Source organism: Oncorhynchus mykiss, chromosome 5 (assembly GCF_057628025.1).
Source record: "Oncorhynchus mykiss isolate SJ-2025 chromosome 5, ASM5762802v1, whole genome shotgun sequence".
Classification (NCBI taxonomy): Eukaryota; Metazoa; Chordata; class Actinopteri; order Salmoniformes; family Salmonidae; genus Oncorhynchus; species Oncorhynchus mykiss.
The window spans coordinates 73524079-74097500 of NC_143026.1; the positions used below are offsets into that span (position 1 = coordinate 73524079).

The following is a 573422-nucleotide window of genomic DNA, read 5'->3' on the forward strand; positions in this document are numbered from 1 at the left end:
TCAACAAATTTACACAAACGCTTTGATTGCTTTCGCTGTAAAGCATAATTTCAAAATCTGAGACGACAGGTGGATTAACAAAAGGCTAAGCTGTGTTTTGCAATATTGCACTTGTGATTTTGTTACGGGATTCTTCCTGGGAAGGAGAGGTGGACCAATACGCAGCGTGGTTGAAGTTCATGGTTTTTTAATAAGAAAAACTATACATGAACAAACTACAAAACAATACATGTGAAAACCCGAAACCAGTCCCGTGTGGTACAAACACTGACACAGGAGACAATCACCAAACAGGCTGCCTAAATATGGTTCCCAAACAGAGACAATGACTAACACCTGCCTCTGATTGAGAACCATATCAGGCCAAACACAGAAATAGACAAACTAGACACACAACATAGAATGCCCACTCAGATCACACCCTGACCAAACAAAACATAGAAACATACAAAGCAAACTATGGTGACAGATTTCATGAATATGAATATTTTTAGTAATATTTTTTGACTGAGGCACTATGCTAATCAGCGGTTGCTGATGACAATTATCCCGCTTAAGGGATGGGTAGCATCAAGAATTTTTAAGCGTGTCCCAGTTTAGGCCACCTAACAGTACGAACTCTGAAGATAGTTGGGGGGCGATTAATTCACGCAAGAAGGACAAAGGTAATTAATGATCTTATTACTCTTGACTTCTGTACATAACGTTAGCTATATAAATAGTTTAACCTAAAAACATGCAGCAACTTTTAAGATTAAAGCTAGAATCCTTAGTAGCTACATCCATTTTTGGATTTACAGTATGAATTAATGATATATACCCATTGATTCTTGAAGAATATACCTTATAAATGCCTCATGAGGTTAGTTCAACTGACGTACCACATCAGAACCCAAAATATAAGCTTATTTTACTAACATATTTGTAAATAATGTAAATACAAAAAAGAAACACTGTGTAGCCTAAACGTTTGGTTAAACAAATTTGATATCATAAGACGCTCAGTCCTTGCATCCATATTTCTATCTATGAATTTGAGAGTCGCTACATTTCTCCAGGCCCATCCCTCAGCTTCTTACCAAAGCGGAGGCGGGGTGCCCGCGTTGTTATTGTTTCTATTAAGGATTCTAGCTGCGTGATGAGTGGAGAGACATTGGGACTGTGTTGCGATACAGTAGGTTGGAGAGATGTCTTTGAGACAAAAGGAATCACATGTTAACATTAACACCCCGGCCATCCTACAATCTAAGCTAGATGCCCTCAATCTCATACAAATCATCAAGGAAACTACCAGGTACAACCCTAAATCCGTAACCATGGGCACCATCTAAGATATCATCCTGACCAACTTACCCTCTAAATACACCTCTGCTGTCTTCAACCAAGATCTCAGCGATCACTGCCTCATTGCCTGCATGCGTAATGGGTTCGCGGTCAATTGACTACCCCTCATCACTGTCAAACGCTCCCTAGAACACTTTAGCAAGCTGGCTTTCCAATCGACCTGCCCCGGGTATCCTGGAAGGATATTGACCTCATCCCGTCAGTAGAGGATGCCTGGTTGCTCTTCAAAAGTGCTTTCCTCATCATCTTAAATAAGCATGCCCCATTCAAAAAATGTAGAACTAAGAACAGATATAGCCCTTGGTTCACCCCAGACTTGACTGCCCTTGACCAGCAAAAAAAACATCCTGTGGCGTTCTGCATTAGTATCGAATAGACATGCAACTTTTCAGGGAAGTCAGGAACACATATACTCAGTCAGTTAGGAAAGCAAAGGCTAGCTTTTTCAAACAAAAATTTGCATCCTGTAGCTAATTCCAAAAAGTTTTGGGACACTGTAAAGTCCATGGAGAATAAGAGCACCTCCTCCCAGCTGCCCACTGCACTGAGGATAGGAAAATCTGGATCCCTACAAATCCGCTGGGCTAGATAATCTGGACCCTCTCTTTCTAAAATGATCAGCCGAAATTGTTGCAACCCCTATTAGTAGCCTATTCAACCTCTCTTTTGTATCGTCTGAGATCCCCAAAGATTAGAAAGCTGCCGCGATCATCCCCCTCTTCAAAAGGGGAGACACTCTAGACCTAAACTGTTATAGAACCTATATCCATCCTGCCCTGCCTTTCTAAAATCTTCGAACGGCAAGCTAACAAACAGATCACCGACCATTTCGAATCCCACCATACCTTCTCGACTATGCAATCTGGTTTCCGAGCTGCTCATTGGTGCACCTCAGCAACACACAAGGTCATAAATTATATCCAAACCGCCATTGATAAAAGACAGTACTGTGCAGCCGTCTTCATCGACCTGGTCAAGGTTTTTGAATCACCGCATTCTCATCGGCAGACTCAATATCTTTGGATTCTCAAATGACTGCCTCACCTGGTTCACCAACTATTTCTCAGACAGAGTTCAGTGTGTCAAATTGAAGGGCCTGTTGTCCGGACCTCTGGCAGTCTCTATGGGGGTGCCACAGGGTTCAATTCTCTGACTTTCTCTGTGATTCTCTGATCCACCTCTACGCAGACGACATCATTCTGTGTACATCTGGCCCTTCTTTGGACACTGTGCTAACAAACCTCCAAACGAGCTTCAATGCCATACAACACTCCTTCCGTGGCCTCCAACTGCTTTTAAATGCTAGTAAAACTAAGTGCATGGTCTTCAACCAATTGCTAGCCGCACCCTCCCACCTGACTAGCATCACTACTCTCGACGGTTCTGACCAAGAATATGTGGACAACTACAAATACCTAGGTGTCTGGTTTGACTGTAAACTCTCCTTCCAGACTCACATCAAGCATCTTCAAAATTAAATCTAGAATAGGCTTTCTGTTTAGCAACAAAGCCTCCTTCACTCATGCTTCAAAAACATATCCTTGTAAAACTGAATATCCTACCGATCCTTGACTTCGTTACGATCGCAGAAACCTACCCACCTCCTGGTTCACTCTCTCCACCTGCTCATTACTCTCGGGGTGATAACCCGAGGTCAGGCTGACCGAGACCCCCAGACGCTCCATAAACGTCCTTCAAACTCGGGACGTGAACTGGGGACCCCGATCAGAAACTATGTCCTCAGGCACCCCGTAGTGCTGGAAGACGGGGGTAAATAGGGCCTCCGCAGTCTGTAGGGCCGTAGGGAGACCGGGCAATGGGAGGAGACGGCAGGACTTAGAAAACAGATCCACACTGACCAGGATCGTAGTGTTCCCCTGAGACGGGAGAAGATCGGTAAGAAAGTCCACCGACAGATGAGACCACGGCCGTTGTGGAATGGGGAGGGGCTGTAACTTCCCTCTAGGCAGGTGTCTAGGAGCCTTACTCTGAGCGCACACAGAACAGGAGGAGACATAGAATCTCACATCCTTAGCTAAGGTGGGCCACCAGTACATCCGCCTAAGACCCCGCACTGTCCTCGCCATACCAGGATGACCCGAAGAGGGTAGCGTGTGAGCCCACCGAATCAATTGATCACGGACACCAAGCGGCACGTACTTAAGACCTGTTGGACATTGTGGAGGCACAGGTTCCAACCGTAACGCCCGCTCGATGTCCGCGTCCACCTCCCATACCACCGGTGCCATCAGCCTTGAAGCTGGAAGGATGGGAGTAGGAGCGATAGGCCGATCCTCGGTGTCATAGAGACGTGACAGCGCATCGGCCTTCGTGTTGAGGGAACCTGGTCTATAAGAGATAGTGAACCTAAATCTGGTGAAAAAGATGGCCCACCTTGCCTGACGAGGATTCAGTCTCCTCGCTCCCCGGATATACTCCAGATTACGGAGGTCAGTCCAGATGAGGAAAGGGTGCTTGGCCCCCTCAGGCCAGTGTCTCCACACCTTCAGGGCCTTTACCACAGCTAAAAACTCCTGGTCCCCCACATCATAGTTTCGCTCCGCCGGACCGAGCTTCTTCGAAAAGAAAGTGCAGGGGCGGAGCTGTGATAGCACGGCTCTAACCCCAGCCTCGGACGCATCCACCTCCACTATGAATGTCAAAGAGGGGTCCGGATGTGCCAAAACGGGAGTGTCGGTAAACAGCACCTTCAAACGATTGAAAGCTCTGTCCGCCTCTGCCGACCACCGTAAAAGCGCCGGCCCCCCCTTCAGCAGTGAGGTAATGGGAGCCGCCACCTGGCCAAAACCCCGGATAAACCTCCGGTAGTAATTGGCAAACCCTAAAAACCGCTGCACCTCCTTTACCGTGGTCGGAGTCGGCCAATTACGCACGGCCTTAAAGCGGTCACACTCCATCACCACCCCTGAGGTGGAAATGCGATAACCCAGGAAGGAAACGGCTCATTTGGAGAACACATATTTCTCAGTCTTAATGTACAGGTCATGCTCCAGCAGTCACCCAAGTACATTGCGCACCAGAGACACATGCGCGGCGCGTGTGGCGGAATAGATCAGGATATCATCAATATACACCACCACAACCTGCCCGTGCAGGTCCCTGAGAATCTCGTCGACAAAGGATTGAAAGACGGCTGGAGCATTCTTTAACCCATACGGCATAATGGCCAGATGTGGTACTAAACGCAGTTTTCCACTCATCTCCCTCCCGAATACGCACCAGATTATACGCGCTCCTGAGGTCCAGTTTCGTGAAAAAACGCGCTCCGTGAAATTATTCTACCGCCGTAGCGATGAAAGGTATCGGGTAACTAAACCCCACTGTGATGGAATTGAGATCTCGATAATCAATGCATGGACGCAGACCTCCCTCCTTTTTTGTCACAAAAAAGAAACTCAAGGAGACGGGTGACGTGGAGGGCCGAATGTACCCCTGTCCCAGAGATTCCGTGACATATGTCTACATAGCCAACGTCTCTTCCTGTGACAATGGGTACATGGGTACACGCAATCCCCCCGTCGATGATGTGGTAATTTGGTCGCCCTCCTCTTACAGAAGGCGATAGCCAAATCAGCATATTCTGAGGGAATACGCACATCGGAAACCTGGTCTGGACTCTCCACCGACGTGGCACCGATGGAAACTCCTATACACCTACCTGAACACTCCTCTGACCACCCCTGGAGAGCCCCCTGTTTCCATGAAATCCTGGGATTGTGCCTAGCCAGACAGGGAACCCCCAGCACCACTGGAAAAGCAGGTGAATCGATAAGGAAGAGACTGATCCGCTCCCTATGATCCCCCGCGTTACCATGTCCAGTGGAACAGTGGCCTCCCTGACCAGCCCTGACCCTAACGGTCGGCTATCTAAGGAGTGCACGGGAAGGGTGGATCTATCGGCACCAGCGGAATCCCCAACTTACGGGCGGTCGATAAAGTTCCCAGCTGCGCCTAAATCGACTAGCACCTTATGCTGGAGAGAGGGAGAAAACTCAGAAAAATACATTAATAAAAACATGTGACCAACAGGGAGCTCTGGGTGAGTTTGGTGCTGACCAAGAAGTGTTCTGCCTGCCTTCTCGACTCCCAGACGAGCTCCTTCAGCACCGGTCAGAAGTGGGTCCTCTCCGACCACAGCTGGTGCAGGAGGAACCTCCTCCTCCGGTCCCCCTCGATGCGGCCCCCCTAACTCCATAGGTATGGGAGCGGGAGGGCCAGGAGGTGGAACTGACAGGGCCCTTTCTGAACGCCCGCGGGCAGCTAGCAGATTGTCCAGTCGGATCGACATGTCTATGAGCTCATCGAGGGAGAGAGTGCATCCCGACAAGCTAGGTCCCTGCGGAAGTCCTCCCGGAGTCTGCACCTGTAGTGGTCCATCAGGGCCTTGTCATTCCACCCCGCTCAAGCGGCCAAGGTCCGGAACTCCAGTGCGAAGTCCTGCACACTCCTCATCTCCTGCCTAAGGTGGAACAGCCGTTCACCCGCTGCTGGGCCCTCTGGAGGTTGGTCGAACACGGCCCGGAAACGGCGGGTGAACTCTGGGTAGTGGTCCCTAGCAGAGTCTGGGCTATTCCAAACTGCGTTGGCCCACTCCAGGGCTCTGCCCGTCAGGCAGGAGACGAGGACACTCACACTCTCTTCACCCGAGGGAGTCGGCCAAACGGTAGCCAGGTACAGCTCGAGCTGAAGCAAAAATCCCTGGCACCCATCCATTGTACTCCCTCGGGGGCGCGAGATGAAGTGCGCTGGGGGCATGGGTTGAGTCGTCGGAGGAGCTGGAGGCGAGGTAGGGAGACCACTCCTCTCCCATCGGTCCATTCTCTCCATCATTTGGTCCATCGCCGACCCGATACGATGGAGGATAGCCGTATGATGGAGGACGCGCTCCTCCATAGATGGAAGAGGGGTGGCCGCTGCTCCTGCTGACTCCATGTGTGGTAGTGGTGGGTGCGGAGTCAGGCGCAGAGAGCAGAGGGTTAAGGACAATCGTGTTTATTCCGGCACAGAAACGGTCACGCCAAAACACCAGGCACATAGAAATGACCGGCCCCAAAACAGGACCCAAACAGTCCTGTTTGGAAAAACAACAAAAATGCACAACAAAAATGAACAGAGGAACAAGCCTGCACAAAAGCAGGCGGGCATATCCGGCTTAAATAGCCCTAACCAAAACCTAAACAAGAAACAGGTGTAACCAATAAGACAAAACTAACAGAAAAGGAAAATGGGATCGGTGGCAGCTAGGCCGCCCAAACAGGAAGAGGAGCCACTTTCGGTGGGAGTCGTGACACTATGGCTTATTTATTGTCTTACCTCCCTACTCTTCTACATTTGCACACACTGTACATAGATTCTTCTATTGTATTATTGACTGTACATTTGTTTATGTGTAACTCTGTGTTGTTGTTTTTGTCTCATTGCTTTGCTCTATCTCGGCCAGGTCGCAGTTGTAAATGAGAACTTGTTCTCAACTGGCCTACCTGGTTAAATATAGGATAAATAAATACATTTTAAAAAATGTTAGAGTTCAGGCTCCAAAGTTTGACACTACAAAATTGTGTCCACTGTTTTGATGTGAATGCTTCAATGTTTTTTTTAATTATCAAGTTACTTTAAGTCATTTACCTCTGCTGGGGGACGGTCTGCCAGGTGAGCTTGTTGGAGAAACTTCTGTGAGACAAAATTAATCACATGTTAACGTTAACAATAACAGATGTCTAATGTATGTCACACTTCATTTGACAGTTCCTAATTTAGCACCACTAAGATTGGTACAATCAAGACCTAAAATGTACTTTTTGGTCTAACAGCCACTGTGGCAGGTAGATTTGAAAATCTAGCAGCCACTCAGATTTTTTACCAGACAAAATATTTTTGGTCCACTAAAATTACACCAACAAAACGCATAAAAACGGTTGAGAATGAGTTGTAATATTTCTAAAATGATGTATTACTAGTAAGAAGTAATGTGGAATATTGTTTAATTTCATTTTTTGTGACCTGTGTCTTTTAACCAAAATATCACAGAGACAAACATGTTCACCTGCCCCTTTAAGGGTGGGATTTTACCATGGTAACGTGAGTTGAGTCATGTTTGTGCCTTTGAGAGTCATGTTTGTGCCTGTGAGATTGAGTCTGACTAGTATCCCCATTGCTTCTCATCCCTAGCAGTTGAAATTCAAACATTTAAAAACAACCTGGCTTGTGAACAAAACAATGTAAATAGCCAAGAAACACAACGACAAAGTCTCACTTTAGTCGACTTTAATTTGAAGTTTATTTGACCAACTTTTATGCCTGTGCGCTATGCTTCTTAAAAATGAATCTGTCACTCAGCTCTTCAAGTGCACACAGCGCCCAGCCATGCAGTGTTGCAGCACGAGGCAGAAATACTTTGAAAACCAAATGAGAACCACAGGACCACAGGAGAACCTTTAGGGTACATTACTGGAACATTCTGTGCTAGCTGGGCATGTACCCAGTTCAAAGCTACTCTGTTGTTTCAGTTTTTTAGGGAAGCAAAATGTTTTCTACCCCTTACAGAGATGTACCATGGTACTACTATGGCACTTTCATTAATACCATGGTACTACTATGGTACTTTCACTTCTACCATGTTATAGTCTGAATCGTGGAAATGTACCATGTTTTTAGCCTTAAAGTATGATGGTAGTACCATGGTACTGCCATTGTACCTACATATGGCCATGTTATGGCATCATCTATACCATTTTATAGATCTGAATCATGGAAATGTACCATGGTTTTAACCTGCATTATATATTCTACCATTGTAACGCACAATTATGATAAATTGTACCAAAAATTATCAAATGGTACAATCTTTATCAATTGTGCTTTACCATAGTACAATGACAGTATAATGCATTAAATAAATACCCCCCCACCCAAGGTCAGAAGAGGTTGGTTAATTTATATAGCAGTATGGGCAAGTTTCTGATAAAGTCAGAGGCAGGCTACTATTGCTGGTCCTAGTTTGTCTGTAACATCCAAGAAAAGGGAAATAGTTGCTATGAAAAAGAGGAAATACTTTCTCTATTAATGGTACTGTTTTTTGCTCATTTTTGGGTTCCCTGTGTTGCCAACCTGAAATGTAGGAGAATGTGAGATACAGTATATTGTAGCCTAATCTTTGACATTTTGTAATAATTTACAATATTTATAGTCAGGGGGTGTTGTGCTTGTTTCGAGTGTAATGATATAATTGTTGTTATTTGTTGATGATGTTTTGATAGTTGAATTCATTTAGAAAAGTCTGTTAGCATAGAAGCGAACGTCGGCTAAAGTTAGCCCCAATCAAGCTAGCCTGTGGTAGTCATGGCGACAGGACCAACTTGTTATTTTTAGGGATACAATGAAATTACATTATGAAAATGTATCTATGAGATAAGAGGATAATGGAAACCTTTTTCCAAATTGTATATATTTTTTTGTATGTTGGCTATTTAGAATTGTTTAAGAGTAGCCAAGTCAGTTGAATGAGAGAGACCCAACTGAAAACTGTATTGAAGAGAGACGCACAAGATAAACTATTTTAAATATTCAAGGTTTCAAACTCCCTTCATTCTTCTCACCCTACTCTATCCAGGTCCCTAGGTTTAAGAGGGTACACTACACTACTAGACCATGTTGTGTTTTTTCACTGTGAGCTTTAAGAGGGTACAAGGCCTACACTTTGCCATTGCAGAGCAAGTAGTCAATGATGCATTATGTGAGTACCATAAATTACTATGTTTTTGGTCACTTTACCTGAAAAGTAGTGGGACACCATAATACATTGTAAAGAACTACCATGCTTTTATGTTTCACTAAATGCTGCTAGTACAAAACCATGGTATATTTTTCATTGTACTACCATGTGTAGAAAAATGGGGGGGGGGGGGGGGTCACTACCATGGCAAGAAAATACCATGGTATTTGCACCAGTACCATGGTATTTTCCAAAAAACATGGTAATTTTTTCATTGTACTACCATGGTACATTTTTGTAAGGGACCTAGGCTACAACAACACAATGTAATGAATCATGTTATTGTTTTCAAGTGAGTACAAAACTCTAGTCTAGGTTGTCAACTGCAGTGAATCGCCTATTTCATTTGAATAACTGCTCAAAAGCCTAACATTTAAAATGCATATTCATTTCGAAATATGTGCAACTAGGTTGCCTGATTGGGCAGCCATTTGGATCAGTTATGTTGTTTTTCTCTGCAGTTTAGCCTACACAGTCCAGGCACATTAGCAGGACAATAATATGGTGCATTTGTCATGGCGTACAGTGTCAGCTAACAGGAACATGCTAATGCAGGGATTTCCAGTGGAATTATAGTAATGCGCGAGTGCGGAGGAAGTTGTTTCCGCATTTGGCTTCCGGGTTTTAAAAGTGTTGGAATCAGTTAGGGTCCGGAGCTTTCCTGGTTAGGTTACCAGATAAGGAAAAACTCTGGGCCCCAAGGGGGAAAAATTGCCCTGCCACTCTGGGACCTATGGTGCCACCAGTCTGCTTGCAACCTGATTAAGAGGTGATGAACACTCCATTCCACTACCATTGTCAACTCTCTCCTGACATGAACTGAAGCCATGTCTCATGCGCCCTCTCATCCACTGGCACATTGAATGTTTCCTCTCCAAACACTGTGAGTAGACCTGTCAATTTTCTCTCATTACTGTATGTAGAGTCAATCACATAGGCAAACACAATCACATTATTACACATACATTATTTTACATGCTTGGACTAACTCATTCGTAGCTCTTTTGTCTAACTGTAGTGTGTTGTGTCATTGTTTTTTGTCTTCCCAGTCCAATCCTGTCCTGCCCTCAGTGGACGAGTTCTTTCTTCTACAACACCATCCATCCATGATGAGCCTGTCCTGCACTGAAGCCTCTGAACACCTCAACCTCTGTCCTGCACTGAAGTCAAGCCTCTGAACACCTCAACTCATGCCTCATACCCTCATTCAATCACTGCTTGGATCCCTTCCCAACTGTGTACAGTAAGTAGCCCTCTCATTCCCATTCCTCATAATATTGCACTATAAACGTCTTTATTGAATACTTTATGTTAAAATAATTAGTCTTTAACGATTTTTGAAAGACGCTTGTAGTCTCCATGCGGTTCGTGCCTATACCGTGGGTCTCCCATCCTCCTTAAGTTTTCAAGTCACCAGCCTCCACTGATCTGAATGTCAGCACAACTGAACAGTTTTAGTGTTTAGCGAACTTATCTCTTGTCATATCCCCACAATGTTCCCACAACCGAAATAAACATTCTGGGAACCTATAAAGAACAGACTAAATATATTCTCGGAACGATCTAGTAACATCAGGTGAATTTTGCATTATTTTGTCAAATCTGGGATTTTCACAGAACCAATTTTTGTTTTGTGGGATGATTTTCTCACACTGATCAGAGTATATCAAAAGAATATTCAACAATTCTCCCCAATGACAACTGATTTACAGTATATCACCAAAGCAGTTGTAAACCTACCAGTAACTGCTGGCCAGGTGCTTCTAGGGAGTTTCAGACGGATCATTCACTGACTGGAAGAATGTGTATGTGTGAATGCCCATTCTAGTGCAGGTGGGACTTCTCAGTAAAGGTGGAAGTATAGAATCAGTGTGACTGGGTTTCCCCCTAAAGAGTCCACTACATAGTTTTTATTAACTCCTCAGCTAAACCAGGAAGTACCATTGAGCTGAATCTATAAGTGAGACTAGGTGTTACGAATCCCGCCAAAGATGGTGCCTCTTCCTGTTCGGGCGGCGCTCGGCGGTCGTCGTCGCCGGCCTACTAGCTGCCACCGATCCCATTTTCTGTTTCATTTAGTGTTGTCTGATTATTTGTACCTGTTTCTTGTTTAGGTTTTGGTTTTGGGCTATTTAAACCCGGTAGGCCCGCCGGCATTTGTGCGGGCTTGTTTTTCTGTTATTGGTGTGTGTGATTTTTGTGGATGTTATTTTCCCGAAACGTTTCGTCCTGTTTGTTTTGGAGTGGGTCTATTAGCGCCCGTGTGTGTGGCGTTGACCGACACTGTTGCTTTGGGAATAAAGTATACACGTATCTACTACCCTGCTCTCTGCGCCTAACTCTTCCACCCACTACTTCTAGAAGTACTGACACTAGGAGAGACGCTATTATCGTGTCTGAGTGCAGGGAGAATACAAAACAAGTTGTCTGTTTCTCTGAGTGGTGTTTACAGATGGGCTTGGACTAGCTTGAAGCTGGTGCTTTGTGTATGAGGTTTGTGTAAAGCTCTATATGTCAAGAGGAGGAATGTGTAGGGTGGTTTTAGGGGAATGTGTGTGCAAGCGCCTACATGAACCTAGGAGGGTGCGGTGTGCACATGTTGGGGTATTTACTGTGTGTGTAAGTGTATGCATGCATGCAGCCTCTACCCTCCCTCCTTAGCTTGTCCCCACGGGACCAGCTTTACTAGCAGTATTACAGCTGGTTAGGCTACCTTATTGGGCAAGGTTTTTAAATGAGCATGTTTAGTTGAAAAACAGATTAAGAGAAAATTAAGAGAAAAAGAGAGGGGTGGTGAATGGAGCTTTGTCGTGGCGTAAGTTCTTTCTCTTTTGAGGGCACGATAGCAAGGCTTACAAACACACACATACACGCACAAGTGCCAAGGCTTTCCCTCCCTCTCTGTTTTCACAGCTCAAACCCAAGATGTGCTCTCATCTCTGTTTTTGTTGTTTTTCCCAACTTTTCTCTCCTTTTCTTTATACAGTGCCTTGCGAAAGTATTTGGCCCCCTTGAACTTTGCGACCTTTTGCCTCATTTCAGGCTTCAAACATAAAGATATAAAACTGTATTTTTTTGTGAAGAATCAACAACAAGTGGGACACAATCATGAAGTGGAACGACATTTATTGGATATTTCAAACTTTCTTAACAAATCAAAAACTGAAAAATTGGGCGTGCAAAATTATTCAGCCCCCTTAAGTTAATACTTTGTAGCGCCACCTTTTGCTGCGATTACAGCTGTAAGTCGCTTGGGGTATGTCTCTATCAGTTTTGCACATCGAGAGACTGAAATGTTTTCCCATTCCTCCTTGCAAAACAGCTCGAGCTCAGTGAGGTTGGATGGAGAGCATTTGTGAACAGCAGTTTTCAGTTCTTTCCACAGATTCTCGAATTGGATTCAGGTCTGGACTTTGACTTGGCCATTCTAACACCTGGATATGTTTATTTTTGAACCATTCCATTGTAGATTTTGCTTTATGTTTTGGATCATTGTCTTGTTGGAAGACAAATCTCCGTCCCAGTCTCAGGTCTTTTGCAGACTCCATCAGGTTTTCTTCCAGAATGGTCCTGTATTTGGCTCCATCCATCTTCCCATCAATTTTAACCATCTTCCCTGTCCCTGCTGAAGAAAAGCAGGCCCAAACCATGATGCTGCCACCACCATGTTTGACAGTGGGGATGGTATTTTCAGGGTGATGAGCTGTGTTGCTTTTACGCCAAACATAACGTTTTGCATTGTTGCCAAAAAGTTCAATTTTGGTTTCATCTGACCAGAGCACCTTCTTCCACATGTTTGGTGTGTCTCCCAGGTGGCTTGTGGCAAACTTTAAACAACACTTTTTATGGATATCTTTAAGAAATGGCTTTCTTCTTGCCACTCTTCCATAAAGGCCAGATTTGTGCAATATACGACTGATTGTTGTCCTATGGATAGAGTCTCCCACCTCAGCTGTAGATCTCTGCAGTTCATCCAGAGTGATCATGGGCCTCTTGGCTGCATCTCTGATCAGTCTTCTCCTTGTATGAGCTGAAAGTTTAGAGAGACGGCCAGGTCTTGGTAGATTTGCAGTGGTCTGATACTCCTTCCATTTCAATATTATCGCTTGCACAGTGCTCTTTGGGATGTTTAAAGCTTGGGAAAAGTTTTTGTATCCAAATCCGGCTTTAAACTTCTTCACAACAGTATCTCGGACCTGACTGGTGTGTTCCTTGTTCTTCATGATGCTCTCTGCGCTTTTAACGGACCTCTGAGACTATCACAGTGCAGGTGCATTTATACGGAGACTTGATTACACACAGGTGGATTGTATTTATCATCATTAGTCATTTAGGTCAACATTGGATCATTCAGAGATCCTCACTGAACTTCTGGAGAGAGTTTGCTGCACTGAAAGTAAAGGGGCTGACTAATTTTGCACGCCCAATTTTTCAGTTTTTGATTTGTTAAAAAAGTTTGAAATGTCCAATAAATGTCGTTCCACTTCATGATTGTGTCCCACTTGTTGTTGATTCTTCACAAAAAAATACAGTTTTATATCTTTATGTTTGAAGCCTGAAATGTGGCAAAAGGTCGCAAAGTTCAAGGGGGCCGAATACTTTCGCAAGGCACTGTATATATATCACAAAATGGTGCATTTTATAGCTTCTGTACATACATACATACATACATACATACATACATAAATGCACACGCACACAATATGGTGTTTTCCTAATGTTCTATGGGTCATGACAAACCCTGAATGAACCCTTCTATCACACCATGCCACTCCATTACCCAGATATTCTTTTTCCATATGTTGTTGGTTGGAACAGTGGACTTGTGGCTTGGCTCCATCCATCCCAACACCATACTCGATTTCTCCATGCTCACTCAACCTCCCCCTAGGGTCTCCCACATCCCTGCACTGGGTTGCCCACTGATACCATCTCAGCCTGGCTAGGTCTCGGTGTATTCTAGCCTTGCAGTCACAGTAGTGTCACCCTCCCTGTGGTACTAGGACACTCATCACCCTGGTATGCTGTAGGAGAAGGTTCACGTGTGTTGTGATCACCATGGGAATCAAACCTTGAGTAATCCTCAACAGCCTCACTCTGTGGGCGTTATATTAGGAAAATCTGCTCTGTGGCGAGTTTGGTAGAAGTTGTCTGTTCAGTCTGTTCTTGGGAATATGTGTGTGTGTATGTGGGGGGGAGGGGGTGCAGAGAGAGAGGAGGGAGAACAAGAAAGAGAGAGAGATGGAGAAAAGACAGTGAGAAGGAGGGAGAGAGACCACTTACAGCCTATTACCCCTGACCTCTGACCCCTGTGCAGGGTTAAGTATGGGAACGAAGAGGTTACAGGGTTAATCACAAACCCTCTTAGAAGTCATAATCGACCCCCCACCCACGCCTTGTCCACCCCACTCTACCCCTCTCCAAGAGCTGCCCCCCCTCACATCTCCCATACACATACACAACCCCATCTCCCATACACAACCACTACAACCACCAGTCCAACAAGCTAGTCTTTATGTCTGCAGCTAAATAGATGCTCTCCACTGCTTCCCCATTGCATACTTAGCATGCCGCTGCAAGCAACAAGGTCATCCCCCTGCCCCTAACTAACCCCCTACCCCAACCCCCTCTCTCACTCAACCTCCCCCTAGGGTCTCCCACATCCCTGCACTGGGTTCACACAAATACACACACACACACACACACACACACACACACACACATAGACACACACACAAAATCTCTGGAATGGTAGCAGCATTTGGGGAATAAATGGATGAAGAGAAATTCCAATTGGAATTTCCTTTGTCTCGTTTCTCTCATGCTCCCCTTAGTCAGTGTGTCTGTCTGGCCTGGAGATATGAAGAGGAGTGTGTGTGTGTGTGTGTGTGTGTGTGTGTGTGTGTGTGTGTGTGTGTGTGTGTGTGTGTGTGTGTGTGTGTGTGTGTGTGTGTGTGTGTGTGTGTGTGTGTGTGTGTGTGTGCACGTATGAATGTGTACGTCCCAGTGGATGTCAATAGGGGCGGGATGGAGCAGAGCTCCGAGAGAGATAGGGAGATGGGAACAAGGGAGAGAGACAGAGAGGGAGAGAATGATGGCAGGAATGGGGAGTAATTGGTTTGGATGAAAAATGAGTCCTTGACCCTTATTCAACTTCAGCGATGGCTAGGAATGTGAAACCCCCTTATCCCCCTCCACCATTCCTGCCTCTCATAAATACCTTTAACTGGAGGGAGGGAAAAGGAGGGAGGGGTTACACAGGTTGGGGTGTGGTGGTGCTGGGTGCGGTAAGGAGCCCTGTGTGTGTGCCAGGGTCTCAGCTGTCTCAGACACCATTAGTATCTAATAGGGCCATAACTCCAGGCTTTTAGCTCCATTCATTAGCATGGCAGACAGCCAACTAACCCCAACACCTCCCCCCTTCACTGTCACTCACACACACACACACACACACACACACACACACACACACACACACACAGAATTAACTGTCCTACCCAGCCCCACCCTAGACCAGCCTCACCAGCAGTACCTCTCTCTCTCTCTCTCTCTCTCTCTCTCTCTCTCTCACAAACACACAGACGCACACACATACATATACCAGCTCCACATCACCATTCTGCCACAGATGTCTACTGTACATTACCACTCCCCTTCGCAAAGGTCCAGAGGATGGACCGCCGTGGCAGATGGCCCCCACCCAACCTGGGGACTAAATAAGCCGAGGGACGGGACTCAGGGGTGTACAATGGCAGTCCTCACAATTTTAGGAGCTTCACTTGATAGAATGAGTTGTGTTAGTGTATTATTGTGTTTTCAAATCAAAGTGTATTGGTTGTGTACACAGATTTACAGTTGTTATCTGAAATATCAGAATGAAAAAATTCAGATTCTGTGATTGAGACACACTATCTGTCAAAAGTTTGAACACACCTAATCATTCAAGAGGTTTTCTTTATTTTCACTATTTTCTAATTGTAGAATAATAGAGAAGACAAACTATTAAATAACAAATATGGAATCTTAAAGTAACCAAAAAAGTGTTAAACAAATAAAAATATATTTGAGATTCTTCAAAATAGCCATCCTTTGCCTTGATGACAGCTTTGCACACTCTTGGCATTCTTTCAACCAGCTTCACCTGGAATGTGTGCCTTGAATTCTAAATAATTCACTGACAGTGTCACCAGCAAAGCACCCGCACACCATCACACCTCCTCCTCCGTGCTTCACGGTGGTAACCACACATGTGGAGATCATCCGTTCACCTACTCTCACAAAGACATTGGAGGAGTCCATTGCTTGTGTTTCTTGGTACAATCAATTATCTTCTTCTTGTTGGTGTCCTTTAGTAAGGGTTTCTTTGCAGCAATTCGACCATGATGGTCGTTGAGATGTGTCTGTTCATGCTTCTGTGAAGCATTTATTTAGGCTGCAATCTGAGGTGCAGTAAACTCTAATGAACGTATCCTCTGCAGAAGAGGTAACTCTGGGTCTTCCTTTCCTGTGGCGGTCCTCATGAGAGCGAATTTCATCATAGTCCTTGATGGTTTTTGCGACTGCACTTTACAAAGCTTTCAAAGTTCTTGGAATTTCCCAAAGTGACTGACCTCCGTGTCTTAAAGTAATGATGGACTGTCGTTTTTATTTGCTTATTTGAGCTGTTCTTGCCTTAATATTTTACCAAATAGGGCTATCTTCTGTATACCACCCTTACCTTGTCACAACACAACTGACTGGCTCAAATGCATTAAGAAGGAAATAAATTCCACAAATGAACTTTTAACAAGGCACACATGTTAATTGAAATGCATTCCAGGTGACTACCTCACGAAGCTGGATGAGAGAATGCCAAGAGTGTGCATAAGGGCAAAGGATGGCTATATATATTCACAGTTTTGAGGTCTTCACTATTATTCCACAATGTAGAAAATAGTCAAATAAAGAAAAACCCTTGAATGAGTAGGTGTGTCAAAACTTTTATATATACATATATACAGTTGAAGTCGGAAGTTTACATACACTTACGTTGGAGTCATTAAAACAGCCATCCTCGAAGCATCGTTACCCATGCAGAGCAAGGGGAATAACCACTCCAAGTCTCAGAGTGAGTCACATTTGAAACGCTATTAGCGCGACACCCCGCTAACTAGCTAGCCATTTCACATCGGTTACACCAGCCTAATCACGGGAGTTGATAGGCTTGAAGTCATAAACAGTGCAATGCTTGAAGCACAATGAAGAGCTGCTGGCAAAACACACGAAAGTGTTGTTTGAATGAATGCTTAAGAGCCTGCTGGTGCCTACCATCGCTCAGTCAGACTGCTCTGTCAAATCATAGACTTAATTATAACATAATAACACAGAAATACGAGCCTTAGGTCATTAATATGGTCAAATCCGGAAACTATCATCTCGAAAACAAGACGTTTATTCTGTCAGTGAAATACGGAACCGTTCCGTATTTTATCTAACGGGTGGCATTCATAAGTCTAAATATTCCTGTGACATTGCACAACCTTCAATGTTATGTCATAATTATGTAAAATTCTGGCCCAAACTGTTGCATATACCCTGACTCTGCGTGCAAGGAACACAAGAGAAGTGACGCAATTTCACCTGGTTAATATTGCCTGCTAACCTGGATTTATTTTAGCTAAATATGCAGGTTTAAAAATATACACTTCTGTGTATTGATTTCAAGAAAGGCATCGATGTTTATGGTTAGGTACACATTGGAGCAAGGACAGGCATTTTTCGTGAATACGCACCGCATCGATTATATGCAATGCAGGACACTCTAGATAAACTAGTAATATCATCAACCATGTGTAGTTAACTAGCGATTATGGTTGATTTATTGATTGTTTTTTATAAGATAAGTTTAATGCTAGCTAGCAACTTACCTTGGCTTTCTGCATTCGCGTAACAGACAGGCTCCTCGTGGAGTGCAATGAGAGACAGGTGGTTAGAGCGTTGGACTTTCTAGGGAGTTTTTCCTAGCCACCGTGCTTCTACACCTGCATTGCTTGCTGTTTGGGGTTTTAGGCTGGGTTTCTGTACAGCACTTTGAGATATCAGCTGATGTACGAAGGGCTATATAAATACATTTGATTTGATTTTGATTTGATTAGTTAACTGTAAGGTTGCAGGATTCAAACCCCGAGCTGACAAGGTAAAAATCTGTCGTTCTGCCCCTGAACAAGGGAGTTAACCCACCGTTCCTAGGCCATCATTAAAAATAAGAATGTGCTCTTAACTGACTTGCCTAGTTAAATACAGATTAAATAAAGGTGTAAAAAAAAAAATGGCCAAATCGGTGTCCAAAAATACCGTTTTCCGATTGTTATGAAAACCATTCCGATTAATCGGTCGACCTGTACTCTGTACGCCTATGTAGACATTCCATATAAAATCAGCCGTTTCCAGCGACAATAGTCATTTACAACATTAACAATGTCTACACTGTATTTCTGATCAATTTTATGTTATTTTAATAGACAAAAAATGTGCTTTTCTTTCAAAAACAAGGACATTTCTAAGTGACCACAAACTTTTGAACGGTAGTCTATATTAAGAGAAGTAAACAATAATGAACTATTTGAATGTCTGAAAATATAGTGTTATGAATACAATGTTTAAACAGCAACAAGTGAAGCCATTGGTTCTACCCAAGGTTTTTTGACAGGTTTGGGGCCAACAGTAGACCTGAGGGGCCCCAGGGGAGAAAGCCTTTAGCAGAGATAGGTACTGAGGGACACGTTAGGGCCCCTCTTATTACTGATCCATTTCACAAGACGGAGTGGGGGGGTATGGAGTGAGACAGAGGGAAAGGGTTTGACAGAATGTGAGAAAGGTGGGAGACAGGGAGAGAAAGAGAAATGGTAAGAGGAGTTACAGAATGTGAGGGTGGGGGGTTTGGAGACTGAAAAATGAAGAAAAGTATGTGAAATTCTAAACGTGTCATTTACATCTGGGTTTTGGCACTGCAGGAGAAGTGGCCCATACCCATAGACCATCCCTCCCTCTGCTACACATATAGCCAATACACTGAGTATACCAAACACCCCCCCCCCCCCACCCCCCCCCCCCCTTAATTCAATGCAATGCGGCACGGACTCTACAAGGGGCTGGCCCATGTTGACTCAATGCTTCCCACAGATGTGTCAAGTTGGCTGGATGTCCTTTGGGTGATGGACCATGTTTTATACACATGGGTAACTGTTGAGTGTGAAAAACCCAGCAGCGTTGCAGTTCTTGACACAAACCGGTGTGCCTGGCACCTGCTACCGTAAACAGTTCAAAGGCACTTAAGTCTTTTGCCTTGCCCATTCACTCTCTGAATGGCGCGCATACACAATCCATGTCTCAATTGTCTCAAGACTTCAAAATCCTTCTTTAATGTGTCCTCCCCATCACCTACACTGATTGAAGTGGATTTAATAAGTGACATCAATAAGGGATCATAGCTTTCACCTGGATTCACCTGGTCAGTCTATGTCATGGAAAGAGAATGTTCTTAATGTTTTGTATACTCAGTGTACATCTGAATACACTGGCAGAAAAAGCACAAATGTATGTAACTAATTACAGATGTTTCTAAAAACAGAGAGACAAAGGGGAAGAGAGAGAGAGAATCAGAGAGGGGGAGAGAGAAACAGATAAATAAATATTGGCACTATTTCACCTTGATGTAAAACAATCATACTTCCATGTGAAAAAGGGAAAGAGAGAGAGAGAAACAGAAAGAGAGTGGGCATGATAGCGTTGGGATGCAATACGTTGTGTTCCTGTTATGCCCATCTGGACAACATGTGAGTGGCTAGCCAGTAGGTTGTGGAGATTCTTTAGGTATGTTTTATGGCAGCCTGGCTCTGGGGTTTATAGCTTGGCTCAGCCTCAGCCACACTGTTCAGATAAGAGCCAGCCTGAACTGGCTTGGACTGCACACAGCCATTCATCTGATTGAAGGAGAAAAAAACTATGGATACTAATCTGTACTTTATTTCACATCAGGAATACAACATACAGTGAAACCAAAACCTTGAGAAGAGATTAGTTGGGCATTTTGGTTGTTTTTTTACCCCTCTCTCCCCCATCCCCGTCACCTCCCCCTCACCCAGCCCCCCCCTGCCCATGCTGGTTTGTTATGGCCTCTGTGGTCCACTAAACCCCATTCTATCACAGGCAGGGCTGCTAATGATTCTACATGCTAACGTAGCTCAGTTCTGGTTTTAATCAGCCTGTAACTGTTGGTAAATGGGCCCCATGATGCCCTGGTGTTCCCCCTGCCTTTATGGCCTTAAGGGGCCCCTCAGGAGGTTGGAATGGGACGACTGACTGGAGATGCAGAGAAACATTGAGGGAATGGGATGATGACTCACCATTCAAATGACAACAAGCCACACTGAGAGTTGTTTCAATCACAATGGGTTTTTAATTGATTGCTGAGAAAAAGCTCTAAGGTTGGACTACCTAGTATAGAAACTACATTTAAACTCTTTTAGGGGTTGTTTCGAAAAATTAAAGCATAGGAGAGTGAATGGTTGAAATTGACTGTGGCTTTAGTAGAGCACTTCTCAGTGTCTTTGTTCTTGAGAAAGCATGGGCATTACTCATCTTATATTCACCCTCCTTGGTGAACCTAACTAACTGTAATGACTGTTACTGGATCATTATGTCTGATGATAAGTCAAGATTACTGTGTAGATAAACACACACACACACACACACACACACACACACACACACACACACACACACACACACACACAGACACACACACACACACACACACACACACACACACACACACACACACACATTCTTAACAATAAGTCTTGATGCTATGTGTAACTGCTATCACCAGGTCAGGTTCATCTTTGGGAACCAGCACCAGGGTACATTCACACAGCACATGCTATCCTGCTCATTTCTTATCATTGTTTCCCACAAAGTTCTAGTAATTTTTCTCTTAATGTTGTTAGCGTTGACAAGCCTGGGTTAGATAGAATTTCTAAAGCACATTTTTTTGTGTGTTTGAACTGCACATATGAAAGAGATTGGGTTTCCTTCAGGGTGGCAGGGGGACGGGGGTATCTCGCTCGGTGGAACCCCTTCTCCCCTGACAGATGAGAATCAGAACGAGGATTTGCAGAGTAGAGGGGATTGTGGGTTTGAGTTGGGAGCATAGGAAGGACTGTTTTCAAGTAAAGATATTTTTGTGATAACTTCGGGTGATCCGACACACACACCTCAAACTATAGATTATATGGTGTATTCTGCCGTCATGTTGCTGTATAGTGTTTCATGTCACCAGATGCTTGGGGATGTTCAGAATAGAGATCCATTGATTTAGTAATAACTGTCACTGAGGCACTCTGACTGATGATCTACTATTCAACAAGGAAGGGAGAGGACACACATACATACACACACAGAGACAGATAGGCAGGCAAAAGAGAGGTCAAAGGCCATATACAACACTTGTATACAGGGGCATTATGCACCCCAAAATCTGAGGGGGAACAAAGTACGCGATGATGGCTGGGGGTGGACCGAAGAGGGAATAGAGCCCCCGACTATAAGTTGGAAAATTCTTTATTTTTGAACACCTGAAACAGCTTTTTCAATATCTAAGAATACCTCTTGAGCTGTCTGTATCGCCCTGACTGGTGGTTCTCTTTATAAAGAAACTAAGTATGCTTCTCTGCATCTCTGCTAAAATCTGGGTAAAAGATTGAAAGGTGTGTGAGTCTTATTCAGCACGTTAACAGTGCCTTCAGAAAGTATTCACACCCTTTACTTTGTCCACCTTTTGTTGTTACATCCTGAAATTGATTAAATAGAGATGTTGTGTCACTGATCTACACACAATACCCCATAATGTCTAAGTGGAATTTAATACAAAATTAAAAGCTGAAATGTCTTAAATCAATAACTATTCAATCCCTTTGTTATGGCAAGCCTAAATAAATTCAGGAGTGAAAATGTGCTTAAGAAATCACATGATAAGTTGCATTTTTTCTCAAAATAAGAAAACCTATTCAATATTTTTTATTATTATTATTATTATTATTATTATTATTATTATTATTATTATTATTTTTATTTCCAATTTACTGGATAAAAAATTTATGATATAGTGATGTCGGATCATTCTCCAGTATCATCCTAAATTTTAGAAAATACACTTAGTGACAGAATGACTGAGCTCATATTCTGGACCCGAAATGTATTAAATAAGTAAACAAAAACTAAAAAAGTTTACCATTAGAAATGTAGACAGAGGACAGAAAAAATTATACCCCGAATATAATTTGTGAAAACTTTAAGGCATACATTAGGGGAATGATAATCTCGTACTCTGTAAATGTTTTATCTTATTTAGAAATTAAAATAAAATTAAAATTAAACACTATTTTAGAAAAAGTCCATTAAAACATTTTTACAAGGTAAAGAAGAAAATACAATTTCTAAACTTCAGCAGGAATACGATATTTTACTTTTGAAGAGAGACAACAGCTTCAGGTTAAACTCAAATAAAGCATACTACTTAATTTCAAGTAAACCTGGTTAATATCTAGCAGCTCTCACAAAATCAATATATGCTTACCAGTCATGACTTTAAAAGATACAAATACAGTAATTAGAAACAACAACATGATTAATGACAATATTAAAATAAAAAAAGGTCAAATTAAGTATTATAATCAAAATATTGACACACATTATAGCCTTCTTAGACTCAAAAGCCTTGAAGCAATTATCAGCAGACAAAAGATAATAACAAAAAAACAGTGATCACCCCAAAATAACTATAGGATACTGTTAAAACATTCGCGCAGAAAAAAGGACCAGGAATGGATGGCTTCCGCGTAGAATTCTATTCAACATTTTGGGACAAAGTTATTCCCTCCGCAAGGCAATCAAACAAGCTAAGCGTCAGTATAGAGACAAAGTGGAGTCTCAATTCAACGGCTCAGACACAAGAGGTATGTGGCAGGGTCTACAGTCAATCACGGATTACAAAAAGAAAACCAGCCCAGTCACGGACCAGGATGTCTTGCTCCCAGGCAGACTAAATCACTTTTTTGCCCGCTTTGAGGACAATACAGTGCCACTGACATGGCCCGCAACCAAAACATGCGGACTCTCCTTCACTGCAGCCGAGGTCAGTAAAACATTTAAACGAGTTAAACCTCGCAAGGCTGCAGGCCCAGATGGCATCCCCAGCCGCGCCCTCAGAGCATGCGCAGACCAGCTGGCTGGTGTGTTTACGGACATATTCAATCAATCCCTAACCCTCGCTGCTGTTCCCACATGCTTCAAGAGGGCCACCATTGTTCCTGTTCCCAAGAAAGCTAAGGTAACTGAGCTAAACGACTACCGCCCCGGAGCACTCACTTCCGTCATCATGAAGTGCTTTGAGAGACTAGTCAAGGACCATGTCACCTCCACCCTTCCTGACACCCTAGACCAACTCCAATTTGCTTACCGCCCAAATAGGTCCACAGACGATGCAATCTCAACCAAACTGCACACTGCCCTAACCCATCTGGACAAGAGGAATACCTATGTGAGAATGCTGTTCATCGACTACAGCTCGGCATTTAACACCATAGTACCCTCCAAACTCGTCATCAAGCTCGAGACCCTGGGTCTCGACCCCGCTCTGTGCAACTGGGTACTGGACTTCCTGACGGGCCGCCCCCAGGTGGTGAGGGTAGGTAACAACATCTCCACCCTGCTGATCCTCAACACTGGCGTTCTGAGCCCTCTCCTGTACTCCCTGTTCACCCACGACTGCGTGGCCATGCACGCCTCCAACTCAATCATCAAGTTTGCGGACGACACAACAGTGGTAGGCTTGATTACCAACAACGACGAGACGGCTTACAGGGAGGAGGTGAGGGCCCTCGGAGTGTGGTGTCAGGAAAATAACCTCACACTCAACATCAACAAAACAAAGGAGATGATTGTGGACTTCAGGAAACAGCAGAGGGAACACCCCCCTATCCACAGCGATGGGACAGTAGTGGAGAGGGTAGTAACAAGTTCCTCAGCGTACACGTCACAGACAAACTGAATTGGTCCACCCACACAGACAGCATCGTGAAGAAGATGCAGCAGCACCTCTTCAACCTCAGGAGGCTAAAGAAATTTGGCTTGTCACCAAAAGCACTCACAAACTTCTACAGATGCACAATCAAGAGCATCCTGTCGGGCTGTATCACCGCCTGGTACGGCAACTGCTCCGCCCTCAACCGTAAGGCTCTCCAGAGGCTGGTGAGGTCTGCACAACGCATCACCGGGGGGCAAACTACCTGCCCTCCAGGACACCTACACCACCCGATGTCATAGGAAGGCCATAAAGATCATCAAGGACAACAACCACCCGAGCCACTGCCTGTTCACCCCGCTATCATCCAGAAGGCGAGGTCAGTACAGGTGCATCAAAGCTGGGACCGAGAGACTGAAAAACAGCTTCTATCTCAAGGCCATCAGACTGTTAAACAGACACCACTAACATTGAGTGGCTGCTGCCAACACACTGACTCAACTCCAGCCACTTTAATAATGGGAATTGATGGGAATTGATGTAAAATATAACTAGCCACTTTAAACAATGTTACTAAATATAATGTTTACATACCCTACATTATTTATCTCATATGTATATGTATATACTGTACTCTATATCATCTACTGCATCTTTATGTAATACATGTATCACTAGCCACTTTAAATTATGCCACTTTGTTTACATACTCATCTCATATGTATATACTGTACTCGATACCATCTACTGCATCTTGCCTATGCCGCTCTGTACCATCACTCATTCATATATCTTTATGTACATATTCTTTATCCCTTTACACTTGTGTGTATAAGGTAGTAGTTTTGGAATTGTTAGTTAGGTTACTCATTGGTTATTACTGCATTGTCGGAACTAGAAGCACAAGCATTTCGCTACACTCGCATTAACATCTGCTAACCATGTGTATGTGACAAATAACATTTGATTTGATTTGATTTTATACGTGTTCTCAAGCAAAAATATACACAAATAATATATTATCTGATGAAATTGCTTTAGAAAGGGGCACAAGGCAGAGCTGTCCCCTTTCCCCCCTCCTGTTTACACTGGAATTTTAACCTTTTCATATGTGAGTTCCAAATATCTCTAACGGTCACCCCAGCATTAGTTTTTTTATGCCTGTGATGTTAGAATGCACTCACCATTCCAAAATGATATTGTTACGCAACAGGACATTTAATCTGCGCTGCCCTCAAACCAAGGCACGCTGCCTGTTTTTTGTACATTTCAAATTATTGGTAGTTTTTATTTCCTAAGAATAATTTGAATTGAGGTGTGCTCTGCTTCCTCATTAATTCACATAAAAGTAGGCCTTTTTACTTTTGTGGACAATTATTTTGGGGGGAATTTCTGACTTGGACAAAATTCCCCAAGGACTTCCCAATTGTTTGTGCAGTTCAAGTCTGCAGACATTTGTGCATCTCCCATCAGAACAGGATCTGTACATAGGTGTTCACATTTCCCGTCTGGTGCCCGCATGGCAGTCATTGTTGTTTTCATTACTAATAATAACTTTGGAAATATGTGTGTTTATATCAAAATTAGTGCCTTATTACGTCATAATATTTTCTGTATGTCGTCTACTGTAGCTCACTGTATGTATGGAGCATAATATATTTGTGTATATTCCTTATAACCACGGACACGTGAGGTAACGTTACTCATTTCATAACCTTTATGGTGTAATATTCAATCATACTTATGTAGCTAGCTACATTATTCTATTATCTCTGTAAAACAATGCTAATTGCATCAGAGAAGTATTAGCTTGTGTTTTGCTACAAGCTACATTGGCCTTATGACTCCCAAGTGACTCAGCGGTCTAAGGCACTGCATTGCAGTGCTAGAGGCATCACTATATATACCCTGGTTTGAATCCATGCTGTATCACAACCGGCCGTGATTGGGAGTCCCATAGGGCGTCGCACATTTTGCCTTAGTGTTGTCCAAGTTTGGAAGGTGTAGGCTGTCATTGTAAACAATAATTTGTTCTTAAATTACTTGCCTAGTTAAATAAATAAAACATATATGACCATGGTTTGTTTTAATTTGGCCTATTTAGCATAGCTCTGTTCTGCCCTGTCCTGCCCCCTTGTGGAGATCAACAGTTACTGTTACTGTTTCTATCACACCCTGACCTTAGATATCTCTGTTTTCCATATATTTTGGTTAGGTTAGGGTGTGACTAGGGTGGGTACTCTAGTGTTGTATGTCTAGGATTTTGTATGTCTAGGGTTGTTTTAGGTCTAGGGGTTTTGTATTTCTATGTTGGCCTGATATGGTTCCCAATCAGAGACAGCTGTTTATCGTTGTCTCTGATTGGGGATCATATTTAGGCAGCCCTGTTTCCCACTTTCTGTTGTGGGATCTTGTCTATGTGTAGTTGCCTGTCAGCACTCGTTTGTATAGCTTCACGTTTTGTTTTGTTATTTTGTTAGTTTGTTCAGTGTTTCATTCTTTTAATAAACAAGAATGTACACATACAACGCTGCGCCTTGGTACGATCCTTATGACGAACGTGACAGTTTCTTACTGTTATAACTCAAATTTGTGATTTTGTCAATGCAATATATTATTTTCATTGCGGTGTTTATTACGTTACTTCTTTGTAATATTGTTTTATTGCTATATCCTGATATTGTATTCCAATTACTAATAATTCCTCTTTATTCTGTACTTTCAGAAACCAAACACACAAACATCATTTATTCATCAAAACTGAATATGCATAACTCATATTTCATATTCATGCAGTGACTGAACAACAACTGCATGTCCATCTCCCGCCTCTGAAGGCATAGTATCATGGCAGGTCACCTGTCAAGTCACCTGTCAGGTCAGTCAGTCAGTAATTGATGCAGATGTGCCCAATAGTGCTTGAGCATGTGATACTCCCCAAAGCATGGTGAAATACATACAGTTGAAGTCGGAAGTTTACATACACTTACGTTGGATTCATTATAACTTGTTTTTCAACCACTCCACAAATTGCTTGTTGTCAAACTATAGTTTTGGCAAATTTGTTAGGACATCTACTTTGTGTATGACACAAGTCATTTTTTCAACAATTGTTTACAGACAGATTATTTCACTTACAATTCACTGTATCACAATTCCAGTAGGTCAGAAGTTTACATACACTAAGTTGACTGTGCTTTTAAACAGCTTGGAAAATTCCAGAAAATTATGTTATGGCTTTAGAAGCTTCTGATAGTCAATTGGAGGTGTACCTGTGGATGTACTTCAAGGCCTACCTTCAAACTCAGTGTCTCTTTTGAAAATCAAAAGAAATCAACCAAGACCTCAGATTTTTTTCCCCATCTCACCTGTTAGTTGGCGTAGAACTATGTGACCATTAAGGGCAGCAGTGTCGATCAGATGGAAAAATATCTTTATATACCACTTGGTCGTTTTCCGAGTGCATTCCACAAAGCTGTATATCATGTCCGCCTTATTCACTACCCCCATGTTGAGGTTATAGTCAAGCACACAGTATGGATTGATCTTTCTCTCTCCCGTCAGGTGGTCCACCTTCCCTGTGGGCGACATTGTTGCTGTATGGACATTGAAGAGGACATGGACGTCTCGTTTGTCATGCCACTTTATTGCCAGTTGTTGACTGTTCTCCTTGAACTCCACCTCCCCTCTCTGCATCTTCCTGCATCCGAATGCCGACACCCCCTTCCTGTTCGACCTGACTGTGCCACAGGTCCCTGTGCTGTTGGAGAGCAGAAGCTGGAAGAGTGTGGGACTGCTGTACCAATTGTCAACGTACAAAGTGTGTCCCTTGCTGAGATGAGGAGCCAGCATGGTCATCACCACGGACCCAGACACCCCAAGCCCCTCGTAATGTTGGATGTCAGTGGTGGACCCTGTGTAAACTATAATGTCCTGGACAAATCCTGTCTTCACGTCACACATGACAAAGAACTTGACCCCAAACCTGTGCCTTTTGGAGGGAATATATTGACGCAACGCCAGCCTACCTTTCCATAACATCAGGGACTCATCAATGCATAGGTCCTTGTATGGCACAAAGACCCGACCAAATGCTGATGTCAGGCTGGTAAGAACATTTCTTATTTTGTGTAACGGGTCACTTAGGATGGCAGTAGCATTATTGACGAAATGCAGGCATTGCTGCAGAACTAGGAAGCAAACTTGGAAAAAGAGGGTGGCAAAGAAGGGAGTTGCAAACATAGGATCTGTGCTCCAGTATTCTCTTAGGGAGCTCTTCTTTACTATCCCCATGAGAAGGACTGTCACCAGGAAGGTATACATTTGACTAATTGTGGTTGTCACCCATTTAACAAGTTTCCCCCTCTCTCCTGGCTCTCTCTTCTCCTGTAGCTCCAAGGCATAGTGATTGGTCTCCTCTACTATGTCTCCCACCAGCTCCTCTGTCAGAAACAACTTGAAGCACTCTGCCTCAGATGAAAATGGCAAGGGGCTTTGCACTCCAGACTGGGACTCATCAAGCAAACAGCAGGGCCAGGAGGGGTGAAATGGCTGGCGGCCATCCAGCTACCACAGAGCTCCTGTACTTCATCCACTGTCGGTCTGCCTCCATCACCATCAGCATCTTCAAAGGGACCTGGGACTTCGTCAGTGGACAAGTGTTCCTCAGATTCAGGGTTCTCAATGGCTACAAGGTTGGGGGGCAGCTCCTCACGGTCACTGTCACTGTCAGAATCCGATTCCTGACTTTCATACTCAGACTCATTGTCAGAATTTGTGAGTTGTCTCCTTTTGAAAGACATTGCTAATGCTACAGCTTAGCTCACTAGCTACACACATAAACTACAACACTGAATGGCTCAGTGAGAGGTTGAGTGAGAGGTTACGTGATTGACTGCCAGCACGCGCCACTTGTATCAATAAATCACTATCAGAGAATGTTTGAGGTAAATATTTATGGGTGATTATGCAACTACGGTTTCTTCCATGTCCTCGGGTAAATTTGGGGGATTTTATACAAAATAAAACAAATACTTGTATGTTAAGTTCACACTGGAATCACCCCATACTTTTTTAAATACCTCTCTATCAAGCATTTTATACCTCAATTTCCCTATTTTGCACTTGTCCCTGACTCAGAATTTTAAGCTTCTACTATGTTTTTTTATGGGAAAACATTAATAATTACACATTATATAATGTTATGTAATACAGAAAGAGTCAATTAAATCAAATCTATATCAATATTTATTGTGAGTATACCCTTTATATTGTTTTTTACACAAAATATACCTGTCCTTTGGGAGTGGTGTCATTTCCACCACTGAGGACAAATTCCTCATTACTAAAGTTTTGTCAAGAGAATGTTAATATAGTTACCATGGAAACATATTGTGACACTGAAGCACATGGCTGCAGTGGACAGTTGTTCAAGATGTGATGTCCTGAAGTTTAAGAAAAGTTGAGGTAAATATTGCTTGTGTAAAGAACATTTTAATTGTTAGTCATTTCCAAACAGGCTATAATTTCTTTAATTTGTGGTAGAACTTTTCGATTTTTTTATATTTCATGTATTTAAGGTAAACGATATGCTAGCTGTAATATATATATAGATATCTAAGGTCAGGGCATGACAACAAGTTAAAAACAAATTAGTATTTGTCTTAATTTTTTTTGAAGATACCACATAAAACAGCACAGAGGTCACAAACATATAGAAACAAAATAAAAAATGATCCTATACAATATCAGGAACATCTGCAAAAAGACAGGAAGAGATACTGGAAGAAAAAAAGAGAAGGGAGAAGTGAAATCTATCTCTGAGCTTACAAAGCGAGAACAAAGAAACAAGAGATGGCAATGAAATGTAACCAATGGAATATAAGACATACTTTAAAGAGAACAGTTGCAATGGAGACCTACCTATCAGCCACCTCAGTCACCAGATGACTTGCAGCCAGAACATGAGGCTAACATACCTGCATACCTGCATACCTGATGCACACCGATACCCCTTCCTTATCGTCTGCAACATGAATGAGAAGTTGAATACTTGCTGGAAGCAAAAAGGTTGGAAAAGGTTGTTCAAAAGCATACAGAGATCTTAGTATGACAAATGTCAAACTTAATGTAATAATAATATATGCTTTACAGAAAGTGAAAAATACAAAAAAAAAGGTATGATCGACTGATGAACAAAATGAAGAGACAAGATTCCCCAAAGACAAATACAGAACAGCAAATGAAGGGAACTCCGAAGAACTTGAGAAGGATTTTATTGTTTCAAAATGCCATCATTGCAGAGTTTTAAAAAAAAGTATAAAAAACATGTGCAGTGCCAAAGACAAACAAGTGGCTTCAAAAATTGTCAGAGGCAACATCCTGAGAAAGTATGGCCTGGTCAAAGCTGCAAACAGAGAATTTGGATTTTCAGCAAACGCAATGAGGGCAAATGAAAACAGGCCTTCAATACTTCAATAAGTCTTCAATACTCCAGGAAAAATCAGTGTAACAGAGTTAGCACTGCCACAGAAGAGAAAATCACTAGATTCTATGAACGTGATGACAACAGCAGAACAACAACAGGGTAAAAGGACACACTAACGAGGAACAAGACGAAAAAGCAGAAGCACTTCTTGAATGGCACAATTCAGAACATTTATCAGAAGTTTAAGAGGGAATATTCAGAAATTCAAATTTCCTACTGTGAATTCTGCAAAATATGTCATTTTTGGGTTGTCAAATCAACGATCCAGGATAGGGACACATGTCTCTGCAAAACTCACGCCAACCTCCAGTTCATGGCGGACAAACTACAGTATCACAAAGTGATCAGCTGCAGCAACATTGAGAAAGTTATTGAGTCTTTGTGCTGTGCGAACCTGAAGACAGAGTGCATGTACATAGAGTGCTCCCTTTGTCAAGCAAAAGAGCTTAAAACATCTGACTTTGATGCTGGTGAGCAGACATGGTGGTTTGAGTGGAAAAACAAAGCTGAAGAGAGAGAGAAGAAAAACAAAGAGGGAAACAGGGAGAAGTTCACTGTACATTTAACAGTAAAAGAGAAGGTATGTGGCACACTGCAGATTCTATTGGAGGACTTCTCCAAAGGATTGAAAGAGAAGTTGGGGAAACACGTGAACAACATTCGACACCAATACACAACTGAGAGAATTAAGAGAATCTGGGGAAAGAGGAGATCATTGTGCGTATTGACTTTGCAGAGAACTACCTGTGTAAATACACCAGTGAAATCCAGGCAGTTCACTTTGGTGATTCTCACAAGCAGGTGACCCTCCACACCTGTGTTGGATAAACCACAAATTATACAGTTTCACGTTACTCACTGAGCTCTTCTATGCGGCATGACCCCTCTGCTGTCTGGGCCCATCTCTCAAAAACACTGGCCTACTTCTTTGAGCTCTGCCCATCGGCTACTGCTGTACACTTTGTGAGTGATGGGCCTACAACCCAGTATAGGTCTGAAATGTTTAACAATGGTTGTTATTCAAAATGTTTGCAATAAAATATTGTTTTCATACGTTTTTTTTTTTTTTACATAGATGTCATTTCCACCACACCTTGTAATTTCCATCACAACCCATATTTTGAGGTAAATGAGTATATTATGTCTAATCTACATACATGTATTTGTTTTAGATATGGAAATCATATGGTTGTTATCATAATCACATAAAAAGGTTGGATGGAAATATATAATTTTTCATGATAAATAAATGTTTTCAGCTTTCACCAAGGCAAGTTTATACATTCAGGTGTCGTGTTGAATTATTAATATTAGGAAAACCTTAAAAATCACTTTAAATAATATTCAATACAAGTTCATGTACAAATGTATAATAAATCCGTTATAAATCAATTGTATAATATTTCATTTTCAACTAAAATGGATGTTTAATGACGTGATGGAAATTACATTTGTGTATGGCTGTCTGGGAAAATGGACAAAAATGTATAAATTCCTGAATAGTACGATCGCAGCGATTATCAGATATAGTTTCTAGACAAATCAAAGACAGGTACAATATTGGTAAAATGGTCTTTGAATAAGTTTTAATTTCTGAAAGTTTGCACGGCCAAAGTGCCCAAAGTTGCATAATCACCCTTAAATATTTACTGTTTTATTCACATGTTTTCAAGTACTGGTGACAAAACATGCATTCCAATTCTTGCATAGATTGTAATGGACACATACTATGTGTGTAAAATACTTTTTTGAAGTTTGTACTGATTATGAACAACTAAGCTAATTCCAGCTATGTGTGGAGCCATGTTTGTTGACATACAATGCATTCTGGGTTTCACGTAATTGTCTGTCAAGCCAGATGTTATAACAAAATGAGGTGCGTAACGGTTCACAAATTTTTTGAGAACTTCCGGGAAGTGAATGGTGGGATGTGAACAATGGTAGATGACACACACCCTTCAACATGCATAATATAAACAGACCAAACTCCTCTTGTCTCCTCTTATCTTTGGTTTCTGTGAAAAACAATCATGGCGGCGAAACTACCCTTCGTCGGATTACTTTCAACTTCTAGAAAGTGTTTTACTGAATGATTTCGATCAATGGTGAGCTCACCCGTGGTGTGATTAACTATAAATAGTAATTGCTATTAGCTATTTCATATTGTAGTTCCTGTCAGCCGAGAGTTATAAAAATATGACCGCTTGTTTTACATCAATCTTTCCTCAATTAGCGCTAGGACAAATGTAGCCCACATTTTCCCACTTTGAATGATTGTGTTATGCTGTAGCTACTTCTGTGAATGTCTGAACATTGCATCCAAAAATAAACTGCTCACATTCTGGACATAACTTTGTAAGGACGGTGTTTGTGCAAAATATTTCTGAAAAAACAGTGTGGCTAGCTCAAATGCTGATTGTTGCGTCATACCGAAACTTGTCGTTCTAAATAAGCATTCTAATCACACCGGTTTGATCTTACTCCCCAGGGACCATTGTAGAATTATCACACCGGTATGTTGGTAGGTGTGAAAAGGGTAATCACTTGCAGAAAGAATTAGACAGGACCCAAACGTAACAGTTATCAGCATTCGTAAACATGAATATAAACAACACTTATTTTCAGATGATATCCTGATATGCCTGACCAATATTGAATGCCCCCTTGCTAAAAATATTTTTAGGATACTCTAAAATCTCAGGATATCAAATGAATGTGGAAAATCTCCGAAATATTGATAATATGAAAAATAATAACTCACGACTTACAGCAATCCTTAACATGGACCACACAAAACATGAAATACTTAGGATGCTTAATAAATAACAACAAACAGCAAAAATATTAAGATAACTTTATTCCATTACTCAACAATATGAAAACAGATCTAACTAAATGGAACAATCTTCCCATAAATCGTATAGGTAGAGTACATTTCTTCAGAATGGCATGGCTCCCAAAGTTTTTGTACTTATTTTCAGTAATACCAATTATCCCACCAAAGACATTCTTTAAAAAAAGTATACTCGGTCACAACAGACTTTTTCTGGGCAAATAAAATGAATAGAATAAAAAAGAACATTTTCCATCTTCCTAAGTCTGAGGGTGGTTTGAACCTTCCAGACTTGTATCAACTCGCTACCCAAGGCTTTTACTTTCAACATATAGTTAAATACACTGTTGAGGATGGGTACATATTGAAGATGCACATGCTCATCCCCAGAATCTTTTTACCTGTCTATTTTCAGAGGATGAAGCTAAGAACATCAACAACTTCACAGTTAGAACACTATAACAAATTAATCGTATTCTACAAGAACCAATACCACTCCTTAAAAACACAAACCTATGGAACAATCATTGATAGCTTTTCAGAATTCACCGCTAAATTGGTCCACATGGAAAACTAAAGTCATAGAAACCGTAAATGACATGGTAACAGGAAATACATTTATTTCCATGACAGAACAGCAAGTGGGTGAAGGCTGTTTAGACTGGCTGGGGCCACTGGGCAAATACTACACAACACCATGATCGGAGAGAGAGAGAGAGAGAGAGAGAGGGGGCTGCTGCTGGGTCAGTCAGTTTTCCCAAAGTCCTCCCCTTAACTCCATCCCCCCTCCATCCCTCTTCCCTCTCCCATTCCGTGTTCTGCCTACTGACACAGGGTCTAGTATAAATGGTGTGTTTGTTCTGCTGATGGTTGTTTTTATCACACAGATAAACACACACCGGCACTCTGTTCTGTCCTCTGTGATATCCTGTAGATAATGGTGTCTCCAGGAGGATACCTCTCATTTCTGATGTGATGATTACTGGACAACAGCTTAGTCTTATAGCTCTAAAACCTGACCACACAGGCACATGGGGGCACCTCACACACAAACACACACACAAACAGGAGAGGAGAAGAGGAGGAGAAGGGAGGAGAACACAGGGAGGTTAAATGGAAAATAGCAGCATGCCAAGTGGCAAATATCCCTTTCCGCTGCCTGCTACCTCTTTGTTAAAATCCCTTTTTTTAAAAACATCTAGTCTCTTATAACAAGCCTGACGTGTGTAAGTGCAGGCGTTTGTTCATAGTTCATGTGTCCATGTGTGTGTCTAAGTCTCTGTCTGCCTGTGTGTGTGTGTGTGTGTGTGTGTGTGTGTGTGTGTGTGTGTGTGTGTGTGTGTGTGCGTGTGTGTGTGTGTGTGTGTGTGTGTGTGTGTGTGTGTGTGTGTGTGTGTGTGTGTGTGTGTGTGTGTGTGTGTGTGTGTGTGTGTGTGTGTATGTGTGTGTGTGCGTGTGTGTGTGTCATAAACTGTCAAAGAACAGACTCTCAGCCAGGTATTGTTGTGCAACAAGAGAGTTGAAAAGCAGAATTGTTTCGGTTGCAGACAGTCAGGGACAGAGAGAGAGAGAGAGAGAGAGAGAGAGAGAGAGAGAGAAAGAGAAAGAAAGAGAGAGACATGTAATTTAGAGTTTCCTGCTCAGACATCATAAAGATAAAGGATCTGTCACTAACCCCTCTGTGTGTGTGTCTGTGTGTACGAGTTCATCTCCTTATCTCTGTTTCCAGAGGAGAAGAAGGGGAGAGAGAGAGGAGAGCAAGGGGTTTGGTTAAGTTGTATTAAAACGCTGCGGTGCCTCCCGGCTTCTAACCTGTAATTGACATAACATGCCATCTCAGAAAGAGAGAGGAGTTAGGGGTCAGGGGTCATTACATCTGGAAGTTCCCACATCAGAGAACCCTTTTCACAGCATAGCTGTACTGTGTTGTGGTGGCCTAGTTACAAATAGTTGCAGTTTGGGTAGTAATAGGTATGATATAGTGTATTTTACCCCATACTCCCTCACCCGCAAACACATTCCTAGAGGAGCTTCACATTGTATATAGCTAACTTAAACTGAAAACATACCAGAAACTAAAAATACCACTGAGAATCAGTTTACTGGATAACGATGTGAGGCTCAGAACTGTTCTAGCTATGTTTCTATCTGAGTAGCTCCTGTTCCAGTTTAACTACAGAGCAAAAACTAATGGCACCTCTATTGCGTGAATGGGTCTGTTGGGCATGTGCATGTGTGCTGAGAATGCACTGGAAATTGAAGACTGGGCAGGGGTTTGGAGCTCATAATGTTAGTGGGCACCAGTTAAAAAGACCTGTGTGATTATACAGACTACTTTAAACCTTTCCTTCTGTCTCTCCCCTTCTCCCTCCTCACGTTCTCTAGCAGCTCTGCGAGAAACTCAGAAAGAGAGAGAGAGGCTGTTGGTGGAAATTGAAATTGGCACCTCAGAAATAGCTCACCCTCTGGTGCCAGTTAGCCTTTACAGCAGAGTCTTGTGGGTGAGGTAGAGGATCAGGAGAGAGAGAGAGAGAGAGAGAGAGAGAGAGAGAGAGGAGGTGGAGAGAAGGGAGAGAGAGAATGTGCATGGCCACAGTGACAGGATTTCGTGTGAAAATTCCTCAGTGGAACAGTCCGGGGTGAGGGAGGAGAGGGATCAGGCGATGGGGATGGGGTGAGGGAGGTGGAGGCAGGGGTAAGGTTGGTGAGGGAGTCAGCAAGGGGGAAATCCCTGCTGAATCGCCCTGCTTCTATTCTTAGTCGATCCCTCTGAGCTGTGTGCTGCTTCTGCAGTTGCCCCACAGGAATCTACAGGAATTCCCTTCACTCCCTCTCTCCGTTACCCAGCACCCTCATCACCCCAGTCCTCATGCCAGTGACCGGACTGTTGCCAGAGAGCATGACATCTACACACACGTACCCTGCCAGAACTTGCTATTTGACCACAGAACACAATTAATACATATGTACAAAACATTATGTGATATCTATAACATATTGATGTATCAATGCCAAGCCAAGGTCCTGGGTTTATTCAGAGTGGATTTTTACTCATTGTTGATGAACCTGTAAAGTGTTGAGAAAAGCGTAAACTTGTGAGTAGAGTGAGGAATAGAGTTTTGACTTGGATCTCTCTCTATCTCTAAGTTAGTAGAGCAAGGTGCATACAACTTGTACAAAGATGTACTAAGATGTAAGCACTCATGACTCTAAGTCACTGTGGATAATAGCGTCTCCTAAATGGCTCAAATGTCAAATGTACAGTGCCTTGCGAAAGTATTCGGCCCCCTTGTACTTTGCGACCTTTTGCCACATTTCAGGCTTCAAACATAAAGATATAAAACTGTATTTTTTTGTGAAGAATCAACAACAAGTGGGACACAATCATGAAGTGGAACGACATTTATTGGATATTTCAAACTTTTTTAACAAATCAAAAACTGAAAAATTGGGCGTGCAAAATTACTCAGCCCCTTTACTTTCAGTGCAGCAAACTCTCTCCAGAAGTTCAGTGAGGATCTCTGAATGATCCAATGTTGACCTAAATGACTAATGATGATAAATACAATCCACCTGTGTGTAATCAAGTCTCCTTATAAATGCACCTGCACTGTGGTAGTCTCAGAGGTCCGTCAAAAGCGCAGAGAGCATCATGAAGAACAAGGAACACACCAGGCAGGTCCGAGATACTGTTGTGAAGAAGTTTAAAGCCGGATTTGGATACAAAAAGATTTCCCAAGCTTTAAACATCCCAAGGAGCACTGTGCAAGCGATAATATTGAAATGGAAGGAGTATCAGACCACTGCAAATCTACCAAGACCTGGCCGTCCCTCTAAACTTTCAGCTCATACAAGGAGAAGACTGATCAGAGATGCAGCCAAGAGGCCCATGATCACTCTGGATGAACTGCAGAGATCTACAGCTGAGGTGGGAGACTCTGTCCATAGGACAACAATCAGTCGTATATTGCACAAATCTGGCCTTTATGGAAGAGTGGCAAGAAGAAAGCCATTTCTTAAAGATATCCATAAAAAGTGTCGGTTAAAGTTTGCCACAAGCCACCTGGGAGACACACCAAACATGTGGAAGAAGGTGCTCTGGTCAGATGCAACAATTGCAACAATGCAAAACGTTATGTTTTGCGTAAAAGCAACACAGCTCATCACCCTGAACACACCATCTCCACTGTCAAACATGGTGGTGGCAGCATCATGGTTTGGGCCTGCTTTTCTTCAGCAGGGACAGGGAAGATGGTTAAAATTGATGGGAAGATGGATGGAGCCAAAAACAGGACCATTCTGGAAGAAAACCTGATGGAGTCTGCAAAAGACCTGAGACTGGGACGGAGATTTGTCTTCCAACAAGACAATGATCCAAAACATAAAGCAAAATCTACAATGGAATGGTTAAAAAATAAACATATCCAGGTGTTAGAATGGCCAAGTCAAAGTCCAGACCTGAATCCAATCGAGAATCTGTGGAAAGAACTGAAAACTGCTGTTCACAAATGCTCTCCATCCAACCTCACTGAGCTCGAGCTGTTTTGCAAGGAGGAATGGGAAAAAATTTCAGTCTCTCGGTGTGCAAAACTGATAGAGACATACCCCAAGCGACTTACAGCTGTAATCGCGGCTGAATAATTTTAAACGCCCAATTTTTCAGTTTTTGATTTGTTAAAAAAGTTTGAAATATCCAATAAATGTCGTTCCACTTCATGATTGTGTCCCACTTGTTGTTGATTCTTCACAAAACAATACAGTTTTATATCTTTATGTTTGAAGCCTGAAATGTGGCTAAAGGTCGCAAAGTTCAAGGGGGCCGAATACTTTCGCAAGGCACTGTAAATGTAGAGCAGCAGCCTGCCAGAGAATGTGTCTAAGTCAAGCTTACACAGCGTCTAGTCACCTTATACCTAACTAGTGACTACATTATTACTATACATGACATCATAGACTAAACACCACCACCGGCATGAGGTAATGGATAAGAAATGAAGATACAAAAACACACCAGCTTTGTTGTTTTTATGCCCTTTCCTAAGGGTGGTGTGCGCAAAGAAAATGCCACAAATAACTCAGGGATACACATTCATTTAATAAGGCTGATTTAAAACAATAATTTGGTTCTCAATTATTCGCAAATTTGGACAAACATATCAGTTCCCTGTACATTAAATCATTGACCAACACCACAATATGAGGTGATCTGTGCGTGAGTACACATTTGTGGACCTTTAGTAAAAGTCAGGTCCTAACTCCTGACCTCTGACACCTGGCAAGGTGTGAGGGGTCACAGAGAGCTGAGTCCTGCCTGGTCTGAGGGCTCACTATGGGGGTAAACTATCCTCTGTGTGTGAGAGCTCCATGCTAGCCTCTGGTTGTATTGGCCAGCAGAGCTGAGGACTGAGGTGTGAAAGCACTGACCTACAGTATACACTCTAGCTACAACTTAAAGAAGGGTTCTTCGGCTGTCTCCATAGGACAACCCTTTGAAGAACCCTTTTGGGTTCCATGTAGAACCCTTTCCACAGAGCATTCTACATGGAACTCAAAAGGGTTCTATCTTGAACCAAAAAGGGTTTTAACCTGGAACCAAAAAGGGTCATCTGATGGGGACAGCAAAAAAACAACATTTTTAGTGTACAGTATGCATGACAGACATCATTAGAGGAGCTTGGAGCCTGGGACATGAGATGTGTGTGTTTCTAAATCAAATGCAACTGGTCACATCCTTTGTAAACAACAGTGAAATGCATACTTACGGGTCCTTTTCCAACAACAAACAGTTCAGGATCAATATTTGTTTTGAAAGAAAAGATGGAAATGGTGACACAAGGAATAAATGAATGAAAAACAATAACGAGTAACAATAACAAGGCCATGTGCAGGGGTACAAGGTAATAGAGGTAGCTACAGTTGAAGTTGAAGTTTACATATTAACGTACTTTGGTGTGAAAAGTGCAAATCAATCCCAGAACAACAGCACCTTTTCAAGATACTGGAGGAAACAGGTACAAAAGTATCTATATCCACAGTAAAACGAGTCCTATATCGACATAGCCACTCAGCAAGAAGCCACTGCTCCAAAACCGACATAAAAAAAGCCAGACTACGGTTTGCAACTGCACATGGGACAAAGATCATACTTTTTGGAGAAATGTCCTCTGGTCTGATGAAACAAAAATACTACTATTTGGCCATAATGCCATCGTTATGTTTGGAGGAAAAAGGGGGAGGCTTGCAAGCCGAAGAACATCATCCCAACCGTGAAGCACGGGGGTGGCAGCATCATGTTTTGGGGGTGCTTTGCTGGAGGAGGGACTGATGCACTTCACAAAATAGATGGCATCATGAGGCAGAACAATTATGAGGATATATTGAAGCAACATCTGAATACATCAGTCAGGAAGTTAAAGCTTGGATGCAAATGGGTCTTTCAAATGGACAATGACCCCAAGCATGCTCCAAAGTTGTGGCAAAATGGCTTAAGGACAACAAAGTCAAGGTATTGGAGTGACCATCACAAAGCCCTGACCTAAATCCTATAGAAAATGTGTAGGCAGAACTGAAAAAGTGTGTGCGAGCAATGAGGCCTACCAACCTGACTCAGTTACACCAGCTCTGTCAGGAAGAATGGGCCAAATTCACCCAATTTATTGTGGGAAGCTTGTGGAAGGCTACCCGAAACGTTTGACCCAAGTTAAACAATTTAAAGGCAACGCCACCAAATACTAATTGAGTGTATGTAAACTTCTGACCCACTGGGAATGTGATGAAAGAAATAAAAGCTGAAATAAATACATCTCTCTGCTGTTAATCTGACATTTCACATTCTTAAAATAAAGTTGTGATCCTAACTGACCTTAGACAGGGAATTTTTACTGTCTCTCCTTCCCAACACTATGCACTCCTGCCACCATCGTTACGCACACCTGTTTTCCCCGTCACACGCATCAGCGATTCATTGGACTCACCTAGACTAAATCACCTGTGTTATTGCCTCCCCTATATCTGTCTGTCCCCCCAGCTCTGTTCCCCGCTTCAGCATTGATTGTCGTATGTCTTTGTACTACCTGGTTCTGACGCTCTTCCTGTCCTGTTCCATGTCTGTGTTAAATTAAATGTTCAACTCTCCATACCTGCTTCTCATCTCCAACGTCGGTTCTTGCACATATAGGTAGGGGTTAAGTAACTAAGCTAGGATAGATATTAGACTGAGCTGTAGCAGCAGAGTATGTGGTGAGTGTGATAGTGGTGTGAGTTTGTGTCTGGCGTCAGCCATGTGTGCTCATGTTATGTATGCTGGGGTGTCAGGGTAAATACAGTATATGTGTGGGTAGAATCCACTTTGTGTACATGGAGTCAGTGCAAGAGTTAAAAAAGGGTAAATGCAGGTAGTCCGGGTAGCCATTTGATGAGCTATTTAGCAGCCTACTGTAGTTTAGCAGTCTTATGGCTTGTGGGTACAAGCTGTACAGGGTCCTTTTTGGTGCGCTGCTGCCGCTTGCTATGCGGTAACAGAGAGAACAGTCTATGGCTTGGGTCGATGGAGTCTTTCACCTGTTTAAGGGCCTTCCTCTGACACCGCCTGGTATAGAGGTCCTGGATGGCAGGGAGCTCTGCCCCAGTGATGTACTGGGCCGTACTCACCCCCCTCTGTAGCACCTTGTGGTCGGGTGCCTTGCAGTTGCTTTAGCTAATCAAATGGCTACCCGGACTACCTGCATTGACCCTTTTTTTAAACTCTTGCACTGACTATGTACACAAACTGGATTCTACCCACACACATACTGTACTTACACTGACACCCCAACACAAACACACACACATGCAGCTGTATAACTTTTTGAGGATCTGCAACATATTATCAGCCTCCTGAGGGGGAAGAGGTGCTGTTGTGCCTTCTTTACAACAGTGTGTGTTTCTGACAGGGCTCACAGGGTTGATGGAGAAAACGTGATATGATGTCAGTAACTAGTGTAGCCAGCACAGTGACACCAATGCACTCTCTCCCCACCCACTCCTCACCCCTCCTCACCTGTCCTCACCACCCTCTTCTCCATCAACTTACTAACTACTCCTACCTAAACACCAGCTTACTCTCCCCTATCCCTCCTCACCTCCTCAACCACTCCCTCTCTGACTGCAAACCAGCCCTACATAAATAAACATGTGTAGAGGCAGCCATCTCACCTCCCCCTTCCCCCCCTCGCCCTCTCCTCTCCTCCCTCTCTAACTACAAACCAACCTACCTAAATAAACATGTGAATGGAAGTGGGGTTAATAGGGCTAAGTTTGGGGAGGGAGGGGAAGTGAGGGGTGGGGGGCACAAGGGACATTAACACATTGAGTTATTACACACACACACACCTTTGGTAGTGAGGGCCATACCAGGGGCCTATGAAAGGCCCCTGGTATGTTTTGAGTTCTCAGGACTTGAACTAGACAGGCAGCAGGCTCTCACAGTCTCAAGTCAGAATTAGACGTTCATCCATGTTTCTCAAACGTCAAATTTCGAAGTTGTTCCAAACGTCAAACTCCAAATGGTTATGGTAAGGGTTAAGGTTTGGGATAGGCTTAAAACAAAAAATATAAAAAACATCTATTCTTGGATACAAAAATACAATCTTTACCATCAGAGGCAGATGTTTATGCCCATTCTCCATCACCGTCCACAACACCCTAGCAAAACCGAAATCTACTTGAAGGTAACAGTGCTCACTGTTGCCCCTAGTGGCCATTTTCCACGTAATCTCCCGACATCCTCAGACATGGATGGACGTTGAATACTGGTTTATATCATGGGTGACCTGGCTGAGACAGCAGAGACTTGATCCTGTATTCAATAAAGAAGTATTTCCTTTTATAGTATTCCTTTCTTTCCCCCTCTCTCTCTCCCAATCTCTCTATCTATATATGTCTGTCTCTGTCTCTGTGAACTTTGCGATGTTTGTTTACCAGTGTGTGTTTTATGATCATTGTTTTAATTGATGGTTCCCCATCAACCTCCTCCCACATCGATGCATGAACATAACATCTACTAAAGCAAAACATGTGCTTCTCACTCCTGTGTGTGTGTGTGTGTGTGTGTATGTGTGTGTATGTGTGTGTGTGTGTGTGTGCAGCCTCTGTACGTGACCCATTCTGGTTTCATTACGGACTAAAACGGGTCTTTATGGTTTTTTACTGTAGCCTATAGCCTAAACCCCAAACAGTTACCAAAGCAAGCCAACAAAACTCTCCTGTCCTAACCACACACTCTGTCCGTCTGTCTCTCTCTTTATCTGGCTATACAATATGTATTTGAATGCATACATATTTTAGGTATGTGTATGTCTGTATGCCAACATAGTGGCTCTCTCACTCCAAAAAGTGCTCTGCTAAAGTGCTCTGCTCGGTGGCCTGGCTGATGCATGTTGCCTGTGTTTGATGTCTCCTTTTAACGGCAAAATCCTCTTTATTATGATCAATCAGCAGTCCACGGACACACACACACACACACACACACACACACACACACACACACACACACACACACACACACACACACACACACCACTACTCAGGTGATACGCCACTAGTGATGATGTATGTGTTCCAGTTACAGAGGAGGGGTGGAGAGAGAGAGAGGGGGGGGCAGAGAATGATAGCACTTTTATGTGGACATTTATCACATGGTTCAAGCAGCACTAACTTACAGCTCTTACTAAATGGGCATCGGACACAGTCATTTGTCTTGTGGGAGCCCTGCAGTGTTTACAGTGGTTGTCTGTCTGCAAGCTGGATTCAGTTGGATCCAGCTGATATCAAAAAGAAAGAAGAAAGAGTGGTAGTGAGAAAGAGCTGATTGAACTTGGATATTTTTGTTATGCGAGAGAGCACAGAGGGCAGGGGGGGAGATAAGAGTGGGAGAGTGGGATGGGGAATGGAGGAGAAAGGGAGAGATGGTCTGGAAAGCATCAGGGCAGTGTGTTTGTTTTTGTGTGTGTGAGTGTGTGTTTTCCCTCCCCGTCTGTGGCTTGTTAACCTGTAGGTCACTGGCAGCTGCAGGTGATGAAGTCAGTGCCTGGAACTCAACATGGGAATAACAGCCTCCAACACACACACAAAAGCACACTCGCGCATATCACACACACCTCACTCCCCCAGCCATAACTCTTGTTAGTTGCCCTCTTTGTTGTGATAATCAGCATTAAGATATGGATTATGTGCGCATGTGTGCCTGTGTGTGTGTGTGTGTGTGTGTGTGTGTGTGTGTGTGTGTGTGTGTGTGTGTGTGTGTGTGTGTGTGTGTGTGTGTGTGTGTGTGTGTGTGTGTGTGTGCGTGCGTGCGTGTGTTACTAGCAGCTGCTGATGTTGGGTTTGTTGCCCAGTGTGACATGCCCAGGAGAAGGGTTATATTACACACACATCTGCTGCTGTTGATTGGGGTGGGGTTGTTGTTGGGGCTGGGAATATGGGTATTGTCTGTGTATTGCAGCTCCACTGCCGTGTGTGTGTTTTGTATCTGCTCTGTACATTGACAATACGAAGTGCCTCTCACTGTAAATGATGGTCTCTTCTTCATTCGTCTCCGTAAAGGGATGATTATTCCAAACTTGATAGATTACCTTTCACTAAGCACCTAGGGTTGTCTACGGTAATATAATATAATAGATTTAAACGTTTACTTGCTTTGCAAGAAAAACGATTTCCCTAATAATCCTGTTTACATGGATACATCTGAAATCAGGCTACCTGATGGGACTTTGATAAATGCAGAAAATCATCAATCAGAATAAAAGTTCTACCACAGCGACCATGTTATTTTTGGGAAGAATATTTGATTCTGAGTTCGGACATATAAAATGTGAAAACTATTTTTATACTCTACTGCACATTTTGTTTTTTCATTCAAATAAAATATTCCATCCTGGATTTTTTTTTGGATTTAAAGCTTTCTGAAAATGTATCAATAATAACAAAAAAAAATTCACTTTCCCCCTGCCCCTCCACACGAGAAAATGTTTGTTGCTTAATGAAAAGCTGTGCCATAAGGGTACTAAAACACCAATGAAAATGTTATATTTTCAGAACATTTATTAAGTGAAATATAGTAGAAACAGGCACTCTTTTCACATGAAAATACAAGTTGGGCATAAACTAGTATTTAGCTGCTGTCCTAAAGTTGCTATCCACTCTCCTCACTATTAGAGGGTATGATCCTAACTACTTGTTTAGGCTACTTTCACCGATAGAATGTCCCTGTCTCCATTTCCTGTGGATGTCAGTGGATATGTTGGCAAAACATTGGCCAAGGCCATCATTTTCCACGTCTTTCTTTGAGCATGATATTGCCCTGAAAAGTAGCTGCACAATGTTGCCCTGAGGTAGTGCTGGGCGACATGACCTAAAAATCATATCTAGATTTTATTTCAAACTTATGAGCGTTTCACAATATATACTGTATCTACATTTGTTGTATGTTTTCTCAGAGTAAGCTTTGTTCTACAATTAAAGGACAATAAAAAACATTTCAAATAATCTAATGATTTCAGGGCTTGTAAAATTATACCGAGGCTAAATATAAGAAACCACACCCATAAGACCCACTAATAATTTCATTGTTTTATCAAAATAGTTGAACCTGCTTTTTTGTAATAATCACCTATCTGGCTTTCAAGTCTGTCTATAAAAATGCCCTTTTTGTTAAGATATTGAAATCAAGTGGCCTACCTGGATAAGATGCTTATTTCTAAGAATGAGAACAAGTTGCCAATTCCTTATATAAATGTGTCTTTTTATGCTCATTGCACATTTATAAAACAAAGACTAGACAGCACATGACAGCATGTGGCTAAAATCCTGCTAGTGGTGCGTGGTACTGCATTGCCATGCGTCCTACCCTGAGTCAACAGCAAAGGGTAGCCTAAAAAAAGTCCCTTCCTTTCAGCCAATCAGCGTGACCAAATGGACTCTGGCCCCTCCCACTTATGCTCAAAGTTATCGTTATCAAGTTAACAGTGTGTTTATTCTATGATGTGTAGTCATAGGGTAGCAAAATTCCGGGAACGTTCAATAAATGCCCTGGTTTTCCCAAAATCCCGGTTGGAAGTACCTGGACTCAGAAGGGAATGAGCAGAAAATCTGGAATCCTCTAATCAGGATTTCTCGAAAACCAGGGAATTTATGGAAAATTGCTGCAGTTTTGCAACCATGTTGATGTGGGTGTGCAACTGTGTGGTGGTGACCAAGAGATAACATCTTCACTGTAGCCAGGTCAGAATCCGGCGATACGAAAGATCTTGAAAAAATAGCTGGAGCTTGTCTGAGCGGTTGGCTTTGGAGCCCTCAGCCGCTATGTACTTATGTGATGTTTAGCTCTGCCCATTACAGACGGCCCGGCAAGAACCAGGTAGATGTGTCCATATCCAGAAATGTACTATGACTACCTCAGGACTACCTGACATGATGACTCCTTGCTGTCCCCAGTCCACCTGGCCGTGCTGCTGCTCCAGTTTCAAATGTTCTGCCTTATTATTATTTGACCATGCTGGTCATTTATGAACATTTGAACATCTTGGCCATGTTCTGTTATAATCTCCACCCGGCACAGCCAGAAGAGGACTGGCCACCCCACATAGCCTGGTTCCTCTCTAGGTTTCTTCCTAGGTTTTGGCCTTTCTAGGGAGTTTTTTCTAGCCACCGTGCTTCTACACCTGCATTGCTTGCTGTTTGGGGTTTTAGGCTGGGTTTCTGTACAGCACTTTGAGATATCAGCTGATGTACGAAGGGCTATATAAATACATTTGATTTGATTTGATTTGGTTATAGCTCACACCGAGAGAGAGGGCAACATAAATCCACATACCCTGTATGGAAGAAGATGGAGTGTAGTGAAAGTAAGGGTTTCAGTTGATAACCATTCCCTTTCCATTTGATGGAATTGATTCTATTTTTTTTATGATTCATGAATACTTTCCTAAAATTAAATAAACTACATGGTTAGGGTATTTTTAAATCTACCAATTGGTGCTAAATGGAGACAAATATGCATATACAGTGCCTTGCGAAAGTATTCGGCCCCCTTGAACTTTGCGACCTTTTGCCACATTTCAGGCTTCAAACATAAAGATATAAAACTGTATTTTTTTGTGAAGAATCAACAACAAGTGGGACACAATCATGAAGTGGAACGACATTTATTGGATATTTCAAACTTTTTTAACAAATCAAAAACTGAAAAATTGGCCATGCAAAATTACTCAGCCCCTTTACTTTCAGTGCAGCAAACTCTCTCCAGAAGTTCAGTGAGGATCTCTGAATGATCCAATGTTGACCTAAATGACTAATGATGATAAATACAATCCACCTGTGTGTAATCAAGTCTCCGTATAAATGCACCTGCACTGTGATAGTCTCAGAGGTCCGTCAAAAGCGCAGAGAGCATCATGAAGAACAAGGAACACACCAGGCAGGTCCGAGATACTGTTGTGAAGAAGTTTAAAGCTGGATTTGGATACAAAAAGATTTCCCAAGCTTTAAACATCCCAGGGAGCACTGTGCAAGCGATAATATTGAAATGGAAGGAGTATCAGACCACTGCAAATCTACCAAGACCTGGCCGTCCCTCTAAACTTTCAGCTCATACAAGGAGAAGACTGATCAGAGATGCAGCCAAGAGGCCCATGATCACTCTGGATGAACTGCATAGATCTACAGCTGAGGTGGGAGACTCTGTCCATAGGACAACAATCAGTCGTATATTGCACAAATCTGGCCTTTATGGAAGAGTGGCAAGAAGAAAGCCATTTCTTAAAGATATCCATAAAAAGTGTCGGTTAAAGTTTGCCACAAGCCACCTGGGAGACACACCAAACATGTGGAAGAAGGTGCTCTGGTCAGATGAAACCAAAATTGACTTTTTGGCAACAATGCAAAACGTTATGTTTGGCGTAAAAGCAACACAGCTGAACACACCATCCCCACTGTCAAACATGGTGGTGGCAGCATCATGGTTTGGGCCTGCTTTTCTTCAGCAGGGACAGGGAAGATGGTTAAAATTGATGGGAAGATGGATGGAGCCAAAAACAGGACCATTCTGGAAGAAAATCTGATGGAGTCTGCAAAAGACCTGCGACTGGGACGGAGATTTGTCTTCCAGCAAGACAATGATCCAAAACATAAAGCAAAATCTACAATGGAATGGTTCAAAAATAAACATATCCAGGTGTTAGAATGGCCAAGTCAAAGTCCAGACCTGAATCCAATCGAGAATCTGTGGAAAGAACTGAAAACTGCTGTTCACAAATGCTCTCCATCCAACCTCACTGAGCTCGAGCTGTTTTGCAAGGAGGAATGGGAAAAAATTTCAGTCTCTCGATGTGCAAAACTGATAGAGACATACCCCAAGCGACTTACAGCTGTAATCGCAGCAAAAGCTGGCGCTACAAAGTATTAACTTAAGGGGGCTGAATAATTTTGCACGCCCAATTTTTCAGTTTTTGATTTGTTGAAAAGTTTGAAATATCCAATAAATGTCGTTCCACTTCATGATTGTGTCCCACTTGTTGTTGATTCTTCACAAAAAAATACAGTTTTATATCTTTATGTTTGAAGCCTGAAATGTGGCAAAAGGTTGCAAAGTTCAAGGGGGCCGAATACTTTCGCAAGGCACTGTATTTAGATGGCTTTCTTTCATTGATCCCCCAATATTATGAATATATTATCACTATATTCTAGAGTCTGTAGACAAAATTCTAATTAAAGGGATGGCTTAAGATATATTTACTGAAAACCCTATTGAATGAAAACTCCATAAGAAAATATGTTGGCCAGCAAGTGGGAGGGTATTCAGCGGTTGAATTAAATGTATTCAGAGTGCACAAGGTAGCCATACCTACAGAGCGTGTTACATGGCTGAATAAGGTAAGTCTGAGTACTGAGAAGTGCATAGAAAAGGCATGCTAGAAAAGGTGAGAATTCCTAAATCTGAATCCGCCTTTAACTGCAATGTGCCCTGGGGCAAAAAAAAAAAAAAATGTTTTTCTAATAAAAAATAGAAATATGTTCAAAACCTATTAAATATGATTATTTTGGAGGTTCCTACACAATAGCATATTTTTATTGTGAAGTTATCTATTTAAACATGCAAAATAATTAAATGCAAATCTTTCCTCACACCATTCACTCATGTCACTCTGCTTCCTGAAAGAAGGACCCTTCCTTAATTGATACATCATACCAACTACTGCACCTCATTGGATTGTTTATGGACATGTCATCACATGTTGTCATAGTGGTATATGACAATATATATAGGCGGGTGTGAGGGGCAAAAATATTTTCTGTTGCTGCCTGAGGGCAATGATGTGCAATAGAGGGCTAACATGCATACTTAATTTTTTTCTGTATTTGTGCATGTCTCTGCATGGTCAATCCGGCATCTGCATTGGCAGTACAACATTTACTGTGATGGGGCCTCAGCAGAAGTCAGAGCATTCATACTTCTTGCGTTTTGCGGAGCAGAGCTGTTGTGAAGGAAGTTCTTCTTCTTTGGGATTGAGTTGCCAGATCGCATCCAACTTTAAAGTGCATACACAGCCACCTAATGTACTGAAGTGTGAGGCCAGTCTCGGACTACCTACATTAAATTATCTTCATTATTCCTGTTCCTCAAAAAAATATTTTAAAAAATTGCACCACCAACTAACCCTACACTTACACTACCGTTCAAAAGTTTGGGGTCACTTATAAATGTCCTTGTTTTTGAAAGAAAAGCTGATACTCCAGATACTCAACTAGTCTAAAGAATGACCGTTTTTTTGCTTCTTTAACAGCACGACTGTTTTCAGCTGTGCTAACATAATTGTAAAAGGGTTTTCTAATGATCAATTAGCCTTTTAAAATGATAGACTTGAATTAGCTAACACAACGTGCCATTGGAACATATTTAGATATTCCATTAAAAATCTGCCGTTTCCAGCTATAATAGTCATTTACACGATGAACAATGTCAACACTGTATTTATTTATTTTTTATTTTTTATTTCACCCCCTTTTTCTCCCCAATTTCGTGGTATCCAAGTGTTAGTAGCTACTATCTTGTCTCATCGCTACAACTCCCGTGCGGGCTCGGGAGAGACAAAGGTTGAAAGTCATGCGTCCTCCGATACACAACCCAACCAAGCCACACTGCTTCTTAACACAGCGCACATCCAACCCGGAAGCCAGCCACACCAATGTGTCGGAGGAAACACCGTGCACCTGGCAACCTTGGTTAGCGTGCACTGCGCCAGGCCCGCCACAAGAGTCGCTGGTGCGCGATGACACAAGGATATCCCTACCGGCCAAACCCTCCCTAACCAGGACGACGCTATGCCAATTGTGCGTTGCCCCAGGGACCTCCCGGTCGCGGCCGGTTACGACAGAACCTGGGGGCGAACCCAGAGTCTCTGGTGGCACAGCTGGCGCTGCAGTACAGCGCCCTTAACCACTGCACCACCCGGGAGGCAACACTGTATTTCTGATCAATTTTCTGTTATTTTAATGGACAATTTTTTTTGCTTTTCTTTCAAAAACAACGACATTTCTAAGTGACCCCAAACTTTTGAACTGTAGTGTATATACCACTATTTTATAAATCTCTCTTTGACCTATTCCTGTGTGCTGGCACAAATCTACTTCTCACTGGGAACCTCTCAGGATCCCTCACCTTTGACCCATCCTCTGCTACTTTCTTCACTGCCTCAGCATACAACACCTTTTGCACTACCCTGGCCACTTCAACTTGCCTCTCTCTCACCGGACACTTACGATCCCCAGCAACATAAGCAACCAGACAGTTGACACACACAACTTTACCCACCGAAACTACACAATTCTCTGTCCCATGCCCTCCTGCACACTTCCCACATCTTGGAATCTCCCTCCTACATACTACTGCACATTACCATAAACGTTGCACCTGAAATGGCACAGTGGATTCTGAACAAAAGTTCTAACAGGATAACTGATACATCCTAACCTGACTTTATCTGGTAGAGACTGACTCAAAACTCAAAAGTACTGACAGTCTGTTTCACCACACTCCAAGCCGGGTCTGCAACGCACCAAAGGGTGGGTGTCACAAACACCAGGAATTTTCAACATCAATTACTCCACCTCCACACTTAACGCTACCTCAGAAATCACTCCTTTCCATGGTGCCCTGTTCCTAAGAGCAAAGCAAGAAACAGATCTTGACCCAAGTTGCGAGACACGGAGCGCCTGCTCCCTGGGGTTGGAAAGAACACAAACAAATGTCACAAGTCCACTACAAGTTACCGTCACTGATTCAGATTCTTCTTTATCATGTCTGGCGCCATTCTTTCTCAACACACATCTTCCCACTACACTCGGCTCCTCTCCTTCTTCCTCGCTGTCCATAACCACATCTATCCGTTCCCCATGCTCTTGCCACGCCTTCATCCGCTGCATTGCTTGCAGATGTGTGATGGCGTTTCTCCAAAACCCCACTTCGTTTCCTTAGCCCAATTTACAAGTCTGGCTATTTCTGACCTCCCATGCTTCCTTCTGTGAAGGAAGTTGTCAAGGAAGTGAGTTTGTGTTTATACAGGACCTCCTGCCCCCACCTACCGTCAACCAATCATGTCAATGCGGAGCTATACGTGGCAATACGGAGCCCTCCACATTGTAAAAAATGTGGGAAGTGCACAGGGATGTGGTAAGGAGCTCTATTTTGCCTCTGCAAGCCGACGGAAGCTCCGCAATTGCGTCACACTCTCCATATGGAGCCTCCAGAACGCATTGCCAGAGTAAGCATACATTGGTTTAAGAGAGAGGCTTGCACTGCTGGTGCTGGCACATGCACAGATCAAATACACTGCTGGATCTCCGATTAAAGATATGCTCCAGAACTTTGGCAACTACTAAATATTTTTTCAACCTTCCTCTTTGGGCTGGATGTGTCAATGTGTAGTTCATGCATAATCTATGAGCAGAGAGAGATAGCAATGATGTGGTGGACCATTTTTGGCCAGGGAGAGCTACTTTCAGAACTACTGGCTAAGTGTACAAAATGACCAGATAATATCTTTAAGCTGTCCTAGTAATAACCATAGAATCTATTCGCTTGTCCTAATAATTCAAAAGATTATTCAGAAACCAGGTGTTTTAAGCGGTGTATGCTTACAAGGCTGCCAAGAATAGAGAGAGATCATGGGGTTTCACAGCCTCCTTCACCCAAATGCAGAGGCAATTGAAGCCCCCTCCCTCTGTGCAGAGAGAGGTCATTACAATACAGTACCCCTTGGATTAATCTATATTTTGAACTGATATGCACTTCCATTGTAAATTACCTCAATAAGAAACAATATTGTTGCTTGGATCAAATCAGAAGATATCCTTCTCGCAATCTCCAAAATACAACAGCCACAGGACAACTTTGTTTGGATGTCGTAAAGGACCATTCGCCAAAACTGAAAAGATATAGCTAGCTAACAACCTCCTTTTGCACATGGAAAAAAAATGGTAGACAAAGACTTGCTAACTACGTTAGCTAGCTAGCTGGGAGGAAGGAATCTGCCTCCTGAAAAAAGGAAGGAACAAGGAATCTGCCTCCTGAAAAAAGCTTCTCCCAAGTGGCTGTGACACCTACTCCAGTTGCCTGCAGCACTGCTGCTTGGATTCCACCTGGCAATCTGTTGACTGTCTGCCCTGGCCTGTCTCCCTCTGTCTGGTACAAGTTCCCCTTCTCTTCTGAGCTTTCACTTGCCTCCAGCACACACAAACACTTAAACACACACCGCAGACTTTGCACTGATCGGAATGTTAGGTAGGCTAATTAACTTGTGAAGCTAATTATGTGAGCTTACTCAGAAACACTTTAATTAACTAGTATAGGCCCACTATTTCTTTACTTGGTCTCATACTTTTATAGCCTACTTGACTCATAGAGAGTTACTCACTCACTCTTGTTGGGGCGAGTGACTCTTTGAACTTACTTATTTATTATTTATACTTATTTATTTTTTATTTCACCTTTATTTAACCAGAGAACAAGTTCTCATTTACAACTGTGACCTGGTCAAGATAAAGCAAAGCAGTTCGACACGTACAACAACACAGTTACACATGGAATAAACAAATATACAATCAATAATACAATAGAAAAATGTCTATATACATTGTGTGCAAATGAGGTAAGATAAGGGAGGTAAGGCAATAAAAATTCCAATATTTTTTTATTTTCTTCTGCTTTATGCTATTTGCCTCATGACGCCTTTGTTGACGATGAACTTGCTTGCTTTCCCAACCGCGGGACAGACTATGTTTGTTCCCACATTCTGGACTCTGACTCTCTATCGGTTACATAGACTCTTGGTCTCCCATCCTAGTCTAACCACCTCTCTCTGGCTTTGTATTCATGTAACCTGATGAAGTTGCTGTACAATATGATCTTGTTGCCATCTGATGCGCATTCAAATGTCATAAAAAATCAACACTGCGGAGCTCTCCCTGTCCTCTGCTGTGCCCTGATTGTATTACTGCTGATGATATCTGGAAATGTGCATGTACAAAGAGTGTTTTGAACAGTGATGTTAACCTTTCTGGTTATAACCTTTTCGGCAAGACAGATAATCCTACGGTGGTGGAGTGGCAATCTTTACCAAGGAACACCTTCAGTGCTCGGTTGTCTCCACCAAGTCTGTCCCCAAACAAATTGATTTGCTGGTTTTAAGCATTAAACTTTCAAATAGCTCTTTGTTGACTGTTGCAGGGTGTTATCGTCCACCATCAGCACCGGCCTGTACCCTACCTAAACTCTCCCCTGGCCCCTTACACTAAGTCTGAATTTGTCCTGCTAGGTTACCTAAACTGGTACATCCTTAAACCACCTGAAAAGTAATGGGACTCCCTAAATCTTTCTCAGATTATTACCAATCCCATTTGGTATTACTCCAAACACCCACAAAAGGCTACTCTCGTTGATGTTCACAAACAATCCTGATAGGTATCAGTCTGGTGTTTTCTGTAATGATTTTAGTGATCACTTTTTTACAGCCTGTGTTCATAATTGCTGCTCAGTGAAATGACCTGTGCTGATTTGTCATAGACGCTTGCTAAACAACTTTAATGACAAAGCCTTCCTCCATGACCTGTTCTCTGTAAATTGGTATAGAATCTGCTTGATCCCCTTTGTTGAAGACGCTTAGACCTTCTTTTTAATATTTTCAGTGGTATTGTTCAATGCCCCCATATAGAAAATGAGAATTAAGAACAGGTTCAGCCCCTGGTTCGACCGTGATCTGGCAGAGTTACTCCACCTCAAGTATTCCATTAGGCGAAAGGCTCAGCACACGCATAATCAGCCTGGCGGGCTCTCGTTCAGGCAAATTAGAAATAAGTGCACTCAGGCTATCCGGGAGGCCAAAGTTAGTTACTCTAAGGAGCAGTTCTCTCTTTGTGGGCCTAACACCAAGAAGTTCTGGAAGTTCTGACAAGGAGCACATGGCTGATCTGTTTAATCACCACTTCATTAAGTCAGAATTCCTATTTGACTCAGCCATGTCTCATTGCCCGTCCAACATTTCCTCATCTCCCACCCCTTCTAATGCGACTAGCCACGATGCTCCTCCCTCTTTTTCCCATGCCCCACTACAAAGTTTCTCCCTGCAGGCAGTCACTGAGACTTGTCCCCCAAAAAACATCTAGGTCAGATGGTTTAGAGCCCTTCTTCTTTATGTTTGCCTCCCCCATAATTGCCAAGCCTATCACTGACCTTTTTACCTGTCTCTCCTCTCTGGGGAGGTTCCCATTGCTTGAAAGGCAGCCATGGTTCATCCTTTATTTAAAGGGGGAGAATAAGCTGATCCTAACTTTTATAGGACTATTTCTATTTTGCCCTGTTTCTCAAACGTGTTGGAAAAACGTTCAATATAAACTGACTGGCTTTGTTGAAGTCTATAATATTCTCTCTGGTATGAAATCTGGTTTCCGCTCAGGTTAGAGGTGTGTCACTGCAACCTTAAAGGTCAGCAATGTTGTGCTGATATTTTTATTGACTTGGCCAAAGCTTTTGATACGTTAGACCATTCCAATCTTGTGGCCCAGCTAAGGAGTATTGGTGTCTCTGAGGGGTCTTTGGGCTGGTTTGCTAACTACCTCTCTCAAAGAGTGCAGTTTATAAAGTCAGAACATCTGTTGTCTCAGCCACTGCCTGTCACCAAGGGAATACCCAAGGCTCGATCCTAGGTCCCACGCTCTTCTCAATTTACATCAACAGCATATCTCAGGCAGTAGGAAGCTCTCTCATCCATTTATATGCAGCTGATAGTCTCATACTCAGCTGGCTCCTCCCTAGATTTTGTGTTAAACACTCTACAACAAAGCTTTCTTAGTGTCCAACAACCTTTCTCTGCCCTTAACCTTGTTCTGAACATCTCCAAAACTAAGGTAATGTGGTTTGGTAAGAAGAATACCCCTCTCCCCACCAGTGTGATTACTACCTTTGAGGGTTTAGAGCTTGAGGTAGTCAACTCATACAAGTACTTGGGAGTATGGCTAGACGGTGCACTGACCTTCTCTCAGCACATATCAAAACTACTTGGTTTCCTCTATCGTTATCACTCCTCTTTCACCCCAGCTGCCAAATTAACCCTGATTCAGATGATCATCCTACCCATAATTTATAGATTGGCAGGTAAGGGTACTCTCGAGCGTCTAGATGTTCTTTACCATTCGGCGATCAGATTTGCCACCAATGCTCTTTATAGGACACATCAATGCACTCTACTCCTCCATAAACTGGTCATCTTTGCATACCCGTCACAAGACCCACTGGTTGATGCTTATTTATAAAAACCCTCTTAGGGGGAGTGAGGCCTATCTGAGATACCTACTGCAGCCCTCATCCACATACAACACCCGTTCTGCCAGTCACATTCTGTTAAAGGTCCACAAAGCACACACATCCCTGGGGCGCTCCTCTTTTCTGTTCGCTGGAGCTAGCGACTCGAACGAGCTGCAAAAAACACTCAAACTGGACAGTTTTATCTCAATCATGGACACTCTTACTGACAGTTGTGGCTGCTTCGTGTGATGTATTGTTGTCTCTTCATTCTTGCCCTTGTGCTGTTGTCTGTGCCCAATAATGTTTGTTCCATGTTTTGTGCTGCTACCATGTTGTGCTGCAACCATGTTGTTGTCATGTCGGGTTGCTACTATGCTGTGTTGTCATGTGTTGCTGACATGCTTGTCACCAAAAGCACTCACAAACTTCTACAGATGCACAATCGAGAGCATCCTGGCGGGCTGTATCACCGCCTGGTATGGCAACTGCACCGCCCTCAACCGTAAGGCTCTCCAGAGGGTAGTGAGGTCTGCACAACGCATCACCGGGGGCAAACTACCTGCCCTCCAGGACACCTACACCACCCGATGTCACAGGAAGGCCATAAAGATCATCAAGGACATCAACCACCCGAGCCACTGCCTGTTCACCCCGCTATCATCCAGAAGGCGAGGTCAGTACAGGTGCATCAAAGCTGGGACCGAGAGACTGAAAAACAGCTTCTATCTCAAGGCCATCAGACTGTTAAACAGCCACCACTAACACTGAGTGGCTGCTGCCAACACACTGACACTGACTCAACTCCAGCCACTTTAATAATGGGAATTGATGGGAAATGATGTAAATATATCACTAGCCACTTTAAACAATGCTACCTTATATAAATGTTACTTACCCTACATTATTCATCTCATATGCATACGTATATACTGTACTCTATATCATCGACGGTATCCTTATGTAATACATGTATCACTAGCCACTTTATACTATACTATGCCACTTTGTTTACATACTCATCTCATTTGTACATACTGTACCCGATACCATCTACTGTATCTTGCCTATGCTGCTCTGTACCATCACTCATTCATATATCCTTATGTACACTTGTTTACTTCCGGCGCCGACAGAGATGGCCGCCTCGCTTCGCATTCCTAGGAAACTATGCAGTTTTTAGTTTTTTTACGTGTTATTTCTTACATTAGTACCCCAGGTCATCTTAGGTTTCATTACATACAGTCGAGAAGAACTACTGAATATAAGATCAGCATCAACTCACCATCAGTACGACCAAGAATATGTTTTTCGCGACGCGGATCCTGTGTTCTGCCTTACAAACAGGACAACGGAGTGGATCCTATGCAGCGACCCAAAAAAACGACTCCGAAAGAGAGGGAAACGAGGCGGTCTTCTGGTCAGACTCCGGAGACGGGCACAGCGCGCACCACTCCCTAGCATTCTTCTTGCCAATGTCCAGTCTCTTGACAACAAGGTTGATGAAATCCGAGCAAGGGTAGCATTCCAGAGGGACATCAGAGACTGTAACGTTCTTTGCTTCACGGAAACGTGGCTTACTGGAGAGACGCTATCCGAAGCGGTGCAGCCAACAGGTTTCTCCACGCATCGCGCAGACAGGAAAAAACATCTTTCTGGTAAAAAGAGGGGCGGGGGCGTATGCCTTATGACTAACGTGACATGGTGCGATGAAAGAAACATACAGGAACTCAAATCCTTCTGTTCACCTGATTTAGAATTCCTCACAATCAAATGTAGACCGCATTATCTACCAAGAGAATTCTCTTCGATTATAATCACAGCCGTATATATCCCCCCCCAAGCAGACACATCGATGGCTCTGAACGAACTTTATTTAACTCTCTGCAAACTGGAAACAATTTATCCGGAGGCTGCATTCATTGTAGCTGGGGATTTTAACAAGGCTAATCTGAAAACAAGACTCCCCAAATTTTATCAGCATATCGATTGCGCAACCAGGGGAGGAAAGACCTTGGACCATTGTTACTCTAACTTCCGCGACGCATATAAGGCCCTGCCCCGCCCCCCTTTCGGAAAAGCTGACCACGACTCCATTTTGTTGATCCCTGCCTACAGACAGAAACTAAAACAAGAGGCTCCCACGCTGAGGTCTGTCCAACGCTGGTCCGACCAAGCTGACTCCACACTCCAAGACTGCTTCCATCACGTGGACTGGGAGATGTTTCGTATTGCGTCAGATAACAACATTGACGAATACGCTGATTCGGTGTGCGAGTTCATTAGAACGTGCGTTGAAGATGTCGTTCCCATAGCAACGATTAAAACATTCCCTAACCAGAAACCGTGGATTGATGGCAGCATTCGTGTGAAACTGAAAGCGCGAACCACTGCTTTTAATCAGGGCAAGGTGTCTGGTAACATGACCGAATACAAACAGTGCAGCTATTCCCTCCGCAAGGCTATCAAACAAGCTAAGCGCCAGTACAGAGACAAAGTAGAATCTCAATTCAACGGCTCAGACACAAGAGGCATGTGGCAGGGTCTACAGTCAATCACGGACTACAGGAAGAAACCCAGCCCAGTCACGGACCAGGATGTCTTGCTCCCAGGCAGACTAAATAACTTTTTTGCCCGCTTTGAGGACAATACAGTGCCACTGACACGGCCTGCAACGAAAACATGCGGTCTCTCCTTCACTGCAGCCGAGGTGAGTAAGACATTTAAACGTGTTAACCCTCGCAAGGCTGCAGGCCCAGATGGCATCCCCAGCCGCGCCCTCAGAGCATGCGCAGACCAGCTGGCCGGTGTGTTTACGGACATATTCAATCAATCCCTATACCAGTCTGCTGTTCCCACATGCTTCAAGAGGGCCACCATTGTTCCTGTTCCCAAGAAAGCTAAGGTAACTGAGCTAAATGACTACCGCCCCGTAGCACTCACATCCGTCATCATGAAGTGCTTTGAGAGACTAGTCAAGGACCATATCACCTCCACCCTACCTGACACCCTAGACCCACTCCAATTTGCTTACCGCCCAAATAGGTCCACAGACGATGCAATTTCAACCACACTGCACACTGCCCTAACCCATCTGGACAAGAGGAATACCTATGTGAGAATGCTGTTCATCGACTACAGCTCGGCATTCAACACCATAGTACCCTCCAAGCTCGTCATCAAGCTCGCCCTGTGCAACTGGGTACTGGACTTCCTGACGGGCCGCCCCCAGGTGGTGAGGGTAGGCAACAACATCTCCTCCCCGCTGATCCTCAACACTGGGGCCCCACAAGGTTGCGTTCTGAGCCCTCTCCTGTACTCCCTGTTCACCCACGACTGCGTGGCCACGCACGCCTCCAACTCAATCATCAAGTTTGCGGACGACACAACAGTGGTAGGCTTGATTACCAACAACGATGAGACGGCCTACAGGGAGGAAGTGTACATATTCTTTATCCCCTTACACTGTGTACAAGACAGTAGTTTTGGAATTGTTAGTTAGATTACTTGTTATTACTGCATTGTCGGAACTAGAAGCACAAGCATTTCGCTACACTCGCATTAACATCTGCTAACCATGTGTATGTGACAAATAAAATTTGATTTGATTTGATTTGATTTTTTGATTTGCTATGTTGTTGTCTTAGGTCTCTCTTTATGTAATGTTGTGGTGTCTCTCTTGTCATGAGGTGTGTTTCGTCCTATATTTTTATTTTTAATCCCAGCACATCGTCCCTGCAGGAGGGCTTTTGTCTTTTGGTAGGACATCATTGTAAATAAGTATTTGTTCTTATCTGACTTGATTCGTTAAAAAAAAATAATAAATAAAATCCAATGATTACGACTTCATGCCGACTGAGATAAGCACAGTAAGGTTTTTACATGACTAATGCCATAATCAGTTTAATATCAAATTATTAGTATGCATGTACTGTTGCCCCAGTGAGTCAACTGTTGCACCATTGCCATCTAGAGGACACACCATGTAAGGAAAGGCTTACTGTCCATACACACCCCTTCTCAGAACAGTCAGGATCTAGAAGACTTTGGTAATAAGTCTTCCGTGCTTCTTCACCTGCATTGCTTGCTGTTTGGGGTTTTAGGCTGGGTTTCTGTACAGCACTTTGAGATATCAGCTGATGTACGAAGGGCTATATAAAATAAATTTGATTGATTTGATTAATACAAAGACAGGAGATTCCATGCGCTCACCGGTACTTGGGACTATCCTGACAGTGTGCACTACATCAGAGCATGTAGTTACCAGGAGCAAGTAAAAAATAATGTAATATAAGGGACTGGTTAATTGCAGTTCAACTTTGTGGGAATGGAAGTGGAGATGAGTGGAGTAGAACTGTGAAAAGATGCCATGCTCTCTGATTCGCAGTGTCCTGGCAACAGGATGTGTCAGGGGGCATGGCCTAAGTCTTCAATTACATTCTATCGTTCTGCACACAAATGGAACCCCCTCCTCTTTGTCCTTGGAGTTCAGCAGGAAAAATAATCCTTGGCAGCGAGTGTCCTCTATGGGTGCGTGTGCGTGTGTTCAGGCCTCTGGGTCCTTTACAGTACTATGCTCTGTGGGTTGAATACCTTTGTTAGGTAACACACACACCATGGTAGTTAGAACACTTGATCAGGTTCACATGTCAATTATTAACTAGAGTTCCTCTCATGTCACACTGAAAGCTAATTTCCCAGTCAGTATTTTCCTGGACTTATATACAGTATATAATAACTCAATTTCAAATGGTTATTCCCTATTCTCTATTCTCCATCTGGTTCCAGAAAACAAAGTATTACCAGTCAGTGAGTTCTAAACTGTTACATCTCAACCTAAAAACAGAGCCAAACTCAAGTTTACTGTAGCCATCTATGGCTCTGAAGACCTCCTTTACATTAGTGGATGTACTGCCATCTGCTGGTAAAATAGTAAAGCATTGGAGGGTTTCAGCAGTGTCAGCAACAGCTCTAGATCAGTGGTGTCCTATCTTTTAGGGTGCTTGGACCCAACTAAAGCTTCTGGTCTTTATCGTGACTCAAGTACCTTACCAAATTCATGTTTCCATGCATAACTCAGTATTGTGCTGTGACCCAGGAGGACCCACTAGTAGGGGTGGGCAATTCCAGTCCTCAAGGGCCTGATTGGTGTCACAGTTTGGCCCCAGCCCCAGCTAACACACCTGACTCCAATAATCACCTAATCAGTTTAGAATGCAATTTGATTAATCAGCTGTGTTTGCTAGGCATGGAGAAAAGTGTGACACCAATCAGGCCCTCAAGGACTGGAGTTGTCCACCTCTGCAGGGACCCAACCCATCATTTAGGCACCAGTGCCCTACAGGAATAATAGCCCACAGACTATACACTACAACAGGACTTTGGCCTGTGGGTGGACGGTGTGTTCAATCTTACCTAGCCTCTATCAAAACACTTAAATAACTGTCTGTTATTTTCTAAGGCCTCGGTACTCCATCTGATAACACAATCATTACAGGAGGTAATTCAGAGTAAAGGACTGGGCCTGTTTGTATACTGGTCAAATGGATCCTTCCTTGAGGTCATCAATGGTCTGTAGGAGATTAGATAAGTGATCAAGTGAAAGCAAAGTTACTATTCAGTTACCGGAAAGAAGGATGCCTTCCCCAAGTATTGAAGCAGACAAACAAAAAGGTGGGATGGGTCCGTAATCATATGTTGCATAAAGCTTACTTCAATTGTATTTATTTTTAGTGTTTTCACTGCATCACAGATAGTGTACACAGACATTTCAGCTTTGCAGCCTTTTTCAGTGTGTTGGTACAAATCTTTTTAATTCAAAACAGCATTTGTAGTGAACACAGGTGAGCACCAGTTGCTTCTAATCAGGGTTGTCACTCATCTGCCAAGCAGGGATGTGGCTTCTTTGGTCTACCTGTATACAAGTTAGTCACAAAGAACTACTGAATTATAGGTTATGGGAGCAGGCATGAAGGGGCAATTGAGAGTATCAGGAGTGAACCATTCATGAATCAATTGCCTTACGTGTCTGCTCACTTGGATACATTACATCAATTCATGAGATTGCTTGATGTCCTTTGTGGTAAGATCATGGCTTCTCTTTGGAGTCATTTAACTAAGTATTGAAGCAGACCTCTATTGTACCAAGTTCAAAATGGCTTTCCAACTTCACCACCAAAAACACACACCCCACAGTGGTCATTACAAACGTGTGTTTATTGGGGTAGTAAGGCACTGTACAATGATACGGACATTAAAGCCCTGCTCCACAGAAGAATGAATGAATGGATGCTTAGTCGAGATGTAAGTATTAGTGATTTTATTTGATTTTATTTGGATCTCTTTTTGTCCCCATTTGGACTAATCTTCCAAGAGTCCTTAAACATTAAAATACAATTTATAATACAAACACACTTTAAAAAAAATATTGATTCTTCATCTACTATAATCCCACAACATTTCTATAAATATATTTAAATTGTTTTCAAATAATGTTTAAATTTATACACTGAAAGGTTTCTAGTTTGCTCAGTTAATTTATTCAATTTCTGTATTGCTCTAAATCGAAATGTTCTTTTGCCTATTTCTCTTTTCTGTCTGGATAACGCATAGATGGTGGACAATCTATTCCTAGTATTTACGGAATGTCTGTCTCTTACCAACTGAATACCATTGTGAATAGAACTTGGCCGTTTTAAATTATGTATATTATAAAATAAAATAAGCATGTTTTTTTTCAATGACCTTGTCGATTGATGACCAACCAAGACCACTGCGCATGACTACAACAGAAGAACCATATCTCCCCCTTAAAACAATCCTTGCTGCTTTATTCTGTGCATTCTGCAGCCTCCTAACTTCACTTGATGATGTATTTCCCCAAACCACCGAACAGTAGTTCACCTGACTCTCAATTAATGCTTGTGTTATTTGCTGAATAATTTTTCCTGGTAAATATTTAGCTATCCTTCTGATTATGCATGCTGTTTTAATATATATTTTTTTACATAGATTAGTTATTTGAGACGACCATGATAAGCAGTTGTCTAGCTGAGACTCCCAATAGTTTGGTTTCTGCCACTTCTTCAATTTGTACTCCTCCCATACTTAATTGTATCCCATGCTGTTTTGGCCTTTTCCCAGTTGAACAGACCAACATAACTTTGGTTTTCTGGGTGTTTAAAACAAATTTGTTTTGGCAAACCCACTTCCTGATATTCTCCAAATCTCCTTGTAAAGCCTGCTGTACCTGTTGAACCGATTGTCTTGCTGCATAAATTGTAGTATCATCTGCAAATATAGTAAATTGTGTTTCAACCAAGGCATAGGGAAGGTCGTTGGTATATATTAAATAAAGAAGTGGCCCAAGGCAGCTGCCCTGCGGTATTCCACAGTTTAACACATTAGGGGAAGAAAATTAACCATTGATATAGGTGGACTGTTTCCTGTCAGTTAGATATGACTGTACCCAATTCAATGCTACCTCCTTAAAACCATAATAGTGAGATACTTTGGTTAGTGCATCTAAAACATACAAGATTGTCAACTATGAAAAGTCACAAAATAACTGGATAAGTAGCAGTGGATACTCTTGCAGTGGGCACCAGAAAGAGCGGGAATAACCATACACTTCTGACCAGGCTGAGCGCGACAAAAGGAGAAATATGAAGTAAAAACCTGTCACACCCTGGTCAAAGTATTTTGTGTTTATCTTTATTTATTTGGTCAGGCCAGGGTGTGGCATGGGTTTTGTATGTGGTGTGTATGTATGGGGATTGTAGCTAGTGGGGTGTTCTAGCTAAGTCTATGGCTGTCTGAAGTGGTTCTCAATCAGAGGCAGGTGTTTATCGTTGTCTCTGATTGGGAACCATATTTAGGCAGCCATATTCTTTGAGTTTGTCGTGGGTGATTGTCCTTAGTGTCCTGATGTCATTGTTCTGTGTTAGGTTACACAAGTATAGGCTGTTTCGGTTTTCGTTAAGTTTATTGTTTTGATAGTGTTTGTGTTTAGTGTGTTACTTCATTAAACATGGATTGCAATAGACACGCCGCATTTTGGTCCGACTCTCCTTCTCATCAAGAAAACCGTTACAGAATCACCCACCACAAAGGGACCAAGCAGCGTGTCAACAGGCAGGAACAGCCCAAAGTGGAGTACAGTATGGACTATACTTCTTGGGAGGAGATAGACAGGTGGGCGGTCGACCCAGGGAGAGTGCCGGAGCCCGCCTGGGATTCGATGGAGCAGTGCGCGGAAGGATATAGGAGAATGGAGTTTGCGAAGCAAGCAAGGCGGCGCGGACGGAGGCCCCAGAGTCAGCCCCAAAAATTTCTTGGGGGGGGGCTCAGGGAGAGTGTGGCAGAGTCAGGAGCCAGACCTGAGCCAACTCTCCCTGTTTATCGTGAGGAGCCAAGGAGGAGACCAGAACCAGAGCCGGTGCTGGAGGTGAGCGAAACAGAGACTGTGAAGGAGTTAATGGGGAAATTGGAGGAGAGAGAAATGAGGGAGTTGCTGTGTTGGTGTTTTAAACATGGAATTCGCCCGACGGAGCGTGTCGGGGATTTGATGGCACCTGGGTCAGCGCTCCATACTCGTCCTGAGGTGCGTGTTAGTCGGCTGGTGAAGATGGTGCCAGTCTCACGTACCAGGCCTCCTGTGCACCTCCCTAGCCTTGCACGTCCTGTGCCAGCACCGCTCTCAAGATCTCCAGTACGCCTTCACGGTCTAACCCATCCTGTGCCACCTCCACACCCCAGCCCTCCGGTAGCAGCTCCCCGCACCAGGCTTCCTGTGCGTGTCCTCGGCCCAGTACCACCAGTGCCAGCACCACGCATCAGGCCTACAGTGCGCCTCGCCTGTCCAGCGCTGTCGGAGCCCTCCTCCTCTCCAGCGCTGTCGGAGTCTCCCGCCTGTTTAGCGCTGTTAGAGCCTTCCTTCTCTACAGCGCTGCCGGAGTCTCCCGCCTGTTCAGAACTGCCAGTTTGCAAGGAGCTGCCAGTTAGCATAGAGCTGCCAGTTAGCATAGAGCTGCCAGTCTGCAAGGAGCTGCCAGTCTGCAAGGAGCTGCCAGTCTGCAAGGAGCTGCCAGTCTGCATAGAGCTGCCAGTCTGCAAGGAGCTGCCAGTCTGCAAGGAGCCGCCAGAGCTGCCTGTCTGCAGGATGCCGCCAAAGCTGCCAGTCTGCAAGGAGCCGCCAAAGCTGCCAGTCTGCAAGGAGCCGCCAGAGCTGCCAGTCTGCAAGGAGCCGCCAGAGCTGCCAGTCTGCAAGGAGCCGCCAGAGCTGCCAGTTAGCATGGAGCAGCCAGGGCCGCCAGTCAGTATGGAGCAGCCAGGGCCGCCAGTCAGTATGGAGCAGCCAGGGCCGCCAGTCAGCATGGAGCAGCCAGGGCCGCCAGTCAGCATGGAGCAGCCAGGGCCGCCAGTCAGCATGGAGCAGCCAGTCAGCATGGAGCAGCCAGTCAGCATGGAGCAGCCAGAGCAGCCAGTCAGCATGGAGCAGCCAGAGCTGCCAGTCAGCATAGAGCAGCCAGTCAGCATGGAGCAGCCAGAGCTGCCAGTCAGCATAGAGCAGCCAGTCAGCATGGAGCAGCCAGAGGTGCCAGTCATCATGGAGCAGCCAGTCAGCATGGAGCAGCCAGAGCTGCCAGTCGACCAGACTCTTCCAGATCTGCCAGTCGACCAGACTCTTCTAGATCTGCCAGTCGACCACACTCTTCCAGATCTGCCAGTCGACCAGACTCTTCCAGATCTGCCAGTCGACCAGACTCTTCCAGATCTGCCAGTCGACCAGACTCTTCCAGATCTGCCAGTCGACCAGACTCTTCCAGATCTGCCAGTCAGCCAGGATCTGCCAGTCAGCCAGGATCTGGTAGATTCATCAACCTGCCTGAGCTTCCTCTCACTCCTGAGCTTCCTCTCACTCCTGAGCTTCCTCTCACTCCTGAGCTTCCCCTCAGTTCCGAGCTGCCTCAGTCCCGAGCTGCCCCTCAGTCCCGATCTGCTCCTCAGTCCAGTGGGGTTCTGGGTGAGGACTACTAGGCCATGGTCGGTGGCGAGGGTGGACTATCCAGGGACGCGAGGAGAAGGGACTAAGACATTGATTGAGTGGGGTCCACGTCCCGCGCCGGAGCCGCCACCATGGACAGACGCCCACCCGGACCCTCCCTATTGTTTTGAGGTGCGTTCGGGAGTCCGCACCTTAGGGGGGGGGGTTCTGTCACACCCTGGTCAAAGTATTTTGTGTTTATCTTTATTTATTTGGTCAGGCCAGGGTGTGGCATGGGTTTTGTATGTGGTGTGTATGTATGGGGATTGTAGCTAGTGGGGTGTTCTAGCTAAGTCTATGGCTGTCTGAAGTGGTTCTCAATCAGAGGCAGGTGTTTATCGTTGTCTCTGATTGGGAACCATATTTAGGCAGCCATATTCTTTGAGTTTGTCGTGGGTGATTGTCCTTAGTGTCCTGATGTCATTGTTCTGTGTTAGGTTACACAAGTATAGGCTGTTTCGGTTTTCGTTAAGTTTATTGTTTTGATAGTGTTTTGTGTTTAGTGTGTTACTTCATTAAACATGGATTGCAATAGACACGCCGCATTTTGGTCCGACTCTCCTTCTCATCAAGAAAACCGTTACAAAACCCAAGATGGCACCTATAAAGTTCACTTTTAAAAAATGTGTCATACCTTTTCAAGTTGACCAATATCGAAATGAGATCGAGTGTTTATCTTCCAGTCAACATGTGTACCTTCCAGTCAACAGGTGTGGCCAACTTCTCGAGAGCAGTGAGCTGCAGAGAGTCGATGACACGAAGCAGTTCGTCAAAGTTCCTACCAGTGGTGGCCGGGTACATGATGGACAGCTTCATCTTCTTATCTGGACCAACCACAAACACCTGGGGGAGGGACCAAAGGGGAAGGGTCACAAACACCAATTGGACCTTCATTTTCTTCAGCAAAGATATGTTGCCCTTTACGTCTCATGGGTGTGTGTGTGACCTCACTTACACAGAGCGCGGTGAGGGGCATGCCATCCTTGTCAATCTCATCAGGGTCCAGCATGCCCAGCTGAACAGAGCTCCCTCATCATCAGCGATGATGGGGAAGGGCAGGGGAGAGCACCCACTCTCACTGTTAAACGGCATCACATCCTACAGACAGAGAGAGGTTAGAATTCAGGGGTCAGCAATGAGGGGGAAGGGCAGGGTATCACCTTTAGTGGCACCAATTTTGATCATTGAAATCTTTACAGACTACACCACTGCTAGTAGGGTAAAAGTGTCCTTTCTTTGCTCAGTAACTCACTCATGTAATCATGGTGTGAACTACAAACAGAAACTGACTGTATCTGTAGTATAATCTACAGAACTAGTCTGAAATGTAAACTATAGAACCTGACACTCTGCTCTTTCAGACACATCAACATTAGGGTGAGCAGGTTGTGGCCAGAGTGCATGTTTTTATTTTCAAGTGTTAAAATGGTGGAGAAAGTTCCTGTGTTCACAGCAGCAGTATAAATAGCAGTAGAATGGCTGGACTTCAGATGAAATTAATACTGTTCCTCATTGTGGGAAGGAAGGCTGCCATTAGTCACACGGTTACAGAAATGTATGTGTTGATAGAGGGGGTTGGGGCAAGTGGTTTTCACAGGACAGATTTTCACTACGTAGTTAGTTAACTTTTCTGCCCAAAAACTTGTTGTTGCAAACTTTGGAAGACGGGGGCGGTGTTGCTGTAACCTAGCAACCTATCCATATGGCCCATCACCAATACCCCAGTGTAAGATTTGATAACTTGGCAGGCCAGAGGAACCCTTTCCCTGTTGGACCTGAGAGAGGCTTTGGCGGGAGGAGGTAAAATGTTTAGGACCTTGCAGATAGAAATGTAATGAATAGAGCTAACTGTTCTACATGACAGACAAACATGTTCTACACAATATATTTTTTATAAGAAATGGCCATCTGTGAATGCAGTTGAGCCAGAGTAACAGCTGTGCAGACTAAACCAGTCTCAGGGGATTACACAGGGTTTGTGCATGTAATATTGATTTAGACATGGCTGACAGTGTTACAATATGGTAGTAAATCTGTGAGAGAGTGGCTGCCCATATTGTAGTTAGGCAATGTGCTCTACATTTTAACCACTTAGGCAATGGATGCAGAGAGACAGGTAGAGGCAAACCTTGCTCCAGGCAAGATGGTCAGCCACGCTGTCTATGGACAGAGCGATCATCTTGACGTTGCGTTTCTTAAACTCAAAGCTGATCTTGGCAGCACAGGCCAGTTCTGTGGTACACACTGGAGTAAAGTCCTGGGGATGGGAGAACAGGACTCCCCATCTGGAGGAGAGAAGCTATCAGTAGGTCTCAAAACAGAATAGAGGAAATACCAGTCCAAATGCTCTGCAGCCAGAGAGCAACAAGTGGGTAGGGGTGGGAACAGACTCAGGCCTAAAACATTACACAGTGTTTGTGTTTCACTTTAGCCGTTAACACATCGTACTACGTAAGGACGGGTGGATGGAAAGACTGAAAATTATGTGACCAGTCTTTGGAATATATGGTTGATCAATGATGCAGCAGTGTGTGGAGTGTGTAAGTGTGAAGAAAATAACAGGACAACTTGTGGTACTGGTAACAGATGCTTCATACAACCACACCTTTTTAGTATCATATTACATCAAAACAATAGACTGGGTCATGGGCTATTAAAGCAAGCTCTCTAAACATTGCTCTCCTCCCATCCCTTCACCACTCATTGTGTCAGACTGGGACAGTATGGAGTTTGGAAAAATTGTTCAAAGTAGTGTAACAGGTGTCATTTGGTAGGACAATACAGGTCAAGACAGTAATTGTGACCACTGTCTGATGTTTTTACTGAAGTACCACAATTTACACATCATTCTGTATTCAGTGTTGGAGAGTAGTGACCTACATGTAGTTTAACTAGTAATTGAATTACATTTTGAGGTAACTTGGTAGTTGAATTAAATTTTGGTAGTGTTTTCAGTAGTTGCTTTTTTGCCATGTAGCAAATCAAGTGTTGTGTTGGAGCTAACGTCGTATCCCTCTGTTTGAGCCAAGTGTTTGAGTAACTAAACTAGCCAGCTGCATTTGCTAGCTAAGTAAGTGAAACTTAAAAAAACAAACAGAATATCTAGCTCCTCCTTCATTTTTTAAGAAATTAATACGTTAAAAACTGTTGTCTTTCTCTCTTTGAGTCAACTACTCAGCACATGTTATGCACTGCAGTGCTGGATAGCTGTAGTTTATGCTTTCAGTACTAGATTAATTATCTGATCCTTTGATTTCATGTTCATGGTGTAAGATCTCTGATAGGTTGGAGGACGTCCTGTGTAAGTCTATGGAAGGGGGTGAGAACCAAGAGCCTCCTAGGTTTTGTATTGAAGTCAATGTACCAAGAGGATGGAAGCTAGCTGACCTCCGGCTACATCATGCTGCAGAGTGTTGTTGAGGCTACTGCAGACCTTCATTGCAAAACAGTGTCTTTTAATAAATTATTTGGTGAATATATTTAGTCTAGTTTTCAATGTTTAACCATTTTTAATTTTAAGAAATTCAGTGAGGATGGTCCTCCCCTTCCTCTGAGAAGCCTCCACTGGCCTGTATCTATCCTCAGTATAACATCAAAGATCCAGGAAAGAGTTGACATGAGCAAATTTATGAATGTCAACAAAGTCTAATGTGTGATTTTCAGTCGGGTTTGTCTACTTTACGTGACTGACTTCATCAGGAAAGTGATTGATAAGGGAAATATCTGTGGAATGGTACTGCTTGACCTGCAGAAGGTTAACCACTGTCTCCCAATCTCCAAACTGGAAAGGGAAAGGGGGATAGCAAGTGGTAGAGGTTAATGGTTCACTGTCTAAGGCAAAACCAATGAGTTGTGGCATTCCACAGGGGAGCGTGGTTGGGTCTCTTCTGTTTTTACTGTATACTGTTTTCCTTTATGCAGATGACTCTACTCTTCTGGTGTCTCACAAAAGAAACTCTGTTGGAGAGCATACTTAGCACAGAGCTTACTAACATTAGCAAATGGCTTTGAGCTAATACGCCATCTCTGCACTTAGGTAAACCGGAGGCAATTATTTTTGGGTGTAGGTCCTCTGAAATCAGAGTGGAGTTAGGAGGTGAGCTGCGGACTACTAAAACCTCTGTTAGCTACCTTGTATGTATCCTCTATGGAAACTTGGGAGGTGTGAGCATGGCCACTAAAGTGCTAGGGAAGGTTAATACCAGGACTAAGTTTTGGTCTAGAAAGTCCAAGCTGCATGATAAGAACTCCATTAGAGCGCCAGCCACTGCCCCAATTCAATGCCATTTTGACTACTCTAGTACTTCCTGTTTTGGGGGCTTATCTAAGCTTCTGAAGGGGAAGCTCGAGCTAGCCCAGAATAAGCTGATCGGGGTAGTATTGAAGGTGAGTCTACGTACTCACATAGACAGGAGCTGCTTTCAGGAACTTAACTGGCTGCCTGTTGAGGATGTCTCAGATCTGACTGGGTTAGGTTTACAGGAGTATTTATGGTTCTGCACCGAGATATCTAAGTGATGACTTTCCCCATGCTAAAGATGCACACAATCACAGCACCTGATCAGGTGTTGCTAATGTGTGCTTATACAGTTTCAGGAGTAATGCTGGGAAGGTACTTTCTTGTATACTGGAGCCTCAGAGTGGAATGAGTTGCCTCTGCCCACAAAAACGACATCCTCTCTGCGAAGCGTTAAAAATAAAGTAAAAAAACTGCCCATATGAATGTACCCTACGATGTAACTGCAATGATGAGATAGTTGTTCTTTGTTTTTATGTTTTATTATCTCGCTGTCATACTGTGTTCAACAGTGTTCAATCTTGCCTAGCCATCTTGTTTCAAGAGGACCACATTGGAAATAAGTCCCAGACTTTGTCATATTGTTGATGACTTTGCTTAAGCTTTTTCAAGTTGTGTGTGCTTGTTTTTTTTTTGTTTTTTTAAATGGTCGGATTAATAAACTATACAAAAGAAAAGTACTTTGGATGGTCACCTGGCTCGGAGACAAAAGAGAATTGAAGCACTGAGCCACACACTCCTAAACAATGGCAACCTTGTCTGGTCAGTCACACACTCTCAGTGCAGGCTGGTTTAACACACTGGTGCTACTGTGTTCCTCTAAACGATTGACTGACATTTTAAAAGGGATTGAGGGACAACATCTTTTGCGTGACCTCTAGCCTCCACGGTTTTAGGATCTGATATGGGATCAGCGTTCTCCACTTTCCATATGACCCCGAACCACGGATTTACATGTTAAAAACTGATACTGGTCCTGGGCCGGTGCTTAGCGTCTATGATTAGGCTATCATGATATGACACTTGCTTCTGTGTATTACCAATTTCACACTGATGTCGTGGCAATGAGCATGTAGCCAAGTATATTTGTTTATTGTCTGTATGTCGAATGTTATACAAACGCACCATCAGTGAATTAGGCTACTGATACAAAATAACAGTTCAAATCAAATCAAATCTATTTTAAAATGTATTTATTTTATTTCAGCCTCCAGTATTTATGCTGCAGTAGTTTGTGTCGGGGGGCTAGGGTCAGTTTGTTATATCTGGAGTACTTCTCCTGTCTTATCCGGTGTCCTGTGTGAATTTAAGTATGCTCTCTCTAATTCTCTCTTTCTCTCTTTGTCTAGGAGGACCTGAGCCCTAGGACCATGCCTCAGTACTACCTGGCATGATGACTCCTTGCTGTCCCCAGTCCACCTGGCCGTGCTGCTGCTCCAGTTTCAACTGTTCTGCCTGCGGCTATGGAACCTGTTCACCGGACGTGCTACCTGTCCCAGACCTGCTGTTTTCAACTCTCTAGAGACAGCAGGAGTGGTAGAGATACTCTTAATGATCGGCTATGAAAAGCCAACTGACATTTACTCCTGAGGTGCTGACTTGCTGTACCCTCGACAACTACTGTGAATATTATTATTTGACCATGCTGGTCATTTATGAACATTTGAACATCTTGGCCATATTCTGTTATAATCTCCACCCGGCACAGCCAGAAGAGGACTGGCCACCCCTCATTGCCTGGTTCCTCTCTAGGTTTCTTCCTAGGTTTTGGCCTTTCTAGGGAGTTTTTCCTAGCCATCGTGCTTCTACACCTGCATTGCTTGCTGTTTGGGGTTTTAGGCTGGGTTTCTGTACAGCACTTTGAGATATCAGCTGATGTACGAAGGGCTTTATAAATACATTTGATTTGACAAAATAACAGTTGAGGTACAGGTAGGCTACCGCAGATCATCACACCGACTTGTTTAGCCTACAACAGGTAGCACTATCTAGTTTCCTAGGAAGTCATGGAATTTGATCTTCCCGATGGTTGTCTCGGCTTCGAAGTTGGGGAATTAGTCTCCTAACAGGAGACATAGCAGACATAAAATAGGCTCTGGCTCATATGTGCCATTTACAGCATCAGTGACTGCATGGGCAGCGCCAGTGAGGTAATATTTATTTTGAAGTAGTCTATTTTCTTCACGATTGGTTGATCCCTCCTGATGACCCGTTGGACATGACTCCAACCAGGTCACTAGAAAGGATCAGTTAATGTTGGTTGGTAGTCCCACTCAGTTGACTACATAAAAATGGTGAAAGCCCTAAATGGCGATGCCGATGCTAATACAGCCTTTTGGCTCTATGTCTAGGCCAGGGTTTCCCAAACTCGGTCCTGGGGCTGCTCCTGGGAGCACGTTTAGTTTTTTGCCTGCGCACTACACCACTGATTCAAATAATTAAAATGAGTTGGTTATTGGAATCAGCTGTGTAGTGCTAGGGCAAAAACCAAAAACGTGCACCCAGGGGGATCCAGGACCGAGTTTGGGAAACCCTGGTCTATACACATGGCCCAGAATGAATGGACAACAGAAGAGAGATTTACATGTAAAATCCCCCACCAATCAAAGCAGCGATCTCACTGAGGCAGAGGTGATTAGTGTAAAGTTTAAAATGCTTCCTTTTCATATATAAAGACAGTTTGATTAAGATTACTAGCTAGCCTTAATAGAAAAATGTATTGCAGTCAATGCACTCTAAGCTGAGCCCTTTGGTGTAAGGGTTTTCCTGTGGTGAAGGAGAGGCGGACCAAAATGCAGCGTGGTGGTTATTCATGTTCTTTAATAAAGGAACTATACATGAAATAACTAACAAAACAATAAATGTGCGAAAACCTAAACAGTCCTATCTGGTGCAAACACAGAGACAGGAACAATCACCCACAAAACCCAACACAAAACAGGCTACCTAAATATGGCTCCCAATCAGAGACGATGACTAACACCTGCCTCTGATTGAGAACCATATCAGGCCAAACATAGAAATAGACAAACCAGACACACAACATAGAATGCCCACCCAGCTCACGTCCTGACCAACACTAAAACAAGGAAAACACATACGAACGATGGTCAGAACGTGACATTTGGCATAGCCGTGGGAGGTAGGGGGGTTGCAGTACACCCTGAAAAATCATTTATTGTATCTAATTATAGATAAGTTGACTAACAAATATTCTACCAAAATGTCAGAAATTATAAACAGAAACGTATCTAAATTAAGTATAAAAAAATTAGCCCACACCACCTGTGCAGGATAATGTGCTGTCTCCATCTGTACAGAGCATTTTCTATTGGCCTATTTGCAGGTTAGGGTTGGGTGCAGGACTCAGTTTCACTTCATCACATAGTCAGGCGGTTGCGGATGTGTTATTAACAAATGTGTGTGAACAAACGGCTGACCCGCGCATCACTAGTAAACACGCACACACACTCTTCAGATGCTGGTGCCAGATTCTCTCACACACACACTTAAAACGCTGGTGCCAGATTCTCTCACACACACACTTACAATGCTGATGCTAGAAATACACATCCAGGGGGGATCAGGCAGAGTGTGCCATCTCTTGTCGTCTCAAGTCTTCCAACGCTATGAACAGTCAGACACTAGAAAAGACAGATAATGTCCCCTGTTGGTGTGTAGTGGTGGTGTGGTCCTGGGGTGAAAGAGTGTCTGAATGTCTGCCTGTCTCACAGACAGAAAAATAAACAGACAGAGAGTTACAGAGAGCGAGGGGTCCTCTGTGCAGTTTAAGTATTCACAAGGTTCAGCCTGAGCTAGAATCTACAGTACAGTAGCAGAGTGTGCCGGTACCACTCAGTCGGCAGAAGTCTGTTGCTGTGTGACATAAGCAGACGGGAGAGGCGGTCCCTGTTGTGTGACTGTGTGATGTAGCCAGAAGGGCTGGAGGAGCCAATGACAGCTGCTCCTTTACAGCCCAGATAAGGAGGAAAAGACTGCAGCTCTCTCTGTCTTTGTTTCTTTCTCTTTCCTCACACATCTTCTCTCTGGCAAAAGGCCAAAGCTGTTACTGAGCGCGTGTGTATTTGTGTGGAGGTTCGGCTCAAACAGGCATAGAGTTTGTTGTCTCATATACTGTGATAACATTATACGTTTGTGTGGGTTTACTGACTGGTCTGTTTGCCAACCATGTAATTGCTCTCATCTCTTTCACCCTTTCTCTCATATCTCCCACCCCATTCTGCGTCTTCTCCCCTCAGCTCTCATTCTTGACCTGATCCTGGTTGGCATCGTGAAAGCGGTCGTCCGTCGGCGCCGCCCATCCCACAACCGCATGGACATGTTCGCCACCTTCTCCGTGGACCGCTACTCCTTCCCCCCGGGGCACGCCACCCACGCAGCCATGTGTGCCCGTTTCCTGCTGGTCCACTTGGTGCTGGCCGCCCCCCTGCGGGTGCTTGTGTTCCTGTGCTCTGGTCTGGTGGGGCTGAGCCGGGTGCTGCTGGGAAGACACAACATGACCGAGGTGCTGTTTGGCTTCCTGATGGGCTACTGCCAGTACAACCTGGTGGAGATGCTCTGGGTATCATCGCTGGGCATGCAGGGGCTCCTGGGGCTCATCCAGGGGTGAGAGGAGAGGAGGGGATGGGAGGGTGTGGTAGGTGGGAGACAGACGCCCTGTCCCAATATGTATGAAACATTGACCGATCCTGTCCCATACTGACACTGTGGTCACTCATCATTGCCTGTTCAAGACAAACAACTACAACAAAGCCTACCACCAACCAACCATCCACCCATATGTAACTGCAATCAGAAGTACCTAGGAGCAGGGTGCTCTTCCATACTGCGATAAAAGAGAGAGGGAGTGAGAGAAAGTGTGTGTGGACACATCATGTATTGACTTATTTTAAACTTGTATGGTATAGAGCCTCACAGTGGAGGTGTCATAACAGCCATAGAACCTTACGGTCAAACAGGGAAATGGTTCCAATCATTTTTCCCATGGGGAATTTTAGAAACACTTCAAATAAGGGCTGTGTTTCAATCTCTCTAATTATTAACGTTTACATTTTGGGGGCTAAATACAAGGTGACTTTTATCAATGTATTCGGCTCTATTTGAAAATTTGACAATACTAATTAAATCAAATCAAAAATCAAATCAAATCAAATCAAATTGTATTTGTCACATACACATGGTTAGCAGATGTTAATGCGAGTGTAGCGAAATGCTTGTGATTCTAGTTCCGACAATGCAGTAATAATCAACAAGTAATCTAGCTAACAATTCCAAAACTACTACCTTATACACACAAGTGTAAAGGGATAAAGAATATGTACATAAGGATATATGAATGAGTGATGGTACAGAGCGGCATAGGCAAGATGCAGTAGATGGTATCGTGTACAGTATATACATATGAGATGAGTATGTAAACAAAGTGGCATAGTTTAAAGTGGCTAGTGATACATGTATTACATAAAGATGCAGTAGATGATATAGAGTACAGTATATACATATACATATGAGATGAATAATGTAGGGTATGTAAACATTATATTAAGTAGCATTGTTTAAAGTGGCTAGTGATATATTTTACATCAATTCCCATCAATTCCCATTATTAAAGTGGCTGGAGTTGAGTCAGTGTGTTTGTTGGCAGCAGCCACTCAATGTTAGTGGTGTCTGTTTAACAGTCTGATGGCCTTGAGATAGAAGCTGTTTTTCAGTCTCTCGGTCCCAGCTTTGATGCACCTGTACTGACCTCGCCTTCTGGATGATAGCGGGGTAAACAGGCAGTGGCTCGGGTGGTTGTTGTCCTTGATGATCTTTATGGCCTTCCTGGCCTTTATGGCCTTCCAATTTAAAACTTGCACAAGACCATTCACAGAATTGTCAATTTTAAAGAAATGTAGGCAATTTATTCATTACTATATTTAGCTAACATTAGATAGTTAGTTAATCTAGAGACTTACCTTTGCCTTGATTCGGCATTCTCATCCACATCATCATGGCGTTTGTAGTTCTTTAAGATAGTCACATTAGCAGCTAATTATTAACGTTTACATTTTGGGTGGTAAATACAGGCAAATATATTGATAAAAGTCACCTTGTCCTAGAGCGATTTACACGGTTATCAGAATGTCATGCCAAGGTAAGCCTACATGAAACACAGTGAAGTGTTTCTAAAATGTATGGTGGAAAAAGGTTTGGAACAATGAACTTGTTTGACCACTTGGTTTTACGGGTATTATGACTCATACTGTGCTACTCTATGTAAAGTTCACAAAATGAAATGGTTTGTCTTTTTTATTTCTCACTGAAATATAGTCACCCTGAATGTGTTATTGCAGATCTTGAGGAATAATACCAGTTGTCTACAGATGGGTGAATGCTAAAAAATAATTAACATTGATGATGTTTTAACCAGAGACAGGAGGCATGGTTTTCATTCCAAATTAGATTACCCAACAACTTTACAGCTACGCTGACATCAAACATGTAGTTCATTCATTTTATAACCTTTTAATGTGTTAAACGTGATCTCTCCTTATCTATGGCTCTGAGACCTGATCCTGAAGATGGTTCTCATCTTGTGGAGAGTTGATTCCTTATAGTAACTGTCTAAATAGTTTTGCAACAGGTTTGCAGTGGTTGCAGGGAAAACCGGAGAGGCCAGGGCAGGTTTTATAGTTCAGTCCCAGAGATGATAGAAGTAGAATAGCTTTTTGTCTTTCTGATAGCAAGGGAAGGCACCTAGTCAGCTGTACAACTGAATGCCTTCAACTGAAATGTGTCTTCCGCATTTGAGATCACAAGACGGTGAATGTCCAAGACTGGTTGCTCATTCCTGCTGTACTGTTTTGTTACAGGTGTAACTGACACACACACACATTGTAATGTCTGTGTGTAGGTGTAGACAAAGCACCCGTCTGAGGTGCATCATTTAATGTTTGTCCAGGTTAAACCCCTGTGTGACGCCTGCTGTTGTAGCGGTGTAACCTAACGTAGCAGGCGGGTCATTCCATGTCATTTCAGTGAGCCATGACACCCACCATCTCCAATTGTTCTGAAAATGTTTCTGTAGTTAGAAACTGATAAGATTTGCCTTATTGCAACATTATTTAGTTGAAATATAATTTCATCTCTGAGAAATTAAGCTAATTGATTGCACCCAAATTGGCCATTTTTAAATTATAGGATTCTAATATACTACATAACATCTGATTTGGACCCCCCAAAAAAAATTCAAACCATGAGTTAGACATGAGGATTCCAAAGAAATGGTGAAAAGCCACCCACAAACCACCACACCCCACGCCACTCTCAACCCAACAAATATACAGTACCAGTTTTATATGATTGACAAGTGGTATGAAGCTGCGGCTCGGAGTATTGTTTCTTCATCTTATGTAATGTATTCTCAGTGAATTTGGTGATGTTTTTATCCCCCTGTTCAGAGAGATTAGTCTTTGAAGTTGTAATACATTCTGATATTACCAGGTTCTGACCACTAAATAGTGCTGTTCCTGCTCTTGGGTATAAAATACAAATCCCCCTTCAATGTCAAAGGGATACATCTGGTTGTTGGCAACTCCGCTAAGGGTGGTAATGGTGTAACCATGGTGCGTGCCTTAGCTACTAGTTAGCTGTGGGCCGGATCTAGTGGCCAAGTGCTTTCCACCGTGTCCTTAACTGCCCTACTGTTAAACTGCTCTCTGCTCTGACTACTCATGGCCTCCCCTCTATTTGAATGTACATTCTCTGGTGCATGTGAGGCAGGAGTGAGAGACTCAGTCAGAGAGTTCTCAGGTGTCCTGGGTGTTTACAGACAGTGGTCATTTGGCTGTTGTCACATTGTGAAGATCCTGCACACACCCTAATCCTGGCAGACGGAACATTCTTTTGTTGACTCTGATGACTAATATTCCCTCTTCTATCCCCCAGCCACTTTTCTCTATCTCCTCTGAGACCAAAAACACTCTCTCTCCTATCCTCCTCTCAGCTGAGTGGATTCTGCTGTAACTGAGAGAAACCTGGAAGAGGTGTGTGTGAGTGAGGAGGCCACCCACTCAAACACATTCGCCGTGGTTAAATACGGAGGAGCAGCTTATTAGCCACGTCTCTCTCTCTCTCTCTCTCCCTCTCTCTCTTACCGTCTCTCACCCTCACTCTATTACAGCTGTATCTCTCTCTCTCTCTCCCTCTCTCCATCTCTCACCCTCACTCTATTACAGCTGTCTCTCCCTCTCTCGGCCCCCCATGTCTACTTCTGCTCAGAGAGAAGAGTCAGACTCCCTTAGCGCTCCATTCCTCAGCTGCTCTTCGCCATGCATCTTGTATTCCCCCCAGCTGAATCACTACTTTCCCTTGACTCCCCCTCACTTATCTACTGTTATGTTGCATCCAGCTCAAGTATGACTCCAAACTAAACATTAAGTATTTTGCTGAGAAATATTTTGATGGTGAAGATTTGGTATATGTTACAATGCAGTGAGTGCAGCTACACATGATGAGTTGGTCTTGATTAGTCTTCATGTACTGTTCCCTGAGAGATGGTCTACATCAGTAGGGTCTTTGTCTCTGACTGTTGTAAACAACAGTTTCTCTCTCTCTCAAATATATATATTCATACATGCATACATACAAGCTGTATTTCCTTAGCAATAATGCAGTAGTAGAAATTAGACCTAACCAGTGATTGGTCGAATTGTACCGATTCAAGAACCAATGACATGGCTTCCCCAGAAACTGCATTCTGTTATCTTCTCATGAGAAACAACCAACCAAAGCAGTCATGGTTCTCTTAACATTGCAATAAGGAAGAACGCATCTCATTCTGTTGTGTGTTGTCTATCTACTCACTAACGTATTTCTGAGAATATTATGCCCAATCAAATGTTATTTGTCACATGCTTCGTAATCAACAGGTGTAGACTAACAGTGAAATGCTTACTTATGGGCCCTAACCAACAATGCAAAAAAATATATAATAACACAAGGAATAAATACACAATGAGTAACGATAACTTGGCAGTATATACTGGGCACCTGTACCGAGTTGATGTGCAGGGTACGAGGTAATTGAGGTAGATACAGTGCCTTCAGAAAGTATTCACACCCCTTGATTTTTTCCCCCACATTTTGTTACAAAGTGGGATTAAAATGGTTTTAATTTTAATTTTTTGTCAACAATCTACACAAAATACTCTGTCAAAGTGGAAGAAAAGTTCTAACAATTGTAAAAAAAAAATTTAAAAAGTCATTAATTCAACACTAATATATTTTAATTTAGACAAGTATTCAACACTGAGTTAGAACCACCTTTCTGGGTAAGTCTCTTAAGGGCTTTCCACACCTAGATTGCGCAACATTTTATTATTTTGAAAAATGATTTAAGCTCTGTCAAATTGGTTGTTGATCATTGCTAGACAACCATTTTCAGGTCTTGTTATACATTTTCAAGCAGGTTTAAATCAAAACTGTAACTTGGCCACTCTGGAACATTTCACCGTCTTCTTGGTAAACTATTCCAGTGTAGATTTGGCCTTGTTTTAGGTTACTGTCCTGCTGAACGGTGAATTTATCTCCCAGAGTGTGTGGTGGAAAGCAGACTAAACCAGGTTTTCCTCTAGGATTTTGCCTGTGCTTAGCTCCAGAAACTACAATATTGTTCATCCATCCTCAGTTTTCTCCTATCACAGCCATTAAACTCTGTTTTAGTTACCACTTGCCTCATGGCCATGTGTTATTTCATAGTTTTGATGTATTCACCATTATTCTACAATGTAGAAAATAGTACAAATACAGGAAAATCCTGGAAAGAGTAAGTGTGTCCAAACTTTTGGAGTGGTTGGCTGAAACACAACCAGCCGTGATTGGGAGTCCCGTAGGGCGGTGCACAATGGGCCCAGCGTCGTCCAGGTTTGGTTGGTGTAGGCCGTCATTGTAAATAAGACTTTGTTCTTAACTGGCTTGCCTAGTTAAATAAAGGTTCAATTAAATAAATAAAAATACTGTAGTTAGGGATAAAGTGTCTAGGTGACAGGCTAGCTAAACAGTAGCAGCAGTGTATGTAATGAGTCAAAAGAGTTAGTCCGGGTAGTTATTTAACAAACTGTTCAGCAGTCTTATGGCTTGTGAGTAGGAGCTCCTTTTGGTTCCAGACTGCATTGATACTGCTTGCAGAGAGAACTGTCTATGACTTGTGTGACTGGAGTTTTTGACAAATTTTAGTCCCAAACTACTTTTGGCCAGAACCCTATAGGCCCCGGACTTGGAGCTAGTAGTCTGTTTGGAACTGTGCGCTACCAGTTTGGCCATCTCAGCCTCTGTACAGTCAAACAAAGTTTGCTGACACAAACATTGTTATTTTGGGTTGACTTTATACTGTAGCAAATTTGACTTTATTCTATGGATTTTGGAAGCGTACTCCAGAATGATTGCATTAATTCTGTATATATATTTTTTAAATAAATGTGTCAAGTTGTGACATTGACTCATCATGTGGTTTATATTTAGTTATCTGGGACAAAATGACATCAGTTTTATCTTTTGTGGCTTAATAGAAGTAGCTGAAAACTAGAAATGACAAAGTGGAATGTTAAATGGAGCTTGACGCTGCAGAATTGTTTGTTTTAAATCTGATCTAGAATATGTAGTATGGTAGAAATCTGATCTAGAATATGTAATATGGTAGAAATCTGATCTAGAATATGTAGTATGGTAGAAATCTGATCTAGAATATGTAGTATGGTAGAAATCTGATCTAGAATATGTAGTATGGTAGAAATCTGATCTAGAATATGTAGTATGGTAGAAATCTGATCTAGAATATGTAGTATGGTAGAAATCTGATCTAGAATATGTAGTATGGTAGAAATCTGATCTAGAATATGTAGTATGGTAGAAATCTGATCTAGAATATGTAGTATGGTAGAAATCTGATCTAGAATATGTAGTATGGTAGAAATCTGATCTAGAATATGTAGTATGGTAGAAATCTGATCTAGAATATGTAGTATGGTAGAAATCTGATCTAGAATATGTAGTATGGTAGAAATCTGCGTCATGGAAATGTACCAGATGTGGTGCAATGCCAGATATTTGTTTTGACTGTAATATCTAACCTCCACCAATATAACACAGGTCATTGCACTCCTGTCAATGTTAAACATGTTCACTTTGATCCAGGTCTTATTTTGTGATGATTAAAAAAACGTCACTGTGTTTGCTCGGCAATAAAGGCTGTGATGAGCTCTTCCCTTTTGACACACACACACACACAACCCTCACCTGCCGACACTCAACACAAAGGTAAGTCGCATTAGAGAAGACATTACTGCTAGAATCTATGTAGAAATGTCATGTGCTCTGTACACTATTATGCAGAATGTATACTGCAATTACAGTGGAATAAAGAATTCTGTAGATGTTCTGTTATATTTAAGCCTAATGTCTTAATGATGGAAAATCTTTTTGTCTAAATTGAAGTGTTAGAGGTAGGATTATCTTCACGAGGATTAGATTTCATATTTGAATTAAACAATGAATGTCTGTTGAAATCAAAACGTGGGTAAAAAGAGCCTTCAATTCTGTGGTGCATTAAAGAGTGACTGCCCCTAAAAAGCAACTCATCCTTTTCAAAACAGCCTATGTGACATTGATATGAGTCAGAAACATTTATTCTAGTGTTCTAATGTACGTGTAAATAGGATCATTTTAGTCATAAAGAAGGTTGGGTTTGGATTACAATGATGCCCTCTTTTGCCACGCTCCATTTGCAAATCACCCCTCCACCCACTTCGCTTCCCTTCATTGAACAGGGCTCCATTATTTCTTTGCCCCCAAATGCGTTCAAAGGATCATGTGTCCTATAGCTACAGATTGGCCATGCCTCCACAGCCAAAGTTCTATGGTTTGCATACCCTGCCAAAGGACCCTAGTATGGAGTTCGTCGGTCCTCAAGTCTGGGGCGGCAGGTAGTGGTTAGAGCATTGGGCAAGTAAACAAAAGGTTACTAGATCAAATCCTTGAGCTGACAAGGTAAAAATCTGTTGTTCTGACCCTGAACAAGGCAGTTTACCCACTGTTCCTTGACTGTCTTTGTAAATAAGAATTTGTTCTTAACTGACTTGCCTAGTGAAATGAATGTTCCCTATGAAACTGACTCCTCACAAGTCCCCAACTGGCAGCTTCATTAAATAGTACCTGCAAAACACCGGTCTCAACGTCAACAGTGAAGAGGTGACTCGGATGCTGGCCTAGGCAGAGTTCCTCTGTCCAGTGTGTGTTCTTTTGCCCATCTTAATATTTTATTTTTATTGGCCAGACTGAGATAGGGCTTTTTCTTTGCAACTCTGCCTAGAAGGCCAGTATTCCAGAGTCACCTCTTCACTGTTGACGTTGAGACTGGTGTTTTTTGCGAGTACTACTTAATGAAGCTGCCAGTTGAGGACTTGTGAGGCGTCGGTTTCTCAAACTAGACACTCTAATGTACCTCTTTCTCAGTTGTGTACCGGGGCCTCCCAATTTTTCTATTCTGGTTAGAGACAGGTTGCGCTGTTCTGTCAAGGGAGTAGTACACAGCGTTGTATGAGATCTTCAGTTTCTTGGCAATTTCTCACATGGAACAGCCTTCATTTATTAGAAAAATAATAGACTGACAAGTTTCAGAAGAAAGTCTTTGTTTCTGGCCATTTTGAGCCTGTAATCGAACCCACATGCTGATGCTCCACATACTCAACTCGTCTAAAGAAGGACAGTTTTATTGCTTCTTTAATCAAAACAACAGTTTTCAGCTGTGCTAACAATTGTAAAAAGGTTTTCTAATGATCAATTAGCCTTTAAAATTATCAACTTGGATTAGCGAACACAACTTTCCATTGGAACACATGATGGTTGCTGATAATGGACCTCTATACGCCTATGTAGATATTCCATAAAAAATCTGCCGTTTCTAGCTACAATAGTCATTTACAACATTAACAATGTCTATGCTGTATTTATGATCAATTTTATGTTATTTTAATGGAGATTTTTTTTTGCTTTTCATTCAAAAACACAGACATTTCTAAGTGACCCCAAACGTTTGAATGGTAGTGGGTATGTATATTTAAGATTCTTCAATATTCCACCTTCACCCCTCCACTCACCTCAAATTTCTCAGAATCATACTGGACAAAGTCTCCTTTCAGGCCTCCTGGCCTCTCTACAAACGCATTTCCCTCCCGCTATCCAATTACTTGTAATCTCCACACTGCACTAAAAGTCAGCGGCTTTCACTGCTGGGCCACCTGATCTCTGCCATCAGGATCACCCCTTAAGACAGTTCCGTCCTGTCCCACCTTCTCTCCCTGGCCACCTCCGTGCCTTTCCTGCTTCACGCCGTGGTCTTAGATCCCTCGTGCCTCTCGGAGCTCAGGCTTTGGCACCTTCTCCTCAGTCATTGGAACGGTATCACCTTTTTCTATGATGACTGTCTCTTCTCCTGAAGACTTACAGCTTTTCACTGCACTGCCTCTTCCATCGGGTACGGAAGTTTCTACAGAGGTCATTGGTTTGCTGCCGTAGCCGCTTTTCTCTGAGGAAATGAAGGGTCCAGAAGGGCCCTCATTAACCGGGGCCGTTCTGACTCCCTACCTATCATGAGCTTCCGAAGACAGCCAGGTTAGACGTCTGTCAGTTCCTTCTCAGAGCTGGACATGTACCCAGCCAATGTAACCGGCCAATGTTATCTGTCCCGTCTCCAATTTCAGAGATTACGGCACTTGGCCACAGATGCAGAACCCCTACAAACCCCAGTCCCTCCTTATTCCATGATGACCTTAAAAAATATAGAAATGCCTTATTTGCTTTAGTATTCAGACCCTTTGCTATGAGACTCAAAATTGAGCTCAGGAGCATCCTTTTCCATTGATCATCCTTGAGATGTTTCTACAACTTCATTGGAGTCCACCTGTGATAAATTCAATTGATTAGACATGATTTGGAAAGGCACACACCTGTCTATATAAGGTCCAACAGCTGACAATGCATGTCAGAGCAAAAACCAAGCCATGAGGTCGAAGGAATTGTCTGTAGAGCTCCAAGACAGGATTGTGTCGGGGGCACAGATCTTGGGAAGGGTACCAAAAAATGTCTGCAGCACTGTAGGTCCCCAGGAAAACAGTGGCTTCCATCATTCTTAAATGGAGGAAGTTTGAAACCACCAAGACTCTTCCTAGAGCTGGCCGCCTGGCCTAATTAAGCAATCGGGGGAGAAGGGCCTTGGTCAGGGAGGTGACCAAGAACTCTGTCACTCTGACAGAGCTCCAGAGTTCCTCTGTGGAGATGGGAGAAACTTCCGGAAGGACAACCATCTCTGCAGCACTCCACTAATCAGGCCTTTATGGTAGAGTGGCCAGACGGAAGCCACTTCTCAGTAAAAGACACATGACTGCTCTCTTGGAGCTTGCAAAAGGCACCTAAAGGAATCTCAGACCATGAGAAACAAGATTCTCTGGTCTGATGAAACTAAGATTCAACTCTTTGGCCTAGTGTCCCGTCTGGAGGAAACATGGCACCATCCCTACGGTGAGGCATGGTGGTGGCAGTATCATGCTGTGGGGATGTTTTTCAGTGGCAGGGCCTGGGGGACTAGTCAGGATAGAGGGAAAGATTAACAGCGCAAAGTACAGAGAGATCCTTAATGAAAACCTGCTCCAGAGCGCTCAGGACCCCAGACTGGGGCGAAGGTTCATCTTCCAACAGGAAAACGATCCTAATTACACAGCCAAAACAACGCAGGAGTGGCTTCGGGATAAGTCTCTGAATGTCCTTGAGTGGCCCAGCCAGAGCTTGGACTTGAACCCAATCAAACATCTCTGGAGAGACCCTGAAAATAGCTGTGCAGCGACGCTCCCCATCCAACCTGACACAGATTAAGAAGATCTACAGAGAAGAATGTGAGAAACTCCCCAATAAAGGTGTGCCAAGCTTGTAGCATCATACCCAAGAAGACTCAAGGCTGTAATCTCTGTCAAAGGTGCTTCAACAAAGTACTGAGTAAAGGGTCTGAATACTTATGTAAATGTAAATATTTGGCCTCCCGAGTGGTGCAGTGGTCTAAGGCACTGCATCACGGTGCTAGCTGTACCACTAGAGAATCTGGGTTCAAGTCCAGGCTCTGTCGCAGCTGGCCATGACCGGGATACCCATGGGGTGCACAATTGGCCCAGCGTCGTCCGGGTTAGGAGAGGGTTTGGCCAGCAGGGATGTCCTTCTCCCATCGTGCACTAGCAACTCCTGTGGCGGGCCAGATGCAGTGCACGCTGACACGGTCGCCAGGGGCACGGTGTTTCCTCTGACACATTAGTGTTGCTGGCTTCCTGGCATTGTGTCAAGAAACAGTGTGGCTTGGTTGAGTTGTGTTTCGGAGGACACACGGCTCTCGACATTGGCCTCTCCCCAGTCTGTATGGGAGTTGCAGCGGTGAGACAAGACTGTAACTACCAATTGGGGAGAATACGGGGTAAAAAAAAGTTAATAAATATTTGTATATTTTTTGCAAAAATGTCTGAAAAACCTCTTTTTGCTTTGTCATTATTATGTGTAGATAGATGAGGGGGGAAATTATTTAGTCAATTTTAGAATAAGGCTGTAGCGTAACAAAGTGGAAAAAGTCAAGGGGTCTAAATACTTTCCGAATGCCCTCTATCACCTGCCTTTTTCCTCCAACGACTTGGTCACCATGTTTGCCTTCTTCACCCATGCCAGCTCATCCCTCTTCATGCGGATATCATCCATCCGGATGTACCTGACCAGGATCAACATCTTTCTCAAGTTGCTTACTGGGTCTTCATGTTCCTCCTCTCACCTGCATGTCTCCCTTCTCCTCAAGGGCTTCCAACGCACAGAAGTCCCCCCCTCGACACCAGTCCATAACACTCGACATCCTGTCTGCCTGCATCCAGACGCTGCGGTCTGGTTACATCTCCATCACAGTCTCTTCCACACCATAATCAATGTGTCTTTTGGCATTTTTTGGGATTCCTGCAATGTTCAGAGTTTACATCCTCATCTACTATCTACAACCCTTCTCAACATCCTAGTGTGTCAGACGTTCCCATCCTCAATCAGTTTGGCAGGACCACACCAGTCTACCAGTTCCGGCTACCATCTACCCTCAGCCTCTGTGAACCACTTACCTACTTCCTGCAGCTCAGACAATCTCAACATGTCTCTCCATCCGACCCACTATTCAACACTGATTCTGCTTCCATCGCCTCTCGTCAATGATTCCATTCCCATCTGAGACAAATACTATCCCTGTCCGGTTATCTTGTTGACCAATTCTCTGGACACACCTGCCGCCTCCATTGCATCCCGACACAGCATCGCAGACCACACCGTACAACTCCTCGGCCACTGGTCCTCTCAAGTCTATCATTCCTACATCCGCTCTGACATAAACATCAGGACAGCCCACAACACAATCTCGCAGAACCTGCATTAACTCAGTCTCAGTCCTCCAGTCTCCGCCTCATTTCACGGACACCATCTACTTCACGCACTGTATCCTGCCCAACCTGCAAAAATAGTATTTGTTCCCCAGCTGAGTCTGGTTCCTCAAGGTTTTTTTCATTCAAGGGAGTTTTTTCCTTAACACGGTTACTTCTGCTTGCTCTCCTGGGGTCTATGGTTAGTTTTCTCCATGGGCACCTAGTCCGTATGACTGTTCTACCTCCACTATATCGCCAATCATTCTGCACATGAAGTCCAGAACAGCTCACTTCCTATCCAGGGTCCAACTAACTTGGTGGTCTCTTATTGGGGATACTGCCTAACTACTGTACCACGACCTGACGGTGATGTTTACCTGAGGCTCCAAGCCAAACCCTACAGAGTCAACCCCTCCGGATGTTTGATCTGCAGCCCTTGGCTTCATCCGGTCCATTCTCATTTCCCTGCTGAATCCTCATTCTCGCATCCATTCCACCTCCTCAATAAATATTCTAAACCCATTTCATGTCTAGTCCTGACAGTAGTGAAATGGCGTTAAGGATTAAACAAATTCAGGAGAAGGGACCAGACTTGAATATAACACTTAACTAGTTGCCTAGCAACTCAACAAGCACCAGCTGTTAACCATTGCAAATCAGCCTATTTTTTGCAACACTTTACTAGTTTGCCTTGAATGTAACTCCTCCAGCTGCTACTAACTGCTAATCTCCACCCCTGTTTTCACTCTTTTTAATCACCACTACCCCCCTACTTAAACCTGACCAAACAGTAATTCCTCCTCTTTTTTTGTGTCACATGCCATTCCTTTAAAAAATATTCTAAACCCATTTCACGTCTGGTCATGTGAATTGAACTCAACCTGCAGGAAGTTTGTTTGTTGTGATTGAGTGGGGGGAAACGCCTGCTGGCAAGGTTCTGACAGATGGGTGTGTCATGGCTGCCAGCATTACATGAGGAGCAAGAACAGGCCAAATCAGAGTTCCTCTTTAAGATCACCAGCATGCAGCAGTTTGTTTTCTAATCAGCATGCAGTTTTTCTCCATGCACCTGGTATTACAATAGGCGTGCAAGTTTGGCCTATGCTTTTTCTAATGTTTAGCCTAATTTCAAACTGGTCAATGTTTGCAGGGTTTGGCATAGTTATCGCTCAAAAGTCAGATTATTACATTTAAATGTAACTAAACGACCTGGAGAGAAGCCATTGCTGTGACCTTATCTTCAGCATTCTATTTTTATCATAACACTAAAGAACATCTCTCCACTCTCCTGCCTGATATCATCTACACAGAGTGTACACCTTCCTGATATTGAGCTGCGCCCCCTTTTGCCCTCAGAACAGCCTCAATTTGTCGGGGGCATGGACTGCACAATGTGTCGAAGGCGTTCCACTGCTGGCCCATGTTAACTCCAATGCTTCCCACAAGTTGGTTAGATGTCCTTTGGGTGGTGGAACATTCTTGATACACACTGGAAACTATTGAGCGTGGAAAAACCCAGCAGCACTTCTTGACACACTCAAACCTGTGCACCTGACACCCACTACCAAACCCTGTTCAAAGGCACTTACATATTTTGTATTGGCCATTCACCCTCTCCTCCACCTTAATCTACACTGATTGACGTGGATTTAAAAGGTGACATCAATAAGGGATCCTAGCTTTCACCTGGTCAGGATGTCATGGAAATATCAGGCATTCCTAATGTTGTGTACACTCAGTGTATGTAAGTTAAATTAGAGCAATTAAGGTTTGCACAACAAACTGCTGAGTTCTTCTGCCTACAATGAGTTCTTCTGCCTACAACCTCTGCTGTCTATCCTTCTCTCCTATACTCTCCCTCCCTCTTTCTCCTCTCCTACTCTTCCTCCCTCTCTCCTTTCCCTTGTCTGGGGGTAGGGGCTTGAAGTGTGTCTCTCCCTGTAGTACCATACTAACCATCACTCTCCCTACTCCTTGTAGTTCCAGCATGGTACTAACCTTCTCTCTCTCTCTCTGTAGTTCCATCATGGTGCGTACAGTAGCAGTGATTGGGGCGGGTCCCTCAGGTCTGACCAGCATCAAGAGCTGTCTGGACGAGGGTCTGGAGCCCACCTGCTTCGAGAGCAGTGATGACATCGGGGGGCTGTGGAAGTTCAAGGCAAGGCCTGGGACCAGGGACTGATGTACATTACATTTGGCAAACTTAGTTTGCAGATTTATTCAGGATGTTATAATGGTCGCCATGTTGGCACTAACAGTCCAAAGGTGGACAATATATACAAAAGTATGTAGTCATCAAATTAGTGGACTAACTATTTCAGCCACACCCGTTTGCTGACGGGTGTATAAAATCGAGCACACCGCCATGCAAGCTCCATAGACAAACATTGGCAATAGAATGGTCTTACTGAATCGCTCAGTGACTTTCAACATGGCACCGTCATAGGATGCCACCTTTCCAACAAGTCAGTTCGTCAAAAATGTTGCCTTGCTAGAACTGCCCCGGTCAACTGTAAGTGCCGTTATTGTAAAGTGGAAACGTCTAGGAGCAACAACAGCTCAGTTTGCGAAGTGGTAGGCCACGCAAGCTCACAGAATGGGACCGCCAAGTGCTGAAGCTCATAGTGCGTATAAATCGTCTGTCCTCGGTTGCAACACTCACTACAGAGTTCCAAACTGCCTCTGGAAGCAATGTTCGTCGGGAGCTTCATGAAATGGGTTTCCATGGCCGAGTAGCCACACACAAGCCTAAAATCAATGCCAAGTGTCGGCTGGAGTGGTTTAAAGCTCGCCATCATTGGACCCTGGAGCAGTGGAAACGCGTTCTCTGGATTTCATGACTCACGCTTCACCATCTGGCAGTCCGACGGACGAATCTGGGTTTGGTGGATACCAGGAGAATGCTACAGTACCTTCCCCAATGCATAGTGCCAACTGTAAAGTTGGGTGGACAAGGAATAATGTCTTGGGCTGTTTTTTATGGTTCGGGCTAGGCCCCTTAGTTCTGGTGAAGCATATAATGCCATTCTAGAGGATTCTGTGCTTCCAACTTTGTGGCAATAGTTTAGGGAAGGCCCTTTCCTGTTTCAGCATGACAATGCCCCTGTGCACAAAGCGAAGTCCATACAGAAATGGTTTGTCAAGATCATTGTGGAAGAACTTGACTGGCCTGAACAGAGCTCTGATCTCAATCCCATCGAACACCTATGGAATGAATTGGAACGTCAACTGCAAGCCAGGCCTAATCGCCCAACATCAGAGCCCGACTTCACTAATGCTCTTGTGGCTGAATGGAAGCAAGTCCCCACGGCAATGTTCCAACATCTAGTGGAAAGCCTTTCCAGAAGAGTGGAGGGTGTTATAGAATCAAAGGGGAGGAGACCAAATCCATGTTATATATCTGTATGTATCAATCTACAGAATAGTTACCACACTGTTGTGCCTAGCGCAGCTAACATAATGTAATGATTTTAAATGGGTGAAACAGTTCCAAGTTTGAGTTGACCTAATATGCTCACAGAGTGAGATCTTATTTATTATGTAAGCACAAGGGAACAGTCAGTTATCAGATGATGATATGGATATTGATGATCATAGCGCTATGATTTAAACATGTCTGCCTCCTTCCAGGAAGTTTCTGAGCCCAACAGAGCCAGTATCTACCGTTCCCTCACCATCAATATCTCCAAGGAGATGATGTGTTTCAGCGACTTCCCCATCCCAGCTGACTACCCCAACTACATGCACCACTCCCGTATCCTGCAGTACTTCAGGCTCTATGCTGAACACTTCAAACTGCTGCAGCACATCCACTTCCAGGTGACAGCAGTGACTTTACAAACCCAATTATGGGGAATAACGGGCTGGTTGGTGGGTTCAAGGTTGGTTAATTGTGTGTGTTTCAGACCAGTGTGCGGAGTGTGAGACAGAGGCCAGACTTCAGTCATTCAGGCCAGTGGGAGGTAGTGACAGAGAACAGGGAGGGACAGGAGGAGAGACACATGTTTGACTCTGTCATCGTCTGCTCTGGTCACTACTCCTACCCACACCTTCCACTTAAAGACTTCTCAGGTCAGCAGAATCAATCAACAAATAAAAATCATTTTTTTGTAAAAAAAGTGCTTTACAATAACCTGGCCCAGACCCCCAGAGTAAGCAGTTAGCACAATGGCAAGAAAAAACTCCTTGAACCATTATCAGAGCTGAGACTATCTTCTGACACACACATACTGTATATACTGAATATACACACACACAGTAGAGCATGCCAATCGAGTATTCTGTTGGTTTCAGGTATTGAGTCGTTTGAGGGGAAGTACTTCCACAGTTGGGATTATAAGGGTCCAGAGGACCTTCGTGGGAAGAGGGTGGTGGTGATCGGCATCGGCAACTCTGGAGGAGACATCGCTGTGGAGTCCAGCCGGGTGGCCGAGCAGGTAACTAACAACTGATACAGGGTCAGATTCAGAGCAGGTAACCACTAATACAGGGTCCGATTTTCAATTGGCATAGTTTCTGTGTTTATTTGTATGGGTTGTTTGTTTCTTATTGTCTGTTTTCTTGGTGTAAGTGTGAGCTGGGGGAAGAATGTTCTCTTATGTTCTCTCTTGATAAATGAATTATCCCATCCCTCCTATCTCCCGTTCTGCAGGTGTATCTGAGCACGCGTCGCGGTGCGTGGGTTATACGTGTGATGTCGGACAACGGCTTGCCCGTGGACATGAAGTATAACACACGCTTTGTCCACATCCTGTTCCAACTGCTGCCAGTTAACTGGCTCAGCTGGTTCGGAGAGAAGAAGCTCAACGCCATGTATGACCACACCATGTACGCCCTCAAACCCAAACACAGGTAGGTAGGTAGGTAGGTAGGGGTGTGTGTGTGTGTGTGTGTGTGTGTGTGTGTGTGTACACAATACATGTATACATCCTCTCTTTTCATCCCTTCCGCTCTCAACTAGGTTGTTCAGTACGATTCCAGTGATAAATGATGAGCTTCCCAATAAGATCTTGACTGGTGGAGTCATGGTCAAACCCAATGTCCAACAGATCAGAGGCTCCAGTGTGGTGTTTGAGGATGGGAGTGTGGTGGACAAGGTGGACACACAGCCAGACACAGATACACACACTGAAACATACATGCTCGCATTCACACACCCTATTAACGTTTAACATGGCTAAGTGTGTTTCGTTTTCTAGGTGGATGTGATTGTGTTCGCTACGGGTTACAACTACGACTTTCCCTTCCTGCCTCCCAACGTAATGCATAAGTCTGGCCACCGGTTGGGGCTGTACAAGCATGTGTTTCCCCCCACCCTGGAGCACCCCACCATGGCCGTAGTAGGCTTCATCCATGCCCTGGGTGCCATCATGCCCCAGGCAGAGATGCAGTCCCGCTGGGTCACACGTGTCTTTAAAGGTCAGACTGAGTAATAGCCAGTAGAGAGGTATCAGGATCCATTACTGCACATCATTTGCTTCTACCCCCACCTGCTTCATGTGTAGTTCTGATCAGAGGAGTGGTCTTAGTTCTGTCTCGTGTTTCTCAGGTCATAAGAAGCTACCGTCCAACCGGGCCATGCTGAAGGCTGTGGAGTGCGACACCAAGGACATGGACAAGAAGTGAGATGGCTGTCCATCCCAAAGCCATTTAACATCTAAGCTTCATGCATACATGAATACAATGCTTTCGGAAATTATTCAGACCCCTTGACTCTTTCCACATTTTGATACGTTACAGCTTTATTCTAAAATGGATTAAATAAAAATAATAAAAGCTGGGTATTACTAATCAATATCCTGAATAATTAATAACTGACGACTGTTGCTCTGTCCTGTCCACAGCTACATCGTATCCAAGCTGGTGCCGCTGCAGGTGGACTTTGTGTCCTACATGGATGACATCGCTGGAGAGGTGGGGGTCAGACCCAGCCTGGCCTGGCTGTTCTTCACTGACTACCCCCTATTCAAGAGGGTTCTGTGGGGTCCCGTCACTGCCTACCAATACCGTATCACCGGCCCAGGGAAATGGTCCGGGGCACGCCGAGCCATCTTCACCCAGTTTGAACGCATGTTCCAGCCCTTCAAGACCAGACAGGTGACATATTTATTATATATTCATACTGAAGATGCATCTAAGATATTTGTATTTAAGATGAATGTACATTGGTATCGAATAGGTTATTATAACATGATGTGTTCTTCTGCCTTCATCCTTGTACCAGGTGGAGGAGAAGCAGGGATGTTCTGTAGCGGGCCGTCTGCTAAAGCTCAGCCTCACAGCGATGGTGGGAGGAGCAGCAGCCTACTACTTCCACCTCCAACCACCCTCCTCCCTCACCTACCTTCTCTCCAAACTCACACCTCAGAGAGCCTGAACACCATCTTCCTCCACCTCCCTCCTCTCCACCCTCAACCCCCAAAGAGCCTGAACACCATCTTCCTCCACCTCCCTCCTCTCCACCCTCAACCCCCAGAGAGCCTGAACACCATCTTCCTCCACCTCCCTCCTCTCCACCCTCAACCCCCAGAGAGTCTGAACACCATCTTCCTCCACCTCCCTCCTCTCCACCCTCAACCCCCAGAGAGCCTGAACACCACCCTCTTTTCATCCTAAACCACCTCTCTCCTCTCTTTTCTGAACACCACCCTCCTCTCCTCTCCTCATGTGATCTTCATGATTGTCAGAGCCATTCCTCTGCTGTGAAGTATATTATTAAATATTGGAACTGGACTGCTCTTTGTGTATAACTGGGTAGAAAAAAAAACTTCTGTTAAATTTAATACCCCATATTAAATTTCATAAATATTGTTTTTCTTTCCAATGTTCAACCATTCCGCAACATAGCAAATGTTTAAGCGAACCAAATGCACATTTGCATTTGACATTTTCCAGTCAAAACTACTTCAGCTGAGAGAGAGCAAAGTATATCCCCTGACTGCATGACTGACATACGACTGGAGATACAAAACAATCTGGGTTTTGACTGAGAGTTTAGAGGTTTTCCACACCAGCGAACACAGCAGGCAACACACAGGCTTCTGGGTCCACTCACTGGACCAGGTGAGTACAGTCTACGGGTGACAGATTTAGATGGGTTTGCATTGTTATTCAGGTTTACAATAGATAATAAATGACTTGGTGGGTGATTATATTTATCCTGTTTCACGTGTACACGTACAAGAATGTATTATACCCATGTGTTAAATGGAAATGCGTTTTTGCATATCCCAACTTCCCCTGAGACACCCTTGGTGAATGGGGTCACAGCCAGGGTCAGCCATTATCAATGGCGGCACAGTAGCAATTAAGGGTTAATCAACAGATTTTTCACCTTGTCAGAGGTCAAGGAGTGTCAAATTTAGTCAGCATTCTTTGGGATCGCTAATTTGCTATGTGAGGCTTATTTGATCTATTAGATGTTTCATAATGGTTAGGTTGTTACGGACGCACTGATATAAGCCTTTACATGTGGCATTTCGGCAACTTTGAAAAAAATAAAACTTTATATTGGACTTGTCTGTTGTTCACACACATCTGCCCTCTCATTGGCTAGAATGGTCCCACACGATATCGCCTCCTGCCTTCCATCAAAGACAGTAGAGCGCTTCCATCTATGAGGATATGTATTTCTATTGTTAGAGCGGTCACTCCACTATCTTGTCAATATAATAGATTGTCTAATAGATACTCTTTGTTTCCACCCCTGTGGGAGAATCTCAATTGCATACTCCCATCTCCTTGCCTCCTTCTCAAAACCCATTGGAGGAGGCGAGGAGGGAGGAAGCAAGGGGTAAACAATTGAGATTCTCCCTGTGTCCAATGGAATAGAGGTAAGCACAACTTCTTCAACGTCAAAGTTTACTGTTTGACAAATGTATTTGTGTTGTTCCATGATGTTTTCATGATTTTGAAGAAAAGTAATCAAACCAAAGCAATGTGTGAGCAACTCTCCCTTTAAAGGTGCAGTGGACAGCTTTTTGGGCGATCCAACCAAATCCAATAGAAACGGGAGTTATAGATAAGTCATTCTCAGTAACTAGGGTTTTCATCCAATTGGCGACAGATTTTCTTGCGAATATTCTACAATCTACAAAGAAAATATGCACATTTTCCCACCAGTGGTGTTTCCACCAAATAGACTTGTTGGGTCTAAAAATCAGAGCGTGATGACAGTGCACAAAAAATGTACTTTTCCGCTTAAGTTTTCATGTACCGATTAAAGGTTGTGTTTCCATCGCATTTTCAACTACCTCACACAAAAACTGTTGCATTGGGCCTCCCGGGTGGCGCAGTGGTTAAGGGCACTGTACTGCAGCACCAGCTGTGCCACCAGAGACTCTGGGTTTGCGCCCAGGCTCTGTCGTAACCGGCCGCGACCGGGAGGTCCGTGGGGCGACGCACAATTGGCCTAGCGTCGTCCGGTTTAGGGAGGGTTTGGCCGCTAGGGATATCCTTGTCTCATCGCGCACCAGCGACTCCTGTGGCGGGCCGGGTGCAGTGCACGCTAACCAAGGTTGCCAGGTGCACGGTGTTTCCTTCGACACATTGGTGCGGCTGGCTTCCGGGTTGGATGTGCGCTGTGTTAAGAAGCAGTGCGGCTTGGTTTTGGTTGGGTTGTGTATCGGAGGACGCATGACTTTCAACCTTCGTCTGTCCCGAGCCCGTACGGGAGTTGTAGCGATGAGACAAGATAGTAGCTACTAACAATTGGATACCACGAAATTGGGGAGAAAAATGGGTAAAAAACAATTACAAACTTGCATTAAATAGCATGTGCCTTCTCTGGTCCTGGCACGTGCACTCTAGTCAACAGCTCGAATAAACAGTGCGAGTAGGTTGTGCGGGTAGGCTGGTCTGCACAAGATTATTCATATTTTTATTTGTCAAGCATCGACTATCATGTCACCAGAATAAGGCCCTCGATATGTATTGGAAATGAGCATCAATATTACTGTGCACTTTCACCACCCTGTGAAGTTTATATTAATTTATTCCATCTGTAGATAACTTCTGTCTTGAATCCCGCTATATGACAAAAGCCAGTGAAGGTGCAGGGCGCCAAATTCAAAACAACAGAAATCGCATAATTAAAATTCCTCAAACATAGAAGTATTTTACACCATTTTAAAGATAAACTTGTTGTTAATCCCACCACAATGTGCGATTTCAAAAAGGCTTTACAACAAAAGCACACCAAACAATTATGTTAGGTCTGCACCTAGTCACAGAAAAACACAGCCATTTTTCCAACCAAAAAGAGGAGTCACAAAAAGCAGAAATAGAGAAAATGAATCGCTAACCTTTGATGACACTCATAGGACTTCATGTTACACAATACATGTATGTTTGGTTCGATAAAGTTCATATTTATATACAAACTATGGATGGAAACGTGGTCAATGAAAGCAAGCCTGAGAGGCCATAGATTTGTTCAATGTGGGATAATTCTATATTTGCCGTTCTTGTTTCGTTTTTGCTAAAATTAGGCCAATAACCTTTAGAATTTAAAGCAGCAATCCACAGGTCGTGGGCTGCACTATGCCGCCTCTCTTCTTGTGTCATGTTTTCACTGAGCCGCCTTGGGCTGGCCTTCTGGGTAAACTGTGTCTTTGCACCAATTCTGCCTACACGAATGACCCCTCTTCCCCAGAGCTGGAGAGGAAGTAAAATTCACTTGAAATTTAACATTACAGCTGCCAGAAACAATCAGAGCAGACGAAGTCAACATGCATCATCTCTGTTCTTGGATCTGAAACAATTCAAGTCAAAAGAGAAAAAAAAGCGAGAAAAAGATTGCTAATGACCAATCCAGGAACCGGGATAAACATAGGAATTAATTTTGAAAGGTGGAAGAGAAATGGCCACCATTCTCATGGACTGGTAACCTTAGGTAAGTGTTGGGTTGCATTTTTAGCCTGCTAACCTAAGTGGGTTCAATGTTCAAGTTAGCCATCATCTTCTGTATTCGGACTGTTTTGTACTCAAGGGAAATGAAATGATAGCATCAAGTAGCTATACTGCATAAACCCTACAAGATGCCAAATACCTTTATTTCAACTAGCTGACATTAGCTAGCTAAGGCTAGATATACAGATTATTGACATGATAGGGTTTTGTTTAGATGGTAGTGCTAACTTAGTTAGCTAGGTGGTCAACATAATTTTGGGCCAAGGACCAACCCTAAAAATGCATCTAGCTATAACATTTGGCACAGTAACATCACACAAACATGTATTTCTCAGGGAGATACTGGTGGAGACCTTTTCGAGGTAACCCGAGGCTGTACAAGTTTGGTTGTGCAAACCCCAAAACTGAAAGGGAGATAAGAAATGCTGTATGCATTTTCTGTTATGTTTTGTAATTCGACCAAAATAGTTAGCTATGTTTGCACATAGCTGTTCAGCACATTGCCTGCCTATATAAAGCATTGATTCCTACCGAGTGTGAACTACCCACCAGAATGACAATGAAAACCCAGTGTGGTCAGTAAACAATGGCTCATTGTTTCAGTATGATATGTTGGATAAATGAATAAAGACAGACACCAATGTCAAGTTCAATAGCCTTGTTCAAGCATTGTACAAATCCCTACATGCGGAGTCTGGCAGACATTCAGACAACCAATCGAGGCAGTGTAATTCACCACGAACGGTGAACACAGAGAGCCCCATAGCATGTAAATACTGTGGGAATACACACACAAAGAGCACTGCCCTGCCTACAGAAAACCATGCAGAGCTTGGGGAACTAATAATCACTTCGCAAAAGTGTGTTTCAAAAGCAAAAGAAGGGTGAGTGAGGGCAAGATTCACTGTGTTGATGATGTCACTCAATGTTCAGAACAGTGAAAGTGACATTTACGTGCATGAATCCATTGGGGTTGTACACAAGAGAGAAGAAATTGTTCGTGACACTACGATTACACAACAAGCAACAACAATGTCAACTGGATTCCGGTGCTACATGCAACGTAATGAGCTACAAAGACAAAATCAATCTGGCATCTGACACACATCTATTGCCCAGCGACACTAGACTAAAGCTGTACTCAGGAGAACTAATGTGCTCTATGGGCATCTTTGAGACCAAATGTGTTATTCGGGGATGCAATCACAAGCTGAAGTTTGAGATTGTGAAAACCAGTTAACATCCTCTCCTCTCAGGCTCTACATGCGAACGTCTGTGACTGATGCAGTTCACCGCTCCACAATGTGCAGGTCATTTGGTACATGTCCAGCATGGACCCCTGTCCAAAGAACAACTACTCAGCAGATATGACGATGTATTCAACAGGCCTGTGGTGGTACACTTTGAATTGGATGAGAGCGTCACTCCAGTCCAGTGTGCTCATCGCATTGTGCCCATTGCACTGAAAGTGGCTGTGAAGGCCCAGCTGGACAAGTATGAGGCCGATGGCCACATGACATCTGTGACTGAACCAGCAATATGGTCATAGTGAAAAAACAGAGAAGCTGAGGGCCTGCATCTGAACCAAGCACTGAAACGATCCCACTACATCATGCCAACACTAGAGGATGTCCTCTGTAAGCTTTCCAAGGCCAAGATTTTCACCTTGGTTGATGCCTGAGATGCATTCCTTCAATGCAAGCTGGATGAAGAAAGCAGCTTCATGACTACGTTCTGGACCCCCTGGGGTCGGAAACGTTGACTCAAGCTCCCATTTGGTGTCTCAGTGGCGCCTGAGGTATACCAACGCAAGCAGCACGAGTTACTGGCTGGGCTCAAGGGTATTGAACCCATCGCCAATGATGTCCTGATCGTAGGCTGTGGCGACACAGACGAAGAAGCAGAACGCGACCACGATGTGAAGCTCCTGGCACTGATGGAGCGCTGCCGATCAGTTAAGCTTCGTCTTGGCCTGAAGAAGCTGCAGTTCAAGGAATAAAGACAGACACCAATGTCAATTTCAATAGCCTTGATCAAGCATTGTACAAATCCCTACAAGCGGAGTCCGGAGAACAGTCCGGCTAGTTGATTACCTATCAACTAGACTCCGTAACACTCATCTGCACGAAATATAGGTGGACTATGGGCCATCAAGTCATATGATGGTTATGTTCAAATTATACTGGTCATAGCACAACCCCAACTCCAATGTAACATAACAGGTCAAGCATTTACAACAGTTATTTTTTATATTTTTTTTTACAAAAGATACCTAGAAAATGGTTGAAGCCCAAATGGCAACCTATTCCCTACATATTGAACTATGTTTGACACCCCCAGCCCCTGAGAAGCAGGGGGTCTCTATACGGTGACATATGTTCATTTTTAAATACTGTAGAGACATTTGTAAAGTTGTCCTTTTGGAATCAATCCTTTCTCTCTTCACACAACAGGATATCATATAACTCAAATTACATAACTCTGAAAATCCAAAACACCCTAATAAATAAACTATTTTAAATAAACCATTTTTTTGTCTGGCACATGGTAATCTTAAGGGAAAAAACATGTAGTTCTGCTCATTTCCCAATGTCAACCTATAATGCACAGGATAGCTTAGACCTGTTGGATGGAGGAAAATGTCAGCCATAGACAGTGGTATAAAGTACTTTAGTAAAAATACTCAGACACAAATACTCAACGGCTCAGACACGAGACATATGTGGCAGGGTTTACTGGCAATCACGGACTACAAAAAGAAAACCACCCACGTCACGGACACCGACGTCTTGCTTCCAGACAAACAAAACACCTTCTTTGCCCACTTTGAGGATAATAGAGTGCCACCGACACAGCCCGCTACCAAGGACTGCGAACCCTCTTTCTCCGTGGCCGACATGAGTAAGACATTTAAAAGTATTAAACCTTGCAAGGCTGCCAGCCAAGACGGTATCTGGAGCATCAGTATTTGTGGGTTTGATTAGAGACTTAAAATGGCCAGAAACAAAGAACTTTCTTCTGAAACTCGTCAGTCTATTTTTGCTCTGAGAAATTAAGGCTATTCCATGCGAGAAATTGCCAAGAAACTGAAGATCTTGTACAATGCTGTGTACTACTCCCGTCACAGAACAGCGCAAACTGGCTCTAACCAGAATAGAAAGAGGAGTGGGAGGCCCCAGTGCACAACTGAGGATTTTTACACAAAAGATTTGTGATTCGTTTTTAAATGTTTTATTATGCCACAAGTAGTCCAAGTCATCCAAGGTTATGTTACTCCGGCAGTGTTGATGCTGAAGAGGGAGAAAATAATCACTGGAATGCATTGAAATCACAAATAAAGTATTGATTGTAACTCAATGTAATTGCATATTCATTTCTCAAGTTTCATCAGGAAAAGGTCAAATATTTGTAACAAGTGTAATATCTACCATTCTGTATGAACAAAAGTTTCTTACCAAGCCCTTTGCACTGATGTTCCTGGCGAAACGCTTGCTTGGTAGTGGGACGAGTCTGAGTCTTTGGAGGTTGTTGGCACTGTGTGGGAAAACATTAAACAAAATTGTTACTTCAATAGTACACAGTACAATGCAATGTCATATTCCCGTATACACCCCACTGTATCCTGTGCATATACCAAATAAACATTGATATGAGTAAATTAGTGATAACATACGCACTGTTTATGAATTTAACCAATTCACCATCAATTAATTTATGGTTGGTAACATACTGGCCATGGTCTCACCTGAGATAGAGCAAAGAGGTAGGTAATTTTCTGGCCATGGTCTCACCTGAGAGAGAGCAAAGAGGTAGGTAATTTTCTGGCCATGGTCAGATGAGCGAGAAAAGTGAGGTAATATACTGGCCTTGGACTCACCTGAGAGAGAGCAAAGAGGTAGGTAATTTTCTGGCCATGGTCTCACCTGAGAGAGAGCAAAGAGGTAGGTCATTTTCTGGCCATGGTCTCACCTGAGAGAGAGCAAAGAGGTAGGTAATTTTCTGGCCATGGTCTCACCTGAGAGAGAGCAAAGAGGTAGGTAATTTTCTGGCCATGGTCTCACCTGAGAGAGAGCAAAGAGGTAGGTAATTTACTGGCCATGGTCTCACCTGAGAGAGAGCAAAGAGGTAGGTAATTTACTGGCCATGGTCTCACCTGAGAGAGAGCAAAGAGGTAGGTAATTTACTGGCCATGGTCTCAGATGAGCGAGAAAAGCGAGGTAATATACTGGCCTTGGACTCACCTGAGAGAGAGCAAAGAGGTAGGTAATTTTCTGGCCATGGTCTCAGATGAGCGAGAAAAGTGAGGTAATATACTGGCCTTGGACTCACCTGAGAGAGAGCAAAGAGGTAGGTAATTTTCTGGCCATGGTCTCACCTGAGAGAGAGCAAAGAGGTAGGTACTTTTCTGGCCATGGTCTCACCTGAGAGAGAGCAAAGAGGTAGGTAATTTTCTGGCCATGGTCTCACCTGAGAGAGAGCAAAAAGGTAGGTTCTTTTCTGGCCATGGTCTCACCTGAGAGAGAGCAAAGAGGTAGGTACTTTTCTGGCCATGGTCTCACCTGAGAGAGAGCAAAGAGGTAGGTACTTTTCTGGCCATGGTCTCACCTGAGAGAGAGCAAAGAGGTAGGTAATTTTCTGGCCATGGTCTCAGATGAGCGAGAAAAGTGAGGTAATATACTGGCCTTGGACTCACCTGAGAGAGAGCAAAGAGGTAGGTAATTTTCTGGCCATGGTCTCACCTGAGAGAGAGCAAAGAGGTAGGTACTTTTCTGGCCATGGTCTCACCTGAGAGAGAGCAAAGAGGTAGGTAATTTTCTGGCCATGGTCTCACCTGAGAGAGAGCAAAAAGGTAGGTACTTTTCTGGCCATGGTCTCACCTGAGAGAGAGCAAAGAGGTAGGTACTTTTCTGGCCATGGTCTCACCTGAGAGAGAGCAAAGAGGTAGGTAATTTTCTGGCCATGGTCTCACCTGAGAGAGAGCAAAGAGGTAGGTACTTTTCTGGCCATGGTCTCACCTGAGAGAGAGCAAAGAGGTAGGTAATTTTCTGGCCATGGTCTCACCTGAGAGAGAGCAAAAAGGTAGGTTACCACCTGTGGTAAATTCAATTGATTAGACATGATTTGGAAAGGAAAACACCTGTCTGTATAAGGTCCCACAGTTGAGAGTGCAAGTCAGAGCAAAAACCAAGCCACGCGGTTGAAGGAGTTGCCCGTAGAGCACAGAGACAATATTGTATTGAGGCACAGCTCTGGGGAATGGTACCAAAATATTTCTACAGCATTGAAGGTCTCCAAGAACACAGTGTTCTCCATCATTCTTAAATGGAAGAAGTTTGGAACCACCAAGACTCCTCTGAGAGCTGGCCGCCCAACCAAACTGAACAATCAGGGGAGAAGGGCCTTGGTCAGGGAGGCGACCATGAACCCAATGGTCACTGACAGAGCTCCAGAGTTCCTCTGTGGAGATGGGAGAACCTTCCAGAAGGACAACCATCTCTGCAGCACTCCAACAAACAGGCGTTTATGGCCTTTATGGTAGGGTGGCCAGACGGATGCCACTCCTCAGTAAAATGCACATGACAGCCCGCTTGGAGTTTGCCTAAACACTCTCTGACCAAAACAAAACAACGCAGGAGTGGCTTCGGGATAAGTCTCTGAATGTCCTTGAGTGGCCCAGCCAGAGCTTGGACTTGAACCCAATCAAACATTTCTGGAGAGACCCTGAAAATAGCTGTGCAGCGACGCTCCCCATCCAACCTGACAGAGCTTAAGAGGATCTGCAGAGAAGAGTGTAAGAAACTCCCCAATAAAGGTGTGCCAAGCTTGTAGCGTCATACCCAAGAAGACTCAGGGCTGTAATCGCTGCCAGAAGGTGCTTCAACAAAGTACTGAGTAAAAGGATCTGAATACCTATGTAAATCTAATATTTCAGTTTTTTAAATTTGGTAACATTTATAAAAGCCTTTTTTTGCTTTTGCTTTGGGTACTGTGTGTAGATTGAGGGTGTAAAAACAATTTAATCAATTTTATAATTAGGCTGTAACATTTGGAAAAAGTCAAGGAGTCAGAATACTTTCCAAATTATAGGATGTGGTGGTGTAACATATCATGCTAATGTAACCATCGAATGAGTCATGATTTGATGGCCCACCAATTGTCATGTAGATGAGCAATTTTTTACTTGACTGGCCATGCTGGATATTCATTGTCTTTCTGGTAGGTAGTTCAGACTAGGTAGGAATCAATGCTGTATATACGCAGGCAATGTGATGTACAGGCAAATGTAGCCAACTATTTTGTTCGATGAACAACAAAATGATTATTGAATCAATAACCATAACAGAAAATGCATACAGCATTTCTTAGCTCTTACAGTGTTGGTTTGCAAAACAACAAATTGTACAGCCTTGGGTTGCCTCGAAATCAGACTGTCATTCATATTCCATTCACTCAGCTTAATGTAACATTGATTGATGTAGTAGGCTAAACCTTACTCAAATTTGCTCTATACCCATCATGAGGTTGTTAGAACCTAGCCTACAAATTAAAGTTTAGTGTAGGTTTAGAGACAAATTGGAGTAATCAAGTTGACAGACAGTCAAACATGCACACACTTGCCTGTATCTAGCTGATCTAGAGTTTAGTTTAACTAAAACAAGTTTCTATTGGACAAATTCAGTTAGGTCCATCCCCGTTTCTATCCATTTGCTTCCGTTTAAGAAACTTTTTGCAACAGAATTGGTGGAATGAATACACCCCTGATCACCCGCACACACAGTTCACTTTCATAGTAGCCATACAAACAGCATCTACGCACTCCCCTCCTCTCACATTTTCCCTTCGCTTGTGGACTTCAGTGCACAACACAACAGCTGTCTGTGACCCGGCAAAAACAAACAAACATCATACCATAACCGATAAGCTCGTCATCAAGCTCGAGACCCTGGGTCTCGACCCCGCCCTGTGCAACTGGGTACTGGACTTCCTGACGGGCCGCCCCCAGGTGGTGAGGGTAGGCAACAACATCTCCTCCCCGCTGATCCTCAACACTGGGGCCCCACAAGGTTGCGTTCTGAGCCCTCTCCTGTACTCCCTGTTCACCCACGACTGCGTGGCCACGCACGCCTCCAACTCAATCATCAAGTTTGCGGACGACACAACAGTGGTAGGCTTGATTACCAACAACGATGAGACGGCCTACAGGGAGGAGGTGAGGGCCCTCGGAATGTGGTGTCAGGAAAACAACCTCACACTCAACGTCAACAAAACTAAGGAGATGATTGTGGACTTCAGGAAACAGCAGAGGGAACACCCCCCTATCCACATCGATGGAACAGTAGTGGAGAGGGTAGCAAGTTTTAAGTTCCTCGGCATACACATCACAGACAAACTGAATTGGTCCACTCACACAGACAGCATCGTGAAGAAGGCGCAGCAGCGCCTCTTCAACCTCAGGAGGCTGAAGAAATTCGGCTTGTCACCAAAAGCACTCACAAACTTCTACAGATGCACAATCGAGAGCATCCTGGCGGGCTGTATCACCGCCTGGTATGGCAACTGCACCGCCCTCAACCGTAAGGCTCTCCAGAGGGTAGTGAGGTCTGCACAACGCATCACCGGGGGCAAACTACCTGCCCTCCAGGACACCTACACCACCCGATGTCACAGGAAGGCCATAAAGATCATCAAGGACATCAACCACCCGAGCCACTGCCTGTTCACCCCGCTATCATCCAGAAGGCGAGGTCAGTACAGGTGCATCAAAGCTGGGACCGAGAGACTGAAAAACAGCTTCTATCTCAAGGCCATCAGACTGTTAAACAGCCACCACTAACACTGAGTGGCTGCTGCCAACACACTGACACTGACTCAACTCCAGCCACTTTAATAATGGGAATTGATGGGAAATGATGTAAATATATCACTAGCCACTTTAAACAATGCTACCTTATATAAATGTTACTTACCCTACATTATTCATCTCATATGCATACGTATATACTGTACTCTATATCATCGACGGTATCCTTATGTAATACATGTATCACTAGCCACTTTATACTATACTATGCCACTTTGTTTACATACTCATCTCATTTGTACATACTGTACCCGATACCATCTACTGTATCTTGCCTATGCTGCTCTGTACCATCACTCATTCATATATCCTTATGTACATATTCTTTATCCCCTTACACTGTGTACAAGACAGTAGTTTTGGAATTGTTAGTTAGATTACTTGTTATTACTGCATTGTCGGAACTAGAAGCACAAGCATTTCGCTACACTCGCATTAACATCTGCTAACCATGTGTATGTGACAAATAAAATTTGATTTGATTTTGATACACACAGCCTATATTGTTGTCACCATTTTAGCTAACATCATAGTCAACATAGCTACTATAGTAACACTTTAGTAAACCCACAATCCAATCCATGGTGTAGAGTCATGCAGTACAGTGTACAGCAAGCAGTTTAGCAGTTACATCAGCAGGTCCCGTTGGCAATAAATTAATACAACCGAAAGCAAAGACTGTTGTATAGACTTAGCCAGCTAGCTAACATAAGTGTCCTTCCTCTCTGTTTGACTCAGGTTGTTGAATAGGCTAAATTAACTGCATTAGCTAGCGTAAGTGAAAGTAAAAAAAATAAAAATACTACAAAATGTCTCTATCTGCTGCTTCACCTTAATTTAAGAAATGTGTTAAAAACTTTCACCTATTGTCTTTCTCTTTCATTGAGTCACCTACTCAACACATTTTATGCACTGCAGTGCTAGTTAGCTGTAGCTTATCCTTTCAGTACTAGATTAATTCTCTGATCCTTTGATTGGATTCACAATAGGTTGGAGGACATCTTCCGGTAGTCGTCATAATTACTGTGTAAGTCTATGGAAGGGGGTGAGAACCATGATCCTCCTAGGTTTTGTGTTGAAGTCAATGTACCCAGAAGAGGATGGAAAATAAATGTCCTCCGACTACACCCTGGTGCTACCCTACAGAGTGCTGTTGAGGCTACTATAGCCCTTTATTGCAAAACAGTGTTTTAATCAGTTATTTGATGACGTGAATTTATTTTGTATAGTTTTGTTTAAAAAGGATACTTTTTTGTGTTTCACTATTTTTATGAAGGTCCAGTTGTGTGTTTGCTAGGTGGATGTGATTGTGTTCACTACAGGCGCAACTACGACTTTCAATTCCTGCCTCCCAACTTAATGCATAAGTCTGGCCACCGGGTGGGGCTGTACAAGTATGTGTTCCCACCACCCTGACCATGGTGGGCTTCATCCATGCCCTGGGAGCCATCATTCCCCAGGCAGACATGCAGTCCCGCTTGGTCAGACTGGGAGACTGATGGCCATGGGGGCCCGGGCATCAATGTGTTCTAGCCAAGCTCTGTTGCTCTGTTAATCTGTCCTGTCCACAGCTACATCGTATCCAAGCTGGTGCCGCTGCAGGTGGACTTTGTGTCCTACATGGATGACATCGCTGGAGAGGTGGGGGTCAGACCCAGCCTGGCCTGGCTGTTCTTCACTGACTACCCCCTATTCAAGAGGGTTCTGTGGGGTCCCGTCACTGCCTACCAATACCGTATCACCGGCCCAGGGAAATGGTCTGGGGCACGCCGAGCCATCTTCACCCAGTTTGAACGCATGTTCCAGCCCTTCAAGACCAGACAGGTGACATATGTGTCCTACATGGATGACAATACGGGGAGGTGGGGGTCGGGCCCAGCCTGGCCTGGCTGTTCATCACTGACTACCCCCTGTTCAAGAGGGTACTGTGGGGTCCTGTCACCGCCTACCAGTACAGTATCACCAGCCCAGGGCACGCCGCGCCATCTTCACCCAGTTTGAATGCATGTTCTAGCCCTTCAAGACCACACAGGTGACATGTACTTCAGAAATATTCACACTAACCATGCAGGTAACTGACAAAATAAAGGAAACACTATCATAAAATGTATTAATAGGGCTTGGGCCACCACAAGTGAGAACAGCTTTAATGCACCGTGGCATAGATTCAACAAGTGCTTATAATTCTATTGAAGGAATGCGACACCATTCTTCCACAAGAAATTCCATCATTTGGTGTGTTGTTGATGGTTTCTGTGTGAAAAGAAACATTTATAAAGACGTTATTATTCCTTGCTGTCAGTTTGGTCTGGACTTTATCTTACATGTCCACCCCTTCAAGAGGATTCTGTCAAAACTAGTTCATCATGTTTATGAGTTTCAGCTTCTTCCTATAGGTAGATGAAATAGAGTTATGTAGGCTAGTAGCAACCCTCAGGGTTATTTAAGTATGTCAGAAAAGGGTTAGCCTATAGCAGTAGTTCTCAAACCTCTCCTCCGGGATTTTTTTATTTATTTATTTTTTTATTTTACCTTTATTTAACCAGGCAAGTCAGTTAAGAACAAATTCTTATTTTCAATGACGGCCTGGGAACAGTGGGTTAACTGCCTGTTCAGGGGCAGAACGACAGATTTGTACCTCCAGCTCGGGGGTTTGAACTCGCAACCTTCCGGTTACTAGTCCAACGCTCTAACCACTAGGCTACCCTGCCGCCCCAGCTGTTCCATGTGATCTATTCCAAAGCTAGCACAACTGATTCAACTTGGCAACTAATCATCAAGCCGTTGAATTAGGTGTTCACTTCCTGATTTGTGAAGTTTCTTTACTCTGCTAATATGCTGGTCAGAGTCTATGTGTGCAGGACAGGCCTCTTAGGGAAAAGTTAAAGTCCTCAAGGAATTAGACCTGAAAGAATGTCTCACTACAGCTTACAGATCCAGTTATTCCAAGAATGCATCCTGAAATCTAACATGGGGGAGCACCACAAGCACACTGTGGAGCGGCTCAGCCAGCCTCCCTTTCGGTTCTCAGCTGAAGGTATGGACCAGCTGGCTCCATGTGAACTTCTTTCCCGAAGCTGTGTTTTAACGTTTAGAAACATCAATGATACGGTTTTGGAAACCTTTGTATCTTAACTTTCATACCAGCAAGAAATAATCTTTCTCGTTCATATGAAAAGTTAAGTTGCAAATGTTTCCAAAACTGTTGTGTGAGAGGCATATTTGTGTCGGGACATTTCACTTACAAGGCTGCAGGGGACGTCCAATGACCCAATGTAATGGAATTGGAGTCATGATAAGGGCTATCTGTGGGGTACCAAACTATGACCTGCATCTGACAGAGTTTCAGTTAACAGGGAGCAAAGTCCTTCTCACTCACTCAGACTACATTACAGACTGGGGTTACACAAAAACCTGTGTTCTTTGAGTTTAGAAGTTTTCCACACCAGCTAGCACAGGTAATAAACAGGTAGTATATACAGGCAAGACACAGGTTTCTTGATCCACTCACTTGACCAGGTGAGTACAATCTATGGGTGACAGCCAACTGATTTTAGATTAGTTTGCATTGTTATTCAGGTTTATGAAATGATCTACATTTTCTGAGGTGTGATTCTGTTGGTAGAGTGAGTTGGACAGTTGTTGGTATAAGCTGCCAGTAGAAACAGAGGAACGATAACGGATCTGTGTGGTGATGCAATTGTGTCTCTGTAGGCTCAGTGGAAACTGAACTAGAGTGTCTGTCATCTGCCTTCTATAGTGTTGTCCTATGTCTCCCACCCTCTACAGACAGACGGACGGTATGTCTAAGCGTGTGTGTGATTGGGGCAGGTTCCTCAGGTCTGACCAGCATCAAGAGCTTTCTGACTGAGGGTCTAGAGACCACCTGTTTCAGTGCAGTTGTGACATCGGGGGGCTGTGGAACAGACTATCCACTCCCACAATAATCAGCCTATGGCTGAATCTAGTTTCTTACCCCTGGTCTAGACGATCCTCTCCGCCATTCAGGGCTGTGCGTGTAAATACTGTATACTACAATTTGTATCAACATGCCCACAGACTGAGCATTTCAAGGTCAAAAAGAGGCTCAGGGAAATACATTTGTTTTAATGAAATAGGCAACAGTGGTGTATTGGACATGCAGTGATTTAAAAATACAATTAGAAAGACTGCATGGGGGCTTTAACATGGTAAACATTTGTGCCATAACTAGTTTTAAACACCAAACCAACTTTAAATGTGCAGACTGACTCAACGTACAGTGCATTCTGAAAGTATTCAGACCGCTTGACTTTTTCCACAATGACAGGTTTTTCGACATTTTTGCAAATGTATTAAAAAAATAAACTGATATTACAATTTACATAAGTATTCAGACCCTTTACTCAGTACTTTGTTGAAGCACCTTAGGCAGCGATTACAGCCTTGAGTCTTAGGTATGACGCTACAAGCACACCTGTATTTGGGGAGTTTCTCCCATTCTTCTCTGCAGATCCTCTCAAGCTTTGTCAGGTTGAATGGGGAGCGTCACTGCACAGCTATTTTCAGGTCTCTCCAGAAATGTTCAAGTCCGGGCTCTGGCTGGGCCACTCAAGGACATTCAGAGACTTCTCCCGAAGCCACTCCTGCAAAAAAATATTTGATCCATTTTAGAATAAGGCTGTAACGCAACAAAATGTGGAAAAAGTCAAGGGGTCTGAATACTTTCCAAATGCATTGTACATTGCTTGTCAAAATGCTTTTGATACTATTGAAAGCTTAGGGGGGAGAATTCTGTGTTAAAGGCGACAATTCAGATGAGTCATCAAGTTTCTGAAAATGTATTTAATGTCCCAACAGAGGCCTGATGCAATTTGTTAAGATGGCTGAGCCAAATGTCTCAAAGGCCCTATAGGCTCCAAGGCAAATGATTGTTCTGAGTCTCAGGGTTTATATGGTAATTTTGAATGACATGCAATATTACAGACTTTGGGTAATATGAGACTGATAAGTTTCAAAGGGAATATTCACAGAATGACATTGGATATAATGAGCTGGTGCCTGGAAGAGGCTCCATAAGCAACCAAACAAAATTATAATTTTAAAAACAAGTGTGCATTACCTGGCTAGTGTCCAGCAGAGAAAGGCTAACAAGCTATTTTATTATCTGAGTGGAAAAATACAGCTTAAACAGAATGGAAAATTTCAGGTTATACTGAACACGTCCTGATATGGCCTTATAAAGATCAATCAAGTGTGTCCTCAGCCAACCCTTCACTATCTATACATTTTGAACTATGACCATTACATTTGCATAAAAGCTCCATAGACTTCAAAGGCAACATTTGGATTTGCCACTGCTCTTGATCCGTTTCAGCCTACTTCAAGACTACAACGCAAAAGCACACACATTTACTTCAGGAAATGTCATTTTCTAGTTTATAATTGTGTTTTGTATTTATAAAAAATGTGTGTTTCTTATTCTGCTTCCTTGATTGTAGTATCTGTGTCTAACATTTTTGTGTAATTGCTGCTGATCTCATCATGCAGTGCCCTCTTGAAAAAGAGACCTTGATCTCAATTGGACTCCCTGCTTAAATTGAATTAAACTATCCTTCATAACTGCCCACATGAAAAAATACTAAAGTTTACTATAGAATATTACAAGTACTTACTATAGAATTCGGTTGTAAACTGTAATATACTGTAGAATACTATAGTAAATACTACAGTATTATCCATACAAAAAGCACTGTAGTAAATAATACAGATGTCCAAAAATACATGGCAATATTAGTTATTTTTTTAATGTAGCCTCTATCCTCTAGTTTGTACTCTTGTAGGCTATATCCAGCCTTTTTCTCCTCTCTTGATTTGAGTCACTCGGTTGATTAATCAGCCACAGTTGACCAATCATAATTGTTCCACAGACACACGGCTAGTGAAATTAACCAATCAGCGCTGGTTTCAGTGACAAGGGGCTGGAAGAATTGGGGGGAGGGGTGGAAGAGAGAAAGATCTCTGGGGTTTGTAGCTTGGGCTCATTTCAACCCGTGTCCACTGGAATAGGGAGGTAAGCACAACTTCCACATCATCATCAATGTTTACTGTTTGAAAACGTTTTTTGTGTGTGTGTGTGTTGATCGATGACGTATCATAGCCTCGCGAATCCACCACAAGCGGACATTAAACGGGAACAGGCTGCATGTTTCATGCTTTTTATGAAAAAACATCTAACCAGAACAATGGGTGAGCAACTCTCCCTTTTACATTTTCTGGGGAAACAAAAGCACGGTATTTATATTGCAAATCTTCCTGAGACACTTATTACGTCAAAGACTGATAAAATATGTTCATGGATCTCTGTGTTCCTTATTCACTGAAGAGGCAGATACTTTGTTTCTAGAGGTTCTTATTGTTCAGTTTGAAGTCAGGTATTTTTGATTACATGTATAATTTTCTATTTATACCTTTCGGTGTTCTTCTGATCGACTCAAGCACTCTTAAATAGATGTAGGTCTCAAAGTGAATCATTGCTTGACAATGGTGTATGGATTAAAAAGCCTATTAGTTAAGTTCTAAAGAAACAGTGCCTTCAGAGACATGCAAATTACTATTTTTTCAGTAAACATAGCCACTCCTGCAAGGTTAAAATAGGGTTTACATTCTCTCATCACCATCTCACTACTGCCCATCCCCCTATTCCGAGCCTATAGTCAAGGGGGCATAAACTTTTGCTCCTAGTTGGACATTTTGTGACCATCCCCTAGAAACAGTGGCACTAACCAATCAGAGGCACTGGTTTGGCTACGACCCTTAAAAGTAACATATTTGCGTAGCTCTTCCTTTTGCTCGGTTTTTTTTTTTTATGTTTAAAAAAAATAAATAATAATAATATATATATATATATATATATATATATATATATATATATATATATATATATATATATATATATATTAAACTAGGCAAGTCAATTAAGAACAAATTCTTATTTACAATAAAGGCCTAACCCGGACGACGCTGGGCCAATTGTGTGCCGCCCTATGGGACTCCCATTCACGGCCGGTTATGATACAGCCCGGGATCGAATTCGGGTCGGTAGGGATGCCTCTAGCACTGCGATGAAGTGCCTTAGACCACTGAGCCACTCAGGATTCTGATACCTCCCAAGTGGGAAACACAGGATCATCTTTCTACAGCAAGTTAGCAAGTCAGAAATGTCAGTTTCCTAGTTCTGACTAGCATGTGAGCGTGGCATTAGTCATAGGTATTTGTAATATACTGTATTATTTTATGTTTATACCCTTCTGTGGCCTCCTGATTGACTCACTCATATGGGTAGTATAATTTTGTACATTTTATTTATTTTAAACTTTTTACATTGTCATAAAGAGCACATGCGCAACTTCATAACAAATGTTTTTCCATCTCCAGAGGCTAAATTAAGAAAAATGACCTATAATGGGTGACAATTAAAGTAGCATTTTAAAATTAGCCATACCTTCCCTTGTGACAGGGGGAATGGATGCTTGTTGTGTGCAAAAGGGAGGGGCAACAAAAAAATTGTAAAAAAATGTCTAGCCTTTCTGTGTATGGGTAACAGGGTAACACTAATATTATCATTTTTAACATGGTTAACCTGTCTTGGGCAGGGGGTGGTATTTTCACCTCCGAATGAAAAGCGTGCCCAAATTAAACTGCCTGCTACTCAGACCCATAAGCTAGGAGATGCATATAATTAGTAGATTTGGATAGAAAACACTAAAGTTTCCAAAACTGTTAAAATAATGTTTGTGAGTATAACAGAACTGATATGGCAGGTGAAAATCCAACCAGGAAGTACTATTATTTTGAAAGGCTGTTTTTCCATTGAAAGCCTATCCACCATACAAAGCTTCCTCTAAGCTTCCTCTCTATGGCTTCCTCAACATGTGACCAGTCGTTAGGCATTGTTTCAGGCTTTTAGTCTGAAAAATGAGGGAGATACACCACTTTCAATGAGAGGACAGTGGAAATTTCCATCCATGAACCAAGCACATGATCGCGAGCGCACATTTCTTGTTTACCTTTTTCATTGACAAAGCTTTTGTCCGGTTGAAATATGTATTTATTATTTATGACAAAAACAACCTGAGGATTGATTTTAAACATTGTTTGACATGTTTCTACTATCATTTATTGTACTTTTGATTTTTCGTCTTGGGGAGCGCACATTGTGCCTTTTTAGATTCCTGAACTAAATGCACCAACAAAACGGCGGTATTTGGACATAAAGATTAACTTTATCGAACAAAACAAACATTTGTTGTCTAACATGGAGAGCTGGAAGTGTATCTTGTATCAATGTTTATGATGAGTCTTTCTGTTATTTGATGTGGCTCTCTGCTCTTTCACCGGATGTTTGAGACAATGCATTTCTGAACATGACACAACAATTTCAAATTAGGTTTTTGGACATAAAGATTAACTTTATCGAACAAAACACACATTTATTGTGTAACATGAAGTCCTGTGAGTGCCATCTGATGAAGATCAAAGTTTAGTTATTAATTTAATCGCTATTTCTGACTTGTGAGCCCTAGCCTTGGCTGGAAAATGGCTGTAAGGTCAGCACCTAGTCACAGAAAACCAAACATAATCGTTTGTTGAGCTTTCGCGGTAAAGCCTATTTGAAATCGGACACTGTGGCTGGATTTACAAGAAGTGTATCTTTAAAATGGTGTAACATACTTGTATGTTTACAGAATTTTAATTATGGGATTTCTGTTTTGAATTTGGCGCCCTACAATTTCACTGGCTGTTGTCGAGGTGCTTGTACCAGAGAGGTTAAGTTAAAGCGTAGATGTACGTGATCCAGCTGTTAAATTGAGTGTAAAATAAAGGCACTCTTATTGTGGAACAACTCTTATCATGCTGTGTTACTGAGAGTTGAGCAGCTTTACAGCGATCGTTCCCATGCTCAATAGGATTTTCAGGAAATATGTGTTTTGGCTCTCTGCCATGTTCCGTTCTCTTTGGCTCACACCAACATTTTTGTTACCCTAGACCCTCCCTGTCCTTCTCTTCCCACTGGGCACAGAAGTCAATTCAATGTCTATTCCATTTTTCATTGAAATGACGTGGACACATTTATTCAACCAGCGTGTGTCCAGTGGGTTTCTCTCTCTCGCACTCTTTATTTCCCCTCTCTGTCTTGGCTATGTATGCATGTATGCATGTATGTACTTTAAAATCATACAATGTGATTTTCTGGATTTTTGTTTTAGATTCCGTCTCTCACAGTTGAAGTGTATCTATGATATAAATTACAGACCTCTACATGCTTTGTAAGTAGGAAAACCTGCAAAATCGGCAATGTATCAAATACTTGTTCTCCCCACTGTATGTCGGTTAAGGGTTATAGGGCCCTTCTGAATCTTTCTTTTAAATAGTGCCTGAGCATGTGTTTACCTCAGCGTTTAAATTTTACATCAAGAGTTTGAGTAATTGTAAACTCAGCAAAAAAAGAAACGTCGTCTCACTGTCAACTGCGTTTATTTTCAACAAACTTAACATGTGTAAATATTTGTATGAACATAACAAGATTCAACAACTGAGACATAAACTGAACAAGCTCCACAGACATGTGACTAACAGAAATTGAATAATGTGTCCCTGAACAAAGAGGGGTCAAAAGTAACAGTCAGTATCTGGTGTGGCCGCCAGCTGCATTAAGTACTGCAGCGCATCTCCTCCTCATGGACTGCACCAGATTTGCCAGTTCTTGCTGTTAGATGTTACCGACTCTTTCACCAAGGCACTTGCAAGTTCCCGGGCATTTCTGGGGGGAATAGCCCTAGCCCTCACCCTCCGATCCAACAGGTCCCAAATGTGCTCAATGGGATTGAGATCCGGGCTCTTTGCAACTTGTCACTGAAGAGCACTTTTTGCCAGTACTGTCTGGTCCAGCGACGGTGTGTTTGTGCCTATAGGCGACGTTGTTGCCGGTGATGTCTGGTGAGGACCTGCCTTAAAACAGGCCTTACAAGCCCTCAGTCCAGCCTCTCTCAGCCTATTGTGGACAGTCTGTGCACTGATGGAGGGATTGTGCGTTCCTGGTTGTTGTTGCCATCCTGTACCTGTCCCGCAGGTGTGATGTTCGGCTGTACCAATCCTGTGCATGTGTTGTTAAACATGGTGTGCCACTACGGGGGCAATCAGCTGTCCATTCTGTCTCCCTGTAGCGCTGTCTTCGGTGTCTCACAGTACGGACATTGCAACTTGTTGCCCTGGCCACATCTGCAGTCCTCATGCCTCCTTGCAGCATGCCTAACAGGCTGACTACACCACTTGTCGCGTGCGTGAGCGTTGAAAAATAAATGTAGAAATCTGTTATTCAGTTATTGCGCGCGTCAACGAGTGTCTGCGTTGCCTTGGGCTAAAATAGAAGTCAGTTCTATTTCTGACGCAGTTCGCGCTGCAAGTCCTGCCTCTCCCATCTCCTCATTGGTTTATAGAAGCAGGTACCCATGTGCCATCTCCTCATTGGTTATACCCACGTGGGTGACTGAAGATGAAACAGGTCAGTGGCGGTAATGCACCTCATTTATGAAAGTTGCCAATTGCAATATAAAGTCAAGAGAAGAAAAAGGCTGGAAGGATGAGAGATGACTAGAAATGATTTGGTTGGCTGTTTTTTGTGTGGATTAATTGGTGGAGTAGAGGACCTTGTGCATTTCAGGTAAAATAACAACTCCATGTTTATATCCCAGGACAAATTAGCTAGCAACAGCAAGCTAGCTAAATAGTACAAATTTGCTGGCAAGTGCAAGCTAAATTGCTATAAATGTTTAATGCTTTTCGACCTGTCTTCAAATTAATATAATTGGTTCAGAGTTTTTGATATTTTAACTTGCGTGTCGTGATCGGGTTTGGTGTGGGGGGACAAAATACATTTATGCATGATGGCGCACGCGCGCAGCCGGTTTGGGATCTGTGTAAGGCACGTTCACACAGATGAGCAGGGACCCTGGGCATCTTTCTTTTGGTGTTTTTCAGAGCCAGTAGAAAGGCCTCTTTAGTGTCCTAATTTTTCATAACTGCGACCTTAATTGCCTACTGTCTGTAAGCTGTTAGTGTCTTAGCGACCGTTGCACAGGTGCATGTTCATTAATTGATTATGGTTCATTGAACAAGCATGGTAAACAGTGTTTAAACCCTTTACAATGAAGATCTGTGAAGTTATTTGGATTTTTACGAAGATGTGAGAATGTTTTTAACTGTACCTACATGGGAATACAGTATTTGTGCACAGCAAATTGGCAAGTGTTACCAAGTGATGATTTTTCAGTGTAACATTTCTAGAGTTGATTCAGGAGTTAAATTAAGTGGTGTAAAATAACCCCAGTGTTGGTGTTAATACCCAGAGTTGAGTGTGATTGGGTCATTGTTACTCTGAGTATTTCTACGTGTGTTATTCTACACAAACACACCCATCATTATCATATTTCTGGAGGTTGATTTTGAATAATTTGTTTCAATATCTGTGCTTGACAGCTACATTGATGGATTCATCTTATGCTTCTCAAACAAACAATAACATGTTTCTAAACTATTCCTATCTGTGAGTAGTTGGATTTATTGCACCCTGTTACTGAGATGGTTGTTCCAGTTTAGATGGTTTAAGTAGTCTCATTTCTAAATCTTCCCTACCTTTGCAGTCATTTCAACTGCAGGTTGTGTGGGGCTTAAACGTTCCAATTGTTGGGTAACCTCGCTCTGGAATTCCAATAAGAAAAAAAACATCACTTGCAAGTGAGCATAATGTGACTTGCATGTCTGATGTGGCCTGCAAACCAGAGGTTTTGACCAGTGTGTTTGGGTAAAACTAGACCGTCAAAGTTAGGCATTATGATATATGTAATGTAATATCATAAAGAGTTGAACTTCTTATGGCTGGGGGCAGTATTGAGTAGCTTGGCTGAATAAGGTGCCCAGAGTAAACTGCCTGCTACTCAGTCCCAGTTGCTAATATATGCATATTTGGATAGAAAACACTCTGAAGTTTCTAAAACTGTTTGAATGATGTCTGTGTATAACAGAACTCATATGGCCGGCAAAAACCTGAGAAAAAATCCAACCAGGAAGTGGGAAATCCGAGATGTAGATGTCAACAGTCTTTAGAACCTAGTTTGATGCTTCTACTGTAAAGTGGGGTGAATGAGAGGGGAGTCAGAGGTCTGGCAGAATGCTTTGAGCTCGTGACGCTCGTTCACGTGAGAGGTAGCTCGCGTTCCATTGCATTTCTACAGACAAAGGAGTTCTCCGGTTGGAACATTATTGAAGATTTATGTTAACGTCCTAAAGATTGATTCTATACATCGTTTGACATGTTTCTATGGACTGTAATGGAACTTTTTGATATTTTGTCTGCTCCTAGTGAACGCGCTTCGTGACTTAGTGCATTTTGTAAACAAATCCTAACAAAAGTAGCTATTTGGACATAAATGATGAATATTATCGAACAAAACAAACATTTATTGTGGAACTGGGATTCCTGGGAGTGCATTCTGATAAAGATCATCAAAGGTAAGTTAATATTTACAATGCTATTTCTGACTAATGTTGACTGCACAATATGGCGGATATATTTTTGGCTTGTTTGGTCTCTGAGCAACGTACTCAGATTATAGCATGGTTTGCTTTTTCTGTAAAGCTTTTTTGAAATCTGACACAGCAGTTGCATTAAGGAGAAGTGTATCTAAAGTTCCATGCATAACACTTGTATTTTCATCAACATTTATAATTAGTATTTCTGTAAATTGGTGTGGCTCTCTGCAAAATCGACAGATGTTTTTGGAACTACTGAACATAACGTGCCAATGTATACGGTGATTTAAAAAAAATATAAATATGAACTTTATCGAACAAAACATACATGTATTGTGTAACATGAAGTCCTATGGGTGTCATCTGATGATCATCAAAGGTTAGTGATTATCTCTATTTCTGATTTTTGTGACTCCTCTGTTTGGCTGGAAAAATGGCTATGTTTTTCTGTGACTTGGCTCTGACCTAACATAAACATTTGTGGTGCTTTTGCCGTAAAGCCTATTTGAAATTGGACACTGTGGTGGGATTAACAAGAAGTGTATCTTAAATGGTGTGAAATACTTCTATGTTTGAGGAATTTTAATTATGGGATTTCTGGTTTTGAATTTGGCGCCCTGCACTTTCACTGGCTGTTGTCATGTCGATCCCGTTAGCAGGATCTCAGCCCTAAGAAGTTTTAATGACAATTCATTTAGGTTCTCACTTGGTGAAGGCCATTGAATGCAACAACCATGTCTCTGTCACCAACAAACACAGTAACTCTACAATTCACTCAAAGGTAAGTAAGTACCCTTGGCTTGTGCGAGCCCGGAACAGCTCATATGAGCAGGAGCCGATCTCCTGTTTCTGTAGCGTGATGCACACATACACCCCCTTGGCACAGGGCCTTACCCCCCCCAACCTATCTATAGCTAAGTGCCAAGCAGAGGGTCCCATTTTTACTGTCTTTGGTATGACTCAGTCAAGGATGGAACTCTGAACCTTCCAATCTCAGGGTGGACACTCTAACCACAAGTTAAGGCTTTGCACCCTTCATAGAGAGTTCAAGGAAGAACCTTTTTAGAGGATTAAAGCAAAGATTCCGATAACTAACCCTGATAAATGGGTTCTTCATAGAAAAAAGCCCTTTAAAGTATTCAGTAAAATGTACTGAATTGCCCCTTACCGTCCCCTGCTCTCCCACTGCCTCATGCCCTCAAGGAGTGGAGACCAGGACAGGAGCTGTAAAAACGTTTAACTAGACCAAAGTTCACATCCAAATAACTGCTGCTTCTCTCTGTAGATAGCATTTAGTTTGAGGTGTACATTCATTGTTGAAGGTTAAAGGGGGAGAATATATAGATTAATGTGAAGTTACAGTATAGACTGACTCACTCACTTACAGTGCATTCGGAAAGTATTGAAGCCTTTTTCCACAGTTTATTTTACAGCCTTATTAAAAAATGGATTGAATTGTTTTTTTCCCCCTCAATCTACTACACACACTACTTAAAAACAGGTTTTTAGAAATGTTTGCAAATTTATATCACATTTACATAACTATTCAGACCCTTTACTCAGTACTTTGTTAAAGCAGCTTTGACAGCGATTACAGCCGAGTCTTCTTGGGTATGACGCTACAAGCTTGGCACCCCTGTATTTGGGGAGTTTCTCCCATTTCTTCTCTGCAGATCCTCTCAAGCTCTGTCAGGTTGGATGGGGAGCGTTGGATCGGGTTCAAGTCCGGGCTCTGGCTGGGCCATTCAGAGACTTGTCCCGAAGCCACTCCTGCGTTGTCTTGGCTGTGTGCTTAGTGTCGTTGTCCTGTTGGAAGGAGAACCTTCCCCAGAGATCCTGAGCGCTCTGGAGCAGGTTTTCATCAAGGATCTCTCTGTACTTTGTTCCGGTCATCTTTGCCTCGATCCAGACTATTTTCCCATCCCTGCTGCTGAAAAACATCCCGACAGCATGATGCTGCCACCACCATGCCTCACCGTAGGGATGGTGCCATCCTCCAGATGTGACGCTTGGTATTCAGGCTAAAGAGTTCAATCATGGTCATGTTTCATGTTTCTCATGGTCTGAAATTCCTCTAGGGGCCTTTTGTAAACTCCAAGCAGGCTGTCATGTGCCTTTTACTGAGGAGTGACTTCCGTCTGGCCACTCTATCATAAAGGCCTGATTAGTGGAGTGCTGCATAGATGGTTGTCCTTCTGGAAGGTTCTCCCATCTCCACTGCAGAACTCTGGAGCTCTATCAGATTGACCATCATGTTCTTGGTCACCTCCCTGATCAGGGCCCTTCTCCCCCGATTGCTCAGTTTGGCCGGGCGGACAGCTCTAGGAAGAGTCTTGGTGGTTCCAAATTCTTCCAATTAAGAATGATGAAGGCCACTGTGGAAACAGGGTGCACCTGAGTTCAATTTCGAGTCTCATAGCAAAGGGTCTGAAACTTATATAAATGTGATATTTCAGCGAATGTATAAAAACCTGTTTTTGCTTTGTCATTATGGGGTATTATGTGCAGATTGAAGAAAAAACAATTTGATCCATTTTAGAATAAGGCTAATGTAACAAAATGTAGAAAAAAGAGAAGGGGTCTGAATACTTTCTGAATGCGTTGTAAATAGCTGTGAGTTGCTAAGCCAATCATTGATTGACAATGGTGTTTGGATTTAAAATCCAATCAATGAAGTTCTAAAGAAATAGTGCTTTCAGAGAAATGCAAAACATGGTTAAAATAACACTAACACGGTTCAAATAAAACAAATTAGAAAGAAAGCTTTGAATTCCCCATTTCACACCTCAGTCCATTTCCCATCCCCCCACCAGAAGTCACTCCACTGCCCCACCAGGGCCTATGGTCAAGGGGTCATAATCTTTGTCTCTTAGCTGGACATTTTTCGTGACCATCCAACAGTGCCATTCCCACTAACCAATCAGAGGCACTGATCTGGTCTGGCAATGACCCTCTCCTGCATGTGCAGGGTTCCTAGTGTCCAGGGGTGTAGTGCTGCGGGAGCCTGGGCTAGTGGTGCTCCCTCACTTTTTCGGAGCTGGTAAAACTATTTTTGGAAAATTTTATTTTGATAAATTCTAAATTATATTTAATTGCCAATAAAATCCCATGATGAATGGCAAACCAAATAAAAATGTATAGCAGCCTAAAGGTAGGTAAGTGGCAGTGTCTTTTCTCTGACAGTGGCGAGATTTATGAAAAACTGTAGGCTACAAGTTTGGCCAATAAGAATGTGGGGGGAAAATCTGCAGCTCGGCGGTGTGACGGGGTTTAAACAGATTAACTTTCTCACACCAACGGTATCTATGATCCAAATTCACTGTGTCTGCATTGATGTTCATACAACTCCACGGACCCCCTCTCGCGCAGTGAAACCCAGAACGATATGTGACACCATTCTGCCAAAGACCCCAAAACCAGAGTGGCCACTGAAAAGCCCAAGGAGCCTGACCGCCTCTGGAAGTTGCTGTAGCCCTGCTTGGGATATTTGCAGCAAAGTTAGTCACCAACGCTCTGGATAACATCCAAACAACATAACCAGCTTTGCTAGGGTAAGTAATGGTCAGAGTGGGGTGTTCTCTCATGTGTCTGGAAGTAGTTAGCAAGCTAGCCAATGTTGGCCAGTAAGCTTGGGTGTGGAAACAGAGCGAGAGGGGGGGCTCGGAAGCACCAAGGAACAATGCGCTGAACCACAAACTGAACTGAATCCCAAATTGACGGACCTCCACGTCTACAGACAGAAATAATATGTTTGTGAGATACTGAGATTTCTAAGTATACTTTTTTTTATTTTTACATGTCTTTGTTTATTACTGCCGAGGCCAGAACATTTGGATCAACCCTACTCATCGGCCAGAGTGTCCGGAGTGTGCGTTGAACTTTCCGAAAGCCACACGTTGTCAGTTCGTAATTCAAAATCTGACAGCACAGTTTTTGTCACCAACGCTCTAGATAACATAACAGCCTAACCAGCTTTGCTAGGACGAGTAATGTTCTGTCATTTGTGTCTGGAAGTAGCTAGCAAGTTCTGTTCGTACAGAACGCTCGGCTCAAACCCTTAGAGGTGGGCGGTGCTAAAGCTTAAGAGTGTGTGTGAACGATGCCGAATGATTGTAGGAGGCTCTTCAATAGTAGTACCAAAACATTTTTTTTTTAAGTTTACAAGTTTATCAACTTTCAAACCTTTCCCATTGTTCCTCAACTGTAGTGTATGATATAGCATTTTGGAGCTCTTAATCTCTACTTTTATCCAATTTAAAAGACCGGTCCAAATGTTTCTACATAAGACCGGTTTGGAGCCGGTCGGTCACATATGCTTTGATTGAAACAAAATACAAGAAAGACTAATAGTTTGTAATGCCATCTGCTCTAAATCGCTCACGAAAGAGTAATTCAAGAATAGCTAAATGCATATTCCCATCCATGAAACTGATTGAGATCAAATGAATGGCATGCAGATGCAGTTTGGACGTGAAGTCATCATTCATGATAATGAATTTTGAAATGAAGTATGCTTAACTTGGTGTTTGAGGCTATTCAATAAGCTACATCTGTCGGTACAAACTTTGAGGAAATTATGACATGATTTACACCACTGTCAGTCTTTCACCAGGTGAGTGTGATATTGTAAATTAGTTGTAGTTATTCCAATGGTACCTCTCTCTCTCTCTGTCTGTAGTTTCATCATAATGGTGCGTACAGTAGCAGTGATCGGGGCAGGTCCCTCAGGTCTGACCAGCATCAAGAGCTGTCTGGATGAGGGTCTGGAGCCCACCTGCTTTGAGAGCAGTGAAGACATCGGAGGGCTGTGGAGGTTTAAGGTGAGTGGACTGGGTGAGGAACCTGATGCCCGATCAACACTAATCTACTCTGTGTGTGTGCTCTGTGTGTGTGTTGAGTGTGTGAAGTTTTGGGATTGCCCACTACTGCTGGAGATTTCAATATCCAATATAAATGACACTGGCTCTGTTTCAATATCTAAAGTGTATGCATTATAGATTACCCAGGCTTTGTTCCAATATCTAATGCATTGGACACATTATAAGGGGTATATTCACCTTATGATGCCCCGCTCACTTGACCCAGTTCCTGGGTTTCCACTAGTTATCACACCCACAAAGAAAACATGAATGAAAACAACTGTGCTTTCTGGTCATAATTTAAGGTTACGGTTAGGCTAAAGGTTAGCAGTGTGGTTAGTGTTACGGCGGTTAGGTTTAAAATACAATTTTAAGAAGAGAGATTGTAGAAATATGCAGGGTTTATGACTTTGTCATTGTGATAACTAGTGATGACACGTTCCTGATCGAACGTGATTGTTTTTCTACTTCCAGCCCATTCACAAACAAGCAAAACTTCATTAAATATTAATTAAATTGGTCAAAACTTGCACAGAATTTGAAAGATGTGTTTATTCTTTGTTTAGGAAAATGATTGAAAAAATGTGAGCGTTTGTTTTAACGTAATATAAGCACTCGGAAGCTGACGTTAGTTAGCATTCTCATAGAGAATGATTGACGGTGATAGCTAGTTAGCATATTAGACTGTATCAAATGGTCGTTATACTTAGAGGCTGTATCCTAATCAAAGATCAATGCTTGAATGGCAATGTTAGACACAGAATATCAATGAAGACTAAAACCATGTTCAAAATGTTTTCTGTGTAGATAACATTACGATATTTGCAATATTTTGTCACAAAGCTAGCTAGCTAACACCGCCAGTCATTCTCTATGAGAATACTAATGCTAAATAATGTCAGCTTCCGAGTGCTTATACTATGTGAAAACAAACCTTTATATTTTTAAAATAATTTTCCTTGACATAGAATTAACGTTTAATTAATAGTTTTGACAAAGGTAATTCATATTTAACAAAGTTTTGTTTGTTTAATGGGCCGTAAGGAGGATAACAGTCGTAACAATTTGGATGCGCCCTTCAAATCAAACTTTGTCACATGCGCAGAATACAACAAGTGTTGACCTTACCGTGAACTGCTTACTTACAAGCCCTTAACCAACAGTGCAGTTCAAGAAGAGTTAAGAAAATATTTACCAAATAAACTTGCCAGGTGTTATAAGTTGTGTGTCTATTGGAGCATATCCTTAGTCGGTGTCCCTGTCCTTTAGGAGCATCCAGACCCAGGCAGGGCCAACATCTACCAGTCAGTCATCATCAACAGCTCCAAGGAAATGATGTCATACAGCGACTTCCCTCCTCCAGCTCACCTTCCCAACAACATGCACCACTCCCAGCTGCTGATCTACCTACGACTTTACGCTGAGACCTTTGACCTCTTCAAGCACATCGTCTTCCAGGTCAGGGGGCATGAAGGAAGGAAGTTGATGTTTATTCAGTCACATCTTATGTTATGATCCCTTTCAATGGTAAATAATGATTCATTTTGCGGTGTGTGCGTGCATGTCTGCCTGTCTACCTGTGTGTGTCAGACCACTGTGGTGAGTGTGCGACAGAGGCCAGATTTCCCAGTGTCGGGCCAGTGGGAGGTGGAGACAGAGAGGACAGAAGGTCAGAGGGAGTCTCAGGTCTTTGATGCTGTGATGGTCTGCACCGGTCACTTTACACAACCACACCTGCCTCTCAAAGACTTCCCAGGTAACTGTCAACTCTGTCGCTATCATAGTCCCCGGTGACATTGTGTATTGTCCATTTTATATGCTACTATCACTGGAGATATATAGACTCACATCCTTCTTACATACATCATGTGTATATCCCAGTCATAGCCCTCACAACTTATAATTTGAATAATATGCTTGATTTATCATCATTAATCAATTACCATGATAGTGTATCATTATTTATCATTTGTTTTTCTTATCCACGCAGGTATAGAGGAGTTTGAGGGCAGGTACTTACATAGTTGGGAATATCGCAGTGCTGAGGGGCTGCAGGGGAAGAGGGTGGTGGTGGTCGGGATCGGGAATTCTGGAGGTGACATCGCTGTGGATGCCAGCAGAGTAGCGGAGCAGGTGAGTGGGAAATCATCTGATTCTTCTGGAAGTATTTCTCTGCAAAACTCCTAGCTATCATGAACAGGAAGAGACTAAGCAATCTCTAGCACCATTCGTTCTCGCTGTCGGTTTCCCACAGTTCAACCATAATTTGCAAATAAATTCATTAAAAATCCTACAATGTGATTTTCTGGATTTGTTTCCCTCATTTTGTCTGTCATAGTTGAAGTGTACCTATGATGAAAATTACATGCCTCATCTTTTTAAGTGGGAGAACTTGCACAATTGGTGGCTGACTAAATACTTTTTTGCCCCACTGTAGCTGATGCTTAAAGATAGTGAGGGAGATGAGTCTCCAGCTTCAGTGATTTTTGCAATTTGTTCCAGTCATTGGCAGCAGAGAACTGGAAGGAAAGGCGGCCTAAGGAGGAATTGGTTTTGGGGGTGACCAGTGAAATATACCTGCTGAAGCGAGTGCTATGGGTGGGTGCTGCTATGGTGACCAGTGAGCTGAGAAGGCGGGGCTTTACTTAGCAAAGAATTATAGATTCCCTGGAGCCAGTGGGTTTGGTGAGGAATATGAACCGAGGGCCAGCCAACGAGAGCATACAGGTTGCAGTGGTGGGTAGTATATGGGGCGTTGGTGACGAAACGGATGGCACTGTGATAGACTGCATCCAATTTGCTGAGTAGTGTGTTGGAGGCTATTTTGTAAATGACATCACCGAAGTCAAGGATCGGTAGGATAGTCAGTTTTACGATGGTATGTTTGGATGCTTTGTTGCGCAACAGGAAGACGATTCTAGATTTAATATTGGATTGGAGATGCTTGAGTCTGGAAGGAGAGTTTAGTCCAACCAGACACCTAGGTATTTGTAGTTGTCCACATATTCTAAGTCCGAACCGTCCAGAGTAGTGATGCTAGGCGGGCGGGCAGGTAGTGATCAGTTGAAGAGCATGCATTTAGTTTTACTTGCATTTAAGAGCAGTTGGAGACGACGGAAGGAGAGTTGTAGGGTTTGTTAACATTGTCCAAATAAGGGCCAGAAGTATACAGAATGGTGTCTGCATAGAAGTGGATCAGAGAATCACCAGCCGCAAGAGCGACATCATTGATGTATACAGAGAAAAGAGTCAACCTGAGAATTGAACCCTGTGGCACCCCCATAGACTGCCAGAGGTCCGGACAACAGGCCCTCCGATTTGACACACTGAACTCTATCTGAGAACTAGTTGGTGAACCAGGCGAGGCAGTCATTTGAGAAACCAAGGCTGTTGAGTCTGCTGATAAGTTCCTAACTTCCCTGAAAGGTTGAATATCGCCGGGGCTATGCAATGCTAATGCAGTACACCACAGGATGTTTTTGTGCTGGTCAAGGGCAGTCAGGTCTGGAGTGAACCAAGGGCTATATCTAAAATGTTTGAATGGGGCATGCTTATTTAAAAGATGGTGAGGAAAGCACTTTTAAAGAATAAGCTGGCAACCTCTACTGACGGAATGAGGTCAATATCTTTCCAGGATACCTGGGACAGGTCGATTTAGAAAGGCCTGCTCGCTGAAGTGTTTTAGGGAGCGTTTGACTATGATGAGGTTTGGTCGTTTGACTGTGGACCCATTACGGATGCAGGCAATGAGGCAGTGATGGCTGAGATCCTGGTTGAAGACAGTAGAGGTGTATTTAGAGGGCAGGTTGGTCAGGATGATATCTATGAGGGTGCCCAAGTTTACGGATTTGGGGTTGAACCTGGTAGGTTCCATGATAATTTGGGTGAGATTGAGGGCATCTAGCTTAGATTGTAGGACGGCCGGGGTGTTAAGCATATCCAAGTTTAGGTCACCTAACATTACAAACTCTGAAGATAAATGGGGGGCAATTAATTCACATATGGTGTGCCGAGTGCGAAGCTGGGGGCTGAGGGGGGGCTGTAAACAAGCGGCAACCGTGAGACTTATTTCTGGAAAGGTGGATTTTTAAAAGTAGAAGCTCACTGTTTGGGCTCAGACCTGGATAGCATAATAGAACTCTGTAGTAGATTGCAACTCCACCCCCTTTGGCAGTTCTGTCTTGGCGGAAAATGTATTCACATACATAAAGGCATTATTCAGCTCTGATTTTACCACTCAGAATCCAGAATGGATATGACAATGGGGCCCACACAGGATGTAATACACCCTTACAACAATCTACTTTCTGATCTTCTTGACTTGTTATCTGGTAAACTGCTACTATGTAGAAAAGAAAAGAGCCCCAATTAGGGGTTAGTGTACTCCAGTGAAAAAGGGCTGGTTTAGATGAAAAACTATTGCCCTGTGTCCCTGTTCATAGGGGCATGAGAGACTGGTAGAATTGAGTTGGCACTTTATTGGCCAAAACACCCATAGACTCACAAGGTTGAGGTTACTCATGGACAGTAATTAGTAATACTTCTAACTGTCCAAGAATAGGATCCAAAGTGTTATGAAATATTTGCTCCCATAAATACAAAGGAGGATGTCTCTCATCATACCTCTGGCACTTTAGTCAGTTCACCACAGAGCCAATCAGGAGAGAATACATACAGGTCAAGGGGTGTTTCTGTGCCTTTTGGATTACTCTCTTTACAGAGAACCCCTGTGGTTCAAGTCATGAGCTACCCTTCCCCTTTCAGTCTGCTCTGCACATGTCTGAAAGTGACAGAGCCAGCAGCCAAGATAGTTTTTCACAGTATGTCATAAAAAAGTATTACACTTATCAATGTATGTAAAATGCTAATATGTATTAGATCCAGTACAATGGAATAACTAAGACCTGAATTTGAATGCAGTGTGTTCCGATTCCTCCTCCTCTTTCTGTCCAGCAGGGTCAACCAAAAACACTTGGCCTGATGGTTCATGCAGATACTGGGGAAGCAATATAGAAATGTATTGATCCCTTAAAATATTTTACTATTAAATGACCCATATCACAACCCTCATACCTCTTCACAAAAATGTACCTAAATTAATTTGGGAAAAGGATTTTACTTACAAAAGACGTAGGAATTTATTTTTCCAGTTAGAAATAGTAGGCTGTGCATCAAATAATTATTTTCATCAGAAAAAACAACTCTCAAATGCACTATTGCATTGTGTATGTTGTCTGCAGGTGGCTTGTTGTGAATGCACTCAAATATCAAGTCATTATCAGGTTATGTAAATTGCGTTCAACGTAGAAGGATTTGTCTTAATGTACAGTATATGAAAGTGGTGCTATGAAAATGATTATTTCGCCTTATCAAGCTCACTCTGACTGACATCACTGCCTATTACTGTGATTAAAAAGAGCAAATTAAACATTGTTTTTCATGAGGCCTGCCTGTGTGCCTTCCTTTAAGCACCTATGTTTGAACACCTCTCCTGTCCTTGATCCATTCCACATACAGCCATTTGTGGGTCTTTTCAGTGTCCATGTTAAAGATAGTTATTGCGAGGCTGGAACATTTGTTAACTTAAAAAAAGAAGTTTAACACCCATGTGAAATGAAGGCCTGCAAAGCTTACATATTTAAATCAAATCAAATTTTATCAAAGTCAAAGTCTAATAGCATGAGATGAAAGTAGACACATCAGAGTGTGCAATATGAAGGCGTAGTCAGTAGACATTCTGAACCTTGGTCACATGACCAAGGAGCTATTGAAATTTTACATTTGGAAAAATTCATGTATAATCTTGTGAGATGAAAATTGACAAACTTAAGGGTGTGCAATATAGAAGGGTAGTCAGTGGATATTCTGGACTTTGTTTGAGTCAAGTTTAATTAGCTATTGAAATTCGATAGTAAAAAAACAAAGTTTACTTTGTTTACACTCCCTAACTAATTCAGCTAGGAATACAAAATGCTGCTCACATTTCCACATGTTTATTAGCTTAGGAAAGTGAATTAATGTCCAAATCGTGAAAATAAGACCTGTGCAATGTTGTGCGCAATTTCTTCCAACATAATGACACTTATTTGGAGTCTGTGGTTTGAAAGCTATTGAGGTTTGAAAGCGCGAATATCTGTCGATAATCCAACTTGAAACTGCCTTTACCTCAGCCTGTTAGCTGAGGTATTCAACGAATATTTGCGCTTTCAAACCACTTGAGCCACAGACTCCAAATAAGTGTCATTATGTTGGAAAAATTACGCACAACATTGCACAGGTCTTATTTTTACGATTTTGACATTAATTCGCTTTCCTAAGCTAACAGACACATATAATGGTACAGTACAACAGTGGTATGCAGAACGGCATCTCGAGGATGCACAACTCGTCAATCCATGTCATGGATGGATTATTGCAGCGGACGACAACACCGGGATCCACTCCTATCAGCTAAAAACAAGAAGCAGCATTTCCAGTGTGCATACAATCACCAACACTGGACAATTGAAGAGTTGAAAAACATTGCCTGGTCTGACGAATCCCGGTTCCTGTTGCATCACGCTGATGGCAGAGTCAGGATTTGGCGTAAACAGCATGAGTCGATGGACCCAGCCTGCCTGGAAATACAATTTTAAAGTTTAGTACGGCTAGTCCTCCTACGTCTTTCCCTTTTTGTAAGTTTGTTAATTTTAACCCGGGATCGCTTACCTTGTCATGTACATTTAGAAACCCACTATGCATTATTTTCCCCCAATAGCCAGAAGGGGGAGAGAAGGGAAGCATTTGAACAACAGTACCTTCAGAAAGTATCCATGCCCCTTTACTTATCCCACATTTTTGGGGTGTTACAGCCTAAATTCAAAATTGATTAAATATATGTTTTTTTCTCACCAATCTACACACAATACCCCATAATGACAAAGGGAACCATGTTTACAATTTCTGTCTGCACATTTATTGAAATGTCTTTCTGGGAAAGTCTCTTAAGAGCTTTCCACACCTGGATTGTGTGACATTTGACCATTTATTATTTAAAACATTCTTCAAGCTCTGTTGAATTGATTGTTGATCATTACTAGACAACCATTTTCAGGTCTTGACATAGATTTTCAAGTAGATTTAAGTCAAAGCTGTAACTCTGAAATTTAGGAACCTTCAATGTTTTCTTGGTAAGCAACTCCAGTGTATATTTGGCCTTGTGTTTTAAGTTATTGTTGTGCTGAAAGGTGAATTCATCTCGCTGGGTTGTGTGGAAAGCAGACCGAACTAGGTTTTTCTCTAGAATTTTGACTCTGCTTAGCTCCATTCAATTTCTGCTTTATCCTGAAACTCCCCAGTCCTTAACTATTACAAGCATACCCATAACATGATGCAACCACCACTATGCTTGAAAATATGGAGAATGGTACTTAGTAATGTGTTGCATTGGACTCGCCCCAAACATAACACTTTGTATTCAGGACAAAAAGTTAATTGCTTTTCCACATTTCTTGCACTATTACTTTAGTGCCTTGTTGCAAACAGGATGCATGGTTTGGAATATGTTTTATTTTGTACTGGCTTCCTTTACATTCTGTTAATTAGGTTAGTATTGTGGAGTAACAATGTTTTCTTCTATCACAGCCATTTAAAATTGAACTGTTTTAAATTCACCATTGGCCTCCTGGTGAAATCCCTGTGCGATTTCTTTGCATTTTACATTTACAATTTAGTCATTTAGCAGACACTCTTATCCAGAGTGACTAACAGTTAGTGCATTCATCTTCAGATATCTAGGTGGGACAACCACATATCACAGGCATAGAAAGTACATTTTTCCTCAATGTGGCTGTCAGTAGAGTCAGCGCTAGAAGGGGTCGAGGTGAGGAGGAGGATTATTTAACATACTTTTTGAAGAGGTAAGGTTTCAGATGTTTTCGGAAGATGGTCAGGGACTCTGCTGTTCTAGCTTCAGGGGGAGGCTGGTTCCACCATTGGGGTGGGACTGGGATGAGCGGGAACTGCCCTCCCGTAGGGATGGGAGGGTCAATAGACTAGAGGTGGCAGAACGGAGTGCTCGGGGTAGGGTGTAGGGTTAGAGCAACCTTCCCCTCTTGCTGTTCCATAGGTGAGCTCCATGGTCTTGTAGTGGATGCAAGCTTCAACTGTAAGCCAGTGGAATGTGCAGAGGAGCTGAGTGACATGATAGAACTTGGGAAGGTTGAAAACCAGGCTGGCTGCTGCGTTCTGGATAAGTTACAGGGGTTTGATGGCACAAGCAGGGAGCCCAGCCAACAGCGAGTTGCAGTATTTCAGACGGAAGAGTACAAGTGTCTGGATTAGGACCTGTGCCGCTTCCTGTGTGAGGAAAGGTTGTACTCTATGGATATTGTAGAGAATGAACCTGCAGGAGCGGGTCGTTGCTTTTGATGTGTGCAGAGAACGACAGGGTCACACCAAGATTCTTTGCACTATGGGAGGGCGACACTCTTTTCAACCATGATGGGGAGATCTTTGAGTAGGAAGGCCTTTGCTGGGAGGAAGAGCAGTTCAGTCTTGCTGAGCTTGAGGTGTTGGGCCGACATCATCCAAGTTGAGATATCTGCCAGGCACGGAGGTATGCGTGTTAACACCTGGGTGCCAGAAGGGGGAAGGAAAAAGTAGTTGAGTGTCATCCGCATAGCAATGACAGGGGATACCATGACAGAGCCGAGTGAGGATATGACGGAACCGAGTGACTTGGTGTGTAGAGAGAAGAGGAGAGGGCCTAGAACAGAGCCCCGGAGGACACAAGTAGTGAGTGTATGTGTTGCAGACGTAGATCCTCTCCACGTCACCTGGTAGGAGTGGCCTGCTAGGTAGGATGCAATCCAAGAGTGTGCAGAGCCTGAGAGGGTGGAGAGGAGGATCTGATAGTTCATGGTGTCAAAGGCAGCATATAGATCTAGGAGGATGAGAACAGAGGAGAGTCAGCTTTGGCAGTGCAGAGAGCCTCTGACACAGAGAAGAACAGTCTTGGTTGAGTGAACCACCTTGAAGCCCTGACTGGTTAGGGCCAAGAACGTTGTGAGGCATTGGAAAACCTCTGGTCTTTGTGATTGAATCTGTGGTTGAAATTCACTGCTTGACTGAGGGACCTTACAAATATTTGTATGTGTGGGGTACAAAGATGAGGTAGTCATTTAAAAATCATGTTAAACACTATTGCACACACAATGAGTTCATGCAACTTATGTGACTTGTTAAGCAACTTTTTACTCCTGAACTTATTTAAGCTTGCCATAACAAAGGGATTGAATACTTATTGACTCAAGAGACATTTCAGCTTTTTATTTAATTAGAATTTCCACTTTGACATTATGGGGTATTGTGTGTAGGCCAGTGACAACCCCTCAATTTAATACATTTTAAATTCAGGCTGTAACAACAAAATGTGGAAAAAGTCAGGGGGTGTGAATACTTTCTGAAGGCACTGCACAGAAATTCATCAGTGGCAATTAACGCAACTGGGATGTTAGTCTATCTACTGAGGTCGTATTGACTTGATTGTTCTGTTGAAGTTTCTAGAAATGGTTTTATCTATGGAAGGAAATATATTTATTCCTAAATATTAAAATGGAAAACTATTGTGATTCCAATAGTAGAGATGGAGTCCTCCATCGGAGTCTTGAGAGGCAGTAGGGCAGATTTGGTTAGATTTATTTTATAATTTGAGATGGTGCTGAATCTGTCTATGATCTTCAAAGCGTTTGGGAGGTATTGAGATACTTGATCTAAACAATGTAAGATATCGTTGGTGTATAATGAAACTAGGCCACCTCTGACAAAGATCATTAACCCTTCCTCTCCTGGTCTACAGGTGTACCTCAGCACACGGAAGGGGGCATGGGTGGTCAGCAGGGTGGGGGCAGGGGGCTTGCCAGGTGACCTGGTGGGCACTTCACGATTGGACAAGCTGCTGCAGAAGCTCTTCCCCTCCTGGATTACCTGGATGATGGAGAAGAATCTGAACCAGAGCTTTGACCACAGACTGTACGGCCTACAGCCAAAACACGGGTATGCTCTATACATATCTGACTGACTGGCTAGCTGGCTGGCTGGCTGACCGATCCATCTATTTCAGGTTCTTTGCCCAGATCCCGGTGGTGAATGATGACCTGCCTGGTCGAATCATCTCTGGTCGTGTTCTGATCAAACCTAACATCAGGGAGATCAGAGGCTCCAGTGTGGCGTTTGAGGACGGCAGTGTTGTGGACAAGGTACAGACACACACACACACACACAACGGATGTGAACGGCTAGCTTAGTTAGCGGTGGTGCGCGCTAAATAGCGTTTCAATCGGTGACGTCACTTGCTCTGAGACCTTGAAGTAGTAGTTCCCCTTGCTCTGCAAGAGCCGCGGCTTTTGTGGAGCGATGGGTAACGATGCTTCGTGGGTGTCAGTTGTTGATGTGTGCAGAGGGTCCCTGGTTCGCGCCCGGGTATGGACGAGGGGACGGTCTAAAGTTATACTGTTACACACACACACACACACACACTCTCACCTCCTCCCTTCTCACCTACCTTACCTCACCTTCCTAGGTGGATGTTGTGGTGTTTGCCACCGGCTACAACTATGACTTTCCCTTCCTGCCTTCGGGTCTGCTGGCTAATAGCAGTCACCGCCTGTCTCTGTACCGTAATGTGTTCCCCCCTGGGCTTGCCCGGCCCAGTCTGGCTGTAGTGGGCTTCGTCTGTAACCTGGGAGCCATCAACCCTCTGGCTGAGATGCAGGCCCGCTGGGCCACCCGGGTCTTTAAAGGTAAAAACTAACTAACTCATTAACTCCCCTTTTCCTGAATTGTCCAGCTCTGTGTCTGAAGTTGTTGGGTAGGCTAGTGTATTTGAATGTGAGTGATTGAAGCTTTGAGGTTGTTGTCATTATTAATGTGTGAATACATCATTTCTTGCTCCAGGGTTACTAACTCTGCCCTCTGAAGAAGCCATGCTGCAGGACATAAAGAGAGACACCAGCACCTTGCAAAACAGGTGGGACAACAACCATGCGTTATTACACTCCCATCATGATTTTGCTAATAGGTAACAAACTATTCACCTGTGTACATCTCCCTCTCCCTCCAGGTTTGCCTGTTTGGAGCGTCACCCTCTCCAGGTGGACCATATCCCCTACCTGGACTCCATGGCAGAGGAGTTAGGGGTTCGACCCAACCTCCTAGGGCTGCTGCTGAGGGAGCCTGGTGTGGGGCTTCGTGTGCTGCTGGGGCCCTGCACTCCGTACCAGTACCGTCTGAGAGGGCCAGGGCAGTGGGACGGGGCCCGCCAGGCTATCCTCACCCAGTGGGAGCGAGTAGCCCAGCCATTCAGGACCAGGATGGCTGCACAACCAGAGAGCAGAACCAGAGCCTCCTGTAGTCTGAGACTGACATTGACCCTGTCTGGCGCTGTTCTCCTACTAACCCTCTATACTAGACACAGTCTCTCATCACTCCTCTCACATCCCACAGGCCTCCTCTATAAGCTGTACAGTCCATCTGAGACCATGTGGGGGTGGAAATGAACACTATGGGTCTATTGCAACCACTGTTGGCCACCATTTTATCTCCAGGTGATCTCTGGTTAAACCATCAATACACGTTAACATCACCCGTACAGATGATCTCAATTGCTTCCAAATTTGCCGCTCCCAAAAAGCAGAGCTACGTGTGAGGTTGGTGTTAAGTTAGTCCTGTTTTCTCCCAACATGTTCACACTCTGCAGGGTATTATCTTTGGTAGAAATAAAACCTGGTAATCGGCTGACTAAGGGGTGATTTAACTATTTGATAATCATTCAGTACAACTACAATAGTAATTTCTTGTTTAAGACCGCAATTATACTGTGGCAATATAGGTTATATGAAGGGGAAACTCATGTTGGTGCACTCATTACTTATTAATTTACAAATGTAATTCATGAATTATTACTTGTGTAATTAAGTATGGCTAAAATATCCCTAAACTGTTCACATCTAAAATGTGTAACAAAATCAAGCCAATCATGATTGAGTTAATATAATCTGTATTAAATTATAGTCTAATCAAGGTTTTTCAGATGACACAAATTATATTCTAGTTATATTGGTATGTTTATATGAATATATAATACTTTATTCTTTAGGGCTGTAAGAGTTATTCAATTAACTCAAATTACGTTTTTGTAATTTTAGTGCTCACATTTATTTTTATCGTGGTTAATCGAATTGTTTAAAAGCGCACAAAATACACTGAAAACAATCTATACAGCTAAAATCAACAATGCGATGTCAAAACAAGATGAAATTGAGGTTAAAGAAAGTGTGCTTTATCAATCTACCCGATTTTGCTAACCGTTACTTTTGAATAAAACATCTTAAATCACAGCTTAATTTGAGCAATTTCTGAATTTTCCATTAATCGTGATTAATCATAGGAAATCTTGCGATTAACTCAATTACATGTTTTTATAGTTTGGCAGCCCTAATATTCTTACAATATGCATTTTACATTATTTACCAGCCTTCTGATTAGGAATGATCCTTGTAGTTTGAGACTTCGTTGGGGGGGGGGGGGGAGTAGATGTTTGGTATCAGACTTGTTTGACACGGTAACAACACGAGATCAACTGATCTGTGGGTTTATTCTTGTGGGTTTTTGGTTGAAAGCAAGTTTGTCTTAACACTTAGGTGCATGTAATTTCCCATTTAGTAGCATCAAGTGCTAACATACAACTGCGTGTTAAGTTCTGCCTGTTGGTTGCAATGGGCCCATAAGTGCAGGGGGTAGGCTAAGTGTGTGAAAGACAACTACTGTAGACTAAGACCATTGTGCTGTCTTATTAGAGAAAATGTACAAGAGAATGCAATAAAGCAAGGCTATCAAACCCTGTTTCTGGAGAGCTGCCCTCGTATGTTTTCGCACCAACCCCAGTTGTAACTAACCTGATGCTGCGTTCATGACCAAGTGGGAAGGTGGTAATATTTACCACAAACAACTGGGAAGAATCCAGTTGAATGGCCCTCCAACTGGTAATTAGTAGTGGGAAACTTGTCTCATTACTGTGCTCTGAGTTTCCCACTTGCACCTCTGACATCACTGTCAACAAAAAGACTACAAGCCTGGCGGCATCTTCAGCAGTTGTTGTTCATGATAAGAACTAAATACAAATTGTTGATACAAAATTCATTCTGTTATTTTTTTTGATTTAGAAAGTGAAAGCAGCTCTGCATATACTTTTTATGGGCAGAAACTGACTGTTTTGCTCAATCACAAGCCTTCTAAAGACGTACATGTTTATTTCCCAGTTCAAAGCGTAAATGTACCCACCTCATATTTACGACTTTACAACGGGTAATTACCACCTTCCCACTTGGTTATGAAAGCAGCATGGTTCAGTTTATCAACCAGCTAATTAAATCTGGTGTGCTACATTAAAAGTTGGAGTGAGAACCTACAGGATGGTAGCCCTCCATGAACAGGGATATGCCCTGCAATAGAGCTTGCCTTGGCCCCTGCAAGTAAAGTAGGCCTGGCAGGAGTTGAAAATAAGTATTTGTCAATGAATGGAGATGATTTTATATGAATATTTTATAATCTATTAAATAGTTTGATTAATACAGTTATTGAAACGCATTGAAATGCATTGGTTGGGGCAGTTTGTTGGATTAATTACCGAGACACATTACCCACCAGCTTTTATCAATTGGCCTACATTAAAATGTTTGTTACTGCGTATGTTACTGTAACTATAGATTCCCAGTCTTTGGCTAACGCTGGTTGGCATTGGCTTGTGAAACTACCTCTAACTTCCTTCACACTGCATGTAGAGCTATAAACATGGTATTTATAAGTTCATCTGACTCTTGAGTAGGTAGAAAAACAGCTTAAAGTGTGACTACCATTTAAAAAGCAACAAATCCCTTCAAAACTTCCTATGTGGCATCGATATGAGTCAAACATTTATTCTAGTGTCAAAATTGACTATAAAGTGTAAAAAGGATAATTTTTCATAGTCAATCTCATCTAAAATGGAGTTTGGAACAGCTGTGTGTGTCAAATGAAGGTTGGGTTTTGATTTGATGTCCATTTGCCCACTAACATGGGGTGAACAGCTGCGGTGATTACTCTCTCGAATAGCATAGACAGTGAGAAAGACCTACCCAGTGTCACACATTTTCTACTTGAGAAATACTGCACCAAAACACCTTAAATGTAAAAGTATGCAAATAAAACATCCTCTACAAAAACATACATTAATTACAGATTTCTTGAGTCATCTTAGATTCATTCTGGGGATTTTGAGGAAGTGAAATAGGCTTCCATGTCTGTAGTTTCTCATGGGGGACAATCATTATTAACCAATGCGGAATCGGCCAGGAAACAACTCCAAGACTGAAATCTTGTTTTTCTAATGAGCAACAGAAAAACGCACATGCCAATCTGCGTGTTCAATGGCTCTTTCATTCCCAAAATCCCTGATTACAGTATCCCTTTTAATAGAGGCAAGTTCAAATAAAGACAGACAGGCCGCCTCAGTCAGTCCACCCTATACGCGCCATGCAAGTGGTGTCTGGAGAAGTGGGTATACTGTAATTTTGCTTAACATTTCCCAAACGGCCTGCCCGGCAAAGGAAAGGAGCCCCGTGTGGGAAAATTATACGAGAAACAGTAACATGTACTCTGAATGACCTAAAATTATAAATATCATATTGTTTTTTCACAGTCAGGCCAACCCAAACTGTACTGTGCATGTAGGCTAATAGTAGGCCTATTGAACTAGATAAAAGAGTCATCAATTCACAGGTTTCTGCTCTCAAAGTCACACTTTTAATAGAACATTCAATTAATAGAACTATTAAACCACATCAGGAGACCACTTTTGAGGTCTGGGATAAATAAATATATATATGTTTATGTAGTTACCGTTTAATTCAAGTACACAGGCAGCTAGCACTGTTCTTTGGTTACCTCTCTTTCTGTGAATCAAATCAAATTTTATTGGTCACATACACATGGTTAGCAGATGTTATTGCGAGTGTAGCGAAATGCTTGTACATTTTGTAAGAAATTTTACATTAAAAAACAAAATACTGCAAAGTTTCCTAAGGACTAGAAGCGAGGCAGCTAAACAAACGTATATTTAGGGTTCTGATGGGGTAGGACAGTTGGCTTTATAAATGATATAATTCAAGAATCAATGGTTACATTGATACCTACATGGACATATTACCTTGAATAACCTGTGCCCCCGCACATTGACTCTGAACAGGTATCCCCTGTATATAGCCTAGTTACTGTTATTTTATTGTTGCTCTTTAATTATTTGTTATTTTTCTATTATTTCTGTATTTTTTACATCAGTTTATTTTAGTAAACACTTTCTTAATTATTTTTCTTATCTGCATTGTTTGTTAAGGGCTTGTAAGTACACGTTTCACTGTAAGGTCTACTACACCTGTTGTATTCAGCGCATGTGACAAATAGAATTGTATTCGATTTGATACATATAATTAATTTATAAATCCAAAATTGGATGTAGCAACTGCTGATTGTCCCTTTACCATGTTACATTTCAACTTCAATGTGGTAGGGACCTTTACACAAGTAGTCACTCCGCCAATTAATTATATAAACGCCATAAGACTCTGCCTTCAACATTAGATATTGTAATGAAACAGCAGGGAGCAGGTCTTGAACCCTCGACCTTCGAGCCCGAGGTCCGTCGCGCTATCAACTGTGCCACAAAAGCATGCTCGCGCGGCAGAATCGATTTCCGCGCTTATAAACCAAGGGTCGTTACATTACTCCCTCCTTTCAAAGAGTGCGTCCTCGTGCTAGCTTGCGGCTCTACGTCTTACAGGAACGCGCTCGCCGGCCAAGCACACGCACTGTCGTGGATGCAAGGTCCGATCACTTCTGACACCAATGTAATGAAACAGCAGGGAGCAGATCTCGAACCCTCGACCTTCGAGCCCGAGGTCCGGCGCGCTATCGACTGTGACGCAAAAGCATGTTCGCGCGGCAAAACCGATTTCCGCGGTTATAAACCCAGGGTCGTCACACTATTGACGATTTGTGTTGTAACAAGCAAGTTTCCTGAGCTTCTATTTGCAGATTTTTTTTCGGGATAATACGAGGTAAGACCACGGTTTTATTCGAAGTCATACATAATAGAACAATGTAAATATAACAGTGTCTTGTTATGCGTTATAACGTTAACGATAACTTTGCAAGGAGGTTCTTGGAAAATAGACAGCAAAAACTAGCTATTCCAAAGATTGTTTATTATATTAACAAGATAGTCGAGTGACCGCTCTAACAATGGAAATACATGTCCTCAACTATGGAAGGCAGGCAGGAGGCGAGATCAGGAGGGGTCAGCGCTATGAATGCAAGAGTTGACCATCCATGATGTAAAAATGATAGTTTGAGGCTTTTACATGTTCTTTGTTTACAGACATTGGAGTAATACAATATTATATGTAGGGTTCTGATGTGGTTGGACAGTGAGGCATAAGTTATATTATTCAAGAATCAATGGTTATATTGATACCTACATGTACATATTACCTCGACTAACTTGTGCCCCCGCACATTGACTCTGAACCGGTATCCCCTGTATATATAGCCTCGCTACTGTTATTTTATTATTGCTCTTTAATTATTTGTTATTTTTCTATTATTTCTTTATTTTTTTACATCAGTTTATTTTAGTACACTTATTTTTCTTAACTGCATTGTTGGTTAAGGGCTTGTAAGTACACGTTTCACTGTACGGTCTACTACACCTGTTGTATTCAGCGCATGTGACAAATACAATTGTATTCGATTTGATACATATAATTAATATAATAGGTCCAAAAATTGATGTAGCAACTGCCATGTTACATTTCAACTTCAATGTGGTTTGGGACTTCCCAAGAATCCCGGAGAGCAAGGACCTTATAACACAAGCAGGCACCCCGCCAATGATTATATAAACGCCATTAGACTCTGCCCTCAACTTTATACCTTTGACGATTTGTGTTTCAACAAGCAAGTTACCTGAACTTCTATTTGCAGTTTTTTTTCGGGATAATACGAGGTAAGACCACGGTTTTATTCGAAGTCGTACTTTAATCGTAGAACAATGTAAATATAACAGTATCTTATTTTGCGTTATAACGTTAACAATAACTTCGCAAACAGGTTCTTGGAAAATAGACAGCAAAATCTAGCTATTCCAATTATTTATTATATTGACAAGATAGTCGAGTGACCCCTCTAACAATGGAAATACTAGGTCCTCAACTATGGAAGGCAGGCAGGAGGCGAGATCAGGGTGGGATATTCTAGCCAATGAGAGCGGGCGAATAAGCGTGTGAAGAACAGGCACAAAACAACTGAAGCGAAAACTGGTGGAGATCGTTTTGCATGGCCAGGTGCCTCGGGTAAGCGGAGTTTTGGGTTTTAGACCATTCCATTGGTCCTTAAGTGAATTTCCACCCAACCGATACACCGGGCCTTGCAAAACGAACTCCACTCTCCAGAAGCGGGCGGGCAAGCAGAGCAAGGCGGGTGGAAAGGAGGAGACAGGCAGAGTAGTGGACTGTATGCTAGCAGGATAGTCCATATCTCAAAAAAGTAGATTGTGCTGATTTATTGAACCATAGTTTAAAAAGTCTGGATAGTGCTCAAACGATGACGTCATATCTTAATTGTACTATCTTTATGCATATTTGCCATTCAGCAGGCGAAGGTCCGCCCCCATTATTTTTTAACATGTGCACACGGAGGAATGTGCAGGGGATTGTGGGAAGGGAACGGCGAGAATCTTGCTAGCGGAGCGATTTTTTTGGTAATGCAAATTTCAAGTGAAGTGAAGCATGTCAAGAGTAGGCGCATCCTCTGGTCAAAAACTCTACTGTAATAATTGAGAGGTGTCAAACTAGACAACCCGCCCGCCCAGCTTGCTTTGGTTGGGCCATTATAATTCAAAACAATACCTTCTAAAATAAGTCACTCGCCTTTGGAGTGGGACTTCTGACTTTCTCATCCAATGGGATTTGAGAAGGAAGCGAGGCGGGAGGATGAGACATACATTAGACGCTCTTATCTGAGCATCTGCGCCTGCAACGCTGTCATTTTATTTATTTATTTATTTCACCTTTATTTAACCAGGTAGGCTAGTTGAGAACAAGACTGTGACCTGGTCAAGATAAAGCAAAGCAGTGCGAAACAAACAACAACAGAGTTACACATGGAATAAACAAACATACAGTCAATAATACAATAGAAAAAAAGTTTATTGTCCTGTCTTGCCACAGTACTGTGAACCTCTGCACATTGAAGCATGTGATCGGTCTAGTTTATGTAAGGGATCAAGGGGATTGGATGCATGTTTTAAAGACACGCCCCTCAAGATTAGAGCTGAGCAGAATGGAGCGAGAGAATGTTCTCTGCTGAGTTTAGAAAAATAAAAAGTGTAGCGCTGTTTTATTTATGCTTAGTGACGACCCGTCATTCAGGACAGGTGTTTTGAGCCCCACCTGTTTAGGCAACTCCAAAATGCAGGTGTTTCAGCCTAGCTCACTGCTTTCTGTGGAGGAGGGGCAGCCAGCAGAAAATACAGAGTGTAGGCTTTGGTAATCTTCTCTATTTGAGCCGTGATTGGCTCAGTGTTCTGTTACCATAGCTTTGATTGGACTGATACATCATACTTTCAATCTTAGCTAAAATATATATATGTATATTAAAAAAGCTTAGACAAGCAGTCATCCTCATGAATCACGTCGACAATCTACTGGCAAATCCTTTTCAATCCTTCTCATATAAAGAGAAATTATAGATAAAACCAAATAGGAAATTGCGAATTCAACAACGAGTGGTTTTGAATGAATCAGTGGCAAACTGCAAACGTTGCAAAGCAATCCCTGTTTTGCTTCCCCTGCCTGCTATTCGGTGGAGAGGGTGTGTGGTCCAAGTCTGGGTTCAAGGATTTAAAACACCTATCTGAAAGGGTCTCTTTTCCAAGCTTATAAGGATAAACATTAACATGCAACACCATGAGACAGAAAAGGTTGAATACATTGGCCATGCTGTCATTCCAGCATGACTTCTGCCGTGTTCAAAATAACTGGAAACTCGGAACTGGGAAATCTCAGACTTCAGTGAGTTCAAGACAACTGGGAACTCTGGGGGGAAAAATAGCTCCGACTAGGAAAATAAGTTTTGAAAAGGTTGAATACTCAGAATTCCAAGTCGGGAACTTGGGCCTCTTTCTAGAGCCCCAACCTGAACATCACTGATGTCATGATTCAACCTTGTTTTGTTTTTAGTTCCCAGTTGTCTTGAAAGCATCATACATCCAGGGAAGGCCAGACTTTGATGACGAAGTTTGATGACAAAATTTGCCCACAAGAAAGACCTCCACTCCATCTTCCTGTTCAAGTGAGCACAGCACAACAAGTCCAAAAATGTATTGTATGCTGCTGCATAAATTATGTAATATGCCAGGGAGATATGTATACTATAGCTAAGAAAGTAATAATAAGTGTATGTTGTGTAGTAAGCTGTTAATAGCCCATGTGCCTCACCCTAATCATTTGATTCATTTCCCCTCAGAACTTAGCCTACTGCTTTGACTTGGTGGTGCACATGTAGCCTATAGCCTGAATTAGAGAAATGTCATTATCCAATATTGTAAGAGCTTTCTCTGTCTGTCTATATGCCCCCTTTATTTATCCTTTGGTTCTGACTTGGTGTACAGGGAGAATACTGTAAGAAGAGCCCATGTTCTCAATTCTGTCGCTGTACATTTCAAAAGTGCTGAACAAATAGTTATATTGACCACGTCCATCTGATCTCATTCATTAATGTCTTAATCGAAATTAGGGATAGCCTCTTATCCACTCATCGTTCCCTTATGCCATAGTTTGTGCATCTCACTTGTTATAGGCATATTGTTATATAGGTCTATTTCATTAGTGTCTTCCTGATTTTAGGCAAAGTTGGAAGGATTTCATAGTTTTGCTTACTTTGTGTATTATAATTAGCTTGTGCATTTCTTTACGAGGAGGAGATACTATATAATGTTGTTGGGTCTGTAGCCATGTTTGCCAGTGACAGTCTCTTTAAATTCAAATATTTGTTTTCAACAAAAAGTACAGTAATAGACCCATGTAATTCCAGTTGATATTGCGAGGGTTGTTTTGTTTGCGCAATGTGTGGTCTGTGTGTCGGTATATTGTATATAAAAGTGGATCCTCATGATTGCATTTTCCTTCCTAAAATACTTCAAATGGTAGGCTAACCAAGTCTCTCTCTCTCTCTCTCTCTCTCTCTCTCTCTCTCTCTCTCTCTCTCTCTCTCTCTCTCTCTCTCTCTCTGTGTGTGTGTGGTGACTTAAAGAGGAGTCAAGGCCTCATGTTGCTGAATTTATCTGAACTAACATCTGTCTCAATTTCTGTCTGTAGTGATGAATGAATAGGCCTACCTCGTCGCAGCTCGTTTGCTTGCACTTGCTTATACTTAATGCTACGTGTTAATGATATAAGAATAAACATGAATTTACTGAACATACATGTAATAATGTTTGTGTATGGTTCAAAAGCTTCACGGTTGTTTGTTTACTGGTTTTGTATAGTTTTCAGTGTTCACGACTTTCTTTATTAAAGATTGACCATGGACACTTACCACGCCGCGTATTGGTCCTCAGATCCATCTCGCCTCTCCTCTTCAGATGAAGAGGAGGACGGCCGTGACAGAATCACCCACCAACCAAGGACCAAGCGGCGTGGTAGAAAACAGCGACGGCAGCAGCAGCAACAACAGCGGCTGGTATCACAGGACTCCTGAACATGGGAGGAGATACTGAACGGAGAGGGACCCTGGGCACAGGCTGGGGAATATCGCCGCCCCAAAGCAGAGCTGGAGGCAGCGAAAGCTGAGCGGCGGCGATATGAGGAGGCAGCACGGCAGTGCGACAGGTACGAGAGACAGCCCCAAAAATGTTTTTTTTGGGGGGGGGCACACGAGGGGTGGAGCTAAGCCAGGTAGCAGAAAAAAGCGCACGGTGTCGCCAGTACGTGGCCATAGCCCGGTGCGCTATAGGACAGCCCCCCGAGAGTGTCATGCGAGTGCGGGCATCGAGCCAGGGTGTATGGTGCCTGCTCAGCGGGTCTGGTCGCCGGTACGCAGTTTTGGTCCAGGGTATCCTGCGCCGGCTCTGCGTGCTGTGTCTCCGGGGCGCTGGGAGGGTGCAGTGCGTCCTCTGCCTGCGCTCCGCTCGTGCCGGGCGAATGTGGGAGTGGAGCCTAAGGGAGAGGTGCGTGTAGTAAGCACTAGATTTCCCGTGCTTACCCACAGCCCGGTTCAACCTGTGCCTGCACTCTGAAGGGTCCGGGCTAGAGTGGTTATCCAGCCTGGGGAGGTGGTGCCAAGGTTGCGCACCAGAGCTCCAGTGCTCCCCCACAGCCCGGTCCTTCAGGTGCCTCCTCCTAACCCCAAGCCTCCTGAAGGGCTCCCCAGCCTGGTGGTTCCTGTGGCAGCCCCACGCACCAGGCTGTCTCTCTGTCTCCTCCCTGCAGGTGGTCCTGTCTGGATGGCGCCGGTGCCGGAGTCTCCCGCCTGTCCGGCGCCGGTGCCGGAGTCTCCCGCCTGTCCGGCGCCGGTGCCGGAGTCTCCCGCCTGTCCGGCGCCGGTGCCGGAGTCTCCCGCCTGTCCGGTGCCGGAGCCTCCCGCCTGTCCGGCGCCGCTGCCGGAGCCTCCCGCCTGTCCGGCGCCGCTGCCGGAGCCTCCCGCCTGTCCGGCGCCTCTGCCGGAGCCTCCCGCCAGTCCGGCGCCTCTGCCGGAGCCTCCCGCCTGTCCGGCGCCTCTGCCGGAGCCTCCCGCCTGTCCGGCGCCTCTGCCAGAGCCTCCCGTCTGCCGGAGCCTCCCGCCTGTCCGGCGCCTCTGCCGGAGCCTCCCGCCTGTCCGGCGCCTCTGCCGGAGCCTCCCGCCTGTCCGGCGCCTCTGCCGGAGCCTCCCGCCTCCCCTCTGTCCCGAGCAGCTATCCCTCTGTCCCGAGCAGCTGCCCCCCCTCTGTCCCGAGCTGCCCCTCTGTCCCGAGCTGCCCCTCTGTCCCAAACAGCCCCTCTGTCCAGTGGGGTCATTGAGAAGGGTGGCCATGGTGAGAAAGCCACGGAGGCGGACAATAAGGCGGACTAAGACAATGGTGAAGTGGGGTCCGCGTCCCGCGCCAGAGCCGCCACCGCGGACAGACGCCCACCCAGACCCTCCCCTATAGGTCAAGGTTTTGCGGCCGGAGTCCGCACCTTTGGGGGGGGGGGGGGTACTGTCACGTTCTGACCTTTATTTCCGTTGTTTTGTATTTATTTAGTATGGTCAGGGCGTGAGTTGGGTGGGCAGTCTATGTATGTTTTTCTATGTTTTCGGCCTAGTATGGTTCTCAATCAGAGGCAGGTGTCATTATTTGTCTCTGATTGAGAATCATACTTAGGTAGCCTGGGTTGCACTGTTTGTTTGTGGGTGATTGTCTATGTTGATGGCTTGTTTCAGCACAGTCCATATGATTAGCTTCACGGTTGTTATTTTGTTTACTGGTTTTGTATAGTTTTCAGTGTTCACTACTTTCTTTATTAAAGATTGACCATGGACACTTACCACGCCGCGTATTGGTCCTCAGATCCATCTCGCCTCTCCTCTTCAGATGAAGAGGAGGACGGCCGTGACAGCAATGGCTTTTAAAAAGGCAGTAAATGAGGCTGAATGAACTGTTTCGCTAACATACAAGACTCAGCTGATATCCAGGTGTAGCGGTGGTAAAGATTCACTCCATGGTGCTGAAGGAAAGCTCTGCTGTTGGGACAGCTTTATGCAGCCCCTAATAGTTTGTGGCACAGTTTGTCACCGTTATAGTGCAATTAATGTATTGTTTAGTGTTGTCTTGTGTAGTAGCTTTGCTGGCAACTAAAAAAACAAATGGTTTGTTTGCCCCACCAAGATTTATATGCTAAAAAAGGCCGCTGTGTATACTGAACAAAAATATAAACAACATGCAACCATTTCAATGATTTTACTGAGTTAGAGTTCATATAAGGAAATCAGTCACTTGAAATAAATTCATTAGACCCTAAACTATGGATTTCACATGACTGGGCAGGGGTACAGCCATGGGTGGGCCTGGGAGGCATAGGCCCACACACTTGGCAGCCAGGCCCATCCATAGGGGAACCAGGCTCAGCCAATCAGAATTAGTTAAAAGGGCTTTATTACAGACAGAAATACTCCTCTTTTTCATCAGCTGTCCGGGTAACTGGTCTCAGATGATCCTGCAGGTGAAGAAGACGGATGTGGATGTCCTGGGCTGGCGTGGTTACATGTGGTCTGTGGTTGTGAGGCTGGTTGGATGTACTGCCAAATTCTTTAAAATGACACAGGCAGCTTATGGTATAGAAATGAACAACATTTTCTGGCAACAGCTCTAGTGGACATTCCTGCAGTCAGCATGCCAATTGCACGCTTCCACAGAACTTGAGACATCTGTGGCATTGTGTCCTGTGACAAAACTGCATATTTAGTGGCCTTTTATTGTCCCCAGCACAAGGTGCACCTGCATAATGATCATGCTGTTTAATCAACTTCTTGATATGCCACACCTGTCAGGTGGATGGATTATCTTGGCAAAGGAGAAACGCTCACTAACAGGGATGTAAACAAATGTATGCACAAATTTAGAGAAAAATACGATTTTTGTGCATATGGAAAACTTTACATGTTGCGTTTATATTTTTGTTCAGTGTAAAATGTAAACAATTTGGTTGCTGTTACTTACAGTCCCTATTGCAGAATGCAGCCTTTTGACAGCATGTACTAAAGTTGATATAATCCACTTGCATTAGTCCCCTCATTTGGTGATTGGCATTTAGGCTGTGACAATGAAAAGGCAGCAGACAGACCTACATACAGCACGTTTTAGCAGGGAAATTTGGTAGAGTGACCTGATTTGTAACTATGAAATTTTTTGTCTAACTGATTGTGAACTGAAAAGTGTAAGTTTGATTCTAGAGGAGGGACAATTAATAGAAAAATAATTTGGTTAGGGTGTAAGGGCAGATTTGTAATTACCAAAGACTTGATTATCTATTTACTTTATTTAGTCTGAGCAGTGGAACAATTCTCATTCTTAATGGGCTAAAATATAGGGTAATTACTGTTCTTGTCAGCAAGAACACTTATTTCCCACACTTATTTTATTATTCCATTTCTTCCCAATTTTGCCAGTGTAATCACATATTTGAAATCTAATATGCCTACTTGTGTCTTTGAAAATTAATTATATGAAGCTATGAATTATTGCAGCCATTCATGGCCAGTTTTGAACATGTCATACAAATAAGCTTTGTATATTAAATGGTCCGGGAATCAAATATAATTGTTTACATTTTGTATTGTGCACATGCTAGGCAGAGATGATAGTTCACCCAAATTACAAAATGTTTGTGTCCTTACCTTTAAAGCAGTCTATGAATAAGTAGACTGCAATCTATGATTTCATTGCCCACTGCCATCAACCATTAATCTGATGATTTCCTGTGTAGAGCCTTGGTGTAGTGGTAACACTCCTGGCACGTGTCACATGAGAACATGGATCAGTCCCTGCTTCCAACCTTCCCACTATTTCTAGCATTTGCCTGTCTCCCTATCTCATTTGTCTGAATAAACTGTCAAACCACCTAAAAAAATATATTTAAACAAATATTAGCATTCTTTAAATTTCATCCCCCCCAAATCTCAAAGTAACAAAGTAATTTAATTGGGTGTTAATTTAATGCTCAAAAACCCCTGAATACACCTGGCCTCTGTTTTAATTTAATTTAATTTTTTTAAATTTCCACCATGTTCATACGCCTAGGCCATGTTAAAATATGTAGAATTGCAGGAAATTAGCTTTAAAACAGTCACATTTTCCATTTAGGGGTTGTACCAGGGGGCAATGAAATTCACATAGCAAATCTCAATCCAAGCTTTCTTCAAAAAGTTGGCAGCCATGCATCTGTTAGTGGATTTATCAAAGGCCTTTTGGGAAATAGGATGCAACCAGCAAAGTTACATCTATATGCAGATGATACAGTTATAGACTGCTCAAAAAAATAAAGGGAACACTAAAATAACACATCCTAGATCTGAATGAATGAAATATTCTTATTAAATACTTTTTTCTTTACATAGTTGAATGTGCTGACAACAAAATCACACAAATTATCAATGGAAATCAAATTTATCAACCCATGGAGGTCTGGATTTGGAGGTACACTCAAAATTAAAGTGGAAAACCACACTACAGGCTGATCCAACTTTGATGTAATGTCCTTAAAACAAGTCAAAATGAGGCTCAGTAGTGTGGGTGGCCTCCACCTGCCTGTATGACCTCCCTACAATGTCTGGGCATGCTCCTGATGAGGTGGCGGATGGTCTCCTGAGGGATCTCCTCCCAGACCTGGACTAAAGCATCCGCCAACTCCTGGACAGTCTGTGGTGGATGGAGCGAGACATGATGTCCCAGATGTGCTCAATTGGATTCAGGTCTGGGGAACGGGCGGGCCAGTCCATAGCATCAATGCCTTCCTCTTGCAGGAACTGCTGACACACTCCAGCCACATGAGGTCTAGCATTGTCTTGCATTAGGAGGAACCCAGAGCCAACCGCACCAGCATATGGTCTCACAAGGGGTCTGAGGATCTCATCTCGGTACCTAATGGCAGTCAGGCTACCTCTGGCGAGCACATGGAGGGCTGTGCGGCCCCCCAAAGAAATGCCACACCATGACTGACCCACCACCAAACCGGTCATGCTGGAGGATGTTTCAGGCAGCAGAGCGTTCTCCACGGCGTCTCCAGACTGTCACGTCTGTTACATGTGCTCAGTGTGAACCTGCTTTCATCTGTGAAGAGCACAGGGCGCCAGTGGCGAATTTGCCAATCTTGGTGTTCTCTGGCAAATGCCAAACGTCCTGCACGGTGTTGGGCTATAAGCCCAACCCCCACCTGTGGACGTCGGGCCCTCATACCACCATCATGGAGTCTGTTTCTGACCGTTTGAGCAGACAAATGCACATTTGTGGCCTGCTGGAGGTCATTTTGCAGGGCTCTGGCAGTGCTCCTCCTGCTCCTCCTTGCACAAAGGTGGAGGTAGCGGTCCTGCTGCTGGGTTGTTGCCCTCCTACAGCCTCATCCACGTCTCCTGATGTACTGGCCTGTCTCCTGGTAGCGCCTCCATGCTCTGGACACTACGCTGACAGACACAGCAAACCTTCTTGCCACAGCTCGCATTGATGTTCCATCCTGGATGAGCTGCACTACCTGAGCCACTTGTGTGGGTTGTAGACTCTGTCTCATGCTACCACTGGAGTGAAAGCACCGCCAGCATTCAAAAGTGACCAAAACATCAGCCAGGAAGCATAGGAACTGAGAAGTGGTCTGTGGTTATCACCTGCAGAACCACTCCTTTATTGGGGGTGTCTTGCTAATTGCCTATAATTTCCACCTGTTGTCTATTCCATTTGCACAACAGCGTGTGAAATGTATTGTCAATCAGTGTTGCTTCCTAAGTGGACAGTTTGATTTCACAGATGTGTGATTGACTTGGAGTTACATTGTGTTGTTTAAGTGTTCCCTTTATTTTTTTGAGCAGTGTATATTCATGTGCTCCTTCTCTGGTTCAGGCTGTTGAAGAGCTCCAGACTGCTTTTCAGTCACAGCCGGCCTACCTTTATGGTCTCAAACTGGTCTTGAATCTACAAAAAACTAAATTCCTGACCAGAGCTAGAACTCTGCCAGAGAACGTTAGCATTGTCACATCTGGTGGCTTATCCATTGAAAAAAGTGTCATCCTACAAATACCTAGGTATTTGGTTGGATGACAAGTTGTCCTTTAAAGTTCATGTCGATAATCTTCTTACAAAGCTTAAATTGAAATTGGATTTTTATTTTTGTAATAAGGCTTGCTTCCCGCTTATGGCTAGAAAGAAGCTTGTTCAGGCCACTTTTCTCTCTGTAAATATTATGGTGACTTGTTGTATATGCATGCAACCTCCTCCATCTTACAGAGACTGGACTCTGTTTATCATGCATCCTTTCACTTTGTTACAAATGCCAAGTCACTCACCCACCATTGCACATTGTACCATATGGTAGTTTGGACCTCACTTTATATGCGCAGAAAAGATACAAATGTATGTGTTCATCTACAAAGCCCTAAACTCCCTCTTTACCTCTGTAGTCTGGTCTCCTTCACCAACAGCAGTTACCATACCCTGTCTACTAGCTGGTTGCTACTTAAAGTCCCCAGGACATTCACAGTATTAGGCAAGACTGCCTTCTCTTCTTGTGCACCAGACGCATGGAATAATCTACAATCCATGCTTCATCTAGATATGTTAGTGCCACTGGTTGAATTTAAAATATTGATGGGAGACTGTTACAGAGGAGTGTAAATGCTTTTTTTTAAGGCTGGATCATGTTATTGTATTGTTATATGTTTTAATTATGTAATGTATTGATTGTTGCTGCCTTCTTGGCCAGGTCTCCCTTGAGAAAGAGTCTCTGGGTCTCAGTGGGCTTTTCCTGGTTAAATAAAGGTTAAATAAAAAATTAAGAAATGGCATTTGGATTGGAACCGGTACTATGGTCAGATCACATGAAAATAGCCACGCACACACCAGTGGTGGGCTAGTATAAAATAATATAATTCCCCCCCCCCAAAATGTGCATCATAGCTCAGTATTTGTATTATATATTTTATGCAGTCTTTTTTGCTCATCTTTATCAAGGGTGCCAATAATTTAGGTCATGACTGTACTCTGTCTCTACTGAGTTGAGTTACGATGGGTGTCGGCAGAGTGTACCACTGTCAATTTCATTCGAGCTGCTATCAGTTGATACTTGTAAAAATGTCCATTATTTAATGCGTATAGCCTACCTTGTACCTATGTTTGTCCTGTGCAACTATGGGCATTTCTTTGGTTGCTGAAATCATTTTATGTGACGTCTGTCAAATTGCACCCCGTAATTCACTGTTTCCAATGGAGTACGAAGTTACGACTTCAAATGTGCTCTACCACTTGATACTTTTATAAAAATATCCATTCTTTAGTGCTTACTGTGTACCTGTGCTTGTCCTGATTGATATAGTGTTGTGTCAGTTGACATTGGAATCCCTAATTTTTTAATCTGCTGTGCAATGACAGGCTGCTCCTTCTTTGTTAAACAAACAAAAAAATTATACTTTTATAAAAAATTACAGATTTCAGCACCCTAAGAAAAGCTCAGTTACATAGGAACAAGATAGGCATTCAATAATTGACATTTTTACAAGAAGGGCAATTCTACGATAACCGAATGATGCTGATGCCATGTTCACATCGTGATATAATTCCTTACGCCGTACCTCATCTTCAAGGAGTCTTGCCCCGCTACTGAACGGACAAGTGTAGTGTTTGTAACACAGAGCCAGTCTCTTGTCAGAGATTGCATTTATTTTGGGAGATTTCAAATTATTTTAATTCGAGACAGGATTGTGTTGTTATGTGTTAATAACATTTAGACTACGTTACCCAGCAGGCTAGGCGGATGGTTAAAGAATGCCTTGCATGGCTAAACATGGAGTTCTAGCTGAAGTATATGTTCATTAAAAGTAGTTAAACCTACACCCCAGTTTGTCATTATATAAGGAACAAAAATAACATGGTGTCAGATTGGTAGTCGCTATGACAAGACAGACAAAAGAAAGGAGTAACTCTGCAAATTTCCGCGACGAAAATTAAACATTCTACCACAAGTCAAGTGACATGAGTAGTCGAAGATGCTACCGTGCAAGAGTGAGGACAATGAGCCGCAGCAGCGAGAGTGACAGCAGCGAGAGCGAGGCTGCATCGGAATCTTGACGAGCATGTTGATGAGCAACATACTGAAGTAAGAGAAATTGACACTGTTCCTATTCTCCGTCATGGATAGGCTTAGTCCTCCTACCCCTATGCAGTTAACAGGCAATTTAGCTGACAATTGTTAACGTTTCAAGCAGAGATCCAATATCTACCTAGCAGCCAGTGGTGCAGGGTAGATGATGACAAATTGAAAGCGTCCATTTTTCTGCATGTTATTGGAGAGGATGCATTGGACATTTACAATAGCTTTCAGCAAGACGAGGCAAACTTGACATTGACTGTGCTAATGGCTAAATTTGAGGAGTACTTTGTACCAAGCCAGAACGTCACGTTTGAGAGATACAAGTTTCTCTCTCATGATCAGAAACGGAGTCAGTTTTGACCAGTATTTGGCTGAGCTGAACACACTGAGCAAAACATGTGAATTTGAAAATCTGAAAGACTCACTAGTGAAAGACAGTATAGTCTGTGACATACTTGATAATGGACTCAAGGAGAGATTGCTGCGTGAGCAAGATTTAACTTTTGATAAAGCAGTGAATGTGTCGATCAGCTGAAACCACCAGAACACAAGCTAAAGAGCTGTGCAGGGATGAGACGTCTGTACATGCAATAAAAAGAGAGGAGCAATACACAACGCCTTACAAAACAAAAACAAGCAAAAGAGAGAAATCAAAACACTACATGTGGAAAATGTGGATTTATCCACAAGCCAAAAAAAATGCCCTGCATATGGCAAATCATGTAACAACTGTAACCTCTTGAAGCTAGGGGGCACTATTTTTATGTTTGGAAAAATAACGTTCCCAAAGTAAACGGCCTATTTCTCAGGACCAGATGCTAGAATATGCATATAATTGACAGATTATGATAGAAAACACTCTAAAGTTTCCAAAACTGTCAAAATATTGTCTGTGAGTATAACAGAACTGATATTGCAGGCAAAACCCTGAGGAAAATCCAATCAGGAAGTGCCTCTTATTTTGAAACCCTTCTGTTCCTATGCATGCCTATCCTCCATTTAAAGGGATATCAACCAGATTATCAACCAGCTTCCCTAAGGTGTCAGTCTTTAGACATAGTTTCAGGCTTTTAGTTTGAAAAATTAAGTGGATAGGTGGGGGCTCTCAGAGTGAGTTTTTGCTCTACAGAGTAAAGCCACCATTGTTCCTCCCGCTGTTATTGAAAAACCTACACACACGGTTGATATATTATCGAATATATATTTTAAAAACTACCTGAGGATTGATTATAAAAAACGTTTGACATGTTTCTGTGGACATTATGAAGACTATTTGGAATTTCCGTCTGCGTTGTCGTGACCGCTCTTTCCTGTGGATTTCTGAACATAACGCGACAAACGGAGGTATTTTGGATATAAAAATCATCTTTATGGAACAAAAGGAACATTTGTTGTGTAACTGGGAGTCTCGTGAGTGAAAACATCCAAAGATCATCAAAGGTAAACGGTTAATTTGATTGCTTTTCTGATTTTCGTGACCAAGCTTCCTGATGCTAAGTGTACATAATGCTATGCTAGGCTATCGATAAACTTACACAAACGCTTGGATTGCTTTTGCTGTAAAGCATAATTTCAAAATCTGAGACGACAGGTGGATTAACAAAAGGCTAAGCTGTGTTTTGCAATATTGCACTTGTGATTTCATGAATATGAATATTTTTTAGTAATATTATTTGACTGTTGCGCTATGCTATTCAGCGGTTGCTGACGAAAATGATCCCGCGACTGATGGGTAGCGTCAAGAAGTTAAGGGTTGCGTCAATCGAATCTGGTATCAGGATAAATATGACACAGTCACCGATTGTATACTATGTACTTTTTATTAGCTAAGCAATAAGTGGTAAATGCAATTTTCGTATATACGGGTTCGCTGTAACACCACGCAGGGTAGAACAGAGAACTGACTTGTTCCTGACAAAGTTATTATAATATACTCTGACAGAAGTAGTTCCTGCTTCCGAGCCGGCCTGTCACAGAGTATGGACTGGGCATGATTTAAACTCACCCAGCCTATCGTTGATTGTTGGCGCACAAACTGGTCCCAGCCCCCTAGGTGCTTCAGCGGACAGGCGTTGTTATGTAGAATATCTGTGTGCTCATACTCTCGATACAGTTATCACACACCTGGCTCCTGTTATCTAACAAAATACCATTTGTTCTCTACACTACGTTCTGTATGTGTCTACGTTCTGTATGTGTCCACCGCAACTCATTGCACAGTCCCTGTTTTTATGTTATTCTGTATTTTTCCATCACGTGAAAGGCCCATGGCCCTGAAACTGTAAACAATGTCTCAAGTCAGCTATGTTGCATAACACATACACCCACACAAGCCAACAGCAGATACCATATCATATGTGATTGAATAGTAACAGGCTATCAGCAAAGCTGAGGCTACAAAGAAAAAGGTTCACACAGTCGAGGAGATGGAAGAATTCTTTGTTGATTCTGTGGAAATATGCAATGCAGTAAATGCTGATTGGATTGTGCCATTGAAGGTGAATGAAACTATAATACCATTCAAGCTTGATACTGGAGCACAGGTAAACCTGTTGTCGCTGGATGACTACAAAACACTGAAGGTGAATGAAACTATAATACCATTCAAGCTTGATACTGGAGCACAGGTAAACCTGTTGTCGCTGGATGACTACAAAACACTGAAGGTGAATGAAACTATAATACCATTCAAGCTTGATACTGGAGCACAGGTAAACCTGTTGTCGCTGGATGACTACAAAACACTGAAGGTGAATGAAACTATAATACCATTCAAGCTTGATACTGGAGCACAGGTAAACCTGTTGTCGCTGGATGACTACAAAACACTGAAGGTGAAGAGCAAAATACACCCAGTGAAAATTAAGGTTACTGGTTATACTGGGGAGAACGTACCAGTCAAAGGTAGCTGCATAGTAACTTTACAGCACAAAGGAATACAGTTCAGAGCACAGCTGCTGATTGTGGAAAAGAGTGTACAACCTATTCTAGGAATCAATGCATGTGAAAATCTACATTTCTTGAAAAGAGTGTATGTAGTGACCTCACAGACTGAAAATGACCAAGAATCAATACTGGCTGAGTATGAGGATGTGTTTGAGGGTCTTGGATGTTTACCAGGAGAACACAAAATATGTACTGATGACAAAATGACTCCAGTTGTGCATGCATGCAGAAAAGTTCCATTTGCACTGAGGAAAAAGCTCAAAGAGGAATTCTGACGCATGGAAAAGATGGACGTCATCACAAAAATTGATGAACTGGGTAAGCTCACTGGTTATTGTGGTGAAAAAGAACGGCGATCTCTCAAAATGCTCTCTCTTGATTGCTTTGTTAAGTTGCCAACCAGAGAAGGGATAATGTCGCAGTTTGCTGGAGCAAAGTGGTTCAGTAAGCTTGATGCCTCATCAGGATTCTGGTAAATGAAGCTAGATGATGCAAGCTCAAGGCTATGCACATTCAACACAGGGCAGGTACAGATTTCTTCGTCTACCATATGGGATTCTCTCAGTGCCAGAGGTCTACCACAAGACAATCTACATGATCTTCGAGCACATTCCAGGAGACTATGATGGATGACATCATTGTCCTGGGGTCCACAAAAGAAGAACACGACGCGAGAGTGAGACAAGTGCTGGACCTGACACGGAAAATCAACCTAAAACTAAACAAGGACAAATGAGAGTTTGGTGTAAAAACACTTACCTTCGTGGGAGACGTACTTTCAGAGGACGGAGTCAAACCAGACCCGAGGAAAACATCAGCCATCAACAACATGGAGCGCCCGAAGAACAAGGACAATGTGAAACGCTTCATAGGCATGATCACCTACCTTGCAAAGTTCATACCTCAACTGTCAGCACAGTCCGCTCCACTCAGATGTCTTCTGGAACAGAAAAGGGAATGGGAATGGTCCCATGAACAGGAAAACTGTTTCAAAAACCTAAATAAGACAATCACAGAAGAGCCAGTGCTCAGGTTCTATGATCCAGAGAAAAGCACAAGGGTTTCTGCAGACGCATCACAGTTTGGCCTGGGAGCAGTTCTTCTGCAACAGCATGACGACACATGGCAACCTGTCGCATATGCGTCCAGAGCCTTGACAGGCGCAGAGATGAGGTATGCACAAATAGAGAAAGAACTACTGGCAAGCACATACACTTGCGAAAGGTTTCACCAATACATCTACGGACGAGACTTCGAAGTAGAAACCGACCACAAACCATTGGTGTCAATCATGTCTAAGCCACTGAATGATTGTCCAATGAGAATCCAGAGAATGTTGATCAGACTGCAAAAGTATGATGTGAAGATGATCTATACCCCGGGAAAGTTTGTTCGCGGCTGACACTCTTTCTCGAGCAGTCAACAAGGAGAGCTTCGACACACAGAAAAATACTGAGATTCAGGCCTACGTCGACATGATTGTAGCATCACTTCCTGTGTCTTCTGAGAGAATGGAGCAGATCAAAAGAGAGACCGCAGCTGACCAAACAAACAATGACAGAAACAACACTGATAGGATGGCCCTCACAGAAAAACAACTGTCCAAGGGGAATATCGGATTACTGGATGTGCAGAGCAAAGCTCACCGTTGTGGATGACATAGTGTTCAAAGGCAACAAGATTGTCATTCCCATGACACTACGCAAAGAAATGCTACAGAAAATACACGAGGGCCACTTGGGTGAGGAAAAATGCAAACGACGAGCATAAGAAGTAATGTACTGGCCAAGAATGAACCAGGAAATCAGCCAGACCACTGCTTCATGTGAACTGTGTTTGACCTACAGGCCAAAGCAGCAAGCAGAGCCGCTAATGCCTCATCCAGTACCCAACAGACCCTACTACAAAATTGTCAAAGGTCTGATGAAAAAGGCACACGATGGAAAGGAGGATTTCCTAAAAAATCTGATCTACTGCAGCGCAGCGCTGCAGAACGGACTTTCACCTGCACAAATGTTGATGGGACGTCGTGTCAGAACCAACCTACCCATCCATGAGGACTTGCTAACACCCAGAGGTGCTCACAAAGTCAAACTCGCAAAGAAAAAATAGAAAGACAAACAAAAACAGCGACACAAAAGTGCAAGACACTTGAACTGAAACCTGGAGATCATGTACGACTCCGAGACGTCACTACAGGAACCTGGATGCAGCAAGGGTGTGTGCAGAGAGAAGTTGCACCGCGATCCTATGAGATCCAAACGGAGCATGGATCACAACTGAGACGAAGTGGATCTAAGGATCGAAGGCGTGGATCTAAGGAGTGGATCTTAGGCTTCAGCCATTGTCAAGGGACTGAGGATTATCAAGAGGATACTGCTGAAGCGTCAAATGCCTTTAGAAATTGACAATTCAGTCAGAACAACCTGACTGACAATGAACGCTGTCAAACTGTTTCAGGAAGCACTTCAGCAGAACTACCAAAAAGGACTGTGAGATCCCCTGAAAGGCGTATTGAGAACTGCTAAAAAAATACAAAAAAGGGGCACCTGGACTGAATGTTTTGTTAACGTGAAAAGAAATAGAACCACAATAGAGTATTGTTGGACAGACTATATTTAAAAAATATTCAATTTTTCAAGAAAAACAATTTGGGGAAAGAAATGTGTTATTGAAAATTGCATGTTATGCAGGTTGAGTAAACAAATTTGATGTGACATGTGTAGTTACATAGAAAAGTAGTTTTCTTTTAAAGGAAAGAAGATGTGTTGTTATGTGTTAATAACATTTAGACTACGTTACCCAGCAGGCTAGGCGGATGGGTTAAAGAACGCCTTGCATGGCTAAACATGGAGTTTTCTAGCTGAAGTATATGTTCATTAAAAGTAGTTAAACCTATGCCCCAGTTTGTCATTATATGAAAGGAACAAACATAACAAGGATAAATATATTGTTTAGTTACTTTTTCCTCAAGTTGTTTCTCTAACTTTATTGCAAGCAAAGATTATGGATATACTGACAAGATACTTGTCTCTCCGACATTAAAAAAGGGGAGTCGTCGTCGTCCACAAAGCGGCACGGCGGGCTGTCTAGCTCCCCCTATCCTTTCTTTGGATTGGAGAATAAGTCTCATTATGTTGACATCAACCGTCTGTATTCAATGAAGAGAGATTCTATGCTACAAGCCTCATACCATGGACATACATAGCCATCTTGAGACAACTATAAAGTGTTTTTTCTCAGTTGCCAGGATGTCACATGGCCTACTTATATTAGTACACTTGTAACAACCTAAGCATTAAGAATCTTCTATTCGATCAAATAAACCTCACGTAGCAAATAAGCCATTCATTGTTTTGTTGACCAAATTCGACATCCTCTTATTGATCTCTACACAAAAGCTCCTTGCTTGGTGGGCTAAACAATAAACAAACGCACTGCAGAGCAACTATAGTTAGCGAGCTAAATCTAGGCTAGGTTGAAGATACCATTGTAGCTAGCGACCTCATCCTAACAGTTATTATCAAAAACAGACATCATTACCATCACAAAATTACACGGGCAACAGTCTCATATAATATAATTGGCTTAACAGCCAATGTGTATTATTTAACATTACTATTAAAATAGTACTTGCATATAGGAATTGTTTACAAATTGCTAGCTATCCCATAAAGCCAACACTGAAAAACACGTTTTCATCTTCTCTGTTTTGGTAACTTCCTGTTCTTCGATGGACTCTGGCTGGACTGAAGACAATGCAAAGTTAGAAAAATGTCAAGGTATGCAGTGTCCGTCTCGCAACGGAGCCTTGAACCACAAGTGGGAGTTGCGTTTTCACTCCGTTGTGGACGTCGCCATTGAAATGCATGACTTTTGGCGTTACGTAACCAAGTGCTTATAGGTAATGGGAATGAGGCTTGAGAATGAATGTTAATCAAAAAACACTTTGAAATGTACCGTGCATTTAGAAAGAATTCAGACCCCTCCCCTTTTCCACATTATGTTACGTTAGACTTATTTTTAACTGGATTAAATTATTTTTTTCCCTCAATCTGCACAAAATATCCCATAATGACAAAGCAAAAACAGGTTTAGAATTTTTAGCAAATGTATTAAAAATAAAAAACAGAAATACCTTGTTTATATAAGTTTTCAGACCCTATGCTATGAAACTCGAAATTAAGCTCGGGTGCATCCTGTTTCCATAGATCATCCTTGAGATGTTTATACAAATTGATTGGAGGCCACCTGTAGTAAATTCAATTGATTGGACATGATTTGAAAAGGCACACACCTGTCTATATAAAGGTCCCACAGTTGACAATGCATGTCAGAGCAAAAACCAAGCCATGAAGTCGAAGGAATTGTCCGTAGAGCTCAGAGACAGGATTGTGTCAAGGCACAGATCTGGGGAAGGATACCAAAAAATGTCTGCAGCATTGAAGGTGCCCAAGAACACAGTGGCCCCATCATTCTTAAATGGAAGAAGTTTTGAACCACCAAGACTCTTCCTAGACCTGGCCAAACTGAGCAATTGGGGGAGAAGGGTCTTGGTCAGGGAGGTGACCAAGAATATGATGGTCACTCTGACAGAGCTCCAGAGTTCCTCTATGGAGATGGGAGAACCTCTGCAGCACTCCACCAATCAGTCCTTTATGGTAGCGTGGCCAGACAGAAGCCAGTCCTCAGTAAAAGACACATGACAGCCCGCTTGGAGTTTGCCAAAAGACACCTAAAGGACTTTCAGACCATGAGAAACAAGATTCTCTGGTCTGATGAAACCAAGATTGAACTCTTTGGCCTGAATGCCAAGCATCACATCTGGAGGAAACAAGGCACCTTTCATCACCTGGCCAATACCATCCCTACAGTGAAGCAAGTTGGTGGCAACATCATGCTTTTGGGGATTTTTTTCAGTGTCAGGGACTGGGAGACAGACCTGAAACTAGCTGTGCAGTGACGCTCCCCATCCAACCTGACCGTGCTTCTACAAATACTGAGTAAAAGGTCTGAATACTTATGTATGAAATGACGTGGAAACAATGTTGATTCAAGCAGTGTGTGCCCAGTTGGAAAGCATACAACTTTATGAACAAGGACTACTTTGATCAATTTTCACAGAACATTTTACTTTAAGAACAGTGCAGATACAAAATTTGGTAAAAGAATGACAGCACAAACTGTAATTTTGTTACCAAGCTTGGCATCTGCACTGTTCTTCAAGTAAATGTGTACATTGTTACAAGTAGTCCTTGTACATAGAGTTGTATGGTTTGTTTAACTTTTAAATCATTGGTTTTGTTTGTTGAAGTGAAAAGTCTCAGCATCATTCTGATTCCGTGGAATTGCCCAGTGTCGACTGATAGCAACTCCATGTAGTTTGTGGTAGACTCCGCCTACACAAATCGCAGGTCAACTCAGTATAGATGTATATATGGACCAGAGGAGGCTGGTGGAATTAGCTATAGGCAGATGGGCTCATTGTAATGGCTGGAATGTCAAATGTGGTTTCCATATGTTTGATACCGCTCCATTGATTCCATTCTAGCCATTACAATGAGCCCGTCCTCCTATAGCTCCTGCCAGCAGCCTCTTTTGATATGGACGGAGTTGAGATCCTCAGCTACAGTAGCCTGGGCTGCATGACGGGTAAACAAGCAGCTCTCCAGCGGCCACACCCACCCCACTGATTGGAGAGTTTGGATAGATTTACAGTGCCTTGCGAAAGTATTCGGCCCCCTTGAACTTTGCGACCTTTTGCCACATTTCAGGCTTCAAACATAAAGATATAAAACTGTATTTTTTTGTGAAGAATCAACAACAAGTGGGACACAATCACGAAGTGGAATGACATTTATTGGATATTTCAAACTTTTTTAACAAATCAAAAACAGAAAAATTGGGAGTGCAAAATTATTCAGCCCCCTTAAAGTTAATACTTTGTGGTGCCACCTTTTGCTGCGATTACAGCTGTAAGTCGCTTGGGGTATGTCTCTATCAGTTTTGCACATCGAGAGACTGACATTTTTTCCCATTCCTCCTTGCAAAACAACTCGAGCTCAGTGAGGTTGGATGGAGAGCATTTGTGAACAGCAGTTTTCAGTTCTTTCCACAGATTCTCGATTGGATTCAGGTCTGGACTTTGACTTGGCCATTCTAACACCTGGATATGTTTATTTTTGAACCATTCCATTGTAGATTTAGCTTTATGTTTTGGATCATTGTCTTGTTGGAAGACAAATCTCCGTCCCAGTCTCAGGTCTTTTGCAGACTCCATCAGGTTTTCTTCCAGAATGGTCCTGTATTTGGCTCCATCCATCTTCCCATCCATTTTAACCATCTTCCCTGTCCCTGCTGAAGAAAAGCAGGCCCAAACCATGATGCTGCCACCACCATGTTTGACAGTGGGGATGGTGTGTTCAGGGTGATGAGCTGTGTTGCTTTTACGCCAAACATAACGTCTTGCATTGTTGCCAAAAAGTTCAATTTTGGTTTCATCTGTCCAGAGCACCTTCTTCCACATGTTTGGTGTGTCTCCCAGGTGGCTTGTGGCAAACTTTAAACAACACTTTTTATGGATATCTTTAAGAAATGGCTTTCTTCTTGCCACTCTTCCATAAAGGCCAGATTTGTGCAATATACGACTGATTGTTGTCCTATGGACAGAGTCTCCCACCTCAGCTGTAGATCTCTGCAGTTCATCCAGAGTGATCATGGGCCTCTTGGCTGCATCTCTGATCAGTCTTCTCCTTGTATGAGCTGAAAGTTTAGAGGGACGGCCAGGTCTTGGTAGATTTGCAGTGGTCTGATACTCCTTCCATTTCAATATCATCGCTTGCACAGTGCTCCTTGGGATGTTTAAAGCTTGGGAAATCTTTTTGTATCCAAATCCGGCTTTAAACTTCTTCACAACAGTATCTCGGACTTGCCTGGTGTGTTCCTTGTTCTTCATGATGCTCTCTGCGCTTTTAACGGACCTCTGAGACTATCACAGTGCAGGTGCATTTATACGGAGACTTGATTACACACAGATGGATTGTATTTATCATCATTAGTCATTTAGGTCAACATTGGATCATTCAGAGATCCTCACTGAACTTCTGGAGAGAGTTTGCTGCACTGAAAGTAAAGGGGCTGAATAATTTTGCACGCCCAATTTTTCAGTTTTTGATTTGTTAAAAAAGTTTGAAATATCCAATAAATGTCGTTCCACTTCATGATTGTGTCCCACTTGTTGTTGATTCTTCACAAAAAAATACAGTTTTATATCTTTATGTTTGAAGCCTGAAATGTGGCAAAAGGTCGCAAAGTTCAAGGGGGCCGAATACTTTCGCAAGGCACTGTAGATCTTGTCTGTATACAGTATATCTACTTCCATTTATCCTCCATGAGTTACTGAATCTCCTCTCTACTTCTTTCCTTCCTGTGGAGATGGACAGCATGTATTTTTTTTGGAGGCTACTAACCCTAATGTTTTGCGTTATACTGTGTCTTTCCCTGCCTCTGCAGACAGACAGACAGACGGTATGTCACGGCGCGTGTGTGTGATTGGAGGGGGAAGTTCAGGTCTGACCAGCATCAAGTGCTGTCTGGACGAGGGTCTGGAGCCCACCTGCTTCGAGAGCAGTGATGACATCGGGGGACTGTGGAGGTTCAAGGTAAGACAGACTGCTGCATCTCAGTGTTAATTTCGTCAACATTGACTATGACGAAAAATATTTGTAATCCTATTTTCCCTGACGAAAACGAATGATGACAATGAGACGGGATGCCATGAATAAAACGATGGCTGTAACAAATTAGTTTTCATTTTAGTTAACAGAAAAAAATTGTGACGATGAGAATTACAAGTGTGACTAATGGACATTCAATATGACATCTGTTTTGTCCAGCCTTTGTAGAATATTTAATGTAATCCTCTCATTGGCAGAATGAATGTCTTTCAGTTGCGTGGTCTGTAAGTTGATCTGCCCTGACTCACACAGCTCCCGGGCGGTCACTTCAGTCACTCGTCAGTCTTTTGAACTGATGCGCAGTGAGGACAAGACACTTAAATTGTAACTAACCTAAACTAGAAACAATAATGTTTACTCTCTCTTACTTTCATGTAGGCTATTTTAGCTTTAATCACATCAGAAGCTCTATTTTCCCATATGCGCTGTTATTCGTCTGTGTTGCCGCTATCACGGTCCGCAAATGCGAGTGCAGTTGTTTTTTGCATGCTATTTGCTGAATATTAGGATTATAGTCAGTGCTCTAAATTAACATTTTTAATTGGTAGCATTGCTGCTACTAACTTCAAAAAGAAAGGAGCACCAGACAAAATGTACTGCAAATGACTGTCCTATCATATTGTTACCTTGATGTTGTAGAACACATCACTAGAGTGGGAAAGACATTACAATAAAAAAATACTTTCAATCATTTTATTCAAAAGTACAACTGCAAACATATTTGCATAGGTGACTAGTTTTGGACAAAGTAATACACAAAACAAACATTGACAAACATTGACAAACATTGACATTGATTCAAAAGTGCAACAGCAAAGAAATGTATATAGATGATATATACAAGATAGACAATCTTTTTTGTATTTAAAAGTGCAACTGCAAACTGAACTGTTATCCATAACTGCGTTCAGCTAACAGAATAATAATAATACAAAACTATGTAGCTAATAATATTTATGTTGTTACAAAGCAACATGCTGACTATGAGCTGATACTTGGATAATGAAATAAATATTTAGTCGCCTCTCACAATAACAAATCAATTTCTTTGATCGAGAATCTAGCTATTAAATCAACTTGCTTTTAGGGTTAAGGCTTAGGGTAGATACATCCCAAGGATCTCGGGTAATACTAACCCTCTTCCCGGATAGTGTTCTCGATGGTGCCAATAATGTTTGCGCAGGACACCTCGTTTCCATATGTCGGGTAGATTTGTAATCCATTATTTTCTGGGAGAGTAACATGGGTCTGAATTTGGTAAAGGCCATCTCCTCTTTGGCAATGTAGTAAGCAGTGTTAAATTCAATCTCTAACTCAGTTAGTGATGTTGCGCTCTCCCCTGCCCCGATGCACTTGTCCCTGAACTTGATGTGCTTTTGACTTAAGTTATATTTTAGCAATGACTCGTGTTTTTGGTTGCTGGACTCAGTAGCAAAATAAGTCTTCCCTGCTACTATTAAAAGGTATTTTAGTCATAAAGGCTAACACTAAAACAATATCTAAAATAGCTGCCAAAATTAACACTGCTCTAGATACAGTGGCCTCATCTTCTCTCCATCTCCATAGGCTAAAGTGGTTTCATCTCCTTGTCTGAATCGCTCATAAAAAGTGTGGGAAAATCATTTTCTGACCTTTTACACCTATTCTTCTCTCCATCCTTAGGAGAACCCGGAGGCTGACAGGGCCAGTATCTACCACTCTGTCATCATCAACACCTCCAAGGAGATGATGTGTTTCTCTGACTTTCCCATCCCAGCCCACTTCCCCAACTACATGCACAACTCCCTCATCATGGACTACTTCCGCATGTACGCCGAACACTTCCAACTCACCAAGCACATACGCTTCCAGGTAGGAGCTCAGTTCCTGGTCACAGTAATCATTTATACAGTTTCAAGGTTGTACTCAGGGAGGTGAGGCATTTAGAACATTGCATATGTTACACAACACTGATATGTGTGTGTGTGTGTGTGATAGATCAGAGTCCTCCAGGTGAAGCCAAGACCCGACTTCTCTCGTTCAGGCCAGTGGGATGTGGAGACAGAGAACAAGAAGGGAGAGAAGGAGAAACATATCTTTGATGCTGTGATGATCTGCATAGGACACCACTGTCACCCCAACCTGCCTCTACACGATTTCCCAGGTAGCCTACAACACAGTGACCTCAGATACTGGGCCAATCTCAAATGACACCCACCCAAAGGTATGTCATTTTAGATGCAGCGCCCCTAAGGAATAGGGTTTTATTTTAGATGCAGCACCCCTAAGGAATAGGGTTTTATTTTAGATGCAGCACCCCAAGGAATAGGGTTTTATTTTAGATGCAGCACCCCTAAGGAATAGGGTTTTATTTTAGATGCAGCACCCCTAAGGAATAGGGTTTTATTTTAGATGCAGCACCCCTAAGGAATAGGGTTTTATTTTAGATGCAGCACCCCAAGGAATAGGGTTTTATTTTAGATGCAGCACCCCTAAGGAATAGGGTTTTATTTTAGATGCAGCACCCCTAAGGAATAGGGTTTTATTTTAGACGCAGCACCCCTAAGGAATAGGGTTTTATTTTAGACGTTGGCACAATCCAGAGTGACCTTGAACTGTGTCCTGTAGATACAATACATGACCAAAAGTATTTATGAACATCTCATTCCAAAATCATGGCCATTAATATGGAGTTGGCCCCCCCTTTGCTGAATCGTCTAGAACGTCATTGTATACTGTAGCATTAAGATTTCCCTTCACTAGAACTAAGGGACCTAACCCGGACCATGAAAAACAGCCCCAGACCATTATGCCTCCTCCACCAAACTTTACAGTTGGCACGATGCATTGGGGCAGGCAGCGTTCTCTTGGCATCTGCCAAACCCGTATTCGTCCGTTGGTGCCAGATGGTGAAGTGTGATTCATCACTCCAGAGAACGTGTTTCCACTGCTCCAGAGTCCGATGGCGACGAGCTTTACACCACTCCAGCAGACGCTTGACATTGCGTATAGTGATCTTACGCTTGTGTGCAGCTGCTTGGCCATGGAAAATAATTCCATGAAGCTCCCGACGAACAGTTCTTATGCTGACACTGCTTCCAGAGGCAGTTTCGAACTCGCTAGTGAGTTTTGCAACTAAGATCAGACAATTTTTACACGCTTCAGCACTTGGCTGTTCCATTCTGTGAGCTTGTATGGCCTAACACTTCAGCTGAGCCGTTGTTGCTCCTAGACGTTTATTCTTCACAATAACAGCACTTACAGTTGACCGGCGCAGCTCAACCAGGGCAGAAATTTGACTAACTGACTTGTCTCATTTCAGCCACAGTCTTATCTCTCTTACTGTGCTCTTACTACCCCTAGTAGTACTGTGCGGGGTGGTCAGTCAGTCAGTGACTCAGGCCTGTCTTCCAGGTATCGACAAATTCAAGGGCCAGTACTTCCACAGTCGGGACTATAAGACGGCAGAGGAGTGGCGGGGGAAGAGGGTGGTGGTAATCGGCATCGGCAACTCTGGAGGAGACATCGCTGTGGAACTCAGCAGGGTCACCAAACAGGTACAGTAGAACAGCAGGGAGTTAGAATCCTAACAGGTACAATGACCAAGCAAAAACATTTTTACGAGCCACCAAGTAGGCCCCAGTCAAATAGGGCATTTTGTAACAATCAGTTCATATTCCTATCAAACGTCTTCCTAGAAATGATCAAAACCATTTGAACACACTCACAAAATGTAGCCCAATTTGCTGTGTGTAGTGAGGTGGGGCCAATATTGTCATATGCTCAGAGGTACTGAGATAAGATTGCAAACTTGGGCAGAAGTCTGAAACAGTAAAACAAGGCAAGTCTGTCTATCCAAGTACCATTTTATTATGTCAAAACATCCTCAGACCTCTCTGCCTGTCTTCGCCTCGTCCTCTTCCCTAATCTCTCCCATGCTCTTCCCCCCCACTCTCCCATCTCTCTCTCCAGGTATTCCTCAGTACCAGGCGTGGGGCATGGATCCTCAACCGTGTGGGTCAACAAGGGGTGCCCATGGACTTTCAATTGAACAGGTAGATTGTCTGGAAATCACCTTTTTGCGCCTTACACTTTAAAAACATTACAAATGCAAACGGTCTTCCTCCATCATTACTGATAAGAAATGATTGGACAGATGAAAGGAAGTGCTTGGTCGTAGATGTCACCTGTTTCAGAAACATGCCTGATCAATGGATTCCACTTGAAGGAGGTTGCGTTCCATCAGTAACATACACTGAGTATACCAAACATTAGGAACACCTTCCTAATATTTGAGTTGCACCCCCCTTGCCCTCAGAACAGACTCAATTTGTTGGGGCATGGACTCTACAAGGTGTCGAAAGTGTTCCACAGGGATGCTGGCCCATGTTGACTCCAACACTTCCCACAGTTGTCAAGTTGGCTGGATGTCCTTTGTGTGGTGGACTATTCTTGATACACAGGGGAAACTGTTGAGCGTGAAAAACACAGTAGTTTCGCAGTTCTTGACACAAACCAGTGCGTCTGGTACCTACTACCATACCCCGTTCAAAGGCACTTACATTTTTTGTCTTACCCATTCACCCTCTGAATGGCACACATACACAATCCATATCTCAATTGTCTCAAGGCTTAAAAATCCTTCTTTAACCAGTCTCCTCCCTTTCACCTACACTGATTGAAGTGGATTTAACATGACATCAATAAGGGATCATAGCGTTTCCCTTTATTCACCTGGTCAGTCTACGTCATCGAAAGAGCAGGTGTTCTTCATGTTTTGTATACTCAGTGTAATCAGTGGTTCTATTTAGAAGGGTGTTAAAGATGGCCCAGTCTGTACTGCCCTTTGGCCTGGTCTGCAGACTGGGAGAGAACAAAATCAACCAGAGATTCAACCACAGCCTCTACTCTCTACAGCCCAAACACAGGTAAGAGCACACACACAAAGAAAGAAGAAAGAAAGAGAACGGAATATATTTTAAACCTGTTGTGTATGTCTCAGGCTGTTCAGCCAGCACCCTACAGTGAATGATGAGCTGCCCAACCGGATCCTGTCTGGCACAGTGCAGGTCAAACCCAACATCCGCAGGCTCCAGGGGTCCAGCATTGAGTTTGACGACGGAACCGTGGAGGACAACATAGACTTGGTGGTGCGTAAACAGACATAGTCATATATACGCACACCCAAACTCACGCACAGTTGCCACCTTTCACCTGTCCATTACCTCATTTCCAGGTGTTTGCCACTGGCTACAACTTCTCCTTCCCCTTCCTACCGTCCAATATGCTGCCGGTTTCCGGGAACAAGGCCAATCTGTATAAGTACATGTTCCCTCCGGGGTTAGAGCGTCCCACACTGGTCGTTATAGGGCTGGTGCAGCCGCTTGGAGCCATCATGCCCATCTCTGAAATGCAGGCCCGATGGGCCACCAGGGTCTTCAAAGGTACGTCACTGTTATTTTACCAGACATTGGCCCACTTGTTTAACTTCCCGCATTCGCTTTCTCTCTTTGTCTTGTTCCCACAAGCATACCTCTGTTCAGAAGGCACTTACAGTTCTTTAAAAAAACGAACAAAATTACCCAACAGTCCCTTTGGTGCACTTATTTTGTCCAGAGCCATGCTGTATATCAGTTGGATTATCTGTTTCACCCACAGGGCTGAATAAGCTTCCCTCAATGGACTGCATGTTGAAGGACATTAAACACAAGGAGGAGACAATTGCCAAGAGGTACTGAGATTGATTTAGTAGATTTGAGGGGACAGGATAAGTTTAAGCAATATAATGATGGCTCCACCTACCTTTCTAATTGGATTTAGGGAAGTTACCACCATATTGCTTAATAATGGCACCGGTGGGGATGGTTGCCGTTTTACTGGCTCCTAACCAACTGTGCTATTTCATCCCTTTTTTCTCCCCAATTTCATGGTATCCAATTGGTACAGTTGCTGCAACTCCCATAATGACTCGGGAGAAGCAAAGGTCGAGAGCCACACATCCTCCGAAACACAACCCAACCAAGCCGCACTGCTTCTTGACTCAATTGCCCATCCAACCCGGAAGCCAGCCGCACCAATGTGTCGGGGGAAACACCGTACACCTGGCGACCGTGTCAGCGTGCACTGTGCCTGGCTCTCCACAGGGGTCGCTGCCGCCCGAACCCTCCCTTAACCCGGACGATACTGGGCCAATTGTGCGCCGCCGGCTGCGACAGAGCCTGGACTCGAACCCAGAATCTCCAGTGGCACGGATAGCACTGCAATGCAGTGCCTTAGACCACTGTGCCACTTGGGAGGCCCCAACTGTGCTATTTTGTTTGTTTTTTAGCATTGTTTAACTTATTTTGTACATAATGTTGCTGCTACCGTATCTTATGACCGTAAAGAGCTTCTGGACATTAGAACAGCAATCACTCACCTCGAACTGGACAAAGATTTTTTCTTTAACGAGTCCGATGCAAAGGATATACTGCTTTGTCAAGACAAGGCACAAATCCCCGTCATCAGCGTGAAGAAAAGACAGAGACAAAAGGGGGAGGATGGCGGGGTGCATAGTAAGAATTTGCTGACGAGTAGGTAAACCACTACTACTCCCTGTATTATTGACCAACGTGCAATCATTGAAAAACAAACTGGACGATCAAGACTATTCTACCAATGCGACATTAATAACTGTAATATCTTATGTTTCATTGAGAAGTGTCTGAACGACAACACGGATAATATAGTGCTGGCTGGCTTCTCCGTGCATCGGCAGGACAGAGCAGTTATGTCAAGACGAGGGTGTGTGTTTATTTGTCAATAACTGCTGGTGCTCGATGTCTAATATTAAAGAAGTCTTGATGTATTGCTCACCTAAGGTAGAATACCTCATGATAAGCTGTGGACCACACTATCTACCAAGAGTTCTCATCTATATTATTCATAGCCGTCTGTTTACCACCACAGACCGATGCTGGCACTAAGACAGGACTCAGCGAGCTGTATAAGGCCATAAGAAAACAAGAAAATGTTCATCCACAAGCGGCACTCCTAGTGGCGGGTGACTTTAATGCAGACAAACGTAAATCCATTTTACCTCATTTCTACCGGCATGTCACATGTGCAACCAGAGGGGGAAAAAAAAAACTCTAGACCACCTTTACTCCACACACAGAGATGCATACAATGCTCTCCCTCGCCCTCCATTTGGCAAATCTGACCATAATTCTATCCTCCTGCTTACAAGCAAAAACTAAAGCGGGAAGTACCAGTGACGAGCTCAGTACGGAAGTGGTCAGATGACGCGGATGCTACGCTACAGGACTGTTTTGCTAGCACAGACTGGAATATATTCAGGGATTCATCCTGCTATGCCCTCCAACAAACCATCAAACAGGCAGTGTCAATACAAGACTAAGATTGAATCCTATTACACCGGCTCTGACGCTCGTCGGATGTGGCAGGGCTTGAAATATTACGGAAAAACAAAGGGAAACCCAGCCACGAGCTGCCCTGTGATGCGAGCCTACCAGACAAGCTAAATGCCTTTTAGGCTCCGAGGCAAGCAACACTGAAGCATACATGAGAGCACCAGCTGTTCCGGACGATTGTGTGATCACTCTATATTTTTTATTTATTTTGCCTTTATTTAACTAGGCAAGTCAGTTAAGAACAAATTCTTATTTTCAATGACGGCCTAGGAACAGTGGGTTAACTGCCTTGTTCAGGAGCAGAATGACAGATTTTTACATTACCTTGTCAGTTCGGGGATTCAATCTTGCAACCTTCCGGTTACTAGCCCAACGCTCTAACCACTAGACTACCTGCAGCCACAGCCGCTCTCTGTAGCCAATGTGAGCAAGACAACATTCACAAAGCCGCGAGGCCAGAGGGATTACCAGGACGTGTACTCAAAGCATGCACGGGCCAACTGGCAAGTGTCTTCACTGACATTTTCAACCTCTCCCTGACCGAGTCTGTACATATTTCAAACAGACCACCATAGTCCCTATCCCCAAGAAAGCGAAGGTAACCTGCCTAAATGATTACCGCCCCGTAGCACTCACATCGATAGCCATGAAGTGCTTTCAAAGGCTGGTCATGACTCACATCAACACCATCATGCCGGAAACCCTAGACCCACTTGTTCTGTCTGCTACTGCATGGCAAGCAGTACCGGAGCACCAAGTCTAGGACCAAAAAGCTCCTCAACAGCTTATATCCCCAAACCATAAGACTGTTAAAGTTAATCAAATGGCCACCCTGACCATTTACATTGTTTTTACACTTCTGCTACTCGCTGTCTATCTAAAATTTGATTTGATTAGATATCCTGCTCCTTCAGATCTGCAAAACACAGAGGGGGGCCTATGGGTTGTTTTTGGGCAGGGCCTAACTTTCCTGTCTCAGGTATGTGACCTCCCAGAGACACACCATCCAGGTGGAATACATTGACTACATGGACCAGATAGCTTACCAGGTGGGGGCGCGTCCCAGCCTCCTAGGGCTGTTTCTACGAGATCCTGGTGTGTGGCTGTGTGTGCTGCTGGGGCCATGCACCCCGTACCAGTACCGTCTGAGAGGGCCGGGACAGTGGGACGGGGCCCGACAGGTAGGGATGGGCCTACAGTGTATTAATACAAAAATATACTGCTGATAATGTTGTGTTTTCTGGTATCGATACAATCACTAAAATAAAGCTGAGATTGAAATTCAGAACTAACTATTAATGTGTATTAATTCTCCCCATTTAAATTAATTGTCTTCGATACTGGCCTAAGTATTACTTGGGACATTAGAGAAACTGAAACATCTACCTCTCCCCCCAGGCCATCCTGACTACATGGGATCGGATGGCAGGAGCCCTGAAGACCAGGCCCTCGGACATCCCTGAGCCCAAGCAGAGTTCCTTACTCCTGATCCTAACCGTGGGGGCTGCTGCCCTGGCTCTGGGGTACTACTGGAACATACACAACCACCCATCCCTCCTCATCGCCCTGGACCCCACCACCTGGCAGGACAAGATCAAACCATACCTGCCAGTGTTGTGGTAACCCACCAGGAATCAAACCCAGGCTGTGACTGGGTGGCTAACACAGTCATGTTAGCTCACTATGCTAAAGCCTAGCCCTCAGCCATTCCACCTATTTATTCAATTCCAGTACAAGTACACAACCAGCTGTACTAGTGGTGGTATAGAACAAATATGTTTAAGGACTGAGGGTCCCAGAGTACTAGGTATTGTAAGACTGGTTTGGTTGACTAATGCCCATTAGCCCACTGAGCTAAAGCCAAGGAGGTCACCTCCGTTACACCAGGACAGTGACCTGAAACAACCTCATAATCCAGATGAGCTATTAACCAGAAATACAGAAATGCAATAGCAGGCAGCAATCACTAACCTTACTGTCTGTTAATTAATCTGCCAGGTCATCTTTGTGAAAGATGAGAGCTCTACCAACTAATCAGGGATCACCAATAATTCACAGAATTGGAAATAATACACTAATATTGCACTATGCATTATCCACAGCCTGTTCTCATAATTGTTGGGATTCAATTTTACTTGATGCCACAGTGCCTTAGACTGATCAGATATATTATAATGTAATTTATTTTGTTCTATAATCTTATTTTCTAAATAGCTAAATGATTTTAGGAGAGTGTAGTGTAATACATTTTTGCCTTCATGTTTGGATTGGCTTTGAGTGTTACAAGTCTGTAATTCACTAATCTAGTCAAATGTATGCACACACTAACCTCTACCTTCTCCCTCCTTACGATGTACTGGTGACCATGATAAATGTCACCACTAAGTGCCTACTCCAGGAACATCTTTGCTATAAACCACTAAAGTGTGGCCCAGAGACAACCCCCCCTAGCCTCTATGCACTTGTATGTGAATGGATATATGGCATTTTTGCCATCCTTGTCGGTCATCCCTTTCAGATCTATACAGGTGCCTAGGGTGGTAGGAGACAGGAGGTAGTTGCTAGGCATGGTGTCTGGATGTTTAAAGAGCCACTGAACACGCCGATTGGCACGTGTTCTTCTGATGCACATTATAAAATGTTGATTTCTGGATCGATTGGGCGTTTGGTTAATTATGTTTGTCCCCCATGAGACACTGTAGATGCGGAAGCCTGTTTCACTTCCTCAAAATCCCCAGAATAAATAACTCAAGAAATCTGTAATTCATTTTGACATTTTTGATGAGGATGTTTCGCAATTTTACATCTAACTAAAGGTGTTTGGTGCAGTATTTCTCAAGTTTAAAAAATGTGCAATGTGTTGTCTTATGTAAGCAAAGTTAGAGCTGCTGGGCAGGTCTGTCTCACTGTCAATGCTATTGGAGAGTGAGCAATCCACACAGCTGTTCACCCCATGTTAGTTGGCAAATGGACATCAAATCAAAACCCAAACTTAATTTACCCGTTGTGACGCACAGATGGTCCAAACTCTGTTTTAGATGAGATGACTTTATGACAAATTATTTTACACTATATAGTCAATTTTGACACTAGATTAACTGTATCTTGCTAATTTGTTGTCACATAGGCTGTTTTCAAAGGGATTTGTTGCTTTTTAAAGGCAGTCGCACTTTAAAGCTAGAATCCTTAGTTGCTACATCCTATTTTTGACTAATTAAATGTACCCATTATATTCAAGAATAAACTTAGAAATGCCTCTCGCTTACTTCAAATGTCGTACCCAATCCGAACCCAAAATACAAGCTAATTTTACTCAAATTTTGTAAACAATGCATATTTAAACAAACACTGTGTAGCCTCAACATTTTAAAAACTTTAATTTTGATTTCATGGATGTTCAGTCTATGCATCCTCTGTCTATGATTTGAGTGGTTACATTTCTCTGGGCCCATCCCTCAGGTTTTTTCCAAAACTGAAGCAGGGTGCTGACTTTGCTATTGTTTCAATTAAGGATTCTAGGTTTAATTTCTTTGTAATGTTGTATGTTTTTTAGCCCAGCAACATTTACTTTTGTTGGGCTTAATAACATTTTAATGTAATACTATGGGATGAAAACAAGTTATGAATTTGAAACATTATTGTAGAATAGATTCAAAAATAAAAAATGAATGACATTTGCCTTAGCCTCTCAGCCCACTATGTAAACAGTTATTGCTTTCGGGGATCCTTGGGACGGCCCTACCTTAAACAGTAACCTTCTCCCCTACCTTAACCATTTAAAATGCCAACTTCAATGCACGTCAGAGTTGGGACATCCCAAGGACGCCGGATAGCAAGGACCCAAAAGTGGTGGAAAAAGTACCCAATTGTCATACTTGAGTAAAAGTAAAGATACCTTCATAGAAAATGACTCAAGTAAAAGTGAGTCACCTGGTAAAATACTACTTGAGGAAAAGTATTTGGTTTTAAATATACTTAAGTATCAAAATTGTAATTGCTCAAATATACTTAAGTATCAAAAGTAAAAGTATAAATAATTTCAAATTCCTTAAGTAAACCAGACTGCACAATGTTCTTGTTTTGTTTAATTTACAGATAGCCAGAGGCACATTCAGACATCATTTACGAATGAAGCATGTGTTTAATGAGGCAGTAGGGATGACCAGGGATGTTCCCTTGATAAGTGTGTGAATTGGATCATTTCACTGTCCTGCTTAAGCGTTCAAAATGTAACGAGTACTTTTTGGTATCAGGGAAAATGTATGGAGTAAAAAGTACATTACTTTCTTTTGGAATGTAGTGAAGTAAAAGTAGTCAAGAATATAAATAGTTAAGTCAAATACAGATACCCCAAAAATGTCCTCAATGATTGAAGTCAGACGAGATCAGGTAGGACAATTCTAGCCAATGAGAGGGCAGATATGCGTGGAAACTCAGAAATTAGGAGGTCAAATCATGACGTCGGTGATCTTCAGGTCAGAAAATCGGAGCTCTATGTATTTTTTATTATTTAACTAGGCAAGTCAGTTAAGAATCAATTCTTATTTTCAACGAGTTCCCAGCGGTTTTGAACTTGGCATAATTAGTTTCTCAACGTTGCCGGAATGCCACGTGTATCCACTTATCAGTACATTTGTAACAGGCTCAACATTACGAAACTTCTATTCGATCAAATAAGCGTCGCGTAATTCGATACTCAGACCACCATACAAAAGAGCGTCTCTCTCTTAAACAGATTTTGTACATAGTAAATGCACTCGATTCGCGTCTTCCTCTGGCTTCATACTACTCCCAAAACTGTCGCTCTGCAGCCGCCGTCTTCTGTGCGTGATGACGTCAGACACCCGTGGACTGGCGGTCTGCCATCTTTGATTGTGAGACAGGCCGCGGCGCAAGCAGCACTCAACGAGAGCAGCACTGTCTCACACGAGATAACGGGTGGGCAAAAAAAAAAAAAGACAAACACAAATCGTGACCCTCTTAACGTCCAAACAACGGTGGAGACCCCGGGAAAGAAGAAAGGGCACCGTGTTGGCACAGAATAGATTTGAGGCCCGTGCAAGTCGAGAGGAAATGGTTGGATGCTAGCTACTGTACCACGCTACTTACCTAACTAGCTATCGTTAGCAAGCTAGCCAGTTTTTGTAATCCGCCGGCCACACACTCGGCTTGGATACTACAAAACAAGCCGAACCCAGACGACATACTAGAAGAAGAGAGACCGGCGGTGACAGGTTGGTCGCCATGTCAAGAATTTTCTAGCTAGTTCGTGGTGAAAAGAAGGTTAGGAGGTGTGATGGTGTACGCTAGCTACGTTGTCCACTTAGCTAGCACTGTACGTCCACTGGGAAAAAGCCGAATGTGATGATGATGATTGCGATTTAAGAATTGAAACTGATCTTTGACTCTTCAACTACTTAACCCACCATGCTGCAGTATCGTGTAAATCTGAACGATTGCAGCCAAATAGTATTCTACTAGTTTAGAATCATGTTTGATATCGTTAATTTGTGTTCGATTGTTTTGGGCTAGAAAAGGCGCCGGGCCGATGTGACCCATCATGTCTCAACCTAAATCTGATCCATCAAACCATCGGCCTGCCCGTTGCGGTGAACCAGTTAGGCTACAATTTGACCAGTTAGCTAGCTGCACTGATATTTTAATACAATCTCCAAGCCTTGAACTATTGCTAAAATAAAAAAGCACTGCTAGAGGTTTGAACACGTTACATCGACATTTCTTTGTGTTTTGGGCGTGACAGTGTCGGTGTCCCCAGTTTAAAAATGTACAACAACAAAATATTAACCTATAAACATCCTCTCTAGACAACTCGGAATACATTTACCCAGACAGTTGGCAACCACAGTCCACGGGTCTTTAACATTTCCGGTTGACCATGATCCTGTCTTCTGGACAAGGCCATTAGTAAATTATATGAACCAAAATCCATGTTGATTACCTCTGCTAACATTGATTCCGATCACTGACAACGCAGGGATTTATTGTGTTCTCTGGTGTGACTGGTATGCAAATGACCAGGCATTTGACCTGGTCATGAGTGTGGTGAGGAGATGAGTGAGCATGTGCAGCGTGTCATGAGATTGGTTTAGGAAACAGTCCAAAGTGAATCGACCTACCTGTCTTTCCGAATCCCCAGAGTGGGCCAGATGACACCATTTCATAGGAACGTGAATTAATCCACTTAAATTGATTTTAAAAAGTCAGCACATGGGAGGAGATAGAGGGATAGTCTCATACTGATCCTGGTACCAAGTTCCAACCAAAAGCCACACCACCCTGCTGTGTGCCGGCAGTGTATAGTTCACCCGCAAGTCAAACTTTGATGTTAATAAGTCCTCGAAAGTGGTCCATAGTCCAGCTGATTCCATATTCAATGCCATCTGTTTTGTATATACTTAGGGAAGAAAACAGCAGGCTTTAGTCCCCAATGACTGGGAAAATATTTAGAAACTATCTAATTCCATCTACCTACAGACTGGAAGATATTGATGTTCCCTCCTCCCAAGAGGCTGCAGCTCAATATAACTTATTATGGGCTGAATTTCAATAGTCTAAAGTGGCTTCCTCGCTGCGTCTCCTGTCGCTCGTGTCCACTTATCTGAAAACAGGATGATAGTAGCAAAATGGCGGATTAATCCCATTAGGGATTTCAGATAATTCTAGGTGTGTTGTGGCCCTCTGTTCTATGGCTATCTGTTGACTACTGTTGTATCTCTGTGAGAGGTGACTCAGCTGCTATCCACCTCAGGTGGCACAGTGTACACAATCTTGGGTCTGTATGTAGCTTCCTGCCATGGGGGCCATCTCGGTAGTCTAATACTGCGTTTAGACGAGACATGCAAAAACTTTCATAACAGTCGGCATAGAGTGACAAGAAAGTAAGAAAATTGGTGACGGAAAAAGCGAGCCAGGACGACATTATGCGTTGCTATTGTGATTTCGGTAAACAATCAGTGCAAATCAACATCCGAAGAAAAAAAAACGCTATGCCGAAAGTGGAAATATTTTAACTTGTGGCAAGTCCCGTCTACCATGGCGGCTGACTGCATTCACCGCCAGCCTCAACGGCATTTACCTTCGTGCTCTCATTAAAAACAATGACATCCGGTTTGCGGTCTACCTCATACCAACTAACTGCAGCATAAAGCACAGGTGTCAAACTCATTCCTCGGAGGGCCGAGTGTCTGCGGCTTTTCGCACTTCCTTTGTACTTAATAGTTGAATTTAGGTCTCTAATTAATAAAGAACTCACCTGCTTGTCTAGGTTTTAATTGAAAGGAAAACCCAAAAGCCTGCAGACCCTAGGCCCTCAATGGAAGGATTATGACACCCCTGGTCTAAAGGTTTCCTTTCCTTGTTTTCTTTACCCTCATTTACAGAGATCTGAATGTACTTGGTGAAGGCAAGGAACAAATCAGGATATCTTCTTTCTGCCTAGAGGTCACATCCCATTCCTGAGCCTGTTTTTCATCTCCGCTCTCCCTGGAGGCAAAAGGCCATGGATGGAGTTCTAAGGGCTATATGTGTTATGTCACTTTTGATTTTTTTTAAAACATCTCAAAGAATATTATGTTAGAGTAATTGGGTAGAGCTGGTTTGCAGAGAGAGATGACTGGGCATGATTTGAACTGAAGCTGTGATGAGGGTTTGGGTCTGGGTTGAACAAGGCTGGGCAATGACCTCTTTGGGAGCATGGCTGGGTTATGTGGGACTTGACAGAGTAGGGGAACAATGTATGGCTGGAGACCTGGCAGATAGAGGTGAGGGCTAAACAAGGTTTGACTTGGGGGCTGGTCAGGTTTATGGGGGGGGTTTATGACAATCAGAGGAGCAGAATGTCTGTTTAGGCTGCTTTGTCCTTGTGACTCACACTCTGTCCTTGATTGACTCTGTCCCTTTCTGGGGTCTCTCCCTTGTGGCTGTGGCACACGTAGGGGCTGGCCTTCCCTGTGGAGGAAGTGTCTCTGCTTATCTCTCACTCATGCCTCCCCTCTCCCAGGCGGTCTGCGTTCTTTGCTAGCAGACGTGTGCCAGTTTAGTGTGGCTAGGAGGGTGTCAGCGCAGTGTGCCTGTTTGTGACTTTGCTTTTGCTCATACAATCAGTTTGCCCACTGCCTAGAGCAGGGGTATTCAACTGTTACCCTATGAGGTCCGGAGCCTGCTGTTTTTCTGTTCTACTTGATACTTAATTGCACCCAACTGGTGTCCCAGGTCTAAATCAGTCCCTGGTTAGAGGGGAAAAAATAAAAAACACAATGGAACTACCGGAGTTGAGGAAATATCTATTACATTTCGGGTTGTTGAACTTTTACTGTAACCGTGAAAGCTTTTGAATTTTGAATGTAAGAGATCTGCAACAACAATTAGTGGGTCCTGCTCTACCAGTTGGCCATTCATTTATATCCGAGTATCTTCCATCAGCATTATGTAGGAGTGATGCCACCCACCAGAAGTCATTGAGCATTTGGGAAACAGCACTGTTAGCCTCAGTGCTGTGCTGTTAGCTGCCCTGGCCCCCACCATGCTCAAACATCGCTCCTCCATCAATTATGAATGGCTCCCGGCCGTTAGGCAGCACAGCCGCATGGCTCAACAAAGGCTGCTCTCTTAGGGCCTGTCGGCATGGCAACACGACATGCCCCATTGAGTGGAGAGAAGCCATTGTGATGGAGAGGTGTAGAGTCTCTCCTAGTCAAGTCATTCCGTCACTCTGAAGAGCTGTGGAGTTACCTTCATTCTCCCCCCCCCCCCTTTTTCTCTCTCCCCCTACCCGCTCATTTCCCCCGTAGCTACCTGATGATGACATCTATCTATATAGTTAGCTAGCTAACTATAGCTACTGAAACAGATTGTCGTTTTGTTTTTGGGGAAGAACATTGTTTGCATCCATGAGCTAGATAGCTTTTTTTTTAATGACCAGCACTGTAGGTGCACGACAACTTTACGTATTGATGAATCATTGTGACATGAAATATGAGTGATAGCGTAATAACTGCGTAAAACATCTATGAGCGAGTTAAATTGTGACTTGCAGTCATATTCGGGTCCTGATTGGTCAACAAACTTATTTGACAAGTCAAATAGTGTTAAATGGTATATTTTTTGACACGTAAAGACCCAAACGGCATTCCATAGAAATCCTGGTTGAGAATGAAACGAATGAACAGCACAGCAAGTAAATGAAAGAAATAGGTTTTGATTATGTTTTTACTGGTAATGGGGACATGCGTAAATGCCAACAAAATAACTATTTTGTGTGTGTAACCTTTATTTAACTAAGCAAGTTAGTTAACAACACATTCTTATTTACAATGAGGGCCAAACCCGGACGACACTGGGCCAATTGTGCGTCGCCCTATGGGACTACCAATCACGGCCGGATGTGATGCAGCCTGGATTTGAACCAGGGACTGTAGTGATACCTCTTGCACTGAGATGCAGTGCCTTAGACCGCTGCGTCCATGTGCGTGTTTAACTATTTAACTGTACTAGAATGCTTAAGGCTGCTGAAATGTTAAATATTGATTGACGGTATCAGTTTCTTTTGTCAAGGAAAATATCGGATATCAGTATCGGCCAAAATGTCATATTGGTGCATCACTCATCTGAATACTTTCCGAATGCACTGTATATTATATACATTTTCTGAAGTTAAAATGCAAATGTAATTAAAAAAATTCTGTGTAGCACTTTTTTGAATAAAGTTTGATTTGTATTGCAGGAGGCTGGTTCTGGGGGTGAGACCAGAGGACCAGACTCAATGAGTTTCCAGCGAAATGTCAGAGAAGTCAGGGCAGAGCACCAAGGCAAAGGATGGCAAGACCAAGTATGCAACCCTTAGCCTCTTCAACACGTACAAGGGCAAGTCTCTGGAGACCCAGAAAACTGCAGGTACGTTCGTGCTTCCCAACACACACACATTTTCTTTTTTTTTTCAATGTCTCATTGTAAAATGAGGCCAGTTTGGGTTTGTCTATAATGCAGGGATGCGAACTCGTTGCTTTTCAGCAATATTTGCAGTTTTGATCTGAAAATAGACCATTCACGTGAATCGTGTAGATCTGAAGAAGAATTTTAAAAATCGTGGGAAATCCAAAACCAAGATAATGGAATTTGGGCTACAAAAACAATTTTCTGTCTATGGTGGTTTGGAAGTTAACCGTTTTGAGATTAATCAAATGTGTATTATATACACGACTTATTCTCAAAAAATAGGCCCTAAAAAAATCACACTGACTTGTCACACGTTACCGCACAATTAATTTTCTGCCTTTTTGGGTCCTCATCATTTTCATCCCTGTAATAAATGTGATTATGTAAACTGCTCCTTGCTTAATGTCAGTGTTTCATGCCCTCGTCCAGTGGCTGCCAGACATGGGCTCCAGAGTTTGGGTAAGGTTGCTGTCAGTCGGCGCATGCCCCCCCCTGCCAACCTGCCCAGCCTGAAGGCAGAAAACAAGGGCAACGACCCCAACGTTAACATTGTCCCCAAGGACGGCAGCGGCTGGGCCTCCAGACCTGAGGGAGGAGACGAGAGGTGAGATACCAGGGCTGTCCCTTACTGGGTCTCTACATACACTGTTACTAGGTCATAGTTTGTTTCTCAGCCCTAATAATAAACAACTACTTTCCACGGTCCCCCCCTTTGTGTTGTGTGTATCAGGCAGTCCGATACCCCCCCACCCCAGCCTAACCCAGGGCCCCCCCAACCCCCAGAGGTCTCGTCCTCTATAGGGTGCAGCAGATCCTGGGCCAACAGCAAGCCACCGCCACCACAGCTAGATGGAGGAGCCCCTCGTGTGAGCAGCCAGTTCCACCAGGAGTTCCCCAGTTTGCAGGCGGCCGGAGAGTCGGAGAAAGGAGAGGGGCAGGAGGAGGAGCCTTACGGACCTGGACCCAGCCTCCGACCTCAGAGTACAAACACACACTCACATAACCACACACACATTCCCCAGTCTGTCCTTAGAACATGAGCGTTGCACTCTTCTACCTGCTACTGATGGACCAAACTACCCGACCCAAAGATTGTTACATAGAAATGACTGGCCTGTGTTGTCTTGTCTCTGCTCCCCTATAGATGTTGGTAGTTGGCGCGAGGGCGGGGGAAAGAATCTGACCACCTCAGCTAGCCCTTCTGAGATGGACAGCTGTGGGCCAGAGGAGGGAGGGGCAGCTCTCAGCACCCCCTCACCCCCTGGGGAGGTGGAGGAGAGGGGCAGGGTGCCCCCTAATGAGAAGAAAGAGGTCAGGGAGAGGCTGCCCCTGTCTGCCAAGCCTGCATCCCTCTCCTCTCAGCCCAAGCTACAACCCCCCTCTGTTCCAGCCCAGCCTAAACTCAATGGTGGCCAGCAGGCCCCTGCCGGTGTGCCTCCCCAGTTCCACCCCCAGTTCAGGGGCATGATGCCACCCTATGTAAGTAATGGACTGATTATTGATTTTTACTTAGTATTAATTTATAATGCCTGGCCACTTGATTCAGTTCCTGGTCGAACATGATTGTTTTCCTCCTTAACGGCCCATTCACAAACAAGCAACACATTGAAAATGTTAAGGACATTTGTCAAAACTAACATAATGTGCACACAATTTGAATATATGTTAATTATATGTGAAGGAAAATGATGAACAAAGATTTACACTTTTTTTCTTTCACCTATAAGCGGTCAAAAGCTGACGTTCGTTAGCATTCTCATTAGCTTGGACTGGGTGGGTATTGCTAGTTAGCATATTAGACTATCTAATGGTCGTTATCAATGCAGGCTCTACCCCTTTTCTGTTGAAGATCAACACTTGAAATGGCAATGTTGTTAGACAAGGAATATCAATGACAAACAGTGCAAAAATGTTTTATGTAGATAACATTTGGATAATTGCAATCTGTTGTGACAAAAACCTAGCTAGCTAACCCGCCCAGTCAAAGCCTATGAGAATGCTAATGAATATTGGCTTCAGTGCTTATACTACATGAAATGCTTACTTACAAGCCCTTTCCCAACAAAGCAGAGTTAAAAAGTAAGAACTTGTTGCAAAAGGGAAATGGTAGCACAACAACGGGACTATATACAAGGAGTACCTAGTCAATGTCAAATACCTAGTCAATTGGGGCGGCAGGGTAGCCTAGTGGTTAGAGTGTTGGACTAGTAACCGGAAGATTGCAAGTTCAAACCCCCGAGCTGACTGTCGTTCTGCCCCTGAACAGGCAGGCAGGCATTCCACTGTTCCTAGGCCGTCATTGAAAATAAGAATTTGTTCTTGCCTAGTTAAATAAAGGTAAAATAAAATAAATAAATAAAATGTGCAGGGGTACTGGGTAATTGAGGCAGAATGTACATGTATGTAAGGGTAAAAGTGACTAGGCAATCAGGATAGAAAATAGAGTAGCAGAAGCGTATGTAACGATTGTGAAGTGTGTTTCTGAGTGTGTGTGAGCATATGTGGTGTGTGTGTCTAAGGCGCTACATAGAGCTGGTGCAAGAGAGTCAGTGCATATTTAAAGGGGGTCGATGCAAATAGTCAGGGGAGCCATTTGATTAACTGTTCAGCAGTCTTATGGCTTTGTGGTAGAAGCTGTTCAGACACCTTGTCGCTTCGGTACCGCTTGCCGTGCGGTAGCAGAGAGAACAGTCTATGACACCGCCTGGTATAGATGTCCTGGATGGAAAGGAACTCGGCCCAGTGATGTACTGGGCCGTACGCACTACCCTCTGTAGCGCCTTAGTCGGATGCCAAGCAGTTGCCATACCAGGCAGTGATGCAGGCAGTCAAGATGCTCTCAATGGTGCAGCAGTGGAACTTGTGAGGATCTGAAGGTCCATGCCAAGTCTTTTCAGCCTCCTAAAAGGGGGAAGAGGCGATGTTGTGCCCTCTTTACGACTGTGTTTGGGTGTTTGGACCATGATGGGTTCTTAATGATGTGACATTTAAACTGCCTTTTTATCGATAAAATTCCACGTCCATTCGCAGAATAATGGTCCTATAATGGTCCTATGACCTCCAGGGCCGGGTAATTCATTTATATCTACCGCGGCCCTTCAGACACAGAACGCGGTACAGTAACATGTCTGTAATTGATACATTTTCAGACAATAAAAATAGAATTCAGACAGTAGAATTCTGCTCCGGCATATAAAGTTCTGTATTGTTTCCCCGACCACAACAAACATTGCTGATTGATGTGCTGCTGTGTTTATGCAGTTTTTAAATGTCTTGGTAAATGTCTTGGTAAATGTCTTGGTAAGTTACAATTTTTAACTTAAATTTAAATAACTTTTTTAGGAAATAGGGATCTGCGCGCATGCAGTCAAGGATTGACAGTTCTGGTTGCTTAGTGATGGAAGTTAGTCCTGCTTCAGCAGCAGCATTACTTTACAGACAAGAAAAATGTAGTTCATATCTCCAGAGAAGGTTTCGTGTCAGCATTTAAAAAGCCGTAGGGCTTTCCGAGTGGCGCAGTGGTCTAAGGCAATGCATCGCAATCATCTCTACGGACCCGGGTTCGATTCTGTGTTGTAGCTGGCCACGACCGGGAGACACATGAGGCGGTGGGCCTTGTCCCATTGCGCTCTGGCAACTCCTTGTGGTGGTCCGGGCACATGCACGCTGACATGGTCGCCAGTTGTACAGTGTTTCCTCCGACACGTTGGTACGGCTGGCTTCCGGGTTAAGCGAGCAGGGTGTCAAAAAGCAGTGCTGCCTGGCTGGGTCGTGTGTCGGAGCACGACCTTCGCCTCTCCCGAGTCCATACCATGGAACAAGACTGTAGCTACCAATTGGAAATCATAATATTGGGGAGAAAAATGGGTAAAAAGTACATACACAAATATCCAGTAAAAATAAACGTAGTAGAACCTACCCTAACGGACAAACAAACATGCTGTAGCCCAGGTGTTTTCAAGGGGCCACGTACCGTTATCTGAAAAGAGTAATCGATACAGGCTATACTGGTAGCCTACTGTAATTTCATATTATGAGACAAAAACGCCCTCCGCTACGAAGAGTAGCCTACGCCATGCGCACAAGACTGGCCCGAAGATACTATACGACATCGATCCCGTGAATAAGCTAGGATATTCTACATGCAACAGACTGAAGACTGAACACATACTCCCATCACTAGTGAAGAGACCGAGCAGAAAGGCCATCGTCAGAGAGGGGCAGGCAGAACCGTACGCACATGTCTTGGTAGTCTGCATCTCGCAAAGTCTTGTCTCGCATGCCTCGCAAATTCACAAGTATTCTTAAGTTCACCTCTTCCTCTGGTTTTATTTAAATTATGTAACTTTCCACAGGGCTTTAAAGCCATATTATCTAGTTAGGCTATAACACAGAAAATAATGTGTTGTGATAACTGCACTGGGGGCGTGCTTGGCCTTCTGTTTCCTGTAGTCCACAATCAACTCTTTTGTCTTGGTGGTGTTGAGGGAGAGGTTGTCCTGGCACCACACTGCCAGGTCTCTGACCTCCTCCCTATAAGCTGTCTCATCGGTGATTAAGCCTACCACCGTGTAGTCGTCAGCAAACTTAATGGTGATCTTGGAGTCGTGGGTGAACAGGGAGTACAGAAGGGGATAAAGCACGCACCCCTGAGGTGCCCCCGTGTTGAGGGTCAGCGTGGTGGATGTGTTGTCTATCCTCACCACCTGCGGCTGGCTTGTCAGGAAGTTCAGGATCCAGATGGAGATGTTCAGCTTAGTGATGAGCTTGTTGAACGCTGAGCTGTAGTCAATGAACCGCATTCTCACATAAGTGTTCCTTTTGTTCAGGTGGGAAAGGACAGTGTGGAGTCAAAGTTTATTTGTCACGTGTGCCGAATACAACAGGTGTAGGTAGACCTTACAGTGAAATGCTTACTTACAGACTCTAACCAATGGTGCCAAAAACAAGGTGTGTGTGTGTAGGTAAGTAAAGAAATTTAACAACCGTAAAAAAACAGAGTAGCAAGGCTATATACAGCCACATGTTAGTCAGGCTTATTGAGGTAGTATGTACATGTAGGTATCGTTAGTGACTATGCATATATGATGAACAGAGAGTAGCAGAAGTGTAAAAAGAGGGGTAGGCGGGTGGTGGGACACAATGCAGGTAGCCCGGTTAGCCAATGTGCGGGAGCACTGGTTGGTCGGGCCAATTTGGGTAGTATGTACATGAATGTATAGTTAAAGTGACTATGCATATAAGATAAAGAGAGCGGGTGGGGCACACAATGCAAATAGTCTGGGTAACCATTTGGTTACCTGTTCAGGAGTCTTATGGCTTGGGGGTAAAAACTGTTGAAAAGCCTTTCTGTCCTAGACTTGGCACTCTGGTACCGCTTGCCATGCGGTAGTAGAGAGAACAGTCTATGACTGGGGTGGCTGGGGTCTTTGACAATTTTTAGGGCCTTTCTCTGACACCGCCTGGTGTCAGAGGAAGTGCCTTGCGGTCGGAGGCCGAGCAATGATGCGGAGGCCAGGCAGTGATGCAACCGGTCAGGATGCTCTCGATGTTGCAGCTGTAGAACCTTTTGAGAATCTCAGCACCCATGCCAAATCTTTTTAGTTTCCTGAGGGGGAATAGGCTTTGTCGTGCCCGCTTCACGACTGTGTTTGGACCAATCTAGTTTGTTGTTTATGTGGACACCAAGGAATTTGAAGCTCCCAACCTGCTCCACTACAGCCCCGTCGATGAGAATGGGGACATGCTCGGTGCTCCTTTTCCTGTAGGCCACAATCATTTCCTTTGTCTTGGTTACGTTGAGGGATAGGTTGTTATTCTGGCACCACCCGGCCAGGTCTCTGACCTCCTCCCTATAGGTTGTCTCGTCGTTGTCGGTGATCAGGCCTACCTCTGTTGTGTCGTCAGCAAACTTAATGATGGTGTTGGAGTCGTGCCTGGCCATGCAGTCGTGGGTGAACAGGGTGTACAGGAGGGAACTGAGCACTCACCCCTGGGGAGCTCCAGTGTTTAGGATCAGCGTGGCAGGTGTTGCTCCCTACCCTCACCACCTGGGGGCGACCTGTCAGGAAGTCCAGGATCCAGTTGCAGAGGGAGGTGTTTAGTCCCAGGTTCCTTAGCTTGGTGATGAGCTTTGAGGGTACTATGGTGTTGAATGCTGAGCTGTAGTCAATGAACAGCGTTCTCACATAGGTGTTCCTTTTGTCCAGGTGGGAAAGGGCAATGTGGAGTGCAATAGAGATTGCATCATCTGTGGATCTGTTTGGCTGGTATGCAAATTGGACTGGGTCTAGGGATTCTGGGATAATGGTGTTGATGTGAGCCATTACCAGCCTTTCAAAGCACTTCGTGGCTACGAGTCTGTGCTACGGGTCTGTAGTCATTTCGGCAGGTTGCCTTTGTGTTCTTGGGCACAGGGACTATGGTGGTCTGCTTGAAGCATGTTGGTATTACAGACTCAATCAGGGACATGTTGAAAATGTCAGTGAAGACACCTACCAGTTGGTCAGCACATGCCCGGAGCACATGTCATGGTAAATCCGTCTGGCCCCACAGCCTTGTGAATGTTGATGTGTTTAAAGGTCTTACTCACGTCGGCTAAGGAGAGCTTGATCACACAGTCACCCAGATAGCTGGTGCTCTCATGCATGCTTCAGTGTTGCTAGCCTCAAAGCGAACATAGAAGGCGTTTAGTTCGTCTGGTAGGCTTGCGTCACTGGGCAGCTCGCGGCTGGTTAACCCTTTGGAATCCGTGATAGTTTGCAATCCCGCCACATTCAACGAGTATCAGGGCCGGTGTAGTAGGATTCGATCATGGTCCTGTTTGATGGTTCGTTGGAGTCGGGATCTCTTATAAATGTCTGATTAGTGTCCTGCTCCTTGAAAGAGGCAGCTTTAAGTCAGTGTGGATGTTGCCTGTAATCCATGGCTTCTGGTTGGGTTATGTACGTACGGTCACTGTGGGGACGACGTTGTCGATGCGCTTATTAATGAAGCCTGTGGCTAAGGTGGTAAACTCCTCCAATGCCATCGGATGAACCCCGGAACATATTCAAGTCCGGTAGCATAGATAAAAAATGTTTAAATGTTTTTTATAATTTTACTCAACATAGTATTAACATATCTTTCTAATTCTGTAATAGTTTTGACATTGAATTTGTATTTAAGGATGTTTTGCTTGTGACTGGGCCGGAAGTAGGAAAACAATAAGGTGAATAAAAAGATCCCCTGGTGCGGGATGTTTTCTTGACAATAGTTGCTATTGGGGCGGCAGCGTAGCCTAGTGGTTAGAGCGTTGGACGAGTAACCGGAAGGTTGCAAGTTCAAACCCCCGAGCTGACAAGGTACAAATCTGTCGTTCTGCCCCTGAACAGGCACTGTTCCTAGGCCGTCATTTGAAAATAAGAATTTGTTCTTAACTGACTTGCCTAGTTAAATAAAGGTAAAAAAAATAAATAATTGCTAAACATTTCTTTAACCTTGCAGAGTAGGATTCTCCTAGTAATGGCTGGGTGTTGTGTGTTTCTGTGTCTTGTTCTAGATGTTCAATGCGTATCCCAGGATGCCCTTTACTCCAGTGCCAGGGAACATCAGATACCCTGTTCCACAGGATGGAGCCAGGTGAGTACACCCACATCTACATCCCAACACTCTTCATCATTATTACAACACAACTTCCTAGACCTTGCATCACCCATTCCTTGGTGTACTCACCCTCCTGTGTGTTGGCTCCCCAGGAGGGTCCGTCCCCAGCACGGGCCCCCCCAGGCCTGGATCAAGGACCCAGATAGACCCTCCATCATCAGTGCCACAGAGCTCAAAGAGCTTGACAACCTGGACACAGAGGCTGATGAGGGCTGGGCTGGTAAGACTCATCTGTATTTATACATAATGATTCTTTACCTTCATTACGTTTTAGTAGCTTTTCACGTAAACTCGATGTAACGGTAACCCTCAGCTTTTCCTATATGTTCTCCAGGAGCTCAGATGGAGGTCGACTACACAGAGAAACTCAACTTTAGTGACGACGAGGAGAACCATGCCGCCAAAGAGAAAGGGGAAAACTGGTGAGTCTCACTGAAGAAGGTGCTTCCTTTTCTGCCTCACTACCTGGGTGTGAGAGACTGTTTTTTAACATTGGTTTTCGGTACACCTCAAGACTGTTAGCCTAGACATTACCAAGACTCCTAACCATTGCACTCTCTCTCTCACTCACTCAGGGAGTGGATGGGTAAAGTGGAGCTGATGAGGGCACAGCGCCTGTCAGACGGCCAGGAGGGCAGCAAAGGCTCATGGGTAGATGGAAGGGACCCCAGGGTGCTTTCCCTAGGCAGTAAGGGGGTGTACAAGACCGGCCCGCCACAGGACCACCAGGTGAGGCTGAGGGTGGCTGGTTGACACGGTTTGGGGTGTGTTTGACTGGATGGAGGGGTCCAGGACTAATGCCAAGAGCTTTACTATACAAGTTCATTTAGGCTTTGGAGGTTCTAAGGTAAAGTAGTAGTATTAGATCATCTTTTTCTCTCTCTCTCTCTCTCTCTCTAGGGTCAGCTAGGTGGGCGCTCGGTGGGCAGCGGAGCCCCTCGCGTGGCCAAACCCCCCACCATTGCTCCCCCTGCTGGTGAGGAGGAGTGCGAGGCCTGGCGCCAGAAACACAAGAAGCAGGACCTGTCGGAAGCGGTAGAAAGAGCCAGGCGGAGGAGAGAAGAGGAGGAGAGGAGGATGGAAGAACAGAGACTCACCGCTTGCGCAGAGAAACTCAAACGCCTCAACGAGAAACTCCACCCGGCAACAGATGCCAAGCACGGCCCTGCCGCCGAGACGACCAATGAAGAGACTGGAGCTGTGTGTGAAGACACACCTCCTTTGTCTGTTCTTCCCCCTGTCTCCAACCCTGCACCATCGCAGCCTGCCCCTTCCTCTCAGCCCCCGAACATATCAGCCCCTCTCCAAGACCGAGAGAGTGTGGAGAGGGAAAGGATTGAGAGAGAGAGTGTGGCGAGGGAAAGGATTGAGAGAGAGAGTGTGGAGAGGGAAAGGATTGAGAGAGAGCGTGTGGAGAGAGTAGAGCCTAGTGTGAAGGAAGAGAGTCCGTTTGTGCCTCGCCAGCCCAGCCCTCCAGTCCAGAGACCATTGTCCATACCCCCAGAGCCTCGGCTCGGAGAGGGTCCCCTGCACTTGGTGGGCCCCCTGAGTGAGGTGAGCCCTCTGGTGGAGGAAAGCCAGACTGAGAGACTGACGCCCATGCCTATCAGAGACTACTTCAGCACCGATGAGAGCAGAGGTGAGCCCCCTGGCAGAGCCCTGTGTTTCCACCAACATAAATTAACCAGCCGCTTTACCTCCCACACTTTCACTCCAAGCAGAGCCACTATTTGTTTATTTCAATTGTTTAATTTCAGTATCTCTCTCGCTCTCTCTCTCTAGTGGAGGAACCTATGCCGCTCACACTGCCCCTTATGGACCCCCTCAGTGGAGAGGACGCCCCTGTGGCCCCCCTGGATCTTGAGGGAGAGGTGGGGGCTGCCATGCGCCCCTCTCTCACCTCTGGATACTCGAAACAGTTCCAGAAGTCTCTGCCCCCGCGCTTCCTCAGGCAGCAGGTATTCAGATGTGAAATTTCAGATGTGAAATTGGATATAGAAAACAGTTACCAAATTCCATTACATTCTATCTCTGGAGTCCTGATCTTTTTAACGTTGTCCATGTTATTTTGAAGAGAATCCCTGTATCGAACTCCTACTTTTTTCTCCTTGCAGGAGCAGATGAAGCAGCAGTGGCAGCAGCAGCAACAGCAGCAGGGGGGTGGTGGTGGGGCTGTGTCCCCATCAGGAGGAGGTGCGGGTGGAGGATGTGTAGCTGCCTCCCAGCAGCAGCACCGCTCCCTGTACCAGCCCGTCGGCCCCCCTCACCACCAGCATCAGCAGCACCTGGCTAACATGGGCTTTGACCCCCGCTGGCTCATGATGCAGTCATATATGGACCCCCGCATTATGTCTGGAAGACCACCGCTCGACATGCCAAACATGCACCCTGGACCTGGTACGACAATACTGACATACTGTGTCTCTTTTGACTGTTTAGGTTTGCTTGTCTTCTGTGAGATTTGTTGCCCTGTATGTGTTTGGCACAAAAGCCATGAATTGTTAGATATATATCTATCTCTCTCTCTATCTAACATTTTGACTGTCCCTTCTCCTCGTCTCCAGGGCGGATTCCTCCTAAGCAGATAATTCGTAGAGAGCCAGGGGACAACTCCAGTTCTGACTCCTTTGACCACCTGTCCAGGCCCATACGGGACCACAGTCTCCCTTCTGAACCGCGCATAGTATGGGGATCTGACCCATACCCCCAATCTGAACCCCTTCCCTCTGTCACTAAAGGACGGGAGGACGAGGACAGCAGGTGAGTAGACGACAACACTCAGGCTGCATCTTATTACACTAACCTGGCGGCAGGTAGCCTAGTGGTGAGAGCCAGTAACCGAAAGGTTGCTAGATCGAAACCCAGAGCTGACGAGGTAAAAGTCTGTCGTTCTGCCCCTGAACAAGGCAGTTAACCCACAGTTCCTAGACCAGTTAACCCACAGTTCCTAGACCAGTTAACCCACAGTTCCTAGACCAGTTAACCCACAGTTCCTAGGCCGTCGTTGTAGTTAGGAATTTGTTCTTAATTGACTTAGTTAAATAAAGGTAAAACAAAACGTCTTGTCTCCACGGTAGATAGTAATAAGAGTAAGCCACTTTATTTTATTAAAACATCTCTCCTTTTCCCAGACTGGACTCTGGGTTGGAGATGGAAAGGGGTCTCCCAGCCATGTACCCCAGCCAGGATCACAATCCCCTGGAACCCTGTGGCAAATCAGACCTTTTCAGAGACCCCACAAAGCCACTGTCAGGATTCGGCCCAGGCCCAGAGGAGGCTCCAGAACCCCTGCAGACAGAAATAGGGCCTGGTGGGTCTCCCTTTGAGCCAGTGGAGCCTAGCCTGCCCACTGCAGAGGTGGAGTCTCTGGGACAGGCCATGCTACAAAGAACCATCTCCCAGGGCTCCAGCCACTCCCTCAAACTGGATGAGCCCAGGTTCGACAGCCTCCACCTGGGAACAAAGACACTTGAGCTCCAGGATCCGGAAGAGAGGCCAGGCGGGGAAGATATAAAGGCCAGTAAAGAGCCTTTCTCCCAGGCTGCTGTGACCGGGGACACCCCTCCAGCTGACGGCCTCCACAAGCTCGAGAAGCCGGCCCCCAGCAAGCAGAAGACTGAGCTGCGCTGGGGAGGGAGGTCTGGGGCCGGCCGGAGGGATGGACCAGGGGGAGAGAGGCCGGTACGCAGGTCTGGACCCATTAAGAAACCTGTACTCAGAGATATGAAGGAAGAGCGAGAGCAGCGGGAGGAGAGAGAGCGACACCGTGAGAGAGGAGAAAAGGGGGAGAGACCCAAGAAGGAGGAGCGAGGAGGAGTGAAAGCTGCCTCCGCTGCTGCTGCGGTGTCTGAGGGCCCCAAGGACAGACCCCACGGAGAGAAGGAGAGGGACAGACCCCACGGAGAGAGGGAGAGGGACAGACCCCACGGAGAGAGGGAGAGGGACAGACCCCACGGAGAGAAGGAGAGGGACAGACCCCACGGAGAGAAGGAGAGGGACAGACCCCACGGAGAGAGGGAGAGGGACAGACCCCACGGAGAGAGGGAGAGGGACAGACCCCACGGAGAGAGGGAGAGGGACAGACCCCACGGAGAGAGGGAGAGGGACAGACCCCACGGAGAGAGGGAGAGGGACAGACCCCACGGAGAGAGGGAGAGGGACAGACCCCACGGAGAGAGGGAGAGGGACAGACCCCACGGAGAGAGGGAGAGGGACAGACCCCACGGAGAGAGGGAGAGGGACAGACCGCACGGGGAGAGGGACAGGGACAGACCCCACGGGGAGAGGGACAGACCCCACGGGGAGAGGGACAGGGACAGACCCCAAGGGGAGAGGGATGGGAAGAGTGAGGCCCCTGAGACAGAGGGGCCTGGGAAGGGCCTCCAGAGATCCAGAGATATACATGCCCCGATACCAGCCTCCCAGGACGACAAGACAGACCAACTACCAACCAATGACCTAAACTCTGAACCTAAATTACCCTCTACGAAGGAGCCCAACCTGCCCCCACGGACCTACCGCCGTGAGGAGAGGGAAAGAGACCGGGAGAGAGAGATGGAAAGGGACAGAGAGCGAGACTGGCCGGCTGATGGTTTTAGAGGTCGAGGCAGAGGGGAGTACTACTCTCGAGGACGGAGTTTCCGGGGAACTTATATTGGTCGAAGTAGAGGTGGCCGGGGTCGTAGTCGATGGGAGTACCCTTATCAGGAGCCGCGCTCGCGCTCAGACTTTCCTGCCGTCAGTGGCGCTGCTGCCTTCCGCTGCCGTGAAGAGAGCGAGACGCGCAGCGAGAGCTCAGACTTCGAAGTGATGCCCAAACGCAGACGGCGTCGTGGTTCCGATACCGACTCAGAGAGCGAAGGAGGACGGGAGTCCGCTAGCGACACTGGGGCTTCAGACCGTGAGCCCAGTGTCAAACCACCCCGACCGCTCCGCAGGGAAATACCAGGAGAGCCCCGCTCCGGACCACACAAACCTGGCTTCGGACCCCATCACCTGGGGGAGAAAGGAGGGCCCAGGGGAGGAGATGAGGGAAGGCCCAAGCCAGGCTTCCTGCCCAGAGGAGATCCTTCACGGCGTGGGAGAGGGGGACTGTACAGCAGGCGAGGGGGAGCCAGGGAGAGAGGAGGTCCTAGGTCAGCTCCTCTCAGACGCCCAGGAACTAGAGAGTCGTCCTCCCAGTGGCCCTCTAAACCCATGGAGACCTTCCGCCCTGAGGACACAGAACCCTCGTCATCACGCTATGACAACTGGGACCACCACTCTGACCGACGGCCCGTTCGAGGGGACAGAGACCGACAGTTCGAGGGGAAGAAGTTTGGGGAGGGGGGACCCCAGAGTAGCAGAGACAGAGAGAGGCCCCGTCGCCCTCGGCCAGCCCGACCCCCCAGACAGGACAAACCCCCCCGCTTCCGGAAGCTGAAGGAGAGAGAGGCTGCAGTCTTAGCTGGAGGAGACACAGGACCTGGACCCACCTCCACTGCCCCCATCCCAGCCTTAGTGCCTGGCCCTGTCTCCCTGTCCCCTACTCTCTCAAGAGCTCCAGGGGCCCCCTTCACCCTGCCTGTAGATAAGGATCCCAAAGCCGCTGACCTAACCTCTGACCCAGCCCTGCCTGACGCCACCCCTCCCACCACCTCTGCCGTGGGCACCAAGTCACCTGACCTATCCACGCAGAACTCTTCTGACCAGGCCAACGAGGAGTGGGAGACGGCGTCGGAGAGTAGCGACTTTAACGAGCGTAGAGAACGGGAGGAGAGGAGGGGAGCGCGGGAGGTTGCTAGCGGCACTGCCCAGACCTCGACACCAGCCCCCCTACCTCCTCAGGGCTCAGCACCCCCCAGCAGGACTCCCACCGAGGGAGGGGTGACACCCAAACGCGAGGCAGCCGGGCCCGCCGGGGGCAGGAGGAGTTTCTCCAGTCAGCGTCCGGTGGAGAGGCAGAACCGCTGGGGGAACAGCGGACCCAAACCAGGTCGCGGCTACGCAGGGGGGAAGGGAGAGAGGCGAGGAGGGGGCAAAGCTGGACGCAGAGGGTGAGTCATCCACCAATCTCACAACATGATTTGGTTTGGCCTTTTGTCTTGTTCACTGACTGTTTGCATGTTATATCTTCACTGTTAACATAATGAACAATATCTTATTAAACAACCAAACTCCAGTACTTTTCTGTTTTTGTTTGTGTGTGTGAATAAGAGCTGTAGAAGCACTCTCTTCCTGAAGGACAAATGTTTCTCATCTCCTTTCGTATCCTGTTCTAGCTGCTGGCTGTGTGTTTTGGTATGGAGTTGACACACATATACATATATATATATGTATATGTGTGTCAACTCCATACCAAAACACATAACATATATATATATATAAAATATGTCTGCTACATCTCTGTGGCCCCTCACTCTGGAGGAGAATACACTGGGTACACATCACTTCCTCTCCTTTTCTGGCTGCATCTCAATAGTCTAAAGCGGTTTCCTTTCCTTGTTTCCTCACCTTCACTGACGTGAAAGCAATGTCCTTTATTATACTACTATATTTTGTGTTATCAGAGAGGACTACTATAGATCCTGAAGTTTTTACACTATTGGGATGCCTGTCTTGTTTTAGTTTTTTTATCAATCTGCTGCTTCTCTGTACAGTGGCCTGTCCTCTTGTCTCCATCTCTCTCTCTTTCCCTAACATGTCTCTCTCTTCCCCTCCAGAGCGGCCCCTAACCCAGACTCAGCCCCGGGTGGGGGAGTGGTGCGTACTGGGGGTAAAGACCCTACTGGACGCAGGAAGGACGAGACCAAACAGAAACCCAAGGAGAAGGAGAACGCTCTGTTGCAGTTTGACCTAAACAACTATGCCAGTGAGACAAATGCGCACACACACACACACACAGATGTACACACCTGCTATCTAGTAGGGATGTAAACGATTCACCCATACTCATCGGTCCCCGGTTAACATTTTTAAGGTGTAAGTGTATCAGTCTGCGGGACCCCTGACTAATCCAAACAAAGCATGCATCAGTAAGAGAACCGATCCAAACGTTATGAATCGCCGGGTTCACAAGATTATTATTATTTTTATTTTTTTGCCTCGTTCCAAAAATACCTGACCTGATCAAGTCAGATAACTGTGTGCACAGTGCGGGAGACTCAGCTGCTCGCGCCAATGAGAACGTAGTCCTACACTATCTCTGTTCTAATATTTGTAGGCTACACCTTCAGCATGTAACTTTCCCCGGGCGTTGCTGTAAATGACAATGTGTTCTCAGTTAACTTACCTGGTAAAATAAGGGTTAAATAAAATAAAGCATTCAGATGTTTGTAAAATGGCTTTTGCTAAATTAATTGAGGGACAACCAATGTAATTGTTACCAAATGCGCTGTAGAAAATGGTGTTATACCGGTGGAGCTGTGTAGGCGCCCGCTGACTGGGGCTTTTCATTGCCAGACTCACCTTACAAAATATTTGAGTTAATTCTGCTACAGTCAGTCAGTGCCTTAGGTCATTTTTACATGAACAGGGTAAAGGTGTAATTTCAACTATTTTCGAGCCACACTAGTCAGAATGGGAGAAGAGGGCAGCTCTCCTCCATAAAGTTCCAAACCATTTGCCTTTGAGACGGGGTGAAATCCAAAGCTGTATTTATATTCATTGGCTATGTACATTTCATTGCACATTTTTAAAGATAAGTATTGAAATATTACGAGCTCAAAACATTTGAATCTGCTATATGACAAGTTAATCAGTAGGTGAATAGCCCTGCCTAATCTGATAGTGGTAGATGCCCTATGTCTCAGCTCACCCAGTACATCATTCTCACACATACTCTCACACTCTGTCGGCTCAGACAGATCCAGCTCATGAGCTCCATCAGTATCAGATTCATTTAGAATGGAAAATGAATGTGTTCATGCAACAATTGTTAAAGCGATGAATCGACCTAAATCGCATCGATTCAGTCCATAAATCAAATTGCACCGAATCGTTTCAAACTAAACGTATTGTTCCTGTATCGTATCAGAACCCATTTATCTAGATTAGAGGTCGCCCGATTATGATTTTAACGCCGAAGCCGATTATTGGAGGACCAAAAAATGCCGATACAGAATAATCTGACTTAAAAAAATATACCCTGCTCAAAAAAATAAAGGGAACACTAAAATAACACATCCTAGATCTGAATGAATGAAATATTCTGATTAAATACTTTTTTCTTTACATAGTTGAATGTGCTGACAACAAAATCACACAAATCATCAATGGAAATCAAATTGCATGTGAAATTTATTGTCAATCAGTGTTGCTTCCTAAGTGGACAGTTTGATTTCACAGAAGTGTGATTGACTTGGAGTTACATTGTGTTGTTTAAGTGTTCCCTTTATTTTTTTGAGCAGTGTGTGTATATATAGTAATGAATGACAATTACAACAATACTGAATGAACAATGAACACTTTTTTTTATTTTTAACTTAATATAATACATCATACATTAGACTCAAATTCTAAATAAATCACTGACTGTGTCACCAGCAAAGCACCATCACACCTCCTCCATGCTTCACAGTGGGAACCACACAGGCGGAGATCATCCGTTCACCTACTCTGTCTCACAAAGACACAGCGGTTGGAACCCACAATCTGAAATTTGGACTCATCAGACTGAAGGACAGATTTCCACCAGCCTAATGCCCATTGCTCGTGTTTCTTGGCCCAAGCAAGTCTCTTCTTATTGGTGTTCTTTAGTAGTGGTTTCTTTGCAGTAATTCGACCATGAAGGCCTGATTCATGCAGTCTCCTCTGAATAGTTGATGTTGACATATGTCTGTTACTTGAACTCTGAAGCTTTTATTTGATTTGGGAATCAGAATCAGACCACTTCTAAAGGATACCAATAAGAAGGCGTGGCTACTTTGAGAATCTCAAATATAAAATATATTTAGATTTGTTTAACACTTTTTTGTTTACTACATGATTCCATATGTGTTATTTCATAATTTAAATGTCTTCACTATTTATTCTACGGTGTAGAAAATAGTAAAAAGAAAGAAAAACCTTTGATATGGCAAAGAAACGGAACATGAAGTGAATTTCACTTCTTTAGGAAAACAGCCGTAATGTTGGAAACAAACATTCTGTTGTATTTATTTTCCAAGCTATAGCACACACTATTTTGCATACAGCAGGAAAAAATATTGCGTTACTGGTATCGTCACAGCCATACTCAATACTGAATTTGACAGATCTATTGTTCTAGAACTTGTACCTAGTCCATGGAACTGATTTCACTTTGTGCTGTCCTGTAGGTGTGGTGATCATAGATGACCATCCAGAGGTGACAACCTTAGAGGACCCCCAGTCTAACACTACAGATGACGGCTTCACTGAGGTGGTCTCACGCAAACAACAGAAACGACTACAGGACGAGGAGAGGAGGAAGAAAGAGGAGCAGACTACACAGGTGAGAGAGGCAGAGTGTGAAATTCACCACTGGGAGGCAGTTATTCCTGTATTGACTAAACACAAGATTTCTATTCACATTGAGGACCATAGGACCCTAACATCTGACATCCCTAACATGTATCTCGTTGCCTTGTCGGTTTATAGCACTATGGAAAGAAAGGATCAGGGGAAAAGGGGAGAGGAGGAAGCAAGCTGCCACCAAGATTCGCCAAAAAACAGCAGCAGCATCAACAACAACCATCACAACAACAACCACAGCAAGCCTCACAGCCGCAGCCTCAACAGCCCTCACCTCCCCCTCAACAACCCCAACCCCTCCTATCTGCCTCCCAGCTCCCTTCCCCCTCCCAGCCTGCTGTCTCTCCCCAGACTCTGGAAGGCTCTGTGGCCACCCTACCCCCTGCCCCTACCACTGTGGACTTCACCTCCAAGACTCCCCTTCCCCCTGTGGCGCTGCTCACGCAGACCCACAGCACTCTCGGTACGGAACTCTGGGAGAACAAGGTGGCCGGATCCACCATACTCCCTGACGTCAAGAAACGTGAGTCACACAACATCAGGACAGTCATTTTTCACAACGAGATGACGTTTCGTTAGTTAAAACGTGTACATCTCCTGAGTGGCGCAGCATCGCAGTGCTTGAGGCGTCACTACAGACCCGGGTTCGATCCTAGGCTGTGTTGCAGCCGGTCGCGACTGAGAGACTCAGAAGGCGGCGCACAATTGGCCAAGCGTTGTCCGGGATAGGGGAGGGTTTGGCCGGCCGGGATTTCCTTGTCCCATCGCGCTCTAGCAATGCCTTGTGGCAGCCCGGCGCATGCATGCTGACTTCGGTCGCCAGCTGTACAGTGTTTCCTCCGACTCATTGGTGCGGCTGGCTTCTGGGTTAAGCAAGTAGTGTGTCAAGAAGCAGTGCGGCTTGTCAGGGTTGTGTTTCGGTGGACACATGACTCTCAACCTTCGCCTCTCCTGAGTCCATAGGGGAGTTGCAGTGATGGGACAAGACTGTAACTACCAATTGGATATCATGAAATTGGGGAGAAAAGGGCTAAAAAAATATATATAAAAAAATTATACATGAGCTAGGGTTTTCATATGCTTGGTCTCATCTGATGTGTGTGTTTCAGTTGGACCCATCAGCCCTCCTCAGCCTCCTTCAGTCAGTGCCTGGAACAAACCTCTCACCTCCTTCACTGGGACTGTCACTCCTGAGGTACGCACCTCCTCTCTTGCTCTCAATATCTCTTGTTTCACAACCCGTATTGTACAACAGACTGAGTTGCCATGGATTCGTTCTGTTTTATTGTGGCTCCAAATAAATGGGAAAAGTGCCTTTGTGTTGTAGGGTGTGAAGCCTGGCTCAGAAGGCAGTGTGGATCTAGGGATGGACAGTATCCAGTTTGGAGCCCCGTCCTCAGCTGGCAGTACAGACAGCGATGGTGTTCCAGCCATGCAAGAGCCTGGACCTGACAACAAACTACCTGCTCCTAAAGAACAGAGACAGAAACAGCCCCGTGCTGGACCTATCAAAACACAGAAGGTAGGGTACTAAACACACACACACACACTGACTGACACAAATACTCAGAAAATCCATAGTGACTGATACGTTTGTGCAAAGAATTACATTGACATGATTCTTCATATTTTCTCAACTTGAACTGTATCTCTTCTCTCTACTTCCAGCTCCCTGACATGGAGCCAGTAGAGCCTAAGGAGTACAAGCCTGGCCCTATTGGTAAAGAACGCTCCCTGCGTAACCGCAAGGCTAAGGACGTCCGTGTGGGGGGCGAAGAATGTCTTGATGGGGGGATAGTACCAGGTGGAGGGACCAACAGAGCAGTAGATTCCAGCCCCCCCAACACAGACGCCTCTGTTCCTGAGCTAGGGGGCGATATCGAGGGGATGATCACCATACCCTCGGCAGAGTACGCCAGCAGCTCCAAGGTGAGAGGGGATGGTTGGTATGGTATACCCAATATGGCCACCAGTCTATCCACCACATTCATGAATGCTACATTCATTCCAGTTCTATTGACTTAAACTTGTCTGCCCCTAACCCTCCCCCTGCCAGGAGTCAGTGACCGACTACACCACCCCCTCTTCCTCTCTGGCGGACAGCGTTCCTACTGGAGGGAGTAAGATGGAGGAGAGCCTGGTGGCCAACGTGGCCCTGCCTCACCCTCTCCCTCGTAGAGAGGCCTTACAGCAGAGCTCCAACCTCAGTACTGTCTCTCCTGCTTCTGTTGACCTCACACTGAAGGTACACACACACAACACACCCTTCTATGCATACTGTGTCTATCTGTTTCTAATACGTTATCTTATTTCTTTGGTAAGATGGAGTCAGCCCGTAAAGCGTGGGAGAACTCCCCCAGCCTGGCAGAAAATAGTTCTCCTGTCACCTCCTCTTCTCCTATCACCTCCTCCTCCTACTCCTCCTTCTCCTCTGCCTCCATGCCTCAGATACCAGTAGCCTCCGTCACACCAAGCACTTCTCTGACAGGTACAGTCTTTCTTTGTAAGTCAATAATGTTTTTACACTAATGCTAAATGGATAGACGGTTGGGCAACATCACCCACATAAACAGCAACTGGGTGTAGTGACATCTAGCTTCCTCCATCTCCTGTCACGTCCCCCCAGGTGCTGGGACATACACCACGTCCGCTCTGAGCACTAAGACCACCACGGCCTCTGACCCCCCCAACATCTGCAAGGTGAAACCCCAGCAGCTGCAGACTGGATCCATGGGCGGGACCAGCTTCTCCCAGCTGGGCTGTGTGGCCCCCCTGCTTCCCCAGCAGCAACAGACTCCACAGGTCTATGTCTCCCAGTCTGCAGCAGGTGAGTCCTCAAACACATCTGACTTGTGTGCACTTAGCGGTATGACTAGGGCCAGGAGTTTTTCCTTAACTACATGACCTCACCAGGAAATGACTTGGCCCTACTTAGACTTAGTCTAGCAGATACTACTAAACCTGAATGAAAACGGTTCTGTTAAATGGGCATGGAGGTGTAACGCTTTTGATGAGACAGCCATTTAGTGTTGTGCTCCTCTCTCTTGTGTTGAATCAGTGACTGCTGAGTGAGCCTCTCATTGGGATGCTAGCTATAGAGCTTAGTACAGTGCAGTAGGCCCCATAGGAAGGTCAGGTATCATCTTCAATCAGAGAGTGCTGAGCCCACAGGAACAGCCACCACAGCTCATATAGGACATAATTACCTCATGTCTCATAGAGGACACTTATTTAGAGAAAGGTCAATGTATTCACAATCCTTATGTGATCTGAGATGGAGACAGCTGTAACGTTACTGTGAAGGTGATGCTAGTGATTTAAAATCATGCATTTGTCAGAATTGTGGTGAGTTTGTGAATTCAGTAGTTTTCATCCTCTCCTCGTGGTGTGTGTGTGTGTGTGTGTGTGTGTGTGTGTGTGTGTGTAGGCTCTGCAGCCCAGATTCCAGCGTTCTACATGGACACCAGTCACCTGTTCAGCAACCCCCACTCCCGCCTGGCACCTCCCCCTCTGACACAGCACCAGCAGCAGGGCTACCAGCCTAGACTCTCACAGGTACACACTACAAGGATCTCTTTAACACGACTTCAAGCTTAAACTGCCTTTAATTTAGCCTTATTCTCTCCATATGTAGCCTTATTCTCTCCATATGTAGCCTTATTCTCTCCATATGTAGCCTTATAAGGCCTTATTTTCTCCCCTCCAGCAGCAGGCGGCAGTGCAGCAGATTCCTATCCCAATCTATGCTCCCCTACAGGGGCAGCACCAACACACACACACACACTCTCACCAGGCCCAGCTAAGCCTCAGCACCGGACCTCCCGTCTCCCAGCCACAGGACCTCTTCAGCTCCTCACTGCAGCCTTATAGGTAACAAACACACACACAATGATATGTATTTATCAAACAATGCTGTTTGGCTCAAATGTTGTGTCATTCTGACTGGTAAGAGGTGTGTTTGTATGTTTGATCACACAATATTTTAACTCTCTTCTCTCATCTCCCTTCCTCTGTCCTTCAGATCACAGCAGGCCTTTATGCAGAGCAGTCTGTCCCAGCCCAGTCCCATGATGTTATCAGGGCCATCTCTCCACAGCTACCCTGGTGTTGGGGGCCATGACCTGGGCAAGCCCCAGTCCAGCCTGGCCTACCAGCAGCCCTCCAACACACACACACAGCACATCCCCATCCTGTTTGAACCACAGCTCAACCAGCCCTCTGGCATGGGAGGATCCCAGCTGATAGATACACACCTACTGCAGGTATGGAATAAGGTACATACAATGTAGTTCCAACTCTCTTAGAATTTATTGAACTGTTGAGAACTCATGATATCTTTGTCAATGCTGAAGCAAGCTTATATGTATGTAGTCATACAAGAGCTTTGTAAGAAGTGGTCATGAATGTTATTGCCCTAACCCTCTCACGCTCTCCTCTCTCTCGCTCCAGCGTCAGGGGATGAGTCCACATTCTAACCTGTACTCAGGACAGGTGCAACAACACGGACAGAGCAGTTACTATAGTAACACACAGTCTCCAAGCTCTGCCATGCAGCAGGTATACACATCATTTACACACTTTCTGTTCCTGCAAGGAACAGATTGTCAAAACAGACAGTCGTGACATTGCAACTAACTCACCCCTCCCAATCTCCTCCTCTTGCTCTCTCGCCCTCCCTTTCCCTCTAGGTGCAAGTCCCTATGCCAGGCTCTCAGCTCGGTCTTCCTAACTATGGTTCCGTGGGCAGCCAGCCCCTCTTGGCTCTGCCCCCCACCCCTCCCCAGGCGCAGCCCCCTAGCCTCAGCCGCCAGCCCCCAGTCTCCCAGCCCTATAGGGGACCCTTCGGACACACACACAGCGTGATGCACCCCCCCTCCAGCAAGGTACTCACCAGGGAATGATACAAAGTTCTGCATGTGTGAGAGACAGACTTGTGTGTATCAAAGCCCTGTCATGGCTTATAGCTAGCTACCTGTATTATGTCTTCTGCACGTGTGTGTGTGTAAGCATTGTGTTGGTGAGATGCTAGCAGTACATGACGTAATGTGTGTCTGCTCTGTGTTTCTATCCAGATGTGTGAGATGGACCTGAAGCTGTTTGGCAGTGGGATGGACATGAAGCCTGGGACAACTCCTCACAGCACTAGGAGCACTACCCCTACATCTAGTCCTTACAGGTAACACACACACATACTACCCCTACACCTAGTCCTTACAGGTAACACACACACACTACCCCTACACCTAGTCCTTACAGGTAACACACACACACTACCCCTACATCTAGTCCTTACAGGTAACACACACACATACTACCCCTACACCTAGTCCTTACAGGTAACACACACACTACCCCTACACCTAGTCCTTACAGGTAACACACACACACACACACTACCCCTACACCTAGTCCTTACAGGTAACACACACACACACTACCCCTACACCTAGTCCTTACAGGTAACACACACACACACTACCCCTACACCTAGTCCTTACAGGTAACACACACACACACTACCCCTACACCTAGTCCTTACAGGTAACACACACACACACTACCCCTACACCTAGTCCTTACAGGTAACACACACACACACTACCCCTACACCTAGTCCTTACAGGTAACACACACACACACACTACCCCTACACCTAGTCCTTACAGGTAACACACACACACACTACCCCTACACCTAGTCCTTACAGGTAACACACACACACACTACCCCTACACCTAGTCCTTACAGGTAACACACACACACTACCCCTACACCTAGTCCTTACAGGTAACACACATTCTCACACAGAACCTGTCCCACCTTCTACCGGTTTTATGAGTATACCAAGAGCTGATGTATTTGTCTGGTCAGGGCCAGCTCTACATCTCCCAACAGCCAGTCCAGTAAGATGAACAGCATGCTGTACCAGAAACAGTTCCAGCCCACCTCTGCTGCCATGAGGATCACACAGCACTTTCCTGGACAATTCAACCCACAGGTAACGCACGCACACACACACACACTGGGGCGCCACAGCGTCTCTACTTCCTAAGGCAGCTGAAGAAACTGCATGCTGCCCCGGGTCCTCTCCAAATACTACCGCTGCACCATCGAGAGCGTCCTGACCGGTTGCATCACGGGCTGGTACATGAATTGCTCTGTCCACGACCTCAAGGCCCTCCAGCGGGTGGTGAAGACGGCCCAGTACATCACTGGGACCATGCTCCCATCTATCCAGGACATCTACTTTAAATGGTGGCTGGGGAAGGCCTGCAGCATCAAGGACCCCACATAACTCAGCCACACGATATCAGAACATGAGGTCTTATACCAACCGGCTCAGAGGCAGTTTCCATCTACAAGCCATCATACTGCTGAACACTTGTACTGGACTGACCACCTGCACTGATTCTCCACACCTTACCACACTCACTCATGTACCCACACACATCATTATGACAAACATTTGACACTTGTGATAGAGGCCAGCTTAACACCACCTTTTCCTTGGATTTCTAATATAAAGAGTTAATGATGTTAACAATCCTCTCCCTCCTTTCAGATTCTGTCCCAGCCCAACCTGGTCTCTCCTCTGGTGCGCCCTCCCTCCCACACCCAGCATGCTAACTCATTTTGTGGAGGGATGCAGCGTTCGCCTATGGGCCCACCCCCCATGTCTCCCTCTCTGGGAGGGGGTTTGATGCCTCACCCCCGGCCACCACCGCAGCAGCAGCAGCAGTTCCCCCAGATGCACCCGTCCCACCCCCCTAGAGGTCCTCTTCCCCCCCTCGCACCCAGAGGCCCTACAGGTCCCAGAGGCAACCAGGCAGAGCAGGACCTCAAGGTATAGTACTGCTTGCTGATTAGTTGACTGGTTGACCTAGAATGTGCCTGGTGTTGAAATCCTGATGTCTCCCAAATGAACCCAGCATGTGGTTGAGTGATTCATTTGATTGCTGTCCCCAGGCGAAGCAGCGAGCCGAGGTGCTCCAATCGACTCATAAGTTCTTCTCAGAGCAGCTCAAGGCTCCGTCAGTCTCCAAACCCTCTCGTCTCGACCAGGGGGGTGGCAAACCCCCCCTCGACATCCTGCCCCCCAACCACCAGACGGTGGGAGTTGTGGAGCGCCCTGAGCCCGACAAACCCTCCCTGTCAGCGGGCAAACCCATCCGCACCGGCCCCATCAAGCCCCAGGCCATCAAACAAGAGGAGGGGAAGTAAAGCCTCACACATCTCCACAGATGGATGGATGGGAGAGAGATGATCCAGCTGCTCCACATATTCATGCAATCACTCGCTCACACATCACCCTCTCTGGTGTTAGAGGCGGAGAAAGAGAGGAGAGGTGGGGGTATATTAGTCAATGGTTATTGAGGGGGCCACTGTGTGTGTGTGCGCTCCAACCTCATCTCTCTCTCCCCTTCTCTCTTGTCCTCCACTATTGGGGGTCTGTGTGTGATTTTTTTTTTTTTTTTAAGCCCCGCCTTTTGTAATTTGGGCGGGGCGGAAGACGGCAAGCTGTACTTCAATTGTCTACTAGGATGGTAAAAAAAGATTGAATGGAGAAAAAAGATTTGCCAGTTTGCCATTTTTATAGCCCTATGATTTCTGTTCCTTTCTTTTTCACAATAGAATCACGTTATTAGGAGGACAGGGCTGTTCTTTTTGTTAACAGGAGAATCAAGCAGTCTTGTTTTTGTAGTTGGATGAAACAATCTTAGTTAAAGACGTATTTTAGTGAAGCACAGATGCGTTCTATTCCTCTGCCAGTCTTCCATCCATCATTGCTAACACACAGCTGTGTGACTGTATACAAGCTTGTACGATCACCACACACACAAACTCCCTCTAGCGCTCAACGCTTTCACCAATATTCACTAAAGAGTGAAACTATGAAATGAGGGTTTGTCTCGAAAGGAAATGTAAGATGCAGCAGTTTAATTGATTAGTCTGCCTTTTCTCTTGCTCGCATCTCTTTGAGCGGAATGATAAAGGTGGTGTTTGTGTGTGTTTGCGTGGGGCACATGGGAGGCCACTGCCCGGTTTTCTCCTGTATCTTTAGCCAAAGGTTAAGCGTGCAAAGATGATTTCACAGAGCCTTGAGAATCCCTGTTGCTATGGCAGCAGAGTGGAAGGGGATTTATTATGGGCTGTCTGTAAATGGACAGACAGACCCTGAATTCAGTCTGGGAGCTTTCCTCCTCCCCTTTGAGAGAGGAGGATAGAATACCTCTTCACCACTGTTCACACACTCACTCACTTGCCTGTAGGGAAACCAACCCTGCTGCTACTAACAGAAAGGGAGTGAGTACGAGTTCAAAACTGTAGAAACAAAACAGTTCAGTGTGGCTTTCTGTTAACCCTCACCAAGAGGGAAAGGGAGACGGAAGGGGGAGAAATAAAACAAAATTAGAAATAGCTTTGTGTTTGACTGCAGACTGCAGTTCTGCTGCATTTCAGGGCAGAAGGACAGGTGTTAGTGTTGAGGAGAGATTATTCCTGTCTCATCTCACTTCCACTCACTCAAACCTACACCACTCTCATCGCAGGTTTACCATGGTGACAAGGGTCCTTCAGAAATGTACAGTAGTGTGCTCCACTAGTGGGGAGGGGTATACCCCTAACCAGAACACAGGATGAGGAACCTTGTGTAGGAGGACAGAGTTGGGGGGGGTAATTGGTTTGTTTTTTATTTTACTTGTACAGGGGGTACATCGCTGTATTAAAATATGTACGGTCTTACATTCTTGGTTTTAGTTAAACTAATAAAATAATATGCTGTTTAAAAAGTGGCCCTGTGTCTGGGGTAGTTTGAGTCTTTTAACTCATACTTCTGTTTGAAGAACCAACATGTAGTTACAGATGGCACCACTAGATGGGAATTTCAAGACCAATACCGTAGGAGGGAAAACTCAACATTTACTTAAGATCACAGTGGAAATGACACACGTCCAGTTGGGGTGGAAATCCAGAGGCCAGGATTTAGGAGGAATGTGGAAGATCCAACTTTTGACCATTCAGTCCTACCTACCACAGCCTCATGCTGAAGTGATTCTCCAACAGTTTTAACCTTGGACCCACTTCATTTGGGGTTCCCCAGTATTTATGAGACTATGAAAAGTGGGCTGTTAATCATCACAACCACTTTGAAGCTGTCAACTGAAACCAATTTGGAAATATGGAGTCAGTCACAGGCAAGAAACTCTGGAGTTCATTCCATTATGATTCATGTCATGATTTGTGGACAGATTCTGTTGAAGAACTTGGGGTTACACAAAGGGCTCTGGTCAGAAGTAGTGTACTACATGGGCAATAGGTCATTTGAGAAAGTCTGGTGTTGGTTCTGGTGAAGTGAGGTATGTTTGGCCAACCTCAAAGGGAAGTATTTAGGAGGCTAGGACAGACTCCCCTCTATAGCACATCAAACTCTCTGCCCCTTGGTGGATTAACGATGGAGAGAACTCATAAAAGCAGGGGTGGGGTTGCTCTCTCCTTCCTCTACCTTCCTCCAATTAAACAGCATTCCTCCTTTCCTAATCCAGTGGGAATACCTCTGTCCTGTCTCCCGTCCACCCACATCGCATGTATGTGTGGAGAGAGGTACCGGTAAATGTGTTATTGATGTGTTGCGTCTGCTTCTGAAGACTGCAATATGAGAACATCCTGCTTCTCCTTGATGAGAAACCAGCCATCAGACACACCATACCAGGAATGACTGACAAAGGGACTTTCACACTACTTCCTATTGCTGTTTAAACATCTATTACAAAGCTGACAAACGTGATGATATAATAAAATGTATAACACTAAGCATGCAGCCCTCAGTCAAAAATGCTCCAGTCAAGTTACACATCTATCCTGCCCAACTGAGAACTGCTGCATGGAGACAATATTCTAGGAATAGTAGAACAATGACTTTAATGGAACTCTGAACATTATGAGCCTCAACCCCACTTGTCACTCTCCTATTTCCACACAACGCAGAGCCAAAGAGTCTTTAAACCACTACTGATTTCACACCTGAGAGGGTGGTGTTTAATCACCCTAAGCACCTGCAGGGCAGAAAGGCTGCGTGATAATGTGTTCTCCATGAAGACCCTAGTAAAGGTAAGAGTCCTGTTGAACACATCCTAATCACTGGCCTTTTATTAGTTGGGACAGACACATCCAGTCTACGTAAACGTGTGTGTTTGCGCACGTGCATATCACATCTGTCTGTCATCAGAAATACACGGTATTGACGGTTGTTTAGTTATGTGTGGGTTTTTGCATAGCCTCTACATAGAGTGGAATATATGACTACTTCTCCCATCGGGGGACAATCTGTTAACAGCCATGTTGTGACTGGAAAAACACAGCACCGGATAAATAAATGATCGCCATGTTAAACTGCTGTTCACTAGAAGACACAGACCTGTGATGAAAACAATCAAATGGAAAGTGTTGTTTCCCTCAACACCTTCTGTTTACTGTTAGTGATTATAATGAACACACTTTTTTTCAGATTTAGAATCTGGCATGTGTTTTGGTACATGGCAGTGTTAAGTGAGGACATAATTTCCCCTTGGCTACCAGTATCTTACTCGGAGCAACTAGGCTGGGATTGAGAGTCTGTGTATGCTCTAGCATCGGTCATGACCTCACACACTGGGAGTACAACAGGGCTGGTGTGAGATAGGGGAAATAGGGATATAACCACTGGGCTAGGGAAAGGGGGCTAGGAAGTCTTGAGGTTTTTCTCAGTACCTTATGATAAGCTGTAGACCACAATATAAGAGGGTTTTCATCTATATTCTTATCTGTCTATCATCACAAACCAACGCTGGTACTATGACGGCACTCAACGAGCTGTTTTAAGACCATAAGCAAAAAAATTAAATGCTCATCCAGATGCAGCGCTCCTAGTGGCTGGGGACTTTAATGCAGGAAAACTAATCTGTTTGACCTCATTTCTACCAGCATGTCACATGTGCAATTAGAGAAGGGAAAAAAAGTTTTAGATCACCTTTACTCCACATAGCATATAAAGCTCTCCCTCGCCCTCCATTTGGCAAATCTGACAATAACTCTATCCTCCTGATTCATGCTTAAAGCAAAAACATTAAGTACCAGTGATGAGCTCAATACGGAAGAGGTCCGATGAGCTACAAGCACAGACTGGAATATGTTCCAGGATTCATCCGATGGCATTGAGGAGAATACAACATCAGTCACCGGCTTCATTAATAAGTGCTTTTTCTACATTTTGTTACGTAACAGCCTAAAATGTATTAAATTGTTTTCCCCCCGATCAATCTACACAATACCCCATACCCCCAAAGCAAAAACAGTTTTTTCTAATTGTTTCCAATTTTCCACAAAAAACATCTGAAATGTATTCATACCTTTTACTCAGTACTTTGTTGAAGCAGGGATTACGGCCTCAAGTCTTCTTGGGTATGACGCTTGGCACACCTGTATTTGGGGAGTTTCTCTCTGCATTCTTCTCTGCAGATCCTCTCAAGCTCTGTCAGGTTGGATGGGGAGCATCGCTGCACAGCTATTTTCAGGTCTCCAGAGATGGTTTTTATTGTTGCATTTTTACCCCTTTTTCTCCCCAATTTCGTGGTATCCAATTGTTAGTAGCTACTATCTTGTCTCATCGCTACAACTCCCATACGGGCTCAGGAGAGACGAAGGTTGAAAGTCATTCTTAATGACTTTCGGATGACACCCGGAAGCCAGCCGCACCAATGTGTTGGAGGAAACACCGTGCACCTGGCAACCTTGGTTAGCGTGCACTGCGCCCAGACCGCCACTGGAGTCGCTGGTGCGCGATGAGACAAGGATATCCCTACCGGCCAAGCCCTCCCAAACCTGGACGACGCTAGGCCAATTGTGCATCACCCCACGGACCTCCCGGTTGCGGCCGGTTACGACAGAGTCTGGGCGCGAACCCAGAGTCTCTGGTGGCACAGAGTTGTACAGCGCCCTTAACCACTGCGCCACCCGGGAGGCCCCCAGAGATGTTTGATTGGGTTCAAGTCTGGGCTCTGGCTGGGCCACTCAAGGACATTGAGACTTGTCCCGAAGACACTCCTGCATTGCCTTGGCTGTGTGCTTAGGCTCTTATCCTGTTGAAAGGTGAACCTTCACCCCAGTCTGAGATCCTAGGCGCTCTGAACCAGGTTTACATCAAGGATCTCTCTGTACTTTGCTCCATTCATCTTTCCCTCTACCCTGACTAGTCTCCCAGTCCCTGCCGCTGAAAGATTATCCCATCTCCACGGCGGATCTCTGGAGCTCTGTTAGAGTGACCATCGGGTTCTTGGTTACCTCCCTGACCAAGGCCCTTCTCCCCCGTTTGCTCAGTTTTGCCAGGAGGCCAGCTCTAGGAAGAGTCTTGGTGGTTCAAAACTTCTTCCATTTAAGAATGATGGAGGCCACTGTGTTCTTGGGAACCTTCAAGGCTGCAGACACTTTTTGGTACCCTTCCCCAGATCTGTGCCTCGACACAATCTTGTCTCTGAGCTCTACGGCGAATTCCTTCTACGTCATGACTTGGTTTGTACTCTGACACGCTGCCTCTGAAATGCACTGTCAACTGTGGGACCTTATATAGACAGGTGTGTTCCAAATCATGTCCAATCAATTGAATTTACCACAGGTGGACTCCAATCAAGTTGTAGAAACATCTCAAGGATGACCAATGGAAACAGGATGCACCTGAGCTCAATTTCGAGTCTCATAGCAAAAGGTCTGAGTACTTATGTAAATAAGGTATTTCTGTTTTTATTTTTAATACATTTGCAAAAATGTCTATTAACCTGTTTTTGCTTTGTCATTATAGGGTATTATGTGTAGATTGATGATTTTTTTAAAAAATCATCCATTTTAGAATAAGGCTGTAATGTAACAAAATGTGGAAAAAGTCAAGGTGTCTGAATACTTTCCGCATGCACTGTATAGTTATCATAATGATTTGGCACTAGATGGCAGGAAAAAGCTGATTCAGGTGTTTGAAACATGCTAAATTCTCCAACTTCAGGAGGGGGGTGAAGACCCTCCGGACCAACCCCTTCCATCCTTACGTAGTTCATGCCCCCTCTAAAATAATGGGTGCATGATGCCCTGCCAAGGCTTCACATAATGGACAAATCACTTGGCACATTTGTGCTGGGATACAGACACAGAGTTGTCTACTTTATAAGATGCAGAGAAAGTTTCCCAAAGTAGATAGAATAAACTAAACTAACTATGAGCTGACTCAGACTTTCCTCAACAAAGCATTTACTGTTGAGGCCCAATCTAAACTTAATGATTATATTAGACTGATTAGTTTGACTCTGAATTGTTTAATAAGATAAACAGTTGATCATGAGGGAAACGTGATGGCCCATTAGTGTAAACTGTAACTGTTAAATGGGGACAAATCCAGCTTCAGCTGACGAGTGTGTGTGTGTTTTGACATACCTGTATGTGTATGAGATAAATTATCTGGTGTTAGTCTGGGCTAAGCTCTGGGGACGGTTGTGTGTGTGTGTATATGTGTGTTCTGTCGGCACATCTGGGAGGCATCACTCACAAGTTTGAGCTCAGTTCCTGTTCTAGGGTAGTTTATAACCTAAACTCCCCTGGTGCTGCTGCTGGTGTTGTGTGTGCGTGAGTGTGTGCATGCGTGTGTTTGTGCGTACTGAATGACCTCCGTCTTCCTCTCAACATCCACCCTCCCCTCCTTCCTCCTCTCCTCATTCACTTCTAGCGTTCGATCCATCTCAGCTCCCTCATCCTCTCTCCAGCCCAAGAGCCCCTCTCAGGCGTTAGTCTGTTGCTCTCATTAGGACCTCTGGTGCGCCATTCTACAAATTCTCTTGGTCTTTCATTGATTCTCTGCCAGGGTTACACACACCAGAACAGACTATTCTATGGCTGTTACTAGTAGATCTGGACACTAGACAGAGCCGCTTAAAAATGCTGGCTGAGTTGAAGGCTTGGGACCTGGGTGGCAAGACCTCATCTGAGGCATGGCATAAAAGTGTAATACCAGTAGGCATGTCTGAGCCGTGGTCAACCTTTTATAAATAAATACAAGGCCTGGTCACAACTATGAAGGTTCCCAAGCTTAGCCATTTCTCTCTCTTTCTCAATAAAGAATACTCAAAATGAGAGATAATGTATATTTTCAGTATTTATCAGTCATCCAGCAAATGTATTGACTTTCAAATCAATGAATTTGAATCTTCTAATTGATGCTGCTTCACATCTGGGAGAAACTGGGCACTGGGCAGGCAGTGATTCTACTACAGCTACAACTGGAAGTTACTTTTCGAAGCAAGTTAGGTGTCACAACTTCTGCCGAAGTTGGTCCCTCTCCTTGTTTGGGTGGCGTTCGGTGGTCGACGTCACCGGTTTTCTAGTTGCCACCGATCCACGTTTAATTTTCCATTTGTTTTGTCTTCATTGTGCACACCTGTGTCCTGCGCCTGTCTCCGCCTTACCTGCATCACCTAGACTTTTAACATTAGGATGATTTATGCAGCAGGTTAGGATAATTAAGGTGGCAGGGTAGGAGACTTAGGTTAAGGTTAGGCAAAGGGTTAGGGTTAGCCATGATGCTCTCCTAACCTGGTCCTGGTCATAACCTGGTCCTGGTAACTCCTGGTCATAGCTGTACTCCCTGGAAGAAGAGGAATGTAGGAAGTGGACAAACACGGATTTGACTAGATAGAATACAGTTTGCCACAATTGACCAGAATTGACTTTTCGTAGCAGGTTAGGAGATCTGGCTCAGCAGGTTATGAGAATTAACAAAGCAGGTTAGGATAATTCGATTGAGGTTAGGAAAAGGATTAGGGTTACATAAGAAAAAAATATATCTACTTTCGACGTAATTTAACATAAGACGTATCCCAGGAGTGTGAGAGAGAGTTGGAGGTTAGAAATGACAGTGACGTGTGCGGACGAAATTGAGAAAAAAGTTGGTGAAGCAACAGCTGTGCTGGAATGCAAACATTATGGCTTTCAGTTGTGATGGTATGGAGCTGGAGGATGAGGTTCAAGGACCGGAGTGGTTGGTAGTGGAATGACATAGGAAGAAGAGAGATCATGATACAGAAAGCAGTGGAGCGTCTAGTAAAGAAAGCATAAAGAGGGCCAATGTAGGAAGCAAGAGCAGTGATGTGTTGGAGTGGAAAGTGGTGATAGTGTTTGATGAGACCACAGGGCCTTACATATACCCTATCAAATAAAATTTTATTGGCCACATACACGTTTAGCAGATGTTAATGCGAGTGTAGCGAAATGCTTGTGGTTCTAGTTCCGACCATGCAGTAATATCTAACAAGTAATCTAACAATTTCACAACTACCTTATACTAGTGTAAAGGAATGAATAAGAATATGTACACATAAATATATGGATGATCGATGGCCGACCGGGATAGGCAGGATAGATAGATAGCAGTAGATGGTATAGAGTACAGAATATACATATGAGATGAATAATATAGGGTATGTAAACATTATATAAAGTGGCATTGTTTAAAGTGACTAGTGATACATTTATTACATCCCATTTTGAATTATTAAAGTGGCTAGAGATTTGAGTCAGTATGTTGGCAGTAGCCACTCAATGTTAGTGATGGTTGTTTAACAGTCTGATGGCCTTGAGATAGAAGCTGTTTTTCAGTCTCTCAAACTAACTAATGCTGTAAAGATAGAGGTTGGTGAAGTGAAATTAGCTTGGTTCATTCGAAAGGATAGATTGTTAATATTGTGTGCTAGCCAGGCTCAGCAAGAGAAGATCCTGAAAAAGATTAATAGCCATGAGAACACAGTGCAGCATTTGGTGGATGCCTGGCACAGAGAGAGGCTCAGAGATATAGGATCAGTCATGATGTACTATATTTTGTACATTGATTTTATTTAACTAGGCAAGTCAATTAAGAATAAATTCTTATTTACAGTGACAGCCTACCCTGGGCCAATTGTGCACCGTCCTATGGGACTCCCAATCACAGCCAAATTTGATACAGCCTGGAATCGAACCAGGGTGTCTGTAATGACACCTCAAGCACTGAATTAATAAAGTTGACTTCATAGCTTTTATTGGTAAGGTTGTCAATACGACTGTTGTGGAAAGCAGAAGTGTCAGGTTGAGAGTTATTGTGGAGACGGCAAAAGAGATATTGGGGGTAACAGATGTTAGTGTTGTAAATGGTTGTTGACATGCTGAACAATCCTAAGGGTCTAGTGTTTCAAGGTGATATACATAAAGTCTAATGTGTTTGGGGAGGTTTTCTTTTTTGGTGGGTTGGGACCTGGGTGTTAGGGATCTATTTGGGACCCATTCCCTAGAAGTTAGGGATCTATTTGGTTTAGAATTTTATTTTCATGGTAGTACAGAATTAATAAATGTGCATATTTCCGTTAGGGAACGCCTACTCTGAAGTGCGCATGTGCAATAACTCAATTAGCCTTTGCACTCCTTCTCCTTCTTTTTTTTTTTTTTACTTTGGAAAAGTGTAAAGTCTGTGTAAAGTGTCTACTCTGTTCGTAACCGGTTATAGTTTTGGGTACAGAAAACTGTATTGAGAGTATTTGTTCCATCGATGGGAAAATTAACCGAATCTCGGACAAAAATCCATATCGTTTCATAGTCTCCCACTGCCGGTCAATGGGCTTTGATAGTGAGTGGAAATGACAAGCGGATGCTTCACCTTTATACATCCTGTGAAATATATGTCTAATTGTTCTATTTGTGGCTCTATTCCCTCTAGTAACTGTCGAAATTGGATTTAAGCCAATTAAATACTCTACTAACAAAAAAGCTGTTAGAATAATAAGTGTATGTATGTCCCTTAAGGTCCTTGTGTAATGGGATGTTGTACCCCCCAGCCCGATTGTCCTTTGAATATTATTTGTATATACTTGTGTTCCCACATGTACTTGTTGTTAATTAAATATATATTATATATATATATATATTTTTAAACAGTCGCAATTGCTCTGCCCCAGCTTCCTGGTCTGTGGTCAGCTGATCAGAGAGCGCAGGGAGGATTGGAAAAGCATCTCTGTAGCAACCATCCTCAGTTGGATTTTTTTTTGTTGTAACATTTCTTTTAGAACGCGAAATAGAACATTGTGAGCCTGTATTTATTAACGAAGATAAACTAAGTTTGTTTGGTCGTCTGTATGCAAGATTGCGAATCTAGCAGGTAACGGTAGCATTAGTTTGCTTGCTAATTTTTTTTTCTACAGTGTGACTATGAAAGTCGTTACCAGCGGTCTGTGTCAGTGTCTGGATAATAATCTTAGCGAACGGTAGGCATAATAACCCAACAGATTTGATTCGATTGATAGCTTCATACAATTAGGTTGTATTTGTTGAATTCAAGTATTAATGATATTGCTAGCCAGCTAACTAACGTTACGCTGTTCCCAGCTGGTTGTCATCCTAGTTAGGTAACTAGCTACAGTTACCATTCACAGAAGACAAATATGTCTGTCTGGCTTTCTCGATATTTCGGGTTTAGCAAGCTAGGTACCGGGACTGCAAGATGGCATGGCTCACTCTATTCTTGATGACGAATTGCTGAGGATAGCTAACGTTAGCTAGTTGGCTGGTGTTGCACAATCAGTGTTGTTGATGATAAGGATTACATTGAACCAGTATCTGTGCTTAAGATGTTCTCTAACGCAAAGATACATGGATTACATGGTTATGGATTACATGGTTATGTCATCAGAGGAGCTGTGCCAGTGTGGAAACTAGATTTTATTTAGTGCTAGCTAGATAATGTAATCCATTCAATATTGTGAGCATCAAATGGTAAACTGCAGTTTAGCTGTGCTACAGGGCCAGGTCCTGCTTCATGTCTTAGTGCCAGTCTCTTCCTCCTGTCCATAGACTAGGCTGTGAACTGTGCTTTCAGCCACATATAATATCAGAGTTCCACTTCCCTCAACAACAACAACAACTTTGATCATGGCTGCCTGAACCAGTTGTTTTAGGCTCTCTGTCATTTCCTCATTCCCCTTGTAGCTGATGAGCTTCTGCCATTTAGCCTAGATACTTGGCCTAGGCTATACCTTTTTCAGCTGATTCCGTTTTTTTCTAAGCTTGATTTTTAAATGCACAATCTGTTTCACTGTCTATAGGGCAATTCCATGCCAGCGTGAGCAGATTGTTTTTGTTTTTTTAAATCTCAGCTTGTTCTGTCAATTCTCACATATAAACTTAATTAGGAGGAAGGATGTTTGAACTGCGTTTTACATTTTTAATAAAATGATGATGAGTGGCCATTTTAGATCTATACATGCCTCCTGTAAGACCCTATGATCTGTGACACGTGCATGATACGGACAACTTCTTGGTGTCATTATACTCTATATTAGAGAGTACACTAAGTAGTCTGTCGAGATATTGAATATTACATATTCATTTATTCAACATCAAAAATATCTCAACTATTAGATTAGATTTAGTTCATTTTAAGATGTATTGTTTGGAACAATATACTCTTTGGGTAAATAATATGTCCATAGTGGGTTCTCTGCTAATTCTGAAGGTATGATTAACCTAATTGGCACCACCAACACAGTGAATGGGAAAATGGATTCAAAGGGAACTCCCTTTGCTGATGACTTGCTGAATGTGCAATCCTAAAGGAGGGCTGTGATTGATTGATTAATAACCTATAATGTCGATTTCTATGTTTTAAAATGGGTCGTACCAAAAGTACCAGAGGGCTCTGGAAATTTGACGGTTGAAGAGTTTTGTTACAAAAAATGTCAAAGAATAGGCATAATCAGAAAGGATGGTTTTGAGATTCATATTTTATATATTTTTTGTATTTCAGAATCTACACAAACTCCATATTTGAGTGAACACTACAGAGCCCTCTAACTCAACTCTGGACCTCGAAGCCAGCCAGTTCCGCTGCCTTTTTTTCATTCTTCCCCTCTAATCAGGGACTGATTTAGACCTGGGACACCAGCTGTGTGCAATTAATTACAGGAAACCAGCACGCTCTGGACCCTGTAGGGTTAGAGTTGAGTACTTCTGCAATAGAGTTTAATGACACCAAAATGTTGTCTGTATCGTGTACAGTTCACAGGTTATCATGTACAGGTCATAGGGTCTTACAGGAGGGCATGTATAGGTCTAAAAAGGGCCTAAAAATTTTAATTTCATCATGATTTTCCCCCCCAAAATTGTTTGTGATACAAATGTTAAAAGCATGTTAAACATCCTTCCTCCCAATTAAGTTCTGATAAGAGAATTGCTGGAACAATGTGAGTGACTACAAATATTTTCCCTGGTGTGGAATCACCCCAATACAATCGAGTGTGAAACTTAACAAACACCCTCCTCTACATCTCGCTCCTCTCATCCTACTCTTCTTCATTGATTTTTGGATGAACAAAACATCTTACCTGAAGTAGATGTTACAGATTGTGCCTTTTTTAAAGTGCTTCTTTCAAAGCTGCCTACTTGCATATCTGCAACCCAGATTTGCTAGCTTGGCTTTTCTTTCTTCTTCTTTTCTTTTCTGTGCATCTCTCTCTCTTTACCCCTGCCACTCTCTCCTCTATTTACCGGAACGTTCCGCTCCTGGCCATGGAACGTCCCTTTACCAACTGCCCTGCCAGAAGGAGACGCTGAGAAAAGCAACAGTTTCATTCTGAGCTGGATTCAATGGTACATAAGGGGCAGGAGAGATGGGCTCGGGGTAGAAGCTGTGAGGAGAGATGGGGTGTGTTTAGACAAATTTGTCTAAAATTATACCTTGAATTTATTCAGTTAAATTCATTAAATCTTTATTCCCCTATGGGCAATTCATGTGCAGCATAAAATAATGAAACAAGCGATGGGTTTGACTTCTGTGAGGCGGAGCCTTGCCTAGCTCTCTCTTCTCACAGAAAAGCATTTGGATTCAAATCAAATCAAAATCAAATTTTATTTGTCACATACACATGGTTAGCAGATGTTAATGCGAGTGTAGCGAAATGCTTGTGCTTCTAGTTCCGACAATGCAGTAATAACCAACAAGTAATCTAACTAACAATTCCAAAACTACTGTCTTGTACACAGTGTAAGGGGATAAAGAATATGTACATAAGGATATATGAATGAGTGATGGTACAGAGCAGCATAGGCAAGATACAGTAGATGGTATCGAGTACAGTATATACATATGAGATGAGTATGTAAACAAAGTGGCATAGTATAGTATAAAGTGGCTAGTGATACATGTATTACATAAGGATACAGTCGATGATATAGAGTACAGTATATACGTATGCCTATGAGATGAATAATGTAGGGTAAGTAACATTATATAAGGTAGCATTGTTTAAAGTGGCTAGTGATATATTTACATCATTTCCATCAATTCCCATTATTAAAGTGGCTGGAGTTGAGTCAGTGTCAGTGTGTTGGCAGCAGCCACTCAATGTTAGTGGTGGCTGTTTAACAGTCTGATGGCCTTGAGATAGAAGCTGTTTTTCAGTCTCTCGGTCCCAGCTTTGATGCACCTGTACTGACCTCGCCTTCTGGATGATAGCGGGGTGAACAGGCAGTGGCTCGGGTGGTTGATGTCCTTGATGATCTTTATGGCCTTCCTGTGACATCGGGTGGTGTAGGTGTCCTGGAGGGCAGGTAGTTTGCCCCCAGTGATGCGTTGTGCAGACCTCACCACCCTCTGGAGAGCCTTACGGTTGAGGGCGGAGCAGTTGCCGTACCAGGCGGTGATACAGCCCGCCAGGATGCTCTCGATTGTGCATCTGTAGAAGTTTGTGAGTGCTTTTGGTGACAAGCCAAATTTCTTCAGCCTCCTGAGGTTGAAGAGGCGCTGCTGCGCCTTCTTCACAATGCTGTCTGTGTGAGTGGACCAATTCAGTTTGTCTGTGATGTGTATGCCGAGGAACTTAAAACTTGATACCCTCTCCACTACTGTTCCATCGATGTGGATAGGGGGGTGTTCCTCTGCTGTTTCCTGAAGTCCACAATCATCTCCTTAGTTTTGTTGACGTTGAGTGTGAGGTTATTTTCCTGACACCACACTCCGAGGGCCCTCACCTCCTCCCTGTAGGCCGTCTCGTCGTTCTTGGTAATCAAGCCTACCACTGTTGTGTCGTCCGCAAACTTGATGATTGAGTTGGAGGCGTGCGTGGCCACACAGTCGTGGGTGAACAGGGAGTACAGGAGAGGGCTCAGAACGCACCCTTGTGGGGCCCCAGTGTTGAGGATCAGCGGGGAGGAGATGTTGTTGCCTACCCTCACCACCTGGGGGCGGCCCGTCAGGAAGTCCAGTACCCACTTGCACAAGGCGGGGTCGAGACCCAGGGTCTCGAGCTTGATGACGAGCTTGGAGGGTACTATGGTGTTGAATGCCGAGCTGTAGTCAATGAACAGCATTCTCACATAGGTATTCCTCTTGTCCAGATGGGTTAGGGCGGTGTGCAGTGTGGTTGAGATTGCATCGTCTGTGGACCTATTTGGGCGGTAAGCAAATTGGAGTGGGTCTAGGGTGTCAGGTAGGGTGGAGGTGATATGGTCCTTGACTAGTCTCTCAAAGCACTTCATGATGACGGAAGTGAGTGCTACGGGGCGGTAGTCGTTTGCCTCAGTTACCTTAGCTTTCTTGGGAACAGGAACAATGGTGGCCCTCTTGAAGCATGTGGGAACAGCAGACTGGTATAGGGATTGATTGAATATGTCCGTAAACTCACCGGCCAGCTGGTCTGCGCATGCTCTGAGGGCGCGGCTGGGGATGCCGTCTGGGCCTGCAGCCTTGCGAGGGTTAACACGTTTAAATGTCTTACTCACCTCGGCTGCAGTGAAGGAGAGACCGCATGTTTTCGTTGCAGGCCGTGTCAGTGGCACTGTATTGTCCTCAAAGCGGGCAAAAAAGTTATTTAGTCTGCCTGGGAGCAGGACATCCTGGTCCGTGACTGGGCTGGATTTCTTCCTGTAGTCCGTGATTGACTGTAGACCCTGCCACATGCCTCTTGTGTCTGAGCCGTTGAATTGAGATTCTACTTTGTCTCTGTACTGACGCTTAGCTTGTTTGATAGCCTTGCGGAGGGAATAGCTGCACTGTTTGTATTCGGTCATGTTACCAGACACCTTGCCCTGATTAAAAGCAGTGGTTCGCGCTTTCAGTTTCACGCGAATGCTGCCATCAATCCACGGTTTCTGGTTAGGGAATGTTTTAATCGTTGCTATGGGAACGACATCTTCAACGCACGTTCTAATGAACTCACACACCGAATCAGCGTATTCGTCAATGTTGTTATCTGACGCAATACGAAACATGTCCCAGTCCACGTGGTGGAAGCAGTCTTGGAGTGTGGAGTCAGCTTGGTCGGACCAGCGTTGGACAGACCTCAGCGTGGGAGCCTCTTGTTTTAGTTTCTGTCTGTAGGCAGGGATCAACAAAATGGAGTCGTGGTCAGCTTTTCCGAAAGGGGGGCAGGGCAGGGCCTTATATGCGTCGCGGAAGTTAGAGTAACAATGATCCAAGGTCTTTCTACCCCTGGTTGCGCAATCGATATGCTGATAAAATTTAGGGAGTCTTGTTTTCAGATTAGCCTTGTTAAAATCCCCAGCTACAATGAATGCAGCCTCCGGATGAATGGTTTCCAGTTTGCAAAGAGTTAAATAAAGTTCGTTCAGAGCCATCGATGTGTCTGCTTGGGGGGGATATATACGGCTGTGATTATAATCGAAGAGAATTCTCTTGGTAGATAATGCGGTCTACATTTGATTGTGAGGAATTCTAAATCAGGTGAACAGAAGGATTTGAGTTCCTGTATGTTTCTTTCATCACACCATGTCGCGTTAGTCATAAGGCATACGCCCCCGCCCCTCTTCTTACCAGAAAGATGTTTGTTTCTGTCTGCGCGATGCGTGGAGAAACCCGTTGGCTGCACCGCTTCGGATAGAGTCTCTCCAGTGAGCCACGTTTCCGTGAAGCAAAGAACGTTACAGTCTCTGATGTCCCTCTGGAATGCTACCCTTGCTCGGATTTCATCAACCTTGTTGTCAAGAGACTGGACATTGGCAAGAAGAATGCTAGGGAGTGGTGCACGGTGTGCCCGTCTCCGGAGTCTGACCAGAAGACCGCCTCATTTCCCTCTTTTTCGGAGTTGTTTTTATTTGGGGTCGCTGCATGGAATCCACTCCGTTGTCCTGTTTGTAAGGCAGAACACAGGATCCGCGTCGCGAAAAACATATTCTTGGTAGTACTGATGGTGAGTTGATGCTGATCTTATATTCAGTAGTTCTTCTCGACTGTATGTAATGAAACCTAAGATGACCTGGGGTACTAATGTAAGAAATAACACGTAAAAAAACAAAAAACTGCATAGTTTCCTAGGAACGTGAAGCGAGGCGGCCATCTCTGTCGGCGCCGGAAGTGAAACCATTTGATGTAGGCTGTATAAACAACAAGCTGTACAGGAGGCCTTTGTGCCCCACCTAAAACCACTGAACAGCAGGGGTTGTGTTGTAATGTTACTGGGGCTGAGTTTGATGCACAGCCAATCAACTGGTTGAGGAAGAGGGATGGTTGAGGCTAAATGGAGGAACAGCATGTTTTCTGCTCCGGGCCTCCGAGACAGGAATGAGGGAATAGAGATGGAGCAGTGAGCGGACACAGGAGCCCTCCCCTGAGTGAGCTGGGTTCCACAGCATAGCCAGCCAGCAGAGTTAAATCAAACTCTGCTCCCCATTAAAACTGCTCCCATGTTCCACCCCTCAAAAGGGAACAGGCAGGAGAGGAGAAACCCTGAATAACAACCAGGCCGCTCTGCTGAGATGGAACATTTAGTCCAACGCCACCACCCACGCATAAGTAGGCCTAACTCTCACAATTACATCCTGGCAAGCCTGACATAATCCCTACAGTCTTAGGGGTTAGGCGAAATGGTTTAAAAACCATGCTTGTTTAAAAACTCTATCCTAAATGAGTTCTACATGTTTTGAAGATTTAGGTGAAGTGTTTAGTTCCTCTCTGCTCTCACTCTCTTCATGGTGAGGCCAAGGCTGCAGTTATCGTTATCAGCCTGCAGCACTCACACACACCTCCCAACATGAGCGCGAGGGTCCCGTCTTCACTGCTCTGTTTGCTAAGTGACATATAGGCTGATACTGTAAGTAGGCTAGTTTCTGTTTGGTCAGTCCAGTCACAGAACACTTCACAACCCCAGGACCTAAACCCTTAGAGAGCAATACCTGAGTCTGCAGTGGCTTGGAGAAACTTAGAGAGGAACCAGGACCAGTCATAACTTTGAACCAACGTTTTTTTTAAAGTGTGTAAAAGAGTCAAGCATTCAGACCAGCTTTGTCATACTATATATTTTATGTGATAACCAAACTGGTGTTGAGGCCCACCTGAGTGTGTGCTTTGCTTGTTTGGTATTTGTCTGCAATTGGTATAATCACTGTAGCAGCAGTGGTCATCCGGAGGGCTTGCTGCAGGCTTTCATTTCCAGCCCATCACTTACACGCCTGATTCTACTAATAACGACTTATCCTTGATTAGTTTAAACAATGTTAGTGCTGGGCTGGAGAAAAAGCTTGCACCCCAGTAGGACCAGGGTTTCTGCTGAACTGTATCATTAATATGTGTGTGAGGTTTGTAACCGGTGTGTTCCTCCTCCTGTCCTACAGAGGGAGCCAGAGCCGGAGGAGCAACCTGAAGACGCCATCATGCCTCCCAAATTCAAACGACACCTCAATGATGAAGAGGTCACGGGATCCATATGCAGCGAGAGGGTGAGATACGGGTGGAGGGAGGGATGGAGCAAGGTTCAAGGGTTTTTATTAGTTACATTTACAAAAACATTTCCCAAGTGCAAACTTATTTAAGACGGGGTGGAGAGAGCGGTTGAGAGCGTGATTATTGTTTTATTTCACTGTAGAGCCTCTAACCCTTCTCAGTATTCCTTAACCAACCATTTAGTTCCATCTCCCACGCAGAAATATATATTTTTTATTAGCTTATGTAAGCAAAACAGAAAATAGATTAGATGTTGCATGGTTTCTCAATGATCATGTAATTGATTTGATTTGCCTCCATGTCATTGTATTCCGTATCAGTGGTGGTGTGTCTGACCCCTGACATCTAACCTTTGCCCCATCACAGAGGAACCTGCTGGAGGAAGACTCTGATGAAGAGGATGACTTCTTCCTGTGAGTAAAACATTAGTGTGTTTGACTGAATTGACCGCCTATTTCTTATACAGTGCTGTGTATGTGGAGGTACAGATTCTTTGTATGTTTCTTTCAGGAGGGGACCAAATGGACCCAGATTTGGAGCTGGAAGTGACAAAATCAGACAGTAAGTGTGTATCACATGACGTGTGTGTGTGTTTGGGATGGGGGGCACGAGTCTACACTCTTATATTTGAAATTATGAACGAAAGATGTAATTCTGTTTTTTGTTAATATTCTCTGCTTTTCTGAACCATCAACAAATCTGACAAAAAATGTTTATGAGTTCTTTGATTCATTATTTTATTGAAGAACTACATATGTTTCTGTGGAACTGCTGAACACAGTTGATTTAGATGGTTCTGAATATATTGCCTCTTAGTAGTACTGCCTCTTATTGGAACCCTCGCTGTTACCAAGTTAGAGGTAATCTTTTGGGCAACAGGTGTTCTAGCGATTGGTCTGACTTTTCAACACTAACAAACAGTTGTAACTTTTTATTGGTAGCAGATAGGGCTGTGGCGGTCATTCATGAAATGTGTCAGACGGTTATTGTCAAGCACAATGTTGCCCGTCTCACACGTTTAGCATCTTCAGGCCTCCACACGTACACGCTGCTGCTGCGTGCCTTTGGAACATCTGCATTTTCTAATGAATTCATTTGAATATAAACCATAAAATAAATCCATTATTTTAGGTAGGCAAAGAAACATTGTGATATGAAAAAAATGTATTTCAGATGAATTGAATATGAGTTGGCCTGTTACTGTATGTTATCTGGCTATGTGCCATGCCACAGGCTGTAGGCTTGTTCATTTAGCAGACAGGATATGCTTAAGTCCCGTGTCATTATTTTATATGATTTGATAGTAAGAAGAATATAATTGAACTTAGCTGAATAAAATCGAAAGGCTATTTTCCCCATTCTGCAGCGCGTGCTCATATGAAGGTCATGTTGAGCGTAAAAGTGATCATTTGAAACCGGTCCTATAGGCTACGCTAGATTTAGAGTTATTTAGCAACTTTAGTTGTTAATGATACAAACCTTTATACGTTTTGATTTCTAAGACATTCTATGTGCTGCATGATTCAACTATAGGCTATTGATGATTTGAGAAAGTCGCAAAAAAAGCTTAGGCTCTGTTGCTTGCATCAGGCTGCACACAATGTTCTCTCATCAAGTGACCATATCATCGTCAGACTATTCTTAATATTGTCTTCACTAGTATGTTAAATTAGTTTAGATTTAGAATGGCCCATTATCAAATGGACAGGGGAAAAATACATGTCAAATGGACAGGGGAAAAATACATGTAAAATGGACAGGGGAAAAATACATGTAAAATGGGCAGGGGAAAAATACATGTCAAATGGACAGGGGAAAAATACATGTAAAATGGGCAGGGGAAAAATACATGTCAAATGGACAGGGGAAAATACATGTCAAATGGGCAGGGGAAAAATACATGTCAAATGGACAGGGGAAAATACATGTCAAATGGGCAGGGGAAAAATACATGTAAAATGGGCAGGGGAAAAATACATGTAAAATGGGCAGGGGAAAAATACATGTCAAATGGGCAGGGGAAAAATACATGTCAAATGGACAGGGGAAAATACATGTCAAATGGGCAGGGGAAAAATACATGTAAAATGGGCAGGGGAAAAATACATGTCAAATGGGCAGGGGAAAAATACATGTCAAATGGACAGGGGAAAAATACATGTCAAATGGGCAGGGGAAAAATACATGTAAAATGGACAGGGGAAAAATACATGTCAAATGGACAGGGGAAAAATACATGTAAAATGGGCAGGGGAAAAATACATGTAAAATGGGCAGGGGAAAAATACATGTCAAATGGACAGGGGAAAAATACATGTCAAATGGACAGGGGAAAAATACATGTCAAATGGACAGGGGAAAAATACATGTCAAATGGGCAGGGGAAAAATACATGTCAAATGGGCAGGGGAAAAATACATGTCAAATGGACAGGGGAAAAATACATGTAAAATGGGCAGGGGAAAAATACATGTCAAATGGACAGGGGAAAAATACATGTCAAATGGGCAGGGGAAAAATACATGTAAAATGGGCAGGGGAAAAATACATGTCAAATGGGCAGGGGAAAAATACATGTCAAATGGGCAGGGGAAAAATACATGTCAAATGGGCAGGGGAAAAATACATGTAAAATGGGCAGGGGAAAAATACATGTAAAATGGGCAGGGGAAAAATACATGTCAAATGGACAGGGGAAAAATACATGTCAAATGGGCAGGGGAAAAATACATGTAAAATGGGCAGGGGAAAAATACATGTAAAATGGGCAGGGGAAAAATACATGTCAAATGGACAGGGGAAAAATACATGTCAAATGGACAGGGGAAAAATACATGTCAAATGGGCAGGGGAAAAATACATGTCAAATGGGCAGGGGAAAAATACATGTCAAATGGACAGGGGAAAAATACATGTCAAATGGGCAGGGGAAAAATACATGTAAAATGGGCAGGGGAAAAATACATGTCAAATGGGCAGGGGAAAAATACATGTCAAATGGGCAGGGGAAAAATACATGTAAAATGGGCAGGGGAAAAATACATGTAAAATGGGCAGGGGAAAAATACATGTAAAATGGGCAGGGGAAAAATACATGTCAAATGGACAGGGGAAAAATACATGTAAAATGGGCAGGGGAAAAATACATGTCAAATGGGCAGGGGAAAAATACATGTAAAATGGGCAGGGGAAAAATACATGTCAAATGGGCAGGGGAAAAATACATGTAAAATGGGCAGGGGAAAAATACATGTCAAATGGGCAGGGGAAAAATACATGTCAAATGGGCAGGGGAAAAATACATGTCAAATGGACAGGGGAAAAATACATGTAAAATGGGCAGGGGAAAAATACATGTCAAATGGGCAGGGGAAAAATACATGTAAAATGGGCAGGGGAAAAATACATGTCAAATGGGCAGGGGAAAAATACATGTCAAATGGGCAGGGGAAAAATACATGTCAAATGGACAGGGGAAAAATACATGTCAAATGGACAGGGAAAAATACATGTCAAATGGGCAGGGGAAAAATACATGTCAAATGGGCAGGAGAAAAATACATGTCAAATGGGCAGGGGAAAATACATGTCAAATGGACAGGGGAAAAATACATGTAAAATGCTTATGCAGTCGAATAGCGAATGGACGCTGCTTTCCCATCTGTTCGTTAGTGTAGGATACTCCGGGTGTTTCACTCCATGCAGCAAACATTGTTTGAGGAGCATGCAACCTCTCACTGCACGACAGGTGATATTCCGACAAAACTCTCAAAACCCCAACCTTGTTCCTGCAGCTGCCAATTGCTTAATTTGGGAAACCAAGTGAAATCTGTCGGGAAAGTAACATGTTTTCACAACGAAACATATTTCATTAAACTGTTGACAGCTACTCTCTCTGCTTGCTTGAGAAAGGAATGGAGGAGAAAGGGGATGAGATGGAAAAGCACAGTGGTGATATATTCTGCAGCTAAAGGTAGCCAAATGTGTCACCCTATTAATTATGAAATTATTTTTAAAAGTCCTATTACTAGGCCATTCAAAATCAAATATAAATGCACTATTGTAGGCTAACTCTGTAAGCCACCCTGCATAATCAATGAACCAACAGCATCACCTAGGCCTATACGTTCTCTCTCAGACTCATGAATAGAAACTTTAAAGTGTAGCATAAGGTAACCAGTTCATCTAGTATCATAATAATACAGTCCACACTCAAAGGTGATTACTAGAATTTGAATAATTTTGGAGTATAGGCTAGACCAATTAAATTAAATCAGTTTTTTATTTTATTTTTTTAAATATATATGTTTCTGTGCTGCATAATATGCATAGGCTATGTGTTGTATAAGGAACTGCACAATCATCATTGTAATATTTTTTCAGTCTTGGGCACATATATAGGTCTATGTGTATGTATAAGCTCTAATATGTGTATGTATAAGCTCTAATATGTGTATGGGTGTCTTGAATTAACCATTACCTTTTGAAAGTGCTGTCTATTTCGTTGTTAGGCTTTGAGTTGGATACTACCAACACATGTCCTGAGTGCATAAGAGGAGATTACGGTGAATGGTCACGTGGAATTTTACTGTGGTCATGACTGCCGGCGTGGCGGTAATACGGTCACCGCAACAGCCCTAGTATCAGATAATTCTGCTCTGATTCCGGATTTGAATAGCAGAGAAGTAGATCAAGATGTCACACACTTAATGTTTTGTCTAAAGTGCTATGAAAGTGGTGAAAAATGTGAGTTTGTAAAAAGTTAGAGAATTTGGTTTATGCGGCTACTAAAACAGCTGTATCATTAGATTGGTAGAAGATATTTTTGAACTGATTTCAGATTTGAATAGCAGAGAAATATAGGAATATTTCATATGCTCTAATTTGTGGATAAAGTAACTGATTTGTGTCATGTTGCATTCACAGTGACTGGAATGTTGGAAGTCATGTTGTCACAATGGAAGCTTTAGAATGTTGAAGAAACCCCATAGAAGTGGATGAAGTTTAATAAAAGTTTTAAAAGTATAGATAGTATCAGAAAGCTGTATACATACACACTATTCCAGACTAGTCTGCAAGTTTTAAAGTTTCTATCTTAAACGGTGTAAGAGGCAAAGCACTGTAAAGAATAGTATAACTAGGTCAGAAAGTGGTACAATATTTAAAGTGGAACTGACAGCATTTTAACTACTTTGCAGATATGAAACAACCAGACATATCAGTAAAAACATATACAATTCCTAGTTTATGCTTCAAAACCAACTTTATAAGAGGTTTTAAAACTAGGTTATATTTTCCTCAAACTTCCATGACGCACACTAAGGCATTGTTGGCAGACTGATTGGATCCAGTTCAATGCATGATTCATATAATTCACCAAATGATTTCTTGGTAGTCCAAAAAATATTGCTATCGGGTTGTAAATCACAGCTGGTCTGACACGTTGTTTGCTGCCTCAATGACTCAATATTTTAAACAAAAATGGGAGGCTATAACGAAGGCTGGCAATGTCAATACAATCAAACTAGCAAGGGCAATGATCACAAGTCGGTCACAATGTGTTTAATAGGCTACGTGTCAAACACAAGGCCCGCGGTCCGAATAGGACAAACAAGCGAGTATAAATGAGTCATCTACTAGTTACAGCCTGATGTGCTCGCATGGGTGAATTCAACTTCAGCTGCACTGCTTTCATGTGTCAGATTTACAGTGGAGGGAAAGTGTACAGACACATGCCACAGTCCTAGCTACTAAAATGGGGCAGTCTGGCTTTGGTTTTTAGAGCTTGACAATGAATAACCATAAAACTAAACCTGCGACAAAACACCATACAGCAATGCTGCATTCAACTGCACCGGTGATCCATGCAGTGCAAATGTTTAAATGTTACAACAACCTATGTTTTTGTTATTTAGAGTTATTAAAAACTCTTTGATTTGGGTCACAGCATATTATGCAGATCTGCAAGTATAGCAGCAAAGGCTGGACAAATATGATTTCTCTGTTTTTGTTTTAATATGTTAACGCTATATACAGCATCTTTATATACATAAGTGGACAGGGACATAGCAGGCAAGTTCCCATTCAGTTGTGGGTTGGGACAAGCATGCATTGGCAGGCAAGCTGCAGAAGAACGAGCAGGCTACTATTCCCCATCTTTTATCAGTGCAGTTTTGACGGCAAACTAACTAAAAAGTTTGATAGTGTTAATCTAATGTTCCCTCGTTGGATTTTTAGCTAATCTCGCTCTGGCTAGCATTAGTTGTTGATCTTGTTGATGTGTATAAGCAACTGAGGTTGTTTGATCAATAGGACTGTGACGTTTCTAAATGTAGGAGGACACCCGAGGTATTTACAGAAGTCCATTCAGGTGGCGAATGTGTTCTAATGCTCTGAAGTCGCGCTGTTGCTACTGCCTGTAAACACAGTCCAGTTTAAAAGTGAATGATGGCAGGCCTGTAGGTCAGAATCCACCTTCATCAGGAAAATCTCCTGGATGTACTTCTCTACCTTTGCCTTGAGCTGTTCCTTTGCTTTCTTCTCCTCCAAAGCCTGAGTGTCCATCTTGGCCCCACTCTTCATTAGGTTCAATTCCTGGGTGATACTGATCAGATTGGCCTTCAGATATGCCATCAACTGGTCAGCCTCATAATAAAAGACTTTCAATACCATCTTATGTCAGTAGATCCTGTATAGTTAGGGTCTGAGTCTTGATCTGAATATGTTTCTTCACGACCTGCCTTCTGAACTTTAAAGTAGGATGCGGGTTGCCCTCTGGTGTGACTGGCCGGAATATCTCCTTCTTGGGACCATTGTTAGGCACAGTGACTCTGGATCTAATGGAAGGCAATGGCGTCTTTGTGGCCATTTTGGCTCCATGGACTGCCTTCAATGGCTTGGCACTATGGAGGAAGATGTCTTCCACTACACATTGGTCTCAATGGGTCGCAGTGGCTTCTGAATGTGAGGAAAACTATCCTTCCCTGTCTGCTGATATGTTGGAGCTGCATGCAGTCCTCGACGAATCCCATTGCAGATAGCACTCTTCTGCACTACTGGGATTCTGGAAGGAGGATGTGGCTTATTTTCCCCTGTCACAATCTTTCACACTGCCTTCAAACTGGCAATTTGTTGCAGAGCACACTTTCTTCAGTCAACTCCAGTACTGGGATTATTTTGGAAGGATGCGAGGTGTGATGAACCTTCTGGTTGAGCTCAGGAAGCTTCTCGGTGGCCCTGGGTTGAGGTGGTGGGGCAGGATGAAGGGAGTTGGTACTGGCAGCACCAAGGTTCCCTATTGAAGCATTATCTTCTTGTATCGGCTGCAGGATTCTCCTCAGCATCAATGTTATGGACAGTCATCTTTCACACCTTGTTCTGCAACCTCAACTTTTCGTCTAGGAACACGTTCTATATTTTATGGTGGGCTGCTGTAATAACTATGTCTCAGGTGGAATCTGAGATTGTCTTCTTGATACTGGTGTTCTATGTTCAGTATTCAGTCACCAGAATGTTCAAAGGGAATGTTTGGAATGTATTGATCAGTGGTGACATAGCTGTCTCACATAGACTTACAATGACATTCTGTGCTTATGTAGTTGTGATGTCATAATGGACCAATACTTCTGAAAATGGTGAATAATATGACTTACCTGTGTTGAACTGCTTGCCCTCATATCTAAACATGGCACCTTTCATTGAGGGGGAAAAGTATTACTGTACTCACTGAAATCATATAACAGATTGTATATCAAATTATTTTGTAATCTGACAATGGAGTGTGTCTCTGTGTGCATGCGTGCGCGTGAGCGTATGTGTGCTCCCCACACACACCCCAGTACTGGCAGAGTTCAGACAGAGAGCCCAGCCCACAGACTGTGTTGGAATAAATTAACAGAGTCTAACATTGTTTACCAGTGTTCTGATTATTATGTAACACTACCTTTTAGTGTTGTTTACATCATTGGGTAGTAAGGCTGCTAGTCTTTGAAGACGTGTAGTGTGTTTTTCCATATTCGCGACAGCAGCACAGAGCAATAGAGAACAGCGCAGGTCATTGTTAAGACGGATTGGCACCAGACTCTCCTGTTCCCCTCTCTTACATAATCATCAGCCCAGTTTTAACTTTTCCAAAAGTTAAATTCTTCTGCAACACATACTATTTCTTTCCCTCTCCCTCATTCTGTGTGTGTGTGTGTGTGTGTGTGTGTGTGTGCGCGCGCGCGCGCCATAGCAGGATCAGCTGGGCACAGGTGAGGGTAGTGGTCAGTCTAAGTGTGGTCCAGGACCGTGGGAGAAAGGACATCTACTCTAATTTTATTGGTCAGATGAAGTGAAATGCTTGTGTTCCTAGCTCCAACAGTGCAGTAATATCTAACAGTACACACACATCTAAAAGTAAAATAATGGAATTAAGAATTATTTAACTATTATGACGAGCATTGTCTGAGTGGTATTGATTAGAATAGAGTAAAACCGGTTCAGCCCCTGGTTCGACCGTGATCTGGCAGAGTTGCTCCACCTCAAGAACACCATTTGGTTAAAGGCTCAGCACATGCATACTCAGGCTGACTGGCTCTCGTTCAGGCAAATGAGAAATAAGTGCATTCAGGGTATCTGGAAGGCCAAAGTTAGTTACTTTAAGGAACAGTTCTCTCTCTCTGGGTCTAACTCCAAGAAGTTCTGAAAAATGGTGAAAGACCTGGAGAATTAACCCTCCTCCTCACAGCTGCCCATGTCCCTTACTGTTTGTGATGTGGTTGTTACTGGCTGAGCTCTTTAATCACACAAAACATTGTCAGGATTCCTATTCGACTCCGCCATGCCTTCTTGCCTGTCCAACACTTCCTAATCCCTCAGCCCTTTTAATGCAACTACCCCTGATTCTCCTCCCTCTCTTTCCCCTGCCCCGCTACACGGTTTCTCCCTGCAGGCAGTCACTCAGTCTAAGGTGCTATAAGAACTCCTTAAACTTGACCCCCCAAAAAATATCTGGGTCAGATGGTTTACATCCTTTCTTCTATAAGGTTGCAGCCTCTATCATCCCCTCATCCATCTCTCACCTTTTATAACCTGTCTCTGGGGAGGTTCCCAGTTCTTGGAAGGCAGCCACGGTGCATCCTATATTTAAAAGGGGAGATCAAGCTGATCCTAACTGTTATAGGCCAATTTCTATCTTGCCCTGTTTATCTTAGTGTCAATAATCAACTGACTGGCTTGCTTGATGTTTAGTGTTTTCTCTGGTATGCTATCTGGTTTCTGCTCAGTTTATGGATGTGTCACTGCAACCTTAAGTCCTCTGATGTCACCATTGCCCTTGATTCTAAGCAATGTTGTGCTCCTATTTTTATTGACTTGGCCAAAGCTTTTGATACAGTACACCATTCTATTCTTGTGGATCAGCTAAGGAAAATTGGTGTCTCTGAGAGGTCTTTGGCCTGGTTACCCAACTGTCTCTCTTAAAGAGTGCCGTGTGTAAAGTAAGAACATCTGCTATTTAGGGCACTGGCTGTCAGCAAGGGAGTCCCTCCAGGCTTGATACTAGGCTCCACACTCCTATCAATTTACATCAACAACATAGCACAGGCAGTAGGAAGCTCTCTCATCCATTTTATAAGCAGATGTTAGTCTTAAACTCAGCTGGCCCCTCCCCGGATTTTGTGTTAAACGCTCTAAAACAAAGCTTTCTTAGTGTCCAACAAACGTTCTTGACAACCCCCCCCCCCCCCCCATCAGTGTGATTAACACCTCTGAGGGTTTAGAGCTTGAAGAAGTCACCTCATACAAGTACTTGGGAATATGGCTAGACAGTACACTGTCCTTCTCAGCACATCTCCAAGCTACAGGCTAAGGTTTAATCTAGACTTCGTTACCTCTATCGAAATCACACACAAAAAAAAATCTCAGTTTTTTACCCAATTTTGTGGTATCCAATTGGTAGTTAGTCTTGTCTCATTGCTGCAACTCCCGTAATGACTCGAGAGGCAAAGGTCGAGAGCCGTGCATCCTCCGAAACCCAACCAAGCCGCACTGCTTCTTGACACAATGCCCACTTAACCCGGAAGCCAGCCACACCAATGTGTCAGAGGAAACACCGTGCACCTGGCGACCATGTCAGCGTGCCTGCAACAGGAGTCACTGGGACAAGGACATCCCTGCCGGCCAAACCCTCCCCTAACCCGGACGACACTGGGCCAATTGGGTCTCCTGGTTGTGGCTGGCTGCGACAGAGCCTGGACTTGAACCCAGAATCTCTAGTGGCGCAGTGCCTTAGACCACTGCGCCCCTCGGGAGACCTCGCTCCTCTTTCACCCCAGCTACCAAACTAACCCTGATTCAGATGACCATGCTAGATTACGGAGACGTAATTTATAGGTCGGCAGGTAAGGCTGCTCTCGACCGGCAATATGTTCTTTACCATTCAGCCATTAGATTTGCCACCAATGCTCCTTATAGGACACATCACTGCATTCTATACTCCTCTGTAAACTGGTCATCTAAGTATACCTGACGCAACACCCACTGGTTGATGCTTATTTATAAAAACCCTCTTGGGCCTCATTCCCCCCCATCTGAGATACCTACTGCAACCCTCATCCTCCACAACACCCATTCTGCCAGTCACATTCTGTTAAAGGTCTCCGAAGCGCACACATCACTGGGTTGCTCCTCTTTTCAGTTTGCTGCAGCTAGCGACTGGAACGAGCTGCAAAAAACACTCAAACTCGATAGTTTTACATTCCTCTCTACATTCAAAGACTCATCATGGACACTGTTACTGACACTTGTGGCTGCTTCACATGATGTATTGTCTCTACCTTGCACTTTGTGCTGTTGTCTATGCCTAACTATATTTGTACAATGTTTATGCTGTTACCATGTTTTGCTGCTACCGTGTTGTTGTGGTGTTGCTACCATGCTGTGTTGTTGTCTTAAGTCTCTCTTTATGTAGTGTTGTGGTGTCTCGTCATGTGTGTTTTGTCCTACATTTGTATTTTTAATCCCAGCCCCATCCCCGCAGGAGGCCTTTTGCCTCTTGGTAAGCCGTTAAGAATTTGTTCTTAAATTACTTGCCTAGTTAAATAAAGGTTTAAAAAATGTATAGGTCCAGAGAATAGGGTGTTTGTGTGTGTGTGTTTGTGCATCAGTGGAGGCTGCTGAGGGGAGGAGGATGGCTCATAATAATGGCTGGACTGGAGTATTATGGCTGGTGTGGAGTGAATGGAATGGTATCAAGCACATAGAGTAAGATGGCGCCAACAGATATGGCAGCTCTGCTTATTGTGTGTTATTTCTTACATTATTAGCCCAGAAAATGTTTTGTATTATTACATACAGCCGGAAAGAACTTGGATATCAGAGTGCAGGTATTACGACCAGGAATACTACTTTCCCAAATTGAATCCTTTGCACCCCCCTTGGCAATTGAACTTATTCCAGAGGCTGCTCCAAAACACAGCCGGAAGAGAAGAGGCATTCAGAGTGGACTTCTAGTCCGACTCAGGAAGCAAGCACCCCATCCACCGCTTATATAGTATATTTCTCGCTAATGTTCAGTGTCTGGATAATAAAGTAGACAAGCACAGGGCGAGGATCTCCTTCCAGAGCGACATCAGGGATTGTAACATACTGTGTTTCACGGAAACGTGGCTCTCTCGGGACATACTGTCCACGTCCATACAGCCAGCTTGGTTCTCAGTACATCGCGCAGACAGGAATAAAGAACTATCCGGGAAGAAGAAAGGCGGGGTGAATCTTTCATGGTATTACCTCCCAATAGAATACCTCCCAATTGTCTTTGGTTATAGTCACAGCCGTGTATATTCCCCCTCACGCCGATACCACGACGTCCCTTGTTAGCAGTTGATGTTATTCTTCAATAACACAGACCCCTAAGCAAATCAGGGAGAAAAATTCTAAGATTTAGAGTAACTGTAGTGATGCCACAACACCTGTGATGCCGTGCCTTAGACCGCTGCGCGACTCGGGAGGCCTAGAAACATATTCTATTCTTATTTACAATAAAAGTTATTAAATTAGTTCTCCATAGTTCCACATTTATTCAAAGAGAACAAATCATAGTTGTTTTTTGGGGAGTAGGTGTATATTTTTCTCTGTCCTTAATGTTTCTCCACTGAACAAAGAGACGGGATTAAGTTTATATCCCAACCCTAGCCTGTGGTTGATCAATTAGAATTCCTTGTAGTAAAATTGGGCCAATGGCCAAATAACAAGTACCCATTTTTAAGCTCAATGTATAGACAATTTGGACCAATGAGAACTTGCCACATGTCCACGACTGAAATTCCTCCCGTGTCCCTGACCCATTCATCTTCAAAGAAACAACTATTTCCATTGATCGTTAATTCCCTCTTGATCTCTAGTCCTCTGCATGGCATATTTATCTTTGAATATTCTTACACCCTCAAAGAACTACACTGGACTTTATGCAAACTGTAAACCACATATCCCTTGACTCTAGGGATTTTAACAAAGCAAATTTGAGGAAAAAGCTACCGAAGTTCTATCAACACATTGACTGTAGTGCTCGCGCTGGAAAAACATTGGACCACTCAACCTAACTTTTTGAAATGCCTACAAGGCTTTCCCCCGCTCTCCCTTCGGCAAATCTTATCATGACTCCATTTTGCTCCTCCCTTTATATAGGCATAATTCAAACAGGAAGTATCCGTGCTAAGGTCTATTCAACGCTGGTCTGACCTATCGGAATCCATGCTTCAAGATTATTTTGATCACGTGGACTGGGATATCTTCCGGGTAGCCTCTGAGAATAACATTGATGAATACACGGATACAGTGACTAAGTTCCTCAGGATGTGTATAGGAGATGTTGTACCCATTGTGACTATTAAAATCTACCCAACCCGAAACTGTGGATAGATGGCAGCATTCGCACAAAACTGAAAGCGTGAACCACTGCATTTAATAATGGCAAGGTGATGGCCGAATACGAACAGTGTAGGTATTCCCTCTGTAAGGCAATTAAACATGCAAAACGTCAGTACAGAGACAAAGTGGAGTCGCATTCCATGGCTCAGACACGGGACGTATGCGGCAGGGTCTACAGACAATCATAGACTACACAGGGAAAAGAAAACCAGCCACGTTGCGGACACCGACTTCATGCTTCTGGACAAGCTTAACACCATCTACGCCCACTTTGAGGATAACACAGTGCCACCAACACAGCCTGCGACCAAGGACTGTGGGCTCTCCTCCGTGGCCGACGTAAGACAGTTTAAGCGTGATAACCCTCGCAAGGCTGCCGGCCCAGACGGCATCCCTAGCCGCGTCCTCAGAGCATGCGGAGACCAGCTGGCTGGAGTGTTTACGGACATATTCAATCTCTCCCTAATCCAGTCTGCTGTCCCCACTTGCTTCAAGATGTCCACCATTGTTCCTGTACCCAAGAAAGCAAAGGTAACTGACCTAAATGACTATCGCCCCGTAGCACTCACTTCTGTCATCATGAAGTGCTTTGAAAGACTAGTAAAGGATCGTATCACGTCTACTGTACCTGACACCCTAGACCCACTTTAATTTGCCTACCGCCCCAATAGATCCACAGGCGATACAATCGCCATCACACTGCACACTGCCCTATCCCATCTGGACAAGCAGAATACCTATGTAAGAATTCTGTTCGCTCAGCATTCAACACCATAGTACCCTCCAAGCTCATCATTAAGCTCGGGGTCCTGGGTCTGAACCCCGCCCTGTGCAACTGGGTTCTGGGCTTCCTGACGGTCCACTCCCAGGTGGTAAAGGTAGGAAACGACACCTCCGCTACGCTGATCCTCAACACAGGGGCCCCACAAGGGGTGTGCTCAGCCCCCTCCTGTACTCCCTGTTCATCCATGATTGCTTGGCCACGCACACCTCTAACTTAATCATCAAGTTTGCAGACAACAGTAGTAGGCCTTTTTTACCAACAATGACGAGACAGCCTACAGGGAGGAGGTGAGGGCCCTGGGAGAGTGGTGCCAGGAAGATAACCTCTCACTCAACGTCAACAAAACAAAGGAGCTGATCGTGGACTTCAGGAAACAGCAGAGGGAGCACGCCCCTGTGCACATCGGCGGGACCGTAGTGGAGGAGGTGGAAAGCTTTCAAGTTCCTCGGCGTACACATCACTGACAATCTGAAATTGTCCACCCACGCACAGTGTTGTGAAGGTGCAACAGCACCTCATCAACCTCAGGAAGCTGAAGAAGTTTGGCTTGGCCCATAAAACCCTCACAAACTTTTACAGATGCACAATTGAGAGCATCCTGTTGGGCTGTATCATCATCTGGTACGGAAACTGCACCACCCACAACCGCAAGGCTCTCCAGATGGTGGTGCGGTCTGCACAATGCATCCCCAGGGACAAACTATCTGCTCTCCAGGACACCTACAGCACCCGATTTCACAGGAAGGCCAAAAAGATCATCAAGGACAACAACCACCCGAGCCACTGCCTGTTCACCCCACTATCATCCAGAAGGCGTGGTCAGTACAGGTGCATTAAAGCTGGGACCGAGAGACTGAAAAACAGCTTCTATGTCAACGCCATCAGACTGTTAAACAGCCATCACTAGCTGGCTTCGACCAGGTTACGCAACCCTGCACCTTAGAGGCTGCTGCCCTATATACTTAGACTTGGAATCACTGGCCACTTTAATAATGGAACATTAGTCACTTTAAATAATGTTTACATACTGCTTTACTCATCTCGTATATTACTGTATTCTATTCAAATGTATTTTAGTCAATGCCACTCCGACATTGCTCAATTAATTCCATAATTTTTATTTTAGATTTGTGTGTATTGTTGTGAATTGTTAGATACTACTGCACTGTTGGAGCTGGGAACACAAGCATTTCGCTACACCCGCAATAACATCTGCTAAATATGTATATGTGACCAGTAAGACTTGATTTGATTTTGATTTGATATAGTTATCAATTCCGGCAGTTATAAGCCATCCTCCCCCCAGCAGCCTCCACAGGTGTGCATTTATTTGAACGTCCCTGTGTGTGTGTGTGTGTGGTTTTGTGAATGTGTCAGTAAGAACACCTGTACCAGCTAACTCCTCCACCTTCAACACTGTTCACAACTTGTTATTTCTGTGTGTTGACATTCAAGTTTGTTTCTCTCCCCAGAGTGCAGTCGCAGGTTGATGAGGTCATCGATGTGATGCAGGAGAACATCTCCAAGGTGATCGACAGGGGAGAGCGACTTGAGGACCTGCAAGACAAGTCAGGTGAGACTCAAATCCTATTCAGATCAAGTTAATATCTTTAAAATGATATGTACAGAATCTGAGACTAACATAAAACCACGGTAGACTCCTGTCTTACATAAACAGTTCAGATAGGAAGGGAAAGAGACTGTATATGTGATCCTATGAGTGTACCCTGCCAGAAGTTTGTACAAGCAAAAGAACATTCCTGTTGGAGATGACCTGGGATTCTGACAGATCCATTAGTCATCCTCTACAGGAGCTAATTTCCCACTGAGAATTCCACTCAGTCACTCCGGAATGGGAATGTGGGGGGAGATATGACAAGGCTAGCTCTCACTCTTGGCTGTTCTTCTTTGGTTATCATGGATCAGAGCTAGAGGTCGACCGATTAATTGGCATGGTCAAATTAATTAGGGACGATTTCAAGTTTTCATAACAATCAGTGATCAGCCTTTTTGGTTGCCGATTACATTGCAATCCACGAGGAGACTGCGTGGCAGGCTGACCACCTGTTACGCGAGTGCAGCATCAAATGGACCTTGTGGCTGCAAGGAGCCAAGGTAAGTTGCTAGCTAGCACTAAACTTACCTTATAATAAACAATCAATCTTCACATAATCACTAATTAACTCCACATGGTTGATGATATTACTAGGTTAATTAGCTTGTCCTGTATTGCATATAATCAGAGCGGTGCCTGTTAATTTACCATCGAATCACAGCCTACTTCAACTTCGCTAAAAAGAGTGATGAATTAACAAAAGCGCATTTGCGAAAAAAACACAATCGTTGTACAAATGTACCAAACCATAAACATCAATGCCTTCCTTAAAATCAATACACAGAAGTATATATATTTTTTATTTAGTTAAAGGAAATGCATGTTAGCAGGCAATATTACCTAGGGAAATTGTGTCACTTCTCTTAAATTCAGTGCAAGCAGAGTCAGGGTATATGCAGAAGTTTTCGCCGCCTGGCTCGTTGCGAACTGTGTGAAGACCATTTCTTTCTAACAAAGACCGTAATTAATTTGCCAGAATTTTACATAATTACGACATAACATTGAAGGTTGTGCAATGTAACAGCAATATTTAGACTTAGGGTTGCTAGCCGTTTGATAAAATACGGAAAGGTTCTGTATTTCACTGAAAGAATAAACATTTTGTTCTCGAAATGAAATGATTTCACCATTATTAATGACCAAAGGCTCATATTTCTGTGTGTTTATTATAATTAAGTCTATGATTTGATATTTGATAGAGCATTCTGACTGAGCGGTGGTAGGCAGCAGCAGGCTCGTAAGCATTCATTCAAACAGCACTTTACTGCGTTTGCCAGCAGCTCTTAGCAATGCTTGAAACACAGAGCTGTTTATGACTTCAAGCCTAACAATTCCCGAGATTATACTAAAGTGCCTATAAGAACATCCAATAGTCAAAGGTATATGAAATACAAATGGTATAGAGAGAAATACCTAAAACTTCTTAACTGGGAATATTGAAGACTCATGTAAAAGGAACCACCAGCTTTCATATGTTCTCATGTTCTGAGCAAGGAACTTAAATGTTAGCTTTTTTACATGGCACATATTGCACTTTTACTTCTCCAACACAGTTTTTTGCATTATTTAAACCAAATTGAACGTTTCATTATTTATTTGAGACTAAATTTACTTTATTTATGTATTATATTAAGTTAAAATAAGTGTTCATTCAGTATGGTTGTAATTGTCATTATTACAAATACATTTTAAAAATCGGCCGATTAATCTGCTTTTTTGGTCCTCCAATAATCGGTCGACCTCTAATCAGAGCCAAATGTGGCGATGACATACAGAGCATACACACACACAAAATGCAAGACTTAGATGGGCAGGTGTGGTAACTGTGTAAAATAAGTTTTATTTTACCTTTATTTAACTAGGCAAGTCAGTTAAGAACAAATTCGTATTTTCAATGACGGCCTAGAAGCAGTGGGTTAACGTTGTTCGGGGCGGAACCACCACAGATTTTTACCTTGTCAGCTCGGGGATTCGATCTTGCAACCTTTCGTTTATTAGTCCAACTCTCTAACCACTAGGCTACCTGCCGCCCCAAGTAAATGGAGTCTAGTCTGTACGATCATAATAATGATTAGAGTACTCCCGGGTGGCGCAGTGGTCTAAGGCTGTGCCACCAGAGATTCTGGGTTCGAGCCCAGGCTCTGTCGCAGGCGGCCGCAACCGGGAGGTCCATTGGGCGACGCCCAATTGGCCCAGCGTCGTCCGGGTTAGGGAGGGTTTGGCCAGCAGGGATATCCTTGTCTCATCGCACACTAGGGACTCCAGTGGCGGGCCGGGCGCAGTGCACGCTGACCAGGTCGCCAGGTGTACGGTGTTTCCTCCGACACATTGGTGCGGCTGGCTTCCGGGTTGGATGTGCATTGTGTCAAGAAGCAGTGCGGCTTGGTTGGGTTGTGTTTCAGAGGGAACATGGCTCTCGACCTTCGCCTCTCCCGAGTCCGTATGGGACTTGCAGCGATGAGACAAGACTGTAAATACTACCAACTGGATACCACGAAATTGGGGAGAAAAAATTATTAGAGCTGTAATTAGTAAGGATGTTTTTCATCTGGGGTAGTAAGGAGCTGTTAGAGGATGTAGGAAACTGAACACGTCCAGGTGTTCTGCCCATTCTATGTGAATTATATGATCCCTATGCTCAGTACACTCTACATGTGTTCATGATCTCTACAGGTTGAATGCATTAACAGGCTAGCTCTCACTTGCGCCCTCTCTCTCGCTCTCTCTCTCGCTCTCGCTCTCTCTCTCTCTCTCACACACGCTCACACGCCTTCCTGCTTTCTCTGTTGGGATGAACAGATGAAATGGGCTTTCTCCAGCCGTCCTGGGTACTCCAGGTCCATCATGACATACACAGATGTTATCTCTGTCATGTCCACCAGCACAATATCCACATTTGGAACACAGTGGTGTGTGTTTAGGAAGGAACCCTAAAACAGTTTTGGGGTATTGGCACTAGAGGTCAACCGATTAATTGGAATGGCCGATTAATTAGGGCCGATTTCAAGTTTTCATAACAATCGGAAATCGGTATTTTTGGGCGCCGATGTATTTTTATTTTATTGATTTATTTGTATTTTTATTATTATTATTATTATTTTTAGACCTTTATTTAACTAGGCAAGTAAGTTAAGAACACATTCTTATTTTCAATGACGGCCTAGGAACAGTGGGTTAACTGCCTGTTCAGGGGCACAACGACATATTTTCACCGTGTCAGCTCGGGGGATCCAATCATGCAACCTTACAGTTAACTAGTCCAACGCAATAACGACCTGCCTCTCTCTCATTGCACTCCACAAGGGGACTGCCTGTTACGCGAATGCAGTAAGGCAAGGTAAGTTGCTAGCTAGCATTAAACTTATCTTATAAAAAACAATCAATCATAATCACTAGTTAACTACACATGGTTGATGATATTACTAGATATTATCTAGCCTGTCCTGTGTTGCAAATAATCTAACTGAGCATACAAGTATCTAAGTATCTGACTGAGCGGTAGTAGGCAGAAGCAGGCGCGTAAACATTAATTCAAACAGCACTTTCATTCGTTTTGCCAGCAGCTCTTCGTTGTGCGTCAAGCATTGCGCTGTTTATGACTTCAAGCCTATCAACTCCCGAGATGAAGCTGGTGTAACCGAAGTGAAATGGCTAGCTAGTTAGCACACACTAATAGTGTTTCAAACGTCACTCGCTCTGAGCCTTCTAGTAGTTGTTCCCCTTGCTCTGCATGGGTAACGCTGCTTCGATGGTGGCTGTTGTCGTTGTGTTGCTGGTTCAAGCCCAGGGAGGAGCGAGGAGAGGGACAGAAGCTATACTGAAGAACATCCAATAGTCAAAGGTTAATGAGTGGGAAATAGTCCTATAATAACTACAACCTAAAACCTCTTACCTGGGAATATTGAAGACTTGTGTTAAAAGGAACCACCAGCTTTCATATGTTCTCATGTTCTGAGCAAGGAACTGAAACGTTAGCTTTCGTACATAGCACATATTGCACTTTTACTTTCTTCTCCAACACTTTGTTTTTGCATTATTTAAACCAAATTGAACATGTTTCATTATTTACTTGAGGCTAAATTGATTTTATTGATGTATTATATTAAGTTAAAATAAGTGTTCATTCAGTATTGTTGTAATTGTCATTATTACAAATACATTTTAAAAATCGGCCGATTAATCTGCTTTTTTGGTCCTCCAATAATCGGTCTCGGCGTTGAAAAATCATTTTCGGTCGACCTCTAATTGGGACAGTGTCACATTTTATTGTTTTGCTGTACTCCAGCACTTTGGATTTGAAATGATACGATGACTGAGTTTTAACGGGAAAACTGTCAGCCTTTTTTTAAAAACCATATCAGGTTATCCGTTTTAGAAATTAAAGCACTTCTTGTACAAAGTCCCCCCATTTTAGGGGACCAAAAAAAATTTGGACAAATTTACTTAAGTGTATTAAAGTAGTCAACATTTTAGTATTTGGTCCTGTATTCCTAGCACGCAATGATTACATCAAGCTTGTGATTCTACAAACTTGTTGGATGCATTTGTTTGTTTTGGTTGTTTCAGATTCATTTATTTTGGGCACAAAATAATGGTAAATAGTGTATTGTGTCATTTTGGAGACTCTTTATTGTGAATAGAAATGTTTCTATACACTTCTACATTAATGTGGATGCTACCATGATAGTCCTGAATGAATCGTGACTAATTGAGAAAGTAAACATCGATAACGTCATCAATGCACTTATTGATGAAGCCAATGACTGATGTGGTGTACTCCTCAATGCCATCGGAGGAACCCCGGAACATATTCCAGTCTGTGCTAGCAAAACAGTCCTGTAGCATAGCATCTGCTTCATCTGACCTCTTTTTACAACATTAATAATGTCTACACTGTATTTCTGATCAATTTTATGTTTTTTTCAATGGGGGGAAAATAAACAGTGCCTTGCGAAAGTACTCGGCCCCCTTGAACTTTGCTTCAAACATAAAGATATAAAACTGTATTTTTTTGTGAAGAATCAACAACAAGTGGGACACAATCATGAAGTGGAATGACATTTATTGGATATTTCAAACTTTTTTAACAAATCAAAAACTGAAAAATTGGGCGTGCAAAATTATTCAGCCCCCTTAAGTTAATACTTTGTAGCGCCACCTTTTGCTGCGATTACAGCTGTAAGTCGCTTGGGGTATGTCTCTATCAGTTTTGCACATCGAGAGACTGAACTTTTTTCCCATTCCTCCTTGCAAAACAGCTCGAGCTCAGTGAGGTTGGATGGAGAGCATTTGTGAACAGCAGTTTTCAGTTCTTTCCACAGATTCTCGATTGGATTCAGGTCTGGACTTTGACTTGGCCAGTCTAACACCTGGATATGTTTATTTTTGAACCATTCCATTGTAGATTTTGCTTTATGTTTTGGATCATTGTCTTGTTGGAAGACAAATCTCCATCCCAGTCTCAGGTCTTTTGCAGACTCCATCAGGTTTTCTTCCAGAATGGTCCTGTATTTGGCTCCATCCATCTTCCCATCAATTTTAACCATCTTCCCTGTCCCTGCTGAAGAAAAGCAGGCCCAAACCATGATGCTGCCACCACCATGTTTGACAGTGGGGATGGTGTGTTCAGCTGTGTTGCTTTTACGCCAAACATAACGTTTTGCATTGTTGCCAAAAAGTTCAATTTTGGTTTCATCTGACCAGAGCACCTTCTTCCACATGTTTGGTGTGTCTCCCAGGTGGCTTGTGGCAAACTTTAAACAACACTTTTTATGGATATCTTTAAGAAATGGCTTTCTTCTTGCCACTTCCATAAAGGCCACTCTTCCATGGACAGAGTCTCCCACCTCAGCTGTAGATCTCCGCAGTTCATCCAGAGTGATCATGGGCCTCTTGGCTGCATCTCTGATCAGTCTTCTCCTTGTATGAGCTGAAAGTTTAGAGGGACGACCAGGTCTTGGTAGATTTGCAGTGGTCTGATATTCCTTCCATTTCAATATTATTGCTTGCACAGTGCTCCTTGGGATGTTTAAAGCTTGGGAAATATTTTTGTATCCAAATCCGGCTTTAAACTTCTTCACAACAGTATCTCGGACCTGCCTGGTGTGTTCCTTGTTCTTCATGATGCTCTCTGCACTTTTAACGGACCTCTGAGACTATCACAGTGCAGGTGAATTTATACGGAGACTTGATTACACACAGGTGGATTGTATTTATCATCATTAGTCATTTAGGTCAACATTGGATCATTCAGAGATCCTCACTGAACTTCTGGAGAGTGTTTGCTGCACTGAAAGTAAAGGGGCTGAATAATTTTGCACTCCCAATTTTTCAGTTTTTGATTTGTTAAAAAAGTTTGAAAAATCCAATAAATGTCGTTCCACTTCATGATTGTGTCCCACTTGTTTTTGATTCTTCACAAAAAAATACAGTTTTATATCTTTATGTTTGAAGCCTGAAATGCGGCAAAAGGTCGCAAAGTTCAAGGGGGCCGAATACTTTCGCAAGGCACTGTATGTGTGTGTGTATATATTTAATGTTTATTTAACTAGGCAAGTCAGTTAAGAACAAATTCTTGTTTACAATGACACCCTAACCCGGACAACGCTGGGCCAATCGTGCACCGCCCTATGGGACTCTCGATCACGGCCGGTTGTGATACAGCCTGGAATTGAACCAAGGTCTATAGTGACACCCCTAGCACTGAGATGCAGTGCCTTAGGCTGCGGAAGCCCTTGTGGCAGGGCTTGCAAACTATTACGGACTACAAAGGGAAGCACAGCCGCGAGCTGCCCAGTGACACGAGCCTACCAGATGAGCTAAATAACATCTATGCTTGCTCCGAGGCAAGTAACACTGAAGCATGCATGAGAGCATCAGCTGTTCAGGATGACTGTGATCTTGCTCTCCGCAGCCGATGTAAGACCTTTTAAACAGGTCAACATTCACAAGGCCGCAGGGACAGGCGGATTTCCAGGACGTGTACTCCGAGCATGTGCTGACCTACTGGCAATTGTCTTCACTGACATTTTCAACCTCTCCCTGACCGAGTCTGTAATACCAACATGTTTCAAGCAGACCACCATAGTCCTTGTGACCAAGAACACTAAGAGAACCTGCCTAAATGACTACTGACCCATAGCTGGTCATGGCTCACATCAACACCATTATCCCAGAAACCCTAGACCCACTCCAATTTACATACTGCCCCAACAGATCCACAGATGATACAATCTCTATTGCACTCCACACTGCCCTTTCCCACATGGACAAAAGGAACACCTACGTGAGAATGCTATTCATTGACTACAGCTCAGCATTCAACACCGTAGTGCGACTCCAACACCATCGTTAAGTTTGCCGACGACAACAGAGGTAGGCCTGATCACTGGCAACGATGAGACAGCCTATAAGGTGGAGGTCAGATACCTGGCAGTCTGGTGCCAGGATGACAACCTCTCCCTCAACGTGATCAAAACAAAGGAGATAATTGTGGACTACAGAAAAAGGAAGACTGAGAACGCCCCCATTCTCATCGACGGGGCTGCAGTGGAGCAGGTTGAGAGCTTCAAGTTTCTTGGTGTCCACATCACCAACACACTATCATGGTCCAAACACACCAAGACAGTCAGGAAGAGGGCACGACAACGCCTATTCCCTCTCAGGAGACTGAAAAGATTTGGCAAACTGTTTTACAGCTGCACCATCGAGAGAATCCTGACTGCTTGCTTCCCCGCCTGGTATGGCAACTGCTTGGCCTCCGACCGCAGGGCACTACAGCGGGTAGTGCTAACGGCCCAGTACATCACTGAGGCCAAGCTTCCTGCCATCCAGGAGCTCAATACCATTGCCAAGGGCTCCAGCCACCCTAGTCATAGACTGTTCTCTCTGCTATCGCACGGCAAGCGGTACTGGAGCGTCAAGTCTAGGTCAAAAAGGCTTCTGCCCCAAAGCCATAAGATTCTTGAACGGTTAATGAAATGGCTACTGGGGCTATTTGCTTTGTCCCGACCTCCCCATTTTTACGCTGCTGCTACTCTCTCTGTTTATTATATATGCATAGTCACTTTATCTCTACCTACATTTACATATTACCTCGACTAACCGATGCCCCCCCGCACATTGACTCTGTGCCGTAACCCCCTTTGTATTTTTATTTTTTATTCTTAACTGCACTGTGAGTTAAGGGCTTGTAAGTAAGCATTTGACTGTCAGGTTGTTGTATTTGTCACATGCGCCAAATACAATTAGATTTTTAGATGGTGCATGATTACAATGTTCTTATTATCCCTGTCTGTAGGTAGTCTGCTAGTTATTGGCTGGAGCAAGTTCAGCTCTGTTAACAAGCACAGGAGATGACATGAGAGGAGAGGTGTTCACCATGAGAACAGGAGATCTCTGCATGCTCAGTTCACCAGCTTTCATGTCCCTACCAACACACATAATGTCAAACAACTGTCTGACTCCAAACAGAGAGATCAAATCAAACTTTATTTATATATTTATATATATGTTTATATATTTATATATACAGGTCATCTACAAGACCCTGCTAGGTAAAGTCCCCCCTTATCTCAGCTCGCTGGTCACCATAGCAGCACCCACCTGTAGCACGCACTCCAGCAGGTATATCTCTCTGGTCACCCCCAAAACCAATTCTTCCTTTGGCCGCCTCTCCTTCCAGTTCTCTGCTGCCAATGACTGGAACGAACTACAAAAATCTCTGAAACTGGAAACACTTATCTCCCTCACTAGCTGTCAGAGCAGCTCACAGATTACTGCACCTGTACATAGCCCATCTATAATTTAGCCCAAACAACTACCTCTCCCCCTACTGTATTTATTTATTTTGCTCCTCTGCACCCCATTATTTCTATCTCTACTTTGCACATTCTTCCACGGTAAATCTACCATTCCAGTGTTTTACTTGCTATATTGTATTTTTTTGTTGTTGCCTTTAACTCCCTTATCTCACCTCATTTGCTCACATTGTATATAGACTTATTTTTCTACTGTATTATTGACTGTATGTTTGTTTTACTCCATGTGTAAGTCTGTGTTGTTGTATGTGTCGAATTGCTACGCTTTATCTTGGCCAGGTCGCAATTGTAAATGAGAACTTGTTCTCAACTTGCCTACCTGGTTAAATAAAGGTGAAATTAAAAAATAAAAATATGGAGAGGCAGAAGGAACAAGTTGTGTGTTTTGCTTTGGCAACATGAGGTTGTCCCTGTCATACCAGAGTATGAGGTGAGGTAGTTCTTCATCATAGAAACAGAGAACACAACAGACAGCTCCTATCACATGCTGTTTACACCTTTCTGTTTTCTTCTATGTGTCTCCCTGTCCCCCTCTTCCCTGTCTGTCCCCATCTTCTCTCCCTGCACGTGTCCCCATTGGTCATATGACCTTCCAGAGAGCCTATCAGACAACGCTTCAGCCTTTAGCACCAGAGCCAAGCAGCTGCACAGGAGGATGTGGTGGAGAGATATGAAGGTGAGTCAACGTGGGTGTGTCTGTGTATGTATCCATGTCTTTGTGTAATGCTTGTTTCTGTCTTCTACAGATGAAGGCCATCATAGCTCTGGTGGTGGTCGTTCTGCTACTTATCATCATCAGTGAGTGTCAGCCTGAACAACACACATTGTTTTAATCAAGAATATTATCACACTGATTCAACGTATAGCACTGAATACACACTTAACTCTCTCTCTCTCTCTCTCTCTCTCTCTCAGTTCCAGTGATATTGCGGTATCGCTAGTGTCGCCAGGAGGAGGAAGAATATCTCCTCATCTTCCTCCCATTCTCCTGCACACAGTCCTCCACATCAGCCAGGGGGCACCACCCAGCCTCCCAGACCCCTGCTGTGCCAGCCTGTGTGGCTCTGGGTAGAAGTTGCTCTTAACTACAGATCTAGGATCAGCTCACCCTCTTCCAATGCTAACCTTTACCGTTAGGTCAGTTTTGTGTTTTCAATCTTAAGGTCAGTGTCTACTAGAGACCACTTCATCCTACTCTGTGAGTCCGGGCCAAGGGTGACATAGGTAGCATTACGTTGGCGTTACATAAGGGTTGGGTTTGCACCTTATTTAGGGAAAAGGTTGTCATTTGACATGCTGCCTGTGTCTCAGCCCCCTCATCAAACTTAAGGAGAACTCTGTTCAATACATGATACATATCAGCTAGTCCGGTGGTCACCAAACTTTTCTGAGTCAAGATCTCTTTTACAGTCAAAAAGCAAGCCGAGATCTACCAATTAGATTTTTTTTACATTACTTAAAAAATGTAACATTAACTCAATAGTTGTGTAGGAATGAGGTTCTGGCAGCAGGTCTAATACATTATCACAGCATATTGGCTATATGCCTGGACTGCCAATATTGTTCTTCTCAGACCATAATATTTTTCACAACTTGAGCTTTGATAACAAAATAGATCAGTTGATGTAGCACTTGCAAGGCACAGCTAGGGCTGTGGCGGTCATGACATTTCGTCAGCTGTGATTGTCAAGAAAATAACTGTCGGCCTCATGGTAATTGATCGTAAATTAACAAACACATTTAACATCTCCTGACTTCCACACACAGCCTACAAGCCATTTAAAATGTCTAATAAATCCATGTAATATAGCCTACACCTCCACAATAAATGCATTATTTATTTTAGACAGATCTAAAGAAGCATGATATGAAGAAATTGTATTCTATTTCAGAATAAAAGAATAGCATACTCCTGATGTGTCTGACAAATAGCTGTTGGCTACACTAGTTCATTTAGCAGACAAGATTTGCTTATAATTCCGTGGTGTTATATTATTTTATAGTATGAAGAATTCAATTTAACAAAACTGAATAAAATTATACATATTTTCTCCAAATGATTTGAGGGAGTGCGCACATGCGGCTGTTCTGTGTTGAGCGTTAACAAAGAAATAGGTACTCCTATATGCTTAATTTAGAGTTATTAATGTAACTTGTTCTACAAACATTGGGCTGGCTTTATGTTTAGATTTTTAATACATGGTAAGGCCGCATGATGCAACTTTAAATCTCTGCTTTGTTTTTTTGCACAGGCTGAACACAGTCTCTCATTCACAATTTGACAAGCAATTTGACAATGCCTAGAAGTTCATGGCGGCATTCCCTTTGTGGCCGTAATGCATCCTATAAAAACCCATGCCTTTTTGCGGCCCGGAGTGCTGCATTGTGCCCTTCTCCCTGAGTGTGCTGCGCAATCCGAAACGTCTCTCTCACACGGCTCTGACACACCAGGGACGCAATTGTGCGCGTCCTTATCCAATTACGAAGTGCATATTGAAGATATTGGAAGAACTGTCCACATTTACTTTTCATCAGCCAACAAGATGAGTAAGTCTAACGAACAGCACTAGCATATGTCAATGTACTATCCCCCATAGTACAAAAGCCAACCTATTCTGTGCGAGAAATGAATATTCCAAACATAGTCTGGGACAGTTGTGGGATACGATAGATCCCAATTTAATATAACCAATAGCATCAAAAAAACTTTTTTATGCAATGTGGCTGACGCAACAGATCAGAACATATAGCTTAAAATGTTAATAAACTATTAGGCTATTTGTTTCACATTATAACCGCAGCTATGCATGTAATGCTTTTACTATAAAGGTGCATTTTAATGGTGAAAATTATCTTCCCCAAACTGGAAACTCACGCGCTACTTGTAAATGCCAGTTAGGCTCTACACCCCTTGTAAAGGTGATTAATGTGTTTGACCACTTTAGTTGTGATACAAACCTTATTAAAACATATAGGCCTATGGGCTAGGCTACACGAGGTGTGATACGGGTTGTATTAAAACATATAGGCCTATGGGCTAGGCTACACGAGGTGTGATACAACCCGTATTAAAACATATAGGCCTATGGGCTAGGCTACACGAGGTGTGATACAACCCGTATTAAAACATATAGGCCTATGGGCTAGGCTACACGAGGTGTGATACAACCCGTATTAAAACATATAGGCCTATGGGCTAGGCTACACGAGGTGTGATACAAACCTTATTAAAACATATAGGCCTATGGGCTAGGCTACACGAGGTGTGATACAAACCTTATTAAAACATATAGGCCTATGGGCTAGGCTACACGAGGTGTGATACAAACCTTATTAAAACATATAGGCCTATGGGCTAGGCTACATGAGGTGTGATACTAACCTTATTAAAACATATAGGCCTATGGGCTAGGCTACACGAGGTGTGATACAAACCTTATTAAAACATATAGGCCTATGGGCTAGGCTACACGAGGTGTGATACAAACCTTATTAAAACATATAGGCCTATGGGCTAGGCTACACGAGGTGTGATACAAACCTTATTAAAACATATAGGCCTATGGGCTAGGCTACACGAGGTGTGATACAAACCTTATTAAAACATATAGGCCTATGGGCTAGGCTACACGAGGTGTGATACAAACCTTATTAAAACATATAGGCCTATGGGCTAGGCTACACGAGGTGTGATACAAACCTTATTAAAACATATAGGCCTATGGGCTAGGCTACACGAGGTGTGATACAAACCTTATTAAAACATATAGGCCTATGGGCTAGGCTACACGAGGTGTGATACAAACCTTATTAAAACATATAGGCCTATGGGCTAGGCTACACGAGGTGTGATACAAACCTTATTAAAACATATAGGCCTATGGGCTAGGCTACACGAGGTGTGATACAAACCTTATTAAAACATATAGGCCTATGGGCTAGGCTACACGAGGTGTGATACAAACCTTATTAAAACATATAGGCCTATGGGCTAGGCTACACGAGGTGTGATACAAACCTTATTAAAACATATAGGCCTATGGGCTAGGCTACACGAGGTGTGATACAAACCTTATTAAAACATATAGGCCTATGGGCTAGGCTACACGAGGTGTGATACAAACCTTATTAAAACATATAGGCCTATGGGCTAGGCTACACGAGGTGTGATACAAACCTTATTAAAACATATAGGCCTATGGGCTAGGCTACACGAGGTGTGATACAAACCTTATTAAAACATATAGGCCTATGGGCTAGGCTACACGAGGTGTGATACAAACCTTATTAAAACATATAGGCCTATGGGCTAGGCTACACGAGGTGTGATACAAACCGTATTAAAACATATAGGCCTATGGGCTAGGCTACACGAGGTGTGATACAACCCGTATTAAAACATATAGGCCTATGGGCTAGGCTACACGAGGTGTGATACAACCCGTATTAAAACATATAGGCCTATGGGCTAGGCTACACGAGGTGTGATACAACCCGTATTAAAACATATAGGCCTATGGGCTAGGCTACACGAGGTGTGATACAACCCGTATTAAAACATATAGGCCTATGGGCTAGGCTACACGAGGTGTGATACAAACCTTATTAAAACATATAGGCCTATGGGCTAGGCTACACGAGGTGTGATACAAACCTTATTAAAACATATAGGCCTATGGGCTAGGCTACACGAGGTGTGATACAAACCTTATTAAAACATATAGGCCTATGGGCTAGGCTACACGAGGTGTGATACAAACCGTATTAAAACATATAGGCCTATGGGCTAGGCTACACGAGGTGTGATACAACCCGTATTAAAACATATAGGCCTATGGGCTAGGCTACACGAGGTGTGATACAAACCTTATTAAAACATATAGGCCTATGGGCTAGGCTACACGAGGTGTGATACAAACCTTATTAAAACATATAGGCCTATGGGCTAGGCTACACGAGGTGTGATACAAACCTTATTAAAACATATAGGCCTATGGGCTAGGCTACACGAGGTGTGATACAAACCTTATTAAAACATATAGGCCTATGGGCTAGGCTACACGAGGTGTGATACAAACCGTATTAAAACATATAGGCCTATGGGCTAGGCTACACGAGGTGTGATACAAACCTTATTAAAACATATAGGCCTATGGGCTAGGCTACACGAGGTGTGATACAACCCGTATTAAAACATATAGGCCTATGGGCTAGGCTACACGAGGTGTGATACAACCCGTATTAAAACATATAGGCCTATGGGCTAGGCTACACGAGGTGTGATACAACCCGTATTAAAACATATAGGCCTATGGGCTAGGCTACACGAGGTGTGATACAACCCGTATTAAAACATATAGGCCTATGGGCTAGGCTACACGAGGTGTGATACAAACCTTATTAAAACATATAGGCCTATGGGCTAGGCTACACGAGGTGTGATACAAACCTTATTAAAACATATAGGCCTATGGGCTAGGCTACACGAGGTGTGATACAAACCTTATTAAAACATATAGGCCTATGGGCTAGGCTACACGAGGTGTGATACAAACCGTATTAAAACATATAGGCCTATGGGCTAGGCTACACGAGGTGTGATACAAACCTTATTAAAACATATAGGCCTATGGGCTAGGCTACACGAGGTGTGATACAAACCTTATTAAAACATATAGGCCTATGGGCTAGGCTACACGAGGTGTGCGAATATGATTGAAAAAGTCGCAACAAAAAAAGGCTTTGTTTCTTATGCTGGGCATCATTCACATGTTATAATATATCATTCACACGTGATAAGCTAATTGTCACCCATCAGACTATTCTTGATTTAGTCTTGTCTTTACATATACTAAATAATATATGTGACATTTGTTTTGATTTAGAATGGACCATTATCATGCAGCTGTATTGAAACGGGGCAGCAGGAAAAATACATCTCAGGCAATTGCATTGCCTATAGAAATGTTGCGCAACATGAGCTCATGGGCTCTCATGAAGTGTTTGATTAGATCTTCGAATGAATATATTTGCATTGATGTCAGAGTGATTAGAGGGACAATAGAGTCTGGAGTACCAGGCAGTTAGAAAGTTTAGTAGGCTACTAATGACCAGCAGCAGCAACAGAGCTTGGAGAAGCCTAATTACCATGACTAAACGGTCACGTGGAATTTGACTGCCTTCATGACATACGGTCACCGCCACAGCCCTAGGCACAGTTGAGCATATGTTTTAGAATTTGCTTTATTATTTTACTGGACGTATGGTACCTGCGTCTGATGGTCATGGTGCTTTCACGACAACTTGGAACTCGGAAAAATCGAGGTCAAATCATGACGTCAGTGAATTTCAGGTCGGAATGTCGGAGCACTGAAAGATGCCGGAGTTACAGAGTTGGATTACCGTTCAAAACGATTTTCCCCAGTTGGATCTCCTTTTTTTCAGAGTTCCAACTTCAGTGTGTTCAAGACAACTGGGAAGTCTGAGATTTCAGTTCTTTTGAAAAACGGTATTAGTCTCAAGGGAGGGAGAGAGCAGCAGAGGGTCTGCCTCTCACGGTCCCTGCTCTCTCCTTTCCTCAGGTGAGACTGACCAGAGAGAGGGGACATAATCTTTCAACTGATGGCGAAACTCAAGTTGCACCGCATCTGCCTCAGGCACAAATTCTTGTTGTTCCTATGACCAAAGAAAGTGAAATACTCCTCGATATTAAAATATACCCATCGAGCTGCTAATAATAATCAAACGCAGGGCTATCGATACACTTGGCTACTCATTCATATGCAGCTGCAGCGTGAGTAGAAGAGGAGAGAAGAGCGTTTAATGTTTTGTAATAGTTTTTAATTAAAACAGTGTTGACAGTTCTGAATAAAACAGCACTCATAAAAACAGCAGTTCTTTGCTGTCTTCTTTGACAGTCTCTCTGGACATGGTTTTAAAAGTTATGAAATCTAGGGCCTCTCGAGTAACGCAGCGGTCTAAGGCACCGCATCGCAGTGCTAGAGGCGTCACTACAGATCCGGGTTCGATCACAACCGGCTGTGGTTGGGAGTCACATAGGGCGGCGCACAATTGGCCCAGCTTCGTCCTGGTTAGGGGAGGGTATGACTGGGAGGCGCTTTACTTGGCTCATCGCGCTCTAAGGACTCCTTGTGGCAGGCCGGGTGCCTGCAGGCTGACCTCAGTCATCAGGTGAACGGTGTTTCCTCCGACACATTGGTGCGGCTGGCTTTCGGGTTAAGCGGGCGGGTGTTAAGAAGCGTGGTTTGGCGGGTCATGTTTCGGAGGACGCATGACTCGACCTTCGCCTCCCGAGCCCGTTGGGGAGTTGCAGCGATGAGACAAGATCGAAATTGGGGAGAAGAAAGGGGGTAAAATACACACAAAAAAAAGGTATGAAATCTCACATAGGCTAGTATCAAACTTTGCTGTGGGAGGGGTCGTGAAAGCTGTAGGTAGGCACGGTGATTTGAGCTATCTGATTGGCCAGCACAGTAGGCACGCTCTATTTAACCACATATCTCCCGGTCCACCAGGTAGGCAGAGTTTGTATTTTCAGACAAACAAGACAAGGCTTCTGTATGAAGTGCATCTACCACCAACAGCGCAACACAGGGGAAAAAAGGAGTGCAAGTGATTTGCCTTTATCGTTGGCTTTTCTACAGAAATGTTGGTGATCGTCTAGGAATGCCTTGAAGATCGACCAACGATCGACCGATTGGTGACCTTTGCCAGTAAGGTTACATTTCGTATCAATTACAGACGTATTATTATTATTATTATAATAGTCAACTTATTATTATAGTCAACTTATTATAATTATTTATTATTATAGTCGGATGTAGTATTATTATAGTCAGATGTAGTAGTATTGTTATAGTCAGATGTAGTAGTATTATTATAGTCAGATGTAGTAGTATTATTATAGTCAGATGTAGTAGTATTATTATAGTCAGATGTAGTAGTATTATTATAGTCAGATGTAGTAGTATTATTATAGTCGGATGTAGTAGTATTATTATAGTCGGATGTAGCAGTTTTATTATAGTCAGATGTAGCAGTATTATTATAGTCAGATGTAGCAGTATTATTATAGTCAGATGTAGTAGTATTATTATAGTCAGATGTATTATTGTTAGTCAGACTTTTAGTCAATCTGTCTGCGGTTGTCTATCAACAGCTTAGAAACATGTTATACAGGACTTGTAGCACACCAAAATATTTGAAGATAAAGAAAGTAACCCCCACTACCACCCCCTCGTCCCTTCTCACACGTTTAAAATGCTTTCAAGCCAGAACTGAAAATGAAGTAATGGATGTATCTCAATACTCTACAGTGGCCTCCTTTACTTGTCTCCTGCTTTCCTTTTCTACACCCAGCTTGATCCGACACTAGTAGGATAGGTTCTAGCCAGTGAGAGGAAGCCACTGTGAAGTATTGAACTAGGCTTGGGCGGTATCCAGATTGTCCTACCTTCATACAAACCTTAAGCCATACCAGGATATTCGATAATACTGCCACCCAAGGAGCGCTATTTTCAAACCCAACTCTGCCTCTGTAATCTGAAGGTTAGCAATGCTAACAAGTACATGTAAAAACCCATATAGAATGCTAACTAAATACTAAAGTTATACAAATAACTAAAAAATGCTAGTCGCAGTTTGTTGCACGCACAAAACAAATCTTAGCAAGGATCTTGATCCAGGAAGGGATTTTCTGCTGTTACCAAGCAAAGCTTTATTTTGGAAGAAGTTAACCACTTAGCTCACTAACTAGCTACTAAATTAGCAAACCAAAGCATTTGCCACATTTTAGACCGTTAACTTAATAGTTATAAGATATCTCGCTGGCAAACATTTAGTTGTATATGACATGCTGTAACTAGATCACCTGGCTTGTGCTGAACAACAGTGAGTGACTCACAAGGCTCTGTTCTCTCGTCATTGTGTCACCATGTGGCTAGGGACGACCGAAAAGCTTCATAATGAAAAATATTATGTGACGGGTGAAATGAAGATCACATTTGTCTTTATCTCTTAACGTATTGCACAAGTTGACTTGAGGGATTTACTTAAAAAGTAGCTACAGATATTCACATTTATTTAAAAAATAAAATAAAAAAACTTAATAGAAATAGTATTGAAAAACCATCCCGTGGCTATTTCCAAATAACACATTATACGGTATACCAGGCCTAACTGGGACACAGTGTGTCCTACTGACCTAGTACGACACACTAGGTCAAAAATGCCGAATACACATTTTGGTTGAATGCATTGAGTTGTGCAACTGACTAGGTATCCCCTTTCCCTGTGGTACTGCTTGGCCACTTGATCTAATTTCCCATTGGTAATGCTAGGTTAGTTGTCTATCTCTAGATGGTTGAATTCTATTGTGTACGATGTATTTTTTCTGTGATATTGAGTTCTGCTGGAAGGTCATCATGAAGCTTATGAATGTCTGCTGCTATTCCCATTAACCCTGAGGAGCTAAGGGACAGACACTGTTCATTCCACTGCATCTGCTGGAGGTCATAAGCTGTCTAGTACCACTGTGTGTGTGTGTGTGTGTGTGTGTGTGTGTGTGTGTGTGTGTGTGTGTGTGTGTGTGTGTGTGTGTGTGTCTGTGTGTGTGTCTGTGTCTGTGTGTGTCTGTGTCTGTGTGAGAGATTTTGCTGACCCATACATTCTGAGGGGGTTGGGACTGGGTGGCATAATTTGTTTTAATTTGAATGGTATTAGTTTGTATTGTTATGTGTCTGGAAGAGTGCTGGTTAATGAGTTACAATGACTCTATGGGCTGTGAAACACACACAGACTGGGGTAGTCACTAGTGTGATGACACCACAGCGTCTTGCATATCTGTACAAAACAATAACCCCTACATCTTCATTCCTTTTGTTTTTTTATGTAATTTATTTGAGGTGTAAATATTGATCTGTAATGATGTACTATACTCTGGCATTGACAAACTGAACTACTGTAATGTTTCTCTGAGCTAATAAAATTATTTGAAAGGATATCTGTATTCAACTGGTTTGGTCTTGTTTATGTGACACAGAGTAGTGGGGAGGAGAGGAGGAGTGGTTGGAAGAGAGAGGTGATCATTGGGACAGAGAGGTGGTTCCTGTGCCATCTTGCCTCTTTGGGCTGGCATGTCAGAGGCCGTGTGTGTGTGGAGACAGTGCTGCTGGTATTTCTCTCATCTCATTATCTGCCCTTTTTATTAGTGACTTTCAAAGCTCTCTGTAGTTAAAGCCCAGACTGACTGTTATATTAGTGTTCCTGCTGTGCCTCTCATCTCATTACTACTGTACCTGGCACCCACTTGTAAATGTAGAGTCAATGACACAGTGGAAAGTTGTACGTACGGTCATATAGATGACTACTGGTTCTAGCTTCCAGCTCTGTGACCCCAGGCTTTCATCTTCTTTATACCTCTTCAGAGAGAGTGATTCTTCTTATGGGTTACCAACACACACACACATTTGTTATGGGTTACCAACACACACACACCTTGTTATGGGTTACCAACACACACATCTTGGCAGGTGTCATGACGTTGGCCTGGGGAATAGGTTTATGACAGTCATAAATACCTCTTTCCCAGTTTTTCCTCTCTTTACCCTACTGATGTTACATTTGCAAACCCTTGGTTAACATAGAGATTTTGGGAACATCAGAACGTGGGGGGAAATGAACTATATTCTGGTAATGCGACCAATTGAACATATGCGGTGGTACTTAATGAATATGATGTCAGTTCGGTTGTCATCTGAGACATTCTCATCAATGATAAGATGACATAAACTCTACAGTGTAAAGTCTACACATCAGAGTTATCGGATTCACATGGAATTGTTGTTCAATTTAAATGCTTGAATATGAAATTATTTGTGATGGTATGAAATGTGATTTTAGCTTCTAAAATGTGGGTTTTCATAAGATAGGGCTCTGCTCAATCAGTGGCCCGCCCCTGTGAAGGGACATGGGCTATAAAACTTTTCAAACACGCCCTCCTCTCCCTTCCTATATAAGCCCTTGACGACAATATAACCTCCTGTTCCGAGGACGTGAGGACGACGGTCCGATGTCAGAATGGTTCAGATAACTACAGAACGAAGCCAACATCAGGGTGAGCTCTGGTTGCGAATGGTATGAACTTTGAACTCTTATTCACTACAGAAGTGATACCTCCTAGCCGTTGAGTTAGCAACAGCAGATGCAAACGAGGGTTAGGAAGGAACAGACAGTATCCCGTCTACCACACAACGACGTTACTACAACATATTCAATTTACAAGCAGAGACATTCTTCACAGGACTCGGTTGGGCAAAACGGCATTCCATCTACCACCAACCTACCGAAGCGCAGCTCAGAGTAAATATTTATCGCATTTTCCTTTTCCAAATGGGCGGTAATTTAGAATGCATAAGATACTGTATTTACGATAGCACAGCTTCTTCCCTTTGTTCCTCAGTCTTCCCGCTCTTTCACTCAAACCCAGCCCCTTTTCTTTTGTGTAACAAGGTGTCATATCTGTTCCGCCCGCTAGGGACGTGTTCCTTTATGACGTAATTTGTAATCAAGTTAAGATTTAATTATGTGTATTTGTAATTCTGTGTGATTTAGTTATTTAGTAATGATTTAGGTATTTAGTAAATAAATAATTAAACCCAATTTTGCATTGCTGATTCAACTTGTGAGCCAGGGTTCGTGCAGATAACCAAGAATGTACAACTTTCAGATGAGACTGAATTAAGATGACGATTAATATTGACTGCTATTGATGTAAAATATTACTAGGTCTTTAAGAGTTTATTCGGAAGATAACAGCTCTATAAATATTATTTTGTGGTGCCCGACTCTAGTTAATTACATGTACATGATTAGCTCAATCAGGTAATATTAATTACGGATAAATTATTTTATAGATTAGCATGTGATATCACTTAATCCGGCATAGCCAAAGACACGATACAGGACAGCGTGTATTGGTCCAGTTGGGGCTGGATGATGTCATAATCCAGACAAAGCAGCAGTCATATACCGGTAAAGAGAGAAACATTTGAGAAATAGTAGCTGGGTAAGACTCTGCTCTGCCAACCTCCTGCTTTTCACTACAGGACAAATGAGCCTATTGAGGGACTGGGGAATCAGACACACACTACCAGACACTGAAAGACGGGGCAGACAGCAGGAGGAGGGAGATGGATGTGGCTACCTGGAGGAAGTAGTAGAGAATAAATCAGCATCACAACAACCCAGTCTGACACTCACCACTCCTGTTGGCTACAGCAGCAGTACTATGTACATATTCAGCAGGGTGACAACATGGAGGGAACACCAGCCAGGACTTGCACAGACGAGCAAAGATATTTGTGGTTTAACTACTCCCTATATTATCTCTCATCTCTTTCATCCCCTTGACCCTTTGAAATGGGTTCTGGAAAGATGTGCCCATGCTAATAATACTGACCCCAAATCACTGGCTTCCTTAATCAAACACATACCAAATCCATCTAGCTAATGAAATGCATACCTGACCAATTAGGGGTTGAGGCTAACAAACATCCTGCCATTAGAAACAAAGCTGGCCTGTACCAACATGCTTGAGAGGCAGAGAGAGCTTTGTGGAAGATAGTATTTCAACGCCAGCCTTCCTGACTGATGTACCAATTGAGCTATATGACCCCTGACCCCATTTCTCAGACTCCTTCAGGGTGTGCATGTATGTGTGTGTTCTAGTCTTGAGTTCAATTTGAAAATGAACAAGGGATCATAAAAAAATGCATCACATGAGGGTGAGGAGGGAGCGTGTGTCTGTTATTCTGTGAAAGATGGATTGACAGGGATAGGGATATAGAGAAGGAGAGAGAGATTAAAAGGTCCAGAGTAGGTGTGTGACTCATGTTATATTAAACTACATTTAAAAGTTATGAGTGGAAAAGCATCTGGTGAACACACACAGACCCATTCATGCACATGCACACACATGCTCACACACACAAGTAATCCAGCTATCGGTTGACTCATAAATCTAGCCCTTCGAAATGGCGATTGGAATCTGGACAGCATGGGTCAGGAGTCCTGTAGTGATCAGTCTCTTTTATGACAAAGCAATTGTCTGCTTGCGTCACATTTTGGCACCCTATGGGGGCTCTCCGTCTTTATGGGATGGTAACTTAATCCCCCAAGGCCCAGCTACCCCTCCCATCCCTGTGGAGACTCCCCTGCCATGCCCCCCTATCCCTGGGACCAAACACCGCACGTAGCTACAGATAGCCCAGCTCTGTTATAGCTGACAGGGAGTGCAACTGGATATAGAAAGTGAGAGCGAGCCTGTAGTCTCTCCATGCTTACCCTCTCTGCATGTGCACATGCACACCCAGGCATGCATGCATACACCAGCATGCACGTGAAAACACACAAACAGTCCTCACCCCTCCCATCTCTCCCGCCTTTTCTTCCTTCCCCGTCTCTCTCTTTCCTCTCTTCTCTCCTTACTCACCTCCTCTCTTTCCTCTCCCTCCTTCCCAGATTGTATAAATATCCTTGAGTTGTTGAGAGGGACTCAGAGACTTGAGGACCCTGACCTGAGAAACAAACAGACCAGAACAGAAAGAAGAGAGACAGACAGGCAGCAGCAAGAAAACAGACAGACTAATCAGAGAATAAGAACAATAATCTGCTGTAACACATTGAGAAAAACAAGGAAAAGGAAGACAGTTGGGTGAGAACTAGGTGAAAAGATAGAAGGGGCAATTACCACAGCTAGAGAAAAGGAGAACGGTTGAAACACAGAGTGGTGGAAGAGAGACCCTGAAGACAGAGAGTGTGAGAGAGCAGAAGAACCACGTCTAGTCTACATCTGTGTGTGTAGCTGTTTGTATCCACCATGCGGCTGCTGCTTAGCGTGTGTGTGTTCTGTCTGCTGGGGTGCAGTGAGGGGCAGGACCGTGCCACTCTCTGGAGGGGGAACGACCACAGCGGGCGCTGCCAGTACACCTTTACCGTGCCCAGCCCCAGCGAGACCAGCTGCTCCCCTACAGTCTCCGGAGGACCAGAGATGGAGGGGCTCAAGGCTAGACTCAGCCTGCTGGAGGTATTGGTGGCCAGGCTGACTGGAGGGGAGATAGGGGGTCCTGGGGCTGGGTCCCAGTCCCAGGCTGGTCTCCAGGAGGCTCTGACCCAGGCTATGGGAGAGAGGATCCTGCTGCAGGGAGAGAAAGAGCGTCTGGAGAGAGATGTGGAGGGGCTTCAGAGGAGGATAGAGGAGATGAGGAGAGAGACGGAGAGACTGCAGAGCAGACCTTGCTACCCACAACCCCCTCTGTTGCCACCCAGCATCCCACTACAGGACAGTGGTCTGCGACCTGCCGGAGGTGAGTAACAACATTCTCTCTGTCTGTTCTCTCTTCTGTTAGGGTCAGAAGTTCATAAGATTCCTGATTAAGTGGTGCAAACATTATAGACAGACTGTGTTGTAGACAGACTGTGTTGTAACTGTAAGTGTTCTCCATTCCCTCTATGAGACCTATTTTTGCTGCAGTTAGGTCTGGTTAGGTCTTCATGTAAACACCTGCAGGCTGAAACATACAGATAGAATGCTGGGGGAGCACCATACAGCTCCACACAAATACACACACCCAGGGACAGGCATATGGAAAACAAATCACAGCCAGAGAGAAGGAAACATGAAAAGGGAAGAGAAGAGTGAAAAGTAAAACAATTACAGTGTTTCCTCTATATTCATATTCCGCCACTCTCAGAATATGACAAAATAAAATACACGTTCAATATTCGTGCCAAGACAAGCGTTTAAAGGAATTTTGCACAATTTTGGCAATTAAGCAATTTTTTGATTTACCCAGATTTAGATGAACTCATGAATACCAAGCTTGCGAGCTGTTCCAATAGACTTCCAGACATTGCGCTAACGATATTTAGCAATGGCTCGCGAAACTACCTTCAACTTGTGTGTTTGTGTGCATGTGTGTGTGCTCGCATATGTGTGGTGAGGTATGGTAAAGGGGTCCTTGGTTTTAACAGCTATCCGCTCAACAAACACAACATAAATCCCCAGCTGACCTTGGCTGATAGAGCCCAGTTATACTGGACCAGTTGAAATACTGTGGGCTCTACTGGGTAAGATTAGAACACCTCTCTGGCCCTGTAACAGGCCATGCTTTATTCATGTCTCCTTTTATTGTTTAACTCAATGGGACTTCCTGGTTATATAGTGGGTAGCTAGGGCTGGTCAGTCAGAATTAGGCATATAGAAGATGAGGTTGATGGTTAACCAGGTGAATTGAAATATGAAGTGGGTTTCATATTGGTTCTAAAAACATCTGTAGTGACTGACTCACCTCTCCCTAAATATATTTTGTTACATTCATTTTCTAATGGGTTTTGAAGAGACCTTTGTTGTAGAATAGATGTTATCAACAGCAGCCAAGGCAAGCGACCCATTGTGAGCATGTCTGCATCCAAGAACAGCTCTGCTACACAGCAACATTGAGGTGGACCGACATGTGCTGAGAGACTGACTGAGGGAGGCAGAGCAGAGCAGCCTTCAACCAAATTAGAGCCTTTTATTTCCTCTTAGCTCTAATAGCACATTATTAGGGCTGATTGGGCCGTTGTCAGAGAGTGTGCATGTGTGCGTGTTCATATGTTTTGATTTTTCAGTCTGGGGGTCTTGATGTTCTGCCGGATATGCCCTGATATCCAACACACACACACACACACACACACACACACACACACACACACACACACACACACACACACACACACACACACACACACACACACACACACACACAGAGGAACAATATGCTCTTGTTTACTTCAGATGCTGAATGACCTGGCCCTCTGGGAACACTTATGTAGTTCAGGGAAGCAAGACTCTTCCCCTCACCCTCCCTTACCCCTTTCACCCCACCACCCCCCTCTCCCCACACTCACACACAGAGAGAAACAATATGCTCTTGTTTACCTCAGATGCTGAATGACCTGGCCCTCTGGAAACACTTATGTAGTTCAGGGAAGCAAGACTCTTCCCCTTACCCCTTTCACCCCACCACCCCCCTCTCCCCATACTCATCCACCCAGAAAGCATCTACCGACTCTGGCCATACAAGGCATGAACAGAAGCAAATAATAATGGACATTCTCATTGTGTAAGGTCAGGCTGTACTTCCTCCATTTTAAAACCCCTTTCTTCTGTTTTGTGCCTGTTGAACTTAGCCCTGGTCTCCCCCCTTCAAACCCCACACATCTCCTTCTCCTTCTCATCCAACTTTACCCCAACCTCACCCACTCTCTCCATCAAAAGAGGAAATCAACATCAGTTTCCAGATGCTAAGGCTAACACGTTCTGCATCATTATCGCTCTTTAGGAGCCTGTAAACCCTTCAAACACATGCCTTGTACCATTACAAGGTCGTAAACACATTAGCATCCATCACTGTTGTAGACCAGTCACGGCTGCTGTTTATCAACACTTCTGAAGCATTAAAAAACGATCAATTCTAATGGTTGTCTGAGGGGCTGAAAGACTGAAGGGAGCAGGAGAGAGTATGGCACAGAGGGGATGGGGATTGATGGGTGAGGCTTGGGCTAGTGTTTGGAGTTGTTCTAGTTTAACTAAACTGGTATGAGGAATCGCTATCTGTGGCAGCAGGGCAGATGGCGGGGGGCTCCATGACTGAAGGTTGTGTGTATGTGTGTGTGTATCCAACAGCCCGGACGACTCCACAGTAGCTGGGAATCCACTCAGGAGTGTTTTTTCCCTCCTCTTACATTACCTGCTGTCAGTAGTATTGCCACAGACCCCCTCCCAACACACAAACACAGAGATACCCCATGGCTGGCTGATGTGGGCTGCTCTGGCCTCAATGGTCATTGCATGGTCGGTGTTGGTGCCGTCAGTGTGACCATTGTGTGTGATACTAAATCCAGTATGTGTTTGCAGGTGCTGGTGTTCTCTCTCACCTGGTTTCCAGACCTGGAAGACAATGGGACACTGGCAGCCTGAGAGGTATGGCGTCTTCTGTAATACCACTGAGTGTGTGTTTGCATGTTGGTGTACATGTCTTATTTCAACAGAATGAATATAGCTTGATAAAAAAGTAAAAAGTACACAATGAAGACAGTGTCCAGAGTCATGGACAGATGTGCCAGGAGATCGTCTGTTAATGACTGTTGGTTTGATGCAGTCATCACGCCTGCAGCTGGAATGTGTCAATGTGTGGCAGGTAATCCATCGGGGGTAGATTGTGGTAGTCCCCCACAAGCCGCTTTACCTTATCCAGGCTAGTGCAGACTCTCTCTGGTGATGGTAGGTTGCCAGCGAAGTACTGGTCCAGTTGAGGTTCAGTCACAGCCTGTTGTTGTTGCAGGGCATCGATGAACTCCAAACCCGTGGGGTGTGTGGCGCCAACAAGAGCCCCCAAAGGCCTGATGCTAGTCCTCCAGTGCCTTCCCACTGGGCACAGATGTCAATTCATTGAAATTCAGTGGAAAAGATGTTGGTTCAACCACTGTGTGCCCAGTGGGTTGTTGGTCTTCACAAAGTCTTGCTGCTTGACAACATCATAGTAGTTCCACATTTCTGAAATATACATAGAGACATTAGACACCGTGCAATGCTTTAATACTGTCATAATAATAAATATTAGGTCTATAGGTCCTCCTGTTCAAAAGGCCACGGCTTACTCAACACAAACACAACCGCCGAACAGGCATTCACACGTCTGGGTCTCCAGTTCCTCCTTCAAAACCAGCCAACCCTCTACAATCTCTGATCCGCACTTGGCATTGTTGTGTTCTTCCGCTATCTTAGTGATACGCCTGGCAGTGAGGGGGATGTGACCTTTGCACTTGTACTGATCATAACCCCCCCCCCCCCCACTCCAGATCCAGCATGGCAGTATGGTGGTAATCCAGTGCTCCAGGAGTTGAAGGCTGAGGTGACTGAGATTCCTGCTCCTAGTCCTGAGGGCCCAGAGGACAGTACAGGTGAGACACACACCTGAACACACAGCTGTCCTGAACACCCACCTGGAGTATCAAATAGTTAATTAACCTGACGCGGTCCCAACAGCCCCATTATTATTACACAGTAACCCCCTCTCTCCCATACAGCTGACCCACAGAATACCAGAGCAATACCAGGGCAAATATTAAGGCAAATACCAACACCAGAGCATGAGACTGCATGTGTTTAGTGCCTGACAGGGAACGAGATCCATTGAAGCTCGCTGAGCGCACTGAGTGGCACATCTATGATAAGATTATCTCCATCATACACATTACCTCGGCACATTTCCGTTGCCGTTTCTGTCACATCTCGAAAATGACTAAAACGCCAACTAAATAAACATGCTGAAATGAATGTGTGTGCTGAAATAGTGATGGCTGTGCCTGTAACACCTTTATATTTAACCTTACATCCAGAGTTACACCCCCCCCCTTCTCTGCCTCACACACACCATTCTGTCTTGAATATTCTGAATGTATTTTAGGAATTGGTAAATTTACAGCAGCCTGATCATTCTCTGAGTGAGAGACTTGAAGTGGTGAAGGATTCCTTCCTGCATCTGATCAGCTGCTGCCTTACTAACTCTGTACCACACACACACTCATTGGGTATGTCAACCCAACACGCTGTAGACCTACTAGGTCTCTACTGACTGATGATCATCTCTCATATCTTTCAGAAGCCATGACTTCTTCCCTCCATCCCCCTATCCAACAACATAATTTACTACAGATCATCTCTCATATCTTTCAGAAGCCATGACTTCTTCCCTCCATCCCCCTATCCAACAACATGATTTACTACAGATCATCTCTCATATCTTTCAGAAGCCATGACTTCTTCCCTCCATCCCCCTATCCAACAATATGATTTACTACAGATCATCTATACACACATCTCTTCCTCTCTCACTCACTCACTCTCTCACTCTCTCACTTCAATTTAAATTTACGGGGCTTTATTGACATGGGAAACATATGTTTACATTGCCAATGCAAGTGAAATAGATAATAAACAAAAGTGAAGTAAACAATAAAAATGTACAGTAAACATTACACTCACAAAAGAATAAAGACATTTCAAATGTCACTCTCTCTTACAGGGTGCATCTCAATAGTCTAAAATAGAAACCTCTAACAACTGCCCCCCCCCCCCCCCCCCATCTCTCAGTTAATGTCTCTAACACTCCCCTCCTCTCTCACAGGCTGTGGAGAGTTGATATCAATAGGTGAGCCAGTGTCCCATCGTAAGGCTGACAGTATAGCTGGTAAGTACGGGGTGTGGATGCAGGACCCAGAGGCTGTGGCGCCCTATGGAGGGAAGATGGTGTGGCGCATTGATACAGTGGGGTCAGAGGTCAGACAGCTCTTTGGTTACGAAGACATGGATCAGCTCTCTAAAGGCTTCCCCTCCAAGGTGACTGACTGGCATGGGATAGTCCTAGAGGCTAACCTTAACCACAGATCTAGGATCAGATTACCTTTCCCCTAACCAACCTTTACCTTAACTATGATAACATATTGAGGTATAATGTAAAGTGTGACCATTGACCAGACTGTATTATCATTATCTATCACAAGGTGTTGCTGTTGCCGGAGCCAGTGGAGAGTACTGGAGCAACTCTGTACCGCGGCTCTCTGTACTACCAGCGCCGCCGCAGCCGCACCCTGCTGAGGTACGACCTGGTGTCTGAGAGCATCGCTTCCCGCCGAGACCTGCCCCACGCTGGCTTCCACGGCCAGTTCCCCTACTCCTGGGGCGGCTACACCGATGTGGACCTGGGGGTGGACGAGCAGGGCCTGTGGGCCGTCTACAGCACCAACAAGGCTAAAGGAGCCATCGTGGTGTCCCAGCTGGACCCACACAGCCTGGCGGTGAAGAGGAGCTGGGAGACCAGCATCAGGAAGACCAGCGTGGCTAACGCCTTCGTCATCTGTGGTCGTCTGTACACAGTGGCCAGCTACACGGCTCCCAACACCACCATCAACTTTATGTTTGACACAGCTACTGGCCAGGGGAAGGAGGTGGCGCTACCCTTCAGGAATAAGTACCGCTACAACAGCATGGTGGACTACAACCATGCCCAGAGGAAGCTCTTCGCCTGGGACAACTTCCACATTGTGTCCTACGATGTCAGGCTGGGCCGCCAGTAGAGCTGAGGAGGCCTCTTCATACAAACCAAAGACTTTCTATGTCTGTCCTTCAAAGACTGACAGCTTTAGAGAAGCTAATGTGGTGGTAAGTTGTTAGTGTTATTCACCACCTTCATCAATGTAAAGGCCTAGTAGTTACCATAACTGGCCACTATAGTGATTGAAATTTAAAATGATTCTAGCAAATTGCATTATGAATGGAACCCCCTGCAGGTATCTTGTTTCTGTGGAAAGGCAATTGCTGTGGCACGGTCCACAAATATGTTTATAGAGGAATTATTTTTCTACTGTTTGGTCATCTGAGTAGTGCTTTTATTGTATTTCATGTATAGTTTTGAGAAGGGGATTGGGGGCAAAGTCAACATTATCAAGTCTAATGCTCTCACACATCAGTGATCATACAAGGTCTAATGTGTGTACTGTGTATAAAACTAACTCCACCCATCTGTCCTGTACATAGTGCCTCTCCCCCCCCAATAGGAAACATTTTCAGAGACAAACTTGCTGCTCTCTAACTCAGCATGTATTGAAATATTGCATGTTCCTGTGCATTGTACTTCTGTATATTAAATGATGTACAAATTCATACCAATGTCTAATAAAGATGATCTATTCTAAATAATAGTTATCTGTAAAAATCAATAACTTCTAGATTCTAGGAGGATGATAACTCAGTCGCATACTCTTTCACTATCATAAGAAGGGGAAGAAATGGAATCAGTCACCAAATAGCCCCTATCCATCCACTGCTTCCATCCATTCAGCTTTCAGGTCTGTGAACACAGAAGGAAGGCCTTGGACCAAAGAGGCCAATTATGAAGAGCATTCCTTCACAGGTCAATATTGACTGAAGACTCCATTTTAGTGGAGGTTGATATGTTAGTGCAGTTGTTTTCCCCCATCAGCTGCATTCATTAATGTTTTCCACAATAAAACACACGTCAACTCATGGGACCTTCACCAGAGAAGGAGGAGACAAGACAAGGAGAGGTGATGAGGGGAAATGAGTGGAGAGGAGGGAATTGAAGTGTGAGAAACAGAAGAGAAAACATTAACTGTGTTCCTTCCGTAAAGAGAAATAAAACTAAGGATGGCAGAATGTTTATGGTTTATTATACACTTCTCTTGGGGCACTCCATACACACTCACAGAACCTGCCTCAGTAACACATACAGTATGAGTATAGTCCTGGTTTGGAGTCTGCACTTTAGAAAGCAAAAGCCTTGGTTCTAAACCCACATAATCCAGGTTGGACAAAGGACACAATACATCTTGAGTTCTTCCAGTTTAAGAAAAGCATATAGAGTGCCTTCAGAAAGTTTTCAAACCCCTTCACTTTCCCCCACATTTTGTTGTGTTACAGCCTGAATTTAAAATCGATTCAATTTAGATTTTGTGTCAGTGGCCTACACACAAGACTCCATAATGTCAAAGTGGAATTAGGTTTTTAGAAATGTGTACAAATTAAAAGCTGAAATGTCTTGAGTCAATTTTGTATTCCACCCCTTTGTCAGCCACTTTAATAATGGGAATTGATGGGAAATGATGTAAATATATCACTAGCCACTTTAAACAATGCTACCTTATATAATGTTACTTACCCTACATTATTCATCTCATAGGCATACGTATATACTGTACTCTATATCATCGACTGTATCCTAATACATGTATCACTAGCCACTAACTATGCCACTTTGTTTACATACTCATCTCATATGTATATACTGTACTCGATACCATCTACTGTATCTTGCCTATGCTGCTCTGTACCATCACTCATTCATATATCCTTATGTACATATTCTTTATCCCCTTACACTGTGTACAAGACAGTAGTTTTGGAATTGTTAGATTACTTGTTGGTTATTACTGCATTGTCGGAACTAGAAGCACAAGCATTTCGCTACACTCGCATTAACATCTGCTAACCATGTGTATGTGACAAATAAAATTTGATTTGATTTGTTATGGCAAGCCTAAATAAGTTCAAGAGTAAAAATATGCTTAACAAGTCACATAAGTTGCACAGATGCAAAAATTGTGTTTAACATGAATGACTACCTCATCTCTGCACACCACACATAAAATGATCTTTAAGGTCTCTGTCAAGCAGTGAATTTCAAAAACAGATTGGAACAAAGACCAGCAAGGTTTTCCAATGCCTCACAAAGGGCACCTATTGGTAGGTGGGTAAATATTAAAAAGTAGATACAGTGCCTTGCGAAAGTATTCGGCCCCCTTGAACTTTGCGACCCTTTGCCCCATTTCAGGCTTCAAACATAAAGATATAAAACTGTATTTTTTGTGAAGAATCAACAACAAGTGGGACACAATCATGAAGTGGAACGACATTTATTGGATATTTCAAACTTTTTTAACAAATCAAAAACTGAAAAATTGGGCGTGCAAAATTATTCAGCCCCCTTAAGTTAATACTTTGTAGCGCCACCTTTTGCTGCGATTACAGCTGTAAGTCGCTTGGGGTATGTCTCTATCAGTTTTGCACATCGAGAAACTGACATTTTTTCCCATTCCTCCTTGCAAAACAGCTCGAGCTCAGTGAGGTTGGATAGAGAGCATTTGTGAACAGCAGTTTTCAGTTCTTTCCACAGATTCTCGATTGGATTCAGGTCTGGACTTTGACTTGGCCATTCTAACACCTGGATATGTTTACTTTTTAACCATTCCATTGTAGATTTTGCTTTATATTTTGGATCATTGTCTTGTTGGAAGACAAATCTCCGTCCCAGTCTCAGGTCTTTTGCAGACTCCATCAGGTTCTTCCAGAATGGTCCTGTATTTGGCTCCATCCATCTTCCCATCAATTTTAACCATCTTCCCTGTCCCTGCTGAAGAAAAGCAGGCCCAAACCATGATGCTGCCACCACCATGTTTAACAGTGAGGATGGTGTGTTCAGGGTGATGAGCTGTGTTGCTTTTACGCCAAACATAACGTTTTGCATTGTTGCCAAAAAGTTCAATTTTGGTTTCATCTGACCAGAGCACCTTCTTCCACATGTTTGGTGTGTCTCCCAGGTGGCTTGTGGCAAACTTTAAACAACACTTTTTATGGATATCTTTAAGAAATGGCTTTCTTCTTGCCACTCTTCCATAAAGGCCAGATTTGTGCAATATACGGCTGATTGTTGTCCTATGGACAGAGTCTCCCACCTCAGCTGTAGATCTCTGCAGTTCATCCAGAGTGATCATGGGCCTCTTGGCTGCATCTCTGATCAGTCTTCTCCTTGTATGAGCTGAAAGTTTAGAGGGACGGCCAGGTCTTGGTAGATTTGCAGTGGTCTGATACTCCTTCCATTTCAATATTATTGCTTGCACAGTGCTCCTTGGGATGTTTAAAGCTTGGGAAATCTTTTTGTATCCAAATCCGGCTTTAAACTTCTTCACAACAGTATCTCGGACCTGCCTGGTGTGTTCCTTGTTCTTCATGATGCTCTCTGCGCTTTTGACGGACCTCTGAGACTATCACAGTGCAGGTGCATTTATACGGAGACTTGATTACACACAGGTGGATTGTATTTATCATCATTAGTCATTTAGGTCAACATTGGATCATTCAGAGATCCTCACTGAACTTCTGGAGAGAGTTTGCTGCACTGAAAGTAAAGGGGCTGAATAATTTTGCACGCCCAATTTTTCAGTTTTTGATTTGTTAAAAAAGTTTGAAATATCCAATAAATGTCGTTCCACTTCATGATTGTGTCCCACTTGTTGTTGATTCTTCACAAAAAAAATAGTTTTATATCTTTATGTTTGAAGCCTGAAATGTGGCAAAAGGTCGCAAAGTTCAAGGGGGCCGAATACTTTCGCAAGGCACTGTATTTAACATCCCTTTGAGCATGGAGAAGTTATTAATTACACTTTGGATGGTGTATCAATACACCCAATCACTACAAAAATACAGGCGTCCTTCCTAACTCAGTTGCCTGATAGGAAGGAAACTGCTCAGGGATTTCACAATGAGGCTGTGATAGCTGAAAACTGAGGATGGATCAAAGAAATTGTAGTTACTCCACAATACTAACCTAAATGACAGAGTGAAAAGAAGAAAGCCAGTACAAAAAAAATTATTCCAAAACATGCATCCTTTTTGCAATAAGGCACTAATGTAAAACTGCAAAAAAATGTACTAAAGAAATTAACTTTATGTCCTGAAAACAAAGTGTTGTTTGGGGCAAATCCAACACAACAGCACCATTCTACATATTTTCAGGACAATAATCTAAAACACAAGGCCAATTATATACTGGAGTTGCTTACCAAGACAACATTTAATGTTCCTGAGTGACCTAGTTACAGTTTTGACTTAAAACTATGGCAAGACTTAAATGGCTGTGTTGTAATGATCAACTAACAACTTGACTTTTTTTTTTTTATACTAATTGGCATATATTGTACTATCCAGGTGTGCAAAGCTCTTAGAAACTTACCCAGAAAGACTCACAGCTGTAGTTGCTGCCAAAGGTGATTCTAACATGTATTGACTCAGGGGGTTGAATACTTATCGAATCAAGATATATTAGTGTTTTGTGTTTTATAAATTTTTTTTTTTTAAATCTTCAACTTAGACATTGTAGAGTATTTTGTGTAGATCGTTGACAATTCTTTTTCAATTTTAATCCCATGTGTAACACATCAAACTGTGGAAAAAGTCAAGGGGTGTGAATACTTTTTGAAGGCACTGTATCAAAAGCACCACTATCTAAATTCAACATCAGAACTGTTTGATTGGCTCAGACTCTGATACCCATAAGTCAGAGTAGGTAGAAGTTGCCCCACCACTGATACAGGGTCAGATTTTGTATCCCTCTAATGGTTATGTGATCTGATGCTAGATCAGGGGTTAATAGCCATTTCTTCTTCTTGCTGTCTGGTGTGCCATTGTCCTGAAAGGAGAAGTGTTCAGACATGGCTGCCAGAGCTTGATACCGATGGGAAATGGTGTTCTTCACCTCCTTGGGTAGCTCAGCATAACTACAGGGATGATAGAGAGAGAGTGAGAGAACTTATAAATCATCAGTGAAACTGGGAATAATCACTATCATTAGTTTCCGCCAAGTGGTTCAATAAAAGACAGGTAAAGTGTGATGCATAAACCCAGCCGGCCTGTGACACTATGCATAGATAACAGAGAGTAGCAGCAGTGTAGAATGGGGGGGGGGGGGGAATTGCAAATAGTCTGAGTAGCCATTTGATTAGCTGATGGAAATTAGGTCAAAACTGATTTAAGTTTCCCTGCATTAATGTCCCTGGCCAATAGGAGCGCCGCCTCTGGATGAGCGTTTTCCTGTTTGCTTATGGCGGTATTCAGCTCACTGAGTGCGATCGTAGTGCCAGCATCGGTCTGTGATGGTATGTAGACAGCTACATCTCATAGTTTTGATGTCTTCACTATTATTCTACAATGAAGGAAATATTAAAAATAAAGAAAAACCCTGGAATGGGTAGGTGTGTCCAAACCTTTGACTGGTACTGTATATTAGAGCAAGCATGCAGAGATGTTCAGTGTGGTGTGTGTGTGTGTGATATTCTTACCTCAGTTATCCCTCTGAAGAGTTGTACCGGTTCCTCTTTCCCTGGACAGAAGGCAAAGGTACACAAAGCCCAGGCCGACTTGTCCTCAAACCCAGCCAGCATCTTAAACTGACCTGGGCCGATGCCCAAAGGCATCTTAAGGCTAAGTTCATCATTAGAACCATAGGATCCTATATAATAAAATAAAAAACATCTTAAGGCTGTTCATCATGAGAACCAGATGATCCTATATAATTTAAAAAAAGCAAAAAAAGTGAATCATTAGAACCAAACTGGGTCCTTAACAGTTCACACACGCTTACATAATAATTGTTAACTTTACATTTACTGTCGGTAACTGTATTCATTTATACATAACATAGGCTTTGTAGCTTGTATGAGTCATTGCTTACCTTCTGGCTTCAGTTTATTCAGGAACCATTGATAAGGTGTACTCACAGTCCACTAGTTTGTAGGGAAACTTGTCCCCCAGGATCTGAATCCCCTGTTGGTCAGAGAACAGAGCAGTATATTAAATAGCATGGACTTTTAGTCAGACTGCAAAACTTCTGTAACTCAGTTAATGTTATCTTTGTACAACACATATCTCCATCTATTTATTGTCTTTATTTAACTAGGCAAGTCAGTTAAGAACATTTTTTTTTTTACAATGACGGCCTATCAAAAGGCCTCTTGCTGTGACAGGGGCTGGGATTTTAAAAATGTAGAAATATAGGACAAAACACACATCACGACAAGAGCCAACACTACATAAAGACATAACTAAGACAACATAGCAAGGCAGCAACACAACATGGTAGAAACACAAAACATTGTACAAACATTATTAGGCACAAACAACAGCACAAAGGGGAAGAAGGTAGAGACAACAATACATCACGCAAAGCAGTCACAACGGATGGGTATAATTTGTGGAACGTTCCAACAGGAATCTGTTCCAAAAACTTCGTTAATAACAAGGATGCCAACAAACAACGCATACAAAGTAGCATGATCAACTCACCACGCAGCTTATTCTTAATATGTTTGTCCATAGGCTACCAGAGTGAGGACAGACATTTTTCGGAATAAACCTGGTGCGTGGAAAAACTTAACAAAATTGCCCACTCCCTACCCGGTATCCTGTTCTGCCGCTATACAACTGTGTATGCGTTGTTTGTTGGCATCCTTGTTATTTACGAAGTTTTTGGAACAGATTCCTGTTGGAACGTTCCACAAATTATACCCACCTAAGAGTGTCCACGATTGAGTCTTTGAATTTAGAGATTGAGATGAAACCGTCCAGTTTGAGTGTTTGTTGCAGCGAACTGAAGAGACGAGCGACCCAGGGATCGGTGTGCTTTCAGGACCTTAAATAGAATGTGACTGGCAGAACGGGTGTTGTATGTGGAGGATCAGGGCTGCAGTAGATATCTCAGATAGGGGGGAGTGAGGCCTAAAATGGTTTTATAAATAAGCATCAACCAGTGGGTCTTGCGAGGGGTATACTTAGATGACCAGTTTACAGAGGAGTATAGAATGCAGTGATGTGTCCTATAAGGAGCATTGGTGGCAAATCTGATGGTCGAATGGTAAAGAACATATCGAGAGCACCCTTACCTGCCGATCTATAAATGATGTCTCCGTAATCTAGGTGGTGAACCGTAATCTATTTGTATCGGCTAATAACAGCTATCAAACCATTTGATATGTGCAAGTGTAATCTAAAACCACCACCACATTCCCCGTCAGTCATTTCCATGCATTCACATGGGTTGGCTGCCATGGCTAGAGCCAAAGTAAAGCCTCTAATAAACAGCACACGCTGCAACGTTTAATGTTCCCAATAGGGCTTTTCTAAATGGAATGTCGGTTCTTGTGAACCATTCTGCTACCTCTTCTAGTTTATTTGCGTTTCCAGTCACGAAGACCACAGATCTCCCGGTTGGGACAGCCATGTTGATTCCTCTTGTTGTCCGGAAGATCACCAACGGACCAGAACTCGCCGGGCCGCAAAGGCATCCGATTCTACGTCAGACAATGACAGGCTTCTGTCAAGAATCTCAGCAAATCAGCATTAGACTAGGATCTCCGCCTATTCAGAGCTATCCAATCGAAATGTAGTTGTGTACAGCTCGGAATAATGTCCGGGTGAACATGCCATGTGGGAAAGATAGGGAGCTGAAAATCCAAACATTTCTAGCTTGATAATACGTTTTTCGACCAATTGACAATCTACCAATTGCTACCGTTACACATTTATAATGTCCTGCCTGTTCCTGAATCTTAGCTAGCTTGTTCAAAGCTAATCGAAAGTATTCTAACGTTAGTTTGTTTACAAGAAGCTAGCTAGCTACTGATATAGACCTAGCAAGTGTTAAAGATGAGTCTTCTACCTCGCACTGCCGAGGAGTTCAGTTCTGCAGAGTACTGGGAACGCTTCTTCAAGAAGAGAGGAGAGAAGGCTTTTGAGTGGTATGGAGACTACAACAAACTCTGTGGCATGCTGCACAAATACATCAAACCGCGGGATAAGGTGAGCAGATACACTGACAACCTGACATGTAGGAAAATGCCCCCTAAAATTGTTCCGACTCCACAGTCAATTTGTCTTCTGCTGAATTTCTTTCTACTGAAGAGCCATGTACGTCTTGTATTATATGACGCACGGAAGAATTCCTATCCAAATGACAGGGTCCTTTAACAGACTCTTTTATCCAACGCGACTTACAGTCATGCGTATCTTGTCTCCTCTGTCCCAGGTCTTGGTGGTGGGCTGTGGTAACTCTGAGCTGAGTGAGCAGCTGTATGACGTTGGCTACAGACATCTGACCAACATTGACATTAGTGAGACGGTGGTGAATCACATGAACCAGAAGAATGCCAAGCAGCGCCCAGACCTGACCTTCCAGACGGTGGATGCCACCCAGACGCCCTACGAGGACGGAAGCTACCAGGCTGTACTGGACAAGGGGACACTGGACGCCATGGCCTCCCAGGAGGGGGCTCTAGCTGGGAGGATGCTGGCTGAGGTGTGCTGGTGTGGAGTAGCTTGACAGGGATTATAAAATAGTTTAACAAAGCCAGAAGCACTGCACATAGAGTAGCACTCCAGGAGTGTTGGCTACCTCTGGTATACATACATCTGTTAGTAAAATGTGTCTTAAAGTTTATTCACATGCAATAAACCCTTTATGCCTTGTGTTTGTGTAGGTGGGCCGTGTCCTGGGTATAGGAGGCCGCTACGTCTGTGTGACCCTGGCCCAGGAGAGTGTCATCAAGCTGGCTGTGGAGCACTTCATCCAGGTAAAAGGCTTAGGTTAGATGCATTGATAGTGATAGATGGTTTCCTTACCTACTTTAATTCAATTCACTCAGGATAAGAGCATTTTCAAAATTATTGAAATGTTAATGTAGGTGGGCTGGGCTGTGAGACTCCATTGTCTGGGTGACCCAGAGAGCCAGGAGGACTCTTCCTTCGCTCTGCCTGTCTTCGTATTGGTTTGCACAAAGTTCCGCCAGCCAATGCCCATGCCCATCCTGGAGATGTGCCAAGGGGAGGATGGTATCCCCGTGAGGCTTCCCATGGTGGCAGACCTGCTGTCTGTGGTGAGAGAGCGCCAGGCATACGCCATGCTGAGACAGAGGCTCCGTACAGGTACAGACGCGACCTCTACCCCCTCGTTGACCCTCTGCCATGCCCCCACTGGGCGACCCCGCTACACTCTCACCGTACAGGACTGCCCCCCTGGTGCCAAGGTTCCTCGTGCAAACCACTTTGCCATCTTCATAGGTGAGGGACAGGATTTGTCGTTTATCGGCACACCTGGGTGGAAAAACATGGATATGTTTGTCTTTCCTTTCTGCTCTTGGCTGCATTCTAAACCTGGCTCTTCCTGTCTCAACCCCAACAGTGCCTCAGGGCAGAGAGACTGATTGGCTGTACGGCTTGGCTGAGGGGCGGGGCCAACTAGCGGCTAGCGCTAACTTCAGACGTCTGGTTGTCGTGGCCATGCACAGAGAACAGGAGTATACCGACATGCAGGCTGTCCAATCAGAGCTCTCCCCCATGGTGATGGAACTCGCCCCCCCTGGGATGCCAGCCAATCAGAAAGTAGGGAAGTTGTGATTATTCTATTTTGGGTTGTAGTTAAAAAAAAACATGTTTCCTCATTTCTCTATCATCTGGCCGCCTTCACCCATTTTCCCCGTCTCCCTCTCTCCATCCCTGTCCCTCCCCCTGTAGGTTCCGTTCCTGTCGGTGGGAGGTGAGCTGGGTTGGAGGGAGGTGGTGAGTCATGGTACCAGTGATCTGAGTGGTCAGTACTCTGTAGAGGACGTGAGAGGAGAGGATGGTCAGCTCTACCGTAGACTGGTGTTCCTGGGTAACGACGGACTGGTCCAGTCAGAGAGCCGCCTCACTAATCCAGCAGCAGGTGAGAACAAACACACACAGTTTTTATTATTTGGTGAGTTCAGTAGCTAACCGTTTCTTTAACTTTAGCAGCAGCCTCGTCTCAGAAGAATAAAAAGAGCAGAAGGAAAGCCAAGCCCTCTGCCCCTCTCCCAATGACAACCCCATCCCAGACACCAGGTGGCGCCCTGGAGGTGGACAAAGGCTATCTATGCTGTGCCCACCACAGGGTCATGGTGGCTGGCCTCGCCATGCTAGGAGTGGGCACCGACCACAACAAAGGTAGGTGTATTTGCCAGCATTGTCTGCAAGTCAGTCGCCCTGCCCACATACCTGCCAAATAGCAGTCTCTTTGACACCTTTTCTCAAATCCACTATTTTTGCCTACAGAAAGTTTGGTCACTTGACATGACAGATCTGATGAATCAGCCAAATGTCTCCTGTCTGTCATGTCTCCTATAACTTCTCTGTAGATGTCCCAGTGTCAGTGCTCCTGGTGGGACTGGGTGGAGGAGGGCTGCCCCAGTTCCTGCGGGACTTTGTACCTGGAGCCAGGGTGGAGGTGGTGGAGCTGGATCCGGCAGTACTGGAGGTGGCTCAGGGATGGTTCGGCTTCACACCTGATGACAGGCTCACTGTCACACTGGGAGATGGACTGGAACACATTAACAACATTGAGAGAGAAGGTGAGAGTGCTGGGAGGGAGGGGGACGAGAGAGGGAGATGAGGAAGAGATACCGGATACACATTGAAGGTGGGAGGGGGAAAGTAAAAGGTTGCTTCAAGAGCACATTTGTAACCTCGAGCATGCACATGATTAACATTATTCTCTTACCTGTCTAGGTGGTCATCAGTATGATGTCATCATGTTTGACGTGGACAGTAAGGACCCCAGTTTGGGGATGAGCTGTCCTCCTCCTGCCTTCGTAGAAACAGCCTTCCTGGAGAGAGTTGGCAATCTGCTGACATCTCGAGGTACAGTAAGTTTTTTTTATAACTTTCAAGGAGCTAGCCTGCTTTATTTTCCAAATCTAAAATGTAACATTTTTCAAAGCCTGTAGACCTAGGTCTTATCGAGGTGTGTCATGTATCTCACCATATTACACCCTCCCTCCTCCCTCCCTGTCCGCCTCTGTCACCCCTCCCCACCAGGTGTGTTCATGTTGAACCTTGTGTGTCGTGACTCTGCATTGAAGAAGAGTGTGTTGGGTCGTGTGCGGGGTGTGTTCCCGCGTGTGCTCTCCCGGGGCATCGAGGGGGAGGTCAACGAGGTGCTGCTGTGCTCCAGGGGAACGAGGGAGACAGGGGTCCCGCCCAGCCTGCTGAAGGCAGGGAAGACTCTACAGGTAGCACTGGGCATGAACAGCAGTAGAACAGCAACCTGCATCCCTCAGATAGACATCACTGAGCTGCTAGAGGACCTGAACGTGGCATGAGGGAGAGGGGGATGAGGAGAAGAGGACAATGTGAAAAAGTATCATTTTAATTCTCAAAATGCTACATGCAATAATGTATGAAATAAAAATGTTAAGGTGTATACTGAACAAAAATATAAATGCTACATGTGATAATTTCAGAGTTGCAGTTCATATTAGGAAATAATTTGATTTAAATAAAATAATTAGGCCCTAACCTATGGATTTCACGACTGGGAATACAGATATGCATCTGTAGAGCATGGATCAGGAAACCAGTCAGTATCTGGTGTGACCACCATTTGCCTCATGCAGTGTGACACATCTCCTTCGCATAGAGTTTATCAGGCTGTTGATAGTGGCCAATGGACTGTTGTCCCACTCTTCAATGGATTTGCGAAGTTGCTGGATATTGGCGGGAACTGGAACACGCTGTCGTACACGTCGATCCAGATCATCCCAAACATGCTCATTGGGTGACATATCTGGTGAGCATGCAAGCTATGGAAGAAGTGGGACATTTTCACCTTCCAGGAAATGTGTACAGAATAAATAAACGTTTTATTCTCAAACTTTTCTCTGGTGTTTATTGATGATGAACCCTGGAGTGATTTTCTTATGCTTATAGTTGGTTTCAAGATATTTTAGAATATCATTTTTTTTCTGGCAGATTTTCATCTGAAATCTTTTGCATAAAGATCCCCCTACCCACAGCTGATTTGATACAGCACTGCCTCTCACTCACACATACTCTCTCTCACTGCCAAAGAATGCAGCCGTGTTATTTACAGTAGATGAATCGTGTGGCATGGTTACAGTCTCCAGACTACATGGTCAAGAGAGACAGTTACTGCGAGGTGGGTGTGATTTAAATAGCCCTGGGCTGGAGGCGGGGAATATTACCTGTCTGTCAAGCAAAATCAATATTTTAACTGGCCATCTGTTCTGTTAACAGCCATGAATGGGCGTGCAGACTTTTTGGCAACTACTGCACAGATTTGTACGCATGCGCAGAGAGAGACCCGTTAACTGTCAAATTGATCAAATTGTCATCGAGTTGTTTCACTGGCTTAACCGTGTCGAATCAGATTCAAAGTCCACCGGAGGAAATGTTACCTACACGATTCTCTCTTTGACTTTTTGGGATCGTCTTTTCCAACAGGAAGTAAATATTAAACACAGGGTGTAACTTGCGTGTGGGTTAGGCTTGCTCGTACAGGGTGTCTGGACCACGGCGGTGCCAAGTTGGATTTGACAGTACCATTGCTAACGTTAACAGCAAGACGAGAGAGAACGGATTTTTAGACCGACTACCAGGTATCCAGATAGCCGCTAGCTAAAAAAACTAGAAATAATGTATACATATACAAACTTACTATTTATTTTAGTGGCATGCCGATTCAATAAATATCAACAGGGCCAGCACTCACTTGAAGTTGTTGTTAGCCCTGTGATAGCTACAATAGCTTGCTCACTGGTTGTTGTCAGCTCAGCTATCAAAATATCCCAAATAACATTATTTTTGAATGCTTAAATTTATTCGTGTAAATTTGGCAAATGTGCTTGTCCACAATTATGTCATTCTTCCCAGGTTAACCGAACCAGAAAGTTCGGTCCGGATGGTGTTGTCTGTACAAATTCAGGTGGTTGACAGTCGGACGGGCACTGTCGCCATGGGCAACCGGGGGATGGAGGAGCTGATCCCCTTGGTGAATAGGCTCCAGGACGCCTTCAGCACCATTGGCCAGAGCTGCAACCTAGACCTGCCGCAGATAGCGGTCGTTGGCGGTCAGAGCGCAGGCAAGAGCTCTGTCCTGGAGAACTTTGTGGGCAGGTATGGTAGTCAGACCTAGCTAGTGACCATCAACAATAAGACATCAGCTAATGCACCAGAACCATTCATGTGCAGGAAACCTTCATGATGTTATTCAATAATGGGTTATTCAGATGCTGGCTGTTTTGAGTTTGGTAGAGATTCATGGTTCCCAACAGTTGACCTCTCCAAATGAATGCACACTGCAGACAGACACCCTCTCCTATTCAGTGAGCGCTAGCATGGGTTGTTTACTAAACCCTCTGCCAAGGGTAGTTGTGTTTGAAGCAGCTGATCCTTCTCCATTGTTACAAATTAGTTAAGTTATGTGACAATAGGCATGATGTGTAAACAAGTGTTTTCAGATCATAGCAGATGGAGAGAGGAGACAATAAGATTATCTCCTTTTCTTTCACAGCATGGTTGGCTTGAAGTGGGGGCTCAGAGGAGGAAGGGGAGGATCATCCTACTCAGTGAATTTCATAAAAATAAAAACCGTGAAAGATTAAGTTATCCTTTTTAGATTAAACTATACTAAATATTTTCACGTCACAAAATAACTGATTAAAACACTGTTTCGCAATGAAGGTCTGCAGTAGCAGCAACAGCAGTCTCCACCAGTGTAACTGCTAACCTGCTTGCTGTCAGAGCATGTGAGGGCAGTTGGAAATCCCGCTCATTTCTCATGGAGCAGTGATTGTGCACCGCTCCGGTGCTCCATGTCCTTTCCAACGCTCCACTGAAAACCGCTCCGCTCTCAGAGGAAAAACAACTGGCACTCCAAATTCGCTCCATTCATAAAAATCCCAATTTAACCAACAGCCATCTATTTTTGTGACTAACTGGATCTACCATTTGGTTTTGAAGTATTGAAACCAAAGCATATGGATTTGAATGAAAAGTATTTGAATAAACATGAAAAGGTGAATGTAAGAAGTACACATTTCAAATAGACTACATGTCATATTAAACAGCATATAAACACGCTAAATAGGTCGGGAGCCTAAGAAGGAACGAAAATGAATGATTTAGTCTATATTATTTCAATTATTTCAAGGCTATAGCTTATAAAGAAATACATTGTGAAGCATTTGCCAGTGCGACACAATAGACTGGTAGGGACATAAAGCGCTCAGCATTTAAACAATATTTAGTTGTATTAAATCATTATAGTCTATAAATTGTGCATATAGGCTGTGACTTACTTATAATGAAATACAAATTAAACGAAAGTGCCTTTTTAATTAATTTTTAGAAACACCAGTTTGGCCAGTCTGTGGATTCAGGCTCGTGCGATGGTGCCTGGAGAGCAGGCCAGCAGCGGAGAATATTCTCTCCGCACTTGCAGAGCCACTGGGGATCCTAAACACCCTTTAGGCCACTCTTGCCAGGCTGGGCAGAGATGCAGAGTTTAATTTTTTATTTTTTTATATAGGCAGGCCTAAAGGTTTTTAGGAAAAATAACCCAATCAAAACGGAAAGGTCCTTGAACGTAGGAATATGCCAGGTCTATTGGGCCAAAATCAACTATGGCCTATTGTATAGATAATATAACAAAATTAACATTGTTTAAGAGATCTGATTTAAAATAAAATACTTTGCTACAATGACACACTTAGTTATCTACCCAACTCTTTCCTTACTTTTAGCATGTGCACGTAGTAAGTACACCATCAGGCCTTTCGGGATAAGTGTATTTTCAGGTCCCACAATGATTCTTTAGTGGTGGACACTACATCACAGCACTCCCTCTCTTGCTCTTGGTCCTCATCTTTGTAATTCACCTTGATTTAGCACCTGTGTGTTCTATCAGTTTCTTTCTGAAAAGATTTAGTGAACTCCATGACAGTAGCTAAAGCAAGGGGCTATAGCGGCACACAAGTAGACTAAAAAGGCATGCTGGGCCAGGCTTGCCCTGAGCTCGTGAAGTGAGCGCTACTAGATCGAAATTGGAGTGGGCGAGAAGGCCGCCGCTCCAGCCTTCTGGAATCTCGCTCCGCTCACATACTCTGTTTCCTGTACACTGTACTGCATGATTGTAGTGGGTTTACTAACGCTTTAGTACTAGTCGCCATGTTGACTATGACGTTCGCAAATATGGTTGACAACGATGTAAGCTGTGTGTAGCGGTTTGGCTTTAAGATTTTTTTTTCGCCTGGTCACAGACATATGTGTTGTGCACAGAAGTTCGCAAACGAAGGGAAAATGTGAGAGGAGGAGAGTGCGTAGATGCAAGAAGGAATTATACAACGAACAAAGTGATGGTGCTGTTTGAATGTGGCTGCAATAAAAGTGAATTGTGTATTCATTCCGCCGATTCTGTTGAAAAACGTTTCTTAAACGAAACGAAATCGCGATAAACCTGAATTTGTCCAATTGAAACTCTTGTTTGCAACTGTTTGGAATAATGATTGTAGCAACCTCATGATGGTTATAGGGAAAATGTGAGTATCATGTAGTAGCCTAAACCTATCACTGTTACATTGAACTGGGTGAGTGGAATATGAAAGACAGTCATCTAATATCCTGTAATAAAAGCCCATGCTCATCAAAAAAAAAGTGTCCCGCCTAATCTAAAAATATTTGGGCTCTAAGGCACTGCATCTCAGTGCTCGAGGCGTCACTACAGACAACCTGGTTCGAATCCAGGCTGTATCACAACTGGCTGTGATTGGGAGTCCCATAGGGCGGCACACAATTCACCTTTATTTAACCAGGTAGGCTAGTTGAGAACAAGTTCTCATTTACAACTGTGACCTGGCCAAGATAAAGCAAAGCAGTGTGAACAGACAACAACACAGAGTTACACATGGAATAAACAATAAACACGTCAATAACACAGTAGAAAAAAAAGAGTCTATATACATTGTGTGCAAAAGGCATGAGGAGGTAGGCAATAAATGGGCCATAGGAGCGAATAATTACAATTTAGCAGATTAACACTGGAGTGATAAATGATCAGATGATCATGTGCAAGTAGAGAGACTGGTGTGCAAAAGAGCAGAAAAGTAAATAAATAAAAACAGCATGGGGATGAGGTAGGTAAATTGGGTGGGCTATTTATAGATGGACTGCTGCTCAGATAGCAGATGTTTAAAGTTGGTGAGGGAAATAAAAGTCTCCAACTTCAGCGATTTTTACAATTCGTTCCAGTCACAGGCAGCAGAGAACTGGAAGGAAAGGCGGCCAAATGAGGTGTTGGCTTTAGGGATCATCAGTGAGATACACCTGCTGGAGCGCGTGCTACGGGTGGGTGTTGCCATCGTGACCAGTGAACTGACATAAGGCAGAGCTTTACCTAGCATGGACTTGTAGATGACCTGGGGCCAGTGGGTCTGGCGACGAATATGTAGCGAGGGCCAGCCGACTAGAGCATACAGGTCGCAGTGGTGGGTGGTATAAGGTTCTTTAGTAACAAAACGGATGGCACTGTGATAAACTGCATCCAGTTTGCTGAGTAGAGTATTGGAGGCTATTTTGTAGATGACATCGCCGAAGTCGAGGATCGGTAGGATAGTCAGTATTACGAGGGTATGTTTGGCGGTGTGAGTGAAGGAGGCTTTGTTGCTCCAGATACTCAACTAGTCTAAAGAAGGCCAGTTTTTTTATTGCTTCTTTAATCAAAACAACAGTTTTCAGCAGTGCTAACATAGTTTCAAAAGGGTTTTCTAATGATCAATTAGCCTTTTAAAATTATAAACTTGGATTAGCTAACACAACGTGCCATTGGAACACAGGAGTGATGGTTTCTGATAATGGGCCTCTGTACGCCTATGTAGATATTCCATAAAAAGTCAGCCATTTCCAGCTACAATGGTCATTTACAACATTAACAATGTCTACACTGTATTTCTGATCAATTTGATGTTATTTTAATGGACAAAAAATGTGTGTTTCTTTCAAAAACAAGGACATTTCTAAGTGACCCCAAACTTTTGAATGGTAGTGTATATATATATTTATTTAAACAGCATTTAACCGCCAATGTTGACATTTGAGAGTGAAGTGGTTACTGGATGCCTGATATGGCTGTGTGAGAGTGATGGCTGTGTGACAGTGACCAGCAATAGGTGGCTTATCTAGCAGGCTCCCTGCTGAGGACTGGGTCTGTGCTGAAGGACTGGAATCAGAGAGAGGTCAGGGAACAGAGTATGCCTTAGAGCACGTGCAGTCAGTCATTGAGCTAACAGAGCTGAACTGAAGAGGGCATTGTGTTCCTTTCTTCCCTCTCTCTGTGTGCTGATGCTTGATGTCTCCTCCTTACTGACTGACATATAAGCAGGACCTCTTTCAGACAGGCATGACTACTTCATTTCCTATCAACTGACCCTGGAGGAGAGCTGTTGACCTGGTGAGAACTCTCTCTGCTGCCGTACGACACATAGACACACGCCCTCAGTAACAGGCTAACAACAACACTGAAGCGTCTCCTTGGCAGAATGTGTCCCCTTTATCAGTGTTTTCTGTCTCTGACTCACTGACTTCATGTCTGAAGGCTGAATCCAGCTGTATCTCCTGCCCTGAGTGTCAGTCCTTCCTCTCTCCAGGGATGTTGTGTTGTCACAGCTGAATTATAAATGGAGGTAGGATGCTGTAAAATAAATACAAAACGGGACAACAGGAAAAAGGTGTCACTCTGAAGTTGGAATGAAGGACTAGAAATACGTCATCGTGTTTTCCACCCATTATTGCTTTGTACTTGATACTGTAGCCTGAGTGGGGGCTTGTTTTGACATTGAGATGTAGAGCTATTGTATGTAGAGCTATTGTAATACGTTAGAGATGCTTCAGGTTCCAATGTTGTGCTTGATATCATCTTTCTCTTGTCTTTTAAAAGTAAAACAAACCTCCACTAGCTGTGTCCTAGTCATCACACATAAATGAACATGCCCCTGCCTGCACTGGAAAAACCTATACCGGTATGTAAGCCCTCCACAAATAAGTGTTGTAGTAGTAAAGATGGTGAGGTTGAGAGAGCCGGTCTAGTATTTCAGACTCTGATAAAATGTGCTGGCTCGACTTGGCCAAGTGTGCATTGGCTCTGAGCCTCTGACTGCCCTGGCATTGTGCCTCAGAGTGGAGCTTCCTCTATAGAGCTAAAACACAGACACACTGTGTATCTGTTGTTTGGCAGTGAGACAGATGCCTGAGGGGGTCAGTCTTTCATCTCCTGACTCTTCTATTCCTCTATCCCATTTCTCTTCCTCTCCTCTCAGGGACTTCCTCCCCCGGGGTTCTGGCATTGTCACCCGCAGACCCTTGGTCCTCCAGCTCATCTCTGCCAGCACAGGTAACTAACTAACTAACACACACACACACAGACACACACACACACACGTGATGTAGGATACATCACATTAGACTTCTGTCACTCTGTGTATATGTGACTCCCTGTCTGTCTGTCTGTCTGTCTTCAGGGACAATTATGGAACGCTGTTAATTGTACACAACTAGGAGGCACATCGTACTGCTCTGTTCCCCTAACCTCCAGGGTTTGTTATCTGTGTAGTGCAGATACAGCAATGATGTCATATATATAAACTAGACTAGATATCTGACGCCTGACGTATGTGTCCGAAGACGATTGGTATAATATATTTATATTTGATGTCTGTGTGAAATGGGCATTGATCCCCTGCATGTCTTTCTCTCCCACCCCTCTATCTCTGTAGAGTATGCAGAGTTTCTCCACTGTAAGGGGAAGATGTTTTCAGACTTTCAGGAAGTTCGCCAGGAGATCGAAGCAGAGACAGTGAGACTCACTGGAACCAATAAGGGCGTCTCTCCTGTCCCCATCAACCTACGAGTTTATTCCCCTCACGGTACACACACCACAGTGTACTACTCTTACACACTCCCCACATGGTAACACACCCTGCATCTCAACCTAAACCGGATGCTTCAATGCATAAATATGTGTGTCTGTTTGTCCTCAGTGTTGAACCTGACCCTGGTGGATCTGCCTGGCATTACCAAAGTGCCTGTAGGAGACCAGCCGGCTGATATAGAGTACCAGGTCAGACACATCAGTACAATTCAACTAATATTTTAAGACAATTCTCCCACCCTTCTTCTTCTTTCATAAATAAAGTTGTATTGTATTTGTTCCCCAGGTGAGGGACATGATCATGCAGTTTATCTGTAAAGACAACTGTCTGGTCTTGGCTGTGACTCCAGCTAACATGGACCTGGCCAACTCTGACGCTCTCAAACTGGCCAAGGATGTGGACCCTCAGGGTGAGACCAGAAGGACAGAACATCTCCCCCAGCACCTTTTCACATAGTCCAAATCATAGATATTAGCATTCTTTCTTCATTCTTTTTTCAATGGTGAAAATATTCAGTACATTGGAAGTGAATATAACATGGGCACTGTTTGACTTTCTTTTTCATTGTTTTCCACTAGGCCTGCGGACCATAGGGGTGATCACTAAGTTGGATCTGATGGACGAGGGAACGGATGCCCGGCACATACTGGAGAACAGGTTACTGCCACTACGCAGAGGTACATGGGCTTTTATTACCATAATGTTCCCCATAATGTTCCCATAACATCACCCTTGACCAGGCTGAGGTAATTGTTGAAATGGAGGCTTGATGTCCTCCTGCCATGCTGAGCTCACGGGTTGAGTTACAGAATTACAATCAGTGCCAGCCTGCCCTGGGAGTGTGTGTGTGTGTGGGGAGGGGGGGTCAGGGTCTAGGCTGGCTGGCTGGGTAAATCTGTGCCAGGTGCAGGGTCATGCTTGATCCTTCAGGTAATACATTATACATGGAGCCTACTGTTAGTACTGCTGTTACAGTAGAGAGATTAGAGTTGAACTGCCTGCTGAACTCAGATGACCTTCTGAATCCTGCATCCACAGATGTAGTGATGTGTAATGCATGGAGACAGCTTACTCTCTCCTCTCCAGGTTATATCGGGGTGGTGAATCGTAGTCAGAAGGACATTGATGGGAGAAAGGACATTAAGGCAGCTCTGGCTGCAGAGAGGAAGTTCTTCCTGTCTCACCCTGCATACAGACACATGGCTGACAGCATGGGTACCCCCTACCTACAGAGAGTCCTGAACCAGGTACACAAGAACATACACTGATACGTTTTGACCAGATAACTGTTCAAATCAGCTTTTTCTTTATTGTTTGTGTGTGTGTCTCTAACTCTCTCTACAGCAACTGACCAATCACATCCGAGACTGTCTGCCAGTGTTCCGCAGTTGTCTCCAGAGCCAGCTCCTAGCGCTGGATAAAGAGGCTGAGGAGTACAAACACTACAGAGCTGACGACCCAGCACGCAAGACAAAGGCCCTACTACTGTTAGTACACACACGCACGCACACACACACACACAACTAACATAATACACAATGCTCTATTGATGTGTGTTCAGGCTGATGCAGCAGTTTGCAGCCGACTTTGAGAAGCGTATTGAGGGCTCAGGAGACCAGGTGGACACTATAGAACTGTCAGGAGGAGCCAAGATCAACCGCATATTCCACGAACGCTTCCCCTTCGAACTGGTCAAGGTCAGCCTGGGGGTGTGTGTGTGTGTGTGTCTCACCAGCTTTCGCTCAGTGTGTGTCACGTCTTACCTTGGGTGTGTGCGTGTTTGTATCTTCAGATGGAATTTGATGAGAGGGAACTGCGGCGGGAGATCAGCTATGCCATCAAGAACATCCACGGCATCAGGTGTGTGTGTCAGAGGGGATACATGCTTTGTTGGGCTCAATGGTCTCTGTCACCACTCCTATTTCAGCACTCCTATTTCTGTCTCTGTGTCTGTCTGGCTCTCTGTATCTAGGACAGGTTTGTTTACTCCAGACCAGGCGTTTGAGGCCATAGTGAGGAGACAGATAATCAAGCTGAAGGGTCCCTGTATTAAATGTGTGGACATGGTCATCCAGGAGCTGATCAACACTGTACGCCAATGCACCACCAAGGTAACTACTGCTGTGTGTGTGTGTGTGTGTGTGTGTGTGTGACAGTAACACCATCATATCTCTTGTTATTTCTTGTCTCTAGTTGGGCTCCTATCCAAGATTGCGAGAGGAGACGGAGAGAATCGTTACCACAAACATCCGGGACAGAGAGAGTCGAGCTAAAGACCAGGTCTCTCTCTCTCTCTCTCTCTCTCTCACTCACTCACTCACTCACTCACTCACTCACTCACTCACTCACTCACTCACTCACTCACTCACTCACTCACTCACTCACTCACTCACTCACTCACTCACTCACTCACTCACTCACTCACTCACTCACTCACTCACTCACTCACTCACTCACTCACTCACTCACTCACTCACTCACTCACTCACTCACTCACTCTCACACACACACTCACACACACACACACACACACACACACACACACACACACACACACACACACACACACACACACACACACACACACACACACACACACACACACACACACACACACACACACACACACACACACACACAATAAAATATAGAGACGGTGTGTTCTCTGTACAGGTCCTGCTGCTAATCGATGTACAGGTGGCCTACATCAACACTAACCATGAGGACTTCATTGGCTTCGCTAAGTGAGTTCTCCCTGTCTATGTTTTCTGGTCATCATCATATGTGGGTTGGACATGAAGATGATTTAATTAAGAAAAATTGTCTGATGGGAGAGTGACTGTGTGTGTGTGTGTGTCCCAGTGCGCAGCAGAGGAGCGCTCAGACTAATAAGAAGAGCATTGCAGGAAACCAGGTGAGATTCACATAGCTTAGTTACTGTATCTCAGGTAATGAATGTCTTAGGTTTTATTCTCTGATGCTAATACGTGTGTTATGAGAAGTTAACAAATGTACATCTGGAATGGTAGCTGATGTGGAGGTTTACTGTTTGTAGGAAGAGCAGGTGAACCTGCCTGGGCACACAGTGTCTGCTCCATTCTAACCTCCCTGTTCTCTCCTCTCTCCTGTTACAGGGTGTGCAACCAGTCTCCAGTCTAATAGTATGAGTAGTCCAGTCTCTGTAAGGCTAAACCCTCACTGCTGACTCATGGCTGCCTCCTACTGAGACACTGTTTGTACCTCTCACTGGTTGTCTCCTGTTCACCAACCTCTAACCCACAGCTCCACTGCTCTCTTTTCCACCGTCTTTCCACAGACTGCACTCTGGCCCTACTCCCTCTGCCTGCTCCTCTCTCTCTCTGTGTGTGTGAGCAGCACAAAATGGCGCTGAGTTGTAAACTTGGCTCGGGTTTCTCAGATCCAAGCGCAGCTGTCTGGTCACTCACTAAACACAAACACTAGGGACAGCTACATCAGTTTTTGTGTATGTGTGTCACTGCCTCATCCCCCTTTCTCTCACTTCCTCCTCTCTTTCATCCTCTGTCCAAATCGGTCGGCTTTCAGCCGTCAGCTCTTTTTCTTCCTTCCTGTCCTCTTCACTGCTCTCTCACTCAGTCTCATCACTGAGCTCACAGTTTCTCTCTCCCACAGTTCTTCAACAGTTTTTTTCTCTGGGACTATTTCTTGGTATTATTTTACCATAGCGTACCGTCAATGTCTTTATCATTTCTAATGTTTATTAACCTCATACTCTTTGTGTAGCTTTGTATTGGTCAGAGAAATGTGGTAAAGGACTTGGCAGAAATGACCACTAGTGATGTAATGACTGGGTGAGGGGACATTTCAATTTTCTGACTGATCCTCTGTCTCAACAGCTGATCCTCTGTGCACGCATTACATATCTCTCTCAATCTATGTGCATGTATATGGATCTCTGTGTATGCATGTAGCATGCAGTATATCTGCTCTCTCCCACACTGTGACCCATATGTAAGATACATCATCCCACCATCTCGCTCGTTCTCAAGCTAAGCTCCACAGCACCTGCCTCTCTCTCTCTAAACCTCCAAGCTCTGAGGAATAGTTCACCCAGACCACATATTGACTCTTCTATTTACAACATGCTAACAGGACTCATCACACACATTGTTTTACCTGAACAATTCTAGTGCTGGGCTGTAGCTAAGTAAACATACAGTACAATCCCAGATCTTAGCTAGCTGACATACTGTAAGGGCTTCATAGCCTACTGTCTTTTGTACCCATGAGATTAGGTAACTTTGTCATCTGAGTGAACTATCCTTTTAATCCCTCCCAATTTAATCTCTTCTCAGTCCCTCCCCTGACATCACCCCTGACCTCAGATCTCTTCACAGGTCATCCGTAAGGGCTGGCTGACCGTCAACAACATCAGTATCATCAAGGGCGGTGCGAAGGAGTACTGGTTCGTCCTGACCGCTGAGAGCCTGTCCTGGTTCAAGGATGATGAGGTGAGCACAGAGTCACTGATCTGGTCTGATGATGAGACGACTGAAGCTGCTAAAGCTTTACTATGGATGCTTACTAGTAGAGTAGTGATGGGGGGGTCGACACAGTTACATATCGGGATATTATTTTTGATGATATCGTTTTGACAGTATCGCAATATTATTTTTGCACTAGTTGGCTGTACTTGTACCAAAACACTCCAGTATTTTTCCTTCATAGGTGGTTTTCCATCTTCTTTTTAAATAGGGAGCCAATTTATTTTTCAACACTAATTCCTATGACTGATCAAAACTAGTTCTCATGGCTCTCTTGTCCCTCTGCAGTAGACATACAGTTCCTTCAGAAAGTATTCACACCCCTTTTTTTACACTTTGTTGTGTCAAAGCCTGACTTTAAAATTGATAACATTTAGATTTTGTGTCACTGATAAACACACAATACCCCATAATGTCAAAGTGGAATTATGTTTTAGAAATGTGTACAAATTATTTCAAAATAAAAAGCTGAAATGTCTTGTTATTTCAAGCCTAAATAAGTTCAGGAATAAGAATTTGCTTAACAAGTAACATAATAAGTTGCATGGACTCACTCTGTGTGCAATAATAGTGTTTAACATGATTTACCTGATCTCTGTACCCCACACATACAATCAGTGAATTTCAAACACAAATTCAACCACAAGTCCAGGGAGGTTTTCCAATGTCTCACAAAGAAGGAAACCTATTGGTAGGTGGGTAAAAATAAAAAAAACAGACATTGAATAACCCTTTGAGCATGGTGAAGTTATTAATTACACTTTGGATGGTGTATCAGTACACCCAGTCACTACGAAGATACAAGCATCCTTCCTAACTCAGTTGCCGGAGAGGAAGGAAACCATGAGGAGTTGGAGTTTAATGGCAGTGATAGGAAAAAGCTAAGGATTGATCAACAACATTGTAGTTATTCCACAATACTAACCTAAATGACAGTGAAAAAAGGAAGCCTGAATAGAATAAAATATATTCCAAAACATGCATCCTGTTTGCAATTAGGCAGTAAAGTAAAAATGCAAAAAAAATGTGGCAAAGATATGAACTATATGTCCTGAATACAAAGCGTTATGTTGGGGGCAAATCCCAACACATCACTGAGTACTACTCTTTATATTTTCAAGCATGGTGGTGGCTGAATCATGTTATGGGTATGCTTGTCATCGGCAAGGGCCTTTTCAGAAGTACAATAACCTGAAGCACAAGGTCAAATATACGCTGGAGTCGTTCAATAAGACAACATTGAATGTTGCTGAGTGTCCTTGTTACAGTTTTGACTTAAATTGTCTTGAAAATCTATGGCAAGACTTAAATGGCTGTCTAGCAACAATCAACAGCCAACTTGACATAGCTTGAATAATTTTTTTTATAATAATGTGCAAATATTGTACAATCCAGGTGTGAAAAGTTCATAGAGACTTACCCAGAAAGACTCACAGCTGCAATCGCTGCCAAAGACGATTCTAACATGTATTGATTCAGGGGGTTGAATACTTATATAAATTAGATATTTCTGTATTTAATTTGCCCAAAATTCTAAAAACATGTTTTCACTTTGTCATTATGGGGTATTGTGTGTAGATGGGTGAGAGAAAAAAACCCATATGTAATCAAGTTTGAATTCCGGCTGTAACACAACAATGTGAAATAAGTCAATGGGTATGAATACTTTCTGAAGGTACTGTGAGCAATATGTTTGGGAACTTCGAATCATAATAAAATCACAGTATCGAATTGTAATACATACAGAACCGTGAGAATCGCAATACCGTATCGGCACCTAACTATTGTAATAATATCTTATGAGGTTCCTGGCGATTCCCAGCCCTATAGTAGAGGCTGGACAAAATACACACCTGAGCACCCCAGACCAACACACACACATTTATTACACATACATTTCTGTTAGCTACAAAATAACTCAAAATACGACTGTCTTCTGCAGTAGGGGAAGGGAGAGTGTCATACAGGGAATGTAGGAAAGACATGGGCAGCTAGGGTTCGAGTTATCACCATCATCATCAAGCAGGAAGTCTGGGGTATACTGGCTAGGATTGGCTCTGGGAGTTGTCCGTCAAGCTGTAGGTGCGATGTGGTTTGTCCGTGGGTCAGCGGGGCTGCCATCTGTCTGCCTGTCTGTGCCTGCTGTACAGGATAGGAAGGTCTGCACAGCAAGTGTAGACAGGCAGACACACCACAACACACTCTCTCAGCCTAGCACAGCACTGCTCGCTCATGAGGTCCACAGACTGTTTGTTGGTGTACGTGTGTCAGTGTGTTTTGTGATGGGCTGGCCTGTAACTTAGGTAACTCAAATGAACACATGTAAGTACAGAGCTGATCCAATACTACTTCAACTAAGCCCCACTCTTCCCCTGCTCCCCCTCTTCCTCCTCTGGGAGTTGAGGCATTTGGAGCAGTTCACTCTGACACAGCTGGAGCTGCCCCAAGTCAAAGCAACACACACATCTCCTTAATCATTAATTTATTGTCACTCATCACATTCCTTTCACAGGGGTATAATGGCAACAATGATCTAAATAACACAGTCTCTTCTAACAGCAGTGTCTCTGACAACACTACTGATAGGAGAACTACTACTAGCCTGGCTGGTACAGGAGGTTCTAGTGCCCCTTTGCTCTGCCTTCTATTTCACAATATTACACATTACAATATTAGACTTTACTACACAGACTGTACTTCAGTGTAGTTACAGGAATGCTGGGAAAGGGGTAATAATCTATGGTGAAATAGTAATCACAACTCTTATCTAAAGGGCAACAGGGTTGACTACTGTTGGAGCCCTGTACTCTCTCCATGCGCCGACAGTAGGTGTGTTTGTCTCAGTGAGGGGGATGTCCACTGTAATAAATTATCCTTACTATCACAGCTACATCAGCATGCTGCCCCAAAACCACTGTAGGCCTCAGACACACTCCTCGAGTCAGACCCAGACCAAGCTTCTCTCTCATAGTCTCCTCTATTTGAACCCACTTTCTCCACCTCCCCAAAATGTTATCTTTTTCTTTCCCCATTCCTATCTCTCCCTTTTTCCTCTCTTTTTCTTTCTTTCTCTGGCCCTTCTTCTCTGATTCCCTCCATCTGTCCTTCTCGTTCCTGCTCTCTCCCTCCTATTCCCCCTCTTGCTGGGTCTCTCTCCTTTTCCCTTTCCCTCTCTCTGATTGGCAGTCTCTTTGGGCCTGTACACATTCCTGGCTGGAGAACTCAAGGTTTAGTCCAAACACCCGCTTAGCTTCCAACATCTAGCTAGAGAAATCCCACATGGCCGCTTCTTCACTTCAACCCCCCCTCCTCTCTGTTCTCCCCCCCTTCCATGTCCCCCTTCTCCCCCTCAGACTCCCACTCACAACTCTTCCACACATCCAGATCACCTAGCCAGACCACCAGACTTCAGACACCCTTTCTCTCTCACTCTCCCTTATGATCTCTTACTTTTTCTTCAGCTCATTCAATCATGTCTCACGACAGTGTGGTCACTGTTACTTATTTTCCTTACATAAACACACATGCTGTACCCAGTCACACACAAACACAAACTCCCTCCCATATTTGCTGCTCACACTCTCTCAAGTATAGATACCCTCCATACGTTTAATCTAAACAATGTATACACACTAATCTCCACACACTAAACGGTGTATAATCTCTATATAACATTAAACAGACTGACTTTCCTCCTTCCCTCTCTCCCTGCCTGACAACAGCCGACCTGCGCCCATACTCACCTTATACACATTCCCATACAGCACCCATACACTCACCTTATACACATTCCCATACAGCACCCATACACTCACATTACACTGTACATACATATACAGCACCCATACACTCACATTACACTGTACATACACATTCCCATACACTCACATTACACTGTACATACACATTCCCATACACTCACATTACACTGTACATACACATTCCCATACAGCACCCATACACTCACATTACACTGTACATACACATTCCCATACACTCACATTACACTGTACATACACATTCCCATACACTCACATTACACTGTACATACACATTCCCATACACTCACATTACACTGTACATACACATTCCCATACACTCACATTACACTGTACATACACATTCCCATACACTCACATTACACTGTACATACACATTCCCATACACTCACATTACACTGTACACACACATTCCCATACAGCATCCAACCATTATAATCTACAGACTCACCTGCAGCCTTTTACCACAGCACAGTAGGGTGTCTGTCTGTGTCCGGTCTGCTTGCTATATCACACAGTCAGTCTGCAGAGAGACCCAGTTTCAGATAGAGCATCTTTGATATATGATCCACCATGAGCAGCCTGACACACACACACACACACACACACACACACACACACCACACACCACACACCACACACTATCATACTGACCGCTTACTTACAAATATAACAGGCCTCTAGGCTTTCGAAACACAAACAGATCAACAACGTACTGTAGTAGCAGACAGCAGAAGGCAAACCAGCAAAGACCAACTCATACATCTAGTCCCAGTGTGAATGTGCATGTATGTGTATGTGTGTGTATATGCTCGTGTGTGTGTGTTTTGAGAGAGAGTGGTGGAAGCCATTCCTTGCCCAGTCTAACCAATGTGCAGACTACTGTACACCAGTAAGACCCTGAACAGGTAGTCTGAACACTGGGATGACGGAACAGGACTCACTCTCTCCTCTCCCTCTTCTCTCCTTCTATTTCTTTCTCTCCGTTCCTTTCTCTTTGCTTTTCATCTCTGAAGTGTTGGAGGAGTAGAAAGATTCTTCATGTCTCCTCTCTCTCCATTTTATCTTCTCTCATTCCTTTATTTTATCTTGTTTTTCACCCATCCAAAGGTTTCATTGACAAACTGGTTAAAGTATTCTCAATGTCTCCTCTCCTTTCTCATCCTGAGTGAAGGGTCACACACACTGGCTGTCCTCTTCTATTGGTCTGGGTCCTGTTCTGGTCACGTCCCGGCCCGGTCCAGTGTGTGCCGGGGATGTGAGGGGCTGCGTCCGAGCGAACGAGTATCCAGCCTCGACGTGGCACATTCACTCTCACCACTGGGGATCTGCCAGTGCACTTAGTGAAGGCATAACGAAAAAAGGGGGGAAAGGGATGGAAGAAGGGAGGGACTGAGGCGCCATATATGGGTTGTTGGGACCCTTGGGAATCAACTTTGGAGTGGTCTGCAGTTTCTCTCTCTCTCTCTCTTTCTCAAGCGGTACCAGATGTCTGTCGTCTGTCGGAGCGCCAGCATTTCTCTCTCTATATTTTTTTTCTGCCTTTCTAACAGGAAGTGGGCCCCTCTGTAAAAAATAGAGCGGAATGAAGGAAGAGTTGCAGGGTTCAGGAGAGACCAACACACACACACTGGCGTGTGTGAGACAGACCTACACCTTTCAGTCTTTTTTTTTTCATCTTTACCTTTCCTGGCCAATGGGACGCTCCTTTTTAGGCCATATCTTCATCCCTTTCTCCATCTCTCCCTTTCATCTCTCTTTCTCCATCTTCCCCCTTCTCTCCAACCATCCTCCCTCTCCACTTTTTACTGTAGCGGTTTCCTGAGAATAGCCCCTCTGGAAGGGGGAGTAGAGTGGAGGAGAGGATAAGCGATGGGGGAGGAGAAGGGTGGATGAGAAGAAAGAGGGGAGCAGGATGGCGAGAGAAATGTGGAGAAGAGCGAGGGGAGAAGAGGGGGATGGAGAAATGTGGAGAAGAGCGAGGGGAGAAGAGGGGGATAGAGAAATGTGGAGAAGAGCGAGGGGAGAAGAGTGAGGGGAGAAGAGTGAGGGGAGAAGAGCGAGGGGAGAAGAGGGGGATAGAGAAATGTGGAGAAGAGCGAGGGGAGAAGAGGGGGATAGAGAAATGTTGTGTTTCAGAGCTTCACTTTGAGCAATACCTTTCCCATGTAGGATGGCTTCTTTCCCTCCCTATCTTGTTCTCTTTCCTCCTCATCTCTCACTCACTTTTCCTTCCCTGTTTTATTCTCTCTTTTTTTCTCTCACTCACTCCATTATTTTCCACTATGTAATGTAGAGTAGTTCAGTCCCTTCATGTATCCTAGCTAGCTCTGTTTCTCTGGTGTTTCCACCATAGAGAAGAATGTTAACTTCCGGCGCCGACAGAGATGGCCGCCTCGCTTCGCGTTCCTAGGAAACTATGCAGTTTTTTGTTTTTTTACGTGTTATTTCTTACATTAGTACCCCAGGTCATCTTAGGTTTCATTACATACAGTCGAGAAGAACTACTGAATATAAGATCAGCATCAACTCACCATCAGTACTACCAAGAATATGTTTTTCGCGACGCGGATCCTGTGTTCTGCCTTACAAACAGGACAACTGAGTGGATTCCATGCAGCGACCCAAAAAAAAAACAACTCCGAAAAAGAGGGAAACGAGGCGGTCTTCTGGTCAGACTCCGGAGACGGGCACACCGTGCACCACTCCCTAGCATTCTTCTTGCCAATGTCCAGTCTCTTGACAACAAGGTTGATGAAATCCGAGCAAGGGTAGCATTCCAGAGGGACATCAGAGACTGTAACGTTCTTTGCTTCACGGAAACGTGGCTCACTGGAGAGACTCTATCCGAAGCGGTGCAGCCAACGGGTTTCTCCACACATCGCGCAGACAGAAACAAACATCTTTCTGGTAAGAAGAGGGGCGGGGGCGTATGCCTTATGACTAACGTGACATGGTGTGATGAAAGAAACATACAGGAACTCAAATCCTTCTGTTCACCTGATTTAGAATTCCTCACAATCAAATGTAGACCGCATTATCTACCAAGAGAATTCTCTTCGATTATAATCACAGCCGTATATATCCCCCCCCAAGCAGACACATTGATGGCTCTGAACGAACTTTATTTAACTCTTTGCAAACTGGAAACCATTCATCCGGAGGCTGCATTCATTGTAGCTGGGGATTTTAACAAGGCTAATCTGAAAACAAGACTCCCTAAATTTTATCAGCATATCGATTGCGCAACCAGGGGTGGAAAGACCTTGGATCATTGTTACTCTAACTTCCGCGACGCATATAAGGCCCTGCCCCGCCCCCCTTTCGGAAAAGCTGACCACGACTCCATTTTGTTGGTCCCTGCCTACAGACAGAAACTAAAACAAGAGGCTCCCACGCTGAGGTCTGTCCAACGCTGGTCCGACCATGCTGACTCCACACTCCAAGACTGCTTCCACCACGTAGACTGGGACATGTTTCGTATTGCGTCAGACAACAACATTGATGAATACGCTGATTCGGTGTGCGAGTTCATTAGAACGTGCGTTGAAGATGTCGTTCCCATAGCAACGATTAAAACATTCCCTAACCAGAAACCGTGGATTGATGGCAGCATTTGCGTGAAACTGAAAGCCAAACCACTGCTTTTAATCAGGGCAAGGTGTCTGGTAACATGACCGAATACAAACAGTGCAGCTATTCCCTCCGCAAGGCTATCAAACAAGCTAAGCGTCAGTACAGAGACAAAGTAGAATCTCAATTCAACGGCTCAGACACAAGAGGCATGTGGCAGGGTCTACAGTCAATCACGGACTACAGGAAGAAATCCAGCCCAGTCACGGACCAGGATGTCCTGCTCCCAGGCAGACTAAATAACTTTTTTGCCTGCTTTGAGGACAATACAGTGCCACTGACACGGCCTGCAACGAAAACATGCGGTCTCTCCTTCACTGCAGCCGAGGTGAGTAAGACATTTAAACGTGTTAACCCTCGCAAGGCTGCAGGCCCAGACGGCATCCCCAGCCGCGCCCTCAGAGCATGCGCAGACCAGCTGGCCGGTGTGTTTACGGACATATTCAATCAATCCCTATACCAGTCTGCTGTTCCCACATGCTTCAAGAGGGCCACCATTGTTCCTGTTCCCAAGAAAGCTAAGGTAACTGAGCTAAACGACTACCGCCCCGTAGCACTCACTTCCGTCATCATGAAGTGCTTTGAGAGACTAGTCAAGGACCATATCACCTCCACCCTACCTGACACCCTAGACCCACTCCAATTTGCTTACCGCCCAAATAGGTCCACAGACGATGCAATCTCAACCACACTGCACACCGCCCTAACCCATCTGGACAAGAGGAATACCTATGTGAGAATGCTGTTCATTGACTACAGCTTGGCATTCAACACCATAGTACCCTCCAAGCTCGTCATCAAGCTCGAGACCCTGGGTCTCGACCCCGCCCTGTGCAACTGGGTACTGGACTTCCTGACGGGCCGCCCCCAGGTGGTGAGGGTAGGCAACAACATCTCCTCCCCGCTGATCCTCAACACTGGGGCCCCACAAGGGTGTGTTCTGAGCCCTCTCCTGTACTCCCTGTTCACCCACGACTGCGTGGCCACGCACGCCTCCAACTCAATCATCAAGTTTGCGGACGACACAACAGTGGTAGGCTTGATTACCAACAACGACGAGATGGCCTACAGGGAGGAGGTGAGGGCCCTCGGAGTGTGGTGTCAGGAAAATAACCTCACACTCAACGTCAACAAAACTAAGGAGATGATTGTGGACTTCAGGAAACAGCAGAGGGAACACCCCCCTATCCACATCGATGGAACAGTAGTGGAGAGGGTAGCAAGTTTTAAGTTCCTCGGCATACACATCACAGACAAACTGAATTGGTCCACTCACACAGACAGCATTGTGAAGAAGGCGCAGCAGCGCCTCTTCAACCTCAGGAGGCTGAAGAAATTCGGCTTGTCACCAAAAGCACTCACAAACTTCTACAGATGCACAATCGAGAGCATCCTGGCGGGCTGTATCACCGCCTGGTACGGCAACTGCTCCGCCCTCAACCGTAAGGCTCTCCAGAGGGTGGTGAGGTCTGCACAACGCATCACCGGGGGCAAACTACCTGCCCTCCAGGACACCTACACCACCCGATGTCACAGGAAGGCCATAAAGATCATCAAGGACATCAACCACCCGAGCCACTGTCTGTTCACCCCGCTATCATCCAGAAGGCGAGGTCAGTACAGGTGCATCAAAGCTGGGACCGAGAGACTGAAAAACAGCTTCTATCTCAAGGCCATCAGACTGTTAAACAGCCACCACTAACATTGAGTGGCTGCTGCCAACACACTGACACTGACTCAACTCCAGCCACTTTAATAATGGGAATTGATGGGAAATAATGTAAATATATCACTAGCCACTTTAAACAATGCTACCTTATATAATGTTACTTACCCTACATTATTCATCTCATAGGCATACGTATATACTGTACTCTATATCATCGACTGTATCCTTATGTAATACATGTATCACTAGCCACTTTAAACTATGCCACTTTGTTTACATACTCATCTCATTTGTACATACTGTACTCGATACCATCTACTGTATCTTGCCTATGCTGCTCTGTACCATCACTCATTCATATATCCTTATGTACATATTCTTTATCCCCTTACACTGTGTACAAGACAGTAGTTTTGGAATTGTTAGTTAGATTACTTGTTGGTTATTACTGCATTGTCGGAACTAGAAGCACAAGCATTTCGCTACACTCGCATTAACATCTGCTAACCATGTGTATGTGACAAATAAAATTTGATTTGATTTGATAACAAACCAATAAGACACCTCCCTCCATGCTATACTTAAGCAATAAGGCCCAGGGGGGGTGGGGGGGTGGGGGGGGGGGGGGTGGTATATGGCCAATATACCATGGCTAAGGGCTGTTCTTAAGCACAAAGCAGAGTGCCTGGATCAGTGGTGTAAAAGTACTTTAAAGTACTAAAGTAGTTTTTGAGGGTCTCTTTACTTTACTATTTATGTTTTTGCCAACTTTTACTTCACTACATTCCTAATGAAAATAATGTACTTTTTACTCCATACATTTTCTCTGACACCCAAAAGTACTCCTTACATTTTGACAGGAAAATGGTCCAATTCACACACTTATCAAGAGAACATCCCTCGTCATCCCTACTGCCTCTGATCTGGCGGATTCACTAAACACAAATGCTTCGTTTGAAAATGTTGTCTGAGTTGGAGTGTGCCCCTGGCTAACCGTCAATAAAAAAATAACAAGAAAATTGTGCCATCTGGTTTGCTTAATATAAGGAATTTGAAATTATTTATTTTACTTTTGATACTTAAGTATATTTTAGCAATTCCATTTACCTTGATACTTAAAACCAAATACTTATAGTATATTTAAAACCAAATATTTTACTGGGTGACATTGTTTTACTTGAGTCATTTTCTATGAAGGTATCTTTACTTTTACTCAAGTATGACAATTGAGTACTTTTTCCACCACTTGCCTGGACACAGCCCTCAGCCGTGGTATATTGGCCATATACTACAAACCCCTGAGGTGCCTTATTGATATTATAAACCGGTTACCAACGTAATTACAGCAGTAAAATAGATTGATATACCACAGCTGTCAGCCAATGGGGCTCGAACCATCCAGTTTATAATAGAGCATATTTTCACTGCATGGTGTTTTGACCAGAACAGTAGACCTATCAATGAATAAACCCTTCTTCTATCCTCTCTCCATCACATCTCTCTCTCCATCCCTCCGTCTCTCTCCCTCCAACCCTCCGTCTCCCTGCCTCCATCCCTCCCTCGTCTCTCCCCCTCCATCCCTCCATGTCTCTCTCCTTCCATCCCTGCCCAGGAGAAAGAGAAGAAGTACATGTTACCATTGGACAACCTGAAGCTGAGAGACGTGGAGAAGAGCTTCATGTCCAGTAAACATGCCTACGCCATCTTCAACACCGAACAGAGGTGTGTGTGTGCGTGGTTAAAGTGGTGTTTTATGAGACAAGGTTATGACAGACATACAGTGCCTTGCGAAAGTATTCGGCCCCCTTGAACTTTGCGACCTTTTGCCACATTTCAGGCTTCAAACATAAAGATATAAAACTGTATTTTTTTGTGAAGAATCAACAACAAGTGGGACACAATCACGAAGTGTAACGACATTTATCGGATATTTCAAACTTTTTTAACAAATCAAAAACTGAAAAATTGGGCGTGCAAAATTATCCAGCCCCCTTAAGTTAATACTTTGTAGCGCCACCTTTTGCTGCGATTACAGCTGTAAGTCGCTTGGGGTATGTCTCTATCAGTTTTGCACATCGAGAGACTGACATTTTTTCCCATTCCTCCTTGCAAAACAGCTCGAGCTCAGTGAGGTTGGATGGAGAGCATTTGTGAACAGCAGTTTTCAGTTCTTTCCACAGATTCTTGATTGGATTCAGGTCTGGACTTTGACTTGGCCATTCTAACACCTGGATATGTTTATTTTTGAACCATTCCATTGTAGATTTTGCTTTATGTTTTGGATCATTGTCTTGTTGGAAGACAAATCTCCGTCCCAGTCTCAGGTCTTTTGCAGACTCCATCAGGTTTTCTTCCAGAATGGTCCTTTATTTGGCTCCATCCATCTTCCCATCAATTTTAACCATCTTCCCTGTCCCTGCTGAAGAAAAGCAGGCCCAAACCATGATGCTGCCACCACCATGTTTGACAGTGGGGATGGTGTGTTCAGCTGTGTTGCTTTTACGCCAAACATAACGTTTTGCATTGTTGCCAAAAAGTTCAATTTTGGTTTCATCTGACCAGAGCACCTTCTTCCACATGTTTAGTGTGTCTCCCAGGTGGCTTGTGGCAAACTTTAAACGACACTTTTTATGGATATCTTTAAGAAATGGCTTTCTTCTTGCCACTCTTCCATAAAGGCCAGATTTGTGCAATATACGACTGATTGTTGTCCTATGGACAGAGTCTCCCACCTCAGCTGTAGATCTCTGCAGTTCATCCAGAGTGATCATGGGCCTCTTGGCTGCATCTCTGATCAGTCTTCTCCTTGTATGAGCTGAAAGTTTAGAGGGACGGCCAGGTCTTGGTAGATTTGCAGTGGTCTGATACTCCTTCCATTTCAATATTATCGCTTGCACAGTGCTCCTTGGGATGTTTAAAGCTTGGGAAATCTTTTTGTATCCAAATCCGGTTTTAAACTTCTTCACAACAGTATCTCGGACCTGCCTGGTGTGTTCCTTGTTCTTCATGATGCTCTCTGCGCTTTTAACGGACCTCTGAGACTATCACAGTGCAGGTGCATTTATACGGAGACTTGATTACACACAGGTGGATTGTATTTATCATCATTAGTCATTTAGGTCAACATTGGATCATTCAGAGATCCTCACTGAACTTCTGGAGAGAGTTTGCGGCACTGAAAGTAAAGGGGCTGAATAATTTTGCACGCCCAATTTTTCAGTTTTTGATTTGTTAAAAAAGTTTGAAATATCCAATAAATGTCGTTCCACTTCATGATTGTGTCCCACTTGTTGTTGATTCTTCACAAAAAAATACAGTTTTATATCTTTATGTTTGAAGCCTGAAATGTGGCAAAAGGTCGCAAAGTTCAAGGGGGCCGAATACTTTCGCAAGGCACTGTATCTGAAAGAGATGGAGGGTGAGGTTCAGGACTTTGACACCCTAACTTTGTGACTTCCTCAATGACAGAGAGAAGCAGTGGGTTACTGGACTGAGCAGGCTAGGGCTGAGCTGGTTTGGACTTGGCTGGGTAGGGTGTGTGGACCATAGTATACCAAGGGCAGGCTCATTAGGCAGCTATTCAATGTCAGAGTTCTGGACCAGAGACGAGGCTGTTCTTGTTAGGAAACTATTTCTCAGATCGCCACAAGGAGGGAAAGAAAGGAGAAAGAGGGCTGGGTAGGGTGAGAGTGGAGGAGAGGGAGCAATCAGACAGGAATGTGTCAAAGCGTGTCCTACTGCGCCCCCTGTTCCCCCTTCTCTGTCTGTCTGTGTGTGTGTGTGTGTGTGTGTGTGTGTGTGTGCATGCTTTTGTGTCCAGAGTGCTGATGCCGGTGCTCTGTATGTCTGTCTGACATTCATCAGAACCTCAGGAAAGTCCCTGATCTGAAGGTAGGGGGAGAGAAGGGTTAAGGGAGAAAGATGCTAAAATTCCTCAAGAGGAGAGAAGAGGAGAAAAACTCCCTGGACAAAGCGGAACTGAGCGAGGGAAAAGTGGGATTTGGGAACTGGTTACAATCCAGCCATTGTAACGCATTGAGTGAGTTAGTGAGTGGAAGTGAGAGAGCCCCCTTCTGGCCATCTGACCAGCAACATCTCCAGCAGCATCTGTTCTACCATCAAGGGATCAACCAGCCTAGCATACAGAGACTTGAGATGTCATGGGATACTGTATGTGGTGAGGCTGCTCTCCATAACACTCAGCCTTCATTTGGAGACAAATACACACACACACACCACCAACATCGGCAGCTTAGAAAACATGAGAGAGGGAGAAACAAAAGGAAAGAAACAACAGAGTGATCAATAGAATATTTAACAGATGTGTGTGTGTTTTAACAGGTGGGCTTTAGACAGCTCCAGATTCCTGCCACTGTCAGACGCAGTGGCGTCTCCCTGACTGAGAGGGGGGGAGAGAGCGAGGGGAGGGGGAGAAGTAGAACGGGGGAGCGAAAGATGAGAGAGCGAAAGATTCATTGTGTGTGAATAGGTGTGTTCCAGCACTCATAGCATGCTCTGTGTGAGACCTATGTTGTAGTCATGTGTATGCATATGGAATGCAACCTCAAACCTGGAAAGGAAGGTGACTATTTGACTGTATCTGTTATAATGGTTAGAACGTACAGTACCAGTCAAAAGATTGGATACACCTACTCATTCAAGGGTTTTTCTTTATTTTTCTCTATAGTAAGTCTCTTCTTATTATTGGTGTTCTTTAGTAGTGGTTTCTTTGCAGCAATTCGACCATTAAGGCCTGATGCACGCAGTCTCTCCTGAACAGCTGACGTTGATGTGTCTGTTACTTGAACTCTGTGAAGCATTTATTTTGGCTGCAATTTCTGAGGCTGGTAACTGTAATGACATTATCCTCTGCAGCAGAGGTAACTCTGGGTCTTCCTTTCCTGCGGTGGTCCTCATGAAAGCCAGTTTCGTCATAGCGCTTGATGGTTTTTATGACTGCACTTGAAGAAACTTTCAAAGTTCGTGAAAATTTTCCGCATGTCGCAAAGTAATGATGGACTGTTGTTTCTTGTTGCTTATTCAATCTGTTCTTACCATACTTTAGACTTGGTCTTTTACCAAATAGGGATATCTTCTGTATACCCCCCTACCTTGTCACAACACAACTGATTGGTTCAAAAGCATTAAGAAGGAAAGAAATTCCACAAATTAACTTAACAAGGCACACCTGTTAATTGAAATGCATTCCAGGTGACTACCTCATGAAGCTGGTTGAGAGAATGCCAAGAGTGTGCAAAGCTGTCATCAATGCAAAGGGTGGCTACTTTGAATAATCTCAAATATAAAATATATTTAGAATTGTTTAACACTTTTTTTGGTTACTGCATGATTCCATATGTTATTTCATAGTTTTTGATGTCTTCACTATTATTCTACAATGTAGAAAATAGTAAAAATAAAGAAAAGCTCTTGAATGAGTAGGTGTGTCCAAACTTTGACTGGTACTGTATATAAGAACTACAGGAACCTGGAGCTGGGTATAGGTGTTTTTAAGCTGCTGGCTGGGAAATGTAGTTTGATGATGTAGCTGACCGTATGAAATGTTATTGTAGGAATGTGTATAAGGACTACAGGTTCCTGGAGCTGGCGTGTAGCTCTCAGGAGGAGCAAGACAGCTGGAAGGCTTCTCTGCTGAGGGCCGGAGTCTATCCTGAGAAAGTCACTGTGAGTACCCTAGTCATATCCCCTGACCTCTAAATCTGACCCTTAACCTCTAACCATAAACCATGATCTATAAAGTAACTGAATATTGTTACCCTGACCCCTAACTTTTCACCCTGACAATATCCTACACCTGCCCTAAATGTCCTCTGCCTGACTACCCTGCCCCTCCTTTCTCGTTCCCTCTACAAGCTCTCCCCTCCTGTTGTTGGCTGCTCATAGCAGCATTCCTGGGCTGTGATGTCATTGTGTGTGTGTGTGTGTGTGTGTGTGTAGACTCAGAGAAATGGCAGATCTGTTTCTAATCAGCTCTACTCCCCTTCCCTTGTCTCCTTTCCTCTTCTCTAACCCCCTCCCCTCCTTGCCCCTTCTCTCTTCTCTAACCCCCTCCCCTTGTCTCCTTTCCTCTTCTCTAACCCCTCCCCTTGTCTCCTTTCCCCTTCTCTAACCCCCTCCCCTTGTCTCCTTTCCCCTTCTCTAACCCCCTCCCCTTGTCTCCTTTCCCCTTCTCTAACCCCCTCCCCTTGTCTCCTTTCCCCTTCTCTAACCCCCTCCCCCTGTCTCCTTTCCCCTTCTCTAACCCCCTCCCCTTGTCTCCTTTCCCCTTCTCTAACCCCCTCCCCTTGTCTTCTTTCCCCTTCTCTTACCCCCTCCCCTTGTCTTCTTTCCCCTTCTCCCTTCTCTAACCCCCTCCCTTTGTCTCCTTTCCCCAACCCCCTCCCCTTGTCTCTTTGCCCTTGCCCCTTCTCTCTTCTCTAACCCCCTCCCCTTGTCTCCCTTCTCTAACCCCTTCCCATTGTCTCCTTTCCCCTTCTCTCTTCTCTAACCCCCTCCCCTTGTCTCCTTTCCCCTTCTCTAACCCCCTACCCTTGTCTCCTTTCCCCTTCTCTAACCCCTCCCCTTGTCTCCTTTCCCCTTCTCTAACCCCCCCCCCCTTGTCTCCTTTCCCCTTCTCTAACCCCTTCCCATTGTCTCCTTTCCCCTTCTCTCTTCTCTAACCCCCTCCCCTTGTCTCCTTTCCCCTTCTCTAACCCCCTCCCCTTGTCTCCTTGCCCCTTCTCTCTTCTCTAACCCCCTCCGCTTGTCTCCTTTCCATCATCTCCCCTGTATTTTCTCTTCTCCCACTCATTTTTGTCCATCAATTCAATTCAAAAAAGCTTTATTAGGTTAAGGAACTTTCCATGTTGCCAATGCAATATACTGTACCTTACAGCAGCCATGACAAGTTACACCACTAACAGCCACCTCTCTCCCCCACTCTTTTCCCTCCCTCTCGCCATCCCCCTCTCTCCCTCCTCTCTCTCCAACCATCCATTCCTTCCTTTCCCTCTTACCAGGTGGATGGGGAGTGTAGTGGTTCTAGTGATAGTTTCTCTATGGACCCTCAGTTGGAGCGTCAGGTAGAGACCATACGGAACCTGGTGGACTCCTACATGAACATCGTTTACAAAGCCATCAGAGACCTCATGCCCAAGACGATCATGCACCTCATGATCAATAACGTAAGACTGTCTGTCTTTCTGGGGGCGTTCCAGACCATCTTTAACACCTGGACAGAACCACATTGTTATCCTAGCAATCTGATCTATAAGACTAGTACACTCTCAGGTTGTACAACTGATGTACAACATATGACATAACGATTGTGATACAGATATACAAACATGTTTAGACAACCATGGCTTTGTGTGGTGCCTCCATCCCTCTCTCCTACTTTTCCCTCTCTCCTCCTTTTCCCTCTCTCCTCCCCAGGTGAAGTTGTATATTGGTAGTGATCTCCTGGTGCAGCTCTACTCTCTAGCAGAGAAGTGTGTGTTGATGGATGAGTCTCCAGAACAGGAGCAGAGGAGAGAGGAGGTGCTGAGGACTCACTCTGCCCTGAAAGAGGCTCTGGCCATCATAGGAGACATCTCTACCTCCACCTCCTCTACTCCTCTACCTCCTCCTGTCGACTCCTCCTGGCTGCATGGAGCCCCTGGGACCAGCTGCAGGTAACACACACACGCACGCGTGTACATATGAATGCATGCACGCACGCACACACCCTAACTCTAACCCCATTCTCCTCCAGGTCTCCCAGTCCTACAGCTATAGCTTCTAAGCGTATAGCCGCTGCTCCTAGAGCCTTGCCCTCCACCAGAGGCCCCGCCCCCATGGCCCCACCAGTCCCCTCACGCGCCGCACCCCATGGACCAATCAGCAATCACGCTGATACCACCCAGTCTCCACCCACCGGACTCATCAGACCCCCCCCTAATGTACCCAGGTAACCATGGTGATGATGTTATTTTATTCATTAGCTATTTGTTGGAATTCTCTGCGCGTGCAGAGCCAAACATTGGGCTGCAGAGGTTATTTGAACTGGATGGGGGTCAGCTGGAAAATGTGTTTCTCATCTCTTTCCCATCAACCCCAGTATACAGACGTTCTCTCTCACAACTTCACTTCTCTTGGCATGGATTTGTTTTACTGCTTTCCATTTTCCTGCATGCAATATCTCTCTCCCCTCTCCTCCACTTCTTTCCCTGCACTCATTCCTCCCCTCCTTTTGGCCCGTCTCTTTTTCTTTCTGCCTCATTTCCTCTCCACAGTTATTTTGGGCCTCACCCATCATCCCTCTCAAGCCCCTCCCTAACTCACTCCATAACTCTCCCTCTCTTTTTCTCTACCTCTATCCCAGGAAAATTACAAGCCCTTTTCTCCTATTTCACATCACAGGAACACTCTACCAGTATACACACACACACACACACACACACACACACACACACACACACACACACACACACACACACACACACACCAAAAGATTCCTTTGTCTCCACAGGGATCTTTCCTGGTCAGCACTAGCAGGAATGCTCACTGATTTCTCAACAGGACTTTCCTCCTGAGGGCACACTGTTTGCTTTAGGAGATCTATAGTGTATTATTTTGTTTTAATACTAAAATAACTTTGTATGAATTGTAGAGTACTCTAATACTTTAAATACGTACTACATGTGTATGATGTATGTACTGTCGTGTGTGTTCTTTAGTAGGCGTAGAAATGCCTGAAACAAGATCCCCCTACATACTGGTCTTGATGGAAAAAAATGTAATAAAAAAAACGTTGGGAGGTTCTCTTCTGTACTGTTCAACCAATCCAGTAAATGTGGAGGAGGAGTTAAGATGGAGTGTCGCCTTGTTAACGTCCAAAAGCTGAACGCTGAACATTTGGTTGTTGGGGCACAGGCCAGTCCAGTAATGGTCTCTCTTCTCTGTCCCTTTCCAGGAGGCACCCCCCAGCTGTCCCCACAAAACCATTGCACTGACCCCTCCCCACAACACAACAATGCCTCTTATAGGACAACTACATCATACAGTCTGTCAATCAGATGGATTATATTACTACTTTTTTTGTAATGCCTTTTTTTAAACTTCTTTGCCAAATCCCAAATGCACCCATATCCCACAACCCTGAGGCACTTCTCCTATCCCCTACCTCCCGGGCACTTGCAAAGATCTGAAATGATTGGATAGGTGTAATCAATGTGGTGACTATTTCTACTAGTCTATTAGAGGGCAAGTTGAATCCATTGCCATATTGATAATTTCTACCCATTCTAAACTCATATCAATCTACCATTTTGCTGGAGACTCTTATCCGGAACTTGTCAATGAGCTGTCTAATCTGTAATACAGTGTGCTGGCTCTCCTTCCCCTCTTTCCTTCCTTCCTTCCTTCCTTCCTTCCTTCCTTCCTTCCTTCCTTCCTTCCTTCCTTCCTTCCTTCCCTCTCCTTCCACCTCCCTCCCTCCCCTCTTTCCTTCCTTCCTTCCCTCCCTCCACTCTCTCCTTCCCGTCTCCTTCCCTCCCCTCTCCCTTTCCTTCCACCTCCCTCCCTGGGGAATCCTCTGTAGTCACTCCCACAACCTCCCACAATCTACCATTTTGCTGGAGAGACTTGTCAATGAGCTGTCTAATCTGTAATACAGTGTGCTGGCTCTCTCTCCTTCCTTCCATCCCTCCCCTCTTTCTCCTTCCTTCCGTCCCTCCCCTCTTTCTCCTTCCTTCCGTCCCTCCCATCTTTCTCCTTCCTTCCGTCCCTCCCCTCTTTCTCCTTCCTTCCGTCCCTCCCCTCTTTCTCCTTCCTTCCGTCCCTCCCCTCTTTCTCCTTCCTTCCGTCCCTCCCCTCTTTCTCCTTCCTTCCGTCCCTCCCCTCTTTCTCCTTCCCTCCGTCCCTCCCCTCTTTCTCCTTCCTTCCGTCCCTCCCCTCTTTCTCCTTCCTTCCGTCCCTCCCCTCTTTCTCCTTCCCTCCGTCCCTCCCCTCTTTCTCCTTCCTTCCGTCCCTCCCCTCTTTCTCCTTCCTTCCGTCCCTCCCCTCTTTCTCCTTCCCTCCGTCCCTCCCCTCTTTCTCCTTCCCTCCGTCCCTCCCCTCTTTCTCCTTCCTTCCATCCCTCCCCTCTTTCTCCTTCCCTCCGTCCCTCCCCTCTTTCTCCTTCCTTCCGTCCCTCCCCTCTTTCTCCTTCCTTCCGTCCCTCCCCTCTTTCTCCTTCCTTCCGTCCCTCCCCTCTTTCTCCTTCCTTCCGTCCCTCCCCTCTTTCTCCTTCCTTCCGTCCCTCCCCTCTTTCTCCTTCCGTCCCTCCCCTCTTTCTCCTTCCTTCACTCCCTTCTCCTCTTTCTCCTTCAATCCCTTCCCCTCTCTCCTTCACTCCCTTCCCCTCTCTCTTTCACTCCCTTCCCCTCCCCTTTTGTACATATGGTCTACAAATGCTGGAATGTGTGTTACCATATGTGAGATTTGTGTAAATACACAAAAACAATACACCACTGTTTCTATGGTTTTAAATAAACAGGATTTTAATTTTCTACAATGTTGTGGACATTTTACTTGAAGATTTGTATTATTTGATAGATTCATAAATATTAACAGATTGGATAATTCCAATCAGCGCGTCAAAGAGAGGGACAGACTCCCAGCCACGCTTCTATTAGTATAATAAGTCATACAGAAATTATATGTCACCCTTTAATTAGGCAAATAGTGTTTTCTACACGTTATTACATTGCCTTATGTCTAGGTTGAAGATCATTTCATAGTATTAGTATTTTTTTCGACCTAGTTTTATGTGCCTGGTGTTCGGTCGTGTTGAATTCGATGTCGTCGGTGCGCGAATGTAGCATCATTAACTTCTATTGTTACGACATTCGTGTGAAAACCAGACAAAACCATTCTGGCCTTGTCTCAGTGGTCTCGTGGGGGGGTGAGAGACACTATCCACGGCTGAACTCAGTCGAGGATCAAACAACTCACCATGGAGCCACAGGAGCGACCACAGCCCGGGACAAAACCGAGAACCAACCGCGTCAGGCCCAGGAAAGGCGATGTGAAGGTAGGCCTACGGCTGACATCAAGTGGATTTAGTACGGTACTCCATACACGTAGTTTAGTGTACCCGACTAATACACGAACAGTACATATTTTTGGTTGTGGCACCAGACAAGCACACCTGATTCTACTTGTCAACTAATCAGCAAGCCATTGACTAGTTGAATCAGGTGTTTTTGTCCAGGGCTACAACAAATATGTGCTGTTGGGGGTATTCAAGGACCGGAGTTGGGAAACTGCTCTTGTCTACAGGCAGTCTCAGGTCTCTCCTTTCCAATCTAGTCTAACCACAGTCAACAGTAACACTATCCACTGAATAAATTCATCACACATACTCACGTTTTTTATGAGTTCATGAAACCTTTGAAAGTTTGCCCTATTCTGAAGAATAATTGTCACTAACCTATATGATGTATAATAAAACACTTTTATTATAACAACGCTGCATTTTAAAAAACCTGACAGTACTACAAAAATGTTAATCATTACAGGTTGAATATTTCCTACTTAATTCAACATGTTTGCAATCTATCATGCTTCAGAGTCCTTGGTTACTAGACACACATGTTTAGACTTTTTTTCATTTTTGTACAATGAATAAATTAACAACAATGTCCTTTCCTAGTGCTGGAATCTGAGCAAAGAGCATTATTAGTTCTAGATGAGAAACCCTCCTTGTTCTGCTAAAATAGGAGCAACATATTTCTCTCTGAAGTGTTTTCAGGATACCAATCATGCTACCAGTCTGGTATTTGAGGACGACAACATTGGCTAACCCTCCTCAGTGGATTAGGGGGGTGTGTGTGGCTTGCCCCACCAGTCCTCTCCCCCTGGTCTTTCCCCATCAGTGTGGAAAGTGTGTCAGGTCCTCTCGTATCTCAGCCTCATGCCAGGGTCCCTGTATGTTATCCTTGTCACTCTGCAGTTTGATCAACTGGGCCCAGCAGAGCATGCTGAAGGTATGAAGGGAGGAGGGAGAGGAGTCCAGGCCCCAAGAGGTGGGGAAGGGAGAGGCCAGGCAGATTGAGGCGAACAGGGCAGCATTGCGAGAGGGGGAGTGGGCTGGGTGTAGGGGAAGGCCACCAGCATCAAGGCGTAACTGTGTCTGTATTGACGGACTCTTAACGTCCTGAGGACAGGAGAGAACCCGAGGGTGAAGATGGAGGCAATCTTCACGTCAGACCAATGTGTACACTGGTGGCTGTCTGAATTCTCCCGTGGAGCCAGTGCTTGGTAGAGTCAGTAGCCAAGCAGGGCACAGAGCAGGCCGCTCCACAGCAGGGTGGAGAGCAAAAAGATAGGGTTTAGACTTGAGACATGTCCTAATGTGGTAGAGGAGTCTAAAAGTAAATCACAACCTATTTCCTATTCTAGTGCACAACTTTTGACTACAACCCTAGATATGTGACTTACACTATATTGTTCTGGTCACGTTAGTGCGCTATGTGGAGAATAGGTTGTCATTAGAGCTTCACTGTAAGGTGTGTACAGTACCTGCTCCATGTACAACCAGCAAGTGAGGAACAGAGCCACAAATGAGATGTTGTGCCACCAGTCCTGCCTCCCGCACCACAGCGATATAGGTGGAGACCCTCGTTCCTCCTGAGCTCCTCCATGAAGCGGCGGTCCACGTAGTTATCAGGGAAAGACTAGCGATCCCATAGCACCTTCCTCCAGGACACTGCCTGGGGCCACCCCCGACCCACTGTCTGCCCCATACTGGACAAACATATAACCTTGTGTTATGTGTCTGTCGTTCTGCCCCTGAACAAGGCAGTTAACCTCGGCCGTCATTGAAAATAAGAATTTATTCTTAACTGACTTGCCTAGTTAAATAAAAGGTACAAAAAAATTAAAATAATAAATATAAAAAATAACCATAGGCAAAAGATTAATCCCATAGATCACAACTAGTATATTCCCTATACTTCCCCACCCAGCACCACATCCTTCTCACACACGTCATACAGAGACATGGGTAGTCAAATTGGTACTATAGTTTCAGAGCACTACATTATCGCATAAAAATGTATGACAAGCACTGCCAGGTTTGTCTTGAAAGCTGATTATAGTTGTTAGCTCTATTATTCCTAAGTAATCATTCAACAACAGAACCATCCTGAAAAGATCCCAGAGACCATGTTACATTTCTGTTATAACTACACATTATTTCAGTAAAAAGGGATTTCCAGATTCGACCTGCGAAGGACTGGTGCCGCGAACAAAACTGGGAACTTAGATATTTCTGACTTCAGTGCATTCAAGACAACAGGGAAATCTTTCTAGAGCAGTGTTTCCCAAACTTAGTCCTGGGCCCTGGACCCCCTGGGTGCATGTTTTTGTCCTAGCACTACACATTCAAATAATCAAAGCTTGATGAGTTATTTGAATCAGTGCTAGGGCAAAAACCAAAACGTGCTCCGGGGGAGGGGGGCAGGACCGAGTATGGGAAACCCTCCAGTAGAAATCCATCACACTTGTAGGCGATAATAACATCCATATTGTTAACCTTAATAATCACCATTATTCGCCACGCCCTTTTGGGGCTTGTCGAATGTCTTACCTCGGGGGCTGTGTTTCAAGCGGGGCTCCTCTGAACCTTTTTTCAACCATCATTTTATTTACATACTGTACGGTCTTTGACCATGAGCTGGATTGTCACTCGTTGAGCTGTAACAAGAACGCTGTCGCTCCTAAAATCTCATCCTTCCACTACCCGGAAGTGAGGTCCTGAAAATGTTAAATATTAAACAAGCTTGAAGGGGTTTCATATTTTGTAGATTCAGTCCAGCAACAAGAGACAAATAAAACAAAAGTTAAAACTCCCTAAAAATCATTAATTAACTGGTTTCTTAACTATTGATGTCTGTGTACAGGTGTCTATGGTGAACATGTGTGGTCCCTCCTCCACCATCCTGGGGAAGATCTACCAGCAGACTGCCCTGTCTATCAACAGGTAATAACACACACGTCCTAGAGATGCCTGTATCTGTCCGTAGTCAATACCCAGTCCAGAGGAGTAAACCCAGGCCCTACGCTCCCCACCTGATGGGCCTGGCTCCTGTACTAATAACCCAGGCCTCTCCTCTGCAGCACCCGGACAAGCAGAGGGACAGAACCAACCACACCGACCACGGTAAGCATAGGATGAGGGGATTAGGGCTAGTTAAGTTAATTGTTTGGATTACAGAGTTAGGGACTACAGACAGGCTTTAATGTTAAATTAGGAATTGGAGAGTGGGGGAGGGGAGGGGGGGGGGGGGGTACAGTTAGGATTATGGTTGAAGTTATCCTAAAACTAGCTTCATGTCCACATTCCAGTTCAACCCAAACCCTAAATACATCTCTAATCCTAGCCCTATATTCAACCCAAACCCTAAATACATCTCTAATCCTAGCCCTATATTCAACCCAAACCCTAAATACATTTCTAATCCTAGGCCTATATTCAACCCAAACCCTAAATACATCTCTAATCCTAGCCCTGTATTCAACCCAAACCCTAAATACATTTCTAATCCTAGTCCTATATTCAACCCAAACCCTAAATACATCTCTAATCCTAGCCCTATCTTCAACCCAAACCCTAAATACATCTCTAATCCTAGCCCTATGTTCAACCCAAACCCTAAATTAATCTCTAATCCTAGCCCTATATTCAACCTAAACCCTAAATACATCTCTAATCCTAGCACTATATTCAACCCAAACCCTAAATACATCTCTAATCCTAGCCCTATTCAACCCAAACCCTAAATACATCTCTAATCCTAGCCTCATGTTCAATCCAAACCCTAAATACATCTCTAATCCTAGCCTCATGTTCAATCCAAACCCTAAATACATCTCTAATCCTAGCCTCATGTTCAATCCAAACCCTAACCTTGGTTTGTCATACTTTTCTCTTTGGACCCATAAACTGCAGGAGCTTGGCCCCGGCTCAATGTGACAATGTCTGTTGACTATCTCTGACCCTAGCTGCAGGCAGGGACCCCTCATAGCTCAGCCAGAGAGAGGCAGGACCGGAGCAGGGTGTGGCTGTGTAGACAGAGACTGAGGGAGCGGTAGGGACACACACTATACTGACACACAGAGTTAAGGAAGATGTGGTTTAAGCATGTCTTTTCCCCGCTCTCCCTCTTGCACTCTGCTCACATCCCCAATCTCAGGTTGCGTCCTCTGTGTATAGCGGAGGTCTCCAGTCCGACGGTGGAACAGTGTCGAGGGATACAACCGCTCTGTCAGCCCCTCAGAACAAAAAAAACACACCAGTCAGCAGCTCGTGAAGGTTAGTATTGGCCCAAAACCAAAGAATACCAGGGTCAGAAAAATAGGATTGTTTAATTTACATACCAAAAAGCCTTTTCTATTTGTAAAAGCAAGAGTTGGTTAACATCTGAACAGGTCATGTGTTGTTTTGCAGTGTGTGCTGTTCTACCATAAGATGGTGATGCAGAACTTTTCAACACAGCAGGAATCTGTAGAGAATAAATAAACCTCCACTGATCCTAGATCTGTGCAACCTTTACCTGGAGCAATGTCACAAACGAATACAGACTCCAACCAGTCGAGTGAAAGACAAAATGTTTTATTTAGAAATTCACAGTTTCTAATGGTACTACATCTTTGTAGTTACTGTCGCTCCTGTTCCACAATACTGTGCAGCTCTTTCCCAGAATACTCAGAAAGAGAGAAGCAAAGCAGTTGACAGACAGCGTTTAGTGTAGAAAAACAAAAGGCATGAAGGTAGTAATAATAAAAGTGCACACTGAGACCTGGGGGTCATGAGTACCAATCTCTAGTCAGTGTGTTAAATTAGGGCTTCGCTGAGTCTCTCACAAACACGCATCAAGAGAACAAACAAACACTCTTGCATGCATACACATAATATCATACACATAATATCATACACATAATATCATACACATAATATCATACACATTCAAAAAGGTAGAAAAACTAAGTCGGTCATGATTCACTGGGTGTGGAACACTTGTAATCAGATAAAACAGTGCGTTCCAAACCCTTTCCCAACATTCCCTTTATTAAGTTCACAAGTTCCTTCAGACTCCTCTGAAAACCACTACCTTATTCGAGGTGGGGTAAATGCACAGTAATAAACACATGAATGAATGACAAGCTAGTAAGGATAGCAGAGGTGGCCAGTTAAAGGTGCTGTTCTTGGTAATGGGAACAGAAGTGGTTCAATTAAAACAGATGCACTAAAAGAGAGCTCTTCACACTTTCTGAACCCTGAACTGTGTAGGGGTCAGAGGTCAGTGTGTGGAGTAGGGGACCTGGGTGGTTGGTCTGTAGAGGTAATGTGGTGTGTGTAGTTTGTAGAACACAGTGGGCCCAGTCTCTTTCTCAGTCAGTCAACAACCAACCCAACATAGCTCAGAGGCCATCTAACCACCGGCATACTAACCACTGGCACAGATATATAGTACACAGATATATAGTACACAGATGATTTCACACCTGCAACTTATTCAAATTGACTTTTGCCATTCCAATCACATCCTCTCACAGACATCTAGAATCAGACAAACAAATCAACTTCAAACATTTGTTTTAACTTTATCTCCCCATAACAGTAACTCGTGAGGTGAAGCTGGTTCGTATACGACCCCAGCAGTTATTGGGACTGTTACAGCCCTCTGTTCCCTGGTAGGGTTCTAATTAACACGATGGTGTGTGTGCAGCTGTGACAGTGGAGGCAACTCTGCAAACACCAGATGATCAAACCACTTTTACAGAGACAAAAGGTGGATGATACCTTGTTGTCCGTATAGCTTTGAAAACCCCAAACAAATATTGGTCACGAGGTGAAAGAGGTGTCGGGCAGCCAGTGACAATCATACAGTATGCGACAGTAAAATGCATCTACCTTTGTTTTAATTGCAATCATTATTATTCTATGTAACATGTACCATGCGTTTCCCCTGGGCTACATGATAGGGTTGTTTTGAAGCCAGAACATAAATAACTAGATAAATAAAAGTGGCCTCACAGCATCCCCTACAGGACCTCAGGGGATCTGCTCGCAAGACTGACATTACCCTGTGTCACTGATCGAAAGGTCAGTGTTGCATTACACTGTTGATATGAATGGTTAATATTAGGAATTGGGGGGAAGGAAAGCAGATCCTAGAGGCGACTTCTACCAACAGCGGGTGTTTGTGTGCTCGAACACACCGACATCTTCAGACTAAACTGTTCTTAACAACTATAATAACACACAACATTCAGCTCTCAGCACGGCTCATACACAGCTCAATATAAAAACCTAACTGACTGGGTTCTGTTGACCTGTCACAATGTGCAAAAACAACCAGTCTATAGAGTACAAGATCCCTTTCCTCTTGGCTGGCTCTCTGTGTGAACGAACACACACACACACACACACAGGAAGTCTGACTGGAGAATAGCTAGGTTAACGAGTTCAAGAGGTATAGAGCCTGTTCCTTTGTATCAGAGCTGGATAAACATGGGCTAGAGACAGGAAGGCTTACATGCTCACGCACACATTGGGTATGTATCTTCATTCAGCTCTGCTAGTTGCATGGTGTTAGGTTAGACTGCCTGAGAAAGGGAGACAGAGGCCCTGTTGTGTGTGAAGGGTTAACACCCTGGTCCCATACGAACAACTGCAGTAGTGTTAGCTAGCACTGAACAATGCACAGAAAATAAACAGAATGTAGAAATGGAGGACAGGAGGAAAGAGGGAGAAGAAGCTAATCCTGCTGCACAGTTCTCTCACTGCGACACATTTCATCCTTACAGCTTCATACTGTACTTTCACAAGGTACCAGGTAAGAGCTCCACTCAGCCCCTCTCCTCTGGGCACAGGGCTGGAGTACAAGCCCCTGCTGCCCAGGTCTGATGTGCTTGTCCAGTAGAAAGAGCTGAATGAATGTCTGTTTTCTAGTAACACTCCCCACCATTAGTCTCGCTCCGAACATAAAAAGAACAATCCTTTCAGTGTTTTTTTATATCAGTGAAAGCTTTAGAGTGGACAGAAAGGCACATGACCGTGGAGAGGTCTCTGAATGGCTGTTGCTAGGTGACTAATATCATGGTGTTCGAGTTCCACTGTGGGCAGTGTGCTCATGGGAGATGTGGTTCAGAGATGTGGCCATTTTGGGGCAAGACCACACTCTTTCACACATCCCTAACCAAGTCTGCTACCAGGGTGTGTGTATATGAGTCAGTCTGAAGTGTGCATGTGTGTGTGATCAGACGTGTCCTGTGACTGCCGTGGCTCTTATGGTCCCCACACTGATCTCCTTGTTTCCCTTGATCAGCTGCTGCAGGCTGTGCAGAGCATTCACAGCAGCGCCTCCTGTCTGTCTGGAGGAGAACTGCAGATCTCCCTGACGAGACCGCCGACGCTTCACTGACCTCTTAGAGGGAAGAGAGAGGGGGAGGGAGGGAAGGGAGGAGGGGAGAGGGAGGGAGGGAAGGTTGGATGGGAGGAGCACGGCAGCGTGGCCATTACACAGGCCTGGGGGGGAGGAGAGGGGATGGCCTCGGCTGATGTAGGACTCTTCAGAGTGGCTGGAGGAGCTACAGCTGCTATTCTCTGATGGGAAGGGGAGCTCCTTACAGGACATGTCTTCTAAAGGAGGAGGGGGATTCAGGGAGTGGGGGAGACCCTTGCATTTGAGTCCCCCGTTAGCCATCGGAGAAGAGGGGGCTGATAATGCTGCCTTCAGTTTACATCGTTTCTTCTGTGAGAGAGAGAGGATGGAGAGATTGATAGAGTACAGGGCTAACTTTAGAGATGTATAAATATGTTAAGTCATAACCACATCTATACCAGACACACTGCACGGTTACAACCAAACTGGACAGATACCAAGCTCTCAAAGATAGAGAACAGGAGACATTTTGATTCAGTATGAGGTTACAGACAGGACTGGGAAGGGCAGGGACTGTGTGTAGAATGGCATTATAATAATAATGATGTTTTGTCGTCACACACACTGGATAGGTCCAGTGAAATGTGTTGTTTCACAGGGTCAGCCATAATAGCATGCCTGAAGAGAATTATAGTTAAGTGCCAAACCTTAGCATCTCTACATGAGTGGAGCAAAGCCATGTTATGGGTCGCAGCTTATTGCCATCTATTGGTGGGTTACAACTTTCAAACCACTGCCCAAGCCTGCCCTGTGCCTGCTCATACATCGTCCCCCTAACAGTGGGCTTCTAGTCTGTGTCAACAGAGAAGTGGTTAACCTAACAAGTTTGTAAATCGCCCATAACCAGAGATCCAGGATCAGCTTAACTCTCCCCAGACCCTACAGTATTCTTAACCATTAGGATGTGAGGATGCTAAACTGACCTTAGTCTGGGGGCAAGTTCACCCCACTCCACTGAAACCATAAGCAAACAAAGATGGCCGCTGGGGCCACCATACAACAGCAGGCGGAGAGGAGACACTGTACCTTTTTCTCTGGTGAGAACCTTAAAGGTTCAACAATGTAAAGGTCGTCAGGGCCTACTGAACAGGGAGAGAATAGGGCCATGTTAATGATGAGATGGCAGGCACACAGGAACACACGTTACAAGCATGACGCCACCTTGCAAGTAGTACTACTGATTTACTATTAAAATAGTATTACACACCCTGACATACTACAGCCCAGAATAAAGGTTATAGCTCCTCTGAAGAGGTTTTAGCTTGTTGGTACACTGGGTGACGTAGGGTTCTCTAGTTGTTGTTACTACTTGCAGTGGTGTAACAGGAGCCAGCCAAAAGCATTGTGTTCTATTTATAGTCTCCTTCAGTTCAGCCTCTATATGGACGCGCACTCTGGCCCAAGGACGCGCACTCTGGCCCAAGGACGCGCACTCTGGCCCAAGGACGCGCACTCTGGCCCAAGGACGCGCACTCTGGCCCAAGGACGCGCACTCTGGCCCAAGGACGCGCACTCTGGCCCAAGGACGCGCACTCTGGCCCAAGGACACGCACTCTGGCCCAAGGACACGCACTCTGGCCCAAGGACACGCACTCTGGCCCAAGGACACGCACTCTGGCCCAAGGACACGCACTCTGGCCCAAGGACACGCACTCTGGCCCAAGGACACGCACTCTGGCCCAAGGACACGCACTCTGGCCCAAGGACACGCACTCTGGCCCAAGGACACGCACTCTGGCCCAAGGACACGCACTCTGGCCCAAGGACACGTGATAAATAGAGTGGGAAAGAGAGGAAAGAGGAGAATTATGTTACATGGCTATCTGAATGAAGGTCTTTATTCCTTCAAGGTGGGGTGTGCCCAGGCAGTCCCACTGGGGTGTCTGTGGCTCCAGTACCCTTACAGCAGACATACTGTTCAGCAGCATGGACACAGATGGGAGAGCATCTAGTCATGCGGTCGATAATGAAGCTGACCTCTATACAGGGAGGACATGTCAGGCTTTCTGAGTCTTTTAGTCCTGCTTCAGCTCCTATGGGTGTGATAGGGCAGCAACAGGATGGACAGAACAGTGATGTAGAAGACAGGAAGGGTAGAGGAAAAGGGAGTGTTTAAGTGAGAGGCCACATGAGCAGGCCTCTTGTCCTTCTTAGAAAGCTGTAGAGTGTCTTTGTGTGTACACACTCACCTTCTGAAGTAGGAAAGGTGAAGGACTTGGAGCGTAGGAGAGGACACGATACCCTCCGCTTCAGACTCAAATCATCATAGGAGGAGAAACACCTGGCACATACAGGATATATGATAGTGCAGTAACGTTAGTAAGGGTTAAACTAAACAACATGGAAGAGATCCAATGTTCCCTATGAAACATCAACTGGACTAAGAGGAACATTATATCAGACCTACAAAAGCAACAACAATACTCTTAGAAATAATGTGGGGAGATCAGACAACGGTGTGTGTTGCTGTGTTTACCTCTTGGGGCTGGGGTAGTGGTTGACTGCGGTGTGTGTGTTGCTGTGTTTACCTCTTGGGGCTGGGGAAGTGGTTGACTGCGGTGTGTGTGTTGCTGTGTTTACCTCTTGGGGCTGGGGAAGTGGTTGACTGCGGTGTGTGTGTTGCTGTGTTTACCGGCTGGGGTAGTGGTTGACTGCAGTGTGTGTGACGGTGTGTGTTGCTGTGTTTACCTCTTGGGGCTGGGGAAGTGGTTGACTGCGGTGTGTGTGTTGCTGTGTTTACCGGCTGGGGTAGTGGTTGACTGCAGTGTGTGTGACGGTGTGTGTTGCTGTGTTTACCTCTTGGGGCTGGGGAAGTGGTTGACTGCGGTGTGTGTGTTGCTGTGTTTACCTCTTGGGGCTGGGGTAGTGGTTGACTGCGGTGTGTGTGACGGTGTGTGTTGCTGTGTTTACCTCTTGGGGCTGGGGTAGTGGTTGACTGCGGTGTGTGTGTTGCTGTGTTTACCTCTTGGGGCTGGGGTAGTGGTTGCCTGCAGTGTGTGTGACTGCGGTGTGTGTGTTGCTGTGTTTACCTCTTGGGGCTGGGGTAGTGGTTGCCTGCGGTGTGTGTGACGGTGTGTGTTGCTGTGTTTACCTCTTGGGGCTGGGGTAGTGGTTGCCTGCAGTGTGTGTGACGGTGTGTGTGTTGCTGTGTTTACCTCTTGGGGCTGGGGTAGTGGTTGCCTGCAGTGTGTGTGACGGTGTGTGTGTTGCTGTGTTTACCTCTTGGGGCTGGGGAAGTGGTTGACTGCGGTGTGTGTGTTGCTGTGTTTACCTCTTGGGGCTGGGGTAGTGGTTGACTGCGGTGTGTGTGTTGCTGTGTTTACCTCTTGGGGCTGGGGAAGTGGTTGACTGCGGTGTGTGTGTTGCTGTGTTTACCTCTTGGGGCTGGGGTAGTGGTTGACTGTGGTGTGTGTGACGGTGTGTTTGTTGCTGTGTTTACCTCTTGGGGCTGGGGTAGTGGTTGACTGCGGTGTGTGTGTTGCTGTGTTTACCTCTTGGGGCTGGGGTAGTGGTTTCCTGCAGTGTGTGTGACGGTGTGTGTGTTGGCACTCCAGCAGCACTGCAGGCAGAGCACCAGGCCCAGACAGAGACACAGGACTAGAGACACCACCAGGTAACTCTGTCGGTCAGACACCTAGAAAACACAAACACAGAAACAACATTTAGACATCAGAAGAAACAAACTCCTAACATCCAATCATGACATTTTGCGAGTTCTGATTTAAATAGACCAACATTGAATCTGATATTCAATACGTGTAGTTAGTAAGGGCAGAAGGCATCATGGTCTTCAGCTGTGTGTACCTCTCTCTGTAGCTGTGAGACAGTCATGGTGAGGTTGATCATCAGCTTGGTGACGTTCTCCAGCTGGCCCTGTAACATCTGGATAGACTCTGTCTGCCGCTGGTCCTGAGGGATCACACAACCAAAATACAACATTAATACAACCAAGTTGAACCAACCCATCCCAGAACCATCAGACACAACCTACACCAAACTACACAATAACAATCATGTAACACAATTGCAACAACCATCCCAGCATAAGCATCCGGCCAACCCAAACACAATCAAGAAGCAACTGTCTAACAGACCTGTTCTTCAGCGATGCGGGAGGTGTTCTCCAGTTTGACTATGGTCTTGTTGAATGCTCTCTGCATCTCCTCCATCTGCTTACGATACCTAGAACACACAACAAGCCAATCAGAGCCTGAACAGGACGAGTGATAGAGGAAACTACTAGGTTAAAGACAGACAGACACACACAGCTTACCTCTGGCTGAGTTCCTCCAGGTATCTGCTGCTGAGGGACATGTTCATCTCCAGGGCTTTGATCCTGTTGTTCAACCTCATGAACACACTCTCCTTCTGACTGGAGCCATACACGTTCACCCCTCCATTCCCTCCAATGTACTCCCCCGCGTTCTGCAGCTCAGCGTAGAAGTCTGTAGCCGTCCGGTGTAAATGTCCGTTAGCGGTCACCGGGACGCTAAGCAGTAGGTCTTCCACGGATTCTTCCCCATGCAGGTGTTCTGCTGGCTGGGCAGAGGCATCTCCCTGCTCCCCCTGACCCTGGATGTCTCCACTCTCTGCCCCAGCCCTGGGTGTGTGTGGCTCTGTGTTTGTGTCAGGCTGAGGGGGGACAGGGAGGTCAGTGGGAGGGGGGAGGTCTGCAGGTCTAGAGGCTGTGGGAAGGGGCTGGACTGGTTGCTCCTTCAAGGGGCAGGGAGGGATGTCCAGGGAGGCTGTCTCAGAGGTTGGTAGGTGTAGGGGAGTGGTGGAGCTGGGAGTAGGGGTGGGGGTGCTGGCCTGTTGAGTCTCCGGGATGGGGGCTCCCTGCAGGGCTGGAGGGGGGACAGGGTCTTCTTGGCTGGGGTGCTGGGGAGCTTCGTCCTGGGTAGGGGTGGGTTTGCAGAGGGAGGTTTGAGAGAAGCTGTGGGGGGGCAGGGTAAAGGTCCGGCTAGGCTCCAGCAAAATGATAGTATCCACGGGGGGTGTGTCGATGTAAAGGGTATGATTTTGAGAGTCTAAAGGGGGTAGCCCCTCATTTTGGGCTTGGGGGGCAGTCTCAGGCACCGTCTCTGTGTGTGTTGGGGCTTCCTGTGTGTGTGTGGGGGTAGGGACAGGGACCTGTATAGGGGTGTGTGTGTCTTGCTGCCTCTCTCTGGTGAGGTGAGCGTCACACCAGCGCTGTAGCAACTCTGGCAGTGTGGCCACACAAGAAAGAGAAGAGACAGAAGAGAGTGGACAGTACAGTTGGCTCTCCCTCTCCCACTGTTCCTCTCTCTCCTCCTGCTCATCATCATCCCCCTCTTCCTCCATCAGAGTCACAGTGGACTGTGGGGGCTCCTCCTCCATCAGAGTCACGATCTGTCCATCCTCCGGGGAGGGGGGAAGCAGGGGGGAGTCAGGGTCCTCCTGGGGACCAGGGTCGTCTGGCTCCACTGTCTCCACACTGAGAAAAGGGGGGGGGGGGGGGGGGGGAGTTAGACTCTTACTGCAAGGTGAATGACGGTGAGAGTGAGTGAGAGCGAGTGACTCACACTGGAGGAGGAGTGGTGGGGGTTGGAGTTGGGGTGAGCTGCACATCTTTGTTTCCCTCAGTCTCGTTCTGGGCTTCTGATGATGCGTTGGCTGGAAGAGATGCACAGACACACAGCAGGCTTTAGATAAAGTCATCAACTACCACAGAATCATATCTATGTCAACTACTACATTTAACCCTTCACAGGATAACAAACTGGACATGGCATGGCAGAGATCTCCAACCCCAGTCCAGCTGGGGCCAGTCTGCTCCACTCTACTGTATGTTGCCACTGCCAGCGGGTTAAAATTGGGAACAGAAACAGCTTTGTTTTGGCCAACATCTATGCTTGGTGTAACAACCACAAGAGTGGTCTGAACTAAAGCAGAAACAAGTCAGGCTGGTCCAGTTAGAACTGGTCTCAAACCTCAGCAACCTTATGGGTTGAAAAAAGATAAAACACCATCAGCTGCCTCACTGCAGCCCAGTGAAGGGTGTGTGTCTATAACGATGAAGGGGTTATTCAAGTTTAAAACAGTGTTTAGATTCCAGTATATTCTGAGGGCGATGGTGTCCTGAGGTAGTTGGTTCTGCGTCATGGACCCCCTAGTCCTAATAGACAGAGCTCGCCTCCTGCTGCTGTGTTATATAACACAGAACTATTGTTCCTCTGATAACCCCCTGCCAACAGTCAACTCAACATCTGAAGCTCCAGGCAGACACACATACACACACACCGCAAACCGGAGCTACAGTTGAAGTCGGAAGTTTACATACACCTTAGCCAAATACATTTAACCTCAGTTTCACAATTCCTGACATTTAATCCTAGTAAAAATTCCCTGTTTTAGGTCAGTTAGGATCACCACTTTATTTTAAGAATGTGAAAGGTCAGAATAATAGTTGAGAGTAATTTATTTCAGCTTTTAATTCTTTCATCACATTCCCAGTAGGTCAGAAGTTTACATACACTCAATTAGTATTTGGTAGCATTGCCTTTAAATTGTTTAATTGGGTCAAACGTGTCAGGGAGCCTTCCACAAGCTTTCCACAGTAAGTTGGGTGGATTTTGGCCCGTTCCTCCTGACAGAGAAGGTGTAATTGAGTCAGGTTTGTAGGCCTCCTTGCTCACACACGCTTTTTCAGTTCTGCCCACACATTTTCTATGGGATTGAGGTGAGGGCTTTGTGATGGCCACTCCAATACCATGACTTTGTTGTCCTTAAGCCATTTTGTCACAACTTTGGAAGTATGCTTGGGGTCGTTGTCCATTTGGAAGACCCATTTGTGATCAAGCTTTAACTTCCTGACTGATGTCTTGAGATGTTGCTTCAATATATCCACATAATTTTACTTCCTCATGATGCCTTCTATTTTGTGAAGTGCACCAGTCCCTCCTGCAGCAAAGCATCCACACAACATGATGCTGCCACCGCCGCGCTTCACGGTTGGGATGGTGTTCTTTGGCTTGCAAGCCTCCCCCTTTTTCCTCCAAACATAATAATGGTCATTATGGCAAAAGAGATCTATTTTTGTTTCATCAGACCAGAGGACATTTCTCCAAAAAGTACCATCTTTGTCCCCATGTGCAGTTGCAAACCGTAGTCTGGCTTTTTTTAATGCCGATTTTGGAGCAGTGGCTTCTTCCTTCTTTCAGGTTATGTCAATATAGAACTCGTTTTACTGTGGATATAGATACTTTTGTACCCGTTTCCTCCAGCATCTTCACAAGGTCCTTTTCTGAGATTGATTTGTACTTTTCGCACCAAAGTACGTTCATGTCTCCTTCCTGAGTGGTCCCATGGTGTTTATCCTTGCATACTATTGTTTGTACAGATGAACGTGGTACCTTCAGACGTTTGGAAATTGCTCCCAAGCATGAACCCGACTTGTGGAGGTCTACAATTTGTTTTCTGAGGTCTTGGCTGATTTCTTTTGATTTTCCCATGATGTCAAGCAAAGAGGCACTGAGTTTGAAGGTAGACCTTGAAATACACCCACAGGTACACCTCCAATTGACTCAAATGATGTCAATTAGCCTATCAGAAGCTTCTAAAGCCATGACATCGTTTTATGGAATTTTCCAAGCTGTTTAAAGGCACAGTCAACTTAGTGTATGTAAACTTCTGACCCACTGGAATTGTGATACAGTGAATTATAAGTGAAATAATCTGTCTGTAAACAATTGTTGGAAAAATTACTTGTGTTATGCACAAAGTAGATGTTGTAACCGACTTGCCAAAACTATAGTTTGTTAACAAGAAATGTGTGGTTGTTTGTGGAGTTTTAATGACTCCAACCTAAGTGTATGTACATTTCCAACTTCAACTGTATGTACCCCTTGGCAACAGTAGTTCAATCTCAAGTTACAACTGTATATACCCCTTGTATATGGCCCAGTTATTGTTATTTTATTGTGTTTCTCTTCTTTACTTTATTTAGCAAATTGTTCTTACTTTTTTAAAAACTCTGCATTGTTGGTTAAGGACTCGTAAGTAAGCGTATCACAGTAAGGTCTACAACTGTTCTGTTCGGCTCATGTGACAAATATAATTTGATATGACCCAGTTTCGGAACAGCTTCATCTAAGCAAGATGGGGGGGGCTCAGACTGCCCAGCGGTACAGTGAAGGAGGAAGAGAGGGCATAGACTTATAAAATAGGAAAAGGGGAGTTGGGCAAGAGAAAGGAGGATAAGACTGGCGTGATTGTCTGGGAAGGAAGCAGAACCAAAACAGACAGTCAGAATGAATAAACGCATTAGATTGGAGCTGACTTGGCATGTACTGTGTGTGGGGCCTCTCTCAACACAAGCAACCCATATGCAAGTACACATCCGAAGTTCTATCACAATTTGTTGGCTTTGGACCAGCATAGAATACCTCTAATGACACACTCCCCTGGGCAGCACAGTGCTTTAGTTAGCACGAGACAAACATTCTTTATTATGTATAGAATACCTCTAATGACACACTCCCCTGGGCAGCACAGTGCTTTAGTTAGCACGAGACAAACATTCTTTATTATGTATAGAATACCTCTAATGACACACTTCCCTGGGCAGCACAGTGCTTTAGTTAGCACGAGACAAACATTCCACCACAAGCTTCATAAGCAAACCTCATGCCTCTCGCTCCAAGAAGTGGTGACCACAGCAAGTTATTTACAGTATCTAACACATAGCATTTCCTTTAAAGGAATGTATAGGATGGGGGGAGTGAGAGGAGAAGAGTGGAGTATAGGAGAGGAAAGAGACGAGAGGAGGAGAGTAGAGAGAGAAGGAGAGGGGGAGAAAGAAGGGGAGGGGAGGGAAGGGAATGACGGCCTTTTGGTAGGCCGTCATTGTAAATAAGAGTTTGTTCTTAACTGACTTGCCTAGTTAAATAAAAATTAAAAAGGGGGAGAAGAATCCATACCTTCTATCTGTGCTCCTCCCTCAGGCTTGCCTCCCAGAACATTGGCTGCTATGTTGTTGACCATGTTGAGAATGGCATCTGTAGGGAGTACACACACACACACACGAGAGCATCATGAATGTTGTCCTTCACTGGTAGTATAGTAAAATAGGTGAAGGCCCCACAGGAATCTGTAAAACCACAGGCCTTTGGCATTCCCCTCAGCCTCACTCTCCATTCCCTTACCCAACCACTTCTCTCCAGACTCTGCTTGGCTACAGAAGACCCTGTCAGAGTCTGCTTGTTTTCTCTCACCGAGTTGGGGTGGGGGCCGTGTAGGAATGGGTCAGTCTGTTTTCTCAATGTTGAACGTGTGTGTGTGTGTGTGTGTGTGTGTGTGTGTGTGTGGGGGGGGTCTTAGCCAATCTGATTACAGCCTCATTGCAGTGCCAGTCCCTCCCCCTTAGAAGCAGGGAGAAACAGGAGCTCCAGTGTGTGTAGCAGAGTTATATACGTCAGTCGCTAACCCGCTCCGTGTGTGTGTGAATGTGTGTGTGAGTGGGAATACAGCAACTGATGGAACATTCAGGACTACATGTATTCAAGGAAAGCAGCTTCTAGTCTCTCCATTCTCCAAGAAACACAACCTGTTTTAGAGCCAATTCTGGAGATCAATTATCTGTTGTGATTAGATACAATAGAGAACTGACGCTCAGCCAGGATATCAAGTTACCCATGTTAATGCAATCATGTGCCATGTGAATCTACAGTTCCTTCAGAAATTATTCATATCCCTTGACTTATTCCACATTGTGTTACAGCCTGAATTCAAAATGGATTCTTTCTTACCCATCTACACACAATACCCCATAACGACAAAGTGAATAAATATTTTTTGAAATTTGAGCAAATACAGAAATACCTAAATTACATAAGTATTCACACACCAGAGTCAATACTTCGTGGTGGCGATGACAGCTGTGAGTCTTTCTGGGTAAGTCTCGAAGAGCTTTCCACACCTGGACTGTGCAACATTTGTCCATTATTATTTTCTAAATTCTTCAAGCTCTGTCATATTGTTTGTTGAGCATTCCCAGACAACCATTTTCAGGTCTTGCCATAGATTTTCAAGTAGATTTAAGTCAAAACTGTAACTCGGCTGCTCACGAACATTCTCTGTCTTCTTGGTAAGCAACTCTAGTGTAGATGTGGCCTTGTGTTTTAGGTTATTGCCCTGATGAAAGGTGAAGTCATCTCCCAGTGTAGAAAGCAGACTGAACCAGGTTTTCCTCTAGGAATTTGCCTGTGCTTAGCTCCATTCTGTGTTTGAAATTCACTGCTTAACTGAAGGACCTTACAGATTATTGTATGTGTGGGGTAGAGAGGAGTTAGTCAAACATCACGTTAAACACTATTACTGCACACAGAGTCCATGCAATTTATTACATGACTTGTTAAACACATTTTTACTCCTGAACTTATTTAGGCTTCACGGGGTTGAATACTTATTGACTCAAGACATTTATTTCAGTTTTGAATTAATCTCGAAAAACATAATTCCACTTTCACATTATGGGGTATTTGTGTATAGGCCAGTGATAAACTAATCTCAGCGTAATCCCTTTTAAATTCAGGCTGTAACAACAAAATGTGGAAAAGGTCAAGGGGTGTGAAAACCTTTAAGGCACTGTAGGCTCAAAACAATCTGACGTGATTGTGTGTCTGTGTGTACGTACGTACTTGTGGCAGAGCCCAGCAGATTTTTGGACCCCTTGTCCTCAGAGTGGAGGTACCCAGGAGGGTAGTCTGTAGATAGGGGGGAAAAAAATCTTATTATTATTTAAATCAAATAAAATGTTATTGGTCACATACACATGGTTGGCAGATGTTATTACAAGTGTAGTGAAATGCTTGTGCTTCTAGTTCTGACAGTGCAGGAATATCTAACAATTTCCAATTAATACACACAAATCTAAGTAAAGGAATGGAATAAGAATATATACACATATACATATATGGATGAGCAATGACAGAGCAGCATAGGCAAGATGCAATAGATGGTATAAAATGCAGTATATACACTACCTTTCAAACGTTTGGGGTCACTTAGAAATGTCCTTGCTTTTGAAAGAAAAGCACATTTTTTGTCCATTAAAATAACATCAAATTGATCAGAAATACAGTCTCCACGTCAACAGTGAAGAGGCGACTCCGGGATGCTGGCCTTCTAGGCAGAGTTCCTCTGTCCAGTGTCTGTGTTCTTTTGTCCATCTCTATCTTTTCTTTTTATTGGCTAGTCTGAGATATGGCTTTTTCTTTGAAACGCTGCCTAGAAGGCCAGCATCCCGGAGTCGCCTCTTCACTGTTGATGTTGAGACTGGTGTTTTGCGGGTACTATTTAATGAAGCTGCCAGTTGAGGACTTTTCTCAAACTAGACACACTAATGTACTTGTCCTCTTGCTCAGTTGTGCACCGGGGCCTCCCAATCCTTTCTATTCTGGTAGAGCCAGTTTGCGCTGTTCTGTGAAGGGAGTAGGACACAGCGTTGTACGAGATCTTCAGTTTCTTGGCAATTTCTCCCATGGAACAGCCTTCATTTCTCAGAACAAGAATAGACTGACAAGTTTCAGAAGAAAGTTATTTGTTTCTGGCCATGTTGAGCCTGTAATCAAACCCACAAATGCTGATGCTCCAGATACTCAACTAGTCTAAAGAAGGACAGTTTTATTGCTTCTTCAATCAGAACAACAGTTGCCAGCTGTGCTAACAACTGCAAAAGGGTTTTCTAATGATCAATTAGCCTTTTAAAGGGATCAACTTGGATTAGCTAACACAACGTGCCATTGAAACACAGGAGTGATGGTTGCCGATAATGGGCCTCTGTACGCCTATGTAGATATTCCATTAAAAATCAGCTGTTTCCAGCTACAATAGTCATTTACAAAATTAACAAAGTCTACACTATTTCAATGGACAATTTTTTTTTTTGCGTTTCTTTCAATAACAAGGACATTTCTAAGTGACCCCAAACTTTTGAACTGTAATGTACATGGGTGATCCAAGATATATAAACATGATTAAAGTGACTAGTGATCCATGTATTAAAGTAGCCAATGATTTCAAGTCTGTATGTTGGCAGCAGCCTCTGTGTTAGTGATGGCTGTTTAACAGTCGATGGCCTTGCGATCGAAGCTGTTTTTCAGTCTCTCGGCCCCAGCTTTGATGCACCTAATCAGGTACGTTATTGAGGACACAATTTCTTTTATAACCGATTATCAAACACAGTGTACCATCTCACCATAATCCTCATCAAGGTACTCCAGCCTCTCTGAGGGGTACTGAGAATCTGCAATCTCTTCATATTCCTCCACCATACTGGTACCAAACACCCTGTAAACACACACACACACACTGTTATATAACACACACACACACAAACTAACATCTGGTTACATTTATCATATACAGCTGAAAGAGAGGAATTATGCTTAGGCTAACATGAAATTTGTCAGAAAACTGACAGGTGGGTTGACATGTTGCTGAGAGTACACTGTTCCCTATAGTATTCTCTAACTCAAACACCAGCCCTGAGGAGATGTGGGTTTGAGTGAGAGGTTCAACATCAGGGAAATGTCTGTACTGTAACTGCACATTCATATATACATCAACCCTTTAACCTTATCGACTGAGAGAATGTACACCTTAACATGTAGTTTATCTACAGAGTAGCAGCAGTTAAGTGGATGCGAACTTAGTTCCAGTTAAAAGGGGACAGAAAGGGAGTTTCTTTTGTTTTTTTTACTGAATGTTTTCAGATCTTCAACCAAAACCTAATATTAGACCAAGGGAACCTGAATGAACAAATAACAACAACTACATACTTATTCAATTAATTTCTTAAACAATGTTAAGCAACACCCAATGCCCTGGTGTGAAAAAGTAATTGCCCCCTTACACTCTAACTGGTTGTGCCACCTTTGGCTACATTGACTCCAATCAAACACTTCCTGTAGTTGTTGATCAGTCTCTCACGTCGCTGTGGAGGAATTCTGGCCCACTCTTCCATAAAGAGCTGCTGTAACAGCAACATGTGGGTTTTTTAAGAATGAACTGCTTGTTTGAAGTCCTGTCACAACATGTCAAATCGGGACTAGGTCTGGACTTTGCCTAGGCCATTCCCATGTAGACTTGATTGTGTGTTTTGGATCATTGTCTTGCTGCATGACAGAGCTGCGTTTCAGCTTCAGCTCACAGACGGATGGCCTGACATTCTTCTGTAGAATTCTCTGATACAGAGCAGAATTCATGGTTCATTCTATTAAGGCAAGTCGTCTAGGTCTGTTGCAACAAAGCAAGCATCACACTACCAACACCATACTTGACTCATCTGTCCATAGTACGTTATGGATCATCCAGAGTCTGGATGATCACCCAGGTGCTTTTTGGACTACATGGGTCCCATTATGCCTGGTGAAAACCAATCACTGCATTCCACAGTAAGAATCTCATACCAACTATCAAACATGGTGGTGGTAGTGTGATGCTTTGCTGCCTCAGGACCTGGACGACTTGCCTTAGCTTCTTTGGGATAGGGGGCAGCATTTTCACTTTTGGATGAATAGCATGCCCAGAGTGAACTGCCTCCTACTCAGTCCCAGATGCTAATATATGCATAGTATTATTCGTATTGGATAGAAAACACTCTGAAGTTTCTAAAACTGTTTGAATGATGTCTGTGAGTATAACATAACTCATATGGCAGGCAAAAACCTGAGAAAAAATCCAAACAGGAAGTGGGAAATCTGAGGTTTGTAGTTTTTGAACTCACCCCTATCGAATACACAGTGGGATATGGGTTATTTTGTACTTCCCAAGGCTTCCACTAGATGTCAACCGTCTTTAGAACGTTGTGTCAGACTTCTCATGTGATGTGTGACCGGATGGGAGCTCTTTGAATCAGTGGTCTGCCTACAGCCTCGTTCTCAGTCACACACTTTCACTTGAGGTAGCTGTCGTTTCATTGCTTTTCAACAGACAATGGAATTCTCCGGTTGGAACATTCTTGAACATTTATGATAAAATCATCCTAAAGATAGAAACTTGTCAAACTAAGTATAGAATCTTCGACATGTAATATAACTTTTTGAACGTTTCGTCCGAATGGACGAGATCACGCATTTGGATTTGTTTACCAAATGCCCTAACAAAAGAAGCTATTGGACATAAATGGACATTATCGAACAAAATAAGCATTTACTGTGGAACTGCGATTCCTGGGAGTGCATTCTGATGGAGATCATCAAAGGTAAGTGAATATTCCGCTAGCGGAACCCCAGTCCGAGACAGGTTAATAGATGGAACCATGAATTCTGCTCTGTATCATAGAATTCTACAGGAGAATGTCAGGCCATCCGTCTGTGAGCTGAAGCTGAAGCACAGCTGGGTCATGCAGCAAGACAATGGTCCAAAACACACAATTAAGTCAACATGAAAACAGCTGAAAAGCAACACATTTGAAGTTTTGGAATGGCCTAGTCAAAGTCCAAACCTAGTCCCAATTGAGATGTTGTAGCAGGACTTGAAACTAGCAGTTCCTGATTGAAAACCCACAAATGTCACTGAGTTAAAGCAGTTCTGCATGCAAGATTGGGCCAAACTCCCTCCAAGCAATGGTAGAGACGGATCAACAACTACAGGAAGCATTTGGATGCAGTCATTGTAGCTATGTGGCACAACCAGTTAGAGTTTAAGGAGGCAAATCATTTTCCCACAGGGGAATTGGGTGCTGGATAACTGTTAATTAAATAAATAACATAAGCATACTTTTTGGGGGGTTATTTGTAACCTCAGGTTCCCTTTATCTAATATTAGGTTTCAGTTGAAGATCAGATCAAAGACATGCAAAAATAGAGAAAATAAGGGGGCAAATACTTTTACATAGCACTGCATCTGTAAAAAGTGAAATGACAGTCTCTCTACCACTCCTTCCTTCCCTCCCTCTATACATCTCTAACCTGATGAGGCTGAGGGGACAGAAGTGTTCTGATCCAAAGTGGGAGATGAGCTCCACCTGGAGGGAAGGGGAGAGGAAGGGTTAAACCACTGGTAAAACACTCAGACCTGGTTAATTAAACCACCCAGCAACACTATCATTCTAGTCATCCAATAACGTCTATACTAAATCAAATCAAAGGTGATGTCGTAGAACTTGCCAAGCTGACGATATGTTTTTATTGATGTGTGTTTTGTTTTAGTTGGTTTTGGTCATGCATTACAGTATCTGTGCACTGCCACCAAAGCTCCCCATTATGGTACATTATACAACGCATCATTGCATATTTACAACCTCTAAAAGAGAAGAATGCTAACCTTTATGTACTTGATGAATATCTGATGCAAGAGGTCGAGACAGAGAGAGAGGGGAAAAGGAGAGAAATCAGGAAAAGGCTGATTCATGCCACAAGCAAGTCAAGCATCTGGTCCTTTTTTTTGGCATTTTCGTAAAATTATTTCCTGACAACATAACAGTGTTGACTGAATGCTTGCTCTACAAGAGACTATAAGGATAAAGCAATAAAGGACAGGGTAAGGTATACGAAGCAAAATAAGGTACAAATACCATTAAAAGGGAAATGTATTATACAGTGCATTCAGAAAGTAGTCAGACCCCTAGATTTTTCCCACATTTTGTTACATTACAGCCTTATTCTATAATGGATTACATTGTTTCCCCCCCTCAATCTTCCCAAAATACCCCATAATGACAAAGAAAAACACGTTTATAGACATTTGGGAATTTATTAAAATAAAAAAACAGGAATTTAATTTTTACATAAGTATTCAGACCCTTTACTCAGTACTTTGTTGAAGCACCTTTGGCAGTAATTACAGCCTCGAGTCTTAGGTATGACGCTACAATCTTGGTACACCTGTATTTGGGAGCTCCTCCCATTATTCTCTGCAGATCCTCTCAAGCTCTGTCAAGTTGGATAGGGAGCCTTGCTGCACAGCTATTTTCAGTTCTCTCCAGAGATGTTAGATTGGGTTCAAGTCTGGGCTTTGGCTGGGCCACTCAAGGACATTCAGAGACTTGTCTCGAAGCCTCTTCTGCATTGTCTTGGCTATGTGCTTAGGGTCGTTGTCCTGTTGGAAGGTGAATCTTCACTCCAGTCTGAGGTCCTGAGCACTCTGGAGCAGGTTTTCATGAAGGATCTCTGTACTTTGCACCCTTCATCTTTGCCTCGATCCTGACTAGCCTGCCAGTCCCAACCACTGAAAAACATCCCCACAGCATGATACTGCCACCACCAAACTTCATCATAGTGATGGTGCCAGGTTTCCTCCAGACGTGGCACTTGGCATTCAGACCAAAGAGTTTAGTCTTCGTTTCATCAGACCAGAGAATCTTGTTTCTGACAGTCTTTAGGTGCCTTTTGGCAAACTCAAAGCGGGCTGTTATGTGGTTTTTACTTTAGAGTGGTTCCGTCTGGCCACACCATAAAGGCCTGATTGGTGGAGTGCTGCAGTGATGGTTGTCCTTCTGGAAGGTTCTCCCATCTCCACAGAGAAACTCTAGAGCTCTGTCAGAGTGACCATCGGGTTCTTAGTCACCTCCCTGACCAAGGCCCGTCTCCCTCGATTGCACAGTTTGGCCGGACGGCCAGCTCTTGGAATAGTCTTGGTGGTTCCAAACATCATCCATTTAAAAATGGATGGAGGCCACTTAGGGACCTTCAATGCTGGAAAAACATGTTGGTATCCTTCCACAGATCTGTGCCTTGACACAGAGCTGCGAGACAGGACTACGGACAATTCCTTCGACCTCATGGCTTGGTTTTTGCTCTGACATGTACCGTCAACTGTGGGATCTTATATAGACAGGTGTGTGCCTTTCAAATCATGTCCAATCAATTGAATTTACCAGAGGTGGACTCCAATCAAGTTGTCGAAACATCAAGGATGGTCAATGGAAATAGGATTTCACCTGCTCTCAATTTAGAGTCAGAATAGTTATGTAAATAAGGTGGTTTTTATTTGTAATAAATTTGCAAACATGTCTAAAAACCTGTTTTCGCTTTGTCATTATGGGGTATAATGTGTAGATTGCTGAGGATTTATTTGTATTTAATCCATTTTAGAATAAGGCTGTAACATAACAAAATGTGGAAAAAGTAAAGGGTTCCGAATTGTTTCAGAATGCACTGTAAGTATTCATAGCAGTTACTTTAGAGGAGTAGGGAAGAGGTAGCCACACACACACACACACACACACACACACACACACACACACACACACCCTAGACAGACACATACAGACAACCTAGACAGAGACCCAGACAACCTAGACAGAGACCCAGACAACCTAGACAGAGACCCAGACAACCTAGACAGAGACCCAGACAACCTAGACAGAGACCCAGACAACCTAGACAGAGACCCAGACAACCTAGACAGAGACAACCTAGACAGAGACAACCTAGACCCAGACAACCTAGACCCAGACAACCTAGACCCAGACAACCTAGACCCAGACAACCTAGACCCAGACAACCTAGACAGAGACCCAGACAACCCAGACAGAGACCCAGACAACCCAGACAGAGACCCAGACAACCCAGACAGAGACCCAGACAACCCAGACAGAGACCCAGACAACCCAGACAGAGACCCCAGACACACACAGACAACCCAGACACAGACAACCTAGACCCAGACAACCTAGACAGAGACCCAGACAACCCAGACAGAGACCCAGACAGAGACCCAGACAGAGACCCAGACAGAGACCCAGACAGAGACCCAGACAGAGACCCCAGACAGAGACCCCAGACAGAGACCCCAGACAGAGACCCCAGACACACACAGACAACCTAGACACACACAGACAACCTAGACACACACAGACAACCTAGACACACACAGACAACCTAGACACACACAGACAACCTAGACACACACAGACAACCTAGACACACAGACAGACAACCTAGACACACAGACAGACAACCTAGACACACAGACAGACAACCTAGACACACAGACAGACAACCTAGACACACAGACAGACAACCTAGACACACAGACAGACAACCTAGACACACAGACAGACAACCTAGACACACAGACAGACAACCTAGACACACAGACAACCTAGACACACAGACAACCTAGACACACAGACAGACAACCTAGACAGACAGACAGACCAAGACATATCAGGTTGATATCAGCTTCAGTTCTTCTTGAAACTAAATCAACTTTGGACCTATTCACACAGTAGTTTGTGAAATTACAATTCATAATTTGGTAACAGTGGCATATTCATACTAACCCAACAACACAAAAAAATCTCCAAAAATATTATTTTAAACTACACAAAGAATTAAATAAATAAATGCAATAACACTTAAAGCTTAGATAAGAGAAGATGGCAAGGAGGAGTAGAGTTGAAAGACTACAATATAGTAGGCACTTTCCAATACTTCTTTACTGTATTTATTACACATAGAAGTAGGGAGGAAAGGTAGCTGAAATGCATCCAACACCCTCAGAATATTTCCTTCCACATTTTCACCCTCACAATCACATATATGATGTGAGGTTTCAGTAGGGAGCCAGTCTCATGTTGATGACATAGGAAACCTATTGTGAAGTGATGAGGAATTTACCTGGGCTTAGAACATAGAACTCAAATGGTGTGTGTGTCTGCAGTTTGTCTGTGTATGGGTGTTTGCAGTGTGTGTGTGTGTAGGTGTGACTGTGTAAGTATGTACCTTGATGTATTTGGCGTAGAGCTGTTCATCCAATGGGAAGCTCTGGACGGTGCGCTCGTCACGGGCGTGGAACGTTCCCAACTTCAACCACTTGTTGGTGGGATACCTGAGAGAGAGCAAGAGAACGAGAGGGGTGGTCAGAGGGGTGTGTGTGTGTGTCCGGAGAGAAACGGGAAGGGTGTTCATGTACCTGTCGCTGATGGAGACCAGGAAGTCTTTAGGTGTGGAGGAGAAGAGTTCAAAGTTAGCGATGTCCAACTGTTTCACCTGGATGGGCTCACACAGCTCTATCACAAACCTAGAGAGAGAAAAGGGGAAGAGGAATATAGAGGTAGATGAGGAATGATAATGTGAGATCATTTCCAGCTGCCTGCTCTCCCCTTGACCTCTGCCTGGGCAGATGGTTGGCAGTTGGGGTCACACATGCTGAGGGGACAATGTGTGTGTGTTTCTGGAGGAAACAGCAAAGCAGAACACTGAGTAACCCATTGTCACGCTGCAGCTCCACAGAGAGCAGCCAGGACCAGGAGAGAGAGAAGGAAGGGCAAACTGTCCACAAAATTAAACAACGAGAGATGACTAGATTGAAAATCTGACACCTTTATTTATTCTCATGATTGTTTCGAACTGTGTATCCCTCTTGCACAATCTTAACTGAAGCAAAAATGACAACGTCTCCTGCATCAGCAAGTATAGACACGCCCCTCGAATGTGTGTGTGACTCACCAGATCTTGATGCTGCAGGGGTTCAGCATGTACAGGTCCATATTCTCCATGAGGATAGCAGATGTACTCTGGAAACCAGAGAGAACAAAATGGAAAATATGAGACACATAATGAGTCAATGGACTGATTCTTACGGTTCTAAGAACATTGTGTGTTACCTTAGCCTCTGTGTTAGCTGACAGTATCTTAGCGCCACACTCCACAGAAGCATAGTTGTTTTTAAAGTTCTTCTGTACCTTCTTCACAGGGGGGCTTCCACTTGAAGAGGTATGGAGGGACAGAGCTGGAGAAGACAGAGGGGTTAAGAGGTGTGTGTGTGTGTGTGGGTTGGTTCTTCTATCCTTGAGGGGACCTAAAATCCCCACAAGGATAGTAAAAAAAAAGGAAAATTCTCCCTTGTGGGGAAATTTCCCATGTCAACAAAGGCTATTTTAAGCTTAGGGGTTAAGTTTAGGGTTACCATTAGGGTTAGGGTAAAACCCTATTTATGCTCGATCCGAAAATGTGGTCGGACACTTCATATGGAGGGAGGGTGTGACGCAAATGCCGAGCTTCTGGAGGCATGCAGAGGCCAAATCAAGCTCCGTACCGCATTGCTGTGCTCCTCTCAAATGTTTTAACTATGTGGAGGGCTCCGTATAACTCCACATTGACATGGTTGGTTGACGGCAGGTGGGGGTGGTATATCTTGTATAAACACAAACGCACTTCCTTGACAACAGCTCTGTTCAGCACAATAAGGATGAAACCCTGACGTCTGTGGAGGCTGCATGGCAGTAAATGCTGTACGGCCTTGTCAGAAGTCAGATTGACCATGCAGAGCCTTTAAGGGGTTAGTGGTTAGAGGTTTAGGAGTTAGGTTAGGGAAAATAGGATTTTAGGTCCCCACGAGGATAGATCAAAACGTGTGTGTGTGAGAAAGATGCAGACCTTAAACACTTCCAAATCCGTAACATAGTGTACAAATTACAAAAAATATAAAACATATGAAATGGATGACGTTGTACACAATTACCACCATCACGCCATCTGTTTATAAATGTGTCTGTCTGGTCTGTGATGGTGACGCTGAGGACAGGAGATCTACACAAGGTCCAGTTTCTAGCTCTGCGAATAATAACACAATGGGTTAACTGACCCTGCCACGATGTCTTTTTATTTTATAAATGTATTTATTTTACCTTGATTTAACCAGGCAAGTCAGTTAAGAACAAATTATTATTTTCAATGACGGCCTAGGAACAGTGGGTTAACTGCCTGTTCAGGGGCAGAACGACAGATTTGTACCTTGTCAGCTCGGGGATTTGAACTTCCGGTTACTAGCCCAACGCTCTAACCACTAGGCCTGATCTAAGAGTGTGAGGGTACTGTACGCAATCTGGAAGTATTTTTGTGTGTGTCTGTGTGTGTGTGTGTGTGTGCAGTGCATGTGGCGTGGAGTTTGAGAGTGTGTGTGAACTCATGCATGTCTGTTGGTCTGTGTCCTTCTGCTCCAGTAGACCGGGCCATTCATGACAGTGGAGAAAGAGTGCTGCCTCAGAGGAGGGTGAGAGGTTGACAACACACACACACACACACACACACACACACACACACACACACGGTCCAGTACCCATACTGCCCTCATTCAGAGGGAAGAGATTCAAGAATGAAAGGCAAGAGGGGAGAAACTATGAGGGATAGAGAGAAAGAATAGAGGGAAGGAGGAAGATGGAGGGAAGAGAGAAAGAGATTGAGTGAGTTGAAAGGAGGAAAGATATTTGTGAGGTCTCTGCACTAGTTTGTCTGAAAAATGACTGTTGCAACCATCATGCCTTCTTCATGGTCACTGAGCTTCTCCTGAACATGATATTAATGATGGGAACGTGTCCCTGTGTGTGTTTCTTACTCTTCTCTTTCTCCACTTCCATGACTTGTTTCTTCCACTCGTCGAAGGTTGGGATGTCCTCCTTACTGGGCACTGAGGGGTCCGTCTCAATAGCGCTGGCATCACTGGCATCCACTGCCTTGACAGGTATAGAGACACACGTCATACAGACACGTCATACAGACACGCCATACAGACACGCCATACAGACACGCCATACAGACACGCCCAGTGAGCTGTAATTTATATATAATACAATCACTTGATAAGACCCCAGAACGGTCGACAAAGCCACCAAATGGCAAAGCCTGTTCATTAACACACAGATACGGGCCAATCCGGTTCAGCTCTGTCTGTCTGCAGCCAATGTAGTTGGAGAACAGAACAGCTCTGTACCAATACTGGACAGGGCTTTTAATTCATCACCATCTACAAACAAAGGCTGACCCTCTTCTTCTCTCATTCCCACCCTCTTCTTCCATTCTCTCGCTCACTCCCTCCCTTCCATCCCTCCTCCCAGTAAGAGAAAGGCAGAGGGAGCAGAGGGTTCATTTACTGAATGAAGGATTTTGCAGGATTGGCTGCCAAGCTGTGTGTAGCTCCTCCCCCCCAATGCTCACACGTAAACCTCTACACTCCCATTACATTTACAGTCAGTGGCACAACTAACGGTCTACTCTCTGTAACACTGAGGAATAGGTTGTAGGACTCCCTCTCACCTGCTGGTCTTGGTCGGTGTCTTGGTGCCTGTGGGACGTGTTTCCCCCCAGGTCCAGCTCTGGTAGACCTTGGTCCTGGTCTGGGTCCTCTAGGCTGACAGATGCTTGGACATCAGCATCAGAACCAGCCTGAATTTGATCCTGCTCTGACTGGCTCTCCACTAGGTCAGCATCACCACTATGTGGGAGAGGGAGAAAAGGCGAGTGGAGGACAGAAGAGAGGGTTAGAGGGGATGAAAGGAGAAACAATCTGGATCCACAGTATTTTATTTCAATAACATTATTAAAAATAACATTTATTTCAATAGCATTTTAATTTTTAAAATAATAATTACGTGAAAAACTCAACAAAAAACGATTTCAGCCCAAAGGGAATATCAGTTAAATAATGTACATCAGAGGTTGACTAGTGACACCACCTCTTACGATACGATAAATACTTTATTTATACCAAAGAGGAAGTTGTCGTGGACCCATAATTCTGCTATATTAACAGAAATAACATCTCATATACATCATACGTACAATACACATCTCATTTTAGTCATTTAGCTGTGCACTCATCTTAAGATAGATAGTGGGACAACCACATATCAGAGTTAGTAAGCTACTTTATTGAAGAAAAATGTACTCTCAGCAAAGTCAGAGCTAGTAAAGGGGAAAAGAGTCAAGTACAAGTGTTCATTCACTTTTTGAGGAGAGGGTGCAAGGGGATGATTTAAGATTCTCTTTGAAGAGGTACTGTTTCAGATGTTTCCAGAAGATGGGCAGGGACTCTGCTGTCCTAGCTTCAGGGAGACACTGTTTCCAACATTGGGGTGCCAGGACAGAGAAGAGCTTGTACTGGGTTGAGTGTGAGCTGCCCTCCTGTAGGGGTGGGAGGGCCAAGAGACCAGAGGTGGCAGAACGGAGTGCTCGGGTTGGGGTGTAGGGTTTGAGCAGAGCCTGATGGTAGGGAGGTGCAGTTCCCCTTGCTGCTCCGTAGGTAAGTACCATGGTCTTGTAGTGGATGTGAGCTTCTACTGGAAGCCAGTGGAGTGTGAGGAAGGAGCGGGGTGACATGGGAGGAGCCGGGTGACAAGGGAGGAGCGGGGTGACATGGGAGGTGCCAGGTGACATGGGAGGAGCCGGGTGACATGGGAGGAGCCGGGTGACATGGGAGGAGCCGGGTGACATGGGAGGAGCCGGGTGACATGGGAGGAGCCGGGTGACATGGGAGGTGCCGGGTGACATGGGAGAACTTGGGAAGGTAGAACAGCAGGTGAGATGCAGTGTTCTGGATAAGTTACAGGGGTTTGATGGCACAAGCGGGGACCCCAGCCAACAGCGAGTTGCAGTATTCCAGGCGGGAGATGACAAGTGCCTGGATTAGGACCTGCGCGGCTTCCTGTATGAGGAAGGGTTGTACTCCACGGATGTTGTAGAGCATGAACCTGCAGGAGCGGGTCACTGCTTTGATGAGGACACCGTGGAGTTGTCAAAAGTGATGGAGAGTTCTTGGAGCAGGCAGCCCTTCCCCGGGAGGAAGAGCAGCTACGTCTTGTCAAGTTTGAGCTTAGGGTGGTGGACCGACACCCAAGCGGAGATAACTGCCAGGCTTGCAGAGATGCATGTTGCCTTCTGGGTGTCAGAAGGGGGAAGCCGAAAAGTAGGTGAGTGTCATCCGCATAGCAATGATAGGAGAGACCATGTGAGGATATGACAGAGCCGAGGGACTTGGTGTAGAGAGAGAAGAGGAAAGGACCAAGAGACCTGGGGGACACCAGTAGTGAGGAGACTGTGGTGCAGACACAGATCCTCTCCATGTCACCTGGTAGGAGCAACCTGCCCGGTAGGATGCAATTCAAGAGTGTGCAGAGCCTGAAACACCCAGCCCTGAGGGTGGAGAGGAGGATCTGATGGTTCACAGTGTCGAAGGCAGCAGATAGATCTAGGAGGATGAGAACAGAAGAGAGAGAGTCAGCTTTGGCAGTGAGGAGAGCCTCTGTCACAGAGAAGAGCAGTCTCGGTTGAGTGACCCGTCTTGAAGCTGGTTAGGGTCAAGAAGATTGTTTTGAGAGAGATAGTGAGAGAGTTGGTCAGAGACAGCACCCTCAAGTGTTTTGGAAAGAGAATCATGAAGTGATACCGGTCTGTAGGATTTGACGTCAAAGTGTGTTCGTTTCTTGAGGAGGGGAGCGACTCGGGCCATTTTGAAGTCAGGGAAATGCAGCCAGTGGTCAGGGATGAGTTGACGAGGGAAGTGAGGAATGGGAGAAGGTCTCCAGAGATGGTCTGGAGAAGGGGATGGGGTTGAGCAGGAACGTTGTCGGGCGGCCGGACCTCACTAGTCACAAGATTTCCTCTGCAGAGAGAGAGGAGAAAGTAATCAAGGCGTAGGGTAGTGGGACCAGTGGACTTAATAGGCTGAGTGAATGAGCAGCAAATGTCGTCAACCTTTTCAAAGTGGCTGACAAAGTTATCCGCAGAGAGGGAGGGGGATTAAGGAGGGAGAAGAAGGCAGAAGCTTGACATTTAGAGTGATAGAAAGTGGCAGAGGGAGTGAGGAGGGAGTGAAAGGACAATAGGTCCTCCGAAAGTTTTCGCTCAGCTGGCCACAGCCCTGTAAGCTTGCAATGAGTTACTCAGACACGGAGCAGGAGGGGAGAGCCGAGCCGGCCGGGGGAAAAGGGGACAGAAAGGGAGGATAGTAGGGTCAAAGAGGCAGAGTCAGGAGACAGGAGGGAGAAGGAATTATCAGAAGGGAGAGATTATAGGAGAGAAGAGGAGAGAGGAGTGAGAGAGAGAGTAAAGATTGTGACGGCGCATGACCATCTGGGTAGGGGCTGAGTGGTTAAGGTTGGAGGAAAGGGAGACAGAAAAGGAAACAAAGTAGTGATCAGAGACCTGGAGGGGTTACAGTGACATTAGAAGGCAAGCAGCCTCTAATAAAGATGAGGTCAAGCGTATTTCATGCCTTGTGAGTGGGAGGGGACTGGGAAAGTGTGAGGTCAAAACAGGCAAGAAGGGTAATGAAAGAGTTGTAAAGAAGTGAATCAAAGGCAGACGTCAGGAGGTTGAAGTCACCAAGTACGAAGAGTGGTGAGCCATCGTCGGGCAATGAGCTTGTCAAGGTGTCAAACTCATTGAAGAACTCCCTAACGGCACCTGGCAGGTGATAGATGACAATGTTAAGCTAGAGTGGACAAGTGAAAGTGACAGCATGGAATTCAAATGAGGAGATGGACAGGTGAGAGAGGGAGAAAATAGCCCTGTGCCACCACTGCGACGACCAGATGCTCTTGGACTATGAGAGAAAACGTAGTCAGATGGAGAGCAGCTGGAGTAGCAGTCTTCTCTGGGGTAATCCATGTATTTGTCTGGGTCTTCGTCAGGGCAGCATAGGCTGAGATGAACTCGGAAGTTCCAAAACGCTGCCGGAGACCAGGAATTCCACATTGTTCTCGCAGGGTACACTAAATGAGTTGGGTTGCAGCCAAGGTTTGGGGAGCGTCTTTAAAGCCTACATGGAAAGGAGCGAACTGAGAGAACACACACATAGTTGCCAAAGCTACAAAAGAGCAAAATTAGATTTGAAAAGTAACTAGGGAAGATATTCAAGTGAGCGAGCGATGTGGACCCTTCCTGCCCCTTAATCCTGTTTGATGAGCAGTCAGCAGTTCACACACACACACACCAAGTGGGCTATTAGGAAGACCGGGAGCACTTAAAGTAGGTGGCCCTAGCTAGCAAAAAGAAAGTACTAGACAAAAACAGATTAAGACAATTATAGTCCTCACTCCTGGAGATATCAGGAGTCATCTAGCTATAGAATGAAGCAGCTTACCTGGCTGGGGCAGGGGTGTGAGAGGTAGGTGTGTGTTGGGGGTCTTCTGTGGCCGGGGCTGGGCTGGGTTCTGCCAGGGCATCACTGCGGGTCTCGGGAGGGGCTGGGGGGTCTGTGGAGGCTTGGTCCTGGGCTAGGTCATCGCTGGGCGATGGGGTGGAGGAGGGTGGAGTTGCCTGGTCCTGGAGGGGAGGGAGTTGTGTATCGGGCTCTGGGTGGGTGTGTGTGTGAGGCTGTGTCATTTGTGTGCTTGGCTCAGCAGCAGCAGCGGGGGGTTCAGGATCAGCGTGTGGTTCTGGGGCTGACCAGACCTCTACCACTACAGGCTCCTCCTGATTCACAGCCTGGAAAACACACATCAGTTCAATTCGCTCCGTCGGTGTGTGTGTGTATGTGTGTGTGTGTGTGTGTGTGCCTGTTACCTGTTCAGTGTTGTGTGTGTTGGGCTCCTCTAGTGCAGCCCTCTCTGTCTCCAGTCCCACGTCGTAGGAGGAGTGTGTGTGTGTCCTCGGCGACTCCATCTGGGGAACAGGCGCACGCGCCGTTAGAACATGACACAGACACACTTCGAATAGGAAGTTTTAATTCTACAGACACTATGGTAAACTGAAGTAGGCTAGCCTCTTTCGCCAGAAGACATGACAGAATGATAGAAGAACACCAAAAAACAGGAGAATGAGTGAGCGTCTCAGGCTGAGAAACAGTTCTTTGTTAGACTGAGGGACAGAACAAAAGGCTATAAGGGACTGACAGCACGGCTCCGACAGTACAGACAGGCCTGTTTGCCATGTGTACATTGACAGTATGCCAGCATGCAGCAGGTTTGTACTTACATGCCCGGAGGACTAAATATGTGTTGACATAGCAGCCCCCCACCCCTCTCCCTCAGGCCTCCAGTTCAGAGTTGTGTGTGAATATGGGCTGAGACAGTTTAAGAGGGATTAGTCTTTATTTGGCTAATACTGTCAAAACAAAGTCTGAGTGAGGCCTAGTGGGGTCTGGGGGAAAGCTGAGTGAACTGTGGCCTGCCCCTGGTCTGACCTGGCCAGGGCCTAGATACATTACCTTTACCATAGTCTCAGGAAGACACTATGGCCGGGCAAGCAGACCTGCTCTCAGCCTAGGGGCCAGAAATAGGGGCTGGGAGGAGGTCTAGTCAACAATCTAATGCACAACAACCACCAATGTTAAGTCTTGCATATTTCTTCAGCCAAATACCACCCCCACTCACCTCTAGCCAGAGGTCAGGAACACATACACAAACACCTCTCCTCCACTTCCCAGGCCAAATCCCAAACTCATTACGGCCTTACCTCCTCTGTCTTTCACCGGAGGTCAAGCATGACCCCACATATGGGACTACACAACCCTCTCCCCCTCCCTTAACATATTCACACTCATGGCTTTGTTGAACTGGTAGGTCAGAGGAAAATAAACGCTTTAGGTGGGTCACCGTGCAAACAATTAGTTAACTCAGGTCTGATCATGATCCTTTCTGGCTGAAAACCCCATAGTAAGTAACTGATTCTAGGTGTAGTAGTGGATTATTAGCCTGGTGGTCCAGTCCGTTTGTGTTTTAGACAACTCCTCACCTTGAGGTCCGTCCTGTGGTACTGCGCATGCTCATGGTCGTGAAGATGCTCTGGGGGGCTGCTGTCTCCACTAGACACACCTGGACCTGACGAGTTGTGCTCTGAACAACACACATGACTTCTGGGGTACCTGGAAGACAGAGACAGGCTCAGTAACGCACAATGAACAATACAGCTGGGGTACCAACGCTGTCATGCGTAGAAAGATAATTATGCATGCATGCAGTACCAGTCAAAAGTTTGGACACTTACTCATTCCAGGGTTTTTCTTTATTTTTACTATTTTCTACATTGTAGAATAATAGTGAAGACATCAGAACTATTAAATAACACAGAAGAAATAGTCTAGTAACCAAATTTAAAAAAGTGTAGCCACCCTTGATGACAGCTTTACAAAGTCCCCCACCCTCATGCAAACTTTGCCACCGCTGCCTTACAGGAACAGGACTGGGCTTGCTGAACACTGAACCAAACTACTGTAGAACTGCCCTGCCAATGCCATCTCTGCCACCGCTGCCTTACAGGAACAGGACTGGGCTTGCTGAACACTGAACCAAACTACTGTAGAACTGCCCTGCCAATGCCATCCCTGCCACCGCTGCCTTACTGGAACAGGACTGGGCTTGCTGAACACTGAACCAAACTACTGTAGAACTGCCCTGCCAATGCCATCTCTGCCACCGCTGCCTTACAGGAACAGGACTGGGCTAGCTGAACACTGAACCAAACTACTGTAGAACTGCCCTGCCAATGCCATCTCTGCCACCGCTGCCTTACAGGAACAGGACTGGGCTTGCTGAACACTGAACCAAACTACTGTAGAACTGCCCTGCCAATGCCATCCCTGCCACCGCTGCCTTACAGGAACAGGACTGGGCTAGCTGAACACTGAACCAAACTACTGTAGAACTGCCCTGCCAATGCCATCCCTGCCACCGCTGCCTTACAGGAACAGGACTGGGCTTGCTGAACACTGAACCAAACTACTGTAGAACTGCCCTGCCAATGCCATCCCTGCCACCGCTGCCTTACAGGAACAGGACTGGGCTTGCTGAACACTGAACCAAACTACTGTAGAACTGCCCTGCCAATGCCATCCCTGCCACCGCTGCCTTACAGGAACAGGACTGGGCTAGCTGAACACTGAACCAAACTACTGTAGAACTGCCCTGCCAATGCCATCCCTGCCACCGCTGCCTTACAGGAACAGGACTGGGCTAGCTGAACACTGAACCAAACTACTGTAGAACTGCCCTGCCAATGCCATCTCTGCCACCGCTGCCTTACAGGAACAGGACTGGGCTTGCTGAACACTGAACCAAACTACTGTAGAACTGCCCTGCCAATGCCATCCCTGCCACCGCTGCCTTACAGGAACAGGACTGGGCTTGCTGAACACTGAACCAAACTACTGTAGAACTGCCCTGCCAATGCCATCCCTGCCACCGCTGCCTTACAGGAACAGGACTGGGCTTGCTGAACACTGAACCAAACTACTGTAGAACTGCCCTGCCAATGCCATCCCTGCCACCGCTGCCTTACAGGAACAGGACTGGGCTTGCTGAACACTGAACCAAACTACTGTAGAACTGCCCTGCCAATGCCATCCCTGCCACCGCTGCCTTACAGGAACAGGACTGGGCTAGCTGAACACTGAACCAAACTACTGTAGAACTGCCCTGCCAATGCCATCCCTGCCACCGCTGCCTTACAGGAACAGGACTGGGCTTGCTGAACACTGAACCAAACTACTGTAGAACTGCCCTGCCAATGCCATCCCTGCCACCGCTGCCTTACAGGAACAGGACTGGGCTTGCTGAACACTGAACCAAACTACTGTAGAACTGCCCTGCCAATGCCATCTCTGCCACTGGATTCCTTTTGGTCTTAGTACTAGAGAGAAAGTCTGGAAAGGTCTAATATTGCATAAGAGCACAACAGAGATAAACAGGTGAACAAAAAGAGAAGTAGAGCATTTTTTTTTGTGTTTATCTGATCAGAGGGGTAAAGGCCGAGGTGATGTGGCAGGAAAGGAGGGAGGGTCCCTGGGGTGTGTGTGTGTGTGTGTTTTCAGGGCTCAATGAGCGTGGGGCCTGCCTGAACATGTCCACAATGTTCAGCTTCACACACTTTAATGAAATGGTTTTTTACACAATGTAATTTTCCCTCGGGCCTGGTCTTTGAAGCCAGTATGAATCTAAACAACAGCTAGACGCTGCAATTGTCACCTCACACAGACGCCCCCCTTGCTCTGAAACCTGAAACCTTGACCACTCAGACATCACTGTCAGGCCACACACAATCTGGACTATGTTTTAGCCTATTAGTTTGATGGCAGGACTTGAGAGGATCCTGAGAAAGGTGAATGTGTGTTAAGGACTTTTTATAGTCCCGTACACCTTCAAAACATTCAACCTCCAGCTGCGTACCCATCATTGTAAGCCTGCCACATACACACAATACATTTAATATTGTGTGTGTAAGTGTTTGTCACAAACCTGCTCGTGGGAAGTGACAAAGAGCTCTTATAGGACCAGGGCACAAATAATAATAATCAATCATTTTGCTCTTTATTTAATCATCGTACATATAAAACCTTATTTGTTCATCGAAAAACTGTGAATAACTCACAGGTTAATGAGAAGGATATGCTTGAAACCAGGCACAGCCAGAAGAGGACTGGCCACCACTCATAGCCTGGTTCCTCTCTAGGTTTCTTCCTAGGTTTTGGCCTTTCTAGGGAGTTTTTCCTAGCCACCGTGCTTCTACACCTGCATTGCTTGCTGTTTGGGGTTTTAGGCTGGGTTTCTGTACAGAACTTTGATATATCGGCTGATGTACAAAGGGCTTTATAAATATATTTGATTTGACATAACTCTGCAATGTTGGGTTGTATTGGAGAGTCTCAGTCTTAAATATTTTTCCACACAGTCTGTGCATGTATTTAGTTTTCATGCTTGTGAGGGCCAAGAATCCACTCTTACATAGGTTCATAGTAGCAAAGGGCCTCAGTGTCTTAACAGCGCGATTTGCCAAGGCAGGATACTCGGAGTGCAGCCCAATCCAGAAATCTGGCAGTGGCTTCTGATTAAATTACATTTTCACAGAACCGCTTGTTGCAATTTCGATGAGGCTCTCTTGTTCAGATATCGGCAAGTGGACTGGAGGCAGGGCATGAAAGGAATAATCCAGTTGTTTGTGTTGTCATGACGTTGGCCAGTGGGTAAGGTTTAGGACCCCCCATAAATACCTTTCTCCCTTTCCTCTCTTGACTCTACAGAAGGACTCTTGAATAGCATTTGTTAAACATAGAGAGTCTGGGAGCATCAAAAGGTGGGGGAAAGGAACCATATTTCGGTAATCCAACCAGCTGAAAATATGCGTTGGTACTCAATGAATACGATGCCAGATCAGTTGGCACCTGAGACATTATGACTGATGACAGGATGACATAAACTGTATCTTGGAAAGTCTACACATGGAATTGTTGTGCAATTTAAATGTATAAATATGAAACTATTTGTGAAAAGATGAAATGTCATTTTAGCTTCCAAATGAGAAAATAAGGTTAAAGCTCTGCTCACTCAGTGGCCTGCTCTTGTGAAGAGACATTGGTACTAAACTATGAAACACGCCCTTCTCTCCCCTCCTATATAAAGCCCTTGACAAAAATGTAACTTTCACTTCCGACGACGGTCCATACGTTAAAAGGACTAACATGTCAAATACAGAACTAAGCCAAACTCAGCGTGAGCTTTGGTTGCGAATAGTATGAACTTTGAACTCTTATTCACTAAAGAAGTGAGACATCCTAGCCGTCGAGTTAGCAACAGCAGCTGTAAACGTGGGCTAGGAAAGGACGGACGACGTATCCAGTCTACCACACAACGACGATATTACAACATATCCAGTTTACCACCAGAGACACTCTTCAAAGGACAAGGAAGATCTCTGTTGGGCAACACGGCCTTCCACCTACAATCAACCTGATTCTGTGAATTATTTGAAATTATGATAAATTGTATGTGTGTATAATCAATTAGAGATTTGATAAAGTAATGCTGAGAATGATTAGATACAATTTAAACCACCCATTCGTAGACGTACGTAGGTTTTTAGTTGGTATCTTAAATGGATAATTTGATAAAGGTGAAGTTTTTAAGCACTATTAAAATAATCTACCAAATCGAGCTCTAGAAACTGATTAGAGTGTGTCCACTTTTGGTTTTCTTACCCTAACGATGTAACTATAAAACGCATATTGGATTATCTCCGTCTGGGTGAAACATTTGAAATTAAACTGCCCTTAAAGGTCTGAACATGTTATATTTTTTCTTCCCAGTATGAGAGAAGTTGCGGGATTTATTGAATAAACTGAATAAAGTTCGAGAGAATTAAGAGGGAATCTCAAGGTAATTTATAATGTCATACAAAGCCTAAGGTTTTCCATCAAACTAATTATCATTGCGTGATTAATGTGATGTAGTAAAGTAATTGAAATACTTGAAAACATAATCTACTTTTATTAAAAGGCGCAATATCTGTTTCCCAGTCATTGCGCTGACTGAATTCTGAGTTTTTTATTTTAAATAATCTATTTGTATGTTTTGCCTGGAAAGTTATGGTCGCTAGTGTTTGTATAAGATATAAACTGAACGTTTTAATAGCTTGTCTGGTTCAAATTAATAGAAGGGATAAATTGAACGGTTTCAATAGATTGTTTAGGTTAAATTGATAGACTAATTCAACTTAAAATAATAACGAAGCGAATTCTTATTCTTATTGCCCCTGGAATGTCTAAGCAAACAACTGGAGGCAGGGCTTTCTCCTATAGAGCTCAATTTTTATGGAATGGTCTGCCTATCCATGTGAGAGACGCAGACTCGTTCTCAACCTTTAAGTCTTTACTGAAGACTCATCTCTTCAGTAGGTCCTATGATTGAGTGTAGTCTGGCCCAGGAGTGTGAAGGTGAACGGAAAGGCACTGGAGCGACGAACCGACCTTGCTGTCTGCCTGGCTGGTTCCCTTCTTGCCACTGGGATTCTCTGCCTCTGACCCTATTATGGGGGCTGAGTCACTGGCTTACTCGTGCTCTTCCATGCCGTCCCTAGGAGGGGTGTGTCACTTGAATGGGTTGAGTCACTGACGGGATTCTTCCTGTCCGGGTTGGCGCCCCCTTGGGTTCGTGCCGTGGGGGAGGAGATCTTCGTGGGCTATACTTAGCCTCGTCTCAGGGTAGTAAGTTGGTGGTTTGCGGATATCCCTCCAGTGGTTTGGGGGCTGTGCTTTGGCAAAGTGGGTGGGGTTATATCATGCCTGGTTGGCCCTGTCCGGGGGTATCGTCGGACGGGGCCACAGTGTCTTCCCGACACCTCGTCTCAGCCTCCAGCATCTATGCTGCAGTAGTTTGTGTCTGGGGACCTAGGGCCAGTCTGTTATATCTGATGTAATAATCCTTTCTTATCCGGTGTCCTGTGTGAATTTAAGTATTCTCCCTCTAATCCCTCTTTCCCCAAGGACCTGAGCCCTGGGACCATGCCTCAGGACTACCTGGCCTGATGACTATACCCTATTCCACCTGGTCGTGCTGCTGCTCCAGTTTCAATTGTTCTGCCTGTGGCTATGGAACCCTCACCTGTTCAGTGGACATTCTACCTTGTCCTGGACCTGCTGTTTGAGACTCTCTCTCTCCAACGCACCTGCTGTCTCTAACTCTGAATGATCGGCATGAAAAGCCAATTGACATTTACTGCTGCGGTGCTGACCTGTTGCACCCTCTACAATCACTGTGATTATTATTTTTATTTGACCCTGCTGTTCATTTGTGAACGTTTGAACATCTTGGCCATGTACTGTTATAATATCCACCAGGCACAGCTAGAAGAGGACTGACCACCCCTCAGAGCCTAGTTTCTTCCAAGGTTCCTGCCTTTCTAAAACCAAATCTAATCTAGCCACTGTGCTTCTACAGCTGCATTGCTTGCTGTTTTGGGTTTTAGGCTGGGTTTCTGTATAGCACTATGTGACATGGGCTGATGTAAAAAGGGATTTATAAATACATTTCATTATTTCACGCTATCTTGACTGATGCACGCCATACTATACATGTCCCTTTCCTCATCCTCCTTATCTACAGAGTACATGATCCATGCATCTAATCATCTAATAATCCAGTGCTGATGGTGTTGCAATGAGGGCCTAATCACAAAGCATCACCACTTTGTACAAACATCCAGCTCTAACCTGACGGCCCCACAGTTGAATTCGGAAGTTTACATACACTTAGGGTGGAGTCATTAAAACTCGTTTTTCAACCACTCCACAAGTTTCTTGTTAACAAACTATAGTTTTGGCAAGTCGGTTAGGACATGTACTTTGTGCATGACACAAGTAATTTTCCCAACAATTGTATAATTCACTGAATCACAATTCCAGTGGGCCAGAATTTCCATACACAAGTTGAATGTGCCTTTAAACAGCTTGGAAATTCCAGAAAATGATGTCATGGCTTTAGAAGCTTCTGATAGGCGAATTGACATCATTTGAGTCAATTGGAGGTGTACCTGTGGATGTATTTCAAGGCCTACCTTCAAACTCAGTGCCTCTCTGCTTGACATCATGGGAAAATCAAAAGAAATCAGCCAAGACTTCAGAAAAAAAAATGTAGACCTCCACAAGTCTGGTTCATCCTTGGGAGCAATTTCCAAACGTCTGAAGGTACCACGTTCATCTGTACAAACAATAGTACGCAAGTATAAACACCATGGGACCACGCAGCCGTCATACCGCTCAGGAAGTAGACGCATTCTGTCTCTTAGAGATTAACGTACTTTGGTGCGAAAAGCACAAATCATTCTCAGAACAACAGCAAAGGACCTTGTGAAGATGCTGGAGGAAACAGGTACAAAAGTATCTATATCCACAGTAAAACAAGTCCTATATGGACATAACCTGAAAGGCCACTTAGCAAGGAAGAAGCCACTGCTCCAAAAACAAAATAAAAAAGCCAGACTATGGTTTGCAACTGCACATGGGGACAAAGATAGTACTTTTTGGAGAAATGTCCTCTGGTCTGATGAAATAAAAATAGAACAGTTTGGCCATAATGACCATTCTTATGTTTGGAGGAAAAAGGGGGAGGCTTGCAAGCCGAAGAACACCATCCCAACAATGAAGCACGGGGGTGGCAGCAACATGTTGTGGGGGTGCTTTGCTGCAGGAGGGACTTAACAAAATAGATGCATCATGAGGCAGAAAAATTATGAGGATTTATTGAAGCAACATCTCAAGACATCAAGTTAAAGCTTGGTCGCAAATGGGTCTTCCAAATGGACAATGACCCCGATCATACTTCCAAAGTTGTGGGAAAATGGCTTAAGGACAACAAAGTCAAGGTATTGGAGTGGCCATCACAAAGCCCTGACCTCAATCCCATAGAAAATGTTTGGGCAGAACTGAAAAGGCGTGTGCGAGCAAGGAGGCCTACAAACCTGACTCAGTTACACCAGCTCTGTCAGGAGGAACGGGACAAAATCCACCCAACTTACTGTGGGAAGCTTGTGGAAGGCTACCTGAAATGTTTGACCCAGTTTAACAATTTAAAAGGCAACGCTACCAAATACTAATTGAGTGTATGTAAACTTCTGACCCACTGGGAATGTGATGAAAGAAATAAAAGCTGAAAAAAAATCACTACTATTATTCTGACATTTCACATTCTTAAAAATAAAGTGGTGATCCTAACTGGCCTAAGACAGGACATTTTTACTAGGATTAAATGTCAGGAATGAGTTTAAATGTATTTGGCTAAGGTATATGTAAACTTCAACTGTATATGGCAGTGTGGGTAGGTAAATGTAAGAGGCAGCAAACAAAATCAGACCATAATGAGCCGTAGGGTGGATACAGCCACAGCTAAACTTAGCGCCATAGCTTTGAACTATGTACTGCTTCAAATGTCACATATGCGAGGGTGGGAGAATGGTTGATGAGCGACCAGGGGTGGTGAGGGTATACTGTATGCTGACAGGCCTATGGGTTAGAGCAGGGGTGTCAAACTCATTCCACAGAGGGCCTGCGGGCTTTTGTTTTTTCTGTTCAATTAAGACCTAGACAACCAGGTGACAGGAGTTTCTTACGACACTGAACAAAAAAAACCTCCAACATTCAGCAATTTCAAGTTACAGTTCATATAGGGAAAATAGTCAATTGAAATAAAGTTGTAATCTATGGATTTCACATGTCTGGGAATACAGAAATGCATCTGGTCACAGATAACTTAAATAAAATCTGAAAATCAGTCAGTATGTATGTGGTGTGACCACATTGCCTCCTTCGTAAAGAGCTGTTCAGGTTGTTGATTGTGGCACCACTCTTCATTGGCTGTGCGAAGTTGCTGGATATTGGCGGGAACTGGAATCCGGTGTCCTACACGTTAATCAAGTACATCCCAAACATGCTCAATAGGTGACATGTCTGTTGAGTATGCAGGTCATGGAAGAACTGGGACATTGTCAGCTTCAAGGAATTGTGTACAGATCATTGCGACATGGGGCCTTGCATTATCATGCTGAAACATAAGGTGATAGCGATGGATGAAAGACGCGACAATGAGCCTCAAGATCTCATCACGGAATCTCTGTGCATTCAAATGGCCATCGATAAAATGCAATGGTGTTCGTTGTCCGTAGCTTATGTCTGCCCATACCATAACCCCACCACCACCATAGGGTGCTCTGTTCATGTTGACATCAGCAAACAGCTCACCCACACACATCTGCCATCTGCCCAGTTGAAAACGGGATTACTCTGTGAAGAGGACACTTCTCCAGGGTGCCATCAACCATCGAAGGTGAGCATTTGCCCACCTAAGTCTGTTACGAAGCCGAGCTGGCGGAGAACGATGAGCATACAGATGAGCTTCCCTGAGAAAGTTTGACAGTTTGTGTATAAATTCATCGGTTGTGCAAACCCCAAGTTTCATAAGCCGTCTCAGACGATCCCACAGGTGAAGAACCCAGATGTGGAGATCCCTAGGCTGGCGTGGTTACACGTGGTGTGCGGTTGGACATACAGCCAAATTCTCTAAAATGACGTTGGAGGTGGCGTATTTGAGAGAAATGAATATTCAATTCTCTGGCAACAGCTCTGGTGGACATTCCTGCAGTCAGCATGCCAATTGCACGCTCCCTCAACTTGAGACATGTGGCATTGTGTTGTGTGACTTCAAATTTTAGAGTGGCCTTTAATTGTCCCCAGCACAATGTGCACCTGTGTAATGATGTAAGGGTAATCAGTTTCTTGATGTCACACCTGTCAGGTGGCTAGATTATCTTGCCAAAGGGGAAATGCTCACTAACAGGGCTGTAAACAGATTTGTTTTCAAAATATGAGAGAAATACACATCGAACATTTCTGGGATGTTTTATATCAGCTCATGAAACATGGGACCAACACATTACATGTTGCGTTTAATTAATCAATCAAGTACAAGGGTGGAGCGAAAACCCGCAGACACTCGACCCTCCATGGAAAGAGTGACAAGTGGGTTTGAGTATATTGTCCAATCCTTTTAGCCAAAAATACTAGGCTTCTACCCCCATCTGCACGGGCCTATAGGCTAGCCTAGACCTTGTTGTGAACGTAACTTCTGCCACGGTGAATACCGCGGTGATGGTAGGAGTGTTTATGTCACAACGTGTCTGAGGAACTGGACAGGATCCACAGAGAGATGATTGACACCAGAACCATTTACAACTGGATTGACAGTTATAACTCAATTAAAATAATCCCCATAAAACGACCTCTGATCCCAGAAGCCTTGGATTTCTATAACACTTCACACGCGCACTCACCCCTCTCCTTGATGGGAGTTCTCTTGGACAGCTGCAATCATCACATGCTGAGGAACCAGGTGGTCGGCTGATATTTCAGACATTACACAGAAGAAAAATCGACACAATTTAGGTTCACATGATACTCCTTAAACTATTCATACACTCGTACCCGTATATACGGGTTGAAAATTGTAGATTTGGGCACTGATAAGCGCCTACATTGAAACGCAGTGGCTGTACAGTAACATGCGGTAGCATAAATGACGTCAGAACTCAGGCGCTGTATGGGTTTTGACTGGACTGCCGTTCTGAACTTGAGCACCGCATGCGACAAGACGTTTCCCTCACCCCTCGGGGTAATCGAGAAACATTTTTGTCTGAGTGAGGGAAATGCTGTAAATTAAAAGGACTTGATGTGTTTTTAAATATGAGACGTTGAGGATTCTAATAAATACCGCTTTGATGTTATACAAGCAAGCTAAAACACCAGAGTTCAAATGTGCACTTCACATTTCCATATGACTCATGTCACATAGTGTCAAAGTTTTTATTCACCATTTTTGGTGTAGAGTTACAAGACGACAAACTCTGGGTTATCCTGAACATAATGATCCTGTTTGTCTTTGGTGAAGAAAATTTTCCTACGAACACGCACCTGAATGCACTCATGACTCTTTTCTATGTGCACCAAAATTACAAACTGTTTATCTGAATTACCTTGTGAAAACCTAACACTAAGTTCGCATTTTATGATTTATTTTTTAACTAGTCACATTGGCAAAAGAACAAGCTTTCAAATTAAGCCCACCTGACCCAGATTGCGATTTACAAAATGGGCTGTTTTTGGATTATGTAAACAGTAATTGTGTGATGGAGGGGATCCAGGACTGTGTTCCAAACAAAACCACTAGTGTGCCCGCTGCAACTCCTCAACGGCACAGCTAGGAGAGCTCAAAAAAGCATGTTATAGTGCATTGAAATTACCTTGGAACTGTGGACACTAGAGGTGTGTGTACACCAGTTAGTCCTCTCATTCAAACTTTTGTATTTTTTTGTCTTATGTTGCACCTACTAGGGTTGCAAAGGGTCGGATGGGAAGTTAAGCCCGGGAACTTTGCTTAAATTAATCAAAAAAGTTAGCTTAAAACAGTGAACCTTTCTTGTGGGATACACAAGGAAATTCTAGGTCTTGTGGCATATTTTGGTTAAACTGTCCCCAATTCAATGGAATTACAACCCTCTGCATGCACAGTGCATTCTTCCATGACATGTACAGCTGATTCTCAAGATCTTTCACACTAATGAGATGCTATTGAGCCCACACTACTATACTGTCTGAGCCAAGTTTCCACACGTTTCCTTTTAAAACATTTATCTTACAAAGGAGTTGTTTAATCTAACTGCTTAACTATTTATCTGTACATGGAATTGTATTAGTGTTTTTTAAAACAATTTCCACCCCTAATCTTTACATGAAAATGCCACGAGCACTATTTGATGTGTGGAAGGAAAAGCTGTGTACATGTGCAAATACTGTGCCAAATCATATGAGAAGAATGCAACAAAGATGCAGAATCATCTGGCCAAGTGCACAGAGTTCACTCAGTGCTCACAACAAGCAACCTCTGACTAAAGTCCCTCTACTTCTATTCAAGGTGAAAATAATGAAATCAGACACCTTATCGATAGCAACAGCTCATGGTCCTCCTGGAATCAGAAGTTATTTTGACTCAATGGAAGAACGTAGTCCAAGAAATTCTGATGAATGTCTTGCTCAAGCTGTGTATGCAACTGGTTCACCACTGATGCTCACAGGCAATGTGTATTGGAAGAGATTTCAGAATGTCCTTCGCCCTCCAACCAGATATGCTTTATCTACTCATTTGCTGGATGCAGAGTTCAAGTAAAGGTCAAGCAAATCATAGAGAAAGCAGACTGTATTGCAATCATCTCTGATGGGTGCTCAAATGTTTGTGTGCAAGGAATAATTTACTACATCTCCACCAGTCAACCAGTATTTTACAAGAGCACAGACAAGGGTCAACAGACACACCGGTCTCAACATTGCAGATGAGCTGAAGGCAGTCATCAATGACCTTGGACCACAGAAGGTATTTGCACTGGTTACAGACGATGCTGCGAACATGAAGGCTGCTTGGTCTAAAGTGGAGGGAGTCCTACCCTTACGTCCCACCTTTTGGCTGTGCTGCTCATGCAATGAATCTGCTCCTCAAGGACATTGTGGCACTGAAAACAATGGATACACTCTACAAGAGAGCCAAGGAAATGTTTAGGTATGTGAAGGGTCATCAAGTTACAGCAGCAACCTACCTCACCAAGCAAAGTGAGAAGAATAAGAGCACCACATTGAAGCTGCCCAGCAACACCTGTAAGGGTGGTGCCGTCATCGTGTTTGACAGTTTCCTGGAGGGGGAGGAGTCTCTCCAAGAAATGGCCATATCACAGTCTGCCGATATGGACAGCCCCATCAAGAGGATCCTCCTGGATTATGTATTTTGGGAGAGAGTGCTAAGCAGCCTGAAACTCCTGAAACATATAGCAGTAGCCATTGCATGGATTGATGGAGACAATGCCATCCTGTCTGATGTTCAGATTTAAGAGAAGAAATCCATACTGCCCTGCCCACTTCCCTATTGCTCCAAGCAGAGGAAACTAGTTCTGAAATACATCAAAAAGCATGAAGACTTCTGCCTGAAGCCCATACACACTGCAGCGTTCATGTTGGACCCCAAGCACGCTGGCAAGAGCATCCTGTCTGGTGCAGAGATCAACAAGGCCTATGGTGTCATCACTACGGTGTCTTGCCACCTTGGCCTGGATGAGGGCAAGGTTCTTGGCAGTCTGGCAAAGTACACTTCCAAGCAAGGGCTTTGGGACAGAGATACAATACAGCAGTCATGCCAACATATCTCATCAGCCACCTGGTGGAAGGGACTTGGTGGATCAGAGGCTCTTTCCCCTGTTGCCGCCATCAAGGACAACAACCACCGAGCCACTGCCTGTTCACACTGCTACCATCCACAAGGCGAGGTCAGTACAGGTGCATCAAAGCTGGGACCGAGAGACTGAAGAACAGCTTCCATCTCAAGGCCATCAGACTGTTAACCAGCCATCACTAACAAAGAGAGGCTGCTGTCTCCATTGAGACTCAATCACTACCACTTTAATAAATGGATCACTCGTCACTTTAATAATGTTTACATAGTATATACATATGAGTAATGTAAGCTGTGTTCTTTTTCTATTGCACCTTGCCTATGCCGTTAGGCCATCGCTCATCCATATATGTACATATTCTCATTCACCCCTTTAGATTTGTGTGTTTTAGGTAGTTGTTGGGAAATTGTTAGATTGCTTGTTAGATATTACTGCACTTATGGAGCTAGAAGCACAAGCATTTCACTACACTCACATTAACATCTGCTAACCATGTGTATGTGACCAATAAAATCTGATGACAGATTTGCCTATTGAATATAATTCTAGAAAATGCATAATGCATCCTCTAATTGCAACGTCTGCCTATGCCCACACATATGGTCTCAAGAAAATGCTATATTTTCAATATCCTCAAACACCAAGTTAGGCACACTTCATTTCAAAAATAGGCCATCACGGTCAATCATGAATGATAACTCTTCACGTTTTACTGGTGAGAAACATCCAAACTACATCTGCATGCCATTCATTTGATCTCAATCAGTTAAGTTAATATGCATTTAGATCTTCAAAAAAAGGTGAGCAAATTAGTGCAGATGGTGTTAAACAAAATACAGGAAGGCCATATAGTTTCAATCCAAGCAAATTCAACCTAGTGGCGCACGCTGTTGAGTTTTGGCAACGAGACATTTTTTGGGGGACTATTAAACTAACCATCCTAAAACCTCATAAGAAATGACTAAAGATAGTGTTTTTAGTGTAACAGCAACATGTGCTATTATATTTGGTTCAGTTACGTAGAACACTAAATGAATCAGTGTGATCTTCAAGACAATGCTTCAGCTTTGATCTAACTTTACTAAATGAAGTGGTAGAGCGACTCCGGTGTACTCTGGCAGCATTACACCCCCGGAGTAGCTCTTATAATTACAGGTAGCTTACACTTTTGCCTCTCGCAAAATTTGCTAAAGTTTGTGATGCAGAAACGAGGTAACACATGTTTGATGAAAATCTGGGAATATTTGGCCAAGAAAACCTGTGTTTAACAATAGGCCTACGTCTCGTCTTGCACTGAGCAGAATATCAGATCTCAACGACTGGAGAAGTGTTTAATGTCACCAGTACTACATCCTTATGATATACATTTTCAGAAGCGCAACGTGACTGCAAGAGATAGGTTTAAATGTCTGACTGAAATATGGGACTCCCTTTTTCCCCCTAAATTAGTAGAGATTGATATTTGTTGATAAAATGCGGGAAATGATTGTTTAGTTGCGGGACAAAGGGCTAAAATGCAGGACTTTCCCACTCAATCTGCTACAATTGTTTACCCTTGTGTGTGCATGAGTGTGCCAGTGGGTGTTGAAGTCTGATCATCCACTGCAGCATACAGCACTAGTGTGGACACAGCTCTTCTCTACACAATGTGTGAATCATAGTGTTGAACAAAGTCCAGTTTTACAGGGAGGCTGACTGACTAATGAAGAGGCCAGGTGTGTAGAACTGAGATGAGACTAACAGCTTCTAGTCTGGTAACATTCCTTCCCTTAAAGGAAGAGAAGCAAAAAGAGGGGCAGAAAAGTTACCTCTGCTAGAAGGAGCAGCTTTAGGGGAGGAATGTGACCTAGTTCTGGTCATTATTTAACAAGTGGAGAGGAGGACCCTGCAGACAAGAGAGTGGGAAGGGGGGAATGAGAGGTGTGTGTTGAAGTTGCCCCTAAAGAGACACTGATCTCGGGTCAGTTTTGCATTTTTTCCCCACTAATGGTTAAGTTTAGGATTGGAGAGATGATCCTATCTAGCGGAAACAACACCCTGGAGCAGGAGCAGGGAAAGAGACTAGAGAGGAACGCGATTGAGACTAGAGAGGGGGAGAGGAACGCGATTGAGACTAGAGAGGGGAGAGGAACGCGATTAAAGAAGACTAGAGAAGGGAGAGGAACGCAATTAATAGAGAGACTAGAGGGGGAGGGAGAGGAAAATAGTGTTCCTGTAGTCAGTCAATGTCAGTAAAGAGGGAAGAGCCTCAGGCATTCCACTGACTCAGCACATTGACAGTTCAAGCCTCCTCCTGCCCTTTTTTCCCTCTCCATCTCTGTCTGTTTTCTACTCTTCACAGGGGGCCTAGTCAACAGGTAGACATAAAACCTGCTCGTACAGCCATCGCTTATGGTGGAAAACACACACAGTGGGGGTCTGGAACTACTGCAAAGCAAACCCTGAATTGATCTGAAACTACAGGACAGATATGTCGAATGCCTCGTGGGATCTGTTCATATGTCCAATTCACACAGTTCAGTGTAGATGAAGGAAAGGAGACGGAAGAGGAAGCGTCAAGCTACTTCAGAGTATTGGGATGCAATAAGAGGTGATTTGTGATTGGACCCCACATTCGGACAAATGACAGACATCTTTTAGAAAGGTTTTGGCATTGTGGTTGAGTAGACAGATCAGATCCAGAACCACGTCAGGGGTGTTTCCCTGCTCGCCTCAGAGACGAGAGTGGGTGCATTAACACACAAACACCAGTTATGGCCAGCCAACTCCCTTGATATTTCCTGTTGGGTTTAAGGGCATACAAAGGGCCAGAGAGGGAGAGAGAGATGGGACTACAGGGCATAGCCCATTGTACCAACAGACTGCATTCAAAACACACACAAAGCCAGTGTCCGGTCCCCCATAACAATAGAGATCCATTAGAATGTAGAGGGAAGATGAATCTCCCTGCATTAAGATAACAATCCATGCTTTACCTAACCTTACCCTGACATTCCCACCCAACACCAGCCACATCTCTCTGACCCAGTCCAGTCTGATCTAGTCATTTGTTCAGAGAAAGTCCTGATGTGGTTCTGATAGATCAGGGAGGGTGTTTGTGACAAATGATGATCAGGGAGGGTGTTTGTCCTGACGTGATGGCACACGGCGTTGTGTGTGAGCTCACAGTTGTGCCAGACATGAGTAACACAGTTCCCTTTATGAATACTAACCGAAGACCTGTATTCCCAGCTCCAACCTTCCCAGATAACCCTACCAGCGTTTCTGATGAAGGTATAGGACCACCACACTGATCTCCCTATCTCCCTCCCTCCCTCTGTACACACACCTCACTGCATGACAACACTCATCCAAGCACAGGTGCCCAAACCCAAGGGCAGTTTATTGCAGTCCACTTCGTTACTGGTTTTTCCTTTCTTTGTTCATGTATATTTTGTAATGTATTGAATGTGTCCGTTTTGTTTAAATGCATGTTACTGTTGGGAGGTCACAATTCTGTTTGAACACTAACATCGATACGCTTCTTAATAAAAACATACTTGAAACAAGCCATTAAACATCATTATCATGGGCTTTTATTATTTTTGCTTTATAAATATGAATCTACAAATTAAGAAATGCCAGGTTGGAGAGGATTCGTCGCATTTTCGGTATGACATCAAAATTATTATTAAATAAAGATATGCCTACATTGTCCTTGTCTGTTGGCTTTTCTGCATATAATTATAATTTTTTACAAATATGGATCCTATTTCGACGCACAAAACCATTCACAAAGTCCAAATGGGTTTTCTCCCACTTTTCCTGAAATAGTCACATAATGTCAGAAACCCTACTGCTGCGGTCATTCGATGGCTTTGGCATATGTTCTTCAAACAGAGGACGCCGTGTTGAGATAAATAATTAAGCCTAAGCTACTGAAAAATAGGCCTTTTACATTACTAAAACATGACAGGGGTATTTGATATTTATTAAAGTGATGGAATCTAGACAGGCTACCAGCATATGTCAGACAACAGCAAATGTCTCCTTTCCTTATTTGAATACCTAGGCCTACTTTCATAAAGCCTATGAGATAATGAATTGACAAGGACAAAATTAAGAGCAGAGACATCTATGCTATAGTATGAAGATGAAATTGAAAGTCATTCAAATAGAAACAAATACACCCAACATGTCCACATCCTATTTATCAATGTTGATTACTCTATAAATGAAGAAAATTATACCATGCCAGGTTGGAGGGATTGGCACATTGCCCATTTGGCAAAACATTAGGCATTACAGGCCTCAGAGACAAAACAACCATGACGATTGATGTTGAAGAATTAAATGAAGTCACATCCAACCTTTTTTTAAAAGACAGATTTATTTATTTACTTACAAGCAAGCAATTAACCCCCCCCCCCCGTATAAAATAAAGTCCACATATCAAACAATGTTTTTACTGAAATGTACATAAGCCTAGTTAAACGGTTTAGAAGGTTATTTTATTTTCATGACGGTCTTTATCCATAACCATCGGTTACACGGTTATTCAATTACCGTCACAGCCCTACCGGTAACTCATTCTGTCTGCCATCACAGCCCTACCGGTAACTCATTCTGTCTGCCATCACAGCCCTACCGGTAACTCATTCTGTCTGCCATCACAGCCCTACCGGTAACTCATTCTGTCTGCCATAACAGCCCTACCGGTAACTCATTCTGTCTGCCATCACAGCCCTACCGGTAACTCATTCTGTCTGCCATCACAGCAGGTGCTGCTGACATTGATGTAAGGCAGTCCCAGTAGCCTGGTGTAGCTCTGTGCAGGCCCTGCATGGCCTACTAGCTGCTACTAAATACCTTCATCTGATAGCTCTTAATTAACAGTGTCAGCTAACTATAGCATGAGATACAGTAGGGTTGCACAGCAGGCTTATTTACTCACAGCTAAGCTCTTTACTGATACAGACACTCCTATTCTCATTTGACAGGGTCTGCATTGAAAGAGAGAGAAGGGAGCCACCAGCTAGCAGGTAGATGGAGGGAGAGATAGCTAATATAAAATGGAGAGAGGGATAGGGATAATAGAGCATCCATTAACTGGCAGTGAGGGAGTTATTTCAGGGTGTGTGGATGGAGAATATCTATCACTGGGGCGGCTGGTAGAACACTCTTTGGGCCGTAATGGGTTGGGTTATGTAGTGGGTTAATTTTTGATGCTGCTGTAGAAGTTTGAATGGAATCTAATGGCTGTGATGGGGTTTAGGTTAGCTAATAGAACATGCAGAACAGCAGAATCTTTAGGCCTCCAAAGCACTCCTGACATGTAGTTCAGCCATTGTTAGCTAACATTTCTATGAATACCATTTTAGAGAAATACAGTTACTATAGTTGGAAGTCATACATATTGAATAGCATAGTTACTAGTCTGGGGTCTGACATCATTTGGAACGGCTCTGTTAATATTCACGTGTGTGTGTGTGTGTGTGGCCCTGACGCTGGAGAGGAGTCTTGTGATGTTGGACCTAGACCTAGATTAGATATGGCTGACTCTGGGTTCAGTGGGTTGTGAGAGGCAGAGTGGTGCATCAGAGGCAGTAGGGAACAATACTACAATGTCGATGGCTTTTCAATGAACAAACCAGATTTTTCCACTCCAGCATTGGAGTTCCTTAATGGACAACAAAATAAGATGACAAAGGACCTTCCCTCAGTCATTGCCAAGTCTCCAAAGACTAGAGATACCAAAAGCCTGGAAACTTGGAGAGACCAGAAAGAGAAGTGCAAAGTGTCATGAGCTGTCTGTTTCTCCCTGAGCTCAGCCACTTATTAAAGATCAACACAAAACTCTACTACTCCATGTAGCACATCTACTAACCCAACAACAGCCGAAGACAAACAGGATTACCGATTATAGAAGGGAACTAAAGGGCTGACCGAGGGATGGAGAGTGGGGGTGAGAGTCCAAGAGAGACAGAAAATTTGAGGTAGAGGCATAAAATCGATATATAAAGATCGAAATGTAGACAGAGAGAGGTAGACAGAAAGAGCAAGAGAGGGAGGGAGAGAGCCACATGTGCAGGGTGAGTGCAGGGCAGGCGGTATGCCAGCAGGGCTGTTAAAGTAGGGCAGCCTCGGCCAAGCAGACAAAGTCATTCCGTCAGCGCATAGGGGGGGGGGGGTCCGAGCTCTTAACGGACCAGGCTCTCTCTGTGTGTGTGTGTGTGTGTGTGTGTGTGTGTACACACACACTATAGTGTGTGTATACTGTATGGTTGTGTGCTTCTTTTTTTTTACCAGACTGCTTTGGTGTGTATGTGTGTGTTCTGTGCTATGTTCTGTCTGCATGGAGTAACAGAGGACAGCATTACCAAAGCCTGCGGATCGCAAATAATCACCATCACTGGGCTGGAGGCTGAGCAAGGGGGCAGGATGTCAATACCAAAATACGGGGCATCATGGATCTTTTGTGTTTTGGCTGTCGGTCCTGCATGGCCAGAGGAGTGCCAGGGGGTCTGAGACATCATGTACAGGCTGTAGCGGCAGAACTGAATACAGTAGCTACTTAGTGTGTGCTCTAGCAATACAGAACGGGGGTAGAACTGAATACAGTAGCTACTTAGTGTGTGCTCTATCAATACAGAACGGTGGTAGAACTGAATACAGTAGCTACTTAGTGTGTGCTCTAGCAATACAGAACGGGGGTAGAACTGAATACAGTAGCTACTTAGTGTGTGCTCTAGCAATACAGAACGGTGGTAGAACTGAATACAGTAGCTACTTAGTGTGTGCTCTAGCAATACAGAACGGTGGTAGAACTGAATACAGTAGCTACTTAGTGTGTGCTCTAGCAATACAGAACGGTGGCAGAGTCACCAATCTCCTTCAAATAAAATTTTATTGGTCACATATACATGGTTAGCAGATGTTAATGTGAGTGTAGCAAAATGCTTGTGCTTCTTGTTCCAACAGTGCAGGAATATCTCACAAATAATCTAACAATTCCCAACAACTACCTAATACACAGAAATCTAAAAATGAGAATATGTACATAAGTACATGGCTGAGCGATGGCCCAGCGGCATAGGCAAGGTGCAATACTAGTGTCCAGTTGATCACTGTGTTCTATCAGTGATTCAACTCTGCTACTGTGGTACAAATCCATCCATCAATGACTACAGTTGAACAACAAGAGCTGCTGTGGTGTGTGTGCCTGCATGCGCGTGCATGGGTATCAAGCATGTTAGGAAACAGTTCTGGGTCTTGAATCATGTCAGAGACAGAGAGGTTAACAACAAAACTCACATTGTAGACTTCTGTTCAGTGACAAAGGAGGAGATCACAGAAGAGTCTCTACCAAAACGGTTATTTTGTGGTTTAGGGAGAATAAGCCTTTCCGACATCTGTAATTAAAGGCAACCACATTATTGTCCAGTCAACAACATTTATTCTCTACTCCTACAGACTTCTGTATACCTCAAGAGTATAAAACTCAGAGGTACTGCCAACCCTACAGCACAACCCAAGGGAGGGAATGAGAAAAAAAAACTCAGGGACAGCCTTGAATGCACAAGAGACAGCCATATCTCTGTCAGACGATGCCATTACATGCTACTGGGGCACAGGCCCGCGCACCCTCACCCTGTCATGCCCTACTGGGATAGGTATTGCCAGAGTATCAACATGACAGGAAACAAACCAGTGACTGCCACAGTCTTATCAACATCAACAGCTCTTATCAGCTCTGATACTATATTGTAAACACCCTAGTGGAATTGTTATAAAAAGGAAAAACCCACTCACTGAAATTTTTTATTTTTTATTTTTTATTTTTTTTATTTTTTTTTTTACCTTTATTTAACCAGGCAAGTCAGTTAAGAACAAATTCTTATTTTCAATGACGGCCTGGGAACAGTGGGTTAACTGCCTGTTCAGGGGCAGAACGACAGATTTGTACCATGTCAGGGGGTTCGGGGGTTTGAACTCGCAACCTTCCGGTTACTAGTCCAACGCTCTAACCACTAGGCTACCCTGCCGCCCCACTCTAAGTTACAGTGGAAGTTTACATACACCTTAGCCAAATACATTTAAACTCAGTTTTTCACAATTCCTGACATTTACTCCTAGTAAAAATCCCTGTCTTAGGTCATTAGGATCACCACTTTATTTTAAGAATGTGAAATGTCAGAATAGAGAGAATGATTAATTTCAGCTTTTATTTCTTTAATCACATTCCCAGCAGATCAGAAGTTTACATACACTCAATTAGTATTTGGTAGCATTGCCTTTAAATTGTTTAACTTGGGTCCAACGTTTTGGGTAGCCTTCCACAAGCTTCCCACAATAAGTTGGGTGAATTTTGGCCCATTCCTCCTGACAGAGCTGGTGTAACTGGTGGTGAGTCAGGTTTGTAGGCCTCCTTACACACTTTTTCAGTTCTGCCTACAAATGTTCTATAGGATTGAGGTCAGGGCTTTGTGATGGCCACTCCAATACCTTGACTTTGTTGTCCTTAAGCCATTTTGCCACAACTTTGGAAGTATGCTTGGGGTCATTGTCCATTTGGAAGAACCATTTGCGACCAAGCTTTAACTTCTTGACTGATGTCTTCAGATGTTGCTTCAATATATCCACATAATTGTCCCTCCTCATGATGCCATCTATTTTGTGAAGTGCACCAGTCCCTTCAGCAGCAAAGCACCCCACAACATGATGCTGCCACCCCCGTGCTTCACGGTTGGGATGGTGTTCTTCGGCTTGCAAGTCTCCCCCTTTTCCTTCAAACATAACGATGGTCATTATGGCCAAACAGTTCTATTTTTGTTTCATCAGATCTTTGTCCCCACGTGCAGTTGCAAACCGTAGTCTGGCTTTTTTATGGCGGTTTTGGAGCAGTGGCTTCTTTCTTGCTAAGTGGCCTTTCAGGTTATGTTGATATAGGACTCGTTTTACTCTGGATATAGATACTTTTGTACCGGTTTCCTCCAGCATCTTCACAAGGTCCTTTGCTGTTGTTCTGGGATTGATTTGCACTCTATGAGATAGAACGCGTCTTCTTCCTGAGCGGTATGACGGCTGCGTGGTCCCATGGTGTTTATACTTGCATACTATTGTTTGTACAGATGAACGTGGTACCTTCAGGCGTTTGGAAATTGCTCCCCAGGATGAACCAGACTTGGAGGTCTACAAGTTATTTTCTGAGGTATTGGCTGATTTCTTTTGATTTTCCCATGTCGTCAAGCAAAGAGGCACTGAGTTTGAAGGTAGGCCTTGAAATACATCCACAGGTACACTTCCAATTGACTCAAATGTAAATTAGCCTATCGGAGGCTTCTAAAGCCATGACATCATTTTCTAGAATTTTCCAAGCTGTTTCAAGGCACAGTCAACTTGTGCATGTAAACTTTTGACCCACTGGAATTGTGATACCGTGAATTAAGTTAAATAATCTGTAAACAATTTTTTGAAAAATTACTGGTGACATGCAAAGTACATGTCCTAACCGACTTGCCAAAACCAGTTTGTTAACAATAAATTTGTGGAGTGGTTGAAAAATGAGTTTTTTTGACTCCAACCTAAGTGTATGCAAACTTCAACTGTATGTATTAGGTTAGGATCGTCAGCGTTCATGTACAGTGGGGCACTTATTTTCCACCATAATTTGCAAATAAATTCATAAAAAAATCCTACAATTTTGATTTTCTGGATTTTTTTTCTCATTTTGTCTGTCATAGTTGAAGTGTACCTATGATGAAAATTACAGGCCTCTCATCTTTTTAAGTGGGAGAACTTGCACAATTGGTGGCTGACTAAATACTTTTTTGCCCCACTGTATATGCCTTTTGAACACGGCGCCCCAAGACTTTTTGGTACTACAAACATTTGAGCTGAGCCCGCCAATTCCTCTTTCTAGGAAGGCACTCTTCCCATCAATGAATTAGGGACAAGAGTCTTCCTGACCACATGGCCAGAACAAGACAAAACACTGGGACCTATTTGAAGGGATTGGGAAACTATTGAGCTGACAGACAGGCGAGTCAGGTAGGAGGTTTAACTTGGTGTTAAGCCCTTTGTCCTGGCTCAAGTCCTCCCTGTCATGGTCACCTATTCTGTAATGAATTGATTGGCTTAAACGTTTTTCCTCTATCCCCCATTCTTCTCTTGCCAAGTTTCATAGAGAACAATGTGTTCTCAGTCAGACAACTTGCTAGGCACATTGTAACTAATGAAATACTGAAGCGCAGACTCTGAAAGCCAGGCAAGCTACATCATGCACAAGCTGTACGCACCCGAAATATTTTAGAAACTTATTCACCCCAACAGTTAGTCAGTGAAAAGGAGTCAGACAATAGCCCACCCATAACCAAAAGTATGCGGACACCTGCTCGTCGAACATCTCATTCCAAAATGGCCACCTCTTAACCAACCATGCTGCACTACAGCGGGTAGAGCGCAAGGTCCAGTACATCACCAGGGTCAAGCTTCCTGCCATCCAGGACCTCAATATCAGGCGGTGTCAGAGGAAGGCCCTAAAAATTGCCAAAGACTCCAGCCACCCTGGTCATAGAGTGTTCTCTCTGCTAGTGCACGACAAGCAGTAACAGTGTCAAGTCTAGGACCAAGAAGCTTCTAAACAGCTTCTACCCCCAAGCCAATGAGACTCCTGAACAGCTAATCAAATGGCTACCCAGACTATTTGCATTGCCCCCCCCACCCCTCTTCTACACTGCTGCTACTCTTATTAACCATGCATACTCACTTTAATAGCTCTACCTACATGTACATATTACCTCAATACCGGTACCTCCTGTATATAGCCTCACTATTGTTATTTACTCCTGCACCCACGGTGCTCAGAATGACATTTAGATTATGGTAATTCATATTAAGAGAACATGCAAGTCGAGAATGTAACGATGTTTGGTCCTTCTTACCGAATTCATATGTGCATAACTGTCCACATGTACTTTTCCTCAGCCAACAAGACAAGTACCGAACAGCAAAATCACTAGCCTGTCAATTGCCAAATATACCCCATAGTAGAAAAGTTTACTTATTCCATTGGTCAGCTTGTCGAGAAAGAAATAGTCTATTCCAAACATATTCTGGGACAGTTGTGGGATGATAGCTTCCAAATTCATACAACCAGTAGGCCTAGGCTACATATAGAAAACGTTAAAAAAAGCAATGATGCAACAGATCTGAACATTTAGCTTAAAATATTGATAAACTATTTATTATTCACATTATAAGCCCAACAATGCGAACAAGGCAGTAGGCTACACGCGAATGTTCGTTCCATAATGCCATTAACGGAAAACATTGCTGTCAAAAGGGCACTGCACATACGAGCGGTTTAATGTGACAGACAAACATATCTAATAGGCTACTTTGAAGCAAGGTAAGACCTGTCTCATAATATGTATTCAAACTTCCAGGTTTCCAACAATTAAGTATATGTTTTAAAAATGTATAGCCTTCTGCCTCCAGCTCACTGCAAAGAGGTGGTGCTGATGAAGTCTGCCTTTCATTGCAGTTTGAGATGCTGCAGCAGCTCTCGCGCTGTCTGACAGATTTTCAGCTCAAAGGCTGTTTGCGGTACAGGTGTGATAAATAAGATGCATACCAAGTATACTGTAGCCTACGGACACTGCAATTTAATTGCGAATTAACCTTAAGTCTGACAAGCATGACCAGTCAAATGTATTTCTATAGACTGGTATTTCAAATCAATGAATATAGGCTAAAACGCATTCTTTCTCAATTGGATTTTACCTTATTGTCTCTTCACCTGGACAATTGGACGGCGCAAATTGTTTTTATCAGCTTTTCAATTTTTAATAGGCCAAAAGCCGGCTACTACCAGCTAACGGAAACCCTGTATCAGCACCTAAGTATTGTGATAATATCGTACTGTGTAATGAGGTCCCTGGCAATTCCAAGCCCTTCCTGTACTACGCACAGACTATCTTCTACTGTAGAGCGCCTATACACACTATAATAGGGCTGGGAATTGCCAGGGACATCACGATACCACTGTTTGGGTGCCGATACAATATGTATTGCGATTCCATACTGCAATTTAGTTGCGATGATGTTCCAAACATATTGCTCATTGCTATATGTCTGCTGCAGAGATACAAGAGAGAGCATGAGACAATGAGTTTTGAGCAATTAGGGAAATAAAAGAACTGAAAACATGTTGGCTCATTATTTTGGCGGAGGAACAGCCAACTTGCTCTAGCTAATGCTACATACAATAGCAATTACTGATGCACCGATATTACATTTTGGGCCTTGCATCTTTTTAACCTATATTTCACATTTTTGCAGCCTTAAGCATTCTAGTACAGTTAAATAGTTAACACACACACACACACACGGACGCAACGGTCTAAGGCACTGCATCTCAGTGCAAGAGGCGTCACTACAGTCCCTGGTTCGAATCCAGGCTGTATCACAGCCGGCTGTGATTTTTAGTCCCACAAGGCGGCGCACAATTGCGCCGCAATATTTCCCTATCACAGAAAAAAACACTTTCCATTGATCGTTAGTTCTCGTCCTCTTGACCTCTCGTACTCTTTCTCTGCGTTGTGTATTTATCACACGCATATATATCCCCTTTTAAGGACTCACTTCTTCTAGAACACAAATTGTCTCTGTAGGGCCTGGCTACCCATAAAACATATGTTCACTTCAAAAAGATTGTTGAAGAGTTACATTAACCACACTGGAAAAATTGCTACTCAACTAGCAACTCACTTCTATGCAAAAAGGTTTCACAAAAAGAGAAAAGGACCCTAAGCTTTTAGTAGAGGACTTAAACCCCTATAATAGAGAACAAAGACAAAGGCCTCAAACCTTTTCATAGAGAACTAAGGAAGTCTGTAATAGAACAAAGGACTTGAATCCTTATACAAATCACTCATTGCATGTCCTGTTTTAACCTGATTTGGTTATTTTAAAATGATATTAGTCTTGACTCACCCAGCAATTATGCCATCAATGAGCAAATTAAGAGTTGACTCTCCCAAAGTGGGTTGCGCCCAGCCTCTTTCTTCTGAATCAACACACAGTTCGAGCTTTTGTTGTTCAGACCAATTAATCCGGGTCACGGCACCAAATGTTATCAATTTATGTTATTCTTCAATAACACAAACTCCAAAGCAAATCAGGAGGAGGAAAACAGGTTTATTCAAAGAGGACAAATCATACTGGGAGGTAGATCTCCCCTGTCCTCAGTGATGCTCTCCAGTGTTTCTCTCCCCAGAACAAAGGGAGAGCATGTAGTTTTATAACCCAGCCCTAGCCTGTGGTTGACTAATTAGAATTCCTTGCAATAAAATTTGTCAAATAACAAGCATCCTATTTCAGAAGACATATTCCACCCATGTCTCTGAACCTGTTGATCAATATAAAATAAAAAAACACTATTTCCATTGATCGTTAGTTCGAGTCCTCTTGACCTCTCGTACTTTGTGTCTGTTGTGTATTTATCGTCGACATAGTTACAACGTCACATAATAATTGAACGCATACATTTATTTTATGTAGTTATTACACATTGATTACACCATCACTCGTATTTCATATATCACAACGATACGTATGCTATGATGCTGGTAATAATCTGTTTCAGTAGCTATAGTTAGCTAGCTAACTATATAGCTTGGTGTCATCTAAAATATCCCTAATTTAAAAGAGAGTTCTTATTTGATTAATGGTGGTTGGACCCATCTATGTGAAGCTAGCCACAATAGGAATTAGCCACAGTAGAGGACTTTGCGGTTAGCATTCAAAATAAGTGTCATTGACAGTGATGCAAATAAATACAAATAGCAGAATTATGCCATAATTGAATAGATCATGGCAAAAAGAGGTTGGAATATAGGATAAAAATGAACAAAAGACAATGTTAATTTTACAAAAATCTGTTGAAATCACACTGGATGTATTAGACTTTAGAATTGCATTGGGGGTATACTTATTTCACTGTACAGCCTTACCTATGGATTGTGGATCAATGACATGGGGTATCAGTCTACTCAGTGACACCCAGAGAACATTAGCATCGTAGCTCTTATTGCGGGATTCTGAAACAACTGATTTGAGCCGCATTTATTGTCAACATGCGTGTATTCAACACTATTCCTGAGGAAAAACAATATTACGTGGATGTTTGAGTCTGATAATTCTGAGGAGGACGTTGGAAAAAAATATCTTGGGTATTGAGTAGACATTTCATTGATCCCTAAACCTAACGTAAAGCTTGGAGTTAATGGATTTCACCTTTGAGTTCTCACTGACATTTTTTTACTCTTTCAAATGAATGTTTGACTTGTTGACTGCCCGATCCACACAGCAGACATTGTGGGCCAAGTTAGGAATGCTGTGTTGCACGTGTAGCGCCAAATTTGACATTGCGTCATTACTATTGCACGTCAGCTTTGACATTAGTTTAACAACGGTGTGCAAAAAAAGATATCGGGCCGATACCGATGTTGGCATTTTTACCTAATAATCCGATATGTTTACCGCTATATTGTGCATCCCTAGTAGCAACCAATAAATAAGATACTTGGACTCGAAAAAACGATAACAATATTGTCCAAAAATAAGGCCTATATTCATTTTTTGGTTTAATTAACTTTATTCATGTAGATAAACTATTGTGTTTACTAATGATTATAAGCAATTGTTTTGCTAATTTTAGTCTGTCAATTAAACCTTCTACATCTCCTCCTCTTTCCAACTGTCCTCTGATGCCCGAGCAGCGGTGTAGAATTGATGAGTGTACTTTCGTTTAAGCAATGCACGTTTTCAATGCTTGCCAGTGAATAAATAGGTTGTCGATGACTGTGTACATCGGCCTGGCCAATTACCATAACCTCAAATTCCAAGACCGTCACAGCCCTACATATGTTTGCAATATGTTTATGTACAGCTTCACATACATACAGCAAGTCAGAGCAAGAGGCTTGCGGTTGTCTGTTTAAACTCTACATAGATGTCTGTAGCCTATGTAGAGATAAACAGGTTGTTTCCTGTTACAAGCTGAAAGCTGGTTGGACGGGTTGTGGCTCTTTCTGTATAGTCTCCATATAACGTTAACCTTTAGATATGTAGAGCTGTGTAGTTCCAAGACGGTACTTTAGTTGCAATAGAAAAGCAGGGTGGGGAAAAGGTCTTTGTAAATCAACTCTATAACAAATATACAGTACCAGTCAAAAGTTGGGACACTCCTACTCATTCAAGTTTTTTTCTCTCAATTTAACTACTTTCTACATTGTAGAATAATTGTAATGACATTAAAACCATGAAATAACACATTATGGAATCATGTAAGCAAAAAAAGTGTTAAATCAAAACATATTTCATATTGAAATTCTTCAAAGTAGCCACCCTTAGCCTTGATGACAGCTTTGCACACTTATTGCATTCTCTCAACCAGCTTCACCTGTACTGCTTTTCCAACAGTTTTGAAAGAGCTCCGACATTTGCTGAGCACTTGTTGGCTGATTTTCCTTCACTCTGCAGTCCAACTCATCCAAAACTATCTCAAATTGGGGTGAGGTCGGGTTATTGTGGAGGCCAGGTCACCTGATGCAGCACTCCTTCGCTCTCCTTCTTGGTCAAATAGCCTTTACACAGCCTGGAGGTGTGTTTTGGGTCATTGTCCTGTTGGAAAACAAATGATAGTCCCACTAAGTGCAAACCAGATGGGACGACGTATCGCTGCAGAATGCTGTGGTAGCCATGCTGGTTAAGTGTGCCTTGGATTCTAAACAAATCACTGACAGTGCCACCAGCAAAGCACTCCCACGGTGTGGGAGGGTAGCCTAGTGGTTAGAGCGTTGGACTAGCAGCCGGAAGTTTGCAAGTTCAAATCCCCGAGCTGACAAGGTACAAATCTGTCGTTCTGCCCCTGAACAGGCTGTTAACCCACTGTTCCTAGGCCTTCATTGAAAATAAGAATTTGTTCTTAACTGACTTGCCTAGTTAAATAAAAGGTAAACATAAATAAAATGTAAAAATCATAACACCTCCTCCTCCATGCTTCGCGGTGGGCACCACACATGCGGAGATCATCCATTCACCTACTCTGCGTCTCACAAAAGACACGGCGGTTGGAACTAAAAAACTTCAAATTTGGAGTCAGACAAAAAGGACAGATTTCATCCGGTATAATGTCTATTGCTCATGTGTCTCGGCCCAAGCAAGTCTCTTCTTATTATTATTATTGGTGTCATTTAGTGGTTTCTTTGTAGCAATTCGACCATGAAGGCCTGATGCACACAGTCTCTCCTGAAAAGTTAATGTTGAACTCTGAAGCATTTATTTGTGCTGCAATTTCTGAGGCTGGTAACTCTAATAAACGTATCCTCTGCAGCAGAGGTAACTCCTTTCCTGTGGCGGTCCTCATGAGAGCCAAGCTTCATCATATCGCTTGATGGTTTTTGCAACTGCACTTGAAGAAACTTTCAAAGTTCTTTAAATGACCTTCATGTCTTAAAGTAATGATGTACTGTCATTTCTCTTTGCTTATTTGAGCTGTTCTTGCCATAATATGGACTTGGTCTTTTACAAAATCTTCTGTATACCACCCCTACCTTGTCACAACACAACTGATTGGCTCAAACGCATTAAGGAAATAAATGCAACGCTGTCATCAAGGCAAAGGGTGGCTACTTTGAAGAATCTCAAATATAAATTATATACATTATTATTTGTTTAACACTTTATTGGTTACTGCATGAGTCCATATGTGTTATTTCATAGTTTTGATGTCTTCACTATTATTCTACAATGTAGAAAATTGTCAAAATAAAGAAAAACTCTTGAATGATTAGGTGTGTCCAAACTTTTGACTGGTACTGTACATCTCTACAAGCTATAGGGAAGCAGGATGAGATGACTCGGCGGATCTTTGTGTATGCATTTCCTCTAAGCAATGCCTTCATTTATTGGGCCCTCGAGTGGTGCAGCGGTCTAAGGCACTGCATCTCAGTGCAAGAGGCGTCACTACAGTCCCTAGTTCGATTCCAGGCTGTATCACATCCAACTGTGATTTGGAGTCCCATTGGGCGGCTCACAATTAGCCCAGCGTCGTCCGGGTTTGGCCGGGGTAGGCCGTCATTGTAAATAAGAATTTGTCTTAACTGACTTGCTTAGTTAAATAAAAGGTTACATTTAAAAATAATAATAATAATAATAAGCTGAAAGTACACAATGTACAGAAAGAACATGGATACTGCAAAGCTGGTGGAGAGCTCCCTCCTACACACACACAAAGATGTACAGATACAGGGAGAGACATGGAGGTGAGTGGCTGGTTTAGAGCTAGCTGTGGTAAACAGTCGGGGCTGAAAAGAGTGGGGGAGGGGCAACATGAAACTGCAGAGTTTCTACAGAGGGAAAGAGGAGAAGAAACAGCGTTTGCTGGGAGAAATGAGGGATGACAGGAGCAAATCAGTCCCTCAAAACATCCATGTGATATTCATTCACCCACACACCTTCATCCCTCGCCTCACCAGAAAAACTACTGTTCGTCACCATCTTCTTTACCAAAGATATTACAAACTCAAACCAAACCCTACCTTTCCCTATAAACCGTACACAGCCACCAAGTACAGTAGGAAAAAAAAAAAGAACAAGTGCCCTATAAAAGCCAGTACAGTGCTTACAGTCCCACCTCATAAAACTAACAATCCACACCTAGAATTACTGCTATCAATAAACCGTTTCAATCTACAGAACTACTAACTGCCAGAGGCAAAAGGATAGCATTACAGTGTGTATGACGGACCACAAACTCAAGAAAGCAAAATCCTGTTTGCTTAAGGTACTGGATTTGAATGGTACACACAAAAACAGAGTTAATTTAGTATTTTGAAAACTATACTTTCAGAAAACAGACTTCAGACAGCCGCATGGTTCACAAAAACAAGTGAAGTTGCTGTACTGTCACTAGTACTGCCTGTGGACCCCCAGCTCCAGACGACTTGGTACTCCTGGCATAGTGTTGCTGAATGCTTATAACGTACAAAAACAATGAGGGGGAGGGAGAGAACGAAAAACAACATTGTCCAAGAAACTCAGCTCCCGGACCAGTCCTTGTCGCCCCCACCTACTCAGATAGAATGGACTCTGGGACTGAATGACAGGTAGACTAATGTCATTTTGAGACATTATATAGCAGGGGGCTTTGGCCAGAATGGGCACCCTGGCTCCGTCTCACCCTCACCCAGACAGAGGCAACTATCGATTTTTCCCACACCACTAATAATAATAATAATAAATAATAATAATAACAGGCAATGGATGGAATGAAAAACGTGATCAGAGTTGAATTCAGAGTCATAGATGAGTTTATCACGAATCGTTTGAATGAGTTAAAGCTTTTCCCAGACGCTTGTTGAAACCAGCATTCACATTCATGATTAATATTATCCGTATCAATATTATCCTCCGTGGCCAGTTTATTAGGTACACCATCCTGTTCACAAAAATGGTTCGCTCCTACAGACAGTGAGTCACGTGGCCGTGGCTTGCTAAATAAAGCCGGCAAACGGGCAGAGGCATTTAGTTACTGTTACTTTAAACAGAATGGGTAAAACAAGTGACCTAAGCAACTGAGCGTGGTATGATAGTCGATGCCAGGTGCGCCGGCTCCAGTATTCCAGAAAAGGCTGGTCTAGTGGGATTTCCACACACTACAGTAAAAAAAAACAACATTAAATTCAGCTTGTTGCTGAATCACAGATGGGCTATTGCAGCAGACGACCACACTGGGTTCCTATCAGCAAAAAACAAGAGGTGACTCCAGGGGGTAGACGATCACCAACACTGGACAATTGAGGAGTGGAAAAACATTGCCTGGTATGATAAATCCGGGTTCCTGTTGTGTCACGCTGATGGCAGAGTCAGGATTTCGCGTAAGCAGCAAGAGTTCAAGGACCCATCCTAACTGGTGTCAACATCACAGGCTGGTGGCAGTGGTGTAATGGTATGGGGAATGTTTCCTTGGCACACATTGGGTCCCTTAATATCAGTTGAGCAACATTTCCATGACTTGAAGACTTAAGGCTGTTCTGGAGGCACTAGATGGCCACTGAGTGTAGTTGTTCCTCCGTTTCGATTAACTGTACCAAAATCGGATTTGGTCAAACCCCACATTACGTAAACAAACAAGCAGGGATGAGTACAAGGGGCCTGAGAACAAATACAACAATGAGTTCTGATTGTTGCCATTCATAACTAACTAGATGGAAACAGACCAAGCCTTCTGCTGTACCTTTCATCAGAAAGATGGGTGGGGAGAGAGAGCGGATGCCACAGAGAACAGTGGAAAAGGAAGAGACACATGTCTGCATGACTAATGCCATTTCAGTAGCAGCAACCTTTAAAACAACTTTCCAACGGGAATTCCCTTTAAACCAGACCAAACTCTCCCTTCTGAGTCTCAATTCTCTATACTCCAAACAAGGAAATTGCATTTTACAGTTAAAATATGAATTCACACACTGGCATTACCTAATGACAATAACAACCTGAGCCCTAGGACCATGCCCCAGGACTACCTGACATGATGACTCCTTGCTGTCCCCAGTCCACCTGACCGTGCTGCTGCTCCAGTTTCAACTGTTCTGCCTTATTATTATTTGACCATGCTGGTCATTTATGAACATTTGAACATGTGGGCCATGTTCTGTTATAATCTCCACCCAGCACAGCCAGAAGAGGAATGGCCACCCCACATAGCCTGGTTCCTCTCTAGGTTTCTTCCTAGGATTTGGCCTTTCTAGGGAGTTTTTCCTAGCCACTGTGCTTCTACACCTGCATTGCTTGCTGTTTGGGGTTTTAGGCTGGGTTTCTGTACAGCACTTTGAGATATCAGCTGATGTACGAAGGGCTATATAAATACATTTGATTTGATTTTGATTTGGATATCATACAGGATATTATGCTTCTCTACACAGCACTGTCAAAACTGCTACGAGATGGAGAGGGTTGGGCACAGCTGGCTCACCACATATGCATTTGATGATGCAAATTCTGAGCCATGCTTTGGGACATTACCTGTACACTGGTGTGTGTGTGTGTGTGTGTTCCCTGCACTAATGTGAGTCAACACTCTTTCTGCAGCAGTATGTCAGACAATTAAGACTGTGCCATGATGACATAACTAATGAACAGCAGATGTCTGAATGAGGCTATGTCATCATCCTGTCCAACATGTTCTTTGAGCTCCAATACTTCATCTTCAGACAACGGCTGAAATATCACTTCAACACTTCAAAATGTGTTAAGCTTCCAAGCCATACATTTTGGGGTGGAATGGTCTTTATTTTCACAGATTCCATAGCAATTAGGGATGCACCAATATCACATTTTTGGCCACTACCGATGTCCAATATTTTCCTTGCCCAAAAAACTGGTACCTAACATTTTAGCGCCATTTTAAGCATTCTAGTACAGATAAATAGTTACACACACGGACGCATCGGTTTAAGGCACTGCATCTCAGTGCAAGAGGCATCACTATGGTCCTTGGTTTCGAATCCAGGCTGTATCACATCCGGCTGTGATTGAGAGTCCCATATGGCGGCACACAATTGGCCCAGCGTCGTCCGGATTTGGTCGGCATTGTAAATAAGAATGTGTTCTCAACTGACTTGCCTAGTTAAATAAAGGTTACACACACAAAACATTATTTTGTTGGCATTTACGCATGTCCCCATTACCAGTAAAACATAATCAAAACCTATTTCTTTCACTTACTTGCTGTTTCGTTGTTCAGTCGTTTCATTCTCAACCAGAATTTCATCATACAAGTCAAGCAGTGACGTTTCAGCTGTCTGTCCGTGGCCTCTCTTCCTCGGTGCTTCACTGTCACTGTGTCCATTTCCATCTTGTCCAGCTGTGTATGTAACATTTCACGTGAACCCTGTTTGTCTGCATCAAAGTAGCGGTCATTGTACCTAGCAGAGCATGGTGGCGACACAGTAAAGAGGCTCGTGGAATGCCACCGAATTGCTTGTTCACAGCCTTCTACTTTTGTAAGTTAGACCGTGGGGTTGTCAGCAGTTTTGTTGAGCAGGTGTTTCAATGCCATGACAGAGGGTATCACGTCTGCTGCAGACGCAGTTGATGAGCTTATTTTTTGAGTCAGTTGTTCGAATGGTGCTAGGAGTGTGTTCATGTTTCCAAGTTTCAAACATGTTCTCAAATGCCATTGAAATGGCAGCAGCGGTATGACAACCAGCACATTCATGAGCATGAAATACGACTTTCCCCAGTACGAAATCCTGGTCAACACACTGTGCTGTCAGACTCAGCATGCTCATAGGGCTGATATCGCTGGTCCAAATGTCAGTTGTGAAGCTAGTAGCAGTGACGCCCATAGCAAGTAGCTCATGGTTGTGCGTTTCAACAATACTGTGCAACTCCGTGGGCAACATCTGAAAAAAAGCGCCTACTTGGTAGTGTACGGGTGCTCGGCCAACGAAAGAACGGTTGATTGTCAAGGGCAATGAAATCCATTATCTTGGCGTTAATGGATTTGGTCTTTGAGTTGTCTCGCTGAAATGTTCTTACTCTTTCAAATGCTTGACTAGAACTTGTTTAGTTGTGTGTGCTTAGTATTTTTCTGCTTTTGTTTTGTGAAGCGCTGTATTTTTCATGGCGTCATTACGTCATCTACCTACGTTATATAGGCATGCATGTCAGCTTTGACATCGGTTTGCACATCGGGCCGATGCTGGCATTTTTAACTAATATCGTCCGATTCCGAAATGCTCACCGATATATCGTGCATCCCTAATAGCAAGTGATAAAACCATGTTGTACAGCAATGTGACATAGCAAAGACACCACAGGGGGAAAATACCAGCATTATCCCTCCTGCTCTCTTATTTCACTCCATCTCGGAAACCAGTCATCACACGGCCAGGGAGACACAGAAAGTCTCCTCTGTAAGCTTATAGAAGGGCCACAAGACAGACACAGACAGACAGAGAGAGAGAGACAGACAGACAGAGACAGACAGATTCCAAACCAGCCAGCGGGAACTAGCTTCTCATGCTTTGTTGATAAAAAAAAAGGGTCTGCTATACAAATTGATGGGAAGTGGTGTTGGGGGAAAAACATACGATAATGTAAAATGATGTCAAATGTACAGTTGTGAGGTCTGGGGTTCGCTCACCAACCAAGAATTCACAAAATGGGGCAAACATCAAATTGAGAGACTGCATGCAGAATTCTACAAACATATCCTCTGTGTACAACGTAAAACACCAAATAATGCATGCAGAGCAGAATTAGGCCGATACTGCTAATTATCAAAATACAGAAAATAGCAATTAAATTCTACAACCACCGAAAAGGAAGCGATTCCCAAACCTTCCATAACAAAGCCATCACCTACGGAGAGATGAACCTGGAGAAGAGTCCCCTAAGCAAGCTGGTCCTGGTGCTCGGTTCACAAACACAAACAGACCCCCAGGTCAGCAACACAATTAGACCCAACCAAATCATGAGAAAACAAAAGGATAATTACTTGACACATTGGTAAGAATTAACAAAAAAACTGAGCAAACTACAATGCTATTTGGCCCTAAACAGAGAGTACATAGTGGCAGAATACCTGACCACACTGACTGACCCAAATTTAAGGAAAGCTTTGACCATGTACAGACTCAGTGAGCATAGCCTTGCTATTGAGAAAGGCGGCCATAGCCTGTCTTCTCTTGAGAGCCAGGTCTGCCTATGTGCACACTGCCCACAAAATGGAGGTGGAAACTGCGATGCACTTCCTAATCTCCTGCCAAATGTATGACCATATTAGAGACACCTATTTCCCTCGGATTACACAGATCCACAAAGAATTAGAAAACAAACTCGATTTTGATAAAAACCCATATCTACTGGGTGAAATACCAGTGTGCAATACAGCAGCAAGATTTGTGACCAGTGCTAGAGGTCATTATATGAGGAGCAGCTTATGGAACAGGAATACCTGCCAAACTGGCTCTCCAATTATTATTCATTTTTTACAAGGAGCATATGTGCACCTAAGTTGAAAAATGTAGGCATACAAATACATCTAGGAGCACTATGAAAAACACAGAATCCTTACATTTTTCGAGATGCACTGGTGCTCCTAAATGTACATTTCAGGTTGCACAGCTAAACATTTTGGTGCATATGCGAGTAAAATGGTCGCTCTGTAGAGCACTGCACATACACATCTTTTACAAAGGCCCTCTACTCACACATTGCTGGTCTAAACTTACTGTTGCGTTGCAAGTGTACGCGCGCGTATAAGGGAGGCGCCCTATAGGCCCTTGAACAGTAAAGAGTTGTTCTCAGCCTGGGTCAGCTCTGCTGCTCTTCAGAAAGCATGGAATCCCCTCAGCAATATCACTGATAAGTTCAAGGCCCATGGCTATAGCCTGTGACACAGATATACCTGGGGGCAAAGTCATATTCCTTCTAAAGGCGCCCGGCGCCGACAGAGATGGCCGCCTCGCTTCGCGTACCTAGGAAACTATGCAGTTTTTTGTTTTTTTACGTGTTATTTCTTACATTAGTACCCCAGGTCATCTTAGGTTTCATTACATACAGTCGAGAAGAACTACTGAATATAAGATCAGCGTCAACTCACCATCAGTACAACCAAGAATATGTTTTTCGCGACGCGGATCCTGTGTTCTGCCTTACAAACAGAAAAACGGAGCGGATCCCATGCAGCGACCCAAAAAAACGACTCCGAAAAAGAGGGAAACGAGGCGGTCTTCTGGTCAGACTCCGGAGACGGGCACACCGTGCACCACTCCCTAGCATTCTTCTTGCCAATGTCCAGTCTCTTGACAACAAGGTTGATGAAATCCGAGCAAGGGTAGCATTCCAGAGGGACATCAGAGACTGTAACGTTCTTTGCTTCACAGAAACGTGGCTCACTGGAGAGACGCTATCCGAGGCGGTGGAGCCAACGGGTTTCTCCAAGCATCGCGCAGACAGAAACAAACATCTTTCTGGTAAGAAGAGGGGCGGGGGCGTATGCCTTATGGCTAACGTGACATGGTGTGATGAAAGAAACATACAGGAACTCAAATCCTTCTGTTCACCTGATTTAGAATTCCTCACAATCAAATGTAGACCGCATTATCTACCAAGAGAATTCTCTTCGATTATAATCACAGCCGTATATATCCCCCCCCCCCTCAAGCAGGCACATCGATGGCTCTGAATGAACTTTATTTGACTCTTTGCAAACTGGAAACCATTTATCCGGAGGCTGCATTCATTGTAGCTGGGGATTTTAACAAGGCTAATCTGAAAACAAGACTCCCTACATTTTATCAGCATATCGATTGTGCAACCAGGGGTGGAAAGACCTTGGATCATTGTTACTCCAACTTCCGCGACGCATATAAGGCCCTGCCCCGCCCCCCTTTCGGAAAAGCTGACCACGACTCCATTTTGTTGATCCCTGCCTACAGACAGAAACTAAAACGAGAGGCTCCCACGCTGAGGTCTGTCCAACGCTGGTCCGAACAAGCTGACTCCACACTCCAAGACTGCTTCCATCACGTGGACTGGGACATGTTTCGTATTGCGTCAGATAACAACATTGACGAATACGCTGATTCGGTGTGCGAGTTCATTAGAACGTGCGTTGAAGATGTCGTTCCCATAGCAACGATTAAAACATTCCCTAACCAGAAACCGTGGATTGATGGCAGCATTCGCGTGAAACTGAAAGCGCGAACCACTGCTTTTAATCAGGGCAAGGTGTCTGGTAACATGACCGAATACAAACAGTGCAGCTATTCCCTCCGCAAGGCTATCAAACAAGCTAAGCGTCAGTACAGAGACAAAGTAGAATCTCAATTCAACGGCTCAGACACAAGAGGCATGTGGCAGGGTCTACAGTCAATCACGGACTACAGGAAGAAATCCAGCCCAGTCACGGACCAGGATGTCCTGCTCCCAGGCAGACTAAATAACTTTTTTGCCCGCTTTGAGGACAATACAGTGCCACTGACACGGCCTGCAATGAAAACATGCGGTCTCTCCTTCACTGCAGCCGAGGTGAGTAAGACATTTAAACGTGTTAACCCTCGCAAGGCTGCAGGCCCAGACGGCATCCCCAGCCGCGCCCTCAGAGCATGCGCAGACCAGCTGGCCGGTGTGTTTACGGACATATTCAATCAATCCCTATTCCAGTCTGCTGTTCCCACATGCTTCAAGAGGGCCACCATTGTTCCTGTTCCCAAGAAAGCTAAGGTAACTGAGCTAAGCGACTACCGCCCCGTAGCACTCACTTCCGTCATCATGAAGTGCTTTGAGAGACTAGTCAAGGACCATATCACCTCCACCCTACCTGACACCCTAGACCCACTCCAATTTGCTTACCGCCCAAATAGGTCCACAGACGATGCAATCTCAACCACACTGCACACCGCCCTAACCCATCTGGACAAGAGGAATACCTATGTGAGAATGCTGTTCATTGACTACAGCTCGGCATTCAACACCATAGTACCCTCCAAGCTCGTCATCAAGCTCGAGACCCTGGGTCTCGACCCCGCCCTGTGCAACTGGGTACTGGACTTCCTGACGGGCCGCCCCCAGGTGGTGAGGGTAGGCAACAACATCTCCTCCCCGCTGATCCTCAACACTGGGGCCCCACAAGGGTGCGTTCTGAGCCCTCTCCTGTACTCCCTGTTCACACACGCCTCCAACTCAATCATCAAGTTTGCGGACGACACAACAGTGGTAGGCTTGATTACCAACAACGACGAGACGGCCTACAGGGAGGAGGTGAGGGCCCTCGGAGTGTGGTGTCAGGAAAATAACCTCACAGTCAACGTCAACAAAACTAAGGAGATGATTGTGGACTTCAGGAAACAGCAGAGGGAACACCTCCCTATCCACATCGAAGGAACAGTAGTGGAGAGGGTAGCAAGTTTTAAGTTCCTCTGCATACACATCACAGACAAACTGAATTGGTCCACTCACACAGACAGCATTGTGAAGAAGGCGCAGCAGCGCCTCTTCAACCTCAGGAGGCTGAAGAAATTCGGCTTGTCACCAAAAGCACTCACAAACTTCTACAGATGCACAATCGAGAGCATCCTGGCGGGCTGTATCACCGCCTGGTACGGCAACTGCTCCGCCCTCAACCGTAAGGCTCTCCAGAGGGTAGTGAGGTCTGCACAACGCATCACCGGGGGCAAACTACCTGCCCTCCAAGACACCTACACCACCCGATGTCACAGGAAGGCCATAAAGATCATCAAGGACATCAACCACCCGAGCCACTGCCTGTTCACCCCGCTATCATCCAGAAGGTGAGGTCAGTACAGGTGCATCAAAGCTGGGACCGAGAAACTGAAAAACAGCTTCTATCTCAAGGCCATCAGACTGTTAAACAGCCACCACTAACACTGAGTGGCTGCTGCCAACACACTGACACTGACTCAACTCCAGCCACTTTAATAATGGGAATTGATGGGAAATGTAAATATATCACTAGCCACTTTAAACAATGCTACCTTATATAATGTTACTTACCCTACATTATTCATCTCATATGCATACGTATATACTGTACTCTATATCATCGACTGTATCCTTATGTAATACATGTATCACTAGCCACTTTAACTATGCCACTTTGTTTACATACTCATCTCATATGTATATACTGTACTCGATACCATCTACTGTATCTTGCCTATGCTGCTTTGTACCATCACTCATTCATATATCCTTATGTACATATTCTTTATCCCCTTACACTGTGTACAAGACAGTAGTTTTGGAATTGTTAGTTAGATTACTTGTTATTACTGCATTGTCGGAACTAGAAGCACAAGCATTTCGCTACACTCGCATTAACATCTGCTAACCATGTGTATGTGACAAATAAAATTTGATTTGATTTGATTTATATAGCCCTTCTTACATCAGCTGATATTTCAAAGTTCTGTACAGAAACCCAGCCTAAAACCCCAAACAGCAAGCAATGCAGGTGTAGAAGCACAGTGGCTAGGAAAAAACACCCTAGAAAGGCCAAAACCTAGGATGAAACCTAGAGAGGAACCAGACTATGAGGGGAGGCCAGTTCTCCTCTGGCTGTGCCGGTTGGAGATTATAACAGAACATGGACAAGATGTTCATAAATGACCAGCATGGTCAAATAATAGTAATCACAGTGAACAGGTCAGGGTATCTGAACTATATATTTGCTAAACCTGTGGATATGATCAGTTGGTTTAGTAACTATTAATTGAAGTATTGACTGAAAACGGCACCATATAAATACGATAAGGCAGGTGTTCCAACACCAAAGGGCATAGAGGGTAAACCTGATATAGGAGGCGGCCACGAGGATGGAAACAGCCATACAGCACAGCAGAGCTCAGCCCATAGATAAGAAATTAAACTGGTTGGCTGAGCCGGCCTGGGATATACCGGTGTTGTCATACCGTTACTGTCAACATCACAACTTTGCCTGAAGGGTCATTTTAGGTTTTATCCAGCAAATGTGTGAGGTTCAGTTGTGTTTGTGTGGCCAGTGCGGAAATCACATCCACAACCAAGGTTGCAACTTGCATAAGCCTACCACATGTTCCAATCAATTGAGCTGGAGGTTATTTTTTATTAAGACCCCAGGTTCCCACCTGGAACCACAAAGGTTGAACTGGTCATTCATTATCTTATTAGTGATGATAGTCTACATGATCATCTGAAAGATTGATGAGAACGAGATTCTCTCCCTCACACACGGTTCACTGCGTCTGCCCAAATGAGATGTATCACAATGTGTAGGAATCTAAAGTGAAAGAACAGAATAGAAAGAAGAAAAAAAGAATAAGCCAAGAATAGACTGCAGGGTGTTCACTCACTGCCATACAATGTAGAGAAAATGGGGCAAATCAAGAGGGTGCTATGGTATTCAAATCAAATCACATTTTCACATGGGTTGAATACAACAGGTGGTAGACCTTACCGTGAAATGCTTACTTACAAGCACTTAACCAACAAGGCAGTTCAAGAAATAGAGTTAAGAAAATATTTACAAAATAAACTTAAGTTTAAAAAAAAATCTAATGAAAGTTGAAGTATATCAATAACAAGTCCATGCAGCCATTTCAGGTCTTGATTTACCATTCATGAAAACATAGCCATAGAAGCATTAGTAGTAATGTAAAACAGCACAGTGTGTGAGTAACAATGCAAAGTCAATAAGATGGAGGGTGAATGAGCTGACTCACAGCTCCAGGAAGCATTTCCAGGGCGACTTGATGGTGGGGCCTTACTGGTTTGTTAGGTGAAATGTGACGAGAATCCCCACGGGAGACAGGCTTTCACATATAGAAACACACTTCACCATTACCAGGCCCCCTAGCTCCAACACAAACCCACTTGAGGTAAGCACAACTCCTACAAACTCCCTGCTATGGTAAAAACGTTCTGGCCTTTGGATTCTTCCCCCATCTGCTGTGCTGCCTGTTCTTTCCATGCCAGAGGTGTGAGAATCGGCACAGAGGGGTGAGAAGCCAATAGCCGCACGCTAAAGGGTTTGCATTAGTAATCATGCCAGCAAGAATGTGTGTCATTAGGTTTGCTATGGGATAGTGAAAGCAGGCACCCACCAAACTGGGAACCCAAACTGCCTTGGAAGAGTATTCTTCTCCTGGTATTACTAGTGTATGTCTCAATAAGAGAAATTCAAACAACAAAACACATGTAGTGTGCATGCGGGGATCACAATATACTGCAAATAATGATCTCCCTTCTTATAGTCCTATCTTGAGCAGAGGGCCCATGTGCAGAAAACAGGATGTACGACCAGAGCAGCGCCCAGTCTGCCTCTTAAAGAAGAAGTTACAGGTCTGTGAGAGCCAGAAATCTTGCTTGTTTGTAGGTGACCAAATACTTATTTTCCACCATAATTTGCAAATAAATTCATTTAAAATCCTACAATATAATTTTCTGGATTTTTTTTTCTCTCATTTTGTCTGTCATAGTTGAAGTGTACCTATGATGAAAATTACAGGCCTCTCATCTTTTTAAGTGGGAGAACTTGCACAATTGGTGGCTGACTAAATACTTTTTTGCCCCACTGTATATGAAATGGTCTGAATAACAATGCATTTGTTGGGCAATTCAAGCAAAGGCAATACAGGGCTTGAGTATACTTTCTAAGCCACTTTTGGACGAGTAGGACTGATGTTTCACTTGTCTGAAAGCCCCATCCCCTCCCCAAAAAAGAATGAAGTAACAACTTACTGGTTTTGGCAATGGAAGGCTGCTGGTCTCTGACCCCATGTATTATACAGTATCTCCTGCCGTTGTGGTCTTGAGCCAGGCAGTTAACCCCACCCCAAAGTAAAATACTGCACTGATGGGCTACTGTATAAAACACATGGTCCTTTAACCCTCCATCTGGAGAGATACTGGGTGTCCAACCCTGCTCAAACAAACCAGTCAGCTTAACAAGGTCCTATAGAGCAGCTAATTTTTTACAATGTGGTATGTGATTCACACAACATTACTTTTCCAGGACTTTCATTGGTGACCAAAAATTATAAATGGGCAAATAACTCACTAACTAGCAATGAATATCAACAAATGTGCACACACAGTTACTGTAGGCTCGCTGCATAATTGAAAGACCTCTCTCATGCCAGTCAATGCAGGCCTACAATACTATACTCTGATGCGCTCTGCAGAGATTGGGAGGAAAATGTGAAACACATTTAATCTGCAGGACACTGATCCAATTCTGATCTGAGTAGCCTAATTGTTTGATTGTGATTTTTTCATGATTATTAAAAAAATGTAGTCCATTTGGATAACATATCTATATTCTTGTCTAACAATTATATTTTTTCCCCCACTTGTCCAGGGCAAGCGTTAATGTCTAGCCCTGCAATATGCAGTGATAACGTATTGGACATATAGGATACTGCACAAACCTCATTGCTACAGTACTGTTTTCAGTACATGTTAAATGTTGCATAGACGTATGTTTAAGTCATGCAACAAAAAACATCGTAGAGGTAGATCTCGGCTTGCATTTTGACTTAGAACGTGATCTTGACTCAGAAAAGGTTGGTGCACACTGCATTAGGCCTACTGCTGCCTTTATGTTGCTCTCTCCCTTATTGTCTCTGTGTTCAGGCAGGGAGGCCAGTGCAGAGGGCTGGAAACAGTTAACCCCTTCACTTCCCTCTGGGCTGACTGACATTGGTAACGACATGCCTGCTCCTCCTCGCCACAGACATTCAGTACAGAGAGGATTGGGTAGGACATGGTAGAACAGAAAGAGTAAAGCCAAATATAACAAAAACATATCCTCTATCACTCTCACATCCTATTTCACACAAACTCAAAACTCCCCAGGCTTTACCAGAACACACCATAATCACTAACAAATGAAGAAATTCAGATGAATGTAAGTAAATGAGTCAGGTTGTGTATGCCTAATGAATAATGCCTAATGGATATGACCTACTGTATGGGAGGGAGATGGTCGTGAATATTTGCATCAAACTCACCTGGAAAGATGATTAAAATCCATAAAATTCTAATATACCCCCTCATTTAATAATTATTTTTCCATAACATGATTAGGATACTCAGGGGTCTTAAAATGCACTGTAATGTGAGAGACCAGAACTGTGTACCAAAATAGACCACAGGCTCAAAACACGAGTTAGGTGGGAATCAGGATAACAGAATAAGAAACTAGCTTAACTAACCAATTAGTTTATTACTAAATTCAATCTAGGAACCTAACTAATGGTACAGAACTTAATAAATTACATTTAAAGCTATATAATCTCAGTTTGCCATTGGCAAGGCTTCTCAGAAGTCATCACGCTTGGCTGAAAACTCAGCAGATTTCTGTGTTTTATTTATTAATGAACAAACTGTGTCAGCTATGTCATGATGAATAAAACATCAGCAGTTAAAACTCAACGGCCTAAAACTAATCAGCTCAAGCTTGAAAGGCTCACGACAATACATGGGACAAAGGAATGGCACATGATTTCATACAAATTATTAAATTCTTCTTACCAATAGGTGCTTGAGCTGGTATGGAGACAGGTAGAGATGGAAAGACTAAGTCAATCTTCTGAGACAGTACAGTGTAAAGGCAGCCAGCTCTCTAGCAATAGTGTGGGCTGTAATTTCCAAAATAAAACAGTAGAAGTTCAACTCTACAAGAACAGGAGTATATACTAGAGGTCGACCGATTAAATTGGCTTGGCCGATTAATTAGGGCCGATTTCAAGTTTTCATAACAATCGGTAAATCGGGTAAACCGATTATGGCCGATTACATTGCATTCCACGAGGAAACTGCGTGGCAGGCTGACCACCTGTTACGCGAGTGCAGCAAGGAGCAAAGGTAAGTTGCTAGTTCACAATAAAAATGCACCTTTATAATAAAAGCATTACATACATATTTGATAGTGGTGTTTTCCGCTAATGGAACATTCACACTTATAACAGACAACCATGTGCACATTGCTGCGCTTACAATCTGAAGAAATAGCCTAATAGTTTATCAGTATTTTAAGCTAAACGTTCTCACCTGTTGCGTCAGGATCATTGCTTAAATCAGGGTTTTGATGCTTGTGGTTATATTAATTTGGGATCCATCGCATCCCACAACTGTCCCAGACTATGTTTGGAATATTTAGTAAAAATGTAAACATATCATTCAAGTCATGGTAATGTAATGCCGTTTTTTAAATAGTTTTTTTATACGTTTGTAGAACAACTCAAGTTAAGCTTTAAATTAAACATATCGGAGTACCTATTTCTTGTTAACAGCCGCATGTGCAGCCGCATGTGCACACCGACTGACACAAATCGATCTGAGAAAATATTTATATTTCATTCAGCTTTGTTCAATTGTTTTCTTCATACTATAAAATAATGCCATGGAATTATAAGCAAATCTTGTCTGCTAAATGAACTAGTGTAGCCCACAGCCATTTGGCATAGACAAATAAGAACTCAAAGTATGCTATTCTTTTCTTCTGAAATAGACCACATTTTCTTCATATCATGCTGGTTTAGACCTGTCTAAAATAAATCATGGATTTATTGTGAAGGTGTAGGCTACAGTTGAAGTCAGAAGATTACATACACTTAGGCTGGAGTCATTAACTCGTTTTTCAACCACTCCACAAATGTCTTGTTAACATCTTGGTGACAAGGGGGCAGTATTGAGTAGCTTGTATGAATAAGGTGCCCAGAGTAAACTGCCTGCTACTCTGTCCCAGAAGCTAATATATGCATATTATTAGCAGTATTGGATAGAAAACACTCAAGTTTCTAAAACTGTTTGAATGATGTCTGTGAGTATAACAGAACTCATATGACAGGCGAAAACCTGAGACAAATCCAACCAGGAAGTGGGAAATCTGAGGTTCGTAGTTTCATTTAAGTGATTGCCTATCCAATGTGCTGTGTCTATGGGGCCAGATTGCACTTCCCAAGGCTTCCAGCAGATGTCAACAGTCTTTAGAAAGTTGTTTGAGGCTTCTATTTTGGAAGGGTGTCGAATAAGAGCTGTATCAACAAGTGGACTTGGCTGTGGCCAATCAGTTGTTTACTGCGAGGTCACGCGGGCGCGCCATTCCTTCTTTTTCCTCTGTAATGAATACGCTAATGTCGGGTTGGAATATTATTGAAGATTTATTATAAAAGCACCCTAAGGATTGATTGTAAACATCATTTGACATGTTTCTACAAACTGTAATGGAACTCGACTTTGTCTGGATTTTGCGCTCGCGCCTTTGGAATAGTGAACTAAACGCGAACGTAGGTATTTGGACATAAATATGGACGTAATCGAACAAAACAAACATTTCTTGTGGAAGTGGGAGTCCTGGGAGTGCATTCCGACAAAGATCAGCAAGGTAAGTGAGGATTTATAATGCTATTTATGACTTTTGTTGACTCCACAATTTGGCGGGTAACTGTATGGCTTGCTTTTGTGGCTGAACGCTGTTCTCAGATTATTGAATATTGTGATTTTGCCGTAAAGGTTTTTTGGAAATTTGACACAGCGGTTGCATTAACAACAAGTTTATCTTTCATCAAAGTTTATGATGAGTATTTATGTTATTTGATGTGGCTCTCTGCAATTTTTCTGGATGTTTTGGAGGCATTTCTGAACATGGCGCCAATGTAAACTGAGGTTTTTGGATACAAATATGAAGTTGATCGAACAAAACATCCATCTATTGCGTAACATTGGGTCCTGGGTGTCATCTGATGAAGATCGTCAAAGGTTAGTGATGAATTTTATCTATATATTTCTGCTTTTTGTGACACCTCTCTTTGGTTGGAAAATGGCTGAATGCTTTCTGTGACTAGTTGCTGACCTAACATAATGATATGTTCTGCTTTCGCCGAAAAGCCTTTTTGAAATCGGACACTGTGGTTGGATTAATGAGAAGTGGATCTTTAAAAATGGTGTAAAATACTTGTATGTTTGAGGAATTTTATTTATGGGATTTCGGTTGTTTTGAATTTGGCGCCCTGCAATTTCACTGGCTGTTGGCGAGGTGGGACGCTAGCGTCCCGAACGATCCCAGAGAGGTTAACAAACTACAGTTTTAGCAAGTCAGTTAGGCCATCTACTTTGTGCATGACACAATTTTTCCAACAATTGATTACAGACCGATTATTTCACTTATAATTCACTGTATCACAATTCCAGTGGGTAAGAAGTTTACATGCACTAAGTTGACTGTGCCTTCAAACAGTTTGGAAAAGTCCAGAAAAGTATGTCATGGCTTTAGAAGCTTCTGATAGGCTAATTGACATAATTTGAGTCAATTGAAGTGAACCTGTGGATGTATTTCAAGGCCTATCTTCAAACTCAGTGCCTCTTTGCTTGACGACATGGTAAAATCAAAAGAAATCAGCCAAGAACTCAGAAAAAAAAAATGGTGGACCTCTACAAGTCTGGTTCATCCATGGGAGCAATTTCCAAATGCCTGAAGGTACCACATTCATCTGTACAAACAATTGTATAAACACCATGGGACCACGCAGCCGTTGTGCCGCTCAGGAAGGAGACGTGTTCTGTCTCCTGGAGATTAACATACTTTGGTGCGAAAAGTGCAAATCAATCCCAGAACAGCAGCAAAGGACCTTGTGAAGATACTGGAGGAAACATGTACAAAAGTATCTATATCCACAGTAAAACGAGTCCTGTAGCGATATAATCTGAAAGACTGCTCAGCTCCAAACCTGCCATAAACCTACGGCTATGACTATGGTTTGCAACTGCACATGGGGACAAAGATCGTACTTTTTAGAGAAATGTCCTCTGGTCTGATGAAACAAAAATATAACTGTTTTGCCATAATGACCATCGTTATGTTTGGAGGAAAAAGGGGGAGGCTTGCAAGCTGAAAAACACCATCCCAACCATGAAGCATGGGGGTGGCAGCATCATGTAGTGGGGGTGCTTTACTGCAGGAGGGCCTGGTGCACTTCACAAAATAGATGGCATCATGAAAGAATAAAAATTATTTGGCTATATTGAAGCAACAAAGTCAATCCGTCAGGAAGTTAAAGCTTGGTCGCAAATGGGTCTTCCAAATGGACAATGACCCCAAGCATACTTCCAAAGTTGTGGAAAAATGGCTTAAGGACAACAAAGTCAAGGTATTGGAGTGGCCATCAAAGCCTTGACCTCAATCCCATAGAGCATGTGTGGGCAGAACTGAAAAAGCATGTGTGAGTAAAGAGGCCTACAAACCTGAATGTTACACCAGCTCTGTCAGGAGCTCTGTCAGGAGGAAAGGGACAAAATTCACCCAACTTATTGTGAGAAGCTTGTGGAAGGCTACCTGAACCATTTGACCCAAGTTAAACAATTTAATAAAGGCAGTGCTACCAAATAATAATTGAGTGTATGTAAACTTCTGACCCACTGCAAATGTGATGAAATAAATAAAAGCTGAAATAAATCACGGTACTATTATTCTGACATGTCACATTCTTAAAATAAAGTGGTGATCCTAACTGACCTAAAACAGGAAATTCTTACTAGGATTAAATGTCAGGAATTATGAAAAATGTAGTTAAAATGTATTTGGCTAAAGTGTATGTAAACTTCCATCTTCAACTGTATATTACATGGATTCATTAGACTTTTTAAAATTGGCTTGTAGGCCAGGAGATGCTAAATGTGTTCCCTAATTAAGGGTCAATTACCATGAGACCGACAGTTATTTGCTTGACAATCACTAGCTGATGAAATTTTGGGACCGCCACAGCCCTACATACATCACGTCTGTCTGTTTACAATTCAAAGGCATGTTTGAGAACAGTAAAGCCATTTATTTAACTACATGCAATCAATCTCACAGCACTAATACTCAAATCAACACTTTACTGATAGGAGGCATACTGCAGTCACATATTTACATTATAGAAAACCAGAATGGACCTTTCTATAGTGTAAAGAAATATACTGCTGGACTGCTAAAAATGTGCACAGTATAGATTCTCAGTGAGGCTCGGACCCAGAATCTCTGGTGGCACAGCTAGCACTGTGATACAGTTTCACTGTGCCACCCAGGAGGCCGCTGTAGTCTCTTTCAAGCTGTATAGTTAGGGTTATCACGACACCAGTATGATGATACTCAAGTGATATCGTGGAAATGAAACAAAAAAATAAACAGACTTAATTTCCTGAGGGAAAACAGTCCCAATGTTGGAAACATGCAGCCTTATGATGTCACCCAGAATCACATGTTTATTTTTCAAGCTCTAGCACACAATATTGTACATACAGTATGTTTTTTAAAGGACCAAAGAGTTTAAGTGTGCTTTGCATTTTCCTTTTTGCCATGGGAAATCAGGTATTGCGATACTGGTATTGTGACCACCCTAGCTAGTTGTCTAATGCTACTCACTCAGCCTATCTGGTAGCTACAGATTGCACACCAGATAATGTGATAGAACTAAAATGTTGGTGTCCATTACAGGAAAGCCCCATACAAACCACTGCCATAGATTTTTAAACTAACCTGTTCTTGGCAATAGTTTCTTCGTTCTCGAGTCAGTGAAAATTGTATCTCAAATGTCAGTTTCCAGTTGCATGTGGGTTTACAACAACTATAGATAATTCAGAAAGAAATGTAATGTTTTGTATCCAGTGAAACATGCCACGCATGTGTGTAGGTCTTTGTTTTGGTCGCACTGTGACGTGCTATCATCTATTTCTACACATGGCCACATACAAACGAATGGTTCCTGCAAAGACACTGTGAAATGCTAGATGTGTGGCAAAACAAGAATTTAATAGCTTTCTTTTCACTGGTTTTCATAGAACCACCTGCAACTGTAAACTGACATTTGAGATACAATTTTCCCCCGAAACGAGAATGAAGAAAGCGTCGCCAAGAACAGGTTAGTTAAAATCTATGGCGGCTGTTTGTATAAGAGTTTTCTGTAATGCCCAGTAACGAACACCAAAAATATTTGGTTATATCACATTATTTGGCATCCAATCTGTAGCTACCCATCTTGAGAAACTTGGCTTGCTACTGACCATCTAATCACCTGTAACCAGTCCTGGGTATTGTTAGCTGCTGCGTCAGTGACTCTTAGAAGTGGTTAACCAATGCTGGACCACGACCAGTGATAATCCACCACCTGTCAGTGTTACCTCTGTGCATTGGTAAGAACTCAAGACAAGCAACTGGCTAGAAAGTTTTACAGCTAGATAGCTGATTTATAGACGTTAGTCAAGTACTGCACCAGGACCACTTATGAAAAATAGTAAATACTAGTACATGTCCACCTTCTAATATAACTAGCTGGTATATCTAATTAGAAGGAAAGCATAATGTTCAGTAACTGTTAGTCAAACCAACTAGAAGAAACGTGTATTATCGGTGCCCGACAAGCCATGGACGACAGTTGAGAAAACAGATTTGCTAGTTAGCCAGTAGGGTAGACCATCAGCTATCTTCGCTTAACATGTGAGAGGTTGAATAATATATATCGAGTTAGAAACATCTGTCAGTGTTATTTTTAAGCAACAATGATTTTCAACAACACGGCGCTTTCCAACGTCACCTGTTTGTGTTACCGTTAGCTAGCCAGTCACACCCCCTTGACGATGTGAGCTAGCCAACATATGTGCTACCTTAAAATGTCTCGAGGGACAAAAAAAGCATCCCTCACCAAGAAAGGACAAGGTCATAATCAGTATAACAGCTTCCAATGCTGCTTTCGAGTTCTGTAATTTGTTCGTCGTAACGTGACAGTCTAAAGCTAGCTTTACTACCACAATGAAAAGCATTTAAGAAGGGCTTACCAGCAAAGGACAGCTACAATGAGGCACACGAACAAAACGCGCAACCGCTTCATTATCTTCCAGCGGGGACCAACATCCTCGCTATTTTAGGATTTTACTAGCAAGATATGTTTTAAATATAACGTTTGTTGATTATACAATAGGAAATATTTAAGGGAGGGTGGCACTTTCCTAAAACTACAGTCGATGTAGCTAGGCGAATTTTCATTCAGTCATTCCCTCGCCGCCCCTTGCTGTCTTCTGTTGCTCTGTTACCCTGCTCGATTTTGCTAAGCTTTCCTGAGGTTCTCCTCTCGGCCAATAGCATTAGGGCAGTACTGCGGTACACCAATAGGATCAGGTAGCGACCAAGAAGTAGTGACGTCTAAGGGCCATTTCCTCTGCTTGAGCTGAGTTGGAAGTTCTGACATGGAACGCGTGTCCATTACGATAAGCAAAATATCCAAACCTGAAATAGTCCACCCGATTAGACTACAATCAACCCACTAACAACCAATTTTTGGATGACACCAACGTTTCCATCCAACTTTTTTTAAACGCGAGTAATGCCGTGTTCAAATGGTAGTCGGACTAGGAAACTTGGAAATAGCTGATTCGTTGAACACAGTACATGTATAACTACAACCAGATACCATGTCAGACATTACGGAGTTTTCTAGTGGCAAGACATCAGTAGGTTTATAATTGAACACATTTATGAAGATTTTACACTATTGTGGAGAGATGTACTGTTTGGATTCTTTACATACAATATAAATAAGCGGAATCATTTTTATGTAATTAATTTCACTATTCTTTTGGCCAAATTTCATATATACAAATGTAAATTTACAAACAGAAAACCACATTTTCGTACCCTATAAAAAGAAATTGAACTGTATTTTAAGACGGTTAAATGCTCTACTAACAAAAAAGCTGTTAGAATTGTAAGTATATGCATGTCCCTTAAGGTCCTTGTGTAATTGTAATGTGATATTGTACCCCCTAGCTCGATTGTCTATTGTTTGTAATCTATGTATGCTTGTGTTCCCTCATGTGTTTTATGTTTTGATTTGTTATTAATAAAAAAAAATTACGGAGTTTTCTAGTTCCGACTAGTATGTGAACGCGTCATACATTACATATCAGATTTTAAAAATCGTGATAGGCCTACATTTTCCTGTCCACATGTCGACAAAACAAAATAAGGTGTGATGTTTTTTGTGTCACTAAATTAATAAATCAAATCAAATCAAATCAAATTGTATTTGTCACATACACATGGTTAGCAGATGTTAATGCGAGTGTAGCGAAATGCTTGTGCTTCTAGTTCCGACAATGCAGTAATAACCAACAAGTAATCTAACTAACAATTCCAAAACTACTGTCTTGTACACAGTGTAAGGGGATAAAGAATATGTACATAAGGATATATGAATGAGTGATGGTACAGAGCAGCATAGGCAAGATACAGTAGATGGTATCGGGTACAGTAAAAACATATGAGATGAGTATGTAAACAAAGTGGCATAGTTAAAGTGGCTAGTGATACATGTATTACATAAGGATACAGTCGATGATATAGAGTACAGTATATACGTATGCATATGAGATGAATAATGTAGGGTAAGTAACATTATATAAGGTAGCATTGTTTAAAGTGGCTAGTGATATATTTACATCATTTCCCATCAATTCCCATTATTAAAGTGGCTGGAGTTGAGTCAGTGTCAGTGAGTTGGCAGCAGCCACTCAATGTTAGTGGTGGCTGTTTAACAGTCTGATGGCCTTGAGATAGAAGCTGTTTTTCAGTCTCTCGGTCCCAGCTTTGATGCACCTGTACTGACCTCGCCTTCTGGATGATAGCGGGGTGAACAGGCAGTGGCTCGGGTGGTTGATGTCCTTGATGATCTTTATGGCCTTCCTGTGACATCGGGTGGTGTAGGTGTCCTGGAGGGCAGGTAGTTTGCCCCCGGTGATGCGTTGTGCAGACCTCACCACCCTCTGGAGAGCCTTACGGTTGAGGGCGGAGCAGTTGCCGTACCAGGCGGTGATACAGCCCGCCAGGATGCTCTCGATTGTGCATCTGTAATCCTAGGAACGCGAAGCGAGGCGGCCATCTCTGTCGGCGCCGGAAGTTCAAATAATGCGAGACATGTCAGTGGAAAAGCTTTTATGCACACATATTGATATAATAACCATCATATTCAAGTGAATTTTGAGTCACGCGATGACATGTGTGGTCCTACCACTACGACTCGTTGGGAAAGCATGCAGTTTAGGCTACAGATTAAATAAATTATGATGAATTTTACAGGGTGGTAAAAGTGCAAGGTGATGAACTTGTTGCACCATACCAATAAATATCGAGGATCTTATTCTGATGACATATTTTATGCTTGGCTGCCATTTGACAAAACATTATCTGCTTTTAAATTGCCAATAATAATAATTATAATTATCTCGTCATGTAGGCTATAGAGCCCCACAGTGGGATGTCATAATACCCATCAAACCTAGCGGTCAACAGGTAAATGGTTCCAATCGTTTTTCCACCATTCATTTTTCCCCATAGGGAATTTTAGAAAGACTTAAAATAAGGACTGTTTTGTATATGCTTACCCCTGTGTGACGTTCTGATAATCATGTAAATCTCTCTCGGCAAAGTTACTTTTATCAATATATTCAGCCCTATTTACTCTCTGATTTGAAATGGTAATTAGCATCAAAGTAGACATGCAAAACTATAAATCCCTGCAAGGTCTTGCACATCATCCCTAGCTGACACCTTCGCTCACTGGTATTGTGTAAATTTAAAACTTGCACAAGACAGTTCACAGAATTGGCCATTTTAAGAAATGTAGCTAATTTATTAATTACTACATTTAGCTGACATTAGATAGTTAACCCATAGATTCTTACCTTTGCCTCGATTTGGCACTCTTGTCCAGATCATCATTAGCAGCTAATAGAGGAAAATATATTGATAAATCACCTTGTCCTAGCGAGATTTACATGGCTATCAAAACATCACGCCACTGTAAATTTACACAAAACACAGCACTTCTTTTTAGTGAACCATTTCCATGTTTGACCGCTAGGTGTAATAGGTATTATAACGGTCCTGATGTTGTTAAGGCGAGTGCGCTCTTGGAGCAGCGTTGGATGCCGTCTTTTGTTCTTAAACACTACATTGCCCATCATACAACGGAAACGTGCGACTTCTGAGATCTGCCTGTGTTAACGTTTTTGTTAAATGTAACATAATATACGCAGAATGTGTCCCAGATATATTTTATGCACCAATAAATACATTAAATTGAATAAGAAAAGGTTTGAGATTAACCCAGCATTTAGAATGTGAGGCACTGAGGCTCAGATCCTCACATTCTAAATGCTGGGTTAAAATCTCAAACATCAAAACTCGTTGAGCGAAAACGATTTCCATTCTGAAAAGGCAGGGTCCTCATATCGTGATTGCCATCGAACGGTGAGCTGGTCATCATAAATTACGTTTTGACGAACTGAACTAGCACTTATCGAGAGCTTGTCTCTTTACGGAGTCAAAATCAAGAGTTGAAGGCAGCGGGAGACCATGGACGTGGCCCGGATGTTACTGTGCCTGTTCTCGGTGCTGGTGTCTGAGAAGTTCCTGGTGGCTGCGTTCTCCCAGAGCCTGGTCAGCGACTTCACATTCACACTCCCCGCAGGGCGGAAGGAGTGCTTCTTCCAGACCATGAAGAAGGACGCGTCGCTGGAGATAGAATATCAGGTGCCGTATGATTGGTTTTACATGGGGAAAGGGTGAACACATAATTGTAAATGAGCACACTTGATATAACTCATGTGGGTAGCTTTGGAGACTGTCTCTACTCTGCTAGAACTACTCGCATGACTTCACAAGAAGTCCCATGTTATGTGCATATCCCATCATTGATTGTGGTTAGCGCTGTCGTATTCAGTGGTGGAAAAAAGTACCCAATTATCAAACGAGTAAAAGTAAAGATACCTTAATAGAAAATGACTCAAGTGAAATTCACCCAGTAAAATACTACTTGAATAAAAGTCTATAAGTATTTTGTTTTAAACATACTTAAGTATCAAAAGTAAATGTAATTGCTAAAATATACTTACGTATTAAAAGTATAAATAATAAAACATTCATTATATTAAGCAGACCAGACGGCACCATTTAATAATTATTATATATATATATATTTTTAAATTTGCGGATAGCCAAGGGCAAGCTCCAACACTGACATCATTTACAAACGAAGCGCGTATTTAGTGAGTCCGCCAGATCAGAGGCTGTAGGGATGACCGCTTCCCTTGATAAGTTTGTGAATTAGACCATTTTCCTGCCCTGTTAAGCATTCAAAATGTAACAAGTACTTTTGGATGTCAGGGAAAATGTATGGAGTAAAAAGTGCATCATTGTCTTCAGGAATTTAGTAATGTTAAAGTAAATAGTGAAGTACAGATACCCCAAAAACTACTTAAGAAGTACTTTCAAGTATTTTTACTTAAGTACTTTACACCACTGGTCGTATCTGAATCCAGAACCTAGGAACTACTTGTGGAATAGGTTGAGTAAATTAAATGTATTGTAAATGTATTAAACACTAACTATAGGCCTATATGATTTTGAAATGATGCCATCATACTAGTTTAGAAACTCGTTTTTTCCCAGAACTGGCTATAAGTTCCTTTCTAATAATGACATTCCATCCTAGGCTGTGGTTCCTCTTACTCCTATTTCATTGGCCTAGCACTAGATTGTGCTCTGCTGATGTGTTTAAAATGTTTCCAATTGAGTTGTAGCCCTGAATCACAAATCTCAACACAGAAGTCTGGTAAAACCTCTATTTTCTATGAAATATTTTAACATTTCTGACATAACGGAGTGTCATACCATCACAGTAGGATAGTCTAGCTGTAGCATGCTACCACCATAGACAAGCTATTTCTGTGGCATGCTGTAGCCCACCACTCTGCCATCGGAGTGTGAACAAAACTGACAATGTCCTTAGTTTGTGGAGACACTAATTTCTAAGTACTTCATGGTATCTGCTCAATGTCTGTGTTTGGAAATCCTCAAATAACTAGACATTAAAGTTAGGAAACCCTGTCATTCTTTGCTCCTGAGTAACAGAGGAGGCAGAGATCTGTGGAAATAGTAAACCAGTAATGCAACTGTAGAGAAATAGGCACCAGGGACTGGCCTGTTCACTTATTGTCTTGAATGGACTCAATCCAACCATATTTCACTACTGAAAATAGGCCTTGTTCTTGGACTGGACATTGTGAAGCACCTCTGCTTGTTTTTTAGCACCAGCTCTCCTCAACCTTTATCTCTTTCTGAGTGCGAATTACACTGTGACATTTGGGGTGGTCTCTTGGGTGATTTTTTTTTTTAAAGGGGATAATAATAATAATAAAGACGTAATTTAATGGTAAGAATTGATGACCTTTTAATGTGGCATGCACACAGCCAGTCATGGTTTTCATCTGATTGTCAAACAAATCACTTAAAGTAGGCTACCTGTGCATGTTCGTCCACAAAATAATTCTAGCAGCACAACAGTACACTGCATGTACACTTGTGCCATTTGATGAATGGAAATGGACATCTGTGACAAAACACCAATAAGTGTGCCTAATGACATTCAGTGATTGTTATTGATTAGGCCTCCATTGATTGGGCCTGCATTGATTGATGTGTCTTGCTGACAAATTAACATTATTTGTTGCCTGAAAAGTCGGGACACCTGAATTGGGGCTGAAACTGTCCCGTGAAATAGCAGGATGGTCACCCTAACACACACAGTCAATTTACTAGACTAGGCTACAATGTGTTTTACCATGAACTTCAAATAGGTCTACCGGTAGCCAGTGGTGTAGTGGTAAAAAAGATAGGTGGGTAAACTCTAATTGCCGGTTGTGGTGAAAAAAGTAACGCGCTCTATACTTTCAATGCATTTTTCTGAAAAAGGTGGGTAAACTGTGTTTACCCTCTACTAGGCCAACACCACTGGCAGTAACCTACCCTCTCAGTCGAGGCAATTTTATACACATGAATACACGCAGAACAGGTAGCCTACATTCAATATAATAGGCCTACATGAGACAAATCAAAACATGTTTACACCCTAGTTCATGAGTTGTCCATAATTCATTAGTTGAATGCTTGGAGTGTTCACAGATCATGTGACATAAAACACTACCATTCTTTCCTTACATGAATGACATTTGTGACTGTTATTTGCCATTATTAAGCATTTAACCATTTAGTTAGAACTTTAACCTGTATGAATCCTGGATCTTGGAGATCTCAGAAAGTGCACTAAGTGTAACTATGCCTACATAACATTTCATTATCTTTCGCCGTGAAAACAGTTCTCATGGGCACACAAATCCCAAATAAAGTAGGCCTATGCAAATACAAAATCTAATGGTTGTGACCGAAAAAGCCAACTATAGGCCTGCTGTCATTAACGTATACTGAGTGTACGATTTCCATGACAGACTGACCAGGTGAAAGCTTATTGATGTCACCTGTTCAATCCACTTCAATCAGTGTAGATGAAGGGGAAGAGACAGGTTCAATAAATATTATTTTAGCCTTGAGACAATTGAGATATGGATTATGTATATGTGTCTTTTAGATGGTGAATGGGCAAGACAAAATGTAAGTGATTTTGAACGGGGTATGGTAGTAGGTGCCAGGCGCAACGGTTTAAGTGTGTCACAAACTGCAACCCTGCTGGGTTTTTCACGCTCAGATTTCCTGTGTGTCTCAAGAATGGTCCACCACTCAAAGGACATCCAGCCAACTTGACACAAATGTGGGAAGCATTGGAGTCCACATGGGCCAGCATCCCTGTGGAATGCTTTTCGACAACTTTTAGAGTCCATTCCCTAACGAATTGAGGGTGTTCTGAGGGCAAAAGGGGGTGCAACTCAATATTAGGAGCTGTCCCCAATGTTTTGTACACTGTGTATACTTGTTGGATGGATTGGAAGCATATTGGTGTCTGTGTAGGCTAGTTGTAGTGATATTGTCTACCATCAGCTGAAAACAAATATTGATAGAAAACAATCAAGCTAAATAAATGGTCTACTTCTTCTGGCCACAGACGCACAGAGAAGACCAATACCCGCACGCACCTGGAAAAACAAAGCAGTGAACACAGTTGACTGACAAAAGCAAACGGTAATAAATCAACGGATGAATCTAATGCATTGGAATAAAGGCTATTTCTATAAAGGACACATGGCAAATAAATGGTGAAAATTAGGATGTACAAAGGAAAATCAATGCTTTTAAAAGAGCTCAGCTTAGGCCGAAATTCAGCACTACTGAGTGGACAGCGCTGCTGTCTAACTAGCTATAGAATTCTACAGTACCATTCGTGGACAGGAACACAGTTTGTGTAATCATATATAAATAAATGGTTTGAGGACTCATGAGTGGTGCAGTGGTCTAAGGCATTGCACTGCAGTGCTTGAGGCGTTACTACAGACCCGGGTTCGATCCCAGGCTGTGTCATAGCCCGACCATGACTGGGAGACCCATAAGGCGGCGCACAATTGGACCAGCGTCGTCCGGGCGAGGGGAGGGTTTGGCCGGCCGGGGCTTCCTTGTTCCATCGTGCTCTAGCAACTCCTTGCAGGCTGGGCGCCTGCAAGCTGACAATGGTCGCCAACTGGACCGTGTGCGGCTGGCTTCTGGGTTAAGTGAGCAGTGTGTCAAGAAGCAGTGCAGTATTTCGGAGGATGCATGGCTCTCGACCTTCGCCTCTTTTGGGTCCATAGGGGAGTTGCAACGATGGGACAATACTGTAACTACTAATTGGATATCACCAAAAGGGGGTAAAAGTGCAAAATAAACAATTATTATTATTATTAATTATTATTATTTTTTCTTTCACTTTTACCCCCTTTTGGTGATATCCAATTAGTAGTTACAGTCTTGTCCCATCGTTGCAACTCCCCTACGGATTACATTGGTGTGTTCGTTTCATTTGGGAGCTTTTATTTTCATAATTACCACTGCATGGTTAAATTAGAATAATTTAGAGAGCCCCATGAAAGTTGAACTTTTCTTGCATTTAGGGGAGCTAATTCAGGGAAGCCGACAAAAGCATACTTTGGAAATGGAATGATTCATTAACAATATCGGTAACAACATCAATTATAAATCATCAAGAATTCGTTTGCCATGGTATAATGTCGATTTAGGGCCACATAGCACTGCATTTTGCTCTGTGCTTGTTTCCCAATGTATTTTTTTATTTAACTTTTTATTTGACGAGGCAAGCCAATAGGTGATGCAGTTTTGTTTTGACTCTGTGTGTCTCTCTCTCGCTCTCCTTTTATCATTCTGTCTCATCTGTCTCTCACCCATCCCACTTGTCTGTGTGTGTCCTCAGGTGTTGGACGGAGCCGGTCTGGATGTTGACTTCTCCCTGTCGTCTCCTACTGGACACGTTCTGTACAGCGAACACCGCAAATCAGACGGAGTATACACGTAAGACACACACACCACGCAAGTGTGAAATACACACTCACATAGAGTTGGGCTCGCTCTCTCTCACTCTCTCTCCCGGTGTGTTTCCATTAGTGTAGAGACGGAGGATGGAGACTACATGTTTTGTTTTGACAACTCGTTTTCTGCTGTGTCGGAAAAGATCATCTTCTTCGAGCTTCTCATGGACAACATGGAACAGGAAGGGGAGGAGCCAGAGGACTGGAAGGAGTACGTCCATGGGACCGACATGTTGGACATGAAGCTGGAGGACATCATGGTGAGGGGGTGTGCTTATATTACATCTAGGCTACATGCTGATTCTTTACCCTTCTCCTGAAGTGTGTACTTAAACTTTCTCACATGGATTTTACAATGGTGGAAACCCTCCAACCAATGCTTACACCAATCCTATGCTTTGAAATCCATGACACGGAGTGTGCAAGTGCGTAACTTCTAGAAAAGGATGGAGTTGTAGTCCTAGCTAGGACTGGAAGCATGCTTTGCTTTTAGACACACTATAGATGTATGGCGTCATGGAGGGTGCGTTTTATTCACTCAGCATCTGTATTACATCATGCGACTTCGCACATAACATTTCACAGAATTCACACGTTCTTTTAAGATCTTGGAAAGTGATACTTGATAGTCAAAAAGGAAACCCTGTGGGTAGCCATTGGAAAAAAATCCATGTGTTAGTCAGATTAGGGCAATTCCACGGTAACAGAATTAGACAGACTCACATTTTTTACTTAAAATATATGTCAAACAAAAACCATTGATTTCAAAGTTTAACAGAGTTTAACAAACCATACAACTCTATGCACAATCACTACTTTTAGCAATTTACACTGAACATTTTACAAAAACACATTTACTGGAAGAGCTGTGCAGATGCAAAGTTTGGTTACATAATTTGTGTATAATCTACCTCAGTTTTTTGTGTCCACGTTTTCCAAAAACTCTTAAATATCTGCTCCCAATTAAGATTGAACAATGTCTGCAAAAATAATGGAGTGTCAACTATGACATGACACATTGACTTTGAAAAAATATGAACTACAGTAAGTGAAGTGGATTTACACCCGGTAACGGAATTTCACCATCGGTCCCTGATCTATACGACACAGAAATGCATAATTATGGATATATATAAATACTTTTTTTGGAGGGGGGGCATGCCTATTTTACATGTTATTTTGACATTAATACATGTCACATATAAGTTTGCAAACAATTTAAAAAAAAATATATATATATATATATATATATATATATATATATAGTAAGTTAATAAAGCTGCATACAAACATGGTCTCTTTTTGTTTTCTTGAGTGATGCAGCTCCAAAATGCAGGTGTTTCAGCCTAGCTCAGTGCTTTCTGTGGTGGTGGGGCGAGCCAGCAGAAAATAGGAGCATTGCGCTGTGATCGGCTCAGTGTTCTGTCACTCATGGGGACACGACGTCATTGCTCAATTAACTTTTTCGCTGTCAGATAAGGCTCCGCTGAAAGCCAGGTGTAGCAGTGGTAAAGTGTTGGGACTGCTGTTGGCACCCTGCTGTTGGGACAGCTTTATGTAGACCCTAACAGTTTGCTGTCAGACAAGGCTCCGCTGAAAGCCAGGTGTAGCAGTGGTAAAGTGTTGGGACTGCTGTTGGGACAGCTTTATGTAGACCCTAACAGTTTGCTGCCAGACAAGGCTCCGCTGAAAGCCAGGTGTAGCAGTGGTAAAGTGTTGGGACTGCTGTTGGGACATCTTTATGTAAACCCAAACAGTTAGTGGGCACCGTTTGTCACCGTTATGGTGCAATGAAAGTATTGTTTAGTGTTGTGTAGTTGCTTTGCTGGCAGGCATCCCACTTGATTTTGTTGTTGTTGCCCGTCAAGATTTACAAGCTAAAATCGCCACTGCTTGGAGGTGACGCACTGTCCCGACGAGTGACAGAACACTGAGCTAATCATGGTGCAACTAGAGGACATACACTTTGTATATTCCACTGGCTGCCCCACCACCACAGGAAGCACTGGGCTAGACTAAAACACCTGTATTTTGGAGCTGCCTTACTCAAGACAGCAAAAAAGAGACCATGTTTGTATGCGGCTTTATTAAATCAATTATGTTTTTTGTTGTTTTTTTACATTGTTTGCAAACTGATATGTGACACATATTAATGCCAAAATAGCTAAGACAGGTGGGGCTCTGCCTGAATGACTGGTCGCCACTGGTCCTTTTACATGGAAATTACCATTAGTAATGGTAGAGTGGTTTGTGTGACCAGCAGGGCAGAAGAATCTGGGTCTTGTCTGAAGCCTGTTGACATCGGTGTCTGTCCTGTCTTTCTGGGCCAGTGTTGCACAGTATACTGAAATATTGTACTTTCTCAGTGCTAGAACCCAAACAACGGTTCAGTACTACAATGTTTTTTACTTTGGGTACTTCTGCCAAATGTTTCTCATGTCGTGTACTGATTGAGAGAGGATCATGTCGCAACCAATGTCCCCTTTCAGCGCGAGAGCACCGTGCCTATGGCTGTTGCGGTGACCGTATTGCTGCCACACCAGCAGTCATGAGTCATGACCGTTGAGCCACGGTAATCTCTTTTTATGCACTCTGGACATGTGTTGGTGGTACACAACTTGCTAACGACCATTCGGTCGCTAATGGCCTGGTACTCAGGGCTGTAATGTCCGTTTAACCACTGAGTGTAAAACATGGGCTTCGTGGATGTTGTTTCAAAGCCAAACACAATGAAATGGGCAGTGCTTTCTAAGGAGATGATTCTTTCAAAACACCCATCAGCATATTAGAGTTTATGTAAATGCTGGGGATTAGGCCTATACATGAAGCCAAGCCCGAAGAATTATGATTGTGCTGTTATACAATATTATGCAAGGCAGAAAAACATTTAAAAAAGAATACAAAATATGTATATGTCTTTAGTGATTGGCCAAACCTATACTCCAAAATGTGTCACATTTTTCCCAAATGAAGCACTGGGTATCTGCAAGGAACAGAGTTTGGGCGGAATATCACATGTAGCGCAGCGATCATGCTCCTCAAACAGTGCTTAACGGGTGGAGTGAAAAAAGTGTTATTTCTTTCTTTCTCAGCTGCTCATATTAAGCCCATGCTCCGCTATAAAACCGGAGTAGCCTACCCAGCATAATTGAAAAACGAACCGGCTGGAAAGCGCGCGGCAGCTATTCGAGTGCATACAGATTACTTATTTTTCCCCTGCGCCTGTTCCTGCCTATTTGATAATAGGGCATTCTAAATCGAAAATAATTTTACGTATTAATAAAGACATGATTAAATTGGGAATAGTTTGATGGGTGAAAATATGGTCACTTGATGAGAGAACAGCTGTGTCGCCTCAGGCAAGGAACACAGCGCAAGCTTTTTCTGCGACTTTCCCAAATCATCAATAGTCTATAGTCGCATCATGCAGCCCATATATGTTTTGATTTGTATCATTAACCAACTAAAGTTGCCAAATAACTAAATATAGCGTACAGGACCTGTTTCAAATGAGCACTTATACGCTCAACATAGTCACTTCATATGCGCAATCGCTCCGGAATGGGAAAAATATAATTGATATTTTATTCAGCTAAATTCAGTTATATTCTTATTAGTATAAAATCATATAATATAAAATAATGGCATATCTTGTCAGCTAAATGAACAAGCCTATGGCATGGAGCATAGCCAGATAACATTTTCTTCTGAAATACATTGTCATCATATCATCATATTTTTTTAGACCTGACTTAAATAAATAATGGATTTGATGTGATGGTGTATATTAAGTTGAATGTAGATGTTCTGAAGGCTCTCATCAGCAGCTTGTATTAGTGGAGGCCTGGAGATGCTAAACTTGTTATTTTAATTATTGTTAAATCATCATGAGACCAGCAGTATTTTGCACGGCACTAACAGGATGACAAAATGTCATGACTGCCACAGCCCTAACCGTGCCTGCTCCACTTAACCATTGCTAGCTGAGGAACCACTGTACTCACTGGAAGAATGGGCTACATCACCACTTATGCTGCACAGAAGTTTTAATGCAAAATGGCATGTAGAGATGTTGAAACTGTTAATAACTGTTATCAAAACTATGTTCATTACAGGCTAGGACATTTTACAATGCAAGATCCCGGTAGCTTCCAGTTTTGTAGGCTAACTTTCATTGCTAGCTTACAGCTCAAGCTAACATCAATTCACTACCCTAGTTTATTTTTTTTGTGATAATATGTGACCATAATGCAAAATATTGTTTTGCCGATTGTCACCAAAAACTTTATTAATTCACTTCATCTCCCCGCCTCATGTCTCTCCCAGTCAAGATGGTGATTTATAATACATTTTGAAACAATAATACAACAGTACACTGGGAACACAAGTATACATAAATAATATACAAAGGACAGTTGGGATAGAGGGTACAATAACACATTACACAAGAACCTTAAGGGATATACATACACTTATAATTTTACAGCTTTTTTGTTGGTAGAGTATTGCATTGTGTTAAAATATTGTTCAATTTCCTTTTGTAAGGTAAGAAAAAGGTCCCACTGTAGCCATTTGATTTACACCGAACAAAAATATAAACACAACATGTAAAGTGTTGGTCCCATGCTTCATGAGCTGAAATAAAAGATCCCAGGCATTTTCCATACTCACAAATTTGTTTAGCATTTCCCCTTTGCCAAGATAATCCATCCACCTGACCGGTGTGGCATATCAAGAAGCTGATTAAAGAGCATGATCATTACACAGGTGCACCTTGTGCTAGGGACAATAAAAGTCCACTCTAAAATGTGAACTTTTGTCACACAACACAATGCCACAGATGTCTCAAGTTTTGAGGGAGTGTGCAATTGGCATGCTGACTCCAGGATTGTCCACTAGAGCTGTTACCAGAGAATTGAATGTTAATTTCTTTACCATAAGCCGCCTCCAACATCGTTTTAAAGAATTTGGAGGTATGTCCAACCGGCCTCACAACCGCAGACCATGTGTAACCACACCAGCCCAGGATCTCCACATCTGGCTTCTTCAACTGCGGGATCGTCTGTGGGTTTGCACAACCAAATAATTTCTGCGCAAACTGTCAGAAACCGTGTCAGGTAAGCTCATCTGTGTGCTCATTGTCCTCACCCAGGGTCTTGACCTGACTAGTTCAGCGTCGTAACTAACTTAAGTGTGCAAATGCTTACCTTGGGTGGCCACTGGTAGAAGTGTGCTCTTCAAGGATGAATCCCGGTTTCAACTGTACCGGGCAGATGCCAGACATTGTGTATGGCATCATGTGGGTGAGCAGTTTGCTGATGTCAACATTGTGAACAGAGTGACCCATGGTGGTGGTGGGGTTATTGTATGGGCAGGCAAGCTAAGGACAACGAACACAATTGCATTTTATTGATGGTAATTTCAATGCACAGAGATACCGTGACGAGATCCTGAGGCCTATTGTCGTGCCATTAATCCATCGTCATCACCTCAATGTTTCAGCATGATAATGCACGGCCCCATGTCACAAGGATCTGTACACAATTCCTGGAAGCTGAAAATGTCCTAGTTCTTCCATGGCCTGCATACTCACCAGATATGTCACCCATTGACCATGTTTGGGATGCTCTGGATTGACGAGTACGATAGCGGGTTCCAGTTCCCACGTATATCCAGCCACTTCGCGCAGCCATTAAAGTAGTGGGACCACATTCCACAGGTCACAATCAATAGCCTGATCAACTCTATGTGAAGGAAATGTGTTGTGCTGCATGAGGCAAATGGTGGTCACACCAGATCTGACTGGTTTTCTGATCCATGCCTCTACATTATTGTATTTATTTTTAATCTGTGGCCAGCAGATGCATAACTGTATTCCCAGTCATGTGTAATCCACAGATTAGGGCCTAATTAATTTATTTCAATTGACTGATTTCCTTATATGAACTGTAACTCAGTCAAATCTTTGAAATTATTGCATGTTATGTTTTCTATTTTTGTTCAGTGTAGCATCTGCTGGGTTTTTGAATAACAGGGTTAAGATTTAGGAAGTGTCTCGACTTCTGATCCTTAGTAATAGTTATTCCTAAAATGTAAGTTCTTATTTCACTGGAATACATATGAATTCACCTGTATTGTGTATACAGTGGGGCAAAAAAAGTATTTAGTCAGCCACCAATTGTGCAAGTTCTCCCACTTAAAAAGATGAGAGGCCTGTAATTTTCATCATAGGTACACTTCAACTATGACAGACAAAATGGAGAAAAAAAATCCAGAAAATCACATTGTAGGATTTTTAATGAATTTATTTGCAAATTATGGTGGAAAATAAGTAAAAATCCTACAATGTGATTTTCTGGATTTTTCTTTCTTCTCATTTTGTCTGTCATAGTTGAAGTGTACCTATGATGAAAATTACAGGCCTCTCTCATCTTTTTAAGTGGGAGAACTAGGCTACATCTTGATTAACCCAGTTTATTAATAGACCATACAAATAAATGATTACCATTATGATGTTATGTAGTTGATTGATTGTCTAATTGATTCATTAAATGTATAGATTTTTTTTATGTAAAATTTAAAATGTAATGATATTGAACTCAGAAGATCCAAGTGCCATTCTGTGACATTGGCTAATAGTCCTTCTTCTTTTCCCTTGGTATTGTTTTGATATAATTTTGGTATCGAGAATTGTGATGGTATCGTGATACTAAACCTGGTATTGGTGTCAAAGTTCTGGTATCGTGACAACACTACTCTGAGGTAGAGATGCCTGGAATTACTACACGTCATCTTAGAGTACACAACCACAAAGGTGGTGTCACTTTGACCCAGCTCACACACGCTGCCAACACAACAGCAGAAGGTCAGAGAGACTGAGCACCACAGCCATCAATGTCACAACAACAGAGCAGAATGGTTTGATCTTTCTTCCAGACCCCCCCCCCCCCAGTATCAGTACACAGACACAGTCAGAGGCAGGAAGTGTAAAGTACAGCTGTGGTCCCTTGAGAGGACTCACTGACTTGTCGGCCTTGTTTACATGCCCCCACCTGTCCTGTTGCCTTGGTCCCTTAGGACCTCTCTAGGTAACATCTATAATCTGCATGGTCCTGAAGTCCAGTCTACTTTCTCTACTCAGTATATTGCTTAATACTAGTTCCAGGATGGTTCTATGACTATTACAATAACCCAAACTACTACCTCTCTCTGCTCTCCAGGACACCATTAACAGTGTTAAAGCCCGGCTGGGGAAGAGCCTTCAAATACAGACTGTGCTCAAAGCGTTCGAGGCTCGCGATCGCAACCTCCAGGAGTCCAACTACGACCGGGTCAACATGTGGTCCATGACCAACATGCTGGTGATGATGCTGGTGACGGGAGTGCAGGTCTACCTCATCCGTGCCCTGTTTGAGGACAAGAGACACGCGCGCACGTAACACCCCGCCCACTGGGAAGGGCCAGGGAGAGACGGACAGCTCTGTCTACACCTGCCAGCCAATAGCGAGCAGGACTGTTGGTGAAGATGAGATTGTAACTCATCAGATTTTTATGTACAACACTCACACACTCATACGTTACATCACACATCCTTACAGACACAAATGCCATACCTGTCCAGTCTCTTCCTCTGCTCTGTTCTCCTCTGTCTAGCTGCTGTTGCTCAGAGGGTCTGTGTTGGTATCTGCTCTATCTATCTAATAATCAGTGGCGGGTGAAACACCAGCCAGACCTTCAGTTATTGGTGTTTAAAAGTGAGCGTAAATGAACAAGTATTTCTAATTTAATATGGTAATGTGACCTCTAAACTTTTTCTTCCAGACACTGAGGTGTGTGACTGTCCTGTCTCTGTGTCACGTCTTTCGAGGTCTTCCAGTATGTGACCTGTGAGTCATGTTGCGAAACACTTTATTGTAGAGTAGGTTATTGATACGGCCTTTCAACCTCTCACTCTCTTTCAAAAACACACTCATTCTCACACAATCTCTTACTCACACACACTCAAACCCACACACTTCTTCATTGAAACCGCTGCTGTCTGCCAGTTCCAGCAAATGGAGAAGTGGAGTAGGGGAAAGGGAATGGTTCCATATGTAACTCTCTAAATCACGGCTGTTCTCTTCTACTCCCTCCTTTTCATCCTCCTATAACTCTACTCTGTCCTGATGGTCTGTCAGACTTAGTGCTGACAGGCGAGTCGGATTTCAGTCATACTGGCAGAAGCGAAATGGAACCTGCCCTGCCCCTTTCGCTCTCTTTTTCTCTTGTGACAGAAATAGAATGCTATCTAACATCACAGCAATCACACGCTGCACCTGGGGGGTAAAAGAGGCAGGGAAGGTTGTGGGAAAAGGGTTGCGGGTGACTGAAGGAGGTGGGAGTGGTTGGGAAATCAACTAATTGACCGTTATTTGGCTTTATTTTATTGTTTTGTAGCTCTGTCATATACGCACTTGGACAAACATACAGATGTGGTTGTTGATGAGTAACACCACACCGCCATCTTGTGGCTGGACACCAAACTGCTCATGCAAAACAACGTGACTTTTTTCACCTCTCGGACTGAAGGGTATACAACAAAGCATGCTCAATGAAATAGCCAGGTAACTTTGATAAATAATCAGATAGCTATTGATTTTCTGGTTAATTTAAGAATGCTAAACTCTAACGAACAAAAAACTCAATGCTTTGAATCTACGACAAGATGTTTAGGAGAAGGTGTCTAACCTTATGATGGAACGAGGAGAGTATATTTTAGCAATAAGGCCTGAGGGGGTGTGGTATATGGCCATTATACCACGGCTAAGGGATGTTCTTAAGCACGATGCAACACGGAGTGCCTGGATACAGCCTTTAGCCGTGGTATATTGGCCATATACCACAAATCCCTGAGGTGCCTTATTGCTAAAATATACTCTCCTCGTTCCATCATAAGGTTAGTAAAATAGACACCTTCTCCTAAACATCTTGCCTGTAGGTTCAAAGCATTGAGTTTTTTGTTCGTTAGAGGCCATCATTGTCTTGTGCAGAAAGGAACAAAAAAGTTGGAGAAGAGCATCAATGACATTCTATAAATTAAAAATATTCATTTTATTGATTAATCTCCCATGGTGATGCTTGCCTGAGCATCAGCTAAAATACTTTAAAAAAAAAAAATGTAAATACTTACTTTTATATTGGTTACCAACGTAGTAATTCGACCAGTAAAAATTAAGGTTTTGTCATACCTGTGGTATATGGTCTGATGTACCATGGCTGTCAGCCAATAAGCATTCAGGGCTTGGACCACCCAGTTTATAATCTGAGATATACAGACTAATGTTCTGTATATGTAAATGTGTCAAATTAAAAAAGTATACTTTTCTGAATGTGGTGTCCTGTTGTGTCCTTTGACTTCAAATGAGTGGTAGGAAATGAGAAGCCACTTCAGACTGCAGACAGCACTGTAGATATTTCATTTATCAGTGGTAATGAAGGAGAGGTTAGGAAAGCAAAATATTTTTAAAGTATTGTCTCAACACTCCTTGCAAATATATTATCCACCGCTTGCATTGCCCAAAGTGGAAAAGTGACTGTATCACACTCCCACCACTTGGTGTCGATGAATCCTGTCATTGTTGTGAATGAGTACACTTAGCCCGTTGTTTGAAATTTGTCTGTAGCCAACATGGCGGACGACCTGGACGTTGATATCGAAGGAGACGAATATGATGCTAAATTGGGGTAAGAGCGTTTTTAAAAATTTTTATTGATGGGCTAAAAGTCATTAATATAACGTTCAAATGATATTTGGGCGATTCAGAGAACCAAAGCCCGTTAAATAAAAAATAACCCGTTGGACACGCCAAAGACATGGCTAGCACGGTAACTAGCTGCTAACGTTAGCTGATGACAACAGGTCGCTTGATCAGTAGATTATTCTAGCTACTTAATTTAACTTGTAATGGTCGCTCCCTTTGACTACCAAAACACGTCGTAGAGACAAATTTCAAAGAGATTGATGTGGCCCCAGTCATCTATCTGCCTCAGCCACGTGAAACCTGACACCCATGACACGCCCACTCCACTGTCTGCTGCAGCAGTTCTTTTTTGATACAACGGGGATGTTTTTTCCCCAATTAATCAGGAATTTCTGCTTTTCTGACATTTATGAAGGTTAAAAATAACCCGTAACTGAAGCAGCATCTACTTTTCCCGGTGTCCACATAAAATATGACAGAATACAGTACATCTATGCTGTGTTCATGTGCTAGACAGGAACTAGGAAAGTCTGACATTTCTCGACTTGACAACTGGGTGTCGTTATTACACACGTGCGTTTTGCAAGCAGCTCTTTGCAAGCACAGTGTTGTTTATGACTTCAAGCCTATGAGCCTAATGGCTGGTGTAACCGATGTGAAATGGCTAGCTAGTTAGCGGGGTGAGCGCTAATATCGTTTCAAACGTCACCCGCTCTGAGACTTGGAGTAGTTATTCCCCTTGATCTGCAAGGGTAATGCTGCTTCGAGGGTGGCTGTTGTCGATGTGTTCCTGGTTCGAGCCCAGGTAGGGGTGAGGAGAGGGACGGAAGCTATACTGTTACACTGGCAATACTAAAGTGCCTATCAGAACATCCAATAGTCAAAGGTATATGAAATACAAATGGTATAGAGAGAAATAGTCCCATAATTCCTATAATAACTACAACCTAAAACTTCTTACCTGGGAATATTGAAGACTCATGTTAAAAGGAACCACCAGTTTTCATATGTTCTCATGTTCTGAGCAAGGATCTTAAACGTTAGCTTTCTTACATGGCACATATTGCACTTTTACTTTCTTCTCCAACACTTTGTTTTTGCATTATTTAAACCAAATTTAACACGTTTCTTTATTTGAGGCTATATTGATTTTATTGATGTATTATATTAAGTTAAAATAAGTGTTCATTCAGTATTGTTGTAATTGTCATTATTACAAATAAATGAATCAAATCGTCCGATTAATCGGGATCTACTTTTTTTGGTCCTCCAATTATCGGTATCGGCGTTGAAAAATCATAATCGGTCGACCTCTAGTTGAGATACAGTGCCTTGCGAAAGTATTCGCCCCCCTTGAACTTTGCAACCTTTTGCCACATTTCAGGCTTCAAACATGAAGATATAAAACTGTATTTTTTTGTGAAGAATCAACAAGTGGGACACAATCATGAAGTGGAATGACATTTATTGGATATTTCAAACTTTTTTAACAAATCAAAAACTGAAAAATTGGGCGTGCAAAATTATTCAGCCCCTTTACTTTCAGTGCAGCAAACTCTCTCCAGAAGTTCAGTGAGGATCTCTGAATGATCCAATGTTGACCTAAATGACTAATGATGATAAATACAATCCACCTGTGTGTAATCAAGTCTCCGTATAAATGCACCTGCACTGTGATAGTCTCAGAGGTCCGTTAAAAGCGCAGAGAGCATCATGAAGAACAAGGAACACACCAGGCAGGTCCGAGATACTGGTGTGAAGAAGTTTAAAGCCAGATTTGGATACGAAAAGATTTCCCAAGCTTTAAACATCCCAAGGAGCACTGTGCAAGCGATAATATTGAAATGGAAGGAGTATCAGACCACTGCAAATCTACCAAGACCTGGCCGTCCCTCTAAAATTTCAGCTCATACAAGGAGAAGACTGATCAGAGATGCAGCCAGGCCCATGATCACTCTGGATGAACTGCAGAGATCTACAGCTGAGGTGGGAGACTCTGTCCATAGGACAACAATCAGTCGTATATTGCACAAATCTGGCCTTTATGGAAGAGTGGCAAGAAGAAAGCCATTTCTTAAAGTTATCCATAAAAAGTGTTGTTTAAAGTTTGCCACAAGCCACCTGGGAGACACACCAAACATGTGGAAGAAGGTGCTCTGGTCAGATGAAACCAAAATTGAACTTTTTGGCAACAATGCAAAACGTTATGTTTGGCGTAAAAGCAACACAGCTGAACACACCATCCCCACTGTCAAAAATGGTGGTGGCAGCATCATGGTTTGGGCCTGCTTTTCTTCAGCAGGGACAGGGAAGATGGATAAAATTGATGGGAAGATGGATGGAGCCAAATACAGGACCATTCTGGAAGACAACCTGATGGAGTCTGCAAAAGACCTGAGACTGGGACGGAGATTTGTCTTCCAACAAGACAATGATCCAAAACATAAAGCAAAATCTACAATGGAATGGCTCAAAAATAAACATATCCAGGTGTTAGAATGGCCAAGTCAAAGTCCAGACCTGAATCCAATCGAGAATCTGTGGAAAGAACTGAGAACTGCTGTTCACAAATGCTCTCCATCCAACCTCACTGAGCTCGAGCTGTTTTGCAAGGAGGAATGGGAAAAAATTTCAGTCTCTCGATGTGCAAAACTGATAGACACCCCAAGCGACTTACAGCTGTAATCGCAGCAAAAGGTGGCGCAACAAAGTATTAACTTAAGGGGGCCGAATACTTTCGCAAGGCACTGTATGTTACTTAAACTCTGTGAAGCATTTATTTGGGCTGCAATTTCTGGTAACCCGAATGAACTTATCCTCTGCAGCAGAGGTAACTTTGGGTCTTCCTTTCCTGTGGCGGTCCTCATGAGAGCCAGTTTCATCATAGCGCTTGAAGGTTATTGTTTTTGCAACTGCACTTGAAGACTCCTTCAAAGTTCTGGAAATGTTCCTTATTGACTGACCTTCAAGTCTTAAATGAATGATGTACTGTCGTTTCTCTTTGCTTATTTGAGCTGTTCTTGCCATAATATGGACTTGGTATTTTACCAAATAGGGCTATCTTCTGTATACCAACCCTACCTTGTCACAACACACCTGATCGGCTCATTCACATTAAGAAGGAACGAAATTCCACAAATTAACTTTTAACAAGGCACACTTGTTAATTGAAATGCATTCCAGGTGACTACCTCATTAAGCTGGTCGAGAGAATGCCAAGAGTGTGCAAAGCTGTCATAGGGCAAAGGGTGGCTACTTTGAAGAATCTAAAATGTTTTTTTTAACACTTTTTGGTTAGTACATGATTCCATATGTGTTATTTCATATTTGTGATGTTGTCACTATTATTCTACAATCTAGAAAATAGTTAAAAAAAATAAAAACCATTGAATGAGTAAGTGTCAACTTTTGACTGGTACTGTGTGTATACAGTTGAAGTCGGAAGTTTACCTTAGCCAAATGCATTTAAACTCAGTTTCACAATTCCTGACATTTAATCCTAGTAAAAAATTCCCTGTTTTAGGTCATTTAGGATCAGCACTTTATTTTAAGAATGTGAAATGTCAGAATAATAGCAGAGAGAATGATTTAAGCTTTTATTTCTTTCATCATATTCCCAGTGGGTCAGAAGTTTACATACACTCAATTAGTATTTGGTAGCATTGCCTTTAAATTGTTTAACCTCTCTAGGGGGTGTGGGACGGTAGCGTCCCACCTGGCCAACATCCAGTGGAATTGCAGAGCACCAAATTCAAAAATAGAAATACTCATTATAAAAATTCATAAAACATACAAGTGTTATACATCGGTTTAAAGATTAACTTCTTGTTAATCAAACCACGGTGTCAGATTTCAAAAAGGCTTTACGGTGAAAGCATACCATGCGATTATCTGAGAACAACTCCCATCAGACAAATCATTACAAACAGTTACCAGCCAAGTAGAGGAGTTACACAAGTCAGAAATAGTGATAAAATGAATCACTTACCTTTGATGATCTTCATATGGTTGCACTCACAAGACTCCCATTTACTCAAATGTTTGTTTTGTTTGATGAAGTCCCTCTTTATATCCAAAAACCTCAGTTTTGTTCAGTAATCCACAGGCTAAAAGGCAGTCACAACAGGCAGACGAAAAATCAGAAAAGTAACAGTTTAGTTCGTAGAAACATGTCAAATTATGTTTTATAATCAATCCTCAGGTTGTTTTTAGTCATAATAATCAATTATATTTCAACCGGACAAAAGCGCTCTCGATCATGTGCATGAAAAACCCCTGGGACACTGCAGTGTCCACTCATTCAAAGTGGTCTTACTCCCTAATTTTTCAGAATACAAGCCTGAAACAATTTCTAAAGACTGTTGACATCTAGTGGAAGCCATAGGAAGTGCAATTTGAGTCCTAAGTCAATGGAATCTGTAAATGCAGTCAATAGAAAACTACAAACATAAAAAAAATCCCACTTCCTGGATGGCTTTTTCTCAGGTTTTCACCTGTCATTTCAGTTCTGTTATACTCAGACATTATTTTAACAGTTTTAGAAACTTTGGAGTGTTTTCTATCCAAATCTACTAATTATATGCATATCCTAGCTTCTGGGCCTGAGTAGCAGGCAGTTTACTTTGGGCAAGCTTTTCATCTGGAGGTGAAAATAGTGCCCCATACCCTAGTGAGGTTAACTTGGGTCAAACGTTTCGGGTTGCCTTCCACAAGCTTCCCACAATAAGTTGGGTGAATTTTGTCCCATTCCTCCTTACAGAGCTGGTGTAACTGAGTCAGGTTTGTAGGCCTCCTTGCTCACACACACTTTTTCAGTTCTGCCCACACATTTTCTATAGGATTTAGGTCAGGGCTTTGTGATGGCCACTCCAATATCTTGACTTTGTTGTCCTTAAGCCATTTTGCCACAACTTTGGAAGTATGCTTGGGGTCATTGTCCATTTGGAAGACCCATTTGCGACCAAGCTTTAACTTCTTGAGATGTTTCTTCAATAGATCCACATAATTTTCCTGCCTCATGACGCCATCTATTTTGTCAAGTGCACTTCAGAAAATCACCCCCACTACATGATGCTGCCACCCCCGTGCTTCACGGTTGGGATGGTGTTCTTCAGCTTGCAAGCATCCCCCCTTTTCCTCCAAACATAACGATGGTCATTATGGTCAAAGAGATCTATTTTTGTTTCATCAGACCAGAGGACATTTTTCCAAAAAGTGCAATCTTTGTCCCCATGTGCAGTTGCAAACTGTAGTCTGGCTTTTTTATGGCGGTTTTGGAGCAGTTGCTTCTTTCCTCTTTCAGATTATGTTGATATAGGACTCGTTTTACTGTGGATATAGATATTTTTGTACCTGTTTCCTCCAGCATATTCAGAAGGTCCTTTGCTGTTGTTCTGGGATTGATTTGCACTTTTTGCTCCAAAGTACGTTCATCTCTAGAAAACAGAAGGCATCTCCTTCCTGAGCGGTATGACGGCTGCTTGGTCCCATGGTGTTTATACTTGCGTACTATTGTTTGTACAGATGAACCTTCAGGCGTTTGGAAATTGCTCCCAAGGATGAACCAAACTGTGGAGCTCTACAATTTTTGTCTGAGGTCTTTTGATTTTCCCATGATGTCAAGCAAAGAGGCACTGAGTTTGAAGGTAGGCCTTGAAATACATCCACAGGTACACCTCCAATTGACTCAAATGATGTCAATTAGAAGCTTCTAAAGCCATGACATAATTTTATGGAATTTTCCAAGCTGTTTAAAGGCACAGTCAACTTAGTGTATGTAAACTTCTGATCCACTGGAATTGTGATGCAGTGAAATAATCTGTAAACAATTGTTGGAAAAATGACTTGTCATGCACAAAGTAGATGTCCTAACCGACTTACCAAAACTATAGTTTAACATGAATTTTGTGGAGTGGTTGAAAAATGTGTGTATGTAAACTTCTGACTTCAACTGTATATGTAAAGGTGTGTATGGACTGTATATGAATAGAAAAGGTGTGTACATCATTATCACATTCCTGCTAGAGTGAGAGATAATAGCTATATCACTTCTATGTCAGTGGCTTTGGTGAGGGAGCAGCGCTACTCCAGAACCAGCACCCGCAGTCAGCATGGAAGAACAATACTGGAGTCTTGGTAAGAGGTGTTGCTGCCAAATCAATATGCCATGATGGAAGTACTGTGTGATGGTCTTTGTGTGTGTTGACTCTCTCTCTCCCCTGTAGCCATGGGGACTAGACAGCTCCATCAGTGCAGAGAACATGCTGCTGGAGGAACAGTATCCTTCTCATAGACCACACACACCCCTGGGATAGATTTGGATGTGTTTGTGTGTCTGTCTTTCTTCATATAATATGTGTTTTAGTCCTTATTAAGCACCTTTCTAGGTATTATTTGACAGGTAAAGAGACGTCCAAGAGTGTGTGGGCCAACTCGGCTAACTGCAAGCCTAAACCCAAAGTGAAGAAGTGAGTCAGTTGTCCCATTTGTCCTTGTGTTGCTCTAAACCTCTGGTGAAAACGTTCACTTCCCACCCCTCTGATGTGTTGTGTTGTTGCCTCTGACATGATACTGTTACTGCTGTGTTTTCACCCAGGTCTCCTGCCAAGCCTTCAGGTTCAGGCTCCTCCACAGCCACTCGCTGGTCACAGCAGGAGAAGGAGCTGTTTGAGACAGGACTGGTACGACCCTCTTTTCTCCTCTCTCCTCTCCTCACTGATTTCAGATGACACCCTACTTTTTATACCCCCAGGCTCAGTTTGGCCGTAGGTGGACTAAGATCTCCAAGCTGGTAGGCAGTCGGACCATTCTACAGGTGAAGAGCTACGCCAGACAGTACTTCAAACACAAGGTAACACTGTCCTCTAGTCGACATCTCTCCCAGCTCAGCCAACCAGGATATATTAGAGATATCCTACAGTCTCTGTCCTCTTTCACCATGTCACTCTCCCTGTCCTCTCTGCCTGCAGGCTAAATCAGAGTGCAATACTACTGCAGTGGCAACCCCTACAGCCCCCCTGGTTTTAGGCCAGGTCCCAGAGGCAGGGTCAACAGTGTTCACCTCTGGCCTGTCTGTCCCCACCCACCTGTCAGCTCTGACCAACACTGTCCGGATAGAGAGACTGGGAGACGAAGAGGAAGAGGAGGTGGACATAACTGATGACTTCAGCGATGAGGGAAGTAGTGGAGGAGGAAATGGAGGAGAAAGAAATATTGAGGGGAATGTTGAGGACCTCCAGGCTGGAGTTAGGACTGAGACACATGAGCCTGGAGTGCCAGAGGAGCTGGACAACCATGGAGAGATCCACCAGGTGCAACTCAACCAGACACACCCCAGGCTGGAAGAGACGGATCAGGAGCAGCCTAACTGTAGCCCTCCATCTCCCCTCACAGCTCCATGCCCAGCAGAGCAGGCCCCCAGCGGACAGTGTGAGGGGGGAACTGCTGAGCCCCTGAGGGACCCAGTGGAGTCTGGAGAGGAGACAGGGGGGTCTGGGTGGCAAGAGGCAGGGGAGGAGTTTGACGAGGAGGAGCTTACAGCCCCCGAGCAGGAAGCGGATCTGGACCTGGCTACTATCACTGAGGAGGAGAAACGAGCTATCCCAGAATTCTTTGAGGGACGGCCATCCAAAACCCCAGAGAGATACCTGAAGATCAGGAACTACATGCTGGACCAATGGTACACACACACACAATCACAACCAATCAGAGACCTCAAGGTTTCACGTTCAACATGCTTTTTGTGTGTGTTTGTCTCAGGTTGAAGAGTAAGCCCAAGTACTTGAACAAGACGTCAGTGCGTCCTGGTCTGAAGAACTGTGGAGATGTCAACTGTATCGGCAGAATACACACCTACCTGGAGCTGATAGGAGGCATCAACTTCAACTGTGGTAACTAGGACTCACTACTAATGTGATTCTCTCATTCTTTTTCTCAGTCTATCTTTCTTGGTTATGCAAATCTTTCTGATTTGTCTGATCTACCTGTCTATTCTCTCCACTCTTCCCCTCCAGATCAGGCAGTGTATAACCGTCCCAGGGTGGTGGATCGTTCTAAACCCAGAGAGAGCCGAGACACTCTGGAATACCAGCTGGCCCAAAGACTACAGAGCATGGTGAGTCAACCCCTGACCTCTGTAACCTCTGACCCCTATAACCTCTGACCCCCTACTGTATCCCAGACCCCTCTAGCTGGTCCAGACAATAGAGCATTGTGAGAGAATGCCTAGGTTTGTCATTTATATTTGGTTTATTAAAGATTGAATCTACATTTAGGGAAACAGCGGCAGTTTGCCTCAGGACATTTGTTATTGTTTTGTTGATGAAATGGAGGAGAGGAGCGTCCGGCAGCGTGGGAAAAATATTTTCAGGTATCACGTATCCATATGGAAAAGTTCCAATGACGCATGCAGCCGGAAGTATTTGAATTTGAAGCGTGCCGTATTGCTGAAGGGGGCTGAATGGCACCAACAAGTCGCTAAGGATCATGGTGAAAGTGGCCGTAACTAGCAAACGATTATGGGCGATTTAGGCGTTTTCATCCTGCCTGAGAGTCGACTATGCTGCCGGCCCGTGATCGATCTGTGTCAGCACGTGGTCCTGTGAGAGCTCCACACCCAGCAATGCAGTAGTCAATATAGCACAAAAAGTAACACAAGATAGAATAAAAACACAAAAAATGTAAATCAGAAGAACTCAAGAAAGTAAGAAGCTATATACAGGGTCAGTTCCAATAATATATTTACAGTGTGCAGGGATACTGGAGTGATAGAGATGGATACACCATATATACAGAAATATGTAGACACCCCTTCAAATGAGTGGATTCGGCTATTTCAGCCAGACCTATTGCTGACTGCTGTGTGCTCGATTTAATACACCCATCTCCATAGAATACACTGGCAGTAGAATGACCTTACTGAAGAGCTCAGTGACTTTCAACATGGCACCGTCATAGGATGCCACCTTTCCAAGTCTGTTCGTCAGATTTCTGCCCTCCTAGAGCTGCGCCTGTCAACTGTAAGTGCTGTTATTGTGAAGTGGAAACGTATAGGATCATCAACTGCTCAGCCGTGACGTGGTAGGCCACACAAGCTCACATTACAGGACCGGCGAGTGCTGAAGCGTGCAGCGCATAATAATCGGTTGCATCACTCACTACAGAGTTCCAAACTGCCTCTGGAAGCAACATTAGGACAAGAACTGTTCGTCTAGAGTGGGTTTCCACGGCCGAGCAGCTGCACACAAGCCTAAGATCACCATGCGTAATGCCAAGCGTCGGCTGGAGTGGTGTAAAGTTCGCCTTCATTGGATTATGGAGCAGTGGCGAAACGCGTTCTCTGGAGTGATGAATCACGCTTCACCATCTGGCAGTCTGACGGATGAATCTGGGTTTGGCTAATGCCCGTAGAACGCTACCTGTCCCAATGCATAGTGCCAACTTTAAAGTTTGTTTTTCATGGCTCGGGCTAGGCCCCTTAGTTCCAGTGAATGTAAATATTAACGCTACAGCATGACTGTCTAGAAAATTCTATGCTTCCAACATTGTGGCAAAGGTCTGGGGAAGGCCCTTTCCTGTTTCAGCATGACAACGCCCCCGTGCACAAAGCGAGGTCCATACAGAAATGGTTTGTTGAGATCGGTATGGAAGAACTTGACTGGCCTGCACAGAGCCCTGACCTCAACCCCATTGAACACCTTTGGGATGAATTGGAACGCCGATTGTGAGTCAGACCTAATCGCCCAACATCAGTGCCTGACCTCACTAATTCTCTTGTGGCTGAATGGAAGCAAGCAATGTTCCAACATCTAGTGGAAAGCCTCCCCCAGAAGAGTGGAGGTTGTTATAGCAGCAATGTTCCACCATCTAGTGGAAAGCCTCCCCCAGAAGAGTAGAGGCTGTTATAGCAGCAAAGAGGGGACCAACTCCATATTAATGCCCATGATTTTGGAATGAGATGTTTGACGAGCAGGTGTCCACATACTTTTGGTCATGTAGTGTATGGAAAGGGGTATGGTAAGTAGGTATCAGGATATTTGATAAACAGAGCAGCAGCATGAATTAATATTTTATTTGAGTGTTTGTGTGCATTTGTATAGTCAGTATAAATGTGTGTGTATGTTGTGTGTAGAGCCCTGTGAGTGTGCATAGAGACAGTATAAAATACAATGGTCAACACAGATAGTCCATGTACCCATTCTGTTAGCTATTTAGCAGTCTCATGGGATAGAAGCTGTTCGGGAGCCTGCTGGTGTCAGACTTGATGCACCGGTACCGCTTGTCTTGAGGAACCAGAGAGAACAGCCTATGGCTTGGTGGGCGGAGTTTTTGACCATTTTTAGGGCCTTCCTTTCACACTGCCTGATATAGAGGTCCTGGATGGCAGGGAGCTCACCCCAATGATGTACTGGGCTGTCCGCACCACCTTCTGTAGCTCCATGTGATCGAGGGCGGTGCTGTTGCCGTACCAAGCAGTGATGCAGCCGGTTAAGATGTTCTCAATGGTGCAGCTGTACAACATTTTGAGGGTCTATGCCACACCTTTTCAATGCCCTGAGGGAAGAGGCGCTGTCACTCCCTCTTCACTACTCTGCGTGTGTGAGTGCATCATTTTAAGTCCTTAGTGATTTGGACACCCAGGAACTTGGAAGTTCTCGACCCGCTCCACTGTAGCCCCGTTGATGTGGATGAGGGCGTGCTTCCCCCCCATTTCCTGTAGTCCACGATCATCTCCTTGGTCTTACTGACATTGAGGGAGAGGTTGTTGTCCCGGCACCAAACTTCCAGGTCACTGACCACCACCCTGTAGGCTGTCTCATCGTCGCCGGGGCTCAGGCCTACAACCGTTGTGATGTCAGCAAACTTGATGATGGTGTTTGAGTCGTGCGTGGCCACGCAGTCTGGAGTGCAGGGGGGGACTGAGCACACACCCCTGTGGGGTCCCCGTGTTGATGGAGGTGATGTTGCCTACCCAAACCACCTGGTGTCGGCCTGTCAGGAAATCCAGGATCCAGTTGCAGAGGGAGGTCTTCAGTCCCAGGATCCAAAGATGGGTGACAAGCTTGGAGGGGACAGTGGTGTTGAACCTTGCTCTGCCGTCAATGAACAGCATTCGCACATAGGTATTCCTCTTATCTAGGTGGGTTAGGGACGTATGGAGTGCAATTGTGATTGCGCCATCTATGGATCTGTTGAGCGCTATGCAAATTCGAGTGGGTCTAGGGTGACTGGGATGATGGAGTTGATGTGTGCCATAACCAGCCTTTCAAAGCACTTCATTATTACAGATGTAAGTGCTACAGGGTGGTAGTAATTGTGGTGTGAAGCCTTGTGAGTGTTGACCCGATTTAAAGACCTAACTCATGTCGGCCTCGGAGAGCGAGATCGCCCAGTCCTCTGGGTCGATGGGGGCCCTCACGCACGGTTCGGTGTTGTTGTCGAAGCGTGCATAAAATGAGGCGTCTGTGACCTGTTATAGCTCTATAACATGTTGATTGGTTGTGTGTCGTAGCGAACCAGGAAGCGTCGTGTGAGGGACGTGTGGGGGAACTGGCGTGACGCTAAAGACCTGGAGGGACAGACATACGAGCACCTGAGTGCAGAGGAGCTAGCCCTGAGGAGAGAGATGAGACCGCATAAACCCTGTAAGGTCTCCAGGCACAGAGGGTGAGTGGGTGGTGTATACTACCAATAATGTCTGTGTGTTGTCAACACTGGATCCTTAGAAATGTGTACTGTACATTACATGCAGTAAAAGTCTCTTTCTCCATTATCAGGTTGCTGGATCCGTTCCAGCTGATTCCGTGTCGTGTGTTTGGAAAGGAAAGGCAGGAGCCCTTTCAGGTGATAGTGTGTGCCGAGGCTCTCCTCATCATGGACATGGTAGGTACACACATCTACATGTATTTAATAAAGCAACAATGTTCACACATGAACACACAGACAGAGGTATCAATGTGGGTTGTTTACCAAGGTCTTCGGGCTCAGTGTCTTTGTGTTTTGTATTTTTACCCAGCATGCCCATGTGTCGATGGGTGAAGTCATCGGGCTACTGGGAGGATCCTACAGCGAGGAAGACAACGTCCTGAAGGTGAGACGACCACCTCATGATGATGATGTTGACAAAGAAAATGCTAATAACACTAGTCAATCCTCTGTGTATCTACAGTGCATTCGCACAATATTCGGAACCATTGACTTTTCCCACATTTTGTTATGTTACAGCCTTATTCTAAAATGGATTAAAAAATAATAATAATCCTCAATCTACACAAAATACTGCATAATGACAAAGTGAAAACAGGTTTTTAGAAATGTTTGCAAATGTGTATATACAGTTGAAGTCTGAAGTTTCATACAGTTTTTCACAATTCCTGACATTTAATCCTAGTAAAAATTCCCTGTCTTAGGTCAGTTAGGATCACCACTTTATTTTTAGAATGTGAAATGTCAGAATGATTTATTTCATCTTCTATTTCTTTCATCACATTCCCATTGGGTCAGAAGTTTACATACACTCAATTAGTATTTGGTAGCATTGCCTTTAAATTGTTTAACCTGGGTCAAATGTTTTGGGTAGCCTTCCACAAGCTTCCTACAATAAGTTGGGTGAATTTTGGCCCGTTCCTCCTGACAGAGCTGGTGTAACTGAGTCAGGTTTGTAGGCCTCCTTGCTCACACACGCTTTTTCAGTTCTGCCCACACATTTTCTATGGGATTGAGGTCAGGACTTTGTGATGGCCACTCCAATACCTTGACTTTGTTGTCCTTAAGCCATTTTGCCACAACTGTGGAAGTATACTTGCGGTCATGGGCCATTTGAAAGACCCATTTGTGACCAAGCTTTAACTTCCTGACTGATGTCTTGAGATGTTGCTTCAATATATCTACATAATTGTCCTCCTCATGACGCCATCTATTTTGTGAAGTGCACCAGTCCCTCCTGCAGCAAATCACCCCCACAACATGATGCTGCCACCCCCGTGCTTCACAGTTGGGATGGTGTTCTTCGGCTTGCAAGCCTCCCCCTTTTTCCTCCAAACATAATGATGGTTATTATGGCCAAACAGTTTTATTTTGTTTCATCAGACCAGAGGACATTTCTCCAAAAACTACGATCTTTGTCCCCATGTGGCGTGGTTGAAAAATGAGTTTTAATGACTCCAACCTAAGTGTATGTAAACTTCCGACTTCAACTGTGTGAGTGTGTGTGTGTGTGTGTGTGTGTGTATCACACACACACACACACACACACACAGCCAGAGCCCGGACTTGAACCTTCCTGTACTTTGCTCCGATCATCTCTGGAATTAACTGAAAATAACTGTGCAGCAACGCTCCCAATCCAACCTTACAGAGCTTTAGAGGATCTGCAGAGAAGAATGGGAGGAACTGCCTTAATACAGGTGTGCCAAGCTTGTACCGTCATACCCAAGAAGACTCGAGGCTGTAATTGCTGCCAAAGGTGCTTCAACAAAGTACTGAGTAAAGGGTCTGAATATTTATGTTTAAAAGTTATTTCATTTTTCTTATTTGCAAACATTTCTTAAAACCTGTGTTTGCTTTGTCATTATGGTGTATTGTGTGTAAATTGGTAAGGACAAAAACAATTTAATCCATTTTAGAATAAGGCTGTAACGTAACAAAATGTGGAAAAAGTCAAGGGGTCTGAATAATTTCCAAATGCACTGTGTGTCTATGTGCTAGATTGTTGCAGCGGAGCCATGTAACAGTGTGAGTACAGGTCTGCAGTGTGAGATGGACCCTTTGTCTCAGACTCAGGCCTGTGAGCTGTTGTCTAGCCTGGGCTTGGCTGTAGTGGGATGGTACCACTCTCACCCCACCTTCCACCCAAACCCCTCTATACGGGATATACACACACAGGACCAGTTCCAGGTACGTGTGTGTGTGTGTGTGTGTGTGTGTGTGTGTGTGTGTGTGTGTGAGAGAGAGAGAAACTGTGTTCTGACCCTCTCTTTCTCTCAGAGTTATTTCTCTCGAGGCGGAGCCCCGTTTATTGGGATGATTGTGAGTCCGTTTGACCCTGCTAACCCCTCCCCCCGCTCCCAAACCACCTGCCTGATGGTCAGAGAGGACCAAGGACCAGGACCACAGAGTATGACACACATCTCTTAACATGACCCCTTTCACAACCTCTAATCAACTTGGTCTGAGTGTGCATATTTATCCTCTACCTCTCTCCTTCCCTCCTTCCGTCTCAGAGCTGCCCTACAGGTTTGACTACCAGTGTTCACAGCAGCAGCCTGACTGGAGCCAGCTGATGAGGAGGGCAGAGTGGATTATCCACAAGTATAAACACGCCCACGGCAGTGTCCAGATGGACAGGCCGTTCCGCAGGGACTCTCATCTCACCTGTCTGGAGAAGGTAGGTCACCTTGTCTCTATTCACTCTCTTACCCTGTTTCATATTGCTGTGTCACCCCTCTCTGCTGTCTGAGTTTTTTATTTTCTTTCTCTATCATCCCTGCCTCACTTCCATCTCTCAACATCTTGCTCTCTTTCTCCTCCCTGTCACACCCTCTGTCTCTATCTAGATGATGTCATCTTTGGGGAGGTATCTGGAGCCCCTGCTAGAGGAGGAGGGAGACCACTTCCTCTCCCAGATCCACACTCTGTTCCTGTCACACTTTGTTGCTGAGAAACCAAGAGGCAAGGATGGGGGCGAAACCGCTGACTCCTCAGATCCAATCAACACCCATGCCTTCCCCTTCACTCAGCCAATCAACATCAGAGGAACAGATGACACAGGAACAAAGGAAAACTGGGAGAATGAATCGGTCTCGCCCATTGATAGTATAGAAACGCCTAATATAGAAACCACTAACTCGCACACAGCTAACCAAGAGAACTTACATCCAATGCAGTTTGGTTCTGTGTTGTTAACTGGTCATGATTATCTATTCTGAATCTACTAGATGTCTCTATATATCCAGTTTGTAATGCAGTTGAAACAATAACAAAGTCTTTTCCCTGCCCCTATTTCGGTAAAAAGCTGGAGGATGGGGCTGGAGATCAGTAACCCCTCACAGACAGCTATAGATGCAAGGACTGACCATCCATGATATAAAAATGTTTCAACCATGTTTTGGAGCTATATAGTGTTTGTTTAAAAACATTGTAGTAAAACAAGTGTATATTTTGGGTTCTGATGGGATACAACAGTTCAAGAATCAATGGGTACATATAAATCATTTATCGTTCCAAAAATGAATGAACCTCCAGATTGCCCTTTTAACCCCTTGTGTGGTGTTCATGTTTTTGTTATTCACCCAATGTTCACCGGTCTGATGGACCCACAACATTACTGGGTTTTTAAAACAATTCAGCCATAACAATTTATGTAAAAAATACTTACTACTTAGATGTTGACTTAAATCAATTACAAGCAATATAGACAGCATACATGGTTAATATAGACAGCATACATGGTTAATATAGACAGCATACATGGTTAATATTTGCCATTTACCTCTGCTAGATCACATTTATCAATAAAAGTTTTTTTTACCAAAATAACTGATCAAGACATGGGTGAAATAAATCATGTTTATCTTGAACAAATATAAATGAAACAAGGTGGTTTTCATCACTATTGATGTTTATGGCTTTGAACTGAACAAATTGGAAGGACAAATTTTACGGAAATGTTAAATGAGCCCAATTGAACACAAATGAATGCCGGTCTACACACCACATGAGAGAGAGTTTTACATGTGTAATGTGTCTTCCTGTCCTCCTTGTTGCTATCGTCTGCAGTCTAGAAATTGACTAACATCTCACTCACTCACATATATAGTTACAGCAGGCCAAGGTAGGAGAGTCAGACACACACACATGCAACATCACTCACACTTCTGGTATTGGAGTTGTTGGTTCTGTGGGTCGGGCGGATGGGGCACCAGCATCCACCTCACGATGGCTGCAGAAGCTGGGGTTCTTGGAATATGTTGCCGCCTCTAGATTTGCGGTCTTACCAATACCTTGCCCAGCTCCTCGAGAAAGAGCTATCTCTGGAGTATCTCTGTTCCAATCTGGGTTCAACGCCATCCAGATGACAAACGCGTTGTACGCCGAGATGTCCAAGATGTTGAAGAATATCACAAGTGACAAGTGTAGGGTTATTCTTCTGCAGCTGTAGCCAGTCACCAGCTTGTCTAAATTGTCCACCCCTCCTTTTGTGGCATTGTAATCCAATATGATTTCAGTTTTTTGATGTTCCTGGCCACAGATTCTCCCATCCCTATGAAACACTCATGAGTACCACATTTTTGCCTTTCTTTGGCACGTAGGACACTAGGGACGTGTCAGCTGTCAACACAAATTTAGAGGAATTGATTGGCCTGTTCCGTGTATTCAACAGCTGAGGTGGGAGCTCTGGCTTGTTTTTTCCCCCATACTTCCTACCATTGTCAGCTTCCTCTTGAGGAGCTCCTATCCCAGCTTGTGCTACGTAAAAAGTAATTGCATGTGATGTTGTGGCCACGGAGTCTCTGTCACACCCAGGACAACCTCCATCCCTTGGTTCTTCTCAGGGACTCCTCCATCTGGCTTCCCCGTAAACATTTGCAAGTTCCACACATATGATGAAGTAGCATCACAGGCAGCCCGACCTTTATTCCATATTTTGCGGGTCTAGATGGTATGTACTGCCTGAAGGGGCAGCGGCCCCTAAATGGCTTAAGCTGCTCATCAACAGTAACATTGGGCCCATGGTTGTAGTACAGGGCAAGGCGGTCCACCCACTTGTTCCACACTGACCTGATTGCAGCTAGCTTGTCTGCTGCCGAGCTGGTCTGGTGTCTCGGTTATCGAAGTGGATAATCCTGGAAACAAGACAATGTTGCACGGAAAAGTTGTCTGCCAGTTTCTGCATCCCACAGGGATTCTGTGGATTCCCCATTGGATCTAAAAACACCAGCAATGATAAGAACCCCAAAGTATGCATGTAAATGAGTTTGCTACATCTCCTTCCATCTCACGCCTTCCCTCCAAATTAGTGCCGTCCAGAATGATTTTCTGGGTGGTGTCTTGGATGAACAGTTCAAAATAAGACTTTATGACCTGCACATGAGTAACCGCCATCCGCGTCAGGCCTGCTTGCATCCTTATCACATTGGCAGCCATGCGGGGTGGCTCATTCCTTGGGCAAGAAGACCACACAATTTCTTTGACATCCATATTTCTCTACCTGCAGGCTGCTGGTTGCTGATGGGCTGACTGAGGGTCAATCTCATCCTCTTCTTCCAACTCACTGAGACTCTGAATTGACAGAGACAAAATACTTTTAAACATTTATTTTTTTACAATGTATCAAAAAATGTAATAACATTATGCAGGTTCCTGCAAGACATGGTGTAGTTTCACACACTACAAAGGGTAAAGAGTGTGAGAAAAGCAGGAGGGAGACAGGTTCTTGGTGCTATGTTGAAACAGCAGGCCACACACACACTTTTCCACACTTTTATTACCCTCGGTCCAGACTTGAACACCACATATGTTTGTCAGTTTGTCAACTTCAATTGAGGCTATCTTTGTCTCAGAGACTGATGTAAGAACAGGACTTCTCCCAGTAGGGACCCCCAGACTTGGCCCTCCTGTCAACTGTGTCTCTGTTATATGGCTGTCTCAGTGTGGACAGAACCTCTTTCATACCTCTGCTCCTCACCGCGCCCTGCCTTCTCCTTTTAATATGGCTGGTACTCAAAACCCTGCAGAAGATAGTGCCTACTATACTGGGCAGGTAAGACACACACACAGATCTGAGTGTGATCTCGTTGAGTTAAGATGGATCAGATGTTGCTGCTACATGGTGTTTTTGGTGTCCCCGTCTCCAGTAGTACTACGTGGTGTTTTTAGTGTCCCTGTCTCCAGTAGTACTGCATGGTGTTTTTAGTGTCCCCGTCTCCAGTAGTACTGCATGGTGTTTTTAGTGTCCCTGTCTCCAGTAGTACTGCATGGTGTTTTTAGTGTCCCCGTCTCTAGTAGTACTGCATGGTGTTTTTAGTGTCCCTGTCTCCAGTAGTACTGCATGGTGTTTTTAGTGTCCCCGTCTCCAGTAGTACTGCATGGTGTTTTTAGTGTCCCCGTCTCCAGTAGTACTGCATGGTGTTTTTAGTGTCCCTGTCTCTAGTAGTACTGCGTGGTGTTTTTAGTGACCCCGTCTTCAGTAGTACTGCGTGGTGTTTTTAGTGTCCCTGTCTGTAGTAGTACTGCATGGTGTTTTTAGTGTCCCCGTCTCCAGTAGTACTACATGGTGTTTTTAGTGTCCCTGTCTCTAGTAGTACTGCATGGTGTTTTTAGTGTCCCTGTCTCTAGTAGTACTGCATGGTGTTTTTAGTGTCCCCGTCTCCAGTAGTACTACATGGTGTTTTTAGTGTCCCTGTCTCCAGTAGTACTGCATGGTGTTTTTAATGTCCCTGTCTCCAGTAGTACTGCATGGTGTTTTTAGTGTCCCCGTCTCCAGTAGTACTACATGGTGTTTTTAGTGTCCCCGTCTCTAGTAGTACTGCATGGTGTTTTTAGTGTCCCCGTCTCCAGTAGTACTACATGGTGTTTTTAGTGTCCCTGTCTCTAGTAGTACTACATGGTGTTTTTAGTGTCCCCGTCTCTAGTAGTATTGCATGGTGTTTTTAGTGTCCCTGTCTCTAGTAGTACTGCATGGTGTTTTTAGTGTCCCCGTCTCCAGTAGTACTACATGGTGTTTTTAGTGTCCCTGTCTCCAGTAGTACTGCATGGTGTTTTTAGTGTCCCCGTCTCCAGTAGTACTACATGGTGTTTTTAGTGTCCCCGTCTCTAGTAGTACTACATGGTGTTTCTGGTGTCCCTGTCTCTAGTAGTACTGCATGGTGTTTCTGGTGTCCCTGTCTCTAGTAGTACTGCATGGTGTTTTTAGTGTCCCTGTCTCTAGTAGTACTGCATGGTGTTTTTAGTGTCCCTGTCTCTAGTAGTACTACATGGTGTTTTTAGTGTCCCCGTCTCTAGTAGTATTGCATGGTGTTTCTGGTGTCCCTGTCTCCAGTAGTACTGCATGGTGTTTCTGGTGTCCCTGTCTCTAGTAGTACTGCATGGTGTTTCTGGTGTCCCTGTCTCTAGTAGTACTGCATGGTGTTTTTAGTGTCCCTGTCTCAAAATTCACAAAAGTGATGTTAGCTGATGAAGATTATCTCATAGAATAAAATGTATAATATCTCCTGTGTTTACCACAGACCTTATTTTCGGCATTTATCAACAAAAAACATTCATTTCCCCATAGGCTTTGACTAACAAAGGCATCCCAGAGGTCTCATCTCTTCCATTGAGGGTCCATGTGACGACATCCCTACCGTCAACACCTTCGTACTGCCTGTGAGTAGTGTGTGTGTGAGAGACACGTGTTTGTTTTATTCCCAGTCCAGATCAATTCAAAACAGTAGGATAAAAGGTGGATCACTTCAGCTACAGCAAAAGTAAAGTTGTTTGTATGATACCTGCCTCTCTCCTCCATAATGGTACAGTGTTTATGTTCACTGGGATGTTAGAGGTTGTAGTAGACGTTCAAATGCTCACCCTTTATCCTGGGACATTAGATGGCCCACGCAGTGATGGGACACTGTGTATACACCCAGGCCTTTGTCTGTCTCTCTCTAGTGATGGGACACTGTGTATACACCCAGGCCTTTGTCTGTCTCTCTCTAGTGATGGGACACTGTGTATACACCCAGGCCTTTGTCTGTCTGTCTCTAGTGATGGGACACTGTGTATACACCCAGGCCTTTGTCTGTCTGTCTCTAGTGATGGGACACTGTGTATACACCCAGGCCTTTGTCTGTCTCTCTCTAGTGATGGGACACTGTGTATACACCCAGGCCTTTGTCTGTCTGTCTCTAGTGATGGGACACTGTGTATACACCCTGGCATTTGTCTGTCTGTCTCTAGTGATGGGACACTGTGTATACACCCAGGCCTTTGTCTGTCTCTCTCTAGTGATGGGACACTGTGTATACACCCAGGCCTTTGTCTGTCTGTCTCTAGTGATGGGACACTGTGTATACACCCAGGCCTTTGTCTGTCTGTCTCTAGTGATGGGACACTGTGTATACACCCAGGCCTTTGTCTGTCTGTCTCTAGTAATGGGACACTGTGTATACACCCTGGCATTTGTCTGTATGTCTCTAGTGATGGGACACTGTGTATACACCCAGGCCTTTGTCTGTCTGTCTCTAGTGATGGGACACTGTGTATACACCCAGGCATTTGTCTGTCTGTCTCTAGTGATGGGACACTGTGTATACACCCAGGCCTTTGTCTGTCTGTCTCTAGTGATGGGACACTGTGTATACACCCAGGCATTTGTCTGTCTGTCTCTAGTGATGGGACACTGTGTATACACCCAGGCCTTTGTCTGTCTGTCTCTAGTGATGGGACACTGTGTATACACCCTGGCATTTGTCTGTCTGTCTCTAGTGATGGGACACTGTGTATACACCCAGGCCTTTGTCTGTCTGTCTCTAGTGATGGGACACTGTGTATACACCCAGGCCTTTGTCTGTCTGTCTCTAGTGATGGGACACTGTGTATACACCCAGGCCTTTGTCTGTCTGTCTCTAGTGATGGGACACTGTGTATACACCCAGGCCTTTGTCTGTCTGTCTCTAGTGATGGGACACTGTGTATACACCCAGGCATTTGTCTGTCTGTCTCTAGTGATGGGACACTGTGTATACACCCAGGTCTTTGTCTGTATGTCTCTAGTGATGGGACACTGTGTATACACCCTGGCATTTGTCTGTATGTCTCTAGTGATGGGACACTGTGTATACACCCAGGCCTTTGTCTGTCTGTCTGTCTGTCTGTCTGTCTGTCTGTCTGTCTGTCTGTCTGTCTGTCTGTCTGTCTGTCTGTCTGTCTGTCTGTCTGTCTGTCTCTGTCTGTCTCTGTCTGTCTCTGTCTGTCTCTGTCTGTCTGTCTCTGTCTCTCTCTCTGTCTCTCTCTCTGTCTCTCTCTCTGTCTCTCTCTCTGTCTCTCTCTCTCTCTCTCTCTCTCTCTCTCTCTCTCTCTCTCTCTCTCTCTCAATTCAATTCAATTCAATTCAATTCAAGGGCTTTATTGGCATGGGAAACATGTGTTAACATTGCCAAAGCAAGTGAGGTAGACAACATACAAAGTGAATATATAAAGTGAAAAACAACAAAAATTAACAGTAAACATTACACATACAGAGGTTTCAAAACAGTAAAGACATTACAAATGTCATATTATATATATATATATATATATATACAGTGTTTTAACAATGTACAAATGGTTAAAGGACACAAGATAAAATAAATAAGCATAAATATGGGTTGTATTTACAATGGTGTGTGTTCTTCAATGGTTGCCCTTTTCTCGTGGCAACAGGTCACAAATCTTGCTGCTGTGATGGCACACTGTGGAATTTCACCCAGTAGATATGGGAGTTTTTCAAATTTGGATTTGTTTTCGAATTCTTTGTGGATCTGTGTAATCTGAGGGAAATGTGTATCTCTAATATGGTCATACATTGGGCAGGAGGTTAGGAAGTGCAGCTCAGTTTCCACCTCATTTTGTGGGCAGTGAGCACATAGCCTGTCTTCTCTTGAGAGCCATGTCTGCCTACGGCGGCCTTTCTCAATAGCAAGGCTATGCTCACAGAGTCTGTACATAGTCAAAGCTTTCCTTAATTTTGGGTCAGTCACAGTGGTCAGGTATTCTGCCGATGTGTACTCTCTGTTTAGGGCCAAATAGCATTCTAGTTTGCTCTGTTTTTTTGTTAATTCTTTCCAATGTGTCAAGTAATTATCTTTTTGTTTTCTCATGATTTGGTTGGGTCTAATTGTGCTGTTGTCCTGGGGCTCTGTAGGGTGTGTTTGTGTTTGTGAACAGAGCCCCAGGACCAGCTTGCTTAGGGGACTCTTCTCCAGGTTCATCTCTCTGTAGGTGATTGCTTTGTTATGGAAGGTTTGGGAATCGCTTCCTTTTAGGTGGTTATAGAATTTGACGGCTCTTTTCTGGATTTTGATAATTAGTGGGTATCGGCCTAATTCTGCTCTGCATGCATTATTTGGTGTTCTACGTCTACGTTGTCTGTGTCTCTCTCTCTCTCTAGTGATGGGACACTGTGTATACACCCAGGACTACACCCAGAAATGCTTACTTACAAGCCCTTAACCAACAATGCAGTTAAGAAAATATTTAGGAAATAAACTAAAGTAAAACATTTTAAGTAGCAAAATAAAATAACAAGGCCATATACAGGGGGTACCGGTACTGAGTCAATGTGTGGGGTTACAGGTTAATCAAGGTAGGTAGGGGTAAAGTGACTATGCATAGATAATAAACAGCAAGTAGCAGCAGTGCAAATAGTCCTGGTGGCCATTTGATTAATTGTTCAGTGGTATTATGACTTGGGGGTAGAAATAGTTAAGGACCGTTTTGGACCTCGACCGTTTTGGACCTGTACTGGGCCGTACGCATTACCCTCTGTGGTGCCTTAGGGTCGGATGCCGAGCAGTTTCCGTACCAGGAATTGATGCAACAGGTCAGGATGCTCTCGATGGTGCAGCTGTAGAACTTTTTGAGGATCTGGGGACCCACGCCAAATCTTTTCAGTCTCCTGATGTGTTGTTGTGCCCTCTTCACGACTGTCTTGGTGTTTTTGGACCATGATAGTTTGTTGGTAATGTGGATACCAAGGAACTTGAAACTCTAGACCCGCTCCACTGCAGCCCCGTCGATGTTAATGGGGGCCTGTTCTGCCCGCCTTTTCCTGTAGTCCACGATCAACTCTCTTGTCTTGCTCACGTTGAGGGAGAGGTTGTTGTCCTGGCAACACACTGCTGTTATCTCTTATTTTTCAGTTATTTTGCCACCTTCATCTGTGTGTGTGTGTGTGTGTGTGTGTGTGTGTGTGCGTGTGCGTGCGCGCTTGGGGGCTACACAGAGTAATGTCCTGTTCTGTGCAGGGTGACTAATCAGTCGTAGTAATGCTCCTCTAGTACTGCTCTCCTCACTTTCATCCACATCACCTGACCTAAAGCTCAGATCTGCTGCAGGTCTACAGAGAGGATGTCATTATTAGCAGTGGGGTTGCGTATCAGCCATAGTTATGAGAAGCTCACAGGCAGACAGACAGTACTTTAGAAGTCTGAGACACTAATGTTGTTTCTGGACCGATGGCACAGCTGTTTAAGGAGCAGAGAGACTCTAGTCTCAGCCCTGTTCAATTAAATCAGAATCACTGAGTGTTCTAATCGAATATTCTTCTCGATCTGAGAGAAATGTTTGGAGATAGTTTCTGATATTTTTTTCTGAGAACTTCATACCCTCCAACACAGAGGAGAGTTTAATTAGATGAAGAAAATGTAAATGGTTTATTCAGGTCCAACCTCGCCCTGGGTGTCTTCATTTAGATTCACTGTTCAAATGTAATCTCCACATTAGGTCCGAATTAAAAAGTTCAGATGAAATAGGTGGGAACAATCAATACATTTACAGAGAATAATTTATTTATTGCCTTTCCTCCCTCTCTCTCGCTCTTTCTCTCGCTCGCTCCATTCCGTCCACTCCCTCTCTCTATCCCTTCCCTTCCCTCTCTCTCTCCCCCTCACTATCTCTCTTCCCTCTCTCTCTTCCCTCCCTCTCTCTCTTCCTTCCCTTGTCCCGTCCCTCCCTCCCTCTCTCTTCCCTCCCTCCCTCTCTCTCTTCCATTCCTTCACTCTCTCTTCCATTCCCTCACTCTCTTCCCTTCCTCTCTCTCACTCTCTCCTTCCCTCCCTTGTCCCTTCCCTCCATCCCTCTCTCTCTTCCCTTCCCTCTCTCCCTCCCCTCTCTCTTCCCTTCCCTCCCTCTCTTCCCTCCCTCGCTCTCCCCTCCCCCCTCTCTCTCTCTCTCTCTTCCCTTCCTTGTCCCTTCTCTCACTCCCTACCTTCCTCCCCTGCCCTCTCTTCCCTTCCCCCACCTCTCTTCCCTTCCTCCCTCTCTCTTCCCTTCCTCCCTCTCTCTTCCCTTCCTCCATCTCTCTTCCCTTCCTCCCTCTCTCTTGCCTTCCTCCATCTCTCTTCCCTTCCTCCCTCTCTCTTGCCTTCCTCCCTCTCTCTTGCCTTCCTCCCTCTCTTGCCTTCCTCCCTCTCTCTTCCCTTCCTCTCTCTCCTTCCTCCCTCTCCCTCTCTCTCCTTCCTCCCTCTCTCTTGCTCTCTTCAGTTCATCCCTCCCTTTCTACCCCTTCCATCCCTCTCCTTCCTTCCCTTCTCTTTCTTCCCTCCCTCTATCTCTCTCCCCTCACTCCCTCTTTCTTCCTTCCCTTGTCCCATCCCTTCCTCCCTCCCTCTCTTCCCTTCCTTGCTACCTCTCGCTCTTCCCTTCCTCCCTCTCGCTCTCCTTCCTTCCTCTCTCTCTCTCTCTTCCCTTCCTCCCTCTCTCCCCTTCCTCCCTCTCTCTCTCTCTCTTCCTTCCCTTGTCCCACCCCTTCCCTCCCCTACCTCCCTCTCGCTCTTCCCTTCCCTCTTTCCCTTCCATCCCTCTCTCTTTCTCTTCCCTCTCTCTCTTCCCTCTCTCTTCCCTCCCTCTCTCTCTTCCTTCCCTTGTCCCGTCCTTCCCGTCCCTCCCTCTCTTCCCTTCCTTCCTCCCTCTCTCTTCCATTCCCTCACTCACTCTTCCATTCCCTCACTCTCTCTTCCACTTCCCTCACTCTCTTCCCTTCCTCTCTCTCACTCTCTCCCTCCCTCCCTCTCTCTTCCCTCCCTCTCTCTTCCCTCCCTCTCTCTTCCCTTCCTTCTCTCTTCCCTTCCCTCTCTCTCTCTCTCTCTCTCTCTCTCTCTCTCTTCCCTTCCTTGTCCCTTCCCTCACTCCCTACCTCCCTCCCCTGCTCTCCCTTCCCTTCCCCCACCTCTCTCTTCCATTCCACCCTCTCTCTCTCCTTCCTCCCTCTCTCTCTTCCCTTCCTCCCTCTCTCTCTTCCCTTCCTCCCTCTCTCTCTCTCTTCCTTCCCTTGTCCCACCCCTTCCCTACCTCCCTCTCGCTCTTCCCTTCCCTCCCCCCTCACTATCTTCCTTCTCTCTTTCCCTTCCATCCCTCTCTCTTTCTCTTCCCTCTCTCTCTTCCCTCTCTCTCTTCCCTCCCTCTCTCTCTTCCTTCCCTTGTCCCTTCCCTCCCTCTCTCTTCCCTTCCCTCTCTCCCTCCCTTCTCTCTTCCCTTCCCTCCCTCTCTTCCCTCCCTCCCTCTCTCTCCCCTTCCCTCCCTCTTTCTCCCCCTCTCTCTCTTCCCTTCCTTGTCCCTTCCCTCACTCCCTACCTCCCTCCCCTGCTCTCCCTTCCCTTCCCCCACCTCTCTCTTCCCTTCCTCTCTCTCTCTTCCCTTCCTCTCTCTCTCTTCCCTTCCACCCTCTCTCTTCCCTTCCACCCTCTCTCTTCCCTTCCCCTCTCTCTTCCCTTCCCTTCCTCTCTCTCCTTCCTCCCTCTCCCTCTCTCTCCTTCCTCCCTCTCCCTCTCTCTCCTTCCTCCCTCTCTCTCTCCTTCCTCCCTCTCTCATCCCTTCCACCCTCTCTCTTCCCTTCCACCCTCTCTCTTCCCTTCCACCCTCTCTCTTCCCTTCCCTTCCTCCCTCTCTCTTGCTCTCTTCAGTTCCTCCCTCCCTTTCTCCCCTTCCCTCACTCCCTCTCTCTTCCTTCCCTTGTCCCATCCCTTTACCCTCCCTCCCTCTCTTCCCTTCCTTGCTACCTCTCGCTCTTCCCTTCTTCCCTCTCGCTCTCCTTCCTTCCTCTCTTTCTCTCTCTCTTCCCTTCCTCCCTCTCTCTCTTCCCTCCCTCCCTTTCTCCCCTTCCCTCCCTCTATCTCTCTCCCCTCACTCCCTCTCTCTTCCTTCCCTTGTCCCATCCCTTTACCCTCCCTCCCTCTCTTCCCTTCCTTGCTACCTCTCGCTCTTCCCTTCCTCCCCCTCGCTCTCCTTCCTTCCTCTCTTTCTCTCTCTCTCTTCCCTTCCTCCCTCTCTCTCTTCCCTCCCTCCCTCTCGCTCTTCCTTTCCCTCCCTCCCTCTCGCTCTTCCCTTCCTTCCTCCCTTCCCGCTCTTCCCTTCCCTTCCCCCACCTCTCTCTTCCATTCCTCCCTCTCTTTTCCCTTCCTCCCTCTCTCTCCCCTTCCCTTTCTCTCTCTCTTTCCTCCCTCTCCCTTTCTCTCCTCCCCCCTCTCTCTTGCTCTCTTCAGTTCCTCCCTCCCTTTCTCCCCCTTCCATCCCTCTTCTTCCTTCCTTCCCTTCTTTCTTCCCTCCTATCTCTCTCCCCTCACTCCCTCTCTCTTCCTTCCCTTGTCCCATCCCTTTACCCTCCCTCCCTCTCTTCCCTTCCTTGCTACCTCTCGCTCTTCCCTTCCTCTCTTCCCTTCCTTCCTCCCTCCCTCCCTCCCTCTCGCTCTTCCCTCCTCCCTCCCTCTCGCTCTTCCCTTCCTCCCTCTCACTCTTTCTCTTCCCTTTCTCTCTTTCTCTTCCCTTTCTTCCTCTCTTCCTTCCCTTTTCCCATCCCTTCCCTCCCTTCCTTGCTACTTCTCGCTCTTCCCTTCCTCCCTCTCGCTCTTCTCTCTCTTTCTTCCCTTTCTCTCCCTCGCTCTCCTTCCTTCCTCTCTCTCTCTCGCTCCATTCCGTCCACTCCCTCTCTCTATCCCTTCACTTCCCTCCCCCTCTCTTTCCTCCCTCTCCCCTCCATTCCCTCTCTCTCTCCCCCCTCACTATCTTCCTTCCCTCTCTCCCTTCCATCCCTCTCTCTCCCTTCCCTCTACCTCTCTCGCTCCCTTCCCTCCTCTCTCTCTCCATTCCGTCCCCTCCCTCTCTCTCTTTCTCTTCCCTTCCTTCCTTCCTCTCTTCCTTCCCTTTTTCCATCCCTTCCCTCCCTCTCTTCCCTTCCTTGCTACTTCTTGCTCTTCCCTTCCTCTCCCTCGGTCTCCTTCCTTCCTCTCTCTCTCTCTCTCTCTCTCTTCCCTTCCTCCCTCTCTCCCTCTCACTTCCTTCCCTTGTCCCATCCCTTCCCTCACACTCCCTCTCTCTCCTTCCTCACTCCCTCTCTCTCCTTCCCTCCCTTCCTCCCTCTCCCTCTCTCGCTCCTCACTCGCTCCTTTCCCTTCCCTCTCTCGCTTCCTTCTCTTCTCGCTCCCTTCCCTTCCCCCTCTTCCCTTCCCCTCTCTCTCCCTTCCCTTCCCTCTCTCCCTCCTTCCCTCCCTACCTCTCTCCCGTTCCCCCTCTATCCATTTTCTTCCCTCTTTCTCCCATCCCTCTCCAGGACAGGACTCTACAGGATAGGACTGTAACTCAGCCTCACTCTAATTCTGACCCTGCTGTATATGGTGACTAACCGGTCATCTGCCTACAGTGCACTAGATGGCGATGTTGTCAATACAGTTTCTCTCTCTCCTGTAACCTTCTGCCTGTTCAGAACGCAATAGTAATGACAACCATGTGCGTGCAGGGCCAGTGTTCTGGCAGCAGATGGACAGGCTGATCCCACCGGTAAACACACACCTGAGATCATGGCTGCCCCATACCGCCCCAACAGATGACGCAATCTCTATTGCACTCTACACTGCCCTCTCCCACCTGGACAAGATGAACACCTACAGTTGAAGTCGGAAGTTTACATACACCTTAGCCAAATACATTTAAACTAAATTCCTGACATTTAATCCCAGGAAAAATTCCCTGTCTTAGGTCAGTTAGGATCACTACTTTATTTTAAGAATGTGAAATGTCAAAATAATAGTAGAGAGAATTATTTATTTCAGCTTTTATTTATTTCATCATATTCCCAGTGGGTCAGAAGTTTACATACACTCAATTTGTTTTTGGTAGCTTTGTCTATAAATTGTTTAACTTGGGTCAAACATGTCTTGTAGCCTTCCTCAAGCTTCCCACAATAAGTTGGGTGAATTTTGGCCCATTCCTCCTGACAGAGCTGCTGTAACTGAGTCAGGTTTGTAGGCCTCCTTGCTCACACATGCTTTTTCAGTTCTGCCTACAAATGTTCTATAGGATTGAGGTCAGGGCTTTGTGATGGCCACTCAAATACCTTGACTTTGTTTTCCTTAAGCCATTTTGCCACAACTTTGGAAGTATGCTTGGTGTCATTGTTCATTTGGAAGACCCATTTGCGACCAAGCTTTAACTTCCTGATGTCACTGATAGTTAGTTATTCCGCGTAGCTATTGAGTAACAGTTTAACTACCCTTTTTGCACCAACTCTTTTGATTCATCACATACACTGATGCTACTGTTTTATCTTTCCTGTTAACTAGTCACTTTATACCTTCCTCAAAGGTTTGGACACACCTACTCAGTGTTTTAACCTATTTTTTGGACTATTGTCGACATTGTAGAATAATGGTTGTGGTTGAGATAGCTGAATCCACAAATTTGAAGGGGTGTCCACATACTTTTGTATATAGAGTACCAGTCAACAGTTTGGACACACTCATTCAAGGGTTTTTCTTTATTTTATTATTGTCTACATTGTAGAATAATAGTGAAGACATCAAAACTATGTAATAACACATATGGAATCATGTAGTAACCAAAAAAGTGTTAAACAAATCTAAATATATTTTATATTCTTCAAAGTAGCCATCCTTTGCCTTGATGACAGCTTTGCACACTCTTGGCATTCTCTCAACCAGCTTCACCTGGAATCCTTTTCCAACAGTTTTGAACGAGTTCCCACATATACTGAGCACTTGTTGGCTGCTTTTCTTTCACTCTGCAGCCAAACTCATCCAAAACCATCTCAATTGGGTTGAGGTCAGGTGATTGTGGAGGCCAGGTCATCTGAGGCAGCCCTCCATCACTCTCCTTCTTGGTCAAATAGCCCTTGCACAGCCTGGAGGTGTGTTTTGGGTCATTGTCCTGTTGGAAAACAAATGATAGTCCCACTAAGCGCAAACCAGATGGGACGACGTATCGCTGCAGAATTCTGTGGTAGCCATGCTGGTTAAGTGTGCCTTGAATTCTAAATAAATCACAGACAGTGTCACCAGCAAAGCATCCCCACACCACCACCTCCTCCATGCTTCACGGTGGGAACCGCACATGCAGAGATCACCTCCTCTCCATCTCACAAAGACACGGTGGTTGGAACCAAAAATCTCAAATTTGGACTCGTCAGACCAAAGGACAGATTTCCACCGGTCTAATGTCGATTGCTCTTGTTTCTAGGCCCAAGAAAGTATATTCTTGGGGTGGCAGGTAGCCTAGTGGTTAGAGCATTGGGCTAGTAACCAAAAGGTTGCTGGATCAAATCCCGAGCTGATGTAATGGATGTGAAATGGCTAGCTAGTTAGCGGTGGTGCGCGCTAATAGCGTTTCAATCGGTGACGTCACTTGCTCTGAGATCTTATTGGTGTCCTTTATTAGTGGTATTTTCGCAGCAATTCGACCATGAAGGCTTGATTCACGCAGTCTCTGCTGAACAGTTGATGTTGAGATGTGTCTGTTACTTGAACTCTGTGAATAATTTATTTGGGCTGCAATCTGAGGTGCAGTTAACTCTAATGAACCTCGGCCTCCCGGGTAGCGCAGTGGTTAAGGGCGCTGTACTGCAGCGCCAGCTGTGCCATCAGAGACTCTCGGTTCGCGCACAGGCTCTGTCGCGACCGGGAGGTCTGTGGGGCGACGCACAATTGGCTTAGCTTCGTCCGGGTTAGGGAGGGCTTGGCCGGTAGGGATGTCCTTGTCTCATTGCGCACCAGCGACTCCTATGGCGGGCCGGGCGCAGTGTGCGCTAACCACGGTGTTTCCTCCGACAATCAGTTGTGTTGTGATAGCCCTTTTTGGTAAAAGACTAAGTCTAAGACTAAGTTATGGCAAGAACAGCTCAAATAAGCAAAGACGGTCCATCATTACTTGAAGTCAATCTGGACAATTTCAAGAACTTTAAACGTTTCTTCAAGTGCCGTCGCAAAAACCATCAAGCGCTGCTGTCTCTCAAGAGGACCGCCACAGGAAAGGAGTTACCCAGAGTTACCTCTGCTGCAGAGGATAGGTTCATTAGAGTTTTTTAAAATGTATATTTATTTTTTATTTTACCCTTTTTTCTCCCCAATTTCGTGGTATCCAATTGTTTTAGTAGTTTTAGTAGCTACTATCTTGTCTCATGCGCTGTGTTAAGAAGCAGTTCGGTTTGGTTGGGTTGTGTATCGGAGGACGCATGACTTTCAACCTTCGTCTCTCCCGAGCCCGCACGGGAGTTGTAGCGATGAGACAAGATAGTAGCTACTAAAACAAAAACTCATTACTGGTACCGGTAAATTGATGACATAATTTTTCCCTCATCAATCTATACACAATACCACATAATGACAAACCGAAAACAGTTTTTTTTAAATGTTTGCAAATGTATTAAAAATAAATATACTTTATTTACATAAGTATACAGACCCTTTGCTATGAGACTCTAAATTGAGCAGGTGCCTCTTGTTTCCATTGATCATCCTTGAGCTGTTTCTGTAACTTGATTGGAGTCCACCTGTGATAAATTCAACATGATTTGGAAAGTCTCCCACCTGTCTATATAAGGTCCAAACAGTTGACAGTTCATGTCAGAGCAAAAAACCAAGCCATGAGGTCGAAGGAATTGTCCGTAGAGCTTCGAGACAGGATTGTGTCGAGGCACAGATCTGGGGAAGGATACCAAAGCATTTCACTTTCTACACCTGTTTTTTACAAAGCTTGTGACAAATACAATTGTATTTGACACACACACACACACACACACACACACAGACACAGAACAATACTGATCCACATAAACCAGCATACTGTCACTCAGGGTCTGTGTTTGTCAAGTGTATGATGTCTGCGATTAATCATCTTGTCATCAAGTCTTCCTGGTGTTGCAAATGTACAGAAGCATCTCCCATGGCCGGAGGACTATGGTATAAGAGCAGTACTCTAACAGAGCTGTTGGATGAGCAGAGAGTTTAATGTAACTAATGAGACACCTAGAGACTGTACATACACACCTGCAGACATGGAGAGATGTGGATGGAGGGAGGGGTGGAAGAAGCTGAGAGACACACATGGAGAGGAAAGAGGGGAACCGTTTGCGGTCCGTGAAGGATGTGGGAGGCTGAGGCCCAAACATGGGTCAGACTGAAAGCAGCTGAGGCTGGTGATGTACTGGGGCCTGTAGGTGCTGAGCTACTGTACAGATACATTAAAACAAGCCTCCAGTCAGCAGCACATTGGGGAGGTGCAGTTGGTACGCTACTGAGCCCTCCTGGGCGGCAGGTAGCCTAGTGGTTAGAGAGGCGAGCCAGCAACCGGAGGGGTGCCATTTCCAATCTTGGGTCCGACAGAAAAAATCTTACCGGAGGTGAGCTGGCAACTGGAGGGTTGCTTGTATCAAATCCTAGATGCCGTTGTCTGCCTTTGTGCCCTTGATCAAGGTATGTTACCCCCCACAACAACAGCTCCCCTGGTGCCTAGTGTGGCAGCCCCCCGCACCTCTCCAAAACCTGTATGTCAGTGGTCACCAACCTTTTCTGAGTCAAGATCACCTTCGCAGTCAAAAAGCAAGCCAAAATCTACTGCTCTGAATTTTTTTAAACATTACTTAAATTTACTTACATGAACCTTATAAAAACTGATCTGTAGGATTGAGGTTTGTGCAGTATCACAGCATATTGGCTATATGCCTGGCCTGCCAATATTGTTCTTCTCAGACCATATTATATAACAAAATATATAAATTGCACTTGCGAGGCACAGCTGAACATAAATTGAAATATTTGCAAATAATTAGCTTTTTATTTTATTGGACTGATGGTACCTGCATCTGATGGTCATGGTGCTTTCAAGAGCTCAGATGTCCAAGTTGTTTTGAATGCAGCAAGTCCCAGTTGTTTGAATACGGCATTATGGCGCGTTCAAACAAACTGGGAACTCTGGGGGAAAAAAATTATATCTGACTGGGAAAGATTGATTTGAACGGTTATCCAACTTGGAAACTCAGGCCTCTTTCTAGAGCTCCGATTTTCCGACCTGAAGATCAATGACGTCTAAGTTCCCAGTTGTTTTGAACGCAGCATTAGTCTCAGCGGCGGCAAGGAGAGAGAGAAGCAGAGGGTCCGCCTCTCACGGTTCCTGCCCTCCTTCCTTTCATCAGGTGAGACTGACCAGAGAGAGGGGGGTCTTCCACCTGATGGCAGAACTCGAGTCGCACCGCATCTGCCTCAGGCACAAATTCATGTTGTTCCTATGACCAAAGAAAGTGAAATAGCCTACGCCTCAATATTAAAATATATACAATGAGCTACTCATTTATTTAACGAGGCAAGCCAGTTAAGAACAAATACTTATTTAGAATGACGGCCTATCAGGGAACAGTGGGTTAACTGCCTTGTTCAGGACGACAGATTTTTACCTTGTCAGCTCAGGGATTTGGTCTAGCAACCTTTTGGTTACAGGCCCAACGCTCTAACCACTAGGCTACCTGCCACCCCGAATAACCTACTAATAAAATGCAGGGCTATAGATACACTTGACTACTCATGCATTGCAGTGCGAGTGGAAGTAGAGAGAAGAGCGTTTTATGTTTTGTAATAGTTTTGAATTAAAACACAGTTGACAGTTCTGGATAAAACTTAGACATGAACTCACTCATAAAAACAGCAGTTTGCTGTATTCTTTGACAGTCTCTCTGGTCATGGTTGTAAAAGTTATGAAATCTCACATAGCCTAGTATAAACTTTGCTGTGGCCAGGTTTGTGGAAACTGTAGGTAGGCACCAGTGGAGGCTCCTCAGGAGAAGGAAGGGGAGGACCATCCTCAGTGAATTTCATAAAAATAAAAATTGTAAACATTTAAAAAGTTATCATTTTCATATAAAAAACTACACTTAATAGTTGATTAAAACATACTTTTTTTGCAATGAAGGTCTACAGTAACCTCAACAGAACTCTGTTGGGTCACACCATGGTGTAGCCGGAAGACGGCTAGCTTCTATCCTCTTCTGGGTACAATGACTTCAATACCATACTTAGGAGGCTCATCAAATCAAATGTTATTGGTCACATACAAATTTTTAGCAGATGTTATTAGGGGTGTAGTGAAATGCTTGTGTTCCTAGCTCCAACAGTGCAGTATTATCTAACAATTCACAGCAATACACACATCTAAAAATAAAATAATGGAATTAAGAAATCTATAAATATTAGGACGAGCAATGCCGGAGTGGCATTGACTAAGTACAGTAGAATAGAATACAGAATATAAATATGAGATGAGTAAAGCAGTATATAAACAGTAAAGTGACTAGTGTTCCATTATTAAAGTGGCCAGGGATTCCATGTCTATTTACATAGGGCAGCAGCCTCTAAGGTGCAGGATCGAGTAGCCGGGTGGTAGCCGGCTAGTGATGGCTATTTAACAGTCTGATGGCCTTGAGATAGAAGCTGTTTTTCATTCTCTCGGTCCCAGCTTTGATGCACCTGTACTGATCTCGCCTTCTGGATGACAGCGGGGTGAACAGGCAGTGGCTCAGGTGGTTGATGTCCTTGATGATCTTTTTGGCCTTCCTGTGACATCGGGTGCTGTAGGTGTCCTGGAGGGCAGGCAATGTGTTCCTGGTGATGCGTTGGGCAGACCGTACCACCCTCTGGAGAGCCCTGCGGTTGCGGGAAGTGCAGTTGCCGTAGCAGGCAGTGATACAGCCCGACAGGGTGCTCTCAATTGTGCATCTGTAAAAGTTTCTGAGGCTCTTTGGGGCCAAGCCAAATTTATTCAGCCTCCTGAGGTTGAAGAGGTGCTGTTTCCCCTTCTTCACCACACTGTCTGTGTGGCTGGACCTTTTCAGATTGTCAGTGATGCCAGCAGCATACCACCCTGCATCCCACTACTGGCTTGCTTCTGAAGCTAAGCAGGGTTGGTCCTGGTCAGTCCCTGGATGGGAAACCAGATGTGGCTGGAAGTGGTGTTGGAGGGCCAGTAGGAGGCTCCCTTTCCTCTGGTCTTAAAAAATATCCCAATGCCCTGTGTAGGGTGCTGTCTTTCAGATGGGGTGTTAAACTCTCTGTGGTCCCTAAAAGATCCCATGGCACTTATTGTAAGAGTAGGGGTGTTAACCCTGGTATTCTGGCTAAATTCCCAATCTGGTTCTCATAATATCATGGTCAACTAATCATCCCCAACTTACAATTGGCTCATTCATCCCCCTCCTCTCCCCTGTAACTATTCCCCAGGTTGTTTCTGTAAATGAGAACGTGTTCTCAGTCAACTTACCTGGTAAAATAAGAAAATAAATAAATAACACAGAGGAACTTGAAGCTTTCCACCTTCTCCACTGCTGTCCCGTGGATAGAGGCGTGCTCCCTCTGCTGTTTCCTGAAGTCCATGATCAGCTCCATTTTTTTTGAGGGAGAGGTTATTTTCCTGGCACCACTCCACCTGGGCCCTCACCTGTCTTGTCATTGTTGGTAAATCGGGCCTTCTACTGCTGTGTCGTCTACAAACTTGATGATTGAGTTGGAGGCGTGTGTGGCCACGCAGTCATGGGTGAACAGGGAGTACAGGAGGGGGGATGAGCACACACCCTTGTGGGGTGCCTGTGTTGAGGATAGCGAAGTGGAGGTGTTGTTTCCTACCTTCACCACCTGGGGATGGCCCGTTAGGAAGTCCAGGACCCAGTTGCACAGGGCGGGGTTCAGACCCAGCGCCTCAAGCTTAATGGTGAGCTTGGAGGGTACTATGGTGTTGAAGGCTGAGCTATAGTCAATGAACAGCATTCTGATGTAGGTATTCCTCTTGTCCAGATGGGACAGGGCATTGTGCAGTGCGATTGGGATTGAATCGTCTGTGGATCTATTGGAGTGGTAAGCATATTGAAGTGTGTCTAGGGTGTATGGTAAGGTAGAGGTGGTATGATCCTTACTAGACGCTCACAGCACTTTATGATAACAGAAGTGAGTGCTACAGGGCGATTAGTTATTTAGTTCAGTTACCTTTGCTTTTTTTGGTACAGGAACAATGGTGGAATCTTGAAGTACAGTTGATGTCAGAAGTTTACATACACAGATTATTTTACTTATAATTCACTGTATCACAATTCCAGTGGGTCAGAAGGTTACAAACACTAAGTTCACTGTGCCTTTAATCAGCTTGGAAAATTCCTGAAAATTATGTCATGGCTTTAGAAGCTTCTGATAGGCTAATTGACATAATTTGAGTCAATTGGAGGTGTACCTGTGGATGTATTTCAAGGCCTACATTCAACCTCAGTGCCTCTTTGCTTGACATCATGGGAAAATCAAAAGAAAATCAGCCAAAACCTCAGAAAAAAAATTGTAGACTTCCACAAGTCTGGTTCATCCTTGGGAGCAATTTCCAAATTCCTGAAAGTACCACGTTCATCTGTACAAACAATAGTACGTGAGTATAAACACCATGGGACCACGCAGCCGTCATAACGCTCAGGAAGGAGATCGTTCTGTCTCCTAGAGATGAACAATCCCAGAACAACAGCAAAGCACCGTGCGAAGATCCTGGAGGAAACAGGTACAAATGTATCTATATCCAGAGTAAGACAAGTCCTATATCGAGATAACCCGAAAGGCCGCTCAGCAAGGAAGAAGCCACTGCTCCAAAACCGCCATAAAAAAGCCAGACTACAGTTTGCAACTGCACATGGGGACAAAGATCTTACTTTTTGGAGATATGTCCTCTGGTCTGATGAAACAAAAATAGAACTGTTTGTCCATTATGACCGTCGTTATGTTTGGAGGAAAAAGGGGGAGGTTTGCAAGCTGAAGAATACCATCCCAAACCGTAAAGCACGTGGATGGCAACATCATGTTGTGGGGGTGATTTGCTGCAGGAGGGAACGGTGCACTTCACAAAATAGATGGCATCATGAGGAGGAATATTATGTGGATATATTGAAGCAACATCTGAAGACATCAGTCAGGAAGTTAAAGCTTGGTCGCAAATGGGTCTTCCAAATGGACAATGACCCCAAGCATACTTCCAAAGTTGTGGCAAAATGGCTTAAGAACAACAAAGTCAAGGTATTGGAGTGGCCATCACCGAGCCCTGACCTCAATCCTATAGAAAATTTGTGGGCAGAACTGAAAAAGTGTGTGCGAGCAAGGAGGCCTACCCATCTGACTCAGTTACACCAGCTCTGTCATGAGGGCCAAAATTCACCCAACTTATTGTTGGAAGCTTGTGGAAGGCTACCTGAAACGTTTGACCCAAGTTAAACAATTTAAAGGCAATGCTACCAAATACTAATTGAGTGTATGTAAACTTCTGACCCACTGGGAATATGATGAAAGAAATAAAAGCTTAAATCATTCTCTCTACTATTATTCTGACATTTCACATTCTTAAAATAAAGTGGTGATCATAACTGATCTAAGACAAGACATTTTTACTAGGATTAAATGTAAGGAATTGTGAAAAACTGAGTTTAAATGTATTTGGCTAAGGTGTATGTAAAATTCCGACTTCAACTGTAAGTGGGGAAAATAGACATGGATAGGGAGAGATTGAATATGTCCGTAAACACTCCAGCCAGCTGGTCTGTGCATGATCTGAGGACGTGGCTAGGGATGCCGTCTGGGCCGGCAGCCTTGCGAGGGTTAACACGCTTAAATGTCTTACTCAAGTCGGCCACGGAGAACGAGAGTCCACAGTCAGATAGCACAGTGCCACCGGGCCACGTTGGCCCAATTTCAGGGTATCCATCTGGTAGTTACAGTCTGGTCTCATTGATGCAACTCCCATACGGACTCGGGAGAGGCGAAGGTTGAGAGCCCTGCATCCTCCGAAACACAACCCAATCAAACCCGCACTGCTTCTTGACACAATGCCCACTTAACCCAGAAGCCAGCTGCACCAATGTGACGGAGGAAACACTGTACAGCGTGCACTGTGCTCGGCCCGCCACAGGAGTCGCTAGTGCGCGATGGGACAAGGACATCCCTGCCGGCCAAACCCTCCCCTAACCCAGATGACACTGAGCCAATTGTGCGCCGCCCCTTGGTCTCACAGTTGTGGCCGGCTGCAAAAGAGCCTGGACTCAAACCCAGAATCTCTAGTGACACAGTTAGCAGTGCCAAAACCTGGGTAGGTTTTAATATTCACCGTGGGAACAACATCCCCTATATACTTCCTGATTAATTCAGTCACAGTGCCCATGTAACTGTCAATGTTATTCTCAGAGGCTACCTGGAACATATCCCAGTACGCGTGATCAAAGCAATCTTGAAGCATGGATTCCGATTGGTCAGACCAACATTGAATAGACCTTAGCACGGGGTACTTCCTGTTTGAGTTTCTGCCTATAGGAAGGGAGGAGCAAAATGGAGTCGTGATCTGATTTGCTGAAGGGAGAGTGGGGGAGGGCCTTGTATGCATCTCAAAAAGGCAAGTAGCAGTGATCTAGTATTTTTCTGAAGCGAGTTATACTGTCAATGTGTTGGTAGAACTTCACTAGCGTTTTCCTCAAATTTGCTTTGTTAAAATCTCCAGCTACAATAATTGTTGCCTCAGGATATGTGGTTTCCAGTTTGCATAAAGTCTGGTGTACATACCTACATGTATGCTGCGGTCACAAGATGCAGGCCTCCTTACTGTCCCTAGAATTTCTAAGCAAACAGCTGGAGGCAGAGCTCCATTCCACTGGGGTTCTCTGCCTCTAACCCTATTACAGGGGCTGAGTCACTGGCTTACTGGTGCTCTTCCATGCCGTGGTGTGGGGGCTGTGCTTTGGCAAAGTGGATGGGGTTATATCCTGCCTGTTTGGCCCTGTCCAGGGGTATCGTCGAACGGGGCCACAATGTCTCCTGACCCTTCCTGTCTCAGCCTCCAGTATTTATGCTGCAGTAGTGTGTGTCGGGGGTCTAGTGTCAATCTGTTATATCTGGAGTATTTCTCCTTTCTTATCCAGTGTCCTGTGTGAATTTAAATATGCCTTCTCTCTCTTTCTTTCGTTCTCTCTCTAGGAGGACCTGAGCCCCAGGACCATGCCTCTAGACTAGCTGGCCTGATGCCACCTTGCTGTCTCCAGTCCACCTGGTTGTGCTGCTGCTCCAGTTTCAACTGTTCTGCCCGCGGCTATGGAACACTGACCTGTTCACCGGACGTGCTACCTGTCTCAGACCTGCTGTTTTCTACTCTCTAGAGACAGCAGGAGCGGTAGAGATCCTCTGAATGATTGGCATGAAAAGCCAACTGACATTTACTCCTGAGGTGCTGACCTGTTGCACCCTCTACGACTACTGTGATTATTATTATTTGACCCTGCTGGTCATCTATGAACATTTGAACATCTAGGCCATGTTCTGTTATAATCTCCACCCAGCACAGCCAGAAGAGGACTGGCCACCCCTCATAGCCTGGTTCCTCTCTAGGTTTCTTCCTAGGTTCTGGCCTTTCTAGGGAGTTTTTCCTAGCCACCGTGCTTCTACACCTGCATTGCTTGCTGTTTGGAGTTTTAGGCTGGGTTTCTGTACAGGACTTTGTGACATCAGCTGATGTAAGAAGGGCTTTATAAATACATTTGATTGATTGATGTAGTTCCTTAAAGGCCGTTGTGGTATCTGCGTGAGGGGGGAATATACACGGCTGTGACTATACCCGAGGAGAATTCTCTTGGGAGGTAATACGGCCGGCATTTGGTTGGAAGGTTTTCTATGTCGGGTGAACAAAAGGACTTGAGTTTCTGTATGTTATCACAATCACACCATGAGTACTTAATCATGAAGCATACACCCCCGCCTTTCTTCTTTCCGGATTCTTTATTCCTGTCTGCGCTATGAACTGAGAACCCAGCTGGCTGTATGGATGGGGAAAGTATATCCCAAGAGAGCCATGATTCCGTGAAACAGAGTATGTTACAGTCCCTGATGTCTCTCCGGAAGGAGATCCTCGCCCTGAGCTCCTCTACTTTATTGTCTAGAGATTAAACATTAGCGCGTAATACACTCTGAAGCGGTGGATGGTGGCCCGACTCCTGAGTTTAACTAGAAGTCCACTCTGAATACCTCTTCTCCGCCGGCGGTGACTTGGAGCACGAAGAAAGGATCCAATTCGGGAAAGTCGTATTCCTGGTCGTAATGCTGGTGAGTTATCGCCGCTCTGATATCCAAAAGTTATTTCTGGTTTTATGTAATAACACAAAAAACGTTCTGGGCAAATAATGTAAGAGATAACACACAGGAAAAAAATACTGCAAAGTTGCTTAGGAGCTAGAAGCAGAGCTCCCATGTCTGTCAGCACCATGTTTTAACCTGGTTCCCACACCCTTCCATAGACTTACACAGTAATTATGGCAACTAACCTATACAATGTTGGCTGTGTGTAGCGATTATGATATAGTTTGGCTTGGAAAGGTTTTTTCGCCTGGCCACATACAGCTGATGTGTTGTGCACAAGCGAAGGGAAAAGGTGAGAGGATGCGATAAGGAATACAACGTGGCTGCTATGAAAGTGAACTGCTTTTACGCGTGATCAGGGGGGTGTTCATTCCGCTGATTCTGTTGAAAAAGTTTCTTGTGTTTCCTGAATTTGTCCAATATAATCTCTCATTTGCAATTGTTGGACTAATGATTACACCCTAGATCAGCTGGATGCAGGCAAGAGTGTGCAGGGCAGTATTGAATGTGTCACTGTCTGTCCATGTGTTACAGTCTGTCACCTCAATTTTTTGTCTCTCGACCTGTGTGCACCTACATTGTAAACATTTATTCGTAGGCTATGTTGTAGCAACCTCATGATGGTTATAGGGAAAATGTGAGTATCATGTAGTAGCCTAAACCTATCGCTGTTACATTGAACTGGATGATGGAATATGAATGACAGTCATCCAATATGCTGTAATAGAAATAAGGCAATGCTCATGAATAAAAAAAAATCATCCTCCCTCATCTTAAATGTCACTGACCGCCACTGGCAGGCATGGGGATTTGACCTATCCGATTGGCTAGGCAGTAGGTGCCCTTTTTTCTTTATTTCTATTTTTTATTAACCCCTCCACCACCCCCCCCCTCTTAAGGGAACAAATATATTTTAAGTCGTTTTTTTTTACAGCTTTTCTGCTACATATACATACATTTTTACATACATGGCACTTTTATATAAAGCAGTCACATAACAATACATTACCAAACATAAGCTCTTTAAATCGACTGTGAGCAGCTCACCCTGCACTAACATTAAGAACATGAACACATCTACTGCTGCTTAGCTTCCCAGTAAAGCAATGAACGCAAGTAAGCATCCCAGAAGAACAGTGCTCAAAATAGCCTACGTTAAGCTACATATGTTAAGACAAGGTTCATGAAATCAATCATTTGCTAGTAACAGATGACATTCATATTCTGACTATCTCTGAAACTCACTTAGATAATACCTTTGATGATACAGTGGTAGCAATACAAGGTTATAACATTTACAGAAAATATAGAAATACTAATGGTGGAGGTGTTGCTGTTTATATTCAGAACCACATTCCTGTAAAGATTAGAGAGGATCTCATGTTAAATACTGTTGAAGTAATATGGCTACCGGTTCATCTGCCTCACCTACAGCCCATTATGGTGGGAAGCAGCTATAGACCACCAAGTGTTAACAGTCAGTATCTGGATAATATGTGTGAAATGCTTGATAATGTTTGTGATATCAACAGAGGTATATTTTCTTGGTTATTTCAATATTGACTGGTTTTCATTAAGCTGCCCACTCAAGAAAAATCTTCAAATATTAACGAGTGCCTGCAACCTGGTTCAGGTTATCAGTCAACCTACCAGGGTTGTTACAAACAGCACAGGAATGAAATCAACAGCATGCATTAATCACATCTTTACTAACGCTGCAGAAATTAGCTTGAAAGCAGTATCCAGATCCATCGGATGTAGTATTCAGTATTCAGGCCCTAGTTTCTACCTTCTTAACAGCACTGTCAACAAGGCAGGTCCTACAGGTCCTAGTTTCTACCTTCTTAACAGCACTGTCAACAAGGCAGGTCCTACAGGCTCTAGTTTCTACCTTCTTAACAGCACTGTCAACAAGGCAGGTCCTACAGGTCCTAGTTTCTACCTTCTCAACAAGGCAGGTCCTACAGGCCCTTCTTAACAACACTGTCAACAAGGCAGGTCCCACAGGCCCTAGTTTCTACCTTCTTAAATGTACTGCCAACAAGGCAGGTCCTACAGGCCCTAGTTTCTACTTTCTTAACAGCACTGTCAACAAGGCAGGTCCTACAGGCCCTAGTTTCTACCTTCTTAACAGCACTGTCAACAAGGCAGGTCCTACAGGCCCTAGTTTCTACCTTCTTAACAGCACAGTCAACAAGGCAGGTCCTACAGGCCCTAGTTTCTACCTTCTTGACAGCACTGTCAACAAGGCAGGTCCTACAGGCCCTAGTTTCTACCTTCTTGACAGCACTGTCAACAAGGCAGATCCTACAGGCCCAAGTTTCTACCTTCTTGTCAGCACAGTCAACAAGGCAGGTCCTACAGGCCCTAGTTTCTACCTTCTTGTCAGCACAGTCAACAAGGCAGGTCCTACAGGCCCTAGTTTCTACCTTCTTGTCAGCACTGTCAACAAGGCAGGTCCTACAGGCCCTAGTTTCTACCTTCTTGACAGCACAGTCAACAAGGCAGGTCCTACAGGCCCTAGTTTCTACCTTCTTGTCAGCACTGTCAACAAGGCAGGTCCTACAGGCCCTGGTTTTGTCGCACCTGCACGACTGTTCAGTCATGTGGTCAGGTGCCACAAAAAAAAGAACAGGGCAGCACGGCTGGCCCTTGGATGTACACATAGAGCTAATAGTAATAATATGCATGTCAATCTCTCTTTGCTCAAAGTGGTTGTATTTATAAGAGGTATTGTGTTGAATGCACCGAGCTGTCTGTTTGAACTACTGGTGCACAGCTCGGACACCCATACATACCCCACAAGACATGTCACGAGGTCTCTTCACAGTCCCCAAGTCCAGACCAGACTATGGAAGGCGCACAGTACTACATAGAGCCATAACTACATGGAACTCTGTTCCATATCAAGAAACTCATGCAAGCAGTAAAATTACGTTTAAAAAAACAGATGAAAAAAATTCTTATGGAACAGCAGGGACAGTGAAGCGACACAAACATAGGCACACACACACACACACACACACACACATTAATTTTGTACTGCATATATGTGGTAGTGGTGGAGTAGGGGCCTGAGGCAGCAGCTAATGGGTATCCATAATAAATACAAATCCCAATCCTTAGCCACTCTCAGCCCACCTATCACCACAGACTACCCTCGTTTGGTTTCCATGTGCCATATACTTTTCAATTGTGCTGTGATGTTTTACATACTTTTTTAACTCTGTAGATGACTTTTTTCTGGCGGTTTTAGAGCAGTGGCTTCTTCCTTGCTGAGCGGCCTTTCAGGTTATGTCAATATAGGACTCGTTTTACTGTGGATATAGATACTTTTGTACCTGTTTCCTCCAGCATCTTCACAAGGTCCTTTGCTGTTGTTTTGGGATTGATTTGCACATTTTGCACCAAAGTATGTTCATCTCTAGGAGACAGAACGTGTCTCCTTCCTGAACGGTATGACGGCTGTGTGGTCCCATGGTGTTTATACTTGCGTACCATTGTTTGTAAAAATGAACGTGGTACCTTCAGGTGTTTGGAAATTAATCCCAAGGATGAAACAACTTACGGAAGTACAATTTATTTTTGGAGGTCTTGGCTGATTTCTTTCGATTTTCCCATGATGTCAAGCAAAGAGGCACTGAGTTTGAAGGTACATGCACAGGTACACCAATTGACTCAAATTATGTAAATTAGCCTATCAGAAGCTTCTAAAGCCATGACATCATTTTCTGGAATTTTCCAAGCTGTTTAAATGCACAGTCAACTTAGTGTATGTAAACATCTGACCCACTGGAATTGTGATACAGTGATTTATAAGTGAAATAATCTGCCTGTAAACAATTGTTGGAAAAATTACTTGTGTCATGCACAAAGTAGATGTCCTAACCGACTATAGTTTGTTAACAAGAAATTTGTGGAGTGGTTGTAAAACGAGTTTTAATGACTCCAACATAAGTATGTAAACTTCCGACTTCAACTGTATATATCATTCTGTTGGTGGCAAGAATTCTATATAATAATTTAAATTGAAAAACTAAGTGTTGAATCAAGTGTAGTTTTTTGTACCAGTTCATAAACCATATGCCATGGAATTGGTACATCGAAAATCTCTTCCCATTTATTTTGCAACCTGTATCGCGCAGCTGTTGACATTTTTGTGCTCAAAAGAAACTGGTATATTTTTCTATTTATGCCAGTTCCTTTCAGCCAATTTGTGTCTTTAATATATGACAGGCAAACAAGTTCCCTATCTTCTCCTTTTTCCACTTGCCTCCTACATTTTTGTGGTCGTGCTGCAATCAGTTAGTTGTAATTTTGGATTGAGCAGACATTCGCATATATTTTCCCTATCTGCATATGTGATATAACTCCTCCGTATCTATTCATAACATAATTCATAAATATAATAACATTTTATAATAACACTTTTGGGAAAAAGTAAATAATCACTGTTTGGATATTTATTTTTAACATAACAGTTATCTTAATGTAAATAAAGGAACTTTTCAAAATAACATATTCTGAACTAGTACACCCCTTAACCCTGAGGTGTATTCTGAACTAGTACACCCCTTAACCCTGAGGTGTATTCTGAACTAGTACACCCCTTAACCCTGAGGTGTATTCTGAACTAATACACCCCTTAACCCTGAGGTTTATTCTGAACTAGTACACCCCTTAACCCTGAGTTTTTTTCTGAACTAGTACACCCCTTAACCCTGAGGTGTATTCTGAACTAGTACACCCCTTAACCCTGAGGTTTATTCTGAACTAGTACACCCCTTAACCCTGAGGTGTATTCTGAACTAGTACACCCCTTAACCCTGAGGTGTATTCTGAACTAGTACACCCCTTAACCCTGAGGTTTATTCTGAACTAGTACACCCCTTAACCCTGAGATTTATTCTGAACTAGTACACCCCTTAACCCTGAGGTGTATTCTGAACTAGTACACCCCTTAACCCTGGGCTGTATTCTGAACTAGTACACCCCTTAACCCTGGGGTGTATTCTGAACTAGTACACCCCTTAACCCTGAGGTGTATTCTGAACTAGTACACCCCTTAACCCTGAGGTGTATTCTGAACTAGTACACCCCTTAACCCTGAGGTTTATTCTGAACTAGTACACCCCTTAACCCTGAGGTTTATTCTGAACTAGTACACCCCTTAACCCCGAGGTGTATTCTGAACTAGTACACCCCTTAACCCTGAGGTTTATTCTGAACTAGTACACCCCTTAACCCTGAGGTGTATTCTGAACTAGTACACCCCTTAACCCTGAGGTGTATTCTGAACTAATACACCCCTTAACCCTGAGGTTTATTCTGAACTAGTACACCCCTTAACCCTGAGGTTTATTCTGAACTAGTACACCCCTTAACCCTGAGGTGTATTCTGAACTAGTACACCCCTTAACCCTGAGGTTTATTCTGAACTAGTACACCCCTTAACCCTGAGGTTTATTCTGAACTAGTACACCCCTTAACCCTGGGCTGTATTCTGTACTAGTACACCCCTTAACCCTGGGGTGTATTCTGAACGAGTACACCCCTTAACCCTGAGGTGTATTCTGAACTAGTACACCCCTTAACCCTGGGCTGTATTCTGAACTAGTACACCCCTTAACCCTGGGGTGTATTCTGAACTAGTACACCCCTTAACCCTGAGGTGTATTCTGAACTAGTACACCCCTGAATGCTGGGGTGTATTCTGAACTAGTACACCCCTGAATGCTGGGGTGTATTCTGAACTAGTACACCCCTTAACCCTGGGGTGTATTCTGAACTAGTACACCCCTGAATACTGGGGTGTATTCTGAACTAGTACACCCCTGAATGATGGGGTGTATTCTGCCCCATAATCAGAGGTTAGTCTGAACTAAATATTCAACCTTTCAGGGGGTTGTCTTTCTCTTGCAGGGTAATGACGACGTACAGGTGAGTCTACAGTCACATTGTCTCGGAGTCTGAGTGTTGATGGTGTATGCCCTGACTGGGGTGCAACAGTAACCTAAGTAGAGACTCTGGCTGGTTCAGGTGAGTCTGGAGCACTTTCCACATTTGTAGGTTGCTACAGTGGATGTTCAGGTTATGGCTCGTCATCATGGTAGGTATCCAGCAGCTGATCTTGGTTTGTCACTTGACATGAGTCATCTCTGAGGTTGGTTCCTGGCAACAGTTGATCCACGTGTCTCCTCTAGATGATGTTCTTCGGTGTGTGAACTGTGTAGGACACAGGGCCTGTTTGTGTAACCACTGTGGCTGGTGTCCACTTCGAACCTTTGCGGTCGTTCCAAGCAACAACTCTCTCTCCACCTCTGAAGCTTCTGTCTTTTTCTTTGCTCTGTCTCTCCACCTGTGCTCTCTGTTGTGTCTGTACGACCTGTTTAGTCTTTGGAGGTCGAGTCGTGTGCAAAGCTGTCTTTCATCATGGCTGACTCGGGTGCTACTTTGGTTGTAGCATGGGGGGTGTTTCTGTAGGTCAACAGGTTTAGGCGCCTATTGGGGGACCCATTCCCTTGTGATGATTTTAAAGCTTCATCGTCTGGGCAAATCTTTCACCGAGACTGTTCATTGTAGGGTGATATGGTGCTGACTTGATGTTCTGAATTCCATTTGCTTCCATGAATGACCTCTTCAGACACCAGTTGGGGGCCATTATCACTAACGAGTTGCGTTGGCAATCCAAAGCGACTGAAGATTGACCGTAGCTCTTCGATGGTTCTCTCCGTTGAGGTGCTCTTCATCACTGTGACCTCAGGCCATTTTCTGTGTGCGTCGACTACGACTAAGAACATACGATTCTCCAGTGGGCCTGCATAGTCTATGTGGACTCGCTGCCAAGGCTCCTCTGGGAAGTCCCAGGGGTGTAGTGGTGCTATCTGAGGCATGTTCCTCATCTTTTGACATGCAGAACATGACTTGACGTTGTCTTCGATCGCTGCGTTCAAACCTGGCCACCAAAAGTAGCTGCGTGCCATCTCCTTCATTCACACCATGCCACAGTGCCCTGAATGGAGTTCTTCAAGCACCTGCCTTCTCAGTGGCGGTGGTATGATGACTCGAAACCCCCATCGTAAGCATCCAGACTGAACTGTGAGCTTGTTCCTCCGCACCAGGTAAGTCTTTAGGCCGTCCGACAGCTCTCCTTCTTTCCCACAAGTGACAATGTCCACGACCTCAGACATCACTGGATCAGTGTGGGTGAACTTTTTCACTTGGACAGATGTAACTGGGGCGTTCGACACCTCTTTGAAGTAGAAGATTTCAGCCTGGGAGTGCTCAGTGTGTGCGAGAGGTAAGGGAAGCCTTGAGAAGCCGTCTGCATTGCAGTTCTGCTCAGACCTTCTGTACTTGATATCGTACTGGTGAGCAGATAACAGCAATGACCATCGCTGCATGTGGCTGGCTGAGAGCGACGGAATCCAGTGTGGGGACCAAAGATGGGGTTGAGGGGTCTATGATCAGTCAGCAGTGTGAATCGTTGGCCAAACAGAAACTGAATACATTTCTTAACTCCGAACACGATGGCCAGTGCTTCACGCTCTATCTGCATAATTGCTCTACTTAATGCCCATGATGCGAAAGCAATCATGGGCATTAAGCAAAGCCTGCCTTCTCCTGATGGCATGATGTGTGAAACAACAGCACCAACGCCATAAGGCAAAGCATCATATGCCAACTGTAATGGCAAGTTGGGGTTGAAGTGGGTGAGGGCCACTGACTGAGCTAAGGAGCTTTTCAATTTCTTGAAGACCTCCTCACATCTGTCCACTTCCACTGTTTGGTTTTGTTCAAAAGTTCACGCAGTGGCTTAACATGTTAGCTAGGTTTGGCACAAACATTGCCTAGTATGTCAGTAGTCCTAAGAATGATCTCAGCTGACTCACGTTCTGTGTGGATGGAGCTTCTGCAACGGCCTTCACCTTTGATGGTGCCTTGTGGAGCCCCGAACTGTCGATGACATGGCCCAGGTACGCATTTGTCCTTCCGGAACCTCAGACTGTATTCCTCCAGTCTCTGTTGTGTAGTGTCCAGGTTTCTCAGGTGCTCTTGCTCGTCTTTGCCGGCGATGAGTAGATCATCGAGGTAACATTGTACCCCAGTGAGCCCGCTCAGTATCTGGTCCATAGCTCTCTGAAACAAGGCCGGAGCTGAGGTGATTCCAAAAGGAAGCCTCCGGTACCTGTACAGTCCTTTGTGAGTCACTATGGTCAACAGTTCTTGTGACTCTTGGTCCACATGCATCTGTATATAGACTTATGTCAGGCCTATCTTACATAATTGCTGCCCTCCCGCTAAATCAGACAAGAGGTTGTCAATGAGGGGTAGTGTATATTTTTCAGCAGTCAACACAGGGTTAACAGTGACATTGAAATCACCAAAATATTTTTTTATGACTGGAACAATGGGTGTAGCTCATTCACTGGATCCAATACTCCACTCTCCACTAGTCTGTTTAGCTCAATTTAAACTTTTGGTTTTATGGCATATGGGACAGGTCTAGCTTTGATGCATTTGGCTTGCTGTCTGGTATCACAGTGAGTTTATCTGTTAGGTCCTTTATACTGCCAAGTTCTCCATCGAACACATCCGTGGGTTTCCTCAATATCCCTTGTAGGTTTGTGTCCTCTTTTGCAACCATGTGAATTTCCTGCCAGTTTAGTTATTTTCCAGCAAAGCTGGATGGCTGCCTTTCACCATGTAGAGTGGTAGCTTTACCTTCTGTTTGTTGTGCTCCACTGTAACAATCACGCTTCCTATCACTGGAACAATCTCACCTGTGTGTTTTCAACATCTATGTGGGCTGTGGTGTGAGGTGATGTAGTTTCTCCTTGTATACAGCCTCAGACAGTGAAGATTTGGCTGCTCCAGTGTCCACTTACGTCTGTACTACTTTTCCATCCAGTAGCGGTGTCACCCAGTATCCATTGTCTGAAATGGACAAAACATGCAAAGATTCTTCCGCTTCAGACAGGGTATCACTTTGTTCATTCTCTGTGGGCTCCATTTTCTGCACTTTTCTTTTTGTCACTTTTCCTTTGTTCAGTATTTACGTTTGAGTCTTTTTGTTTTTACATGCACGTTTGATATGACCTTTCTTCCATAACTTCTGCAGTCTAAGTCTTTGCAACAACACTCCTCTGTTTGGTGACCTGGTTTCCCACAGCGATAGCATGGCTTGCCAGCTACTGCCTTGTTTTTGAAATCTATAGACATCTTATGCACTTGGGTTGATGCACTCTTTATTTGCCATTTCCATTGCTTTCTGTAATGTTAAGTTACTCTCAGTCAAACGGCGTTACTATTGCCTCGCTGCACATGCCACACACTAACCGATCACGTATATAGTGTCACTCAGTGATCGCCCAAATTCAGTGTTCAGATACAGTGGGGCAAGTATTTAGTCAGCCACCAATTGTGCAAGTTCTCCCACTTAAAAAGATGAGAGAGGCCTGCAATTTTCATCATATGTACACTTCAACTATGACAGACAAAATGAAAAATAAAATCCAGAAAATCACATTGTAGGATTTTTAATGAATTAATTTGCAAATTATGGTGGAAAATAAGTATTTGGTCACCTACAAACAAGCAAGATTTCTGGCTCTCACAGACCTGTAACTTCTTCTTTAAGAGGCTCCTCTGTCCTCCACTCGTTACCTGTATTGAACTAGTTATCAGTATAAAAGACACCTGTCCACAACCTCAAACAGTCACGCTCCAAACTCCACTATGGCCAAGACCAAAGAGCTGTCAAAGGACACCAGAAACACAATTGTAGACCTGCACCAGGCTGGGAAGACTGAATCTGCAATAGGTAAGCAGCTTGGTTTGAAGAAATCAACTGTGGGAGCAATTATTAGGAAATGGAAGACATATAAGACCACTGATAATCTCCCTCGATCTGGGGCTCCACGCAAGATCTCACCCCGTGGGGTCAAACTGATCACAAGAACGGTGAGCAAAAATCCCAGAACTACACCTAGTGAATGACCTGCAGAGAGCTGGGAGCAAAGTAACAAAGCCTACCATCAGTAACACACTACGCCGCCAGGGACTCAAATCCTGCAGTGCCAGACGTGTCCCCCTGCTTAAGCCAGTACATGTCCAGGCCCGTCTGAAGTTTGCTAGAGAGCATTTGGATGATCCAGAAGAAGATTGGGAGAATGTCATATGGTCAGATGAAACCAAAATATTACTTTTTGGTAAAAACTCAACTCGTCGTGTTTGGAGGACAAAGAATGCTGAGTTGCATCCAAAGAACACCATACCTACTGTGACGCATGGGGGTGGAAACATCATGCTTTGAGGCTGTTTTTCTGCAAAGGGACCAGGAAGACTGATCCGTGTAAAGGAAAGAATGAATGGGGCCTTGTATCGTGATATTTTGAGTGAAAACCTCCTTCCATCAGCAAGAGCATTGAAGATGAAACGTGGCTGGGTCTTTCAGCATGACAATGATCCCAAACACAACGCCCGGGCAATGAAGGAGTGGCTTCGTAAGAAGCATTTCAAGGTCCTGGAGTGGCCTAGCCAGTCTCTAGTTCTCAACCCCATAGACAATCTTTGGAGGGAGTTGAAAGTCCGTGTCACCCAGCAACAGCCCCAAAACATCACTGCTCTAGAGGAGATCTGCATGGAGGAATGGGCCAAAATACCAGCAACAGTGTGTGAAAACCTCGTGAAGACTTACAGAAAACGTTTGACCTCTGTCATTGCCAACAAAGGGTATATAACAAAGTATTGAGAAACTTTTGTTATTGACCAAATACTTATTTTCCACCATAATTTGCAAATAAATTCATGAAAAATCCTACAATGTGATTTCCTGGATTTTTTTTTCTTCTCATTTTGTCTGTCATAGTTGAAGTGTACCTATGATGAAAATTACAGGCCTCTCTCATCTTTTTAAGTGGGAGAACTTGCACAATTGGTGGCTGACTAAATACTTTTTTGCCCCACTGTAACTGTTTCAATACAGCCACAAACTGTGAGATTGACTCCCCCTCCTCTTGAATTCTCCTTTGAAACCTAATCTCTCCAAAATTATCAATGGTTTGGGAGAATGTCCTTTTAAGGTCGCCACAATTTCATCATTTGATTTATCACCAGGTTTTCAGGCGTTACTAGGCTGCGCAGTAGATTTGAATGTTTTTTCTTCCAAAGCAGTCAAAAAACTACTTCTGCTTTAATTCCATTTGCCAACACAAAGTCCTCAAAATGTTCTGAGCAAGAACTCCATGTTTTGCCTCGTTAAATAAAGGTTAATTAAAATAACTCCATTGTTCCACAGATTCATCAAATGTTCCTATATTTCCAACAGGTGCAGGCCGTTTTCAGTTAATTATTTTACTTTCTCACACTTTTTAGACAGTCCCTTGCTCCCAGCCCCCTTTCTAAAATATATATAACTCACAGTGATTCCACTTTCTCCTGCAGCAAAAATCTTCCTCGAGGCTCTCGTTGCTGTGACATCAGAAGCTAGCTAGCATTACTGGACTTCATTTTCTTTGCATCTTTCTACAGTGAAAAAACTAATTATACTCAAGACTACCGAAAATAATGAACAGGTGAGAATGTTTCTTCCTCGTCGCCAGTTATAGTACACCACAATGTATTACTTATACAACTAATATAAGGACAATACATGAGACGGGAGAATAAACTAACGTGGGCATTGTTTATTAGTTTCACAGGACAAAACGTTCCAAGTTTTCCAATGTACGTAAGCAGGGGGTGTTATAGGTGTTCTCGAGACAAATTAGAATTTGGGTTAAAAGCAGTCAACAGTTGGGTTAAAAGCGGGAGCCACATTTTGGTTGGACTTTGTGTGCAATTGACCAATAAAGTGAATCTTAATCTGTTGAATCCCTGACTGGGACATTGACCTGTAGAAGCAGTGATCTGGATCAGTACAGTGTCTGGATGGATTTACTCACATCCACTGTGTGTATATAAGAGAGGAAACACACCAGAGCAATGGACTGCCGAGGGTACTTAAAAGCAGTGGGTGACCATCCTATCTCCTCTGACCACAAAACATTGGCCGTCACTTTCAGATTATTTCCTGATGATTCTACATGTTGAATGGCCGCTGTTTGTCAACACTCAGCAGGTGATCACTAACACACCACCGCCACTCTGCTTTCAGGCGTTCATATTTCTGTAGTTTTTCCTCTATAACCCCTCGCCCTCTCTCTCCCTCCCTCCCTATCCTCAGTACCTGGAGCTGAGGGAGAGCTGTTCTTGCCCTCCCTGCCACAGACCCCAGAGCTGTCTTCCCTCAGTGTCAAAGTGCTTCTGGGCACTGCCAGGTACTGGAGGGGGAGACTGAAGCCACTACCCCTGCCCCAGACCCCAACCCCATCACAGCAGGGGGACGGGGTACTGCCCTGATAGCCTCAGCAACAGCCCTTGCGCTAACCCTAGACACTGCTACCCCCCTGACCCAGACCTCTTCATAAAATGGGTTTCCATGGCCGAGTTGCCGCACACAAGCCTAAAATTATCACACGCAATGCCTAGCGTCAGCTGGAGTGGTGTAAAGCTCACCACCTTTGGACTCTGGAGCGTGGAAACTTGTTCTCTGGAGTGATTAATCCTTGCTTCACCATCTGGCAGTCTGACGGACAAATCTGGGATTGTGGCAACAGTTTGGGAAAGGCTCTTTCCTGTTTCAGCATGACAATGCCACCGTGCACAAAGTGAGGTCCATACAGAATTGGTTTGTCAAGATTGGTGTGGAAGAACTTGACTGGCCTGCACAAAACCCTGACCTCAACCCCATCGATCACCTTTGGGATGAATTGGAATGCTGACTGTGAGCCAGGCCTAATCGCCCAACATCAGTGCCCGACCTCACTAATGCTGTTGTGGCTGAATGGAAGCCAGTCCCCGCAGCAATGTTCTAACATCAAGTGGAAAGCCATTCCAGAAGAGTGGAGGCTGTTATAGCAGCAAAGGGGGGGGACCAACTCCATATTAATGCGCATGATTTTGTAATAAGATGTTCGGCGATAACGTGTCCACATACTTTCGGTAATGTAGTGTATCTTTGGTTATGCCTAAATATGACAGGGTTATTATTCTTGGAGATCTGAACATTCATGTGTGTTGCCCAACTAATGCACTAGCTGGAGTTTCTGAACCTGTTTGAATCCTTTAACTTAGTGCTACTCCCACAACTCGAAAACACGTTTTAAAGACAAGTGAGCATGTTGTTGGTGCCCCCCCCTAACAGTGACATGCTTGCATCCCCTGATCTCTGGGAACAGCTTTTACGATTCTTTACAGAAAACATATAACATACTAGATCCAGATTGACAGTAGCTGACACAGTACCATCATTTCTGGTCAGGAGGCTCCTCAGAGGAGGAAGGGGAGGACCATCCTCTTCAGTTATTTTTATAAAAATATAAATAGTGAAACATTAAAAGTATCCTTTTTAGATAATACTAAATATAGTCACGTCACCAAATAATTGATTAAAAAACACTAATTTGCAGGTCTACAGAGGCCACAGCAGCACTCTGTAGGGTGTAGCCGGAAGACGACTACAGTTGAAGTCGGACGTTTACATATACTTAGGTTAAAACGTGTTTTTCTACCGCTCCACAAATGTCAAATGAGATGCGTTCTGTCTCCTAGAGATGAACATACTTTGGTGCGAAAAGTGCAAATCAATCCCAGAACAACAGCAAAGGACCTTGTGAAGAAGCTGGAGGAAACAGGTACAAATTATCTATATCCAGAGTAACACGAGTCCTATATCGACATAACCTGAAAGGCCGCTCGGCAAGGAAGAATCTGCTCCAAAACCGCCATAAAAAAGCCAGACTACGGTTTGCAACTGCACATTTGGACAAAGATCGTAGCTTTTGGAGAAATATCCTCTGGTCTGATGAAACAAATATTGAGCTGTTTGGCCATAATGACCACCGTTATGTTTGGAGGAAAAAGGGGGAGGCTTGCAAGCCGAAGAACACCATCCCAAACCGTGAAGCACTGTGGTGGCAGAATCATGTTATGGGGATGCTTTGCTGCAGGAGGGACTGGTGCACTTCACAAAATAGATGGCATCATGAGGAGGACAATTATGTGAATATATTGAAGCAACATCTGAAGACATCAGTCAGGAAGTTAAAGCTTGGTCTCTTGGTCTTCCAAATGGGCAATGACCCCAAGCATACTTCCAAAGTTGTGGCAAAATGGCTTAAGAACAACAAAGTCAAGGTATTGGAGTGGCCATCACAAAGCCCTGACCTCAAATCCTATAGAAAATCAACCCTATCGAACATTTGTGGGCAGAACTGAAAAAGCATGTGCGAGCAAGGAGGCCTACAAACCTGCCTCAGTTACACCAGCTCTGTCAGGAGGAATGGCCCAAAATTCACCCAACTTATTGTGGAAAGCTTGTGGAAGGCTCCCTGACATGTTTGACCCAATTTAAAAAATGTAAAGGCAACGCTACCAAATACTAATTGAGTGTATGTAAACTTCTGACCCACTGGGAATGTGATGAAATAAATAAAAGCTGAAATAAATCATTCTCAACTATTATTCTGACATTTCATATTCTTAAAATAAAGTGGTGATACTAACTGACCTAAGACAGGGAATTTTTACTCTGATTAAATGTCAGGAATTGTGAAAAACGGAGTTTAAATGTATTTGGCTAAGGTGTATGTAAACTTATGACTTCAACTGTAGCTTCTGTCTTCCTAAGGGTACATTGACTTCAGTACAAAACCTACGAGGCTCATGGTTCTCACCCAGTCCCTTACATCACCACCTGTTACGATGTAATTGTGGAAATGTGGCCATCATCAAGGTAATTTAAAATACTTCTATGTGTCGTCCTGAAGGGATGACAATGTGTTTTATTTTAGTCAAATATCTATTTTAAGATGCATGTGAGCCCATAGAAATGTGTAGTTTTGTAAAAAAAACATGTATGGAACATGCCAGAGGTCATGTATTTTCTATACTAGAATGAAACTGACAATTCAAAAATGAAACTGCTCTAATTGTGGTTTGTCTTTGTAACGTAAGTGTGAATGTCTGGGTTCTAACCTTGGTCGACTGTGTTAGCCCACTGACTTAAAGCCTAGGCATTGGCTCATGGGGCTTGCACAAGTCTCCACTGTCCTTTCCTTTCTTGTCGAAGGGAATCGCATGAGGCAGAGTCACACACACACAAATACACATACAGGAGGGTGTGAGAGCGTGGTCCCAGGGGAAGGAAGCAGAAGAAACTAATTATCTTGAGAGAGAAGCTGCTTCCTAACACACACACACACTACCCAGTGATATGCACACACACAAACGACCCATTACTAACAGATAGCGGTGGAAGAGTTAACAGAGGGAAGAGCGAACAAGAGCAGTGGTCGAAGTGAAGGATGCAGAGGAGTACAGGTCCCTCAACAACTGTGGAATGAAAAGAGAGGGTGTGTATGCATGCACTGTATTCAGACTTGAATCTTTCCACATTTTGTTATGTTGCAGCCTTATTCTAAAATGGATTAAATACATTTTTCCCTCAATCCACACACAACACGCCATAATGACAAAGCAAAAACAGGTTTTTAGAATGTTTTGGGAAATCTATTAAAAGTAAAAAAACAGAAATTCCTTATCTACATAAGTATTCAGACCCTTTGCTGTGAGACTCGAAATTGAGCTCAGGTACATCATGTTTCCATTTTATCATCCTTGAGAGATGTTCCTACAACTTGGTTATAGTCCACCTGTGGTAAATTCAATTGATTGGACATGATTTGAAAAGTCACACGCCTGTCTACATAAGGTCCCACGGTTGACAGTTCATGTCAGAGCAAAAATTAAGCCGAGAGGTCAAAGGAATTGTCCGTAGAGCTCCGAGACAGGATTGTGTCGAGGATCTGGGGAAGGGTACCGAAAAATGTCTGCAGCATTGAATGTCCCCAAGAACACAGTGGCCTCCATCATTCTTAAATGGAAGAAGTTTGGAACCACCAAGACTCTTCCTAGAGCTGGCCGCCTGACCAAAGAGAGCAATCAGGGGAGAAGGGCCTTGGTCAGGGAGGTGACCAAGAACCCAATGTTTACTCTGACAGAGTTCCTCTGTGGAGATGGAAGAACCTTCCAGAAGGACGTCCATCTTTGTAGCACTCCACCAATCAGGCCTTTATGGTAGAGTGGCCAGACGGAAGCCACTCCTCAGTAAAATGCACGACAGTCCACTTGGAGTTTGCCGAAAGGCACCGAAAGGACTCTCAGACCATGAGAAATAAGATTCTCTGGTCTGAAGAAACCAAGATTGAACCCTTTTGCCTGAATGTCAAGCGTCACGTCTGGAGGAAACCTGGCACTCAAAGGAAGAGCCCAGTCAGACTTGTCTCAGTGTCCATATAGACATGGAGTAATGCAGAGTACTGAGAACAAGTGAAACATCTCTTGTCCTGTTCACTCAACCACCACACAGAGACACATCTGGACCAGGCAGCTTTTCTGCACTGAGCAGAATTGAACATGAATGCGTTCAAAGTAGACAATACACACGCTAGATAATTGTAACTAACACATGAGGTAATTGTAAGTCTAAACAAGTCTGCTCCAGACTGAGCCTCCTCAGGAACAATTAGGAGAGAGGGAGCAGACATAAATAGAGAAGGAGGAATAGAACCATAGAGCAAGGGAAGAGGGAAAATAATGGTGAGAGTGTGAGGCCGAGATGGAAAGATAGACATGCTGAGAAAGGCAGAGGGGGCTAGAGAAAGGAGATATGTTGAGCTGTCTTAGGCTGCTGTCAGAAAGAGGACTAAAACCTCTGGCTGTGTTTACCTGACAAGGTTGGAGAGAAGAGTCAGTGAAAGAAGGAGGGGAAGATGGAGGCAGTGAGAGATAGACATGCGTTGGGGGTTGGGAGGGTACTGAAGAGAGAGATGGAGAAAGAGGAACACAAAAAAAGAGAGAGGGTATGGAGGGAGAGAGATGGAGAACTCTCTATTTTAATCCAGATACAGAGTGCAGCCCTAAACTCCACGCTCTGCCACGTGTCACCCACATTGTATGGTTCTTATAGAGGCGTGAATGTATATTTTTCCCTCCATCACCCCCTCTCTCGGTCCCTCCCTCTCTATCACCCTCTCTCACCTTTTGTTAGGTTGTTACTGGGTCCTTCAACTTTAATCCCACTCTTTAATAACTCTCCAGATCAGGGCTCACAGTTCCGACTAATCTCACACAGAAATAGATCTTCTCTCTTCCTCTCTCTCGCATGTGTGTGTGTGCTGTAGCCATATGCAGGTATTACTGTTTGGCTGAGTATTGCTGGCTCTCTGCTCTCTCTGATGCCAATGCGAATTCCCCAAAGTACGGAAACAGCACCGACAGCTAATTAGCATGTAGCATTACAATTTGTTTCCAGACCAGTCGAGACCAGCGGAGTAAAAACTCATAATTATCAGCTTACATTCAGTCAGCCCATAAAATCGCTTCTACAGGCCAAAAATATACACACATTTCTTGAAACATTATCTTAACAGCCTTTATATCTACAGTATAAGCATTTCGCTACACCCACAATAACATTTGATTTATAATAGACATGTTCGTGCAGTGGCGAACCTGTAGGCTTTGTGTGTGTAACATGTTAAAGGAAAAGCCTAGTGGTTAGAGCGTTGGACTAGTAACCGGAAGGTTGCGAGTTCAAACCCCCGAGCTGACAAGGTACAAATCTGTCGTTCTGCCCCTGAACAGGCAGTTAACCCACTGTTCCCAGGCCGTCATTGAAAATAAGAATTTGTTCTTAACTGACTTGCCTGGTTAAATAAAGGTAAAATAAAAAAATAAAAAAAGGATAACCAGTCCATAAACTCAGACATAATAAACCAGTAGGTCCCAATCAAAAGAATACAAAAACACAACTATTAAGCATTTTCCAATCAAAATGTACAACTATTACTTCCCATTGCAAAAAAACATTTCATGTTTCATTTCATGTTTAGCACAAAGTAACCAGTGACCTAAAGGTTAAAGTGGAACTGACAGCGTTTGAACTACTTTGCAAATATGAAACAAACAGACAATCATAATATCAGAAATGCCCACTTTATGCTACTTAACCTACTTTAAAAGAGGTTTTATAAAGAGGTTCTATTTGACTCAACGTTCCATGATGTACACTAAGGCATTGTTGGCAGAATAGATGGATGAAGTTCAATGGTGATTAATATAATTGATCAATGCATTTCTTGGTAGTCAAAAAATATTGCTATCAGGTTGTAAATCACAGCTGGCATCGTACATCGTTTGCTGACTCCATTCGGGATGCACTGTTTTTCAGTTTCAATGACTATATTCTGAACAAAAATGGACGAATGTAACCGGGAATGTCAATACAATCAAATAAGCAAGGGCAATAATCACAAGTCTGTCATGACGTGGCTAATAGTCTAGCATATCTATCTATTTATGTAGCAATCTAAAAACACAGTGGTAACATTAGCTAGATAATTAGCAATCTAGCTGCTAGGAAGATGTCATGTTATGCCATTGGAGGAGTGGGTAAGTGACTGACTTTTTCCCCTGTATTGTTTTTCGGTGTCTATACACAGCTAGAGTTGCAGGTGTCATTTGGTTAGCTAGCAAGAACTTCAACAACTGTTATCTCTTGCATTCCAAATTCACTCTGAGCACTCTCATCTAAGTGTGCCAGAGCGCAGAACAACTGATGAATTTACAAAAGCGCAACACCTGCTGAATATGACCCGTGTCAGTAAAGATAGGTAAAAAAAAGTAATACTTAGTCAAGAACACTCTAGATAACCAGCTCTGCTATGATGAGTAAAATGGTCAGAGTGAGGTGTTCTTCCATTTGCGTCTGGAAGTAGCTAGCTAGCAAGCTAGCCAACTTTAGCCAGTTAGCGTGTGTGCTTGGTTGGGACAAGCATGCATTGGCAGGCAAGCTGCAGAAGGATGAGGCGGCTATTCCCCATCGTTTATCAGTGAAGTTTTGACGGCCAACTAGCTGAAAAAGTTTGAGAGGGTTTATCTAGTTCCTAAGTTATCTTGCTCTGGCTAGCATTAGTTGTTGATCTTGTTGTTGTTGACGTGCATCACTGAGGGAGAGAGAGACTACTTTTTTCATGGTTGTTTGATCAACAGGTCTGTAAAGTTCCCAAATGTAAGAGGACTCCTGTTTTACAAACAGTATTTGCAGAAATCCATTCAGGTGTATTTTGTGACTTTTGGCGAATATGTTCTAATGATCTGAAGTTGCGTGGTTGCAACTACCTGTAAACACACAGTCCAGTTCAAAGTGAATGATGGCAGGTCCAACTACCTGTAAACACACAGTCCAGTTCAACGTGAATGATGGCAGGAACAACTACCTGTAAACACACAGTCCAGTTCAACGTGAATGATGGCAGGAACAACTACCTGTAAACACACAGTCCAGTTCAAAGTGAATGATAGCAGGAACAACTACCTGTAAACACACAGTCCAGTTCAAAGTGAATGATGGCAGGTCCAACTACCTGTAAAAACACAGTCCAGTTCAACGTGAATGATGGCAGGACCAACTACCTGTAAAAACACAGTCCAGTTCAACGTGAATGATGGCAGGTCCAACTACCTGTAAACACACAGTCCAGTTCAAAGTGAATGATGGCAGGACCAACTACCTGTAAAAACACAGTCCAGTTCAACGTGAATGATGGCAGGACCAACTACCTGTAAAAACACAGTCCAGTTCAACGTGAATGATGGCAGGAACAACTACCTGTAAACACACAGTCCAGTTCAACATGAATGATGGCAGGACCAACTACCTGTAAACACACAGTCCAGTTCAAAGTGAATGATGGCAGGACCAACTACCTGTAAACACACAGTCCAGTTCAAAGTGAATGATGGCAGGACCAACTACCTGTAAACACACAATCCAGTTCAAAGTGAATGATGGCAGGACCAACTACCTGTAAACACACAGTCCAGTTCAAAGTGAATGATGGCAGGACCAACTACCTGTAAACACACAGTCCAGTTCAAAGTGAATGATGGCAGGACCAACTACCTGTAAACACACAGTCCAGTTCAACGTGAATGATGGCAGGACCATGTGGCAAACGGCTTGTTTGTATAAAGGCCTACAGTACTGTAGCTCTGATTGGCTATAGCTCAACGGTCTGTGTAGACTCCATTACTGGACAAGACCATTGTTTTTATTAGGTTTTATTTACTGCAGTGCCTATTAATTGTCCAAACGCACAGCCGCTTTCCCACTCTATATTTCTATAGAATTTTCACAAATGCTTTTAGTATACTTAATTCCCAAACACTATGAATTTAGGAAAATGTGAAAATGACCATATCTAAGTGGTCGCTTGTCAGTAAAAGTTTAAAAAGTGTAATTCTTCCTGGGGGTGTTTATGAAAAGATTGTAATAAGATTTCATGTGGCTAAAATGCTTTCAGTTCCACTTAAAATGTAACAATGTTTCATACACAAGTTATTTCAAAGAGATGGCTAACAACAGCAAGCACACTGCAATAAAACACAGTTCCACTTACCGGATGATGATCATTTGAAACTTAAATTCTTGTTGAAAGTTATTCTTGAAAAGGGAGAAGCTATCCTCTTTGATAACACCTGCTACAGCCGCTGCAAACTAGCCAACAACAAAAGCTAGCTAGCTGGACCGTGGAAAAACTACTGCTCACTATTATTGCACAGTGACCTGTTGGCCTTCAAGAAGACAGAAGTTTCCATACCTTTTTGTAAAAACGGTCCCACCCATTAAGTCAAAATGTGATTGGTTGATTCCTCTGTCACTCCAAAATGTTGCCCTAATACAGTTGTCCAGCTTTATCTAGCTTCTGATGGCCAGGACTCCAGCAGTGTTAACCCTTTTCTTTTCAACAAAAACTATAAACATTAAATCAGAACATCATTGAAAATACTATTACAGTTATCATTATTATAGTCATTATTTTTAAATCCTTAGCCCTTCTCTGAAGGCATAGAAAGCCCATTGTATTCCACTGGGTTTGAGTTAGTAATCATCTGTAGAGTGGATCTATTTTCCATTTGTTCACTATTCCGAATGTCTAAAGAATCCATATGTTCTGAAATATGAACACAGAAATACTGGACATTTTTAACTTGTATGTGGTGATTTGACACAATTACAATCATGGTCTTGAATTGGACTCGATTTTCTCCGGTCTTGAATCGATCTCGCTTTAGGTGGTCTCGAACACAGAACTGCCACAGAGCAAGCCACACATGCTCACATAGCTTACTAAACGCCCACACACACAAGCTGACGGACACTTACTAAGGCTTTTACCAAACAGAACTTCTCTCATACTCAGCCACCACCGCCCGTTGTCACACTTGTGTATGTGTGTTAACGAGAGGTTGCCAAGGACACACACACAGATGAGACAAGGTGTCAGAGCAACTGTGATCTGGTAAATGTCATCTGACTATTTAATTTAGTGTTGAGCGTACCCATGCTTGTGTGTGTGTGATACATTTGTTTGTCTCCTTGGCCTACATAGGCCAGTTGTAAGTAGCACAGTGAGCAGCTCCTTCCCCAGTAGACCCAGCTGAATAATGCATTCCCTCTCTCCCCCTCCCTCCTACCCTGAATAATAGAGCAGTGTTGGGGCTGCTGGGTAATAAGATACACTGGCTCCGGAATAACTTGCTGGACAATGTGACAGTGTGTGAGAGAGAGATCATCTTGGTAATGACTGCTATTATTCTGCGGCTTTGGGACCAAATATACACAGGCACAGCCTGTTATATGACTGCGTGTGTGTCTGTTTGTGTGTGTCTGTTTGTGTGTGCGTGCGTCTGCTATTATTCCAGGCATTAGAGACCAGGCACATGCATGGTCTTATGTTAGCCTATGGGCCAATGGAGAGCTGCTCAGAATAACATTATACATATCTCTTTTTCTCTTTCTTTCTTTTTGTGTTTGTGTTTCAGCATGTGTGTGTGTGTGTGTGTGTGTGTGTGTGTGTGTGTGTGTGTGTCAGGGGGTTGGCTTTGTGACTTTTCTAGATTGACAGGAGTGCTCCATATTATAGCCCAGACTCTGAAGTGTGTGTGTCTCTTAGTATGCTGTCCCTGTCCTTCTCTCCACTCTTTCTTTCTCCTGTTATCCCACCCCTCCTCCACTTTAAGCAATAGTCTAATCTTCTCAACCCTCTCTCTCCTCCAGCATAATTTAAATCCAATGAATACTTAATGACCCAGAATCCGACCTGAAACCCACTTCCCTCAACTCACCTCCTACACCTCTCACCTCTCTCATCATTTTCTCTGAAACGTGAATTAAGGATTGTGGCTTTTATACAGTTGACCAAATGCATTTCACATAATGCTAGGCTATTTGCTGTTAAATAACATTTTCAAAAGGTTGAAGTTCATAATCTCACTGGATTATCCTATCATTAGCCTACCCGTGTTGGCTATTTAAAGGCCCAAAAATATTGCCGTACCTTTCTACTATGTCAACCATCCAGCCAAATCCAACAATTCCATGCCATGTGTCCTTATAAACGTGCACACAGGTATTCCATGATATGTGGTAATAATCCGTCACTGCAGTTTATTGCCAGATATCGTCATTCATCACATACACAAATGCAATATATAATCATTACACGACTTTCAAGGAGTAGTACATTTGAGACAAACATATAAGTAGGCTATAACTTTTCCATTGTATAAAATTACATCCTCACAATTGCTTGCTTGCCATACTAGTCTGTTCAGCAAGAAATTAGCCAGCCACAACTGACCGTTGAGGGATAATGTTGATTGCAAGGTCTACCTGTTGTATTCGGCGCACGTGACAAATAAACTTTGATTTGATTTGATTGGCGGTTGGAATGATGGCCAATGAGGTTGCAAGTTTAAAGCAGGGGGCGGGATCATATCTGCACAGCATTGTCTAATGAGGTTGTGGGGTGAGCCTAAGCATGTGCATGTTTTGTGCATAGCTGCAAGGGCTTAAGAGCAATTACTGACGTAGTACACAACTTTCAGGGACCCTATTTGGCTCTTGGGCGCTGCTTTCAGAACTACTGGCAAAAACATATACAAAAGGTATGGAGATTCTAACTCTGGATGTAGCTCCCATCGCTGGTTAATAAGGCATAGTTTGTGAAAGGTAAAGTAGCAAAACTGTTATTTTATTTAGAAGAGTCTGCATATTAGTGTCACTGAAAGCACACACTGAAAATGAGGGAGAGAATGGTCAATATTGGGAACTGAAGGGAAGTAGGGAACATCGGCAGGGAACTTTCAGGGTCACTTTGTACAGGCCAGCCCAGGGCTTTGTGTGTGTGTGTGGGTGTGGGTGTGGGCGGGCGGGCTAGTGGCTGGTAGTCAAGTCTATATGATATAAGAATATTGCCGCTGTCATTCCCTGCTGGCTGGTTCAATTATTAATCCAGCAATTCTGTCTCTGAGACCAGACCACTGTCTGTACCGGCATAACATCCCCACTCCCTTCACAGTTTGAGAGAGAGGGAGGATGTATGGATAGACAGATAAATAAAGTGCTACAGGCAATGGTGGAAGTTGAATCACATCTGTGACATCACCTTGTGTGTCATCACTCCCCAGGCGTCCTTGCTAGGTGCTAAGTCACTGTGATGCTGTTCTCAAATCTCTTACCTTGGAGATTAGGTTCTGCTGTTCTGTTGCTGCGCTCCTGAAGAAACCCTGCCAAGCTGCCCTGCAGAGGGACTCCAACACACAACCTTGCAGGACTAAACTGACTGAAATAGAAAATAGATTGCAAGGCCACTGAGTCGTCTGCCCACTGCGCGCGCACACACACACACACACACCTCCACGATCCACAGTCTCGGGGCTGACCTTAAGGGTGCCTGGCACAAATTTCAAACAAGCAAGTGTGTGTGTGCGCGTGCGCAAGCTTGCGTAAGCATTACTCCTGTGGGAGTAGGTTATAAATCAGGTATAGTTCCACAGGGAATGTTCACTCTGCTGAACAATAGATGGGTAGGTGTGTGTCTCTGTAGGCAGAGAGGGGGCGACTGGAAGTGACAGTTTGGTCAGAAACTATTATTTTGGAGCTGATGTTGAGTGGTCTGCAACTACGGACTGGTCTGTAACTACTCTACTCTGTGTGTGTGTGTGTGTGTGTGTGTGTGTGTGTGTGTGTGTGTGTGTGCGCGAGAGAGAGAGACTGGTCTGTAAGTACTCTACTGTGGTTCTCTGCTAAATCAGCACTTTTCTCTGGGACATGGATCACACTAGGAGAGAGTGAGTGTGCTGACGTAGAGCTCCCTCATCAGAGCTGCAACGTTTGGTCCTCGGGCTCTACTGGAGCTCAGCCAGAATTACACTGCAACACCACCACTAACCTCTCTCTCTTTCCTTCTCTCAGTACCTTTCACTAACTTCATACGTTCTGACTGTGACAACACGTGTGTTCCAGACCAAATAGACATGTTGCTATGAATGCCAGTGGTGCTGCAGGCAGGGAAACTTAGCTGTGTCATTCACTACAGTAAAGACACATTGTAGACCTGACGTTTATAAATCCATTCCTTTAGTAATTTCTCTCCATCTGAGCAAGAGAGCGAGGGCGAGCGAGAACAGAATATAAGGGGAAGAAAAGGTTTGTTGTCATGAAGCTGCTTTGTTGGTTGTGTAAAGTAAGGAGGAGAGTGAGGGTTGTTACAGCGCGTCCTTGCAGAACCTCTTTGTTATTATTACTGCAATGAACCCTGCTAGCAATTCTGTTACTGTTGACGAAACCAACAACAATACGTTTTATTTCTGGAGTAATATGATAACATTAGTTCTGGAGTAATATGATAACATTAGTTCTGGAGTAATATGATAACATTAGTTCTGGAGTAATATGATTACATTAGTTCTGGAGTAATATGATTACATTAGTTCTGGAGTAATATGATTACATTAGTTCTGGAGTAATATGATAACATTAGTTCTGGAGTAATATGATTACATTAGTTCTGGAGTAATATGATTACATTAGTTCTGGAGTAATATGATTACATTAGTTCTGGAGTAATATGATTACATTAGTTCTGGAGTAAAATGATTACATTAGTTCTGGAGTAATATGATTACATTAGTTCTGGAGTAATATGATTACATTAGTTCTGGAGTAATATGATTACATTAGTTCTGGAGTAATATGATAACATTAGTTCTGGAGTAATATGATTACATTAGTTCTGGAGTAATATGATTACATTAGTTCTGGAGTAATATGATTACATTAGTTCTGGAGTAATATGATTACATTAGTTCTGGAGTAATATGATTACATTAGTTCTGGAGTAATATGATTACATTAGTTCTGGAGTAATATGATTACATTAGTTCTGGAGTAATATGATTACATTAGTTCTGGAGTAATATGATAACATTAGTTCTGGAGTAATATGATTACATTAGTTCTGGAGTAATATGATTACATTAGTTCTGGAGTAATATGATAACATTAGTTCTGGAGTAATATGATTACATTAGTTCTGGAGTAATATGATAACATTAGTTCTGGAGTAATATGATTACATTAGTTCTGGAGTAATATGATTACATTAGTTCTGGAGTAATATGATAACATTAGTTCTGGAGTAATATGATTACATTAGTTCTGGAGTAAAATGATAACATTAGTTCTGGAGTAATATGATAACATTAGTTCTGGAGTAATATGATAACATTAGTTCTGGAGTAATATGATTACATTAGTTCTGGAGTAATATGATAACATTAGTTCTGGAGTAATATGATAACATTAGTTCTGGAGTAATATGATTACATTAGTTCTGGAGTAATATGATTACATTAGTTCTGGAGTAATATGATTACATTAGTTCTGGAGTAAAATGATTACATTAGTTCTGGAGTAATATGATTACATTAGTTATGGAGTAATATGATTACATTAGTTCTGGAGTAATATGATTACATTAGTTCTGGGGTAATATGATAACATTAGTTCTGGAGTAATATGATTACATTAGTTCTGGAGTAATATGATTACATTAGTTCTGGAGTAATATGATTACATTAGTTCTGGAGTAATATGATTACATTAGTTCTGGAGTAATATGATTACATTAGTTCTGGAGTAATATGATTACATTAGTTCTGGAGTAATATGATTACATTAGTTCTGGAGTAATATGATTACATTAGTTCTGGAGTAATATGATTACATTAGTTCTGGAGTAATATGATTACATTAGTTCTGGGGTAATATGATAACATTAGTTCTGGAGTAATATGATTACATTAGTTCTGGGGTAATATGATTACATTAGTTCTGGAGTAATATGATTACATTAGTTATGGAGTAATATGATTACATTAGTTATGGAGTAATATGATTACATTAGTTCTGGAGTAATATGATTACATTAGTTCTGGAGTAATATGATTACATTAGTTCTGGAGTAAAATGATTACATTAGTTCTGGAGTAATATGATTACATTAGTTCTGGAGTAATATGATTACATTAGTTCTGGAGTAAAATGATTACATTAGTTCTGGAGTAATATGATAACATTAGTTCTGGAGTAATATGATTACATTAGTTCTGGAGTAATATGATTACATTAGTTCTGGAGTAATATGATTACATTAGTTCTGGAGTAAAATGATTACATTAGTTCTGGAGTAATATGATTACATTAGTTCTGGAGTAATATGATTACATTAGTTCTGGAGTAAAATGATTACATTAGTTCTGGAGTAATATGATAACATTAGTTCTGGAGTAATATGATTACATTAGTTCTGGAGTAATATGATAACATTAGTTCTGGAGTAATATGATAACATTAGTTCTGGAGTAATATGATTACATTAGTTCTGGAGTAATATGATAACATTATTTCTGGAGTAATATGATTACATTAGTTCTGGAGTAATATGATTACATTAGTTCTGGAGTAATATGATAACATTAGTTCTGGAGTAATATGATAACATTAGTTCTGGAGTAATATGATTACATTAGTTCTGGAGTAAAATGATTACATTAGTTCTGGAGTAATATGATTACATTAGTTATGGAGTAATATGATAACATTAGTTCTGGAGTAATATGATTACATTAGTTATGGAGTAATATGATAACATTAGTTCTGGAGTAATATGATAACATTAGTTCTGGAGTAATATGATAACATTAGTTCTGGAGTAATATGATTACATTAGTTCTGGAGTAATATGATAACATTAGTTCTGGAGTAATATGATAACATTAGTTCTGGAGTAATATGATTACATTAGTTCTGGAGTAATATGATTACATTAGTTCTGGAGTAATATGATTACATTAGTTCTGGAGTAATATGATAACATTAGTTCTGGAGTAATATGATAACATTAGTTCTGGAGTAATATGATAACATTAGTTCTGGAGTAATATGATTACATTAGTTCTGGAGTAATATGATTACATTAGTTCTGGAGTAATATGATTACATTAGTTCTGGAGTAATATGATAACATTAGTTCTGGAGTAATATGATAACATTAGTTCTGGAGTAATATGATAACATTAGTTCTGGAGTAATATGATAACATTAGTTCTGGAGTAATATGATAACATTAGTTCTGGAGTAATATGATTACATTAGTTCTGGAGTAATATGATAACATTAGTTCTGGAGTAATATGATTACATTAGTTCTGGAGTAATATGATTACATTTGCATGAAAATAAACAGTGGGTTGCTCAAAGGGCACCAATATCAAGACTGTGTTTAATAAATTGATTTTATAATAAATGGAAACAAAACATTATTCCTTGCGAAACCTTTTCACATGATGAAGAGAAAATAATTGGGACCCTGAATTAAGTGTGTGTGTGTGTTTTGTTCTAGGTGAGGGCAGAGTAAGAGTGTACTGAAAAGGGCAAGCTCAAGTGACAAGATGGCCGTGTCACCACGTGTGTGTGTGTGACCCTCACGTTGTCGTGGTAATTAACAGATAACCTTTAACAAGATGTGGGCGTCGCTGGCCTTAACGAGGAAAATGTCACGCTTAAAGAGAGGGAGACAAGGACACACACACACACAGTGAGACAAGATGTGACAAGGTGTCAGAGTAACTGTGATCTGGTAAATGTCATCTGACAATTTCATTTAGTGTATGTTTCAACTTGATCAGTTGGGATGTAACCTAAATTATATGAGTGTTGGGAGATAACACCAACACCAAATAAGAACGAAGCAATAAGACAAGCATATGGGGGATTCAGGCGAAGCTATGTCCATCTCTCGATGCTCTCCTCCTCCAATGGTCACATGCATACCTTGTCACCCCCCCCCCCCCCCCCCCTTCATCCTCTTCCTCTCCGCTCTTTGTCTGTCTGACTCTGAGTCTAGAGGTTTGACAACCCATTTATGGAGAGAGAGATTGTGTGTGTTGTCCGTCAGTGAAAACACGCAGAGTTATCCAGGTGGCACTCAGAGGAGCTGTTTGTTGTAATGAGTGTAGAGTAGAACTAGACTCTCAGCACCAGCTTGGTAGTTAATTATCTGCGCTGTGAATTGTTGTTGAGAGCTAGTTGGATCAGGTGTACTAGAAATAAACCAATATTTAGAATGGCTCAGGGGGGGAGGGCGAGGTCATACTGTGTTGAGAAACCCTGACATGGTGCTGCTAGACAGTAGACTAAAGCACTCCCAGTGATATGTGAAACCTGTACCTCTTGCTGTCTGGGAAAAATAACATGCAGTTGAAGTCGGAAGTTTACAAACACCTTAGCCAAATACATTTAAACTCAGTTTTTCACAATTCCTGACATTTAATCCTAGTAAAAATGTCCTGTCTTAGGTCACCACTTTTATTTTAAGAATATATAATAGTAGAGTGATTTATTTCAGCTTTAATTTATTTCATCATATTTCCAGTGGGTCAGAAGTTTACATACACTCAATTAGTATTTGGTAGCGTTGCCTTTAAATTGTTTAACTTGGGTCAAACGTGTCGGGTAGCCTTCCACAAGCTTCCCACAATAAGTTGGGTGAATTTTGGCAAATTCCTCCTGACAAAGCTGGTGTAACTGAGTCAGATTTGTAGGCCTCCTTGCTCGCACACCCTTTTTCAGTTCTACCTGCAAATGTTCTATGGGATTGATGTCAGGGCTTTGGGATGGCCACTCCAATACCTTGACTTTGTTGTCCTTAAGCCATTTTGCCACAACTTTGGAAGTATGCTTGGGGTCATTGCCCATTTGGAAGACCAATTTGTGACCAAGCTTTAACTTCCTGACTGATGTCTTGAGATGTTGCTTCAATATATTTTTCCTTCCTCATGACACCATCCATTATGTGAAGTGCACCAGTCCCTCCTGCAGCAAAGCACCCCCACAACATGATTCTGCCACCCCCGTGCTTCACTGTTGGGATGGTGTTCTTCGGCTTGCATGCCTTCCCCGATCATTATGGCCAAACATTTATATTTTTGTTTCATCAGACCAGAGGACGTTTCTCTAAAAAGTACAATCTTTGTCCCCATGTGCAGTTGCAAACCGTAGTCTGTCTTTTTTATGGCGGTTTTGGAGCAGTGACTTCTTCCTTGCTAAATGGCCTTTCAGGTTATATCAATATAGGACTCGTTTTACTGTGGATATAGATACTTTTGTAACCGTTTCCTCCAGCATCTTCACAAGGTCCTTTGCTGTTGTTCTGGGATTGATTTGCACTTTTCGCAACAAAGTATGTTCATCTCTAGGAGACAGAACGCTTCTCCTTCCAGAGCGGTATGACGGCTGAGCGTTTTTGGTGTTTATACTTGCGTACTATTGCTTGTACAGATGAACGTGGTACCTTCAGGCGCTTGGAAATTGCTCCCAAGGATGAACCAGACTTGTGGAGGTCTTGGCTAATTTATTTTGATTTTCTCATGATGTCAAGCAAAGAGGCCCTGAGTTTGAAGGTAGGCCTTGAAATACATCCACACCTCCAATTTTTTTATTTTAGCTTTATTTAACTAGGCAAGTCAGTTAAGAACAAATTCTTATTTTCAATGACGGCCTAGGAACAGTCATACATTAACTGCCTGTTCAGGGGCAGAACGACAGATTTGAACCTTGTCAGCTCGCGGGTTTGAACTTGCAACCTTCCGGTGAAGGTACAAATCTAGTCCAACGCTCTAACCACTAGGCTACCCTGCCGCCCCAATGTCAATTATCCTATCAGAAGCTTCTAAAGCCATGACATCATTTTCTGTAATTTTCCAAGCTGTTTAAAGGCACAGTCAACTTAGTGTATGTAAACTTCTGACCCACTGGAATTGTGATCTGTCTGTAAAGAATTGTTGGAAAAATTACTTGTGTCAAAACTACTTGACAAAACTATAGTTTGTTAACAAGACATTTGTGGAGTGGTTGAAAAACTAGTTTTAATGACTCCAACCTAACTTAACCTGTGTATGTAAACTTCTGACTTCAACTGTATGTGGTTAGTGTCTGAGAATTCATAGCTGCAGTCTTATGAATGGAAGAGGCCCAGACACAGACAGGCATCACATACAGATATAGGATCTTAATCTGATCAATCTTTTGTTGCAGTGAATTTTCCTGCACTGTGGGAATTCAGTAAAAACCCACGCTAACACACTGTTATATTAAGAGTATTGCACTTTTACAGTAGCCTACTTTTGGGCAGCTAATAGCCTAACCACCGATCATGCAACATTATTGACTAAACGTTCAAATCCTGTTGCTGCAGCATTATTTTGATGTGACAATAAAGGTCAAATTGAGATCCAATATCTGTACACATGTACACCCAGTTGTCTGCACACACAAAATCAAATATATATTCTCCCTGCATCTCTACTCTCGTTACGCCTCTCTGACCCTGTCATTGTCTGAACCAACACACACACACACACACCACAAAAAATTATACCAGACACACAATAGCATTCTCATTTTGGTGGGAGGATAAGTTGTTCAGCATCTGTGAAATTAGACAAGGTTTTACAATGTAGTGCTTTCGTTATTGATCACTGTCATACACAGTGTTTGTGTGTGTGTGTGATGAAGCTCCTTTTGTATGTGGTTCTTTTGTGGGCTGTGAAATACATGCTCCAGCTGTTTAACTTGTATTCAGGCAGTAGCCCTTTACACAGTCATGAAAGTATTTGTGTATGTACAGTGCACATGTAGCTGTTACAGCCTGAATTCAAAATGTATTTAATATTAGTTTTTCTACTCACAATACCCGATAATGACACAGTGAAAACATGTTTTTAGAATGTTTGCTAATTTATTGAAAATGTTAATGGAATATTTTTATATTTGATGTAGCCACACCCCTGTCAATACATGTTAGAATCACCTTAGGCTTACAGCTGTGAGTCTCTAAGAGCGTTGCACACCTGGATTGTACAATCAAGATCTGTCAAATTGATTGTTGATAATTGCTAGACAGCCATTTTCAGGTCTTGCCGTAGATTTTCAAAATTATTTAAGTCAACTATAACTAGGCCACTCAGGAACATTCAATGTTGTCTTGGTAAACGACAACTGTTTTAGGTTATTGTCCTTCTGAAAGGTGAATTTGTTTCCCAGTATCAAGCTTTTCCTCTTGGATTTGCCTGTACTTAGCTCTATTCTGTTTTTTATTTTCATCCTAAAAAACTCCCTAGTCCTTGCCGATGACAAGCATATCCACAACTTCATACAGCCGCCACCATGTTTGAAAATATTGTGACGGCCCCTCCCTGTTCTGTCTACTGGGTTTTGCTGTGCTTACATCCTGCAGGAGATTGGTGGGTGGAGTAGGAGAGGTGGGCGGGGCTGGGAGGGTTGTCAATGCTGATGGGGCACACCTGTTGAAGCTCAGCTGTCTTAAAGCCACTGTTTCCCCATTCAGCAAGAGATTCCTCTCTCCATGCATACCTTTAGTTGTTTTGTTGTGGCTTTGGCAGTTGACATCTAATTTACTCACCTTCATGCCTAATCTGATTATTGTTGTGAGTGTTGACTTTATTTATGGAATAAATTAATTTTGTTATTCCTTTACTCAGTGTGTGATTTCCCATTGCTTGTTACAATCTTGAGCAAGGTTATAACAATATGAAGAGTGGTACTCAGTCGTGTTGAATTTGCCCCAAACCTAGCGCTTTCTATTCAGGACAAAGTCAATTTCTTTGCTGCATTTTTTGCAATTTTACTTGAGTGCCTTTTTGCAAAGAGGATGTATGTTTTGGAATTGTTGTACTCTGTACAGGCTTCTTTCTTTTCACTCTGTAGTTACTCCACAATATTAACCTGACAATGTTGTTGATCCATCCTCCATCCCTCCTGTTACAGCCATTAAACTCTTACTGTTTTAAAGTCCCCATTGGCCTCTTGGTGAAATCCCAGAGTGGTTTCCTTCCTCTCAGGAAGTTAGAAAGGTGGCCTGTATCTTTGTGGTGACGGTGTATCCAAAGTGTAATGAATAACTTCCTAATGTTCAAAAAGATATTCTATGTCAGTTTTTGTTTTACCCATCTACCAATAGGTGCCCTTTGCGAGGCATTGGAAAACCTCCCTAGTCTTTTTGGTTGAATCTTTGTTTGATATGGAGTTCACTCTTCCGGTGAATTGGTACATTGCTGCGCGGACTTGCTTCCATTCAGCCACTAGCATTAGTGAGATTGCCACTGATGTTGTGCGATTAGGCCTGGCTCGCAGTCGGCATTCCAATTCATCCCAACGTTGTTCGATGGGGTTGAGGTCATGGCTCTGTGCAGGCCAGTCAAGTTATTCCCTACCGATCTCGACAAACCATTTATGTATGGACCTCACTTTGTGCACGGGGGCATTGTCATGCTGAAACAGGAAAGGCCCTTCCCCAAACTGTTGCCACAAAGTTGGAGCACAGAATTATCTAGAATGTCATTGTATGCTGTAGCTTTAAGATTGCCCTTCACTGTGACTAAGGGGCCTAGCCTGAACCATGAAAAACAGCCCACTCCAGCCAACGCTTGGTGTTGCACATGGTGATCTTAAGCTTGTCTGAGCTTGCTCAGCCATGGAAACCCATTTCACGAGGCTCTCAACGAACAGTTCCTGTGCCAACTTTGCCTCCAGAGGCAGTTTGGACCTCTGTAGTGAGTGTCGCAACCGACTATTTTTATGAGCTACGTGCTTCAGCACTCGGTGGTCCCGTTCTGTGAGTTTTGTCTGGAATACAACTTTGTGGCAGAGCTGTTGTTGCTCCTAGACGTTTCCACTTCACAATAACAGCACTTACAGTTTACCAGGGCAGCTCTGGCAGGGCAGAAAGTCTTAGTGCTGACTTGTTGGAAAGGTGGCATCCTATGACAGTGCCATGTTGAAAGTCACTGAGCTCTTCGGTAAGGGCCATTCTACAGCCAATGTTTATCTATGGAGATTGAATGGCTGTGTGCATGGTTTTATACACTTGTCAGCAACAGGTGTGACTGAAATAGCCAAATCCACTATTTTGAGGGGTGGCCACATACTGCTAGACATAGTGTACTTACTGACTCGAGACATTTCAGCTTTTTGTTAATTTGTAAATGTTTCTAAAAAAACACAATTCCACTGACAGTGTGGGGCCAGTGACACAAAATCAGAATTTAAAAATCTGGCTGTAACACAACAAAATGTGTCTAAAGTCAAGGGATGTGAATACTTTCTGAAGGCACTGTATCTGTTTATTGTATGCACATGTGTTTGGAGCTAAAACATAGTCATTCTAATATAAGTACACTACATGAAATGTATGTTTAGAGCTGGATTGCATTTCTCTGCAGTGGGTGACTTCTTCTAACACTGCTGTATGCACAAGGGACTGCGCTGTTTGTAGTTGTGACGGGGGTGAAGATGTATATGGAGACAGGGAAACTGCACACTGTTATTAAATGAAGCCCAATTAGATACTTGATCCTCAGTGTGCATTTAAGCAGTCACGTGCCCCCCCCCCCCCCCATGCCCCATCTATCTCTCCATTATAATGAGATCTATTAGCAGATGTAAATATTTACCTCTAAGTGACGTCTGAGATTTATAGCTATGCTCCTTAAAACAATATTTCAACTGCTACGCTGTGTGTGTACTAAGATCAGATCATTAGGGCCTCCTGTAGTGTGAGATCATCAGAGAACAGAGAGAAAAAACAACCGTTTAGAGAGGGAGAATCAAACATCACACACGGTGCTACTCAGTGCTTGGAGGTTTACACGCACAACACAGACAGTGTAGCCGTTGAAATATTGTTTTAAAGAGCATAGTGGAGTGTGTTTATATCTCAATGTCACCTAGAGGTAAATATTTACATCTGCTAATAGACCTCATTATGATGTGGGGGCGTGACTTAAATACACACTGAGGGTCAGGTATCTAATTGAGCTTCATTTAATAAGTGTGCAGTTTCCCTGTCTCCATATACGTTTACAACCCCCTGTCACAAACACAGTGCAGCCCTTCTCTTGCCTGTCTCTCTCTAACTGCCACACACATAATTCAGTGCTATTGTTAGTGATGGAGAGAGTGTAACAATATAACCTTAGACCGTCCCCTCGCCAATACCCGGGCGCGAACCAGGGACCCTCTGCACACATCAACACCAGTCACCCACGAAGCATCGTTACCCATCGCTCCACAAAAGCCGCGGCCCTTGCAGAGCAAGGGGAACCACTACTTCAAGGTCTCAGAGCGAGTGACGTCACCGATTGAAAAGCTATTTAGCGCGCACCACCGCTGACTAGCTAGCCGTTTCACATCCGTTACAAGAGCCACTGTCAGTCTTTACATCTCTCCTCTTCCTCCTTTGTGTTCCCTTTCAGTCTCCATCAGTTTTTCAGAGACTTGAGATTGAGTAGTGTTTATCTGAATTCTACTGTAGCTGTGACGGACCAAACGGTTATAATATTGTACTGCACTAATTACCATTGTAACAACTCACCCAGATGGTGTACATCTGAATTGAGTGTGTGAGAAAGATCTCCAAAATAAGATGAACAACAAATCAAACAGCAGAGTGTGCTTCTGGGTCTCTCTACAGACCAGTGGTTGAGACTTATGTCGCAGTCTCTCTGCACAGGCACATAGCTACAGTACATTACATTTGTGTGTGTGTATATAATCCCTTAGTTTCCGATGTGTTATCATGATGTCTGAATATAGTGTCTGTCGTGTGTGTGTGTGTGTGTGTGTGTATATAATCCCTTAGTCTCCAATGTGTTATCATGATGTCTGAATATAGTGTCTGTCGTGTGTGTGTGAGTAGCAGTTGGAATGGAAGGGGAAAGGAGATACCTAGTCAGTTGTACAACTGAATGCATTCAACCAAAATGTGTCTTCTGCATTTAACCCAACCCGGGAGGCTGCCTTAATCGACGCCCACATCAGCACCAGGGGAGCAGTTGTTGGAGTTAACTACCTTGCTCAAGGGAAGAACGGAGAAAACAAATCTGCCTTTTTCCACCTTGGGCCAGTAACAACATTTTTTGGTTACTGGGCCAACGCTCTTAACAGCTAGGCTACCTGCCGCCCCATGAGGAGCAGGGGAGAGTAGGGAACAGGAGAGGTTATTTGTATAGATTTTGATGGGCTACTGGTTGTTGGGGTGTGTGTGAAAGGGAGTTGGTTGATGTTTGATCATGATGCAGAAAGAATTTAAACAGGGTGTTTCTCTGAAAATCCCATTGCTCACTCACACGTCTGCATACACGCAGACATGCACACACATCTAACCAGTGTGTGAGTTACGGGGGGGCTCAGACCCATGAATGAGACATGAGCTGAGCTCCCCTAAATCCAACAAGTCAAACCTTGGGGGGCATCTCTAATTGAACCATTCTCCTATTTGTTTAAAATGCGATTTTGTACTGATACAGTGGTAAGTATGAAAATAAAAGCTAAATTAAACAAACACCCCCACCTCTCATGTTGTAAACCAGTGAATTGGTTCAGGTTCTTTCAATCGTGTTCATCATACTGTTCTTCTGGCAGTAGGATAGTTAGGCAGGTCACCCAGGATACAAATCAATATTCAACGTCCATCCATGTCTGAGGACGTTGGGAGATGATGTGGAAACCGACCCCTATGGGCAACAGTGATGGATGAGGAATGGCAGATGGGCATAAGCATCTGCCTCTGGTTCCAGAGGTTGAGAGTTTGAATCCAATAATACGTTTAAAATAAAAATATCAAAACACTATCCCAAACTTTAGCCATTAAGCTAATCAAATATATTTATAACATTACCTTAACCATTCAGAGTTAATGCCTAACCTTAAGCATTCAGCGTTCATGCCTACATTTAACTTGGGAACGATACAGAGAAGTAACCAAACACTTTGAAATGTTACATATGAGAAACATGGATGAACGTCTCATTCTGACGTGAGACTGTGAGAGCTGGTTGGGATATTATGTTGACAGCAGGATCACAGTTTTTTTTATTCCCCTTAAACTTTGGAAATAAATATATTTTTTTTTGCACTCCAGTGCAGTACAACTGCTTTTCACAGCATTGCAACCACCTTTAAAAAAAACAATAATTTGACGTAGTTTTATTTTTAATATTCTATCTATACCATCTTCAGAAAGTTTCCACCAGTACTGGTATGTTGAATTTGGTTGTATAGGCTATTTGTAAAGAAATACACATAATAAAATACAGATATATGTAATTGGAACTACTCTATAGTCTACAAAACTTAAATTGGTCTATTGTGCTGGGCAATGGGTTTAATAGAGTGCTTGTGACTCCTTACACTGCAACAGGGGAGGCAGTGCATCCTAGTGGTTAGAGCGGTGGACTAGTAACCGAAAGGTTGCAAGTTCAAATACCGGAGCTGACAAAGTACAAATCTGTCATTCTGCCCTTGAACAGGCAGTTAATCCACTGTTCCTAGACTGTCATTGAAAATAAGAATTTGTTCTTAACTGACTTGCCTAGTTAAAAAATAAATGAATTACATATTAGCTTATAGAGAACAAACTGTGGTGATGTAGAAGTGAGGCTGGGATTATTTAGTTGTAGAATCTATAGTGCTTTCAGAAAGTATTCAGAACCCCTGACTTTTGTTACATTACAGCCTTTTGCTCAAAATTGAGCTCAGGTGCATCTTGTTTCCATTCATCATCCTTGAGAGGTTTCTACAACTTGATTGGAGTCCACAAGTGATAAAATCAATTGATTGGACATGATATGGAAAGGCACACCTGCATATATTAGGTCCCACAGTTGACAGTGCATGTTAGAGCACAAACCAATCCATGAGGTTGAAGGAATTGTCCATAGAGCTCCGAGACAGGATTGTGTCGAGGCACAGATCTGGGGAAGGGTGCCAAAACATTTCTGCAGCATTGAAGGTCCCCAAGAACACAGTGGCCCTCATCATTCTTAAATGGAAGTTTAGAACCACCAAGAGTCTTCCTAGAGTTGGCCGTCCGGCCAAACTGAACAAGCCGTGGAGAAGGGCCTTGGTCAGGGAGGTGACCAGGAAAATCCACCTTTCCAGAAACAAGTCTCTCACCGTTGCCGCTTGCTATAGACCACCCTCTGCCCCCAGCTGTGCCCTGGACACCATATGTGAATTGATTGCCCCCCATCTATCTTCTGAGCTCGTGCTGCTAGGTGAGCTAAACTGGGACATGCTTAACACTCCGGCCATCCTACAATCTAAGCTTGATGCCCTCAATCTCACACAAATTATCAATGAACCTACCAGGTACAACCCCAAATCTATGAAGGCACCCTCATAGATATCATCATAACCAACCTGCCCTCCACAAACACATCTGCTGTATTCAAGCAAGATCTCAGCGATCACTGCCTCATTGCCTGCATCCGTAATGGTTTGCGGTCAAACAACCACCCCTCATCACTGTCAAACGCTCCCTAACAATCTTCAGCAAGCAGGCCTTTCTAATCGACCTGGCCGGGGTATCCTGGAATGATATTGACCTCACCACGTCAGTAAAGGATGCCTGGTTATTCATTAAAAGTGCCTTTCTCACCATCTTAAATAAGCACGCTCCATTCAAAAAATGTAGAACCAGGAACAGATATAGCCCTTGGTTCACTCCAGACCTGACTGCCCTTGACCAGCACAAAAACCTCCCGTGGCGTACTGCATTAGCATCGAATAGCCCCCGTGATATGCAACTTTTCAGAGAAGTTAGGAACCAATACACACAGGCAGTTAGGAAAGCTAAGGATAGCTTTTTCAAAAATAAATTTTCATCCTGTATCATAAACTCAAAAAAGTTCTGGGACACTGTAAAGTCCATGGAGAATAAGAGCACCTCCCAGCTGCCCACTGCACTGAGGCTAGGAAACATTGTCACCACCGATAAAACCACTATAATTGAGAATTTCAATAAGCATTTTTCTACGGCCGGCTATTCTTTCCACCTGGTTACCCCCACCCCTGTTAACTGCGCAGCACCCTCTGCAGCAACTCGCCCAAGCCTCGCCCATTTCTCCTTCAACCAAATCCAGATAGCTGATGTTCTGAAAGAGCTGAAAAATCTGGACCCGTACAAATCAGCCGGGCTAGACAATCTGGACCTTCTCTTTCTAAAATTATCTGCCGAAATTGTTGCCACCCCTATTACTAGCCTGTTCAACCTCTCTTTCATATCGTCTGAGATTCCCAAAGATTGTTAAGCTGCCGCAATCATCCCCCTTTTCAAAGGGGGAAACACTCTAGACCAAACTGCTACAGACCTGTATCTATCCTACCCTGCCTTTCTAAGGTCTTTAAAAGCCAAGTTAAACAGATTACCAACCATTTCAAATCCCACCGTACCTTCTCCGCTATGCAATCTGGTTTCAGAGCTGGTCATGGGTGCACCTCAGCCACACTCAAGGTCCTAAATGATATCATAACCGCTATCGATAAGAGACATTACTGTGCAGCCGTATTCATCGACCTGGCTAAGGCTTCGACTCTGTTAATCACCACATTCTTATCGGCAGACTTAACAGCCTTGGTTTCTAAAATGATTGCCTCGCCTGGTTCACCAACTACTTCTCAGATAGAGTTCAGTGTGTCAAATCGGAGGGCCTGTTGTCTGGACCTCTGGCAGTGCCACAGGGTTCAATTATTGAGCCGACTCTCTTTTCTGTATACATCAATGACGTCGCTCTTGCTGCTGATGATTCTCTGATCCACCTCTACGCAGACTACACCATTCTGTATACTTCTGGTCCTTCTTTGGACACCGTGTTAACTAACCTCCAGACAAGCTTCAATGCCATACAACACTCCTTCCGTTGCCTCCAACTGCTCTAAAATGCAAGTAAAACTAAATGCATGCTCTTCAACTGATCGCTGCCCGCACCTGCCTGCCCGTCCAGCATCACTACTCTGGATGGTTCAGACTTAGAATATATGGACAACTACAAATGCCTAGATGTCTGGTTAGACTGTAAACTCTCCTTCCTGACTCACATCAAGCATCTCCAATCCAAAATTAAGTCTAGAATCTGCTTCCTATTTCGCAACCAAGCATCCTTCACTCATGCTGCCAAACATACCCTCGTAAAACTGACCATCCTACTGTCGTGTCTTTGGCCCTGCTGGATTAAGTGATATGACATGCTATTCTATAAAATAATTTCTCCATAATTAATATTACCTGATTGAGCTAATCATGTAAATGTAATTAACTAGACAGTCGTGGCACCACTAAATAATATTTATAGAGCTGTTATCTTTCATCACATAGTAGAGAGAATGATTTCAGCTTTTATTTCTTTCATCATATTCCCAGTGGGTCAGAAGTTAACATACACTCAATTTGTATTTGGTAGCATTGCCTTTAAATTGTTTAACCTGTGTCAAATTTTTCGGGTAGCCTTCCACAAGCTTCCCACAATAAGTTGGGTGAATTTTGGCCCATTCCTCCTGACAGAGCTGGTGTAACTGAGAAAGGTTTTTAGGCCTCCTTTCTCACACAATCTTTCTCAGTTCTGCCCACACATTTTCTATAAGATTGTAGTCAGGGATTTGTGATGGCTACTCCAATACCTTGTCGTCGTTGTCCTTAAGCCATTTTTCCACAACTTTGGAAGTATGCTTGGGGTCATTGTCCATTTGGAAGACCCATTTGCGACCAAGCTTTTTAACTTGTTGTTGCTTCAATATACCCACATGATTTTCCTGACTCATGATGCCTTCTATTTTGTGAAGTGCACCGTTCCCTCCTGCAGCAAAGCACCCTCACAACATGAGGCTGTCACCCCCGTTTCATCAGACCAGAGGACATTTCTCCAAAAAGTACAATCTTTGTCCCCAGGTGCAGTTGCAAACTGTAGTCTGGCTTTTTTTATGGCGGTTTTGGAACAGTGGCTTCTTCCTTGCTGAGTGGCCTTTCAGGTTATGGCGATATAGGACTCGTTTTACTGTGGATATACTGTTTCCTCCAGCATTTTCACAAGGTCTATTGGAATTCCCCCTGGAATTGTGATACAATGAATTATAAGTTAAATAATCTGTCTGTAAACAATTGTTTGAAAAATTATGTGTGTCATTGTCAGATGTGTGCGTACTGGTAGCGAAGTCAGGTGCAGGAGAGCAGAGATTTGTGAACAGGCGCACACTTTATTTAGACAAAAGTGCAAAACGCGCAACAACGTCACAAGAATTATGCTTAACAATAAACATCTTTGTGAAAAAATAACACAGAAAAAACAAGCCAGTCTGGCGCGTCAACAATACACACGTAACACAAACAATCTTACACAAAGACATGATGGGGAAGAGAGGAATAAATACATGTAGATTGATTGGGGAATGAAAACCAGGTGTGCAGGGAACAAGACAAAACAAATGGATACATGAAAAATGACGTCGACCGTCGAACGCCGCCTGAACAAGGAAAGGAGCCGACTTCGGCGGAAGTCGTGACCCCCCCCCCCATGATGCGCGGCTCCAGCGGTGCGTCGACACCGGCTCGGGGACGACCCGGAGGGTGAGGCGCAGGGCGATCCGGCCGGCGACGGTGGAATTCCTGCAGCAGTTCAGGGTCCAATACATCAGCCATCGGAACCCAGCACCTCTCCTCCGGACCGTACTCCTCCCACTCCACGAGGTACTGAAGGCCCCTCGCCCAACCCCTCGAATTCAGGATGGAATGGACGGAGTACGCCGGGGCCCCTCGATGTCCAGAGGGGACGGAGGAACCTCCTGCACCTCAGACGCCTGGGGTGGACCAGCCACCATTCGCCTAAGAAGAGACACATGGAACAAGGGGTTAATATGGTAATCGGGAGGAAGCTGTAACCTTTAACATTTCTCGTTCACTCTCCTCAGGATTTTGAATGGCCCCACAAACCGCGGTCCCAGCTTCCGGCAGGGCAGGCGTCGGGGCAGGTTTCGGGTCGAGAGCCAGACCGAAGACCGGGGCCTCATTGCGGTGACGGTACGTGCTGGTCTTTTGGCGCGGCGCGGCCTACTGGAAGTGACCATGGGCGGCTTCCCAGATCTCCTCCGTCTGACTCTGATTCCACGGTGCCAGAACCGGCTGGTACCCCAAAACACACTGAAAGGGGGAGAGGTTAGTGGTGGAGTGGCGGAGTGAGTTCTGTGCCATCTCTGCCCAGGGCACGAACGCCGCCCACTTCCCCGGACGGTCCTGGCAATTGGACCACAGAAACCTGCCCACATCCTGGTTCACTCTCTCCACCTGCCCATTACTCTCGGGGTGGAAACCCGAGGTGAGGCTGATCGAGTCCCCCAAACGTTCCATGAATGCCCTCCAGACTCTCGAAGTGAACTGGGGACCTCGATCAGACACAACATCCTCAGGCACCCCGACCGGCTCTACCAGGCAGTAGGCCAGGAGAATGGGAGTCTGATCCATGGGCCACTCCTCTGTGTCATACAGCCAGGACAGTGCATCTGCCTTCACATTCTGGGAACCTGGTCTGTAGGACAGGGTAAACACAAACGTGTAAAGAACATAGCCCACCTTGCCTGACGAGGATTCAGTCTCCTAGCTGCCCGGATGTACACCAGGTTGCGGTGGTCAGTCCAGATGAGGAAAGGGTGTTTAGCCCCCTCAAACCAATGTCTCCATGCCTTCAAAGCCTTAACCACAGCCAACAGCTCCCGGTCCCCCACATCATAGTTACGCTCCGCCGTGCTGAGCTTCGGTGGTGTGCCCAAGCTCTGAGAGAGCACGACTCCGATCCCAGCCTCGGACGTCTACCTCCAATATGAATGCCAAAGAGGGATCCGGATGGGCCACCACCGGAGCCGAGGTAAACAGAGTTCTCAGCTGCCCAAAAGCCCTGTCCGCCTCAACCGACCACTGCAGACGTACAGGACCCCCCCTTCAGCAGTGAGGTAATGAGAGCAGCCACCTGGCCAAAACCCCAGATAAATCTCTGGTAGTAATTGGCAAACCCTAAAAATCGCTGCACCTCCTTTACCGGGGTGGAAGTCGGCCAATTACGCACGGCTGAAATGAGGTCACTCTCCATCTCCACCCCTGATGTGGAAATGCAATACCCTAGGATGGAGACGGCCTGCTGAAAGAACAGGCCTTGACATACAGGTCATGCTCCAACAGTCATCCAAGTACTTTGCGCACCAAGGACACATACTCGGCTCATGTAGTGGAGTATATCAGAATGTCATCGATATACACCACAGTGCAGCGTCTGCCAGGAGATTTATCCCACAACCTGCCCGTGCAGGTCCCTGAAAATCTTGTCTACGAAGGATTGGAAGACTGATGGAGCATTCATCAACCCGTACGGCATGACGAGGTACTCATAATGCCCTGAGGTGGTACTGAACAACGTCTTCCACTCGTCTCCCTCCCGGATACGCATCAGATTGTACGCACTCCTGAGATCCAGTTTAGTGAAGAAGCGCGCCCCGTCCATTGACTCAATCGCCGTGGCGATAAGAGGTAGTGGGTAACTGTACCTCACAGTGATCTGATTTAGACCTCTATAGACAATGCATGGGCGCAGACCTCCATCCTTCTTCTTCACAAAAATAAACTTGAGGAGGCGGGTGAAGCGGAGGACTGAATGTACCCCTGAAGCAGGGATTTGGAGACATATGTCTCCATAGCCACCGTCTCCGCTTGCTCCAGGGAAACATGTGACTCCTGGGAAGTGCAGCGTCTGCCAGGAGATTTATCGCACAATCCCCCCGTCGATGGGGTGGTAATTGAGTCGCCTTCTTTTTACAGAAGGCGAGAGCCAAATCGGAATATTCTGAGGGAATGCGCACGGTGGATACCTGGTCAGGACTTTCCACCGTGGTAGCACCAACATCAACCCCTACACACCTCCCCGAGCACTCTCGCAACCACCCCGTGAGAGCCCCCTGTTGCCAGGAAATGGTGGGGTTATGACGAGCCAACCAGAGAAGGCCTAGTACCACAGGAAACGCAGGAGAGTCAATGAGAAAGAGACTGATTCTCTCCTCGTGACCCCCCTGCGTCTCCATGGCCAGGGAGACCCTAATGGTTGTATATCCAGAGCGTGAACCGGGAAAGGTCTATCTTCAGGAATAATGCGGATCCCTAAACTAAGAGCTAATGCTCTGTCGATAAAATTCCCAGCTGCGTCTGAATCGACAAGCGCCTTATGATGGGAATGTGGGGAGAACTCAGGGAAACAAACAGGTACAAACAGGTGGACAACATGAGAGTGGTGCAGACTCACCTGGGGTGACGCCAGAGTGCCCTGTCTGCTGCCTCGACTCCCAGAGGGACCAACCCGGCACTGACCGGCAGTGTGCCCTCTGCGGCCACAGATGGTGCACGTGAAGGCCCCTCCAGCCTCCCTATGCGCAGCCCCTCCCAACTCCATGGGCACCAGTGCTGGGAGATGGAACCGACAGAGCCCCCTCAGGACGTCCACGGATGACCAGCAGGGTATCCAATCGGATGGACAGATCCACCAGTTGGTCAAAGGTGATGATGGCATTCCTGCAGGCCAACTCCCGTCGGACGTCCTCATGCAGGCTGCATCGATAGTGGTCAATGAGGGCCCTGTCATTCCATCCTGCTCCGGCGGCCAAGGTCCGGAACTCTAGCGTGAACTCCTGTGCGCTCCTCGTCCCCTGCCTCAAATGGAAGAGTTGTTCCCCCGCCGCACTAACTTCGGACGGATGGTCAAAGATGGCCCGGAAGCGGCAGGTGAAGTCCTCGAAGTGGTCCAACGCCGCGTCTTCCTCTCTCCACACGGCGTTTGCCCAATCCAGAGCTCTCCCCGAGAGGCACGAGACGAGGGCGGATACTCTCTCCCTTCCTGAGGGAGCTGGGTGGCCAGGTATAGGTCCAGTTGTAAAAGCAACCCCTGGCACTGTGCGGCCGTCACATCATACTCCCTGGGAAGAGACAGAGACGCATCCCACTGGAGCTGAATCCGGACGGGACAGGTAGAGGTAACCTCTGTTGCGCTGGTCAAGGCGCTGGAGAGACTTCCTGATGTAGCATTGCTGCGTGTTCCTGGACGCGCTCCTCGACTCCTCTGACCGGGGTTCCTGCTCCTGCTGACTCCATGGTTGGTGTAAGATTCTGTTAGATGTGTGCATACTGGGTGCAGGAGAGCAGAGATTTGTGAACAGGCGCACACTTTATTTAGACAAAAGTACAAAACAGTCACAAGAATTTGTGAAAAATAACACGGAAAAAACAAGCCTGTCTGGCGCGTCAACCATACACACGTAACACAAACAATGTTAAACAAAGACATGATGAGGGAACAGAGGAATAAATACATGTAGATTGAATGGGGAATGAAAACCAGGTGTGCAGGGAACAAGACAAAACAAATGGATACATGAAAAATGGAGCGGCGATCGCTAGAAAGCCGGTGACGTTGCCGAAGGGCGCCCGAACAAGGAGAGGAGCCGACTTCGGCGGAAGTTGTGACAGTGATGCACAAAGTAGATGTCCTAACCAACTTGCCAAAACTAGTTTGTTAACAAGACATGTGTGGAGTGGTTGAAAAACAAGAAAAAGTAAAGTAAAGTAAACTTCAGACTTCAACTGTAGCCTCGTTATTCTTATTCTGTACTTTTTATTATTGCTACTATTTTAGCCTACTTGATAAATATGTTATTCTTCTTGAACTGCACTGTTGGTTAAGGGCTTGTAAGTAAGCATTTCACTGTAAAGTCTACACTTGTTGTATTCGGCGCATGTGGCAAGTAAAGTTTGATTTGATTTTGCCTTGATGACAGCTTGGCACACTCTTGACATTCTCTCAACCAGATTCATGGGGTAGTCACCTGGAATGTATTTCAATTAATAGGTGTGAATTGTTAAACGTTAATTTGTGGAATTTCTTTCCTTAATGCGTTTTAGGCAATCAGTTGTGTTGTGACAGGGTAGGGGTGGTATAACCCTATTTGGTAAAAGACCAAGTCCATATTATGGCAAGAACAGCTCAAATAAGCAAAGAGAAACGACAGTCCATCATTACTTTAAGACAGAAAGGTCAGTCAATCTGGAAAAATAAGACATTTGAAAGTTTCTTCAAGTGCAGTTGCAAAACATTTCAAACGCTATCATGAAACTGGCTCTTATGAGGACCGCCACAGGAAAGGAAGACCCAGAGTTACCTCTGCCGCAGAGGATAAGTTCATTAGTGTTAACTGAACCTCAGATTGTAGCCCAAATAAATGCTTCACAGAGTTCAAGTAACAGACACTTCTCAACATCAACTGTTCAGAAGAGACTGCGTGAATCAGGCCTTCATGGTTGAATTGTTGAAATGAAACCACTACTAAAGGACACCAATTAAAAACAAGAGACTTGCTTAGGCCAAGAAACACGAGCAATGGACATTAGACCGGTGGAAATATGTCTCAGGTCTGATGAGTCCAAATTTGAGATTTTTGGTTTCAACCGCTGTGTCTTTGTGAGAGGCTGAGTAGGTGAACGAATGATCTCTGCATGTGTGGTTCCACCGTGAAGCATGGAGGAGGAGGTGTGTTGGTGCTTTGCTGGTGACACTGTCTGTGATTTATTTAGAATTCAAGGCACACTAACCAGCATGGCTACCACATTATTCTGCAGCGATACACCATTCTACCTGGTTTTGGCTTAGTGGGACTATCATTTGTTTTTCAACAGCACAATGACCCAACACACTTCCAGGCTGTGTAAGGGCTATTTGATCAAGAAGGAGAGTGAAGGAGTGCTGCATCAGATGACCTGGCCTCCGCAATCACCTGACCCTTTTGTTTATTTTACCTTTATTTAACTAGGCAAGTCAGTTAAGAACAAATTCTTATTTTCAATAAATGCCTAGGAACAGTGGGTTAACTGCCTTGTTCAGTGGCAGAATGACAGATTTTTACCATGTCAGCTCGGGGATTCAATCTTGCAACCTTTCGGTTACTAGTCCAACACTCTAAACAGTAGGCTACCTGCTGCCCCACTAGGTTACCTGCCGCCTCCTCAACCCAATTGAGAGGGTCTGGGATGAGTTGGACCGCAGCGTGAAGGAAAAGAAGCCAAAAGTGCTCAGCATATGTGGGCAGTCCTTCAAAACTGTTGGAAATGTATTCCAGGTGAAGCTGGTTACCGAGACCTCTTGGTATACATGCCTATTGAATATTTATCTGTTTAATGGTGATTCGGTCATTATAGAGCAACTCTTGAACCCTATTGAGTGTTTGGCAGTCTGCTATAGTGTAAGATAAGTGAGTATGTTAACAGAGTAGAGGAGATAGACTAATGAGGAATTGATAGCTGAACAATGTTTAGTAAAATAACCCTGAGATGCACCTCTGTCACACTGGAGCTGAAAAACTCTAAAGCATATCATTTAAATATATTTAATTATCAGAGTTTCAGACCCTGAATAACAGCAACAGAATACATTCAATTTCCAAACAAATGCATGTCTCTGTCTCTCTGTCTCTCTGTCTCTCTCTCTCTCTCTCTCTCTCTCTCTCTCTCTCTCTCTCATTCTAATTAGTGTAGAGTGAAATTATTTAAATTAACTCCTGTTTACTGATGAATGCAGGCGGCTACTTTGTGTGTGTGTGTACAGGTTATTATATTTCCAGGCAGTGTAGGTGTGTGTGAATTCCATTCTTCTTGTCAGACGTGTCCGATCCTGAGGCTTATCAGATCACAATGTAAAAACCTAATTAATTACATACCGTGACCACTGCCAACACACTGGGAGAGGAGGGGAAGAGGGAGGGAGGGAGGTGGAGGGGGAAGAAGAAATGGAATATCAGCGATGTTAGCGATGAGTGGTAATTGAAAAGGTTTCCATGTGTGTGTGTGTACGTATAGTGAGAGCATTAGGGATGAGCCTGTCAGCAAACAGAGGTTTGGGGGTTAAAGGGTAAATGCCGCAGCCTACCTATGTTGATGAAGGCTAACACAGTGTCTCACACACATATATACAGGTGAATGTGTGCAGCCAGGTTTATTGCTGTGACCATATTGATTATTGTAAAAGTGTTTGTAGGGATTTTAACCTAATGCATCCCAAACTTTCTCCAAGTTTCACCATCATTGTAAAGCCCTAGTTATTTTTTTGCTTTGACAAAGTCATTTCGAAATAATTATGATTTATTTCATGGGATTAGTGTTTTTATTTTTTATTTGCCATTTCAGATGTGATCTTAGTGTTGTGAATCCAGTGTTATATTCCTTCCTCTCTGCAGGCTCACAGCTTTTGTCACTAGGGTGGGAGTTCTATGTTCTTTTTTCTATGTTTTTGTATTTCTTTGTTTTTGGCCGGGTATGGTTCTCAATCAGGGACAGCTGTCTGTCGTTGTCTCTGATTGAGAACCATACTTAGGCAGCCTGTTTCCCACTATGGTTTGTGGGTAGTTGTTTTCTGTTTTGTACCTTGCAGAACTGTTTGTTTTGTTGTTGTTTTCGCCCCTTCAAGTATTTGTATTGATTAAAAGGTATTATGAATACTTACCACGCTGCACCTTGGTCTTCTCCTTCTCCCGACAACAGACGTTACAGCTTTAGCCTGTTGTAGGGTAAATTATGTTCCTGTCCCATGTATTCTTCTGTCTGTCTGTCGCTGTCCGTCTGCAAATACTATGTCTGAGCTAATAGCTATATTACGGAGGGGAAACTAAGCCTGTCTTTGTCAAGGCATTAGCCGTGTAGAGGTGTGTGTGTGTGTGTGTGTGTGTTAGACACCACTCAATGTGTGTGCATTACGCATAGAGGATGAATACATTAAAGGATAAACAACATGAGTGCTTGGATTAGGATTAATATACCCCTCCACTCCTCCTTTTCTCCTCCTTCTCTTCTTCTGAGGAGGTGAATTAGGGGGGATGACTTGTCAGAGAAGAGGAGAGAGGGATGCTGCTATTAGGAGGAATGTGGTAGTGGTGAGAGAAGAGGGGAGAGGGAAGCTTAATGCTGAATACGTGCTGCTAGCTACCCTCTGTGCTGCTGTAAGTCTATAGCTGCGGCTAGCGCTGTAGAGCTCTAGTAGTACACTAGTGTAGCGTCACTCTGCCAATCCTTTGCTCTCCCTGCATTAGCATTAGCCACCACTGCAGGTGGAGCCTCTGCACCAGGCAGCATCAGCCCTTCTAGTGCCATGCAGAGTAGAGCTGATGTTAGTCAGTAGTGTCTCATACAATTGTAGTAGAGCTGTTGTGGTCTTGTGCCTACCTGCCTGCCTTTCTGTCTGTCTGTCTGCCTTCCTGTCTGCCTGCCTGCCTGCCTGTCTGTCTGCTGAGGATTTCCATCTCCTTCCGGGATACCCTCTTTACCGGGGACCCAGGAGGAGAGAGGAAGACAGGAAAGAGCGTGCCTTGTTTGACCTTCGGAGCGGTTTCAGAGCGAGGAAGAAGGAGAGGAACGGGCGAGAAAAGCAGAATCCATCAGGTGTGTACGCCGCAGAGGAGGGAGAGAGGAGAAAGGAAGGAGAGAAGGAGAGAGAATGGATGAGTGGGGTGAGTGTGTGTGCATGGGGAGGGGGAGTCGTACATCAGGTATGGTGTGATGTCCTCTCTTTTGAAATCTTTTAGCTGGCAAAATATGTTATTTCTGTGATATTGTTTTGCAATGGTAATACTAGTTTGCTATTTTTATGACAAGCATGCATGGACATTGATATATTTTACAGATGGATAGGTGGAGAGAAGGGACAAAGTTGAAATGGAGAGTTCTTACAGAGAAAGATATTTACAGATGGATAGAAAGGGGTACAGATTGATAGAGAGAGCTAGGGATGGATGGATACGGCTACAAAGAACAAGGTGTGTGTTCTGGGCCGCTGTGACTGCTGTGTGTAGCAGGGTATCAATCACCATGGCTGGGCGCTGCCTCAAGGCTGCTCCATACCACTGTTCTTTCTATCTTGTGTGTGTGCGTACCAATTTTATATGGTAGATGTATTGTGGTGTGTCAATGCATGGATAATTAATTTCTGAAGGGATTTATAAGGTATTGTGATGCATTGCATTGTTTTGTGTATAAGCTGTACATGTCTGCTCTATAAGTGATCTGATAAACTCAGACTGCCTGTCTTCCCCTCTGTCTGTCTCTCTATCTCACACACACACACACACATGCACACCAGGCTAAGGCCTCACACACCATCACACAACCAGGCAAGTACTCGGAGCAGTACTAGCAGGGATGATGACTAGAATGTGAAATGGGAAAAGCAATTAAATCCACTGAGAAGGAAAAAGACACAAGTCATTCCATCTGCACAGAGCCAGCCCAAAGGGTGTGTGTGACTGACTCTCTTTCTCAATCCCTTTTCTCTCCCTCCCCGTTCTCTGTCTCCCAGACACACACTAAGACATCCACCCACAGTTGTAGTCAGTGTGCCACAGGTATGAATGCTAAATCAGCCTCATGCTGGTTCTCAGCCTACCAACAGCCACTGTGTGTCTGAGGGTTACAACATGGCCATGGCAGCAGTCTATCTACTGCAATAGTGGTGGTCTCTGTCTCTATTTGCAAAACTGTGTGTGTGTGTGTCAGACAATTTTTGGGGGGTGAACACTTTGGAGGTGACTATTTGAATACACATCCCACATTTCTTTGGTACTTTGGAGGTGACTAACTATTTGAATACAGATCTCAGGAAGTGACTACTTTTCATAAACTATTGGATTGGATGTCTTCAACTAAAGGCCGGGCTGTATCAAGAACTGCATGTTGCAGATATAAATACATTGGAATAGAGCAAAAACATTTTCCTATACTATTCCAACCTATCTGACAGAAGATCATATTTGATGTACACAATACATTTACAGTACCAGTCAACAGTTTGGGCACCTACTTATTCAAGGGTTTCCTTATGTCTACCTTTTTCTGCATTGTAGAATAATAGTGAAGACATCAAAACTATGAAATAACACATGGAATCATGTAGTAACCAAAAAGTGTTAAACAAATCAAAATATATTTTCTATTCTTCAAAGTAGCCACCCTTTGCCTTGATGACAGCTTTGCACACTCTTGGCATTCTCTCAACCAGCTTCAACCAGCTTCATGAGGAATGCTTTTCCAACAGTCTTGAAGGAGTTCCCACATATGCTGAGCACTTGTTGGCTGCCTTTCCTTCACTCTGCAGTCCAACTCATCCCAAACCATCTCAATTGGGTTGAAGTCAGGTTATTGTGGACGCCAGGTCATCTGATGTGGCACTCCATCACACTCCTTCTTGGTCAAATAGCCCTTACACAGCCTGGAGGTGTGTTCAGTCGGCTCCTCTCCTTGTTCGGGTGGCGATCGACGTCACCGGCTTTCTAGCCATCACCGCTCCATTTTTCATATGTCCATTTGTCTTGTCTTGTTTTCATACACACGTGGTCTTCATTTCCCCAATCAATCTACTTGTATTTAACCCTCTGTTTCCCATCATGTCTTGTGTGTAATTGTTTTCATGTCTGGTGATGTTCTTTAAGCGCTTTACTCTATTTGTTCCGTTTTTGGAGCGCGTTTGTTTTGTTGTTCTCCCAGTTTGGAACTATAACAAAGTGCGCTTTATTTAATCATACTCTGCTCTCCTGCACCTGACTTCGCCTTCATACACATCTTGACATTTGGGTCATTGTCCTGTTGAAAATATAATTCTAGTCCCACTAAGCACAAACCAGGTGGGATGGCGTATGGCTGCAGAATGCTGTGGTAGCCATGCTGGTTAAGAGTGCCTGGAATTCTAAATAAATCATAGACAGTGTTATCAGCAAGGTACACCCACACCGTAACACCACCTCCTCCATGCTTCACGGTGGGGAACACACATGCGCAGATCATCCGTTCACCTACTCTGCGTCTCACAAAGACACTTCGGTTGGAACCAAAAATCTCAAATTTGGACTCATCAGACCAAAGGACAGATTTCCACCGATCTAATGTCCATTGCTCGTGTTTCTTGACCCAAGCAAGTCTTTCTTCTTGTTGGTGTCCTTTAGTAGTGGTTTATTTGTAGCAATTTGTAGCAAGGCCTGATTCACACAGTCTCCTCTGAACAGTTGATGTTGAGATGTGTCTGGCACTTGAACTCTGTGAAGCATTTATTTAGGCTACAATCTGAGATGCAGTTAACTCTAATGAACTTATCCTCTGCAGCAGAGGTAACTCTGGGTCTTCTTTTCCTGTGGCGGTCCTCATGAGAGCCAGTTTCATCATTCTGCTTGATAGTTTTTGCAACTGCACTTGAAGAAACTTTCAAATTTCATAATTTTCCAGATTGACTGACCTTCATAAAATCAAGTAATGATGGACTGTCATTTCTCTTTGCTTATTTGAGCTGTTCTTGCTATGATATGGACATGGTGTTTTACCAAATAGGGTTATACCACCCCTACCTTGTCACAACACAACTGATTGGTTCAAATGCATTAAGAAGGAAAGCAATTCCACAAATTAACTTTTAAGAAGGCCTACCTGTTAATTTAGATGCATTCCAGGTGACTACAGTACCTCATGAAGCTGGTTGAGAGAATGCCAAGAGTGTGCAAAGCTGTCAAGTGGCTACTTTGAAAATCTAAAATACATTTTGATTGAACACTTTTTTTGGTTACTACATGATTCCATATGTATTATTTAATAGTTTGATGTCTTCACTATTATTCTACAATGTAAAAAATAGTAAAAAATAAAGAAAAACCCTGGAATTAGTAGGTGTGTCCAAACTGTTGACTGGTACTGTACACCTATATTTACATTCTGTAAATATCCATTCTCCTGAACAGTCTCCAGGTGTAGATAATTAAGTCAAACCAAGTAACTAATGATATTTTGTACAGGTTGTGAGACTCAACTACTGTTTGATTCGTGTCTTTCAACATGCAACTGAAAAGGTCAAATATAGGCTATTTATGTTCAGATCAACTCAGGGTATGATACCTAGCAGTGGCGACTTGTCATTCAGGGCAGGTGGGCTCTGTATTTTTAACTTAAGTATTTTAGGTTATTTTGCCCTTTTTATTACGTGTCACATATCAGTTTGCAAACAATGTAAAAAATAAATCATTAAGTTAATAAAGCCACATACAAACATGGTCTCTTTTTTTTGTTTTCTTGAGTAAGGCAGCTCCAAAATGCAGGTGTTTCAACCTACTGTAGCTCAGTGCTTTCTGTGGTGGTGGGGCAGCCATCGGATAATACAGAGTGTAGGGGTTGGTAATGTTCTCTAGTTGTGTTGTGATTGGCATAGTGTTCTTGCCCTTTTTAATACGTGTCACATATCAGTTTGCAAACAATGTAAAACATGAATCATTAAGTTAATAAAGCCACATACAAACATGGTCTCTCTTTTTTTGTTTTCTTGAGTAAAGCAGCTCCAAAATGCAGGTGTTTCAGCCTAGCTCAGTGCTTTCTATGGTGGTGGGGCAGCCATCGGATAATACAGAGTGTAGGGGTTGGTAATGTTCTCTAGTTGTGTTGTGATTGGCGTAGTGTTCTGTCACTCATGGGGACACTACTGTACATCACCGCAAAATCTATGGTTAGAGCTCGAAAATGTAAGCCCCTTGGGTGCTGCCATAGAGTTACATTAGAAGTAACCATCCAAGAAGGCTCAAGGTCATTGGCCAGAGATAAAATAACGTAAAATCACGTTATAGCTATCGTAGCTTTGATTGGACTAGTCATGTCAACATCATACTTTCAAAATCTTAGCTAGAAAACTAGCAGTTATCATCATGAATCAAGTCGACAATCTACTGGCAAATCATTTTCAATCTTTGTCATATGAAGAAAGATTATAGATAAAACGTATCGGTGCTCATCGGTCATTTGGCATAAACCTTACACAAGTTGGAAATTGCAAATTCATCAATGAGGGGTTTTGAAGGAATCAGTGGCTAACTGCAATCATTGAAAAGCAATCGTTGAAAAGCCATCACTATTCAGTGGAGTGTGTGGTCCAAGTCAAGGTGAGTCCAAAAATGTATTGTATGCTGCTGCATAAATGATGTAATATGCCAGGGAGATATGTATACTGTAGCTAAGACAGTAATACTAAGTGTATATTTTGTAGTAAGCTGTTAGTAGCCCATGTGCCTCACCCTAATAATTTGGTCCCTTTCCACTGCATAATTTAGCCTACTGTTCTGACTTGGTGCTGCACATGTAGTCTATAGCCTGTTTTAGAATATTGTAAGAGCTTTCATTGTCTGCTTGTATACCCCCTTTGTTTATCCTGCGGTTCTGACTTGGTATACAGGGAGAATACTATAAGAACGGACCATGTTCCTAATTCTGTGACTGTACAGTACAATTCAGAAGTGCTGAACAAATTGACTACATCTGTTCTAGCTCGCTCATTAATGTCTTAATCGAAATTACGGATTGCCTCTTATACGCTTGTACAAACTATGTCATAAGGGGACAACATCTCAATTGTCACTAGAAAGCACATTTGTTTAAGCAAGTCAGCCATACCAGCTACAATTCTGGTCAAAAGATTGAGAACACCTACTCATTCAAGGGTTTTTCTTTATTTGTACTATTTTCTACATTGACGACATCAACACTATGAAATAACACATGGAATCATCTAGTAATCAAAATATATTTTAGATTTGAGATTCTTCAAATAGACACCCTTTGCCTTGATGGCAGCTTTGCACACTCTTGGCATTCTCTCAACCAGCTTCATGAGGCATTCACCGGGAATCCATTTCAATTAACAGGTGTGCCTTCTTAAAAGTTAATTTGTGGAATGTCTTTCCTTAATGCGTTTGAGCCAATCAGTTGTGTTGTGTATACAGAAGAAACCCATATTTGGTAAAATACCAAGTCCATATTTTACTTTTAAAATTCACCTTTATTTCACCAGGTAGGCTAGTTGACAACAAGTTCTCATTTGCAACTGCGACCTGGCCAAGATAAAGCAAAGCAGTGTGACACAGACAACAACACAGAGTTACACATGGAGTAAACAATAAACAAGCCAATAACACAATAAACAAGTCAATGACACAGTAGAAAAAATAATGTCTATATACAGTGTGTGCAAAAGGCATGAGGAGGTAGGCAATAAATAGGCCATAGGAGCGAATAATTACAATTTAGCAGATTAACACTGGAGTGATAAATGAGCAGATGATGATGTGCAAGTAGAGATACTGGTGTGCTAAAGAGCAGAAAAGTAAATAAAATAAAAACAGTATGGGGATGAGGTAGGTAGATTGGGTGGGCTATTTACAGATGGACTATGTACAGTTGCAGCGATCGGGTTAGCTGCTCAGATAGTTGATGGTTAAAGTTGGTGAGGGAAATAAGTCTCCAACTTCAGCGATTTTTGCAATTTTTTTCCAGTCACTGGCAGCAGAGAACTGGAAGGAAACGCGGCCAAATGAGGTGTTGGCTTTGGGGATGATCAGTGAGATATACCTGCTGGAACGTGTGCTACGGGTGGGTGTTGTTATCATGACCAGTGAACTGAGATAAGGCGGAGCTTTACCTAGCATAGACTTATAGATGACCTGGAGTCAGTGGGTCTGGCGACGAATATGTAGCGAGGGCCAGCCGACTAGAGCACACAGGTCGCAGTGGTGGGTGGTATAAGGTGATTTGGTAACAAAACGGATGAAACTTTGATAGACTGCATCCAGTTTGCTGAGTAGAGTATTGGAAGCTATTTTGTAGATGACATCGCCAAAGTCGAGGATCGGTAGGATAGTCAGTTTTACTAGGGTATGTTTGGTGGCGTGAGTGAAGGAGGCTTTGTTGCGAAATAGAAAGCTGATTCTAGATTTGATTTTGGATTGGAAATGTTTAATATGAGTCTGGAAGGAGAGTTTACAGTCTAGCCAGACACCTAGGTATTTATAGTTGTCCACATATTTTAGGTCGGAACCGTCCAGGGTGGTGATGTTAGTCGGGCGGGCGGGTGCAGGCAGCGAACAGTTGAAAAGCATGCATTTGGTTTTACTAGCGTTTAAGAACAGTTGGAGGCCACTGAAGGAGTGTTGTATGGCATTGAAGCTCGTTTGGAGGTTAGTTAGCACAGTGTCCAAGGAAGGGCCAGAAGTATACAGAATGGTGTCATTTGCGTAGAGGTGGATCAGGGAATCGCCCAGAGGTCCGGACAACATGCCCTCCGATTTGACACACTGAACTCTGTCTGCAAAGTAGTTGGTGAACTAGGCGAGGCAGTCATTAGAAAAACCAAGGCAATTATGTCTGCCGATAAAAATATGGTGATTGACTGAGTCGAAAGCCTTGGCCAGGTCGATGAAGACGGCTGCACAGTACTGTCGTTTATCGATGGCGGTTAGGATATCATTTAGTACCTTGAGCGTGGCTGAGGTGCACCTGTGACCAGCTCGGAAACAGGATTGTACAGCGGAGAAGGTACGGTGGGATTCGAAAGGGTCAGTGATCTGTTTATTAACTTGGCTTTCAAAGACTTTAGATAGGCAGGGCAGGATGGATGTAGGTCTGTAACAGTTTGGGTCTAGGGTGTCACCACCTTCGAAGAGGGGCATGACCGCGGCAGATTTCCAATCTTTAGGGATCTCGGACGATATAAAAGAGAGGTTGAACAGTCGTAACAGGGGTTGCAACAATGGCTGCGGATAGTTTTAGATAGAGAGGGTCCAGATTGTCTAGCCCAGCTGATTTGTACTGGTCCAGGTTTTGCAGCTCTTTCAGAACATCTGCTGTCTGGCTTTGGGTGAAGGAGAAGCTGGGGAGGCTTGGGCGAGTAGCTTATGGCAAGAACATCTCAAATTAGCAAAGAGAAACGACATTCCATCATTACTTTAAGATATGAAGGTCAGTCAGTCTGGAAAATGTCAAGAACTTTGAAAGCTTTGTAAAGTGCAGTCGCAAAAACTACCAAGCGCTATGATTAAACTGGCTCTCATGAGGACCGCCACAGGAAAGGAAGACCCAGAGTTACTTCTGCTGCAGAGGATGAGTTCATTAGAGTTACCAGCCTCAGAAATTACAGCCTAAATAAATGCTTCACAGAGTTCAAGTAACAGACGCAGTTCAACATCAACTGTTCAGAAGAGATTGTGAGAGTCAGGCCTTCATGGTAGAATTGCTGCAAAGAAACCACTATTGAAGTACACCAATTAGAAGAAGAGACTTGTATGGGCCAAGAAATACGAGCTATGGGACATTAGACCAGTTGAAATCTGCCCTTTTGGTCTGCAGTCCAAATTGGAGATTTTTGATTCCAACCGCCGTGTCTTTGTGAGACGCGGTGTTGGTGAACGGATGATCTCTGCATGTGTATTTCCCACCGTAAATCATGGAGGAGGAGGTGTTATGGTGTGGGTGTGCTTTCTTGGTGACACTGTATGTGATTTATTTAGAATTTAAGGCACACTTAACCAGCACGGCTACCACAGCATTCTGCATCAATACGCCATCCCATCTGGTTTTGGCTTAGTTGGACTATCATTTGTTTTTCAACAGGACAATGACCCAACACATCTCCGGGCTGTGTGAGGGCTATTTTACCATGAAGGAGAGGGATGGAGTAGGCCTTAACAGTTTGTGTGCACTGTTTGTCACCGTTATAGTGCAATTCATGTGTTGTGTAGTGGCTTGGTTGGCATGCATCTAAAAAAAAATTGGGGGAGTTTGCCCCACCAAGATTTACATGCTGAAATCGCCACAGACGCCATGTCATCTTGTGACTGAACATCAAACATAGTGATCATAAAGCTTGACACTGTATATGAGTTTTATGATATGGAAATGTGACTTGCACATTTGGACTCACAGGTATTTGACTTGCTTGTATGACATTTATTATAATCCTCAACGCCTCATATTTAAAAAATATACTGAGTGGTCTTAACTTACAGCATTACCCTCACTCAGACAACAAAAACCTTTCTAAAGTTGACCAATTAGCTAGAGGGATGGGGACTACTTGTTGCGTTAGGTGCTAAAGTTCATGTCGGCCAGTCAAAACCCATACAGCGCTGTGATGTACAGAGCCTGAGATTTGATGTCATTCATAGCATATTACTGTACAGCCACTGCGCTCAAATGTGCTATTTTCAACTTGTATATGGGTACAGACAAATGTAACAGTTACTGTTAGCATTCTCAGTAACATTAAACAGTCCTTGTGCCTGTGTAATAACACTGTAATTAATTTTAGAGCTATATTTTAATAGCATGATTAGTACTATGTATACATTTTTTTGCTATTTTAGTCATCACAAAGTTACTACATATGTATAAGGACTTGATGTCAAGTATTACTCTATTAGGGACTTGATTTATAATAATTCAAATGGCGCCGGAGCGGAAGGCAGACGTTTTACGTGCTTCCAACCGATTGTGTTATTTTTGTTCGTTTATCTGCGTTGTTTGTAACTTTTTTTATGCCGGTTTTGGAACAGGTGGCTTCCTCCTTGCCGAGCAGCCTTTCAGGTTATGTCATTATATGACTCGTTTTACTGTGGATATAGATACCTTTGTACCTGTTTCCTCCAGCATCTTCACAGGGTCCTTTGCTATTGTTCTGGGATTGATTTGCACTTTTCTGACCAAAGTACGTTCATCTCTACGAGACAGAACGCGTCTCCTTCCTGAGCGGTATGACGGCTGAGTGGTCCCATGGTGTTTATACTTGTGTACTATTGTTTATACAGATGAACGTGGTACCTTCAGGCATTTGGAAATTGCTCCCAAGGATGAACCAGACTTCTGGAGGTCTACAATTTTTTTTCTGAGGTCTTGGCTGATTTCTTTTGATTTTCCATGACATAATTTTTTGGAATTTTCCAAGCTTTTTAAAGGCACAGTCGACTTAGTGTATGTAAACTTCTGACCCACTGGAATTGTGATACGGTGAATTATAAGTGAAATAATCAGTCTGCAAACAATTGTTGGAAAAATGACTTGTGTCATGCACAAAGTAGATGTCCTAACCGAATTGCCAAATCTACAGTTTGTTAACAAGAAATTTGTGGAGTGGTTGAAATATGAGTTTTAATGACTCCAACATAAGTGTATGTAAACTTCCGACTTCAACTGTATGTATTTTTGTAAACAACAGCTGGTGCACGATATCTAAGGAAGTCTCAGGCCATTAGTCACCTGAGGTAGAGTTTCTCATGATAAGCTGTCGACCACATTACCTACCGAGGGAGTTCCCATCTACATACCACCCCAGTCAGAGGCTGGCACCAAGATAGCATTGAATGAGCCTTATTCCGCCACAAGCAAACAAGAAAACGCTCACCCAGAGGTGCTTCTCCTAATTGCCAGGGACTTTAATGCAGGGAAACTTAATAAGTTTGACCTAATATCTGTTAACATGTTAATTGTGCAACCAGAGGGAAAATAACTCTGGACCACCTATACTCCACACACAGAGACGTATACAAAGCTCTCCCTTGCCCTCCGTTCGGCAAATCTGACCATAATTCTATCTTCCTGATTCCTGCTTACAAGCAAAAATTAAAGCAGAAAGCGCCAGTTACTAAACCAATAAAAAAGTGGTCAGATGAAGGAGATGCTAAGCTACAGGACTGTTTTGCTAGCACAGGTTGGAACATGTTCCGGGATTCCTCCAATGGCATTGAGGAGTACACCACATCTGTCATTGGCTTCATCAGTAAATGCATCGATGACGTCGTCCCCACAGTGACCGTACGCACATACCCCAACCAGAAGCCATGATTACAGGCAGCATCCACACTGAGCTAAAGGCTAGAGCTGCCGCTTTCAAGGAGTGGGACTCTACCCCGGAAGCTTAAAAGAAATCCCACTATGCCCTCCGATGAACCATCAAACAGGCAAAGTGTCAATACAGGACTAAGATCGAGTCGTACATCACCGGCTCTGATACTCGTTGGATGTGGCAGGGCCTGCAAACCATTACAGACTACAAAGGGAAGCACAGCCGAGAGCTGCCCAGTGACACTAGCCTACCGGATAAGCTAAACTACTTCTATGCTCGCTTTGAGGCAAATAACTCTGAAACATGCGTAAGAGCACCAGCTGTACCAGAAGACTGTGTGATCATGCTCTCCGCAAACGATGTGAGTAAGACCTTTAGACAGGTCAACATTCACAAGGCAGCGGGGCCAGGCGGATTACCAGGATGTGTACTGTGAGCATGCGCTGACCAAGTGTCTGGCAAGTGTCTTGACTAACATTTTCAACCTCTCCCTGTCCGAGTCTGTAATACCAACATGTTTTAAGCAGACCACCATAGTGTCTGTGCCCATGAACACTAAGGTAACCTGCTTAAACGGCTACCGACCCGTAGCACTCACATCTGTAGCTTGAATTGCTTTGATAGGCTGGTCACGGCTCACATCAACACCATCATCCCAGAAACCCTAGACCCACTCCAATTTGCATACCGCCCCAACGGCAGGGTAGCCTAGTGGTTAGAGCGTTGGACTAGTAACCGGAAGGTTGCGAGTTCAAACCCCCGAGCTGACAAGGTACAAATCTGTCGTTCTGCCCCTGAACAGGCAGTTAACCCACTGTTCCCAGGCCGTCATTGAAAATAAGAATTTGTTCTTAACTGACTTGCCTGGTTAAAATAAAGGTAAAATAAAAAAAAACAGATCCACAGATGATGCAGTCTCTATTGCACTCCACACTGCCCTTTCCCACCTGGACAAAAGGAACATCTATGTGAGAATGCTATTCCTTGACTACAGCTCAGCGTTCAACACCATAGTGCCCTCAAAGCTCATCACTAAGCTAAGGACCCTGGGACTAAACACCTCCCTCTGCAACTGGATCCTGAACTTCCTGATGTGCCGCCCCCCAGGTTGTAAGGGTAGGGAACAACACATCCGCCATGCTGATCCTCAACACAGGGGCCCCTTGGATGCGTGCTCAATACCCTCCTATACTCCCTGTTCACTCATGGCTGCACGGCCAGGCACGACTCCAACACCATCATCAAATTTGTCAACAGTGGTAGGCCTGATCACCGACAACGATGAGACAGTCTACAGGGAGGAGGTCAGAGACCTGGCCATGTGGTGCCAGGACAACAACCTCTCCCTCAATGTGATCAAGACAAAGGAGATGATAGTGGACTACAGGAAAAGGAGGACCGACCACGCCCCCCCATTCTCATCGACGGGGCTGCAGTGGAGCAGGTTGAGAGCTTCAAGTTCCTTGGTGTCCACATCACCAACAAACTAACATGGTCCAAGCACACCAAGACAGTCGTGAAGCGGGCACGACAAAACCTATTCCCCCTCAGGAGACTGAAAATATTTGGCATGGGTCCTCAGATCCTCAAAAGATTCTACAGCTGCACCATCGAGAGCATCATGACTGGTTGCATCACTGCCTGGTATAGCAACTGCTTGGCCTCTGACCGCAAGGCACTACACAGGGTAGTGCGTACGGCCCAGTACATCACTGGGGCCAAGCTTCCTGCAATCGAGGACCTCTATACCAGGCGGTGTCAGAGGAAGGCCTTGATAATTGTCAAAGACTCCAGCCAACTGTTCTCTCTGCTACCACACAGCAAGCGGTACTGGAGCACCAAGTCTAGTTCTAAGAAGCTTCTTAACAGCTTCTACCTCCAAATCAGGACTCCTGAACATCTAGTCAAATGTCTACACAGACTATTCACATTGCCCCCCCCCTCCCTCTCTACATCACTGCCACTTTCTGTTGTCATCTGTGCATAGTCACTTTAATTAACTCTACCTACATGTACATACTACCTCAACTAACCGGTGCCCCCGCATATTGACTCTGTACCGGCTCCCCCCTGTATATGTTGTTATGTTTTACTGCTCCTCTTTAATTACTTGTTACTTTTATCTCTTATTTTTATCTGTATTTCTTGAAACTGCAATGTCGGTTAGGTGCTCATGAAAAAGCATTTCACTGTAAGGTCTACCTACACCTGTTGTATTCGGCGCATGTGACTAATAACATTTGATTTGAAACCTGGAGCATATAGGAACTATCTGAAAGGAAAATGGATGGCCTTCCCTTCAGTAAAATATATTTTACCCAACTCTCCCTGAATGCTTGAAAAAAGCAAGTGACCCTCCCCTATACCCAAAATAATAATTAAAACATAAACTGGATAGCAAAGAACATGCCTACCATTTGTCTCCTAGGACAGACTTAGATATGCAGTTTTAGAAACTGTTCTTGTTTTGCAAGAACTAGATGGTAAAGTAGCCAGAAGGTTGTGGATTCACAGACCACAGCTGACAAGGGTAGGGGTGAAAATATCTCCATTAGATTCATGTAGTGCTTTTATTTTATAAACTTTTTTGTGGTCCGAGAAAAATATCCTTTTATCAACGCATTTCATGCATTTTACATGACTGGAGACAAGCAACATCTGTTTTTAATACCACAACAGAACATGACAACGAATGAGTGCATGCTGCAGCACCGGAGACATTTAGATTTTCTTTATAGGTTATTGTTAAGAAAGAGGATAACATAAGTTAGATACATTTAGCACGGTTTCAATCAACTGTAACAGAACCAGTTACAACTGAAGTATCTGATCATCAATGAATTTGAGAAAAAGCTATTTGTTTTTTAACACAGCAGGTTAGGCCTACAGTATATGCACTTGTAACTTTTTCAATCTAGGAAACTATACATTTCTAATTTACTCTATTTAATTCCATGATATTGTTATTACAAAATAGATTTGTGTTGACTGTGATAAAAGCATCTGCTACGCTAAATAAACTAGGCATGCATAGTTCACCGCATGATGCTCAAATAGGGCTGTGGTGGTCATGAAATTTTGTTAGCCAGTGATTGTCAAGCAAATAACTTCCAGTCTCATGGTAATTTACTGTTTAATTAACATAAACAGGTGTAGCATCTCCTGGCTTCTACGCAGAGCCCACAAGCCACTGATGCAGACCTTTTGGAACATCTACATTTTAAGTCTAATAAATCATTGTAATATAACCTACACCATCACAACAAATCCCTTCTTTATTTTAGACAGGTCTAAAGAAACATGATATGAAGAAAATGTAGTCTATTTCAGAAGAACAGAATAGCATACTCTGAGTTGTCCTCATGTTTGGTCCTGATGTGGCTATACCATATGGCTGTGGGCTACACTAGTTCATTTAGCAGACAAGATTATCTTAGAATTCCGTGGCATTATTTGATATTATTTTATAGTATGAAGAATACAATGGAACATAAAATATAGAAAGGATATTTTCTCCAAATGATTTCAAAGGAAGTTCACATGCGGCTATTCTGTGTTGAGCGGTTAACAAAGTAACTGGTCCTCCTAATTGCTTAATTTAGAGTTATTTATGCAACTTTAGTTGTGATGCGAACGTTGGGCTGTATGTTTAGATTTTTAATACATTCTAAGGCTGCATGGGACTCTAATGATGATTTGATAAAAGTTGCATTCACAATTTGACAAGCACTCATCAGGCCTCGAATTTCACAGCAGCATCCCCCTTGTGTGACCGTAATGCCCCCTAAAAAAATCTATGCCTTCTGCGGCCGTTGTGCCCTTGGGCTGAATATAATAATTATAATTCCCTTGTCCAGGCTGCTGTGCTCCGAAGCACCTCACTCACATAGAGCTCTCAGATGTAGCCAATGCCTGTCAAGTGATCAGATCCTTCTCACAGGCATTTCAGCTAAGTAGGCTTCAAGTGAAAGAAGACAGACACATCCAGGACGCAACTGCGCGCATCCCTCTTATCGAATCCTGAGGCCCATATAGAAGATGTTAGAACTGTCCACATTTCCCTTTCATCAGCCAACAAGAATAATCCCCAGTTTACAATTGGCTCATTCATCCCCCTCCTCTCCCCTGTAACTATTCCCCAGGTCGTTGCTGCAAATGAGAACGTGTTCTCAGTCAACTTACCTGGTAAAATAACAGATAAATAAAATATAAATGAGTAGGCCTAACAAACATCAAAATACTAGCCTATGTCAATCTACTGTCCACCATAGTGCAAAAGTTGACCTATTCTATTGGTCAATTCTTCCTTCTGTGCAATAAATAAATATTCTAAACAGACTCTTGGACTGTTGTGGGATGCAATAGATCTCAAATTCTGGGATGCAATAGATCCCAAATGAATACAACCATTTGCATCCACATTTGTTTTTAAAGCAATACGGCTGATGCAGCAGATCAGAACTTTTAGTTTCAAATGTTGATAAACTAGGCTATTTCTTCACATTATAAGTGCAGCAATGCACACATGGCAGTAAGCTATAAACACAAATGTTCCAAAATAAAATCAATTTGCAAGAAACACTTTATTATAAAGATGCATTTTTGTGGTGAAAATGATCTTCTCCAAACATGAAACTCAAGCAGCCTATGCATGTCAGTTAGGCTCTACAATGGTTATTAAGCAGATGGATGTGCTTAATTTTAAGAAGTTTTTTGGCCACTTTAGTTGTGATACAAATGCTATCAAAACATATAGGCCTATGGGCTAGGCTACATGAGGTTGTTTGATAACTACAAAAACATACATGTTTTTTTTTGCCTTACTACACAAGCTGGGCATCATTCACAATTGATGGGTAATATTGTCACCCATCAGACTATTCTTCATTTAATGTTGTCTTTACATATACTAAATAATATATGTGTGACATTTATTTTGATTTAGAATGGACCATTATCATGCACCTGTTTGGGAACAGGGGCATGGGAAAAATATACATGTCATTTGTGCACTTAATTAGCGATTGGAGGACGCTTTTCACGTGGTTAATTTTCATGCCAGCCAGGCAGGCTATACTCCGGTTGTAAAGCGAAACAATGTGCTTAAAATATTAGGAACGTTGGTAAATAACTAAATATAGTAGGCCTCCTCTTTTTAATAGAGGCCATCAACTCTGTTTTCTCACTCTCATGCAATTGCATAGCCTATCAAAATGTTGCAAAACATGAGCTCATGGGCTCTCATGATGTGTTTGATTAGATTTCGATTACATTTGCATTGATGTCAGAGTGATTAGAGGAACAATAGAGTGCTGAGTACCAGGCAGTTAACACATATGGTAGGCTACTATTGACCGTCAGCAGCATCAGAGCTTGGAGAAGCCTCTCACTGTGACAATTTACCTACCTCATCCCCATACTGTTTATATTTATTTACTTTTCTGCTCTTTTGCACACCAGTATCTCTACCTGTACATGACCATCTGATCATTTATCACTCCAGTGTTAATCTGCAAAATTGTAATTATTCGCCTACCTCGTCATGCCTTTTTCCACACAATGTATATAGATTCTCTTTTTTTTCTTTTTTTCTACTGTGTTATTGACTTGTTAATTGTTTACTCCATGTGTAACTCTGTGTTGTCTGCTCATACTGCTATGATTTATCTTGGCCAGGTCGCAGTTGTAAATGAGAACTTGTTCTCAACTAGCCTACCTGGTTAAATAAAGGTGAAATACAAAAAAACAAAAAAAAAATGGTTCATTCCTTCTTAGGCTAGCTGCCATGCCCCTGACTGATTTAGAGTTAGTATGTTGTTTAACAGCCTGTTGAAATGTTGAACGTCAATTGATAGTGACAGAATCACACATTACCTCCCAAGCAAAGTAAATTCTTTGTTTCCTTGGCTATAGAAGATTGTAGCGCAACCTCTGAATGTCAGAGACAAACCAAAGATATTCCATCTATCGTAGTCACTTCTCCACAACATTTTACAGCTTGTTTCTAGCATAAAGCATTGCTGACTAAAGCGTTATTATAGATCGCTTTATATAATCAGGTCCATTTAATTTTCTCCCCAGGTCTGGAGTGCATGTGTGTGTGGTGCTGAGTCATGGTGGCTGCTATGGTAACGGGTTGATATTCTAGTCTGGTTGTCCAGAATGTAGCAGACAGAAACAGAATATTGACGTCTGTTTGCAAGCTGGCAGGTAGCTGACGTAATGTTATAGGGCAGAGATGGAAGTAATATCTAAAAGTGTGCTTCAATAGTGTGTCTGTCAGGTGTGTGTGTGTTATTCCCAATTGTGTGTCTGTGTAGGTGCTTTGTGATTCTTGGAACATAATTTGCCTCTCTGTACCAGTTGAGAAAAATCCAATAACGTCTTCATGGCACACACACACACACACACACTGAGAGGCAACAAGGTATGACAGCAGCAGCCTTTTCATATCTCTGATTTTACAAATGTCTTTCAATCATGAAATGGTCAGAAGGCACATGAATTGGTATCCATTTGCCTTTTCCATTCATACTATCACAGTTGCAGTGAAATGCTTGTGTTTCTAGCTCCAACAGTGAAATGCCTGTGTTTCTAGCTCCAACAGTGAAATGCCTGTGTTTCTAGCTCCAACAGTGAAATGCTTGTCTTTCTAGCTCCAACAGTGAAATGCCTGTGTTTCTAGCTCCAACAGTGAAATGCCTGTGTTTCTAGCTCCAACGGTGAAATGTCTGTGTTTCTAGCTCCAACGGTGAAATGCCTGTGTTTCTAGCTCCAACAGTGAAATGCTTGTGTTTCTAGCTCCAACAGTGAAATGCCTGTGTTTCTAGCTCCAACAGTGAAATGCCTGTGTTTCTAGCTCCAACAGTGAAATGCCTGTGTTTCTAGCTCCAACGGTGAAATGCCTGTGTTTCTAGCTCCAACGGTGAAATGCCTGTGTTTCTAGCTCCAACTGTGAAATGCCTGTGTTTATAGCTCCAACTCTGCAGTAATGCCCCAAATAATGTCAGAGTCTGGAATATAAATATACATGTACAGTGGGGCAAAAAAGTATTTAGTCAGCCACCAATTGTGCAAGTTCTACAATGTGATTTTCTGGATTTTTTTTCTCATTTTGTCTGTCATAGTTGAAGTGTACCTATGATGAAAATTACAGGCCTCTCTTATCTTTTTAAGTGGGAGAACTTGCACAATTGGTGGCTGACTAAATACTTTTTTGCCCCACTGTATATGATGGTGTGTGTATAGATATTATGGATACTATATGATTAGAAAAGGTGTGTACAGCAGGAGTTACTGTTGAAGTCGGAAGTTTACATACACCTTAGCCAAATACATTTAAACTCAGTTTTCACAATTCCTGACATTTAATTCTAGTAAAAATCCCCTGTCTTAGGTAAGTTAGGATCACCACTTTATTTAAAGAATGTGAAATGTCAGAATAATAGTAGAGAGAATTATTTATTTCAGCTTTTATTTCTTTCATCATATTCCCAGTGGGTCAGAAGTTTACATACACTCAATTAGTATTTGGTAGCATTGCCTTTAAATTGTTTAACTTGGGTCAAACGTTTTGGGTAGCCTTCCACAAGCTTCCCACAATAAGTTGGGTGAATTTTGGCCCATTCCTCCTGACAGAGCTGGTGTAACTGAGTCAGGTTTGTAGGCCTCCTTGCTCACATATGCTTTTTCAGTTCTGCCCACAAATGTTCTATGGGATTGAGGTCAGGGCTTTGTGATGGCCACTCCAATACCTTGACTTTGTTGTCCTTAAGCCATTTTTCCACAACTTTGGAAGTAGGCTTGGGGTCATTGTCCATTTGGAAGACCCATTTGCGACCAAGCTTTAACTTGGTTGCAAACTAACTGATATCTGGAGCTGTTGCCTCAATATATCCACATCATTTCCCTTCCTCATGATGCCATATATTTTGTGAAGCGCACCAGTCCCTCCTGCAGCAAAACACCCCCACAACATGATGCTGCCACCCCCGTGTGTCAAGGTTGGGATGGTGTTCTTCGGCTTGCAAGCCTCCCCCTTTTCCTCCAAACATAATGATGGTCATAATGGACAAACAGTTCTATTTTTGTTTCATCAGACCAGTGGATATTTCTCCAAAAAGTATGATCTTTGTCCAAATGTGCAGATGCAAACCGTAGTCTGGCTTTTTTATGGCGGTTTTGGAGCAGTGGCTTCTTCCTTGCCGAGCAGCCTTTCAGGTTACGTCAATATAGGTCTCGTTTTCCTGTGGAAATATATATTTTTGTACCTGTTTCCTCCAGCATCTTCACAAGATCTTTTGCTGTTGTTCTGGGGTTGATTTGCACTTTTCGGACCAAAGTACGTTCATCTCTAGGAGACAGAAAGCGTCTCCTTCCTGAGCGGTATGATGGCTGAGTGGTCCCATGGTGTTTATACTTGTTTACTATTGTTTGTACAGATAAATGTGGTACCTTCAGGCATTTGGAAATTGCTCCCAAGGATGAACCAGACTTGTGGAGGTCTACAATTTTTCTTCTGAGGTCTTAACTGATTTATTTTGATTTTCCCATGATGTCAAGCAAAGAGGCACTGAGTTTGAAGGTAGGCCTTGAAATACATCCACAGGTACACCTTCAATTGACTCAATGATGTCAATCAGCCTATTAGAAGCTTCTAACACCATTACATAATTTTCAGGAAATTTCCAAGCTTTTTAAAGGCACAGTCAACTTAGTGTATGTCAACTTCTGACCCACTGGAATTGTGATACAGTGAGCTATAAGTGAAAGAATCTGTCTGAAAAAAATTGTTGGAAAAATTACTTGTCATGCACAAAGTAGATGTTCTAACCGACTTTCCAAAACTATAGTTTGTTAACAAGAAATTTGCGTGGTTGAAAAACTAGTTTTAATGACTCCAACCTAAGTGTAACTTCTGACTTAAACTGTATTGTCACGCCCTGGCCATAGAGAGACTTTTATTCTCTATTTTGGTTAGGCCAGGGTGTGACTAGGGTGGGCATTCTAGTTTCTTTATTTCTATGTTTTGGCCGGGTATGGTTCTTACTCATGGACAGCTGTCTATCGTTGTCTCTGATTGAGAATCATACTTAGGCAGCCTTTTTCCCACCTGTGTTTTGTGGGTAGTTATTTTCTGTTTAGCTGTTTCGTTGCCTGACAGAACTGTGCGCTTTCGTTTTTCTACTTTGTTATTTTGTTGCGGTGGTCAGTTTAATAAATATCATGAACGCCTACCACGCTGTAGCTTGGTCTCCTTCTTCAACCCACGAGTCGTGACATGTATATAGGATGAGCCTTGACTAGAATGCAGTATATACATACTATTTTACCCACTTCATACTGTCTCTAAACATTATTGAAGTGACCAGTCTTCAATGACTATGTGCATAGGGTAGCAGTCACTAAGGGGCAGGGTTGAGTACCAGGTGGTAGCCGTCTAGTAACAGGGACTAAAGTGACAGAGCACTTTAATGAATGTAATTTTCTGTAGGGCTGCAGCGTGTGCACACACACACACACACACACACACACACTGACTGACTGACTGACTGACTGACTGACTGACTGACTGACTGACTGACTTCCTTCCTTCCTTCCTTCCTTCCTTCCTTCCTTCCTTCCTTCCATGCAGGTTGAGAGTTTCAAGTTCCTTGGTGTCCACATCACTTTAATGATTTATGCTGAGTGTCGCGAAGCAAGTTCAGGGAGTGAATACATTTAATAAATAAACGAACATGAACAAAATAAGAAACACGAACAGCGCACCAACATGAAACAGATAAAGAAACAATAACGCCTGGGGAAGGAACCAAAGGGAGTGACATAAATAGGGCGGGTAATTAAGGCGGTGAGCAGGTCCAGGTGAGTGTCAATAAGCATTGGTGCGTGTGACGATGGTGACAGGTGTGTGTAATAATCAGCAGTCTGGTGACCTAGAGTCCAGAGAGGGAGTATACGTGACAGTTCCCACTCCCTGACATGCAGCTCCAGCCGCAGGACACAGACAATAGGAATGATCCCGGGGATCAGGAGCGGACCGGCCACCTCTGCCGAAGTGCGGGAACCTGACGAATCGGCTGGAGTGTGGGAGCCCGGCAACCTAGAGCGCTGAAGAAGGAGCAGATGAAACAGCACCCCTTCTCCGATGCGTGGCTCCAGCCGGAGGACGCCGACTAGAGAGACTTTTCCGGGGATCAGGAGCAGACCAGTCGCCTCCGTAGAAGCACAGGAACTTGACGAGCAGCCTGAAGCGCCGGAGCCTGGCGAGTCAGCTGAGGCATAGGAGCCTGCAGAGTCTTGAAAACCTAATGAGCTAAGGCATGGAAGCCTGATGAGCTAGCTGAGACTCGGCAACAGACGCTTGACCCACCAACTGAGCCTTGACACCCCGATGTACCGGCTGAGGCATGAAAGCCTGAAGAGCTGGCTGAGGCATCCTTGGTCCCTCTGGCAGTGGAACCCAGACCCGATTTCACCTCCAACACAAAAACAAAAAACACTCCCTGATGCTTCCCTTTGGTGAGACGTTATTCTGTAACGGTGTACGCCGAGAGTCGGGAAGCAAGTTCAGTGAGTGAATACATTTAATTAATAAATAAACAAACATGAACAAAACAAGAAACACGAACATCGCACCGTCATGAACCAGATACAGAAGAAAGAACGCTTGGGGAAGGAACCAAAGGAAGTGACATAAATAGGGCGGGTGAGTGTCAATAAGCTACTGGTGTCACATCGGCTGGTGCGTGTGACGATGGTGACAGGTGTGCGTAATAATCAGCAGTCTGGTGACCTAGAGTCCAGAGAGGGATTATACGTGACAATCATCAACAAACTATCATGGACAGTCGTGAAAAGGGCACAACAACGCCCCCTCAGGAAACTGAAAATATTTGGAATGGGTTCTCAAAAAGTTCCACAGCTGCACCATCGAGAGCACTGGTTGCATCACTGCCTGGTATGGTAATTGCTCGGCCTCTGACCGCAATTCGCTACAGTGGGTAGTGCGTACCGCCCAGTACATCACTGAGGCCAAGCTTCCATCCAGGCCCTAAAAATTGTCAGACTCCAGCCACCCAAGTCATAGACTGTTCTCTCTGCTACCGCACTGCAAGCGGTACCGGAGCACCAAGTCTGGGACCAAAAGGCTTCTTAACAGCTTCTACCCCAAGCCATAAGACTCCTGAACAGCTAATCAAATGGATATTCACGCTGCTGCTCCTCGCTGTTTATTTTCTATGCATAGTCAATTTATTGTAAATAGCCTCGTTATTTTATTGTTGCTCGTTTATTTTTTACTTTAGTTTATTTAGTAAATATTTTCTTAACTCTTATTTTTCTTAAATGCATTGTTGGTTAAGGGCTTATAAGTAAGCATTTCACGGTAAGCTCTACACCTGTTGTATTCGGCGCATGCGACAGATACCTTTTGATTGGATGCCTCCTGTCCTCAATGGCATATCGTGTGTGAGAGAGGGAGAATAGCGAGGGATACAAAGAGGAGAAAATGTAAGAATGGAGGCGTAAGAGAAGCAATGTTTACTGTAGATGAGAATGCCCACCTCTCTCTCTCTGTGTTGTGGGTCTCAGAGCTGTGATTAAGTCACATTTATCTCCATCCCTCATTAGCTCCTGGCAGCTCCTACCATGGCCTGAATGGAGCAGGGTGGTCTACTCTGTGGGTGTACCTTGGAGTGTGTCTGTGCGTTTGTTTTCTGCAGTCTATTCACCCCACAAACAAAGCAGGGACATAGTAGTAGCTATAGGCTGAGCTGAAGCACCTGTTGACATAGATCACCACTTACAGAGAGAGGGATGGAGTCTTGAGTAGTGATGGAGATAAAGCACCTGAAGAACAGGGGAAAGAGGTATGGAAGGAAAAGAGAGGAGAACAGGATCTGTCAGAGAGGAGAAGAGTGAGAGGAGAGAGCAGAAGAGGAGAGAGCAGAGGAGAGGAGACGGGGATCTGTAAAAAGAGATAAAGGGTGAATAATGACATCAGTCCTTATCCTGCAGTTCTGATTAAGTGTTTCTCTGAGGGCTCCCAGACGCTGCACAGCGATAGGCCAAGGTCACAGCGAATCACAACGCTGTGCATCAGATTGATGCTGAACTCAGACAGGAAGCCCCAAGCATACACACACACACACCCACATGCATACAGAGGAAGTGCTGGAATCTAATTTGGCCAATGGGCTTCCTCTCCACTCCAGATGAAGAGGACGATTCCCCTACTCCCTCAGGGTGTTTGAGTGTCTGGCTGTTCGTGTGTGAGAGTCTGTCTGTTCCAGTGTGTCTGGGACATGTCGTACATTTGTTACAGGGCGGTTAAGGAAGCGCTGTGTGGGTGAATGACAGCTTGTGATATTAGTTTGGTAATAATGTGAGAGTAATAACTTGGTTGAGCCTCCAGAGAGAGTCCCAGGTAATCACTTGAACACTGTGTCATAAACCAACACACACATTCACCCACCACCACAAGCTCTTCTTCATTTCCTTTTATTCATGTTATGAGCTGTGATAGAAGTGTGTGTGTGTGTGTGTTTGTGCGCACTGGACAGATGGAGTGCATTGCATAGAACACAGAGACAAGAACAGGAGATGGAGAGGAGAGAAAAAGGAGAGAGAGGTGGAGAGAATAGGATGTTTCACATGACTGACCTCACAATGCTGCAGAGAGGGAGAGAAGAGAAGATAGAGGGAGAGAGAGAGGGAGGGAGCGAGGACTGCATGCTGTTGGATCAATAGACTTTCTGATCCAGAACATATTAATAGGTGAGAATGCATTATTACTGCTAAGAGATGTCAGGGAACACACACACACACGCGCGCACTTACACAAACACACACTTCTGAGTGCTGGGGAATTTAGCTCTGAGCAAAGGTGAGGGACACAACGCTGCAACCAGGCACACTGCCAGAGAACAGCTCTCAGCTTTCCTCTCCTCCTCTTCTCCGCCTCTCCCTCCCTTTCCCCTCTTCTCATTCCCATCCATAAAGCTGACTCTCCTCTCCTCTGCTCCCCCTCTCTTCATTTCCTCCTCTCCCTCTCTCCATTCCATTTGCCATGTTCATGTGGTGATTGAATTCAGCACCTCTTATTGTGCTGGTTAACCAGCTGCTGAACCATTCATTTAAGAAGAGATGGCCTGCCTGATGACCACACACTGCACACATTTCCTCACACACATTCATACTAACACACAGACACACCTGGAAACATGCTAAACAACTGGTTGTATGAAATTTGCAAAGCACCCTGCGCAGGATGATAGTCAGTGATGCAGGAAATGTGTACTGCTCTCTCTGGGCTGCAGTGAATCACAGCATGTTGTTCCGCAAACTCCTGCTGTAGCTAAGCTTCACATCCAGGCAGATCGCTCAAGATTGACTTCAAAATTTTACATCTTTCCATGTCCTTAGGACGTTGAGAAATGTCTTCAAAACCGGTGACTAGGGGAAACTGTGAGCTCTTTTACCATCAACTAGGCTTGGGTTTTACTAGGGTGATGTGGATGAGTGTAGTGATGTGGGGTGATGTGGGTAAGCACAGTGTCCTAAGAAGGACCAGATGTATACAAATTGGTGTAGTCTGCGTAGAGGTGGACCGTAGAGGATCACCAGCAGCAAAAGCGACATCATTGATATATACAGAGAAGAAAGTCATCCCGAGAATTGAACCCTGTGGCATCCCCATAAAGACTGCCAGAAGTTCAGGCAACAGGCCCTTCAATTTGACACACTGAACTCTGTCTGAGAAGTAGTTGGTGAACCAGGCGAGACAGTCATTTGAGAAGCCAAGACTATTGAGTCTGCCGATAAGAATGCTGTGATTGACAGAGTCTAAATCTTTGGCCAGGTCGATGAAGACGGCTGCACAATACTGTCTTTTATCGATGGCGGTTGTGATCTCGTTTAGGACCTTGAGCGTGGCTGAGGTGCAGCCATGACCAGCTCGGAAACCATATTACATATTGGAGAAGGTACGGTGGGATTCGAAATGGTCGGTGATTGTTTAACATGGCTTTCAAAGATTTTAGAAAGGCAGGGCAGGATGGATATAGGTATTTGAAGAGGCGGATGACTGCGGCAGCTTTCCAATCTTTGGGGATCTCAGACGATACGAAAGAGTTTGAATAGGCTAGTAATAGTGGTTGCAACAACTTTAGAAAGAGAGGGTCCAGATTGTCTATCCCAGCTGATTCTGAGGGATCCAGATTTTGCAGTTCTTTCAGAACATCAGCTGTCTGGATTTGGGTGAAGGAGAAGCAGGGGGGGGGGGGCAAGTTGCAGCAGGGGGTGCTGAGATGTTGGCCGGGGTAGAGTTAGCCAGGTGGAAAGCATGGCCAGCTGTGGAAAAATGCTTATTGAAATTATCGATTATCGTAGATTTATCGGTGTGACAGTCTTTCCTATCCTCAGCTGGGAGGAGGTGCTCTTTTTCTCCATGGACTTTACAGTGTCCCAAAACATTTTGTGATTAGTGCTACAGGAAGCAAATTTCTGTTTGACAAAGCTAGCCTTAGCTTTCCTAACTGACCTGGCATCCGACCGCAAGGCACTACAGAGGGTAGTGTGTACAGCCCAGAGAGAGAGAGAGAGAGAGAGAGAGAGAGAGAGAGAGAGAGAGAGAGAGAGAGAGAGAGAGAGAGAGAGAGAGAGAGAGAGAGAGAGAGAGAGAGAGAGAGAGAGAGAGAGAGAGAGAGAGAGAGAGAGAGAGAGAGAGAGAGAGAGAGAGAGAGAGAGAGAGAGAGAGAGAGAGAGAGAGAGAGAGAGAGAGAGAGAGAGAGAGAGAGAGAGAGAGAGAGAGAGAGAGAGAGAGAGAGAGAGAGAGAGAGAGAGAGAGAGAGAGAGAGAGAGAGAGAAGAGAGAGAGAGAGAGAGAGAGAGAGAGAGAGAGAGAGAGAGAGAGAGAGAGAGAGAGAGAGAGAGAGAGAGAGAGAGAGAGAGAGAGAGAGATGAAGAGAACAGGACCCAGTCCTTGCCTCACCACCTCTGACACATACAGACCTGCCTGTTTGCACTGAAACTAATTTACAAACTGCTGCAGAGAGGCAGGGGTGTGTGTGTACACAGCAGAGCAGGGTAGAGCTGGAGAGAGCAGTAAATTACAGACAGTTTCACCAGTGATGTCAGGTAAGCAGATTGCTGCGGTCTTTTTCTCTCTCGCTCTCTCTCTCTTTCCCTCTTCACACTGCGGTTTGTGAGTGAGGGAAGATGGGGTTGTTTGTCAGACGGAGTTCGGCAGAAAAGGAGGGTAAGGTTTACTTCTTTCTGAAAGGTGTATTTTTCTCTTGTCAACAGCCATGCTACCAGCTTCTCCTCTTGGTAATATCTCACTTCCTTCCTCTCTCCTGCATTTTTATTCCCTGGTTCTCACTATCTCAGCCTATTCCCTCCCTCCCTCTCTTTCTCTCTCTCTCTGTAGGACAACTCAACAGCTGTGATATTATAGTATAGTTATCAAGGCACAAGGCGAGACCCAGATGCAGACACAGGAGGCAGATGGTTGGAGTCTTACAACGTTTATTCATCCAAAGGGGTAGGCAAGAGAATGGTCGTGGACAGGCAAAAAGGTCCAAACCAGATCAGAGTCCAGGAGGTACAGAGTGGCAGACAGGCAGAAACAGGCAAGGGTCAAACCCGAGAGGACTAGTAAAAGGAGAATGCAAAAAGCAGGAGAAAAGGAAAAACGCTGGTTGACTTTGAAACATACAAGACGAATTGGCACAGAGAGACAGGAAACACAGGGATAAATACACTGGGGAAAATCAGCAACACCTGAACGGGGTGGAGACTATAACAGGAACAGGTGAAACAGATCAGGGCGTGACAATAGTAGTCAGTGTATTAGAGTGAGTTATATTACAGTGGTATTACACGCTTAGAGAACTATTTAATCGAACTCTGGAATTAGATCAAAACATTTGTCTGGGTGTAATGAACAAAACGATAGACCATCACACAGACACATTCAGACGCTGGTCTCAAGGTGTTGGTTCTCTTCAGAATGCTGACATCAGACAGCTTCCCCATGGCTGGCCACACCCCAGGCCTGGATTTGCATCTCATTTGCATCTCATTACAGATTAAATCATGGAACCCTGTCTGTAGTGAAGACGAAGATGGGAGGATAAAGACTTTAGGGAACAGCAATTACATCTGAGTTTCTGTGTGTATGCAGACACATACAAACCATCATATTTTAATTCATCCTGTTGTGTCTCTCCCCTCTGCTGCCTGCTGCATTATAGCTGAAAGGAATAAACTTTTCAATTAAGCTTCGATCCCTCTTCTGAGCTCCGTAAGCCTTTATTCTGGTGTGTGTGTGTGTGTGTGTGCTTATTTTGTAACCTTTCTAATTTCACACTTGTTAGGTTTCCATGTAAGAGGCAGCCTTTAAAGAAGAGTCCTGGGGATGGGTGTATGTCATTAATAGCGCAGGGCGTGTGTGTGTGTGTGTCACCGTTGTGTGTGTGTGTGTTGCCAGGTGTGTGTGTGTTGCCAGGTGTGTGTGGGCGTATGGGTGGAGAAGATGGGAGCATGATGGCTAGGGGAGGAGGTTTTGAGAGATGAAGGGAATTACTAATCATGATTTAAGAAAGTGGGGGGGTGCCATGTGTTTGAGTTTTGGGGCAATAGTAAGGTGGAGTTGAGGTTTGTGTTTGTGTGCATGCGTGTATGTGTTATAAGGTGGTTGTGGGGTGTTATCGTGCATTAAGATGAGTGTGTTATTATAAGGTGGTTGTGGGGTGTTATCGTGCATGGTAGTAAGTCATCAGTTGAATCTCCTCAGGTTCTAGTCCCAACCTAATTATCACAGCCGCCAACACTCTCATCTCACAACCAAATGAGAAAGCCACACATCTCTATGATAACTCATTCTAGACCCCCGTGGACCCAGCATGTTTCCTATAGTGGTGAATCTACTGATCATACTTCGACTGGGTTTTCTCATCTGTCTGGTCTATGAATATATTGGTGTGGCAGTGTCAGGAACGCCCGGTGTGTAGTCAGTGAGGTGAAACGTGGCAGATAGAAGTGTTGTAAATAGGGTTGACATGATTCAGTTTTCTACTTGACAATCATATCTGTTCCATACAAGGTATTTCTATGTGCGTTGCTCCTTCCTGAACAGACCCTTGCTGATAGGCCCACACATGATGTTGATAGCATGAGTGTGTGTGGGATGCTGATAGGCCCACACATGATGTTGATAGCGTGAGTGTGTGTGGGATGCTGATAGTCCCAGAGATGACATTTAGCTAAAGAGCAGCAGGGCTGTTAGCCTCTCCTCTCATCTAATCAATCTCACTAATGAAACTACTGTCCTCTCTGCTCCCTCTCTCGCTCTCTCTTACCCCCTTGCTCTTTCTCTCTCCCCCCTCCCTCTGCCTCTCGCGCTTCCCGCTAGGTCTCTCTCTCTGCAGCCTCTCCCTGGCCCTGTTTTGTGGTGTCAAATATCTTAGAGGGTTTCATTTATCCAATCACAAACACATCAGCTGTTAACCCAAGGAAAGAATGTAGGAATGAGGCAAGGAAGGGAGGTTGGAAGGAAGGAAAGGAGGGAGGGGTGTGTAGCTCCAACCCTGTCAAACAACCATACGATGGTAGAAAGGAGCTGTCGTAGTGGTATTTCAGCTCCATGGCCGGATCCTCCATTTCAGCAGAATCAGCCCCCTCTCCTCAGAATAGACATGGGATTGACCCAGTTAGATTGAGAATGGGTATTATACTGGGAATGCATGTGGGTGTGTGTGTGTGTGTGTGTCTTTTTTATGACGAGAATGGGTATTATTATATTAATTATCAGTGGCGATTTTAGCATGTCTCTAAAAAATGACATACTGTACCGGATTGTTTGTATGTTTATAATATAGGTATATTGCAAGATTGCTTTAGTGTGGATATTCAGAAGTGTAATGTGTTGCCACTTGATTCAACAGATAAATCCTAAGACCTGGTATGAGTGTGAGAGTGAGTGTGAGAGTGAGTGTGAGAGTGAGTGGGTGAGTGTGTGTGTGAGTGAGAGTGAGAGAGTTGAGTTTTAAATAATCTTTATTGGGTCTGGGAGCCCACCACACAATAAATACTCATACAAAACCACAGTTACACATCCTCCACAGTAACTAAACACAACAGCCTCTGAATACCCCATATACTCAAAAACAGATCAATATTGTTGACAAGTTTATAATAGGCAAACTTAACCCTTAGTCTCTCTGCCAACATTCCCTCCAGCATTCCCACCACATCCACAGACCCCTGTCCCCGAATACTGTTCTTTCGGGTCTTCTATATCGCTAATTTTGCTGCCCCTAACACAAAATTAAGCAACACAACTACACCCTTTTGACTGAACCTGTACTTTGGCCCAAATATATACAGTTGGGAAGAGAAAACCTCTCCCAACGTTGAGAACCAATCAGTGATCAGTTCAATCATCCGGACCAACCTGGGACACAGTAAAAACAGATGTGCCAGAGTTTAAGACTCAGCACAGAATGGACACCCCTCCCCAACAGTAGGGTACAGGTGTACCAGATGCATGTTGGTGGCTATAGCTCCATGTATTATCCTCCACTGGAGGTCAGCTGACACTCTTCTTTAAGAAGTACACCATGCTCAACCATCCGATCAACAAGACACTCTTCTTTAAGAAGTACACCATGCTCAACCATCCGATCAACAAGACACTCTTCTTTAAGAAGTACACCATGCTCAACCATCCAATCTACAAGACACTCTTCTTTAAGAAGTACACCATGCTCAACCATCCGATCAACAAGACACTCTTCTTTAAGAAGTACGCCATGCTCAACCATCCGATCAACAAGACACTCTTCTTTAAGAAGTACACCATGCTCAACCATCCGATCAACAAGACACTCTTCTTTAAGAAGTACACCATGCTCAACCATCCGATCAACAAGACACTCTTCTTTAAGAAGTACACCATGCTCAACCATCCCATCAACAAGACACTCTTCTTTAAGAAGTACACCATGCTCAACCATCCGATCAACAAGACACTCTTCTTTTAGAAGTACACCATGCTCAACCATCCGATCAACAAGACACTCTTCTTTAAGAAGTACACCATGCTCAACCATCCAATCTACAAGACACTCTTCTTTAAGAAGTACACCATGCTCAACCATCCGATCAACAAGACACTCTTCTTTAAGAAGTACGCCATGCTCAACCATACGATCAACAAGACACTCTTCTTTAAGAAGTACACCATGCTCAACCATCCGATCAACAAGACACTCTTCTTTAAGAAGTACACCATGCTCAACCATCCGATCAACAAGACACTCTTCTTTTAGAAGTACACCATGCTCAACCATCCGATCAACAAGACACTCTTCTTTAGGAAGTACACCATGCTCAACCATCCAATCTACAAGACACTCTTCTTTAAGAAGTACACCATGCTCAACCATCCGATCAACAAGACACTCTTCTTTAAGAAGGATACGGATAACAAGTTCCTCAGCAACAGGTGCTTGTGGCTGCTCTACCACTGTCAGTCCACCTCTCCCTACATCAGTGGGGCCAGGCGTTACAAGGACCACCTGCGCCCCTCCCTCGGCCTTCTCCCTTTTCGGGCAAACATTTCGCTTATGGCCAACATCCCCACACCCAAAACACTGTTGACTACCCGTACTAGCATAAGCCATATACATTTTATTGTCATACTTGATTTTAAACGATAACTCTAAAGTCTGCTCCGGTGTGTCCAAAAACATAAACACCTGTCGCAGAAACGACATAACCTGTTTCAACGCCGGGTGTTTGCAACCCAACGGGACAACCTTAAATGAACTGGCGAACTTCCCAAAGCGCAATAACTCGCGCTCCAATAGATCATTGGGAATAAACAGCGGTACATTTGAAATCGTTACCCTTGAAAAAAGCGGCGTAAACATTCCTTTAAGAAGTACACCATGCTCAACCATCCGATCAACAAGACACTCTTCTTTAAGAAGTACACTATGCTCAACCATCCGATCAACAAGACACTCTTCTTTAAGAAGTACACCATGCTCAACCATCCGATCAACAAGACACTCTTCTTTTAGAAGTAAGCCATGCTCAACCATCCGATCAACAAGACACTCTTCTTTAAGAAGTACACTATGCTCAACCATCCGATCAACAAGACACTCTTCTTTAAGAAGTACACCATGCTCAACCATCCGATCAACAAGACACTCTTCTTTAAGAAGTACACCATGCTCAACCATCCAATCTACAAGACACTCTTCTTTAAGAAGTACACCATGCTCAACCATCCGATCAACAAGACACTCTTCTTTAAGAAGTACACCATGCTCAACCATACGATCTACAAGACACTCTTCTTTTAGAAGTACGCCATGCTCAACCATCCGATCATCAAGACACTCTTCTTTAAGAAGTATGCCATGCTCAACCATCCGATCAACAAGACACTCTTCTTTAAGAAGTACATCATGCTCAACCATCCGATCAACAAGACACTCTTCTTTCAGAAGTACACCAAGCTCAACCATCCGATCAACAAGACACTCTTCTTTTAGAAGTACACCATGCTCAACCATCCGATCAACAAGACACTCTTCTTTAAGAAGTACACCATGCTCAACCATCCAATCTACAAGACACTCTTCTTTAAGAAGTACATCATGCTCAACCATCCGATCAACAAGACACTCTTCTTTAAGAAGTACACCATGCTCAACCATCCGATCAACAAGACACTCTTCTTTAAGAAGTACACCATGCTCAACCATCCGATCTACAAGACACTCTTCTTTAAGAAGTACGCCATGCTCAACCATCCGATCAACAAGACCCTCTTCTTTAAGAAGTACGCCATGCTCAACCATCCGATCAACAAGACACTCTTCTTTAAGAAGTACATCATGCTCAACCATCCGATCAACAAGACACTCTTCTTTAAGAAGTACACCATGCTCAACCATCCGATCAACAAGACACTCTTCTTTAAGAAGTACACCATGCTCAACCATACGATCTACAAGACACTCTTCTTTTAGAAGTACGCCATGCTCAACCATCCGATCATCAAGACACTCTTCTTTAAGAAGTATGCCATGCTCAACCATCCGATCAACAAGACACTCTTCTTTAAGAAGTACATCATGCTCAACCATCCGATCAACAAGACACTCTTCTTTCAGAAGTACACCAAGCTCAACCATCCGATCAACAAGACACTCTTCTTTTAGAAGTACACCATGCTCAACCATCCGATCAACAAGACACTCTTCTTTAAGAAGTACACCATGCTCAACCATCCAATCTACAAGACACTCTTCTTTAAGAAGTACATCATGCTCAACCATCCGATCAACAAGACACTCTTCTTTAAGAAGTACACCATGCTCAACCATCCGATCAACAAGACACTCTTCTTTAAGAAGTACACCATGCTCAACCATCCGATCTACAAGACACTCTTCTTTAAGAAGTACGCCATGCTCAACCATCCGATCAACAAGACACTCTTCTTTAAGAAGTACGCCATGCTCAACCATCCGATCAACAAGACACTCTTCTTTAAGAAGTACATCATGCTCAACCATCCGATCAACAAGACACTCTTCTTTAAGAAGTACACCATGCTCAACCATCCGATCAACAAGACACTCTTCTTTTAGAAGTACACCATGCTCAACCATCCGATCAACAAGACACTCTTCTTTAAGAAGTACACCATGCTCAACCATCCAATCTACAAGACACTCTTCTTTAAGAAGTACACCATGCTCAACCATCCGATCAACAAGACACTCTTCTTTAAGAAGTACACCATGCTCAACCATCCGATCAACAAGACACTCTTCTTTAAGAAGTACACCATGCTCAACCATACGATCTACAAGACACTCTTCTTTAAGAAGTACGCCATATTCAAACATCCGATCAACAAGACACTCTTCTTTAAGAAGTACACCATGCTCAACCATCCGATCAACAAGACACTCTTCTTTAAGAAGTACACCATGCTCAACCATCTGATCAACAAGACACTCTTTTTTAAGAAGTACACCATGCTCAACCATCCGATCAACAAGACACTCTTCTTTAAGAAGTACACCATGCTCAACCATCCGATCAACAAGACACTCTTCTTTAAGAAGTACACCATGCTCAACCATCCGATCAACAAGACACTCTTCTTTAAGAAGTACACCATGCTCAACCATCCGATCAACAAGACACTCTTCTTTTAGAAGTACACCATGCTCAACCATCCGATCAACAAGACACTCTTCTTTAAGAAGTACACCATGCTCAACCATCCAATCTACAAGACACTCTTCTTTAAGAAGTACACCATGCTCAACCATCCGATCAACAAGACACTCTTCTTTAAGAAGTACGCCATGCTCAACCATACGATCAACAAGACACTCTTCTTTAAGAAGTACACCATGCTCAACCATCCGATCAACAAGACACTCTTCTTTTAGAAGTACACCATGCTCAACCATCCGATCAACAAGACACTCTTCTTTTAGAAGTACACCATGCTCAACCATCCGATCAACAAGACACTCTTCTTTAGGAAGTACACCATGCTCAACCATCCAATCTACAAGACACTCTTCTTTAAGAAGTACACCATGCTCAACCATCTGATCAACAAGACACTCTTTTTTAAGAAGTACACCATGCTCAACCATCCGATCAACAAGACACTCTTCTTTAAGAAGTACACCATGCTCAACCATCCGATCAACAAGACACTCTTCTTTAAGAAGTACACCATGCTCAACCATCCGATCAACAAGACACTCTTCTTTAAGAAGTACACCATGCTCAACCATACGATCTACAAGACACTCTTCTTTTAGAAGTACGCCATGCTCAACCATCCGATCATCAAGACACTCTTCTTTAAGAAGTATGCCATGCTCAACCATCCGATCAACAAGACACTCTTCTTTAAGAAGTACATCATGCTCAACCATCCGATCAACAAGACACTCTTCTTTCAGAAGTACACCAAGCTCAACCATCCGATCAACAAGACACTCTTCTTTTAGAAGTACACCATGCTCAACCATCCGATCAACAAGACACTCTTCTTTAAGAAGTACACCATGCTCAACCATCCAATCTACAAGACACTCTTCTTTAAGAAGTACATCATGCTCAACCATCCGATCAACAAGACACTCTTCTTTAAGAAGTACACCATGCTCAACCATCCGATCAACAAGACACTCTTCTTTAAGAAGTACACCGTGCTCAACCATCCGATCTACAAGACACTCTTCTTTAAGAAGTACGCCATGCTCAACCATCCGATCAACAAGACACTCTTCTTTAAGAAGTACGCCATGCTCAACCATCCGATCAACAAGACACTCTTCTTTAAGAAGTACATCATGCTCAACCATCCGATCAACAAGACACTCTTCTTTAAGAAGTACACCATGCTCAACCATCCGATCAACAAGACACTCTTCTTTAAGAAGTACACCATGCTCAACCATACGATCTACAAGACACTCTTCTTTTAGAAGTACGCCATGCTCAACCATCCGATCATCAAGACACTCTTCTTTAAGAAGTATGCCATGCTCAACCATCCGATCAACAAGACACTCTTCTTTAAGAAGTACATCATGCTCAACCATCCGATCAACAAGACACTCTTCTTTCAGAAGTACACCAAGCTCAACCATCCGATCAACAAGACACTCTTCTTTTAGAAGTACACCATGCTCAACCATCCGATCAACAAGACACTCTTCTTTAAGAAGTACACCATGCTCAACCATCCAATCTACAAGACACTCTTCTTTAAGAAGTACATCATGCTCAACCATCCGATCAACAAGACACTCTTCTTTAAGAAGTACACCATGCTCAACCATCCGATCAACAAGACACTCTTCTTTAAGAAGTACACCATGCTCAACCATCCGATCTACAAGACACTCTTCTTTAAGAAGTACGCCATGCTCAACCATCCGATCAACAAGACACTCTTCTTTAAGAAGTACGCCATGCTCAACCACCCGATCAACAAGACACTCTTCTTTAAGAAGTACACCATGCTCAACCATCCCATCAACAAGACACTCTTCTTTAAGAAGTACACCATGCTCAACCATCCGATCAACAAGACACTCTTCTTTTAGAAGTACACCATGCTCAACCATCCGATCAACAAGACACTCTTCTTTAAGAAGTACACCATGCTCAACCATCCAATCTACAAGACACTCTTCTTTAAGAAGTACACCATGCTCAACCATCCGATCAACAAGACACTCTTCTTTAAGAAGTACACCATGCTCAACCATCCGATCAACAAGACACTCTTCTTTAAGAAGTACACCATGCTCAACCATACGATCTACAAGACACTCTTCTTTAAGAAGTACGCCATATTCAAACATCCGATCAACAAGACACTCTTCTTTAAGAAGTACGTCATGCACAACCATCCGATCAACAAGACACTCTTCTTTAAGAAGTACACCATGCTCAGCCAGACGATCTACAAGAAACTCTTCTTTAAGAAGTACACCATGCTCAACCATCCGATCAACAAGACACTCTTCTTTAAGAAGTACACCATGCTCAACCATCCGATCAACAAGACACTCTTCTTTAAGAAGTACACCATGCTCAACCATACGATCAACAAGACACTCTTCTTTAAGAAGTACACCATGCTCAACCATCCGATCAACAAGACACTCTTCTTTTAGAAGTACACCATGCACAACCATCCGATCAACAAGACACTCTTCTTTAAGAAGTACACCATGCTCAACCATCCGATCAACAAGACACTCTTCTTTAAGAAGTACACCATGCTCAACCATCTGATCAACAAGACACTCTTTTTTAAGAAGTACACCATGCTCAACCATCCGATCAACAAGACACTCTTCTTTAAGAAGTACACCATGCTCAACCATCCGATCAACAAGACACTCTTCTTTAAGAAGTACACCATGCTCAACCATCCGATCAACAAGACACTCATCTTTAAGAAGTACACCATGCTCAACCATCCGATCAACAAGACACTCTTCTTTTAGAAGTACACCATGCTCAACCATCCGATCAACAAGACACTCTTCTTTAAGAAGTACACCATGCTCAACCATCCAATCTACAAGACACTCTTCTTTAAGAAGTACACCATGCTCAACCATCCGATCAACAAGACACTCTTCTTTAAGAAGTACGCCATGCTCAACCATACGATCAACAAGACACTCTTCTTTAAGAAGTACACCATGCTCAACCATCCGATCAACAAGACACTCTTCTTTTAGAAGTACACCATGCTCAACCATCCGATCAACAAGACACTCTTCTTTTAGAAGTACACCATGCTCAACCATCCGATCAACAAGACACTCTTCTTTAGGAAGTACACCATGCTCAACCATCCAATCTACAAGACACTCTTCTTTAAGAAGTACACCATGCTCAACCATCTGATCAACAAGACACTCTTTTTTAAGAAGTACACCATGCTCAACCATCCGATCAACAAGACACTCTTCTTTAAGAAGTACACCATGCTCAACCATCCGATCAACAAGACACTCTTCTTTAAGAAGTACACCATGCTCAACCATCCGATCAACAAGACACTCTTCTTTAAGAAGTACACCATGCTCAACCATCCGATCAACAAGACACTCTTCTTTTAGAAGTACACCATGCTCAACCATCCGATCAACAAGACACTCTTCTTTAAGAAGTACACCATGCTCAACCATCCAATCTACAAGACACTCTTCTTTAAGAAGTACACCATGCTCAACCATCCGATCAACAAGACACTCTTCTTTAAGAAGTACGCCATGCTCAACCATACGATCAACAAGACACTCTTCTTTAAGAAGTACACCATGCTCAACCATCCGATCAACAAGACACTCTTCTTTAAGAAGTACACTATGCTCAACCATCCGATCAACAAGACACTCTTCTTTAAGAAGTACACCATGCTCAACCATCCGATCAACAAGACACTCTTCTTTTAGAAGTAAGCCATGCTCAACCATCCGATCAACAAGACACTCTTCTTTAAGAAGTACACCATGCTCAACCATCCGATCAACAAGACACTCTTCTTTAAGAAGTACACCATGCTCAACCATCCGATCAACAAGACACTCTTCTTTTAGAAGTACACCATGCTCAACCATCCGATCAACAAGACACTCTTCTTTAAGAAGTACACCATGCTCAACCATCCAATCTACAAGACACTCTTCTTTAAGAAGTACACCATGCTCAACCATCCGATCAACAAGACACTCTTCTTTAAGAAGTACACCATGCTCAACCATCCGATCAACAAGACACTCTTCTTTAAGAAGTACACCATGCTCAACCATACGATCTACAAGACACTCTTCTTTTAGAAGTACGCCATGCTCAACCATCCGATCATCAAGACACTCTTCTTTAAGAAGTATGCCATGCTCAACCATCCGATCAACAAGACACTCTTCTTTAAGAAGTACATCATGCTCAACCATCCGATCAACAAGACACTCTTCTTTCAGAAGTACACCAAGCTCAACCATCCGATCAACAAGACACTCTTCTTTTAGAAGTACACCATGCTCAACCATCCGATCAACAAGACACTCTTCTTTAAGAAGTACACCATGCTCAACCATCCAATCTACAAGACACTCTTCTTTAAGAAGTACATCATGCTCAACCATCCGATCAACAAGACACTCTTCTTTAAGAAGTACACCATGCTCAACCATCCGATCAACAAGACACTCTTCTTTAAGAAGTACACCATGCTCAACCATCCGATCTACAAGACACTCTTCTTTAAGAAGTACGCCATGCTCAACCATCCGATCAACAAGACACTCTTCTTTAAGAAGTACGCCATGCTCAACCATCCGATCAACAAGACACTCTTCTTTAAGAAGTACATCATGCTCAACCATCCGATCAACAAGACACTCTTCTTTAAGAAGTACACCATGCTCAACCATCCGATCAACAAGACACTCTTCTTTTAGAAGTACACCATGCTCAACCATCCGATCAACAAGACACTCTTCTTTAAGAAGTACACCATGCTCAACCATCCAATCTACAAGACACTCTTCTTTAAGAAGTACACCATGCTCAACCATCCGATCAACAAGACACTCTTCTTTAAGAAGTACACCATGCTCAACCATCCGATCAACAAGACACTCTTCTTTAAGAAGTACACCATGCTCAACCATACGATCTACAAGACACTCTTCTTTAAGAAGTACGCCATATTCAAACATCCGATCAACAAGACACTCTTCTTTAAGAAGTACGTCATGCACAACCATCCGATCAACAAGACACTCTTCTTTAAGAAGTACACCATGCTCAGCCAGACGATCTACAAGAAACTCTTCTTTAAGAAGTACACCATGCTCAACCATCCGATCAACAAGACACTCTTCTTTAAGAAGTACACCATGCTCAACCATCCGATCAACAAGACACTCTTCTTTAAGAAGTACACCATGCTCAACCATCCGATCAACAAGACACTCTTCTTTAAGAAGTACACCATGCTCAACCATCCGATCAACAAGACACTCTTCTTTAAGAAGTACACCATGCTCAACCATCCAATCTACAAGACACTCTTCTTTAAGAAGTACACCATGCTCAACCACCCGATCAACAAGACAGTCTTCTTTAAGAAGTACGCCATGCTCAACCATACGATCAACAAGACACTCTTCTTTAAGAAGTACACCATGCTCAACCATCCGATCAACAAGACACTCTTCTTTTAGAAGTACACCATGCTCAACCATCCGATCAACAAGACACTCTTCTTTTAGAAGTACACCATGCTCAACCATCCGATCAACAAGACACTCTTCTTTAGGAAGTACACCATGCTCAACCATCCAATCTACAAGACACTCTTCTTTAAGAAGTACACCATGCTCAACCATCCGATCAACAAGACACTCTTCTTTAAGAAGGATACGGATAACAAGTTCCTCAGCAACAGGTGCTTGTGGCTGCTCTACCACTGTCAGTCCACCTCTCCCTACATCAGTGGGGCCAGGCGTTACAAGGACCACCTGCGCCCCTCCCTCGGCCTTCTCCCTTTTCGGGCAAACATTTCGCTTATGGCCAACATCCCCACACCCAAAACACTGTTGACTACCCGTACTAGCATAAGCCATATACATTTTATTGTCATACTTGATTTTAAACGATAACTCTAAAGTCTGCTCCGGTGTGTCCAAAAACATAAACACCTGTCGCAGAAACGACATAACCTGTTTCAACGCCGGGTGTTTGCAACCCAACGGGACAACCTTAAATGAACTGGCGAACTTCCCAAAGCGCAATAACTCGCGCTCCAATAGATCGTTGGGAATAAACAGCGGTACATTTGAAATCGTTACCCTTGAAAAAAGCGGCGTAAACATTCCTTTAAGAAGTACACCATGCTCAACCATCCGATCAACAAGACACTCTTCTTTAAGAAGTACACTATGCTCAACCATCCGATCAACAAGACACTCTTCTTTAAGAAGTACACCATGCTCAACCATCCGATCAACAAGACACTCTTCTTTTAGAAGTAAGCCATGCTCAACCATCCGATCAACAAGACACTCTTCTTTAAGAAGTACACCATGCTCAACCATCCGATCAACAAGACACTCTTCTTTAAGAAGTACACAATGCTCAACCATCCGATCAACAAGACACTCTTCTTTTAGAAGTACACCATGCTCAACCATCCGATCAACAAGACACTCTTCTTTAAGAAGTACACCATGCTCAACCATCCAATCTACAAGACACTCTTCTTTAAGAAGTACACCATGCTCAACCATCCGATCAACAAGACACTCTTCTTTAAGAAGTACACCATGCTCAACCATCCGATCAACAAGACACTCTTCTTTAAGAAGTACACCATGCTCAACCATACGATCTACAAGACACTCTTCTTTTAGAAGTACGCCATGCTCAACCATCCGATCATCAAGACACTCTTCTTTAAGAAGTATGCCATGCTCAACCATCCGATCAACAAGACACTCTTCTTTAAGAAGTACATCATGCTCAACCATCCGATCAACAAGACACTCTTCTTTCAGAAGTACACCAAGCTCAACCATCCGATCAACAAGACACTCTTCTTTTAGAAGTACACCATGCTCAACCATCCGATCAACAAGACACTCTTCTTTAAGAAGTACACCATGCTCAACCATCCAATCTACAAGACACTCTTCTTTAAGAAGTACACCATGCTCAACCATCCGATCAACAAGACATTCTTCTTTAAGAAGTACACCATGCTCAACCATCCGATCAACAAGACACTCTTCTTTAAGAAGTACACCATGCTCAACCATACGATCTACAAGACACTCTTCTTTAAGAAGTACGCCATATACAAACATCCGATCAACAAGACACTCTTCTTTAAGAAGTACACCATGCACAACCATCCGATCAACAAGACACTCTTCTTTAAGAAGTACACCATGCTCAGCCAGACGATCTACACAAAACTCTTCTTTAAGAAGTACACCATGCTCAACCATCCGATCAACAAGACACTCTTCTTTAAGAAGTACACCATGCTCAACCATCCGATCAACAAGACACTCTTCTTTAAGAAGTACACCATGCTCAACCATACGATGTACAAGACACTCTTCTTTAAGAAGTACGCCATGCTCAACCATCCGATCAACAAGACACTCTTCTTTAAGAAGTACACCATGCACAACCATCCGATCAACAAGACACTCTTCTTTAAGAAGTACACCATGCTCAACCAGACGATCTACAAGACACTCTTCTTTAAGAAGTACACCATGCTCAACCATCCGATCAACAAGACATTCTTCTTTAAGAAGTACACCATGCACAACCATCCGATCAACAAGACATTCTTCTTTAAGAAGTACACCATGCTCAACCATCCGATCAACAAGACACTCTTCTTTAAGAAGTACACCATGCTCAACCATCCGATCAACAAGACACTCTTCTTTAAGAAGTACACCATGCTCAACTATCCGATCTACAAGACACTCTTCTTTAAGAAGTACACCATGCTCAACCATACGATCAACAAGACACTCTTCTTTAAGAAGTACACCATGTTCAGCCAGACGATCTACAAGACACTCTTCTTTAAGAAGTACACCATGCTCAACCATCCGATCAACAAGACACTCTTCTTTAAGAAGTACACCATGCTCAACCATCCGATCAACAAGACACTCTTCTTTAAGAAGTACACCATGCTCAACCATCCGATCAACAAGACACTCTTCTTTAAGAAGTACACCATGCTCAACCATCCAATCTACAAGACACTCTTCTTTAAGAAGTACACCATGCTCAACCATCCGATCTACAAGACAATCTTCTTTAAGAAGTACACCATGCTCAACCATCCGATCAACAAGACACTCTTCTTTAAGAAGTACACCATGCTCAACCCTCCGATCAACAAGACACTCTTCTTTAAGAAGTACACCATGCTCAACCATCCGATCAACAAGACATTCTTCTTTAAGAAGTACACCATGCACAACCATCCGATCAACAAGACACTCTTCTTTAAGAAAAACCACCACCGCTTTATTCATCCGGGATGCATAAGCAACATTCTCGTATCCTACGGCGACCAGAAACTCCTCCATCGTGACAGCAGCTTCAGTAACACACCTAAAGCCGAGCCGAAGTGACAGGGACGGCATCCCCATTCAGGCTGCCATCCCCGCAAAAATCAGGGTCATTTCAATACGAAAAACAAAATGCTTAATTCTACCACCACAAAAATAATAACCTTAATCATGCACAGAAGAAAACCAAAAAGAGAGAGAGAGAGTCTGTGCATTGCACAAGAGCATGTAACAACATACATCAGAATCTGTATGATTTTGAAACTGGTTCTGAATTCAGGCAAAACAAAAGCATGGTATTTTCAAATGCCATGCATTGTGTTACTCATCATCTCATTGCTACATTGCTACAATTACTATAGAGTAATTGCTGTACTGTATGTGTATCTATAGTTTTGTTTCATGTTGTGTTAGTGAATGTAATTGTTTTGTCTGAAACATTGTTCTTCCTGCTGCTAATGGACATCTCAATGAAGAAAACCTGTATAAATCAAGGTTCAAATGTTATTTACTTTTTAAATGGGGTTCTCTCTGTGTGTCTGTAGGCCTGAGGGTGTTCAGGTGTGTTGGACAGAGACCCTGCAGAGAGGCTTTGTCGAAAACACTGTTCGCCACAGCAAGGTCTCTATCACCCTCTCCCTCGCTTTCTCTTTCACTCTCACTTTCTCTCTTTCGTTCTCTTTTTGTAGATGTTCAACCTCCCTCCCTCCCTCCAGCTCCTGTGTGTTTAGTTGTCCAACATTCTTTGGCGCTGCCTGTCAGGCATGAAGCTGGTCGCTCTGCATTCAGAATCTAAAGTAGAACACATATCTGACATCTGTGTGTGTGTGTGTGTGTGTGTGTGTCCACTGGGTGATGGGGCTGATTATAATACACAGGAGTAATATCTCCCTGCAGCAGACAAATGCTACATGTCGTGTCATGTGTGTAGAATCTAGATGGAACATTAAGTTACTCTGGTGTACAGGCGTTCCCAAACCTCTCTTCCACTACCCACAGCCGTTCATCTATTGTAGTGCCAGAACGAACACCTGATTCAACTGGTCAAGGTCTTGACGGTTAGTTAGCACTGAAATAAAGTTGAATGGTTGGTACACAAGGACAGGTTTAGAAAACATACTTTATTTCATACACCTACGTGTGATGCGTTGGGTACAGAGAAAATGTGATCGTGTCCTAGACTGTTTGATGTAAACCCAGGCTCTGGGGGCTTGGTTAGGTATGGTGACAGGAACTGTGTGTGTGTGTGTGTGTGTGTGTGTGTGTGTGTGTGTGTGTGTGACAGTGATACAGTAATATCCAGCTTTTCTTCTGTGAAAGCACAAAGGATCCTGTCTCTGCAGTTCAGCCTTACAGCCTCCACATCAGTCAAACAGCAGACTTACTTGTTGTGTGTGTGTGTGCACGCCAGCTCGACCATACACCCGTCTGAGAGTAAGACCCCAATCAGGGTTGACATATTTCCCTGCCTGCACTGTGGTCAGAACATTCTCTTGAGGAGGAAGATAAACAGACAGAGACACTGTAGAACAGCATAACACAGATAACACATTAATAGCAATTCATGTTAAAGGGAAAGTCCACTCAAAATACACCATCACAAACTCATAAACTCAACGATCTGGCCTTTCAAAGTGACAGACTGCTGTTGTAGTGTGTACCAAATAATTCAGTCTAGAAATTTGATTTGATTTTATTAGGATCTCCTTTAGTGGTCATTTGGACAAATCGTCCAATAGTCCCTAAGCATTAAAATACAATTTATAATAGAATCCCATTTTCACATACAGTTTAACACACTGCTACAAAAATAGATAGCTCTTTACTGTGTAGAACACATCGCGTTCTGAAAATCCACTGTAGCACTTGAGACAAATAAACAAAGAAAATTCATTATTCGGTCGAGGAATTGAGCCCAAGGCAGAGAGAGAGAAAAGAGGAGAGATGAAAGAGAGACGGAGAGAGGGAGGGAGGGAATGTGAAGAGTCTCCATAAACACAGGGACAATAAGAACCCTGTGACTGATCCACCCTGTGGAGAGAGAGAGAGGAGAGGAGGAGGGATGGAAGAGAGAGGTGTATGTATGTCAGAGAGGGGATTTGACCAAGTAAGCCCCATAACATACGCACACACACTCACACCAGGTAGCCTGCGAGACACGAGACAGTGTTAGCCCGCTTAACTAATGCCTAGTCTTCAGATCTCAAGCAGAGAATAGGTCATCCCTCTAGTGTGGACCTTCCTCTCAGCTTCCATAATGCTAGATCCTATCTGCTGATTCAGAGGGCTAGAACACTGACCGTAGCAGACCATGGCATCCCAAATGGTCCCATATTCCCTTTATAGTGCACTAGTTTTGACGAGGGCTCATAAGGTTCACTAGGGGGAATAGGGTGCTATTTGGGACACAGACCCAAACCCTCAGTCCCGTCTGTCAAAATGTCAGCTGTGCTGGTGTTGCTGCCTGCCTGCTTGGGGCTAGACACTCAGACACACTCCATTTAATATCTCCACTATAGGATCAGCCAGGGAGAGAGGGAATGACTGAAAGAGAGAGAGGAGGAGGGTAGGCGGGGAGAAATGAAATGACAGGGGGAAAATGTAATCTAATTCAGTCCCCTAAATGAAGTGTGCTGTCAGCTTTATCTCTGAGCACCTCTCCATCTCCCTCTCGCTCTCGCTCTCTCTCTCCACCCTCTTTCTCTCTCTCTCTCTCTCTCTCACCCTCTCTCTCTCTCTCTCTCTCTCTCTCCCTCTCTCTCTCACTCTCTCTCCTCCAATCTCTCTCTCCCCCTCTCTCTCTCACCCTCTCTCTCTCTTACCCTCTCTCTCTCTCACTGTCTCTCTCACTCCCCCCTCTCTCCCCCTCTCTCTCTCACTCTCTCCTCCATTCTCTCTCTCCCCCTCTCTCTTTCCCCTCTTATTCGCTCCTACCCTCTCTCTCTCCCCCCTCTCTCTTCCCTCTCTATCTCCATTTCTCTCTCCCCCTCTCTCCATCTCTCTATCCCCCTCTCTCTCCATCTCTCGCTCCCCGCCTCTCTCCCCCTCTCTCCCCCTCTCTCTCTCGCTCTCTCTCCCCATTCTCTCTCTCCCCCATTCTCTCTCCCCCCTCTCTCCATCTCTCTATCCACCTCTCTCTCCATCTCTCGCTCCCCCTCTCTCTCCCCCTCTCCCATTCCCCTTTCTATTTCTTTCCCCATCTCTCTCTCCCCTCTCTCCCCCTCTCCCAATCTCTCTCTCCCCCTCACTCTCTCCCCCTCTACCTCTCCTCCTCTCTCCCCCTCTCTCCATCTTTCTCTCCCCCCACTCTCTCCCACCTCTCCCCCTCTCTCTCTCCATCTCTCGCTACCCCTCTCTCTCCTGCTCTCTCTCTCCATCTCTCGCTCCCCCTCTCTCTACCCCCTCTCTCTCCCCCTCTGCCATTCCCCCTTCTATTTCTCTTCTCCCCCTCTCTCTCCACCTCTCTCTCCCCTTCTCTCTCTCCCTCTCCCCATTCTCTCTCTCCCTCTCCCCTTCTCTATCTCTCTCCCCCTCTGTCTCCCCCTTTCTCCCCCCCTCTCTCTTCCATTCTGTCTCCCCCTCTCCCCTTCTCTCTCCCCCACTCCATCTCTCTCTCCCCCTCTCTCTCCCCTTCTCTCTCCCCCTCTCTCTCCCCTTCTCTCTCCCCCTCCTTCTTCCCTTCTCCCTCTCCTTCTCCCCTTCTCTCTCTCCCTCTCCCCTTCTCTCTCTCTCCCCTTCTCTCTCTCTCTCCCCTTCTCTCTCTCCCTCTCCCTCTCCCCTTCTTTCTCTCCCAACTCCCCTTCTCTCTCCCCTTCTCTCCCCTCTCCCCTTCTCTCTCTCTCCCCTCCTCTCTCCCCTTCTCTCTCCCCCTCCCCCTTCTCTCTCCCCTTCTCTCACTCTCCCCTTCTCTCTCCCCCTCCCCCTTTCTCTCTCCCCTTCCCTCTCCCCTTCTCTCTCCCCCTCCCCCCTTCTCTCTCCCCTTCCCTCTCCCCTTCTCTCTCCCCCTCCCCCTTCTCTCTCCCCTTCTCTCTCCTCTTCCCTCTCTCTCTCTCTCTCTCCCTCTCCCCTTCTCTCTCCCCCTCTCCATCTCTCTCCCCCCTCATCTCTCCCCTTTTCTCTCTCCCTCTCTCTTCCATTCTGTCTCCCCCTCTCCCCTTCTCTCTCCCCTCTCCATCTCTCTCTCCCCTCTCTCTCCCCTTCTCTCTCCCCCTCCTTCTTCCCTTCTCCCTCTCCTTCTCCCTTCTCTCTCTCTCTCTCCCCCTTCTCTCTCTCCCTCTCCCTCTCCCATTCTTTCTCTCCCTCTCCCCTTCTCTCTCTCCCAACTCCCCTTCTCTCTCCCCTTCTCTCCCTCTCCCTTCTCTCTCTCCCCTCCTCTCTCCCTTCTCTCCCCTCCCCTTCTCTCTCCCCTTCTCTCTCCCCTTCTCTCTCCCCTCCTCTCTCCCCTTCACTCTCCCCTTCTCTCACTCTCCCTTCTCTCTCCCCCTCCCCCTTTCTCTCTCCCTTCCCTCTCCCCTTCTCTCTCCCAACTCCCCTTCTCTCTCCCCTTCTCTCCCTCTCCCTTCTCTCTCTCTCCCTCCTCTCTCCCCTTCCTCTCTTCCCCCTCCCCTCTCTCTCCCCTTCTCTCTCCCCCTTCTCTCTCCCCTCCTCTCTCCCCTTCACTCTCCCTTCTCTCTCTCTCCCTTCTCTCTCCCCCTCTCTCTCCCCTTCTCTCTCCCCCTCCTTCTTCCCTTCTCCCCTCCTTCTTCCCTTCTCCCTCTCCTTCTCCCCTTCTCTCTCTCCCTCTCCCCTTCTCTCTCTCCCCTTCTCTCTCTCTCTCCCCCCTTCTCTCTCTCCCTCTCCCTCTCCCCTTCTTTCTCTCCCTCTCCCCTTCTCTCTCTCCCAACTCCCCTTCTCTCTCCCTTCTCTCCCCTCTCCCTTCTCTCTCTCTCCCCTCCTCTCTCCCTTCTCTCTCCCCCTCCCTCTCTCCCTCTCTCTCCCTTCTCTCCCTCCTCTCTCCCTCACTCTCCCCTTCTCTTCACTCTCCCCTTCTCTCTCCCCTCCCTTTCTCTCTCCCCTTCCCTCTCCCCTTCTCTCTCCCAACTCCCCTTCTCTCTCCCCTTCTCTCCCCTCTCCCTTCTCTCTCCCCCTCCCCCTTCTCTCTCCCTTCTCTATCCCCTTCTCTCTCCCTTCTCTCCCTCCTCTCTCCCCTTCACTCTCCCTTCTCTCTCTCTCCCCTCACTCTCCCCTTCTCTCTCTCTCCCCTTCTCTCTCCCTCTCTCTCCCCTTCTCTCTCCCTCCTTCTTCCCTTCTCCCTCTCCTTCTCCCCTTCTCTCTCTCCCTCTCCCCTTCTCTCTCTCTCTCCCCTTCTCTCTCTCTCTCTCCCCTTCTCTCTCTCCCTCTCCCTCTCCCCTTCTTTCTCTCTCCCTCTCCCCTTCTCTCTCTCCCAACTCCCCTTCTCTCCCCTCTCCCTTCTCTCCCCCCTCCTCTCTCCCCTTCTCTTCTCCCTCCCCTTCTCTCTCTCCCCCTTCTCTCTCCCCTTCTCTCTCCCCTTCTCTCTCCCCTCCTCTCTCCCCTTCACTCTCCCCCTTCTCTCACTCCCCCCTTCTCTCTCCCCCTCCCCCTTTCTCTCTCCCCCTTCCCTCTCCCCTTCTCTCCCTCCCCTTCTTTCTCCCCTTCCCTCTCCCCTTCTCTCTCCCCCTCCCCTTCTCTCTTCCCTCTCCATTCTCTCTCCCTCTCTCTCTCTCTCTCTCTCTCTCTCTCTCCCTCTCCCCTTCTCTCTCCCCCTCTCCATCTCTCTCCCCCTCTCTCTCCCTTTCTCTCTCCCTCTCTCTTCCATTCTGTCTCCCCCCTCTCCCCTTCTCTCTCCCCCTCTCCATCTCTCTCTCCCCCTCTCTATCCCCTTCTCTCTCTCCCTCCTTCTTCCCTCTCCCTCTCCTTTCTCCCCTTCTCTCTCTCCCTCTCCCTTTCTCTCTCTCTCCCCTTCTATCTCTCTCTCTCCCTCTCTCTCTCCCTCTCCCTCTCCCCTTCTTTCTCTCCCTCTCCCTTCTCTCTCTCCCAACTCCCCTTCTCTCTCCCTTCTCTCCCTCTCCCTTCTCTCTCTCTCCCCTCCTCTCTCCCCTTCTCTCTCCCTCCCCTTCTCTCTCCCTTCCTCTCTCCCTCTCCCTCTCCCCTTCTTTCTCTCCCTCTCCCCTTCTCTCTCTCCCAACTCCCCTTCTCTCTCCCCTTCTCTCTCCCTCTCCCCTTCTCTCTCTCTCCCCTCCTCTCTCCCCTTCTCTCTCCCCCTCCCCCCTTCTCTCTCCCCCTTCTCTCTCCCTTCTCTCTCCCTCCTCTCTCCCCTTCACTCTCCCCTTCTCTCACTCTCCCCTTCTCTCTCCCCTCCCCTTTCTCTCTCCCTTCCCTCTCCCCTTCTCTCTCCCCCTCCCCCTTCTCTCTCCCTTCCCTCTCCCCTTCTCTCTCCCCTTCCCCTTCTCTCTCCCCTTATCTCTCCTCTTCCCTCTCCCTTCTCTCTCCCCTTCTCTCTCCCTTCTCTCTCTCTCTCTCTCTTCTTTCTCTCTCTCCCTCTCCCTTCTCTCTCCCCCTCTCCATCTCTCTCCCCCTTCTCTCTCCCCTTTTCTCTCTCCCTCTCTCTTCCATTCTGTCTCCCCCCTCTCCCCTTCTCTCTCCCCCTCTCCATCTCTCTCTCCCCCTCTCTCTCCCTTCTCTCTCCCCCTCCTTCTTCCCTTCTCCCTCTCCTTCTCCCCTTCTCTCTCTCCTCTCCCCTTCTCTCTCTCTCCCTTTCTCTCTCTCTCTCTCTCTCTCTCTCCCTTCTCTCTCTCCCTCTCCCTCTCCCCTTCTTTCTCTCCCTCTCCCCTTCTCTCTCCCCTCTCTCTCCCCTCCCCCTTCTCTCTCCTCTTCCCTCTCCCCTTCTCTCTCTCCCCTTCTCTCTCTCTCTTCTTCTCTCTCTCCCTCTCCCCTTCTCTCTCCCCCTCTCCATCTCTCTCCCCCTCTCTCTCCCTTTCTCTCTCCCTCTCTCTCTTCCATCTGTCTCCCCCTCTCCCTTCTCTCTCTCCCTCTCCATCTCTCTCTCCCCCTCTCTCTCTCCCCTTCTCTCCCCCTCCTTCTTCCCTTCTCCCTCTCCTTCTCCCCTCTCTCTCTCCCTCTCCCCTTCTCTCTCTCTCCCTTCTCTCTCCCTCTCTCTCCCACCTTCTCTCTCTCCCTCTCCCTCTCCCCTTCTTTCTCTCCCTCTCCCCTTCTCTCTCTCCCACTCCCCTTCTCTCTCCCCTTCTCTCCCCTCTCTCTCTCCCTCCCCTCTCCCCTTCTCTTACTCTCCCCTTCTCTCTCCCCTTCCTTTCTCCCCTTCTCTCTCTCTCTCTCTCTCTCCCCTTCTCTCTCACTCTCCACTTTTCTCTCTCCCTCCCCCTTCTCTCTCCCCTTCTCTCTCTCTCTTCTCCCCTTCTCTATCCCCCCTTCTCTCTCCCCTTCTCTCTCTCTCTCTCCCCTTCTCTCTCCCTCTCCTATTCTCTCTCCCCTCCCCCTTCTCCCTCCCCCTGCCCTATACCTCAATGTAGATGATAAGGGTTCAGAAGGAGATACAGATGACGTGATTTCCCCTGCAACAGGTTCTCTCTCTCTCTGCTGACTGAATAGACATCCGCTTCATAAAGGGTGGTGGAATAGAAGGAGTAAAGGGATGGGAGGGAGGAGGAAAGGTGAATAGAAAAGGACATTTACGGAAGGCCTTTAATAAAGACAGGGGAAATCATGTGCATGGAGGTGTATGTGCAGCTGTATTTAATGACATCTGAGGAATCCGCTGTAAGTCTCTGTGTCAGTAACAGAACCAACAGTGGGATCAGCTGTAAGTCTCTGTGTCAGTAACAGAAACCACAGTGGGATCAGCTGTAAGTCTCTGTGTCAGTAACAGAACCAACAGTGGGATCAGCTGTAAGTTTCTGTGTCAGTAACAGAACCAACAGTGGGATCAGCTGTAAGTCTCTGTTTCAGTAACAGAACCAACAGTGGGATCTGTGTCAGTAACAGAACCAACAGTGGGATCTGTGTCAGTAACAGAACTAACAGTGGGATCTGTGTCAGTAACAGAACCAACAGTGGGATCTGTGTCAGTAACAGAAACAACCAGTGGGATCTGTGTCAGTAACAGAACCAACAGTGGATCTGTGTCAGTAACAGAACTAACAGTGGGATCAGCTGTAAGTCTCTGTCAGTAACAGAACCAACAGTGGGAACAGCCTGTAAGTCTCTGTGTCAGTAACAGAACCAACAGTGGGAACAACTGTAAGACTCTCTGTCAGTAACAGAACCAACAGTGGCAACAGCTGTAAGTCTCTGTGTCAGTAACAGAAACAACAGTGGGATCAGCTGTAAGACTCTGTGTCAGTAACAGAACCAACAGTGGGATCAGCTGTAAGTCTCTGTGTCAGTAACAGAAACAACAGTGGGATCAGCTGTAAGACTCTGTGTCAGTAACAGAACCAACAGTGGGATCAGCTGTAAGTCTCTGTGTCAGTAACAGAACCAACAGTGGGATCAGCTGTAAGTCTCTGTGTCAGTAACAGAACCAACAGTGGGATCAGCTGTAAGTCTCTGTGTCAGTAACAGAACCAACAGTGGGATCAGCTGTAAGTCTCTGTGTCAGTAACAGAACCAACAGTGGGATCAGCTGTAAGTCTCTGGGTCAGTAACAGAACCAACAGTGGGATCAGCTGTAAGTCTCTGTGTCAGTAACAGAACCAACAGTGGGATCAGCTGTAAGTCTCTATGTCAGTAACAGAACCAACAGTGGGATCAGCTGTAAGTCTCTGTGTCAGTAACAGAACCAACAGTGGGATCTGTGTCAGTAACAGAACCAACAGTGGGATCTGTGTCAGTAACAGAACCAACAGTGGGATCAGCTGTAAGTCTCTGTTTCAGTAACAGAACCAACAGTGGGATCTGTGTCAGTAACAGAACTACAGTGGGATCTGTGTCAGTAACAGAACCAACAGTGGGATCTGTGTCAGTAACATAACTAACAATGGGATCTGTGTCAGTAACAGAACCAACAGTGGGATCTGTGTCAGTAACAGAACTAACAGTGGGATCAGCTGTAAGTCTCTGTGTCAGTAACAGAACCAACAGTGGGATCAGCTGTAAGTCTCTGTGTCAGTAACAGAACCAACAGTGGGATCTGTGTCAGTAACAGAACCAACAGTGGGATCTCTGTCAGTAACAGAACCAACAGTGGGATCAGCTGTAAGTCTCTGTGTCAGTAACAGAACCAACAGTGGGATCTGTGTCAGTAACATAACTAACAGTGGGATCAGCTGTAAGTCTCTGTCAGTAACAGAACCAACAGTGGTAACAGCTGTAAGTCTCTGTGTCAGTAACAGAACCAACAGTGGAAACAGCTGTAAGTCTCTGTGTCAGTAACAGAACCAACAGTGGAAACAGCTGTAAGTCTCTGTGTCAGTAACAGAACCAAGAGTGGGATCTGTGTCAGTAACAGAACCAACAGTGGGATCAGCTGTAAGTCTATGTGTCAGTAACAGAACCAACAGTGGGAACAGCTTTAAGTCTCTGTGTCAGTAACAGAACCAACAGTGGGATCAGCTGTAAGTATCTGTGTCAGTAACAGAACCAACAGTGGGAACAGCTGTAAGTCTCTGTGTCAGTAACAGAACCAACAGTGGGAACAGTTGTAAGTCTCTGTGTCAGTAACAGAACCAACAGTGGGATCAGCTGTTAGTCTCTGTGTCAGTAGCAGAACCAACAGTGAGATCAGTTGTAAGTCTTTGTGTCAGTAACAGAACCAACAGTGGGATCTGTGTCAGTAACAGAACCAACAGAGGGATCTGTGTCAGTAACAGAACTAACAGTGGGATCTGTGTCAGTAACAGAACCAACAGTGGGATCTGTGTCAGTAACATAACTAACAGTGGGATCTGTGTCAGTAACAGAACCAACAGTGGGATCAGCTGTAAGTCTCTGTGTCAGTAACATAACCAACAGTGGATCTGTGTCAGTAACAGAACCAACAGTGGGATCAGCTGTAAGTCTCTGTGTCAGTAACAGAACCAACAGTGGGATCTGTGTCAGTAACAGAACCAACAGTGGGATCAGCTGTAAGTCTTTGTGTCAGTAACAGAACCAACAGTGGGATCAGCTGTAAGTCTCTGTGTCAGTAACAGAACCAACAGTGGGATCAGCTGTAAGTCTCTGTGTCAGTAACAGAACCACAGTGGGATCAGCTGTAAGTCTCTGTGTCAGTAACATAAACAACAGTGGGATCAGCTGTAAGTCTCTGTGTCAGTAACAGAACCAACAGTGGGATCAGCTGTAAGTCTCTGTGTCAGTAACAGAACCAACAGTGGGATCTGTGTCAGTAACAGAACTAACAGTGGGATCTGTGTCAGTAACAGAACAACAGTGGGAACAGCTGTAAGTATCTGTGTCAGTAACAGAACTAACAGTGGGATCAGCTGTAAGTCTCTGTGTCAGTAACAGAAACAACAGTGGGATCAGCTGTAAGTCTCTGTGTCAGTAACAGAACTAACAGTGGGATCAGCTGTAAGTCTATGTGTCAGTAACAGAACCAACAGTGGGATCTGTGTCAGTAACAGAACCAACAGTGGGATCTGTGTCAGTAACAGAACCAACAGTGGGATCTGTGTCAGTAACAGAACCAACAGTGGGATCTGTGTCAGTAACAGAACCAACAGTGGCATCTGTGTCAGTAACAGAACCAACAGTGGGATCTGTGTCAGTAACAGAACTAACAGTGGGATCTGTGTCAGTAACAGAACCAACAATGGGATCTGTGTCAGTAACAGAACTAACAGTGGGATCAGCTGTAAGTATCTCTGTCAGTAACAGAACCAACAGTGGGATCAGCTGTAAGTATCTGTGTCAGTAACAGAACCAACAGTGGGATCAGCTGTAAGTCTCTGTGTCAGTAACAGAACCAACAGTGGGATCTGTGTCAGTAACAGAACCAACAGTGGGATCAGCTGTAAGTATCTGTGTCAGTAACAGAACCAACAGTGGGATCTGTGTCAGTAACAGAACTAACAGTGGGATCTGTGTCAGTAACAGAACCAACAGTGGGATCTGTGTCAGTAACAGAATTAACAGTGGGATCTGTGTCAGTAACAGAACCAACAGTGGGATCTGTGTCAGTAACAGAACCAACAGTGGGATCTGTGTCAGTAACAGAACCAACAGTGGGATCTGCGTCAGTAACAGAACCAACAGTGGGATCTGTGTCAGTAACAGAACTAACAGTGGGATCTGTGTCAGTAACAGAACCAACAGTGGGATCTGTGTCAGTAACAGAACTAACAGTGGGATCTGTGTCAGTAACAGAACCAACAGTGGGATCTGTGTCAGTAACAGAACCAACAGTGGGATCTGTGTCAGTAACAGAACTAACAGTGGGATCTGTGTCAGTAACAGAACCAACAGTGGGATCTGTGTCAGTAACAGAACCAACAGTGGGATCTGTGTCAGTAACAGAACCAACAGTGGGATCTGTGTCAGTAACAGAACCAACAGTGGGATCTGTGTCAGTAACAGAACCAACAGTGGGATCTGTGTCAGTAACAGAACCAACAGTGGGATCTGTGTCAGTAACAGAACCAACAGTGGGAACAGCTGTAAGTCTCTGTGTCAGTAACAGAACCAACAGTGGGATCTGTGTCAGTAACAGAACCAACAGTGGGATCTGTGTCAGTAACAGAACCAACAGTGGGATCTGTGTCAGTAACAGAACCAACAGTGGGATCAGCTGTACGTCTCTGGGTCAGTAACAGAACCAACAGTGGGATCAGCTGTAAGTCTCTATGTCAGTAACAGAACCAACAGTGGGATCAGCTGTAAGTCTCTGTGTCAGTAACAGAACCAACAGTGGGATCAGCTGTAAGTCTCTGTGTCAGTAACAGAACCAACAGTGGGATCAGCTGTAAGTCTCCGTGTCAGTAACAGAACTAACAGTGGGATCTGTGTCAGTAACAGAACCAACAGTGGGATCTGTGTCAGTAACAGAACCAACAGTGGGATCTGTGTCAGTAACAGAACTAACAGTGGGATCTGTGTCAGTAACAGAACCAACAATGGGATCTGTGTCAGTAACAGAACTAACAGTGGGATCAGTTGTAAGTCTCTGTGTCAGTAGCAGAACCAACATTGGGATCAGCTGTAAGTCTCTGTGTCAGTAACAGAACCAACAGTGGGATCTGTGTCAGTAACAGAACCAACAGTGGGATCAGCTGTAAGTATCTGTGTCAGTAACAGAACCAACAGTGGGATCTGTGTCAGTAACAGAACCAACAGTGGGATCAGCTGTAAGTCTCTGTGTCAGTAACAGAACCAACAGTGGGATCTGTGTCAGTAACAGAACCAACAGTGGGATCTGTGTCAGTAACAGAACCAACAGTGGGATCAGCTGTAAGTCTCTGTGTCAGTAACAGAACCAACAGTGGGATCTGTGTCAGTAACAGAACCAACAATGGGATCTGTGTCAGTAACAGAACTAACAGTGGGATCTGTGTCAGTAACAGAACCAACAATGGGATCTGTGTCAGTAACAGAACTAACAGTGGGATCTGTGTCAGTAACAGAACCAACAATGGGATCTGTGTCAGTAACAGAACCAACAGTGGGATCAGCTGTAAGTATCTCTGTCAGTAACAGAACCAACAGTGGGATCAGCTGTAAGTCTCTGTGTCAGTAACAGAACCAACAGTGGGATCTGTGTCAGTAACAGAACCAACAGTGGGATCTGTGTCAGTAACAGAACCAACAGTGGGATCAGCTGTAAGTCTCTGTGTCAGTAACAGAACCAACAGTGGGATCTGTGTCAGTAACAGAACCAACAGTGGGATCTGTGTCAGTAACAGAACTAACAGTGGGATCTGTGTCAGTAACAGAACTAACAGTGGGATCTGTGTCAGTAACAGAACCAACAGTGGGATCTGTGTCAGTAACAGAACCAACAGTGGGATCTGTGTCAGTAACAGAACCAACAGTGGGATCTGTGTCAGTAACAGAACCAACAGTGGGATCTGTGTCAGTAACAGAACCAACAGTGGGATCTGTGTCAGTAACAGAACCAACAGTGGGATCTGTGTCAGTAACAGAACTAACAGTGGGATCTGTGTCAGTAACAGAACCAACAATGGGATCTGTGTCAGTAACAGAACTAACAGTGGGATCTGTGTCAGTAACAGAACCAACAATGGGATCTGTGTCAGTAACAGAACTAACAGTGGGATCTGTGTCAGTAACAGAACCAACAATGGGATCTGTGTCAGTAACAGAACTAACAGTGGGATCAGTTGTAAGTCTCTGTGTCAGTAGCAGAACCAACAGTGGGATCAGCTGTAAGTCTCTGTGTCAGTAACAGAACCAACAGTGGGATCTGTGTCAGTAACAGAACCAACAGTGGGATCAGCTGTAAGTATCTGTGTCAGTAACAGAACCAACAGTGGGATCTGTGTCAGTAACAGAACCAACAGTGGGATCAGCTGTAAGTCTCTGTGTCAGTAACAGAACCAACAGTGGGATCTGTGTCAGTAACAGAACCAACAGTGGGATCTGTGTCAGTAACAGAACTAACAGTGGGATCTGTGTCAGTAACAGAACTAACAGTGGGATCTGGGTCAGTAACAGAACCAACAGTGGGATCAGCTGTAAGTCTCTATGTCAGTAACAGAACCAACAGTGGGATCAGCTGTAAGTCTCTGTGTCAGTAACAGAACCAACAGTGGGATCAGCTGTAAGTCTCTGTGTCAGTAACAGAACCAACAGTGGGATCAGCTGTAAGTCTCCGTGTCAGTAACAGAACTAACAGTGGGATCTGTGTCAGTAACAGAACCAACAGTGGGATCTGTGTCAGTAACAGAACCAACAGTGGGATCTGTGTCAGTAACAGAACTAACAGTGGGATCTGTGTCAGTAACAGAACCAACAATGGGATCTGTGTCAGTAACAGAACTAACAGTGGGATCAGTTGTAAGTCTCTGTGTCAGTAGCAGAACCAACATTGGGATCAGCTGTAAGTCTCTGTGTCAGTAACAGAACCAACAGTGGGATCTGTGTCAGTAACAGAACCAACAGTGGGATCAGCTGTAAGTATCTGTGTCAGTAACAGAACCAACAGTGGGATCTGTGTCAGTAACAGAACCAACAGTGGGATCAGCTGTAAGTCTCTGTGTCAGTAACAGAACCAACAGTGGGATCTGTGTCAGTAACAGAACCAACAGTGGGATCTGTGTCAGTAACAGAACCACAGTGGGATCAGCTGTAAGTCTCTGTGTCAGTAACAGAACCAACAGTGGGATCTGTGTCAGTAACAGAACCAACAATGGGATCTGTGTCAGTAACAGAACTAACAGTGGGATCTGTGTCAGTAACAGAACCAACAATGGGATCTGTGTCAGTAACAGAACTAACAGTGGGATCTGTGTCAGTAACAGAACCAACAATGGGATCTGTGTCAGTAACAGAACCAACAGTGGGATCAGCTGTAAGTATCTCTGTCAGTACAGAACCAACAGTGGGATCAGCTGTAAGTCTCTGTGTCAGTAACAGAACCAACAGTGGGATCTGTGTCAGTAACAGAACCAACAGTGGGATCTGTGTCAGTAACAGAACCAACAGTGGGATCAGCTGTAAGTCTCTGTTGGTCAGTAACAGACCCACAGTGGGATCTGTGTCAGTAACAGAACCAACAGTGGGATCTGTGTCAGTAACAGAACTAACAGTGGGATCTGTGTCAGTAACAGAACTAACAGTGGGATCTGTGTCAGTAAAGTGGATCGGTGTCAGTAACAGAACCAACAGTGGGATCTGTGTCAGTAACAGAACCAACAGTGGGATCTGTGTCAGTAACAGAACCAACAGTGGGATCTGTGTCAGTAACAGAACTAACAGTGGGATCTGTGTCAGTAACAGAACCAACAATGGGATCTGTGTCAGTAACAGAACTAACAGTGGGATCTGTGTCAGTAACAGAACCAACAATGGGATCTGTGTCAGTAACAGAACTAACAGTGGGATCTGTGTCAGTAAACAGAACCAACAATGGGATCTGTGTCAGTAACAGAACTAACAGTGGGATCAGTTGTAAGTCTCTGTGTCAGTAGCAGAACCAACAGTGGATCAGCTGTAAGTCTCTGTGTCAGTAACAGAACCAACAGTGGGATCTGTGTCAGTAACAGAACCAACAGTGGGATCAGCTGTAAGTATCTGTGTCAGTAACAGAACCAACAGTGGGATCTGTGTCAGTAACAGAACCAACAGTGGGATCAGCTGTAAGTCTCTGTGTCAGTAACAGAACCAACAGTGGGATCTGTGTCAGTAACAGACAACAGTGGGATCTGTGTCAGTAACAGAACTAAAGTGGGATCTGTGTCAGTAACAGAACTAACAGTGGGATCTGTGTCAGTAACAGAACCAACAGTGGGATCTGTGTCAGTAACAGAACCAACAGTGGGATCTGTGTCAGTACAGAACCAACAGTGGGATCTGTGTCAGTAACAGAACCAACAGTGGGATCTGTGTCAGTAACAGAACCAACAGTGGGATCTGTGTCAGTAACAGAACCAACAGTGGGATCTGTGTCAGTAACAGAACTAACAGTGGGATCTGTGTCAGTAACAGAACCAACAATGGGATCTGTGTCAGTAACAGAACTAACGTGGGATCTGTGTCAGTAACAGAACCAACAATGGGATCTGTGTCAGTAACAGAACTAACAGTGGGATCTGTGTCAGTAACAGAACCAACAATGGGATCTGTGTCAGTAACAGAACCAACAGTGGGATCAGCTGTAAGTATCTCTGTCAGTAACAGAACCAACAGTGGGATCAGCTGTAAGTCTCTGTGTCAGTAACAGAACCAACAGTGGATCAGCTGTAAGTCTCTGTGTCAGGAACAGAGCCAACAGTGGGATCTGTGTCAGTAACAGAACCAACAGTGGGATCAGCTGTAAGTATCTGTGTCAGTAACAGAACCAACAGTGGGATCTGTGTCAGTAACAGAACTAACAGTGGGATCTGTGTCAGTAACAGAACCAACAGTGGGATCTGTGTCAGTAACAGAATTAACAGTGGGATCTGTGTCAGTAACAGAACTAACAGTGGGATCAGCTGTAAGTATCTGTGTCAGTAACAGAAACCAACAGTGGGATCTGTGTCAGTAACAGAACCAACAGTGGGATCAGCTGTAAGTCTCTGTGTCAGTAACATAACTAACAGTGGGATCTGTGCCAGTAACAGAACCAACAGTGGGATCTGTGTCAGTAACAGAACCAACAGTGGGATCAGCTGTACGTCTCTGTGTCAGTAACAGAACCAACAGTGGGATCTGTGTCAGTAACATAACCAACAGAGGGATCTGTGTCAGTAACAGAACTAACAGTGGGATCTGTGTCAGTAACAGAACTAACAGTGGGATCAGCTGTAAGTATCTCTGTCAGTAACAGAACCAACAGTGGGATCAGCTGTAAGTCTCTGTGTCAGTAACAGAACCAACAGTGGATCTGTGTCAGTAACAGAACCACAGTGGGATCTGTGTCAGTAACAGACCAACAGTGGGATCTGTGTCAGTAACAGAAACAACAGTGGGATCAGCTGTAAGTCTCTGTGTCAGTAACAGAACCAACAGTGGGATCTGTGTCAGTAACAGAACCAACAGTGGGATCTGTGTATTTGCTACATGGATTAACTCTAAGGTGACAAGGATAACTATGTTTGATCAACATATTCTGCTACAAGTGTTTCTAGCTATCATTATACACTGAGTATATCAAACATTAGGAACACCTTTCTTAATATTGACTTGCACCCCCTGGTCTGCAGGGTGGGGTGTTACTGTTTCACAGCAGCAGTGAGCTTGGCTCCACACGACAGTTACTAAGGCCTGCCTGTCCCTCCAGGCCAGGGGAACGCTGGGCGCTGGCCAACACAGGGTGGACCCTCCCTCTCACACACACACTTTTAATTAGCCGTTGCAGGGTCAGGGATGAGCCTGGCAGGTGTGTGTGTGTGGTCACCTCTCTGCAGGCCAGACTATTACACTCACAAACAGGAGGTGCTAATGCCCTGGTCCCAACTGTGCTGTTAGGACATCACACACACTCACATACACACACACACACACACATACACACACACCACACACACACACACACACACACACACACACACACACACACACACACACACACACACACACACACACACAGAATCCAACGGCTGGACTACGTAGATCTCAGTCTCACCTTGCCAATTACTGTGTGTTTGTTTGTTGTGGCTTTTCTGAGATTAATTAATCTTTCTGCTCTTTAATAAGGCTCTGTCACACCCCTGCTGGTGCTCTGAGAGATGGACACACACACACACACACACACACACACACACACACACACACGTCACTTACACCTCTAGTTAATTGCTTTCCCCTTAACCCATCCTCTCTCCTGCTGTCCTTTCTATCTCTCTCCTTCCCTCTCCCTTTTTCCATCTCCCCCTCCCTCTCAGTGTGCTGTGTATGTTTCTCAGCAGTCATCTCACGTAGTCACAATTCTGCTTCCACAAATAGATTTCTCCAATCTGATTAAGCCCATGTACACACACACATGTACACACACATGTACACACACACACACACACACACACACACATACACACGTACACACACACACACAGTCACGCACGCACTCACTCACGAAGGCACATGCACAAACACATGCACAGGTACACACGTACACAGTGTTGCAGTATTTAGCAGAATGTGAGTGTATAGGAGCTGTCCGTGGTTCTGACTCCCTGGTGCTGAATAGACAACACAGGAACCTCCCCCACCATATAACCATACACTACAAAATACTCTCAGAACCAGTTGCCTGCAGTGGACAAGATCCTAACTAGATGTTTCCCCCTTAACTCCAACTGTCCCTCCCTCCCTCCCTCCCTCTCCTCCTCCCTCCCTCCCTCCCTCCCTCCCTCCCTCCCTCCCTCCCTCCCTCCCTCCCTCCCCTCCCTCCCTCCCTCCCTCCCTCCCTCCCTCCTTAATCCTAATGAATAGAGAGAGAGGCAAATGTTCTCTCTCTCTCTCTCTCTCCTAACACAGCACTGTAAATCTGGCCTCACCACAGTGTGTTGTGTGCAGTCATTAGTTCAGCGTCATGACTATCTCAGTGTCAGTCCCCCTCCCCCCCACTATTCCTCTTCTCTTTCCTCTCTAATCTGAAGAAGCCATTTGTTATCTCTGTCTCTCTGCAGCTTGTGGCTTTGTGGGTTTGTTCTGATGTCCTGCAGTTACATACAGCACCATAACATACCACCCCTTATAATATCATATTAGAATAATAGTCCTTCCCCCTTCACCACAGCCATTAATTCATATTCCCATGACTGACAGTAAGCCTTGTGGTGTGTGTGTGTGTGTGTGTGTGTGTGTGTGTGTGTGTGTGTGTGTGTGTGTGTGTGTGTGTGTGTGTGCGTGTGCGTGTGCGTGTGTGTGTGTGGTTAATGAACAATGTGTAACCTGCCTGTTCTGTGAAATCCTCTTAACTCTGCCAGGCTGTAAAATACCTCAGAGGTAGTTAATGAAAGAGAGGAGAAAGGAGGGATGAACACTTGTTTTATCCTAACGTCTCTTTCTCCCCTTACCTCTTTCACAATCTCTCTCTCTCTCTCTCCAGAAATAGTATTGTCTTGGCTACAAATTAAAACACTATTCATTCAGTGTTTTGAGGCAAATGATGTGGTGAACTTTCAGGAAAGTACGTTGTGTGGCTAGAAGGCATATTTAGATTGAATTCCACAGAATGCCAACTTTACACACACACACAGAGATGAACATGCATCACTTACACTGTTACTTAACACAGACACTAGACACCAACTGCTCTGCTTCAATAGGCCCACACTCACTACCAGCACCCCGGTGTGTTCAACGGGTGTTCCTGACCTTTGTTTTCCAGGATTGTTGGATGGAGGTATTCTAGCAGTGGAGGGAGTGAGGGAGTGAGGGAGTGACTGAGTGAGGGAGGGAGGGAGGGAGGGAGGGAGGGAGGGAGGGAGGGAGGGAGGGAGGGAGGGAGGGAGGGAGGGAGGGAGGGAGATTGTGTGTGTGCTGTGGGGGCAGGTTTAGATTTAATGGCTGGACTGGGGCTAAATGAGCTGAATTAATAGGCTCTGCTCCCCATAGTTACATGCCCCCTAAACATGCACTGAGGTGTGTGTTCATTAATGAGCTTGTCTGCCCACCATTTCATGCTCTCTGAACCTAGCCTGATGTGGGCGTCTGCAATGATTTTATTCATTAACATTTTCAGTGCCTTAAGAAACTATTCACACCCCTTGAATTGTTCCACATTTTGTTGTGTTACAGTCTGAATGTAAAATGGATTCAATTGAGATTGGTTTTGGTCACTGACCTATACACAATACCCCATCATGTCAAAGTGGAATTATTTGTATTTATATTTTTACACATTAATAAAAAATGAAAAGCTGAAATGTATTGAATCAATAACTATTCAACCCATGTGTTATGGCAGACTAAATACACGCGGAAGTTAGAATATGTTTAACAAGTCACATACGTTGTATGGACTCATTCTGTGTGGAATAATAGTGTTTAACAGGATTTCTGAATGATTTCTGAGTAGCTGTTACAGTAGAGCAGTGGATTTCAAACAGGTTCAACCACAAAGACCAGGTTCAACCACTATCAGGTTCAACCACAAAGACCAGGTTCAACCACAAAGACCAGGTTCAACCACAAAGACCAGGTTCAACCACAAAGACCAGGTTCAACCACAAAGACCAGGTTCAACCACAAAGACCAGGTTCAACCACAAAGACCAGGTTCAACCACAAAGACCAGGTTCAACCACTATCAGGTTCAACCACAAAGACCAGGGAGGTTTTCCAATGCCTTGCAAAGAAAGGCACCTATTGGTAGATGGGTAAAAATATAAAAAAATTGGACATTGCATACCCATTTGAGCATGGTGAAGTTGTTAAGGACACTTTGGATGAAAAGATACAGCAGTCCTTCCTTACTCAGTTGCCAGAGGGGAAGGAAACCTCTAAGGGACTTCACCATGAGGCCAAAGGTGACTTTAAAACAGTTACAGAGTTTAATGGCTGAGAGAGGAGAAAACTGAGGATGGATCAACAACATTGTAGTTACTCCACAATACTAACCTAAATGACAGAGTGAAAAGAAGGACGCCTGTACAGAATTAAAAACATTCCAAAACATGCATCCTGTTTGCAACACGGCACTAAAGTAATACTGCAAAGAATGTGGCAAAGCAATTCACTTTTTGTCCTGAATACAAAATGTTTTGTTTGGGACAAATCCAATACAACACATCACTGATTACCCCTCTCCATATTCTCAAGCATAGTGGTGGATGCGTTATGTTATGGGTATGCTTGTAATCGTTAAGGTCTGGGGAGTTTTTCATGGAATGGAGCCAAGCACAGGCAGGAGTTAAGCACAGGCAGAATCCTAGATGAAAACCTGGTTCAGTCTGCTTTCAGCCAGACACTGGGAGATGAATTCACCTTTCAGCAGGACAATAACCTAAAACACAAGGCCACATCCACACTGGAGTTGTTTACCAAGAAGACATTGAATGTTCCTGAGTGGCCGAGTTACAGTTTTGACTTAAATCTACTTGAAAATCTATGGCAAGACCTGAAATGGTTTAGCAATAATCAACAACCAGTTTGACAGAGCTTGAAACATTTTGAAAATAATAATGGGCAAATGTTGCACAATCCAGGTGTGGAAAACTCTTAACCAGAAAGACTCACAGCTGTAGTCGCTGCCAAAGGTGAATCTAACATGTATTGATTGACTCAGGGGGTTGAATACTTATCTAATCAAGATATATTATTATTATAATATAGTATTTTGTGTAGATCGTTGACGAAAAATGACAATTAAAACCATTTGAATCCCACTTTAACACAACAAAACGTGTAAAAAGTCAAGTGGTGCGAATACTTTCTGAATCCACTGTAAAGACATTGGGAATGCAATTTGACTCCCCAAAAAGTTCTGAAGATTCACAAAAACAACGGTGTGTGTAGCTAGGTTTTTGGCTCAGTGGTAAAAGCTTATTCCCAGGTGACCACATTGATCCTGTGTTCTGTATGAGAGGGGAACTCTGCTATCATTTACAATACCCTCTATCCCTCCTGCCTCACCAAGTTTTTTTGTCTTGGGTGGGTGAAGCTCTGTACAACAAAGGCTTTTGGGCCAGGCTGTGTGTGTGTGTGTGTGTGCGTTTACCAGAGGGTCTGTGGCTCTGAGCAGATCACCAGAACAATGCATTTTGGGGTTCTTTGTCAGAGGGCTTACACATTGGAGACCCAGGAGGAGAGTGAGCGAGAGGACAGAAGAAGACGACAGAAGAAGGGGAGAGAGAGATTGAGGGTGACGAAATGGTAGTGCACTACATGTAGGGGATAGGGCTCTGGTCAAAAGTCTCCTGTGCTTCTGAGAGGAAACCTGTGGGAAATCTCTGCTTCCGCAGGGAATGGACACAAACACAGGATATGGTGTTTCCTCAGCATGTTTCCTCTGCTATTATATTACTGTCTGATTAAACTGGAATTAATGAGACCCACAGGAATGATACATCACCTCCTTTATATCTCTCCCTCTAGTTATCACTCCATCCCTGCCTCCCAGAACCGCTCCCTTACATCCCTCACTCCAGTCTTCACACCAACCCTGCCTGTGCCTCTTCTCCTTTCCCCCTCTCCATCAGACCTGAACTCGGGTAGTAAATGTAAATCTGTCTCCCTCCATTTAGTATGTTTCAAATGGTATGTACTCATTTGTGGATCTCCAGCGTCCATTTTGTATGATATTTTACGAATACAAATGTGTATACTGTATGTTACAAATTTCAATTTGTACAATATGTTCTGAATTTGCAATATGTATGATATTGAATTCCTGGTTGTTGTGGCTAACGTTAGCTAGGCAAGGGGTTAGGATTAAAATTAGTGTTAAGGTTAAGTTTGGGGTTGGGTAAGGGGAAGTGTTAGCTAACATGCTAAGTAAACTCAGCAAAAAAGAAACGTCCTCTCACTGTCAACTGCGTTTATTTTTAGCAACGTGTAAATATTTGTATGAACATAAGATTCAACAACTGAGAAACTGAACAAGTTCCACAGACATGTGACTAACAGAAATTGAATAATGTGTCTGTGAACAAAGGGGGGGGGGGGGGGGGTCAAAATCAAAAGTAACAGTCAGTATCTGGTGTGGCCACCAGCTGCATTAAGTACTGCAGTGCATCTCCTCCTCATGGACTGCACCAGATTTGCCCGTTCTTGCTGAGATGTTACCCCACACTTCCACCAAGGCACCTGCAAGTTCCCGGACATTTCTGGTGGGAATGGCCCTAGCCCTCACCCTCTGATCCAACAGGTCCCAGATGTGCTCAATGAGATTGAGATCCGGGCTCTTTGCTGGCCATGGCAGAACACTGACATTCCTGTATTGCAGGAAATCACGCACAGAATGAGCAGTATGGCTGGTGGCATTGTCATGCTGGAGGGTCATGTCAGGATGAGCCTGCAGGAAGTGTGCCACATGAGGGAGGATGATGTCTTCCCTGTAACGCACAGCGTTGTGATTGCCTGCAACAACAAGCTCAGTCCGATGATGCTGTGACACACCGCCCCAGACCATACCCAGACCATACCCGTACCCTCCACCTCCAAATCGATCCCGCTCCAGAGTACAGGCCTCATTGTAACGCTCACTCCTTCGACGATGAACTCAAATCCGACCATCACCCCTGGTGAGACAAAACTGCGACTCATCAGTGAAGAGCACTTTGCCAGTCCTGTCTGGTCCAGCGACGGTGGGTTTGTGCCCATAGGGGACCTTGTTGCCGGTGATGTCTGGTGATTACCTACCTTACAACAGGCCTACAAGCCCCCAGTCCAGTCTCTCTCAGTCTATTGCGGACAGTCTGAGCACCGATGGAGGGATTGTGCGTTCCTGGTGTAACTCGGGCAGTTGTTGCCATCCTGTACCTGTCCCGCAGGTGTGATGTTCAGATGTACCGATCCTGTGCAGGTGGTGTTACACGTGGTCTGCCACTGCGAGGACGATCAGCTGACCATCCTGTCTCCCTGTAGCGCAGTCTTAGGCATCTCACAGTATGGACACTGCAATTTATTGCCCTGGCCACCTCTGTAGTCCTCATGCCTCCTTGCAGCATGCCTAAGGCACATTCACACAGATGAGCAGGGACCCTGGGAAATCTTTATTTTGTTGTTTTTCAGAGTCCGTAGAAAAGCCTCTTTAGTGTCCTAAGTTTTCATAACTGTGACCTTAATTGCCTACCGTCTGTAAGCTGTTATTGTCTTAATGACCTTCCACAGGTGCATGTTCATTAATTGTTTATGGTTCATTGAACAAGCATGGGAAACAGTGTTTAAACCCTTTACAATGAAGATCTGTGAAGTTATTTGGATTTTTACTAATTATCTTTGAAAGACAGGGTCCTGAAAAAGGGACATTTATTTTTTGCTGAGTTAAGTTGCAAAGTTGCTAAAATGCTGAAGTTGTCCATAATGTGATTTGAACATGCAACCTTGGGGGTTTGAGTTATACGGCCAACCAACCTCCCTCCTTTCGGTTTTGGCTTAACGTATCTTCTGTCTTATGTAACCACACCAAACGTACCATGTCATACTAATTTGAGTGTCACAGATTGACATTTACTATGTTAAGTGTACTCTTTGAGGCCAGGATGCTCCATCACCCACACCCCTCTCTCTAACCTCTCTGTCCCCCTTCCTTTTCTCCTTTACTCTGTCAACCTCAGGCTCTCCTCTCCACCTCCTCTCCTCTCCATCTCTCATGTTCTCCATCTCTCATGTTCTCCATCTCTCATGTTCTCCATCTCTCATGTTCTCCATCTCTCATGTTCTCCATCTATCGCTCCAAACCTCCAAATTTCCACCCAATGCTGCACTGCATCTGCGTGTGAGAGAGAGTTTGTGTGTTATTTGTGTGGTATGGTTGGTCTCTGTTTCTACATCCAGTGGAGGAAGAAGATTTTGACGAATCAGCAGGCGTCATGCTGGAGAGCTCATAAATATTTAATTAGGGGCATCACAGACTTATACAACACACAGACACGCACGCGCACACGCACGCACGCACACACACACACACACACACACACACACACACACACACACACTTATACTGTGCAATGTAAGTTAGAGGACACAACTGACTGTTCCATGTCCTCCCTTTGCAGAAACTCTCAGTGTGTCTGTCTGTCTGTTTACATGTGTGCTTCTCTCTTCACAGTCTCAGTATAAGTATGTCTCCAGTGGTCCAGGACTTGTTTATTCATTCATACAAAATATACTTCAGTATAACTGACACTGACACCGAGAACATAAAGAGAAAATGTGTCTGTGTGTGTAGCTGTGAGGCTGCATCTTGTGCTGTGTTCCATGCCACTTCTCATTAGAGTGATAAGTCGTGTGTGTGTTCCTGTTTCGCCACAGGGTAATTGAGGATAAGGCCTGCATGGTGATGGTGTGTCTCTCTTTTCGCTCTCATCCTGCAGGTTGTTGCACTTGTTTCAACACCTATGTTTAGTGTTGTCAATGTGTGAGACTGTAAACATGTTTGTGTGAGACAGTGTATAAATGTGTGTGACCGTGTCTGATGCATTATTGAAGAACAATCGCTTCGCCTTCGCCTTCTCTCTCTCTCTCTCTCTCTCTCTCTCTCTCCTCTCTCACTTTCTCTCGCTCTCCCTCACTTTCTATTTCTCTCTCTCTCTCTCTCTCTCTCTGTCTCTCTGTCTCTCTGTCTCTCTCTCCCTCTCTCTCCCTCTCTCTCTCTCTCTCTCTCTCTCTCTGTCTCTCTCTCTCTCTCTCTCTCTCTCTCTCTCTCTCTCTGTCTCTCTCTCTCTCTCTCTCCTCTCTCACTTTCTCTCGCTCTCCCTCACTTTCTATTTCTCTCTCTCTCTCTCTCTCTCTCTGTCTCTCTGTTTCTCTCTCTCTCTCTCTTCATCTCTCTGTTCCATGTGTAATCAGGTGTGTGTTTCTCAGTGTAAATCAAACAGTGTCTCTGTCTACTGAGCTCTGTCTCGTTTGCTGTCCTTCCAAAAGGAACATAAAAGTTTTAAGCCAGGCACCGTTAGTCCTCTTTCTTCCCATCTCCCTCCCTTTCTTCTCTCATAATTCTGGATTCATCTTAATCAAAGGAGGCTCTAGGAGGGAGAGAGAGAGAGGCAAAAGGAAATAGTCCTCTCATCCAGCTGGGGCTGAGTTCACAAACCTGTTCTACTAACACACTGAAGCCTCAGGACCAGAACATCCAAACAAATCAGAATAAACCAAATGACAACACAGTCAAAACAGAAGTACATTACTTATTGGGAAGCACAAAGCACAATGCAGTGTTATCGGACCCTAAATTGAAAAGGACACCGTGGCAAACTGTTTGTACATGGTTACTGATCAAAATCTTAGAAAAACCTTGACAAAGTACAGGCTCAGTGAGCACAGCCCTGCCATTGAGAAGGGTAGACACAGGGAAACCAGGCTCCCTGTAGAGGAAAGGCTGTGCAACCACTGCACCACAGAAAAACCCGAGACAGAGCTGCATTTCCTGACAAAATGTAAAAAAATACATAAAACAATTAGTGGGTGTAAATGAAATAAACCCCTTTTCAAGGTTTCAAAAACCTCTCTGATGAGAATAGGCTACCTGTCCTGTTGGGGAAGGAGACAGAGAGCTGTAGGTTGGCAGCGCACTACATTGCTGCCTGCCATAAAATGAGGGACAGTGTCTGACAGACCAGCCAACCTGCACATGTCCTCTATGATATTGTTATTGTTCATTGTAGGGTTATTTTGACCCTTGATTATTTTTGTTACTGTTGTCTCGTTGACAATAATGATTATTATTATTCTTCTGTTAATAATGTACATCTCCAAATAACGCTTTGGTAATATGTATGGTGTTATGTTACGCCAATAAAGCACATTTGATTGAAATTGAGAGAGAGAGAGAGAAGAAGGGAGAGGGAGAGAAATACTTCAGTAGTAATTTAGAAATCAGGACTGTTTGGGAGCAAGTACAATAGTTTCTATCACAGATGATCAGGTTTTAGTCACTGGTAAAGTCTTTCTTCTCAATGAGATGCCTCTACTGTGTGGGCAAGCTTCCTCGGGTGTAGTGTGTGTGTGTGTGTGTGTATGTGTGTGTGTGTGTGTGTGTGTGTGTGTGTGTTTTGTGATAGTGTTTTTGTCCTGTAGTCTCCTCTCTGTCCCAGTCAGCTTGTTTAATGGGTAAACACATGTCCAGACATCTGCTCTGCACTGACAGGTGGCAGTGTGTGTGTGAGCGTGTGTGTGTGGTTTGGGGGGGGGGGGGGGGGGGGGGTGAAGGTGGATTGAACTCTAGCCAACAAACACTTAGCTCTCCTAGCTGCTTCACCCTCCCACTCAGTCAGTCAGCCAGTCAGTCAGTCAGCCAGTCAGTCAGTCAGTCAGTCAGTCTGTCTCAGAGTCATTAGACTGCTGTACTGTTTAACATGTATACTGTACACTCTGGCCTCCTAAACACTAATCATTTGCAGAGAGAAGTCTATCTCTTGTCCACTTGTGCCTTCTTTTCCCCTACCCCCTTTCACCTATACCCCTCTGTCTCCCTCTCTCCCTCTCACTCTTTCTCCTTCTCTTCCTCTCACCCTCTTCAATGTAAGGGCTTTATTGACATGGGAAACATATGTTAACATCGCCAATGCAAGTGAAAGAGATAATAAACAAAAGTGAAATAAACAATAAAAAATGAACAATAAACATTACACTTACAAAAGTTCATTTCAAATGTTAATGTCTATATACCTCTCTTATTCCCTCTCTCTCTCCCCCTTGTCTCCTTCCCTCTCTCTCTCTCCCCCTTGTCTCTTTCCCCTCTCTCTCTCCCCCTTGTCTCCTTCCCTCTCTCTCTCCCCCTTGTATCTTATTCCTCTCTCTCTCCCCCTTGCCTCCTTCCCCCTCTCTCTCCCCCTTGTCTCCTTCCCTCTCTCTCTCCCCCTTGTCTCTTTCCCTCTCTCTCTCCCCCTTGTATCTTATTCCCTCTCTCTCTCCCCCTTGCCTCCTTCCCCCTCTCTCTCCCCCTTGTCTCCTTCCCTCTCTCTCTCCCCCTTGTCCCTTTCCCTCTCTCTCTCCCCCTTGTCTCTTTCCCTCTCTCTCTCCCCCTTGTCTCGTTCCCCCTCTCTCTCCCCATTGTCTCCTTCCCTCTCTCTCTCTCCCTTGTCTCCTTCCCTCTCTCTCTCCCCCTTGTCTCTTTCCCCTCTCGCTCCCCCTTGTCTCTTTCCCCTCTCTCTCCCCCTAGTCTCTTTCCCCTCTCTCTCCCCCTTGTCTCTCTTTCCCCTCTCTCTCCCCTCTTGTCTCTTTCCCCTCTCTCTCCCCCCTAGTCTCTTTCTCCCCTCTCTCCCCCCTAGTCTCTTTCCCCCCTCTCTCCCCCCTTGTCTCTTTCCCCTCTCTCTCTCCCCCTTGTCTCTTTCCCCTCTCTCTCTCTCTCCCCCTTGTCTCCTTCCCCCTCTCTCTCCCCTTGTCTCTTTCCCCTCTCTCTCTCCCCCTTGTCTCTTTCCCCTCTCTCTTTCCCCCTTGTCTCTTTCCCCTCTCTCCCCCTTGTCTCTTTCCTCTCTCTCTCTCCCCCTTGTCTCTTTCCCCTCTCTCTCTCCCCCTTGTCTCTTTCCCCTCTCTCTCTCTCCCCTTGTCTCTTTCCCCTCTCTCCCCCCTAGTCTCTTTCCCCTCTCTCTCTCCCCCTTGTCTCCTTCCCTCTCTCTCTCCCCCTTGTCTCTTTCCCCTCTCTCTCTCCCCCCTTGTCTCTTTCCCCTCTCTCTCTCCCCCTTGTCTCTTTCCACTCTCTCTCTCCCCATTGTCTCTTTCCCCTCTCTCTCTCCCCCTTGTCTCCTTCCCTCTCTCTCTCCCCCTTGTCGCCTTCCCTCTCTCTCTCCCCCTTGTCTCCTTCCCTCTCTCTCTCCCCCTTGTCTCCTTCCCTCTCTCTCTCCCCCTTGTCTCCTTCCCTCTCTCTCTCCCCCTTGTCTCCTTCCCTCTCTCTCTCCCCCTGTCTCCTTCCCTCTCTCTCTCCCCCTGTCTCCTTCCCCCTCTCTCTCCCTCTTGTCTCCTTCCCTCTCTCTCTCCCCCTTGTCTCCTTCCCTCTCTCTCTCCCCCTGTCTACCAGAGTGTTGGTCTGTGTCAGATGGTGTCCTGCATCGCTGCTCGGCTGGTTTTATCTGCTAATTAATAGGGATTTATTCAGCTCATCAATGTGAGTGTGTATGTGTGTGCATTTGTGTGTGTATGTGTATGTGCGTGTGTGTATTTGTGTGTGTTTGTGTGAATTTGTGTGTATGAGTGTGTGTGGTTCTCACACACCTGTCAACTGTATCTCCTGAGACACAGCCTACACCTGGCATCCACAGTGTGTGTGTACAAGTGTGTGTACTTTTGTGTGAGTGTTAGTTTTATTACTGTGTGTGTGGACGTAATTATGTTTCTCAGTGTTTGTACAGTCTGAGAGTGCTGTATAGTCAATGATCAACAAGCTTTCACAGTCTCACTGCAAAATGACACGTTTGGGATGAAACATCACATTTCGAAGTTGTAAAAAGGATGATCTATCACTGGGATTAAACACTCGACCCTCGGAGTTGGAGTTTGCGGATTACCTGATTGTAATAGCGCTCACCGTTTCCCCTAGTGGCGAGGTCCTGTATTTAGAAACACAGATCCCGCAAGAGGTCCAGACACTTTATGCATATTAGGCACTTAGATACAACTTTACGATTAATTAAGGCATTCATTCCGACTGAGTTAACAGTTAAGGTTTGGGGTACAGAAACAACTCTATGGTGAACGTCAGGCATGAACTCCGTTTGGATAAGGATAACGGTTTGGGGTACAGAAACAACTCTATGGTGAACGTCAGGCATGAACTCCGTTTGGATAAGGATAACGGTTTGGGGTACAGAAACAACTCTATGGTGAACGTCAGGCATGAACTCCGTTTGGATAAGGATAACGGTTTGGGATACAGAAACAACTCTATGGTGAACGTCAGGCATGAACTCCGTTTGGATAAGGATAACGGTTTGGGGTACAGAAACAACTCTATGGTGAACGTCAGGCATGAACTCCGTTTGGATAAGGATAACGGTTTGGGGTACAGAAACAACTCTATGGTGAACGTCAGGCATGAACTCCGTTTGGATAAGGATAACGGTTTGGGGTACAGAAACAACTCTATGGTGAACGTCAGGCATGAACTCCGTTTGGATAAGGATAACGGTTTGGGTTAAAACAGAAACACAGTTAAGTTCCGTTATTAATTAAGACTCTCCTGGCTTATTGTGGACGGATGGCATAGGGGTTTAAGCAGCAATCTCCTGCTCCATAGACTGTGGGTTCAATCCCAGTTCTGGACACTTGTTTAGAGTTTTTCGTTTTAACCCCTAGTGGACGGTTTCCACGGCATTCAGGGTGGAGGCAGATGACACTAGAACATTGATGATTGCAATTTTTAATCCCCAAGGTACAGTGCCTTGCGAAAGTATTCGGCCCCCTTGAACTTTGCGACCTTTTGCCACATTTCAGGCTTCAAACATAAAGATATAAAACTGTATTTTTTTGTGAAGAATCAACAACAAGTGGGACACAATCATGAAGTGGAACGACATTTATTGGATATTTCAAACTTTTTTAACAAATCAAAAACTGAAAAATTGGGCGTGCAAAATTATTCAGCCCCCTTAAGTTAATACTTTGTAGCGCCACCTTTTGCTGCGATTACAGCTGTAAGTCGCTTGGGGTATGTCTCTATCAGTTTTGCACATCGAGAGACTGACATTTTTTCCCATTCCTCCTTGCAAAACAGCTCGAGCTCAGTGAGGTTGGATGGAGAGCATTTGTGAACAGCAGTTTTCAGTTCTTTCCACAGATTTTCGATTGGATTCAGATCTGGACTTTGACTTGGCCATTCTAACACCTGGATATGTTTATTTTTGAACCATTCCATTGTAGATGTTGCTTTATGTTTTGGATCATTGTCTTGTTGGAAGACAAATCTCCGTCCCAGTCTCAGGTCTTTTGCAGTCTCCATCAGGTTTTCTTCCAGAATGGTCCTGTATTTGGCTCCATCCATCTTCCCATCAATTTTAACCATCTTCCCTGTCCCTGCTGAAGAAAAGCAGGCCCAAACCATGATGCTGCCACCACCATGTTTGACAGTGGGGATGGTGTGTTCAGCTGTGTTGCTTTTACACCAAACATAACGTTTTGCATTGTTGCCAAAAAGTTAAATTTTGGTTTCATCTGACCAGAGCACCTTCTTCCACATGTTTGGTGTGTCTCCCAGGTGGCTTGTGGCAAACTTTAAATTACACTTTTTATGGATATCTTTAAGAAATGGCTTTCTTTTTGCCACTCTTCCATAAAGGCCAGATTTGTGCAATATACGACTGATTGTTGTCCTATGGACAGAGTCTCCCACCTCAGCTGTAGATCTCTGCAGTTCATCCAGAGTGATCATGGGCCTCTTGGCTGCATCTCTGATCAGTCTTCTCCTTGTATGAGCTGAAAGTTTAGAGGGACGGCCAGGTGTTGGTAGATTTGCCTCTGACCTCTGAGACTTTCACAGTGCAAGTGCATTTATACGGAGACTTGATTACACACAGGTGGATTGTATTTATCATCATTAGTCATTTAGGTCAACATTGGATCATTCAGAGATCCTCACTGAACTTCTGGAGAGAGTTTGCTGCACTGAAAGAAAAGGGACTGAATAATTTTGCACGCCCAATTTTTCCGTTTTTGATTTGTTAAAAAAGTTTGAAATATCCAATAAATGTCGTTCCACTTCATGATTGTGTCCCACTTGTTGTTGATTCTTCACAAAAAAATACAGTTTTATATCTTTATGTTTGAAGCCTGAAATGTGGCAAAAGGTCGCAAAGTTCAAGGGGGCCGAATACTTTCGCAAGGCACTGTATCTCACTCACAATGAAAAAACTCAATGGTTCTGTTGAATGTTGGGGAATGAAGGGTGGAGGAGGGGTGGAAGGTAGGAAGGGGTAATAGGAGGGACTAGAGAGGCTGATCAGGGGTGAGCAGTGAAGCAGAGGACACTATACCACACTGAGGGTCTGTCTGTGTAGAGATAATGAGTCCTCTCCTTTCCAACCCTGCTCTCGCTCTCTCTCTCTATCTCTGAGCTGACACGTTCTGTCTCTCCAGGGGGCCAGTCACAGCAGAAGCGTTAAGAGTCTTCCCTCTATACCCCCTGTCCTGTGTGTGTGTGTGTGAGAGAGAGAGAGGGTGTGTGTGTTTAAGAGCATGTGTAAGTTGTATGGTGTGTATGCCTAGGTCGGGCACGTGTCTATGTAAGCTTAGCTATATGTGTTTGTATGTAGGTTCCGGCACGTGTGTGTTCTGTGTGTGTGTGTTTTCTATGCTCTGTGTTGGACTCAGGATTGCACCCTGTTTCTAAATTTATCCTCAAAGTGTGTCACCTCTCCTAGGAGCCAGAGCTGGGGTAAAAGAGGTGGGGGGAGGATGAGGGAGGAAAGGGAGGAGGGGGAGAGGACGGATATATGGTGTGGGACCGGGGGGATGTGGTGGGTGAAAGAGGGGTTTGCAGGGGTGAGAAAGGATAGGGAGTTGAAGCATACTGGAACATTCCTCTTTCCTTCTCCTTTCCCTCCTCCCTCTTCTCTCCCTCCTCCCCCTTTTCTCCCTCCTCCCTCTTCTCTCCCTCCTCCCTCTTGTCTCCCTCCTCCCTCTTCTCTCCCTCCTCCCTCTTCTCTCCCTCCTCCCTCTTCTCTCCCTCCTCCCTCTTCTCTCCCTCCTCACTCTTCTCTCTCTCCTCCCTCTTCTCTTCCTCCCCTGTCTTCTCTCCCTCCTCCATCTTCTCTCCCTCCTCCCTCTTCTCTCCCTCTTCTATCCCTCCTCCCTCTTCGCTCCCTCTTCTCTCCCTCTTCGCTCCCTCTTCTCTCCCTCTTCTCTCCCTCTTGTCTCCCTCCTCACTCTTCTCTTTCACCTCCCTCTTCTCTCCCTCCCCCCTCTTCTCTCCTTCCTCCCTCTCCTTTCCCTCCTCCCTCTTCTCTCCCTCCTCCCTCTTCTCTCCCTCCTCCCCCTTTTCTCCCTCCTCCCTCTTCTCTCCCTCCTCCCTCTTGTCTCCCTCCTCCCTCTTCTCTCCCTCCTCCCTCTGCTCTCCCTCCTCACTCTTCTCTCTCTCCTCCCTCTTCTCTCCCTCCCCCCTCTTCTCTCCCTCCCCCCTCTTCTATCCCTCCTCCCTCTTCTATCCCTCCTCACTCTTCTCTCCCTCTTCGCTCCCTCTTCTCTCCCTCTTCTCTCCTTCCTCCCTCTTCTATCCCTCCTCCCTCTTCTCTCCCTCTTCACTCCCTCTTCTCTCCCTCTTCGCTCCCTCTCCCTCTTCTCTCCCTCCTCCCTCTTCGCTCCCTCTTCTCTCCCTCTTGTCTCCATCCTCACTCTTCTCTCTCTCTTCCCTATTCTCTCCCTCCCCCTCTTCTCTCCTTCCTCCCTCTTCTATCCCTCCTCCCTCTTCTATCCCTCCTCACTCCTCTCTCCCTCTTCGCTCCCTCTTCTCTCCCTCTTCTCTCCCTCCTCCCTCTTCTATCCCTCCTCCCTCTTCTCTCCCTCCTCCCTCTTCTTTTTATCTCCTCTCCCATCCTGCCTTCTCATCCTGAGGCTGCTGGGCTTATTAGTGTGTGTGTGTGTGTGTAGTGGTGAGAGGATTTGGCTTTCCAAGCAGCTGTGTGTGTGTGTGTTTGTGTACTGCGTCTGAGGGAGTGGTGGATTAGAGGGGTGTAAGTGTTGGGCTTTAAATCCTCAGCCTGCCTGTAATCATCCGAGCGGACACACACATACACACACTCAGAGATGGCCTGTAATCTACCTGTCCCCTGGGTGGATCAGCTAAACTAT

At 44.0% G+C, this 573422-nt stretch overlaps 11 protein-coding genes, 1 long non-coding RNA gene and 2 pseudogenes across 71 annotated transcripts; 11 read left to right on the forward strand and 3 right to left on the reverse strand.

Annotated features, from left to right (window-relative positions):
- The first annotated feature begins 73317 nt into the window (after positions 1-73317).
- Positions 73318-74318, forward strand: LOC110522995 (polyisoprenoid diphosphate/phosphate phosphohydrolase PLPP6 pseudogene; annotated as a pseudogene).
- Positions 74319-80876: 6558 nt separating this feature from the next.
- LOC100136696 (flavin-containing monooxygenase FMO1) lies at positions 80877-92904 on the forward strand. Of its 3 annotated transcripts, XM_036976503.2 has the most exons (12): positions 80914-81007; positions 82758-82795; positions 88192-88330; positions 89803-89991; positions 90078-90243; positions 90466-90608; positions 90824-91023; positions 91133-91268; positions 91371-91590; positions 91721-91793; positions 92016-92268; positions 92396-92904. In XM_036976503.2, the coding sequence occupies exons 3-12, from the start codon at positions 88199-88201 to the stop codon at positions 92546-92548; spliced, it is 1665 nt and encodes a 554-aa protein (XP_036832398.1). In that variant the 5' UTR covers positions 80914-81007; positions 82758-82795; positions 88192-88198; the 3' UTR covers positions 92549-92904.
- A 14377-nt stretch (positions 92905-107281) lies between these two features.
- On the forward strand, positions 107282-134987 carry LOC110524501 (flavin-containing monooxygenase 5). Of its 4 annotated transcripts, XM_090235848.1 has the most exons (11): positions 107316-107461; positions 119882-120063; positions 121191-121332; positions 122641-122829; positions 122962-123127; positions 123362-123504; positions 131210-131406; positions 131474-131609; positions 131933-132152; positions 132307-132379; positions 132473-134987. In XM_090235848.1, the coding sequence occupies exons 3-11, from the start codon at positions 121201-121203 to the stop codon at positions 132906-132908; spliced, it is 1692 nt and encodes a 563-aa protein (XP_090091974.1). In that variant the 5' UTR covers positions 107316-107461; positions 119882-120063; positions 121191-121200; the 3' UTR covers positions 132909-134987. The 4 variants fall into 4 exon arrangements, with proteins under 4 accessions (XP_021459889.1, XP_090091974.1, XP_021459890.1 ...); XM_021604214.3 differs by lacking the exon at positions 119882-120063 and having other exon boundaries at positions 107282-107461; XM_021604215.3 differs by lacking the exons at positions 107316-107461; positions 119882-120063 and adding an exon at positions 109900-109994.
- A 2426-nt stretch (positions 134988-137413) lies between these two features.
- On the forward strand, positions 137414-171144 carry LOC110524502 (flavin-containing monooxygenase 5). 13 transcript variants are annotated; one of them, XM_090235849.1, is made up of 13 exons: positions 137414-137501; positions 140682-140793; positions 160767-160915; positions 162653-162841; positions 162968-163133; positions 164384-164526; positions 164942-165024; positions 165781-165897; positions 165972-166119; positions 166206-166413; positions 166628-166700; positions 169361-169562; positions 169780-171144. In XM_090235849.1, the coding sequence occupies exons 3-13, from the start codon at positions 160784-160786 to the stop codon at positions 170002-170004; spliced, it is 1686 nt and encodes a 561-aa protein (XP_090091975.1). In that variant the 5' UTR covers positions 137414-137501; positions 140682-140793; positions 160767-160783; the 3' UTR covers positions 170005-171144. The 13 variants fall into 13 exon arrangements, with proteins under 13 accessions (XP_090091975.1, XP_036834190.2, XP_090091977.1 ...); XM_090235850.1 differs by lacking the exon at positions 137414-137501 and adding an exon at positions 138377-138448; XM_090235855.1 differs by lacking the exon at positions 137414-137501 and adding an exon at positions 138393-138448 and having other exon boundaries at positions 165784-165897.
- Positions 171145-172845: 1701 nt separating this feature from the next.
- Positions 172846-204239, forward strand: LOC110524503 (protein PRRC2C). 9 transcript variants are annotated; one of them, XM_090235839.1, is made up of 32 exons: positions 172846-173615; positions 178124-178293; positions 178765-178939; positions 179066-179316; positions 179480-179814; positions 185876-185955; positions 186072-186199; positions 186314-186401; positions 186555-186708; positions 186880-187618; positions 187762-187937; positions 188094-188376; positions 188544-188739; positions 189111-192014; positions 192681-192829; positions 195276-195430; positions 195577-195973; positions 196560-196645; positions 196778-196972; positions 197119-197379; positions 197507-197695; positions 197773-197938; positions 198077-198277; positions 198878-199005; positions 199157-199320; positions 199472-199724; positions 199900-200007; positions 200139-200333; positions 200523-200626; positions 201322-201448; positions 202013-202294; positions 202417-204239. In XM_090235839.1, the coding sequence occupies exons 2-32, from the start codon at positions 178179-178181 to the stop codon at positions 202669-202671; spliced, it is 9039 nt and encodes a 3012-aa protein (XP_090091965.1). In that variant the 5' UTR covers positions 172846-173615; positions 178124-178178; the 3' UTR covers positions 202672-204239. The 9 variants fall into 9 exon arrangements, with proteins under 9 accessions (XP_090091965.1, XP_090091970.1, XP_090091968.1 ...); XM_090235844.1 differs by having other exon boundaries at positions 201346-201448; XM_090235842.1 differs by having other exon boundaries at positions 199472-199712.
- A 7648-nt stretch (positions 204240-211887) lies between these two features.
- LOC110524504 (vesicle-associated membrane protein 4) lies at positions 211888-254370 on the forward strand. 10 transcript variants are annotated; one of them, XR_016496288.1, is made up of 9 exons: positions 212433-212644; positions 220108-220212; positions 220583-220629; positions 220727-220777; positions 235382-235482; positions 244940-245019; positions 245090-245141; positions 245259-249726; positions 249886-254370. XR_016496288.1 is itself a non-coding variant. In XM_021604223.3 (8 exons), the coding sequence occupies exons 2-8, from the start codon at positions 220147-220149 to the stop codon at positions 245282-245284; spliced, it is 423 nt and encodes a 140-aa protein (XP_021459898.3). In that variant the 5' UTR covers positions 211888-212116; positions 220108-220146; the 3' UTR covers positions 245285-254370. The 10 variants fall into 10 exon arrangements, 3 of the variants coding, with proteins under 3 accessions (XP_021459898.3, XP_021459896.3, XP_021459897.3); XR_016496289.1 differs by having other exon boundaries at positions 245259-249196; positions 249409-254370; XR_016496293.1 differs by having other exon boundaries at positions 245259-249196; positions 249515-254370.
- A 3511-nt stretch (positions 254371-257881) lies between these two features.
- On the forward strand, positions 257882-265161 carry myoc (myocilin). Its single transcript, XM_021604228.3, has 5 exons — positions 257882-258727; positions 261322-261387; positions 262266-262367; positions 263594-263805; positions 263970-265161. Exons 1-5 carry the CDS (start codon positions 258241-258243, stop codon positions 264540-264542), a joined length of 1440 nt encoding a protein of 479 aa, XP_021459903.3. The 5' UTR covers positions 257882-258240; the 3' UTR covers positions 264543-265161.
- A 1721-nt stretch (positions 265162-266882) lies between these two features.
- On the reverse strand, positions 266883-272084 carry LOC110522996 (uncharacterized). Of its 4 annotated transcripts, none has more exons than XR_016496297.1 (4): positions 271973-272084; positions 270491-270582; positions 270099-270268; positions 266883-269537 (listed from the first exon to the last, which is right to left on the reverse strand). It is a non-coding gene; the product is annotated as an uncharacterized LOC110522996 (long non-coding RNA). The 4 variants fall into 4 exon arrangements; XR_016496296.1 differs by having other exon boundaries at positions 268816-269537; positions 271698-272069; XR_016496295.1 differs by lacking the exon at positions 271973-272084 and adding an exon at positions 271328-271837 and having other exon boundaries at positions 268816-269537.
- Positions 271828-276478, forward strand: mettl13 (methyltransferase 13, eEF1A lysine and N-terminal methyltransferase). Of its 4 annotated transcripts, none has more exons than XM_021604224.3 (10): positions 271828-272613; positions 272840-273109; positions 273291-273383; positions 273495-273870; positions 273992-274191; positions 274324-274513; positions 274582-274773; positions 274965-275177; positions 275335-275466; positions 275644-276478. In XM_021604224.3, the coding sequence occupies exons 1-10, from the start codon at positions 272461-272463 to the stop codon at positions 275925-275927; spliced, it is 2103 nt and encodes a 700-aa protein (XP_021459899.2). In that variant the 5' UTR covers positions 271828-272460; the 3' UTR covers positions 275928-276478. The 4 variants fall into 4 exon arrangements, with proteins under 4 accessions (XP_021459899.2, XP_021459900.2, XP_021459901.2 ...); XM_021604225.3 differs by having other exon boundaries at positions 274585-274773; XM_021604226.3 differs by having other exon boundaries at positions 271842-272613; positions 275335-275471.
- Positions 276479-276877: 399 nt separating this feature from the next.
- LOC110524507 (dynamin-2) lies at positions 276878-307685 on the forward strand. 5 transcript variants are annotated; one of them, XR_016496301.1, is made up of 23 exons: positions 276878-277223; positions 277498-277740; positions 282936-283009; positions 283392-283541; positions 283656-283735; positions 283833-283956; positions 284126-284224; positions 284634-284794; positions 284892-285034; positions 285109-285244; positions 285340-285407; positions 285520-285658; positions 285741-285827; positions 286221-286291; positions 286410-286461; positions 286682-286779; positions 287924-288037; positions 298764-298873; positions 302725-302836; positions 304171-304335; positions 304586-304824; positions 304905-305099; positions 306105-306650. XR_016496301.1 is itself a non-coding variant. In XM_036978302.2 (23 exons), exons 2-23 carry the CDS (start codon positions 277526-277528, stop codon positions 306142-306144), a joined length of 2601 nt encoding a protein of 866 aa, XP_036834197.1. In that variant the 5' UTR covers positions 276878-277223; positions 277498-277525; the 3' UTR covers positions 306145-307685. The 5 variants fall into 5 exon arrangements, 3 of the variants coding, with proteins under 3 accessions (XP_036834197.1, XP_036834198.1, XP_090092003.1); XR_016496302.1 differs by having other exon boundaries at positions 286682-286728; positions 306105-306127; XM_036978302.2 differs by having other exon boundaries at positions 286682-286708; positions 306105-307685.
- A 1358-nt stretch (positions 307686-309043) lies between these two features.
- Positions 309044-309998, reverse strand: LOC118964719 (phosphatidylinositol N-acetylglucosaminyltransferase subunit C-like; annotated as a pseudogene).
- A 2769-nt stretch (positions 309999-312767) lies between these two features.
- Positions 312768-393480, reverse strand: LOC110524508 (SUN domain-containing ossification factor). Of its 11 annotated transcripts, XM_090235859.1 has the most exons (23): positions 393210-393466; positions 371287-371507; positions 343047-343176; positions 341877-341975; positions 341455-341798; positions 337629-337806; positions 336931-337048; positions 335201-335325; positions 335043-335110; positions 334507-334614; positions 334317-334422; positions 330558-330613; positions 327842-327933; positions 326283-326348; positions 324564-324641; positions 321168-321258; positions 319898-321079; positions 319719-319806; positions 319429-319533; positions 319116-319258; positions 317814-317905; positions 316651-316706; positions 312768-315933 (listed from the first exon to the last, which is right to left on the reverse strand). In XM_090235859.1, exons 4-23 carry the CDS (start codon positions 341973-341975, stop codon positions 315439-315441), a joined length of 3690 nt encoding a protein of 1229 aa, XP_090091985.1. In that variant the 5' UTR covers positions 343047-343176; positions 371287-371507; positions 393210-393466; the 3' UTR covers positions 312768-315438. The 11 variants fall into 11 exon arrangements, with proteins under 11 accessions (XP_090091985.1, XP_090091984.1, XP_036834202.2 ...); XM_090235858.1 differs by lacking the exon at positions 371287-371507 and having other exon boundaries at positions 316651-316703; positions 393210-393480; XM_036978307.2 differs by lacking the exon at positions 371287-371507 and having other exon boundaries at positions 393210-393480.
- Positions 393481-395082: 1602 nt separating this feature from the next.
- Positions 395083-409560, forward strand: LOC110524510 (transmembrane emp24 domain-containing protein 5). The gene is made up of 4 exons (XM_021604235.3): positions 395083-396960; positions 401621-401718; positions 401812-401995; positions 408956-409560. Exons 1-4 carry the CDS (start codon positions 396784-396786, stop codon positions 409172-409174), a joined length of 678 nt encoding a protein of 225 aa, XP_021459910.1. The 5' UTR covers positions 395083-396783; the 3' UTR covers positions 409175-409560.
- Positions 409561-411180: 1620 nt separating this feature from the next.
- On the forward strand, positions 411181-427054 carry LOC110524509 (histone H2A deubiquitinase MYSM1). 6 transcript variants are annotated; one of them, XR_016496304.1, is made up of 18 exons: positions 411380-411458; positions 416999-417120; positions 417535-417610; positions 417700-417752; positions 417862-417942; positions 418071-418155; positions 418227-418325; positions 418444-419153; positions 419234-419364; positions 419488-419588; positions 422985-423139; positions 423250-423355; positions 423489-423563; positions 424830-424937; positions 425180-425368; positions 425459-425588; positions 425695-425858; positions 426028-427054. XR_016496304.1 is itself a non-coding variant. In XM_090235878.1 (17 exons), the coding sequence occupies exons 4-17, from the start codon at positions 417736-417738 to the stop codon at positions 426397-426399; spliced, it is 2415 nt and encodes an 804-aa protein (XP_090092004.1). In that variant the 5' UTR covers positions 411349-411458; positions 416999-417120; positions 417535-417610; positions 417700-417735; the 3' UTR covers positions 426400-427054. The 6 variants fall into 6 exon arrangements, 4 of the variants coding, with proteins under 4 accessions (XP_036834206.2, XP_021459909.3, XP_090092004.1 ...); XR_016496303.1 differs by lacking the exon at positions 416999-417120 and having other exon boundaries at positions 411181-411458; XM_090235878.1 differs by lacking the exon at positions 424830-424937 and having other exon boundaries at positions 411349-411458.
- The last annotated feature ends 146368 nt before the right edge of the window (positions 427055-573422 follow it).

Bases quoted from the DNA above. Each gene is read 5' to 3' on its own strand.
- LOC110524502 (XM_090235849.1), top strand. From the start codon at position 160,784: ATGTCACGGCGCGTGTGTGTGATTGGAGGGGGAAGTTCAGGTCTGACC. The intron at 162,842-162,967 runs GTAGGAGCTCAG...TGTGTGTGATAG, and splicing joins CCAAGCACATACGCTTCCAG to ATCAGAGTCCTCCAGGTGAA. The intron at 166,120-166,205 runs GTGCGTAAACAG...CCTCATTTCCAG, and splicing joins AGGACAACATAGACTTGGTG to GTGTTTGCCACTGGCTACAA.
- LOC110524510 (XM_021604235.3), top strand. From the start codon at position 396,784: ATGGACGTGGCCCGGATGTTACTGTGCCTGTTCTCGGTGCTGGTGTCT. The intron at 396,961-401,620 runs GTGCCGTATGAT...GTGTGTCCTCAG, and splicing joins CGCTGGAGATAGAATATCAG to GTGTTGGACGGAGCCGGTCT. The intron at 401,719-401,811 runs GTAAGACACACA...TGTTTCCATTAG, and splicing joins AAATCAGACGGAGTATACAC to TGTAGAGACGGAGGATGGAG.
- LOC110524507 (XM_036978302.2), top strand. From the start codon at position 277,526: ATGGTGTTGTCTGTACAAATTCAGGTGGTTGACAGTCGGACGGGCACT. The intron at 283,010-283,391 runs GTAACTAACTAA...CTATCTCTGTAG, and splicing joins GCTCATCTCTGCCAGCACAG to AGTATGCAGAGTTTCTCCAC. The intron at 304,825-304,904 runs GTAACACACACA...ATTCTCCTCCAG, and splicing joins GCCCCTGGGACCAGCTGCAG to GTCTCCCAGTCCTACAGCTA.
- LOC110524504 (XM_021604223.3), top strand. From the start codon at position 220,147: ATGCCTCCCAAATTCAAACGACACCTCAATGATGAAGAGGTCACGGGA. The intron at 220,630-220,726 runs GTGAGTAAAACA...TGTTTCTTTCAG, and splicing joins GAAGAGGATGACTTCTTCCT to GAGGGGACCAAATGGACCCA. The intron at 245,020-245,089 runs GTGAGTCAACGT...TGTCTTCTACAG, and splicing joins TGTGGTGGAGAGATATGAAG to ATGAAGGCCATCATAGCTCT.
- LOC110524503 (XM_090235839.1), top strand. From the start codon at position 178,179: ATGTCAGAGAAGTCAGGGCAGAGCACCAAGGCAAAGGATGGCAAGACC. The intron at 192,015-192,680 runs GTGAGTCATCCA...CTTCCCCTCCAG, and splicing joins GGCAAAGCTGGACGCAGAGG to AGCGGCCCCTAACCCAGACT. The intron at 192,830-195,275 runs GTGAGACAAATG...GCTGTCCTGTAG, and splicing joins TGACCTAAACAACTATGCCA to GTGTGGTGATCATAGATGAC.
- LOC110524509 (XM_036978311.2), top strand. From the start codon at position 411,403: ATGGCGGACGACCTGGACGTTGATATCGAAGGAGACGAATATGATGCT. The intron at 418,326-418,443 runs GTAACACTGTCC...CTCTGCCTGCAG, and splicing joins GACAGTACTTCAAACACAAG to GCTAAATCAGAGTGCAATAC. The intron at 425,589-425,694 runs GTATGACACACA...CTTCCGTCTCAG, and splicing joins CCAAGGACCAGGACCACAGA to AGCTGCCCTACAGGTTTGAC.
- LOC110524508 (XM_036978307.2), bottom strand. From the start codon at position 393,262: ATGAAGCGGTTGCGCGTTTTGTTCGTGTGCCTCATTGTAGCTGTCCTT. The intron at 335,326-336,930 runs GTAAGAAACACA...TGTCTTCTCCAG, and splicing joins GGAAGTGGAGAAAGAGAAGA to CTCTGTCCCTCCATACCTCT. The intron at 324,642-326,282 runs GTACGTACGTAC...TACTCCCTACAG, and splicing joins TCTGCTGGGCTCTGCCACAA to ATGCCATTCTCAACATGGTC.
- LOC110524501 (XM_021604213.3), top strand. From the start codon at position 110,127: ATGTTTCATGCTTTTTATGAAAAAACATCTAACCAGAACAATGG. The intron at 131,610-131,932 runs GTACAGACACAC...TCACCTTCCTAG, and splicing joins ACGGCAGTGTTGTGGACAAG to GTGGATGTTGTGGTGTTTGC. The intron at 132,380-132,472 runs GTGGGACAACAA...CTCTCCCTCCAG, and splicing joins ACCAGCACCTTGCAAAACAG to GTTTGCCTGTTTGGAGCGTC.
- myoc (XM_021604228.3), top strand. From the start codon at position 258,241: ATGCGGCTGCTGCTTAGCGTGTGTGTGTTCTGTCTGCTGGGGTGCAGT. The intron at 261,388-262,265 runs GTATGGCGTCTT...CCCCCACTCCAG, and splicing joins GGACACTGGCAGCCTGAGAG to ATCCAGCATGGCAGTATGGT. The intron at 262,368-263,593 runs GTGAGACACACA...CCTCTCTCACAG, and splicing joins GGGCCCAGAGGACAGTACAG to GCTGTGGAGAGTTGATATCA.
- LOC100136696 (XM_036976502.2), top strand. From the start codon at position 80,898: ATGATTAAAAAAACGTCACTGTGTTTGCTCGGCAATAAAGGCTGTGAT. The intron at 89,992-90,077 runs GTGACAGCAGTG...TGTGTGTTTCAG, and splicing joins TGCAGCACATCCACTTCCAG to ACCAGTGTGCGGAGTGTGAG. The intron at 90,244-90,465 runs GTCAGCAGAATC...TGTTGGTTTCAG, and splicing joins TCCACTTAAAGACTTCTCAG to GTATTGAGTCGTTTGAGGGG.
- mettl13 (XM_021604224.3), top strand. From the start codon at position 272,461: ATGAGTCTTCTACCTCGCACTGCCGAGGAGTTCAGTTCTGCAGAGTAC. The intron at 272,614-272,839 runs GTGAGCAGATAC...CCTCTGTCCCAG, and splicing joins ACATCAAACCGCGGGATAAG to GTCTTGGTGGTGGGCTGTGG. The intron at 273,871-273,991 runs GTGAGGGACAGG...CAACCCCAACAG, and splicing joins CCACTTTGCCATCTTCATAG to TGCCTCAGGGCAGAGAGACT.